Source organism: Lygodium microphyllum, chromosome 10, assembly GCF_053477565.2.
Source record: "Lygodium microphyllum isolate KBCC chromosome 10, Lygodium_microphyllum_v1.1.10, whole genome shotgun sequence".
NCBI lineage: Eukaryota > Viridiplantae > Streptophyta > Polypodiopsida > Schizaeales > Lygodiaceae > Lygodium > Lygodium microphyllum.
The window spans coordinates 133,794,193-134,370,908 of NC_141144.1; the positions used below are offsets into that span (position 1 = coordinate 133,794,193).

A 576,716-nucleotide genomic window follows, 5' to 3' on the forward strand; every position below is an offset into this window, starting at 1 on the left:
ATGCAAATAAAATTCACTATTAACAAAATCAACACATTAAGTATTAAGTATTTAATTAATTACTCACCAAATTCACTTACTAATCAATCTATTGATTAATTAAGTAACTAATAAAAATTAAGTAGAATTTTTTTTTAAAACTAATTAACTAATAATTTTTTAAATCTAATTATTTAATAAGTAATTAATTAATTAAGCAAGTAATTAACCAATAAATTAATAACCAACTAGTAATTAATTATCTAATTAAAAACCAAGTAAGTAATTAGGTAACCATTTAACCAATTAAGAAATTGATTATTAATTAACAAATAACATTATATTTTATATTAATTACTTGGCTAAATAATTTATTACTTAAATTTAATAATTAATTAATTAATTAATTTTTTAATAACTTTTAATTCATTACTTAGCTAATAAAATTTTATATTAATTGATTTGTTGAAATTAATAACTAATTGCTTTAAATTTATAACTACTAACTAAAAAACAATTAATAATAACCAATAACTAGTTACTTAAAATTAATAAATAATAAATAATTTATTATAATTATTATAATTGATAATTTATTATAGATTAATTAGTAATAAATTACTTAAATATCTTTAGTTATTTATAAATTAGTTTTTAACAGCTAATAAATATCTTTTATTTAAGTAGTAATTAGTAATGGTAATGTTATGTATTTATTTTATTTAAAAATATTAAATAATTTTATCACATATTTATTTAGTAATTAAAATATTGATTACTTAATTAATTAATATTAATATAATAATTTATTTTTTAGTAATTTAAGATAAATCAAATAATATTTACCAAGATAGTATCAATTAGTTCATTGATTAGTTAATTAGTATATCGGTCACATTATATCAATTAAGTTAGTAATTAATTTCTTAATTGATAATAGTTAGCTTATTTTTCAGTTCATGTTTATCAACTAGCTTATTGATTAATTAGTTATTATAGTAATCAATTAGTATGAAGTAAACCATTTGTATATTTATATTACTTAACTTCTTTATTAATTTATATATTAGTATTAATCATTTCATATAAATCAATGTATTGTAATAGTAATAATAATCAATATGTTAATATGATTGTACATTAATACATTCGTTGTATGGGATTTTTTTTTTAGGGAATGAAGAGAGAGTGCAAGTGCATGTGGATTAGAATCGTTCTACCTGCCGAGAAAGGGGTCGCCGACGTATGCATCTATCTTAGTTATTTGGGTTTAGGGTCCATGGTATGAGAGAGTGTGTGTGTGAGTGAGTGACTGAGTGAGTGGGTGTGGGCCATGATGGTTGGTGAGAGAGAGTGCATGTGGATTGGGATCGTTTTGTCACCAAAGAAGGGGTTGCCGGCGACGGCCCAATATTTGGTGTAGAAAAATATGACTAGTATCCCTCCCCCCCTCTCACATCTCTCTCTTCATATGGCACATCTCTCTCTCTCTCTCTCTCTCTCTCTCTCTCTCTCTCTCTCTCTCTCTCTCTCTCTCTCTCTCTCTCATGCATTTAATGCCCCACTATCTCAAAGTGGTTATATAAGGCCACACACCTCCTATGATACGCCTCCCCCTCTCTCAAGTTGTGGAATATTTTCTTAATCTCGTAGGTACGTACATCTCTCTCTCTCTCTCTCTCTCTCTCTCTCTCTCTCTCTCTCTCTCTCTCTCTCTCTCATATCTGGCACTTGTATCCATACACAAACATACACACACACATACGCACTCTCTCTCTCTCATGTCAAATACTTCATATATATAACACTCGTATCCACACACATGCATGTACTCTCTCTCTCTCTCTCTCTCTCTCTCTCTCTCTCTCTCTCTCTCTCTCTCTCTCTCTCTCTCTCTCTCTCTCTCTCTACACATGCATATAAAGACCAAAAAAAGTAAAAAAGTTAATTAATTTCTCTTAAATTGAGAAATTAATTAGCCAATTAATAAATAGTTATTAATTAATTAATTAATTATACTAAATAACTAATTAGATAAACAATTATTGAGTTTAAAAATATGCAAATCAAATTCACTATTAACAAAATCAACACATTAAGTATTAAGTATTTAATTAATTATTCACCAAATTCACTTACTAATCAATCTATTGATTAATTAAGTACCTAATAAAAATTAAGTAGAAACGTTTCTTTAAAAACCAATTAACTAATAACTTTTTCATCTAATTATTTAATAATTAGATTATTAATTAAGCAAGTAATTAATCAATAAATTAATAGCCAACTAATAATTAATTATCTAATTAAAAACCAAGTAAGTAATTAGGTAACCATTTAACCAATTAAAAAATTGATTATTAATTAACAAATAATATTATGTTTTATATTAATTACTTGGTTAAATAATTTATTACTTAAATTTAATGAGTAATAAATAACTAATTTGTTTAATAACTTTTAATTAATTACTTAGCTAACAAAATTGTATATTGATCGCTTTGTTGAAATTAATAACTAATTGCTTAAAATTAATAACTACTAACTAAAAAACAATTAGTAATAACCAATAACTAGTTACTTAAAATTAATAAATAATTTATTAAAATTAATAACTAGTACTTAATAATTTATTATTTATTAATTAATAATAAATTACTTAAATATCTTTAATTATTTATAAATTATTTTTTAACAATCAATAAATATCTTTTATTTAAGTAGTAATTGGTAATGGTAATGTTATGTATTTATTTTATTTAAGTAGTATAAATATACCAATGGTTCACTTCATACTAATTAATTACTATAATAACTAATTAATCAATAAGCTAGTTGATAAACATGAACTGAAAAATAAGCTAACTATTATCAATTAAGAAATTAATTACTAACTTAATTGATAAAATGTGACCGATCCACTAATTAACTAATCAATGAACTAATTGATATATTAGTATTAATCATTTCATATAAATCAATGTATTGTAATAGTAATAATAATTAATATGTTAATATGATTGTACATTAATACATTCGTTGTATGGGATTTTTTTTTAGGAAATGAAGAGAGAGTGCAAGTGCATGTGGATTAGAATCCGCCGAGAAAGGGGTCGCTAACATATGCATCTATCTTAGTTATTTGGGTTTAGGGTCCATCGTTTTGTCGCCAAAGAAAGGGTTGCCGGTGGCGGCCCAATATTTGGTGTAGAAAAATATGACTAGTATCCCTCCCCCCCTCTCACATCTCTCTCTTCATATGGCACATCTCTCTCTCTCTCTCTCTCTCTCTCTCTCTCTCTCTCATGCATTTAATGCCCCACTATCTCAAAGTGGTTATATAAGGCCACACACCTTCTATGATACAACGCCTCCCCCTCTCTCAAGTTGTGGAATATTTTCTTAATCTCGTAGGTATGTACATCTCTCTCTCTCTCTCTCTCTCTCTCTCTCTCTCTCTCTCTCTCTCTCTCTCTCTCTCTCTCTCTCTCTCTCTCTCTCTCTACACATGCATATAAAGACCAAAAAAAGTAAAAAAAGTTAATTAATTTCTCTTAAATTGAGAAATTAATTAACCAATTAATAAATAGTTATTAATTAATTAATTAATTATACTAAATAACTAATTAGATAAACAATTATTGAGTTTAAACATATGCAAATCAAATTCACTATTAACGAAATCAACACATTAAGTATTAAGTATTTAATTAATTATTCACCAAATTTACTTACTAATCAATCTATTGATTAATTAAGTACCTAATAAAAATTAAGTAGAAAATTTACTTACTAATCAATCTATTGATTAATTAAGTACCTAATAAAAATTAAGTAGAAACTTTTCTTAAAAAATAAATTAACTAATCACTTTTTAATCTAATTATTTAATAAGTAATTAATTAATTAAGTAATTAATAAACCAATAAAATAATAACCAATTAATAATTAATTATCTAATTAAAAACCAAATAAGTAATTAGCTAACCATTTAACCAATTAAGAAATTGATTATTAATTAATAAATAATATTACATTTTATATTAATTACTTGGTTAAATAATTTATTACTTAAATTTAATAAGTAATAAATAACTAATTTGTTTGATAACTCTTAATTAATTACTTAGCCAATAAAATTGTATAGTGATCGATTTATTGAAATTAATAACTAATTGCTTAAAATTAATAACTACTAACTAAAAAATAATTAATAATAACGAATAACTAGTTACTTAAAATTAATAAATAATTTATTAAAATTAATAACTAGTACTTAATAATTTATTATTTATTAATTAATAATAAATTACTTAAATATCTTTAATTATTTATAAATTATTTTTTAACAATCAATAAATATCTTTTATTTAAGTAGTAATTGGTAATGGTACTGTTATGTATTTGTTTTATTTAAAAATATTAAATAATTTTATCACGTAACTATTTAGTAATTAAAACTATTGATTACTTAATTAATTAATATTAATATATTAATTATTTTTTTAATAATTTAATATAAATCAAATAATATTTACCAAGATTGTATCAATTAGTTCATTGATTAGTTAATTAGTGGATCGGTCACATTTTATCAATTAAGTTAGTAATTAATTTGTTAATTGATAATAGTTGGCTTATTTTTCAGTTCATGTTTATCAACTAGCTTATTGATTAATTAGTTATTATAGTAATCAATTAGTATGAAGTGAACCATTGGTATATTTATACTACTTAACTTCTTTATTAATTTATATATTAGTATTAATCATTTCATATAAATCAATGTATTGTAATAGTAATAATAATTAATATGTTAATATGATTGTACATTAATACATTCGTTGTATAGGATTTTTTTTTTTGGAATGAAGAGAGAGTGCAAGTGCATGTGGATTAGGATCGTTCTGCCCGCCGAGAAAGGGGTCGCCGACGAATGCATCTATCTTAGTTATTTGGGTTTAGGGCCCATGGTATGAGAGAGAGAGAGAGAGAGAGAGAGAGAGAGAGAGAGAGAGAGAGAGAGAGAGAGAGAGAGAGAGAGAGAGAGAGAGAGAGAGAGAGAGAGAGAGAGAGAATGTGTGTGTGTGTGTGTGTGTAAGTGTGGCCCAGGATGGTTGGTGAGAGAGAGTGCATGTGGATTGGGATCATTTTGTCGCCAAAGAAGGGGTTGCCGACGGCGGCCCAATATTTTGTGTAGAAAAATATGACTAGTACCCCTCCCCCCTCCCCCCCCCTCTCTCTCTCTCTCTCATGCACACACTTTATATATCCTCCTCTCTCTCCCTCCCTCTCTTGTATATGACATACACCCCCACACTAAGTCTTTCAATGACACCCATATCTGACATAACTATTCGTACATGTATAAATAGCTTTGGAAATGGATCCAACATCTAGTGCTACACCAAATACCAAGGTCCGCATATATGTATCATCCCTCTCTACCAAGCCTATTATGCACTACACAAGCAGTTGGTTCCTGATGTTGAAGAAGGAAGACATTTGCAATGGCAATGGCTACCATATTCTTGCTATCACCCATGCAAATGGCTGAATACAAAGCATGCCAGTCGATTGTAACAATGACCATGAGACTATCCAGGTATATGTTCTAGATATCTTGGTCTCGCATGACTATCTTGTCGAACAAGAAAATGGGCCTACATTGCAACCTTCCCCCACCATAGACCTCACCCAGAACCCTTGTAGCGTTGAGAAAAAAACAATCACCATGGAAGCCTCACCACCCCCCTTGGACATTGAGAAAAACAAAACCATCCCTATCACACTTGATGTGGAAGAGGAGGGGATGCAACAATCCTCTTATGTTGTAAGTGTGGTTGAGTACATAATGTCTTCGGGGGACCGACACCGAGGCTTACATCATTTGCTTCAAAATATGAGCGCTATAGAGAGAGTGGAGAAGATCCCAATTTTCTATGATGGTAATGTAGTGAACGAGCTTCCACCAGTAGCAAATAATATGCGTCCAATAGAGGGTATGCAGCAAAAGTACGATGGCCATTGCTAGACAAAGCCCACATCAACATTGATGGCATTCCTCGGTATTATTTGGTGAAGAAAATGTATCGGAGAGCTAGAGTGTCCCAATAGAGATTGTACTGGCAGATCAATTTTAAGCTCCCCAAATAAGGTGGCATGGACAGGTGCAAGATTCTTCATTTGCTCCAGTATCTTTAAAGTGATTACAAAGTCACATGACATGGTTCTAGTACCCTATCGCAAGTAAATACCACTAATCAAGTCCAAATACATGCCATGCAGGTAAACTCAATACCACCATACTGACTATTGGAATGTCAGGTTAGTCTCGAAAGCCTTGGATGCTTCTATTGTAAGAACCCCCCATCCTACTCTTCAAGTGCGAGTGTATAGTGTATTATGTGATGTCAACAAGGCCAATGTCAAGACTATTTATTCATCAAGACACATGTAGAGCTAATGTCAAAGAGGTGCAAAAGACTGTAGAGGAAATGGTAAGAGACTTTAGTACAGTAGGACCTCGACACCTGCAAATGACTGTGGCTAGAAGGCTAGTGATGTGTCCCTTGGTTCATGAGCAAGGTGTCCCCATGTCCAACACTAAACTCTCAACGATGCTTGAGGAACTCCAACCACTCATTTAGAGGAACATGTAACATATTATTTCATTCACAACACATTTCAAAATTCTTTAAAAAGCCATGCATATGAAGATCAATATTTTGTGCATGCAGGTTCAAACACATGGTCCATGCAGCACGTGTTGAGAGTGATCAGGGAATGGAATCTCATCTTCTAAAGTTAAAGCAACATTGTGCATACAGAATTTTCCAAATGGTAGCCTATTTCCTAGGCAAGCCATTGACAATGATAGTAGGTGCTTTATATTCAAAATGTCAACAAGTGGGCCAACCTCTGGGGTTGACTTAGAGAATCGTATGTGAAGGAATGGCACTAGGGACCTATGTGATAGTTGGGTATGCTTTGACCACGTGTATCGCATTAATGATTGGACCACCATGGTAGCACATGTGTATGACCTAAGGTAGTTTCTCTTACCTGATTCTACCGTCATAACGAAAACTTAAGTAACATAGTTCTTCTTACTCTCCCATTCCTTTCTTGTGTTTCTGTAGTGTACAAGGTTGATGACTGTGGTAATAAGTGAGATGAAGGAAGAGGATACAGATGCACAAGCTCTTTTTTGGACAAAGATGAATGAGATGATGAAGAAGTATGGACACCCAAGCACTAATTTTTGAGGATTCATGGCAGACAAGGCAGCTGGCAATTGGAGGGCCATCCGCTCAGTGTTCAATGGTGGTCCGGACAACGTAATGCAAGGAAGGAAGAGATCTTTCTTATTTCATTGGGAACAAAGTCTCCAAATACACACATCACAGTATGTACACGAGAGTTTTCAAGATAAGCATAAGCGCTTGTGCCGCATGTGGAGGTGTGCAATCACAAAAGATGATGCAACAATGCAATATCAATTCATTCAGGCTTAGTGGGCTTAGGGAAAGTTGCAAATTGCAATATACTAGCAATGGATTGTTGGCTTAGTTAGTAGCATATCAAATATCCACGTTGGAGGTGACTTTGTCGGGGTAAGACTAGTTTGTAATAGTAGGATGTGACATGTGGTGCATTTGTTTTCGCACACTCCATACCTTCTCATGCTATATTTATGTCTAGGTGGTGGAGGACATTGCTCAAATGCCAACCACAAACTTGGCAAAGCCAATGCATGCAAGTTGGTTGGCAAGGGAGGGATTCAAGGGATCTATTAGCTTGTACGATGCATGTGTCAGTGATTTGGCCAACTCTCTACTACAAAGCACAAAATGACATGCATTCATTGGTGGAAAGTTCCATGGTGCATGACCCAATGCAGAGAAGCTTTTGAGTCAACTACAACAAGGAATTAGCCCCACACCTCAAGCAACGATAAGGATGGTTGAGGAGGTGGCAAGAGGAACTAAATTGCATAAACATCCTGATTTTTGAGGGGACAATGTGACTGTAGTAAGAAAATGCAAGGTTGATGGGAAAGTGGGGTCCGAGGGAGCCAATGCCTCTCACATGCCTGAGTATGTGACCAAAAATATACCTAGAAGAAAAGGTACAAAAAACTAAACTTTACGGACCCTTTGCCTTCTGACCAATCAAGGGCAGTATCACCAAATTGTTCAAAGGAAATGGTGGTGGAGATAGTCTTTCGTGACACTGTTTGGGCTATAAGAAGGATTCTAGCTCGTAGTCATGTACAATGTCAAGGATGGTTAGGAGCTAGAGAGGGAAAATGCAAAGAACCTATTAAAAAATACATCACATGGGGTGCCTACACCTTCGTTTTGGGGCATCATGGAGTGGTCTAGCTCAAGAGGAGAAGCTAGCAATCAACATGGAATGCGGCATCAGTTCATGTGATTTTGTAATGATAGTGTGGACCATACATAGAACATTTGTTCTTCCATTCATCACGCACCGCGCAAGGTTCCACAAGTATGGACAGTGGCATGAGGCAATAATTTGATCGTAGAAGAAATCCACATATTGGAGAGTGGTGGGTTTGTTTTACAAAAGGCAGTACAAGATGCAAAGGTTAACGAGGGCTCGTGTAGATATCAAAGAGGTGTTTCATAGGCTACATGGAAAAGGATAGACTCAACATTGGCTCTAGATGCAACTGTGAAGGGCCACACAATGGTGAAGCCCTTGAACCGTGAGTTTTTCAAACTAGAGACAGCTAACTCAAGTGTCAGGAATGAGTGTTATGATGTGCACATTACAAAGAATCCAACATGTAATTGCCAGGATTTCATGGACCATGCTCCAAAAAGAAAAGTGTATTTGGCATGCAAGCACCTATACTATGTGTACCTCCGAGTGTTTGGGATGGATGCAAATGCCAACATGTTTATACACCAACCCACACTCACTAAAGAAAACTTGCACATTGTATCTGGAAGCAGAAGAACTTTTCCAACACCACCTATATAGTAACCAGCAATGCAATGCCAACACTATCCCTTAGCACAACCGCATTTTATTTTGTTGAGAAAGTTGCCATTATACAATCCATTTGGATGGCAAGCCTTTGGTGACCTTTCTCTCTTAATTTGACAAGAAAAAGAATGTATTCCAGAGTTAACACAATATAAATGTACATTTGGATTACTTGTTATGAATTCAAATTAAAAGAATGTATTCCAGAGTTAACACAATATAAATGTACATTTGGATTACTTGTTATGAATTGTCTTGCATCATATTTGTTGGGGAGAGGGGGGAAGGGAGAGAGAGGGGGAGGGGAGGGGAGGGAGGTATAAATGCATTGAAATTAAAGTTCTAGAAACACCAAGTGGCTACCCAAGCATTCACATGATGTGAGATATATATATATATATATATATATATATGATTTAAGAGAAGTGTTTGTTACAACACATGCCATAATCTGATGTGAGGCATTATGATACAATGTGGACTAATCGAATGCATGAGAGAGAGAAAGTGAGAGAGACAGGGAGATAAACACGGAGAGTGAGTGAGTGACTAAGATTTATATACATATATAGAGAGAGATGTATTTAGGATTTAAGAGAAGTGTTTGTTACAACACATGCCATAATCTGATGTGAGGCATTATGATACAATGTGGACTAATCACATGCATGAGAGAGAGAAAGAGAGAGAGAGAGAGGGAGATAAACACGAAGAGTGAGTGAGTGACTAAGATTTATATACGTCTGTGTGTGTGTATGTACACACACACACACACACACACACACACACACACACACACACACACACACACACACATATATACATATATACATATATACATATATATATACATACATACATATATACATATATACATATATACATACATATATACATACATATATACATACATATATACATATATACATATACATATATATGTATGTATATATGTGTGTGTATATATATAGGAGAGAGAGAGAGAGAGAGAGAGAGAGAGAGAATGCACAATGAGAGGGAGAAATTGCAGGTACAACCCTAAATTGAGAGAGAGGAAAGACATGGAGTAATTCATGAGAGAGAGACACAGTGAAAGAGGTATGGGCCGTGGTATTCCATTCTTCTAAAGTGATCGCATGAATATATATGTATGTATATATGTGTGTATATATATAGGAGAGAGAGAGAGAGAGAGAGAGAGAGAGAGAGAGAGAGAATGCATAGTGAGAGGGAGAAATTGCATGTACAACCCTAAATTGAGAGAGAGGAAAGACATGGAGTAATTCATGAGAGAGAGACACAGTGAAAGAGGTGTGGGCCGTGGTATTCCATTCTTCTGAAGTGATCGCATGAATGAATCCACGTTTACATGCTAGAGAGAGAGAAATCGTTTACATGAGATGGAGTGCTATTTGATGGAGTGTGCTAGAAAGAGAAAAATAGAATATACACATAGAGGGAGAAACTGAGAGAGAGAGAGAGGGAGGGAGAGAGAGAGAGTGTGTGTGTGTGTGCGCGCCCGCGCGCGCGAAGGTAGTGGTGGCAATCGTGGAGGTGGTGGGGATAATGGTAGTGGTGGTGGAGGTGGCAATAGTATTGGCAGCAGCTGAGATGGTGGTAGTGGTGGTGGAGGTAGCCGTGGTGGTGGTGGCGACAGTGGTGGCAACGGCAGTGGTCGTGGTGGTGGAGGAAGTTTTTGTGGTAGTAGTGGTGGAGGTCAAAAAAATTAACGAGTGGAATAAGTCGACTATGTGGAACACAAAACATAGGTTACCCAAAAAATCTCACTCAAAAAGATCGCTTCTCACACGCACTCTTGTATTCTAACTTCACATTTTTATCCAAATATCAACACCCTACTCTATCGCACACCCATTTCAAAACCACTCCTAATCTATTTTGGAGTACGTGCTTCTATTCCAATGTATGATAATGTGAATTTTGGCCATCATGGATGATTCAATTGTGCTTGGCAATAAAATCAAAATTTCAAAGCTTTCGCAAGCTTGACCGCCAAACTTAACACTTAATATTTCAAGCACTTCATTTGACTGCTAGACTTAACAAAACATTATAATTTCAAGCACTTCATTTGGTTTGGCAACGGCTACCTCCCACATAGCCTATATATCCTTCAAACTCATCAATTTATCCATTCTTCTCCAAAACCACACAAAAGTAAGAACAAACAAACTAATAAGGGTATAGTAAACTCACTGCCTTACCTTCTTCTCAACACATAGCATAGTGAAGGCTCAATGGTGGCTCCAAAATTCATGTGATGGTACTTGATCTACAACCTCTACTTCATAGCTCCTAATCCAATTCGCAAGCACTCAATCCACGAGAGGAAATGCGAATAAGAAGAAAGACCACCTGATCCCTCCTTTAGACCACCTGCCAGGCAGGGAAAGAAGGGAAGAGTGTGTTGAAGGAAGAAGCTTCACCTCGCAAGTCTCTCACTCTCCCTCATTCTCAAGATGGAGCACGAGTAAATAGGATAGAAGCAATAAAAAAAAGGATGCTCTCAAGTTTGCACACGATAAGAATGAGCTTATCCATTCACATTCTAGTTTTTATACACAAGGCTTGGACTTTGGGCTTCCACTTAAGTCAAATGCCTATCTCTCCTATTTGGCTCTTGGCCAACCTTTCTTGATTAATGCATACATATTAGATTATAGACCATCCAAAAAAGTGAATAAAAGTCAGTGCTCATGCCCTAGCTGAGTTATGGGTGTCTCTACCTTGCAAAAAATATTATGATTTGCATGGGCATTACACCCAACTTTCAAATAATATTACAATTAATTGTATGGTTGTGAGCTTTAACTAATATAAAATGTCTTATGCACGTTTCTTGATTTGCACTTCTCTTTACTTTTTCTACCTATGTGTGTCATTCCCATTTCCCATTGCTCTCCTGCTACCTTCTATCCTATGATTAACAATAGCAACTAGGTCCACTAAAGTTTTAGAGGGGCAAAGGGAGTAACTTCTAAATATGTGAGTCTATTATATGGATTTGACAAAAAAAAATCCTTTTTAGACTTGTATTACATATGAAAGGTTATTATTTAATGAGATGTAAGAAAAAACTTAGACTCATGTTTGGGCTTTTTAGTTTTAGAGAGAGAAACCTCTCAACCAATAGAGATATAACTACTAATACAGTAAAAGTAGGGGTTTTAAATTTTTTTCATATTTTATATTATATTCGAATATTCTCAAAATAAGCCATTTTTGGCACTTTCGGGATACAAAATAGTCAAGGCACAAAAAGCAAGAGGCACTCAAATATTTTAAGATACTAAATAGAAATATTTTTGTCAACTCCAAACACCCTTGTTGTCTCCCTATTGTTTCTCTTGAAATTCTCAAATATTACATCCAAATGCTTTGCATGTATTGTAGTGTCCCTATCTTTCTCCCAAAAATATGAAACAACTCAACAAAGTACCTTCCCTTCCTCCATCTTGTATAACTATTTTCACTTCTACTTTTCATTCAACAACTTCTAAATTTGCTATATATTCTATTTCAATAGAAGTTGCACATCCCCCATGTCACTCTTCTTCTATCAGACCAATCGTAATATACAATAATTTTGATCTTAACAACCAATTGTGAATTCCTACCACCTTCTCTATTAGTACTTTGATTATGTTAAAGATAAAGAAGAATAAAAAATGTGGAAAAAAATTCATTGACAATTACAAGAGTCAAGTCAATGATTTCAAGTCATGAAAAAAATTCAAGTGCTTATGCAACTTGCATATATACGCTCAGAATTACAATTATAGAACAAGGCCATTGACATACCATGCCATACACTGAGCATAAACTAAACTACAAGTTATGATATGGCAATAAAGCCTTAAAATGGATTTATATGTTTAAAGAATTCACTAAGGTTAATGGCTATGTTTGTAGACATATATTCTTCAAACCTAAAATATTGGAAACCTATCAAAAGCATAATTTGGATTTTTTATGCATTTCATGGTTCTATTGGTGTATAATTATACAAAGCTGAATCAAATAGGCCATTGGCTAAGGATAGGGTTTTCTTTTACAATAAATTTTACAATACACCATCAAGCATTATAGGATATAGATCTCTTAAGCCTCTTCAACTCCCGCATCTAGATAGAGTACAATGACAAATCAAGGAACCAGAAATAAGTAAATCTTTTATATCAAAGATGTATACCAATAATCAAATATGTTTGTGATGTAATATAGCAATTTGTCAAGTGGAGATCGCAATCTTCATGGCATCACATCTATTTGTGGACTTGTTTTATAATGAGGAAGTTTGAAACACACTATTGATGTTTGTATGCAAATCAAAGAATTGCATGGACTTCCTAGGTTTGAGCTTAGATATCAAAGGACTACATGGGATTGTGTCTAACATACAACAAAAATCCATTATCTATAAATGTATGTTTGCATTGCAAAATTGCATTTTGAGTTTTTATTACATGAAATGGTATTATATGAATGAGTATATTGTGGTGATTGATTAAGTCTTAGGGGATGATATTGATAATCCTTTGACAATGTTTGAGGTTTAGTTAGAGAATGAGCTCTTAATTATGCATAGTGTAAGGGCAAATGTGTCTTTACACCAATTGAAAATGGATCTAGCAAATAAGGACCTAGATATCCCTACTATGTATCTATTCAAGTGCAATGATTGCTAGGTCAAAAAAATACAAAATCTAAAACTAGGTTAGAGTACCAAGATGGAAATGTTATTATTAATGTCTATTGTTGTAAAATTTAAGCATATGTTCCTCAAAGAAAGAGAGAAATATTTCATGTGGAGAAATTGTTATGGAAAAAACTTTCCTCCTACCACAACCTATAGGAAAGGAATTATGACAACATGAAACTAAGGATTTATGTCAATGATATATATGTGATAGTTGTAAACACAACAAAAATTAATATAAAAATGAATATACTTCTTCTATGCCTATAGGTGCTTGTATTGGCATATCTTTTGAACTATGAAAAAGACTTATAGTTGCACCTAATTTCATCCTAATGTTCATGTTAAGAGACCCACATCCAAATCACATGTATTTGTCGAAAAATCCATAACACAAAAATGTATTTGTTTCATTTGAAATTTTCGCAATAATTTAAACTATTGTTCAACTACATTTCACTTGCCTTTTTCATGCAAAGGTTTATGGTAAAATAAATATGCCTAGTCCAAGGAAAAACAAAACTAGGGAATTGCTAGTTCAAGCCACAGATCTACAACCAACAACTCCCTAGTTTTTTTTCTAATGCTTTCTTGCATATTCATTGGGCATCTTATATACAAACCGAAGCCACATTCCATTTTTGAAAACACATTATAATAGATTTTGACACTATAAAATGTTGATTCAGAATATGAAATGAGAATGAGAATGACCAAGTCTAGCTTGTACTACTATAGGTATACAAACTAGTATCAGAAAACATATACATATGTTTGAAGCCACCTCTTCCTGACTAATAGTACAAAGCAACCTATGCACTATACTATGTACTTGGATCATATCTCATGGGAGAAGGTATGATTGTTATCTCCCCCCTACTCATCACCCTCTTGATCATCCTTCTTGTTGTGCTTTGCATTGTTTCCTACTTGTCTCTCTTTCTACTTTATTGTATTTTTATTTACACTTAAAAATGTTCAAAAAGTTCATTCTAAGAGCTAAAAGAGAAAATTTAACACATTTTACTAATCATAATTTCTTGCTACGTCTGCTCAGTGGATAACGCCATCTACATATCTCCACATGTCGAACCTATTGTGATGGTGCTTATAGCCCATATCATGGTGAGTAAGATTTTGATCCACAATGTTAAACTACAAAATAAAAACATCATCAATAACAAAAAAAACTATTCACAAATATCAGCACAAAAAAACTTAAGACAAAATGTAAATACTTACAAACTCTGCCTCCCATGTATAACCTCCTAATCCAAAATGTGATGATCTAAATTGCTCCATTTGGATTCATCATGCCTCCCTCTATTGTGAGTTGAAGATCCCACACTCCACTTTGCTCAGTGCTTCCACCCACTCTTGATCTTGTGCAAAAATTAGCATCCATATAGGACCCAAGCCTTGTTCTACCCTCCTCTCTTTTTTTGCTGCTCTAACTTTAATTAAGACCCTCTTATTAGCAATGATTTTCTGAACCTTTTCTCGTGCCTAGCACTCTGTAAACCTCAAATGCATGGAATTGGGAAACTACTCGTGCACAAAAGAAATCACTACTTGGAGCTTAGTGGGGTCTTGATCGAAGAAGGACCTAAAGCAATCTGCAATACACTTTGGATTAAGATCAAGAGTTCCTTTAACCTATGGTCTTGGAAGACTCCACTTGTGCTAGTCAATGTGTCGTACAAACATCGTCTATGTTCCTCCTACTTGACTTCACTTAGTCTTTCTTCAGGTGGTTGGCCCTTGTGATGTAGAGGGGCTATGATCACTCTTATCCAAAAAAATTGCTAGACATCTCCTATCATGAGCTTTCCCTTTACACTTGCATCTATGGCTGCTACTACTCTCTCGGGATTGCTCACATGATGGACACATAAATGCAACCCTAGCTAGGGATTATGAGGCTTTCTGCATAGCTAAGAAGGCTAAGGACTAGTCATATCCTCATACAACTTGGCTACAAAAGGGGGTGCCCCAAAAATGCATTAACAAATGAAGTTCTCACAAGATGCATTCTCTCTTAATGTTAGGGCCGAGATTTTGAGATGACAATCTAGTCCACATCAATATTTGCAACACAATGGTCAAATACATCTACAAAGCCACATCATGTTAAAGTCAATTGCATGACATTATGTATGTACATATGCAAATATTATAAACATAGCATACATGATTATAGTCCTAATGCACATAGATTACACACATAGGCAACACATACACTATAGCCCATGCATACGCTATGCATACCCCATGTGTAGGGCCTTGGGCCATGCATAAGCTACGCATGGGCTATGCATACATCATGCATATGCTAGGCTAAGTAGTCTACATGCATGGCCCATGCATACGTAAGCCATGCATAGGCTAGTTATGTATGCTATGCACACACATCGCATACACATATACATATGCATAGGCTATGTATGGTGTATATGCATATGCCCCATATACACATAGATTACACACATAGGCAACACATACACATAAGAAACACATAGATATGGATGGCCCATGCACAAGATATGCATAACCCAAGCATGGGCAATGCATATGCCACATTTAGGCTAGGCTATATAGGCTACGTACACAAATACTATATGCATATGCATAGGCTTAGTGTATTCATAGGCATATGCATACACATATGCAACACATAAGCTACACACATACATGTGCAAAGGTTACACATATGCATAGGCATAGTTATGCACATACTCACATGCATAAGATATGTGTGACATATATGGATGCATGTGTATGCATAGCCATACCATAAGTATATGTATTGATGCATACACATATATTTATGTAGAAGCGTAACCTATTAACTTCCAATCTAATATTTACAAATCTCAAATCCAAGCTATTGGATTCTCAAACATATGGGTGACTATGTCACCACATCAAAACAATAGCCTCCTCTTAATAGCAACCGAACTACCACAGCCTCAAATGATTTCAATTGTGGCTTCAGAGATTACATCATTAGTCATCCCCATCTAAGCACAAAAATGTTACACGCATATACTTAACACATCCTCAAACCAATACCCAAAGTATCCCAATGATGTCAACAAGCAATGGCTCGTATGGACACATTTACTCACCTAATCAATGCAAAAAAAATTTAACAACAACAAATACTTGAAATTAAATCAAACATCAAAGAAATAAAGGAACCCATACTTTTGATGTTCTGCTGACTTTGCCTCTTCATTTTCCCCTACTTTTCTCCACTATAGAGCATACGATGCATACTCAGCGCAATAGATTTTTCATATTAACAACATCTCTCTCTCTCTCTCTCTCTCTCTCTCTCTCTCTCTCTCTCTCTCTCTCTCTCTCTCTCTCTCTCTCTCTCTCTCTCTCTCTCTCTCTCTCTCTCTCAGTGTGAGTTCCTATTAATCGGTTTGATAAAAAATGACCAAATGGGGCAAAATTGGAGCATGCAAAAGGAAACAACCAAGGGCAGCAAGAAAAGGTAGCATGAAAAAGAGAAAAGCATGTGAAAAATTGCAAAAGTGTCAAAGAGACCGCAGGCAGTGAGAGAAAGAGATGATGGACCAACGTTAAATGTATTGACATTTAATGCCATGTCGCCTACAGGTTGAAGTTGTAAAATTACATTTTCTTGAGCATTGGCTCACTCTCATGCAACTTGTGAAATCAAAAGTGCAATTAATGATGCATGGGTGTGTGAATTAGCCTCTTGTAGAAAATAGATAGCTTGAAGGGTTGTAGAACCTGAGGGCAGGTTTTAAGTGAATGGACAGTGGGGACCAATAGAGAACAGGGACCTGTCCAAGCTTCAAAAAATTAGAACTTAGAATATAAGGTCAAAAATTTTATTTTTAACTCATTCCATGACTAATGCAACAAAGGCTTATATGCTTCTTTACCAATACTTTGTTTCTTCACCTCTGAGTACTCTATCCATGTGAGCTTTTTAAGGCAAGGAGAGAGAAGTCTCATGAGGACTTGTGTATTAGTTCTTGCTCTGTACTTGCTCCTCTATCCTTTCTCCTCACCTTCTTGGGATACCTTCCCAAATTGAGAGGTAGAGAGATTGAGTTGTTGCATCAGGTGCAAAGAGCTTGAGGGACCTTGAGAGAGAGAGAGAAAGAGAGAGACAGAGAGAGACAGAGAGAGAGAGAGATCGAAGGAAAAAATTTATTGAAAGAGAAACCATTTCCAACCACAAATACACTCGTCTTTACAAGATAATGATTTTGTTCATTTGATCCCATGGAGTTTACTGGGCTTTTCCACACAAACTTTGACCCGCTCATAAATCCATGTCATGCTCTCCATCTTTGCTTCAATTCTGTTGTAGTGAATTTGTACACTTGATAAAAAGTTCTCAATTTGATTACAAAGTCATGTCATATACATAGGGGCAATCTATGATTTGAGTATAAATTGTGGCTACCACACATATGAGCCCCAAGATGTGAACTCCATGCATTCTGTACTAGAACAATTACATCCATACAATCTAAATGCGTAATATTTGAATTAGATGGTGCAAATGCGAGTGCAAACCTTACATTTCTAGGTGGTGGGCATGGTGGTGGCAATACATAAGCTAATGGTATAGAGTTCTCCGACCATCTTAGCATTGAACAACAAAAAGCCATCATATGTGTAATTTGCCAAGTGATCACCATGCATAAAATCGTACAAAATGAGAGTGACTATCAAATCTTTAACACTTATGCTAGGTTAATTTCTTAAAAATTATACGTGCATTGCTTATGTGTAGCTCCAATAGATTATCCTAGAGTAATTTTGTATTTTAGAGAACCTTGCACTTGGAGAGATAACCATCACCTAGCTCTAGCACTTTACAACTAATTATTTTGGCATCCTCCAAAAAATGCTCTTGGGTTATAGCTTTGTAGCCCTTGGCAAATTTTCCCAAAAAAACTATTTTCAAAGAGAAAAGAAATTTATTTTCAAAAAGAAAATCTATTTTTTAATCAAAATTGTCAATAAATATATTTTCAAAAAGAAAATCTATTTTTTAACTCTCTCTCTAGACAACTAGAAGCAGACGGTGACAAACACTGTTGGTATGCTCAGATGAGTACATGGATGAGTCTACATGGGTTGCAGATTGACAACTAGCAGCAGACGGTGACAAACACTGTTGGTATGCTCAGATGAGTACATGGATGAGTCTACATGGGCTGTAGATTGACATACTACCCCCCTTTAACTGTAGCCTGGATTGCCTTACACTTGACCTAAGCTGATCAGAGCTAAGCCATGTGATCAAAGTAGATATACTGAAGTTAGGTATGGAGAAGACCTGGATCCGACCCCCCTCCCCCCATGGCATGAGGATGGCACACTACCAGACCCACTTCCTTCAGGTATCTAAGGATGGTTTCATCACCTGACCCAATTACATGGACACACAGCTGCCTCATGGACTACGCACAATTATTGGTCAGATCCGCACCTCATCCCACCACTTGAGGATTGAGACAAGCAGATGGGAGGGTATACAAACAGAAGAACGCATATGCCCACTATGCGACAGAGAGCCAGAGACAGAGGAACACTACATATGCCGATGCACTGTATATTATGACATACGAGGTAGATACCATTGTCTGTTTCGAGAGGATTTTGGATCCCTGAGACGGATCATGCAGTTTGAGGATTAGAGATGCTTGGGATTTTTCCTCTTGGAGCTCCAGAGGCGCAGAGCAACAATTCTATGGAGTAGGAGGCCCCCACAACTCGGCTCACACAGACAGAGAGCAGTCACTGACTTTTTCACTGATACACGACAGAGTATGGCAGATACCACTACCACTACCACACAGCTTATAGGAGTACATCATCATTGGACCTCATCTTCTGTAGGTGTCCCTTTGGATAGAGCAGTGGCACTTAGTCAGTCTAGGTGCCCACGTCCACCCAGACGAAGGCCTAGACATCCACACCACAGACAAATTAAATCCATCATTGAGCGCCACAGGAGACAGATGCCGAGACGCCTCAACCATGCAAAGATACACCCCCTAGAGAACAGACATATCATTGATGGAGAGTTTTCCTTTCTCTAATCTCACTTTCAGATCACTGACATGTTTCCCTTTTATAGGACACTATTTCATTCTTTTTCAGTCTTATAGGCATGTTTTTCATCTTTTTCTCATTCCAGATGAGAAACACACCATCATTGTATGTACTGCTTTGGTCTCATAGGCCACATTGGCCTTTTAGAGACGTTAATACTCTCTCTCTCTCTCTCTCTCTCTCTCCCTCTCTCTCTCCCTCTCCCTCTCCCTCTCCCTCTCGCTCTCCCTCTCCCTCTCCCTCTCCCTCTCCCTCTCCCTCTCCCTCTCCCTCTCCCTCTCCCTCTCCCTCTCCCTCTCTCTCTCTCTCTCTCTCTCTCTCTCTCTCCCTCTCCCTCTCCCTCTCCCTCTCCCTCTCCCTCTCCCTCTCCCTCTCCCTCTCCCTCTCCCTCTCCCTCTCCCTCTCTCTCTCTCTCGCTCTCTCTCTCTCTCTCTCTCTCTCTCTCTCTCTCTCTCTCTCTCTCTCTCTCTCTCTCTCTCTCTCTCTCTCTCTCTCTCTCTCTCTCTCTCTCTCTCTCTCTCTCTCTCACCTTTCATTACATGTCATTACTAGAAATTTCACGACCTCCATATCATAGTCTACTTATCAAGGCTATACATCCACATATGATATGCTCTTGTATACAATAATTGTGGACAAAAGGGAACCCACAACATGGGTCTTGTTCTATTGGTCAAATAGCATATTTACAACATCATAGCTACAAAATCAAATACCAAGAAAACTTCAATTGTTGCCTCACTTTCTTATATATGAAGTATTATAAGTACCAAGACTCAATAATTCTTAAAGCAATATTCATAAACTCTATAGTTTACCTCCTTATGAAGATTGCCAATGACTCAAATTTAGTTTTTTTTTCTTCCTCCTGGGGGACTAGGCCAATACAATAGGAGGGGATCTTGTAAATGATCTTAAAGTCCCCTCCCTTTAGAGAGTGAAAGAAAGAGAAAATGTAACGTGTCCACTAGTATCATCCCGGATACGTCTTAGCAGTCCATCGGAAAGGATGTCTAGAAAACTCCGCCCGGCACTCCCATGGAATGTTACGGGTTTTGCGATCTAGGTCTTCCTGCATCTGCCACATAGCGGAAATATCCTGGCCATTCCCCCTAGCCCTTGGTTAACACAAGGGGATCATGGTTCTAGGATCACACGACATGAGAGGGGGCTCTCGAGCAATTTGGGGGATGGCCCTTGCATTATAAAAGCCTTGGGGTAGCATAACATGAGGATGGCCCACTGATTGGTCTTGAGGATGGCCTGTCGACTGGTCTTGAGAGCCCCCATCACATTATATTAGCCTAGGACAAGGCAAGAGGAAGGTTGGACTAGCATATGGTGAGGGGAAGCCTAAGGTTGGCACAATGTGAGGGGGACTCAATGTTCATTTGGGCCTCACCCCTCACATTGTGTTTACCTAGGGCCCCCCTTGCATTGTGCTAACCCTGGGCCAAGACAAGGTAAGGTAGAGACATGGTCCAATAAAAGGTGAGCACAGCTCTAGGCCAACACAATGGGATGGGGTGCTTCCAAGATAGCTTGGGGATCCCTAACATTGTGCTAGCCTAGGCTCCCCCTCCCCCCCTTGCATTGTGCTAGCCAATGCGCAGGGGGGGGGTGCCAAAAGTCTTAGCAAGCCACCCTTGCATTGTATTGGCCTTGAACTAGCAAAATATGAAGGGGAGAGGGGGTACCAAGACCTTTGGTAGCCCCCTCCTCACATTATTCTAGCCTTGATCTTGGGAGCCCAAACCCCATATCATGTGGTGGTGTTCCTTCCCACTAGTCTCACCAAAAATGATATTGCAATGTTCGGGGTCATATAACCATCCCAACCTTATCATACACAAAATGCTAGTGTAGAGCCATATATATTTATGCATATTTCTTTGCAAATGGATTATATGGAGCTTCAAACAATGGAGCTCAATGGTCTAGGAGTAGCAAAGGCACTCCAAAAGACATGTTGTTAGGTTTCCTATCCTGAGTGGGACAATCCCCATCCACAAGTGTTCCAATTGTTTTCTATCATTGTCTCTGTGGAGGATTGGATTAAGGCTTCACAAAACTATCTTGAGGAACATGATGCTACATTCTAAGTGCACATATCTACCAGAGAAGTGCATATAGAAAGTGCATGATATGTACACATCAAGACATTTTTTAAACAAAATAAGTAAGTTGATAGCAAAACTAAGTTGATAGCAAGAACCCCTGGCCTTGAAACCACAGCATAGGTGCATGCACCTATGAAGTGGATGTGATCTCCCAACTCCCACAACTAGTCAAGGCCCTGGTCCTAGTTGCTACCTTAGTATAGAAACCACACCTATTCTTAACTTGATTAACTACATAATTCATTTAGTCAACCAAGAGATTATGGGGATTGTACCAAGTGCAAAAAAGAGAGTTGAAACATCAAGTGGAGCCTCATATGACTTCCATGCCACTATCAACAACTTCCAATAGGCTATCGAATTTGACATTTCAACCATGACCCTTGAAGCTATGAGACAAAAACTTATGGAATTCCAAGGTCAAGGAACTAATACCCTCAACCAATTGTTGGACATTAACAATGACACTAAATAGTAGCTTGCAACCATGCAAATAGAAATGGATAGCATTCAAAGAATGTTTTTGAAGGTCAAAGTTGCACGATCCTCACAAGATTCATTATCAGATCTAGTGTAGCAATGCCTATTTGACCACACTAATATGTTGCAAGTAGGCATGCATACTACTCAATCTCTCCTAATGAGAATTGGGAGTTACATTGTGAAGTAAAGACCTAGCTAAAATTCAATCCAGTGGTAAAACTGTTAGATAAATATCATATAGGGGGTGACCCTAATAGCTTTATTGAATAGTTCAAGCAAGTTTGCGAGGTGAATCACCTTACAAGTGGCATTAAAAAGGTGCAATATTTCAAATTGTGCCTTGAAGAGAAGGGAACAAACCAGGTTCGCTAGGCTAGATGCTACTAAGAAATCCTCATTCATCCTACTCAAAGATCTCTTTATCAAGCGCTTTGCAGAGGTTAGGTATGGTGACAACCTCATCATCTACTTAATGAACATTAAGCAGTAGTAGGAGGAGAGCATGTGAGACTATGCCTCCAAAGTAAGAAGCCTTAATAAACATATGCTAGTTTGCTTAAAGATCCGCTGGAAAGGTTATGACCAAAGCATGCTGAAGGACCCATCATCAAGGCTATGACTAAAGTATTAATTAAGGGAATTCCTAATGAAAAGACTTACAAAACCGTGGTAGGAAACTCCAAACTAAATCTCTCTAACATCAACAATGTGCTTGATGAAGCAATCCACATTGACGATATACACAAAGAGAGAAGCAAAGGCAAGAAAGCAATAGCTAACCATCACAACCCATAGCTAAGTTGCGGCAAGGCTAAAGTGAATGACACACAAGACCTTATGACATATGTGGAAAAACAATATCAAGAGATCTTAAAAATGGTGGAGGTCTTGAAGCTATCCCAACCTTACCATCAAAATACATAGTGCACTCATTGCAATGGGGATCACCTACATTTAGAGTTCTCAAGGCCACCATGCACTTGCACAAAGCACAAATGCTTTAGGCATGAAGCTGCCTATTACAAAGCTCCATGAGGACTTCCAAAATCTAATCCTAGTCTGAATGACCCATGCCAGTTGCAAGTGCCTCAACCCTTAGCCTTGCCAACTCTCTGCAGGAGCAGAGACAATCAGTCTCTAGAAATAATATTAACATCTCAAGTGTTCCCAAACCACCCATCCCTTAGGTCATGCGTCCATCCATTATGTCAAGGAATTGATAGAGGATGCAAGGAGTGCACTAATTCCTTTTTTGAATGACAAAGAGGATCTTCCTATCCTAATGGATTATAGGCCCATGCCTATTATGATGTTAGGACAAGGAAGAGGACGAGAAATAATCCAACCAAGAGAAACAATAGCTTGCTGGAACCATGGACAATTAAGATACATGTCACCATGTTTTCCACAAAGGCAAGAAGATTCTAAAGAAAATGAAGCTAACCAATGATGTTTTGAATGTGAAATCACATACACATATCAAGATTTCTAGAGACGAAAAGCTAGTAGTAGCTAGGTGATTGTACCCTGATGCCATTGAAAGGTGAATCAAGCTAACACCTTATGGGAAGGGGTAGAGCATCATGTAATACTTTTAGTAGAAGCCCTTGGGAACACTACCAAGAAGAGAATCATTGACACTAGGACTAGAGTTAGAATAGTTAACAATAATATACTTCACACCTAGGGAAACCTTCCAATTGAACCTGTTCATTTTAATCTACCTGTTGTTGATGGATTTAAGGTCAACCCACAAGGCTTATTGAAGGATTAGCCATTCAAAATAGGTAAAGTATAGTTTCCACGTGACTTTATTGTCATGAAAGGGGTTGACAATGATTTGTTACTTGGATGTCCTTAGATTCAAAATGTATGACTCATAGAGGACTGGGGCAATGGTCTAGTCTTCTTTAAGAACAAGAAGAACATAGTGTAGATAGACATGGAGACTTAGAAAACATCCTCAATGGACCTAGATGCAATATTACAAGGAGATGCTAGCTTCCCTCTTGTCCAATGGTCTCTCATGAACTATGTTCCATCCCTTAAGGCAAGCAAGACTAGATGCATATACTTGAAGGCAAGCAAGACTAGATGCATATACTCGCCATTCTAGATTTGCAATTGAAAGGAGAAACTTGAATATTGAGAAGCTCACAAACACTTGAGTTAGTGAGGACCATCAGAGCCTACTTTCCAAATAGCCAATTCCCCCAATTAAGTGTGTCTCAATGCCTCTCTTTACGATGGCCCCTAACTTAATGCCACAAGTTCTCACCAAGGACTACCCTATTCCAACAAACAAGCTTAAGTTGTGTAAGTTGTAGTTAGTTCAGACCATGTTTTCATGATGACAATCCAAAATCCGATCTCCAAATCTTTGAGGAGTTACTCAATAGCCCCATCAACAATTGATAAATCTCCACCAAGCCTAGTTTGACTATCAAATTGACCTCTCATCTCCCAAATGTGTGAGTAGGGGTTTGACATCGAGGATGAAAGTGAAGATATTGATGATGACACAAACATTGATTCAATGGACTATGATACCGATGGAAGAATGATAGATCAAATCTAGGTTGATACAAAGCTCTCACATATAGAAGGTTTTCTCATTAATGCGGGTATTGTAAGAATTAATTCTGAACCCAAAAGGTTGGAGCACTTAGAGGTATTAGACTATGAACAAATGGGATATCAACCCACCAAATTGATTTCCACCTCTAAAATAACTTTGGCCTATAAGGGAAAAAATGCAACCTTTGATGCTCCACTACAAATGGAAGTGACAACTAAAACCTTGAAATATTGCTATCATCTAGGTCTCATGAAGCTAGAACAAAATTCCCAATCCATCTCAGGTGCAAACAATGTAAAAATGTCACATGCTAAAAATGAATTGGAAACTAAGAGCTAGAACAAGCCACAAAATCTCCCAAAAGGATTTATGAGATATAAAAAAGAAAATCAAGTCATTGTGTTACTTGGCAAGTAGAGGGAAGGGAAATCAATGAACCCATTGAGGACCTAGGAAAGGTCAAGGATGTCAACCTTCTAAACTATCATGATATGTTTGCTCGAAACTACTTTGACCTCAAGGGTATACCACCTCAAGTACTAACACATATAATTCCTTCAAAATTAGATGCCAAGCCTACTAAGCAACCTTGCCCCTTGAATCCTTGATATCTAGATTACATGGGAGAAGAGCTTGATAAATTACAAAAAGTAGGATTCATTTACGAGATTAAACATACCAATTAGATATCATCCATCATCATGGTACTCGAGCTAAATGAAAATTTTCGAGTATGCATTAACTACAAGAAGGAACTAAATGCAACAACCAAAAGACACCATAATCCACTATCATACATTGACCATATGATCAAATGTGTGATAGAAAAGAAAGCTTACAACTTCTTGGATGTTTTTTCACACTATAATTAGGTGCAATTACACTTGTATGGTCAGCCCAAGACCACCTTTGCCACCAAATGGGAGGTATTCACATATTTGTCACACATTTTGGGTTAACCAATGCAACTGCCACTTTCCAAAGAGTTATGCAAACTATATTTAAGAATTTGTTAAGATATTGGCTCAAAGTATTCATGGATGACCTTTGTGTTCATCCTAATTAGGAGGAGCATATCAAAAAGGTTTCACTAGTCTTCAAGTGATGTTGACAATACCGCCTATTTCTAAACTCTTTAAAGTGTCAATTCAAGGTTGGACATAGCATCATTTTGGGCCATGTGGAATCTCAGAATGGCATTGAAAGGAATACAATAAAGATCAATGTGATAATGGTTTTCCACTACCCACCAACAACAAAGGTATCCAACATTTCCTCTGGCATACTAGCTCTTACTACTGCTTTATACTAACAAAGCCTCTTTACAAGCTGTTAATTACTTGGGACTAGACAAAGAATGCCAGGGTACATATGAAGCTCTGAAAAAGTTTCTCATGGTTTCACCAATTTTATGAGCCTTGGATTGGACAATCACTTTCCACGTAAATTTCATTGCATCCAAAATCACAAGTAGAGTTATGTTGCGCCATCCTAAAGAGTATAATATGGAATTTCCTATGAACTTTGTTAGGGGATAGCTCACAAAATTCAAAATGAATTACTCCATAGGATAATGGGAAGGATTAGCAAAGATGTGCACTATCAAGAAGTTTTAATACTACTTGTTGGCTACCCAAAACTCTGTAGACCATCAAGCATTGCTCTATTTAATGAACAAGCATTGCGCTACATGCCACATTGCTAGATGACTTCTATTTCTACTAGAGCTCAATTTGTTAATGGTCATAAATTTAAAAAATAACATTGTATTGTCGACTACATGTCTTGTATCACTAAAGGAGAGGAAACAATTAGGTTGACGATAATCTCCTTATGCCCATTTATTTTGTATTCCTCAACAAGAATGCCAACTCTTCAAGGAAAATCTCATATCTCATTCAATAGAGATATCATCCATATATTAGAAAAAGAATTGCCAATGGCACCCATTGAAAAGGTATGTCTCACCCATCTCTTGATTGATACATGATCCTATCATATGATTGTTAGTCAACTCCATCAACTAGGCAATATGCTATCCTTTGCAAGTGTTTTGAGCACAAAATTGAGGGTGTACTACAAGAAGTAGACGGACGATTTACACCAAGATACTTTGATGAAAACGCCACAACATGGAAAGTTCTACATACTCAGTTGTGATGGTCCACTTTCTTTCAAGACGCAACCCATTTTGTCAAACACCTCAATTTGCAATGGTCCACTCTCTTTTGAGATGCGACCCATTTTGTCAAACACCAAAACATAGAAAGTTCTACATTCTCAATTGTGATGGCCCATTCTCTCTTGAGACATGACCCATTCTGTCAAACATTGTGACAAGTGTCAATGCATTAAACATCCAATCAGAAAGGATGAGATTGAGCTTTTCCTTATAGTCACCCACCAACGATTCAAAAAGTGGAGGATGGACTTTATGTGACCCATTAGCCCCACTGCCCAATACTCACAAGCACACTATATTTCATAGAAGCCAATTACATGATCAAGCGGGCAAAGGCAAAGGCCACCAAAAAGAATGATATAAAAACCATGGCTAACTTCTAGTGAGGGAATGTCATCTTATGCTTTTTCTACTCCATCGAGATTGTCAATGAGACCAAGGAACTTTCTTAAATAACATTATTGGACACATTTTATCCATGTTCTTGGTCTTGTATCAAAAGCCTAGTCCTTACTATCCACAAGCAAATGACCAAGTAGTTGCAATTAATAAAACCCTAGTTAATGTCTAGACAAAAATTATATGAGCTTCTAGATCAAACTAGGATAATAAGCTCATGGTTACACTTAGGGCTTATCTCACAACCCATATAACAACAATAGACCAAATGCCTTGGAAGCTAACTTATGGAATCGAGGCAATCGTGCTAGTTGAGTTTCTTATCTCGAGTCTCTGTATCACTATTCAAGAATGCTAGGAAGGTATAAAAGCTTGGATCAAATGGTATAGAGCTAGAATGATTGACCAAAATATTGTTAATTGTGACTCTCGCTTGTAGAGAAAGCATGACAAAAGGCTGGTTGGATAGCAATGATCCTTTCAAAAAGGTGACCTCATGCTATTGTATTCAATTGAAGGCCATAAGTACAAACTTCAATTTTGAAGCCTGACTCTACTCTATCTATGTCATTAGGAAGACAAGCAATGTTGAGTTAGAAACATTGGACTGATAAAGAATTTGGTCACTTTATTGAAAGTCATATTAAATGCCACTACCCTCCAAGGCATTACTTACACAAGTCACCCAAGAATAAACTTAATGTTATTGTGTGATCTATCATGGTGACTGTGTAAAATTAGTATGAATAAATGGAGCAACACACACAACTCACTCATCAACCCTCAATCTTCTCCCCAAACATTTTTATGTTAGAGTAGTCATTGTTAATAGTCTAGAATAGGTGATATTATCACTCTAACTATCAAGATAGATATCAACATTGAAGCATTTATCGATGAATGTGCTAATTATGCAAAGCTACAATCCTAGAAAGGCCAATATTATTCACTAGTGGGCAAGTGTATGTGCAGTTGCTTGATAGTGGAACTAGAAACAATTCCAATCTTCTTCTATGTTCTAATGAGAGAGAGGGGACTTAAATCCAAATCTTATTTGGTGCTCATTTAAATTCATCATAGACTTCCATATAAACTATGTTGACAAGTGTATACACATAAAATTTCTTGGTGCAAGGGTCACCTTACCCTTTAGCCCTAGGGAAGTAATTTTATGGCCTCGACCCTAAACATGGCTTATATCACATTGCTTGACAAAATACTTCCATAACTAAAATGGCCCTCCTATTTGCTAACTATGTAAGCTCAACACCAATGACTAGTGAGCACGAATCCAAATCCATGAAATGCCCCAATCCACTTCTCATGCAAGATCCCAACCTTCCAAAGATACTACCCATTCTAGATAAATATGCAATAAGTGCCATCTTGCTTGTCACACACCATGAACGACACCCCACTAGGTTTCCAAGGCCCTCCTATGTGCTCAAGGGAATTATCAAGAATATGCATACCTTTAGCTTCCTAAGCAGGCCATGCCAATGCAATCCCATCATCAGGAACCACTACCTTGACTTAAACTAATCCACACATACTCACACTCAAACAACAACCCCACCCTATTGCTATAACTCAAAAAAAGTTGCAAGACATCCCTACTAAATCCATCTTGTCATCAAGGTACACCCATTAAATGCTTCTTATAGCTAGATTCTACCTTTGCAATGCTTTTTCCTATGATAGATCTAGGTCTAGTTGATGCTAACATGATCATACTCATATCCTAGTGGCACCTCACATGGGAAGAGCACAAGCACATATTCTATAAGAGCATTCTTATCCAAGAGCAACTCTCTTGTGAACTACTTGAATATCAATTTAAAAATGCAACATTCTTCCCATCCATATACCTACTACCAGACTTCAAGACCCCTCCAAGGTAAAAGAACACCTCAATATGGCCAGTAAAAGTACCTACCTTTTCCCTTTGGTGACTGAACAACATCATGCAATTACTACTAAAACAAAGTAATTCTCCTTTGTGTGGTTTCCTTAAGGCTCGCAAACTCAATGCACCCAAAGATTTGCTCCATCACTCACTACTAAAACAAGATCCTAACCAAAGAGGAGCTTCACATTGCCAATCCATTTCATGGACCCTCACATTGCTTACTCACCTCACATCCTGCTTGTGCATCCTTATGGTTTAACTGACTGACTTAGATGCATTCATTGAGCTCACATATAACCCAAATTTTTGCCATTGGTGGATCCTTGAAACTCTAATTTTAAATAAATAAAATCATTATTAATGTACATACTAATAAAAATGAGACTGTTAACTAAGAAAACAAGTCAAAAACTCACAACATACATTGAACTTGAGTCCATAAGCTCGAAAGCTTGATTTTTTTCTACAAGAGGGAGAGCTTCAAGCTCTTATCCTACATCCAACTCCTAACAATGGAACTGGCCATCAAGGAGAATTGATCTATCTACAATCAATTTTTATGGTAAAAAGATTAACCAAGTAAACAATAGTAAGGAATTGTACTTTATTTTTTATTTGTGGACAATTCCAAAACGGTGTAAATCTTTTTTTGTAGATAGTAGCCCATCAAGCACCTACCCCTCTTATCTCATCCATTCCTTGCCCTATAGTGATTAGAGACCTTGTCAATGAGGAGTATTCACCATGTAACAAAGGCTAGATTTTTATCTACATGTAAGCATGTGGGGAGTAGGACTACTATGATACCAAAACAATTGAGATTTGATAGTCAAATGTGGCTTAGCTAACTATATTCAAGATGTGGATACCAACTTTCACTTTATGACATGTCTAGCTCTTATTAGAAATCATCACCCAAATACCGAATCCGATAAGCTCTCCAATATAGAAATAACAAATGTTGATGGTGTAGTTGCTGGAAGGAAAACTTGAAGTAACAACTTATCAGTTCATAGCCTACATGGCAAAAGTTGGGATTAACAACTTATTAGTTCATAGCCTACATTGTAAAAGTTGGGATGAACACAAACAAGCTTTGATATGAGAGGTTTGGACATTTGAGTATTTCCATTCTAAAAGAAATGTTAAGTGTGGATTGGTTGTAGATTTAACTCCAATAATAGATTTACTAAATTCATGTGATGCTTCCATGATAGATAAGCAACCTTGACAACCCTTTCCACGAGAAGCAAGTAGAGCACAAGCTCTTCTAATGCTCATACACACAAATATTTGCAGAAAGATGAAGATGACTGCTTTGGGTTACTTCTCTTACTTTGTGATATGATTGATGCTTACAATAGGAGGACATGGGTATTATTCTTGAAGACTAAACATGAAGCCTAGCAATGTAACAACAATAATCAAAACATTAGATCTACAAAGAAGAGATCAAGGAAAAGAGTGGAAAAATCCACAGGCTAGAATGAAGCAAAGCCAATAAGAACATGTTATAGAAATTAGAGCGTCCCTTAAGGAGGTCTTATGTGAGAAGGACAGATCAATCTCTTAGTATTTTGCATAGATCTTGGCACAAAAATGAGAGATATACAAGGGGAAGGAAAAAGTCTCAAAGGAGTCACTGACATCTGACTCAACAATTCTTTATGTGGTAATGACTTAGTTGTTTGGGGAACATAAAATCACAAATTGATTAGCTCATAAAGGCAAAAGAAACCACAACCATAAGTAAGGAAAATAGACCACACCTATAAGAATTGTCCAAAAGCACCCATGAACCACCCATAAGAAACTAGAGTGCAATGAGCAGAGTGGAAGCTTTGAAGCAATTGCATGAAGAGCTTAGAAGAGATAAAGCTCAAGACATAGTAGCAAGCTAGGATTTGCAAAAAAGATCGGATGAAACTCAAGAAGCTTACAACAAGTTTCTAGTTGCATTTGATGGTTAGGTGTAGGACCTCCAAACTCAAGTTTATGAAAGGGGCTTAGAGCTGCATGAGAAAGACTTTTAGCTTTGATGGAAAGATGAAGCACTCAAAGTCAAGGAGAAAGATATAGAAAAATTGTGCAAGGAGATAGTTTACATGAACTAGAAATGGATAAAGACTTCCCTTGAGTCAACCCAAGAAAGAGCTAAAAGGAAATTATACAAAAAGAAGATAAGAGAGCATCAATAAGCACATGGCTAGTGGAACGATGCATACATAAGATTTAGGAAGCAATATATGCTAACCTAGCACAAGTTGTTGACCAAGTAGAGAATGAAATACGAAGATTGTACAAAACAACCTTAATGAAGCTCTCCAATGACCTAAATGTAGCATTATTTAGTGAAAGCTAGCACAAGATGTAGTTGGAAGTATACAAGTTTGTTATGAACAAGCAATAGGAGCACTTTAAAGAGGCAACACAAGAGGATGAGGGACACAAAATGAGAATCCATATTCTTCTCTTCATCTCCTTGAGCTCATTGTGGATACCTCCTCTCCATCATGCCAACAAGGTAGTGAGATCAAAGGCGAAGGAGTGTGCACTTGGATCAAGCCAATATGTGGACTACACAAGGGTAAGTATGGGTAAGTGCATTCTCCCATGTTGGATGGATCCATTGTGTGAGCAAGCTAGGTGAGGGTTGTTGTGGATTTTGTGTAAATCAAAGCTCTTGAAACAATCAAAGGATATCTAGGGTTTGATGTCAAGCTTGTAGAGCATGACAATAAGATACAATTAGTTGATTTCAATAATAATAAGCTTGTCATTCCTTATAGCAGTGACCTTTTTTTTCTTTCCTAAAAGGGATTGCACCAATACCACATTGTAGTAGAGGTTGTGCTTAGCCTATCAACCTTTATTATTAGTTTAGAAGATGAAGGGAGCTCTCTTGCTCAACCCCCCAAGCCTACGAACCACTTATTGGTCAAGGGTTTCAAGCCAAGCGGCCATGGCTACCTCTCACATAGCTGACGTGCTCTCCCTACCTATGGCGTGTAGTGAGCTTACCTTGATGCTCAATCGAGTACCCTCCTCTTTCTTACACACGGGAGCTCCACGATTCTCGATGCAAGCTCGAGCAACCTCAATTCCTTTCCGTCAAGCTCCATCCTTCATAGCCACGTGAGACAAGAGGAGAGAAGAGAAGAGAGGAGATGGGGAGCTTCTTCTCCTTGATCCCTCACTCTCACAAACTCACTCCCTCACTCTCACACTCAAGCGCACACAAGAATGCAAGAAGAAGAGAAGAAGAAGAAAAAGCTTTTTGCCACACACCAAGAATGAGAGTTTCCCTTAACTTTTTGGCTTATATACATTCCCTCTTTTCCTTGGGCGGACATCCCCTTTTTACATGGCCAACGAGGCCCTTTTGTCTGTTATCCTCCTATCTTCCTAACTTCCTCCCTACCACCCATCTACCTTTACAATTTACACAGGAGGAAGCCTGGCGCTCTTTTACAACAGTTTTAGGGGCGTCTTGTATTTAAAAATGTGCTTTTGCCTTTAACTTTATTTTTTAGGCCGCCTTTGCGCTTTTAGTCATTCTCCTTCCTGCCTCTTTCATTGTGTCTAATTTCCTCCTGGGCCACCTCTTTTAGGTCCCAACTTGTGCTTTTCCACTTTTTCTGCTTTCTTCTTGTGCTGAGGTTAACATTACCCCCCTCCTAGCTTAATGCCAATCCCATGGCACTAATGTGTAGTAGTTGCAAGGTGGGAAGGGTGTAGCCAGATAGATTCTTTGAGTTTGTATACAAGCCCTTGCGAGGGATCGTGTTGGATGGACCGGCCCTTGAAATCGAAGATGTAGTTGGGGTGGGTCTCTGTTTGACGCTAGCCTTGCGTGGATCTATCTTTTAAAATTGAATATGAAGTTGGATGGATCCTTCTTGGAGAGAGGCAGATAAGAAAATCCATATTTGAAATTGAAGATATAGTTAGATAGATCCATCTTTTGGTCCTCCGCGGTTGCCTTCTCGTGCACTGTTCCAAATGAGCTTCTTCATTCACTTTTTGATTGGGGCTGCCTCGATCCATGGTGATATGGTCGCACAAGATGGCCCCGTTCATAAGCAGGTGTTGGTTCTAGGATGCTTGCCTTTTGAGCTAGAGAGGGTTTGATGAGGAAGCCCAGACATGTGAGTCAATGTTGATGGGGTCCTAAGGGAATTGGGCTTGGGACGATGAACAGATCACCCAATTAAGGTGGTGGGGGCCGGTGGCGTATTGCATGGATGGGGCCTCCAAAGCCGATGGTTGGGGCCTTCATTTGTACATGGAAAGAAAATAAGGTGTGCTACCTTGGGGTGTCTACTCTGTTGTATGGTGCGTGGTGCACGTGCTTGTGGAACTCGAAGATGGGTCTAACCCCCTCGGTGGTGTCCCACACTTGAGGACCCAGTTTGTACATCATTGTATGTGCAATGCATCACTTAGGGAGACAGGTTTGGGAGGATGTCCTGCCCTTGATGTGCCCTAAGCATGTGTAGTGGGGGATAGGGCTAGGTATGGAAACCCTAGATGCAATGATTGTGGCACTCAAGATGCTTATGGGGGGTCCAATATTTCCACCTTTTCTTTCTTTGTCTTTGTCTTTTTCTTTTTCTTTTTCCTTTTTTTTTTGAGTAGATGATTATAGCCAACATTTTGATGCAAGGGGTGCTCTTAGGCTCTACTGTGATCTTCCTCGGATGCAATTCGGGAGGTGGTCTTAGGGACTTAGTCAAGAAGGTGTGGCTCTCTAGGTATTCCTTGATACTAGCCTTTGCATTAAGAGGTGTGCTTGACAAGAAATGATGATTACACCTTGCAAAGTGGCTATCACTCATGTTCTCAAGGATCTTCATACAAAAAGAGGGAAGCAGGGTCACCCTCATCATGAGCCTAGCCATAGTGCAGCTATCTATTCCTAAGTTAATGTCAAAAAAGAGTGGGGAAAGTGTGGGCTTCCTCAATTGTTGGCTTTTGTTTAAGCAAAAACCTAATGGTCCCAAGGTAATTATAAGTAGTTATGAAGGCTAGGTCCATGCAAGAAGAGAAATCCTCGAGGAAGCAGTTGATAGACGGGCGCAAGTCCCCTGCTTTAAAGGTCGTGCATTCCTCGGGAGTTGCTGCATTGATGTTGTAGATCTTCGGAAAGTCGTATCTACCATGCACCCCCTATTGTAATCCACTCCATGTCTACGAGGGTAGAGAATGTAGATAGGATCATTCCTTTCTTTTGGTAGCGTACTGCAGAAGGCCATCCATGCATCAAAATTGGTGTCCCAAATCCTCCTCCGCTACTTTGGCTGTGCCTTGTAACCTTGGACGGTTTTGGAAACCTAATAGACCTTATCATGCCAGTAGTCCGCGAGTTCCTACCTCCATTGTGTGATTATGATACTCTACTCCTCAACCCATCGGTTTGCTAAAGTATTGCCCAAACGAATAATCCTTTCCACTACCTCCAGGGGCAAGACTCGGTCCAAGGCTCGTGGGTAGAGGAAGAAGAACTTGGAGGGTCGGGATTGAGGCTCCTAATGTTGCCAAATAGTCAGCTCCTACGGGCAGTTGACAGGATGGTGATCCTCATGTAGTGGCATGGGTTTATCACAAGAAGCTATTGTGGCTGTACTTGCGCTCTTTTCTGGGCTTGCTCCACAAGTTCCTATCTTCTTCTTCTTGCAGCAATAATGCGCTTGGGAACCTAGGCACCCTCTGGCTCTTTTGGAGGTAGATCAGGCAAGGGAGGATTGGGCTCTATGGTTTGCGGTTCTTCTTCGAATTCCTACCCGAATTTGTCCTCAGTGTCTTGTTCCATTGTGGGTTGGGGGATGGATGGGGCTTCTCTTGTTCCTCGAATCCAAGTTCCCTGAGCTCATCGATGGAGAGGTTGGCTTGTCACAAGTAGCTGCATTGCTGCTCCTTGGTTATGTCTATGCTTGTTGGGAGTGCGTGCTCTTGCAAGCCATACCTCAAGGCTCTGGTCATCAACTCCAACTTCCTTTGCATTCTCTCCACTGAATCCTTGCCTTCAACTTGTGTGGCATGAAGCACTGTGCTAAAAAAGGCTTGCCCTCTACATGTCGGAGCACACTTTAGTGGCATCAGCCCTGGATTCTGCAAGCACCCTCTTACTCTCTGCCACTATCAAGCGCTCTATCATTCCTCACACTCTTTCAAAATTTCTCCTTTCCGACGGCTGTGCTTTCTCTTCCAGATCTTCCTTACCCCTTTCCATCTCCTAAGACAGCATCATTACCACCTACTGCTGCTACTTATTCCACACTTCCAACATTTGGGTCTTCTCTTTATCCTAGTGGTTCAACTACTCTTCGACTATTCTTCTACCTTGATCAACCACCGAGAACTACTGGTAGGCTTTTGCAAGCCTTTCTTATAGATCTTCAGTGACTTGCACTTGGCTTTGCATTTTTGCTCGGTGCAATCTTCTTTCGGTCATTGCCATGGGCATTAGTCCCTCCACTTCCTATTGGGCGTTTTGCAGGTTGTCCTACTGGCTCCTGGTGGCTTCTTTTATAGCCTCTCCCTTCTCCTTCGACACGACTCCTATCTCTCTCTCTCTAGCCTTCCTTGCTCCTCCATTGCTAACCACAGCGTGAATACAAGGGCATCCTCCTGTTCTTGGCATTGTTCTTCTAATGCCTGGTCCCCTTCCCGCTGGCTCTCCCATAGTTCCGCATTCATCTCTTCCACCCGTGCCATTCGTTGCTGGAGCTCAATGTATTATTGGATGAGCAACTTGTGGCCATGTTGCTCCCCCACTAGGTCTTGGGCTTCATCCTCTAGCATGTGCCTTAGGTGATATTCATTCTCTTGTGCCTCCTTTTCTTTGACATTGATTTGCTCTTTCAGGTTTCAAAATTCTTTATAATGTTCCACGGCTTGCCGTGTTATCTCTAGCCTTAGCGCTGCAAAAACTTCTCTTAGTCTCTAGTTCTGCAATCGTGGCCTTCTTCTCTTCCTTAACCTTCTCTAGCTAGGCTAGGAGTTCAACTACATAAGCATCATAGTCCACAACCGAGGGAATTGTTGGCAGTGCTGTGGTGGTGGATGCTTCCAACCTTTGCTGCTTTCAGTCTTGCCTTGACTTGGTGTCTACTGCAGTCAACCTTGTGGCTGCTGCCCCTGGCACTATCTCTTGTACTTTTGTGACCAGGAACTACATCATGGACATGAGTTGAGTGGTGTCCATAGCAGGCAATGGCTCTTATGTTGTGGAGGTGGTGGTGGCAGTCTGAGGTGTGAGAGTTGAAGGGAGGAGATGTAGTGAAGCCTTGCCATTTCCAGCAATAATAGGGGCTGCTCCCGTGCTGTCTTGGGCTTACCTTCCTGTCGTGGACTCAAGGGGTTCATCTCTCTAGCACCATGGGTCTCCTTATGCATGGCCTCCACCATGTCTTCATCCTCCTTTCTCCTTAGCTCCTTAGTCTCTTCTTTTGCTCTCCTTCTTCTCTCCTCCTTGGCTCTATGTGATTCTTCTCTCGCTTTCTTCATTTCTTCCTCCTCCTTTCTCCTTCGTTCTTCTTCCGTCCTTTTGGATTCTTTTTGGGATCTTTTCAACTCCGCCCGTTCTTCTTTTGTCATCTCCTCCCTCCCTTGCTATTGCTGGAGTTTTGTGGCCTTCTTCTTCTCTTGTGCCTTGCCCTCCTTCTGATCGTCTGCACCTCCTGCTCTCCTCGGTCACTAATGGTTCGCTCACTTGATTGCCCTACGTCATGGCGAGGTGACTGATGGGGTATCTCTCCCACTTCTTCCTCAACTCCTTCTACCTCCCTCACTGATTGTTGTTAAGACTCCACCAAATCTGATCATGGAGGCCTTGGAGGCAGGCTTCTTGCGCACTAACCTAGTCGTTTAGGCTAGGGCCTCCCCTCCTACTACTGGTGCTGCACTTGTGGCTAGGATGGCGGCCGAGGTCTTGATGGTTTTTAAGACAAAACCATTCAAATCCACTTCTTCAAGGGACCTTGTGGCTATGCTCTCCAACAATAGCACACCAATCTTGTTCATCAATGCATTGTACCTTTGTCCAGAGAAGAGGGCATGGGCCATCTTCGCTTACATCCTTACTTCTAGGTTTGGGATGTCTAACAGACTCATCTTGTCCACCGTATGACATCATGCTTGTTCACTCCTAGCATGGCATATACATCTCTCTCCAGGACATTTTTCTTTCTTGGGGGACATGGGGGACAAACCTAGGGCCTTCTTGATCATTGCAGTGCTCAATGGTACCTCCACTTGATGCTCTTCTTCTCCTGTCCTAACTGTTATTGTGCCGCAGTTCCTTGCATTATCAAAACTTCTCACGAACTCTGCGCACATGCTGTAGTCAACTACTTGCCATACTTTCTCCATATACTTTTGAAGGGCACATTTGTCCACTAGTTGCTTCATAGTTGGCTCCTCCAGGATGGCTTCGTATAGATTCAATGTATGTTTGAAGGTGAAATGGCTAAAGCCCCTTCTCTCGACACTCAGGCCATACCTAGTCTGCTCTTCTTTCGTGAAAGGGATCTTGCCACCTTTATCTTGCCGTGCCATTGCGGGTACCTGTCATTCATCATAATCCAACATTAGTATTCGTCATATGACTTTTTGGTAAGTAGAATTTTGATTTTGCTTCCATGAAGAGAATGAACAAGCTGAATTAAAGACATGAATTCGAACAACAGCCTATTTATTCCAAAACATTTTTGACATTTTCTTTCCAACCCCTTTTTCTTTCTCTATTCTTTCATGCTTTCAACTTTGATTAAGGCTTTTTGTTTCCTTCTTTTTTCCTATCACGTAGCCCCCTCCCCACATTGGAAATGATGAGAATCCTTCCTAGGATTGGACATGGGAGAGGCAAGGGCAGTTGAGCACAATATGGTGCTATCTACTTTGGCATAAGCCAATCGTAGAAATCAGAGTTGTATTCCAAATGGGCATGATGATCAAGTTTACGACTTGGGTAATGTAAGTTAGGACATTGGTTAGAAAATCACCCAAGTTAATGCGGCTAGCCACATGTAGCTCCTCTTCTGTAAGGATGAAATCAATGTAAGGGTGGGCCAAGACTTGGTCATCTAGGTGTTTGTTTCGAGTAATGGCCAAGACCCTGAAAGAGGTTGGTGCTACGTAAGTTGTGTCATACTCGATTGTTTTAATCGCACGGCCCTGCTCAGCATTAGTCATTACTTGGCAACCCCATTTCTCCCATTGGAGACGTACGTTACATCATTTTTGTAAGAACAATGAGTCAGAGTCAATGAGGCGAGTTAGTTTCTCAAACTCAGTAGGTGAAACAAACCTTGGGGCTTGCGGTATGATGTTATTAGCCGTCTGATGAGCACGTGCTCTTTTCAGATTTCACCATTATCGATCAACTCTTTTGTGACCTTAGGGAATTTAACGGTCATGAACTCGTATTCTTCCCAAGTGCAGGATAAGGAATGAACATCAGAGGCAAGGGATTCATCAAGCAAGCCAAGATCAAGTCTTTTATAGCTCCTAGAGAATGTGGTGAAAGTGATATCCAAGAGCTTGATGCAAGTCACCAAGTCATCTCCTGTATTCTCAGTAAGATCCTTGGTGACCAATAGGAATGAACGTCGCTCGTAGGAAGGCCTAAGACTTGCTAGTGGTTGCGATGGGATTGGGCTAGACAATGATGGTTCTAGTGGCAGTGGACTTAACAGTGGTGTTTCTAAGGGTAGCTCCATAGTTTGATCCATGTGTCTAGTGCTGCTTTGGGGTACTAAGGGTGGCTCCAGTGGCATAGATGGTGCGTTGCCTTCCTCTTGTGCAGCCATTGGGGTGCCAAGCTCTCTTGGATTAGATGATTCTAGGATATCAAGCTATTGATTAGGTCGATAGATTAGTTGGGATTTTTTAACCATAGTCGTCGCAGGTTCTGTAGGCTTTGTAGCTCGATTTTCCTAGGTATTCACTACCTTAGCAAGAGTGTGGCTATGTCAGGGTGGGGTAGCAAGCGATGGTCGTGGTTGGGCTATGCTTCTAGGATTTCCCTTCTTGGGAACCCATATCCAGGTATTGCCTTCGTAGTATCCTTGGGCTCACAACCAATAGATCTTTGGGGATCCATTGTAGCTTGATTGTGCGCCTACATCGATAGCATCGGGTCGGTGTCTTAAGTTTTGAATGATAGTTGTTAGCCTTATAGGTTGTGTTTGCTGACTACGAGTAGGTCGATATTGGTGCTTTGGCACCCATTTAAGTGTGGGCTTTGTGGCTTTGGGGATGGCCTTAGTTGGCGATGGTTTTGTAGTCTGGGTGGGTTGTGATGACTCATGACCCCCCTTCTTAGGCTTGGTCCTAGGTAACTATATCAGTGGCATGGTAGGCTTGGGTGGAGCCTCATTGCCCTTGCTAAAAGTTGTCACGATTCGAACTTTGCCAATGGCATGGTGAATACGCTACAGATCGTAATCTACGTTTCAATGTACTTGTTTCTTGAAAGTGCGTCCTAACAGTGTTTCTTGACCTACATCCTTCGTATTTGGTAATACATAGAAGATGACTGATAGGCTCTCAAACTCGATAGAGACTACGATCTTGCACTTTCCTAGGAGTGTATAAGACTTGCCCCCAAGTGGGTTGAGTTTAGCATTGGTGGGCTGTAACTGTGGCTGACCAATGAGGGTCCAATAAGCGTAAGCCAAGACATTGAAGTCAACTCCCTCGTCAATCAAGGTATCAAATGTGTGTGTGCACCAGGTGGTGGCCGCGATGCGCAGGTATGCTAGTGCTACTACCTCCTCATCCTCGTCCTCTAGTTCGGTGATGGTGGCTATGCGGACATTGATAGGGGCTTCCAACATAGGGGATTCATGCAGTGGATGTATGGGAGGGTAGTACTTCCTCATGTGACTGCCATTAAAGAAGCCTATGCCCTCACCTTCAAGGGTTTCAAGTTCTACGTTGCCCATCCTACTAATGGTGCACACTTGGAAAGGTCCTAACCCACGGAAATTCATTTTCTACTTGTGGCCCTTTACCATGTAGAGCAAAACAAGGTCTCCCTACCCAAAGTTGTGTTGTTTGACATGCTTGTCAAATCACACCTTCCATCGTGCTTTCTCACAAATTAGGGCATGGGTAGCTATGAGTTGAGTCTTAGAGAGTCATTCCAATTCCATGAGATAGTCAATCCAAGCTTCCTTCCCTTCCCATCTCTCCTAATTGCCTCACTCCCATAGGTCAGCCTAAAGGGCGTCTATCCCACACCTGTTTCATAGGCTGTCAAATAGGCCCATAATGCTACCATAAGTTTGTTGTTCCCGTCACTTCTCAAGGTAGAAACTACCTTCGTAAGAATGTTGACTAAGATCTTGTTTGTGGATTCTGCTTGGCCATTAGCTTGAGGGTAGTAGGGTGAGGATTTTATGTGGATGACTAAGAAGGTTGAGAGCAAGTGGGCAATCACCTCATTGATGAAGTGAGTGCCTTGATCACTTACTAATTCGATAAGGCAACCAAATCATGAGATAACCTCCTCCCACAAGAACTTTGTTGTGGTCCTAGCATCCTTCTTCCTCGTGGCTCATGCCTCGGCCCATTTTCTAAGATAGTCAGCTGCTGCTACGATGATGTATCTAGCCTGTGAGTATTGTGCTACATGATTGTTGGGTCCAATGAAGTCGATTCCCCACTTCTCAAAGGGTTGTCATGCAATGACAAGGGTCAACTTTATTTTATCCTTTCGTGCAGAAACTTTAGTCCTTTGGCACTCATTGTAATGATTTACGAACTTAGCAGCATTGCAAAATAGGGTGGGCCACCACAACTAAGATTGCAGCACCTTACGGGCCATCATATCCCTGTTGAAGTGCCCTCGAGCAATCCCACCATGCACTTCGCTCAACACGTCGTGCATCTCGTGCTCACACATGCATCGTCGTAGCAACCTGTCTTGCCCTAACTTATAAAGTTGACCAGCTATCAACTGGTAATGTTGGATCTTTAGAATAAGTCTCCTAAGCTTGGCCTTCTCGATAGGTCTCTCAGGGGTAGACCGTGCTCTAGCACTTGGACTATATCATCCGCCCAATACAGCGTTAGATCGGCTTTAAGAAAATCCTTCTCACAACTGACAGGCTCAAAAGATGAGTGTTTGGCAAATCATCAACTATGCCTTGTCCATCGACTTCTCCTGTGGTTATTCGGGATAGGTGATCAGTCATGTAGTGTTGCTTGCCCTTATGTACCACCACAGAGAAATCAAATTCTAAAAGAAGAAGCAACCATCTCACAATGCGTCCAGTAGCGCAAGGTTTATTTACAAGATATAACAAGGCTTGATGGTCTACAAAAAAGGTGAAAGGTGTGGCCACGAGTAGTATCAAAACTTCTTTACAGCGAATACCATGGCCAACCCCTCCCTTTCTGTGGTGGAGTAATTCATCTCTGTGTCAGTGAGTTGCCTACTAGCAAAACTCACGAAGTAATCCAAGTTATGTTCACCAGGCTAACACAAGACACCTCCAATAGCAAATTTAGACGTGTCTATATGCACGTGGAACGTGATGCTCCAGTTTGGGGCTTGTAAGATTGGTGCAGTTGATTTTGAGAGCCTTCTTCAATTCCTCATATGCTCACTGACACTCATTAGTCCACTCAAATATGATCAACAGCTTATACAATGGCCTTAAAATCAATGTGTAATTCAACACAAAGCGCCGATAGTATCCCATGTGGCCTAAGAAACATTGAACTCCCTTATAATCCTTGGGTGGTGGCGGCAAGTCGACAATGACCCTGACTTTTGAAAAGCCAGTGGCTATGCCATTCTTGGACACCACATGCCCTAGAATGCATCCATGCTAGACCCAAAACTAGCACTTCAAGGGTTCAATGACAAGTTGTAAAGCTTGCATCATTCAAAGACCTCTTGCAACTTTTCCAAGTGTTTCGCCCAGCTAGAGTACACACATAGATTGTCTACAAACACCTCTAACTCTCATCTAAGCATATCTTTGAAGATGGTGCATATTAGACGTTGAAAGGTTATAGGTGCATTCATCAACCCAAAGGGCATTACGATATAAGCGAAGACACCCCACTAAGTGGCAAACACAATCTTGTGCCTATCATTGGGATGTACTTGCACATGGTTGTATCCTAAGGAGCCGTCTAGAAAGCAGTAGGCCTCTTTACTTGCTACCCTTTCGAGCATGTGCTCCATGTATGGTAATGGGTAATTATCCCTTTTTGTCGCAGTATTAATCTTCTTATAGTTCACACACACTCAGATCTTCCCATTCTTCTTGATGACTATCACAATCGGTGATACCCAATCTATGTACTCTATTTTGTAGATGAATCTTCTCTCTTTAGCTTATCAATTTCCACCTTCACAGTTTGGGCATGTTTCGGATTCATAGGGTATGGTCGTTGTTTTACATGCCCAGCATCAGGCCTATTGGTATGTTATGTGTCACCACTCTAGGATCCACTCCTTTGAGCTCATCTAAGGACCATGTGAACACATCCACGTACTCTTCCAAGAGTGCAATGAGACTAGCCTCTTCCCCCTCGGTCAGGTCGTCAACTATAAACACATGTCAAGGCTTCTCGCCTTTCCCTTCCAAGTTGACTTCCTTGACCTTGGTGAGTCCCTCAATTGGCTCACTTGTCTGTCCTTTTCTTTTTTCCCCCAATAGGATCACTACCCTATCACCTTTCTTAAACTTCATGAAATGTTTTGGTAGGTCCTACAATTTCTTTTGTTGTTCTGTCTCCAATTCCTTTGTTCGTCCTCTCCTTTCTTCCTTTAATCATCTATGCCTCAGGTGGATTAGTAGGTCCTTGGTGGTGCGTTTGGTCATAGGAGGCCAAGGCATCCCTGGGTCACTCTTCGTACTGACCTCCAATTCAGAGTTAAACTCGCAATGCTCACTAGAGGAGGGAGCCTTCCCTAGTGGTTGTATCTTGATGTGTGCATCCATCCTAAGTAGGGGTGTTGTAGGTAGTTGGGCTATCCCTACTTGTTCATAATCTATTGCTCTTATGTGCTCCAACCAGGAGCGATCACACTTCATCCGTATGACTCCTCTCTCGATCCTGTAAGCACTCCCTTTCTAAGGCTTGGAGTCTGCTCTTATCTGCTTTATCACTCTTCCCTCAGTGTCATACTCTATGGTGTCTATCTCTTCTTCACTTTTCTTACTAACAGAGAGGCAGTCCTCGTACTCATTGTCGGAACTGTCACCTTTGACTGATCATCATCTCCTAGACTCTCATCTCTAGCTTCTCCCTCGTTGGTGACTAAGGTCCAATTATACGTTAAGTTCAGGTCATGTACCTTAGTCCATCTCCAATTACGTTAATCCAAGAGGTCTCCAAGGGGCTTGAGATTAGCAGCGGGGTTGTCGATCAATTTGCCTATCAGATACTCGAGGATCTTGTGAAGTTCAAGCATGTTGCTAGGAACATGGAAAGAGATTGGTTGCTTGAGCTCCTGGCCATCATGCAAAGTGGCACTATGGGTTTCTTCTTTGACATGCTCGCAATTTTTTTAGCCTATTTGTATGTCTCCTCTTCGTCTAAGAATGGGAGATCGATGGTTGCTAGGATGTGCATCCAATCTCGCTCATCCTCAGGGCAAGGGATGTACTTGGTTAATGGCCTGTACGATTTCTTTACTGGAACATCACCCTTGAGCATGGCAAAGATGGCATCTAGGTCAACAAGGGTCGTCTTCCAAGTGTCCATCTTGACCCTTATTGCTTCCGTTTGGTTTCCTAGGAAGATTACACTGTTGCCCCAATCTTCAATAACTCGAGTGTTCCTCATCCAGGGTTGGCCTAGTAAAATGTCGTAGTCTACTCCCTTCATGATGATGAAGTTCACAAAGAACTAGACACCCGTGATCTTCACTAACCAATTCTTCAAGACTCCAAATGGCCTTACTTTCATTTAGTTAGCTAGAGTGACATTGAACCTTGCAATTTCAACAAGCGGGTTTCCCTACAGCACAGTATGGCTCAACACACTCACTCTTGTCCTAGTATCTATGATTCTGTTCCATGTCACATCTCCTAGGGCTAGGATAAGCAAGATTGTGTGTGTCTCAGTGCCTTTCCAAAAGGTATTAATGTGTAGTGACTTTGGCACATGTAGCATCACAAACTATGTATATGCGTGACTGCATAATGATCCTACAAGTTAGTGGTAGCATGCTCCATCGGTTCTTCCACACCCAGTGTTTCAACTCCTACCATAGCATGGGGTGCTGCTTGAGCAGGTCTCCTAAACTGAGAGTCGCTGGGGTGGTAACTAACATCATGAGGAGGTTGCTAGTTGCTTGCCTCTCTCCTAGGTTTGTGCTTCTTGGCCATTGGTCTTGACTGACTGGCTAGCCCGTAGCATCTAAACTTGGCCTAGGTAGCACCACCTGTGGCATGGGTGCATCTCACAACCTTGGTCGTGCAGGAAACACTCGCATACCCACGCTAAAGAGATTGCCGATCTCATCCTCTAAGATAGGCTCAACATCCTTGAGGTGCTCCTGGGCTTCCCTTACCCACTCCTTGACTTTGGCTATTGCCTCGAGTTGGCGCCTAGGGTGAGGATACTCCCCTACCTTGGCACTCCCTTACTCTGCCATCTTTGGAGCGGTGATCTCTACCTTTGCATTCGTGACCTTCTTACCAGTCACTAGTGTTGTTGCATCATCGGTCTTAAGCATGACCTTGGCATTAGTCTTTTTCCTCCTTGTCCTTTGGTTCTTCTTTCCTATTGAGACCGCGTCTAAGTTGTTAGGCCCCGGTAGTGATATGCATGCCTGCTTCATATGTGCTCTGGTCATGACATGTAGCGGGATGGGTGTGTCCTCGCTGTCGAATGTCTCAACTTCGAATAGCCCCAAAGGCATTGATGTCACGATTGCCAAGCTAGAGGGTGGCTTCCTTCTAGGGCAATCGACGAAGAGATGAGTGATGCACATCTAAGGTTAGTTTTTTCCATGTTCAATTGTTCTCTCTCTGGACAACGTGATGAGATATGACCCGAGTGACCACAAGTCTAACATGAGATTGGATCTTGGGTTAGCCCTGCGAATCCCCTGTCCTTACCTCTACCTAATGCCATCATTGATATTGGTCGATAGTCCATCAGGACTGGATTTCCCTCATTGTCATATGAGACGTGAGGGCTCACATAGGCTTCTTCTTCGTTAGGCTCCTCCACTAGAGCACCGCTTGGTGGATGGGTTATTGTGGGAGCTTTTACTCAACCGCCAAGACCCACGGACCGCTTATTGCTTCAAGCGTTTCAAGCGAGCTCTAATGGCTATCTCTCACCTAGCCGATGCACCGTCGATCCTACGAATGTAGTGAGCTTACCTTGATGACGATGTGAGTAGCCTCCTCCCTCACACATCTCGGTAGCTCCACGATTCTTGATGCTAGCTCAAGCATCCTCAAGCCTCCTCCATCTCCAAGCTCCATCCTCCATAGCCGTGCGCACGAGAAAAGAGAAGAGAAGAGAAGAAGAGAAGAGAAGAGGAGATGGTGAAGAGCTTCACCCTCTTGATCCCTCCTCCCACACACTCACTTCCTCACACTCTCACACTCCCTCTCTCAAGAGCACACACAAGCAAGAAGAAGAGAAGAAGAGAATAAGAAGAGAGCTCTTGTTAGCCACACACCAAAGAATGAGCTTCCATTCATTTTTTTGAACTTTATATACAAGCCCTAAAATCCCATGGGCACCCATCCCCTTTTTTACATAACCGACCATTGTAGCAAGGTCCTTTTTCCATTTTACTCTTCTAGCATTATGCCTTTAGCCTACACCCGTCTAATATTTCACAATTGGCACAGGAGGGAGCCTGGCGCTCTTTTACAAGAGTTTTCCAAGTTTTTGAGGTGCCTTTCATTTAAAATTGCACTTTTTGTCCCGGCTTAGCTTTAGCGGTTGCCTGCTTATCTTTGCTCTTTTTCCGTGCTTTTTCTGCTTTTTCCTTCATTTTCTGTCATCTTGACTCGGGGTTAACATTACCCCCCTCCTAGATGGGTGCCAGTCCCACGGCACTTCTGTGTTGTTGCAGAGTGGTAGGCAGTTGGACAAATCATTATGTAAAGGGGAGGACCACGTGGAGATTCAGGTGCTCGTGGAAGCTGAGAAAGGATGGTTGTCGGAGAAATTAAATGGATAATGAGTGGTTGACAAGGCCTCCGAAGTTGGTGGTTTATTGCTTTCTATGACGCCTGACAAGAGAAGGTGATGTGCTCTATCTAAGGGGAGTGTCTACCGTACCGTGTTAGTGTACTATGCTCGTGCTAGTGGAATGGGGAGGTGGGTCTAACCATAGGCAAGCCTGGGTGATGTTCCACACTTGAGGACCCCATTTGTGCCGAGGGAGGTGTGGTGCAAGTGGCTTAGGGCGACAGGTCTAACCATAGGCAAGTGTTACCTCCCTAGGTATGTCCTGCCCTTGATGTGCCCTAAGGGTGAAGTGGGCGAGCAAAAGGGGCTAGGGGATTAGGAGCGGAGCCGGCCGACCGAAGCCACCGGGCACGCCTAACTTGAGAACCCCTAGGTGCAGTGATAGTGCTTATGTGGTGATTGAGTGCTTCTACAAGTGAGTGCTTGTGTTGTCATGCTTTCTGCTTTGCCTTTCTTTCTTAGCTTTTCTCTTTTTGTACGTTCTTTGCTTTTCTTCTCTTTTTTTTTTAAAATTGTTAATAAGGGAATAAGTTACAAAGGAGGATATGGCTACTATTACTCACAATCATGTTGGGAAGGAGGTTGGGGTTTGCGGGATCTATTAAGGAAGGGTCGACTTTGCAGATACCTACGTAGATCGAGGCGGGTTTGGAGTGTGGCAGTGGAGAGGAAGGGATGATTACAAGTCGAAAATCGGCTGTCACTCATATCCTCTAAAAGGGCTAGGCAAAACGAGGGTAGGAGCATGGCTCGCATCATGAGACGGGCCATGGCACAGCTATCAATCATGTTAGGATCGAAGAAGAGAGAGGGTAAGTTGCGCTCTTGTGGAGTGGGATCTATCCTAAGGAGAATTCTAAGTAGGAGAAGGTAATTACAAGTGGTGATAAATGTTGGGTCAGGGCAAGAGGAGAATGTGTCTAGGAAGTGTACAATGGCATTACATAGATCGCTAGGGGTGAAGGTAAGAGCATCCTCGTAATTTGTACAATTAGGGTTGTAGATGATTGGAAAATCATACCTTCCATGGGCACTTGGGTCAAAATCGACTCCAATCCTTCGAGGGTATGGCATGTGAGTGCGATCATTACACTCGGAGGGGAGTGCATTGCAAAAGGTCATCCAAGTGTCCATATTCATTAAACATAGCCTTCTCCTCCACAGAGGCTGGCTTTCGAACCCTGGCACAGATCTTGGCAGTCTGAATACTTTGTTCTGCTAGTATTTGCTGTCTACATTGCTCCATGTAGTCGGATGCTGCTCTCTTTCTAGCAACCACCTGTCTCTTAGCCTTCCAACGACACCTATGACTTTGTCCACCACTTTAATGGATAAAACTCTTCTTAAGTTCGTGGGGAAGCTGAAAGCGAAGTCATAAGGTTGTCTATTCAGCTCCTGCTGCTCCCAGGTGGTGATGTCTACTTGGAAGCGCGCAGGGCGCTCTTCTAGGGTGGGCGGAATTGGCACTGCGGCCGCTTGTCAAAATTGTGGGAGAGAAGGAAGGAGTCTCACTTGTAGCTTTCTTGCTTGCACAATGGGGGAATACACACAAGGGTGGAGGCTGAAAACAATTTTTCCTCTTCTTAGTTGTGTAAGCCAAAAGAACTCAAATACAAAGAAATAGAAGAACCCTATATATGGGTCTCAAACCAAACTCAACTAACTAAGGTAGCATACTAACTGAGCCACGAACTAGAGTAGATAAGGATAGCTGTCATGTAGCTATTATTCATGGGCGGTGTACCAACCGCGTCTGCAACTGACAAGTCGGTGACATAAATACACAATGGTCACCCTGGCGTATCACGAGTGGAGCTCGATTTCTCAACACCGCTATCACTGGTCAAGCCCTCTGTCTAGCCCTGACCTCTTCAATAAGCTTTCTCTGTCTTTCTTCTTGAGCGGTTGCTCTCTCTGTGGATGCATCAGTAGGCGGCTGGTCTTCTGGTGGTGGCGAAGGGGGTGGATGGACCAACTCCTCCTCTTGAGGCCCCATTTCGAAATCGAAGTCGCTCTCATCCCCCTCTTGCCATTGCTCTTGCTGCACTGCCTCTATTGTGAAGCCCAATGAGTCTATCTCCTGGGGAGATAGCCCTGCCTCTAGTAGTGAATTATGTTGTTCTTCTTCGCTTGGGCTGGCTCTTGTCATTCGAGCCAGCAGCTGTAGTCTTCCTTTTAGTGCTCTGCATGCCATGCCTAGTTTCTTACAGGTTGTTTCCACGGTCTCGTTGTCTTCTAGCACTGTTACGTCTAGCAGGGTGGTCATGAAAGCAGGTTGTTGAGCATTGAAGCTCATGAAGACGGCACCTGCCCTGTTTTTTGCCATCAGTTTATCTTTCTCCAGTTGTTCTAGGCATTGGGTGAGAGACTTCACCTGCCTTTCATTGTGAGCTGCCCACTCCTCGGCCCTCTTTCTCATATCCTCCAAACTCTCGCCTTGCCTTTGAGCCAGCACTGTCAATCGTGCTGCTCTTGGTCTTGCATGTCCTTCTTCAGCTGTACCTGTTTCTCTTACTCCGCACTCAGCTCCTATTTTAACTTTTCTATCTCTTGCTCATACCTACGAGCTCTCTCTTCTCGTACCACTTCCAGGTCATTCGCAGCCTGGATCTTCTCCCCCTGGGCCTACATATCCTCATAAAATCCTACAAGTTCATCATTTCGCTGTCTTAAGGATGCCATGACCTTGGCGTCTTCACTGGCCTTGGTCTCATACTTGGCTTCCACATCCTCCTTTTTCTAGAGCTACCCTTTTAGCTCATGTAGTTCTCTCTGATCTGCTACTAGCTGCCTCATTGTTTCCAGTTGGAAGGCAGCTCTAGCCTCTTTCTCATCTTCCAGCTCAGCAGCAGCCGCTGCTTTCTTCTCTTCCTTCGCCTTTTCCAGTTGAGCTAGCAGCTGCTTCACGTATTCATCATATTCTTGCGCTGGCATGCTTGTTGTGGGAACGGAGGTGGTGGAAGTTTCTGTTTTTTGTCTCTTTGGGTCCCTTTACGGCTCTGCATCAGCAGCTATAGGTCTCTTAGTTCGGGGTGTAGAGGGCGTGACCTCTCCTCCTCCTTGGCTCATCTGCTTGTGTCAACCAAAAACTGCACCCACTCCAAGACATTGCTAAGATCGACCTTCGGAGTGGAGCCTTGGGTGGCGGTGGTAGTGGGTGTTGTCATGATGAGAGTGGTTGGTGTGCTAGGTACAAAAAGAGGGGGAATTGGTACCATTGGTTCTTTGCCTTTTCCTTCTGCTGGGGGCGGGGGTGTGATTTCCAACACACTGTACTGGAACCAGGTGCATCTGTTCTGCGTGGGCTCTTTGCACCCTCCTCATCTCTTTTGTGCTACTCCTCAATGGAACGACGGGTGGCCAGCATTATTTCTTCCTCTTCCTTTCTTCTCAACTCCTCTTCAGTCTTTTTCCTCTCCTCCTCTGCCTTCTTTGATTCCATCTCAACTAATCTTGCCTTCTCTTGCTCCTCCTTTTTTCTCTCCTCCTCATCCCTAAGCGACTCCCTCCCAGCCCTCTCCAGATCTTCTTTTTCTTTTTTCTTGCGCTCTTCTTCCCTCTTTCCATGCACGGCTTTCGTTCTTTGTTCTGTGTGCCTCTGTGGGTTGCCCTAGGACTCTCCCTCTTTGCCTTTGTCAATCTTTGTTTCATCTGAAGACCTGTGATGTTCTTCTGTGTGAGGTGGGGGTTGTGACGGTGACTCCTCACTTCCTTCTTCGTCTCCCTTCTTATCTTCTTCTTCCTATCCTTGCCCTAGTGCTTCTCGGATTATGGCAGTAAGGATGCCTCCAAACCCTATGGTTGAGGCCGTGGAGGACGGTGCCTTGCGTTTTGATCTGGACGATAGGGATTCTCCTCCAGTGGCTCTTCCACCCGTTGCTAGAGCCTTAGTTGAAGCCTCTATGGTTCTCCTCACAAGCCCGTTTAGGTTTACCTCGTCCAGTGATTGTGCCGCAATGCTGTCAAGCAGAGGCACGTTGATCCGGCTCATTATGGTGTTGTACCTCTGGCTCGAGAACAAAGTGTGCACCATTTTTGCTTGCAGCTGGATAGCTGGGTTTGGGATGTCTGCCAAGCTAACCCCATTGTTGGTATGGACCTTCACCTTGTCCATTCCCAACATGGCGTAGACGTCCCTCTCCAGCTTTCTTTCCACTTTATTTGGCAGCCCCAGTGCCCTCTCCACCAATTCCGGGGTCAGCTCAATCTGTACTTGCCAGGTAGCTTCATTCTTGCACACCGTGATGGTGCCTCTGTTTCTGTTAAAGGTGCGCAAAAAGTCAGCGCACTAGGTGTAGTCCACCCTTTGGCCCACTGCTTCTAGGTATTTTTGCAAATGGCACTGGTCTATAATCTGGCGCACTTCCAGCTCTTCGATGGCCACATCTTCAAGGTTGAAGATGTGACGGAACTTCAACTAGCTAAAGGCTCTAGTCTCCACCGTGAGCCCGTACTTTGCTTGCTCTTCCTCCGAGAAGGGGAGCTTGCCAGCCTTGTCCTGGCTTGCCATGATAGATGCCTGCAAGTTCAGCCATTTCCACTATTAGTGCTTTTTGATAAGTAACTTGTTGGAAGAAGAAAAGCGTAATAGATCTTATTGATCTGAAATATTTTGAGTATAGTCTTAACTTTTCTTTTCAGACTTTTACCATTGCATTTTAACTTTTATTGACATTTCATACTTGGTTCACTTTTTAAATTCCACCTTACCCCCTCCCCCTTTGGAACGAGAAGAATTCGTCCCAGGATTGGAGGTTGAGAGGACAAGGGCATTCAACATACAGAGCGTCAGTCTATTTGCGCAGGAGCCAAGCATAGAAGTTGGGGTTGTACTCTAGCTGAGCTTCACGGTCTAAATCTAATGGACGGATACCCCCGTGCGTGATGTATGTCAAAACATCAGTTAGGAGATCGCCAGAATCGACGCGACTAGCAATGTCGAGTTCTTTCTCTGTTAAGAAGCAGACAAGGTAGGGATGCCCCTTAATGTGCTCTTCCATGGGTCGGCCACGAAGAGTGGTTAATACTCGATACAAGGTTGGCGCGACGTAAGTGGGATCGTACTCTACTGTTTTGATTGTGCAGCGCTACTCAGTGTTGGTCATTATGCGGCACCCCGCAACTTCCCATTGCAGCCTAAGAGTGTACCAATGCTTCAAAAACGTGGAGTCAGTATCACGAGCTTGGATAACTCTGTGATTTCCTGATCAATGATAGCAGAAGTGGTTCACTGATCGTAGGATGTGATGAGACATTGTTTAATGGCTTGTTCTTTGGAGATCTCACTGTTGAGCAACTCAGCAGTAGAGCGAGAAGCTTTTGCAAATGCGAATTCAAAGGTCTCCCAAGAGTAAGGCATATTGCGCACTTTCATTGCAAAGGGTTCTTCTAATAGACCTAAGTCCAAGCGGTCGTAGCTGAGGGCTAGTGACATGAAGGTGGCATCGAGTCGTTTAATGCATTCCACCACGTCATCCCCTGTGTCCTCAGTGAGGTCGATGGCTAGTGCTAGAAAGGATTTTCATTCATAGGAGGGCATAAGGCCGACAGGTGGTCTAGGTTTGACAGAACAAGAGCTTTTGACAACGAAGATGGGCGGTTGGGAGGGTTCATGAGTTTGTGGTTGGGCCGTTTGGATGTTGAGTGGATTGGGAGCAACCATGACGGATGGGCTGCTGCATTTAGGTTGGAGTTGGGAAGGCGGATTGACTTCGACGGGTGATGACTCTTGTGATGGAGCCTGCAATTTGGGCCAGTAGACTTGTGGGACTCCATTGGGTCTAGGCGTGGATGAGGCGGATGGTTGTGGTTCAGGAGAGCACTACGGCTTGTGGTTTTGAGGGTTTACGGAACGCGATTTGATCAAGCTTGAGGGCAGTGTATGAATAGTGTCCTTGGGCGTGTGGGCCTTAGGGATCCACAGCCAGGTATTTCCCTCGTAGTAGCCTTGTGCATGTAAGAGGGCTTTAGGGACCCATCTTTGCTTGATTATGCGGCGCTTTCTGTTACTGCATCTTGGCTTCCTAGGGCTAGAGTTTTTGGTTCTACGAGGATAGGAGTGTCGACTCCTAGGCAGTGGTTGCGGCTGTTTGGGCTTCCATTGAAATCTAGGCTGTTGAGCCTGATGTTTTGCTACTGTGGGTTGTGATTCCTAAATTCTGGAAGGTGGTGGCCGCGCACTACCCCCCTCCATAGATTTGGTCATGGAGAATTCTATCGGTGGCTTTGCAGACGGTGACGAAGTCGCGCAGCCCTTGCTGAAAGCTGTGACAATGTGAACGTTGCCTATTGCGAGGTGGATGCGCTGCAACTCATAATCAACATTGCAGTGAGTCTGCTTTTTGAAAGTGCGTCCTAGCAGCGACTCCTTGCATGCATCTTTAGCATTTGGCAACATGTAAAAAACCATTGCGACAGTCTCAGACTCGATAGAAACGGCTACTTTGCACTTGCTGAGGAGTGCGTAGGAATGGGCCCCATATGGGCTTAATTTAGCATTCTTGGGCTGAAGTGGTGGGCTGCCAAGTTTGGTCCAATGATCGTGAGTTAGGACATTACAGTCTGCTCCCTCATCGATCAGAGCGTTGAAAGCGCAGGTTTGTTTTGCAGTGACCGTTATATGGAGGTATGCAGGCTCTACGGCTTCCTCATTCTCATCATCAATATCCATGATTGTGGCCACCCATACTTTGACAGGCGGTTCTAACATCGAGGGCTCGTGCAAAGGATGGATGGGAGGGTAGTACTTCTTGACACGACTGCCATTGAAGAAGCCTATTCCCTCACCATCTAAGGTTTCGAGTTCAACATTGCCTGTGCAGTTGATCGCATGAACTTTGAAGGGTCCAAGGCCTCGAAGTTTCATTTTCTGTTTATGTCCCTTAACGGAGTAGAGGAGTACTAAGTCACCCTGTTCAAAGTCGCGCTGCTTGACATGCTTGTCAAACCAACTCTTGTGATGGGCCTTTTCACATATAAGTGCAATGGGCCTTCTCACATATAAGTGCATGGGTGGCTAGAAGACGGGTCTCTGATAGGCGTTCGAGCTCGACCAGGCGTTGCGTCCATGCCTCCTTTCCTTCCCATCGTTCTTAAAGGGCTATTCTCAGGCTAAAAACAAAGAATTCTAAGGGTAGGATTGCTTCTGTTCCATAGGTCAGCCTGAACGGGGTTTGACCAACAGCCGTTTTATAAGCTGTACGGTAAGCCCACAAAGCTGCCATAAGCTTGTTGTCCCAGTTGCTGCGTGAGGCTGAGACTACTTTAGTCAGGACATTGACAAGAATCTTATTAGTTGATTCTACATGGCCATTCGCTTGAGGGTAGTATGGTGAGGATTTACGATGGATAATGAGAAAGGTGGACAGGTGGTGCGCTATCACTTTATTGATGAAGTGCGTGTCTTGGTCACTGACCAGTTCTATGGGGCAGCCGAATCACGAGATCACTTGCTCCCATAAGAACTTGGCAATCATGCTAGCGTCGTTCTTATGTGTCGCTCTTGCCTCTACCCATTTTGTGAGGTAGTTCGTGGCCACAATGATATATTTGGCTTGTGAATATTGTGCCGCAAGACTGATGGGTCCTATGAAGTCAATTCTCCATTTTTCGAAGGGTTGTTGAGCAATAATTAGGCTCAACTCCATTTGATCCTTGCAAATTGGGACTTTTGTCCGTTGGCACTCCTCACAATGCTTGACGAATCGTGTGGCATCGCGAAAAAGCGTGGGCCACCATAGTTGAGACTGCAACACCTTCCGTGCTGTTGTGTCTACGCTAAAGTGTCCTCCCACAATGCCGTTGTGTGCCTCCGAGAGCACATCGTGCATCTCATGCTCACATACGCATCTACTCAGCAATCCATCTCGCCCCAACCTATAGAGTTGGCCTGCAATCAGCTGATAGGGCTGGACCTTAAGGATTCAGCGCCTAAGTCGGGCTTTTTCTATTAGTTGCTCAGGTAGTCCGTGCTCAAGCACTTGGACTATGTCATCTGCCCAATATGGCGTTAGATTAGCCTTAAATAACTCTCTCTCGCTAGACAAGTTAAATAGATGGGCATCGGGTAATTCATCAATGATACCTTGTCCAGTGGCTTCTCCCATGGGGATGCGTGGCATGTGATCTGCCATGTAATGCTATTTTCCCTTTCGTACTACCACGGAGAAATTGAACTCTAGAAGCAGAAGCAGCCATCGAGCTATGCATCCTATAGCGCAAGGTTTGTTTACGAGATAGAGCAAGGCTTGATGGTCCAAGAAGAAGGTAAAGGGTGTGGCCAAAAAGTAATGCCGGAATTTCTTCACAGCAAACACCATGGCTAATCCCTCTCTTTCTGTTGTCGAGTAGTTCATTTCCGTCTCACTGAGTTGTCTGCTAGCAAAGCTCGCTGGATAATCTAAGATGTGCTCACCAGGTTGGCACAACACTGCCTCCATGGCAAACTTAGAAGCGTTGATGTGCATGTGGAAGATAATGGTCCAATCTGGGGCTCGTAGAATTGGTGCTATTATTAGAGCCTTTTTCAATTCTTCGTACGCTTGTTGGCATGCCTCGGTCCGATCAACAGCTTGTATAATGGTTTGGCAATCAACGCATAGTTCAGTACAAACCGCAGATAGTACCCCGTATGGCCTAAGAAACATTGAACTCCCTTGTAGTTAATTGGGGGTGGAAGGTCAACAATAACCCTAACCTTCAAGAAGTCAGTGGCAATGCCGCTCTTCGACACCACGCGCCCTAAGATGCATCCGTGCTTTACCCAAAACTGGCACTTTAAGGGATTCAAGGAGAGACGATACAAGCGACACCGCTCAAAGACTGCGCGGAGTTTGTCTAAGTGTTCGATCCAGGTCGAGTGGACACAAAGATCGTCAACAAAGACTTCTAACTCCTTGCGAAGTATGTCCTTAAAGATGTTGCACATGAGATGTTGGAAAGTGGCAGGGGCATTGGTCAACCCGAAGGGCATGACTATGTATGCAAAGATGCCCCACTGAGTGGCAAGGCGTTGTCTGCCGCAGGATGCACTTGCACCTGGTTGTACCCTAAGAAGCTGTCCAGAAAATTGTAGGCTTCCTTGCCTGCCACCCTCTTAAGCATGTGCTCGGTGTACGGCAATGGATAGTTGTCCCTCTTTGTAGCAACGTTCACCTTCTTGTAATTGACACACACTCGGATTTTTCCATTCTTCTTCATCACAATGACTATAGGCAATACCCAGTCTGTGTGCTCAATTTCGTAAATGAATCCAACTCTTATCAGCTTGTCAATTTCCTCTTTGACAGCATGAGCGTGTTTTGGATTCATAGGGACGGTCGTTGCTTGACCGGCGTTGCATTTGGCGTCATGGATATGTTTGAGTCACGACACTCGGATCTACCTCCTTAAGCTCCTCTAAGGACCAGGCAAGCACATCTATATACTCTTGCAAGAGAGCGACAAGACTCGTTTCTTCTTCATCAGTCAAGTCATCGGCAATGAATACTGGTCGGGGTGTTTCCCCTTCCTGGGCTAAGTCTACCTCCTTGACTTTGGCTGGTCCCTTGATTGGTTCACTCTTCTGCCCTTGACGTTTGGCACCTAACAGTACTACTATCCTATCCCCTTTTTTGAATTCCGTGAAGCATTTAGGGAGGTCCTGCAGCTTTCGTTGTTCTTCTGTTCGTGTATCCCTGGGTTGCTTTGCCTTTTTCTGCCTTAACCGTCTGCGCTTCCGGTGGACAGGTAGGTCCCCCTTGGTACGTCTAGTCGTGGGCGGCCTAGGGATCTCTGGATCACTATCCGAACTAACTTCCGATTCAGAGTCAAACCCTCCATCTTTGCTAGAAGAGATGGTCTCCCCTGGTAGCCGCAGTTCAGATGGTGATTCAGTCCTAAGTGCTGATGTCGTTCCTGGCTGGGCTAGGCCTGCTTGCTCAAGGTCTATGGCTCCTACGTGTTTCAACTAAGCGCGATCACATTCCATGCGCATGACTCCTTGCTCTACCCTAAAGGTTTGCCTTTTCTGCGGCTTAGAGTCTGCTCGTATCTGCTCGATTTATTGTCCTTCAGTGTTGTATTCTACGGTATCTACTTCACCCTCGCTCTCATCACTGAAGGATTCGCAGTCTTTGTATTCGTCGCTAGAATCCCCTTCATAGGACTGCTCGTTATCTCCTAGGGCTTGTAACACCTCTTGTTGTTGGTCAGGGAGTAGGGCCTAGTTATACATGAGGTTTAAGTCATGCACTCTGGTTCATTGCCACTTGGATTCACCTAGGAGATCCTGGAGTGGTTTGAAGTTGGCAACTGCATTGCCAACTAGCTTGTATGTCAAGTATTCCAGCATCTCCTAGAGTTCCCTTTTGTTAGTTGAGACTTGGAAGTTGACAGGCTTAGGCTTTTCCCAAAGGGTTCTTGCCATCATGCAAACTGGCACGGAGAGTGCGTTGGTAGGCTTGCCGATCGTTTTCATGGTTTGCTCATATGCCTCATGATCTGAGAATGGCAGGTCGATTGTAGCAAGAACGTGCATCCAATCCCGCTCATCCTCTGGGCATGGAATATACTTGGTCAAGGGCCCATAGGACTCCTTGACCCGAGTGTTACCCTTGAGCATAGCAGAGATGGCATCTAGGTTGACTAGTGAGGTCTTCCAAGTATCCATCTCTATCCTTTACGGCATCCGTTCTGTTACCAAGGAAGATCAAGCCATTACCCCAATCTTCGATGACTCTAGCGTTGCGCATCCAGGGTCGGCCTAATAGAATATCGTAGTCCACTCCCTTCATGACTATAAAGTCAACAAAGAACTGGGCGCCTGCAATCTTTACTAGCCAATTCTTAAGTACCCCGAGTGGCTTTACTCTCATACCGTTTGCTAGTGTGACATTAAACCTAGCAGTTGTCAAGATTGTGGGAGAGAAGGAAGGAGTCTCACTTGTAGCTTTCTTGCTTGCACAATGGGGGAATACACACAAAGGTGGAGGCTGAAAACTGTTTTCCTCTTCTTAGTTGTGTAAGCCAAAAAGAAGTCTAGTACAAAGAAATAGAAGAACCCTATGGGTCTCAAACCAAACTCAACTAACTAAGGTGGCATACTAACTGAGCCACGAACTAGAGTAGATAAGGATAGATATCATGTAGCTATTATTCATGGGCAGTGTACCAACCGCGTCTGCAACTGATAAGTCGGTGACATAAATACACAACGGTCACCCTGGCGTATCACGAGTGGAGCTCGATATCTCAACACTACCCCTCGAGCTCAATCCCAATTCCTGCAAACCAAGCAGGTCTCTGAACTTGCGCAGCTTCTCTGCGCCCAATGCCTTCGTGAATATGTCAGCTACCTGATCCTCTGTGCTGACATAAACTAGATCAATAAGACCTAGTAAAACCCTCTCTCGCACATAGTGATAATGCACCTCAATGTGCTTTGTTCTAGCATGATAGACTGGGTTATTTGCCAAGTGTATACTACTCATGTTGTCACAATAAATGACAACTGGCCCATCTGTAGACTGATGCATATCATAAAGTAGCTTATGCAACCAAGCTACCTCACATGCAGCCATTGCTGCACCCCTGTACTCAGCCTCTGTGCTCGACAAGGCAACTATAGGCTGTTTCTTGCTGCTCCAAGTGACTGCAGCACTCCCAAAAGAGAACACATATCCACTGGTAGATCGTCTATCAGAAATACTACCAACCCAATCAGCATCAGTGTATCCATGCAACTGTATCTGAACCCCAGTCTCATAAAATAGTCCATACTGCAATGTGGACTTCACATACCTGAGTATGCGTCTAGCCGCATCCAAATGTGGTTTCCTTGGAGCCTGCATAAACTGACTTACCAATCCAACAGCATAGCTCAAATCTGGCCTGGTAATAGTCATATAAATCAAACTTCCTACTATGCGTCTGTACATAGTAGGATCTTCTAGAAGCTCACTTGCATCTATGCTCAGCTTCACATTCTGCTCCAAAGGAACTGAAATAGGCTTACAGCCTGTCATCCCATATTTGGACAGCATGTCCAATCCATACTGCCTCTGCAAGAGCTGTATCCCACTTGGTGATCTAATCACCTCAATGCCCAAGAAATAACACAGCTCTCCCAAATCCTTCATCTCAAACTTTTGCTTCAATAGCATTTTCACATGAAGGATATCTTCATCACTGTCACTTGTCATAATCAAATCATCAACATAAATGACAAGTAGCATAATACCTTTCTCTGTTTTTCTCACATAAAGTGAGAAATCTCCCTTGGAAATCTGAAAGCCAATAGTGACAAGATACTGTCCTATCTTGTCAGACCATGCTCTATGTGCTTGCTTCAAGCCATACAAGGCTTTTTTCAACCTGCAAACAAACTCAGGATGAACAACATGCACATAACCTGGTAGCTGCTCCATATAGACCTCTTCTTGCAAATCACCATGCAAGAAGGCATTCTTTACATCCATCTGATGTAAAGACCATCCCTTTGATGCAACCATAGCAATGACTGCTCTTACGGTTGCCATCCTTGCAACCGGATTGAATGTTTCTTCATAGTCAATGCCATATGTTTGTGCATACCCCTTGACTACTAATCTTGCCTTGTATCTGTTCACAGAACCATCTGCATTGTGCTTCACCTTATAAACCCACTTACAGCCAATTGCATTTTTACCTTTAGGCAAAGGTACCAATTCCCATGTAGCATTTGCTTCCAAGGCATCCATTTCTTCATCCATGGCTTTCTCCCATTTTTCTTTTCCCATGGCTTGCTCAAAAGAAGTGGGTTCTGGTTCCTGTATCACTTTAACCATATATGCATAATGAATGGCTGTAAATCCATCATATTTCAGCCTATCCACAGGATACCTAGCTCTCGTAGACCTGCGCAAGATAGGTTCACTCCCAGGTGCTCTCAAAGCATCCCTGGTCTTCCTTACTCCAGGTGTAACAATAGAAGGAATACCCAACTCATCATCAATGCTCTGTTTTGAGCCACTGGATTCACCATCCACATAAGAGTGACCTGCATTCACATCAAACATGGGCTGATCAACCTTCTCTTTTCCTTTTCGTGATACCTGCATACCACTATCTGTATTGCTTTGAGAAGATTCTCCTGATCTCAATCTTCCTGTCCATGGCGAAGAATGTGAACCACTGCTAGAGGACGCTCTAGGTCCACTAATATTTTGTGACTGTTGCTGTGAATTTTGTGCAGCATTACCATTTTGTGCATCTACATCATCAATCACATTTACTGGTTTATACCAGCTACTCATCTCATCAAAAACAACATCTTTGCTTACTGTAAACTTACGAGTAGAAGGGTTATAGCATCTATACCCTTTTTGCTGCAGAGAGTAACCAATAAAGATGCACTTCTCAGCTTTTGGATCCAACTTGTATCTCAGCTCATCTGGCACATGTACATAGGCAATGCAACCAAAAAATTTCAAATGAGAAATATCTGGTTTTCTACCAGTATACCTCTCCTCTGGAGTCATCCCATGTATTGCTGCAGTGGGAGTCCTGTTCATTATATAGACTGCTGTAGCAACTGCTTCAGCCCAATAAAAATCTGGCAAGTCTTTTTCATTAAGCATGGCACGAGATATCTCTCCAATATGCCTGTTTTTCCTTTCTGCAATTCCATTTTGTTGTGGGGTATGACTGCATGAATATTGCTACTTTATGCCATGCTCCTGCAAGAACCTTGCAAACTCATTTGAGAGGTACTCTCCCCCTCCATCTGACCTTAGGCATTTTATTTGCAGGCCTGTTTCTTTTTCAATCATAGCTTTAAGAGTTTTGAAATGCCCAAAAACTTCACTTTTCTTTTTCATAAAATACACCCAAACTTTTCTGCTATAGTCATCAATAAAACTAACAAAATAATGACAGCCTCCACGAGATGCAGCTTTAGTAGTCCACACATCAGAGTGGATTAATTCCAATGGCTTCTTACTCTCTTGAACATGTCTAGGAAATGGTTTCCTTGCCTGTTTTCCAAACTGACAAGCTTCACATACCTTATGCATTTCTGCAACCTTGAATTTATGCAAACCTGCAACAATATTTTGGGCCTGCATTGATTTAAGTCATTGTACATTAATATGACCAATGCGTTTATGCCAGATATCAATATCTGCAACTACACCGGTCCCATGTGCAAACATTGCTGCACTCAATTCAGGCATGTCTGCATCCAACGTAAACATTCTGCCCTTCTTATTTCCTTTTGCTATTAAGCGACCTTTATTTTTCGTATCCTCAACAAAGTATCCATGAGGATTAAATCTGACCTGCAAGCCTTGCTCAACCATTTGACCAACAAAAACCAGATTCTTGGTGATATTCGAGACATGAAATACATCGGACATGTATTTCTTTTTCCCATCTTGCATAGACAAATGAATTTTTCCAATCTGCACAATAGGATGTGCAGTATCATCACCAGTCTCCACAAATCCTGGTTTTTCCATTTTTCTTGCATCCTCCATCCATTCTGCGTGACCTGTCATGTGGTTTGATGCACCTGAGTCAACATACCATACATCATTGCTTTCTTCTGCACTTGTCATAGAATTGTTCATGTGCTGCACCATAAACAAATACTCATTTCTGTCATCACCCTGTCTACTAGAAGATGCATAATTCCCTTGTTGCAGTTTTCCATTCATGATGTCATTCTGCTTTTTATAGCAGTCTTTAACCATATGACCCATTTTACCACAGTAGTAGCATTCAACATTACTGTTTGCATTTTCGCCTCTTTGCCATCCACCACGACCTCTTTGGCTCCCCCTGCCTCTAAAGTTACCACGTCCTCCTCCATAGGACTGGTTTTCTTGAGTTTGCTGCATATTCTGATTTCTGCCACGGCCTCCAAATCGGCCTCCTCTACCTCTGCCTCTACCTCTTCCAGCATTTGAGTAGAAGACAGCTTCTTTTGAAGTTCCTCCTGAAGAAGATGCACCACCATTTCTCTGCTCCTCAGAAATTAGAAGAGCAATCAACTCCTCAAAATCAGGAAATCTTTCACGGACGGAAATGGATGTTCGGAACTGTGCATAATCCTTTCCTAGACCATTCAAGGTCACCGAGACTAAATCATCATCTTCCACTGGCGACCCAATGGAAGCAAGTGCATCTGCAATCTTCTTCACCTTCATGTGGTAGTCATTGATGGTCATACTTTCTCTTTGCACATTGTGCAACTCTTGCTTGAGCTGCATTTTCCTGGCTTGCGTATTTGTGCTATATATTTTTGACAAAGTATCCCATGCCTCCTTTGGCATACTTGCATCTTGAATATGCACAATCATAGAGTCTGAAATGCTGATAGACAGCCAGTACATAACTTTCCTGGCTCTCTCATGCCATGCTTTAAATGCCTGCATTTGCTGTTGATTGGGAACATCAGGAAGAACTGGTTCTTCTTCATTTCCTGCAACAAATTCCCAATATCCTTTTCCCATAAGGAAATTCGTCATTCTAAACTTCCATGCTTGGAAGTTGTTCTTGTCAAGCTTTTCAGTGACAATCTGTGAAAGAGAATCAGATGCCATTACCGAACACTGCAAAAAATTCTTTTACTGCAAAAAACACAGCTTCACCCTCACAAGAGAAAATCTGCAAAACTGGCGAAAGTGGTATTTGACCACACAGTCACTTCCTAGTGATGATTTTGCATCAACAGGCAATAGGGATGATTCTGTAACTCCCAATGTCTCTGCGCACAAGCATACGATGCAATTTCTATAGTAACTTTTCACCGACATGTAGAACAGTGGCTGCACAGCATAAAACTGGGCCTTTTCCTGAGTGCGTACAGAAAACTTCCGCCTCCAAAACAGGCCCCGAAATGGCCTCAAATCAAAAAAACAAGGTCGCGAAGGGCGTCTCAACCTGAGACAATGCACTCTTGCTTCACCGCGAAGGGCGTCTCAACCTAAGACAATGCACTCTTGCAATTTTCGGCTGTGCTACTTGCAGAGATCTGCTCCCAAAACAGAAAATGAAAGCAACACTGCTCCTCTTACCAGAACACCGTGAGCTTGGCTTGCTTTCTTGAGCTCCTTACCACGAACAAGGCTCTGATACCATGTCAAGATTGTGGGAGAGAAGGAAGGAGTCTCACTTGTAGCTTTCTTGCTTGCACAATGGGGGAATACACACAAAGGTGGAGGCTGAAAACTGTTTTCCTCTTCTTAGTTGTGTAAGCCAAAAAGAAGTCTAGTACAAAGAAATAGAAGAACCCTATATATGGGTCTCAAACCAAACTCAACTAACTAAGGTGGCATACTAATTGAGCCACGAACTAGAGTAGATAAGGATAGCTATCATGTAGCTATTATTCATGGGCGGTGTACCAACCACGTCTGCAACTGACAAGTCGGTGACATAAATACACAACGGTCACCCTGGCGTATCACGAGTGGAGCTCGATATCTCAACAGCAGTTTCAACTAGCGGGTTTCCCCAAGTCTGAAGCACTGTGTGGCTAAGCACACTAACCCCAGCTCCCGTGTTTACGATTCCCTTTCTTGTTATGTTGCCTAGGGCTAGGACCGGTAAGACTGCGTGCATCTCAGAACCTTCCCAGAAGGCATTGACGTGCAAGGATTTAGGCATAGAGTGCAACGTCAAACTCGATATTTGCATTTCTGCGTCATGGTCTTGAGGGTCTGTCGTGACCTGCTCTTGTGACCCTTCGACCCACTGCTTAAGATCTTGCCATAGGGTAGGATGTTGCCTAAGTAAATCTCCTAGGCAAAGTGTTACAGGGGTGGTCACTAGCGTGGTCAGGAGATCGTTGTGTGCTTGTCTCTCCCCTAACATGGATTGTCTTGGCCAATGGCCGTGACTGATCTGTGGCCCTGTAGCGTCAAGGCTTGGTCTTAGCGGCACTGCTTGTGGTGCAGCTGCGTCTCTTGACCTTGGTTGAGGAGGTGATATTGGCATGCTCACACTGGAGAGATCATCGATCTCATCCTTTATGATGGGCTCAGCGTCCTTGAGATGCTCTTGAGCCTCCTTCACCCATTTCTTCACTTTTTCTATAGCCTCTAACTGTCGCTTAGGATGCGGGTATTCCCCTACCTTAGCGCTTCCCTTTTTGGCTGTCTTAGGGACTGAAGTCTATGCCTCTATGTCAGAAACCTTCTTTCCAGTAGGCAGAGTTGTAGCACTCTCGGTTTTTAGTGCGACTTTAGCTTCCGATCTCTTCTTTTTCCTCCTACGACTTTTTTTTTCCTATCGAGGCTGTGTCAAGATTGCTAGGTCCTGGCAGAGAGATGCCGACCTGCTTCATTTGGGCTCGGGTCATGACCCGCAATGGGATAGATGTGGCCTCCCCATCGAGGTTTTCGACACCAAACAGCCCCAATGGGACAGATGGTACGTTGGTTGAGCTAGAAGATGGCTTTCGCTTTGGGCAATCTACGAAGAGATGGGTGATTCCGCACTCTGCGCACCTTTGGTCAGCCTTGTCTCTGTTTTATTGCTCTCTTTAAGGGCAACATGATGAGACATGACCGGGGTGACCACAAGTCCAATAGGTGACTGGATCCTGCATCTGCCCTCCTAGGCCTCTACCTCGTCCTCTTCCTAACACCATCACTGGCATTGGTCAATAATCCACGAGGACAACATTGCCCTCCTCATCATGCAAGACGTAAGGGTATATATAGGTCTCTTCCTCATTCGGCTTCTCCACGTAGTGGACTGGAGCGTTGCTCGGTGGATGGGTCATGTAAGGACCAGGCGGTCTAGGAATGCCTGTAGGGTTTATGTCCATTCTAGGGACGGCTGGTTTCATATCGTTAGGTGCAGGAAGAGCCAATGGGGCTCCCCTTTCGAAGAATGGCTGCGGCTTGTTCGCTAAGTAAGACTGGCCGTAGGGTTGCAAGTACGAAAGTCTTCTTAGTAATCTACAATGCGCGACATCATGGCTGAACCTACCGCAATTAACACAAGGTCTTGACCTAGGGCCTTGACACTCGGCCGGCAAGTGGTTTCCACCACAGTACACGCATTGGACGTGCGGGCGCGTTGGTCGTCTTAACATGTCTTGCAACTTGGCTAATTCCATCTTGACATCAGCCAAGCCTTGGTCTTAAAAAAATCACTCTAAACCCATCAATTGAACTCACCATGGCCCTAGTACCTCTTTGCTTTAGTATAGTTGCCTTTTTTTGTTTTTTAAGTAAGTTAAGAAATCTACGGCACTCTAATAAGACGTGAAACACCCGACGCCATTTTGACCTCGATGTGTGAAAAGTGCCTTTTTTTGCTAGATGTACTGGAAATTACCGGGAGACGTGGTTGGACAGTCCGAATTGTTTTCGCATAACGTTGCGATCACATCACATTGATGACCGTAAATCACCGCTATGAGGCTGAATTCTCTTAATGAAAGTGATGAGGTTTTTGACTTTGATATCCCCTTTCAATTTGTATTCCATGCAATCGGCAAGCAGAGTCATCAATTAAAATGACAAAAATATTTTCACGTTAAGCTGAAAAACTCAATTGTTGGCCAGTACTTCAAGCTCTGTCTTAGTGGCTTTCCCCTTATCTTGGGATGATGGGATTGATCGCTCACTAGAGGCTGATGCTCTCTCTGAGCTTCACGAGTTGGTCTCCTCTAGATTCGAGCTCCTGGAGTTTCGCTCCTTTAACTGATCATCGACTCTGATGGCTTCCTCAAACACTCTAGCTATCGCATCTCACTGCAAGCTTGAATTGCCTGCCAAAGCCTTATATAACTCCTCGTCCTGAATGCCGCTGATGAACACAGTCGAAACTGCTCTTTTAGTCAGTCGCTCACCCATAGGGATTCTCTTAAAGAGGCTCCTCACATGGGTTACATAGTCGCGGATGTCCTCCTTCTCTTTCTGCTTGACATTCATCAAGTGTACTAGTAGATTATCGGAGTATCCAGGCTCGGCAAAATCTCTTAATGAAGAGATCCTTGAGGCTATTGAAATTGGCACGCTCTGCAGCATCTAAGCTCTTATACCACGTCCTACCCTTGTCGCCTAGGCAAAGCTCGAACGCTTGCGAGCGTTGAGTTTGGTCATTGAGGCCGTTGGCTTCGCAGACCTTGCTCAAACTGCTCAACAAAGCTGTATGGGTCGTCATGAGGTTGGTACTTATCGAGTTGCTTGGCAACAATCGGTATTTTGGCCTGGCTCTTTGAGCCTTGGATTGCCTCTAATCCTGCGAGTAGCGACGTCGCTAGTGTGGTGGCACTCTGCTCTGCTGCTGTATTATCGAGCAACCGCTTCATGAGAAGCTCGCTCAACATCAAGTCTCCCTCTAGTGCTCTCTCATGGTCCGGTTTCGGCCAGCTAAGTTCAACACTCCTGCACCTCATGCAGCTCCATGCTTTGCCTTTGGCTCTTAGCTTGCTGATCCCTATTGTACTCGGCTATGCTCTATAATGCTTTGCGGGCTAGTCTTCTCTCCTCTTCTAGATCTGCGATGATTGCATCTGCTGTCCTGCCACGGTGCTCGTACCGGGCATGCGCGTCGTAACTGCTCACCAGCTGCTGCTGAATAGCATCTGGGAATACGTTCAAATCAAGCTTCTCATTAGACCGATGGTCTAAGCTCTCTTCCGCCATGGTCAAGTTCTCGCACTCCACTAAGCTGTCGATCAGGTTAAATAGACTTAACAGATCCACGTCGTTGGCGCTCCTTGCTTGGTCCTACTCTGCGCTTTGGTGGTTTGTCTATGTCTTGGTTCTCTCCTGCTGGTGGATTCCTTGAGTGGTTTTATCTAAGTGAGTTCCTTGACTTATTGAATACACTCCTCGATTTATAATCACTCAGTGTGTGTCGTTTCTCATGCACTTGTGTGGTCAATCAGGCTTTCAGCTTTCTTATGTGTACTTTAAGTGCGGAATTCAATGTGAGTGCGACAAACAATCTCTATATGCCTTACGTCCTCTTATCTCGTCTCAGGCCTGATAAGCTTCGTTGCTCAAGTCCTGGCCGTTCTAGCAAATTCTAGGGTCTGCGCTACTTCTTGATGTTCACTAGGGGGTTGATCACAGGTTCTACGATTGAATTTCCATTCTCAACGCGTCAGGTCGCTGGGAAGTGCTCCAGCACTGTCCCCTTGTCCCTTGGTCGTGACTCCTACGTCGGGAACTGCCTATAAGGCATTCGCTATGTTGTCCTGGAGTGGGTTGCGCTTCCAGTCGGTCGTGGGGGTCAGTTTTTTATGTTTTCTTTTTCTGCCTAAGGGTGTGTCCAATTTACCAGTGGTCCAATTCTTAGAATCGGACCAGGTGGGTCTGATTTTGAGTTGTCTGATTCTTAGAATCGGACAGGGGTCAAGTGTCCGATTTTCGAAAATCAGACAAGGGGTCTGATCGGACCAAGTGGGTGGTCCGATTGCTGACGTGTCCTAATCCGTGGGTCCGATTCTACGAATCAGACAGGGGTGGGTCCGATCGCCTCGATTGGACGAGGCGTCCAATCGGACGAGTTGGTCCGAGTGGTCCGACCAGACAGGATGGTCCGATCGAACAGTTGTTTGAGCATTCGATTCTCAGAATCGGACACTGGATCGGATGTCCGATCCTGCCGACCCGAATGCACTTTCGAGTATGGAATCGTCAAAATTCTTAAGGTATTGATTATTACAAGCTACAAGATTCAATAGGAATGATGTTGGAGTGATGGGGAAGAAATCTATATACCTGGGGATTGCCAATAGCAACGTAACTTCTCACACTGATCAATCGACATAGGTCACCCAAGCTCTCTCTCTCTCTCTCTCTCTCTCTCTCTCTCTCTCTCTCTCTCTCTCTCTCTCTCTCTCTCTCTCTCTCTCTCTCTCTCTCTCTCTCTCAACTAGTTGCAAATGAGGATTTCCTTGCCCTCCAAGAACTTATACCCCTGCTGGACATTACCTGGATATTACCGATCACTCTCCTTGCGATTCCTACACATTCAAATGAGCATTTCCTCCATTTTCCAATTGTTTTTCCCGATTTTCTCCCTGTTTTAAAGCAGCAAACCCTATGTCTCTCGGGTGCGATTTCCTAATGTTAGCCTACTCTAAACGCAACAAGAATTGAAAGCAAAAAACTGAAATAATTTCTCCATGTTTTCCAATCATCAAACAACCAAAATATCCCAAAATACTTACTTCTTTTGAAGATCAAAAATACCCAAACTTCCTACCTATCTCAAGCTCCGTTTCGGGGATGAATCCCCTACTTCGATGCTCGATATGAGGCACGCAAGTACTCAAGCTTGAATCCGTTGGTCTCGGCAACCGAAACCAAAATGTGGGAGCTTTTGCTCAACCCCCAAGACCCACGGACCGCTTATTGCTTCAAGCGTTTCAAGCGAGCTCTAATGGCTATCTCTCACCTAGCCGACGCGTCGTCGATCCTACGAATGTAGTGAGCTTACCTTAATGCCGATGTGAGTAGTCTCCTCCCTCGCATACCTCGGTAGCTCCACGATTCTTGATGCTAGCTCAAGCCTCCTCCATCTCCAAGCTCCATCCTCCATAGCCGCGCGCGCGAGAAAAGAGAAGAGAAGAGAAGAGAAGAAGAGAAGAGGAGATGGTGAAGAGCTTCACCCTCTTGATCCCTCACTCCCACACACTCACTCCCTTTCTCAAGAGCACACACAAGCAAGAAGAAGATAAGAAGAGAAGAAGAAGAGAGCTCTTGTTAGCCACACACCAAAGAATGAGCTTCCATTCATTTTTTTGAACTTTATATACAAGCCCTAAAATCCCATGGGCACCCATCCCCTTTTTTACATGACCGGCCATTGTGGCAAGGTCCTTTTTCCATTTTACTCTTCTAGCATTATGCCTTTAGCCTACACCCATCTAATATTTCACAATTGGCACAGGAGGGAGCCTGGCACTCTTTTACAGGAGTTTTCCAAGTTTTTGAGGCGCCTTTCATTTAAAATTGTGCTTTTTGTCCCGGCTTAGCTTTAGCGGTCGCCTGCGTGTCTTTGCTCCTTTTCCGTGCTTTTTCTGCTTTTTCCTTCATTTTCCGCCATCTTGACTCGAGGTTAACAGTTACATAGGGTCCAGGTGGCCTGGGTATGCCCGTCAAGTTGATCTCCATCCTAGGGATGACTAGTTTTGTGTTGTTTGGTGCTGGGAGCGTCAGCTGGGCTCCTCTTCCAAAGAAATTTGGCTACATGTTCCCTAGGTATGTTGGATTGTATTGCTAGACATGGGGGAATCTCCTAAGCAACCTACAGTGCATGGCATCATGACCGAACCTACCATAATTCACACAAGGCCCAGATCTAGAATCCTAGCACTCAGCTAGGAGGTGGTTGCCGCCACAATGCACACATTGGACGTGCGGTTGCGCTGGTTTCCTTACCAATTCCTTTAGTCATGCTAACTCCATTCTCACCTCGACTAGCTCCTAGCCTTGATCTACACTCTTCCCCTTGTCCTACGTGCTAGGTGTTGATCCCTCGCTAGAGGTTGTGGTCCTGTCTGAGGTCCTCTGACTAGAGTTGTCGTGGTTTGAACTTTGAGAGCTTCTCTCTCAGAGCTGGTCATCCACCATAACTGCTTCGTCAAAGACCCTAGCTAACACATCTCAACTCTTTCATTGTGCTACTCGCTCATTGGGATTCTCTTGAAGAGACTGCGCACATGAGTGATGTAGTCTCTTATGTCCTCCTTGTCCTTTTGACTAATGTTCATCAGTCAGAATATGAGGTTGTCGGAGTATCCTACTTCCGAGAATCTCTTAATGAAGAGACCTTTTAGTCAGGCAAAGTTTTGCTCGCTCCACCACATCCAAGCTAGTGTACCACGTCCTACCTTTATCACCTAAGCAGAGCCCAAATGCCTGGGAGTGTTGTGCAAGGTCCGTGATATCGTTGGCCTTGCCAACTTGCTCGATTTGCTCTATGAAGTTATATGGGTCGCTATTAGGCTGGTACTTTTCTAGTTCTTAGTTACTGCATGGATTTTTAATTGGCACTTCACCCCCTGAGTAATTCCTAGGCCTGAGAGTAGCAAGGTCGCTAGTGCTGCTGCACTCTGTTTGACAGCTGTGTTGTCCATGAGCCCCTTGGTCACGAGCTTGCTCAGCGTAAGGTCTACCTCTAGCGCTTCCTCTCTCTCTCCGTGTTTGGTCCTGCTTTGCTTCTGTTGACTAGTGCTAGCACGCGTAGAGCTTCGTGCATATCTATGTCCTGCCTGCAGCTTCCTAGCTCTCTACTTGCGATTGTAGGCAGTTATGCCTTGCCTGTCCTTTTAGTTCTCGTACTGTCTTAGAGGGTCCTACTCACTGGGGCTCTGCAGCACCCATCTATATCTTGAGGTCTTGTCCTATTGGTGGGTTCCTTCGAGTTATTATGTCAGAGTGTGTTTCTTGTTATTGAAAGCAGTCCTTCACTTATGTACACTCAGTGTTGAGTGCTCTGTTATGCATGGTGCAAAATCAAGCTTTCTGTCCTTTTCCAATGCACTTATGTGGAAGAAATCATTGTGGGGTGCACTTGCAAAATGATTATGCAATTCTAGCTATCCCCCTTTCTTGTCTACGACCCAATATGGCTCTAAGCACGGTCTCTGGTCGCTCTTAAGGATTGCCCGGGGTCTATGGTGCTCTGTCTATGCTCTATCAAGGTTGGGTTACAATCTAGAGGCCAACTTTGGGCTACAAGTCTAGTCGGCTATGTGACCGGGCTCCTATAGTTTACCTTTAGGCCATATAGTCACAGTTTCCTCTAGTTTCTGGCTTTGGCAAGCCAAGGTGGGTTTCCAGGGGTGTTTTGGTTTCTATCCTGGCTAGCTCTAAGCTGTGGAATTGGACTTGGATCTGTGTTTTCTTGTTCTGGTTTGTTGGTCGGATTCCCAAAATCGGACTACCTGATTCTGGATGGTCCAACTAGAGCGTTTGATCGGATGGTTCAATCAGATTGGGCTGGTCTGACTCAGAGTTTGGTTCGATTTTTCGTGTGGTCTGATTGGGCTACGACTGGCAATTGGGTGTCTGATTGGACAAGTGGTGTGGGTCCGATCGACCATGTAGTCCAATTGGACTAGTCGGATGGTCCCGGTCATGTGGCCTAACTGGACTAATCGGATGGTTCGACTCCGGCCACATGGTCCCCGACTGATGGGTGGTTCGACTGGACTAGTCGGATGGTCCGACTCTCCAATTCTGGGATTCGAGGATACCAGGACCACACAATGGTTTGCGACTACGAGATCGACATGGCGACACGATGATTTTTGGCCGATTTCTCCTAGCATTCGTCATGGCCCCCTATCATACCTTCCAAGTCACATCAATGGCATATAAAGAAGATTCTTAAGTACCTGGATTAGCCAAAACCAAAATCAAAGCATGTGATCTCCTTTGTGATCAACATGTATCTCTCTCCCTCTCTCCCCTTAATCTCTCAAATGCAAAATGAGGTCTCCCTTGCCACTCTTGGCCTCTTATTGCCTTGCCCAAGTTTGCATTCACCTTGATCTTTCTCCTCTTACCAGCATTTAATCCAATATTTCATTTTTTGCCCTTCTTTTTTCCGTTTTAGCATGTTATACAGAAGCATAAACCCTATTGTGTGGTCATACTGTTTTGTTCCTATCCTACCTAAATGCAAACAAAGATCACAAGACAATGCTTGGGCTGAATGAGGGCTGAATCAACCTACTCATCTACACATCAGAAACCCAAAATACTTACTTGTTTCAAAGATTAAAATGCCTAAATCTCCTATCTACCCCAAGCACCAATTCGGGGATGAAACCCTACTTCCATGCTCGATTTGAAGTGCCTGGCACTTAAGGCTCAAATCCATGTAAAAAATTACACGACGCAGCGAACAGAATCTGAGAAAGAGATAGAGAGTACACAACAGATAAGAGGAGAATAACAAAATTTCTTTATCTCCAAACAACTCATATAAAAATGGCTCTGTCCACCCGTGCACTTCCACTATGAAGCTTAGATGGTGATCTAGATAGAAGATAGGTGAAGAGCAACTTTGACTGGGTGAAAGATGGATAATAGATGGATGTGAAGGGGTTTAGCTTTTATGGCTTGTGAAGGGGGTCATGATGGATGACCTTTCATATGCACCTGTGTCTATTGACCTTCCATAATGTGTTTGTTGATCTATTGACCTTCCATATGCACATGTGTTTGTTGACCTTCCATGTGCCCATGTGTCTGTTGACCAGGGAATATTCTAGGGAAGATTCCCTTTATCATTGGCTAGGGTCCCTGATAACTCTCTTACCCCGCAACTCAATGCAATGTGCCTCGAGTTGCTACTAGCTTAACTACTCTATCTAACCCAAAGATTAGACCCACAATGGTTACCTTTTTGCCATCTAGTCACATAGACCTCATCTAACATACAAGTCAAGACTCAACCAATGTTCGGGCTCACATATAGCTTCTTCTCATAATGGGGGCCTTACAACTTTGAGCACCATGGATCATTGGTGGCACCTTATGAGGGTGGGGTATTGAGCATATCTAACAATCCATTAGTCTTGGCAATGGAACCAAAATGAAGGGAGCTCTCTTGCTTAACCCTTGAGACCTACAGACTGCTTATTGGTCAAGTGCTGTGTGAGACAAGAGAAGAGAAGAAGATGAAGAGAGGAGACGAGGAGCTTCTTCTCCTCAATCCCTCACTCTCACAAACTCACTCCCTCACTCTCTCACACTCCCTCACTCTCACACTCAAGCACACACAAGAAGGCAAGAAGAAGAGAAGAAGAAGAATTTTTTTTTTGCCACACACCAAGAATAAGAGTTTCCATTAACTTTTTAGCTTATATACATGCCCTCTTTCCCTTGGGCAGGCGGTCATCCCCTTTTTACATGGCTAGCCATGGTCTAGGCCCTTTTGTCTATTGTTCTTCTATCTTCCTACCGCTAATCTACCTTTACAATTTGCACAAGAGGGAGCCTGGCACTCTTATACAACAGTTTTAGGAGCATTTTGTATTTAAAAATGTGTTTTTGCCTTTGACTTGATTTTTGAGGCCACCCTCGTGTTTTTAGTCATTCTCCTTCTTGCCTCTTTCATTGTGTCTAATTTCCTCATGGGCCACCTCTTTTAGGTCTCAACTTGTGCTTTTTCACTTTTTCTGCTTTCTTTTTGTGTTGAGGTTAACAGAAGATATTTGTGCTTGGTAGCTTCACACAAGAATCACAAGTTGCATTTGCCTATCTAAATATGGAAGTGTTTGACTTGTATAAAATCTTTATCAAAAGATTTGATAGGGTAGCTTTAGGGTTGCATAAAATGCCATCTTCGTGTGGACTAGGAATGTGGAACCTTGCTTGCTCCACATGAATTTGCAAAAGAACATCACGTCTATTTACTTGCTTTGATGATTAGTTGTAGGTAGTTGTGTTTACGAGTATATTTGAAAGAATGCACGTAGAAAGATGACAACATGCTGATCATGTCTATTTACTTGCTTCAAAGATAAGTTGTAGGTAGTTGTATTTACAAGTATATTGGAAATAATGCATGTAGAAAGCTAACAACATGGTCATGCGATGTGCATATGCTTAAGGGCCAATTCACACTATGCTACAAAGTATGTTTGAAATAATGCACATAGAAAGTTGACAACATGGCATGCAATGTGCATCTGCTTAAGGGCCTATTGACACTATGCTAACATTTGCAAAAATACATTTATGTATAGAGCACCACTTTTGAGGTGCCAACATTGAATTGGTGGACAATATGTCCAGTGCATGTGAGATTTGGCTTGAGTCAAATGTTTGAACTCTCGTGATTATTGAGGTATCTAGTGTGACACGAACTACTTGGCTAACTTCTTATGCTAGTTAATTTGATTGTCTTTGTTAGCAATGCTTTGCTATTGCAATGGTACTGTGAGATGATAATTCTTCTTTGAAAAACTACCCCTAGTTAACTTGAGTGTCTCTACTCTTAAGAAAGAATGCTAACAACAAAAGGGCAATCTTGCTGTGCAAACATTCTTGTGCTTGCTCGTTGTGTCGGATGGACACGTATAATGAGGTGTACTTTGTCTAACCTAAACCCTTGCAAATGCGGAGCATGGGAACCCACCTTCGAAGATAGCAACTAGTTATCGACGTCACATTTTAAGCACAGAAAAAGCTGTCACGTGGCGACCCTACAAAATCTAGTGCGGGCGGGACTCGGGAGTTGGGGGTGCTCGACGGGGGCCCAAAGCCCAAAAAAGCGAGAAACTAGAGCGGTCGACGTGGCGGCATTACGTGGAGGCTCATGACAAACCCCCACAAAGAAGTAGAAGAAGCAGCACAGCAGTTTTAGCATTGGAAAATAAGAGGCAGTAGCAGATTAAACAGAAGAAAGAAGAAGAATAAGAAATCAATACCACAGGCCTTCTTCCAGGCTCCGAGTGCACCGCTACAAGTGCTATTCTTAATAAAACAAGCAGGAGCAGCAGTTTAAGCATCAGAAAGAAGAAGAAGAAGAAGAAGAAGAGAGCAATACCATAGGCCTTCTTCCATGATGAAAATGCTCCGTTAAAGGCAGGTTTTATTTTTAATAGAAGCAGCAGCAGTAGCAGCCGTTCAAGCATAAGAAAGAAGAAGTAGATAGAGCACAAGAAAGACGAAGATAGGAGAGATACAATATCACAGGCGAAGATCCAGGCTTCCAAGAAAATGCACCGGTAGAAGTACGTACTTACATATTTCATAATCCTTCCTCTTTCTTTTATTTGCACGTTTTCTCCTCTTCCATGTATTTTTCCTCGTTTGCTTCTTCCGAGAGGACAGAAGATTGCAGTAGAAAACATAAGGTAGTTGCGCTATTTTGCAGTAACAAGTATGATTATTATCATCGTTTACAATGCGCAATTACTATATTATTCACAAATAATGACTGGCTGTTGAGGCAGGAGAAAACCTTGAACCTTATATGAGCATTCATTTTCTCAGTTCTTTCATTCAGCCGTTCTTAACGTTGTGTTTTTGCCCCGAGTTGATCCCCTTACCATGCATTTTACAGCAGTGTGTGCACAATCCATTTTAGAACATGAAGAATAGGATGTCAAGATTTTGAATCTTGCTATGTTTGGGAATTTCAAGTAGTGATTGCAGCTCAAAGAATATGCAAAGTTTGAAAAATACTGCAATGTAAGTTTCCAATCCATGTTAAAAGACTGCAAATGCGTCCCAAACCTTCCATTGTATGTTTTGGGAATCTCGAAGTAGTGAGTGCAGTTCAAAGAATACGCAAAATAAGTTTGAAAAATACTGCTCAGTGAGTTTACGGTCCATGTTAAAAGACTGCAATTGTGTTGTAGACTTTCCATTTGATTCTTCCAGAGGAAATATTATTCCGGTAATTCAAACCATCAAATGTGATTATAGAGTTCAAGTTAGTCACTGTTGCACCATTGATATTTGTGCAGGATGAATCTGCCAAGCTCATACTGACGCTTGCACTACTTGTCCCCATCTAACAATTAGAAATGATCACTTGCAGTCACAGATCGAAGTTTGCACACAGAATTCACAATGCAGGTGCTCTTTTTTGGGCGAATTGCATTTTTTAAAGGCAAGGAGACAAGTTAGATGAACTCATCTCTTTTGTATATGATCTCTTTTGATCTTGTTTCAATGTGACATTGGACAAGTTTCCATTGATGTTTTGGTGGTCTATCAATAATTAGTGCTCAAGGTTGAGACATTGTTTATCAGTCAATGAGTGATCGATTTGGCATTTGGCCTCATTCTGTAACTGTTGGTTGGTAAATGTGCTAGTGCTGGCATGCTAGACCTGCTAGTGTCTAATGATTTAATAACTATGCAAGCTGTAGGAAATTCAAATCCTAGCATGTTAACTGGCAAGATACTGTTCATTCTCTTTATTTCCATATCCCTTTTTCGAATTTCAAGGTGAGAGAAAAGGTTTACATTTACAACTCACCCTAATTCCAGTGTCTTAATCTCTATCCTTGGTTTTCTGGACTACTTAGTTTTCCAAATTTGTACTCTAAGGTGGTCTGATAGTTCTGTTTATCGAGCTTCAATATATTCTTTTCTCCTAGTCACTACTATTCAAATCTTGACATCTGAATGACAAGTCATTGCATTTGACAGGCTCACATGAATTTGAAGGACCAGCTTCACTCTGTTAATGTTCATGGGGTATCAATGTATTCTACTGGCACTGTCACCTCTTATTTCTCAAATCAAGAGTTGGGGATTTTATGGTCGATCACAACCATTTTCATCACTCATCTTACTAGGAGATCCATTATATTCCCCCTCTCTTCATAACCAGGCAGTTCTTATAGCAGGAATCTTTGTTCTGATAGCATTGTCTCTTTCTTTCTACCTTATTTTTACACATCTTGCAAACTATGCATGCCCTGAGGTATGGTTCTAAATCTGTCAAGTTCTATCTTTAATAAGATGGTCATTTGCTCATGACAAAAGTTTCCGCAAAAATCTAGATGTCTCAAACAGTGTTCTTGCTTTATATCTACAGGAGCAGAAATGGCTGATTGGAGTAGTTTTCATGGTTCCAGTTTATAGTGTAGAATCGGTGAGGCAGCCTTAGACCAGCATACTTATGTAATTTACTATTTTCTGTGTCTTTGCTTTGAGCGTGCTCCTGTTGTTCCTTTCAGTGTTATCATTTTGTTCTACATTGTCAAGTGGCGCTTTTTGGATGTTACTTGATTACTGAAACACTTGCAAAGTAATGCTATAAATGAATCTAGAAACGATACCATGTTTTCAAGTGTTCATTTGAGTTAGGAATCCAGCCGTTACTTTCTTCTTGAAGGTAGCTTTCTTTTGACCTTGTAAGGTGCATTGATGAAAGCTTCACTTGCTACTTCTCAGGCCGGACCTATGCTAAAACCACTTGCCTTTAAACAGGCTGTATCGCTGTAAATACTGTCACAAGCATATAAATACCTGTGCAAGTACAGAAGATGTTCTTGCATAGTCAAAGGAGATTCAAGTTAATACTACAACACACATCTGCTTACATTGTCATGAACTTTGAGTCTATATGCCAATAGGAAGATGCCATCATCTGATGAAGGCTTATGCTTGGGCCTATAAAGCAATAACATTGTGGTAACCTTCTTCAACCGACAATGCATTTGAGCCACAATATCAATAGGATGTGCATTGATCTGTAAATACAGAACATACATGTGATGACAAGGTTAAAAGCCCTCCTAGAGAGTACCAATGTAGAAGAGATCTGCAAGCATCAATTTATAAAAATGTCATGCCTTCTTTCTTGCAGAAAAGAGCAAGGAAATGCTTGAAAGAACTCTAAAGGATGTTCCCTTATTCCATTTGCTTTAATTCCTCCAGCTTGGTGACAATGACCTTTGCAATTTTGTGTTGCTCTGTATCATGCAAGAAGTTACAACAAAATGTTTGAAAAAACTCCAAGGGATGTTTCCTTAATCTATATCTGCTCTAATTCCTCCAGCGTTGGTCTGACAATGGACTCTGCAATTATGTTGCTCTGTACCATTAGAGGATGCCAATAATGAAGTGTGCATGGAGAGCAAGGGGAGGTGTGGAGGAGAAGAGGGAAGAAGAGAAGGGGCAAAGTGGGGGTGGAAGGGATGAGGAGGAGGACTGGTGGCAGCTGGCCAAGGAGGAGAGGAGACAAAGGTGTTGAAGGAAAAGGCATGGCAGGTTGCAAGGTCTGCAAAGGGGCAGGGTGCATGCTGTATGCCTTTTTGGGGTGAGGGGGAAGAGTAGGGCAAAGTCAGGTGAGAGGAGGGGAAGCTCTGATGAGGAGCAAGGCATATGGTGTAAGCAGGCAGGCTGGAGTTGTCAAGGGGAGGGCAAAGATTACTTCAATGATACCAGAAAAGATGTAAAAGTTTGCCAAGCTTTGCGTTTGAGCTCTAGGCAACAACCCACCCCCCAACAATAAGTTACATGCCAATGATCGTTCTAAGCTGGTGCTGCTACCACACATCAGCAGCTTGTTGGATTATTTCTTTGTTTGCCAAACACCCATGCTGATATCTCAGTCTTAGTGAGCATGCTCAGCTAGTTCTCTTCTACACTTAAATAACTATCTACATTGGCAAGCTGGGGTACAAGTGCTGCTAGTGTAGTGCATATCGACATTTCATTGCCTCAGCATGCGCGAGCCTTTTATTTTGAGCAAGGGGCAGGTTTTCAGCCTGGCAGACCTAATCATTATTTTCCTTTATTTATGCCTAGGCCATCTCTCTTCCTTGTCATTATCTTATACATGCACACTGCATCTTGCTGGAGAGGGAGTCCGGGAGCACTCAGCTGGTTTCCCACAGCCCATATGGTTGTACACACTTGTGCTTTGGTATATGGATTCTGTTTCTTGAGTTCATTATTTCTGAGTTCATGTGTTCTTGTAACTTCTTTCGTTCAGTTTTCTGTGTATACAGCAGCCTCATTACTTTGCTTATGTTGCTTCACACTTATCTGACAAGTGCTACTCTGTTTGGGGTACCTATTGATTGTGATTCATTAGGAGCTAGGTCTTGTTCTGCAGGCAGGTATACACTAATTTTGATGAGTAGGTGATGCAGACACTGAGAGGTGCCATGAGGATTGTGTTCTCTCTTGGTTTTGGCTCGATTGGTTGGTCTGACTGGAAGCAGCCCATCATTGTGTATTCTTCTATTGAGATGTAGTATTGGGCCATCTTGGATGCCACAGTTGAGATTTTGAATTTAACATAGCATTTGAATGAGTTGGGCTATCCTCAGCAGAAGCTGACTGTCATGTTGAGATAGTATACATATCACTGAGTTGTATAGTGCTATGCACAATGTTCTATCCAGGCAAGCTGGCACTCATGTTGAGATAGTAGACATATCACTCAGTTGTATAATGCTACACTGAGTTCTATTGTTTTCCTCCATTGTGAGGAGATGCAGTTCAAAGCATAGAAGGTGAGAGCAGTAGAAATCAAAGGCATCAAGGTACAAACATTGGCAAGTGCATGTGGCAAAGGCATCAAGGCACAAAACAGTGGCAGGTGCATGTGGCGTTAGCTGGCTCCTTTACTTCTTTCATAATCTTAGCCATCAAGGCCATATTGATGATGTGAGTAGAAGCCTTTCTTTGCTTCTCTATTCTCTAAGACCTCCTTGGTCCATTGGCCTCTTCCTTAAGAGATGTGGATATAGGATTATTTTGATCATAGAGCTATTTCACCTATTGCAGCAATGGCTTTTTTGGTGGCATGAGGCAGGTTGGTGAACTTTCTCTTCATCATCTGAAGACGATGCTTCCTCCTCTTCAAGGATAGGGATGGCTTTTGGGATAGGCTCATAGTGGACTACTTCTTCACTTGATGATTAAGTGGAAGGAATTGCCTTTGTCTCCATTGTATGTGGTTGCTCCTTGAACAACACATCATGGCTTGCTATCATCTTCTTTGCTTCTTGGTCAAACAATTTATAAGCCTTTTGCTTATCACTATAATCTAAGAGGACACATTTGATGCTTTTCAATTTTATCTTGTTTCATTTTTCATTTGGGATATGTGCATAACATTCACATCCAAAAGTTTTGAAATGAGAGATGGATGGTTTCTTATTAGTGTAGGTCTCGTGTGGTGTTTTTTCCTTGAGTGCCTTTGTGTAGGTCTAATTGAGAATGTAAAGTGGAATATGTGGCTTTGGCCAAAAACTAGTTAGGCTATTTGTTGCCCTAAGCATGTACCTTGCCATTCCCACAATGGTGTGATTTTGGCGTTCGGTATTAGATTCTGACATTCAACAACACCACCTTGGTAAGGGGTGTGAGGCATTATCGGTTGACGTTTGATTCCTTTGCTCTTGCAAAACTCTTTAAACTCCTTTGAGTTGAACTCATCACTAACATATGTTGTTTCCTGTTTCATTTTTAATAAGTTTAGTCATTTTTTAAACTTACCAAAAGCTTGAGCCTTATCCACAAAGGAAGTACATTCACATCTTTCTACTATAGTTGTTGATGATCAACATGAAATAATAAGATATTTCCAAAGCTTGTGTAGGCATCTCACCACACAAGTCTGTGTGCACCAACTCTAGAGGAACCTTTGCTCTATGTTCACTTTTTAGTGAAAATGCCTTTCTTTATTACTCACACATTATACAAGCTTCACATGATTTCTTCATCTCAGTCACTATAAGATAGGTGAGTAACCATATCTTGCTTCACATGATTTCTTCATCTCAGTCGTTATAAGATAGATGAGTAACCATATCTTGCTTTCGCATCTTCTTTAGCATTGCAAATCATGTCAAAGTTTGCTTGTGCCCACTCAGGCAGTGGGACAGTGGTTGTAAGAGCACTTAGCTTCTACATGTTGTTCCTTCTTTCTTCTTTGCAACAAATATGCCAACACTGTCGAGAATATCTGCACTTTTCTTGGTGAATCTTACTTGATGGCTAAGATTAGTTATGGAAGAAATCGGTAACAGATCTCTCTTAATCTCTAGAACATACAACACATTTAAAAAGTTTTTGACTTAACCATTTGCAGGTCCTCAATGAGGCATCTTGCATTGTTTCCAACCATCATAGTGATGGGTTTTTCTAGAGGTTGCATAAAATTATATAGATCCTTCTTGTTAGTCATGTGATGGGAAGGAGTCCCATCCAATACCCATGAGTCAATGATTGATGCTTATTGTGTCGAGGAGCACACTTTCTCAATGGTGGTCTTGAATAACGTGAGCTCTCTGTCAGCCATATTGAATGTTTACTTCCCTTCACTTTTCAAGGTGGTTTTTTTTTTTTTTTTTTTGACACGGTAATTTGCAATTGCATGTCCTTTCTTTTTACAATAGAAATGCTCTCCTTGAAACTTCTTTTTACCACCCGTTTGTTTGTCACTTTCACTTTTGGTGGTGAAACTATGAGTGTGTGCAACATAAGAACGAACACGAACATAGAGAGAGAAAGAGAGAGAGAGAGGGTAGAAAATGAAGGAAGAAATATTGCATCGACGGAAGATGAATGCTGAATAGAATGATGTGGATTGATCAGTCCTTGTACGCAGCCCAAGGCATCAGTGAGGGCACCAAATCAGGTTGAGATGATGACAATATCATGTTGGAGAGTGTTTGGGATTTTGAATGTTTTGAAATTTGCAAGAAGTGATCAGCCAAGTGTGGGCTGTGGCTATATATAGCCAAACACTTCTAAAACTAGCTGATTGCTAAAAGGCCTCTAAATTTGGAGGAGCTGCTAAAATAGGTAATATGACTGTAATAAATGTAGTTTGACTTCATATAAAAAATGAGAAAATAATGACAAAATATCCCAAGCAGTCGTGGAGCAGGTAGGCATTGTTAGGGGGTGGAATCCAACTGATAGATAGAGGAAATGCACAAGGAATGTGCCTAAAATAGAGAAAATGCATAGAAATGCACACTAAATTGCCAAAGCTCCAATGTCTCTGTCACACTTTGATAGAAGCTCACAACTAGGAGATGAAAGACTGACATGACTAAATAGGGCAGGCTAACATTCGCTCTCAGATCTTGGGAGTGTTTGAAGACCTAGCAATCTCATATGATGAAGCATAGAAGCCTTGGGCAAAGGCTTCGTGAAGAGATCCACTGCATTGTTCTCTACAGGATAGTAGGCGATCGCTGTCTCGGAATCCATGATCCGCTCATGAACATAGTGATATTGAATCTCAATATGTTTCATGCGGGCATGAAACACCGTGTTCTTCACCAGAGCAAAAGCACTTTGATCGTCCATGCGCAGCTTCGGAGTCCGTAGGTCTTGTTTGTGGAAAGCCAATCTTCGCCAACATACGATAGAGCCAAAGTGTCGCCATAGCCATTGAACATAGGGCACGGTACTCAGCCTTTGTAGAAGAAAGGACCACATTAGGCTGCTTCTTGTTGCCCCAAGAGATAGCTCCCGATCCAAGGGAGAAGGCATAAATTGTAGTATGACCATCTTGAATCCACGTCACTTGCCCATTCAGAGCCACTCCATCCAGAATGAGTAAGCTCCTCTCCATACATGATCTCGTAGGATTGAGTTCCTTGTAAATACAAAAGAACATGTAAGGCTGCCCTCCGGTGATCTTGTGCAAGAGTCTTCATAAAAGAAGACAACAGAGCCACCACAAAAGAAATATCCAGCTGAGTGTGGATGAGCTAGATAAGGGAGCCAATAAGGCACCTGTAGCAGGTAGCATCTGAAAGAGGATCTTCGGGCAAAGAAATAGATGAGATAAAAAATGCCTTGTGCCAGATGATAAATCTCGAGACCAAGGAAGAAGTGTAGGATCCCAAGATTTGTCATCTCAAACTCCTGTTTCAAAATATCTCGAGTTCGATCAACCTCCATAGAAGCACTCCTTGAGATGTCACATGTCACCCTCAATCTTATAGTAAATGTTAGGGTCATGAGCTGATCAAAGCCACTGTCATGATCGAAGCAATCAATCCTCTGGTACCAAGCTCTCAGAGCTTGCTTCAGGCCATAGAGAGCCTTCCGCAATTGATAAACATAGTCCTCCTTTCCTTGCACAAGAAAACCTGGAGGTTGAGAGACAAACTTTCTCATCAAGGAGACCATGCAAGAACGTAGACTTGACATCCATATGATAGATAGGCCAATGATGATGGGTTGCAGGAGCCAAAATAGCTCGAATAATAGACATACGAGCTGTAGATGCGAAGGTCTCAAAATAATTCAATCCTGCCCTCTATGCAAAACCCTTGGCAACAAGCCTAGCCTTATGCTTGTCCAAGGAATCATCTGTAAGATACTTGGTCCTGTAGACCTACTTTACACCAATCACCTTCCGTTGTTAAGGATGCATAATCAAGTTTCGAGTTTGATTTTGCTCGATAGAATCAAGCTTATCTTGCATAGCCTGTCTCCAAACATCCTGTGTAAGATCCCCATCAATTGAAGTAGGCTTACTATCATGGAGAATCTGGGTCATAATAGCATAGTTTACACAAAGTGAACTATCTTGTTGGGCTTGTAAATGAACTGATTTGCGTGGACCTGAAGTAGCAGCAGGATAATGGGTAACACTTGCATCCTCCATGAGCTGTCGATACTATCTAGGAACGGTGAGAGGCTCATAATGCTGTGAGAGAGGTTGTGAAGCCTCCGATACTTGCAAAGCACCTATTTGGGAAAGGGAGTCCCCCTCACTAAGTGAAGGTACATGCTCCTCGTTTGAAGGAAGCTCCCTAGTTGGTGGTTGTGCATCCCCAAAAGGCTAAGGGGATGTAGAAGGGGTAGAGGTATTCTCTGAAGGATTAGAGGAACCCGTCAGTGGTGGTAGGGATGCTGGAGTGGAAAGAGAAGGTGGTGGAGGGGGAGGAGCCCATGACGGAGGGGTGTGGAGAGGTAACCTAGGGGGAAGGAGAGGTATAGAGGGTGCGGAGGGGTTGTCAATGACGAAGAATCACTCGCACTAGAACCACCAATCGGATTCTCAAAGGCCACAGGCTCATCAAAGATCACAGCCTTGCATACCTAAATCTTTCATATCGTATGATCATAAAGGTGATATCCCTTCGTGGTAGTGTTGTATCCTACGAAGAGGATCTTTCTTGACTTAGAGTCGAGCTTGGTCTTCCTCGTCTTCTTGTTCGTATGGACAAACGCATCGCACCCAAAGATACGAAAGTGAGACATGGAAGGCTTTTGTCCAAAGAAGCCTCATATGGAGTCATGTCCTGCAAAGCGGAGGTAGGAGAACGGGTGCAATTGTGAACCGCAGTCGCCACCACTTCACCCCAAAGGGCATGAGGAATGCTTGATGCTCCATCATTGATCAGGCCATCTCCAACATGATCCAATTTATACGCTCCACCACACCATTCTTGGATGGTGTGTTTGGATGGGTATACTCCACCCAAATGCTGTGATCCTTGCAAAACTGAGAAAAGAGGTGAGAAATGAACTCTCCATCATGATCTGCTTGAACACCACGAACGTTGAAGTTTGTTTGCTTCTTAGCAAACACCTTCCACTCGTAGAAGTGGGAGTACTCCTTGCTCTTGTACTCCAAGAAGTATGGCCATACATAACGATTGAAGTTGTTAACAATTAGCATTAAGTACTTGGCCTTTCCAAGGGAGGCTGTGCCCATAGGCTCGCAAAGATCGGTGTGAACCAAGTTGAGCGGTGTAGAGGCCCTCTGAGTGGCAACTTGAAGATGTGGCTGCCGATGTTGCTTGCTCCTCAAGCATTTAGGGCAAAGGGTGTGAACATGAGGGAATTCTGGAAGTCCCTCCATCATCTTCCTCTATCAAGCCCGTTGGATCGCATCTAGGTTCAAATGACCATACCGAGCATGCCAAAGTAGCCTAAGGTTGAGGGAAGACCGTGCGGCTAAGGCTATGAGCATATAAAGCCCACCCTCCTGTATATTTGTTCAAAGAGCTGCACCTGTAGACTCATCCTCCACTTAACAACATCTATGTATCTAGCTGGGTAAGACCATAGAAAGACAAAAGGTAAAAGCCTAACTCAAGTACATAAGAACTTTGGCAGAGGAAGATTTCCTGTTTGGTAACAGGGGAATGATTCCCCCACTCCATGAAGTGGAACTGTAGAGTTGTCACCAACGGTGACGGTGCCCCCTTTGGAACTCAAGTCATGAAGGCAATCCTGTCGAAAGGTCATGTGAGAAGAAGCTCCACTATCCACGAGCCATGTCGGCCTTCAAATTCTTTGAATCTTTCCTTTGGCTTCAAACAGGTACTTCTGTCAACACTTCTCCTCGGGGTGAGTGCCCTTTCCACAGTGTGGGCACTTGGGCTTCTTCTCCTTCTTCTCGTCCTTGTCTTCTTTCTTCTTGTCCTTGGCCTTCTCCTTCTTCTTCTTCTTGCCATTGGTACTTGCAGTAAAAGCCTTGGAGGAGCTAAAACCACTGGCCCTACCTCTTGGAGTCACTCGTCAGGCTCCAAGACAAGTGGTGAAAGCTCCTCCCATAAGAGTCTCTCACAGGTCCTCGATGTGATGAGATTGGTGTAGAAAACATCAAACCTAGGAGATGACAGCTGCATCAACAAGATCATAGCCATATCCTTGGAAGATATCTTCCATCCAAGAGAGGCAAGCTCACCTCTCATGTCCTCTATCTTTGTGATGTGCTTCTTCATAGAAGGAGAGTGATCAAGATTGAGCATTTGGAACTTCTTCTTAAGGGATATCTTGTGGGAAAAGGTCTTTTGTTGATACAAAGACAAAAGCTTGCACCACATCTTCGTTGTAGTCTATAACTTGCGAACATGAACTAGGACAGAGTCCTAAATACAAAGGATTGGGCTCAAGAGTTGAGCCGATCCCACAAGGCAACATGGTCGAGCGAGATACCATCAATTGGATTCTCTTGACGGCGGGGAATAGGCTCGAAAACAAGCTTCCAAAGATTAAAGGTGTCGAGGATGCACTCCACCTTGCAAGACCACAATGAGTAGTTGGCACTATCAAGTTTCTCTCCTTTGGGTAAGGAAGGAAAAATAGGAACTTGAATAGAGGGTATCAAAGAAGACATCTTTACATTAGATGGAGCCTTCATTTTAGATGAGGCCTAAAATAGAGAAAATGCGTAGAAATGAATACTAAACTGTTAAGAGTCCGATGTCTCGATCAGACTTTGACAGGAGCTCACAACTAGGAGATGACAACTTAACATGACTAAATAGGGCATGTTAATAGGAACTACCTTTACCTTTGGGCAAGAGAGTGCATCGTACTCTTGATAGATCCTGAAACACAGCAAGGTGGCCTTGGTTGAGATGTCTTTGCGAATGGGTGTGGGTAGCGAAGCTAAAATTTGGAACCTGCAGAAACGAGATTAGGTTGAATGGAGGGCAGTCTACTTATTTATAGAATGTTTCGGGATTTTGAACCTCTCCTTCTCTGTCTTTAAACTTTCTCAAACCGCTCCCTGTTTTAGGGTTCTCATTAATTAAGCATTTTTGGGACTGTTCCAATATGTAATGCTTATTTTAGCTCAACATTTTCTCTTAGGCCCAAAAACTGAGCTAGAAAGGAAAGCCAACTTAAAAGTTTGGTTTTTATTTTGTGTTTTTAACCCAAGGCATTCCATCCCAAAGTAGCCAGAGTATCGGACAAAGAGTGCATGTCAGCTACCTAGTGGCCTACCAAGACTATAGAGGTGATAGTTATCTTACCAAGGGAGTCCAAGTGGTCACCCTAGAAAGGCCAGGGCATTGGACAAAGGGTGCGTGTCGCTTGTCCAGTGGTATACTAAGGCCTACCAAGGCAAATGGAACCAAAGTGAACTTTTTGGTCTTTTTCTTTGTGTATGTGATTTTTAATTTCTTTGTTTTGTTTGTCAGTTTGTTTATTTTCTTTGAGTACTTGTGTTAAAAGGAAAAAGGTTGCGGTTGATGAAGTAACTGATGGGAGACTAATAGTAAGACCCAAGACCTTCACAAATATAAGCAAGCTATCCCTACTACTACTAGGTGTCGATGATGAAGGAACAGACTAAGTTATGTGAAGCAAATATGATGGGTATGTGGATGGGCAAAAAGGATGTCCAGAAAGTAAGCTAGACTATGTTGGAGATTGCCATGCATAATGCCACGAATATGGTGGATCCAGAATTGACCACTCCAAAAGACTAAAAAGAAATTAATGCGCATAGATGCATATTTGTAAGAACAGAATGCCAAGGTACTAGAGGTATGCAAGAGGAACTGTATGTGTTTTCATGCTCATGCAAAATGCTGTGCAACAGTGTCACTTTGATAGCGCCCTTGCAGGGAAATTGTTCACTTGCCTAAGCACCTTTTTACAATCATGTCATCCTGATGATGCAGATTAAGATATAAAGTACAATATACATAATGTCTAAAAAAGAAACTGTAAACAACATCTTGTTATCATCAAGAGAAGAAAGCCACTTCCTCTCAAATTGGAAGGGAAAGCTAGAGGGAATCACCCTCTCCTCGTTAATCTAAAGAAGTAGGGGAGAGTGTACCCAAGCCAATCCTGGGTAACAAGTACTGAAGCACTGGCTGATTGATCAACCTTGATTAAAATGCCTGTAGATCTAGTATCAGATGATGTTTTTGGTTCACTAAGATTTTGTGATTTTTGCTTTTCTTTTTGCATACGACTATCACGATCATTATCATCATCCAGTGCATCACCACTAGATGCATATCGACTGCTCATCTTGTTAAAAATAGCACACGCTCACTTTGAACTTACTTGTGACAAGGTTATAACAACGATACTCTATCTACCCTAGAGAGTATTCAATGAAAATACATTGTTTAGCCTTTGGATCAAGCTTCTTTCGTAGCTCATCTGACACATGCACATATGTGATACAACCAAACATTTTTAAGTGTGATATATCGGGCTTCTTGCTTGTTAAGCATTCTTCGAGAGTCAATCTATGAACTGCAATTGTGGGAGTTCTGTTCATAATATAGATAGTAGTATGAATAGTTTCATACTGAAAATGTTTTGGCAAATTCTTTTCAACCATCAATGCCTATATAACTTTTGCAATATGTCTATTTTTTCTTTTTGCAACCGTGTTTTGCTATAGGATATATGTACAAGTAAAACTATCTTTTTATTTCATGAGACCTTAAGAAGTCATTGAGCTTATTAGAGAGGTACTTTCCCTCTCCATTTGATCTCAAGCACTTAACTTTTAAGCCTACTTTTGTTTCAACAAGAGCCTTGAAGATTTTAAAGTGCTCAAATATATAATTCTTTTTCTTGATGAAATATTTCCATAGTTTTCTTTACATCAATAAATGTGATAAAATATTTGTTGCCACTAAGAGATATGTTTTATGTAGGCCCCAAACATTTGTATGCACAACATAAAGTACATTCTTACTCACATCTCTATCATGTAAAAAATGTTGTCTTGCTTGCTTATCAAACTAACATGCTTTATACACTTTATGAAATTTTGCAACTCTAAAAGCAGGCAACCCTGTAACCAACCCTTTGGATTGTTTTAATTTTTGTTTTAATTTCAGCCTTTACACATTTACATGTTCAATATGTTTGTGCCATATTTCAATGTCTGCAAGCACTTCTTTGGCTTTAGTATACATAGCAAGAATTCTAGCATCTAAAGTAAACATGTGGCCAACTCTACTTCCTTTTGCAACTCACTTGCACTTACAATTAAGATCTTTCACAAAGTAGTCTTTTGTATTAGATCAAACATGCAGTCCTTGCTCTACCATTTTACTTACAGACACAAAATCTTTGTGATGGTGGCACATGTAATACATTTGTCAAACTCTTTGTTTGATCACCATGCAAGGGCAAGGAAACTTTTTCAATATGTGAAATTGGGTGGCATGAATTATCATCCATTTGCACATAAACCTAGATTTTGTAAATCTTGTATCTCTCCAAATCATTCAGCATGGCTGGTCATATGATTAGATACACTTGAATCAATATATTATACATCATCATGTGTCCCTTTTTTGTATTAGCATTCATCATATATTGTATAACAAACATACACTCATTTTTATCTTCATTCTATCGTAAAGATGATGCATAGCCTTCTTGCTGCAATTTACCACTGCAGATATTATCCTTGTTAGCATAACATTGGGCTGTAATATGACTTATTTTGCCACAATAATGACACAATATTAGAATTGCTAGAACCTCTATTCTGCTATCCACCTATTTTTCTAGAGCTTCCCTTGTCTCTAAAGTTGCCATGGCCTCCTAAAACTTGCATATCACTAAACTATTGATTTAACTTGTTTTGTTGGTTATCATCAGCACATCCCATAGCACAACCTCTTGAAGAGGACCTGCTACATCTCCTTCTTGAACTGGAGTAGAATGATTAGATTTGTTCACCACTTTTTTTGATGATTCACCTTGTATGTTAATCATTGCAGTGATATGAGAGAGACCAACTCATCAAAATCTGAAAATGACTTCTGTACAAAAGTAACAAATGATTTTCAAGTCTTTTCATTATTAAGGTTACCCAAAGTAGATGAAACCAAATGATCATCATTAAGAATTGCATCAATAGTTGCTGAAACTAGTCTTCCTTCTGTGGATGGGTGGTAATTCCTTGATTACAACTTAGTTACAGTAGTAACATTTATTACAAAACTGAGAAATCCAAATTAACTTATAATCTTGGACAATGGACACCTTGTTGGCTTAAAAAATGGCACCCCTTTCAGTATTTCTTTAACTTAATTGAAGAAGAAGTTGATGCACAATGGGATTCTCCCAATATCTTTCAGTTTTCGAACTCCCCTTACTGTCCAAAATGACTAGCAAGTCTTCAATCAGATTTGTCCCTTGATTCGAGCAATTAATTGGTATTCACTTGCTTTGATAGAGATGGAAAATGCCCCACATTCATTGATTTGTTGGTTCCTCCATTTGAATTTGATTGAAAACAATTTAATCCTGTTGAATCTAGGTCTTAGAGCTTCCAATTTTTGGCACGCTTCTCGAGGCTACTACTAAACTCTAATTTTGGCTCTGTAGATTAGGATTTATAGGAGAGAGATCTGGAATTTCTCAGCCTATGGTGATCTCAATGCTATAATATTCGGAGCAAGGCTGTAGAAAGGTTGGCAGATGAGAGAGAATGCTACGGAGAAAAATTCAAACTTTCTTCGCAAAGAACTGAAGAAAATCAGCCATTTACTGTCGTTGCCCTATCTCAACAGCTTGTAGATGCAAAGAACTGAAGAAAATCAATCATTTAGTATTGTTGCCTTGTCTCAACAGCTTGCAGATGCTGTCACCTACTGTTGATTGGTCTTCTCCTAACCCTTGGCTGCCTTAGAAGGTCCTCCAATGGTTGTAGATTAGATCAATAGTATCTCCTTCCTTTCTCTTGTAGGTTGAATATACTAAAATGTCTCTCTCTAGCCTCTAAAGATGTTTTTTAGTTTTGCATGGGCATTTTTGACAAGAGGCAATCTTCCCAAATGGTTTTTCTAGCATTATTCATAATTAATATCAATTTTCAGTCTTTAAATACTGAAAATTAATCTACAAATTATTTCTGTGTCCAAAAGAAAATCTTGATTGGCCAATAATTAAATTGGCTAGGCAACTTCCATTCTCAAGTGTCTTTGCATCATCTTTGACCATCGGATTGGCATTAGGTACCATTAAACACCTCCTCTAGTGTTAGCAATTGATACTTACGGCCAAATGAATGACGTAGGCCAACAACTAGCACTAGATACCATCAACTACACGTGTGACATAACTTATAGCAACTTTTATTTTTAACATCTTGTGATTTCCTTGGGTCTCGGGCTTGTAAATTTACTCTAACCCGAGGTACATCTCACGTGTGCAACATTTACTTAACCATGTGATTAAAAATTAATCCACATGTTAAAGTGAGGTTTCAAAAATACATGTCCTCATGATAGCCGTTCCTCTTAAAATCCTTGCAATCGTCCTTGATTGCATTGCCAGATGCATCAAAAGCAAAATTAGTGGATTGGAATTTTCACAATGCATCATAGTTAATACAACATTGCGCATTGTTGCTCAACCATTCCATATGTCCAACACATCCTGAAAATTACTAGCTAACATAATATAAGACTCATAAGGAATCTATAAAACATTGCCGGATTATCATGTGGCATGTCTATTTCTCATGAGCTCAACTCATTTGGCAAAACAAAACCACAACATAGCATAACCAAGCATAAACCATGGTTAAAACATCAATGGCATCATAACATATGTTGTTGTCCATGGAACCAGATGTAAACCATTGAAAAGTGAGCACAATCTGATCGTAAAGCAATTACTTACTGATTTGAGAATTGATCACAAACTGTTGCAAATGTGACCCCAAACTAATCATAAACTCATTGCAAAAACTGACCAGCAATCAATGCAAAAGTTGATGCAAAACTGATCCCAAAAGTGACCATAAACGGTTCTCAAGCTTTGATAAAAAACTGAGCTAAAAGTGATCAGAAATTTTGTCTCAAAATTGAGGAAAAATTCATGCCAAATTTATGATAAGTTGATGCAAAAGTATAGTTTTAGTGCCTGGGTGAAACTCATACTCATCTGCATACATCTCACAGTGACTAGTACACTAGGTAGTGATCTCATGGCAAACATACTATCAGCACAATACCTTGGATGCATACTGAATACATTTGAGATCCACTACATACGAGAGTTGTCCATAACTAGAGGAGTGGAAGTGTTACCTCCCCCTTGAGCATCAGGCAATAGTTTGGACCCTTACTCTGCTGAACTTGACGAAGCCCAAACTAAAGTCGGATGTAATTGAAAGGCATCTAGGTAAAGTTGCAACAACTGAGGATGGTCTGCCAAGTCATCCTCTTCTATTCATTTGGCATCCATTGGTGAATAATTTTGAAATTTAACCAAGTATCTCTTAGAAACTTTACCTTCAACATTTCTTTCCTTATGTGCCAAAATTTACTTGGGTACCAAAATTCTCATCCAACTTTTCAATTGCAGGCTGAATTTCAACAAACATATTCTCTGGTACATCATCATGAAAAGGCCTCAATAAAATGACATTAAAGGCATTGTGTATCCGCCAATGTGGAGGTAATTTTAGCTGATATGCCACATTGCTGATCTTCTCCAACACTTGGAAGGGCCTATAGTATCTCATACTCAACTTTGGATACAATCTTTCTCTTCCTTTCATCCTTTTTGGCCTTGCCTTTTCAAAGAGCAACAATATATAATCAGCCTATGCAAATTGCAAAGTACATCTGTGGTGATCAGCTGCACTCTTTTACTTTTCTTGCAATTTCTAAAGTGCATATTTTATCTTCGCATAGGCTATATCCAATTTTTGCACATAACGATCAATCTTAGAGATCTTATCCTTAGTGTGTAGCATACGGCGTATCTTCTTGCCACCCTCGACCATCTCAAATGGAGCTTTGCATGTAGAACTATGCATTGTGTTGTTGTAAGTACACTCAACCAAGGGCAAATACTACTCCCCCTATGTCTTGTGGTTTGAAACATAGCCCCTCAAAAGATCTAACATTTTGAATTTGCTTTGTCAGACTGACCATCTGTTTGCGGATGGAAGGATGATGAGAATTTTAGCATGGTACCTATATTCTCAAACAACCCCTTCCAAAATAAACTGGTTATTTGAGGGTCTTGATCACTAATGATCGACTCTGGCATACCATGATACTTAAATATGTGCTGCAAAAACAATCATGCCATATGATCAGCCTTTATTTTCTTCCTCACCGGAATGAAATGGGTTTGTTCGCTAAACTTGCAAATGATAGCCCATATCCCATCATTCCTTGTAGGTGTCCTAGGAAGCTAAAAAATAAAGTCCATTGCAATGCTCTGCCAAGGCCTATCTGGAATAGGCAAGGGTTGCAACAAACTCGACATCTTTTGTCTATCATGCTTTACCTTGTTCTACATCATGTTTCAAAGTTGGCCAATAAACGAAATGCTCCACTATCTTGACTGTGGTATCAATATCTCTATGTCTTGCACATGGAGGAGCATGACTTTCAGTGATAATTCTAGGCCTTAACTGCTTTCTGACACACAGTCATCCATGTATCATTAGAAATCCATCTCTTAGCACAAAATGTTCATGCCTTTGGCCATTGCAAAGCTGATCATAAAGATTAGCAAATCCGAATCAGCAACATATTGCTCTTTCATGGCATCCAACTTAGTGTGGTAAACCATGCTGACGGCTGAAATTTGTGGCTTACATGATAGTGCATCAGCAACAACATTCTTTTTACCATCAATATGTACAATTTGAAAGTGAAACATAGAGAGAAAATTTGCCCATCTCATATGCTTCTCTGACAACTTTGTGTGCGTCAGAAAGTATGTCAAAGTTTGATTATCCGTTTGCACTGTAAAATCAGCCCCCAAACAAATAATGTTTCTATGTAGATAGTGCATGAATTACAGCCAAGAGCTCTTTATCATAAATCTCTAATTTTTTTTCTACACCGTGGAGAATTCTGCTTTCATAAGTCACAACTTGAGCGTTCTGCAAAAGAACAACCCCAATGTTATTACCACATGCATCATACTGAACTACGAATGACTTTCTTAGATTGGGTAATGCAAGTATAGGATCAGAAGTCATCTTTTCCTTTAACTTTTCAAATGCTAAAATTTCCATTGCTATGAATCTAAATGCCATATCCTTCTTCTTCAAGGCATGCAATGGAGATGCAATTTTAGCAAACCCACGTACATACTTCTTATAGTAAGAACATAAACCCAAGAAGTTGCCGATTTCATGCACATCTCTCAAAGGTGGCCATGATCATATTGTCTCAACCTTTGTAGAGTCCACTGAGAAATGCAAATTAACTTATAATCTTGGACAATGGATGCCTTGTTGGCCCCAAAACTGGCGCCCCTTTCGGTATTTTTTTTCGGACTTCGACCATGCCCACTGGTTGTACGAGACCAAGGGCACCTACGGCTTCGACAACGCCCTCTGGCCCAAGGAGCCCGACCCCTACACCGGCTTGGGCGGCACCGCGTCCGACCTCCCGGACTTCAAGGACAGGGCACGGCGCCCTCTCTCTCGCAAGGTGAAGGTTCCGGCCGGTATCCTTAGCCCTTACAGGTATCGCGCTGCTACCTTCACACCTGGGCCTGCCGACCTTGACAATTGGCCTGCTTCGTTGACTTTTAATTTCCCCGCTTGTCGACATTGTATTTTTTTTTCTTTTGTGCACTTTTAGTTTTTTCTCTTGTTGCCTATTTAATGTTGGTTGTTTATTAGATCGCCAGATCTTTGCGTCTAAAAATCTTATCAAAGGGTTTAGACGTACTTTTGCATAATCATCTTGATTATCAAAGGATTAGATTAGATAGTGCTTTTGGCATCTTCTGTTTCTTGCTACGTTGTAGGTCCAATTATTGACTTGCTTGTCAAACTGTGCTATGCATTGCCCACGCTGACATGGCAACTGTCTTGTTGCCTTGACAATTGCCCAAAACTACCTAGGTGACTGCAAACTTTCCCGATTTGCATCTCTACACCTTGATGCTAGCTTGAATTGCCCCGCCCAAGCTTGTGTCTATCTTGGAGGAGACCAAATCTCTAACATCCTCCTCTCAGATCTTGGATGTAGCATAAGGCTAAGGGATCTGGGATGCCAACAAGAAATGGCTTAAGAAGGTGCCTTGGTAAACAAATCTTCTAGTTTATGATCTATCTTACAATACTCAACATCAATGGTCTTGCCCCAGATCTTCTTACAGATGAAGTGATACTGAATCTCAACTCTCATTGTCACATAGAAGTTTGGTGGCTTGAGGTTGCTCATATCCAAGCTACCATCTCTGAAGCGAAATGGTTTCACAGTGGTAGAAGATACTGCTCGGTACTCTATCTTTGTCAAAGATAGGGTAACAATAGGCTTTTGGTTGCTCTGAGAAATAGCACATGTACCTAGGAGAGAATGATAGCTTGTAGTTGATCGCTTGTGATCAATATCACCAGCCCATGTCCAATTGTGTAGCACCAAAGCTGAATCGGCCAAGGTTGGGGGTTCTCTTTAGGAGTTGCAAAATCCTCAAGGCAGCCTACCTCTGAATCTTTTTGGGCTTTGTCATGAAGCCTGCAAGCAAATCAACTGGAAAACACAAATCAATTCGAGTGTTAAGATACCAAAACAATGACCCAATCAACTGTTGATATTTGAAAGGATTTGTTACTTGTGAATCAACATGAGCCGGAGCCTTCCATTTTAGGTCTATAGGACTCGAGATAGTGTAGCACTTTGTGTCACAAGGATGTGAAAATTTGAGATTCTTAAGTCTTGTTGATAACATCTGATTAAGTTATTAATCAAATGTGCAAGGTTATTTAGCACATGTATGCACATGGCAGTTATTTCATGGTAACATGCCAAGGACCTTGAGGATGCCGTGGATATCAAAGGCAAAAGTTGTGATAATTTATGCCAGCTAGGCTTTGGTGGTTAGTTAGTGTTAGTTTTGACCCTAGGATAGTTGTTTGACCAATAAGTGTCATTGATAAAACCAAGAACTAGCATTAATTAATTAATTAATATCAGTCTAAGGGTCAACAGAGGTTGGGGACCACTCCAAGCTGCAAATGGCCTAGCCAATTTAATTATGCTTATAGATAATAAGGTTTAATATTGTTAAGATTAACCTTATTCTTAAATTCCACTCCCTGTAAATTTGCTAATTAAAGGTTCTATTGTTGGGATTTAATTCTAAAAATAAATATCAGCGCTTTTGACCTTGCTGGTTGGAGCAGGCAACAAGTAGATTTGAGAGTTGCTTCGTGAAGAATATCTAAATTTTCTCTCTTTGTATCGGGCTTAGACATCATTTTCTACTCATTAGCTATGTATTGTTCGCTATTTATTTTTCATTTAGATAGTAATAGCATTAGATGTTAGCTATTTTGGGACACAAGAAATTCCCTGAATTTTTAAATATAACATTTTGGTCTCATAAGCCGATTGACGTTGATATAACTTTCTTTCTTCCTAGCATTCTCACACCTAATCTAGCCCATTCTTAGAAGATCTTGGCTTATCGTAGCCATTTGGAGTAGATCTTAGTCAGATTTGGCGGACAGTATAGGGAATTCTGCTATAAAACCTAAATCTCTATAGAAATTGGGGTTTAGTAGCTACCTTGGGACCCATGCCATTAGTAGAAGGCATTGCATATTGAATTTAGCACCTTAAATTTGTGGAATTGTCAAGGAATTCAGATGTCAGCCCATCCATTGTGAATTTGGGGCAGCAAGTCCTGGGTAAAAATCAAGGGGCAATTTACCCAATTTGTTTGCTGATTGCATCTATAGAAGGGGCTTTTGGATCAGCCAAAGAGATTGTGGAATCTCAACTTGTACTCAATCCATTAGTCAATAAAGTTAAAGAAATATCGAAGGGGGCGCCAGTTTTAGGGCCAACTGGGTATTTACTATCCAAGATTTTGAAGATAAAGTGTGCATTTCAGTTTATGTTTATTTACTGATTATTGTAATTAACTTCTTGATCAGGGAAGTACTACCTCTCAACGGAAGGAAGGCTGGTTTCATGGTTCCATTGCTAGGATACCACTCAATCACCTGATTTGGTGGGCCCAAGGCTCCAGATTGCAAGCCAAAGCTTTGTGCTAGTGTTGATTTTTGTACTCAATTGAGCAATTATAGCAAGATGTCTTCATACAATGAGATGAAATCAAGTAGCGATTCACTCTCTTAGTAAGGACATCTACATGGGGAAGAAGGAAATGCAATGCTTTATCTTGGACAAGGCTCAGACCATGGACAACAAGTTTGAAAATGTTGTTGTTGGGCAAGGTGTAGGGCCTTCAAGGCATAATGATGCTGATGACTAGCAAAGTGAAGAGGAATTCGATGACCAATTCAAGAACTGGATGGGGACAGTAGTAAATCTCTTTGTTGAATTGGCAAAGGATCCTCAGCTCACCCGATTTTTGAATGCTTTGAAGAAGGACAGCAAGGGCAAGAGACGAAGTAATCTTCTACACCTTTGGGATAGCAAGGTGCACCGAAGGTAATGCCAAAGTCTTTACTTGAAGCTCCCAAGGAGGCTAATGAAGCAAAACAGTTGGTACCTATAGGGCAAGGAATGCAAATGCAAGGCCATCATGGAAGTATCAATCCAATGGATTTTGGACAGCCGAGTATGTATGCTATGATGGGGTAGCCCAGATACTTTGGTGGTGGTATGATTTTTCATACAATGGTTGTACAAGAACAGCATATGAGAATGTATGGCACAAATCCTTATGGTATGTAGCAGCCAATGCATGGTGTGCAAGGTTCAATGGATGTGGATATGACTGGAAATGTGCAAAACCCTATGTATGGTAGTGTTGGCTTAATGCTTGGGGCACAAAGTAGCATGTTTGGTAATGCATATGTATCCCCAAATGTTTATGGGGCTTAAGGAATGAGTGCTAGTCATGCAAATGCTCTGTTTGGTGTTGGTTTTGATGTAAATTCAACAAACGCACCCTTTTTGCAGCAGCTAGTGTATAACACCTTGACACCCAAAGGGGCAGCAAAAGACTATGATGAGGCCAGAAAAGCAATGAAGTTTGAGTCCTTCAGTGATGCACAAGATAGGTTGAAATCTTTGACTTTCATTCAGTAGTTTGATGCAGCCCACTCAGGGGTGAAACTTCATTGAATCCTTAAAGATTCGAAAGGCAGTCACTTGGTTGAAAGGAAATGTGTTGCAGTGGTAATCAATGCTTTTGATGCAAGGTAGAGCACCATTAACATGGTTCAATTCAAGCATTTGCATTGAATTGGTTGACAAGTATCTTTGAGATGGACATCATGATAGCTTGGAACAAGGTAGATGCCAAGGAATGCAAGAATTTGGAGCAATATAGTAAGAAGTTTTGAGATGCATTGTTGCTCGTTACTTCTTATTGCATCATATTCTTCATGAGCAAGTGGAAAAATATATTTGCAGACTGCATAAAAGAATTAGGGATTTTTGTATAAAATCCATTATGTCGAGCATGTCTCAGCTTATAGAGATTGTTGCTATAGCCGATTCTTTGTTGCGTAGGAAGGATTCGGGCTTCATAGAGAGTAGGGAGAAACTGTATAGAAAGTTGTTTAAGGTTGAGATAAGGGGCAGATCTGAAAATCAGCTTGAAAAGAGACCAAAACAACAAAGAAAGGGCTCAAAAACATTGGCACATTGGAGGGAATTGATGGCTACTAATAAATGTTTTATTTGGTAGCAAGCTGGAAAATCAAAAATTCAGGGAGGTCCCAAGGGAAAGAAGCCCAAAACATCAGTGGGATTAGTGCTTGATGCTGTTAGTAATAAGCCCAATGATGATGCTAGTGAGTTATGCAGAGCATGGAATAAAATAAGGGATCAGCATGCATTGATATTCTTTGATAATGGTGCATGAGCCAACTTCATCTTTGTAGACAAGGTGGCCCGCCTAGGTATCATAGAGGATAAGTGGAACCCATGGGGAAAGTTGGAATGGCATATATAGGGATATGTGGACAACGAAGTGTTTTTCATTGTTCCACTTGAGGGTTGCTATACGTTTTTTGGTATGCCAAGGTGTTATTATATGTATACAATGATTAATTCACGTTGTCTGAGCGTTTGGGGTCGAAAGTCTACCGCAGAGGCAAGAGACAGTAGGGTGAAGGGAGATTCAAGGAGAGGAGTAGACAGAAGAGAAGGGGTTAAAAGAAATAGAAGACGTAAAAGAATACTCACAGAAAGAAATAGAAGATGTAGAAGAATACTCACAGAATTGAAGCCTATCAATTTATTTCTGCATTATGAGAAGATAAATCTCTTGTAGACAAAAACGCGCATAAAATAATACATTTCTCTATGTTATTCAGATTGCCAATCTGATGCCTCCATTGGCTTCGAAAGGGGGGTAAAATATCAGGATACATGATTGGAATTCTGCCAGATCACTCCTTTATCACCCACTTCAGAGTGTTGTTCATTGTATGAAAACAGCGATCGCGCGTTGCACAATTTCACCAATCTTTCTTTTTACATATAATCCTCTCAAAATGGTTGAAAGCTACCTACTTTCTTTTACATGCCGTCCTAATTTAGAAGAAGTCTACAGTTTTATGGATTTTTACAAGAGATAATATCTAAAATATAAAAAATTGGCTAAACTTGTCCGAAAATCTAATATATTTGAACCATCCACACTACGGACACAAACACTAACGTCTAAAATGGCCCTCTAGATCAATAAGAAAGCCGCACTCTAGAGTTTTTCATACGGTGTGTGCGTAGCGGCACGACATCTATCTCCTCCTAACTTGCACATTCTGTGGCATGTGCCAAAGTTTTACGGATCTGCGGTGTCAGAAGAAGTATCTTCTGCTATGTCAAGGTCTTCATCTTCTACCTCTTATTCTTCCATATTCTCATGTTCATGCTCAGTATCCAACTCCTTCAACTCATATGCTGAAGACTCCCTACGTTTAAAGAGCTTGATCCGTTTTCCAGTCATTGGAATCCTTAGAGCTGTCCCATCCATCTCATATGCTGAAGACTCCCTACGTTTAAAGAGCTTGATCCGTTTTCCAGTCACTGGAATCCTTAGAGCTGTTCCATCCATCTCATTTAATGCATAGGTAGCATTATAAAAAACAAACCTTACCACATATGGACCAAACCACCTCTTTGCTATCTTGTGGTTGGCACTATGCTGATTTTCCAAGATGCTGTCATAAACCAGTCCCCTTCTTGTATAGCTCGTGGTCGAAGTTTGTGTCGCTTGTCAAACCTCTTCTTGTTCCTGATCCTTGCAGTCTTCAGCTTTTTCATGGCTGTCTCAATGTCTTCAGGCCTTCTTTCTAACTGTCTAATGCGTAGGACCAGCAACTCTTCTCTATTTAAACCCTCTTCCCATGGTAGAACACTTCAAGTAGCAATAGTCTCCTCAATAGGCATGATTGTTGGCTGTTGTCCTTACATTAATTCAGCAGGCATATACCCTGTAATTGCACTATGAGTGATCCTATCAGCCCATAAAGCAAAGGGTAACATTCTTGGCCACTCTTTCATCCTGCCCTTGCATGACTTTGCTAATGCCTTAATGATAGGCTGATGACCTCTTTCACTTTTGCCATTTGCTTAAGGATTGTAGGCTGAAGTTATAAAGCCAGCTTGATACCCAATCGTGAAAAGAAGTCACGAGCCTCATCCACATCCAATTCTTCTCTATCTGCAACCACTTTACTAACACAACCATACCTGCAAAAGACTTCTTCTAATAAGAACCTGCAAACTTCTTGAGTAGTCTTTGTACTAAGAGCTTGACCTTTCACTTGATTTGTGAAGTCTTCTCGTGCAAGCACAAGATATCTCATATTCCATAAACCTGTAGGCATGGTAACCAGATCAACCATCCATTTGTAATGCATAGACAATGGATAGGTCGGTTGCAACCCATCTCTATGCTTTACCATGGAATACATTTGACAGACATTGTATGATTCCATATAATGCTCTACATCTTTATACATGTTTTGCCACCAATACTTCTCTTTGATCTTGGCAAATGTGCCCCAAACTCCTCTATGTCCAGTCCATAAGCTTTCATGAAACTCCTGCGTTACCTGTTGTTGAGAAGCCGTATCTCCCAATACACATATTGGAGCTCCTCTCTTTTTCTTTGCATGCTTCCATAAATATCCGTCTTTCAAGAAAAACCCATAAGCTTTTATTTTAATCCTTTTGAATTTAGCTTCAGACCACTCAGCCTTCTTTGTCATGAGGCTGAGATATTGGCCTATTTTCAGCCAATCATCCTCATACAACTCTTCCAAAAATTGTGTTCTCACTGAAGCATAACACTGATGATGCTTTCTCTCTACTGTCCTGTTAGAGATCACAGCCAGGCAGGTCAGGGAGGTGCAGTCGGACTTCTACAGCAGTGTGCAGTCGGACTGCACAGTCAGACTGCCACGTGGCAGTCTGACCTGTGTAGGCAGTCGGCTGCATTTAATGCAGCCGACAGGATATTTTCTGGCGCCCTTTTTTTGTCCAGATTCTGGCTATTAATAGCCGACATCTTCAGCAGTCTCCTACACTTCTTTGCTCGCAGATTACAGACTGGTGACATGCGCAGATTCCGTCTCTGTTTGCAGATTTCAGACAGGAGACAGTGCAGACTGCAGTGGACTTCGAGGTGAACAACAGGTTGCATCGTCGAGGTGGAGACACGCAGTCCAGCGCACTGCGCCCGTGTATATATCTGCGCATCTTTGTATTCAGCCCACTTTGTACAGCAGATCTTCATCTTCCACTCTCTTTCTTTTTTTTTTTAAACGACAATTGATTAGGTTCACCTACGAAGTCCTGCTGAAACGTCACATTTTCACCAGGAATTCACAAGGAGCTTCATGCCCTCTCTTACTACAATAACAAGGTCTAAGATTATGCAATCATACAACTAACAATAAGTCAGCACTAACAATTTTAGAAAACATACAAACTCTGCTGTTTTTTTTCAAATAGTATCATGACGTCCACATAGTATAATTCTCCAGATGAACACTAATAAAAAGACACTCTCACATACTACACTAGCTCCATCACTCCCTCCAGCTTCCTCCGTAGCCACCACTTCCTTGGCTTCCTCCGTAGCTTCTCTCGCTGCGCTCTCTCCCACCGCCATAGCTAGATCTGCTACTGTACCCAACACGCTCTTCATAACGAGATCCACCTCCATACCCGGCACCATAGCCAGATCCTGAGCTGCGGTAACCACCGCCTCCATCTCCACCTCCACCTCCACCACCTCCAGACCTGCTCTGAGCCTGATTCACGGTAATGTTACGTCCATCGAGTTCTTTTTCATTCATGGAGTCAATGGCATCCCGCATGGACTGCTCGTCCGCAAAGGTCACAAAGCCAAAACCCTTGGATCTTCCGGTTTCACGGTCATTGATAACCTTGGACTCCAAAACTTCACCATAAGGACGGAACGCGTCACGCAGGCCGTGGTCATCACTAGCCCAGGCCAAGCCACCAACGAAGCAACGGAATTCCACATCTGCAGAGGCCATGGCGTGTTCTGAGAAGAGGAGGAAAAAACGGAGAGAGGAAACCACAGGGAACGAAGAAGAGGACGGACGGAACCGGGACTTCCTGAAGCTAAGCCCTAACCCTAAGTCCTAGAAACAGACAGAGGACGGCCTAACCCTAAGAAAAGCTATGGAGGAACGGCAAGAAGCCGTTTGCCCTCCTTCACGAACCGGCACCAGGAAACAGAAAGAACTTCACTCTCTTTCTCTCTCTTCTCTCTCTGTGTTCTCTCTCTCTCACTCCTACGCTTCCGCATCGCTGCACTCTGACATGGTATCAGAGCAGTGTTAGAGGGCTGACTGAGCACAGAATCAACCTGAAGAGGAGTTTCTATCGTGACACAAATTTGCGTTTTTTGCGTTTAAGGGCAGACAGGAGGGCTGCGCCTTGGAACAAGGCTGAAGCGAGTGTGGGCGCGCAGAAAAGGAGTCCAGGTGGTGGATTTGCTGTTGTTTATTGCTGTTTGACGCGGAGGAAGTTTGAGTTTCCAGCCTACAAGTGCAGGTTTTGCTTTTTCATCGCCTCCGGCGGGTAAAGAAGGTTCAGGACGTGGAAGAGCCTTAGCAGGTTGAGTTTTCATAGTCAGAGGGGGCTGCTTTTGCGTTTGTGAAGGCATTACAGGTGAAGATGTCTACAGAGATTGACTTGGAGTTCCAGTCGATTATGGACCGGAAGGTGTCTGTCTTACCGGCTCTTCCTGCAGATCAGAAGCTCGACGACGACAACTACTGCATTTGGCCCGTCATGATGTTGGCCATCCTTGAGTCCTATGATTTGGCGGAGCTTGTACAAGAGGAGATTGACCGGCCCTCGGTAAGAGATGAGTCCAAACTCTCTTCCGATGCTCGTGCGGAGTTGGCCAAGGCTCAGTCTCATTGGGACAAACTGAATGCCAGGATTCGTTCCTTTCTTTTTCTATCATGTACTACAGCCGTGATTGCTCATATCGAGCACTTGACGGTGGCTCGGGAGATATGGCTGGAGCTTGATCACATGTACAATTGGATGACCCTTATGAAGTGGGTTTCTTTGGAGGTACAGATGCGGACCTTGTGCGTAAACAAGTCTTCTTCGCTGCGGGAGCACATTAATAAGCTAAGGCAGCTTCAGATGCAGATTTAGAATGCGGGGAAGCCGATTTCCTCCGAAGACATGGCGATCACACTTTTGTCCCAGTTGCCGCCACGATTCGGTACATTTTACTCTGCCCTTATTGCTTTAGGGCGAGAGTCTACTCTTCGCTGGGAAGAGTTGGTTCCTATGGTCTTGGACCAAGAGAAACAATTAAAGGGATAGAATGCTTCCAAGGAGGAGGCGCTGACAGGTCAAGCCTCTCAGAAGAAGGGGAAGGATCAAAAGAAGAAGAAGGGGGATAACAAGTCCAAGAAGGACAAGGACAAAGACTCCACATGCCATATTTGTGGAAAGACTGCCCATTGGAAGAAGGATTGCCCTGACAAAGACAAGAAGGATACCAACAAGAAGGACACTAAGGATTCTGGAGCGGTGGCTGCACCCTCATCAACTGCATTTCTTCATCTAGCTGTCATTGAGGATGCTTCATCGAATGCTTCTGATGCTGCGATGACGGCTCCCCAGGCTCGAGAGTGGATCGTTGATAGTGGTGCCTCCCGGCACATGACTCCTTCATCAGATGGTGTTGCCCTATTGCGGCCCTCGCGTGGGTAGATTCTCATTGGAGATAGCTCTTTAGTATCTATTGCAGGTCGGGGTAAGATGCAGCTTATTCCAGATGGACGAGGTGGTACCCATACCTTAGAGGTTTTGCATGTACCAGGCTTAGGGTACCATCTCCTGTCAGTTCATAAGATTTGCTCCCTTGGCCTTTTGGTGGAGTTTGACAGTACTACGGTGCGAGTCCTTGATCGTGGATCGAGGAAGGTTCTATTATCCGGATATGAGGAGAACGGCATTTATAAATTGAAGTCTTCCACCGCCCTCTTTACTCTTCTTCTTATCTCTCAGTCATAGTTAGCGTTATGGCATGCTCGGTTTGGTCACCTCAACTATGATTATCTTCGGAGGGCGTCACGTGGACAGCTTGTTCGAGGGTTGCCGGATATAGTGGTGAGCCAGCAGCCATGTGTCTCCTGCATTCGGGGGAAGCAGCATAGGGATGCCATTCCCCACACAGCTTCGCGGCGGTCTACTTCACCGATGGAGCTTATATCTACGGATCTATGTGGCCCTATGAGGAATGAGTCCTTGCGTGGGAGCTCGTACTTCATGCGATCGTAGATGACTACAGCAGGATGACATGGGCCTATTTTTTGGCATTAAAGTCAGAAGCTTTCTCACACTTCAAGGATTGGCTTCTCTTTGAGGAGAACCGATCGGGCCGGAAGTTGAAGACCTTGCGATCTGACAAGGGCGGTGAATTTGTTTCTAATGAGTTTGCTCGGTTTTGTGTAGATAAAGGAATTCACTAGGAGTTTGCCAATACCAACACTCCTCAAGAAAATGGCATTCTTGAACGGAAGAACCGCAGTGTGATCGAGATGGCGCGCACCATGATGGAGCACCGATAGACCCCTCAGGTTCTGTGGGCCGAGGCTGTGGCTACTGCAGTTCATATCCTTAATCAATCCCCTACTTCGGCCGTGGAAGGGATGACCCCGTTTGAGGCTTACTTTGGGACGAAGCCAGATGTTTCTTACTTTAGGGTCTTTGGGTGTGATGCCTATGTTCACATTCCCAAGTCTCACCGCGATAAATTTGACGCAGTTTCCCGAAGACAGGTATTTGTTGGCTATAGCTCTCAGTCCCAAGGCTATCGATTGTATGATCCCGTCAAGCGGGATGTGTACACTAGCCGCGATGTGGGGTTTGTGGAGGTTCCGGCCATATCAACGGGTGAGGAGCATCCTGTTCTTGGAGATCCAGGGGAGAGCTGGGCTCCTTCTACTGTTCCACTGGAGCCCATGCCTTTTGATTATGATTCTGTCTCTGACACAGAGTCTACTGTTCCACCGGACACCCCTGTGGAGTTACCACCGGTGGATATTCCAGAGTCTTCTGCTGATGGAGAGAGACAAGGGGAGGTTCGGCCTCCTCCTTGATGGGCCCGTGACAGACTCCGTGATTTAGGGATCGAGGGGGTTCCTGAGGAGTGGGGACCGCAGGATGGTCCGCGGCGGTCACGGCGGCACCAGGCACATTCAACGGAGCTTGTATGCTCTAACTATTGTTTGATGACCCGTGTTATGCAGGATCGAGAGCCCACCTCCGTGAAGGAGGCTTTACAGTCCGCACCATGGAAGAAAGCTATGGAAGCCGAGTTGGAGGCTATTGAGAGGAATGGCACTTGGTCACTCGTGCCCCGCCCCCCGAATAAGAAGGTGATTGGCATCAAGTGGGTCTTCAAGACCAAATACCTTAGCGATGGTTCTTTGGATAAGCATAAGGCTCGCCTTGTTGCTAAAGGTTTTGCACAACGCCTAGGGATTGACTGTCATGATACTTTTGCCCCCACAGCTCGTATGGCGACCATTAGAGCTGTTCTTGCTTTGGTTGGCCATAGGAGATGGCCTGTTTACCGGTTGGATGTGAAGTCAGCCTTCCTCAATGGTGATTTGAAGGAGGAGATCTATGTTGAGCAGCCTTCTGGCTTTGGATCTTCCGATGGGAAAGTCTACAGGTTGAAGAAGGCCTTGTATGGCCTCAAGCAGGCTCCGCGTGCATGGAACGAGAAGATTGATTCGTTCCTCCAGTCTCAGTTGGGATATCGGCATTCCAAGGCCGATCTGTAACTTTATGTTCACACTTCCGAGGATGATTGTGTGCTTTTTGTGTTATATGTTGATGATTTGATTGTCATAGGTGATCATGCACAGCAGGTCCAAGAGACGAAGTCAGCTTTACATCGGACGTTCGAGATGACGGACTATGGTCTACTTCATTTCTTTTTGGGCCATGAGATTTATCAGTCTCAGAGGGGGATCTTCATCTCTCAATAGAGATATGTACAGGAGCTCTTGGTGTCTTTTGAGATGGAGGATTGTCGGCCCCTTTCTACTCCTATGGATCCGAACTGGAAGGCCACTTCCCATTCAGCTTCTCCTATAGCGGATGCTTTCCGCTATCGTCAGTTGATTGGGTCCTTGATTTGGCTTCTCAACACTAGGGTTGATCTTTGTTTTGCTGTTGGGCTCTTGGTGCAGGTGTTATCTCATGGAGTAGCAAGAAGCAGCCCACGGTAGCCCTTTCGTCTACTGAGGCGGAGTATCGGGCCGCGTCTTCCACCACATGTGAGGCTGTGTGGCTTCGGAGATTATTGGGGGAGCTTGGGTGCCCCCAGACTCGTCCTACTTTGCTGCAATGTGACAATGAAAGTTGCATTGCCTTGGCACGGAACCCTGTTTTTCATGCCCGGACGAAGCACATAGAGATACAGTACCGCTTCATTAGAGAAATGCTTCTGGATGAGACCATCACTGTGGAGTACTGCAAGATGGAGGACAATCTTGCGGATTTGTTTACGAAGGCACTTCCCCAGGCTCTACTTCGGAGACATTCCAGATCCCTCAGGCTTCTGTCCTGCCCAGGCTCTGAGAGGGGGTGTTAGAGATCACAGCCAGGCAGGTCAGGCAGGTGCAGTCGGACTTCTACAGCAGTGTGCAGTCGGACTGCACAGTCGGACTGCCACGTGGCAGTCCGACCTGTGTAGGCAGTCGGCTGCATTTAATGCAGCCGACAGGATATTTTCTTTTTTGTCCAGATTCTGGCTATAAATAGCCGATATCTCAAGTAGTCTCCTACACTTCTCTGCTCGCAGATTACAGACCGGTGACACGCGCAGATTCCGTCTCCGTTCGCAGATTTCAGACAGGAGACAGTGCAGACTGCAGCGGACTTCGAGGTGAACAGCAGGTTGCATCGTCGAGGTGGAGACACGCAGTCCAACGCACTGTGCCCGTGTATATATCTGCATATCTTTGTATTCAGCCCACTTTATACAGCAGATCTTCATCTTCCACTGTCTCTTTCTCTCTCTTCTCTCTCTGCGTTTTCTCTCTGTCAGTCCTACGCTTCCGCACCGCTGCACTCTGACATGTCCTTCTCTTCTCCATGGCTGCAAGCTTTTTTCTTACTGTTGAAATCCCCGTTACAACAGTTGTACCTGTAGTAACAGCAGCTGCATACTCATTCCCTGCTGTCATAAAGTCATTTTCAGCACCTATCACATCATCCTCTTCATCTTCCATCAGCTCTTCTTCATCTTCAAACCTTGCTCATGAAAGCATGTCAGCCACTGGATTTTCTCTACGTGCAATATGCTGAAAATCAGGGTTAAGTGACTTTATATATGCAATCCACTGTAACATGGCAATATCAGGAGTTGAGCAATTCACTATCTACCCAATAGAGGTAGACAATCAGTCTCTACTACTATATGAGCTTCCATAAAATATTCTCTATCACACTTGAGGATTGTCACTACATCCCAAAGCTCTCTTTTGACTTGAGAATACCACCGTTGCCGTTCATTAAGGACCTTTGCTCCAAACTGAATGGCATACCTATTCGTATCAGCATCATCCTGATCCATTGCCCAACCAATGCCGATTGGGCCTGTATTCACGGTGAGAATAATAGGCTTCCCATTCTCATAATTTGCTCTCTTTAGTGTTGGGGCTGAAATCAATAAGCTCTTTAACTTTTGAACTGCCTTCGTATGCTGTTTACCCCACCAAAACTTTTGCCCTTTTCTCAAGAGCTGATATAAACTTTCAGCCACATGAGCAAAATGCGGAATCAGCAAAATGCGGAATCCATATCGAGTAAAAGGCACATGCACCCAAAAATCTTCTCATCTCAGATACATTCGAACATGTCTTCCGTATCTTGCTTATGGCATCAATCTTTACTGGTGAGGGCTTTCTTCCATATGGTCCACACATGTGCCCGACAACTAATACTTCCTCCACTCAAAAAACCGACTTTTCTCTTGATAGAATCAAATGCACTTTTTCAAGACGACTCAAAATCCTATCACAATTAGTAATATGATCAGCTACAAACATTCTACATCCTTGCTCATTCAGCTTTTCGTTCTTCTCATGGATATCACACCCTTTTATTAGCACATCATCAAGAAAGGGTAAGGTCAACTGAGGAACATACTCCCTTAAAACTTTATGCATAGCATTCATCATATGCACCACTAAATTGGTTGCTCCTTGTGGAAGCGTACACATCCTAACCAATCCAAGTGGTGTCTATCAGAGTGCAGCGGTGCGGAAGCGTAGGACTGAGAGAGAGAGAACGCAGAGAGAGAGAAGAGAGAGAAAGAGACAGTGGAAGATGAAGATCTATTGTATAAATTGTGCTGTATACAAAGATATGCATATATATACACAGCCGCAGTGCGCTGGACTGCGTGTCTCCACCTTGACGATGCAACCAGCTGTTCACCTTGAAGTCCGCTGTAGTCTGCACTGTCTCCTGTCAGAAATCTGCGAACAGAGACGGAATCTGCGCAAGCCACCAATCTGTAATCTGCGAGCAGAAAAGTGTAGACAGAAGACTGAAAACTGGGCTATAAATAACCAGGATCTGGGCGCCAGAAAAAGGCCTGTCGGCTGCATTAAATGCAGCCGATTGTGCTATGCCAGGTCAGACTGCCATGTGGCAGTCCGACTGCACAGTCTGACTGCACCTGTCGGACTGGATCTAACTACTAACACCCCCTCTCAGAGCCGAGGCGGGGCAAAAGCCTGAGGGATCTGGAATGTTTTCGAAGGAGAGCCTGGGGAAGTGCCTTCGTAAACAAATCTGCAAGATTGTCCTCCGTCTTGCAGTACTCCACAGTGATGGTCTCATCCAGAAGCTTCTCTCTGATGAAGTGGTACTGGATCTCTATGTGCTTCGTCCGGGCATGAAAAACAGGGTTCCGTGCCAAGGCAATGCAACTCTCATTGTCGCATTGCAACAAAGTAGGACGAGTCTGGGGGCAGCCAAGCTCCTCTAACAATCTCCGAAGCCACACAGCCTCACATGTGGTGGAAGACGTGGCCCGATACTCCGCCTTAGTAGACGAAAGGGCTACCGTGGGCTGCTTCTTACTACTCCATGAGATAACACCTGCACCCAAGGTAAAATAGTAACCTGTAGTAGACCGCCTGTGGTCCACATCACCGGCCGAATCAGAGTCGCTCCAACGTGCAAGAACAAGATCTAAACCACCTGTGCCTGCGGGATAATGAATCCATAAATCAGACGTCCCCCTCAAATACCGAAGTATCCTCTGAGCAGCCTGCCAATGCACCGTTTGAGGTTCACTCATAAACCTTGCCAAGAGCCCAACAGCAAAATAAAGATCAACACGAGTGTTGAGGAGCCAAATCAATGATCTCTTCAATTGACGATAGCGGGAAGCATCCGCCATGGGAGAAGCTGAATGGGAAGTGGCCTTCCAGTTTGGATCCATAGGAGTAGAAATGGTCCGACAATCCTCCATCGCAAAAGAAACCAAGAGCTCTTGTACATATCTCTGTTGAGAGATAAAGATCCCCCTCTGAGACTGATAAATCTCATGGCCCAAAAAGAAATGGAGTAGACCCAAGTCCGTCATCTTGAACGCCCGATGTAAAGCTGCCTTTGTCTCTTGGACCTTCTATGCATGATCACCTGTGACAATCAAATCATCAACATACAACACAAAAAGCACACAACCATCCTCGGAAGTGTGTACATAAAGCTGCGGATCGGCCTTAGAACGCGGATATCCCAACTGTGACTGAAGGAACGAATTAATCTTCGCGTGCATGGGAGAACGCCGATATCCCAACTGTGACTGAAGGAACAAATCAATCTTCTCGTTCCATGCACGCGGAGCCTGCTTGAGGCCATACAAGGCCTTCTTCAACCTGTAGACTTTCCCATCTGAAGATCCAAAGCCAGGAGACTGCTCGACATAGATCTCCTCCTTCAAATCACCATTGAGGAAGGCCGACTTCACATCCAACTGGTAGATAGGCCATCTCCTATGGCCAGCCAAGGCAAGAACAGCTCGAATAGTCGCCATACGAGCAGTGGGGGCAAAAGTATCATGACAATCAATCCCTGGGCGCTGTGCAAAACCTTTAGCAACAAGGCGATCCTTGTGCTTGTCCAAAGAACCATCGCTAAGGTACTTGGTCTTGAAGACCCATTTGACGCCAATCACCTTCTTATTCGGGGGGCGTGGTACGAGTGACCAAGTGCCATTCCTCTCAATAGCCTCCAACTCGGCTTCCATAGCTTTCTTCCATGGTGCGGACTGTAAAGCCTCCTTCACGGAGGTGGGCTCTCGATCCTGCATAACATGGGTCATCAAACAATAGTTAGAGCAAACAAGCTCCGTAGAATGTGCCTGGTGCCGCCGTGACCGCCGTGGACCATCCTGCGGTCCCTACTTCTCAGGGACCCCCTCGATCCCTGAATCACGGAGTGTGTCACAGGCCCAACGAGGAGGCCGGACCTCCCCTCGTCTCTCTCCATCAGCTGAAGACTCTGGGATATCCACCGGTGGTAACTCCTCGGGGGTGACCGGTGGAACAGTAGACTCTGTGTCAGAAACAGAGTCTGAATCAAAAGGTGCAGGCTCCAAAGGAACTGTAGCAGGAGCCCAACTATCCCGTGGATCTCCAAGAACGCGATGCTCCTCACCCGTTGATATGGCCGGAACCTCCACAAATTGCACATCTCGACTAGTGTACACATTCCGCTTAATGGGATCATACAGACGATTGCCTTGGGACTGGGAGTTGTAGCCAACAAATACCTGTCTTTAGGAAGTTGCTTCAAATTTATCACGATGAGCCTTGGGAATGTGAACATAGGCATCACACCCAAAGACACCCTAAAATAAGAAACATCGGGCTTAGTCCCAAAGTAAGCCTCAAAAGGTGTCATCCCATCAACGGCCGAAGTGGGGGATTGATTAAGGATGTGGACTGCAGTAGCCACAGCCTCGGCCCACAGAAACTGAGGTGTTTGTCGGTGCTCCATCATGGTGTGCGCCATCTCGATCACATTGCGGTTTTTCCGTTCAAGAATGCCATTTTTTTGAGGAGTGTTGGTATTAGCAAACTCCTGGTGAATACCTTTATCTGCACAAAAACGAGCAAACTCATTAGAAACAAATTCACCACCCTTGTCGGATCGCAAGGTCTTCAATCTCCGGCCTGATCGGTTCTCCTCAAAGAGAAGCCAATCCTTGAAATGGGAGAAAGCTTCTGACTTCGATGCCAAAAAATAGGCCCATGTCATCCTGCTGTAGTCATCTACGATCAGCATGAAGTACGAGCTCCCGCGCATGGACTCGTTCCTCATAGGGCCACAAAGATCCGTAGATACAAGCTCCATCGGTGAAGTAGACCTCCACGAAGCTTTGTGGGGAATGGCATCCCTATGCTGTTTCCCACGAATGTAGGAGACACATGGCTACTAGCTCACCACTATGTCCGGCAACCCTCGAACAAGCTGTCCACGTGACGCCCTCCGAAGATAATCATAGTTGAGGTGACCAAACCGAGCATGCCATAACTCTGACTGTGTCTGAGAGGTAAGAAGAAGAGTAGAGAGGGCGATGGAAGACTTCAATTTATAGATGCCGTTCTCCTCATATCCGGATGAGAGAACCTTCCGAGATGCACGATCAAGGACTCGCACTGAATCACTGTCAAACTTCACCAAAAGTCCAAGGGAGTAAATCTTATGAACTGACAGAAGATGATATCCTAAACCTGGTACATGCAAGACCTCTGAGGTATGGATACCGCCGCGTCCATCTGGAATAAGCTGCATCTCACCTTGTCCTGCAATAGACACGGAAGAGCTATCTCCAATGAGAATCTGCCCACGCGAGGGTCGCAACTGGGCAACACCATTTGATGAAGGAGTCATGTGCCGGGAGGCACCACTGTCAACGATACACTCTCGAGCCTGGGGAGCCGTCATCGCAACATCAGAAGCATTCGGTGTAGAGTCCTCAATGACAGCTAGATGAAGAAATGCAGCTCATGAGGGTGCAGCCACCGCTCCAGAATCCTTCGTATCCTTCTTGTTGGTGTCCTTATCTTTGTCAGCGCAGTCCTTCTTCCAATAGCCAGTCTTTCCACAAATATGGCATGTGGATTCTTTGTCCTTGTCCTTGTCCTTCTTTGACTTGTTATCCCCCTTCTTCTTCTTTTGGTCCTTCCCCTTCTTCTGAGAGGCTTGATCTGTCAGTGCCTCCGACTTGGAAGCATTCTGTCCCTTTAGTTGTTCCACTTGGTCCAAGACCATAGGAACCAACTCCTCCCATCGAAGAGTGGACTCACGCCCCGAAGCAATAAGGGCGGAGTAGAAAGCACCGAATCGTGGCGGCAACTGGGACAAGAGTGTGATCGCCATGTCTTCGGAGGAAATTGGCTTCCCCGCATTCTGAACCTGCATCTGAAGCTGTCTAAGCTGGTTGATGTGCTCCCGCAACGAAGAAGACTTGTTCACGGACAAGGTCCGCATCTGAACCTCCAAAGAAACCCACTTCATAAGGGTCATCCGGTCATACATTTGATCAAGCTCCAGCCATATCTCCCGAGCCATCGTCAAGTGCTCGATGTGAGCTATCACGGCTGTAGTACAAGACAGAAAAAGAAAGGAACGAATCCTGGCATTCAGTTTGTCCCAGTGAGACTGTGCCTTGGCCAACTCCACACGAGCATCGGAAGAGAGTTTGGACTCATCTCTCACCGAGGGCCGGTCGATCTCCTCCTGTACAAGCTCCGCCAAATCGTAGGACTCAAGGATGGCCAACATCATCACACGCCAGATGCGGTAGTTGTCGCCATTGAGCTTCTGATCTGCGGGAAGAGCCGGTAAGACAGGCACCTTCCAGTCCATAATCGTTTGGAACTCCAAGTCAATCTCTATAGACATCTTCACCTGTAATGCCTTCACAAACGCAAAAGCAGCCCCCTCTGACTGTGAAAACTCAGCTTACTAGGGGTCTTCCGCGTCCCAAAACTTCTTCACCCGCCGGAGGCGATGAAAAAGCAAAACCTGCACTTGAAAACTGAAAACTCAAACTTCCTCCTCGTCAAACAGCAGTAAACAGTAGCAAATCCACCACCTGGACTCCTTTTCCGCGCGCCCACGCTCGCTTCAGCCTTGTTCCAAGGCGCAGCCCTCCTGCCTGCCCTCAAACGCTGAAAACGCAGCCTTGTGTCGCGATAGAAACTCTTCAGGTTGGTTCTACACTCAGTCAGCCCTTTAACACTGCTCTGATACCATGTCAGAGTGCAGCGGTGCGGAAGCGTAGGACTGAGAGAGAGAGAACGTAGAGAGAGAGAAGAGAGAGAAAGAGACAGTGGAAGATGAAGATCTGCTGTATAAAGTGTGCTGTATACAAAGATATGCAGATATATACACGGGCGCAGTGCACTGGACTGCGTGTCTCCACCTCGACGATGCAACTTGCTGTTCTCCTCGAAGTTCGCTGCAGTCTGCACTGTCTTTTGTTAGAAATCTGTGAACAGAGACGGAATCTGCGCGAGCCACCAGTTTGTAATTTGCGGGAGAAAAGTGTAGACAGAAGACTGAAAACTCGGCTATAAATAGCCAGGATCTGGGCGCCAAAAAAAGGCCTGTCGGCTGCATTAAATGCAGCCGACTGTGCTGTGCCAGGTCGGACGGCCACGTGGCAGTCTGACTGCACCTGTCCGACTAGATCTGACTGCTAACAGTGTCATCATGGTAGTGATATCCCAGCTTTCCAATACAAGCTGGAACTGATCATATCTTGAATATAAATCACCCATAGAGTAAATTGCCTTGCTAGCAAATGCTTTTGCAAATTCATCCACTATTGGGCTTGATCCAACATTTCTTATGGTGACCTTATTAACTGGTTGCAAATCCTGTATAAACCTCAAAGAACCATTCTTCTTTGGAACAGTGAACCACCGATTCGAATATGGAGTTGAAGAGGGCTCCAAAATCCGCATTGTGATCTTCTCGTTCAAAAGCTCAAACAGCTTAGGCAAATATGCTCGAGGTACTGGAATAGGCTTTAAATTCCATGGCACGAGGTACTGTAAAGATCACTATAGGTGCAACTATGGTCAAATCAACACATCCAATTTCATTTGGCTCAAATGCAAAGGCTTTCCCATGCCTGGCCAACATCTGCATGAAACCAGCTCTTTCTGCAGGCAAAAGAAAGCTCGTATCACCAATTTTTAGCTTTTGTAAAGTTTCAGCTGTAAATTTATGTCCTACTCCATGTGGATCTCATAAACTAGGCTGTTGAGTCACTTTTTCAGCCAACCCATTACTTTCAAGTGGTAAAGGCAAAGCCATAGGCTTAACCTTCTTTGCAATAGTTTTGTACTTCGTATCCATCCTTGCTTCAACCCTGTTTTGCAGCCCATATTGCATCCCATAACATTCATGCTCAACAAACTCTTGAATGGCTTCATACATCTCTAAAGTGTCAACATAAATAACCTTTTTTTCTATCCAAATTTCAGCATTAATTGCTGCAGAAATTTCAGCCACTGTATCAACATCAACCAGCCTTGAAAATAGCCTTGGAACACCTTCATTTGCAGCCATCAAACCATATGTCTTCAACTCTTTTTCAGTTCATCCTATATATTTCTTTTTAGCCCTGCACATGTTACGAAGTGGAATACGTAGCAAATCTAGCAAATCAAATCACAATTATAAACAAAGAACTTAGTGAAAAAATCTAACAAATTAAACATCTCAACTATTAAATACAAACAACATTATAATATATAAGAGGATTTGAATAACTTAATAGATTGAGAAAGACAAGAGAAAAACACACGATTGGGCCCAACCTCCCCCATGGCAAAAGCTATGGTTTGCCATCCTTAATTATATATTATTATTTTACATGGATATTTACATTCATATCTTACATATAATTACAAAGAAAATACAAATATCAATTGAAATACAGAGTTTTAAGAGTCAAGAGGTATCTTGTAACATGTTGTAGTTGTTGCAGAAAACTCTGTGCTCTGAATCTTGACGTTTTGATATCATCATCGTGTTCAAAGCATGCCAAAACCTACAAAACAACTCTTGAAACTTTGAATTTCGATTCCGGATGAGGGAGCAACGAAAAAACTCAGTTTTCACTCTCTTCTCCTGTTTTGCACACAATCCTGTTGCTTTTATAAAGAAAGCTAGAAAAGCCTTCTAAACTTAACCACATTAAGAAAATAGCAAGGTATTCCATAAAGAAAGCTTATTTCAATGAAATCATATATTAAATCTTATATTCTAAAATAATTATATTAAAAATAAATAAATTAATAGTACTAAGAACAATGATCTAATTGTTACTAAAGAAGTTTAAACTTATAACTGACAAATAGAGTAATTTTTAATAATACAATATCATATAAATACATAATATTATATATTATACTTAAAATAACTAATTATAATTATGAAATTTACGCTTGGACTTATGCTAACACCCAGTACTATCCAAAGCCACCACTACTTGCTCTACATATCAACTGAAGCATTCACAATTGTTAGAAAATAATAAGATAAAACCCATAAAAGTGAATACCTAGCAGTCTTCAGCTACAAAATAATTAAATAGGTTGGAACTTTGTCCTAATCTTAATTTAATTCGAGTGCACTCTAAACCCATAAACGTCTATTAATTTGATATGTATTTTGTGGAATCACCCGCTGTGGAATCACCCATGTGCACATTAAATTAATTTGACGCCCAAAAAGGACAAGCGTCCTCGTCAACTTCTCGCACAAGGAATCTACCTTGTGTACGAGCCTCGGCAAATACATATAGTTTTACGGAATTCACCGAAAAACCATACGGAATCCAGCGCAGAATATGCCTCTAGTTTTACGGAATCCATTGAAAAACCTCACGGAATCCACGGTGGAATACGCCTCCTGGCATCATACCCTCAGGGTAGGATAGCAATGGTTCTCAATTGCTATTACCTACTCAATGTGGAGCTAGCAGGGTAGGGTAAGCACTAAGGGCGCGGGCGGTCATCCGTTGCACGTCTTCAACTAAACCAAGTATCTAGTATAGGACAATGAATCAATCAGAGTCTAATTATTAGCAAACAATTGATTCTAATAATATTAAAAACTAGTGTTAGTGCTATAGATGTCTTTCATGGGAGTACGAGAGTTAAAAGATAAAACATAAATATTATGAATGCTAGGTCTCATACTCAAAGCATTAACAATAACAAATACAATTGTAATTCTAGTTTAGTAGTAAGTAAAAATTTAACTAAGAATTTTAGAAGAAAAGAGAATAAAAGACTTACCTATCTTACCTTGATTGGAGATCTCTATCTTTACTAGAAAGCGTGAATTCGCAATAGAATTTGAAAGTTGAAAAATTTTCCAAAGCACTTTTAAGAAAAACTTGTTAGTCTCAATGTTTATCAAATCAAAAGATAACAACATTAAAGACATACTATAATCATAAAAAATTAGAGTGAGAATCATATTGAAGGCCTTTGAATAAAAAACAACTTATATTTTCTTGTGAATCGAGTTAGTCTATAGCTAGAGAGTTGGAGCTTACAAGGAGTTTTACAAAACATTTACTCATGACTAAGACTAAAATTTAAAAAGAAACATATTAAAGATAAGACTAAAGTTGGATAAAGTACTAGTCTCTTGGTAAAAATTAGTAATATTCAAATTTTATGGCATATTTAGATATAATTATCTTTTTTTAATGCATATTTAGACAAAACCATGTCTAATATAAGTTTTAGATCTTTGCACAAGCTAAAACTTTTTCTATTGGGAGTATACTCAAATTCCAAATGGATTAAAAGCTATCCTACTAGGAAGTTAGATGTCTGTATATGTAGAAATTTACAAATTTCACTAAGTCTGGGTTAACTGCCAGACCTACTTTCAAGATAAATAACTTTCTTTGTAGATAAAATCAGGTCATGTTGATAACTAGAAAGTTGTAGATAACAAAAAGGTCTACAATTCATGTCCCTATGATGGATTACCAAATCTCAAGGGAAGGTCATAAAAAAATAGGGCTCAAAGTTGGCTACTACTAAGTTTTCTGCATACTGTTGTGAAATTTGCATTCAAGGTCACTTTAGGACTCAAATAACTCTCTAAATATTCATAATTTATAAGACATGCGTCTAATAATAATTGTAGATCTTTCTAAGGGCTGAAACTTTTGTTTTTACACCATCCTCAAAATATGAACCAGTAAAAAGTTACATCATCTGAAAAATAGTTGTTCGAGAGGATCTTTATGGTGAAGCATATGCAATAGCTAGACTACTTTCAAGTGTCTTTTCTATATAGCCTGTTACATAAATAAAGACTTAATATGCTTAAACTTCAAACTTTTATAACATAAAACAAAGTTATGATTTACTATGAAATAAACTTCAAAAGATTTTTGGCTATAACATCCTTTTTGTATAGCCAAGTCCATGCTATAATCCAAATTCGGAGAAAAAAAAATTGGATCAATTCGAGTCAATCAACTGTGGATATAAGGCTATCCAAAACATGAGAAATGCTGCTGCAATATTCATTTGTAGTGATTTGTCTTGTAGATTGCAATTGTTCCACGGTGTTCACCTTTATACACTGATATCATACAATTGAAAACTTAGAGCATAGCCAGGCTCTAATACCAATGTTACGAAGCGGAACACGTGGCAAATCTAGCAAATCAAATCATAATCATAAACAAAGAACTTAGTGGAAAAATCTAACAAATCAAACATCTCAACTATTAAATACAAACAACATTATAATACATAAGAGGATTTGAATAACTCAATAGATTGAGAAAGACAAGAGAAAAATACACGATTGGGCCTAATCTCCCCCATGGCAAAAGCCATAGTTTGCCATCCTTAATTATATATTATAGTTTTACATGGATATTTGCATTCATATTTTACATATAATTACAAAGAAAGTACAAATATCAATTGAAATATAGAGTTTTAAGAGTCGAAAGGTATCTTGTAACATGCTGCAGTTGTTGTAGAAAATTTTGTGCTTTGAATTTTAACGTTTTGACATCACTATCGCGTCTGGAGCGTGCGAAAACATTCACATCAAACATGGGCTGATCAACCTTCTCTTTTCCTTTTCGTGATACCTGCATACCACTATCTGCATTACTTTGAGAAGATTCTCCTGATCTCAATCTGCCTGTCCATGGCGAAGAATGTGAACCACTGCTAGAGGATGCTCCAAGTCCACTAATATTTTGTGACTGCTGCTGTGAATGCTGTGCACCATTACCATTTTGTGCATCTACATCATCAATCACATTTACTGGTTTATACCAGCTACTCATCTCATCAAAAACAACATCTCTGCTCACTGTAAACTTACGAGTAGAAGGTTTATAGCATCTATACCCTTTTTGCTGCAGAGAGTAACCAATAAAGATGCACTTCTCAGCTTTTGGATCCAACTTGGATCTCAACTCATCTGGCACATGTACATAGGCAATGCAACTAAAAATTTTCAAATGAGAACAACTCTTGAAGCTCCGAATTCCGATTCCGGATGAGGGAGCAACGAAAAAACTTAGTTTTCACCCTCTTCTCTTGTTTTGTGCGTGATCCTATTGCTTTTATAAAGAAAGTTAGAAAAGCCTTCTAAAATTAACCACGTTAAGAAAATAGTAAGGTAATCCATAAAGAAAGCTTATTTCAATAAAAGCATATATTAAATCTCATATTCTAAAATAATCTATATTAAAAACAAATAAATTAATAGTACTACGAACAATGATCTAATTATTAATAAAGAAGTTTAAACTTATAACTTACAAATAGAGTAATAATTTTAATAATAAAATATCATATAAATACATAATATTATATATTATACTTAAGATAACTAATTATAATTATAAAATTTACGCTTGGACTTATGGTAACGCCGAGTACTATCCAAAGCCACCGCTACCTGCTCTACACATCAACTGAAGCATTTACAATTGTTAGAAAATAATAAGATAAAATTCACAAAAGTGAATATCTAGCAATCTTCAGCTACAAAATAATTAAATAGGTTGAAACTTTGTCCTAACCTTAATTTAATTTGAGTGCACTCTAAACTCATAAACGTCTATTAATTTGATATGTATTTTGGGGAATCACCCGTTGTGGAATCACCCATGTGCACATTAAATTAATCTGACACCCGAAAAGGGCAGGCGTCCTCGTCAACTTCTCGTACAAGGAATCCACCTTGTGTACAAGCCCCGGCAAATACATATAGTTTCATGGAATCCACTGAAAAACCTCACGGAATCCACCATGGAATATGCCTCTTGGCATCAGCACATGGCTGAAATATTCTTAAAACGACCAAGACTACATGCTGTCCATTCTTGCAATCCAGACACATACAATTTTCCTCTCTTTTGGAGACATAATTATCTTTCTAGAGGCATTGCCATAGCCTCTACTTACAACAGTGTTGTCTAAAAACCCTTAAACTCTCGTGCATTAGGTGGCATAGGATTATTCCACAGCCTATCCCGATTGCGAGAATGATTCACACAAACAGTGAGAAATTGTACCACCTTGGTATTATCTTTACTTCAAACCCAAGCATATGAAGAACCATCATCCAAGACTTTTGTTTCGAGCCTTGATTTTGAAATATAGGGCTGCCCCAAAATCACCGGATAAGTATGCGATCTTCCAAGACTTTTTTAAGGTTTGTGGGAGTCTCAAGATCTGATTGTAACCTGTAATTGGGCTGTTTACCCCTTTTCTTCCCTTCTTGTTTCTTCTCTTGAGATGCATCCTCCATAACATACTCTGATATGGCTTTTTTAGCCTCTTTCTATTGCTCCATTTTACTTCGTGTTATGCGTTTAGATGGCCCTAAAGAGGAAGGACCAACAGTGTTCTCATCTCTTCAATCATCAGAGTCCTCATCAACAATGTCCTACAAGTGCCATGGGACTGGCACTTGACTAGGAGGGGGTAATGTTAACCCCAATGCAAGACCAAGAAAAAAGGAAGCAAAAGAAAATTATAAGCAGTTCATGGGTCTTGGCGTTCGAGTGAAAGCTTCCACATGATCCTATTTACATGCCCTACCCAAGAAGGTTTGGAGTTGATTTTAAAGATTAAAAGCCCTCGTCTCCAACAAGAGGCCATACTTCACGTGCTTCTCTTTTGAGAATGAGATTTTGCTACTTTTATCTTGCCCTGCCATAGTGGATACTTGTCATAATGCCATAGTTCACCACTAGTGTCCTCAAGGTAATTTGTTGTAGAAAGGTGAGCAGGAATTAATTATGCTTTCTAAGGAAAATTAACATGTTTAATTACAAGAAGAGCATCTTTTCCTTCAAGCAGCCTACTCATTCAAAAAATTCTACCACTTTTTATCAGTAACAAGTTGATTTTTATCCCCTCTCTTCTATCTTGGTCACTAACGGAGGCTTCATTTGTGCATTTTATTCACCTTACTTGTTCGTATGTTTGATTCCACCTTGGCCCAAAATCCTTCCCAGCATTAAGGTTTGAGGGGTCAAGGGCATTCAGTGTTGGCACAAGAGCTTCTTGATTATGAATCTCAGCGAAATAAGCGTAGGTTGAAAATGAATCCATTGGTATACTTCATCCTGTTCTCCCTCGTATACTTTGACTTGCATCAGCCAATTCAGACTTTGCTATTTTGCCCTTTTCCATGCAATCTAATGCTTGCATCCAAACGTGAGGTTTTACTTTAGCCATGCCTCCTTTACGAGCTTCATCAATCCTTTCAATTCTCAACCCATATGTGGCTGCATTTATGGCAACGAATGTAGTCCTTGTATCCATATCTTCCAACCTTTTCTACATCCCACCATTTTCAAAATTTGGCTCTATTGGAATATTGGTTTCTATTGTATGTATTTTGCAATCTTTCCAAAAGACTAAACTTTTTGATTTCGCTTCACGGTAGGCTGTACAATCTTGCTTTTCATGCTGTAAACTGTCACACCAAATGCATCTTCTCTTGTATCCTTCTCTATACGGTGTTTGGGCTATTGCCCGACCTGTTTCTTCTACCTTGACATTTAACTTTTCGACCTTTGCATAGATTTCTGTTAAATTCAGCCTCAAATCACTCATGCCTTTGATTAATTTATCCATAGCATCATGTTTAAAAGCCGGACCAACAGGTATAGCCGGTTGTTCTGCCATACCTGTAGGCGCCTTGGCTACAATTTCAGTCCCCTTTTGAGCACTGGCAGGTGTGGTGCTTGTACCCCATCTTAATTTCATCCGCTCTCTCTTTACCAACATATGCATTGCCTCAGTTACATTAGCCTAATTTGACTTTAGTCCCGTTTCAGAAGAGGCATCTTCTAAATGATCAGTCAGGATCATTTAGAAGAGGCATCTTCTAAATGATCAGTCAGAAGAGGTATCTTTTCTTGCAAGACAGGATCTGCAGCCTTCAGAAATAAATCAAATTTCTGACTCTCCAATGATTGTTGCTCATCGACTTGGTAGGCCATCCTTAGATGTTGCAACTTTACCCAGATGCCTTTCCATTAGAGTAGACTTTAGTTCAGGCACAGTCAGGTTGTGCAGAGCAGGGGTCCCAAATATTGCGTGATGCTAAGGGGCAGGTAGCACTTTCACTCCACTAGTTTTGGACAGCTCTTGTATGTACTAGATCTTGGTTGTTTTCAGTATGCATCCAAGGTACTATGCTGATAGTATGTTTGCCATGGGGTTACTACTTAGTGTACTAGTCATTGTGAGATGTATGCAGATCACTATGAGTTTCAGCCAGGCACTGAAACTATATTTTTGCATTAGTTTATGATTAGTTTGGCATGTATTTCTGCCTCAGTTTTGAGACAAAATTCTGATCACTTTCAGCTCAGTTTTGAATTAGTTTGTGAACCATTTATGGTCACTTTTGGGATCAATTTTGCATCAGTTATTGATGAGTTTTCGCAATTAGTTTGTGATCAGTTTGGGTTCACATTTGCAGTTGTTTGTGATCAGTTTATGATTAGTTTATACTCAATTTTCAATGGTTTACAATTGGTTCTAAAAATGGATAACAACATGTTAATAAACGCCATTGACAGTTTCAGCCATGATTTATGTTGAATTAATGCCTTTCCATAGTTGATAGTCTAAACAATTGAGAAACATGAGTTATGGATGCATCCAATGGGTTTCTAACAAATAGTTGTGGATGATTTTTCAATTTTATCTGATGTTTATGTTGGCTGGAAAATTTCAATAGGTTTAGGACATTTGGCATGGTTAGATAATAGTGGCCAATATTATGACTTAGATGCCTTATGGAAATTCCACTGCAGTATGCTTTTCCTTTTGCACAATGCAGTGGAATCAATGATGATTGCAGGGATTTCAAGGGGAAGGTTTGTCATGGGGATGTGAAATGCTTTAATCTTGCAAGTAACATTTGATTAATCTAATAATCAAATGTATAAAGTTGTTAGGCATGTGCAAGGTTGTAAGGCACATGTGATGAACATGGCTGGTATTTCATGGTAACAAGCCAAGGACCACGAGGATGCAGTGGGTGTCAAAGGCAAAAGTTGTGATAAGTTATACGAGTTGGGTTTTAGTGGTTAGTTGTTGCCACTTGTTGGACCCTAGGACAGTTGTTTGGCCACTAAGTGTTATTAGTGACATTAGGAGACTAGGTATTAATTAGTTAATTGATGCGAGTCTAAGGGTCAATAGAGGTTGGGGACCACTCCAAGTTGCAAATGGCCTAGCTAATTTAGTTATGGATGGACACATTTAATTTTGGGCAGAGTCAAAAGGGTTGAAATTAAATTTCAGAATTACTTAACTCTGAAAATTAATTTAATGTGGATAATGTTGAAAATTGGGTTTAAAAGGTTGCCACTCGGCAAAAATACCCATGCAAATTGAGAAAACGTTTTTTGGGCCTGGTTTCAATCATTCAATTAGTTTTCAGTTGGGAGAGAGAGAGGAGCTATTGGTCCATTTTTTGAGCAAGAAATAGCAATTTATTGTAGATAGCAGCCATCTGGAGCTATCAATAGGCAGACGACAACAAGAGAATACCCATTAGGGGCTAGCAACAATATTACTAGGATGGTGACAACATTTTCGTGCTCCTAGGATGTAGACAACAGCATTTCTTATTAGTTGGAGCAGGCAGTAGGTAGATTGGAGGGTTTCTTCCCACAAAGAATCTTTGAATTTTCTCTCTTTGGCAATCTCTAACATACTCTAGCCCATTCTCAAAAGATCTTAGCTTATCTTAGCCACTTGGAGTAGATTTCAGCTAGATTTTGTGGATAGTAGAGGGAATTATCTTATAAACCTTAATTTCTTGCAGAAATTAGGATTTAGCAACCACCTTGGGACGTGTGCCATGAGTAGAAGGCATCATATATTGAATTTAGGTCGTCCGGAAATTTACGGAATTGTGAAGGAATTTAGATGCCAGCCCATCTATTGTGAATTTGGGGCAGCATTTGGCCAGTTGGGGTTCCTTTAGAGCAGGCCTTGGATAAAATTAAGGGGCAATTTATCCAATTTGTTTGGTGATTGCATCTCAACAAGGACTTTTGGATCAGCCAAGGAGATTGTGGAATCTCAACTTATACCCAATCCATTAGTCAATAAAGTTAAAGAAAGGGTGCCAATTTTGGAGCCAATAGGGTGTCTATTGCCCAAGATTTTGAAGGTAAAGTGTGTATATCAGCTTATGTTTATGTACTGATTGGTGTAATTCAATGTTTGATCAGGGAATTACCACCCCTCCACAGAAGGAAGGCTGGTTTCATAGATACACAAAACATCACTAACTATGCAATAAAAGCAAGAGATTTCTTTTGAAGATACGAGTAGAAAGAGAGAAAATTAGCCTTTCTCCATTGTTGATCACAATACATGATATGGCTTGGCTCTCGTTTTTGAAATGGAAGAAGAGCTTGAAGAGGAAGGGCTGTAATGAATAAACAATAATGAATATTAGGAGCTATGACATTGTATTTGTTTGTCACTTTATGTGCTTTAGGCACTTTAGATGGAGGGTATATTAGTGCATTTATTTTTGGGCGCTTTAGGCTGTCTTGGGCACCCTTATTTTAGGCTTGGACACTTTATTACTAGTTGTGGCCTAGTTTGCCTATATATAGGCGGCCTTCTCACGATGTTAGATAGACCCATGCGGGACATTTTAGGATGACCAAGCTCCATGAGCAGTTCCACACCATACTTGGAACACATATGAATTGTACCTAGCCTATATACTACCTTGTACCTACCCAATTAGTTTATCATAGCATTAGATGGTAGCTTTACTAGGACCTGGAAAGTTTCCCAAACATTTTGTATGTAACGTTTTGGTCTCATAGGCCACCTTGGCCTTTCGTAGACATTAATATAACTTTCTTTCTTTCTTCTCTCTCTCTCTCTCTCTCTCTCTCTCTCTCTTTCTCATTATCCATCATTGAGCCTTTGTGATCAGCCAACCTCCTCATTCTCTCATCCTCTTGCTACCATCTGGCTTCCACATTGATGCGTAGAGTTGTGTGTCGGGGCTGACTATATGTAGAGTAGTTAGATTGTTCCTTCTCTCACCTACATTTTTTTTTCAATTTCCTCCCGGTGTTTACTTTCCTTTCCATTGCACATCTCACATGTTATCGGAGACACTCCTGGGAGTTGGAGATCTTTGAATATGAGCACTTTGTTCGAGGTACTAACCATTTTGCTTGCTAGTTTGGGGGACTACAGATTTACGTTTTCAACTAGGGTCAATTGTTTTCTTCTTCGAAGCTATTAGAAACTTCGTGTTTATAGCAGGGTGGTGTTCTTCTTTACGAGGTGACTTTATTTTTGTTGGACAGGCTCTCGTTTTTGCGAAGTTAGCCCTCCATACATTTGCGTTTTGGTTAATAACACTTGCTTCTTTGAGCGGCATTATTCAGGTTGGATGGCTTGTTAAGGCCAAAATAGCAATGCCTTGGACTCTTCCATAGGATGGCTTGATGACATGCTCCTTAGGAGTAGAGCTGCTCCAAGACATTGAGGCCCTTCCCAAATGTAGCTCACAAACTTCTTTGCGAGGGAGACTTAAGTGACCTCTACCATTGCAGCCCCAATCCACACAAGAGACTCTCTCACCACCACAATTCACACATAGATAGAAAATTGATTGATTGAGCCACTCAGCTTAAATGATCCAGATGGCCTAGGCCTTGACACAAACACGAATGACATCTTCATAGTCAAATACAAGAGAGTATCGCTCAAGAATATCACTCGGCTAGAGCTAGGTCCTCCATATCCACATGAGATTGTACCATCTAGAGCTCACCGTTACTAGATAGAGTTATTTGTCCTACACATAGCCTTAGTTTTCTTCTTATTTTCTTTGTGTTGTATGTTTTGCTCAAACACTTGGACCATCATACACATGATTGTAACTCATGGTCTCATTGGTCGTACTATCCATGGCTTTGGTTAGCGGTCCAAATCTGCCTCTAAACAAATAGTGGAAACAGCCCCGGACTTCATAATAAGTTGGGCAGTGGCAGATATAATGCTCCTTTGTCTCTGGCTCTATTTGACATATCTAGCATATGTGCTTTGATGATGGGATGGATCTCTATCTACCAATCTCAATCTGCAGCTAATGTGAGAAGGTGCACAACTAGCTAGTAGTACATTTGATCCATGTGAAATGTGGATGTCCATGTATCTTGAGTGAACAATAAATCCATCATCTGTAGAATGAAGAAAATGCTTATGTTTAAAAGCCATCTTCGTCCCCAACTCCACTATTGGCATCACGCATGTCTACCTGATACCCAACTGGGTAAGATCCATCTTGATGATCTTGCAAATCTCTAACCTGCTCAAATCAAGAGATGGTGCATTGAGGGAGAGAAAAAGATAGTACAATGCTTAAGACTGTAGAATATGGATGGTGAATACAGAAGGCATAACATGTACAATGGGATGTGGAAGTATGAAAAGTTGAAGGTCTTTCTGTAAGTATGAACCATCAAAGGTCTCTCTGTGTTTACGAATCTCAATGAGAATGGCCAGGTAGAAGTCTACTATAAATAGCAGAAAATAATGGATAAATAATGCAGGTTTGCTAGCAAAAACTGGCTGACTGCTGCACCTGCCACATGGCAGGTCTGACTGCTGCCCTGCCTGCCCAACTGTGCTGCTTGCTTTTTGTGCTAAGGTGGCGATTGTCCTGTTGCTTGGGTGATTGCCCAAACCTACCTAGGTAATTGCAAACTTGCCCGACCTGCTCCTATACACCATGACATTGGCCTAAATTGACTTGCCCAAAAAGCCTATGCCTGTCTTGGAGGTGACGGTTGACCAAATCTCCATTAACACCTTGGTTGAGATTATAGTGCTGCCCAAGCTCACCAACTTGAGCTTTGGTATCATATTAGAAACTACGTGGCGGGCACTACACTTCCCTTCTTGGAAGGACACCCATCCCAAGGTTGTTCATGCGAGTGTGTGCTTATATAAAAGATTTCCACAAATTAGACTAGCCATCTAGCCCCCAAAACCTTATGGCGATGGATGACCTTTGGTCTACCTAGTTATGGAAATAATCCTCTATGGGCCAGAATTCAAACAAAGTCTCAACCCATTGTTGTTGCACTGATAGTGAGCTAGTTTTGTCTAGCAAATGTGAATTGCATTTCCAACAATATTTGCCACCTTGGTTGGATGACTTGAGCGGTTCTTGAGAAAAAGCAAACTCTTTAAAATTATTTTGTGTTTTGACTTGAGTAGTCCTTGAGCAAATGTTTGTAGATGCCACCGTAATACCAATAAGATTTTGGAAGCTTGCAAATGATAGCGTCTTTTGTGCTATGATAACAGTTTGCTTCTTTATGGATACCAAGTATTTCCATAGAATGTGATATATTGCGGAACTGCTACGAGGCTTTTGCACTCTATTCATTTGGGAACTACCTCATTGCTTGTCTAGGTAAAAAATGTGCTTGCTAGCTATTGTATGATGTTTAATAAGGTAGACAAGTATGAAATTTTGTGTGAAGGGTACATGAGAATTAAATGTTCTAATAAGAATATGTCCATGATTTGGGAGGAATATCAAGAAGCATGGAATGTAGAAATAGGTCATTGTTGACTTCGTGTCAGCTCGTTAGTTGCTGGCTATTTATACTTCTCTTTGTATTCTTTGTTGTCCCTTGATCACATTTATATTTCATTTCTATTGAAATATGTGGAGTGCAACCTATCAAGGTAGATGACCTTGTTGCATCTCTAGTTGCTCGCTTCCATGGTGCTGTACTGTCCAATTAACATCATAAATACATGTTTTTGAGCTCTGTCTTCAAATTTTCTGCACAATTGAGCTGATTCAAAATATTCTTTTAGTCTAGTTTGTGATTAAATATCATAAGTGGCAATAAGTTTGAGTTTAAGTGTATGCCCATCTATTGTCTTCTTTGATTGTTGGATTATCGGTTAAACCCTTCAGAGCTATACCCTAGAAATTATTGCTGCAGATTTGAAAGTTCATTCTCCTTTGGTAGCATAGCAAGCTTTTATCTTATAACAGGGTAAAGATTGACAAAAAACTGTGACTATCTCCTGAGTGGACCAAACCCCTCCAGTCTCTAAAGGCCTTCCAACCAGCCTCCATTTTCAAATGAATCCCAACTCAGAAGTCCCCTCAACAAGGTTTAGAGCTTTACAAATATTTTTGTGTGACAAACTCTCTTGCAGCAAGTCCAATCAACTGCTCAAAGGTGCGCACCTGACTGGTCCAACTGATAAGAGGACATGAGCTGTAGGGGCCCTTCCTGCTGATGGGTAGCCATTGAAAAGCAGAAATTGATATGTGGGAGCACCTACATTTCCATTCTTTCATTCTTAGCCTTTCTCATTTATTGCGTAGAAACCTTTAGTGGACGTGGGAGTGTTGGATGGTTAGCAATATCTGACATGGACACGCTCTTTACGAGATGAGAGATCCTTCTTGCACTGGTAGCCACCAGTGGAGATAGTGTGTTTACTTTTTCAGTAGAGATGGATGGTAGACTTAGGCAAGCGAATCTAGATCAGTTAGAGTTCACAGGATGCTCTTGACAAAGGATTAGAGTTGTGGCTCATTGTGATAGGATGGTAATTAGACCCAGGCCCTTAGACTTGTATGGACGATGGATGGAGACATTGGTCATATAGGAGGTTGCGATTCACTACAGAGATTTTAGTGGGATCTTGGGGAGTGGGTATGGAGAGATCCATTTGTAGAGACACCTCAAGATGTGTCCTTTGGCTGTACCACTAGGTCAGGGAGGAGAATATAGATGAGCAAGATCCAGACCCTTAGACTTGTATGGAAGATGAGTAGAGACATTGGGCATATAGGAGGTCACGATTTGCTACAGAGACTTTAGTGGGATCCTGGGGAGTGGGTATGGAGATATCCATTTCCAGAGAGACCTCAAGATGTGTCCTTTGGCTATACCACCTGGTTGGGGAGGAGAATATGGATGAGCATGATCAGAGTGGTGCCAGTTGCAGCTGAGCATTGGACTATTGAGGGTATATCACAACCTTTCCTTGTAAGCTTCTGGAGGAGAGCTTTAGACCAAGAAAGATTTCATTCTTTCTTTGGTTACTAGCACACAGGAGTTTGGCAATTGGTACACGTCTTGTCTATGGTAGAGATCCAATTCCTTGGGCTAGATGTGAGGACCATGAGGAGACTTAGAGGCATTGCATATGGGATTGCCCATGGGCTTAGGAGGTTTGGAGGAGAGTCCTCAAGATGGTGTTTCATGGCATTACAGATTCTATGATTGCTACGTGGGGGATAGTTGCATGGGTCATTGAGAGAGGCCCAACTTGCAAGTACAATGATGTACACGGGTGTTAGAATTATTTCATATGGGGGCTACTTGTGAGCAAGACTTTCATGCTAGATTTCTCATAGAAAGTATGGACTTAGGGGCATTGTCACAGATGGGAGCTCATAGCTAGCATTATTGCTTGATACATATGGACAGCCATATGTAGCCATGCTATTGATTTTTTGGATATATCTACCGTAGAGACTCTCTCCAAGATCTAGACAGAGATTGTGCATACTCTTTGTGGGAGATGGAAGAGAATCCATGGCAGTTCAGAGACTATAAGGAAGAGGAGATGTGCTTTTCTAAAGACATGCATTTCTTGTGCTTTTTTCGTCTTCCACACCCACATGGTGTGGCATTATAGACCTTTTGACTATTGAGATAAAAATGCATTAGCTTTACTAAAACAGCCTCAAAACATGCTTAATTAATGAAGAAACCTTGTTTATTTAAAAGAAATGCGTTCCTAGAGTGTTTGTGTCCCATAAGCACAAACACACTTGGGAGGGCCCAAACTTTCTATAAATAAGTACACTGTCCTCAATTCAGCCCTTAATCTCGTTTTTGCAGGTTTCAAGTGTTTTCAGCTTGCTGCCCACACCCCTTTCGCAGAGGATATCGCAATCTCAGCTATCCCTTGCTGTCATCTACAGTCTGGCGCGTGTTTCCAGCCTTCCACCCGCAGTTTGCAGTTGTTTATAGCAGAGCGACTGTTGCTGATCACTCTCCATTCAGAAAATAATCTTGTTTTTGAAAATATCGGGTATTTCAGCTTGTTGTCCACACCTCGGACGCAGAGGACATCGGGGTCCAAGCTGGCCATTGTTGTCTATAACAACGTGGTGCATGTTCCCAGCCTACCACACATTGTTCGGAGCTGATTTCAGCATACTGGCTGCTGCTACTGGTTTTTCCTGCGTTTTTAGTCTTTCTCTATCTTGCATTGCCATTTGCATCAGATCCAGCCTTCCTTGGCTGCGTTTGCTGGTGTTCGACATCCGGAGGCTGCCTTGCTGCGATTTGGGATCCGTTCAGAGTATGACACACTCTCTAGCTCATTATCCCTGCCTTGATCCTTGAGATACATGAGTTCGAGGTTCAATATTCATTCACTGCATCATGTGTTTACTGCATGAGCATTGTATATTCATTAGTCATATTATTTCATTTATTCATTGTGTTCATTGTCTTTAAGTCACCCTAACCCTAACTGTGTTCTTTTATCAGTCTGTGCTTTGTCATACGATTGTTATTTGTGTTTCTGTGTCAGGGTATTTCTTTACATGGTATCAGAGCCTAGTACACTCTTAAGAAACCTAGGCCTTTGATCTGAATGCTCTTTGCAGAAGCAAGAACAACAGTAGGTTGAAATGACTTCGAATACAACAATACCAATTCAGTCTCCAAAACCAACTATGCCGTGAATGGAGTGAGAGTGGGCAGATCAACTTGCTCCATAAAGTTCTGACATGATGGAAGATACTTTTGACTACACAGAAGAAAAGCTATACAAGCTGTTCACTGAAGAATATCATGTGATCATGGCTAAGATTGAGGAGCTCGATTGAAGTATTTCTCTTCAAGAGAAGCTACTCAATGAAGGTATGCATGAATTTCTCTATTCAGATGTTGTGCATAAATTTGATGATATTGTAGGGCCGTCGAGACTACCATCAGGGATGGGCCCCCTTGTTGGAGAAAGAGATCTGGAGTATGCTCCATTCTTTCATTCTCTTCTGTCTACTCCGGTGCAAGGTACTTTAGATTCGTCTTTTGTTTTTTCTTCTTTTACTTATTCTGCTTTGCAATATACTGGTAGAAATCATGAGGAAGACAGATTACAGTCCGTTGACTATGGAAAAGGTTCTCTCGAGGACCAATTCTTGTATATTAACACATGTTGTGGGGATTATCAGAAAAAGCCAGGTACCTCTTCTTCTACCCTATCTTGTTTTCAGTTTACTTCTCAAAAGCAAAATGAATTTGGTGTTTCTATTTCTACATTGCATGGTGTATCATCATCATCATCATCATCATCATTTCATTTTGAATCATTAAATGGTCAAAATGAACAAAACACCATTTCATTCCCTTTTCAAACACCTTATGTTGCACTGTACATCACACCGGGGGGGTTATAGAAGCATAGACACCACCTTTAGGACCTCATCCTTTCTTCAACTGGGTGGTGTTCTATCTCCTTCTCACACACTTTCAGAATCATTATAGCCTGGGTATCCCTCTCAGTCTCTCCCAAGTGTGGATCAGTTGGTACCACAACTTGTCTCCATGGCATTACCTAGCGGATCTTCTTGTCATTGTCCTGTGTCCTGGTTGAACTTTGGACAGGGCACCTTCATTGTTGGGGTGCCTCTATCTCAAACGGTACTCATTGGACCCTCATAGTCTAATTTTGTCTACCCATCTCTTCTCCTTTCTTCTTCCTATTAACCAACTCCACTATTACCCTCTTACCCTCCCCATCCATCTTACCCCACTTTCTCGATACCTCGTGGTTCTACCTCATCTTCAGTGTAAACACCCCGAACAACGTAGTATGCTTAACAATTATGATATTCGCTTGTTTTCGAGATTTAATATAAAAGAGAATGAACACTTAAAGCTGAAAATGAAAATTACTCACAAAATTACAGCCATGAAAATGTAAAAGTAATGGAGACAAAATTGAGGGTTGAAGATGGGCAACCTTCCCCGAAGGAATGTATTTCTGCTCAATCCAAGTCCCTTAGGGAAGAGCTCAGTTACAATCAACCTAAGAGTGAGGAGAAGTAATTCTCACTTTCACAAGATCATGCAAAGATGTACAAACACACATGCATTATCTATTATGCAATGATAAGAACTGATTTCTTTACAGTATGAGAGAAGAAAGAGGGGAAATCAGCCTTTCTCCATCGTTGATCAGCAGTACATGGATAGGGCTTGCTTCTTGTTGCTAAAATGGAAGAAAGAGCTCGAGAAGGAGGTGCTGTAATGAATTTATAGGCTTGCTGTCCTATAAAACAGCAGTGATAGAAGAGGGAATATGGAGAAATTTGATAATGGAGAAGTGGGGGATGATGATGGGAATGGATGGGGCCAGTTTTTGGCTATTTGTGGGTGTTGTACATGAGTTTACAGCAAAGAAAAATGATGCTGAATGAAGAAAAACGAGCTCTTATTTATAGGAGAGGGAAGAGCTAGTACAAAAGGGGAAAGTGGAGTAGCACAAGACAAGTGTCTAGCCACATGTCATGAGATGTGACAAGTGGTGGGACACTTGAAAACTTGTGTGACAAATGTCTTGACACTTGTCTTTTCTCTATGGCCTTCCTTTTTGGGCTGAATACTGTCAAGAATAGAAACAACCAAATTTAGTAAGCACAGTCAGAGTACAGAATTTACTATTTTTAGAATGACATTTCTATTTTTTAGGACTAGCATTTTTAGGCCAACTCAAGGCTCCTAAAATTTAGGGACCCCCCCATATGGGTGTCATATGAAAGCTTTTTCCGTGTACATCGCAAAAACAGCATCAGAATCTTCATGTGACTTTCCTATGCAAAGAAATGTGCCGTTCAAGCTTTCAACCCACATATGCACATTGTACAAGCATTTCATGATCATGCCATCTTGTTGATTGTAACTGTTTGTTCTGGCGGATCTAGCCCACACTTCAAGGCATCAATCCTTTCTGTGTGCCAGTCTAACCCTGATATGCGTGAGTTCTGGTCACAGGCGCCTAATCGGGCCATATAGGTGGAAGTGTGAACTATCTTTTCTCTAACCCACCGCGTGGGTCCACCATAACCTATGACCACTCATCAGTGGCCAGCTCCAATGCACTTTTCTTTATATCTAATTAGTGCAAAGGAAACAAATTTTTAATAAATCATTATATAGACAAATTAGTAAAAAAGAATACAAATTCTGTTTCTATAGAGTTGTGACATTCAGCTAAGTATACATTCAATGACAGGACTCGTTTCAACGGGTCAAACTTTACCATTTGGTTGAATTTGATGAGACATGTCCTTGACTCACAAAACCTATGGGATCTTGTGTAGGGGTTGGAATCCTAACCCGATCCCGTGTTTGTTCCATGCGAGGTTGTTTACTCATGGAAGGCTAGGCATGCCTCTACTATTGTCAAGCTGATGCAGGGCTTATTGCTTGAGTTTCATTCTCAGCTTTAGCATTTTGACCTAGTGTTAGAGCGATGGGTATACTTGACTGACCGCTATACGGCTCCGGATAGGACTCGTATAAATCTTGACCATGAGTTTCAAAATTTCAAAATCTTTGTTTGGGATGACTTGAAAGTCAAGTTGGCTAAGTATCGGCGTCTTCTTGCCGAATTTTTCACTGCGGGGACTTCGAGGTTCTCTGACGATCAGGTCACACTATTTCTAAACAAACTCCCTGGGAAAATTTTCAATTTTGTGGAAAGTATAGCTTCCAAGCTCACCATGTCTACTTTCTATGAATCTGAATGTCAATTGTTGCGTTATGCACGGTGGTTCGATAAATTTCATATGAACACTTCCTGAAAGGGGGCTTTTTTTGCTCATTTTCAAAAGGGGCAACAAGGGAAGGGTAAACAAAATCAGACTTCCATTCAAAATCAAAATCAGTCTTGGTATTCACAAGGAAACTCCCAGTGACAACTCAAACCTGGGTGGCAGAATGTACCTAAAAAGAATAGGTATTGTCAACATGATCAAAAGGCTGGCCATTTTGACGATGAGTGGCGATCAAAGATAGTAGGCACAACACCAAAACCTACGTCTCAGACCCCTTCCTCTCAATCGGGCAACCCCCAGCAGGGAAGGCAGGGCGATGGCAAGGGGAAGGTTAAAGGTTAGACTCATACTTCCTGTCACAAGATTGTGACAACTATTACCTTTTTGCTGATTTCTTTATTACTACTTTATTTGGTTTTTCTTTTTGGAAGGATCCCTCTTGAAATGTAAACGCCTGAGTTGCATGGCCAGTATGTGAAACGGATAGGAATGTCCAGTGAGTCAAGACTGGACAGTTAAGGTCCAGTACAAGTCTGGAAGAGACTGATGGCACTGTAGATTGACAAGCCTGGAAGAGACTTGTGAAAGTGTATATGGACAAGTGTGTTGAAGAACTAGCCTGGAAGAGACTAGTTCAAAGTGAAGATGGACAAATCTGCAAGAGATTAGTCCATGTGGGGTCATCAGTGGAAATTCACTTTTAGTTGAGCAACATTGCAAATTTGGATGTAGCCATAGTCTGCAAAGATGGTCAGAAGACTAGTGGGGATGCAATGGAAGCAACTCCTAAAATTTAGGGAGTTATTATTTTTGGATCCCAGAATCTGTTTGCGTCATTATCTTCGTTTTTGCACGAGGATTAATCCTCTGGTCTGGGCTGAGGTCAAATTTTGCACCAAGCATGGAGAATTTTAGACCGGAAGGCTAGAACGGGAAACACCTTCCCTTGCTGCCATTTGGCACAAATTTGCGCACTTACCTCTTTAAAGAGGGGTTGGCGTGCAGTTTTTTGGGTATTGGGGGCTCATTTGTGAAAGGGAAGATGGATAGCTGCAGATGGAGAGCTATTGAGAGCTGGTCTACCTTGTCTATGATGCACAGAGGGTTGAGCTTGCTCCCTACTTTCTCTTTCTCTCTCCCTAACAGTTATGGTTATGCCCCAATTGAGGGCCTTTCTGCTGATTTATGTACAGTTGTGTGGGAATATGCTGTTTTTGCATGAGGCAAGAGCCTCCTTCCTCTAGGAACAGGAGCAGTTGTTTGCTGCCCACAAGCAGGAACAGGTGAGGGTGGTAACCTCACCAAGCAAGTGTTTGAAACAGCACTAAATCAGTTCTGTTTTCGGACTGTTCAGAGGTTATTTCAGAGCCCAATTGATGTCAAAATCAAGGGGCACTTGGCATAGAAGTTGGAGAACAGTGCAAGGAACAATAAGAGCTGAAAACAGGTTTCAAAACAGGTCTGAACCAGTATTTACAGCAGGCTGAAATGGTTAATTTTGCACTCCAACCAGAAGTTTCACACTTGGGAAGAGTTTCCCCTCTTGGTCAGCTTGTTTTGGGTCAGTAATTGTACTGTTATGTTGCCAAATTTCACCTAGAATAGGTTAAAGATAGCTCATTGTACATTCTCTCTCTTTAAAAATAAAGAAATACCGCAAGGGGCGCCTGACTTAGGGGCCAACAGGGTGTCTATGTCACAACAGGAGCATTCTAGCTTCCTGTATATCTTCTTGATTCTGTGTCTTTAAGTTCAAGTAAAGTGGGTGACTGTGAATTGGGTGAAAGCATTTATATATATTGGTTGTACACTACCGCCCTTTCCAGTGAATAGGCCGGTTACATGGTTCCACTGCCGGCATCGAATCACTTTTTCCCTAAAGAGTGAGCCAAGGTTTGTTTCGGTGTAAGACACAGAATTGTGCATTATGGCTGATAGAAAGGAAGATACCAGAGAGGAAGCGTCTTCATCACAGGAGATCCCTGTTGTTCATGAGGTGGGAGAGTCTTCTAGACCTGCACAATTTGTTACTCCTCCTGTTATGGTTGAGCCACAAGTTCTTACGGCTTCTTCTATGGATGAGGACATTTTCAAGATTCAGTTAGTTGCTGCTGTGAGTATGTTTACTCAAGTGGTGCAGAATCCAATGTTTTTGGCATTTTTGCAGCCCTCCCTTCCTTTACAGCAAGTGGGGCAATCTGCAAAGATTCCGGATCCAGTAGAGGTCCAGGATAAGGGTAAGTATGCTGCAGATTCAGTGGAAATACCAAGGCAGCTTGCGGAGTCAATGGAGACTCCAAGATTGGTTCCGACTGTCCAGGAACAGGTGGCGGAAACGCCAGTTACACAGGCATTGCCAGTTCAGCTCGCCACTTTACAGCAGCCAAATGTTGGTTTGAATGGATAGGGAAACAGTTTTTAAGCTTTACCACAGGTTTTTCCACCGACCTCTGTACATCCTGGGTACTTTGGAGGTGGATCTGTATTTCAGAGTATGGCTGGTTATACGCCTGGAAACTAGATTTATGTACCAGGAACAGTGTTTGGGGGTACACAGGGTTTTATGCCAAACCCCATGTATGGTAATATAGGCATGCAGTGAAACCGGCCTCTTCACTGGTAAGGGCGGTAGTGTACAACCAAAATATATAAATGCTTTCACCCAATTTACAGTCGTCCACTTTACCTGAACTTAAAGACATAGAATCAAGAAGAAAAATAGGAAGCTAAAATGCTCCCGTTGCCACACAGACACCGTGTTGGCCCCTAAGTTAGGCGCCCCTTGCGGTATTTCTTTATTTCTAAAAAGAGAGAGAGTAGAATGGGCTGTCTTTCACCTATTCTGGGTGAAATTTGGCAGCATAACAGTACAATTGCTGACCCAAAACAAGCCGACCAGGAGGGGAAACTCTGACCAAGATTGAATCTTCTGGTTGGAGTGCAGAATTGACCATTTCAGCCTGCTGTAATTACTGGTTGAGACCTGTTCTGAAACCTGTTTACAACTCATACTGTTCCCTGTACTATTCAGCCCACTGTAATTACTAGTTCAGACTTGTTCTGACACCTGTTTTCAGCTCATATTGTTCCCTGCACTGTCCTGCATCATCTGTGTCAAGTGCCCCTTGACTCTGGCATCAATTGGGCTCTGAAATACCCTATGAACAGTCCAGAATCAGTTCTGGTTTAGTGCTGTTTCAGGCACTTGCTTGGTGAGGTTACCACCCTCACCTGTCCCTGCTGGGAACTGCAAACAATTGCTCCTGTTCCTGAAGAAAGGAGGCTCTTGCCTCATGCAAAAACAACATATTCCACACAGCTGTACTTGAATCAGAAGAAAGGCCCTTGATTCTACAGCATAACCATATCATCAGGGGGAGAGAGAGAGAGTAGGAAGCAAGCCCAGCCCTCTGTGCATCATAGACAAGGTAGACCAGCTCTCAAGAGCTCTCCATCTGCAGCAATCCATCTCCCTTTCACAAAATGAGCCCCCCATGCATTGAAACTCGTTTTTGTGCTCCCTCTCTCTCTCTTTGGGGAATTTATGCCCAACTTGTGACACATGGCATACATGTAACAATTTTCCTGTTTAAACCTTTCGGTCTAAAATTCTCCATCCTCGGTTCAAAATTTGACCTCGGCACAGACCAGAGGATTAATCCTTGTACAAAAACGAAGATAATGACGCGAACAGATTCTGAGGTCCAAAAATAGTAACTCCCTAAATTTTACGAGTTGCTTCCATTGCATCCTCACTAGTCTTCTGACCATCTTTGCAAACTATGGCTACATCCAAATTTGTAATGTAGCTCAACTGAAAGTGAATTTCCACTGATGACCCTACATGGGCTAATCTCTTGTAGATCTGTCCATCTTCCCTTTGAACTAGTCTCTTCCAGGCTAGTTCTTCAACACACTTGTCCATATACACTTTGACAAGTCTCTTCTAGACTTGTCAATCTACAGTGCCAACAGTCTCTTCCAGACTTATATTGGACCTTAATTGTCTAGTCTTGACTCACTAGACATTCTTGTCCGTTTCATATACTGGCCATGCAACTCAGGCGTTTAGATTTCAAGAGGGATCCTTCCAAAAAGAAAAACCAAATAAAATATGTAATAAAGAAATCAACAAAAATGTAATAGTTGTCACAGTCTTGTGACATACCTCCCTCTCGAAATTGCAAACGTCCTCGTTTGCATAAATGTTATATATGCTTCCAGCTAACCCAGTGAACTTACACTTGGCAGCACATGTACAACAGATACATGCTATCAGTCAACATTGTGAACTAAACACACTGTTAACACATGTATGTTGTAACTGTGAAACATGGCAGGCTATCATCATGTGACTGCACATCACTGTTTCCAGATATAGTGGCCGGTACACCGCAATGATATCCCCATAGTGGCAGATTCTCATTTGATGACTCCACATCACCCTGACTAGAGATCTAGTGGCCGGTACATCAAAATGATATCCCCACTGAGTCAATTCACAAAATACATGCCCAATCGAGTAACCATTGTTACAACATGTATTCAATTCAATAGAAGTAAAAACTGTATTCTTGCAAGCAAAATACTTACTTCTTTAGCACAGAGAAAACCATATGGACACAATAAGTGTTAACCTGTACAAAATCTGTTTCTGTACATAATTTCTCTCTTAAGCAATTGTCACTTTGACAATCTATTTCAGCTTAGAGATACAAGGGGTCAAGGTAGGTTACAAGCGAAATGCTTCAAGGTAAAGTTCCAACACATTAGGTGACTCTGCAAGTTCACCTTCATCCATCCACTTAGCATCTATAGCTGGATAGTTCTTCAACTTAACCAAATACCTTCTAGCAACCTTGCCTTTCACTTTCCTTTCCTTGTGTGTAAGTACCTGTTCTGGAATAAGAATTTCATCAAGTTCCTCAACTTCGGGCTGTTCCTCAACTGGCATATCTTCTGGCACATCACCCACATAGGGTCTAAGAAGACTTACATGGAAAGCATTATGAATCTTCCAATTGTCAGGCAATTTCAGCCTATAGCTGACATCACTAATCTTCTCTGTTACTTGAAAAGGCCCATAGTATCGCATACTAAGCTTAGTGAAAAGACTTTCCTTGCCTTCCCGCTTCTTTAAGCGTGCCTTTTCAAACCGCAACAGTACCCAATCGCCAAGTGAAAATAACAATTCATGACGGTGATGATCAACAGCTTTCTTTTGCTTTGCCTGAGTCCTTTCAAGGGCATGCTTAACTTTTTGATACATTTCACCCATACTCTGCACATATTGATCTGCTTGAAAGATCTTATCCTTTGTATGCAAAATGGGAGGAACCTTTTTACCACCTTCAACAATTTCAAAAGGGGCTTTGCCTGTTGATGAATGCACAGTATTTTTGTATGCATACTCGACCAAAGGCAAATATTGCTCCCACTTTGACTTGTGCTCTGATACATAGCACTTAAGCAAATCCAAGACAGTAGAATTTGCCTCTTCTGACTGTCCATTAGTCTGTGGATGAAATGCTGATGAGAACTTAAGCGTTGTGTCCATGTTCTCAAATATGCCTCTCCAGAATAGACTTGTCATCTGTGGATCACGGTCACTGACAATAGACTGTGGCATACCATGATACTTGAAGACATTGTAGATAAACAAACGTGCCATGTGATCTGGTTTTATCTTCTTCTTGACAGGAATGAAATGAGCCTGTTTGCTAAACCTTCAAATAATAGTCCATATCCCATCATTCCCTGTCTCTGTCCTTGGAAGATCAAAGATAAAATCCATAGCTATGCTTTCCCATGGTTTATCTGGAATAGGCAATGGCTGTAAAAGCCCTGGTGCTTTTTGCCTGTCAAACTTGATCTTCTGGCAAATCAAACACTGCTGCACAAAAGCATCCACGTCTCTTCTCAAAGTAGGCCAATAAAAGAATGTCTCTACTGCTTTGACTGTTGCATCAATACCACGATGCCCTGCATACGGTGGAGAATGACTCTCTGTCATAACTTTTTGTCTCAATGGCATAGTCACACATAGTCTACCATGCATCAACATGAAACCATCCTTGAGAATATAATGCTCATGATGTTTGTCCATTAACAAGCTGATCAAAGATCCTTGCAAAATCTTCATCATCAGCATACTGTTCCTTCATATCATCAAGCTCATGATGATAAGGAATTGACACAGCAGAAATTTGTGGCTTCCTTGACAAAGCATCAGCGACAACATTCTTTTTGCCTTCCACATGCACAATCTGAAAATGAAACATTGACAAAAAGTTTGCCCAATGCATATGCTTTTCTGACAGCTTAGTCTGAGTTAACAAATAACGCAATGTCTGATGATCTATCTGGACAACAAAATCTGCCCCAAGTAGGTAGTGTTTCCAACAAGAAAGGGCATAAATCACAGCCAGCAATTCTTTCTCATAGGCCTGCATAGTCTTTTCCAGCCCTCGCAAGATTCTGCTTTCTTAAGCCACTACCCGGCCATCTTGCATTAACACTGCACCAATGCTATTGCCACAGGCATCACACTGGACAACAAATGACTTTCTAAGATCTGGCAGAATGATCACTGAACTAGAAGTTATCTTTTCTTTAAGAAGATTAAAAGCTGAAATCTCTTTCTGTGTCCACTGGAAAGAGAATCCTTTCTTCTGTAAAGCATGTAAAGGTGAAGCAATCTCTGCAAAATTGCGAATGAACCTCCTGTAGTAAGAACACAAACCCAAGAAGGTTCTAACATCATGGACAGTCTTCAAATCCGGCCATGTTCTAATTGCTTCAACCTTAGCAGGATCCATTGGGACACCATCCTTTGACACTATGTGCCCCAAGAACTGGATTTCTTCCAAGAAGAACTCACTCTTCTTGCCATTGATAAGCAACCTATTACTGCAAAGCTCATCAAAGACTGCTTTCAAGTGTTCTCTATGCTCCTATTCATTCTTTGAAAAGACAATCATGTCATCAAAGAATGTACCAACAAACTGCCTGTATGGACGAAAAATCCTGTCCATCAATCGATTAAATGTAGCAGGAGCATTAGTAAGTCCAAATGGCATTACCAAGAACTCATAGAGACCAAACGTGGTCCTAAATGCAATCTTATGCACATCCTCTTGCTTAATCCTAATCTGATGGTATCCACTCTTCAAATCTATCCTGCTGAAAATTGACGCTCCTTTCAAACGGTCAAGGATGTCGTCAATTCTTGGAATGGGGAACCTGTTCTTGATGGTACTCTTGTTCAACGCACGATAATCTATGCACATGAGCCAAGAGCCATCCTTCTTCTGCACTAAGAGCACTGGTGAGCAAAAGGGAGATGAACTGGGCTGAATCAGCCATTTCTCTAACGGCTCATTCACCTAGCTCAATATCTCTTTCTGTTGGGCTGCACTAACCGTATACGGAGGTCTATTTGGTGGGCTACTACCTGGCACCAAATCTATCGCATGATCCTCAAACCTCTCTGGTGGCAACTGTGATGGTAATGAGTCAGAAAAACAATCACTGAACTGAGACAAGAAAGTAGATCTGTCTCTTTTTAACATAAAGAAATTTGACTCATCATTATCCTTGATATCACGTGCAAAAATCAAGTACGCAGAAAGATGATTCTGTATTACAGATGTAATGGCAGAAGTTGATACAACAGGTATAGACTCTCCTTTAAGCTTCACATCAAGCACATGAGTCTTTCCCTTATGTTCCAAAGTCAGTGTCTTGTTAAAGGCATCCAACACACCATGCTTTCTGAACATCCATGGCATTCCTAACAAGACATCACAGCCTTCAAGTGGCATGATATAAAATTCTTCTGCATCAACATAAGACTGTACATGAAGACGCAGCTTTCCAAGAATGGGTGTCACAGACTCTGAGTGGCCAGGACATGCCAACGGTGCCTCTGCTGTGTAGCCCATCTCATATGCTCTGATGCCCAAAGTAGAAGCCAACTTTGGTGAGATAAAGTTTGCCTTAGCTCCAGGATCAAAGAAAATGAGTACATGTTGATCCGTAACTTTACCCCAAGCTCTGCAAAGCTCATTAGCATCCGAGTGTGGCTTGTCTCCCAGCATATCTGGCACTAAACCTACTGAAGGTTTGGGCTTCTTTCCTTTCCTGTCCTCTTTATCATTATCAGTTGGTCTCTTATTCTTGTCTGGACAATTAGACACAATATGACTAGTCTGCTCACAGATAAAGCACTTCCTCTCAGCCATTAAAGCCTTTCTCTCTTCAAGAGACTTCCGTACAAAAGGTTTCTTCTGGTCCTTTGACTGCTGTCCAAAGGACTTGGCTAGCTTCTTCTTGAACTGCCAAGGTTTACCTGTGCTTTGAGAAATTTGAGAAATCTGTTTACCAAATGGCTTTAAAGCGAGGTATCCTAACCGGACTAGACGGCAATGGAACCATGAAACTGGCCTGTTCAGTGGGAAGGGCGGTAGTGTACAACCAAAATATATAAATGCTTTCACCCAATTTACAGTCGTCCACTTTACCTGAACTTAAAGACACAGAATCAGGAAGAAAAACAGGAAGCTAAAATGCTCTTGTTGCCACAAAGACACCCTGTTGGCCCCTAAGTTAGGTGCCCCTTGCGGTTTCTTTATTTTTAAAAAGAGAGGGAGTACAATGGGCTGTCTTTCACCTATTCTGGGTGAAATTTGGCAGCATAACAGTACAATTACTGACCCAAAACAAGCCGACTAGAAGGGGAAACTTTGCTCAAGTCTGAATCTTCTGGTCGGAGTGCAGAATTGACCATTTCAGCCTGCTGTAATTACTGGTTCAGACCTGTTCTGAAACCTGTTTACAACTCATACTATTCCCTGTACTATTCAGCCCACTGTAATTACTGGTTCAGACCTGTTTTGACACCTGTTTTCAGCTCATATTGTTCCCTGCACTGTCCTGCATCATCTGTGCCAAGTGCTCCTTGATTGTGACATCAACTAGGCTCTGAAATACCCTCTGAACAGTCCAGAATCAGTTCTGGTTTAGTGCTGTTTCAGGCACTTGCTTGGTGAGGTTACCACCCTCACCTGTCCCTGCTGGGAACTGCAAACAACTTCTCCTGTTCCTGAAGAAAGGAGGCTCTTGCCTCATGCAAAAACAATATATTCCACAGAGTTGTACCTGAATCAAAAGAAAGGCCCTTGATTCTGCAGCATAACCATACCGTCAGGGAGAGAGAGAGTAGGAAGCAAGCCCAGCCCTCTGTGCATCATAGACAAGGTAGGGCAGCTCTCAAGAGCTCTCCATCTGCAACAATCCATCTCCCTTTCACAAAATGAGCCCCCTATGCATTGAAACTCGTTTTTGTGCTCCCTCTCTCTCTCTTTTGGGAATTTATGCCCAAATTGTGACACATGGCATACATGTAACAATTTTCCTGTTTAAACCTTTCGGTCTAAAATTCTCCATCCTCGGTTCAACATTTAACCTCGGCACAGACCAGAGGATTAATCCTCGTACAAAAACAAAGATAATGACGCGAATAAATTCTGAGGTCCAAAAATAGTAACTCCCTAAATTTTAGGAGTTGCTTCCATTGCATCCCCACTAGTCTTCTGACCATCTTTGCAGACTATGGCTACATCCAAATTTGTAATGTAGCTCAACTGAAAGTGAATTTCCATTGATGACCCCACATGGGCTAATCTCTTGCAGATTTATCCATCTTCGCTTTGAACTAGTCTCTTCCAGGCTAGTTCTTCAACACACTTGTCCATATACACTTTGACAAGTCTCTTCTAGACTTGTCAATCTACAGTGCCAACAGTCTCTTCCAGACTTATATTGGATCTTAACTATCCAGTCTTGACTCACTAGACATTCCTGTCCGTTTCACATACTGGCCATGCAACTCAGGCGTTTAGATTTCAAGAGGGATCCTTCCAAATAGAAAAACCAAATAAAATATGTAATAAAGAAATCAACAAAAATGTAATAGGTGTCACAGTCTTGTGATATGTAGCCTGGATTTCAGGGAGTTCAGGGTAGTTTTCGCATGCCACAAGGCACTTTTGGTATGGCTGGTTATCAAAACCAGCAAGCAAGTATTGTGTCTATAAGCCCCGTAGTCAGTGGTTCGGCAACTCCTATGCCACCTGTTAGTGTTCCTATGTTACAGGCATATCCTACGGACCCTTTGATGGCTCATGAGAAGCCAAAGCCATACAAGGAAGGTGGTGCAGCTGTACAGTTTGACATCTTTCGAGGATTTGAAGATAGGACTAAGGCTCTTTCTTTCTTACAGCAGTTTGATGTAGCATTTGCAGGAGGGAACTTTACAGAGCCTTCTAAGGTCCGGAAAGCTACCACCTTTCTTAAGGACAATGCTAGTCAGTGGTGGAGTACACTATTGATGCAAGGATAGGCTCCTACCACTTGGTCTTACTTTAAGCAAGTATTTGCTTCTGCTTGGTTGACTAATGAATTTGAGATCGATGTTATGTTAGCTTGTCACAATTTGGATGCATCTAACTGCAAGGATGTGGAAGACTATAACAAGAAGTTTTGGGAGGCTTTACTTCCAGTCACTTCTTACACGGTTGTGCCATTGACCGAGCAGATAGAGAAATATTGCTGCGGGCTGCCCAAGGAACTCCGGAATTCTTGTACAAAGACAAAGGTCACCACTTTGACTCAGTTAATTGAGAATGCCAGCACAGGAAATGCATTATTGTTGGGACAGTCAAGTGGTTTTGGGGGCAGCATTAAACAGGACAAATCTGAGAAATTATCAGCAAAGAAGCCATTTGGTAAACAGATTTCTCAAATTTCTCAAAGCACAGGTAAACCTTGGCAGTTCAAGAAGAAGCCAGCCAAGTCCTTTGGACAGCAGTCAAAGGACCAGAAGAAAATTTTTGTACGCAAGTCTCTTGAAGAGAGAAAGTCTTTAATTGGATAAGAATAACTGACCAGCTGATGATGATAAAGAGGACAGGAAAGGAAAGAAGCCCAAACCTTCAGTAGGTTTAGTGCCAAATATGCTGGGAGACAAGCCACACTCGGATGCTAATGAGCTTTGTAGAGCTTGGGGTAAAGTTAGGGATCAACATGTACTCATTTTCTTTGATCCTGGAGCTAAGGCAAACTTTATCTCACCAGAGTTGGCTTCTACTTTGGGCATCAGAGTATATGAGATGGGCTACACAGCAGAGGCACGGTTGGCATGTCCTGGCCACTCAGAGTCTGTGACACCCATTCTTGGAAAGCTGTGTCTTCATGTACAGTCTTATGTTGATGCAGAAGAATTTTATATCATGCCACTTGAAGGCTGTGATGTCTTGTTGGGAATGCCATGGATGTTCAGAAAGCATGGTGTGTTGGATGCCTTTAACAAGACACTGACTTTGGAACATAAGGGAAAGACTCATGTGCTTGATGTGAAGCTTAAAGGAGTGTCTATACCTGTTGTATCGGCTTCTGCCATTACATCTGTAATACAGAATCATCTTTCTGCGTACTTGATTTTTGCACGTGATGTCAAGGATAATGATGAGTCAAATTTCTTTATGTTAAAAAGAGAGAGGTCTGCTTTCTTGTCTCAGTTCAGTGATTGTTTTTCTGACTCATTACCATCACAGTTGCCACCAGAGAGGTTTGAGGATCATGCGATAGATTTGGTGCCAGGCAGTAGCCCACCAAATAGACCTCCGTATACGGTTAGTGCAGCCCAACAGAAAGAGATATTGAGCTAGGTGAATGAGCCGTTAGAGAAATGGCTGATTCAGCCCAGTTCATCTCCCTTTTGCTCACCAGTGCTCTTAGTGCAGAAGAAGGATGGCTCTTGGCGCATGTGCATAGATTATCGTGCGTTGAACAAGAGTACCATCAAGAACAGGTTCCCCATTCCAAGAATTGACGACATCCTTGACCGTTTGAAAGGAGCGTCAATTTTCAGCAGGATAGATTTGAAGAGTGGATACCATCAGATTAGGATTAAGCAAGAGGATGTGCATAAGATTGCATTTAGGACCACGTTTGGTCTCTATGAGTTCTTGGTAATGCCATTTGGACTTACTAATGCTCCTGCTACATTTAATCGATTGAGGGACAGGATTTTTCGTCCATACAGGCAGTTTGTTGGTACATTCTTTGATGACATGATTGTCTTTTCAAAGAATGAATAGGAGCATAGAGAACACTTGAAAGCAGTCTTTGATGAGCTTTGCAGTAATAGGTTGCTTATCAATGGCAAGAAGAGTGAGTTCTTCTTGGAAGAAATCCAGTTCTTGGGGCACATAGTGTCAAAGGATGGTGTCCCAATGGATCCTGCTAAGGTTGAAGCAATTAGAACATGGCCGGATTTGAAGACTGTCCATGATGTTAGAACCTTCTTGGGTTTGTGTTCTTACTACAGGAGGTTCATTCGCAATTTTGCAGAGATTGCTTCACCTTTACATGCTTTACAGAAGAAAGGATTCTCTTTCCAGTGGACACAGAAAGAGATTTCAGCTTTTAATCTTCTTAAAGAAAAGATAACTTCTAGTTCAGTGATCATTCTGCCAGATCTTAGAAAGTCATTTGTTGTCCAGTGTGATGCCTGTGGCAATAGCATTGGTGCAGTGTTAATGCAAGATGGCCGGGTAGTGGCTTAAGAAAGCAGAATCTTGCGAGGGCTGGAAAAGACTATGCAGGCCTATGAGAAAGAATTGCTGGCTGTGATTTATGCCCTTTCTTGTTGGAAACACTACCTACTTGGGGCAGATTTTGTTGTCCAGATAGATCATCAGACATTGCGTTATTTGTTAACTCAGACTAAGCTGTCAGAAAAGCATATGCATTGGGCAAACTTTTTGTCAATGTTTCATTTTCAGATTGTGCATATGGAAGGCAAAAAGAATGTTGTGGCTGATGCTTTGTCAAGGAAGCCACAAATTTCTGCTGTGTCAATTCCTTATCATCATGAGCTTGATGATATGAAGGAACAGTATGCTGATGATGAAGATTTTGCAAGGATCTTTGATCAGCTTGTTAATGGACAAACATCATGAGCATTATATTCTCAAGGATGGTTTCATGTTGATGCATGGTAGACTATGTGTGACTATGCCATTGAGACAAAAAGTTATGACAGAGAGTCATTCTCCACCGTATGCAGGGCATCGTGGTATTGATGCAACAGTCAAAGCAGTAGAGACATTCTTTTATTGGCCTACTTTGAGAAGAGACGTGGATGCTTTTGTGCAGCAGTGTTTGATTTGCCAGAAGGTCAAGTTTGAGAGGCAAAAAGCACCAGGGCTTTTACAGCCATTGCCTATTCCAGATAAACCATGGGAAAGCATAGCTATGGATTTTATCTTTGATCTTCCAAGGACATAGACAGGAAATGATGGGATATGGACTATTATTTGAAGGTTTAGCAAACAGGCTCATTTCATTCCTGTCAGGAAGAAGATAAAACCAGATCACATGGCACGTTTGTTTATCTACAATGTCTTCAAGTATCATGGTATGCCACAGTCTATTGTCAGTGACCGTGATCCACAGATGACAAGTCTATTCTGGAGAGGCATATTTGAGAACATGGGCACAACGCTTAAGTTCTCATCATCATTTCATCCACAGACTGATGGACAATCGGAAGAGGCAAATTCTATTGTCTTGGATCTGCTCAAGTGCTATTTGTCAGAACACAAGTCAAAGTGGGAGCAGTATTTGCCTTTGGTCAAGTATGCATACAATAATACTGTGCATTCGTCAACAGGCAAAGCCCCATTTGAAATTGTTGAAGGTGGTAAAAAGGTTCCTCCCATTTTGCATACAAAGGATAAGATCTTTCAAGCAGATCAGTATGTGCAGAATATGGGTGAAATGTATCAGAAAGTTAAGCATGCCCTTGAAAGGACTCAGGCAAAGCAAAAGAAAGCTGTTGATCATCACCGTCGTGAATTGTTATTTTCACTTGGTGATTGGATACTGTTGCGGTTTGAAAAGGCACGCTTAAAGAAGCGGAAAGGCAAGGAAAGTCTTTTCACTAAGCTTAGTATGCGATACTATGGGCCTTTTCAAGTAACAGAGAAGATTAGTGATGTCAGCTATAGGCTGAAATTGCCTGACAATTGGAAGATTCATAATGCTTTCCATGTAAGTCTTCTTAGACCCTATGTGGGTGATGTGCTAGAAGATATATGCCAGTTGAGGAACAGCCCGAAGTTGAGGAACTTGATGAAATTCTTGTTCCAGAACAGGTATTGGCACACAAGGAAAGGAAAGTGAAAGGCAAGGTTGCTAGAAGGTATTTGGTTAAGTTGAAGAACTATCCAGCTATAGATGCTAAGTGGATGGACGAAGGTGAACTTGCAGTGTTACCTAATGTGTTGGATCTATACCTTGAAGCATTTTACTTGCAACCTACCTTGACCCCTTGTATCTCTAAGCTGAAATAGATTGTCAAAGTGACAATTGCTCAAGAAAGAAATTATCTACAGAAAGAGATTTTGTACAGGTTAACACTTATTGTGTCCATATGGTTTTCTTAGTGCTAAAGAAGTAATTATTGCTTGCAAGAATACAATTTTTACTTCTATTGAATTGAATACATGTTGTAACAATGGTTACTCGATCGGGCATGTATTTTGTGAATTGACTCAGTGGGGATATCATTTTGATGTACCGGCCACTAGATCTATAGTCAGGGTGATGTGGAGTCATCAAATGAGAATCAGCCACTATGGGGATATCATTGTGGTGTACCGGCCACTATATTTGGAAACAGTGATGTGGAGTCGCATGATGATACTCTGCCATGTTTCACAGTTAGAACATATATGTGTTAACAGTGTGTTCAGTACACAATGTTGACTGATGGCATGTATGTGTTGTACATGTGCTGCCAAGTGTAAGTTCATTGGGTTAGCTGGAAGCATATATGACATTCATGCAAACGAGGACGTTTGCGATTTCGAGAGGGAGGTATGTCACAAAATTGTGACAACTATTACCTTTTTGCTGATTTCTTTATTACTACTTTATTTGGTTTTTCTTTTTGGGAGGATCCCTCTTGAAATCTAAATGCCTGAGTTGCATGGCCAGTATGTTGAAACGGACAGGAATGTCTAGTGAGTCAATTTAAGGTCCAGTACAAGTCTGGAAGAGACTGATGGCATTGTAGATTGACAAGCCTTGAAGAGACTGATGGCATTGTAGATTGACAAGCCTGGAAGAGACTGGTTAAAGTGTATATGGACAAGTGTGTTGAAGAACTAGCCTTGAAGAGACTAGTTCAAAGTGAAGATGGACAAATCTGCAAGAGATTAGTCCATGCGGGCTCATCAGTGGAAATTCACTTTCAGTTGAGCTACATTGCAAATTTGGATGTAGCCATAGTCTGCAAAGATGGTCAGAAGACTAGTGGGGATGCAATGGAAGCAACTCCTAAAATTTAGGGAGGTACTATTTTTGGACCCCAGAATCTGTTCGCGTCATTATCTTCGTTTTTGCAGGAGGATTAATCCTCTGGTCTGTGCCGAGGTCAAATTTTGCACTGAGCATGGAGAATTTTAGACTGTAAGGCTAGAACGGGAAACACCTTCCCTTGCTGCCATTTGGTACAAATTTGTGCACTTACCTCTTTATAGAGGGGCTGGCATGCAGTTTTTTGGGTATTGGGTGCTCATTTGTGAAAGGGAAGATGGATAGCTGCAGATGGAGAGCTATTGAGAGTTGGTCTACCTTGTCTATGATGCACAGAGGGTTGAGCTTGCTCCCTACTTTCTCTTTCTCTCTCCCTGACAGTTATGGTTATGCCCCAATTGAGGGCCTTTCTGCTGATTTATGTACAGTTGTGTGGGAATATGGTGTTTTTTGCATGAGACAAGAGCCTCGTTTCTCCAGGAACAAGAGTAGTTGTTTGCTGCCCAGAAGCAGGAACAGGTGAGGGTGGTAACCTCACCAAGCAAGTGTCTGAAACAGCACTAAATCAATTCTGTTTTTGGACTGTTCAGAGGTTATTTCAGAGCCCAGTTGATGTCAAAATCAAGGGGCACTTGGCATAGATGTTGGAGAACAGTGCAAGGAACAATAAGAGCTGAAAACAGGTTTCAAAACAGGTCTGAACCAGTATTTGCACAAGGCTGAAATGGTTAATTTTGCACTCCAACCAGAAGTTTCAGACTTGGGCAAAGTTTCCCCTTCTGGTCAGTTTGTTTTGGGTCAGTAATTGTACTGTTATGCTGCCAAATTTCACTCAGAATAGGTGTAAGACAGCTCATTGTACTCTCTCTCTCTTTAAAAGTAAAGAAATACCGCAAGGGGCGCCTGACTTAGGGGCCAACAGGGTGTCTATGTCACAACAGGAGCATTCTAGCTTCCTGTATATCTTCTTGATTCTGTGTCTTTAAGTTCAAGTAAAGTGGGCGACTGTGAATTGGGTGAAAGCATTTATATATATTGGTTGTACACTACCGCCCTTTACAGTGAACAAGCCGGTTACACTTTGACTGCTCAACCATCTCAATTGACAACTTTTTCAACTCTAGAGGGCTTGTCTTACTGGTCTACAGAGGTGCACATCGTCTCCGTAGTGATATTGGATGCGAGGCTCGTTCATATTTGTGAGTTGTCTCTCAACGAGGTTACCGCAGAGGCCCACTTGTCACTTGTTATTTGTTTCAGCAGCTTTGTCGGTTGGGGCGAGCAGTTTTCTTTACAGTAATCACAGTTGAGAACTTTGACTCTCAGACTGGTTTAGTGATTGCTCGTGGTGAGGCATAAGCTAATGGCCTATACCACATGACACTTTCTGACCAGACCGACAACCAAGGACTCCATGTTCCATAGCTTCCAGGCATTAGCCACATCTCAGGAGCCTACGAACAATGAGCGTCTTTGGAATTTTCTCATAGGACATCTTGGTTATGACTCTTTTTATGAGTTGTCATGCCGTGCCCTGGTTGAGGGCCTTCCACCTGTGAAGCTAGTTTGAGATGTCTATAAAGCATGTCAGCTCTGGAAGCAGCACCGTACCCCATTTCCTCAGCAGTCCAGACATCGTGCTGAGGCGTCTCTTAGATTGATTCATTTTGATCTTTGTGGATCGATATCCACTGCCGCCTTGAATGGTGCGTTGTACTTCTTTTTGATAGTGGATGATCATTCTAGATACATGTGGATATACTTTCTCAAGCATTAGTCAGATACTTTCACATATTTTTTTGCTTGGGTGCTGCTGGTAACCAGGTTGGATGTCGTGTTGGTTGCATGAGAAGTAATAGCGGTAGTGAGTTTATCTCCCATGACTTTTCCGAGTTTCTACAGTGACATGGAATCTCTCGCCAGCTCATCTCTACCAACTCCCCCTCTCAGAATGGAGTTGTAGAGCATAGGAACCGGACAATCATGGAAATGACATGCTCTATGTTGTTCGCAGTAGAGCTTCCTGAGCACCTTTGGGTCAAGGCTGTTAACACTTTGGTGTACATCCTCAACTGATATCCGACTGCGGGAGTGCCTTTCTCAACGGTTATTTGGAGGAGAAAGTCTATGTGGAGGAGTCACTAGGATTTCCTTCAGGGAACCCGAGGGATAAGGTATTCCGCTTGCAAAAAGCTCTTTATGGGCTAAATCAAGCACCGGGGTCTTGTTTCCACAGGACGGATAGCTTCTTACAGATTCACAGATACCATTCTATCCCTTATGACGCGAACTTATATGTTGGATCTACTATAGAGAGGGTCAGCTATATTCTGCTATACGTTGATGACTCAGGCTCAGATTCTACTGCCATAGTATAAATTAAGGCTAAGCCTAGTGCTACTTTCGAGATGACAAACCTTGGTTTGTTATCTTACTTCTTGGGGATGGAGATAGTTCAATTTGGGGCTATATTTTTGTGTCACAACAGGAGTATGCACTTCAGCTCGTGGAACAACACACTTCGGATCAGACATGGCTAGTGGCTACCCCTCTTGATCTTACTGTTCACTTGTCGAAGGATACGTTAGGTTAGGCCTTTTATGCACATACCTATCAATTTGTTGTACGAAAACTTCTTTGGTTGATTCATACCAGGCCAGATTTAGGTTACTTAGTTAGCATACTCAGTCAATATTTCATAGTACCTAGGATGTCACATTGGATTGCATGTCTTTGTGTGTTGTGTTATTTATGGTGTACTTATTTTTTTGGTCTAACATATGGTTCTGGTTTATGTTTGCAGAGGTACACTGATTTTGATTGGGCAGGAGATTCTGACACCTAGCGTTCCCATGGCGGCTATCTCTTTATCTTGGACATGGCTCCCATTTTGTGGTCCAACTATAAGCAGGAGACGGTGGCGGCTTTCACGGCTGAGGCTGACTATAGGGCTCTCTTTGATGGTACCACTGAGGCCATCTACTTGAGGAGCTCACTGGCGTTACTTCATTTTCCTTGTGACTCTCCCATTGTTGTCTATTGCGACATCCAGAGTGCTATTGTTCTTGTGGGCAATTTGATCATCACACCACGGACGCGGCATATTGGAAGCCACTTCCACTTTTTCAGAGAGCAGGTTGAGCTAGACATTATCCGCCTAGAGTTTGTGCCTTTCTCTCAAAGAATTTTGTAGATATCTTGACCAAAGTGATCAACCGACCGGTTTTTCAGTACCTGCTACCTAGGATCGGCTTGGGTACACCTTCCCTATTTCTTCAAATTGACGTGGAGAGGGTGCTTTCCTCTTGCTTTTCCTTCCAGTTTGAGAGGGGGCGGCTTTTTCTCTTGATAGTGACAATGATGATGCTTACAAATTTTTAGACATTCATTTATTCTTTTGTATTCTATTATGGACATTTGTAACTTCATCCGCACTGTCAGGGTGATATGATTGTAAAAGGGCGCTTGGGCAAGTAAACAATCCCCCTGTGAGGGCACTGTTCAAGTGGCACCGTTGCATAGTATTTTGCGTGAGCATGACATCTTGCTTCTTCCTTTGCATTACTCCATGCATTGGCATTCTGTTCATGTAAACATGCATTGTGCACATTTATCCATTTTCGGTTTTTTGGAGTGGTCGAATTTGGATGCATCATATTCGTGGCATTGCACATGGCAGTCTCCAAGGCAGTTTTTTTCTAGCTTGTTTTGCTTGGTTCACATATTTGCTATACCCACACCTTAGTTATTTTCCTTCTTTACCGACACCTAGTAATGGTAGGGATAGTATGCTTGTTTTGTGAAGGTCTTGGGTTTGACTATCTCTTATTACTCTTCCGTATTGGGGCATGAATACTCATAGGAAAAAAATTGATTTGCAACCCTCATTTAATGCTAAATCTTTCAAATCTAAAAAGCCCTTAAAAGAAAAAGTCCATAGCTGATTCTATCTCTTTGTAGGGCTTGGTAGGCCACTGGGCAGTCAATGAGCACTCTTTGTCCAATGCCTTGTTTTCTCTGGGGTGATCACTTGGGCTCCCTTGGTAAGATAATCATCTCCTTTGTAGTCTTAGTAGGCAACTAGACAGCCGACGTGGGCAATCAATGCACACCCTTTTTCCGATGCTTTGGTTGCTTTGGGGTGGGATGCCTTGGGGTCAAATACAAAGAAAAAGGGCTTGGTTGGCCTTCCTTCTCATGGCACCGTTGTTGGGCTTGAGAGGGGATGTTGAGCTAAAAATGCATTAGCTTTACGAAAACAATCCCAAAACATGCTTAATTAATGAAGAAACCTTGTTTATTTAAAAGAAATGCGTTTCTAGAGAGTGTCTGTGTCCCATAAGCACAAACCCACTTGGGAGTTCAAAATTTCTATAAATAAGTATGGTGTTCTCTATTTAGCTCTTAATCTCGTTTTTGTAGGTTTTCAGGTGTTTTCAGCTTATTGGGCACACCTCTTTTGTGGAGGAGATCGCAGACTTAGCTAACCCTTGCTGTTGTTTACAGTTTGGCGCCTATTTCTAGCCTTCCACCTGCAGTAATTGTTTACAGCAAAGCGACTGTTACTGATCACTCTCCATTCAGAAAATAATCTCGTTTTTGCAGATTTTGGGTATTTCAGCTTGCTACCTACACCCTGGACGTAGAGGACATCACGCCAAGCTAGCCATTGCTGACTATAACAGTCTGGGGCCTATTTCTAGCCTACCACACACTGTTCAGAGCTGATTTCAGCATCTTGACTGTTGTTGCTGGTTTTTCTTGCGTTTTTAGTCTTTCTCTCTCTTGCACTGCCATCTGCATCAGATCCAGCCTTCCTTGGTTGCATTTGCTAGTGTTTGACATCCGGAGGTTGCCTTGCTGCAATTCGGGATTCATTTAGAGTGCGACACACTCTCTAGCTCATTATCCCTGCCTTGATCCTTGAGATATGAGTTTGAGGTCCAGTATTCATCAATTTGTGCTTGGTTGTACAATTGTTATTTGTGTTTCTGTATTAGGGTATTTCTTTACATTGACTAGCTATTTACTCAACCTTTGTAATAGACTTTCCCTTGTTACATAATTCTTGATATGGAAGTCCCTTAACAAGGCTGCTTTGTATTTGTATTTTTTGCCTCATGACACTTTCTTTTGAGGTGTGTTAATAGAATTTTTATTTTTCTTTGGAAAAAAGAATACTAGAAAGTAGGTATTAATTAATGCGAGTTCGTGGGTCAATTAATACATAGGACCACTAGGGAGTCAATATGGCCTAGCCAATTTGATTGTGGATAGGCATGTTTAATTTTTTGGGTAGGGACAAGGGATGAAATTATCTGAATTATTTATTCTGAAAAGTACTTAAATGACTAAAAAATCCATTAGGAAAGTTGCCAATTGACAAAACTTCCCCATGCAACTAGGGAAAAGGTGTTTGGAAGGTATTAGAAGATCATTTGAGTCGTTGTGGATGTTGCAAAAGGAAGAGAGGGAGCTGGTGCTGCAATTTTCTAGCCCATTGGTAGTCAGTGTAGCCTTTAGAGATTATCGGAGAGCTGTTGCCTACTGCTTAGGAGGCCATTAGAGGCAAGCCAAAGCCCTTGTAGGCTGTCTATAGGCAAGTGGCAACAATTTTGGGGTCCACAAGGGTAGGCCACTGCATGTTGGGGTTCTTGTTGATGGTGGGATGGAATCATTCAGCCATTTCCTACAAGGCAACAGCCAAGGTAATTGCAAAACATTTTGACCTTGAAACTTCTTACATAGGAAACATTATCTCATCACGAAACATTTCACCCTTAGGTAGGCCCCAAGCAAAATAGGGCATGAAATGACGAAATAACACATTTAGGATATATGTATTGAGCTGGGTTTCAATAGAAATTGATATTTTGTCTAGAGGGAAATTGATATGCAAAAGATTGCAGCTTGAAATGTTTCACTAGTGAAATATGTTTCACCTTTCACACCACCCAAAACGGGTTTCAAGGTACCATGGTAGCAGCAAATTTGAGGACTTTCTCATGATAGAACTTAGAGATTCTCTCTTGTCAACTTTCTCTCTCATCTACAGACATTTCCTCAACTTTTCTCAACCATTTATAGTAGATTTCATCCTTGGAATGTGAGTAACAGAGCATATGTTGTTGTTGTAAACCCTAATTTATAGTAGAAATTGGGGTTTAGCAGCCACCTCAGGTCCCATGTTAGGAAATTGAAGGGTTAGCACTTGAAATCAACTAGCTAGACTTTGAGGAATCACTAGAGATTTTAAGAAGATAGCCATCCCAATTGGATTTGGGGTTCATTTTGACTAGCCAAAGGTTGATTCAAGGCAAATATTTGTTAGATCAAGGGGAAAATTGATAAGTCTTTTTTTTGGAGATCTGCATCCATTATGGGGCATAAAAGGCTTGCTGGTCATTTTTGACAACAAGAGACACTAGATAATGAAGGAGATTGGAGCCAAATCTTAGTGTTCTTCATCCAATAATAATAGAAGCTAAAGAAATACCGCAAGGGGTGCTAGTTTTGGGGCCAAGCGGGAGTCTACTGTCCAAGATTATTCGGTAACATTTCTGTTTTAGTTTATGTGAAATTCTATGATTGTTGTAAGTAGTGCTTAATCAAGTTATTTACCACCCTTTTGAAGAAGGAAGGTTGGTCACCTAGATGTAACTCATTTTGTTAGTAGATAAGTTAGCTCATGAGCGAGTCTGTGCATGTGTATTTGTGGGCTTGGCATAGGGGATTCTATTAGGTGTTTTGGTGGCGTTTATTTTTTATGGTTTCTGGCATTTTTGGCTGGCCGACTTTATTTTTGGGCCATCATGATGCTAGCTGACCTGCTTTATTTTGGGCATTATTTTATGCCAATATTTTTGAGATCCCTCCTCCTCAGTGATTCATTCACATAGAGTCTTCCAAAGTAGGTCGTATTGGAGAGAGGGAGTTGGTGCTGATGCGCTCACATAACCAATGACGAGTCATTGTTGTATGTGACATTCTCAGGTTCTATATGTGGATTCCTTTTCTCGAACATATTTTTGAGTTCTCCCTTTGTAGTGTTCTTCTGTTCTCTCTTTTACACTTCCATTGCTTTACCCACTTCTGACAAGGTATTAGATGCCCATGGTAGGCCTTCATATGCTGTTTGTCTACTGTTGCAAATCTGCCCACTTCTTCTAGTGCTGCTGATCAGCTTCTTTCTGTCCACTGCTGCCCAAGGAACACTTGTCTATTGTGAATTGTTCAGTCTACAGCTCTCTTCTGCCTGTGTTTTACCTACAGCTGTATGCCTTTTAATTTCTGCATTGTTTACTTGCTGTACGACCTGCATTTAATGCTGTTACTGACTGTGTTTTGCTGTTCAACATCTGCATTTTCAGATCTGTTCGTCCCTGCAGATTGGGTGACTGATTTTCCAGGCTTTGTTGGCTGTCTGATCAGATTTTGTCTTTCTGCAGTGGTCATCTTATTTCTTGATCAGATTTTGTGTTTACACTGTGTGTGAACTCATGCATGTGCAGTCTGTGTTGTGTTTGGTTGTGCTCTCTCTCTCTTTTTTTGTAATGAGTAGTTATATTATATCAAATCACATGAGGAATACAAAGTCACAACAAAGAAACAGGAGGAATTGCTATATGCCAAGGAATCAAGTCCTCCTTGGAAAGAAGGCTTGCATGCTAAGTGAGATCTGATTGCCATTGTAGAAGACCCTTGAGCATAGCAATATGTCCTTCGACTTTAGAGGTTGAGTAAAAAAACGGATCCATTTCCAGTGACCGAGTTGTGCCAATAGTCCCAAAATCTGAGAAAGTGGAACAATATCGTCATATATGGTTGTGTCGAAGTGGGATATTTTGCCTTAGCACAAACCCACTCAGCAGGGTGCAGCGACAGCCCAACCACAACTCTCCCAATATCAAACAAGAGGTTCTAGATTTTTTCGGCTAAAGGGAAAAAAATAAAGATATGACGAGAGGATTTGACACAGGTAATGTAAAAAAAAAAAAAAAAAAAAAAACAATTGCCATTTGAGATTCGGCACCTTGAGCAAGCCAAGGCAAGGGGAAGTTCGTCGTCAATCAACAATCCACAGGAAGACCTTACATTTGAACGGAGTCTTGTTTAGCTAGCCTTTCATCACATTCATTTTCCACCAAGCCTTAGAATCTAGATTTATGTAGGCCCCAAACAACATTGACTTTGGTGATTGGCCAATGATCTTTGATCATGACATGATAGACTTGATTAGCTGAAGTCTTTTCAAGATTAAGTAGGCCCACAAGATCCCACTTTTGCTAAGGACGATCAAAATCAAGGGCGGGAAAGGGTTGCCTATACTGTAATAACATCAAAATTTGGCCCCCATCGAGGGGATCTGAAGAAGCATCTTGGTTGTGTGTAAAGACATCAGTATACTATGACTCACCATAGGAAGTACTCTCTCTCTTTCTCTCTCTCTCTCTCTCCTTTCTTTATGTGCTTCTATCCTCTTCAAATGGCACTTCCTTGCTACTCTCTTGATGATCAACGTCATGGCCCTAACTATCTCACATGGAGTGCTGCCATGAAAGAATGGTTTGTGCAAAAGTGATTATGATACATGGGTTCAAGAGCTATTGAGCAGCCCCAACGTCCCACTCCTATTCTAGATTATTGAGACCTTATCAACCATGATGAAAGTTGTGCTTACATGGGATTATGATGATGCTTGTGTGTATTCCGATCTTCAATGTATTTCTAAAGAGGTTTTATCAGCGCACACCTCTTGCAGAACAACTTCAATGATATGGGAGAAGTTGTTAGTAGTACAGTCAGCTGATGAGTGAGTTTGGGATGTGCCTTACTGGGATAGACATTATTGTGTTATTTAGGTATTCTTTATTGTTCATTATAGTGATCATTTTAACATTTATTGCTGGCCAACCAGCACTGAATGCTAGCTGACCTGATCACTTTATTGTCATTATTTTGTCCTATATGTTTGGGTTTCTCTTCCACATTCAATCATTCATCACTTGTATATTCCAGTGGATGTCCTATTGGAGAGAGGGAACTGGTGCAATGCCCCCCCAACCAGTGACTCATTGTTGTATGGGTCTGTCTCATGTTGGGTACATGGATTCCATTTCCTTAGCACATTTATGAGTTCTCCTTTGCAGTGTTCTTGTGTTTTCTCTTTCTTCTATCTTATGTTCAGTAGTTTACTTCAGCATTCTTCTATGCTTCCATCGTTGCATCCATTTCTGACATGGTATCAGATTTTAGGATCTACATTTGCATTGCTGTCTTTTGCTGATTATTGATCATCTCTGTTTGCTACAGCTAGGCGTTCAGTTTCTAGGGCTTTTCAGCCTTCCAAACTTTTCATTTTGCTGTTGTGATTATCTTCTAGACAGCGTTGACTGCGTATTTATTGTTGTTGCTGGCGTTTACTGATTTTCTTCATTATTTTACTGCTGGCAACAACATCTAACACTCCGTTGTGTTTTTACCTTACAGCATTTGCGTTTGCAGCCTTTGGGCTTGTGAAGGCTGAACAATAGGTTTTTCAGTCTCTGTTCGTCTTACATTGGCTGATTCTTCCCAATTTTTGCAGATTTTGTGGTCTCTACATTGTATATGAACTTTGTTTAGTGCCATCTATGTTGTGTTTTAGCTATACTCTCTTTCCTCCTCTTCTTTCCTTAATTTTTTCTTCCTATCCTCTCCAAATGGGTCCCCCCTGTTGTTCTATTGCTGAAAAGCTTCACAGCCTTGATGATATCTAACATGGAGTGCTGTTATGAAAGCATGGTTTGTGTAGATTCGGCTATGGTACGTTGTTTCTGGAGCTATTGAGTGTCATGAGCACCCCACTCCTCTTCTAGTTGACTTCAACGAGGACAATCACAAGGAAGTTGTGCTCACATAGGATTCCGATTATATCCATGCATATCCTTCCCTTTTTTGTTGTATCTCTAGAGAGGTTTTTTTGGCGGTCACCTTTTATAGGATTGCTTCAGCGATATGGGCGAAGCTTCATATGTTGTACAAGGCTCCCTCAAATATGTATGGAGCTACCCTTTATAGCCAGCTCCAGTAGATCGAGTTTGAGTCGAAGGATACTATCCACTCATTCTTGCTATTATTACATAGGTACAGGAGAGCTTCGTCACATGCAGTCTGTCCTTCCAAAGGCTCATCTTGTGGGGACTGTGCTCCATAAGCTCCCTCCAGAGTTTGATGGAGTGACCAATGCTTTGCGGGCCAAGACGTCATCAGTGCCAGAGAGCTTTACACATATGAAGTGATTTTAGGAAAGTGGTGTATGAACCTTCTATAATACAAACATAGCTCCAAAAAGCTGTGTACATCATGCAAGGTTCTCAAATGAGGTCAACTTCATATTGCTTTCACTTTTGCAAGATCCATTCTAGCACCATCTTTTGAGACAATGTGCCCTAAGAAGTCAATCTTTGACATGAAGAATTCACTCTTTTTTGCATTAATGACCAATTTGTGTTTTGTAAGTTTCTTAAACAAGGTAGTCAAATGCATTTGATGTTCTGCCTCATTCTTTAAAAAGACTATGATGTTATCAAAGAATGTGTCGATGAAAGACTCGTAGGGTTGAAAAATTCGATCCCTCATGCAATTAAACGTCACATGTGCATTTGTAAGCCCAAATGCTATGACGAAGAACTCATATAATCCAAAAGTGGTCAAAGCTGTCTTGTGCACATCTTCTAACCTTATATGTATCTGATGATACCCACTTTTAAGGTCTATTCTTCTAAAGATTGCTCTTTCCTCTAAGTGATCAAGGATATCATGAATCCTCGATATAGGAAATCTATTTCTAATGGTGTTTTTGTTCAAGGCATGGCAATTAATACACATTTGACACAAACCATTCTTTTTTCCATAGCCACATAGAATGGGTAGAACAGAGCCTTGGAACGTGGGAATGCTGTCCCCTAACGAATGGTATGAAAATAGTGTTCCCTACAGTTGGAGTGTTCCTTGTGTGCGTGTCACAACGTTCCCTACTTGGAACGTTCTAGTAGGGTAGCTCCATGTTGGAAAGAGAACATTCTAGCAAACACTCGTAGCGTGCCCATTTGGCAATTTGGACTAGTTGCCCACATCATCGTCTTTTCTTGCTCCCTCTGCATCATGCAACCTTGCCTACTTCATTTGCCCGCCTCGTCACGCAACTAGCTCCTATTTGCCATGCAGCACACTACCTACCATTCATGTAGCATGCTACTTGCCACCTCTTGGGTCCTAGTACTCGCACTGTACTGCGTGCGATCAAGACTTAGGAGGTGGCAGGTAGCATGCTGCATGGCTAGTAGTGTGTTGCATGGTAGACATGGGTTGGTTGTGTGATGAGGCGGGCAAATGGAGTAGGTAGGGTCACACGATGCAGACAAAGCAAGAGAAGACGACGATGTGGGCGACTAGTCCAAACCACCAAATGGGCGTGCTACAAGTACCTGCTGGAATGTTCTCTTTCCAACATGGAACTACCTTGCTAGAAACTGCATAGGTTATAGCAAGTTGCACCCCTCCCCCCCCTCCTCCCCTCCCTCTCTCTTTGTGTCCCTCTCTCTCACGTGTGCTCGCCTCAGGCTTAAGCCCGCTGTTGCTTGATCATCACAATAATTAGAAATGACTGCTGCTGGTTCCTTCCAAGGCTGAATTTGGCACAATGTACCTAGAGATTGGCCATGGCAGGATGAAGTGAACACTGAGTGCCCTGCTTGTGGTGGAGGAGCACATCGATGGACGTGCAAGCTATGTCCTTATGGACTATACTCCACCTTACATGGTATTGTTGAGTACATGAATTAGGCCATTCATGAGAAGTTCTGTAGTATGCTCAGTCATGCAATCTTATCCCATATATTTTGGGTTGAGATAGTTACTACTACTATAGTTCATTTGATTAACATATTTCCATGCATTGCTCTTGGTGGTAGAGTTGCAAAGGAGGTAGTTACTACTTTGCAGTTCATTTTATTAACAGATTCCCATGCATTGCTCTTGGTGGTAAAGTTGCAGTGGAGGTATGGTCTAGTAAACCTCCTTTAGATGCATACTTGAGAGTCTTTGGATGTGAGCCATTTTGCCATATTCCCAAAGATAAGTACGACAAGTTGGAAGTGGGGCTGATAAGGTGTGTGCTTGTTTCTTAGGGGAGGAACGAAAAGAGGTGTGCTTTGGCACATGAATGATGCCTAAGAAGAGGTGAGAGCTTGAGGCGTGTATAGCAAATCAAGATGCCTTGGCTCGATTGAGGTGACATATAGTCGTTGATCCCACCACATGCCTTCCAGGAGTAGCATTGGTTGCATTCTCTTCAATATTGACTATGACTACACTCTCATCCTCCCATGTCTAGAGTCAATGTATTAGAGGTTGGGGCATCTATTTTTAATGTATCCCGTATACGACAATAGAGTACCCTTGAGGCTTCGTGGGATCGGCGGAAGGAGGAGAACAATGCTATTGCCACTCTCTTTTTCTATGCGGATATCATTGCCTTTCATATTGCGAGATGTGAAATTTGTAAAATAATAAATGCTTGTTGTTTATCTATTAAATATTAAGGGGACAAATTTTGCTTTTTAATGATAAATCCTTATTTTGATAGTTGAAGTTTGTATCCAATACTATATATGTGAAATTTAAAATAATGATGTGTATTGTGTTTAATAATCAATTAGGTCAAAGTTCTTCAAGGAAATGTTGAAGAAGGTTACCGAATATGGCCCTACTTATATGCCACCATCATGAGAGCACTTTCATATCTCTCTCTTGGAGAGGGGGAGACGCAAGGTTGAGTAGATTGAAAAGGATACAAAGATACTTTGGATATGCCATGGTGTGACATTGATTGAAAATGGATGGAGTGATAGTTATTGGAGATCCATTCATGGGCTAGTAGCATATTCTTGTGGTGATATGTACTTTGTTTCATCTCATGATGCTTCAAGCACAGGTAAGAGTACTGATGTACTTGCCCATGAGTGGATAGACAACATTGAGATGATTGGGCCACAGAATGTTGTGGCATTCATGGCAGATGGTGAGCCAACAAATAGAGCAACTGGTGCTATGGTTGAGAGCTATTATCCTCACATTGTAGTTTGTTTTTGCATGGCTCATTGCTTAAACAATCTTCTCAAGGATATTGGTAAGCTTTTATGTGTTGAGTCGACCATTACTAAAGTTGCTAAGATGGTGATCTTTGTGCTCAATTGTCAATATGTTCGCCATGAATTTTTGAATAAGTCTAAAAAGATTCCCCTTAAGTACTCCTACACTCGCTTTGCTTACAACTTGATGCTGGGTCGTTTGAGGGAGTGCAGTAGTGCATTGAGATGGGTATTTATCAGTGATGAGTTCTAGAGCTCCCCTTTGGCTTCTACTCCTACAGGGATGTCATGCATAGATACAATTGAGGACATGGGATTTTGGGATGAGTTGAAGAGGATTGATGCCATGGTTCTGCCTGTTATACACCTATTGCGACTTGTACACGTGATGCAGCCATGTGTTGGCAAGGTCTATGAGGCTATGGATAGGATGATTGAGCGCCTAGAGGAGTTGGTGCTAGATGAGGATCGGTATGATGAGATCCTTGCCTTATGTGTAACATGTTGGGATGCCTATGCGTCTCCTTTACATTTAGTAGCATGCATGTTGGACCTAGAGTTTTAGGGTTGTGGGAAGGAGAGTGATAGGGAGATTGTTGATGGTTGGAAGTGCATCTTGGAGCGCATGGTTTTTGATTTTGAGACGAGGTGTATAGTGAAGGATCAACTTACACTCTACAGGAATTTCCGTGGTTCTATTAGTTGTGGTGATGCAAAGGTGGATGGGTTCACTATGGGCGATTCTTTGTAGTGGAAGGATTATGGCTATGATGGCTCTGAGATTCAACGCATAATAGTTCACATTTTGAGCGAGGCTGTTAACTCCTCTTGTTTGGAGCAATTGTGGAGCTCTTATAGCCACATTGCGTCCAAGAAAAGGAGCATCCTTAGTGTGTAGAAGGCTAGTGATCTTGTCTTCATTAGTGTAAACACATGTTTGCTTTGCAATGGTGTGATTGCAAAGGCCGATTCCTTTATTGAGTTGGAGATGAAGCAGGAGGAGGAGCAAAGAGCAAGGCAGGTCCCAGACTCAGGAGAGATTGACGAGGCAGCACAGGAGGTAGTAGAGGAGAGTACTAGTGATATGGCCGATGAGTCGACTCTTGAAGTCCTAGGACCTAAAGACAAGTATGATATATGATCATTGATGACAGATACCCACTCTCTCATTCATTCCTTACGGCTAATCCTTCAGTCCATCACTTCCACTCTCTCTTCGTCAGTTTTTTGACACTCTCTTCCATCATTTCTCTCTCCTCTCCTACTACCATCTCCACACTCTCTTGGCACCAGCCTTCATCTCCATTTGGTTGCGTTTATGTTGGCAGTGTGCTCCTCTTCAGTTGGCATCTATCCTCCATTGGCGGCGATAGTATCTTCTGTGCTCCTACACCTTGCATTTAGAGTCCACTCTCTCTTGGCGTCAGCATCCACCCTATCTAGCATCATCCCCCATCCTTTTGGCGGCTCCACCTTTTTGCGTTTGGCTGCCAGCGAGGTTTCTCACCATTTGGCATCTCTTTCCAGCAGGCGTCACCTTCATTAGAGGCAATTGCACCTTGCATGTGGTTCCTGGTTGCTTCCCACCCTTCTAACGTCACTCCATAGTTAGCGTTTTACTCCCAGAGGCTGTTTTCATATGCGTTTTCAACATCTGGCTCATCCGCACCACCTGGTGCCACTCCCGGAGGTTGTTTTCATTTGTGTTTTCAACATCTGGCTCATCCGCACCACCTGGTGTCACTCCTAGCAGCTGGCGTCACTTGATCAGGCTTGCGTTTCAGCCTTGCATTTGCAGATTCAGAGGCTCCTCACCCTTCGATGACAGTCTCCCTGCTCTAGGTGACACCTCCTCATCCTGTGTTTATAGACTTAGAGGCTTCTTTTGCAGTCTTCCTGCACTCTTGGGCTTCCTTTATGCTATGGCACCCTTGTATCAAAATCACTTCATTAGTATGATTTATCTTTCATCATCTTCTGTGTTTCTCTTCTCTCTGAGTGTTTGCCTATACATACTCTGTGTTTTCCCTCGCAAACCCTATTGTCTATGTGGTCAATTAGTCATTTTGACATGGTATTAGAGTTGGAGGTGCTCAGAGAGCTACAAAGATCCTCTTCATCAGAGAAAGCAAAGACCAATGGTGGGTTCGACATCAACATTTGATTTCCTTATCATTTCCATTGTGCATTGGGAGATATCCTTTTTCTCCCTCCCGCCCTCCCTTCTTCAGTTTACCACATCGGTACTATGGCGTCTCCATCGATAGATTGCCCTTCGATTGGGTGCTACTACTACGGAACGAATGGTCATTCCACCGAAGATTGTCGACATCCACCTTTGCTCCCCATCCCTCTGGAGTATATGCATCTTCCACTAGGCACTCCTTGTGCCACCTCTTCTTTCTAGGCCACAGAGATTGTTTTGCATTGGCTATCAGAGTACTATGCTCAAGGCAATACGCGACACCCAATGCACACTAAGTCCTTTCGAGCACACGGATGCTCTAAGACCTTATGAGGCGATAAGCCCTCCTGGAGACCACCCCGTTGTGCAGGGGTTTCTTCCACCTACTTCTAGGTACAGTGGCTTTCACAGCCCACATTCCTTCACAATCTACTCCACGAAGAGTCCGAGACTGTTCTCCACCCTTGGCTCATTCTGAGCCTCCTTCTTCCCCACCCTCTTTCACTCATGTTTGAGAGGCTACTTCTGGGTGCTTTCTGGCTTCTTCTCCGGAGCCCCAGATACCTTCTTCGGCACGATCGGCGGCACTTCCTTTGTCATTAGATGCTTCGTAGTTCATGAGCCATGAGTGGTTGGATTCTCTTTCTCTCTCAAATTGGGATTCAGAGGGGAATTTTCTTACTTCTACTCCTTCGAATTTTCTTACACCTGCAGAAAATAGTGGTCTCGGCTTCAGAGGGGGCTCCTACTTCTACTCCTTCGAATTCAGAGAGGGACCCTATGTCCCATGAAGTTCTTCACACACCACCACTTTTCACTTTCGAGGAGTGGCTCTCCTTTGAGCAGTCATTTCCTCTACTTATACCCAGGATCTAGAGGATCTACCTAGATCGGGGTCGTTGGGTCTGATGTGATGTTTTCTCAGCTGAGAGTGAATGTGCAGAGAGTTGAGAGCCGTAGAGTGAGAGAGTGAGCAGGACACTTGATGTTTGGTACAAAGACTAGTGTACCAGTTTTAGGTTTTGAATATATATATAAAGTATATTAAGTGAGGGGTATATTCACACACACACACACACACACACACACACACACACATATCCGAACTAGGTAAACAGGTACGGTGAGTCTTTATTCCCAACAACCTCCCGCTTAAATGCAATGTGCCTGAAGGTAGAGGAAAGAATCGGCTAAGTCTATGTATGTACAAAGCTGAAAGACACATATACTATCCAACCCCTATCATCAGGCGCATACTCGAACTTGATGTTTGGTACAAAGACTAGTGTACCAGTTTTAGGTTTTGAATATATATATAAAGTACATCAAGTGAGGGGTGTGTTCATGTTGAGATATCGAGCTCCACTCGTGATATGCCAGGGTGACGGTTGTGCATTTATGTCACCGACTTGTCAGTTGCAGATGCGGTTGGTACACCGCCCATGAATAATAGCTACATGATAGCTATCCTTATCTACTCTAGTTCGTGGCTCAGTTAGTATGCCACCTTAGTTAGTTGAGTTTGGTTTGAGACCCATATATAGGGATCTTCTATTTCCTTGTACTTGAGTTCTTTTTGGCTTACACAACTAAGAAGAGGAAAACTGTTTTCAGCCTCCACCTCTGTGTGTATTCCCCCATTGTGCAAGCAAGAAAGCTACAAGTGAGACTCCTTCCTTCTCTCCCACAATCTTGACATGGTATTAGAGCCTTGTTCGTGGTAAGGAGCTCAAGAAAGCAAGCCAAGCTCGCGGTGTTCCGTTAAGAGGAGCAGTGTTGCTTTCATTTTCTATTTTGGGAGCAGATCTTTGCAGGCAGCACAGCCGGAAATTGCAAGAGTGCATTGTCTCAGGTTGAGACGCCCTTCGCGGTGAAACAAGAGGGCAGTATATGTTGCGGGAAAGGGCTAGCCTTTAGCGACCCTGTTTTTTTGATTTGAGGCCATTTCGGAGCCTGTTTTGGAGGCGGAAGTTTTCTGCACACACTCAGGAAAAAGCCCTGTTTTATGCTGTGCGACCACTATTCTACAGGTCGGTGAAAAGTTACCACAAATATTGCATCGTATACTCGTGTGCAGAGACATTGGGAGTTATAGAATCATCCTTGGTTCTTGTATATGCAAAATCGTCACTAGGAAGTGACTGTGTGGTCAAATACCACTTTCGCCAGTTTTGCAGATTTGCCCTTGTGAGGCTGAAGTTGTATTCTTTGGAGTGATAGAATTTTTTGCAGTGTTCTGTAATGGCGTCTGATTCTCTTTCATAGATTGTTAGTGAAAAGCTTGACAAGAACAACTTTCAAGCATGGAAGTTTAGAATGACGAATTTCCTTATGGGAAAAGGATATTGGGAATTTGTTGCAGGAAATGAAGAAGAACCAGTTCTTCCTGATGTTCCCAATCAACAGCAAATGCAGGCATTTAAAGCATGGCATGAGAGAGCCAGGAAAGTTATGTACTGGCTGTCTATCAGCATTTCAGACTCTATGATTGTGCATATTCAAGATGCAAGTACGCCAAAGGAGGCATGGGATACTTTGTCAAACATGTATAGCACAAATACACAAGCCAGGAAAATGCAACTCAAGCAAGAGTTGCACAATGTGCAAAGAGAAAATATGAGCATCAATGACTACCACATGAAGGTGAAGAAGATTGCAGATGCACTTGCTTCCATTGGGTCGTCAGTGGAAGATAATGATTTAGTTTCTGTGACCTTGAATGGTCTAGGAAAGTATTATGCACAGTTCCGAACATCCATTTCCGTCCGTGAAGGATTTCCTGATTTTGAGGAGTTGATTGCTCTTCTAATTTCTGAGGAGCAGAGAAATGGTGGTGCATCTTCTTCAAGAGGAACTTCAAAAGAAGCTGTCTTCTACTCAAATGCTGGAAGAGGTAGAGGCAGAGGTAGAGGAGGCCGTGGTAGAAATCAGAATATGCAGCAAACTCAAGAAAACCAGTCCTATGGAGGAGGACGTGGTAACTCTAGAGGCAGGGGGAGCCAAAGAGGTCGTGGTGGATGGCAAAGAGGCGAAAATGCAAACAGCAATGTTGAATGCTACTACTGTGGTAAAATGGGTCATATGGCTAAAGACTGCTATAAAAAATACAATGACATCATGAATGGGAAATTGCAACAAGGGAATTATGCATCTTCTAGTAGACAGGGTGATGACAGAAATGAGCATTTGTTTATGGTGCAGCACATGAACAATTCTGTGACAAGTGCAGAAGAAAGCAACGATGTATGGTATGTTGACTCAGGTGCATCAAACCACATGACAGGTCATGCAGAATGGATGGAGGATGCAAGGGAAATGGAAAAACCAGTATTTGTGGAGACTGGTGATGATACTGCACATCCTATTGTGCAGATTGGAAAAATTCCTTTGTCTATGCAGGATGGGAAAAAGAAATACCTGTCCGATGTATTTCATGTCCCGAATATTACCAAGAATCTGGTTTCTGTTGGTGAAATGGTTGAACAGGGCTTGCAGGTCAGATTTAATCCTCATGGATGCTTTGTTGAGGGTATGAAAAATAAAGGTCGCTTGATAGCAAAAGGGAAGAAGAAGGGCAGAATGTTTACGTTGGATATAGACATGCCTGAATTGAGTGTAGCAATATTTGCACATGGGACCGGTGTAGTTGCAGATATTGATATCTGGCATAAACGCATTGGTCATGTTAATATACAGTGACTTAAATCAATGCAGGTCCAAAATATTGTTGCAGGATTGCCTAAATTCAAGGTTGCAGAAATGCATAAGGTATGTGAAGCCTGTCAATTTGGAAAACAGGCAAGGAAACCATTTCCTAGACATGTTCAAGAGAGTGAGAAGCCATTGGAATTAATCCACTTTGATGTGTGGACTACTAAAGCTACATCTCTTGGAGGCTGTCATTATTTTGTCACTTTTATTGATGACTATAGCAGAAAAGTTTGGGTGTATTTTATAAAAAAGAAAAGTGAAGTTTTTGGGCATTTCAAAACTCTTAAAGCTATGGTTGAAAAAGAAACAGGTCTGCAAATAAAATGCCTAAGGTCAGATGGAGGGGGAGAGTACCTCTCAAATGAGTTTGCAAGGTTCCTGCAAGAGTATGGCATAAAGCAACAATATTCGTGCAGTCATACCTCATAATAAAATGGAATTGCAGAAAGGAAAAACAGGCATATTGGGGAGGTATCTCGTGCCATGCTCAACGAAAAAGACTTGCCAAATTTTTACTGGGCTGAAGCAGTTGCTACAGCAATCTATATAATGAACAGGACTCCCACTGCAGCAATACATGGGATGACTCCAGAGGAGAAGTATACTGGTAGGAAACCAGATATTTCTCATTTGAAAATTTTTTGTTGCATTGCCTATGTACATGTGCCAGATGAGTTGAGATCCAAGTTGGATCCAAAAGCTGAGAAGTGCATCTTTATTGGTTACTGTTTGCAGCAAAAAGGGTATAGATGCTATAACCCTTCTACTCGTAAGTTTACAGTGAGCAGAGATGTTTTTGATGAGATGAGTAGCTGGTATAAACCATTAAATGTGATTGATGATGTAGATGCATAAAATGGTAATGCTGCACAGAATTCACAGCAGCAATCACAAAATATTAGTGGACCTGGAGTGTCCTCTAGCAGTGGTTCACAATTTTCGCCATGGACAGGCAGATTGAGATCAGGAGAATCTTCTCAAAGCAATGCAGATAGTGATATGCAGGTATCACGAAAAGAAAAAGAGAAGGTTGATCAGCCCATGTTTGATGTGAATGCAGGTCACTCTTATGTGGATGGTGAATCCAGTGGCTCAGAACAGAGCATTGATGATGAGTTGGGTATTCCTTCTATTATTACACCTGGAGTAAGGAAGACCAGGGATGTTTTGAGAGCACTTGGGAGTGAACCTATTTTGCGCAGGTCTACGAGAGCTAGGTATGCTGTGGATAGGCTGAAATATGATGGATTTACAGCCATTCACTATGCATATATGGTCAAAGTGATACATGAACTAGAATCCACTTCTTTTGAGCAAGCCATGGGAAAAGAAAAATGGGAGAAAGCCATGGATGAAGAAATGGATGCCTTGGAAGCAAATGCTACATGGGAATTGGTACCTTTGCCTAAAGGTAAGAATGCAATTGGCTGTAAGTGGGTTTATAAGGTGAAGCACAATGCAGATGGTTCTGTGAATAGATACAAGGCAAGATTAGTAGTCAAGAGGTATGCACAAACATATGGCATTGACTATGAAGAAACATTCAGTCCGGTTACAAGGATGGCAACCGTAAGAGCAGTGATTGCTATGGCTGCATCAAAGGGATGGTCTTTACATCAGATGGATGTAAAGAATGCCTTCTTGCATGGTGATTTGCAAGAAGAGGTCTATATGGAGCAGTCACCAGGTTATGTGCATACTGTTCATCCTGAGTTTGTTTGCAGGTTGAAGAAAGCCTTGTATGGCTTGAAGCAAGCACCTAGAGCATGGTCTGACAAGATAGGACAGTATTTGGTCACTATTGGCTTTCAGATTTCCAAGGCAGATTTCTCACTTTATGTGAGAAAAACAGAGAAAGGTATTATGCTACTTGTCATTTATGTTGACGATTTGATTATGACAGGTGACAGTGATGAAGATATCCTTCATGTGAAAATGCTATTGAAGCAGAAGTTTGAGATGAAGGATTTGGGAGAGCTGTGTTATTTTTTGGGCATTGAGGTGATTAGATCACCAAGTGGGATACAGCTCTTGCAGAGGCAGTATGGATTGGACATGCTGTCCAAATATGGGATGACAGGCTGTAAGCCTATTTCAGTTCCTTTGGAGCAGAATGTGAAGCTGAGCGCAGATGCATGTGAGCTTTTGAAAGACCCTACTATGTACAGATGCATAGTAGGAAGCTTGATTTATATGACTATTACCAGGCCATATTTGAGCTATGCTGTTGGATTGGTAAGTCAGTCTATGCAAGCTCCAAGGAAACCGCATTTGGATGCGGCTAGACGCATACTCAGGTATGTGAAGTCCACATTGCAGTATGGACTATTTTATAAGATTGGGGTTCAGATACAGTTGCATGGATACACTGATACTGATTGGGCTGGTAGCATTTCTGATAGACGATCTACCAGTGGATATGTGTTCTCTTTTGGGAGTGCTGGAGTCACTTGGAGCAGCAAGAAACAGCCTACAGTTGCCTTGTCCAGCACAAAGGTTGAGTACAGGGGTATAGCAATGGCTGCATGTGAGGTAGCTTGGTTGCATAAGCTACTTTATGATATGCATCAGCCTACAGATGGGCCAGTTGTCATTTATTGTAACAACATGAGTAGTATACACTGGGTAAATAACCCAGTCTATCATGCTAGAACAAAGCACATTGAGGTGCATTATCACTATGTGCGGGAGAGGGTTTTACTAGGTCTTATTGATCTAGTTTATGTCAGCACAGAGGATCAGGTAGCTGACATATTTACGAAGGCATTGGGCGCAGAGAAGCTGCGCAAGTTCAGAGACCTGCTTGGTGTGGAGGAATTGGAATTGAGCTTGAGGGGGAGTGTTGAGATATCGAGCTCCACTCGTGATATGCCAGGGTGACCGTTGTGCATTTATGTCACTGACTTGTCAGTCGCAGATGCGGTTGGTACACCGCCCATGAATAATAGCTACATGATAGTTATCCTTATCTACTCTAGTTCGTGGCTCAGTTAGTATGCCACCTTAGTTAGTTGAGTTTGGTTTGAGACCCATATATAGGGATCTTCTATTTCCTTGTACTTGAGTTCTTTTTGGCTTACACAACTAGGAAGAGGAAAACTGTTTTCAGCCTCCACCTCTGTGTGTATTCCCCCATTGTGCAAGCAAGAAAGCTACAAGTGAGACTCCTTCCTTCTCTCCCACAATCTTGACAGTTCACACACACACACACACACATACCCGAACTAGGTAAATAGGTACGGTGAGCCTTTATTCTCAACGACCTCCCGCTTAAAGGCAATGTGCCTGAAGGTAGAGGAAAGAATCGGCTAAGTCTATGTATGTACAAAGCTGAAAGACACATATACTATCCAACCCCTATCATCAGGCGCATACCCGAACTTGATGTTTGGTACAAAGACTAGTGTACCAGTTTTAGGTTTTGAATATATATATAAAGTACATCAAGTGAGGGGTGTGTTCACACACATACACACATACCCGAACTAGGTAAATAGGTACGGTGAGCCTTTATTCTCAACGACCTCCCACTTAAAGGCAATGTGCCTGAAGGTAGAGGAAAGAATCGCCTAAGTCTATGTATGTACAAAGCTGAAAGACATATATACTGTCTAACCCCTATCATCAGGCGTATACCCGAACTAGGTAAACAGGCACGGTGAGCCTCTATTCCCAACAACCTCCTACCTAAAGGCAATGTGCCTGAAGGTAGAGGAAAGAATCAGCTAAGTCTACGTATGTACAAAGCTGAAAGACACATATACTATCCAACCCCTATCATCTGGCGGCAATGAGCAAACCACTCGGCTGGAAGACCCTTCGTAAGAAGATCTGCAGGGTTATCATTTGTCTGTACCTTGACAAGCTCAATGCGCTGCGTTCTTCCTTGTGTATGTGTACAAATGCCTCGCAACCAACACTTTTAAGTGAGCATACGAACGTGGCTTGCCCGACCATGCTTCTTGAGGGACTTTCCTTCCCGTCGGGCTCCCTCCCCCCCCCCCCCCAAAAGACGTGTTTGGTGACCAATTAATGAAGTGTATGTCTGCCATAACAACCTCTACTCAAAAACCATGGGGTAAAGCAGCATGTGACAGTATCGTGCGGACCTTGTCTTGAATGGTCCTATTCATACGCTTTGCAACACTATTTTGGGATGGATTATGAGGGATAGTAACTCCCTTTTAATCCCTTTGCTGTCACAAAAGTCTTGAAAGGCTTTGGACACATATTCCCCACTGTTGTCAGAGCAAAGTCATTTTAATGTCTTGCTAGTTTGATTTTCAGAAAATGCCATGAATTTTTTAAATTTATCAAAGGCCTTGTCTTTTTGATGGATTGTATAAACCCACACTTTGCGTGTGGCATCATCAACAAAGGTAATGAAATACTTTTTTCTCCCAAAATATAATCTTGGCATTTGACATAAATGTACTAACTTTAAGGTGAAGACTTTAGAGAAAGAGATTTTTTGTGTGACGTTTGAGCATGTTTACCATAAATACAATGATTACACTATTCAAAATCAGCATACCTCAAAGATGGTAAATAACCCAAATGAGAGAGCACTTTCATTCCGGATTAACTCATGTGTCTCAACCAACTATGACGACAACATGGTCATGCACACTAGATGCATGCAAAGGATACAATGTATCACTTTTGGATCCCTTGGCAACAATGCGGTAGCCCTTACAGATTTTCCATTTGCTATCCCTAAAGGTGGTGTGATAGCCTTTATCATCTAGTTACCCTGTGCTTATCAAGCTCTTCTTGAGCTGAGGTACATGTCTCACATTATGCAAAATAAACACGGAGCCATGCTGAAATTCCAGTTTCACACTGCCAATGCCTGTAATTTTACATGCATAGTTATCCCCTAAGTGAACAACACCACGTACATCATCATTGGAGTCAGAGAACCACTCATGATGTGGTGTGACATGAAAGGATACACCTGAATCAATTATCCAAGTGTGCATATCATCCTCAAAATCTGCAATCAATGCACGTACATCCAAGAAGAAGCAATAAGTACATCACCATCACTGTCATTATCATGAGTGACTACATTAATCTCTTTTATTTTCACATTGCTCTTTTTGGCAGGTTGGCTGTCCTTATTTTCACCCTTGTTGGCTTCATTGTTTTTGTTTTTACCCTTCTCTTTCTTTCGTTGAAAACAATTCCTTTTGTAGTGTCCTTTTTTACAACAATGATGACACTCCACATTTTTTCCACGAGATTTGTTGTGTTCTCTGTTTTCAGAACTGCTCTTATGCTAAAATCTGCCTCTGGTATGTAATACATTTAAAGACTTGTTTGTCGAGTTATTTTGCCTATTGAGTTTTTTCATCAGCAAAGAACTCTCCATATCAAAGTATAACAACTGAGCATTCGAATTACTCAAAGGTGTCTTGAAAGTATCCCAACTTTCAGGTAGAGTGCATAGCAAGAAGGTAGCTTTAAACTCTTCATCAATATGGAAATCCAAAGCAATCAGCTGACTGAAAATTGAGTTAAACTCATTCAAATGTACAGACATGGTTGTATCCTCTTTCATGCGAAAGTCCATTAGTTTTTTCAGCCAATAAACCTTGTTGGCTGCACTTTTTTGAGCATACAATTCTTCAGGCCTTTGCCACATTGCATAGATTGAATTTAGCTTCTCAATGTTAAAGAGCAAGTTGTCTGATATTGAGATCTCAATAGTAGAGCGAGCAAACTCGTCCAAGTCATCCCACTTGTCTTGTTCCATATCAGTTGGTTTGATTCTCTTTGTTTTGATGGGCTTTACATATTTCTTTTGCACCAAGACGTTGTAGCATTGTTTTTGCCAAATTGCAAAATTATGTGCACCCTTAAGTTTCTTAATGTGCAAAAGGGATAAGCTGATCCCTCACTTTGCTCCATACACGGTATAGCTTTGAAGCATCCGTGTTTGGTTGCTCACCAATAAGATCGGATAATAATCTAACAGAAGTTTTACACTTCTTGACTTTGTGATCCTTATTGTCATTTGCATGGTTTTTAGACTTGCATTCTGGGCATTCACGCGCCATATCCCCATGTTCACAAACATAGCATTTGTTTGCCTTATACAATGCCTTTCGTTCATGCAACTTTTGTAACACTAGCAAATGACCTTTTGCCTTGTTCGTCTTTTTGAAAGAACGATTTCAACTGATTTTCAACATGTTGTCCCTTTTGTGAGGATTTAAACTTGCTGCCCAAAAATTCAGCTTTGCTGCCCATATTCTCAGCTTTGTTCTTTAAAGCATCTTTGCTGCCCTTAAATCCTCTGACATGTCCTTTCATCAATGCATAAGTTTTATTTGCATTTTCAGTCAATTGTGCTATGCTGGACACTTTTGTCTTGGTGCAATAATTACAGATTTCTTCGGGTGCACCACAATAGTAGGTCTCTATTTGCTCAGTCATCGTGACCTCACAAAAAGAACTATTGACAACAAAGCTGCCCTGAATTTGTTTGTGTTCTCTTCCAAATCAGCACGATGAAGTGCATCCAATTTTTGCCAAGTTGTCACACCAACTTCAAAAGTGTTTGTGATTCATTGGGAAGAGAAAACCTATTTGAAATGCAGCCAGGTTGCTGGTGCCTTTCCTTGAATCAAAGGGGTTGTCCACCATTGAAGTGCATTTCCTTTTAAGGAAGTGGCTGCCTTGCGCACTTTTGAAGGCTCACAAAAATTGCCCCCAGAGTAGGCTACATTAAATTGTTGAATGAAGGTCAAAGTGTTTAGTCTATCCTACATACCATTAAAGGTTTTAAATTTGTTTGCTGCCCCACCTTCTTTGTAGTCTTTAACTTTACCCAAAGGAGTCAAGTTATCATACAGGGGTGGCTGTCAAAATGGTCCTAGTGATGCCATTGCTACATTTGCATTTGACATATGCCTAGTAGTGTCTCCTAAGTGACCAAACATTCTAGTTTGCATACTTAGTTGCATACCAATGTTACCATACATGCCAATGTGCATTTGGGGCTGCATTGTCCCATTATAGGTCCTGTGAACACCTAGCATAGGTGGCTGAAAACCAGCTGCATTTTGCATGGCAACATTGGCGGGTGCGGTGGCATCCATAGCTTGAAACATTGATCCGCCCCCAAAATAACTTGGATGTGCAGATGGTGGAGGAATTGTTTGTTGTCCATGAGAAATATGTTGCACATTATTCTCAAATGGATAATCATGTTGCTGAACTAGAGTTTCGTGCACATTCGACGTTACAGGTGCCAATGTATGCAATACCTTTGGCTAAAAGTTTGCTTATGGCACCCACTTGGTTGTTTAGAATGCAAAGCGACTTTTTTTCCTTTTACATCAGTAACGGACTGCATAAATTAAGCAAATTGAGGTTGCCGAATTAATCGTTGCAAGTTTATAACGACACTTGCTAATTGTGCCATAAACATTGCATTTGCTTCCTGAGCACCTTGGACTTATGGACTTCCATGTGATTGAGCTATGTGCTCATTGATCACATTTTTTGCTCGTTTCCCTAAAGCATTTTTGGCATTTGGAACTCCAAACCATGTGTCTTTTAAGAGGGAATTCTTGTTCCTCACTTTTACTACCACTGTTATGTGACATCTTTTGTTATTTTTCCCTTTTTGTACATTGTTTTTAGGGAGTATAAACCTTGCCATAATTGAAATGTAGCAAACCAAAATGCATGTATGTGCTCCTCGAGACGACCGCAAGCTCACCTCCTTTAGAAAGTTGGTGATGTTCCGCAATGAAACCATGAAACCCGCCTTTAGAAGATCAAAGGGCAGTAAACCACATTTTAGCAAATACTTAATTCATCTTAACAATAAATTTAGTAAAAAAACTGCACACACAAGTGAAGCTAGAGTGTTTGTGAATCACACATTGAGACCTCTTGGCCCCAAATCCTGGCATTCCTTTCGGTATTTCTTTAGATTAGTGAAATATGCTCGGATTTGGTTACAAATGACTGTATTTCAGCGATTTCTCGAGACATAACTGATCCACGGGTGCACAATGGCCTTGACAGCTTCACCGCTAGTCTCCAACTAGCTATAGAGTATTTGAAATTGTGAATGGACACTAAAGTCTTGTCAAACCCCAAAAATGATTGTATTTTAGCGATTTCTCGTGACATAAGTGATTCACAAGTGCACAATGGCCTTGATATCTTCACCATTGGTCTCCAACCAGCTATAGAGTGTTCGAAATTGCGAATGGATAGTTCAGTCTTACCAAACCCTAAAAATGATAGCAAGGATTTGAATCCAATCTTGCAGAGCATTTGTTGAGATGATACTCATGCATAGTCCCCATACAGTCTCACGTTGTTCCTCTCACAAAAAGGGCGGGTTTTTGCGAGATGAAACAATGAGAATGCTACTTTCTTAAGGATAAAATTGCTTAGAAAATGCACTAGGCTTGAGATCTTCAAGAAGAAGAAATAATCTTAGTCCATAGTACTGTTATAACTTGTTTTCAAAATATTTAGCTAAAAAATAGTAGCATACCTTGATGTATATGTAGTTACGAGATTGTCCAATGAAATCCCCATGCCAAGAGGAGAAAAATTGGTTGCTATTCACACTCTTATCTATATTATAAGCTCATTCCACGGCTGAAATTTGCAATTTTCTTTAGTAAGAAAGAGAAGAGTATCTATCTCCAAACTTGGGATACTTCAAATGAGAGAGGAGGAGCCCCAAATAGCCAAGATAAGCTTTTCAAATGAGTAACCAACTACTCCTTAATCATATCACATTTTTTATTAAGGGCTAGTTGAGGACCGAGTCATTAATTATAAGTGAGCTACTCAATCAGTGAAACTTTAGCTCAGGGCTTGCTTAATAACTTAAGTGTCTTAAGTGAGTTGCCTACAGGGTGAAACTTTTAATGTAACTAAATTTTGAGGTGTACACTTTTAATTTAATGAAAGTTTTATGTTGCATCTTGTTTCTTTAGTCTTGGCCATGTACCACGCAGCCCGTACACTTATTGAATGCATGTCCGATGTCAAATCCTTCATTGCCGGTGCAATGGTTACCATGCCAAGAGCTAGGGTACTAGATAGTTCATTTGAATTAAAAATCTTGAAGTTTAAATAAATCATTAAATTCATTTCTCATTCTTGATGGCATGCAACATTCAACATGGGATAAGAATTCCACAAAAAATTTCAAATTCCTTTTCAAATTTCTAGTAAATCTGGGGCTTTTTATCATCTGAGCTTAATTTCACCCAATTTCTTAAAAAAATTTGGGGTTTTTTTGAAATTCTTTAAAACCGAGGCTCAATTTAGCTTGAGGCATGGCACTCAATACCAATCGGGTAATAAGTATATACAATTTGTTTAATTTCTCTTTAATTTTCAGGAAAATTTTGAGTCTTTCACTCAATTTCTCTTCTTTGGTATACAAAGTATTCCTTCCGACATTGTCTTCATGCTTCTTCATCATTGGGTTGTGAAAATTTGGGGCCTTTGCCTCAAATCATCTTGTTTGGCTGCCAAGCATTGAAGATGTTCTTTATAGGACTTTTCATGGCTATCTCCATCAAGATTGAAGATAAATTCTTCTATTTTAGTGCATTTATTGAGAGAATTCTCTCAAATTCTGCTGCTGCCCACATTATTAGAGCATCTTCGCAAGTAATTGTTGTTGTTAGTATATTGTTGATTATTGCCTTGTTCGCGTAATATTTTCTCTCTTCTTAGTAGGACAACAGTAAGAAAAAATTATTATTCTTCATATCATTCGACTTCATTGAGGTGGGTAGCATATCTTCTATCAACGTTTTATTATTGTTTAGGCATTTATTTTCTCTCTCTTAACTTGGAAAATATGATTTTATTATTGATTTCCACTTGTGGCTGTCACAAGACTGTGACAACTATTACCTTTTTGTTGATTTCTTTATTACTATTTTATTTGGTTTTTCTTTTTGGAAGGATCCCTCTTGAAATCTAAACGCCTGAGTTACATGGCCAGTATGTGAAAGAGACAGGAATGTCTAGTGAGTCAAGATTGGACAGTTAAGGTCCAGTATAAGTCTGGAAGAGACTGTCGGCACTGTAGACTGACAAGCGTGGAAGAGACTTGTGAAAGTATATATGGACAAGTGTGCTGAAGAACTAGCTTGGAAGAGACTAATTCAAAATGAAGATGGACAAATCTGCAAGAGATTAGTCCATGTGGGGTCATCAGTGGAAATTCACTTTCAGCTGAGCTACATTACAAATTTGGATGTAGCCATAGTCTGCAAAGATGGTCAGAAGACTAGTGGGGATGCAATAGAAGCAACTCCTAAAATTTAGGGAGTTACTATTTTCGGACCCCAGAATTTGTTTGCGTCATTATCTTCGTTTTTGCAAGAGGATTAATCCTCTGGTCTGTGCCGAGGTCAAATTTTGATCAGAGGATGGAGAATTTTAGACCGGAAGGCTAGAATGGGAAACACCTTCTAGTGCTGCCATTTGGCATAAATTTGTGCAGTTTCCTCTTTAAAGAGGGGCTGGCATGCAGTTTTTTGGTTATTTGGGGGCTTATTTGTGGAAGGGAATAGGAACAGTTGCAGATGGATAGCTATGGAGAGCTGGTCTACCTTGTCTATGATGCACAGAGGGTTGAGCTTGCTCCCTACTTTCTCTTTCTCTCTCCTTGACAGTATGGTTGTGCTTCAGAATCAAGGGCCTTTCTTCTGATGCATGTACAGTTGTGTGGGAATATGCTGTTCTTGCATGGGGCAAGAGCCTCCTTTCTCCAGGTACAGGAGCAGTTGTTTGCTGTCCCCAAGCAGGAACAGGTGAGGGTGGTAACCTCACAAAGCAAGTGTCTGAAACAGCACTAAAACAATACTGTTTTTGGACTGTTCAGAGGTTATTTCAGAGCCGAATTGATGTTAGAATCAAGGGGCACTTGGCACAGATGATGGAGAACAGTGCAGGGAACAATATGGGCTGAAAACAGGTTTCAAAACAGGTCTGAACCAGTAATTACAGCGGGCTGAAATGGTCAATTCTGCACTCCAATCAAAAGTTATAGACTTGGGCAGAGTTTCCCCTCTTGGTCAACTTGTTTTGGGTCAGTAAATGTACTGTTATGCTGCCAAATTTCACCCAGAATAGGTGAAAGACATCCAATTGTACTTTCTCTCTCTTTAAAAATAAAGAAATACCGCAAGGGGCGCCTGACTTAGGGGCCAACAGGGTGTCTGTGTGGCAATAGGAGCATTCTAGCTTCCTGTATTTCTTCTTGATCTGTGTCTTTAAGTTCAGGTAAAGTGGGCGACTGTGAATTGGGTGAAAGCATTTATATATATTGGTTGTACACTACCGCCCTTTCCAGTGAACAGGCTGGTTACAGTGGCCAATAATAATAATGATTTGTTGGGTATCTTTGGTGTTGATGATAAGATCGATGACACTAATTACCCAATGGAGGATTATATGATGTGACATGTTCTTTTGGCGAATAGTTTATGACTTGTTGTGAATGGCATCGAGCAAAGGTTGGTTTTTTCAACACCGGCACCACATCCCAACTCCACATTGTGAGGTGGCTCTTATGATGCAGAATCATTGTCCTCTTCCATAACACTTCCCATTGAGGAGTGCATGCCTTAATTGTTTTATCTGTGAAGAAAGGTATCATTCGATATATCCGATCATCCAAGTTAGCCAAGGATGCATGGCATAAGCTTGCATTATTATATTAAGTGCGCAATGAAGTGCGTGTTGCTTACGTACATAAGCAATTTGAAGACATTCACATGGAAGGAGGAGGTAATATGGATGCCTATCCCATTGGCATGAAAGATCTTACTGAACATTTATTAAGTATAGATGAAGATGCCCCAGATAATCAGCTTGTTTCCACCACTCTTAATGGTCTACAAGAGTCATATCAAGGTTTTGCTACCACCTTGTGGGTGGTTGGAAAATATTAGTAACCAAGTTACCTATAGTTTGAATAAGCTTGTGTCTCTTTTGTAGGAAGAACAAAGTCGACTCAACCTCAATGCTACCATGGTACTTGAACAAGCCTTTTTCACCCATTGTCATGGAAAAGCCAAACTGAAGGTAAAAACACAGCCACTGGTCAAAAAGCAGTAAACTTTCATGTTGGCCATTTTTTTTCTTTCACTCCTTTTCCATTGAAGACATCCTTTTATGCGAGTCCCAACCCTTAAAATGGTACAATCAACAAACCTAAGCGGTGTAATTACCATTGAAATATGGTGCTTCAAAACTTTTATTACCATGGTGGAGAACCAAAGTGGCTTTTGCATTCGGACCCTTTGTACCGACCGGGGGGGAAGCGATGAATATCTTTCCGAACAATTTTTAGAGAATCTTGCATCTCGAGGTATCCATCATTAATGTATCATCCCTTACTCCCCACAATAAAATGGAGTAGCGGTCCACAAGCTTTGTATGCCTGCATACATTCTCATCTATTGCATCTTGGATTTTAGAATAGCCCTATCAAGGCAACTCTTTATATTTGATATCAAGGATTTGATTTTATTATTCTTGTGCTTCATGTTGATGACATGCTTGTCATTGGGACCAATGTTGGTCAAATTGTAGGATTTAAGGCTGATTTACAGCAAACCTTTGCCATAACAGATCTCCATCTACATCACTTTTATTTAGGTATCCGATTTGCTACCATTGAGGGGGGCATCATCATGATAGAGTCCAAGTATATTGCATAGCTTCTTCAATGCTTTGAGTTTGAGGATTACAAGCTTATGTCTACTCCCTTGGAGCTTGGTTTCAGATTCACTTTTGATGAGGGTAGTTGATCCTTTGATACTACCTTATATCAGCAGGCTATTGGATGCTTGATTTATCTATGCCACAGAATTGGGTATGACTCACGTCTACACTCACAGAGGAGCATTGGTGACATAGTAACATGGGACGGGGAACGGGAACAGTGCCACAGTATTGGGTATGACTCACGTCTACACTCACAGAGGAGCATTGGTGACATAGTAACATGGGACGGGGAACGGGAACGGGAACGGGGACGGGGACATCCCGGGGACGGGGGAAAAAACAGCAATTAAAAAGTTGTTTTTTAAAAGTATTTTAAAATCACACTTAATCTACTCTTAAGAGAGGAACATTTGAAGGACACATTTGCACCAAATAGAAGAAAATAGAGCATTATATAGGAAACATTGGCAAGAGCATGGTGGAAATGGCCATTGGCAGCCAAACAATCAAAAATTTTTTTCTCCCAAAAATGGCCCAACGGCTCCCTGGGCCGTCCCTAGTTGGCGTTTCTGACACACATGCGTTCCGGGATATGCGTCCCCGCTTGGCTCACTGGCATCCCCACTCGGAGACGGGACGTCCGTCCGTTCCGGAATGTCCCCTCCGGTCCCGTCCCTGGGACTGCGTCCCCCCGTCCCACGCTGCCGTCCCCTCCGTCCCCTGTTACTATGGTTGGTGATCTATGGTAGGACACTTGGGCACTTTTTACTTTCCTTATGAGAGGTTTTTTTCCCCCAGTTATATTCTCTTTATTTTATGTGCTTATGTTCCATAGTTCGGGCACTTATCGTGCTTTACATCTTTTGGGTGTGAACACACATTAACAACCCTAAGGTTTAAGAGTTGTACTTTGTACTTGCATTACACTCTCTTGGTAAATGCATTGGGAGTCGTGTCTTTACTCTCTCACTCTTTTCATTGTCCACTGTGTACCCTTAGTTGAGCTTTGATCTTTCCCATCTCAGTTTTGATATTAGAGCATGGATTTAGCTTAGCTTCAGCAACTCCCAACCAGGTCAGCCAAGCCACCAGTGTTGGGCCTATATGCTGGTTGCAGCACCAACACCGCCTCTGTCCAGATCAGCAGCCAGTGCTGCTTGTCTCGCCAGCAGCTAGCATCAGTAGCACTGTTGCTCCTAGTCACCTGTAGCATTGCCACGTGCTAGCTCCTCTTGCTGCTTCAGCTCCTCCTCCTGCTACAGTGTCGTCTACCTTGTTGCCTGGCTGCCTCCTTAGCACCGTCCCCTGTGCCTCAATACCGTTGCTTGCTTTTCCGCTAGTGCAGTGCCCTAGTCGCCTGCTCCTTTGCACCGCTGCTTGCTCCCTCTAGAGCGGCGCCAGCTCCAACTCTAGTTGGCAGCTCTGCCATCAGGGCTAGGCCCACCAGTGTCTCCTGCACCAGCTTGCCATTGCCGCCAACATCCTCAGCTCATAAAGGAGGTAACACGGTCACTTAAGAAAAAAGAAATTCAAGGTTCTGAAAATCAGCAAGGGGCCTCTTCTTGCCCAGGTAGTCTCATGTCGGAGACACACTTGTTGCAGTGATTTCCTAGAAACCGAGCCCATAAATTTGGGATTTTTTGGTTTAATGGAGGCATTCGCACATGTACTACAGGTTCAGTCTGAAATAGATTGAAATTGTGCATTTTGGACAACAAAATTTTGGGATTTTTGAATTGATTGTGTTGTTGAGCATTGTTCATGTACTAGACAATGTGTAGATTGGATGTTTTTGACAGAGTGTGACATAGATTTGTCAATTACAACATGGTGCATGCTGTAATCTTTGGAAATTTCCAGATTTCCAGGTTGTTCCACCTTTCTGTTGCTCTTGTGCTCTTTGAAATAGTGACATTTGCTATGGCCAATCAGGGATAGGGTGATGTATTCACATATGTATCCAAGGAGGATAGATTGGATAGTAATAATTATTCTCTATGGTCTTTCATGATGAAGAATGTGTTGATTGTGAAAAATCTTTGGGATTATGTTAGTGGTGAAGATGTTCGTCTTGGAGTTGTGGCTCTTACAACACCTCTCCTAGGAGGACGTGATCAAGGGCTTGCTCCAGCTCTCAACCACTTCCCTAGAGATCTGTAGCACAAAAGGCTTGGGACACACGGGATGCTCAAGCGTTGTCATTGATTGCATTGGCAATTCAATGGTTTATAATCTCTTACATATGGTCTGCAGCTTCTTCTTGTGAAGCATGGCTTACACTTGAGTAGATGTTTGTTGGAAAAGATGAGACACATATCTTTTTCTTGAAGAAAGAGCTTGAGAATGTGAAGATGGATGAAGCTGATTCCATACAGGATCATCTTAACAAAATTTAGGACTGGCATGAGCAGTTAATGAATGTAGATGAGTATTATTTGGATGTATAGTTGATCTTTACTATGAATTCGTTGTTGCTCTCTTACTTGGCCTTTTATATGGCCGCCCTAAGTCTCATCATGAGAATTTCTCCGTAGCCACTTACTTTTTTTCAATTGGTTAGTTTGCTTCTAGAAGAAGAGCAAACAAGAAAGAATAGTGGGGTGGATGTAATAGCCTTTGAATATGCTTTTATGGTGAGGTAGAAGGGCAATCACAACCAGTCTAAAAATGCTCCACTGAGTTCTGGAAGTTCAAGTACTTCATAGAGCAGCAAGAAACAAAGGGATGCGCAAGCCAAGAATAGCAAGTGCCACTATTATAAGAAGCCAAGTAACTATAGTATAGAATGTAAAAAGGCCATTGCCAAGGAGGAGGAGTTAAGGATGTGTGTTTCTGATGCACCTTCTAGTGGTATAGAGGTTATGGCTTTTGTTGTAGACCGTGACTATTGTTTTTACACTTGCAATTATGACTCTGCTTGGGTTGATAGAGCATTTAGCTCTATTGAGGATGCTAGCAGTTGGTTCTTTAACAGTGGTATTCCTAAGCAAATTACATCCCGATGGGATTTATTTTTCTCTATTATTGCAGCTCCTGTTGGCAAGTTTGTGTAGTGTGCCAACAATGCATCCTAGCGTGTTACTGGTGTTGGGGAGATTGCCTTATCAGTCACCTCATTGATGGCTCTACTCTTCGTTTACAAGATACATTATATGTGCCAGGCATAAAGAAGAATTTATTGTCAATTTCTTCTTTAGTAAAGCGTTGTATGTAGGTCACATTTGATGATAACAAATGTATGGTCAAGGATAAAGGATTCTTGACTTTGGTTTTGATTGGCACATTATGTCATAGACTCTATGAGTTAGATGCTTATTTAATGGATTGGTCGGTTTACTTAGCATTTGCTCTTACTCCTGCTATGTGACAGATAGAGTTATGGCATGTTCACATGGGGTATGTCAACTATGGTAGTTTAATGCTTATGCAGTGTACTTAGATGCTAGATGGCTTCTCTCTTGGAGAGACCTCGTGAGCATATTTGTGAGGAATGCATTTTGGAAAAATGCATAGATTTTGGTTTCCTCGTGATGTTGCTTTTAAGGCAATCACGAGATTACAGATTGTGCATTTGGATGTATGTGGACCTATGTAGACAAAGTCATTGGGTGGCTATTGTTATTCGTCACCTTCATTGATGATTTTACTTTTTTTTATTGGGTCTACTCATTGGGGAAAAAGTCAGAGGTGTATGATGCATTTTTGCCTTTTGTTGCACTTGGTGAAAATCAATCTGGCTACAGGATTAAGACTCTGTTTGGACTGAGTGGGGGAATACATGTCTTCCATGCTGAATAATTTTTTGAAGCAGAAAGGCATTGTCCATCAATATACTACTCCGTATAATCCAAAGTAGAATGGAGTAGTAGAAAGGAAGAATCAGTCACTCATGGAGATGGCCAGATGTATGCTTAAAGCTAAGAGTTTTTCACATTTCTTTTGGACGGAAGCAGTTATGTGTGCTTGTTATGTTTTGAACAAGTAGCCTACCAAGGCATTAAAAAATGTTATGCCTTTTGAGGCTTGGGACACCTAAAAACCTTAAGTTGGCCATTTTTGTACTTTTGGATGTCTTGCATATACTTATATTCCTTACGTACTAAGAAAGAATTTAGACAACAAGGCTGTTAAATGCATTTTTGTAGGGTACAGTAGTGAGAGGAAAGGATATAAATTGTATGATTCTGTTTCGGAGAAAGTCTTTGTCAATAGGGATGTGGTTTTTGATGAAAAATCAGAGTTATCGCTTGTTGGTTTCGATGCATATTAGGCTGCAAATGATGTGTTTGAAGGGCTGTTGCCCATTTCTTTTGGTGACAAAACTGGAGCTTCAGAAAATGAATACAATGTTCAGCCAGCTGCTCCATTGAGCAATGCACAAATTTAGCCTATGGGCAATCTAAATATTCAGCAAGATGTTGATTTGAGATTCAGCAGGAGCTTGTGCACAATCAGGAAGCTAGGCATATGTCTAGATAGTACTTGCAAACTATGAAAGATTGTCATTTGGATACTCCTATTGTTGGTCGTACTAAAAGACAAGCTTCTTTGCATGATCATGGTAATACAATGGAGTTTGTTATGGTAGCGCACACTTGATGATGAGGAGCCTGAATGTTTTGAGGATGCACAACAAAGTGTGCATTGGATGACAACAATGCAAGCTGAATTTGATTTTATAATAAAGAATCAAACATGGGATCTAGTTACATTGCTTGTTGGAAAGAAAGCCATTGGTATAAGTCGGGTCTAGAAGCCGAAAAGAAATGCGGATGGATTCATTGATAAGTATAAAGCTGGGCTTGTGGCCAAAGCAGACAAAAGAAAGGCATTGACTATGAGAGGATATTTACTCCTACATCCTATATGACTACCATTCAATCTATGGTTGCTTTGGCTGCTCATCATGGTTGGACTGTGGACGTGCTTGATATTAAGACTGCATTTTTATATGGGGAACTTTAGGAAGAAGTACATGTACAACAGCCCATTGGTTTTGCAATTGAGGGATCCAAACACTTGGTATGTAAGCTGAAAAAGACTTTGGATGGTTTAAAGCAAGCTCCTCGAGCTTGGTATGCAAAAATTGATGCCTTTTTACTCAGCCAGGGGTGCATTAACAACTAATCCAGAGGCTACTTTTTACACATGCAAAGAGGGGGATCCTTGCTAGTCATATGCCTTTTTGTAGATAATCTTCTACTCACATGGACACATATTGATCAGATTTCAGGATTCAGGAAAAATTCGCAGAAAACTTGAGATGTTAGACTTTGAACTATTATTTGGGCATTCAATTCATTCATGATGCTAGAGGCATTGGATTGTCACAGTCCAGATATATTGGTAGACTCCTAGAGAGGTTTGGCTTACAGGATTGCAAGCGAGTTTGCATATAAATGGAGAGTGGACTCAAGCTATCTTTGCATGATGACAGTGATCGGCTTGACATCCATGCATATGCTCCAGCAGCTGGATGTCTTATTTATTTATGAAACACAAAGTGAGATATTCAGTTTGCAGTTTCAGCCTTGAGTAAGTATATGCATAGCCTATGCATGTCACATTGGCAAGCTGTGAAGCGTGCTTTTCATTACTTGCAGGGTACTAGGACTCTTAGACTTCTTTATGCCAAGGGAGGACCCGTGCAACTACATGCTTACGGTGACTTAGATTGGGTTGGTGATTTTGATCCACATCACTCTACGAGTGGAAACTGTTTCTTTCTTGGCTCATCGTGCAACTACATGCTTACGGTGACTTAGATTGGGTTGGTGATTTTGATCCACATCACTCTATGAGTGGAAACTGTTTCTTTCTTGGCTCATCTTGTATCTCTTGGATGAGCAAGAAACAATCCACTGTTGCCACATCGTCTTGTGAAGCTGAATACAAGGCAGGTTTCACTACCACAGTTGAATGTGTATGGCTGAGACGTTTGTTGGCCGATCTTGATGTATTTGGCATGGAGCCTACTCCTTTGTTTAGTGACTGTCAGAGTGCCATTGTAGTGGTACAGAACGTAGTGTTTCATGCATGCACGAAACACATAGAGATACACTCTCTTTGTTAAAGAGAGGCTACATGCATTAGATATGAAGCCTTGTCTACTATCCTACTACTAGTAATGTGGCATACATTTTCACGAGAGCTTTTCCTCCTGACAAATTTGAATCATTTTGCAATGCTTTAAATTTGATCTCCTTTGATGGATGATCCTTGTATGCCGATTATTTTTCACTGTAGGGGGGTTTGTTGGGTATGACTTATGACTATGCTCATAGAGGAGTGTCCACGATCCTTGGTAGGATACTGGGGCTCTTTTTACTCTCCTTATGAGAGGTTTTTTCCCCTAGTTATATGCTCTTTTATTTTATGTGTTTATAGTACACAATTCAGGCACTTATCATTTTTTACACCTTTCAGGTGTGAACACACATTGACAACACTACAATTTAAGGGTTGTACTTTATACTTGCATTACGCTCTCTTGGTAATTGCATTGGGAGTCATGTCTTCACTCTCTCTTTCTCTCTTCATCATTGCCAACTGTATACTCTTAGTTGAGATTCGATCTTCCCTATCTCACATAGAGATCCACTATGACTTTGTCAGGGGGGTTTGTTGGGTATGACTAACGTCTACGCTCAGAGAGGAGTGATGGTGATTTGCGGTAGGACAATCGGGCACTTTTACTCTTCTTTTGAGAGGTTTTTTTTTCCTAGTTATATTGTCTTTTATTTTATGTGCTTATGTTACATAGTTCGGGCACTTATTGTGCTTTATACATTTTGGGTGTAAACACACATTAACTACCCTAAGCTTTAAGGGTTGTACTTTGTATTTGCATTACACTTTCTTGGTAATTTCATTGGGAGTTGTCTTCACTCTCTCATTGTCTTCACTGTCAACTATGTACTCTCACAATCTTCCCCATCTCACACAAAAGAGGCTTGATCTTCGGTTTGTTTTCTCCTAGTTGAACAAATTTTTGCATAGTCATTCAATACTTCATTGGCAGGTGGAGCGTGTCTTTCAGTATCTTAAAGGCACCTAAGATCTTGGCTTTTTCTACAAGGTTGATTGTTTACTTTCTTTGTATGAATATTCTAATAGCGATTGGGCTGGATATTTGGCTTCTCGCGTCTTTAATAGTGGCAACTTCTTCTTGGGTACATCTCTTGGTTTTTCATTTAGAAAGAAACAAACTATAGTTGTGACTTCTAGTTGTGAAACTGAGTATAGAGCTGCATTCATAGCGACAGTGGAGTGTGTTGGGCTCTGCAAGTTACTTGTAGATCTTCATGTATACCAGACGGCTGCGACACTTATCTACATTGATAGCTAGAGTGCTTTGGCCATTGTGCAAGATCGAGTGTTCCATGCCCGCGCAAAGCATATAGAAGTTCAATACCATTATGTTCATGAGCAGATGTTAGTTGGAGAAATAGAGTTGCTTTATGTACCCATTGAAGATAACTTGGCAAATCTTTTTATAAAGTCTCTTCCTCGACCAAAGTTTCAAGCTTTTCAGCAAGCCTTGAACTTGATTCCATTTGTTCCATGATTTGTCATACTTTGTACTATCATAGGTTGCTATGTTTGCTTGGATGAACTTGTGCAACCAGGACCTTATATATTTTTTTATTTTCTAGGATTTTGTCATTGTTCCTAGCTCAGTCTGCTCATTTCACGGAGAGGGGATTTGTAGGCATCTCATAGATCATGCATTGACGCCCTTTGATCCATGATCTAGACTCCCTAGGCATTGAAACTGTTATTAAATGTAGTTGCCCCCAATGTCCTAGGCACTAAGTGACACTAGGGATAGGGTTTCTTTTAGGGTTTCCTATGACAGTCAAGCCATTAGGGTTTTATTTTATTATAAAAAGACACTTTGTTCCTCAGTAGCACATAAGTATGGCATTTTTCATTTTGATCGCCTTCAACATTGTATTATTTCTTACTCATTAATGCATCGCGTGTCATTTTGTGATTGAGTTATTATGCATCGATTGATTCATTCTTTATCTTTTGTTCTCTATCAATTAATAGCGCAATTACTTCATGCCTAAGCTAACAAGCTTTAGCCATGGAGCATGAGTATGGAATTAGGATAGTAGCCAATCTTCTCCTGTTTGCATAGGGAATCTACTAGGTGGATCTATGACTCTACTTACATCAAGGTATAGTGTTGCTTTGATATGAATGTTATGAAAACAAGTTATTATAGCACAAGAAGTTTAGATCTTGTCTTATCCTTTTAGGACTTGAGCCTTGTGCACTTTTTGAACAATTTTTCTTTGTAGGACAATTGTCAAAGCAAATGCTTTATGAAATTAGGTTCAAATGTTAGCTTTCATTTTTAGAGTTTGGTAGGCTGCAGTGTTGTTTTGCACTTTTGACCACTTTAAAGCTAGTTGGAGGCCAACATCAAAGGTGACAAGGTCGTTGGGTACTTGTGGATCAATTATATCGTGTAAAAACGTTGAAATATAGCCATTTTAGTAATTTGGAGATCCTCTGTTGGAGGAAATGCATAAAAGATTAGGAAAATGCAAGGTAGGACATAATGGAATGCATATAGTAGGGATTAGAGTAATTATCCATTTTTTTTGGGCCTGAATTGAATGATGGTCTATTTTGGAAGTAGTGCGGGACTCAGTTTAGCTTAGGACAAAGCACTAGGATTGATGCACGAATGGGGTTGAGGCCTTGTAAAGTAGATCGGATCAATTTGGAACCTATAGTCGCATGTATTACACACTACTTGCCATGTGTAGCAATGGGGCACCGGATTTGCACCTCTGATGCCACTTTTTCGGGTCATTGTACTAAGGTTAGCATGTATGCTATGTATTACACTTGCTAAGAGTGTGAATGAACATATTTGTTATGTATTCAGTCAAGGTTGGTGAGAGCAATTAAGGATAGTGTGTTGGAGACAAGTTCAATGAGTGTTTTGTGCAAGTAGGTTTATGCTTTACAGCTCTTTAAGCTATTTTTAAAGGCCAATTTCAGATTATTCCATGCTTGGTGATGGTAGAGTTACCGTATCACACTTCCTTGGCCTTGATGTCACTTCATAGTTCACATTGCCCAGATTGGTCAAGTTTTTGGTGTGTCATTTAGAGGAACAAAATCTTTGGAGACATGATGGTGAAGGGGCACTCGCAACACCAATCAGTTATGGTTTTAGTCCCCACCTTCTCACTTGACTCCTTTCCTCAAGCTGTAAGGATCCCCTTGGTGCGTGGGGGATATATGCTTCAGACATTATACTATAGAATCCTGCTAGGGCAGTGTCTTCCTAACAAGATGGTAGGCCTGAACTGCCCCATGATCCAGTAAAGGGGACAGGGTTTTAGGGCTTGCCCAACAAGATGGGAGAGGCTGTAGGATGATTTTGAGGGGATGATGAAGAGCGATGCTTTTGATGTCGACTTGGGATTCTGGCACCTTCCTTCACCTAGCACCTTCATATGTCTCGCATTGAGGCCCACCAGAATGGTTGTTCACTCAAGCTTGTATTTATCTACCTTTTTGTTGTTTGTTTTTTCCCCCCCTTTGGGGGCGGGGGGGTGTCTCTCCTCATAGTAGTTTTTTTTTTCAGAGAAAACAAAAGGCCAACACGATCACAGGATTATGTTAGGTAGACATGCTAATGGAGATGAATAGCAGTAGCAGCTGTCCTGTTGGGAGTACTCTTGACAGAGTTTAGCACCTATGGAGATTCTTACAACCTCAGCTTCCTTGTTGGAAGCCTAATTACAGAGATGGGCCACTTATCAGAGATACTTGCTATGCTCAATTCAGAGTTTTTCTCTATTATGAAAACTACCGGTTATTGTCCAGTGTAAAACCTACTATATCAGACATACAAATCAATCAACAACCAAGAAGCTAAGATGATAACCTGTGTGAGGCAACTAAACACACAGCCGAAGAATTTGCAAGAATAGTCCTTCCCTAAAGAAGAATAGTATGCAGGGTAGTTTATGTGCATCAAATGCATGAATTAACTTATTTGTTTTATGATTATGATTCTAAAAGACAAAGCCTGTTGCAGGAGGGGAGGAAAAAATTCTTAGCTATCTAGAGCAAAAGGCAGCATCTTGTTTGAATGATGAGCAAAGCAAAGGTGTTACTAAGGCTTCTCTCCAGCATCCTTTCCCTTTGAAGCTGATCATTTCCTCATGGCCTCTTGGTTGTGAATGTTTCAGAAACATCAAATTTGGGATTGTTCAATATGTAAGACACTGATACAAGTTAAACCGAAAGCATGATGTTTCTAGTCTTCTTTTCTGTAATTCGCGAATTGATATTTTTTCTAAATTAATTTGGCCTGAGCTTTGTATTCCTGTCAAGGTGAATCAGGCACTCTATCCGACAACTAACTGTAACTTTCTGCAGATGATTACGAAAACAGTATGTGCACTCTTGGCATTATTGCTGGAACTTTTTGGTGTCTATGGTGATGGAGAGTTCAAGTGGAACTATGGGTAACTCATCATCCTCTTAAATAGATTTTATTACAACATGTGCTTGCGAGACAAATCCCCATAGCTGTAGAGAAATTGGCCTGATGTGGCATCATTTGCATTCATAAAAGGATGCTGCCGTGCAAAATAACAATGTTGGATTGAAAAATTCTGTGCCTCCCTACTTTATGCTTACAAATGAAGTCCTACTACCTATGGAGTGAAGCTATTCTCTGTTTTGTTATTTTATAAGTTCTTGGTTCTGTCAGGAGAAGTTTAACAAAATATATCCTTAATTAAAGCTATATGCTATTTTCCTAGAGCTCTGCATCCTGGTATGATTACAGGAGCTTAATCTAGGGTGGAGACAAACGCACTGAAGGTAGATATTTTGAACATGACTGATAAGGATGTGTTAAAGGCTCCTTAATGGGCAACTAGATGTAGCATATGGACCAAGAAGCCTACCATAGTTCACTTAAACAGGTGTATATTTTTGGAAACGACTGTGGGTAGTGCAATATCCCCTTACATTCTTCTTAATTTTTCAAATATATTTACATGGGAGAGGTTGGAGGGAGACACTGAGCATATGAAAAAGTCTGCAAAGATATTGCTTCAATGCTAGGATGCTCGTAGATAACAGAGATTCAGATTACTGTTGGTGATATTGTGGCTCTTCTTTCTTATTCCTCTTGATTTAACATCATCCTTTATTAGTTTAGGCTGGTGCTACAAATGATTATTGGTGGAATGTGTGAAGTCGTAATGATTTCTTTCCACCTCAAGTTTTTCTATCTAGTCAGTAAGATGCAGTGTCTTGTTAGATCTATTGCTTCTATGATTTTAAGATTATAAGCTTAGTTAAGTAAGTCTGAAGATTCAGAAGGAGAATATAAACAATGTTGCAGGTATCCATATATAACTGTGGTTTTAAACTTCAGTCAGATGTGGGCGTTATACTGTCTAGTACAATTTTACAATGTCACACATGAAGAACTTGAGCCTATCAAACCATTGGCCAAGTTCTTATGCTTCAAAGCAATTGTTTTTGCAACATGGTGGCAAGGAGTTATAATTGCACTATTGTGCTCATTTGGAGTCTTTCCAAGCACAATATCAACAGGAGCCAAGTTTCAAACAAGTTTACAAGATTTCATTATCTGCATAGAGGTAATTTTGATTCAGCTTCTGAACTTCCCATATTTTGTTATGCAATTTGATAAATGCTGTTAAGATATAAAACTTTGCACTGCTAGTGTTTGTATTTTCAAGCTGAGGTGTTAACTAGTTTATCTGGTTTTTTGGGTTTTTCTTTTTCTGGCTTTGCCAAAAGGTTGTAAAAATTTATTGAATTACCAGCGTGTGGAAATTCTTTGACATGTTTTGGGGATTGAAAGCTTGTGATATCTCAGTTATGTCAAGGGTAGTTTTACAGTATTCACTCTGGTAGTGCATGTATGAGGTGTGAACCTGGATGCAGAACCAAGTAGACGGTAATGCACTTGCAAAGTACTGCTGTTTGATGTTTGCAACTATTCTTATAGAGTCTGTAGCTAGATGGTTGGGATTGTCTCAGGAATCTGGATGGGAGTACCACTCACCATGTTTTAAATTGGAGAAATTTTCCATGTGTCACAACATGCTACTCTTTTTAAGAAGATTTCTGTTACAATTCAAATCACTGTTAGGCCAATTTTAATTGAAGGTCTGTAACGTGCCTGCTCCTCAAATCGCGGGACACGTCTTAGCAGCCCATCGAGAGGTTTATCTAGAAGACGCCGCCCGGCATTCCCAAGGAATGACACGGGTTTTGCCAACTAGGGTCTCTCGAGTTTGCCCCGCAACGGAACTTATCTGGCCGTTCCCACTAGGATCAACCTGAAGACCAGGGTCCTGGCCAACATTGTCCAAGGACGTCATCCGACCTTTCCTAACATTCCTCGTTAACATTTCCTTTGAGGAAAGCTCTTGGCTAACCGAGACCACCCTTCCGTAGGATAGACCCAATTGGTCACATCCACCACGCTTCCCTCGAGGGTTGTCTTAGTTATCTAATTACCTACCACATTATGTTTGACATAAAAATACAACTTTCTTAATTAACCCGTTAATCACAGTTTTGTTTTGTTTTGTTTTTTTTTTTTTTGAAAAGTGTTTTGAAAATATATAAGTAATATAGGGGCAGTAGCCGATTAAGTGACAGATAGGAAAAGATAAAGAGAGTTTTAAACCCAAGTTATTCACAAAACTAGTAAGCCAATCCCTTGCACTGACGAGGATAAGTGCCTAAGGATGATAAAAGTAAGTGTATGTGCCAATCATGTGTTGAATATGTGAGAGGCAAAAAAAACGGTGGACTTAGTAAGACAAGCAAAGCAAGTAAGCAAGCAAGGGTAGGGAAACTGCCTTTAGGAGAACTGCCATGTGTTATGTTATGAATATGGTGGATCCTAGAGTCGACCACTCTAAAAGACCGAAAAGGGATAAATGTGCACAGAAGCATGCTGACATGAACAGAATGCCAATACATAGGGTAATGCAAAGGGAGATGCAAGATGTCATGGTCATGTAATATGCTATACAACGGTGCCACTAGGACAGTGTCCTCGCAGGGGAAGTGTTCACTTGTGCAAGTGCCCTTTTACAATCAGGTCATCTTGATAGTGCGGATGAAGTTACAAATGCCCATAATACAATACAAAAGAATAAGTGAATGTAATGTCTAAAAAACTGTAAGCATCATCACTGTCATGATCAAGAGTAGGAGCTGCTCCCTCTCAAACTGGAAGGGAAAGCAAGAGGGAAGCATCCTCCCCTTGCAAGCTGAAGAAGTAGGGAAGGGTGTATCCAAGCCGATCCTGGGTAACAGGTACTGAAGAACCGGCCGGTTGACCACTTTGGTCAAGATATCTGCAAAATTATCTGATGAAGGCACAAACTCTAGGCGAATAGTGCCTAGCTCAACCTGCTCTTTGGAAAAGTGGAAGTGGACTCTTACATGCCGTGTCTGTGGTGTGATGATCTGATTTCCTGCAAGAGCAATGGCACTTTGGTTGTCGCAGTAGACAACTGTGGGAGAGTCACATAGAAAATGAAGCGTCGCCAGTAAACTCCTCAGATAGATAGCCTCGGTGGTGCCATCGAAGAGAGCCCAGTACTCAGCCTCGGTCGTGGAAGCCGCCACCATCTCTTGCTTACGGCTCGACCAAGAAATGGGAGTTGTGCCCAAGGTAAAGAGGTAGTTGCCATGGGAACGCCTGGTGTCAGGATCTCGTGCCCAATCAGAATCAGTGTACCCCTGCAAACATAAACTTGAACCATATGTCAAGCCATAAGGAAAAGTACACCGCAAATAACGCAACACACGAAGGCGTGCAATCCAATGTGACATCCTAGGTGCTGTGAAATACTGACTGAGTATGCTAACTGAGTAAGCTAAATTTGGCCTAGTGTGAATTAACCAAAGAAGTTTTCTTACAACAGAATGATAGGTGTGTGCATCGAAGGGTTGTCCTAAGGTATCCTTCGACAAGTGGACAGTAGGATCAATAGGTGTGGCCACTGGCCGCGTCTGATCCGAAGTGTATTGTTCCACAAGCTGAAGTGCGTACTTTTGCTGTGATACAAAAATACATCCTCCAGAAGGAACTATCTCCGTTCCCAAAAAATAAGACAATAAACTAAGGTCTATCATTTCAAATGTAGCTTTAAGCTTAGCCTTAATTTCCGCTATGGTAGCAGAATTTGAACCTGTGATGAGTAAGTCATCAACATATAGCAAGATATAGCTAAACCCCTCTGGAGTGGATCGAACATATAAGTTCGGGTCATAAGAGGTAGAATGGTATCCATGAGTCTGTAAGAACTCATCCATTCTATGGAACCAAGACCGTGGTGCTTGCTTCATCTCATAAAGAGCTTTCTACAAGCGGAATACCGTATCCCTAGGGTTCCCTGAGGGAAAGCTCGGTGGCTGCTCCACATAGACTTTCTCCTCCAAGTATCCGTTCAAGAAGGCATTCTTGACATCCATCTGATGTATCGGCCGGCCATGGTGAGCGGCAAGCGCGAGTAGCAACCGAAAGGAAGTCAATCATGCAGTAGGGGCAAAGGTCTCTTCATAATCAATGCCGTGCTTCTGTCGAAACCCTTGCACTAGAAGGCGAGCCTTGTACTTGTCTAAAGTTTCATCAGCTTTTAGCTTTGTCCGAAAAATCCACTTTGTCCCGATGACTTTCTTGTGGCTCGGATGATCCACCAATGTCCAAGTCTCATTTCGCTCAATACTCTCTAGCTCCCTTTCCATGGCCTCTTGCCATTGAGGGTGCTGAAGAGCCTCCTGCCAGATATTCGGCTCAGAATGCGCTATGTAATTAGCTGTAAACAACGATGCAAATGATGCATGAGGAGCAAGCCGGGCAGATTTTCTAGGTCCCTCCGGAGTGGAATCCGGTGGTAGGATCCCCGAATCCCACATGGTCTGTTGGTACCAGCGAGGTAACGGGTCTCGCGAAGGGGGACTTGGGAGGTGAAGTAAGTGTGGGAATGTCAGGAACGGGAAGTAGACCAGGAAGTAGGCACGATCTCTGATGATGTGGAAGAAGGAAGTGGATCGGAATCCGGTGCAGAAGACTGCACAATATCCCTCTCCTCAAAGACGACATCTTGCCTAACGATCACCTTGTTTGTTCGAGGATCGAACAAACGATAGGCTTTTGCTTCAGAGAAATATCCCACAAAAATAAGGAGATCAGCTCGGGGAGTAAGCTTTCCTATCTTGTCATCAGGCGTGTGTCTCTACGCACGATACCTGAAGACTCTGAAATGGGAAATAACAGGCCAAGAGCCAAAAAATGCCTCATACGGGGTCTTCTAAGGAAGAGCCGCAGTCGGACACCGGTTGAGGATGTACACCGAAGTGTTAACAGCCTCGACCCAAAGGCGCTTAGGAAGCTCTGTTGTGAACAATATAGAGCGTGCCATTTCCATGACTATGCAGTTCCTATGCACTATAACTCCATTTTGAGAGGGGGAGTTGGTAGAGGTGAGTTGGCGAGAAATGCCATGCTTCTATAGAAACTCGGAAAACTTGTGGGAGATAAAATCACCACCGCTATCACTCCTCATGCACCCAACACGACGACCAGTCTGGTTATGAACCAGCAACACCCAAGCGGAAAAATATGTGAAAGCATCTGACTTATGCTTGAGGAAGAATACCCACATGTATCGAGAATGATCATTCACTATCAAACAGAAGTACAGTGCCCTGTTCAAAGCAGCAGTGGATGTCGGCCCACAAAGATCAACGTGAATCAGTCTAAGAGGATCCTTAGCTCTATGTGTAGACTGCTGAGGGAATGGAGTACGGTGTTGCTTCTCGAGTTGACAAGCTTTATAGACATCTGGAGCTAGCTTCAGGTGTGGAAGGCTCTCAACCAGCTCACAACGTGACAACTCATAAAGTGAGTCATAACCAAGATGCCCTAAGCGAAAATGCCAAAGACGCTCATTGTGCGTAGGCTCCCGAGATGTGGCTAAGGCCTGGAAGCTATGGAACACGGAGCCTTCGGCGGTCGGCTCGGTCAGAAAGTGTGTCATGTGGTATAGGCCATTAGGCTGTGCCTCACCGCGAGCAATCAGTAAATCAGTTAGAGAGTCAAGGACCTCGACCTTGATCATTGTAAAGAAAACTGCTCGCCCCAACCGGCAAAGCTGCTGAACAGATAACAAGTTCACCCCAAGCTGAGGGACGTGATATACATTGTCTAGTGAAGCTAGATCTGACCCTTGTCAGTGGCAAAACTAACGCAACCTTGAGCCTGAATCTTGATCGAGGAGTTGTTTCCTACACAGATCCGCTCGGCTGCAGGGGCTCGGGTATGGAAAATGTCCTCTATAGCAGATGTGTGATATGTAGCTCCACTGTCCACAATCCAAACTGGAGCTGAAGCGCTCGGGTGTGACGAGTGGGCCCCTATAGTAACCTCGTCGGGAGGCAACTCACAGATGTGGACGAGACTCGCATCTGATGTCTCTATGGAGACGATATGGGCCTCTGCAGACTAGTTAGACAAGCCCTTTAGAGTTGAGAACGTTGTTGACTGAGATGACTGTGCGGTGGCAGTGTGAGTCTGATCTTTAAACTGCCCCTTGCCATCACCCTGCCTCCTCTGCTGGGGGTTGCCCGATTGAGGGGCGGGGGTCTGAGACTTAGGTTTTGGTGCTGTGCCTTGTACCTTTGATCGACACTCGTCGTCAAAATGACCAGCCTTTTGACAATGTTGACAATACCTATTCTTTTTAGGTACATTCTGCCACCCAGGTTTGAGTTGTGATTGGGAGGTTCCTTGAGAATCCCCATATTGATTTAGCTTTTGAGTTTGATTTTGATTTTGAGTGGAGGTTTGGTTTGGTTTGCTCTTCCTTTGTTGTCCTTTCTGAGAATGAGCAAGAAGAGTCCCCTCTGAAGAGGAATTCATATGAAATTGATTGAACAACCGTGCGTAACGCAACAGCTGACACTCAAATTCATAGAATGTAGGCATGGGAGGCTTTGAAACTATTCCTTGCACAAAATTGAAGTATTTCTTGGGGAGTTTATTTAGGAATAATGTGACCTGATCGTCAGAGGACTTGAGAGTCCCCGTAGTGGAGAATTCAGCGAGGAGATGCCGATACTTAGCCAACTTGACTTCCAAGTCATCTTGGTCAGTGATTTTGAAAAGCTGAAGCTCATGGTCTTATATCGAGCCGTATAGCGGTCAGTCTAGTGTGCCCATCGCTCTGACGCTAAGTCAAAATGCTCAAGTTGAGAATGAAACTCTGGCAAGAAGCCTTGCATCAGCTCGACAATAGCGGAGACATCCCTAGCCTTCCATGAGCGGACGACCTCGTATGGAACAAATGCGGGATCGGGTTGGGATTCCAACCCCTGTACTAGATCCCATAGGTTCTGTGAATCAATGACATGTCTCATCAAATTCGACCAAGTAGTAAAGTTTGACCCGTTAAAACGAGTCTTGTTATTAAATGCATTCTTGGCAGACGATGAGCTAGAACCATAAGGTGTTGAGTGAGTGGAGTAAGATGATGGTGGGAAAGATGGTGGAGGTGAGAGTGTCTGATAAGAGTAAGGAGGAGGGGGAAGAGGTGGGTAGGCAGAAGTAGGCTCTGAGTGTCCAATGAGTGCTGATTGATGTGGAGGCACTGGAACATGAATGTTTCCATAAGGTGCCGATATAGGTGTAGGCACTGGGACACAGTAGCCTTGCCCAAAGTAAGGTTGGGACACAACATTATGACCAGAAGGTCCACTAGGCAATGCTATGGAGGCAAACTGTGGAGGGAACTGATACACACTCAGGAGAGACTGAGTGGGATACCCAGGCTGCAATGATCTCGAACGTGTATATTAGGTAGGTGGAACACCACTCGGTTGAGGGAAGGATGAGGTCCTAAAGGATGTGCCTATGTTTCTATAATCCCCCGGAGTGATATGTGGTGCAACATGAGGTGTCTGAAATGGAAATGTAAATGGTGTAAATGGAAGTGATGAAGCAGCGGAAGAATGTGGTGGGATGGGTGGGTTTTGAAAGTGAGGTGTATGAGGTGCAGATTCTTTTTGGTTCATTTTTATCATTTAAAGACTGAAAATGAAACTGTGAAGATGATGATAAACCATGTAATGAAGTGAAAGGAACACCAAATTCATTCTGATTATGTGAAGTAGACGGAAAAGAAGGAATGACAAAAGAAGAGTTACCTGACTTTTTCTTACAATCCCCGTGACGGTGTTAACATACGAGAATTGGTCCTCTAGAGGACCTTTTCCGTAGTCAACAGACTGGACTATTTCTTCCACATAATCTCTACCAGTATATTGCAAAACAGAAGATGTAAAAGAAGAAGGCACAAAAGACAAATCAAAAGTACCTTGCACTAGAGAGGATGGAAGAGTTTGAAAAAATGGAACATACTCCGGATCTTGCTCTCCAAGAGGGGGGCCCATCCTTGATGGAGGTCTCGACGGCCTTGCAACATCATCAGACTTATGTGCAACATCTGAAGAGTGAAATCCATGCATACCTTCATTTAGAAGCTTTTTTTGAAGGGCAATCCTTTGGTCGAGCTCCTCAATCTTCTTTTGTCGATAGGCTATGATCAGTTTATATTCCTCAGAGGTCAGCTTGCCTATCTTTTCTTCCATATACTCAGATGTTTCTCCTACCATGTCGGAACTTTGTGGAGCAAGCTGATCGGCCCACTCTCGCTCGGTTCTCGGCATATGCTGATCTGGAGACTGAATCGGTGTTGATGTGTTTGAAGTCATTTGAACCTATTGTTGTTCTCGCTTCTTGCGAAGAGCTTTCAGATCAAAGACCTAGGTTTCTCAGAGAGTACCGGGCTCTGACACCATGTAAAGAAAAATACCCTAACACAGAAACATAAACAGAAACCGTACGACAAAGCACAGACTGATAAAAAAAACACAGTTAGGGTTCGGGTTAGAGTAACTTAGAGACAATGAACACAGTGAATAAATGAAATGATATGACTACTAATAATACGATGCTCATGCAGCAAACACACTATGCAGTGAATGAATACTGAACCTCGAACCCCTGTATCTCTAGGATCAGGCCAGGGGTAATGAGCTAGAGAGTGTATCGTACTCCGAACGGATCTCGAATCGCAGCAAGGCAGCCTCCGGATGTCAAACACCAGCAAACGCAGCAGTGAGAAGCTGGATCTGATGCAGGCAGTGGTGAGGAGAGAGAAAGACTAAAAACGGAGCCTGTAGGAGAGAGAGACTGAAAATGCAGGCAAGACAGTCTGTAGGAGAGAGAAAGACTGCAGTGACCGCAAACAGGAGAGAGAAAACTGTCAGGGTGGCAGCTGGAGCCTGGAAACGTAGCAGTTTGTTGGCGTGGTAGGCTGTATGACAGCAGTGCAGATGAACATTGGTCAGTCGCCAAGCAGAAACAACAGCAATCAGTGTGTGGAGAGCTGGAATAGGCGCCAGACTGTAGGGAACAATGATGGACAGCAAGGGCTGAGATGTCCTCGGTGACCGGGGTGTGGGCAGCAAGCTGGTAACACCTGAAACCTACAAAAACGAGATTGTGAAAGAGTGGAGGGCTGGCTGCCAATTTATAGAAAATTAGGGTTCTAGATTCTCTCCCACTTAACTTTCTTGATCCGCTCCCCATTTTAGGGTTTTGGCTAAAATAAGCCTAAAATAAGCATGTTTTGGGGCTGTTTAAGTGGCTAAGTGCATTTCTTACACAACACCAGGAGGACGTGCACAAGGGGCACCTTAGCTTGCTCGTGCTCCACTTCAGCCACTTCCGCAAAGAACAGCAACTCAAAAAGCATGGGATATACGGGATGTAGAGGCTGTCGTTGATTGCATTGGTAGTTCAGTGGTCAATTATCCCCCACATTCGTTCAGAAGCTTCTTCATGAGAAACTTGGCTTGCTTTGGAGCAAATTTTTGCAGGCAAGAATGAGACTCGCATCTGTTTCTTAAAGAAAGAGCTAGAGACATTGAAAATGGATGAAGGTGATTCTATTCAGGATCACTTGAATAAAATTTAGGACTTGCGTGAGCAACTCATGGATGTTGATGAGTACTATTCGGATACACAGATGATATCTACTACTTTGAACTCATTACCTCCTTCATACTTGGCTTTTTATACGGCCTTAAACCTCACCATGAGGATTGCCACACAGCCAATTACTTTTCTTCGGCTAGTGAGTTTGCTTCTAGAGGAGGAGCAAACAAGAAGAAATAGTGGTGTAGATACCATAGCCTTTGAGCAGGCTTTTATGGCTAGATAGAAAGGAAAAGGCAGCCAAATGAAAAATGCTCCACAGAGTCGTGGGACTTTTGGTACATCGCAGACAAATAAAAAACAAAGATACACGCAAGCCAAAAAGGGTAAATGCAATTATTGCAAGAAGCTAGGCCACTACATCACTGAGTGCAGAAAGCGCATTGCCAAGGAGGAGTCAGGAATGTATGTTTGTGATGCTCCTTCCACTGCTACTGAGTTCGCATCCTTTGTTGTAGACAGGGACTATTGTTTTTGCACATGCAGTTATGACACCTCTTGGGTAGATTGAGCATTTAGCTCTACTGAGGATGTAGACACTTGGTTTTTTGACAGTGGTGCTTTTAGGCATATTACATCTCACAGAGATTTATTTGCATCTATTCGTGCATCTCAAATTTGATGATGACAGATGCATGGTAAGAGACAAAGAACACATGACTTTGGTCTTGACAGGCACTTTATGTCATGGGTTATACTAGTTGAATGCTCTTTCAGTTGATCAGTCAGTGTACTTGGCATCCACTCTTACTCCTGCTATGATACAGGCAGAGTTATGGCATGCTAGGATGGGGCATGTGAACTTTGGCAGCTTGATGCTCTTTCAGCGTATGCAGATGCTAGATGGATTACCTCTACTGGAGAGACCTCCTGAGCACTTGTGTGAAAGATGTATTCTGGGAAAAATGCATCGTTTTTTGTTTCCCCATGATGTTGCTTTTAGAGCAACAACAAGGTTGCAGTTAGTGCATTCAGATGTATGTGGGCCTATGCAGACAAAGTCATTGGGAGGATGTTACTATTTTGTGACTTTTATTGATGACTTTACTTGATTTTGCTAGTCTAGTTGTAAAGTTAAAACTCTCCGTTCGAACTGAGGGGGGGAATACATGTCCTCAAACCTGGGTGGCAGAATGTACCTAAAAAGAATAGGTATTGTTAACATTGTCAAAAGGTTGGCCATTTTGACGACAAGTGTTGATCAAAGGTACGAGGCACAGCACCAAAACCTAAGTCTCAGACCCCCGCCCCTCAGTCGCGCAACCCCCAGTAGAGGAGGCAGGGTGATGGCAAGGGGCAGTTTAAAGGTCAGACTCACATTGCCACCGCATAGTCATCTCAGTGAACAATGTTCTCAACTCCAGAGGGCTTGTCTAGCTGGTCTGCAGAGGCCCATATCGTCTCCATAGAGACACCAGATGCGAGTCTCATCCACATCTGTGCGTTGCCTCCTGACGAGGTTACTGCACAGGCCCACTTGTCACAGCGGAGCACTTTAGCTCCAGTTTGGATTGTGGACAGTGGAGCTACACATCACATGACTTCTATAGAGGACATTTTCCGTACCCGAGCCCCTGCAGCCGGGCGGGTCCGTGTAGGAAACTTCTTCTCGGTCAAGATTTAGGCTCAAGGTTGCGTCAATGTTCAGCCAGCTGCTCCTTTGGAAAATGCAGAAAATCAGCCATTGGCTGATCTGAATATTCAGCAAAGTGCTGAAACTGAAATTCAGCAAGAGCTTATGCACAGTCAGGAGGCAAGACAAATGCCTTGATGGTATTTACAGACTATGAAAGATAGTCATCTTGATGCACCCATGGCTGGTTGTACTAGAAGGCAAGCTCGTATGCATGATACTGCACATACCATGGAGTTCGTTATGGCAGCAAGCAACCTTGATGAATAGGAGATTGAATGTTTTGAGGATGCACAACTGAGTGTGCATTGGATGGTAGCAATGCAAGCTGAATTGGATTCTATCACTAAGAATCAAACATGGGATTTTGTGTCTTTGCCATTTGGGAAGAAAGCCATTGGAAGAAAATGGGTCTACAAGCTGAAACGGAATGTAGATGGATCCATTGACAAATACAAGGCCAGGCTTGTAGCTAAAGGCTATGCACAGAAGAAGGGCATTGACTCTGAGGAGACATTTGCTCCTACTTCTCGCATGATGACCATCAAGTCTATGGTTGCTTTGGCTGCTCATTATGGATGGATTGTGTATCAATTGGATATTAAAACTGCATTTTTATATGGGAAACCTCATGAGGAAGTATATGTACAATAGCCCATTGCTTTTGCAGTTGAGGGCTTGGAACACGTGGTTTGCAAGCTGAAAAAAGCTTTATATGGTTTGAAAGAAGCTCCTAGATCTTGGTATGCAAAGATAGATGCTTTCTTGGTTAGCCAAGGGTTCATAAACAGCTCATCTGAGTCTACCCTTTACGTGTGTAAGGAGGGGGGATCCATGCTGATCATTTGCCTTTATGTTGATGATCTATTACTTACAGGGACACATGCTGATCAGATTTCAACATTTAAACAAAATTTGCAGCAACCTTTGACATGTCAGACTTGGGGTCTTTGCATTATTACTTGGGGATTCAGTTCGTACATGATGCTAGAGATATTGGTTTATCACAATCAAGATACATCGGTAAACTTCTTGAGAAGTTTAACTTGCAGGATTGCAAGCCATTTTGTACACCAATGGAACCCGGACTTAAGCTGTCATTACATGATGACAGTGATTTGTTTGATACACACATATGCTCCAGTACTTGGATGTCTTATTTACCTATGCAACACTAGGCCGGACATACAGTTTGCAGTTTCAGCCCTGAGTAGATATATGCATCAGCCACGCATGTCACATTGGCAAGCTATTAAGTGTGTTTTCCATTACTTGTAGGGCACTAGATCTGTTGGATTGCTTTATGCCAAAGGGGGACAACTACAGTTACATGCTTACAATGATTCTCATTGGGCTGGTGATTATGATTCATGTCACTCCACTACTGGCAATTGTTTCTTTCTTGGCTCGTCTTGCATATCTTGGCTTAGCAAGAAACAATCCACTAGTTGTCCGAATCCTTCTTTGAACAGGCAGTGGAAGCATCCCCAGATCTTGTAGTACACTGGGCACCTGCATATGTAGCGTTCTTTTGTCTCTGTAATATTCCGTGTTAAAAAAAAAAATGAATTGGATTTATGATTTTTTTAAAAAAATTCCCCCCTTATCCCTCCAGCCGACTGACGAGCTGGAGGGGGAGGGGAATAGAAGGAGCTATTAAGCTCGTTGGTGGAGCCTTATGGAGGGAGGGGGACCATGCGTGATGACACGCCGGGAGGAAAGATCCCCCTTCCCTCCACTATTTAAACGAGGGGGGGGCCACTGGAGAAATGAGACTGAGCCGTGAGAGAAGAGGCCGAAGGAGACAACCTTGCCGTGAGGAGAGTGCCGCCATATCACCGAGCTGAGGGAGGAGGACGGAAGGCTGCTGCCGCCTACATCCTGAGACCGCCGCTGCCATCGTCAACCAGTCCACAAAGAGCCGTCAGGGATTCCGTCGTCCTCCACACGCCACGTGTATTTAGAAGCTTCCAAGAAGCTTCTTGGAAGCTTCTAAGGGGGGGATTTTTAAGCCCCCTTTCCCCCCCAAAAAAAAGAACTCAGACCTTAAAGGTCTTACTATATCCCCCCCCCCCCCCTCGCGTGTCTTAAAACCTTCCAAGCCCCCCTTCCTGTGGCTCTTGAAACCCCCTCCCCCGTGTTCTAAAATTTCTTTTAACCCCCCTTTCTTTGTGCTCTTGAAACCCCCCTCCCTCGAAATTTTTCCTAAGGGTCCTTAGGCCCTTACCTATAGTCTTTAAAGCTACTTTTTCCCCCATGTTTTAAACCCCTAGGCCCCTTTTTCCACCCCCTCAAAAGCTTTTTCCCTATAGCTTTTTTTTTGTTGTAAGTTCTTTCTAAAAGGGCCTTATTTCCCCTCCCCCGTATCTCAAATCCCCCCTAAGGGCCCCCCCTTAGCCCTTTCCTTTCTCCATGCAAAATACCCTTGGGGCTTTGTTTTTTTTGTTTTCACTCGTAAAAGGAAAAAGAGTGTTGAGGGTCTTTTTAACACCTCCCTTTCCCACTCAAAAACCCTCGTAAGGGATTCCACACTTTTATTTTATTTTATTCCTGGTTTGTGCGAGTTTTACAAGGCCATTAAGCCCCTCCTATGGCTTTAATGGGTCTTATCCGCAAAAGATTGTGAATCACCCCCTTCTGAATTCCCTACTTCGAGGAAGCCTTCTAAAACTACTTTCGACGGATGGTGCAAGTTATTGCAAAAGGGAGCCATGGTGGAATTTCAAAAGGAATTGTAAAGCTACTTCCACGACGGAAAGACTACATCTACGATGTCGCCTAAGAAAGTCCAAGGTGTAGCTGTGGGAGGGTCATCTCCCGGTATCCATGTGGATATCTCACCCCAAAACCAGGTTTTTTTCTCTTGGCTTTAATTCGGTTTTAAGTCGATCATGCAAAGGAAAAATATTAAGGATAGGATATATTTGTTTGAGTTATTTGTAACGAAGGAATTTAGCTTAGGAATGACAATGTATAGAACTTAGATTTCTTCAAATTGCATCAAGCATTATAAATTACGAGCAAGATTATCCATTTACTATAGTAATATATTTTAGTTAAATCCTAAGGTGTAGTAATTATATCTTGCACCATTAGTCTTATTCCTTTCGCAACGAATCATGGTAAATGGCTAAATTCATGAAAGGTTTCTTTCGATGCTCAAATTACTAGGGAGTTATCTTTGCTAGTTGCACATCTTAGCAAGGCAATTGCTGTTATTTGGCATGAGTTCATCTTTAAGGAAAACAGAAGTTAATTGTTAGGAATTAACAAGTATAAAAATTAGATATACGAACTCATTTGGAAAGAAAATGTAATGGGGGATCGCTGGATGACACTCTATTAACACTTTTCCCTTGCTATTTGAGGACTTGGGGACTAATAAAGTATGTATACACCAATTTCACAGCTAGGCCTTTTTGTCCCAAGGAGTATTGTCGCTCTTTGTATCACCTTGGCATTAGGCTATATGCCAAATTAAACTGTATTGATTGGGAGAGTAAATTGTCACAAGGATAGTAAAACCGTGACAAGACGATTAATATTACCTTCCAAAAGATAACTGAACCAATCTAAACATAGAAACATTCATACCTTAAACACTTGACTACTTTCCTTACCGTAGGGACAATAAATTCATAAAGATAGGAAACTAGGGTTTGTCCCTAAGGTTCTTAAAAGAAGAAACCCTAGGCCTAACATACGTCAGCTTAAAGAATCTAAACAGATTATTCCATCGCAGGACTTGCGCAACATGTATGAAATCATTTAGTCTTGTGATTGATTCACAAGGAGAAAGGGGAAAAATCCTCATCAAGGACGGCAGATCTTTATGTAAGTTATCTTGCAAAAAGACGTATTTTTGGATATCCTTCTAAATAAGGAAAGTTGTAAACCGGAAACTAGCATATCTAAAGCACTTTAGGGTTAACCAAGTTGGGTATGCCCTAACACTGGAATGTAAAAGGATCTTGCCAATTTACAAGACACCTTGGGAACGAGTGCTGATACACTAAAAAAGGAAAGAACACTTCCTTAGCAGTTTGCCATACAACTGGGTTGATTAATGGAAATGTTTGTGCTTGCTAGAGATTTTAGGACTCTGTTTGAATTATGAATTACAAATTAAATGAGTATCTATACTTCAGGTTAAAAGGCCTGAAGGGAGAGGCAGCTTCAGTTACCCCCGACTGCCTGTCTGACCCTAACCAAGGGGGTTGTTGACCGCGCCGAGAACGTGGACCGAACCCACCGCGAGAGGTCTCTCCGTTAAGCTCTACTTGGAGTAGGAGGACGCTTGGGTGCCAGGGGGGGCTCTGGCCGTAAATCCCTCACCTTCCGGGTCGTGCACAAGAGGCTAACGTGACTCGGGATTGGATCTCGAGGCCCGCATACTAGTTGACGGGCGAAAGCTTGGAGTAGTGATCCTTGGAGATAACTGGTTAGCCTTCGGTCAGATTATGGACAAGCCTACGGGTGGAACTCCTTGTATTTCAAAGATAAAATGATGAAATGTTAAAAGAACTTGCTTGATGTTGTTTTTCTATGTCACGTGATAAGATTACGTGAAGGAACCAGTGCTTAACAAGGTTAATTAAAGAAGCTGATTGTTATATGTCAAATTAATGTGTTAGATAATTACATAACTAAAACAAACCGAGGAAAGTGCGGAGGATGGGCCATGGGTCCGTCCTACGATTGGGTGGTCCCGGTTAGCCGGGAACTTTTCTCAAAAATCTCGAAGAACATCGGAATGATCATCATCATCAAAACGAATAACGAGAACGATGACCTAAAGTTACGTCTTACCCGATTTACGCTGTTTTAGGGGAACGGAATGGGACTATGCCTTATGGCAGAGAGGTTGAGCTTTGCATCCCTCTCGTTTCCCATTCTCCTTGAACCAAGTGCAGTGTGAATCCGCTTCGGACCTGGCGTTTCTGCGTAAAGTAGTTCGCTCGGGTCTGACGCTAGTTGCTGTTAGCTGATGACCCATCAGGAAAACCCTAATTCCGGTCGATCCTAAGTGGGAACGGCCAGGATACTTCCGCTACGTGGCAGACGCGGAAAGACCTAGATCGCAAAACCGGTAACATTCCACGGGAGTGCCGGGCGGAGCTTTCTAGACATCCTTTCCGATGGACTGCTAAGACGTGTCTTGGATGATACTAGGGGACACGTTACAGTCTCCGGCTCGAGTTGGCAGATTCGATCTTCTAGGGGGAGGGGGTGGGCCCCATATCTACTTGTCTCGACCCGTAGCTGGCGCTTCTGACTCCATGCGACAAGTGTGTGTCCATGTAGCTTGGGCGAGTAATGAAGCCCTCTGGAGATATGTGTAGGAAGTGCTCTCGGTAGAAAGCCTTTTTTGTCCCTAGGTCTTCTGTAGGAGTCACCCATGTCTTCACTGTGTGTAGCTGAATGATGTCCATTCTGATGATATGGTTCACCTCCTCCCAGCTAGGTGGGGGCAATCTAGGTTGTATTGTAGTAGGGGGAGGTGGTCCATGTGTAGGCCATGTGGCCGTAGTTAGGTCTCTGTTTGGATATACTAGCATTCAATGTCCCCTTGTAGTGCCAGCTGTTTGGACGACTCCAGCGCGAGTCTGGGGTACCGATGTCGGGGCAAGTTCCATAGTCGGTGCAAGAAGGCCATTGTTTGGAAGAGGGCCAAGAAGGCCATTGTTTGGAAGAGGGCCTCAGCTATGATGGGCGGTGCCCCCATCTTTGCTATGATGATCTCGTGTGGCACAGAGGGCTTGCTCCGGATCATCCGTGATATCATAAGTACCAGGGGTCTCTCCATTTGCTTCTCCCTCATAGGTGGCTTCCTCCTGAGGTAGTGGCTGGTCTTGTGTGCCCCTCCTCGTGTGGTAGATACTGGATCCCCATATGGGAGCCCCGTACAAGAGTGCTCGTGTGGCTAGAGTGTCAAATAGCCAGAGCTTTGTACGGGGCTCTTGGAATTGTATGCGAGCGCATTGGTTCTCCATGGATCCGAGGGATGCACAGCCTCGTGTCAATCTATCTTCTACTGCCTTTCTCAAAGTGAATCTCGGTCTTGAAAATGTAATCCCTAGATAGACGTATCTTTGGACCACTTTCCCACTGTATGTGAAGGGGGGTACTGACCGTTGAATCCATTGGGTTGAAGTGTTGAACACCATGACCTTGGTCTTTCCCAGGTTGACGATGAGGTCTTTATCTTGGCAGAAGGCCCGTAGTGCCTCCAATTGGCGTTGTAGCCCTTTGGGCATGCTGGAGATGATAACTATGTCGTCCACATATAGTAAGATGGGTATCAGTATCCCTCCTAGGCTAGATCCCTCCCCTCCCAATCTATCCATGTACTCTGATATCTCATCAATGTAGAGACCAAATAAAGCAGGTGAGAGTGGGCATCCCTATTTAACTCCAATGGTGCTTGTTATCTCCTTTGACAGCCCCCTTGGTGTTTGGACTCAGTCTGTGACCGATTTGTATAGTGCCAGTATCCCCCAACACATTTCGGGCGGCACCTCTAGTTCTTGTAGTCTCTACATGAGCCTAGCTCGTGGTACCGTGTCGAAGGCCTTGCGGAAGTCCACAAAGCAGCAGTATACCCGCCTCCCGTATGCCTTGCCCTCCTCTATAATGGCTCTAAGTGTGAGGATATGGTCAAGAGTGGAGTACCCCCTCTTGAACCTTGCTTGTCTAGTCGCCCGATGTTGGTGTTGCTCTGCCCACTTGCTCAGCTCATGGTCCAGGATAGATCCATAGAGCTTGGCTAGTACATGGCCAACCATGACTGTTCGGTAGTTTGTGGGGGCCATGTGATCTCTAGTCTTCAGGATAGGTATTATGGTGTTGGCTGACCAGCTGACAGGGAAGCCCTCGCATAAGGCTTTGTTAGACATGCGGGCTAGAGGGGGTGCAAGTACGTCCTGCATGGGTCAGGTGCTCTGCTACTAAGCCTTCATGGTCTTGGGCTCAGCCATTCTGTAGTTTGTCAATGGTGTCTTGAACCCGCTCCGTGCTAAGGAATGTAGATGACTTGGGTCTGCTCCCTAATGGTTGGGGCAGCGGGGGCTGCTCCGGTATTTGGTATAGTGAGGTCGCATATGCATGCCATGTGTCTGGGAAGGTAATGGGTGTCTGAGCAAGGGGCTCCTGGAATGCCTTCCATGCCTCCTTGTTGTCTTGTCCCAAGAATAGTTGGTAGGATTCGCGTTCCACTTTGGATAGGTAGGCCCGTTTCTTCCTTTGTATGAGGCAACGGAAGATTAGGTGTGCCTGTTTGTGCATGTGTACTCCCCGTGCTTCATCCTGTTGAGGACAGAGCCGGGTTTCCGTGCACTCTGCGTCGTACCAGCTATTCTGTGGGACATTCTTGTCCAGAGGGAAGGGACGGGGGGATGTGTGGGGGAAGTACTTGGCCGCCGAGGTGTGGAGTGTTCCACCAGTTGTATTGTGATCTCCTCTGAGGGTGAGTAGGGGTTCATTTGCTGCAGGCTCCAATAGAGTTGGTCGGAATAAGTGCTCATAGTTAACTTGGTGAAGTGGTACCTGGGGAATCTTGGGAGTCTGCTTGCTGGGGGGGTTGGGTCATATCTACAGGCGATGTCAAACTGCAGGTAGGCATGGTCGGCGGCCACTGCGAGCAGGAGCAGGCGGGGTGATATTCTGAAGGCCTGGATGTCAGAGATAAGTGATAGGGGCCCGAGTATGTAATCCACTGTGCTTGCTCCCAGTTCGTGTGTAGGTGTTCCTGGTGCCTCTCGTTTGTTGCAATTAGCCGCATGCTTGTGGGAGGAGCAGAGCAGAGCAGAGAGGGAGAGAGAGGAGCAGAGCAGAGCAAGATTCAGAATTCAGAATTCAGGATGTTTTAGGGAAGGAGGACGATTGCAGCTTGCCTTGTCTTTTTGTGTGCTGAGATCCGACAGCAGTCCAGACTTTGCCCTTTGCAACATTACAAGTACCAGTCCTGTTATATGTGTAGCTGTCCTACATAAGGGAAACTGTAAATTCAATCCCAGCAGGGCAGCATACCCTTGTATGGCAGGCGCAACAAAGTAGACAGATTCGTCGACTTGGAGCATAGAGAAAGAGATAGACAGAGTTCCAACAGGTGGAAGAATTATGGTGGACAATAGTTGAATAGTGAGGTCTTGCACCATGCAAGAGCTCAACAGGGTCTTCATAGATCAGGTGGTGGATGCCTTGGGGCCTGATTCCAACGATGTCACCTGGTGCTGATGTTGTGCAATCCCCCATTGAATGCAGTAAAGATGTCTTTGATGCAGCAAGCATAACCATGATGATGGTATGGCTGATTCTCTAGCTCCTCCACAATCCGAGCATGGTGCTTGTTCTTACGCATAGATGGCCTCCGTGGTTGATAAGTCCCAAGATTTGGATTGGGGAACATCTCTTGGAATCTCCCAATAGGCTGTTAGGTGAATATGTTCAACACAACCATGAATCCTTTCTAGTCTAGGACAAAGAGGATTGTTTTGGATGCTACCATGGATATTAAGACTGTATTGCACTCTTTTTTAGCCCTCTATGAAAGAGAGATCATCCTCTTTTTCACTGGTAGGATTCCGGTGCTCGCTTGGATCTACCGATTGTTAAACTCCATTTTGCAGGTGATGAGAAGGTCCACTAGGTAATTGCATGGAGGCAAACTGTGGAACCAACTCATCGACACTTGGTAATTGGTTGGGTGGGATGGGTGAGAGATTAAATGAGTTGGTTGATGCAGTTGTTGGAAGTTCTTTCCATTAATTGCATTGAAGAAGATTCTTCACCTACTTCAAAACGACCTTGAGAAGGAAAATTTGAAGAAAAAGAAGGGAGAGAACTTATAGGTGTTTTAGTTAATCTTTAGAATCCCTTGGAGTTCGAGTCTGTTAGATGGGACATGAAAGCGGATAGGTGTTGGTTGACTGCTAGAGCTCTTGGCCATCATGGAGAGTTGTACTGATGGTGGGATCCTACTCCTCAACAGCTAAGATGGTGTGACTTTGTGGGACTCACTGGCTGCCGTGGTGGCAGCTTGCTTCTAATCCTCCTCGTCATATGAGAATGGTAGATCGATGTTAGCTAGCACATGCATCTAGTATCACTTGTGCATCTTCTCCATACTATTGGAGAAATATGGATAACCACCTGTTATATAGAGTCAGATGTGCTATTGACTAATTGAAGACCTGTTCAACTAGAGATTGAGATAGGAGATATCCGCCTAGACGAGTTTATTTACTAGATATGTCAATTGGAGCCAGCAACAAAGGAGCACTAGGTTTGTTGCAGCCTAGCATTCTAAGAGATTCGAGGCTGATTTCATTGTCCATTTTGGGATGGATTCGGGCCATTGTTGAGGATTATGGATTGTACTAACAAACGATGCTTGGATCTCTCTTTCCTTTAGATATGGTGGCTTAGAGAGATACTATTTAGGAGCAAAGCACTAGGCCACCACTGCCTACCCAAGGGCAGCTTATAGATTTTTTCATTTGGAGCATCTAGGATTCCTCAAAGTAGTTCTAGTCTCACTCTACACTTGGTAGGAGTATTGTGGAGACTCGGACATGGCCATAGTCACATCTGATGTCCACATGAGGGGTAGTGATTTGATCTAGTGGCCCAACTTGGTCGATTTACACATCTAGACCTCGACAAAGGTGGTGACGACACATGTAGAGAACTCATATCCCTTGATCTTTTCACCCATTACTATACTGGTTAGGGTCATTGTAGTTAGAGTATATAGTTTTTGTTTTCTCTTTTATAGTTCATATACACTCAACACTTTATTGGAGAGTTGTAACGCCACAGTTTTTTAGTTGTAACTGTTGGTCTCATAGATCATTTGGTCTCTTGTAGACATTAATAAAGCATTTCATTTCATTTCTCTTTCTCTCTCCCCTTTTCTCTCCTTGACTTTGAGTGTGCGCTACATGTATTTGTGTGCGTGCGTGTGCGCGTGTGTGTGTGTATAGCACCTCCCTCCTGTTACTCTCCTAGCCCTACCCTATAGCACCTCACCTGTGCCTCTCTCCCCACCCCACCTTGCAACACCGTCAACTCCCTTTATCCTGTCTTGTCGTGCAGTACCTTGCCTTGGCTCTACCCTCCCACCCTTGCCTTTAGCTTCCCTTGTCTTGCCCGTCTTGCAGCACCCTACCTCGACCTTGCCCTTACTTGAATCCGCCTTTAGTTCCACCTTTGTTGCCCCACTCTACGGCACCATACTCTACTCTTGCCCCACCTTGTAGCACCTTGTCCCCTGACTTGGACCCATCCCTAGACTCTGATCCACTTCACATTTATTTGGGACTGTCCTGTTTTCTCGCTTTGCCTCTAGATTAGGTTTGCATCATTGCTAAAACCATGGATCTACAAAGTTGAAAAGGGGGGGGGGGGGGGGTGTGTGTGGAAGAGAAAAACAAACAAAGTAAATAGAGAAACTAAAATCACTACAAACAAATGGTAAGCATGGATGCAAAGCTAGACAAACTAGAGAAAGTGTTGAGAACGCTAATTAGTAATACGAAAAAAACCCTGGACAATAGCATTTAATCAATTGCAGCATAGCCTAGTAGACAAGAAAACAAAACTTGAAAGTGAATACGAAGAATGAAGGAATGAGAAACCAGTGCTACTAATGGAAATCCAATAATTAAGGGACGAGATTATGACATTGAAAAGCAGTGGACATGAAACTACCCTTCCTCCTCAGATAAAATGGTAAATAATCTGATTAAGTACTAATTACAACAAGCACAATATTCACGAAATTAAAAGATGCACACTTTACCACTTTAATCTTGGACATTGGACACCTTGTTGGCCCCAAAATCGGTATCCTTTTTGTAGTATTTTTTAATCTTATATTGCAAATAGAAGTACAATGGAGATCCTCTGATCTCCTTTGCTAATCCAAGTGCCTCTTGCTATAAAAAATGACCAGCAAGGCTCCAAATCAATTTGCTAGTTGGTTTGCTTGGGGATTGGTCTTCACCTTGCTCCGTAAAAGACAAATTTAGCTCCAAATCTGATACTAATTGGCTGGCCTCTTGAATCTCTGTGAGAATCCTCGATTTCAGCTACTAGAATTCAAGTCATGGGCCCTTAATTCAGAGCATGCATCGCAAGGTGGCTCTCAAACCCTAATTTCTGTCGTAAATTAGGGTTTACTGTAGAGATTGATTGAAATCTCTTTCTTTGATGGCTCAAACTGCTAGAAAATGCTAAGATAACTTGAGAGATGGCTCGGGGATGAGAAAGAATGCTATAGAGAGAGTAAATTTAGAGTTTCATAACGAGAAATGTTGCAAAGCTATTGTTGCACTGTTGAAACAGTCATGGAAGCTGTCAGCTACAGCTTAGTACCACTAGAAAGACTGCTGCCCCCTTTTGTATGTTGTCATTTGCACCAGAAGGACCTTGGGCTATTGCCACCTGCTCCTTGAGGGCTCCAAACTACTATCACATGCTATAGGACTAATCCTTGGTGGTTGCAAATCACATCGGCAGTCTCTCATTGGTCTCTAACAACCTTCTTCTCTCTCACAATGGTTGGAATAGACTTTCACTAGCCTCTAAATACATTTTCCCTACTTGTATACACAAGTTTTTTCGAGTGGTAGCCTTGTAAACGCATTTTCCAGCATTATACAGCTTATTAAATTAATATTCAGAATTTTAATTCTGAAAATTAATTTAATAATTATTCTAGTACTCACAAAGTTAATTCCACCAGCCAATAATTAAATTAGCTAAGCCAATTTGTCTTCCAAGTGTCCCAGAGCAATTATTGATCTTAGAGTCGCATTAATTACTTAATTAATGCCTAGTCTCTAATATCACCATTGACGTTAGTGGGCAATAAATTGGTCTAGGTCCAAATCATACACTGGTATCACCCTAGGCATAACTTATTACAAGTTTTGTCTTTGGCACCAACTGATATCTCTCGGGTCTTGGGTCCCACATTGTGAAATAATTAACTTGCACCTCACATGTGAAAGTGACATTAGCATGTTTGATTAACTTTTAATCAAATGCTAAGCAAAGCGATAAAATTTCACATCCTTGTGATAGGACCATAGGAAAGGGAGATCCTAGAGGACATTATCACTGCCATAAAGGAGGAAATAACCAAGGCTGTAGACGTTAAGTTTGAGGCTATGCAACAAGGATGGGTAGGGGTCATGATGTAGACCCAGAGATATAGCATTCCTATGTAGAGAGACTACTCAATGTACCACACTATCTGCCAATTCTTGACCTACCAGCGGCTTGCTCTATTATATTTGCCTTCTTCACTCACAATATGGTGAGGACAATGATAGAGCACCTACATCATGGAGGATCGATGGATCACACGGATATATAGGGTAAGCACTTCATTTATGTAGTGGATATTTTGGCTCCTCTGCTTGCTTGTATCTTTAATACGGCTCTAGTTGAAAGCTTACTAGATGAGTGGACCATGCATACCATTGTGCCTATCCATAAGTTAGGAGATCCCCTAGATCGAGGCAACTACAGAACCATCATGGTGGATCGCATGTTGGCAAAGATGTATGGAGCACTGACGGAGGTAGAGCTTAGTATATATGTAGAGAGAGGGAGATTGAGAGCAGTAGGACAGACTGGTTTCACGCAGGGATTCTCTACACTTGATGACAACTTCACCTTGAGGAGCATGATTGAGCAAGCAAAAGTGAAGAAGATCAGACTTTATTGCTGCTTTGGTGGATTTCCGCAAAGCCTTTGATACAATTGTATGAGATACATTTCTATAGGGGATGCAAACTCTGAGGATCCCTTCTCGCATGATTTGAGGGATCCATGCATTGTATGAGAGGGTGGTAGGCTGAGTGAGGTGCTTAGGAGGGCTTTCAAACATGAACTCTAGCATCTTGAGAGTAAACCAGGGATATCCCCTCTCCTCTACACTCTTTGAATGAGGTAGATGATCGCATCACATGAGGAGGAGGTGATGGGGTGGAGATAGCACGTATATTGGTCTCTGTTATGGTTAATGCTGATGATATTGTTGTGGTGTTTGAGTCATAGGAGGGTCTATAGTGACATCTTCATGTACTTCATAAATTTTTCACACAACATTGATTGGTGGGGTTAATCTTGGGAAAACCAAGATCCTGACATTCCACACATCAGCCCTACTAAGAAGTTCAGTTTTCACCCTAGGAGGAAGGTAGGTGGACGTTGTGAATTTGTATGTCTATGTAGAGGTCACATTCGTTGCATCCCCTTGGAGATTCACTATGGTAGAGGTAGCTAGAGATCGACTCACATGAGGATACACAACATTGGCAATGATGGAGCGACTACCATGAGGCACACTTCTAGGAGCCTCGCATATGGAGGTGGCTATTTGACACATTGGTCACACTTGCCATAATGTAAGGTGCACTTGTTTGGACCCTTGGCTTGGCTACATACCTATGGATATATATTGAGAGACCACAAATCATGTTTTCATGGGTGATCTTCATAAAATCATCAGTACCACATGAGATCATGAGAGCTGAGTTTGTTGCACCCCCCCATGATGATGGAGGCCCTTTTTAAGACCACTAGCTTCATACATAGAGTATGTGGCATGCATCCAGATAGACTACCTAGGAGAGATTTCGAGGCCTATAGGCAACTAGCTGAGGGAGGACATGAGACTTCATGGCATGCATAAGTTGAGCAATGCTCACAAGATACTGGATTGACATGGACCACCTCCGCCTCACGTCCCGACACACAATCCCCCCCCTCCCCCCCTAGGTCTTTTAGTATTATCTTGACTCTCCTTGAGAGGAGCTTAGTTATGTTGAGCTAAAATAAGCATTACATGCTAAATTGGCCTCTTGAACAGCCCCAAAAATGCTTAATTAATGAAAACCCTAAAATGGGGCTGGATTTGAGAAAGTTTAAAATGGGGAGAGGTTGGAGGTTGTGAAACTTTCTATAAATAGGTAGGCTGCCCTCTATTCAGCTCAATTACGTTTTTGCAGGTTTCAAGCCCTCTAGTTTCGCTGTCCAAACCCCTTTCACAGGGGACATCTCACCTGAGCCTGTGCGATCTTGTTTACACCCCCGTTTGCAGCCTTCATTGTGCAGTCCACGCCTTTCACAGCTGCTGTCCATCCTCTACTACTGCTGCTGTTAAGTGTTCACTGATTTGCTGCTGCCAGCTCCCATGTGGCACATCTACTGCTGCATTTGTACTTGCTGGTTGCTGCCCTGCCTAGACGACTGTAGAATTTCCTGTGTTTGCTGCAGCAGGCTGCCACTTCAACATCCTGATCTGCATTTTTCTGCAGGCTACCGTACAAGCTGCCACGCCATCAAACAACTGACTGCTGTGTTTTCTGTTTTTCTCTCTCCTTTGTGGGTCTAGCACATCATTTGCTGTGTTTGCTACTGTCTGACATCTTGGAGACTGTCTTGCTGCGATTCGGGATCCATTAGGAGTATGATACACTCTCTAGCTCATTATCTCTACCTCGGTCTTGGAGACATGAGGGTTTGCAGTACAATTTTCATTCTCTCCACTGCTTTTGGCTGCATGAGCATTGTATATTTAGTATCCATTCATTCATTGAGTTTTTCACTGTGTTCATTGTCTTTTAGTTAGTCTAGCCTTGATTGTGTTCTATTGAGTTTATGCTTTGTTGTACAATTTCATTTATGTTTTTGCATTAGGCTATTCTCCACATGGTATGAGAGCAAGGTTCTCTTTGACAGAACCTCAAGCCTTTGATCTGAAAGCCCTTCGTAAGAAGCAAGAACAACAGGAGGACAAGATGACCTTGAACATATCTTTACCATATCATCGTGATGCTCTTGAGCCGAGCACATTGAGATACGTGGTGGAGTGGACCTCACAGCTTGGTCCTTTCACTTCCGACATGGCCAAGGAGTCTTCGGACTACCATGGAGTCCATAGACCATATGAGATCTTGCGAGCCGAATAGGATTTCATCCACATGTATTGAGCTGAATAATAGATCAAAGGTAATTTTGAATTTTTCCCTTTAGATTGAGTGCAATAGTCTAATTATTTTGTAGGAAGGATGGAAGCTCTATAGAGGATTGGCCATCGTAACATGGAAACTGCCATAGAGTATAAACCATATTCCTCTCTACCACCATGATCTCCATCTCTATCTATTTCATCTCTTCCATAAACATCTTCACCTTCATTCACTCTTAGGTTAGGTATGCAAATTGCTTTTTGGCGGATGAGGACAACATGATTTTTCATAGGAGTTGGGAATTGAATGCACGGATCCATGCTCACAGCCGTGAGGTTTAGCCAACCGAGCTATGCTCTTGACCTCAATACTTAATATTTTGAATTTACTCTCTCTTTTCTACACGATATTGGTGATGATCAGGATAAAGGAACTCTTCATACCAAGTATTGGTTCATAAGCCCTGAAGAGGATAGATTTCTTGATTTGAACTCAAGAAAAGGTAAGCATAAGTTGCATGATTTATTGGTGAGTGCTCCTTTATCTTTTCCTTCAGCTTTTACATCTCATGGTCAATGTGATTTTGATGAATCATCTTTTTGATCATTTGCATCTAATGGACAAAAGCAATCTAATTCATTTCCTACATCTACACCAATTGCAAAATTATTTAATCTCCCACCCATCACATCCACTAGTTTCATTGCACTTTCCTTTCAACCTCGATTAAGTGCGCCTTTCATATCTTCACACATCACATTGGGGGAACCTTTATCCTTACACACAAGATTTATAACCTCATCTTTTCCTCAGCTGGATGGTGTCTCCATGATGGAGGTTCATCCTCTCGTCCATAAACTTTTGGGCTTTTCACAGCTTGGGAATGCCATCTAGTCATTATCAATGTGGATCAATTAGTACCACATTTTGCCTCCATGCCATTACCTAGTGGGCCTTTTGGTGATTTTCTTCTGCCGGAATGGATAGTTGGACAGGGCTTACATATCCCGGTGTTTGCTCCTCCATTGGCACTTTATGAAAATATTCATGTTCCAATGCCTTCACATCAATGGAAGCCATTGGATATTTTTAGCTTATCCTCCTTCATGGTCAGCTTATCCTTCTTATTTCACTCATTTGACATCTCATTGTTCTTCCTCCTTATCAGTTAGACATACCTTAATGATAAGACTCGTTTTAATGGGTCGAATTTTACTACTTGGTCAAACTTGATGAGACATGTCCTTGACTCACACAACCTATGGGATATTGTGTAAAGGTTGGAATCCCAACCTGATCCTGCACTTATTCCATACAATGTTGTCTGCTCATGGAAGGCTAAAAATGCCTCCGATACTATTGGGATGATGCAAGGTCTATTACTTGAACTTCATTTAATGCTTTAGCATTTTGGCTTAGCATCGGAGTATTGGGTATACTTGAGTGACCGGTATGTGGCTCGAGATAGGACCTGTTGCATCAATTTGGATCATGAGCTCCAAAACTTTAGAATCACTGATTGGAATGACTTGAAAATCAAGTTGGTGGAGTATTGATGTCTTTTCGTTGAGTTCTCTAGCATCTAAGCGTTGGGCGCACTTGATTAATTGCTATGTGGCTTGGGATAAGACTTGTCGCATCAATTTGGATCATGAGCTCCAAAACTTTAGAATCATTGACTGGGATGACTTGAAAGTCAAGTTGCCTGAGTATTGGGGCTCCTAAGTTCTTTGATGATTAGGTCACAGTGTTTCTTAACAAGATGCCAAGGGAATAGTAGCATTTTTTGCAGTAAATGATCTCATAGTCCATGTTGCTCACATTCAATGTGTCAGCTATTGCCTTATGCTTGGTTGTTTGGTCAATTTCATACTATGAACTTTACAAAGGGGACTCTCAGTGTTTTTTCTAAGGAAAGGCAGCAAGGGAGGGTTTAAAAAAGTCAAAACTCCAATTAAAATAAAAAATAAAATCAAAGCTAGAATCAAAATCAAGATAGTGAGACCCAAGGAAACTCCTAGTCATCTCTTACACCTGAGTGGTAGAATTTACTTAAGAAAATTTAGTATTGTAAACATTCTTAAAAGGTTGGCCACTTTAACAAGGAGGGTGGCTCAAAGGGAAGAGACACAACACTAAAAGCTAAGACTCAGATCCTGGCCCGTCATTGGAGTAACCCTAGTAGGGGAGGCAGGGTGGTGGCAACCCTCAGTAGGAGCAGTGGTGAGGCTAGCATACCCACGTTGCCACCAGTTAGCCATTACAGTTGACAATGTTCTCAATGGAAGAGTACTTGTCTAATTGGTTTGTAGAGGCTCACATCATCTCCCTAGAGACATTTGAGGATGCGAGTCTTATCCACATCTATGAGGTGCCTTCTGATGAGGTGACTGCAAAGGCCCACTCATCACACCCATGTACATAATCTACTCCTTGGATTGAGCTACTTATCATATGACCCCCATCTAGGACATTTTCATTTTCCACGCCCTTGTAGCTCAGAGAGTGCGTATTGGGAATAACTTCTTGGTCAAGATTTAGGCTTATGGTGTCGTGCCGCTACGCGCACACCGTGTAAAAAAATCTAGAGTGTAGCTTTCTTATTGATTTAGAGAGCCAATGCCATTTTAGACATTAGTGTTAGTGTCCATGGCTAAAAAATATTAGATTTTTGGACAAGTTTTAGCCAATTTTTGATATTTTAGATATTATCTCTTGTAAAAATCCATAAAACTATAGACAACTTCTAGATTAGGATGACATGTAAAAGAAAGCATGTAGCTTTCAGCCAATTTGAGAGGATTTTATGTAAAAAGAGAGATTAACGAAATCGCGCGACGCACGATCATTGTTTTCAGGCAGTGAATAGCACTCCGAAGGGGGAGATTGAGTAATATGACAGAATTCTGACAAGGTGTGCTGGTATTTTACCCCCCTTTCGGAGCCAATCAAAGCATCAGATTGGCGATCTGAGCAGCATAGTGGAAGGTATTATTTTATACACGTTTTTGTCTATTAGAGTTGTATATTCTCATAATGCTGAAAGAAATTGACAGGCTTCATCTCTGTTAGTATTCTTCTACATTTTCTAATTCTTTTTTGGGAGTATTTTTCTACGTCTTCAATTTCTTCGAATCCCTTCTCTTCCATCTACTCCTCTCTCTGAATCTACCTTCGCCCTTCTGTCTCTTACCCCTGTGGCGGACTCTGGCACCGACACTGTGTTAGGGGAAGTTTATGCTATCATCAGAGGTGAATTCTGGAAGATATTTGGGCTGATTTGGAGCTAATATCTTTAGCCATATTCAGAGAATTAGCTATAGCATTGTTCTTTTAATTCATTTCTTACTCTATAGAAGACATATTGTTAAAATATACGAGTATTATGTGTTTCTTTGGCAGGGAAATGTTTGTAGATCATTCATAGATGCTTTGAGTTGAATTAAGAGGAGCTTTTTATCTTATTTCTTGGCTGTGGTAACTTATCCTTATCAAGAACTCAATTTGAAGCTCTCTTGAAGCAAGTCTCTTTGCCCTGCAAGCCTTGTAATTGACTCGTAAGCTTTTGTCTCTAACAGTCTATATTGAATGTAATGATGGAAAGTTGATTCATGCTATGGCATCATGTATGAATGATGGAATGTAGAGTTGTTTATGATACATGACAGCATATTGTACTTGATTTTATAATTGTTGATTGCTCTTACAGTTAAGAAAACAAGCTTGATTTGAGTTAGAACTTATGATATAATATTCTTGTGATCTTTGCTAAGAATATGCAGTTGGAAGCTCTAGTCAACATCTTCAAGAACTTGGCTTGAAACCTTCAATCCCTTCTTTTATATCTACCATCTCTGGAGTCTAAGCTCTTGAATCCCCATACATTCTTCTTTTGCAAACCCTTGTCATTGACCATGAAGTACCTCTTGAACCTTTAAACATTCACTGTAATCTACTTATCTCTTGAAGACACATCTCTATCTATCTTGTCTAGTTTTCTTGTCAAACCCCTGTGGTGACCTTCAACCCTACACGTTGCGATATTGGTGACTCCGACGTGAAGGTCGGTGTAAGAGAACTCCAAGATGGGGGATTCTTCAGGAGATACTCTACAACAATTGGTGCACATACTGTAGTAGACTCAGTAACAACAAATTCAAATGTTACAACAACAACAACAAAGGCAAGATGAAGAGAAGATTGATTCCACAGCTAATAAGGTCGTAGAGGAAGTTGGGCGGAAATTAAAATAATTTAATGGTCAAAATGTCTTTGTTTTCATTCACTTGTATGTTGAGAAAATGCTTTTCTTTGGTATACTGCAACATGCATGGAGTCGCTATTTTGCCAGACTAGCCAAGCATGATCTTCAAGAAAGAATCGATGGTCTTTTTCAGCGAGATGCGGATTGGGCTGCATTCAAAAAAGCCCTACGCGAAGAATTTTTCTTAGAAGACTCTGGCGTAATGATGAATAAAAGTTTCACTGATTGGGTTGAGAAATCCAACAAAGGTTTAGCTGCAACCGCTTTATACTCTGAATTTGAAAGTAAATTTGGACAACTTGATGCTGAAGACCAACAAAGTATGGAAGGTTAGAAGATTGAATTATTTCTTAAGGCTAATGATTCCATTTTGCAAGAGAAGCTTGCTGATCGGCTGGAAGATGCTACCTCCGAATCAGGAGTCAAGACTGTATGGATAAATGTTACTAATGTAGTTAATATGATTGCTCGAAGAGAGCGGATGCGACCAAGATTAGGCTCTACTTCAACTTTAACAACTTCATTGATGGAGCTTGCTCCACCTTCAAAATCCCCTATTCCTTTGACTAATCAATCAACCCTTTCTTCTTCTGTTCCTTCTAAAAATGATGTCATAGATGAATTCATTAAAAGCATGTGTGACCTTCGTCTGAATCTTACAGAAATTAGTTCCAAGGTGGAGAAGCTGGATGTCAAAGTTGAAGAACAAGGATGTTCATAAACTCAAAGACCCATGAGAGAAGGCTTTAAGAGGCGCTGTATTTGATGTAACAGCCAACAACATAACAAGAGGGAGTGTTCTACCTTCCGTGAGGGTGAAGTACAGAAGCTTGTCTTTTGGAAAGACGGAAAAATTCATGCAGCTGAAACTGGTCTTTCACTGGAGCCAAATTTTGGCAATGGTGGAATGAAGAAAAGATTAGAAGATTTAGTTGTAAAGAATGCCTACGCAGCAATTGATGCAGCTACCTATGGGTTGCAAATTGAACCAACTAAATCAAATTTAAAAGCATGTAAAGCTAATGTGCAATCTAAAGTATGGATGTGTCACGAGAACGTGAAAATTTGATGCTTTGCTTATGTTTAATTGACATTTGATTAAAGGATTAATCAAGTGTGCAATTAAAAGATGCACATGTGTTGCACATGTGAGGTGCAAGCTACTTTTTCACAATTGAAGGCCGAAGGACCCTGTGAAAAAGATGGGTGTCAAAGGCAAAAGTTGTAACAAGTTACACTTGTTAGATTCTAGGTGAATTTTGGTGTAAGTTTGTCCCTAGGACCATTAATTGGCCATTAAGTCTCAGTGGCGATACTAGGGACTAGGCATTAATTAATGGATTAATGCTTGTCCAAGGGTCAATTAATGCATGGGACCACTTTGGGTTGCAAATGGCCTAGCCAATTAATTTTTGGATAGGCAAGGTTAATTTTCTGGGCATGGATTAAGGGTTGAATTAATTTTCAGAATTAATTAATTCTGAAAACTAATTAAATGACTGGAAATTCTTGAAAATGGATTAAGAAAGCCGCCACTTGGCAAAACTTTCCTATGCAAGTGGGGGAAATGCTAAATCGGGCTGAAGGGAGAGGGAAATCTCGTTTTTTCATTTTGGAGCTATTGAAAAGAGATGTTAGATTGTTGCTGCTAGCTTTTGGGGCTAATTCTTAGCCATTGGAGACCATTTTGGTGATGGAGATTGCATATTCTTAACCTTGGGAAGCTGGCAATTGCTGCTTATGCACTTTCTTTTGAAGATCACAGTCTCTGATGCTCCTATTGTTGTTGGTGCATCCGTTTGGGGCTGGAACAGCAAGGCAGCAGCTGATTTTGATCAGTTCTTCGTGACAAATCTCAAAATTTTCTCTCTTTACATCATTCTCTCATCTCCTTCAGCCTATGCTCAGCCACTCTCAGCAATTCTCAGCCATTTGGAGGAGATTTCAGCCATTTTTTGTGGGCTGATCTATAATTTCTGCAGTAAACCCTAATTTACAGCAGAAGTTAGGGTTTAGCAGCCACCTTGGGATCCGTGCCAGAGATTGAAGGCTCAAGGGACTGAAATCAACAGCTGATAATTGAAGATTATCAAGGGATTTCAAGAGCCAGCCCATCCTGAATTTGATTTGGGGTAGCTTTTGGCCAGCCAAGGGTCAAATTGGAGAAGAAGTCCTGGGTGAAACAAGGGGCAAATGACCCAAAAGGCTTGCTGGACATTTATGACATCAAGAGTAATTGGTTAGCAAGAGGAGATTGAAGAATCTCAAGGTGTACTCCTTCCAATTGAATGAAAGTTAAAGAAATACCGCAAGGGGCGCAAATTTTGGGGCCAACAGGGTGTCTACTGTCCAAGAATGTTATGATAAAGTGTGTATTTAATTTTATGTGCATTTATTTATTGCTGTAATTAACTCTTACATCAGGTTAGCACCACCCATTCCATGAAGGAAGGCTAGTTTGAGGATGTAGGCACTAGATCAAATGAAACATGGTAAAGCAGCCAAAAAATATTTGGCTAACGCCAGTCAGTGCATTCGAGGAATAACTGGTTGGAAAGAACCGGTAGATTCTTTTTCCACCTTTGCACATTTGGCTGACGTCAATCAGAGAGAAGTCTTGATTGAAGAAAAGAGAAAAAGAGAAGATGAAGCAGGGGCTTTCTCTTTTGGCCCTTCGAAACGGATAACTAGAAGAATGGCTGAACAACCAAAGCTTGCTGAAAATATAACCCCCAGATCAAGAGATGAAAAATGCACCACAAACAAAGAAGATCGAAGGAAAAAAGAAAGGCAACCAGCCAGGCTACAAATTGCAGTCTGATATAGAATCTGCAACCGATCTCAAAAGAGTCCTACCTCAGGCGAAATTTTTGGAATTGCCAAAGGTGAATTCCATGATGTAATTATTAATGTAATCAAAAGGAAAGACAATATGTTGGTGATGAAGTTGAAATAACAGTGCATGTTTTTTTGCATGTTCTTGGAGTTTTTGTGCAGGATGAAGAGAAGCTGACTTTACAAGGAATTCATCTTGAAGCAGTTAAAGAATTAATTGCAGCAATTGAAGCTGAAGATAAAGAAAGCATGAATGCAAAAATAAAGAAGTGAAAGCTGAAAATGTAATGGTCGGCTGGTCCAAACCAGTTGGACAGTCCATCTCTCAAAAAGAAGGCCGTCTACAGCACATGTATGAGGAGGAAGAGGCTTGGTTCATTCCAAGCAGTCTACTCCCGTACGCATTGGACAAGAGCAACAACAGAGACAATCATCAAAATTGGAGAAAAAGAAACACCATGTATTGCACTCTTAGACCATGGCTCGGAGATAAATGTCATGGCAAGGAGTCTATGAAAGTAGCGGATGGCCCATAGATATTGATCAAGGTTGGCGAATGAGAGCTGCAAACAACTCTTCTGGAGAGTTATATGCTGCATGCCCGAATGTGCAGGTAACTATTGGAGACATAAAAGACAATTTTCACTTTTTTGTTCAAGACTCTTGTAGTTATCCTATCATTCTTGGGCAACCTTACATTTCTTAAGCGCGCTTGGAAACAAAAGCTCTTGATGATGGTTCTTCTTATGCTCGAATCTGAAGCAAGGATAATGAACGAGCTGTTTAATTTCTTACTATGTGTGTTAGCCATTATCGAAACAGAGATCGACTGCGTGATTATCTTGTGCCTTCTAATGTCCGAGAATTCAAGGGTTTTCAGGCTGCACTGCTATAAAAGGAGACTATGGCAATGCGTCATGTAAAAAGATTGAATCTCCTTATGCTACAGAAACTGTCTCTCTAGGAAATATGTATGTATGTACAACCAATAGTATGGGCTGTTATAAGTCTCTTTCAGCCATGACTAAAGCTGAAAGAAAATATTTATGTCATGTAAAAAGGAAGCTGAAAACTTATGACACGATGGCTAAAAATGAAGATATTTCGGACTTTTTTTTGGACTGATTACTACTGACATATTGGCTGAAATATATGTAGCTGCTCATACAGAAAATCAGGCTGAAAATCAGTCCATAGAAGTATGTACATTGGATTTTTAGCAAACAATTCAAGAATTTGTTGAGCAGGAAGACATTGGTTTACTCAACAATGCTGAAGTGCAAGTGGAGACAAAATACAAGACGGTGGATAAGAAAGTCAAGCCTGTGGCAGTTCCACTTCTCCCTGAAAGTGAAGGGCTAGCTAATAGAGCAGCAAATCAGCCAAGTCTTTGTGATCCTTTCAACATTGGTGACAAGTTCACATTTGAAAGTATAAAAGAGCTTAAAATAGGTGAAAATTCTTTCCTTTCGCTAGCTGAAAAACACTCTTTTATGGACATGCTAATGAAACATGGAAAAGCTTTTGCATTTCAACCAAGTGAAATAGGCTATGTGGATCCAAATATTGTGGCTCCTATGGTTATTTTTATGGTCCCACATGTGCCTTGGAACCTCAAGCCAATTCCCGTTCCAAGGGCGCATTCGCTCAAATTATTGGAATTTCTAAATGAGAAGATCAGAATGAAGATTTTAGAACCTTCTTCAGCACCTTACTTAAATCGATGGTTTACCGTACCCAAGAAAAATGGATCTTTACGATTCATTCAAGATCTATAGCCTGTTAATTGTGTCACAATCCGAAATGTTGGTTCGGGTCCAATTGTTGATGAGTTTGCTGAAGCTTTTGCAGGTAGAGCAATTTATTCATTGGGCGACCTATATTTAGGATATGACCAATTTCAGCTTTCATTAGAAAGCCGAGACATTACCACAATGAAGATACCTCTTGGATTGGTCCACATGTGCACCCTACCACAAGGTGCAACAAACTCTGTAGTCCATATGATGAATGCCATGCACAAAGTCTTAAGAGACTTTATTCCACAACTTACTCTTCCATTTCTTGATGATGTACCTATCAAGGGATGTGAAGTTAATGAAAAGAATGAGGAGCTTGACGAAGATGGCTGCATGACATTTGTAGTTAACCATATTCATGATTGTGACAGAATTTTAACAAGGCTAGAAGAGATACATCTTACCCTTCCTGGAGCTAAGTCGATTTTTGGAGGAGTAGAAGTCCTAGTGATTGGATATTTGTGTGGCCCCTATGGACGTAAATCTTCACCAATCGAGATAGATGTCATCAACAGAATTCAAGAAAAATGCACAAATATCTCAGAGGTGAGAAGATTTCTTGGCGCAGTGGATACCACATTTTGCTCATGTCACTGAAAATCTTTATCAATCATTAAGAAAAGGCCAAAGATTCTCTTGGGAGAAAGAGCATACTCTCACTGTATGCAAACTAAAGAAGAAGTTAATTTCAGCCCCTACTCTCAAAAGGTCTGATTATTCAAATAGTCAACCCATCATCCTTATTGTGGATACAAGTCCCGTTGGGATAGGATGGGTTGTTGGCCAACAAGACCTTGAAGGTAACAGGTATGCAATTCGTTTTGGAGAAAAGGTTCTCAATGAACATCAAAGAAGGTATGCACAAGTAAAAAGGGAATTGTGGGGAGTTGTAACAGCATTAAAGTGTGATCATGAATACTTTATAGGTGCTTCCATAGTGGTAGAAACTAATTGTCTTCCACTCTTGGGCATGATTGCCAACTGCTCTACACCTGACATTGCTATGCTAAGATGGATTGTATATATTAAATCTCTCAATCTCGAATTAAAGCGTATTGCAGGAAAGGCGAATCTAGTTGGTGACATGCTATCACGTGTAAGATATGACAATGAAGAAGAGCTTATGGAAGAAGATGAAGATGAAGAATCTATACTTGCTGAATTTCATTCTATGGCTGCTAAAATTGCATTTTCAGTTGTTGCATATACAAACCCAAAGCTGAATCTTGTAGGTGAAGCTAATCTTTTTAATGGTATAGCATTAAGTACAGTAAGAACAGGAAAAGGTACTGCTGTAAATTAGCATACAGCAACAAAGATCAAAGATTTATCTATGGAAGAAGGGTGGTCAACTAGAAGCCAGTATGCTCATTGCATTGCTCAAGTTCTAGTTTATTTCCTTGAAGAAGATTATGAAGAAAATTGGCTGAAGATTGGCCAATATTTGAGCACAATGAAGAAGGAGAAGTCTTGGTTTGATGAAGAGTTCAAGCATATTAAGAGTAAACCTTTTGGCTTTTTTTAAAAAGAAGGGCATCTATGGAAGTACGCAAAGAAGAAGAAATGAGCACTTGTTCGAGTTTTAGGTAACAAAAGATTGCATCAACAGGTAATGAAGGAATTTCATGAAAGCCTGTGGACTGGCCATAGAGGCATATGGGGAACCTTTAGTAAAGTCAAAGAGAAATACTAGTGGCAAAACATGTATCGGGACATAGCACATTTTGTTGAAACCTGTTATGTGTGTCAGATGTATTCTATGGTCAAGCATCGAGATGGGTTACGACCAACTTATCCGTTGTCTATACATTACAGATGGGTTATTGATCTTATAACTATGCCTACAGGAATATGGAATATGCGATATTTAGTGCTTGTAAGAGAGAATCTAACCAATCAAGTTGAAGGTAAAGCCTTAACAACCAAATCCACTCAAGTTGTTTGTCATTTTTTGCTTGAAGAAGTGTTTTGTAGATATGGTTGTGTGGGTAAAGTAGCTGCAAATAGAGGAGAGTTGGATGCTGATGAGGCACGCAACTTCTTTGCTCAATTGGGTATTAAGTTGGCTTTAACATCAACTTACAACCCTGAAGGAAATGGAAAGAGTGAGAGAGGGCACCAGCCTATTCTCAAAGCTCTAGCAAAGTCTTGTAGAGAAAAGATCAAAGAATGGCTTAAAATGCTACCTTTTGCATTATGGGCTGGCCGGACTACTCACAATACAGTGATTGGCTATATGCCAGCTAAACTTATACATGAATAACAACCAATTATGCCAATTGAAGAATCTATTCTCACGTGGAGCCTTCTACCTTGGGAGGAAGGCATCAGTAGAGAAGAGTTGCTGACTTTGGATATATGGCAGCTAGAAAGAAGGCTTGAAGATGTTCAATGAGAAGCTAAAGATAGCAAGACTAAAGAACAAAAGAAGATTTGATAAGCGACATCGACTTCGGCTAAGAGCAATTCAAGAAAATGATTGGGTGCTTGTCTATGACAACAGCCTAAACAATCAATACAGTGCTTCTAGGAAGATGGTAAAGCATTGATTTGGCCCGTATGTGGTAAAGGTCGTTCATGACAATGCCACATATTCATTGGCTGAATTTGATGGGACAAGCATGAAGATGCCTATAGCTGGAAAAAGAATCAAGCTTTTCAAATGAAGAGAAAGTTCAACATATGAGTTAGAAAACTTGAATGTATTTCAAGAGCATGAAGATATAGAAGAACAAGAAGAGGTAGAAGATGAAGACATTGACATGGCAGAATATACTTCTTCTGACACTGCAGATCCGTAAGACTTTGGCACATGCCAGAGGATGTTGTTGGGTATCTCACACGCCTTACTTACGCCTACGCTCATATGGGAGTGTGCGGGTGATCACTAGGACACTGGGGCACTTTTTACTCTCGGTAGGAGAGGTTTTTTCCCCCAGATTATGTGTACTATTTTGTATGTGCTTGTGGTGCACACTTACGGGCACTTACTGTGTTCGGGTGTGAACAGCCCCTTATAACTCTAAGGTATAAGGGTTATCATTTGTACTTTCAGTTAACACTCTATTCAGTACTATTGCATTGGGTGTCGTGCTCAACTCTGTCTCTCACTCTCACACTGTCTACTGCACTTCAGCTGCACCTCGATCCTCTCCCATCTGACATTTGGTATCAGAGCTGGTCAGCAGCTCTGTTCGGTTCCCGAGGACTTGCGTCAGCACTGACAGCTCGTCAGTACCTGTCTGGTACAGCATGTGCAGCCTGTACCTTCGTCAGCAGCCACGTCACTTGCAGCTCAGTCCTGCCCGTCAACAGTCGTCCAAATCTGCAGACGTCTTCAGTCGAGGCGCAGCCTTCTCTGCCCAGCGCGCTGGTTGCAGACGCCCCCAGCGCCACCTGCCCAGCGTGTCCGTCAGACCACCGTCAGTCCACCCGTCACACGCGACTGACCTGCGCCCGCCCGTCAACGTCACGTGCAGCCCGCAAGTCTGACAACAGCCCGCCTGTCGCCGTTTTTAAACTCCACGTCAGCAGCCCGTTGCCTGCCCTGTCCACGTCGCCTGCCCTGTCCACGTCGCTGCCTTCTACGTTGGCCCGCTAGTCAACGTCCTGCCCACTTCGTCAAACGACGCCCGCCAGACCACCGTTTTGACCACACGCCAGTCTGCTCTGCACGCCCAGGTAAAATTTTCAAAAATTTTATTATTTCAGCCCAGAATAACATTCTGGAAGCGGCGGTTCACACGCAGTTGGCACAGATTTACTGGAAAAGTAAATTTCATGCAAATTTCTGACTGAATGGTCAGAAAATTTTGGGGCTTTTGTGTATTTGGAGGACAGATGCATTTAAACTGCTGATACAGTCACAGACCGACTGTTTTTGACAGAGATTTTGGCAAAATTTTGGGGATTTATTCATAACAGTGTTGCACTGCACTGTTTGCACATTGGGAAACGTGCTGTGTCTGTCTGTGACACATTGAATGCACATTTTGGGGCTTTTGTAACAGACATTTGTGACAGAAATTTTGGACAGAAAATTTTGGGGCTTTTGATGTTTTAGTGCTGCTGAGCACTAATTGCACCTTGGGAAGCGTGCATCAGTGACAGTTTTTTTGTGACAGAGTACCCTTTGCACATTAATTGCAGACTTGTGTTTGCTGCAATTTCTGGAAATTTGCAGATTTCCAGCCAGTACTGCATTGACATTGCTCTATTGCCTTTTGGGAAATAATGGCAAATCAGGGAGGAGATGTATTCACCTATGTGTCCAAGGAAGACCGATTGGATGGGAACAATTATTCCCTTTGGTCTTTTATGATGAAGAATGTATTAGTGGCAAAAAATTTGTGGGATTATGTCAGTGGAGAGGAAGCACGACCGGGAGTTGTGGCTCCCGCTACTCCTCCTCCAGGAGGACGTGCAAGAGGGCAACCTCAGCCCCCTCCACCTCACCCCGCTCAGCCACTTCCCCCAAGAACTGCAGCTCAGAAAACTTGGGATACACGGGATGCACAGGCTATGTCGCTGATTGCATTGGCAGTTCAGCGTTCTATCATTCCTCATATTCGTTCAGCAGCTTCTTCACAAGAAGCTTGGTTGATATTGGAGCAGATGTTTGCAGGAAAGAATGAGACTCGCATCTCTTTCTTGAAGAAAGAGCTAGAGACTCTAAAGATGAATGAGGGTGATTCTATGCAGGATCATCTCAACAAAATTCAGGACTTGCGGGAGCAACTCATGAATGTGGATGAGTACTACTCAGATGCGCAACTGATTTCTACGACATTGAATTCACTGGCTCCCTCTTACTTGGCTTTTCATACTGCCTTGAACCTCACTATGAGGATTTCGAAAGAGCCCATCACTTTCATTCAGCTTGTCAGTTTGCTTCTAGAGGAGGAACAAACTAGACGGAACAGTGGTGTGGATGGTATAGCCTCTGAGCAGGCTTTTATGTCAAGGCAGAAGGGTAAAAACAGCCAAGGGAAAAATGCTTCGCAGAGTTCTGGTAGTAGTAACACTTCACAGACAAGTCAGAAACAGGGGGGCACGCAAGCCAAGAAAGGAAAATGCCATTACTGCAAGAAGCCTGGCCACTACATCACTGAGTGCAGGAAGCGCATCGCCAAAGAGAAGAAGAAGGAGTCAGGGATGTCTGTTTCTGCAGCTCCTTCCACTGCTAGTGAGTCCGCGTCCTTTGTTGCAGACAGGGACTATTGTTTTTACACTTGCAGTTATGATGTCTCTTGGGCTGATAGAGCATTTAGCTCTACAGAAGATGCTGACACTTGGTTCTTTGACAGTGGTGCTTCACGGCATATCACATCTCGTAGAGATTTGTTTGCTTCTCTTGGTGCACCTCCCGTTGGGAAGTCTGTTCAGTGTGCTAATAATGCATCATACCCTGTTCGTGGTATTGGGGAGATTCAGCTTACAGCCATTGATGGCTCTATTCTCCGCCTACAGGATGCTTTGTATGTGCCTGGCATTAAGAAGAATCTGCTTTCCATTTCTTCTATGGCACGTTGTGGTTTGCAGGTCACCTTTGATGATGACCGTTGCATGGTCCGTGACAAGGAACACATGACATTGGTCTTGACAGGTTCTCTGTGTCATGGGTTATATGAGTTGGATGCTCTTTCGGTAGATCAGTCTGCATATTTGACATCCACTCTTACTCCTGCTATGTTAGAGGCAGAGTTATGGCATGCTCGTTTGGGGCATGTAAACTATGGCAGCTTGATGCTATTACAGCGTACTCAGATGTTGGATGGATTACCTCTCTTGGAGAGACCTCCTGAGCATTTATGCGAGGGTTGCATTTTGGGGAAAATGCATCGTTTCTCTTTTCCCCGTGATGTTGCTTTTAGAGCAACAGCCAGATTGCAGCTTGTGCATTCGGATGTTTGTGGGCCCATGCAGACACAGTCATTGGGTGGTTGTTACTATTTTGTAACATTTATTGATGACTTTACACGTTTGTGCTGGGTCTATTGCTTGAAAAAGAAGTCAGAAGTGTATGATGCATTTTTGGCTTTCAGTGCACTTGTGGAAACTCAGTCTGGTTGCAAGATTAAGACTCTCCGTTCGGACCGAGGGGGGGAATACATGTCCTCTATGCTGAATTCTTATTTGCAGCAGAAGGGCATTATCCATCAGTACACTACTGCATATACTCCACAGCAGAATGGGGTAGCAGAGAGGAAAAATCGATCACTCATGGAGATGGCCAGATGTATGCTGAAGGCAAAGAGTTTGCCTCATAGTTTTTGGATGGAAGCCGTCATGTGCGCTTGCCACATTTTGAACAGATGCCCTACCAAGGCCTTGAAAACCGTCACACCTTTTGAGGCTTGGCACAGCCGCAAACCTTCTGTTGGCCACTTCCGTACTTTTGGGTGTCTTGCATATGCCCATATTCCACAGGTACTTCGAAAGAAGTTGGACAACAAGGCTGTAAAATGCATCTTTATGGGATATAGCAGCGAAAGCAAAGGCTACAGACTCTATGATCCCGTGACCAAGAAGGTTTTTGTCAGCAGGGATGTTGTATTTGATGAAAAATCAGAATTATCCTTGGCTGGTTTTGATACATATCAGGCTGCCCGTGATGTCTTTGAAGGGCTGTTGCCCATCACATTTGGTGATTCAGCTGGTACTTCAGCAAATGAACCTAATGTTCAGCCAGCTGCTCCTATGGAACATGCAGTAAATCAGCACATTGCTGAAACTGAAATTCAGCAGGAACTTGTACACAATCAGGAAGCAAGACAGGTGCCTAGATGGTACACGCAGACTATGAGAGATAGTCATTTGGAAACAACCTTGGCTGGTCGTACTCGAAGGCAAACTCGACTGCATGATTCAGCACATTCCATGGAGTTTGTTATGGCAGCATGTACTCATGATAATGAGGAGCCTGAATGTTTTGAGGATGCACGACATAGTGTGCATTGGATGGCAGCCATGCAAGCTGAATTGGATTCTATTCATAAGAATCATACTTGGGATTTGGTGTCTTTGCCAGTTGGCAAGCGTGCCATTGGTACGAAATGGATCTACAAATTGAAAAGGAATGCAGATGGATCCATAGATAAGTACAAGGCACGGCTGGTAGCTAAAGGCTACGCACAGAAAAAGGGCATTGACTATGAGGAGACCTTTGCTCCTACCTCCCGTATGACGACCATTCGGTCTATGATTGCCTTGGCTGCACATTTTGGTTGGAAAGTGCATCAGCTGGATATAAAGACTGCATTCTTACATGGGGAACTTCAGGAAGAAGTGTATGTACAGCAGCCCATTGGTTTTGCAGTTGAAGGCTCAGAAAATTTAGTATGCAAGCTGAAAAAAGCTCTATATGGTTTGAAACAAGCTCCACGAGCTTGGTACGCAAAGATAGATGCCTTCTTGCTTAGTCAGGGGTTTGTAAACAACCCATCTGAGTCTACCCTTTATGTACATAAAGAGGGGGGATCCATGCTGATTTTGTGTCTATATGTAGACGACCTTTTGCTCACTGGAACACGTGCTGATCAGATTTCAGCATTCAAAAATAATTTACAGCAAACTTTTGACATGTCTGACTTGGGTATTTTGCACTATTACTTGGGCATCCAGTTTGTACATGATGCTAGAGGCATTGGATTATGTCAGTCAAGGTACATTGGGCAACTTCTTGAGAAGTTTGGCTTACAGGATTGCAAGCCAGTTTGTACACCCATGGAACCTGGGCTCAAACTGTCATTACATGATGACAGTGATTTGTTTGATATCCATACTTATGCTCCAGCAGTGGGATGTCTCATCTATCTATGCCACACTCGGCCAGACATACAGTTTGCCGTTTCAGTTTTGAGCAGGTACATGCATCAGCCTCGTATGTCGCATTGGCAAGCTGTGAAGCGTGTGTTTCGTTACTTGCAGGGTACTAGAGCTCTTGGATTGCTTTATGCCAAGGGGGGACCACTGCAGTTACATGCTTACAGTGACTCTGATTGGGCTGGTGATTTTGATACTCGTCACTCCACTAGTGGCAATTGTTTCTTTCTTGGCTCGTCATGCATTTCTTGGCTTAGCAAGAAACAATCCACTGTTGCCACGTCGTCATGTGAAGCTGAGTACAAGGCAGCCTTCACTACTGCAGTTGAGTGCGTATGGCTTAGACGCTTACTTGCTGATTTGGATGTATCTGTTACGGAACCTACTCCTTTATATACTGACAGTCAGAGTGCCATTGCAGTGGCACGGAACCCTGTGTTTCATGCTCGCACGAAACACATAGAGATTCACTACCACTTTGTCAGAGAGAGGCTACATGCAGGTGATATCAGCCTTGTCTACTGTCCTACCACCAGCAATGTGGCAGACATCTTCACCAAAGCTCTTCCACGAGACAAATTTGAAGCATTTCGCGATGCTTTGAATTTGACGCCCTTTGGTGGCGGATGATCCTTGTACACTTGATCACTCTTCACTCCAGGGGGGTTTGTTGGGTATCTCACACGCCTTACTTACGCCTACGCTCATATGGGAGTGTGCGGGTGATCACTAGGACACTGGGGCACTTTTTACTCTCGGTAGGAGAGGTTTTTTCCCCCAGATTATGTGTACTATTTTGTATGTGCTTGTGGTGCACACTTACGGGCACTTACTGTATTCGGGTGTGAACAGCCCCTTATAACTCTAAGGTATAAGGGTTATCATTTGTACTTTCAGTTAACACTCTATTCAGTACTATTGCATTGGGTGTCGTGCTCAACTCTGTCTCTCACTCTCACACTGTCTACTGCACTTCAACTGCACCTCGATCCTCTCCCATCTGACAGATGTGCAGGTTAGGAGAGGGTGGATGTCGTGCCACTACGCGCACACCGTGTAAAAAAATCTAGAGTGTGGCTTTCTTATTGATTTAGAGAGCCAATGTCATTTTAGACAAATGTCATTTTAGACATTAGTGTTAGTGTCCATGGCTCAAAAATATTAGATTTTTGGACAAGTTTTAGCCAATTTTTTATATTATCTCTTGTAAAAATCCATAAAACTGTAGATAACTTCTAGATTAGGATGATATGTAAAAGAAAGCATGTAGCTTTCAGCCAATTTGAGAGGATTTTATGTAAAAAGAGAGATTGACAAAATCGCGCGATGTGCGATCGCTATTTTCGGTCAGTGAACAGCACTCCGAAGGGGGAGATGGAGTGTTCTGACAAAATTCTGGTCAGGTATGTTGGTATTTTATCCTCGTTTCAAAGCCAATGGAAGCATCAGATTGGCGATTTGAGCAGGATAGAGAAATGTATTATTTTATACACGTTTTTGTCTATTAGAGTTATATATTCTCATAATGTTGAAAGAAACTGACAGGCTTTATCTCTGTTAGTATTCTTCTACATTTTCTATTTTTTTTTTTTGGAGTATTCTTCTACGTCTTCAATTTCTTCGAATCCCTTCTCTTCCATCTACTCCTCTCCCTAAATCTACATTCACCCTGCTGTCTCTTACCCCCGTAGCGGACTCTCGCACTGACACCGTGTTAGCGGAAGTTTATGCTATCATCAAGGGTGAATTTCGGAAGATATTTGGGCTGATTTGGAGCTGATATCTTCAGCCATATTCAGAGAATTAGGTACAGCATTGTTCTTTTGATTTATTTTTAACTCTACGTAAGATATCTTGTCAAAATATTCAAGTATTATGTGTCCCTTAGGCAGGGCAATGTTTGTAGATCATTTATAAATGCTTTGAGTTGAATTAAGAGGAGCTTTTTCTCTTATTTCTTGGCTGTGGTAACTTATCCTTATCAATAACTCAATTTGAAGCTCTCTTGAAGCAAGTCTCTTTGCCTTACAAGCCTTGTAATTGACTCATAAGCTTTTGTCCCTAACAGTCTACATTGAATGTAATCATGGAAAGTTGATTTATGCTATGGCATCATGTATGAATGATGGGATGCAGAGTTGTTTATAATACATGACAGCATATTGTACGTGATTTTATAATTGGTGATTGTTTTTACAGTCAAGAAAACAAGGTCGATTTAAGTTAGAAATTATGAGATAATACTGTTGTGATCTTTGCTAAGAACATGCAGTTGGAAGCTCTATAAACATCTTCAAAAACTTGGCTTGAAATCTTCAACCCTTCTCTTATCTCTACTATCTCCGGAGTCTAAGCTCTTGAACTTCCATACATTCTTCTCTTTCAAACCCCTGTGATTGACTGTGAAGTATCTCTTGAACCTTTAAACATTCACTGTAATCTACTTATCTCTTGAAGACACATCTCTATCTATCTTGTCCAATTTTCTTGCCAAACCCCTGTGGTGACCTTCAACCCTACACGCTGCGACAATGGTTGTGTCAATTTCATCACTAACCAAGGCCCGGATCATGCTATGTTGGATGATGTATACTATTTGTATAGCTTGGGATGAACTTGTTATTTGTTTAGTAGCTTTGCCGGTTGGGTCTAGCAATCTTGTGCATAGTGACCATAATTAAGATCCACGACTCTTAGACTGGTTTAGGGATTGCTTGTAGCAAGACACAATCTAGTAGCTTGTACCATATGACAGTTTCTGTGGCTTACAGTGAAAGGCTTTGAGGTCCATTGCTTCTAGGCTTTAGCCTTTGCCTTAGAGCGTATGAGACCTAAGTGTCTTTGGCATTTTTGCTTAGGACATCTCGGATACAACTCTCTTTGTGAGTTGTGACATCGATAGATGGTTGATGGTCTTCCATGCCTAAAGCTATCGTGGGATATCTCTAAAGCTTGTCAACTTGAGAACCAATAGTTTACCCCATTTCCTCAATTTTCTTTGACATATAGATGATGCGGCTTAGATTGATTCATGTTAATCTTTATGGGTTGATATCCTTTGCCACCTGAAATGGCACATTGTGCTTTTTTTAATTGTGGATGATCATTCTAGATATATGTGGGTGTACCTTATTAAGTATATGTCCAATGACTATACATTTTTCAGCTTGGGTGCTACTATTGCATAACTAGACTGGTCGTCATGTTGGATGCATGAGTGATAGTATGGGTGAGTTCACCTTCCACAAGTTTTCTGAGTTTCTATAGGAGCATGGCATTTCACACCAGCTTACCTCTACTAACTCCGCTTCACGTAATGGAGTTGTAGAGTGCACGAACCAGATCATCATGAACATGGCATACGTTGTTTGCAACAAAGCTTCTTGAGTGCCTTTGGGTCGAGGTTGTTAATACTTTGGTATACATTCTCAATTGGAACTCAATTACGGTTGTCCCTTAGAAGATTGTAGGATCATTAGAAGAGATGTAGTGTTTAATGAGAGGAAGATTCTAGAGTTTTTCGCGCCAGATTTCAAGTCCTTCCTCACATTATTCCCTCGCAAATAGTATCTCTAAACTAGGTCTATTGCTCGCTCTTGACCCACCTACAAAATTTTGTGCTTCTAGACCCCCGTTGTGAGATGCATTACCTCATTGATACCATCAAACCATGTGGGATTCAAGGATCCTTCCATTGGATTTCACTCTAGAGAGCCTTGGAAGATCTGTCTGCCTTGCACTGTAGGCCTTATTGTGTTATTGTTTATAGCTGACTACATAGTGCAGTGGTAGGAGGCTCTTCAACACCCCCAATGGCAAGAGGCCATGGAGAAGAAGCTAGAGAGTATTGACCGAAATGAGACTTGGACCTTGATGCATTGTCCGAGCGATAAGAAAGTCATTTGGAGAAGGTGGATTTTTATGACTAAGCTAAAGGTTTCTGGAACTTCAAACGAGTATAAGACTCACCTTCTTGTGCAAGGGTTTCGCTAGAAGCAAGGCATTGACTATGAAGAGACACCATTTCACTCCTACAAGGCAGTTGGCATGATTTCATCTATTAGTTGCGCTTGCCACTCACTATGGTTGGCTAATCTATTAGATGGTTGATCCTCCTACAACTTTCACAATCATTGCCTTGGCTACAGTAGTTGACTACAACAATTGACTACATTAGCACCGCAGATTATAACTGCACCATAAATTATTGAGGTACAATAGATATATGAGACAATCCATAGAGGTAGTGCTACTAGCAGTGATACCAAGAGATACAGCAGGCTGCAGATGCACCATCTCACTAGGTGGAGATCCCAGAGTTGATTCCATCATAGGTCCTGACATGTAGTAGGGTGGAGAGGGGGAGGAGACACGAGAGTGAGCAGGAGTTAGAGGACCTATCCCTTCCAAAGGTGGATTATTAGATAGTAGTGGGCGACTTTAATATGGTGGAGGCTCTTGAGGACAGGAGACTGGGATACATGGAAACTATTACAAGAGGAGAGGAGGCTGCCTGGGAGGAGTTACTATTTCAGATTAGAGGTTAGGATCCATGGTTCATAGCAGAGTTTGACAGATCCAGAAGCTCACCTCAATTTTCCAGGAGAGATAAGGTAGTAGGAGCTAGGAGTTTCTCTAGGATTGACCGATTTTATGTGGACAATTGGGCTTGCAAGACAGGGGTAGCCTTATGGGCATCACTTTCTCTTTGAGAGAGTTGGAGGACCTCACTCTAGTATCAGGATTTCAAAATACTTGTTCTATAAGAATGATCTTAGAGAGACAGTCACACAGCTGTGGAGATCTAGACCCTTCTCAGTTGAGTGAGCAGCTACTGACTTGGATGAGGCCTAATGGAAGATTCACTCCTTGTTTAGGAAGGAGGCAAGGATGAAGAGAGAGGGCCATTTAGAGAAGGAGAGATCTACCAGAGCGTCATTGGCTGTCCTACAAAGAGAAGAGGAGAGACGGCGAGGCTGCAGATGGATAGTTGAGAGGATGTGCAACAAAGAAATCTGAAATTTCTTGGCCTTTGGTGATTTCAATGTTGTAATCTTCGGAGCAAGCAATAGCTTGTAGATACAAAGAAGTGAAGAAAATCAATCATTTACTATTGTTGCCCTGTCTCAACAGCATGTGGATGCTGTCACGTGCTGTTGATTGGTCTTCATCTGCCCTTGGTTGTCTCAAAAGGTCCTCTAATGACTGCAAATCAGACCAACAGCATCTCCTCCTTCTCTCTTGCAAGTTGAATAGGTTAAAATGCCTCTCTCTAGCCTCTAAAGACGTTTTTCAGTCTTGCATGGGCATTTTTGACAAGTGGGAGCCTTCCTGCATGGTGTATTTGAGCGTTATTCATAATTAATATTAATTTTCAATCTTAAATACTGAAAATTAATCTAATAATTATTTTGACTCCTTGAAAAATAAACTGATTGGCCAATAATTAAATTGGCTTAGCAATTCCCATACTTGAGTGTCTCTATGCTATCTTTGACCATCGGATTGGCATTAGGTACCATTAAATGACACTTTTCTAGTGTTAGCAACTGATACTTATGTCTAAACGAATGATGTAGGTCAATAACTGGCACTGGATACCACCAAGTACATGTGCGGCATAACTTATAGTAACTTTTGCCTTTGATATCCTGTGTTTTCCTCGAGTCTTGGGCTCATAAATTTACTCTAACCCTAGTTATACCTCACATGTGTAATATTTACTTAACCATGTGATAAAAAATTAATCCACATGTAAACACAACATTGTGCATTGTTGGTCAACCATTCCATATGACCAACACATGCTGAAAATTATCAGCTAATCATAATATAACATAAGACTCACAAAGAGTCTTAACAACATTGCTAGATCATGGCAAACATACTGTCAATGTGATACCTTGGATGCAGGCTGAATATATTCGAGATCCACTACATATGAGAGTTGTCCATAATTGGAGGAGTGGAAGTGCTACCTCCCCCTTGAGCATCAGACAATACTCTAGACACCTACTGTGTTGAACTTAACGAAGCCCAAATAAAGTCGGCTCCAACTGAAAGGCATCTAGATAAAGATGCAACAACTGAGGATAGTCTGTCTATGCAATTGACATCCATCGGTGAACAATTGTGAAATTTCCCCAAGTATCTCTTGGAAACTTTATCTTTGACCTTTCTTTCCTTATATGTCAAAATTTGCTCAGGTACCAAAATCTCATCTAGCTCCCCAATCACATGCTGAATTTTAGCAAACATATCCTTTCACACATCATCATGAAAAGGCCTCAATAAACTAACATGAAAGGCATTGTGTATCTGCCAATGTGGAGGTAATTTCAGTGGATATGCCACATCGCTGATCTTCTCTAAGACTTGGAAGAGCTCATAGTATCTCATACTCAACTTTGGATACAATATTTCTCTTCCTTTTATCTTTTTCAGCCTTGCCTTTTCAAAACGTAGCAATACATAATCATCCTCTGCAAACTGCAAAGCATGTCTGTGGCGATCAGCTACTCTCTTTTGCTTTTCTTGTGATTTGTGAAGTGCATCTTTTATCTTTGCATAGGCTACATCCAAGTTTTCCACATAATGATCAGCCTCAAAGATCTTATCCTTTGTTTGTAGAATAGATGATATCTTCTTGCCACCCTCAACTACCTCAAATGGAGCTTTGCACGTAGAACGATGCATTGTGTTATTGTAAGTAAACTCAACCAAGGGAAAATACTGCTCCCATTGTGTCTCATGATTTGAAACATAGTACCTCAAAAGATCTAACAGTGTAGAATTTGCTTCCTCAAATTGACCATCTGTCTACGGATAGAAGGATGATGAGAATTTTAGCATGGTACTTATATTCTCAAACAACCCCTTTTAAAATAAACTAGTCGTCCGAGGGTCTCGATTACTAATGATCAACTCTAGCATACCAAGATACTAAATATGTGCTACAACAACAATCGTACCATATGATCAGCCTTTATTTTCTTTCTCATCGGAATGAATGTGCTTGTTTGCTTAACCTACAAATGATAGTCTATATCCCATCATTTCTTGTAGGTGTCTTAGGAAGATAAAAAATAAAGTGCATTGCAACACTCTCCAAGGCCTATCTGGAATAGGCAAGGGTTGCAACAAACCCGGCATCTTTTGCCTATCGAGCTTTACCTTTTGGCATATCTTAACAAACTATTCTACATCATGCCTCAAAGATGGCCAATAAAAGAAATGCTCCACTGCCTTGACCGTGGCATCAATACCTCTGTGTCCTGCATACAAAGGAGCATGACTTTTAGTGATAACTCTAGGCTTAACTGCTTTGTGACACACAGTCGTCCATGCATCATCAGAAATCCATATATTAGCACAAAGCATTAATGCCTTTGGCCCATAGTTGCACTTGTAAGTAGTACAAACTGGTTCGTACTATAAGGTTCGTACCGTACCGTATGAATTCGTATAAAAATAGTTGTTGTTGTTTTTTTTTTCCTCCTTTGGCGTGGTAGTTGTTGTTGGTGGTGGTTTGGGTTGTTGACTGTTGTTGTTGTGGTGGTGGTGGTGATTTTGTAGTCTTGATCGATAAACCAAGAAAGGGGGTGGAAGCTTGATTAGACTCCTCATACATGTTTTGTTATGATTTATCAAGTTGTCATATGCTAGCTGTTGTAAAAAGGGTGTATTTGCTGAATTTACATCAAAATCAATGGCAAACAGAGCATTTGAATGACTAGCATTCATTCCTTGAGCCCCATAACTATTCGGGAGTGCAGGTGCAGTACCAAACATGCTACTTTGTGCCCCAAGTATCAAGCCAATGCTGCCATATGTAGGGTTTTGCATATTTCCAACAATACTTGAATACATTGGACCTTGCACACCATGCATTGGTTGCTGCATACCATAGGGATTTGTGCCATATATTCCTGTATGTGGTCCTTGTCCAACCATATCATGAAATATCGTGCTTCCACCAAAATATCCTGGCTACCCCATCATAACATGCATTGTCGGCTGTCCAAAATCCATTGGATTAGCACTTTCATGATAGCCTTGCATTTGCATTCCTTGCCCCGTAGGTACTAACTGTTTTATTTCATTAGCATCTTTGGGAGCTTCAAATGAAGGGTTTGGCATTATCTTTGGTGCATCTTGCTGTCCCCAAGGTGTTGAAGACGATCTTTTTCTTCTTGCCTTTGCTGTCCTTCTTTGGACATTCAAAAATAGGGTAAATTGAGGATACTTCGCCAATTTAGCAAAGAGATTTACTACTGTCGTCATCTGATTCTTGAACTGGTTATAAAATTTTCTTCACTTTGCTAATCATTAACCTCCTTATGCCTTGAAGGCTGTGCTGTGCATCTTGCCCAACAACAACATTTTCAGCTTACTCTCCATGGTTTGAGCCTTGTCCAAGGTTAGATATTGCATTTCCTTCATTTCCATGAGAATTTTCATACTGAGAGGCATCATCATTGCTTGAGTTCATCTCACTGTATGAAGACATTATTGTAATTTCTCAACTAAGAATAAAAATTAGTACTAGCACAAAGCTTTGACTTGCAAACATAAAGCACTATTTATAGCAATTAACAAATTCACAGAACTGAAATGCACACTTTACCATATAATCTTGGATATTGGACACCTTGTTGGCCCCAAAATTGGCGCCCCTTTCGGTATCTATTTAACTTAATTGAAGAAGAAGTTGATGTACAATGAGATTATCCCAATCGCTTTGGTATTTCAACTCTCCTTGCTGTCCAAAATGTCCAGCAAGTCTTCAATCTGATTTGCCCCTTGGTTCAGGTAATCAATCGGCCTTTACACGCTTTGATGGAGATGGAAAATACCCCAAATTCATTGATTTGCTGGTCACTCCATTTGAATTTTACTTTTAAAAAAAAGCTTTAGCCTTGTTGAATTTAAGTCTTGGAGCTTCTAATTTTTGGCACGCTTTCCATGGCTGTTGCTAAACCCTAATTTCTATTGTATATTAGGGTTTACAACAGAGAAACTTGAAATTTCTCAGCCTCTGGTGATCTCAATGCTGTAATCTTCGGAGCAAGGTAGTAGAAAGGCTGGGAGATGAGAAAGAATGCTAAGGAGATAGAAAATTCAAACTTTCTTAGAAAATCATTCCTTTATTATTGTTGCTCTGTCTCAACAGCCTGTAGATGTTGTCACTTCCTGTTGGTTGGTCTTCTCCTAACCTTGGCTGCCTTAGAAGGTGCTCCAATGGCTATAAATCAGACCAACAATATCTCCTCTCTCTCTCTTGGAGGCTGAATACATTTCGCCGTTTTGGGTTTTGGGTGCTACATTATGAAATAATGAGCTTGCACCTGACATGTGCAAGTCATATTATCACATTTGATTAACTTTTAATCAAATGCTAAGCAAAGCAATAAAATTTCACATCCTCATGATATTGACTATTGCTATTATTCACTAATTTGTTGTCGCTAACTGCCACATGGCACATCTACTATTGCGTTTGTATTTGTAGGATGTCACCACGCAATAAAATTTAACATCCTAGATAGATCGTCAGTCGGTGATCTAGAACCCCCAGATCAGGGATCCGCAGGGGGTGCAGATTGGCGAGCGCTCCCACATACAGTGGGCTGGTTGGGAGACTGGCTCGGCTCTTACTATCAGGACATGGCGGGAGGTGTATAGGATGGTGGACGAGGAGGTGTTGTAGCAAGTATCAGGTTGCCAAAGAGGAGTGGAGTTGAGGAGAAGGGAGATAGACGCAACAATATCTCAGGAGTGGCTTGCACCCCCAATATGAGAACCGATAGAGACCGGGGAGGTATGGGCCACTAGGTTTTCACTAGCAGGCATCCCCCTACTGGTGGTAGGTAGAGCGGGCAGCGCTCCACCTGGGATCTGCTTCAGCATACAGGAGGGGGGGCGTCTAGCTCTTGACAGAGGGCAGCAGGATGAGGGGATAGCTATCCTTTCATGGAAGAGGATCCGAGTGATTGGCCTTCAGGGGAAGACATGGCAGCTGGACCCTTTTGTCTTCTGGCAGCTAGGGAGTGGTGTCTCTGGATCTGTGAGGGCAGGCCACTTGATGAGTTGAAGTGGGATTTGGGAGAGTGGCTATGGCTGGCCACTGCGGTCGCCAAGAAGCGACTGAGATTCCTGGAGTACACTGCTAGGATTGACAGACACGTACTGATGCAAGAGGATATAGATTGGGTGTCGTCACGTAGCAGGCATTGGGCGGAGTAGCACATCACAGAGCCTTTCCGACGGACCTTTTGGCACCGCCTATGGAATAGTTGGAGGCCGAGGAGGGTATCGTATTTCTTATGGCTGGTGGCACATGGAGGCTTAGCGGTGGGAAGTTGGGCTTGTCCAAATGCAAAAGGAGGGAGGTTGTATGCACTGCACATAGCAGCACTTGATAACATTCATAAGAGATTTTATTGGAAAGGGATGTGGAGAGATGTTAAAGATTATGTTATGAGTTGTCTTCCGTGTCAACAAAATAAGGATTCCACACTTCTACCTAGTGGTTTGCTTCAACCACTACCTATTCCTCGTGGAAAGTGTACTGATATTAGCATGATTTCATAATGGGATTACTTACAACTAAGCATGGGTGGAATATCATTTATGTGGTGGTAGACTGATTGACTAAATTAGTCCATTTCATTCCAATAAAGGATCAATTTACAGCAAAGCAAGTGGTTGATTAGTTTATGGAATGTGTCTTTAAGCTTCATGGAATGCCAATGAAGATTGTGACTGATAGTGACACCAAGTTTATGGGCAGAAACCCCAAAGCACTGCCTTTGGTCATGTGAGGCGGCGCAGCTCGTGTGGAGAGCAGCATACTGCATCCTTTGCCATATAGCACCCAGCCTTGGATGTATCTCATGGGGGGACTTTTTGTTGGCAGGCAGTCAGCCAAGGCCATCACCTTCTGTATGAGGCTGGGATGCAGGACACAATGTTCATTATTGAGGCAGGGTCGTGTGCAGTGGTCGGTTTGGAGGCTCTACCCACGCGCTAGGTACTAGAGCCTACAACAGACTGCTCTGAGGTATGGGAGATCATAGGGAGTCTTACTGGATGGCATATCTGGAAGGCGCGGTGTCAAGAGGCTTTCGGCGGAGAGAGACTTTTAGCACAGGCGACCTTAATAGAACTCTGGACCTCCATCATCCACTCCCTCCGTGGCCGATGGGATCAGGTGTAAGGGGAGTCTAGGGCTTTCGGCGGAGAGAGACTTGTTGGGTATTTGACTCACGCCTCACTTACGCCTACGCTCATATGGGAGTGTCGGTGATCAGTAGGACACTGGGGCACTTTTTACTCTCGGTAGGAGAGGTTTTTTCCCCCAGACTTATAGTCTTATTGTCGTATGTTCTTATGTGCTCATGTTACACACTTATGGGCACTTAGTGTGTGTCGGATGTGAACATCCCCTACAACCCTAAGGTTTAAAGGTTGTACTTTGTACTTTTTGAACGCACTCTTTCAGTCAATTGTCTTGGGTGTCGTGCTTCACTCTGTCTCTCACTCTCACACTGTCTACTAAATCTCAGCTGCACCTCGATCCTTCCATCTCACATTTGGTATCAGAGCGGTCTGCAGTCTGCAGACTGAAGCTCCCACTGTCTGCAGCCCCCATCAGTTTCCCCCTGTGCCTGCGTGCTTCCAGTGCACCTACAGGAGCCGCCATCTCAGCTGCCTCAGCCCTGCGTCTGCTAAACGTGCACAGGGCGCTTGTCAGTTGCCAGCAGGCCTGGACGTCATCAGTCTTCAGCGCGCCAATGCTGTCCGTCTCAACAGTCGCCCGCTCGTCGTCAGCCTCTAGCGCCAACTCCGCCTTCCTATGGCACGCCACCTATCTCTGCGTCTGTCCGTCAGCCAGCGCGTAAATTCAGTCGGTCGCCTCCAGTCGCCAGCGCCACCCGCCAGTTGCAGCTCGCGTCATCCTGCTCGTCCGCCAACGTGCAGTTTCAGACTCCGCTTTTTGCCTCCAGCACGTTTGCCTGCAAACGTTCGTCAGACGCCAGCGTCGTTAGTCGTCAGGCGCCACTTCAATCGTCAAATTGCGCCCGACTGTCAGTTTGCGCCGCCAGTTTGCAGACGTCCCGACCGCCCGCTTTGACAGCAACTTGCCACACTATCCCGTCAGCCTGCTCCACGTCAGGTACATTTTTTAACAAAAAATTTTATTTTTAGTCCAGAACACAGTTCTGGAAGAGGAGGTTCATACGCGGCAGGCACAGCACAGGATACATGTGTGCGATAAATTTGATGCAAATTTTTGGACTGGATCATCAGAAATTTTGGGGCTTTTGTGTATTTTGAGGACAGTTGCATATGAACTGCTAATACAGTCACAGAAAGACTGTTTTGACAGACATTTTGGCAAAAATTTTGGGGATGTTGATATAATAGTGTTGCTAAGCACTGTTTGCACCTTGGGAAGCGTGCATAAAAAGACAGTTTTTGACAGAGTACGCCCTTGCACATTAATTGCATAAGTGTGTGTGCTGCAATTTTTGGAAATTTGCAGATTTCCAGTCCATACTGCTTTGACATTGGTCATTTGTCTTTGGAAATTTGTCAGCATGGCAAATCAAGGAGGTGATGTCTTTACGTATGTATCTTTACGTATGTATCCAAGGAAGACATATTGGACGGAAGCAACTATTCGCTATGGTCATTCATGATGAAGAATGTATTAGTGGCCAAGAATTTATAGGATTGTGTCAGTGGAGAGGAAACTCGACCGGGAGTTGTAGCTCCCGTTACTCCTCCTCTCCATGGTGCATGTTGACAACGGGGACCTCAGCCACTTCCTCCAAGAACTGCAGCTCAAAAAGCTTGGGATACACGTGATGCACAGGCCTTGTCGTTGATTGCTCTGGCAGTTCAGCGGTCCATCATCCCTCACATTCGTTCGGCATCTTCTTCACGAGATGCATGGTTGACTTTGGAGCATATGTTTGCAGGAAAGAATGAGACTCGAATCTCTTTTTTGAAGAAAGAGTTGGAAACTTTGAAGATGCATGAGGGTGCTTCTATGCAAGATTACTTAAATAAGATTCAGGACTTGAGGGAGCAGCTCATGAATGTAGATGAGTATTTTTCGGATGCACAGTTGATATCCACCACCTTGAATTCCTTACCTCCTTCGTACTTGTCTTTTCATATTGCATTGAATCTCACCATGAGGATTGCTGAGCACCCAACCACTTTTATTCAGCTGGTTAGTTTGCTTCTAGAGGAGGAGCAAACAAGGAAAAATAGTGGTGTGGATGCTATAGGCTCTGAGCAGGCTTTTGTGGCAAGACAGAAAGGCAAAAACAGCAAGGTGAAAAATGCTCCACAGAGTTTTGGCACTTCGGGCACATCGCAGAATCAGACACAAGGGGAGACGCAAGCAAAAAAAGGAAAATGTCATTATTGTAAGCAGCCCGGCCACTATATCACTGAGTGCAGGAAGCACATTGCCAAAGAGAAAAAGTCAGGAATGTCTATTTCTACTACTCCTTCCACTGCTAGTGAGTCCGCGTCCTTTGTTGTGGACAGGGACTATTGTTTTTACACTTGCAGTTATGACATCTCTTGGGCCGATAGAGCACTTAGCTCTACAGAGGATGCTGACACTTGGTTCTTTGACAGTGGTGCTTCTAGACATATCACATCTCGCAGAGATTTGTTTACTTCAGTTAGTACACCTCCCGTTGGGAAATCGGTAGTGTGTGCCAATAATGCATCATACCCTGTTCGTGGTATCGGGGAGATTCAGCTCACAGCCATTGATGGCTCTATTCTCCGCTACAGGATGCTTTGTTTGTGCCTGGAATCAAGAAGAATTTGATTTCTATTTCTTCTTTGGCACGTTGTGGTTTGCAGGTCACATTTGATGATGACCGTTGCATGGTTAGAGATAAAGAACGCATGACTTTGGTCTTGACAGGATCTTTGTGTCATGGTTTATATGAGTTGGATGCTCTTTTAGTAGATCAGACAGCATACTTGACATCCACTCTTACTCCTGCTATGATACAGGTGGAGTTATGGCATGCTTGTTTGGGGCATGTAAACTTTGGTAGCTTGATGCTTTTGCAGCGTACTCAGATGCTGGATGGCTTACCTCTCTTGGAAAGACCTCCTGAGCACTTATGCGAGGATTGCATTTTAGGGAAAATGCATCGTTTCTCATTTTCTCGTGATGTTGCTTTCAGAGCAACAACCAGATTGCAGTTGGTGCATTCAGATGTTTGTGGGCCTGTGCAAACCATATCATTGGGCGGTGGTTATTATTTTGTGACATTCATTGATGACTTTACACGATTTTGCTGGGTCTACTGTTTGAAAAAGAAGTTAGAAGTGTATGATGCATTTTTGGCTTTCAGTGCACTTGTTGAAAAGCAATCTGGATGCAAGATTAAGACTCTCCGTTCGGACCGAGGGGGGGAATACATGTCCTCTATGCTGAATTCCTTTTTGCAATAGAAGGGCATATTCCATCAGTATACTACTGTCTATACTCCACAGCAGAATGGGGTAGCAGAGAGGAAGAATCGGTCACTCATGGAGATGGCCAGATGTATGTTGAAGGCAAAAAGCTTGCCTCATAGTTTTGGAATGGAAGCAGTCATGTGTGCTTCCCATATTTTGAATAGATGCCCTACCAAAGCCTTGAAGACCATCACACCTTTTGAGGCTTGGAACAGTCGTAAACCTTCTGTTGGTCACTTTCGTACCTTTGGGTGTCTTGCCTATGCCCATATTATTCCACAAGTACTTAGAAAAAAGTTGGACAACAAGGCTGTTAAGTGCATTTTTATGGGATATAGCAATGAAAGCAAAGGCTACAGACTCTATGATCCCGTTACAAAGAAGGTTTTTGTCAGCAGGAATGTTGTTTTTGATGAAAAATCAGAATTATCCTTGGCTGGTTTGGACACATATCAAGCTGCCCGTGATGTTTTTGAAGGGCTGCTGCCCATTACTTTTGGTGATTCAGCTGGAGCTTCAGAAAATGAACCCAATGTTCAGTCAGCTGCTCCTATGGAAAGTGCAGAAATTCAGCCATTGGCTAATCGGAACATTCAGCATCATGCTGAAACTCAAATTCAGCAAGAGCTTGCACACAGTCAGGATGCTAGACAGTTACCTAGATGGTATTTGCAGACTATGCAAGATAGTCCTTTGGATGCACCCATGGCTGATGGTACTAGAAGGCAAACTCGTTTGCATGATTCAGCACATACCATGGAGTTTATTATGGGAGCAAATACTTTTGATAATGGAGAGCCTGAATGTTATGAGGATGCACAACACAATGTGCATTGGATGGCAGCAATGTAAGCTGAATTAGATTCTATAACTAAGAATCAAACTTGGGATTTGGTGTCCTTGCCATTTGGAAAGAAAGCCATGGGAACGAAATGGGTCTACAAACTGAAAAGGAAAGCAGATGGATCCATTGATAAATACAAGGCACGGCTTGTAGCTAAAGGCTACGCACAGAAAAAGGGCATTGATTATGAGGAGACATTTGCTAAAACATCCCGTATGACGACCATCAGGTCTATGATTGCTTTGGCTGCACATTATGGTTGGACAGTGCATCAGCTAGATATCAATACTGCATTTTTACATGGGGAACTTCAGGAGGAAGTTTATGTACAGCAGCCCATTGGTTTTGCAGTTGAAGGCTCAGAACATTTGGTATGCAAGCTCAAAAAGGCACTATATGGTTTAAAACAAGCTCCTAGAGCTTGATATGCAAAAATAGATGCTTTCTTTCTTGGTCAGGGGTTTCTAAACAGCTCATCTGAATCTACCCTTTACGTATGTAAAGAAGGGGGATCTATGCTGATTATATGTCTTTATGTTGATGGCCTTTTGCTCACTGGAACACATGCTGATCAGATTTCAGCATTCAAACAAAATTTGCAGCAAACTTTTGACATGTCTGACTTAGGAGTTTTGCATTACTACTTGGGCATCCAGTTCATACATGATGCTCGAGGTATTGGACTATCACAGTCAAGGTATATTGGGCAGCTTCTTGAGAAGTTTGGCTTACAGGATTGCAAGCCAGTTTGTACTCCCATGGAACTTGGACTGAAACTGTCATTACATGATGACAGCGATTTGTTTGATATACATACATATGCTCTTGCAGTTGGATGTCTTATCTATCTATGCAACACTAGGCCGGACATACAATTTGCAGTTTCAGCTTTGAACAGGTATATGCATCAGCCACGTATGTCACATTGGCAAGCCGTCAAGCGTGTTTTTCGCTACTTGCAGGGTACTTGATCTCTTGGGTTGCTTTATGCCAAGGGGGGACCACTGCAATTACATGCTTACAGTGATTCTGATTGGGCTAGTGATTATGATACGCGTCACTCCACTAGTGGCAATTGTTTCTTTCTTGGCTCTTCTTGCATTTCTTGGCTTAGCAAGAAACAATCCACTGTTGCCACATCGTCATGTGAAGCTGAATACAAGGCAGCTTTCACTACCACAGTTGAATGCATATGGCTTAGATGCTTGCTAGCTGATTTGGATGTATCTGTTAACGGAGCCTACTCCTTTGTTCACTGACAGTCAGAGTGCCATTGCAGTGGCACGGAACCAAGTGTTTCATGCTCGCACGAAACACATTGAGATCCATTATCACTTTGTCAGAGAGAGGCTACGTGCAGGTGATATCAGCCTTGTCTATTGTCCTACCACCAGTAATGTGGCAGACATCTTCACCAAAGCTCTTCCTCGTGACAAATTTGAAGCATTTTGCGATGCTTTAAATTTGATATCCTTTGGTGGTAGATGATCCTTGTACTCTTGATCACTCTTCACTCCAGGGGGGTTTGTTGGGTATTTGACTCATGCCTCACTTATAACTACGCTCATATGGGAGTGTCGGTGATCAGTAGGACACTAGGGCACTTTTTACTCTCGGTAGGAGAGGTTTTTTCCCCCAGACTTATAGTCTTATTGTCGTATGTTCTTACGTGCTCATGTTACACACTTATGGGCACTTAGTGTGTGTCGGGTGTGAACACTCCCTACAACCCTAAGGTTTAAGGGTTGTACTTTGTACTTTCTGAACACACTAACGTTAATATAACTTTCTTTCTTTCTTTCTTGGGTGTCGTGCTTCACTCTATCTCTCACTCTCACACTGTCTACTGAATCTCAGCTGCACCTCGATCCTTCCATCTCACAAGACTTTCAGCACAGGCGACCTTAGTAAAACTCTGGACCTCCATCATCCACTCCCTCTACGGCCGATGGGATCAGGTGCAGGGTGAGTCCAGGGCTCGTCAGGAGCTCTGTTGTCATTTCATGCGCACTTGGGGCGGCCAGGACGTGTTTTTCGTGATGCATGTAGGCAGCCCCAGATGGCGGTACACCCCCCCTCCATGGCTTCTTGCCCCCATCCCCCGTAGACCGCCTTGAGAGGCTTATACACATGATGTATTTTTTACTTTGCATAAGCTCTAGCTAGTCTGTTGAGCATGAGCAATCCGCTGTAATCAGTCTTTTTGAGTAATATAATCAGCCACATTTTACGTGGAAAAAAAATATAAAATTCACATCCTTGTGATATTGACTGCTATTGTTGTTCATTGATTTGCCATCGCCAACTGCAACATGGTACATCTACTACTGTGTTTGTACTTGCAAAATTTCCTACGTTTGTTGCAGTAGACTATCATATAGCCTACCTCGTCATCTGTTTGATTTGCATGTTTTGGCAAGCTACTGCATAGGGTGCCTTATCATGAGCTGTTTGATGTGTTGTGTGTTTTTGTCTCTTCTCTGAGCATCCATTATTTGCTGCATTTGCTGTTGTTTGACATCTTGGAGGCTGCCTTGCTGCAATCTAGAATCCATCAGGAGTACAACACACTCTCTAGCTCATTACCTCTGCCTCGGTCGTCAAGACATGAGAGTTTGGGATACAATTCTCATTCCTTGCATGGTTTGTTTGCTACATGAGCACTGTATATTCAGTATTTATTTTTTCATTCAGATCTTCATTGTGTTCATTGTCTTTGAGTTACCCTAACCTTATCTGTGTTCTTTTGAGTTTATGCTTTGTCATAGGTTGTCATTTATGTTTCTATGTTACGGTATTTCTTCACAGGTCATGCAAGTAGTTAGCATACATGTATTTCACCCCGGAAGTTGCGTCCACGGAACATGTCGTACTACAAGGACCACTTCATGAAGACTACAATGGATGGCTTCATTGAGAGACCTAGATATTCTAGATGTATACATGCCATATGAGATGCGTGTACCCATTAGCCAGATCAAGGTATCCTCTCATGAGCTTGAGACTAGGAGGGCAGCCCATATTCCCAGGGTTTAGCAAATATACAAATTATGGTAGGAGGAGTTGGAGAGTGAGGAGCACTACATGTGCAAATGTAGAGCCTATAGTGCAATCCAAGCTAGATACCCCACGCTATTTGGAGGAGGCACCTCCCTTCGACTAGTAATGGAGTCCCCAGATGAGCACCACTTAGGGTAATTCCTGGTCTAGATTTAGAGCCTCCGCACATCATTACTAGATCTTGGCACTATACAGAGAGAGGGACATTAGTCATAGCTCACCAATTTCTTCCAAACAGTGACTAGACGGACGGCACCTACACAGAGAGAAGTGCCAATCCAGAGGTGAGATCAGAGCAGCACGCTGACCATGGATAGTAAGGTACTACATGCAGATGCTACATCAAAAAGATGAGGGAGATCCGCTAGTGACATGAGTAGCACATGACAAAGCTGAGAGCTTACTCCAAATGCCACCCCTGTACTTTGTTAATCCGCCAGCTTTCTGTCTCCAAACAACTGCGATGATGAAGACTGATTTTTAAATTCAATGCTACTTTCCTCTTTATCTCTGGATAGGGCATGGTTTTAAGTGGGTGATGATGCACATGCAGCTACATTGACATGGTTGTGCTACGTTAATCCGTTAGGTTTATGTACTTTAATACATGAAGTAGGTGATTTTGTGAGTTTGAATATTTTATGCAGATGGCAATTGCAGCAATAGTGCACACCTGTATATTTCCTGCTACTCCATACCAATGTCTCCATCATTTAAAGCATGCAAAAGAATCTGTCACCTCTGATACACCTTCTAAACAGCCATTTTTGGAGATTGATGAGGTAGAGTATGATGAACATTCTTATAAGAGGACAGTGGATGCTGATGCTTATGGAACAAGCATAAAGGAAAGCATTCAAGATGTGGTGCTTGGTGGTGGTGAAATGGTATGCACTCTACTTTGATTGCCTACTTCTGGCTGAACATAAGGAGTGTCTTATTTTTTATAAACATTTGTAGGGGATAAAATCAACTTTCTTAGTAGGTTTAAGCACTATGTTTTGTGACTACTTTTCCTACCTTCATCTACATATGATGATTTTCTGTTACTTGTACTATTTGCATTTATCCAATATTCACATGATCAAAGCTCAAGATTTGCAGTTGTGAACAGAACACCAAGCATCGTGCAAGCTGGAGAACTCAAAAGATCAACGTTAGGCCATTGTGAAGTAATCTCAAGCCACTCAGAAAAGTTAGGATGAAGAGCTGTGATATGCAAGATGATTATCGGATAACAAAGAGTAAGAGATACCTGGGGTACTCATGGTCAACTAGCCCGAACAATCAAAAGAAAAGGTTCAAAAGTCCAATTGGTAGCTAAGCGCCTAGAAATGGGATCAATCAATGACAAGAGTGTGAATATTTAAAATGGCCAGGCGTCGTCCCAAAATGGCAGAATTGGTGCAGTTTGGCATAGTCAACATAATAACAACAGTTCATAGCAATAAACAACATCATGGCGGCACCTGTCCAAAAAAAAACACAAAGAGCATGGCTGGAGTAGATGGTTGACTGCATAGAAAGGCTGAGGAAGTAGTTGCAGCATATATGAAGCAGGAAAGGCAGAAGTTTCAGCTCGACTGTTCAGAAATGGAGCTCATCCACACAAAATGCATCATATATAGCAGGTTGCCTAAGTCAATTGATAATGTCAACAGTAAAACAGAATCATTGACAGCCCGTCAAACAGTAGTCCAGCCTGGAGAACGTCTATCGCAGCAAGAATAGGAAGAAGAACACAGCACCAAAAGCAGCAGCACTGATCATCTGATACAATGTGAGAATGAGCAATGGATAACAATTGCTGAACACCAAGAAGAATGTGCTGTGTTCGTATGGGCCGCTAGGTTTTCACCAGCAAGTATCCCCCTCTACAAGTTGGCAGGTAGAGTGGGCGGCACTCCACTTGTTGGGACCTTTTTCATTGTGCAGGAGGGGGGGCGTTTGGCTCTTGACAGAGGGCAGCAGGACGAGGTGATAGTTGTCCTTTCATGGAGGAGGATCCCGGTGATTGGCCTTCATGGGAAGTCATGGCGGCTCGACCCTTTTGTTTTTTGGGAGGAGCTCAGCGAGTGGCGCCTTTGGATTTGGGAGGGCAGGCCACTTGATGAGCTGGAGTGGGATATGGGAGAGTGGCTATGGCAAGCCACTGCGGTCGCCAAGAAGCCACCGAGGTTCGTGAAGTACACTGCTAGGATTGGCAGACACGTATTAGTATAGGAGGACATGGATTGGGCGCCGTCATGTAGCAGGCACTGGGCGGAGTACAGCATCACGGAGCATTTTGGACCTTCTGGCACGGCCTATGGGATAGCTGGAGGCCAAGAAGGGTATCGTATTTCTTATGGTTGGTGGCACATGGAGGCTTGGCAGTGGGAAGTTGGTTTGCCCAGATGTAGGAGGAGGGAGGTTGTAAGCGTTGCACACAGTAGCCTCTGGAAACCCCAAAGCACTGCCTTTGGTTGTGTGAGGCGGTGCAGCTCGTGTGGAGAGGAGCATGCCGCATCCTTCGCCATATCGCAGCCTTGGATGTATCTCATGGGGAGCTTTCTGCTAGCAGGCAGTCAGCGAGGGCCGTCACCTTCTGTATGAGGCTGGGATGCAGGACGCGATATTCATTATCGAGGCAGGGTCGTGTGCAATGGTGTCGGTTTGGAGGCTCTATCCATCCGCCAGGTACTGGAGCCCACAGCAGACCGCTTTGAGGTATGGGAGATCATAGGGAGTCTTACTGGATGGCATATTTGGAAGGCGCGGTGTCAGGAGGCTTTTGGCGGAGAGACTTTCTATATAGGCAATCTTAGTAGAGCTTTGGACCTCCATCATCCACTCGCTTTGCAGCCACGGGATTACCAAGTGCAGGGCGAGTCCAGGGTTTGTCAAGAGCTTTGTTGTCATTTCATGCGCACTTGGGGCGGCCAGTACCTGTTTTTCGTGATGCAAGCATGCAGCCCTAGGTGGCAAAACACCCCCTCTCCATGGCTTCTTGCCCCCATCCCCCCTAGATCGCCCTGAGAGGCTTGTACATTTGATATATGTGTGACTCTGCATCAGCTGCAGCTAGTCTGTTGAGCATGAGCAGTTCCTTGTATTCAGGGTTTAATGTGAAGTAATATAATCAGCCACATTTTATTTGCAAAAAAAAAAGCATTTCTTGTGTTCATGCTGGCCATCTCTTGGTTGTAAGCTCCATCAAAGTTGGATGGAGAAAAAGGAGCTTTGTTAGCTTCATTGCATTTGCATTTTCATTTCCAGCTTTGTCAGTCAGTTTGTAGGTGTGTTCACACCTTCAGGGCTGAGTGCCTTGCAGTTTTGACACATGGCAGGTTGGGCAGTGTTTATTTCAGACAGATGGGCCAGTTTTTATGGCTAGCAGCAGCTCAGCCAGCATTTTTCCCTCCATAACTATTGGACTGCCAGTTTTGGCACCTTCAGCTATTTATAGCCGCCACCCTAACCAGCTTGTACACACTCCAGTTGCCAGCATTCAGTTTCCAGTCTCCCATTCATCTTTTGTCTGCTCATTCTGGCACCCTCATTGACTCATAGAAGGTGTGTAATGTTCAGCATTCCTTTTCAAATCGGTTCAGTCCTCTTCATTCATTCTCTATGTTTTTTCTTGTCTCTTTCACCCCACTTCTCTCCCTGTGGCTGTGATTGTCTTCCATTGCACACTCACTGGAGCTGCCTTGAAGAGGAAACTACACTGGGAAGACCAAGGAGGTCAGAGTTTGGAGTTCTGAATGAGAACAAAGATCACAGCATGCTTCAGACTGTGTGATTGGGCACCATCCTCACCCCTCTCCCTTCATGTTTTTATCCTCGGAGTCACTGAGGGACCTAGCCTTGCTATTATTGCACCATCCACGCAAGTGCCTATGCTTCCCTCTTCCCTAAGAAAGTGCATTTGGATGCTTTTAACTACTCCCTTTGGTCATGAAAAGTGGAGTGCATCCTTGATAAGTTCAATGTATGTGACTTTGTTGCCACCCCCATCCACTATCCTCAAGTGGAACTGCATATTACTTCTACAATTAATCAAGCACCCTTGGGGATTGGCTCAAGTCTTGGGCCCATTCCGTTCTCTTCATAAGCTATCATGATTGAGTCCTTCTGCATGTGAGAAGAACTTGCTCTATGGTTGAAGTGTGGCCTTGGTTGGCATCCCTTTACCAAGTCTATACCTTGCCTACCTCATGACACTAAGATGAGGTTACATCAGATATCTGTGGCTAACTCCTTGACTATCAAGGAGCACATTAACAATATGGAGGAGATTCCAGATTAGTTAACATCCCTTGGCAAGTAGGCTTCTTTTTAAGACATGTTTGTGGCACTCTTGTCACAGCTATCATCTCCAAAATATGATATCTTTTGTACTACCCTCCTCACCTCTAGAATGCGGGATACCTTCAGTTTGGTGGAACTTGTGCCCATGGTCTTGGAGCAGGATACGTGTCATAAGGAGACTAATACCAATGGAGCTGGAATCGCTATTCATGCTTTTGTGTTAGCCCTATATAATGTCCTATTTTTGCATAATTATATGGCATCCTGTCTAACAAATTTTCATGCAATGTCATTTTAGGGTCCAAAACAATGTAACATGGCATTGTTATTAGCCAGTCAAGAAATCACAACTCAACAAGTCTTCCACATTTGTATGATTGTGCAAGAAGTATAGAAGCCTTTATTGGAATTTGTAAAGCCGCATTTCCATGGTTCAAAGATATGTAATTCAATTTTTATAAATAAAAAACAAAAGGGATTGGAGGAGTTGTGGGAAGGTGGGTGGTTGGACGGTTATACATCTTTCCTCTCGCACACGTCTTGCTCTCTCTTGGCCACTTCTTGGAATATCTCTCTTTAGGTCCATAATTCTTCCATGGACTGATTGAGTTAGGGTGAGGAAGAAGAGCCACCAGATTTATGGTGGTGAGGCTTTTTGTGGGGTGGTAAGAGGCTGAAAGAGGGTTTGTTTTGCTACACGTTTCTTGTTTCCTTGGGTAGATGGCAGCATTTGCGAGCCTAATACTTTACTTCCAAGGGAGTCCACATTGCTTGTCAAAGATTCACCATTCTCGGTCCTGTGTTAGGACCTTGGCTCTACTCAAAGATCTCTCAAGAGGTCCAACATTGTAGTAAGAGCTTCAATTTTCATGCATATTAATGTCCAAACCGACAAATCTAAGGAGATTGAAGATGTTGGAGAGCAAGAGTGACATGATAGTTCGCATTCTCCATCCAAATATAAGGAAGAAGAATAACCTTTGCATGGCTAATGCCAATATCCCATCTCCTCATTGGACACCTCCAAAATCACTTTCATTCTCTCGCTCTCCCAACTACCTCGACAACCTAAGGCCTTTTTCTCCATGCACCCTACTAGATCCTCGTCATTGTTCTCCATGCCAAAACTTGCAATGTACATATGGTCGCCTTTCTCCCCCAATATTTCTTCTCCTTTGCACTGAAAATTTAAAAAGAGAAAAAACAACCCTAAGTTTACCTTGTCATGTAGGAAGCGACCCTCTCCAACCCTTCAATCCACACATTAATAAGGATATAAAGACTTTGTGAAAGTAAGTGAAAAAAAATACAACACTCCTACAGTTTGAAGCTACTGAGAGGAGCACGTGAATGTTATATCTATTGTGAGGATGATCTTCAAGGCTTTATCTTGTGGTGGGAATCTTGCCATGGGGTTTTTGTGCTTCAATGATGGGTGTTCTCATTGCTTTTTGCGCAAAGAATTATGGCCTACTTGTGTCGTTACAAAAGATATTTTGTCTTGCTCTTTTAAACTTGATAAAGAGAAAGTAAAGTTTTGTGATAAGGATTGGGGTGGGTACTTATTGATATGGAAGGTTATTGTGGCTTAATTCAAGATATTTTGAAGCTTAACTTCAGACGATTCTTTACATATGTACTGGATGTGAAGTGGTTTAAAGAAGTGGTAACAAATGGTGAGCATTGCACAATCAGACGTCATCCAAGTGGTTTTGTAATCATTGACTCTACAAAATTTCACCAAAACAAGAATGACACATTAGTACTACCTCAACAATGCAAGCAGGTATATATGTAAAAGCTAATTTTTTTTAATGTATGCATGTGATACATATACACAATATAATAAGTATTTAAGTTTCTTGCTTTTGTTTTTCAAATACAGATTGTGTATCATCCAATGGTAAACAATAACCGATGGTGGTATGTCATCCCTATATCTAATCGTTCAAAACCAATATATGGTAATATTACCGATATAGAGATAGCAGATGACAATCCAACAATTAATGATGATGTACATGATGACACCATAATAGATGATATGCGTGATATAGTACAAGATGAACCTCGTGAGGATGTTCAAGGAACCGCAGAAGAGGACAATAATGTGGTTGATAATGATGAAGTTGTTGAGCAATATAGCAATACATCTGATAGTGGGATAGACTTATTTGTTTCGTTACCTCTTGGTGACATAGACCTAGAAGTAGATAGTTTAGCAAGGACTGATGTCATTGAAGATGAGATTGATCATTCACTCTAACATACTTAATTCGCTTAATGATTCAATGTGTATTCTTAATTCTATGGAAAATATCATACGCACATGTGCATACTTAAGAATCAATAGTCAAGTTTAAAGCTCTCTTGAATTTTTCATAATAAAAATGAAGTATTTTTTATCTTTTTCAAGTAGAGAAATTACGAGATACATGCAATGCTTGCTACTAATGTTTTATAGTCATTAAAGTTCAAAATAATATAATGTGGCATTGTTATTAGCAAGTCAAAAAACTATGGTTGAACAAGTCTTCCACATTTGTATGAGTATGCAAGAAGCTTATGAACCTTTATTTTAAAGCCTCATTTGAGAGGTTCAAAGATATATAATTCAATTTTTATAAATAAACTAAAGAGTTTTGAGGAGTCGTGGGAAGGTGGGTGGTTGGAGAGGTTATATCTCCTTCCTCTCTCAAATGTCTCGCTCTCTCTCGTCGGCCACTTCTTGCAATCTCTCTTTAGGTATGTAATTCTTCCATGGATTGTTTGAGTGAGGGTGAGGAAGCAGAGCCACTAGATCTATGGTTGTGAGGATTTTTGTGTGGTGTTAACAGGATGAAAGAAGACTTGTTTTGCTACACTTTTCTTGTTTCTTTGAGTAGATGGCATCATCTGCAACTATAATACTTTGCTTCCAAGGGAGTGTATGTTGCTTGTTAAAAGTTCACCATTTGGGATTGGAGGTAATCAGGAGCAAAAGAAAGGCAAGGTAAAAAAGAAAGAGTAGAAGAAGAAAAAGGATGAGAAGTCCAAGGGCCACCTAAAGAAACACAACCATCCAAAAGAGAAGTGTTGGAAGTAGTACTCTCATCTTTGGCTTGAGCAAAGGATAGCACAAAAGACTCAAAGGCCATGCTAGCTGCAACTACAGAATCCATATTTGTCCACCTCCATGAGATGGAAGATATCACTTTAGTTTTTTCTTTAGAGAAGCCTTGGTTTTGCGAATAGTAGCACATCCTCTGATATGACTTACTATCATGATTGGATCCATGCTCTCCATGATAAAGGAGCAACGTCACCATCACTGACACTTCATCAATGCCGTGTTCGAGGTGTGGGCATGAGTTCACTTCTTGATAAATATGATTGATGAACCAAAGTCCTGTACATTCTAGATTTGGGCTTTGATTTCAACTAGGAGGTAGTGATTGTTGGGGATACTGTCATTGGAGATGTTCTGTGGACAAGTATCTATGAGGCTGGGCTTTAGAAGGTCATAATCCGTTCTGTCATCTCTTCATCAACATTTGGGCTACTTTGGCATGCCCATTATGGGCAACTTAACTTCAATTCCATACATCAAGCATGATGGAAGAAGCTTGTTGAAGGCTTATCGAACTTTTTGTTCCGAAATTCCCCCCTTATGCCCTAGCTGGTTGAGGGACGAACAACATTGCATGCCTTTTCCTAAGGTGGCTACCAGACAGGCATCTACTCCTTTGGAGCTAGTTAATACCAACTTGTGTAACCCTATCAAGACAGCTTCCTCAAGGAAATCCAAATACTTTGTGCTATTGATTGACGACTTCTCTAGATATATTTGGTCTTATTTTGTGGAACTAAATGATACCTTGATTTTTTAAAGGTAGGGTACGATAAAAGTATGTTACTCTACCCTAAAAGCAACTTAAAATCCAATTCTTTTTTACAAAATAACATAGAGATATTGTTTGAATCTCAAATATCTAATCCCATGGGAGAATCATTCTAGTGTAAGAAGCATTTAGCTCATCCCAAAGTGTGGTTCGGACAAGAGAAGAAGCATCCATTAAGTTGGTACCTTATGGTACTAATATGTAAGGTACGGTACCTAAAGTACCGTATAGTATGAACCCTTTCGTATGTGGTACTAGTGCAAGTATGTTTGTAGCTAAAATTCATGTTGTCACCAACCGTTATGTTACATGATATGACTCCATGTTAGGCTTTCTTCAGATAGAAGGCTTCTATTGCCCACTTCTGCATTTCTAGATGAGATGCCTATGTCCATATTGATAAGAAAGAGAGGGGGAAACTTAATGCCAAGTCCAAGCGGCATGTATTTGTTGGTTACACTTATGTAACCAAAGGTTACAGACTTTGTAATCACTCCCTTTGCTGCTGTCCATCATCATTCAGAGTCTTTTTCCACATATCCCTGCTTGGAGGATTACATTTTGCTCCCTCCACAAAGCATCTTCATCCACAAATATTGTTGATTCATTAGCCAAGACAGTGCTGTCAACTCCAAATTCTGATTGGTATCATCAACTTGGCTTTGATCACCTCAGTGCCAGTTCTTCACACACAGAATTTTGAGGCCATAGTGTTTATTGTACGCATTCGATTTTCCAAATGATGCAATGGAGCGATAACCAATCATATGATAAGGTTGGTTGTACGAATCATATGAGAAAGCACAAACTGATAAGACAAAACAAGGCTAGAGATCAAGGCAGAGGTTATGAGTTGGAGAGTGTGTTATGCTTTGAACATATCCCAAAACATAGCAAGGCAATCTTTATGTGTCAAACAACAAGAAACACAGCTAAAGAGGTAGGATGTGGTGCAAATAGGCAGTGAGGAGAGAGAGAGACCAAAAACGCATGTACTTAAGGGGAGAGAAATTGGGCGACAACTAGAAGCAATAGACAATTGTATAGGAACTGTAGGCGACAACTAGAGGGCATAGAAACTCAACAAACGTAGGTTTTGGACAATGGCAAGTGTTTGAGTAATGGTGACATGTCCAGTCGATGATGTGAGCAGCAAACACAAGCATCAGCCAGTAGGGTGACAACTCTAGACTACATGCGATAACTCACAGGTGGGGTCAAAGAGTGGAATCGGACACCAAATGGTAGCAAGCAACAATGGGAAGCTCTAAGTGTGATGTTCTTTGTGAACGGGATATGGGCAGAAGAGATATGGCTCTTGAAACCTGCAAAAATGAGATTAAGGGAGAGTGGCGGGTTGCATGCCTATTTATAGAAAGTTTGGGGCACTCAAAGTAGGGTTTTGCATGTTGGACACACTCTCTAGGATCGTGTTTCTGTTTAAAATGAAAAGGTTTCTTTATTAATTAAGGGTGTTTTGGGACTGTTTTAAGTCAAGCAAATGCAATTTTAGCTCAACATCCCCTCTTAGGCCCAAAACTAAGCCATGATAAATAAGCCCTTGTGTTTATATTTCTTTTATCCCAAGTCATGCCACCCCAAAGTAGCTAGGACATTGGGCAAAGGGTGCACGTCGGCTATCTACTAGTGATTTATCTAGACTATAGAGGTGATGGTTATCTTACCAAGGAAACCCAAGCGATCATCTCAGAGAGTCTAGAACATTGGATCAAGGGTGCTTGTCGGTTGTGCAGGGGCCTATGAGTCTTGTAAAGGCCAATGGAATCAACAATGGACTATCTTTAAAAAATATATATTATAAAAGGGATTTGTTTTAGTTCTATCACAAGACTTAGTATTAAGTGATTGTTTCAAATCAATGTTTGTCCCATTGAGTCACTGTGTCCCGAAGTATAGGAAATGAGAATGAATAGCTCCACTACCTTCATAAAACGAGCAAAATAATCCACACACAAGTAGAATAAGTGTTTGGGGATTACCTAAGAATATCTGTGTGGCAATCATATGGAGAATATGTGGAGAGAAAAGTACGATAGACGTGGAAGCAAGCAAGACGAGCAAAGCCAGTATACAAGCGTACGAAAAAGACTACCTTTGGAGACTGCCATGTACAATGCCATGAGTATGGTGAATCCATAGTTAACCACTCCAAGGGTGGCCAAAAAGGGATAAATGCGCAGAGATGTATGTTTACGTGCACAAAAGTTCAATACACAGGGTAATGCAAAGGACAATGCAAGGTTGCATGTTCATATAGAAGGTGATACAACGCTTCCACTTGGACAGTGCCTTTGCAGGGGAATCGTTCACTTGCCCAAGCGCCCTTTTATAAACATTTCATCCTGACAGTGTCAATGAAGTTATAAATATCCATAATATACTATACAAAGTAAATAAATGTCTAAGAGTGAAAAAAAATTTAAGCATCATTACTGCCACTATTAAGAGAACGAAAGCATTCTCCCCTCAAACTGGATGGAGAAGTAAGAGAGAACCACCCTCTCCTCGTCAATCTGAAGAAGTAAAGGAGGGTATATCTAAGCTGATCCGTGGTAGAAGCTACTATAGAACCAGCATGTTAATTTGTTGATCGCCTTGATCAAAATATATGCAAATTTATCACTGGATAGCACAAACTCTAGGTAAATAATACCTAGCTCAAGTTGCTCTTGGGTGAAGTGAAAATGAACTACCATGTGCCATGTACGAGAGGTGAGGTGAGGATTGCCCATAAGGGCAATGGAAATCTCATTGTTGCTATAGAGAATTGTATGCATCTCACAAGGAAGCTAAACTGTGGCCAACAAGTTTCTTAGATAAATGGCCTCTGTAGTACCATGGAAGAAAGCTCGATACTTTGCCTCAGCCGTGAAAGCTACCACTATCTCCTACTTACGGTTGGCCCAAGAGACATGTGTTGTGCCCAAGGTGTGGAGGTAGCCTTCATACAAACAAGTGTTAGGATTCCTTGCCTAGTCAGAATCAATGTATCCCTACAAGCATAAACTATTACCATGAGTTAGTTCATAATTATAGGTACACCTTAAATATCTTAATACACAAAGACAAGCAATCCAATGAGACATTCTTGGTACATTTAAATACTAATTAAGCAAACTAACAAAGTATACAAAATTTTGCATAGTATGAATCAACCAAAGCAATTTTTCTACAATAGAATGATAGGTGTGAGCATCGAAAGGTTGACTTGATGTATCCTTGTACAGATGGATAGTGGGATTAGGAGGTGTGGCCATTGACTGTATTTGATCAGTGCAATATTGTTTCACTAACAATAGTGTGTACATTTGCTAGGACAACAGAAAGATACTTCTATTGGATTGAACGATCTCCATCCCCAAGAAATAATACAACAAACCTAAGTTGGTCATCTCGAATGTAGCACAAAATTTTGCCTTGATTTTTGCAATTGCCACAAAATTTTAGCTAGTGCGAAGTTTTTCATCAACGCACAACAAGATATAGCTGTCCCCCGCATTAGTGATGCACATATATAGATTTGTATCATAAGGGGTATAATGATATCCATGAGTCCATAAGAACTCGTCTATCCTATGGTACCAAGACCTCGGTGCTTGCTTCAACCCATAAAGAGCTTTTCACAAACGAAAGACGTTATCATTCGGGTCAGCAGAAGTAAAGCTAGGAGGTCTCTCCACATAGATTTTCTTCTCCAAATAACCGTTTACGAAGGCACTCTTGACATCCATTTGATAGATCAATCAACCATGGTAAGCGACAAGCACAACCAACAAATGAAATGATGTAAATCGAGCGACAGGTGCAACGGTTTCCTGATTAGCTTGGTCCTAAAAATCCATCGTCCAGATGACAGGCTTGTAACGAGGATGATCCAGCAAGGCTTAAGCCCCATTTTGGTCAATACTAACCAGTTCGTTCACTCATGCCACAAAGGGTCCTAAAGAGCTTCTTGCCTACTATCTGGCTCGAAATGTATAATGTTTTTTTTTTTCCAAGAAAAGAGAATTCTATTAATAACATCCGGAGAAAGTCCCCCTAAGCTAAATACAAAGTACAGGAAACTCTATGAAGAGTAACTGAGTACATCAAAGGTACAATGGTTGTGTAAACAACCAATCTAGTGGGCTAAAGTGCCAAACCATCTGAGGGATATTGTGAAAGAAGGTGTCTGAATCCCAAATCCTCAGGAAAGCCTCTTTTTTCTTCCTCATCCTCTCAGAGCTGCCCTGCAACCTCTCCCATCTTCAACGGAGAGTATGGACTATCTCTGCGCAAATCCTCGATAAAGACTCCCCAATGGGTATATCCTCAAGATCAATGACTTTGGCTAAATCTTGCAGTCCAAATATACCAAGCTATAATGTTGGAAATCAGCTCCCATCTGTGACAATGCCCCGGAGTCCACTGTGTTTATGAGTAGTCTGGGGTAGGGATCCTGCTCAGATGCTATCCAATGATGAGAAAAGAAATGCTCCTATGAGTGTCCTCATAGCCGCATGCTGGACCTCTGTGTGTGACCCAAGCTACAGCTCCCCATGTCGCCACCATGGACTCTATTGTACCATGGAATACTATCCTAAGAGCTCTCCTCCAAATGGCTCACCACATCGCGTGCAAGCCACTGGGTCCCTGCCATATCCAAGCCAAGTGCCAACTGCTAAACTCCTATGGGCTAGAAGCCATAGAAAGAGAGATATCTTCCTGGGCTTGAAGCTGTCATGTAGCCGCCTCCAAAAGTCGTATAGGAACTCATTTGAGACTCCCTCTCTATGCCAATGAAGGATGGCTGTAGGTTGTGCTCTAATCTTGCTCATGTGTATCCTCCGTCCCAATCTAGTAGTGTAGCCAAAAAAGGGGATGTCAGATGGCCTATCAAGGAAGGGATCCCTCCACACCCACTCTCCTAGATCCCACTGAAGTCTCTGTAGAGGCCTCCTCTGGTATGCCCAATATCTCCATCCAACTATAAGGCAAGTGGTTGGGTCTGGGTCTATGTGCCATTTTCTTTGAAAGTGTGCCACTACTCTGATTCTCTACTTGGAGCAGCCACTGAGTGCTATAAGGTCAAGGTCCTCTCGTTGGAGGCGGCCATCCTCCTCAACTGTGAAAGTGAATGTCCTGTCTCTGCTAGATGCAATGACTGCTAGAAGGATATCCCCTCTAGAGAAAAGACCAATGAGAGGAAGCTGTTTCAGTTTGTCAATCTAGAGGAACCCCTTCCATCACGGCCTCAATCATAGCCGTGGCTCCCGTAAGACCATGCAATCTTTGCCTTTGGGTCTCGTGTGGTAATTCTTGAAATGCAAACCACTCCCCCGCTGATGTCCACTGACCAATGGTGTGGCCTGACTTTGATCTCAAATAATGATTAAAAAGAAGAGGCTGTGTCCTCTTCTCTTCAATAGTAATCGGGAGGAGTTGGTGGAGCCTTGGAGATACAGATCTCCAAGCTCTAATAATGGCAGCTGCAAATCTGACCTCAATGCTCCTCCCCAAATCTCTGGTGCTGATCTCTTGAAATATCCAGTGAATGCTAGGCTGCCATGGTCCTCCATGTATAGGTGTCAAGTCCTCTAGCCTCCCCATTAGAAGTTTCTTCCAGGGCTCCTCACCTTGAAGCAGACCCCTAACAATGAGGTTGACCAATAAGGCTTTGCTTTGACTATCTGGGTCTATGATCCCCAACCCTCCTCTCGATCCCGGCTTTATGATGACATCCCAAGCCACCTTTTCTCTGGCTGGTCTCCCATCCTCTCTTGACCAAATGAAATTCCTGATGAGGCGTTTCACCTGGCCAATACACGACCTAGAGAATGCCCAACAAGAAGTGATGTACCACATGGTCGCAAGAAGAACTTGGTTGGCAACCACTACTCTTCCTGCCAACGAGAGTCTCGCCGAGCTCCAATACAAAAGCTTCTGTCTAATGCTAAAAAGTAGGGGTGCCAGCTGTTGCTCTGAGGTAATGTCAATCCCCACATGGCATTCGAGATATCTCATAGCAGTCCCGCGGGGAACCCATGTGAAATCCTCATGTGGTTGCCACTTTGGCTGTCTAGTGTCACATATCAAACATCCAAAGGATTTGTGCCAATTAATTAGTGCTCTTGATGCTCTGGAAAATGTCTCCATGGCTGTTACAAAGGCTCTAAAGTTGCCCTTGTTCCCATCCAAGTAATCTGCTATATCATCAACAAACTCCACATCAAGAAGCTCCTCAAATTGAAGGATGGGTACCTTGAGGCCTTTGATACCTGTAGATCTGTCTCTCAAGAAGGAACCGATGGCCTCTGCTACCAATAGAAACAAGAACGGAGCAAGTGGACATCCCTGTCTAACTGATTTATGGATGTTGAATCTATCTTCTCTTGCCCCTCCAGTCATGACCTGGCTATGTGCTGAAGAAAGGGAGCCGCTACACCCTTGACCCATTGCTCTAGAAAGCCCATTCTCAGCATTGTGCCCTCTAGGAACTCCCAATCCATGCGATCATATGCCTTCTCAAAGTCAAGAAGGAGCCCAATAAGGTCTTGCCTCCTAGATCTAGTAAAAGCTATGGTCTCCTAGAAGGTAAAGATGTTGTCCAAGATACTATGCTCTCGGACGAATCCTGTTTGAGTGGGGTGTATAATATTTGACATCAATGGTGCCAGCCTGAGACTAATCGCCTTTGCGAGGATCTTATAGGCAGTTGTAAGCAAGGTGATCTTTTTCCACTGAGTGATCTCCAATCTATCTCCACTTCCTTTTGGGATAAGTTGAATCAGCCCCTTAGAGAGTCTCTCTGGCATACTAGGGTTTTGATCTCTTCTAACTCCTGAGCCTCCAACATTAGTCCTGGAATCCCTAAAAGTTGTATGAAAAGGAGTGAATCTAGTCCATCTTCCCCTGGACACTTGCCTAAGGGTAGTGCCCGAAGAGCCTCATCCAACTCCTCTTTAAAATAGGCCATCAAATTTTTGCTCATCGTGTCTGTAACCACTCTCTGCGTGCTCTGCCAAACTGCTTCTCTATCTCTCTCATATCTATGCATCCTCTCAACTATCCATCTACATCTTGGTCGTCTCTCCTCCTCTCTCTGTAAGGCAACCAATGATGCCCTAGCAACTCTTTCCTTCTCTACAAGGCTCTATGTCCTCCTTGTGGCTTCCTCTCTGAAGAGGGTACTAATCTCCTGTAAGCTCTCATCCAAGTCACTAACTGCATGTCCAGCTGTGAGAAGGGTCTAGATCTCCAACACTGTGTGACTGTTTCTCTAAGATCATTCTCATAAAACAAGTGCTTTGGAATCCTGACATTGGAATGGGGTCCCCTTACTCTCTCAAGAAGAAGTATCTGAATCGGTGAGTGGTCCGAGAGGGTCGTGCCAGGTATGATGCGTGTAAGGCTGCCTCTATCGCAGGCCCAATCATCCACATAAAATCAATCAATCCTAGAGAAAATCTTGGCTCCTATCGCCCTGTCTCTCTTAGAGAACTTAAGTGAGCCTATGGTCCTGCCAAACTCTGCTGTGAACCATGGGTCCTCGCCTCTGATTTGAAATAAGAACTCCTCCCAAGTAGCCTGCTCTCCTCCCCTAATGATTTCTGTGCATCTACCTCTCCTGTCCTCAAGAGCCTCCACCATGTTAAAGTCACCCCCTACCATCTAGTGATCAACCTGTGATAGAGACTGAGGGTGGTCCAAAACTGTCTCTTGTCTCATTGGCCATTCAGGGCGTAAATGGCCAATAAACCAATGAGTGCCTCCTCCACTCTCACCGACACCCACATGGCTCTCCTTGGAATCAGAATATTCTAGCCCTGTACCGACTGAGTCCACTCCTCCCCAACACATATACATACTCCAGCATGTATCTTGGTAGCACCTATAGCTGCTGGCTAGTAAGTGTGACTCTGACTTGGCAATAGCTTCCCGCAACATTGGGATATTCTGTCTGCCGAGAGATGGGTCTCCTGTAACATAAGAGAATCAATCGATCCTCCTACTAGAGCTTTGTGCAGATCCTGTTGCATGAGGCTTCGGCCTTGCCTAAAGTGAGGACCTCCGAAGCCTCGTACATTCCATGAGAGTATCCTCATGGAGTGTGTCTCAACCTCTCGGACTAGCGTGGTTGTACAACCCATGATTGGCTTTGTTGCCTCCTGGTATATACTTGATCATGTGTCCTCTATGCTATCTCTACTCCGGGGTGTAATGGGGGGAAGTCCTCAAAGTAGGCATCTGATTCCTCTTCCTCCTCCTCACTGTCCTTGGCTATCACAGCCTCCCCTGCTTGCTATGTGTTGGGTGCTTGAGATGGGCTAAGCTTGGGAAGCTCCACTTGATGGAGCAATGGTCTTGGGGGGATTGTGGTGTATTTGGAGCCTGTTGTAGCTCATGAGAGGCTACTGGTGTCGCTGCCTCCGTGGGCTGAATCACATCGATCTACAGTACTGCCTCTATCAGTGGTTGTGGGACCTCTGGCTCTTGGGCATCTAGAGGAGCGTCTATGTGAGCAGTGGGGGGCTACAGTGGCTATGCATGGGCTGACGGCCTGAGGTCCCTGATCACTCTCCAACGTCTTGCCTCTAGGCCCTCGTGCCTCTGCCTCTCATCAGCGCGCTCTCTTCGCTGTTGGTGTTGTCTCCTTCTTTGTCTAGCCTTGCGCCATCTCTTGCGCTCCGCATCACTCCTCTGACGCGTCTCAGGTCTACCTCCTCCCTCATCCTTGAAGGAGGTTTGGCATGGACGTGTCCCGGGGCATTCAGTTGCAAGATGTCCAATCATCCTGCAAGCAAAGCATTGATCAAGGAGGCCTGTATAAGAGACTGGCTGGATAAGAAAGCCCCTGTGAATGGAGGGAATTCTAATATCTTGGGGAAGGCATTGCAAAGACTCTGTGGGTATTATCACTCGGACCGATGGGTATCTATGTGGGTCTTCTGAGACTACGTCAGCAAAATCCTATCCCTTTGTATGATGTGGCTGAATGCACTGCAAATCTTAGAAAGGTATGGCGTAGAATACTAATCAAGGCCAGGAAAAGAGATGGTGATGGCAGTGCCATCTCCAAGCAATGAATAGTCCCGAACGTCGATCCATCTGTCAAAGTATGCTACTGAGGTCCTGACATCAAGCGGGTTGGTAGCAAGCACTGCCTCCATCTTCTTAGGTGAGTTGAACTAGAGTCTAGAGCATCCCTTTTCAAGGGGCACCACTCGCGTGATCCTCTCTAGGGTGCCGGTAAGAGCAGACTGGATGGAGTCCTTAAGTCTGTGGATAGATGGACGATCTCCAACTATTCTACAGGCCAAGGCTTGACAGCCTCTCCCTGAGTGCCAGCTCTGTGTCCGAAGCAAAGTGGATCCGTGGGAAGGCATCCGCCGAGTGTATGTGGGGGGACGCACTGGAACCCCTTGGGGATGGTAAAGGACCGGCTGCAATCTCGGGTGATACGCTAGCTCCATGTATCGGTGGTGCGGGTGCTTCCTGGTCTGTTGGTGTAGGGTATAGCTGCTAGTTTGCCTGTCGCGGTTGTGCGGGGAGAGGAGAGATGGATGTTGCTTGTGCAAGGAATCTTATGAAGGCAACAAGGGTGGATGAGGAGGCTGAGGAAGTGTCCATGGCTGCAAAGCGAAGAGAGAGTGTGGGCAAAGCTGGTTAAGGTGTGGTAGGCAGGGTGATTGCTGTGAGCCAGGGAGGCGGCTGTGGTGGGATAGAGGAGGCGGCTGTGATAGGAGGCGGAAGGTGAGGCGGTAGTAGAAACAGGGAGTTGGCAGCGGCAGTGGTAGTCGGCCAGCAAGGCAAAAGGGGGGGGACGGCAGGGTTGGCGAGGTAGGGTTGATGGCAAGCTTGCCTCAAATGCTGGCTGTCTCAGGCCTGGTGAAACCCTGCTATAGCTCGAGGCATGCGAGTTGTAGTAGGCGGAGCTGGCGTCTGTAGGTGGCATCAGCTGGTGGTCCATGGACAGGGGGTGGTGTTGCTCAGACGGGGCCTGACAGGTGGCGTGGAGCAACCAACAGGTTTGGAGCAGGCAGGCGCACATCCAAGTCGATGGGCAGCAGATCAAAGCCAATGGGTAAGTCGCAATTGGTGGGGAGGTCACAGGCGGCGACCAGGTGCAAGGGGAGCAGTCGACATTGTTGCTGGAGCTACTGGGATGAGATCAACCTTCAATTCTTAAAACAGATCCGCATCCTCGAAATGTACAATGTAATTAGCTTTAAACAACGATATATATGAAGCCTGAGGGGCCCTCCGAAGTGGAATTTGAATGATCCTCGAATCGTGTATGGTGTGCTAGTGCCAACGAGGTAACAAGTCTCATGGAGAGGATCTAGGATCTAAAGTATTTAAAGGAAGGTTAGGAGCAAGTAGTAGACCCAACTTTGTAGATACGATCTCAAATGATGTGAGTGGATGATGCAGAGTCTAGTGTAGAAGACTGCTCTATGTTCCTCTCATCAAAGACGACATCACTCCTAATGATCCTCTTGTTCATTCAAGGATTGAACAAACAGTAGACTTTCACTTTGGAAGAATAGCCTAGAAAGATTAAGAGATCAGCTTGAGGGGTGAGCTTTCCTATAATCATTTGGAGTGTGTGTATAAGCATGACTACCGAAGACTTGAAGTGAGAAACAATAGGCTAAGAGCCAAAAACTGCCTTGTACGAAGTCTTTTGAGGGACCATCGCACGACAATAGTTAAGGATATACATTGAAGTGTTAACGACCTTAACCCAAAGGTGCTTAGAAAACATTGTTGTGAACAACATAGAGCATGCCATATGCACGACTGTCTGGTTCTACGCTGTACAAATCCATTTTGTACAAGGGAGTTGGTAGAGGTGAGCTGCCATGCAATGCCCTGCTCGTGTAGAAACTCAGAAAACTCATGGGATGTAAACTCGCCAACAAAGTCATTCCTTATAATACTCGTATAGCGACGAGTCTGGATATGCACCAGTAGTACCCAAGCACTAAAATAAGTGAAGATATTTGACCTGTGCTTGAGGAAGAACACCCATATGTATCTAGAGAAATCATCCACTATAAAAAGTAAGTACAATGCACCATTTAAGGCGGCCCTGGATGTGGGACCACAAAGATCTACATGAATAAGTCTAAGGGATTTCTCAACACTTGTGGTAGAGTACTAAGGTAAGGGTTTATGATGTTGCTTACCTAGCTAACATGCTTTACAAACCTCTCTTGAGAGTTTTAGGCATGGGAGGCTCTCAACCATCCCTTGACACGACAATTCATAAAAGAAATGCATTCCTAGAGAGTGTCCGTATCCCATAAGCACAAACCCACTTGGGAGGGCCCAAACCTTCTATAAATAGGTATGATATCCTCCATTCAGTCTTAATCTCATTTTTGCAGGTTTTAGGTGTTTTCAGCTTGCTGGCCACACCCTATTCACAGAGGATATTGCAGTCCACGTTGTCCATTGTAGTCTTCACACATTTGGCACTTGTTTCTAGCCCTCTGTGATCATTTTTGTTGTTGTTTCTAGGTATACAGCTACTGTTGTCCACCCATCCAATTGTCGTACAGTCTGCCATGTCAGCATACTGTTGCATTTGTGGGCCCCAATTGTCGCCCTACTAGTTTTCTCTCTCCCTTAACTGTCACTACTGTTTCTCTCTTCTTCCTGCTCTGTTTAGCAGTTCTCTCTCTCTTGCACAGCTGTCTCCATCATTATCTCAGCCTGCATTTGCAGATTTTCTCTCCTCAGCCTGCGTTTACAGTACACACTCTCTCTAGACTGCCGTCTGCATCAAGTCCAACCACAGGCTGCGTTTACTGTTATTTGACACTCGGAGGCAGCTTGCTGTGATTTGGGATTTGTTCGGAGTAAGATACACTCTCGGTTCTTGAGATACAGGAGTTCAAGATTCAATATTCATTCACTGTAGTGTGTTTGCTGCATGAGCATTGTATATTCAGTAGTCATATCACTTCATTCTCTGTGTTCATTGTCTTTGAGTTATCCTAACCCTAACTGTGTTCTTCTATCAGTCTGTGTTTTCTCATACAATGTTATTTGTGTTTCTGTGCTAGGATATTTCTTCACATGGTATCAAAGTTGAGTTCTTTGAGAGCAACCTAGGCCTTGATCTAAAAGCTCTATATAGGAAGTAGAAACTATAGAAGGCCAGATGACTTTGAACACTACTTCCGCACCACGGCTCACATCTGAGCTAAATTCATCGAGAAACGAGTTGGACTGGATCTCACATCTTGCTTTAGAAGCTCTCGAGATGGCCGGACAAACGTTGGACTACCATGGAGTTCCACGACCTTATAAGATCACTGCAGTTGAGTACGAACTCGTTTTAATACATAGAGCCCAACGGCAGATAGAAGGTAAGTCTGAATTTCACCCTTTAGATTTGGTGCACCGATATACTAACCGTGCAGGGAGGGCAGGATCTCCACTTAGGAGTGGCTATCCACAAGTGGAAACTGACATAGAGTACACTCGATGGCCTTCATACTTATTTTCTCTGGTGCCAAGTATATCTACCATTTTAGATTCTATTAATGATGATTTCCCTTCTTCTATTGGTATGGATGATTTTCATGATGAAAAACATATGTAAAACAATTTATGGTTTATGAGTAATGAGGAAGACATGTATTTCTTTATGAACTCAAGATTAGGTCAACAGTTGAAATAAGAAAGTGTGACTATTCATTTCCTTATTTTCCTTTAAACAATTTTGTTTTCAAAGGTCAAAATGAAGTAGATGTATCTTCATCATCATCATTTCAATTTAGTGCATTTAATGGATAAAAGGAACCCATATTATTTTCCACATCTACACCTATCACAAATCTATTTAATCTCCCTCCCATCCCACCTTATTCTGCTGCCACATTCTTTCAATCTCCATTAAGTGCACTACATGTTGCATCTCATGTAGCATCACATGTGTTTTCATTCACCACACCGGGGGGTTCTTCAAACATAGGCATAGCCATTAGGATCTTATCTTTTCCTCACTCGAGCTGTGTTCTATCTTTTCCTTACACACTCTTGGGATTATTGTAGCTTGGGTATTTCTGTCACTCTCTCCCGAGTGTGGATCAGTTGGTGCCATAGTTTGCCTCCATACCACTACCTAATCGACCCTCTGGTCATTATGTTGTCTCCCAGCCAACATTTGGACAGGGCTTACATAGCCTAGTGCCTCCGTCTCCATCGGCAACTTATGGAAACATTCATGTTCCAGTGTGTCCACATCAATAGGCACTCATTGGACATTCACAGCCTAATTCTATCTACCCCACCTCTTCCCTCTCCTCCTCCTTATCAGACACATCCACCATCACCACCACCACCACCACCACTACCACCATCTTATCTTCCATATCCATCTTACCCCACATTCTTGACACCTTATGGTTCTATCTCATCTTCCGCCAAGCATGCATTCAATGACAAGACTGATTGTAACAGGTTAAATTTTACAACTTGGTCGAACTTGATGAGACATATTCTTAACTCATAGAACCTATGGAATCTTGTGCAGGGGTTGAACCCCAACCTGATCCCGCACATGTTCTATACGAGGTCGTCCACTTGTGGAAGGCTAGGAATGCCTACGCTATTGTTGAGTTGATGTAAGGCTTATTGCGTGAGTTTCATTCTCAACTTCAGCATTTTGACTTAGTGTCAGAGCGATGGGCACTTGATTGACCGCTATGTGGCTTGGGATAGGACCCGTCGAATAAATCTTGACCTTGAGCTCTAGAATTTCAAAATCTCTGACTGGGATAACTTGAAGGTCAAGTTGGTTGAGTATCGGCCTCTCCTTACCGAATTCTCCACTATAGGGACTCCTAAGTCCTCTAACGATCAGGTTACATTGTATTTTAATAAGCTGCCGTCGTGTAAATACTTCAATTTTATGCAACAAGTGGTTTCTTTGCTTAGTTCATCCACATTCTATGAATTTGAGTACTAGCTATTGTGTTATGCATGGCTATTCGATCAGTTTTATATGTATAATCCCTTAGAGGGGCCTCTTGTTGCTCATTCTCAGAAGGGCAGCAAGAGAAGGGTAAACAAAATCAAACTTTAAATCAAAATCAAAATCAAGCAAGGAAACTCCTAGTCTCAAATCAAGCCTGGGTAGCAGTATGTATTTAAGAAAAATAGATATTTTCAACATTGTCAAAAGACTAAGCATTTTGACGATGAGTGTCAATCAAAGGCAAAAGATACCGCACCAAAACCCAAGTCACAAAACTCGCTCCCTTGTCGGGCAACCCCTATTAGGGGAGATAGAGTGATGACAAGGGGCAGTGAAAAGATCAAACCCACATTGCCATTGATCAGCCATCTCAATCGACAACATTCTCAACTCGAGAGGGCTTATCTGGCTGGTCTACAGAGGGTCATATTGTCTTCGTAGAGACATCCGATGTGAGTCTTGTCCACATCTATGAACTCTCTCCCGATAAGGTTTTCCGTAGAGACCCATTTGTCACAACCAAGCATATCAGCACCTATTTGGATTGTGGACAGTGCAGCTACACATCACATGATTTCTATAGAGGATATCTTTCATACCCAAGCCCTTGCAGTTGGGTGAGTTTGCGTAGGAAACAACTTCTTGTCCAAGATCCAAGCCCAAGGTTGTGTCAGTTTTGCCATTGACAAGGGTTCAGATTTGACTTCGCTGGACAAAGTCCACTATGTCCCTTAGCTTGGGGTAAACTTATTATCTGTTCAGCAGCTTTGCCGGTTGGAGCGAGTAGTTTTCTTTACAGTGACCACAATCGAGGTCCTTGACTCTCAGAATGTCTTAGTAATTGCTCGACGTGTGGCATATCCTAATGGCCTATACCACATGATCCATTTTCTTACCGAGCTGACAACCGAGGGTGCCATGTTCCATCGCTTCCAGGCATTAGTCACATATTGGGAGGCTATAAACAATGAGCATCTTTGGCATTTTCGCATAGGGCATCTTGGCTATATCTCTCTTTATGAGTTGTCTTGCCATGAGATGGTTGAGGGCTTTCCTCGCTTGACGCTAGCTCAAGATGTCTGTAAAGTATGTCAACTTAGGAAAGAGCATCCTACCCCATTTCCTCAGCAGTTTACACATAGAGGTGAGACGCGTCTTAGATTGATTCACGTTGATCTTTATGGGCCAATATGCATTGCCACCTTGAATGGTGTGCGGTACTTCTTTCTAATAGTGGATGATCATTCGAGATACATGTGAGTGGATTTCCTGAAGCATAAGTCCGATGCTTGCACATATTTCTCTACTTGGATACTGCTGTTTCATAACCAGACGGGGTCGTCATATTGGTCGCATGAGGAATGATAGCGGTAGTGAGTTCATCTCCCATGAGTTATGTGAGTTTCTACAGCAATATGGTATCTCTCGCCATCTCACCTCCATCAACTCTCCCTCTCAGAATGAAGTCATAGAGGGTAGGAACCGGACACTTGTGGAAATGGCATGATCTATGTTGTTTACAGTAGCAGAGCTCCCTAAGTGCCCTTGGGTTGGGGTTGTTAATACTGCAATGTACATCCTCAAGTGATCGCCGACTGCATCTCTTTCTCAGAAGACCTCGTACGAGACATTCTTTGGCTTTCGGCCTATCAAATCTTACTTTAGAGTCTTCGGTATCGTGCATATACACAGACGCATGATGATAAAATAGAAAAGCTCACTCCCCGAGCTGATCTTCTTATCTTTGTCGGATATTCCTTTGAAGGGAAAGCCTACTGTTTGTTCGATCCTCGAAAGAACAAGGTGATCGTTAGGAGGGACGTCATCTTTGACGAGAGGGATATTGTGCAGTCCTCTATATTGGACTCCGATCTGATTCCTCCTTCCATATCATTGGAGATCGTGTCTACTAAGCCTGGTCAACTACTTGCTTTTGACCTACCTATGGATACTTTAGCTCCCAAGGCCCCTTCGTGAGACTCGTTACCTTGCTGCTACCAGTAGACCATGCAGGATTCGAGGATCTTACCACCGGAATCCACTCTGGAGGGACCTAGAAGATCTGCTTGGTTGGGACCTTAGGCATCATTTGCGTTGTTGTTTATAGCTGACTACATAGCACATTCTTAGTCGGACATTCTAAGTCGGATACATGGCAGGAGGCTCTTCAGCACTCTCAGTGGCAAGAGGCCATAGAGGAGGAGCTAGAGAGTATTGACCAAGATGACACTTGGACATTGGTGGATCATCCCAGCCACAAGAAAGTCATCGAAACTAAGTGGATTTTTAGGACTAAGCTAGAGGTTGATGGGACTTTAGACAAGTAAAAGGCTCGTCTTGTTATGCAAGGATTTTTTAAAAAAGCATGGTAGTGAATATAAAGAGATCTCCGTATCTACTGTGCGATTGATATCTTTTTGGTTATTACTCGCGCTAGCCGCTCATCAGGGTTGACCGATACATCAGATGGATGTCGAGAGTGCCTTCGTGAATGGTTATTTGAAGGAGGAAGTCTGTGTGGAGCAGCCGCCAGGATTTCCTTCTGAGAACCTGAGGAATAAGGTATTCCGCTTGGAGAAAGCTCTTTAAGGACTGAAGCAAGCACTATGTGTGGACCGCACTATTCCTTACCACTCCCTCGTTTGGGGAACGGATACTCTATAAGACGAAAACTAATTTGAAACCCTCAATGTTAAATCTATCGAAATTGCAAAGCCCTTTTTAAAAAAAAGTTTATATCTGATTCCATTTGCCTTTGCTGGACTTGGTAGGCCATTGGGCAGCTGATGTACACCCTTTGTTCGATGCTTTGGCCTCTTTGGGATGATCACTCTTGGTAAGATAACCATTGCCTCTATAGTCTTAGAAGACTGCTAGGCGGCTGATGCGTGCCCTTTGTCCAATGTTGTGGCTACTTTGGGGTGAGACGCCTTGGAGTAAAAGATAATGAATAAAAAGGGGGGACTTGGCTGGCCTACTTCACGTGGCACTGTTGTTGGGCTTGAGAGGGGGTGTTAAGCTAAAAATGCATTAACTTCAATTAAACAGACCCAAAACATGCTTAGTTAAAGAAGAAACCTTGTTTATTTTTAAAAAATGCGTTCCTAGAGAGTGTTTGTATCCCATAAGCGTAAACCCACTTAGGAGAGTTCAAACTTTCTATAAATAGATATGTTGTCTTCCATTTAGCCTTAATCTCGTTTTTGCAGGTTTCGGATGTTTTCAATTTGTTGTCCACACCTCATTCGTGGAGAACATTGTAGTCCGAGATGTCCATTGCAGTCTTTACTCATCCGGTGCTTGTTTCCAGTCCTCCATCATCATTTTGCTGTTGTTTCCAGCCACGCGACTAATGTACTGTCCACCCATCCAGTGTTTGCAGGCCCCGACTGCTGCCGTGTCGGTTTTCTCTCTCCTTTCAATTGTCGTCGTTGTTTTCTCTCCTCCCTACTGCGTTTTGCAATTTTCTCTCTCCTTCAGCTATCACCACCATCATCTCAACCTGCATTTCTTAGATTTTCTCTCTCCTTAGCCTGTATTTATAGTACATTCTCTTTCTAGTCTACGGCCTGTATCAGGTCCAGCCACACACAAGCTGCATTCACTGTTGTTCGACACTCAGAGGCTAGCTTGGTGCGATTCGAGATTCGTTGAGAAATGGAAATATTCTCCTAGCAACTTCTCTTCAATAGTAATGGTAGATAGATAGAAATAGGTCGTTGATGTCCAATGAGTGCCAATTGATGGGAAGATACTGAAACTGTCATAGTTCCAAATGTTGGCTGGGGCACAGCATAATAAACAAATAGTCCACTAGGTAAAGCCATAGAGACAAGCTGCGGTACCTAATGATCCACACTTGAGTATATTTGGGATATACTACCAAAGGAATAACCCGAAAGTGTCTATGTGGGAGGTCGAACCTCTGTTATAGGTACACCACCTAGAAATGAGTATGTAGAGATCCTAAAGGTTGTGCCTAAATGTGCAAAACCCTCTAATGTGGTGTGTGGTGGTAAAGGTAATGCACTTAATGGAACCTGAAAGAAAGGTGTAGTGGAAGATGAGGGAGGAATGGTCCGGAGCCCGAACGGATTAGTGGTAGATGTTGTTGTGGGATGTGGAAATCTAATATGATCTGTGGACTTCATGGTAGTCTGATGATTCTCTATCCATGCCAAATCGGACAATAGCAAGTTAGGAGGCCCACTCTTGATCGTTTCTATCCATCTTTGGCTGTGGAGACTGAAGTGGTGATGTGAATGTGTTCAAAGACATCTAACCCTTCTGCTATTCTTGCTTTTGTAGATGAGCTTTCTGATCAAAGGTCAGGGTTTCTCAAAAAGTACCTAGCTCTAATATCATGTGAAGAAATGCTCTAAATGCAGAAAACACAGCGAATTATATGACAAAGCGCAAATTGATAACACAAAACACAATTAGGGTTAGGGTAGCACAAGTACCTAAGGGGAGAGAAAATTTGGTCGACAACTGCAAGCAGTAGATGATTGTGCAGGAGGTGTAGGCGACAGTTGGAGGAGAGAGAAACTCAGGTACCATGCAACAACTTGAGACTGTAGGCCACAACTCACAAGTGGAGCGAGAGGCTGAAATCAAGCACCAAATGGTAGTAGATAGCAATGGGAAGCTCTAATTGCAAAGTCCTCTATAAATAGGGTGTGGGCAATAGAGATACGGCTCTTGAAACTTGCAAAAACGAGATTAAGGGAGAGTGGTGGATTGCATGTCTATTTATAGAAATTTTGGGGCACCTAAATTAGGATTTTGCACATGGGACACAATAACTCTCTAGGATCACATTTCTTTTTAAAATAAGAAGGTTTTTTCACTAATTAAGCATATTTTGGAGCTTTTTAAGCTATGCTAATGCTTTTTAGCTCAACAAGGTGCATGGACCATTGGTTGTACCCACTGTAGCAAGAATGGTCACTGCACTGGAGACTATCATCATCGACCTTTGCTCCCTATCCCTTTGGAGTATATGTGTCTATTCTGAGGCACTCCTGCTATTTGCAGTTTTGAGTGACAAAGATTGCTTTGTATTGGCTCTTTTCCTATGCTCAAGGTGATAAGATGCATCAGACGTGTACTCTGATATGGAAGATAAAATCCTCCCAAGCTGCCCACTCTCCTCCTTGGATAGTGTCTATGCATCTGCCCCTTCTATCCTCCAAGGCCTCCACCATATTTAAAACCCCACCTACAATCAAGTGGTCAACATGAGGTAGAGATTTGAGTAAGCATAGTCCAAAAAAATCCTCTCCCTCTAGCTATCAGGGGTGTATATGACCAGCAAGCCTATTAATGTCTTCTCTACTCTTACAGATACGACCCTTGGTTCATGATAGAGTTTGGGAGATTTACAAGTTCTTTGTAGTTCTCTAGAAGAGATAGGATAAGATAGCTGGTGAAAGGATCTTCTCCTGGTTGGATAGATTTTATATAGATGATTGGGCTTGTGACAAAGGGGGTCTAGTTGGTATTGTTTCGGGAACCACTTTACTAGATCATTCACTGATACAATTGGTTCTTATGGAGGGAGCCCTAGGAAGCGCTATCAACATCAAAAATCCTTTGCACTTGTATTATGATGAGGAATTGAAGGAGGATGTTACTAAGATTTGTAGGGCCAAGTTATTTTCAGTAGGCAAGGTAGCTAGAGACTTGGATAAGAGTTTGTAGGAGTTGAGCTCCTTTCTTAAGGAGAAGGATAAGAGCAAGAGGGTTTCTTAGAAAATGAGAGGGCTGCTAGAGCCTCATTGGCAATAGCTCAAAGGGAGGGGAAAAGAAACCAGGATGTATGTGGGTGGCAAAGAGGATGTATGCAGCCAAAGCCAAAATAGATGTTGTGGAGGAGGTCAAACCACAGTATAAGTACCATGTGAGGGCCTCTTTTTGGACACACTAGGAGATAGGGTGAACAAAGAATTTGTTTGCACAAGTCCTAGACACTCTAGACATGGGGTTAGGAGACTTAGATGAGCAGATGAATCCCTTGCCCAAAGGCCACAAGAGGTTGGCCACGTGGCCATAGATTATTGCACTACTTTGTTGGGCATGATGATGAGGCCTCTAGGATTGGAGAGGGATAGAGAGATTGTGTGGCAAAGTACCAAGAGCGTGATCACAGAGAGCATGAAGATACATTTGATGGCCGCATCCTCAGAGGAGGAGATTGCCGAGGCCTTGCTAGCAGTAACATCAAGGAAGTGCCCAAGGGATGATGGATTGGACAAGGCTTTCTTCCTCAATTATTGGGAGATTGCCAAGGCCTTGCTAGCACTAACATCAGGGAAGTGCCCAAGGGATGATGGATTGGACAAGGCTTTCTTCCTCAACTATTGGGATGTGATTAGCACAGGACTTTTAGTAGCATTTCAGGAGATCATGGCCTTCGGAGATATGCCGGAAAGGATGTTAGAGGGATTGTTTCACCTCATCCCAAAGGGCAACGGAGACAAACTAGAGATCATCCAGTGGAGACCAATCACTTTGCTCAAAATAGCTTATAAAATCCTAGCCAAAATGATCAGCCTCAAAGTCTCTCTCTTGATGCTAGACCTCATTCACTCTACCCAGAGTAGTTTTGTTCGGAAGCACAGCATCCTTGACAATATTTTCACCTTCTAGGAATCCACAGTTCTTGCACAATCCAAGGGACCAAATCTCATTGTTTTGCTTCTCGATTTGAAGAAGGCCTATGATAGAGTTGATTGGCAGCTTCTAGAGGGCACCATGTTGAGGATGGGTTTCCCAAAGCGATGGATCAAAGGTGTATCAGCCCTATATTCATTAGCTCACAGCTAAGTCCGCATTGGTTGGACTAGAGGTGCCAAATTCAGTATTTAGAGGTCAGTGAGATAGGGATGCCCCCTCGCAGCTCTTCTTTTCTTATTTGTTGCAGAGGCTATGAGCACCTTTCTAAGGGATTGGAATATAGGTATTTGAGGCATCAGACTCCCCATTCCAGAGGTTGAGTTGCTGGATGCAGAGTTTGCAAATGACACATCTCTTTACTTCGATGGGGATGAGGAGAATTTGAGGGCCTTTGTAGTTGCGATGGAGGTCTTCTAGAGAGCTTTAGGAGATCTTCTTAATTGGCACAAATCCTATGGATTTTGGGTTTGTGATACTTGGCAGATAGACTGGAAACCCTCGTGGCACTTCTATGAGATTACTGGGCTGCCATGTAGTTATTGATATTTCTTTAAAGCAGGAGCTGGCACCCTTATTACTTAGCATAAGAAAAAGCTACTATATTGGAGCATCACAAGACTATCACTAGCATGTAGGGTGGTAGTTGCAAATCAGGTTTTGTTTGCCACCATGTGGTACATAACTTCTTGTTGGACCTTCTCTAGGTGATACATTGGCCAAGTGAAGTGAGTGAAGCGACTCATCAAGATTTTGATTTGGTCAGGTGGAGATGGTAGTCCTATGTGGGCTAAGGTAGCTTGGGATGTTATCATCCGGCCTAGATCCAGAGGTGGTTTAGGGGTTATTGCCCCAGATAGTCAAAGTAGAGTAGTGATGGTAAACCTTGTCGTGAGGGGCGTTCTTCTGAGCGAGGAACCATGAAAGAAGCTATTATTATGGAGAATAGAGACCGTTGTTTCTGCTCATGGAGGACCGTGGCAGCCTAGCACACATTGGCCATTTCAGCATATCCAAGCTACGAGGCTTGGGAACAATTTTGATGTCAGATTTGCTGCATTATTATATGGCCATGGAGATGAGTATTTACAAGACTTCATCAGATTTTCCCAGCAAGTGTTGAAGAGAAGTTGAGGCAATTACTTCCTTTTAATCAGCTACTCAAGATAGAGAGAGGCCACACCATGAGAGAGAAGACTCTCCTATCTTGGGGAAGGTTCTCTGCACAGGTAGCTTCTATAATGAGGGAGTAGTTTGCCTTTTTGGAGCTATCGGCCTATACAAAAACACAGAGACTGTGAGGTATCCGGGGGGCCAGAGTCATAATGGAGAGCACCAAGGAGATGGTACCCCTTGGAATGGAGGAATGACACTGTGATAGATCAGACATGGATAGGGCTCTTTACAAGAGGAGAGATCCTTCTTGCAGTGATAGCCACCAGTGGAGAGTGTTTAGTTTTTTGGTAGAGATGGATGGAAAACTTAGGTGAGAGAATCTGGATCTGTTAGAGACACGATCCTCTTGATAAAGCATTAGAGTTGTGGCTCATTGTAATAGGACTTGGTATTTAGATCCAAATCCTCAGACTTGTATGGAAGATGAATGGAGACATCAGGCATATAGGGGGTGGCCGCTATAGAGACTTTAGTGGGATCCTCGGGAGTGGTTATGGAGAGATTCATTTGTAGAGACGCCTTAGGATGTGCCCTTATTTGTCTATACCACTAGGTTGGGGAGAAGAATATAGATGAGTAGGATTAGAGCGGTGCCAGCTGCAACTGCTATCTAGGGTATATCACAGCCTTTCCTTGCAAACTTTTGGAGGGGATTGGAGGAAAACTTTAGACCAAGAAAGATTTCACTCTTCCTTTGATTACTACCACACAGGAGTTTTGTATTTGGTATATGGCTTGGCCATGGTAGAGAGTCTATTGCCTGTGCTAGATGTGGGGAGCATGAGGAGACTTAGAGGCATTGCATATAGAATTGCCCGTGGGCTCAGGAGGTTTGGAGGAGAGTCCTTACGATGGTGTTTCATGGCATTAGAGATTCTATGATTGCTACATGGGGGGCAGTTGCATGGGTTGCTCATAGCTATATGGACTCAAGGCATAGTTACCAGGAACAGGGAACGGGGCCCCCTGGAATGGGGGGAGCGCCCAAAGTTAGGGAACGGCATATATATATATATATATATATATATATATATATATATATATATATATATATATATATATATATATATATATATATATATATATATATATATATATATATGTATGTGTATGTATGTATGTATGTATGGAGAGAGAGAGAGAGAGAGAGAGAGAGAGAGAGAGAGAGAATCAACACTTGAGTCTTAGAATCTATAGAGATATATCATATCAACCATAATTCATGAAATTAGAGACATAATAATCAAGTTTCAACAATAATAAAGATTCAAAACATTGTAATCAGAAATGGATTGTTGCATTCATGATTCAACATTATAATCAACAATATTGCATAAATCCAATAAGTGTGCATTGCAAAGGGACAAAATATGCACTAAACTTTAAAGTCTAAAGATCAAAGTTACAAAAGCTCCAATTTCCAAGTCAATACTCTAAAGTTCCAAAAGGCTAGCTGCTAAGACTTAAGCACTCTGATTCATGGAAGATGGCTCCACTGTGCATGAATGCTCATCCTGCTGAACAACATCGTTGCCATCACCATCACCATCACCATCATCATCATCGTCGTTGTCATCTTTTTTCCAACATGTAAAAGAATCATCCTTTGCAAGTGATGTACGAGCTAGCAATCGAAGATTGGAGCTCACATAAACTAGGTCATTCGTCTTCATTGTACCAAGACGATTTCTCTTCTTTGAGTGAATGTGATTGAATGAGCTCCATAGTTGCTCTAAACAAGAAGAGCTAATTTTTTGGCTAAGAATACGAATAGCCAAACTCTGCAACTCTGGAGCTTCTACACCGTAGTCCTCCCACCATAAAGCAGCACCAATATTTGTCCTGTCCTCTAGTGCATCCTCTGTACCAAACATCCCTACTGTTTGCCGGTACACAGAGAGCTGATTTTTAATTTTGCGTTGCATTTCACAGCTAGGATAAAGCCTGGCAAGCCTTGTATTCCAAGCCTTGACCATCTCAAGGTCTCTTTCTTGCATCTTTCTTTGAAACTCAGGATCAAGCACATATATTGCAGCATGCATAGGAGAGTCATACTCATTCCATCTGCTAATGCATAACTCCTTGATCTGCGCATACCTGTCTGCATTTGGTTCCAAACTCTCCAACCTCTCAATCATGCGATCCATACCTTCATAGATCTTTCCAATGCATGGATCTATGCCATTTGCAAGCCTCAACATGTGCATAATAGGATCAACCATTTGGTTTATGCGATTCACCTCATCCCAAGAATCTCTATCAAAGACATATGCATTGCATAACATAGCAGTAGCAGTGGCAGCCCTAGTCCAATTTTCATACTCATCACTAGCAAATAGCTCCCTAATTGCACCTTTGCAATCGTGCAATCGACCAAACATAAGAAAGTTATGTGCAAATCGTGTATCCGAGTATTTAAAAAGTTCTTTGTCACTTCTCTTGCGAAACTCAGCATGCAAGTATTGATGATTACATATAAATGTGATAATCTTGTTGCCGTTCGCAACAAGAGATGCAATCCATGGCAAGTGCCCAATATCCGTCAACAAGTTATTCAAGCAATGCGCCATACACGGACTTAAGGTGATGTGTGGATACATTGCCATTAAAATGTTTCCTGCTACCTTGTTTGTAGATTCACCATCTGCCACAAACTGCACTACGTTTTCTGCCCCAACAGCTTGCACTGCCTCGCACCACTCAGATGCCAATACATCTACACTCTTTCGAGTCTCTGAAGCATTATGACTACCAATAAAGTATACATCTCCACAAGAATATGGGACAACGCCATGTATGGACCTATGGCGTGTATCACTCCATCCATCTGCTATCAATGTCACTCCATTTCTTGCCCATTGATTGCGAATATTTGTTGTTGCAATCTCTATGGCTGCTTTCTCCTTCTCAAGCAATGTAGTCTTGATAGTTTCTGATGAAGGGGGCTTATATGTGGGCCCATATTTTGCAATCTTTGTCACCATATTTAAAAAATAAGGTGACCTGGCTGATTTGAATGCAATATGGTCATGGTAAAAAAGCATGCCACTGCTGCATCTGTTTCCTCTTTTTTCTTTGGTTTCCATAAAGTGTGCAATGAACTCTGTCTAACGCCATGACCTGCAGCCACTGATGGCCCACGAGAAGGTTGCGTAGCCACTAATCTTGGTGATCTTCTACATGAAGCACCATGCCTTGTTGGCCTTGGAGTCCATGTTGTTGGATCCACTACTATATTTGGAGTCCTCCTGGCATGCGAATTCCCCATAGAAGTGGCTATGCAGTCAAGTAACTCCTGCATTTTCTCAATTGATACGTTGGTGCAAAAATGCATCTCTTTCCCCTCTTCGTGTAGAAGATGGGCTCTCACTTTATCAGCCCCACTAGTGCGAGCATAAGAGCAAAGTTTGCATTTCCAAGGGCGAGCCCCTCCACGTCTCAATGGCACCCCTGCATCTACCTCATCCCACCATGACCAAGTAGTGCTTCAACTTCGTCCAGTTGTTGATGAAGTACCTGCTGAGGATGATGAAGATCCCATAGATGTCAATGCTGCCATCTATATAAAAGTGACAAATAATCAGTAAAGTTCAATAAAATTGCAGAAATTTGTAGCCGAAATTTCAACATTGGTGTGTTAAATGTTTGCTAAAAATGCCAGAACTTTGGTGCTACTTCAGTCTACATTCATTTTACTGAAAATGCCACAAATTTGGGGCATTCTAGCTTTCATTCCCTTGCTGAAAATGCCCCAAAAGTTTGCGTATTTTTAGCTCCCAAATTTAGGCCAATGACTGACTCAAAATGCCCCAAATTTGGGGCATTCCAGCTTGCATTCCCTTGCTGAAAATGCCCAAAAATTTGGCGCATTTTCAGCCCCCAAATTTGGGGCAATGACTGATTTCAAATGCCCCAAATTTGGGGGCTCTTTTAGATCCCAGGATGATGCAAGTAAAATGTGGCTGATTATATTACTAAAAAAACTGATTACAACGGAGTACTCATGCTCAGCAGACAAGCTGGAGCTGATGAAAGTCACAGATATATCATATATACAAGCCTCTCAAGGCGGTGTGGGGGGGATGGGGACAAGAAGCCATGGAGGGGTGTATCGCCATGTGGGGTTGCCTGCCTGCATCACGAAGAACAGGTCCTGGCCGCCCCAAGTGCGCATGAAATGACATGGGAGCTCCTAACGAGCCCTCGACTGGCCTTGCACCTGATCCCATCGGCCTCAAAGGGAGTGGATGATGAAGGTCCAGAGCTCTGCTAAGGTTGCCTGTATTGAAAGTCTCTCTCCGCCGAAAGCCATGTGACACCGCGCCTTCAAGATATGCCAACCAGCAAGACTCCCTATGATTTCCCATACCTCATAGCGGTCTGCTGTGGGCTCCAGTTCCCGACGGATGGGTAGAGCCTCTCAACCCACCACTGCGCGCGACCTTGCCTCGATAATGAATATCGTATCGTGCATCCCGGCCTCATACAGAAGGTGACGGCCCAAGATGATGGATCCCAATGTCCCAAATTCGCGGACATTGCAGCCAAATTTAAGTCCCAAATTCCAATCCTTGAGAAAGGCCCAAATTTTAGGGCAACTACCAAGAACTGAAGTTTGATCCAAAATACCCCAAATTTGGGGCAGAATCGAGATAATGATCCTCGAGACCTCAGGTGATTGCGGGCGGGAGTCACGCTAGGCAAGAGAGGCGGGCCATGCAGGCGGGAGAGGCAGGCGGGTTCTGAGAGCAAGTGGAAGTAGGCATTGGGGGCAGGCGAGAGCACGTGGCAGTAGCAAGAGAGGCGGGAGCAGGGGAGACAATCTGCGGGAGTAGGCGGGAGCAGCATGAGCGAGGGATAGTTGGCAGGAGCAAAAGGCGGGACAGTTGTTTAGGGACAATTGGTGGGAGCAATGCCGAACGGGCAGGAGCAGCAAGTGACTCGCAAGCAACGGGCGAGACAGTCGGGAGCGCAATCGGCGGGAAACGGGCCAGGGAGTCGGTGGGAGCGCAATGGGAACGGGCGGGAAACGGGCCCGCTGAAATGAACGTAAAATATAAAAAATATTTAAAAAAATGTCTTGTGCTGGAACGGCCATTCCAAACAGTGAACAGCCTTGGAATAGACAGGGAACGGCTTGGAACAGGAGGGAATGGGTTAGGGAACAGGCTAGAACATTCCGCCAGTGTTTCCTGGGCTTAAACCTCTCGAAACGCGTTAATCCGTTCCTATGTGCCGGAATGGGAGTTCCCTGTCTCTATGACTCAAGGGCATTGTCACATATGGGAGCTCATAGCTAGCATTATTGCTTGGTACATATGGACAACCAAATGTTGCTAGGCTTTTCATTTTTTGGACATATGCAGAGACTCTCTCCAGGATCTAGATAGAGATCGTGCATACTCTTCGTGGGAGATGGGAGAGAATACAAGGCAGTTTAGAGACTATGAGGAAGAGGAGAGTTACTTTTCTCAAGACATGAGATTCTAGCACTTTTTGCCTCTTCCACACCACATGGTTTGGCATTATAGACCTCCCTATTCTCTATTCACTGAAGCTTTGTAACAGATTTCCCTTGTTACATAATTTTTTATATGGAAGTCCCTTACAAGGTTCCTTCATACTTGGGTTTTTTGTGTTGGAACACTTTTTTCTGAGGTGCATTAACATAATTTTAACTTCTCTGAAAAAAAGATGCATGAGACGTGATCGAAGACTTGTGAGAGAATGAATAGCTATGGAGGAGAGAGAGAAACAAGTTAGTGATAGTGAATGAGCTGAAGCAAGAGAGTAGAGTGTACTTGCTAAACTAATAGATAGAGTGAAATTACAACACTAACTTATTGACCTAACCAGCCTTCCACCAACCAACTAGATTTAAGCTAATTTACTCTAGTCCCTAGTATCACTAATTTAATGTAAAAGGACACTAGGTACACACAAAATTGACACTTATGAAAGTATCCACACCACATGAATTACACGGGCACTGCTCAGAATTGGCAAATTCTAACACCCCCTTGCAGTGGCAATGTGATGAAGTACAAGGATGATCAATCACCAAAGGGTAATAAGTTCAAGGACTTTTAAAAAGCCTCAAACTTTGCGTATGGTAATGCTTTGTCGAAAAATTCTGCAACATTTTCTTTCGTTGGTACATATATCAAGCTCATCTCTCCTGCATAGTATCTCTCTGACATAATGGTAATGCATCTCAATGTGTTTTGTGCGAGCATGAAACACAAGATTTCACGCTACTGCAATAGCAAACTCACTCTCAGAGAGAATGGACGTAGGACTCTCCAATGGGAAATGTAGATCAACCAACAATTTGTGTAACCATACACATTCCACTATTGCTGTGAAGGTTGCCTTTTACTCAGCCTCGCAAGACAAGGTAGTCACTATAGGTTGTTTCTTACTTAGCCATGAAATACATGTGCGGCCTAGAAAGAAATAGTGTCCACTAGTAGATTGCCTAGTTTTTGTATCACCAGCCCAATCTAAATCATTGTAAGCTTGTAAATGCAAGTCGCCTATTGAGAAATAATTATGCATATGTTTGGTCCATGGGCTCTGCATATACCTGCTCATCTGAGATACTACATACTAAATGTCAAGGCATATGTTGCAAAGATAAATAAGACAGCTGGCTGTAAATTGCACCATCATGCATGGACAACTTTAAGAGTAATGTAGGTATCCCATAACTGACATAGCAAATGCATGTTTCAATTCGGCCTTGAATTCTGCAATTTTATCCTCTTTAGGTCTACTTAGCAATATGTCATCCATATAAAGAATGATAATCAACAAGTTCCTCGATTTAGTCTTAATGTATAGAGTGGGAGTAGTTGGATTGTTTTTTAACACTTTGCTGGCCAAATAAGCATCAATTTTAGAGTACCATGCATGAGGAGTGTGTTTGAGACCATAAAGAGCCTTATGTACCTTGCAAATCATATGCTCTTTTTCCTTAATCACAAACCCTAGAGGTTGTTACACATAAACATTCTCACATAACTCCCCTTTCAAAAATGTTGTTTTAATGCTCAACTTATGTACTTTTTGTTGACCTAAGAAATGCATCACATGTTCTTCAGCCTCCTAAACGGCCCCAAAACATGGTTATTTAATGACAAACGCAAAAATGGTATGCGGTTCGAGAGAGTTTCAGTGAAACCCTAATTTGGAAGGATCCATCCACATCTATAAATAGACAAGCTGCCCCCATTCAGTCATCATCCTTTTGTGTAGGCTTCTCACTCTACCATGATGATTTCAACTATCTACCACCTACCATTTGCTATCCAATGATCACTGACTACAGCCCCTTAGGTGACTTGTTGGTTGGGTTTGATCCACACCTACACTCACAGACGAGTGTTGATGATTTGCAGTAGGACACTGGGTCACTTTTTACCCTCCTTATGAGAGGTTTTTTCCTCCAATTACATTATCTTCTATTTTATGTACTCATGTTATAGAGTTCAGTCACTTATCATGCTTTACACCTTTTGGGTGTGAGTGCATATTAACAACCCTAAGGTTTAAGGGTTGTACTTTGTGCTTTCATTAAACTCCTGGTAATTGCGTTGGGAGTCGTGTTGTGTCTTCACTCTCTCACTCTCTACTATCAATAGTGTACTTTGAGAGCTTCGATGATCTTCACCCCCTCTCACATTTGGTATCAGAGTAGTAGCCAAGTTTCAGCTTCAACTCGCCTGTTTGCAGCCCTTGGACCAGACAACCTTGCCATCAGCCACCTGCAGGACTGCCACTGACACCAATTGTTGGTGCCTTTGAGCCTTTGCCAGCACTGCCTCTGCCTGCAATAGGTCCACCTTCTGGTCTACCAGTCATCAATGCTGGTCCTGTGCAGCACGCCTCCAGCTACAGCTCGCCCCCCTCATGGTCAGCTCCAATTGCAGTGCCTCCAGTCACCCCCTGCACTAGTGCCGACACCAACAGCTCCGCCTTGGTTCATTGGCACCACCCAACAACCGCCAACACCACCTGAGCACCGTCATCTAAACAACCAACTCGTCTCCTCCAGTTGCTCACTTCTGACTATCCCATCACCAGCTCCTCTAGGCTTGATAGCTGTCACAGCCAACATTAGAGGTAAAGAAGGCATTTATTCATTTTTTAATTCGAAAATATGAACCATAGTAAAGGGCTTTTGCCTTGGCAGTTCATTTTTGCTCCCGGACATGTCTTAGACCCGTACTTAGTGGAACACTCTTCCATCAAAGCCTTGGACTTTCCATTAGAGGATCCTCATGGAGACCATCCAAGTCTCATAGATCGGTGTGGCTCCACAACCCATGCTTGTCTCTTCTACCATCTGGTGAAGTTGGCCTTTGAAGGCCCAAAGGGCAATAGACCACATTTAGCAAACACTTAATTCAGCTTAACAGTGAAAACAGTGAGAAAAATCGACACACAACTGGAGCAAGAGTGCTCCTACACCAGATATGATACCTATTGGCCCCAAAACTTGGCATCCACAAACCTTCAATGTTGGCCTTCAAGCAACTGTAGAGTGTTCAAATCCAAGCAAGGCGTGGTAGATTGTTTCCTTTGCTATGTCTTTGGGCAGTTTGTTGCAAGATGGTCTAGGGGAAGCACTGCCCTAGGAGACCAATGTAGTAAATAGTCTAGAGCACGACCCCTCCATGCACATATGGAATCGTGATGGCTTGAGGAAGGGAGCCCAATGCAGAATTAGGGACCATAACCTTGTGTGATGGGTTTTCAAGGCGCTCCTCTCCTACATCTTAGGGCGGTTTGCAGCAAGGTGGTCTACCATCTTGCAAGTGAAGCACTACCCTAAGAGACCAATGTAGTAAATTGTTTGGGGAATGATCTTATTAGTGGATAGGTGTGTCTTGTACAATTATCACTTGCCTGTGAGCCCGAGTCTAAGTCAAATGAGGACATTAGGAGCTTTGACAATAATTTTGTTTGTTATTTTATGACTTATATGCTCTAGGCATTTTAGATGGAGGGTACATTAGGGCATTTTGTTTTGGCACTATAGGTTGTCTTGGGCACGCACATTATGGGCTTGGCCACTTGATTACTAGTTGTGGCCTTAGTTTGCCTATTTATAGTGGCCTGCCCTCTCATTCATCCATCATTAGTTCATTGTGATCAGCTAGCCCTCATTATCTATCATCTAGTGCCCACACTAACATTTAGAGCTATGTTTTGGGGCTGACCATTGCAACCTTGAATCTTTCAGCCATTGCATTCAGATTGTTCCTTCTCACTTGCGTTCTCTTTCAGTCTCCTCTTCATGTTCACTTTCCTTTCCAATGCTCACTCTCACATGTTATTAGAGCCATGTGTGGAGTAGAGTCTTTGAAGAGGAGCAACCTGTCCACCATACCAACCAGCTGGGTGCCATTCTGTACCAGACTTTGCATTTGCAGTCACACTGTTGGGTGCCTTGATTGCAGTGTCTGCAGACTGCATTTGATGAAGGGGAGTCCTCTACAATGTTGGGCAGTGTTCTTTCCCTACCTGGCAGCTATCTTCTCTATAGCAGACTCGCATTTTGTGCAGGTTACTTGGGATCAGGTCACTTTCTGCCTGCATTTTGCAGATAGGCTGTTCTCTCTCTGCAGGGAAATCCTTTACCAGGCTGGGCGACCTTAAATCAAGGCAGGCAGACCTTCATTCTTACTACATTTACTGGACAGGCCATCTCTTTAAGCAGGGCAGACCATCAGTTCACTGGGCGACAAGCTTTCGGCAGCTTGACAGGCTGTATTTGCAGCTGCGCAGCCCTTTACATTTGCATTTTGCAAACCTGACCCTTCTTCCCAGCATCAAGTTCCCCTTTCACATCAGACATCATCCTTTCTACCGTATGGTAGACCTACATACCCCAAACAAGTGAAGCACACTAGATCTTTCTTGTTTTCTTTTAGGTAGTCTACAAAGGACATCTATGGCCAATGTGTATGATTGGGGGGATCATGTGGATCAGGACTGTGAAGGCCAACCACCATCCTATCATTCTCTCCCTTCACATTCTTTCAGGGCTATTGGTCCCCAATTGGTAGGGCTAGCACCCCTTGTACACATACCTACCCTATCCTCTCTACCCACATCCAAGAAGTTCCATGGGATAAATTACCCTCTATGGTCAGGCATGGTTGATTTCATCCTCAATACTTTTGACCTTTAAGATTTTTTCACAGTCCCTATGTTGAGCTAAAATATGCATTAATTGCTGATTAGCCTTTTAAACAGCCCCAAAACACACTAAAAATGCTCTTTTAGAGTAAAACCCTAAAACGGAGAGCGGTTCTAGAGAGTTCAGTGGAAACCCTAAAACAGGAAGCGGTTCGAGAAAGTTTATTGGAAACCCTAACACCCTTCCACATCTATAAATAGACAGGCTGCCCCCATTCAACAATCATCGTTGTTTTGCAAGTTACACCAGCCCACACACCCTCTGCTGCTGTTGGCGCCCAGTTTCCAACCTTCAGCCTGCCTCCATCTGCTGTCCAGCCATCATTGACTGCAACCACATCATCTTTAGCATGTCCATTGCTATAGGCGACAGCTCTCAGCTGCTGGCGACTGCTCCAAACTATCTCAGACTGCTGTTCAGCTTGATGTCCATCATCTCCAGGGTCAGCCAGCTTGCGTTTTCAGCATTGCAGGCCCTGACACTCTCAGACACTGTTTCACCTTGGGCAGATTGTGCACAGTTTCCAGTCCCCCGATCGGTGGTACACTGTTGCGTTTACCAATTTCCAGCCTCCAGACTACTGTGTTTTGGTGACCAGCCTGCTACCGTTCACTACTCTGTACTCCTACACTCCGACTGGTGGTCACAGACTTGGGATCCGTCTTCGGTGGACGTCACACTCCGACATTGCTTTGTCCTTGAGCACATTGTATACTCTTACATTCATTTACAGCATTCATTCACTTCAGAGTTGTGTTCTCTCTCTCCCTTCTTTTGTTTGTGTTTGAGTTTTGAGTTTTGCATTTAGGGTTTGAGTTTTGAGTTTTGCGTTTAGGGTTTGAGTTTTGCCCTCTATGTCTGTGTCTATGTCTTTGTCTTTGTGTTTCTGTCGTGATCGTACACTCTGTGTGTCCTCAGTGCAAAACCTAGCACTCTTCTTAATATGGTATCAGAGCCGGTGCTCTTGTAAAGAGTATGCTGCGGATATTGTTAAGAGCTAGTCTTTGTGCAAGGCACACAATACGACTCGTAACCGAATCACAATGTCCCAGACACCTTCTTCTCCAGTTCCTATGATGTCTTATCAAGCTTCTCCATCATTGGAGGCCTTGAGACGGCATTATGGACTCAATGAGGAGGACGACACTCCACCTTCACCAGATTTCACTAACATGACAGAGGACTTTGAGGAGTACTATCGCAACAAGTATGGTGATATTTACACCCCTCCTACCAATTTTGCTACCACATCCGGACCGGTTAGTAAGGCTAGCCATCTCTTCGATCATGGAGGACATACAGCATTCGAAACGTCTGGCAATCCATCTTCATCATCTCAGCCAGGTCCAATGTCACATTTGTACAATTCTTTTGTTTTGCATGAATCAAAACCCTTGTCTGTTTCTTCTTTTGAGGTACAGGATCCGGATGGCTTTGCGTATGTGAACTTCAATAGAGAGGGCTCATGAAGCAGACAAAATTCAGGTACATCTACAGCTTCTGTTTCATTTGAGCATATTACACACACTTATCACTTCTCTCCCATCCCACCCTCTTCTATATCACACCTTGATCATCTCTCATCATCTTTCCAAAATCTTATATTATACTCCTCATCTGCATCACACACCCTAGGGGTTGGATGTACCATCTCCGCTCCTAGCACCTTTTCCTTCTCCACCCCATTCTCTACCTCTTTGCACCATGGTACTTTGTTAGGGGGAATGCCACCCTTTAACACAGTGCCTCTCACCTTTCAGTAAATGAGCACACCCATCACTCCTGGGTTGGCTGTGATGGGCATCCCCCTCACTATCCCCAACTTCACATCTCCCATAACCACTCATACGCAGGGGTTTCCATCCTCAGCTTATGGTGTGTCTTCACACTCTCCTTGGGTTACACCTACGCAGGGATTCCCATCTTCTGCTCCTCGTGTTCCCATCCCACCTCCTTGGGTTCCTCATGTGGCTATCATGCCCATGCGTAGTCAACCCATCCCTACCTATGGATTCACCTTGCACACTACTTACATGCCTGGTGGGCACTCTTGGGCCCATTCCCAAGTGTATTTCACTCCCCCATCCTACCCCCACTACACTTTTTCACACTATCCATCTCCGAGCAATACCACTCTTGTTGCAATGGCCAAAAATGCATTCACGGATAAGATACGTTTTAACGGGTCAAATTTCACTACTTGGTCGAATTTCATACAAGAAGTGCTTGAGTCTTAGGGTCTTTGGGACCTCGTCATTGGTCTAGAGCCTATGCCGGACCCTCGACTAGCTCACATTGACTACATTCGTCAATGGAGAGTCCGCAATGCTACAGCCAATGTTGAGCTGATGTAGGGATTGCTTCCTGAGTTTCACTCTCAGTTGCAGCACTTCCTGCTCGCGTCAGAGCATTGGAGTCACCTTCTCGACCACTATGCGGCTCGTGATCGTACTTGGCATATCAATCTCAACTTTGAGCTTCAAGAGCTCTTTCTTAAGAAAGGGGATGATCTGAAAGTCAAGCTGGCTAACTATAGGCGGTTACTTGTCAAGTTCGCGACTACTGACCCTCCAAAGTCAGATGACGATCAGGTTACATTCTTCTTGAATAAGCTGCCTGCAAAATACTTCAATTTCATTCAACATATCATCTCCTAACCTCAATTGTTGCAAGTCCAAATACTTACAATGTATAAGATTTAGGAGACATGGGATATATGTCGAGTCCTTGATTTGGCTGTGCAAAGCATTAGCTTCATAGATCTATTAGTTTCCACAAGTGGACTAGTGGGATAATTGGGAACCAAGGATTCCAACTTATAGAATATGTAAGATACCACGTGAGTTCAAAGGAAAGGGTATTTTATTTAGTAAAGTTTACAGGAAACACTCATTTGGAGGATGTGTATACAAGACCTATCTGGCAACAACTCCCTAAGAAAAATCGGTTTTGCGCGCATTGCCAGAAAGCAGGCCATATGGATGAGCAGTGTCGCTCCAAGGCCCAAGTTCTTCCACCTAAAAAGCCTCAACAGACCGCTGCGACTTCACAGTCCAATGAGGCTACGCCTTCCGCTGCTGCCTTATCTGCTCCTCCAGCCCCCATAGCGACTACTGGACATGTGGTACGCGGACAGTCTCAGCGGCGATCCTTTTCTACTCCTGAAGGATTGGTTGATTGGTCTGCAGGTTCTGATCCCGTTGCACTTCATGCATCTATCTCACCTTCCTCCCCACCTCGTCAGGCGTTCCCTTGGCAGAGCCCTGTTAATGGGCGTACACGATGGTGGCCACCTTCTTAGACTAGCATGTCTCTAGGTCCTTTCGGATATCCTCGATCAGTCTAGCATTCATTTTTTGCACTCAGAGAGTCGGGTCCATAGGATTTTTGTCTCTACATTTTAAGTCTTCCGCTGCATTTACGCACACGCACACACACATTTGCATATTTGCACTTGTTCCTTCAGTTAGCCTTTCATTTTTGTTTTGTTTTGTTTTTTGGAGCATCTCACTTCTGACCTCTGTGATTGCAGACCTTGATTTCCTTTGCAGGTTTTGTTTTCAGTGTAGGGCTAACATGCAGGTTTGCCCAGTCCTACCTGGGTTGGAGACTTGGGATGTGCGCTATTCCTTCATGGTTTCATCATCCTTGGAGTTTTGCTCTTCTACCAGCATGGAGGCTTTCCCTCTCGAGGCGGATCGTGCAGCATCTCTCTTGATGCTATCATGGCAGTGACTTCTACCTAGCTCTTCCAGCTGGGATGCTTCCTCCTTCTCTTCATTCCTTATGGTTCTCGGCACCACACGAAGATCGACATCAGGCTCCTCATCCTTCTTCGGCATCTACATTCAAGTTGAGAGGGGGTTTCTCCCCTTCTTGGTATTCTATAGGCTTCAACACTGTCTTCGACATCGGCTTCTCCCTCGTGTTGTGCCTTACCCTTTGCATTGCATGATTTCATCATCTTTGTACTAGGGTGCTTGGGCAAGTGAACAATTTTCCCATGAGGAATATTGTCCAAGTGGCACGTGCTGCATGAGCATTCTTCAGTATGTAGCATACTTTGCATCTCATTGTGCAGAGCACCACTTGAGTGGATCCTAAGTTGTTTCCACCGGCGGCTGTTGTTACCATACCACCATCCTTCTTCATCACATGGATACCTCATGACCTGCTTTTCCTCGTCATCGACACCTTGAGTGGATGGGTTAGCTTGTACTATTTTGGGGTTGTCCGATGCCTTGGCTGCTTTCGGGTAGGACGCCTTGGGGTACATCAACATCACAATGGCTAGCCTAACCTTTCAGCTCAGTTTTGGGCCTAAGAAGGGGTGTTGAGCTAAAATATGCATTACTTGCTGATTAGCCTCTTAAACAGCCCCAAAACACACTAAAAATGCTCTTTTAAAGTAAAACCCTAAAACGGGGAGCGGTTTGAGAGAGCCCAGTGAAAACCCTAAAACGGGGAGTGGTTCGAGAAAATTTAGTGGAAACCCTAATTTTTGGGGCGCCCTTCAACATCTATAAATAGATAGGCTGCCCCCATTCAGCAATCATCCTTGTTTTGCAGGTTACACTAGCCCACACACCCTTTGCTGCTGTTGGCGCCCAGTTTCCAGCCTACAGCCCGCATCCATCTGCTGTCTAGCCATCATCGACTGTAGCCACATCATCTTCAGTCTGTCCATTGCTGTAGGCGACAGCTCTCAGCTATTGGCGACTGCTCCAAACTGTCCCAGACTGCTTTTCAGCTTGCTGTCCATCATCTCCAGGGTCAGCCAGCCTGTGTTTTCAGCATTGCAGGCCCTGACACTCTCAGACACTGTTTCAGCCTGCTGTTTACAACAGACTGTGCACAGTTTCCAGCCCCCGATCAGTGGTACACTGCTGCGTTTACCAGTTTTCAGCCTCCAGACTGCTGCGTTTTGGTGACCAGCCTGCTGCCATTCACTATTCAGCACTCCTACACTCCGATTGGTGGTCACAGACTTGGGATCCGTCTTTGGTGGACGTCACACTCCGACATTGCTCTGTCCTTGAGCACATTGTACACTCTTACATTCAATTACAGCATTCATTCACTTCAAAGTTGTGTTCTCTCTCTCCCTTCTTCTGTTTGTGTTTGAGTTTTTGTGTTTGAGTTTGAGTTTTGCATTTAGGGTTTGAGTTTTGCCCTCTGTGTCAGTGTCTGTGTCTTTGTGTTTCTGTCGTGGTCGTACACTCTTGTGTGTCCTCAGTGCAAACCCTAGCACTCTTCTTAACACCCTATACCTTGAGCTATTGTGGAATCCTGTATTGGAATGACCTCAGACTTATAACAACTTTATGGGATCAACTGAATGCGAAAGTCTCTTTTTTTCTCTTTTGTGTTTTGCAAATTTTGTTGTCATGTATGAAAAATGCATCTACACTATTGCAAAGGTTTGGAAGAGATTGGTAACACTACTACTAAATCCAAACATTGAGACATTGCCTCTCTCTTGAGTTGAAGCTACAATAACTCTCTACATAGGTTCCCCTATGATGAGGAATCACGTGAACAAGACAGAGGAGATTCGGGATGAACTTGTATTCCTTGGTAAGGACATTACTTCAGAGGACCTAACTATGACACTTCTCTCACTGACATATGATGTGTTCTACACCAATCTTCTCACCTCTTGTATACGAGACACTATCACTAGGGAGGAGAGAGTGCCATTGGTTCTCAAGTAGAACGTGCATCACACACACACACACACATAGAGAGGGGGAGGGAGGGAGAGATTTTGGCAAACATAGTGCACATAGTTGTGCTTTTGCAGCATCATCTGTAGGTAAAGGACAAGCCATGCAAAAGAAAGGGAAAAAGAAGAAACTAGATCATCTTCAAACTCTAATACAGATTCTGATGGGAAGCATAGAGGATACCCCAAGTATCCTTACTATGGGAAGATCTTGCACCACAAGGAGAAGTGTTGGAAGAAATATCCTCATCTTCATCTGGGAGCAAAGGTGGGTCTATATCATAGCCTCCCTCTACCTTTACTTTGACACTAACTATTACCACCAAGTATTTCTTCACACTCATTAGGTAGGGGAGCCTTCTTTAGATGTGTTGCCTTCTAAGAAGCCTTGGCTTATTGATAGCAATGCATCATTTCATATGAATTGATAGTGTTGCGTACCCTCATCTTCATCTGGGAGCGAAAGGTGGGTCTATATCATGGCCTCCCTCTACATTTACTTTGACACCAACTATTACTACTAAGTGTTTCTTCACATTCATCAAGTAGGGGAGCCTTCTTTAGTTGTCTTGCCTTCTAAGAAGCGTTGGCTCATTGATAGCAATGCATCAAGTCATATGAATTGATAGTGGTGCGTACGACTGCTTGAGGAGACTGGGTGTAGGATTTTTGTTTATTAGAGGGTGTAGTCATTGTTGATGATGTTTCTTCAATGCTTATTTGTGATGTTGGTGCCTTGCCTCTATTGCATGACCATGCATCAAGCTCCGTTTCAAAGGCCCTACATGTTTTAGACTAGGGCTTCCATCTTCTTTCAATTCATGGCCTTACTAGACTCAATACCTAGGTTGCCTTCACTAGGTAGGCTGTCTTGGTTAAGGATTCTTCTATTGGAGCCATTCTTGCAATGGGTTGGCAAGAGAGGGAGCTATGCATGTGCCATTTCTCTTCCATTGTGAAGGGCCCTTAGAGGCAATTTTGCATTGCCTCCTTGATCATTCTTCATCAATTCATATTTCCTCAACTCTCTCCACTATTGTCCCTACCTAACACATAGGACGTCACATTTTGTGGAGCTTCTTTAAGAATTGCAACCATCTTCAACAGCATGGCAACCATCTTGCTCCATTGGGTGATCATCTCTATCTGCCTGGTGACATCTCAGCCACATTCATGACATGTATCAAACTTTTTTCTACTGCATTTCCTGATCTAAATGATGGCCGCCCTGCTGCCCTTAGTTACCCACACCTTAATAGGCTACATTTTGTAGTCATGAGGTTTCAGTCAGCAGGTGAGATCTACAACTATTGTCCTATCTCTCTTTCCTGCTGTTGAAGGTTTGAGACAGCCACCCAGCTCACCAATCTTCTTCCCTAGTAGACACCTTTCATCCAGCATCTTGCATTCCATAAATTGGAGGCTTGTTTCTACATTGCATTTTCTCCTGCAATTGGCTGCCCATCTATTGTCTTGATTGCATCCATCATTTTGGAGAGATTACAATACCTTCATTATCATGGAAAATTCTAGTCCATGTTTTTTGCCCTCTACTTTCCATCATCACTTGGTGTCTTTTTTGGGATCCTTGTGCTCAGAGGACTATGTTTTTCTCCCTTGACAAAGCATCCTCGTCCACAAGTACTACCACTTGATCAGGCAAGATTGAGTCATCTCCAAGCTTTGATCAACTTCATCAACTCAACTCTGCTACTCACCTTCGTACTTAAGGCACAGAATGTTGAGTCCTTAAGGCACGGAACGTTGAGTCCTGAGGCACGACAAGATTGAGTCCTTAAGGCACGGAACATTGAGGCTCCATTATATCAACATTGCTCATGTTTTACATTCTCATTCATTTTTTGTGTTTTTAAGTTCAATCTCAAGGTGTTTGGGGTACACACTCTTATGTTCTCTACAAACCCTACTATTTCTTTACAGGGGGGTTAAATGTTCAAATGTCGAGCTCTACATAAGTTGGCATCCACTATAATAATCCTATTGTTTCTTTATAGGGGGGATTAAATGTTGAGATGTTGAGCTTTACATAAGTTGGCATCCACTATACGTCTTCATGATGTGGGAGCACACACACTAGCATGTTGGGAGACCAACATGGAGGATATACCAATGATTCTATAGTTGAACTACACCCATTAAGTCCACTCTTGATAATAGCACATTCATTGTGCCATCTTATCTATTCTTAGCGGGTTCACACTTAGTAACCATATACTTATGTTTTAGTCTTGTTGTAGACTAGGTTTTTCTATGTGTGGAAGAAGAAGAAGATTTCAGCCCTTGATTTCTTCACCTCTCTGCCCTCTTGTTTATTTAGATGGGATCAGAGTTGTCCCATAGCTATGTAGGTCAATTAAAGGTTGAGGTGAAGGCAGTAGAATATGGAAGCTAGCAAGCAAGCAATAAGTAAAAAGCTTTTCTATCTTGTTTAGTTTGCCTTGGAATATAGCCTCAGGAGGCTCCTAGGTTGTTAGGGTTGTAGTCTCCGATTGCAATGAAACTTGATGGCCATGAATAGTAGTGTATATATAGTAGATCAACCCTTTAAGGCCTATGCAGTGTGATTTTAGCCATTTGAGGTCATTTTAGTCTTACAAGTTGATTAACAATAGTTTTTGGGTATGAGAATACCATACATATTACAATAATTTGGCATCGACAAGCAAACGTACGCCACGGTCCTGACAAGCAGGCCCCCAACTTGAGCAACCCCCTTGCTTCTGACAAGCAGCCCCCTAGCCTCTGATGAAACGTGACATGGCAAGACTTCCGACGGCCACGAGCGCTGACCTTGGGAAAGCTGATGCGACACCTGCGACTGTCTTTGTCGGCCCTTTAGGATTGCCCCATCAACCCCTATCGTCAACCCCTGTCGTTTTGTTGGTCGATTGCCACTGCAGCAACCTCCATTACTGCCTCCTATCACAGCCGCCACCTCTATCCCACAATAGCCACCTCCTTGGATCAGAGCAGTGGCCATGCTTACCACGCCTTAATCTGCTTTGCCTGCACACTCTCCTTGCTTTCCACCCTCGGACACTTCCTCAGCCTTCTCATCCATCCTTGCAGCCTTTGTAAGATTTCTCGCATAGGCAACCTCCGTCTCCCCTTTTCCCTCACGACCCCAACAACCACACCAACGGCAATACCCTGCGCCAACAAACCACGAAGCCCCTTGCACACACTCAATCGATGCCATTGCCTTCCCACCGATCCGCTTTGCTCCGAACATAAATCTTGCACTCTAGGAGAGAGTGACAACCTAAGAAGCATTATCCTTGGCCTACAAAATGGTTGAAGATCGTCCGCTAATCCAGTCTTAAGGACTCCATCCAATCAACTCTTATTGGCATCTCAGCCAGGATCACGTAAGTAGTGCCCCTTGAAAAGAGATACTTCAGGCATAGGTGTAAAAAGGAAGGCCAGGGAGCCCTATCATGTAGTGCACCAAATAGAGTGATGTGTGTATTAATGGTGGAGTCATGTCTTGTATGTGGATAGGGAGACAAGAAATGTACCTAATGCCAATTGTCATAACGTCCCTCAATCCTCACCTCTTAGTTGATGAAAGGGAAATCAAGCACACTTAGTCCCCCCTCTATCTCACGCTCACTTGAGTAGATGGAGGCAGCGCTCGCTACCACCCCGCTTGATGTTAGGAGCTCAGTGGCATACTTTGACACATGGATCGAGGGTCGAGACTATTCATTGCTTGGAGATGGCACTACCATGACCATCTCTTTTCTTGGCCTTGATGAGTATTTTACACCATACCTTTTTGAGATTGGCAATGCATTCGGCCACATTGTACAAAGAGATAGGACTTTTGCTAATGCAGTCTTAGAAGGCCCACATAGATACCCATCAGTCCGAGTGAGAGTATTCATAGAGTCTTTGCACTGCCTTCCCCCGACTATTAGGATTCCCTCCATTCACGGGGGCTTTCTTATGCAGCCATTCTCTTATACAGGCCTCCCTGGTCAGTGCTTTGCTTGCAGGATGATCGGACATCTTGCAGCTGAATGGCCTAGGACACATCGACGCCAAAACTCCTTCAAGGATGAGGGAGGTGGTAGACCCGAGGCACATAGGACTAATGCAGAGCACCAAAGATGGCACAAGGCTAGACAAAGGAGGAGAAAGCGTCAGTGAAGACAGCGCGCTGGCGAGAGTCAAGGGCACAAGGCGGTAGAGCCGAAGAGACAGATAGAGGAACTGGACGGTGATCAGGGATCTCAAGCCGTCAGTTCATGCGGAGCCACCACAGCCCCGCACTGCTCCCATAGACACTCTAAATGCCCAAGAGCCAGAGTCCCACAGCCACTGATAGTGGTAGCACTACAGATTGATGTGATACAACCCATGGAGGCAGCGACAGTGGTAGCTTCTCAAGAGCTATAGCAGGCTACAAATACGCCATAGTCCCCAAGACCATCACCTCATCAGGTTGAGCTTCCAGAGCTTAGCCCATCTTAAGTACCTGACACTCAGCAGGCAGGGGAGGCCATGATGGCCCAAGACAGAGAGCAAGAGGTAGAGGACTCAGATGCCTACTCTGAGGACTTCCCCCCATTACACCCTGCAGCAGAGATAGCGGAGAGGACATATGATAAAGTATATACTAGGAGGCAACAAAGGCAGGCATGGGCTGTAGAGCCATGCTGGTCCGAGAGGTTGAGACACACTCCATAAGGATACTCTCATGGAATGTATGAGGCTTCGAAGATCGTCACTTCAGGTAGGGTTAGAGCCTCATGCGATAGGATTTGTATAGAGCTCTAGTAGGAGGATCAATTGATTTTCTTATGTTACAGGAGCACCATCTTTTAGTAGACAGGATATCCCGATGACGCGAGAAGCTACTGCTAGGTTAGAGTCTCACTTACTAGGCAGCAGTTGTAGGTGCTACCAAGATACAGGCTGGAGTATGCATATGTGTTGGGGAACAGTGGACTCAATCAATACAGGGCTAGGGTATTTTGATTCCAGGGAGAGCCATGTGGGTCTCGGTGAGAGTGGAGGAGACACTCATTGATCTGTTGGCCATTTACACCTCGAATGGCCAGCGAGATAGGAGATGTTTTGGACTACCTTCAGTCAATCTCTACCACAGGTTGATCACTTGATGGTAGGGGGTGACTTTAACATGGTGGAGGCTCTTGAGGACAGGAGAGGCAGATGCACAAAAATCATTAGGGGAGGAGAGTAGGCTGCTTGGGAGGAGTTCTTATTCTAGATTAGAGGCCAAGATCCGTGGTTCACAGCAGAGTTTGGCAAGACCATAGGCTCACTTCAATTCTCTAGGAGAGAGAGGGCAGTAGAAGCCAAGACTTTCTCCAAGATTGATGTGAATGATTGGACTTGCAACAAAGGTGGCCTTACAAGAATCATACCTGGCATATGATCCTCTTAGACCACTCACCAATTCAGATACTTCTTTTTAAGGGAGTAGGGGGGCCCCACTCCAACATCAGGACTCTAGATCACTTGTTCTATGAGGATGATCTTAGAGAAATAGTCGCACAGACATGAAGAGCTAGACCCTTCTCAGCTAGACGGGCAGCTAGTGTCTTGGATGAGAGTCTATAGGAGATTAGTTCCTTCTTCAAGGAGGAGGCCACAAGGAGGAGACAGAGCCTTCTAGAGAAGGCAAGAGCTGCGAGGGCATCATTGGTTGCCTTACAGAGGGAGGAGGAGAGACGGCCAGGATGCAGATGGATACTTGAGAGGGTGCGTACCACCAGGGCAAAGATTGACTCCATGAAGGAAGCTAGATCGGAGCACATATTTCATGCAAGAACCTCTTTTTGGACTCAGTCTGGCGACAGGGTTAATAGGGAGTTTTTTCGCACCATAGGGCCTAAACACTCTAGATAAGGTGTTTGGAGACTCAAGAGATTATGGATCCATTGCACTGGGCGCTCTAGAGGTGAGACAAGTGGCCACACAGTACTTCACATCCCTACTAGAATCCACCACTAGACTCCCTGCATATGAGAGAGAGAGACAGTTTGGAAAAGCACGCTAAGGGTGGTTATAGATAGGATGAGTAGACATTTGATGGCCCATTTTATAGAGAAGTTGGAGGAGGCACTTTGGGCACTACCCTCAGGCAAGATAAGACCCTCTTTCTGAGCTATTAGGATCTTATCAAATCAGGCCTTCACTCGGTCTTTCAGGAGATTATGGCATCAAGGACTATGCCAGAGAGACTTTCTAAGGGGCTGATTTATCTTATTCCCAAAGGAAGTGGAGATAGATTGGAGATCACACAGTGGAGACTGATCACCTTGCTTGGAACTGTCTATAAGATCCTCACAAAGGCGATTAGCCTCAGGCTAGCATCGTTGATGTTAGATATTATACACCCCACTCAAACAGGGTTCATCTGAGAGCACAGCATCTTGGACAACAATTTCACCTTTTGGGAGACCATAGCTTTTCCTAGATCCAGGAGGTAACATGATACGATGGGCAGAAATGAATACAAGCTCAGTTAGATTCGTCTTCCCATTGTGAGAACGTCTCACGAGTCGAACTTGAAGATAGAGGCACGAGATGCGTTTCTCCTCCAACCTTGCCTAGATAGTTGCTGGCAACTCCCATCGTGATCCGATTGCCAGCCGTCAACTCTTGGTGAGTCCTACTATTCTTGGACTCTCTTTCATTCTAGGCTCCCCTAAACCCCGTTCGGGTGCCCAAGGCCCTTGGACGGTCGTCCCTCGCGCCTGTTTCCCGTAATTTACCTTAGTGATGTAACATTTCCTTCCCCTTAAGAATCGGTTTCGTTCTCGAAAATGATACTTGGAAGGTCTAACTGTAAATTGGGAAACCTTTTCCTTAAGGTACTTACTCGCTCCCATGTTGAGCTTTCTTTTGAACAATCTTTCCATTTGACCAAACATTCTTGATAAATAGTATTCCTTATTCGTCTGTTACGAACATTTAATATTCTTTCTGATTCATGTGGATTAGATTGGTCGTCTAATAGCTCCTCAATGTTATCATTTAAGATTAGATTATCCAAATCACCCAGCTTCTTCCTTAGCTTACTTACATGAAAAACCAAATGTATTTTACTACCAGCAGGTAGTTGGAGCTTGTAAGCGTGTTCTCCCACCTTTTTAAGTATTGTGAAAGGACCACAATACCTGGGTGAAAGCTTTGGACATTGTCCCATTTTCATGGTTTTAGTTTGTTCAGGCACTTTAAGATAGACAAATTCTCCTTTTTCAAAGGAGATGTCTCTTTGGTGAGGATTTGCATAAGCTCTAGCTCGATTTTGAGCTTTCTTAATATTTTCTTGAGCAAATTTTAACATACTATTCATATCCTCCAAAAAATCCTTGGCTGCCTGAACCTTTTCCTTATGTAGTCCTACTACATGAGGAGCTCTAGGCTGAAACCCATACATAAACATAAATTGACTATATCCAGTGGAAGAGTGCTTGGCACTATTATATGCAAACTCTGCTATCAGTAGATACTCTTCCCAATTAGTTTGCCTTTTACTTACATATACCTTGAGCATATCTTCAAGGATTTGGTTAATCCTTTCAATTTGCCCATGTGTTTGCGGGTGGTCCGCCATACTCATGCTAAGTTTAGTATCCAACTTCCTAAATGCCGCACGCCAAAATTGACTATCAAATTTTCTATCCCGATCAAGAGACTATATTTGTCGGAAGGCCATACAATCGGTATATGTTCTCTATGAACAATCTAGCCAATTCTGGTGTTTTAACATCCGTTGAAGTTGGAATAAACCTAGCCATTTTGGTTAACCTATCCACAGTCACCCACACAGAGTCGTGCCCCCTCTGTGTTCTGGGTAATGCAACAATAAAATCCATGGAGATACTCTCCCATTTTCCCGAAGGAATCTCTAATGGATGGAGAAGTCCTCCCATTTTCAATCTTTCAGCTTTATTAACCTGGCATTTATTACATTTAACCACATAGTCAAGGACGTCCTTATTCATTCCAGGCCAATAGAGCTGTCTTTTAATAAGACTATAAGTCTTATTAACTCCCGGATGTCCCGCGCTAGGGGTATCATGACACTCAAAGAGTATCTGGCGTCTTATTTCATCTTTCGGGACACATACCCTACCCTTGTAGAGTAAATAACCATTATCAATGGTAAAATTCTTCCACTTGAATCCGGTTTGAGCAACCCTTGATGCTCTATTTCCTTGTTGATCATCCTCCTTCCTCAGTGGAGGCCCTACCATTTGGATCCCCATTTTCTATTGCTTCCCATATGTTGGAATATGCCGGATCAACTTGGCATTTCCCTTTTAAGGATTCAAGCAAATCGGAAGTGAACTGAGTAAAACTCAATTCATTTATGATGGGCATTCTGCTGAGTGCATCAAACACTACATTATACTTTCCTTTTCTATACCTTATCTCATAGTCGAACTCTTGGAGGAGTTCGGCCCATCTGGCTTTACGCCCTTGTAGATCCGGTTGGTCATTAAGCCACTTAATGCTTTCATGATCCGACAAGATCAAAAGTTTGGCACCGTACAGATAGTGCCTCCATTTCTTCATTGCATGTACTATTGCATACAGCTTCCTCTCATAAACAAAATAATTCTGTTTTGCATGGTCTAATTTCTGGCTTTCAAAAGCAACCGGTCGACCTTCTTGTAATAAGACCGCGTCTATCGCCTTATCACTGGCATCGGCTTCAACCACAAATGGTTTATTGGGATCCACAATTAATAGTACTGGAGCTGTAGCAATAGCTACCTTAAGTTTTTGAAAACTTTCATTTTGGTCTGTTTCCCAATTAAAGCTCTTTCCTTTCCCTTTAAGTTGGTCTGTCATTGGAACAACTATTTTGGCATAATCTCGAATGAATCTACAATAAAATCCAGATAAACCTAGGAAGATCTGCAGCTCTTCCAGGTTCCTTGGAGATGGGCATTCAATAATTGCCCTTACTTTTTTTGGATCCATCTTGATTCCCTCTTTCGAGATAATATGCCCCAAATATTTGACCTCTTGTGCGAAGAATTCACATTTAGTTTTCTTCGCATAAAGGGAATGTGTTCTTAACAATTGGAATACCAATCGTAAGTGTTCCAAATGTTCTTCTCTTGATTTACTAAAGATCAAGATATCATCCAAAAAGACTACTACAAAATGTCCTAGATAGGGCCGTAACACACTATTCATCAACTTCATAAAGGTAGCTGGTGCATTAGTGAGGCCAAAAGGCATCACCAAAAAATCATAATGCCCGTATCTAGTACGAAATGCTGTCTTAGGAACATCCTGTGCCTTAATTCTTACTTGGTGATAGCCTGATCTTAAGTCTATCTTTGTGAAGAATTTTGCCCCTTGTAATTGATCAAAAAGATCTTCCATTCTGGGCATAGGAAATTTATTCTTCACCGTTATCTTATTAAGTGCTCTATAATCAACACAAAGTCGCATAGAACCATCTTTTTTCTTTACCAATAAAATTGGCGAAGCCCAAGGTGAATTACTAGGTTGTATAAACCCTTTATCAAGGTAATCCTTAATTTGTCTTTCAACTTCTTGGTGCTGTGTTTCACTTAACTTATAAGGTGGTTTAGAAATAGGGTGTGTATCCTTATTTGTGTCAATTGGGTGATTTATATCATCCCTATCTGGTGGAAGGCCACTCGGTAAATCATTAGGAAACACATCTTTAAATTCATCTAACAAACCACTTAATTCATTATTTACATTCAACTCACAAACATAAAAAAATTGTTGCTTTATATTACAGAAAGTAAAAGTGTTTTGTACAAGAAGAAACCATAGCATATATACCTCATAAGCTTCCTTCTTTATCAGCTTCTGAACCTCAGTGGAACACAACAAAGGATTATCAGATACTTCATGTTCACCTCGAATCACAAAAGTCTTACCATCCCTTTCAAATTCCAGTGTATTATGATGATAACTACGTTTTAAGGATGGTTTCAATCCCCATAGCCACTCCCTCCCTAAAGCAATATCGGCTCTTTCCATATTCATAATTTGGAAATCAAGTTTATCTTTATATCCTTGGATCTCAATTTCCAAATTGGATACCATTGTATCCCATATTTTATTATCCTTACCTTGCATCATACGAACAACATATTGATGCCCACTCTTTTGTTGGGGAAGTTTCAATTTTTTGACAAGTGCATAATTTATGAAATTGTGGGTAGCAGAGTCATCAATCATGACTCTAACCCTCTTTCCAGCTATCAATCCATGCACTCTAACTAAATCATGTGGCCCAAAAGTAGGCTGCCACATAGAAGTTGACATACAACACCTGTGTTGTACATCCTTGTGCAAAACCTCTAAAGATTTATACTTTTCATGCCCCTTTAATTCTAGAGTCTGTACTACATGGATTTGTTTTTCTTTTCCCTTGCCCTTGTCCTTATCCTTTCTTTATCTTTCCCCTTTTTCCTTTGAGAGCAATTCTAGGCAGCATGGTTAGGGGATAGGCAATTGAAACACAGCTTTTCTTTTTTGGCCTTATCAAAGTCATCTGGACTTAACTTTGGCCTTACATATTGCTTCTTTTCAAAAGGTTGTTTCTTGCCCTTAAAATTTTGCATTTTTCTTTTAAATTTGCCGATAAATTTTAAGGTTTCCAATTCCTTAGACTTGGGCTCCGTATCAATGAGACTAGTGAGTGTACCTGGATGCGTACTATCCTCATTGATTAATGCAAATTTAATTGCCTCTTCAAGCGTCTTAGGTGAACTCCTTTTTACTTCCTTTTTACAAATCTTATCTAGTCCCCTAATGAATCCTCTCGTCTTTTGAAATTCATATATTCCTTCCAATTTGAGGATTATCTCACGATATTTCTCCAGATATGTCAGCAGGGGTCTTCCCTTTTGTCTGACATAATCCCAATCTTCCCAATTTCTTTCCATTTCATTTTCAGGAAGGAATTCTTTCAAAAAGACCGATTCAAATCGAGCCCAAGTTTCAGGTATTTTATTTGCCTCCTTTAACGTTCGCCACCATTTATACGCCTTTGGCCCCAAAGTTAAACTGGCCTCCAGCGCTTGGAGATGTGGTGGAGTATTTTTAAGTTTGTGCAAATCCTCCCATTTTTGGAGAAAATTAAAGATAGTGTCTTTCTTCCTATCTTTTTTCTCCCCGTGAAACTGAGGGGGTTTCATATATTTTAAAACTGGATTATCTCTCAACTTGTGGTGGGGTTCCTTAGGATCTCGCATAGTCACATCCAAATCTTTCGGTGAAGATGGGATATCCGAGGTTTCTATCTTATTTTTATCCCGTTCTAGTAGTAAAGTTAATTGAGACTTTATTTCGGTGAGTGTTTGAGTTAAAAATTCCATTTGAACCCCCTATGCTTGCACACAAGCAGTTAGATCATCAAATTGTTCTCGTGTGGCAAAAAATTCTTCCCACTGTTCTTCTTGTATCTCCGTTTCATGGGGATCTACCATAGGGTGGTCCCCAGAACTAGAACCCTCAATTACTCCCTCTTTCCCTTTCTCTTCCATTAATACACTGGAATTGGAAAGAAAATATAAGAAATTTGCGTACAAAGTAAAGTACTTCCCTAGTTATAGTGCAGGGCAACTGTTGCTGGCTTTTAATAATAACCCCAAAGAGTGAAGGATAATTTCTCTTTCCCGAACTGAGCCGGTCACGCTGGAAATGAAGCTTATTGGCAGAAACACCTAGTAAGGAGGGGACTAAATACACCCCTTCCTAATGGTCACGTGAACCATCTCTGTATGCCTTCTACATGTGAAACTGGTACGGTGCCAAACTGTACTTGTCACACGGGTATTTTGCAGTCGTCAGACAGTAGCCTGCAACCAGAGCTAGTCACAGAGGCGCTAGACGATATAGTGCCATTTTTTATTTATTGCGCCTCACGAAGTCAATCGTGTCCAGGACACGGGCGTAAAGCGACCAATAAGACGGATGACGGGTGACGTGTCGAGTATCGTCTTCACGCCAAATCCGTATGACGTGTCATGTGGGCGTCGGAAAGAGAACTTCGCACGAAAACAAACGGAAACGGGACCCGGTGGCTCTGAAGGAGGACCCAACGCCTGCTCTGATACCAGTGATACGATGGGCAGAAATGAATACAAGCTCAGTTAGATTCGTCTTCCCACTGTGAGAACGTCTCACGAGTCAAACTTGAAGATAGAGGCACGAGATGTGTTTCTCCTCCCAACCTTGCCTAGATAGTTGCTGGCAACTCCCATCGTGATCCAATTGCCAGCCGTCAACTCTTAGTGAGTCCTACTATTCTTGGACTCTCTTTCATTCTAGGCTCCCCTAAACCCCGTTCGGGTGCCCAAGGCCCCCGGACGGTCGTCCCTCGCGCCCGTTTCCCGTAATTTACCTTAGTGATGTAACATAACACCTTATTGTGCTCCTTATCTTCTTTGAGAAGGCATGTGATCGCATAGATTGGGAGTTCTTGGAGGGCACAATGCTGAGGATGGGCTTTCTACAACAGTGGGTCAAGGAAGTATCGGCTCTCTATTCTTCAGCACAGAGCCGGGTCATGACTAGAGGGGCAAGAGGAGATAGATTCAGCATTCATAGATCAGTTAGACAGGGATGTCCACTAGCTCCTTTCTTGTTTTTATTTGTAGTGCAGGCCATGAGTTCCTTCTCAAGGGACAAATCTACAGGTATTAGAAGCATCAAGGTACCCATCCTCTAATTTGAGGAGCTTCTTGATGTGGAGTTTGCTAATGATATAGCAGTTTACTTGGATGGGAATGAGGGCAACTTTAGAGCCGTTGTAACAGCCATGGAGACATTTTGCAGAGCATCAAGAGCACTAATTAATTGACACCGAATCCTATGGATTTTGGACATGCAACACTAGACAGCTAGATTGGTAGCTGAGTGATAGCTTGGATGCCATGTAGGGATTGACATTACCTTAGAGCAGGAGCTAGCACCTCTCCTTTTGAGCATTAGATAGAAGCTTTTATATTGGAGCTCGACGAGACTCTCATTGGTAGGAAGAGTAGTGGTTGCCAACCAAGTTCTTTTGGTGACCATGTGGTACATCACTTCTTGTTGGGCATTCTCTAGGTCATGCATCAGCCAGGTGAAACGCCTCATCACAAACTTCAAAAACAAAAATTCAAGTAAAATATGACTGATTATATTACTCAAAAAAACATCCGAGCTCCTAACGAGCCCTGGACTCGCCCTGCACCTGATCCCATCGGCCTCGAAGGGAGTGGATGATGGAGGCCCAGAGCTCTGCTAAGGTCCCCTATGCTGAAAGTCTCTCTCCACCGAAAGCCACCTGACACTGCGCCTTCCAGATATACCAACCAGTAAGACTCCCTATGATCTTCCATGCCTCAGAGCGGTTTTCTGTGTGCTCTTGTACCTGGCGGATGGGTAGAGCCTTTAAACCGACCACTGCGCACAACCCTGCATCGATAATGAATATCGTATCCTGCATCCCAGCCTCATACAGAAAGTGACGGCCCTAGGTGACCACCAGCCAGCAGAAAGCTCCCCAAGAGATACATCCAAGGTTGGGTGCTATGCGGCGAAGGATGCGGCATACTCCTTTCCACACGAGTTGTGCTGCCTCACACGACCAAAGGTAGTGCTTTGGGGTTTCCATAGACTGTCGTGTGCAGTGCTTACAAACTCCCTCCTTCTGCATCTGGGCAAGCCAACTTCCCACCGCCAAGTCTCCATGTGCCACCAGCCATAGAAAATATGACTCTTCTCGGCCTCTAGCTATCCCATAGACGGCGCCAAAAGGTCCATCAGAACAGCTCCGTGATGATCCATATCCTCTTGCATCAGTATGTGTTTGCCAATCCTAGCGGTGTACTCCAGAAACGTCGGTGGCTTCTTGGCGACCACAATGGCCGGCCAAAGCCACTCTCCCAGATCTCACTCTAACTCATTAAGTGGCCTTCCTTCCCAGATCTAAAGGTGCCAATCCCTGAGCTTCTACCAAAAGACCAAAGGATCCAACCACCATGTCTTCCCCTGAAGGCCAATCACCTGGATCCTCTTCCATGAAAGGATAACTATCCCCTCATCCTGCTGCCCTCTGTCAAGAGCCAGACACCCCGCCTCTTGCACAGTGAAAAAGGTCCCAAGTGGAGCACCACCCACTCTTCCTGCCACCTGTAGGGGGATGCCTGTTGGTGAAAACCTAGCCGCCTATACCTCCCCGGGCTCTATCGTCTCTCGTATCAGAGGAGCAAACCACTCTTGAGGTATTGCTGCATCTATCTCCCTTCTCCTCAACTCCACTCGTCACTGGCAGCCAGATACTTGCTGGAGCACCTCCTCATCAGCCATCCTGTACACCTCCCGCCATATCCTGACGGTACGAGCCGGGCCAGCCTTCCATCCAGTCCACTGGATGTGGGGGTGCTCGCCAATCTGTTCCCCTTCCCGGTCCCTGACTTCGGAGTTCCAAATCACCGGCTAACAATCTATCTCCTCTTGGCAGCTTGGGGGGCTCTGGGTTAGGGCCTTCCAGAGGCCCTGCCACACACAGAGCAAGCTACGTAGGAAGGGTGAGCTGGGCTGACGGGAAGATCCATCTCAGGGATAGCCTCCACTCACCGCCAAGCCTCGGTCTACAGTCCTAAAGACCCTCTTGCAATAGGACCTTCCAGGTCTGCCCTCTCGGTGTGAGGCCGCGGACAATTAGCTTGCCCAAGAGGGCCATACTCTGATACTCTGGGTCTATGATCCCAAGCCCTCCCTCTGACTGATGTCGTATGATGGTCGGCCACGCCACCTTGGCCCTGGAATCCTTGGAGCCTTCTGACCTGAACCAAAGGAAATACCGCACTAGGCGGCGAAGCTCCATTATGCAAGATGAGGAGAAGCACCAATATGAGGCAATGTACCACGCCGTTGCTAGGAGGACTTGGTTAACTACCAGGGCTCAGCTGGCTAGTGAGAGACGAGCCGTCCTCCAGTAGGTCAGCTTCCTCCGAATAGAATCGAGGACTGGAAGAAACTGTTGGACGGGAGTAATGTCGAGTCCCACCTGGAAACCTAGGTACCGGACGGTCTGCCCTCTGCTCACCCATCTAAATCCCAGGTTGACGCCCAACTCCGTCCTAGATTCCGGGTCTGTGAGGAAACCATCCAACTTTTCCCAGTTAATTTTTGCTCCTGCTGCGAAACAAAACACCTCAAGAGCCAGCCTCACTCTCTCCAGCATCAACTCGTCGTCCTCTATGTAGAATGCTGTATCATTTGCATGCTCTGATCTAACGACTCGGTCTCCTCTCTCATTGGAAGTTGAAGGCCACGTAATCCACTCACACGTGACCTGAGGAAGTGAGACATCGCCTTTGCAAAGAGAAGGAACAGGTACGGGGCCAGGGGGCAGCCCTGTCGAACCGATCTCTCCAGCAGAAACTCCTACCCTCGCCTACCATCTATGACAACCTTGCTGGTGGCCGATCTGTAAAGTGCGGAGAACCCGCAAATCCAAGCCTGGGGCAAACCCAACCTCACCATGGTACACTCTAGGAAATCCCAGTCCCCCTGTCATAAGCTTTCTCGAAATCCAAGAGTAGTATGGCCAGTCTCTGTCCACTGTGCTGGGCCCACTCTGTCGCCTCAAAGAAGGTGAATACATTGTCTAGGATGCTCCTATCTTGGACAAAGCCTGTTTGTGTGTCATGGATGATGTCAGGAAGCACCGGGCGTAGTCGCTTACCAATCATCTTTGCCAATGCCTTGTAGGCCATTGACAATAAGGTGATCGGTCTCCACTCGAAAGCTCCAACCAGTCTCCCCCTTTGGGGAGAAGACTAATAAGGCCTATCGAAAGACTCCCTGGCATCTGTCCTGAAGTGAAAATCTCCTGAAAGGTCCTTTACCACTTCCCAGAAGGTAGTGAAGAAAGCCTTAGAGAGGCCATCCTCTCTCGGGCATTTCTACCCGTCCTGTGTATGGAAAGCCTCTTCTAGTCCCTTCTCTAAGGGGGCTAGGAGGGAGCGTCCCACTTCTCTGTGACGATAGACGGGATGTTATCCCAGACCTGCTGTCTACATTGGTGTCCTCTAGCTGAGGCTGTCACCTGCTCGAAGAGGCATCTGTAGTAGTCGGTGGCAATCTCCATTACCTCGTCTGGGCTAGAACGGATCCTCCCATATTGATCTTGAAGGCTGCGTATCTGCTCTCTTGAGGTGCGAGGCTGGTGCACCTGGAAAAACTCCCTACACATCGTGTCCCCCTTCTGCGCCCAGAAAGCTGCTAAGGTACGGAAAGAGAACTCTAAGCGCCTATCCTCTAGGCCAGCAATGGCTGCTCGACGCGCACCTCCTCTACGTGGAGAGTGGGATCCCCTGGTGCCTCCTGTAATAATCTCTGCGTGGCTGCAAGGTCTCGTCGGAGTGCTCTCTCCTCCTCCCAGCTTTGCTGTCTAGCCTGTATGGTTGCCTCTTTGCAGATTCTGCTCAACTTAGCTAGAATCTCTGCAACCTCCTCTGCGATTTGCTCCCTCCTATCCCACTCTCTAGTCCAAATCTACTCTATCTACTTTGTCACCTCCTCCCTCCTATAGATCGAGTCAGGGATCAGACAAGATCGTGTATCTAAGGCAGATGCTGGGGGATCTAGTGTCATGAGAAACGGGCAATGATCAGACAACGTGGTGCCCGCCAACTGCCCAATCTGGCCTCCCTGAGAGCCTCCACACTCTCCCACATAAAACCTACCGAACCGCTCTAGCAGAACTCCATCTAGCCGCCTGTATCCCCAAGAGAAGTCCAGCGATCTCTCCCTCTTGTGGAAGGCAGGGTCTCTCCAGACATCGCATGCTCCTACCGCCAGTAGAAAGACCTCCCATGCCTCTTGCTCCTCCCCGGCCATGCCCCAGTAGTTTCTCCCTCTGCCCTGCTGGTCCTCCAAAGCCTCCAGGTTATTGAAGTCTCCTCCAACAATCCAGGAGTCCACCTCTGGGAGTCCATCCGTGATCTCCACCCAGAACCTGCTACATGCCCTAACCTCCGTAGGGACATAGACATTCAGGACTCCAAGGCACGAGTCCCCAATATCCAATATGATCCATAGAACCCTCCTTGCTACTATCGTTATGTGGTCTCGTACACAAGGGGTAAGACCCAGGCCAATAGAGGTGCATACGCCTTCACTCCTGCTGTGGGCACCTAAGGCGTGCTCCCAGTAAGTGTGCGAGCTGCTTGGGAGTACCTTCCCTACCCATTGGGCCTAGGTGGGGGTGAGCTTGTGCTCTTGTAGAAGTAAGATGTCGATCCGTCCGGCAAGGGCAGGTTGTCGCTCCTACCGAATAATCAACTTCCTGGAACCACGTGCCCAACTGTAGTGGAGGCTATTCACATTCTAGGATGCAAGGTGTAAGCTCATGGGGAAACTTGTGACTGACCGAACAGGCATGTGTTCGGTGTGGAGGCTACTGATTAAGAGGAGAAGCTATGAGGCATGCAAGTAGCTTTGCTGCCAGTCTGAACGGCGAACTCCAATTCCCCATGGCGGCCCTCGGCCAAACCATAGGGGTGATAGATGTTGCAAGTGGTACTATCAATGCATATCAACCATGCTGAGAGTCGGGACTCTATGCACTGGTAGAAATGGGCCGCCTAAGCGAGGGTGCCACTCAATCACATCCCTCAGAGCTCTCCACTATGGAGGGGCTCGAAAGATAATGCTCACGTGAGGAACCTCGACACCAGCCCACCAGTTAATATCCATCATGCAACCAGGCCAGTGCTGTGCAAACAATGCTAGTCCTTCTTCTCCCATCCACTGGGAGGTGTGGTCCGCCACTTGACTCTTCAACTCTTCCTCTATTTGTGTTGTTGTCCACTCCCCTGAGTGAGAGGGCTGAAGAAAAAAGGCATAGTTTGGTCCATCCGTTGGTGCTAGTAGATGGACCTTGCCTCTCCTTGACTTATGAACCATGAAGATCTCCATCTCTAGAGATAGTGGGAACTCTCCGCGCTCCGCAACTCTCAAGTAGGACCATGGATCACTACGGAAGAAGTCCTGTGTGAACAGGTGTGCCTGTCTCGGGAAAGTGTTACGAGCGGCAAGGGTGGATGAGCTGGTGGCTGTATGGGGGGGGAAGACCGCTGGTGCGAGAAGGATGTAGGCGTGTGTGGCTCATCACCTCCTGTGGGAGGAGCGGGGGTGGGTCTGGGAGGGATCACCTGAACTAGGTGCGGATCAGGGAGGGTGCTCGGTAGGGGGGGTTGTGGGGGGAGGATGGTTGAGAGATGGTGCGATGGACGGAGGTACATGGTGGGTGTGGGGAAGGGTTGGTGGCCTTGGAAATGGGTATTGTGGGCCAGGGTCAGTGGGGGGAGGGGGCATGGGATGTGGGGGGAGGTGGGAACTCATGAGAGGTAGTCTGTGGCGCGGATGGTAGATGTGGGGGGCTACGGTCTTGCCGGGTGGAGCGGGCAAGGGGGGTTGTGGAGTGCTATATCGAGGGGGAGTCGCTCGCCCACCTACTCCGTGCTGCTGAGACTGGGTCTGAGAACGGCTAAGAGCTGCTCCTCAGAGAGGACAATACGCAAGGTGTTTGACTAGGGGGCACTCCCCGAGTACGTCGGCGTCTAACCAGAGGTTTCCATTGCGCGACCCTTCTAAGAAAACTACTAATCACGTCGCGGTGCTACCCGAGGGGGAAGAGTTGCTACAGGAGAGAGAGCAACTGGAGGGTGGGGAGAAACAATTGGCGAGGGGGGGTTTGTTGGACCCCGCGGATTGAACCAAGATCGCAGACGAAGGCAACGCGCCGGGGGAGGGGGGGGGTGTGGTGGGGGAAAGAGGGGGGTGGAACGGTGGGTCGCGGACGAAGACTGGGCGGCCTTCCACTCACAAACTTCATTTGGTCAGGAGGAGATGAGAGTCCAGCCATAGCGAATGTGGCTTGGGATGTCATCATATAACCTAGATCCAGGGGAGGTTTGGGGATCATAGACCTAGATAGCCAAAGCAAAGCCTTATTGGTCAAGCTCATTGTTAGGGGTCTGCTTTCAGGTGAGGAACCTCGAAGAAACTTCTAATGGGAAGGCTAGAGGAATATAGTCAGAACTATAGTATACCCTAAAACTATTACTTTTCCCAAGAAAAGAGAATTCTATTAATAACACCTAGGCGAAAATCCCCTTGAGGTAAATACAACATACAAGGAACTCTGTGAAGGGTAACTAAGTACATCAAAGATACAATGGTTGTGTGAACAACCAATCTGGTGGTCTAAAGTGCCAAACCATCTGAGGTGTAGTATGAAAGAAGGTGTCTGAATCCCAAATCCGCAAGAAAGCCTTTCTTTTCTTCCTCATCCTCTCAGAGCTTCCCTGCATCATTTCCTATCTCCCACGGAGAGTGTGGACTATCTCTGTCCAAATTGTCGATAAAGACTCCCAGTGGGTATATCCTGAAGATCAATGACCTCGCTACATCTCACAATCCATGTGTACCAAGCTATAATACTAGAAATCAGCTCCCATCTGTGACAATGTCCTTGAGTCCACTGTGTTTGTGAGTAGTTTGGGGTAGGAATCCTACTCAATTGCTGTCCAATGATGAGAAAAGAAATGCTCCCTTGAGTATCCTCATAGCCGCATGTTGGACCTCTGTCTATGACCCAAGATATAGACCCCCATGTTGCCACCATGGACTCCACTATACCATGGAATACTATCCTAAGAGCTCTCCTTCGAATTTCTACCACAGGTTGATCACTTGATGGTAGGGGGTGACTTTAACATGGTGGAGGCTCTTGAGGACAGGAGAGGCAGATGCACAAAAATCATTAGGGGAGGAGAGTAGGCTGCTTGGGAGAAGTTCTTATTCTAGATTAGAGGCCAAGATCCGTGGTTCACAGCAGAGTTTGGCAAGACCATAGGCTCACTTCAATTCTCTAGGAGAGAGAGGGCAATAGGAGCCAAGACTTTCTCCAAGATTGATGTGAATGATTGGACTTGTGACAAAGGTGGCCTTACAAGAATCATACCTGGCATACGATCCTCTTAGACCACTCACCAATTCAGATACTTCTTTTTGAGGGAGTAGGGGGGCCCCACTCCAACATCAGGACTCTAGATCACTTGTTCTATAAGGATGATCTTAGAGAAATAGTCGCACAGACATGAAGAGCTAGATCCTTCTCAGCTAGACGGGAAGCTAGTGTCTTGGATAAGAGTCTATAGGAGATTTGTTCCTTCTTCAAGGAGGAGGCCACAAGGAGGAGACAGAGCCTTCTAGAGAAGGCAAGAGCTGCGAGGGCATCATTGGTTGCCTTACAGAGGGAGGAGGAGAGACGGCCAGGATGCAGATGGATACTTGAGAGGGTGCGTACCACCAGGGCAAAGATTGACTCCATGAAGGAAGCTAGATCGGAGCACATATTTCATGCAAGAACCTCTTTTTGGACTCAGTCTGGCGACAGGGTTAATAGGGAGTTTTTTCGCACCATAGGGCCTAAACACTCTAGATAAGGTGTTTGGAGACTCAAGAGATTATGGATCCATTGCACTGGGCGCTCTAGAGGTGAGACAAGTGGCCACACAGTACTTCACATCCCTACTAGAATCCACCACTAGACTCCCTGCATATGAGAGAGAGAGACAGTTTGGAAAAGCACGCTAAGGGTGGTTATAGATAGGATGAGTAGACATTTGATGGCCCATTTTATAGAGAAGTTGGAGGAGGCACTTTGGGCACTACCCTCAGGCAAGATAAGACCCTCTTTCTGAGCTATTAGGATCTTATCAAATCAGGCCTTCACTCGGTCTTTCAGGAGATTATGGCATCAAGGACTATGCTAGAGAGACTTTCTAAGGGGCTGATTTATCTTATTCCCAAAGGAAGTGGAGATAGATTGGAGATCACACAGTGGAGACTGATCACCTTGCTTGGAACTGTCTATAAGATCCTCACAAAGGCGATTAGTCTCAGGCTAGCATCGTTGATGTTAGATATTATACACCCCACTCAAACAGGGTTCCTCTGAGAGCACAGCATCTTGGACAACAATTTCACCTTTTGGGAGACCATAGCTTTTGCTAGATCCAGGAGGTAACATGATACAATGGGCAGAAATGAATACAAGCTCAGTTAGATTCGTCTTCCCATTGTGAGAACGTCTCATGAGTCGAACTTGAAGATAGAGGCACGAGATGCGTTTCTCCTCCAACCTTGCCTACATAGTTGCTGGCAACTCCCATCGTGATCCGATTGCCAGCCGTCAACTCTTGGTGAGTCCTACTATTCTTGGACTCTCTTTCATTCTAGGCTCCCCTAAACCCCGTTCGGGTGCCCAAGGCCCTTGGACGGTCGTCCCTCGCGCCTGTTTCCCGTAATTTACCTTAGTGATGTAACATTTCCTTCCCCTTAAGAATCGGTTTCGTTCTCGAAAACGATACTTGGAAGGTCTAACTGTAAATTGGGAAACCTTTTCCTTAAGGTACTTACTCGCTCCCATGTTGAGCTTTCTTTTGAACAATCTTTCCATTTGACCAAACATTCTTGATAAATAGTATTCCTTATTCGTCTGTTACGAACATTTAATATTCTTTCTGGTTCATGTGGATTAGATTGGTCATCTAATAGCTCCTCAATGTTATCATTTAAGATTAGATTATCCAAATCACCCAGCTTCTTCCTTAGCTTACTTACATGAAAAACCAAATGTATTTTACTACCAGCAGGTAGTTGGAGCTTGTAAGCGTGTTCTCCCACCTTTTTAAGTATTGTGAAAGGACCACAATACCTGGGTGAAAGCTTTGGACATTGTCCCATTTTCATGGTTTTAGTTTGTTCAGGCACTTTAAGATAGACAAATTCTCCTTTTTCAAAGGAGATGTCTCTTTGGTGAGGATTTGCATAAGCTCTAGCTCGATTTTGAGCTTTCTTAATATTTTCTTGAGCAAATTTTAACATACTATTCATATCCTCCAAAAAATCCTTGGCTGCCTGAACATTTTCCTTATGCAGTCCTACTGCATGAGGAGCTCTAGGCTGAAACCCATACATAAACATAAATTGACTATATCCAGTGGAAGAGTGCTTGGCACTATTATATGCAAACTCTGCTATCAGTAGATACTCTTCCCAATTAGTTTGCCTTTTACTTACATATACCTTGAGCATATCTTCAAGGATTTGGTTAATCCTTTCAATTTGCCCATGTGTTTGCGGGTGGTCCGCCATACTCATGCTAAGTTTAGTATCCAACTTCCTAAATGCCGCACGCCAAAATTGACTATCAAATTTTCTATCCCGATCAAGAGACTATATTTGTCGGAAGGCCATACAATCGGTATATGTTCTCTATGAACAATCTAGCCAATTCTGGTGTTTTAACATCCGTTGAAGTTGGAATAAACCTAGCCATTTTGGTTAACCTATCTACAGTCATCCACACAGAGTCGTGCCCCCTCTGTGTTCTGGGTAATGCAACAATAAAATCCATGGAGATACTCTCCCATTTTCCCGAAGGAATCTCTAATGGATGGAGAAGTCCTCCCATTTTCAATCTTTCAGCTTTATTAACCTGGCATTTATTACATTTAACCACATAGTCAAGGACGTCCTTATTCATTCCAGGCCAATAGAGCTGTCTTTTAATAAGACTATAAGTCTTATTAACTCCCGGATGTCCCGCGCTAGGGGTATCATGACACTCAAAGAGTATCTGGCGCCTTATTTCATCTTTCGGGACACATACCCTACCCTTGTAGAGTAAATAACCATTATCAATGGTAAAATTCTTCCACTTGAATCCGGTTTGGGCAACCCTTGATGCTCTATTTCCTTGTTGAACATCCTCCTTCCTCAGTGGAGGCCCTACCATTTGGATCCCCATTTTCTATTGCTTCCCATATGTTGGAATATGTCGGATCAACTTGGCATTTCCCTTTTAAGGATTCAAGCAAATCGGAAGTGAACTAAGTAAAACTCAATTCATTTATGATGGGCATTCTACTGAGTGCATCAAACACTACATTATACTTTCCTTTTCTATACCTTATCTCATAGTCGAACTCTTGGAGGAGTTCGGCCCATCTGGCTTTACGCCCTTGTAGATCCGGTTGGTCATTAAGCCACTTAATGCTTTCATGATCCGACAAGATCAAAAGTTTGGCACCGTACAGATAGTGCCTCCATTTCTTCATTGCATGTACTATTGCATACAACTTCCTCTCATAAACAAAATAATTCTGTTTTGCATGGTCTAATTTCTGGCTTTCAAAAGCAACCGGTCGACCTTCTTGTAATAAGACCGCGCCTATCGCCTTATCACTGGCATCGGCTTCAACCACAAATGGTTTATTGGGATCCACAATTAATAGTACTGGAGCTGTAGCAATAGCTACCTTAAGTTTTTGAAAACTTTCATTTTGGTCTGTTCCCCAATTAAAGCTCTTTCCTTTCCCTTTAAGTTGGTCTGTCATTGGAACAACTATTTTGGCATAATCTCGAATGAATCTACAATAAAATCCAGATAAACCTAGGAAGATCTGCAGCTCTTCCAGGTTCCTTGGAGATGGGCATTCAATAATTGCCCTTACTTTTTTTGGATCCATCTTGATTCCCTCTTTCAAGATAATATGCCCCAAATATTTGACCTCTTGTGCGAAGAATTCACATTTAGTTTTCTTCGCATAAAGGGAATGTGTTCTTAACAATTGGAATACCAATCGTAAGTGTTCCAAATGTTCTTCTCTTGATTTACTAAAGATCAAGATATCATCCAAAAAGACTACTACAAAATGTCCTAGATAGGGCCGTAACACACTATTCATCAACTTCATAAAGGTAGCTGGTGCATTAGTGAGGCCAAAAGGCATCACCAAAAAATCATAATGCCCGTATCTAGTACGAAATGCTGTCTTAGGAACATCCTGTGCCTTAATTCTTACTTGATGATAGCCTGATCTTAAGTCTATCTTTGTGAAGAATTTTGCCCCTTGTAATTGATCAAAAAGATCTTCCATTCTGGGCATAGGAAATTTATTCTTCACCGTTATCTTATTAAGTGCTCTATAATCAACACAAAGTCGCATAGAACCATCTTTTTTCTTTACCAATAAAATTGGCAAAGCCCAAGGTGAATTACTAGGTTGTATAAACTCTTTATCAAGGTAATCCTTAATTTGTCTTTCAACTTCTTGGTGCTGTGTTTCACTTAACTTATAAGGTGGTTTAGAAATAGGGTGTGTATCCTTATTTGTGTCAATTGGGTGATTTATATCACCCCTATCTGGTGGAAGGCCACTGGGTAAATCATTAGGAAACACATCTTTAAATTCATCTAACAAACCACTTAATTCATTATTTACATTCAACTCACAAACATAAGAAAATTGTTGCTTTATATTACAGAAAGTAAAAGTGTTTTGTACAAGAAGAAACCATAGCATATATACCTCATAAGCTTCCTTCTTTATCAGCTTCTGAACCTCAGTGGAACACAACAAAGGATTATCAGATACTTCATGTTCACCTCGAATCACAAAAGTCTTACCATCCCTTTCAAATTCCAGTGTATTATGATGATAACTACGTTTTAAGGATGGTTTCAATCCCCATAGCCACTCCCTCCCTAAAGCAATATCGGCTCTTTCCATATTCATAATTTGGAAATCAAGTTTATCTTTATATCCTTGGATCTCAATTTCCAAATTGGATACCATTGTATCCCATATTTTATTATCCTTACCTTGCATCCTACGAACAACATATTGATGCCCACTCTTTTGTTGGGGAAGTTTCAATTTTTTGACAAGTGCATAATTTATGAAATTGTGGGTAGCAGAGTCATCAATCATGACTCTAACCCTCTTTCCAGCTATCAATCCATGCACTCTAACTAATTCATGTGGCCCAAAAGTAGGCTGCCACATAGAAGTTGACATACAACACCTGTGTTGTACATCCTTGTGCAAAACCTCTAAAGATTTATACTTTTCATGTCCCTTTAATTCTAGAGTCTGTACTACATGGATTTGTTTTTCTTTTCCCTTGCCCTTGTCCTTATCCTTTCTTTATCTTTCCCCTTTTTCCTTTGAGAGCAATTCCAGGCAGCATGGTTAGGGGATAGGCAATTGAAACACAGCTTTTCTTTTTTGGCCTTATCAAAGTCATCTGGACTTAACTTTGGCCTTACATATTGTTTCTTTTCAAAAGGTTGTTTCTTGCCCTTAAAATTTTGCATTTTTCTTTTAAATTTGCCGATAAATTTTAAGGTTTCCAATTCCTTAGACTTGGGCTCCCTATCAGTGAGACTAGTGAGTGTACCTGGATGCGTACTATCCTCATTGATTAATGCAAATTTAATTGCCTCTTCAAGCGTCTTAGGTGAACTCCTTTTTACTTCCTTTTTACAAATCTTATCTAGTCCCCTAATGAATCCTCTCGTCTTTTGAAATTCATATATTCCTTCCAATTTGAGGATTATCTCACGATATTTCTCCAGATATGTCAGCAGGGGTCTTCCCTTTTGTCTGACATAATCCCAATCTTCCCAATTTCTTTCCATTTCATTTTCAGGAAGGAATTCTTTCAAAAAGACCGATTCAAATCGAGCCCAAGTTTCAGGTATTTTATTTACCTCCTTTAAAGTTCGCCACCATTTATACGCCTTTGGCCCCAAAGTTAAACTGGCCTCCAGCGCTTGGAGATGTGGTGGAGTATTTTTAAGTTTGTGCAAATCCTCCCATTTTTGGAGAAAATTAAAGATAGTGTCTTTATTCCTCTCTTTTTTCTCCCCGTGAAACTGAGGGGGTTTCATATATTTTAAAACTGGATTATCTCTCAACTTGTGGTGGGGTTCCTTAGGATCTCGCATAGTCACATCCAAATCTTTCGATGAAGATGGGATATCCGAGGTTTCTATCTTATTTTTATCCCGTTCTAGTAGTAAAGTTAATTGAGATTTTATTTCGGGAGTGTTTGAGTTAAAAATTCCATTTGAACCCCCTATGCCTGCACACAAGCAGTTAGATCATCAAATTGTTCTCGTGTGGCAAAAAATTCTTCCCACTGTTCTTCTTGTATCTCCGTTTCATGGGGATCTACCATAGGGTGGTCCCCAGAACTAGAACCCTCAATTACTCCCTCTTTCCCTTTCTCTTCCATTAATACACTGGAATTGGAAAGAAAATATAAGAAATTTGCGTACAAAGTAAAGTACTTCCCTAGTTATAGTGCAGGGCAATTGTTGCTGGCTTTTAATAATAACCCCAAAGAGTGAAGGATAATTTCTCTTTCCCGAACTGAGCCGTTCACGCTGGAAATGAAGCTTATTGGCAGAAACACCTAGTAAGGAGGGGACTAAATACACCCCTTCCTAATGGTCACGTGAACCATCTCTGTATGCCTTCTACATGTGAAACTGGTACGGTGCCAAACTGTACTTGTCACACGGGTATTTTGCAGTCGTCAGACAGTAGCCTGCAGCCAGAGCTGGTCACAGAGGCGCTAGACGATATAGTGCCATTTTTTATTTATTGCGCCTCACGAAGTCAATCGTGTCCAGGACACGGGCGTAAAGGGACCAATAAGACGGATGACGGGTGACGTGTCGAGTATCGTCTTCACGCCAAATCCGTATGACGTGTCATGTGGGCGTCGGAAAGAGAACTTCGCACGAAAACAAACGGAAGCGGGACCCAATGGCTCTGAAGGAGGACCCAACGCTTGCTCTGATACCAGTGATATGATGGGCAGAAATGAATACAAGCTCAGTTAGATTCGTCTTCCCACTGTGAGAACGTCTCACGAGTCAAACTTGAAGATAGAGGCACGAGATGCGTTTCTCCTCCCAACCTTGCCTAGATAGCTGCTGGCAACTCCCATCGTGATCCAATTGCCAGCCGTCAACTCTTAGTGAGTCCTACTATTCTTGGACTCTCTTTCATTCTAGGCTCCCCTAAATCCCGTTCGGGTGCCCAAGGCCCCCGGACGGTCGTCCCTCGCGCCCGTTTCCCGTAATTTACCTTAGTGATGTAACATAACACCTTATTGTGCTCCTTATCTTCTTTGAGAAGGCATGTGATCGCATAGATTGGGAGTTCTTGGAGGGCACAATGCTGAGGATGGGCTTTCTACAGCAGTGGGTCAAGGGAGTATCGGCTCTCTATTCTTCAGCACAGAGCCGGGTCATGACTAGAGGGGCAAGAGGAGATAGATTCAGCATTCATAGATCAGTTAGACAGGGATGTCCACTAGCTCCTTTCTTGTTTTTATTTGTAGTGCAGGCCATGAGTTCCTTCTGAAGGGACAAATCTACAGGTATTAGAAGCATCAAGGTACCCATTCTCTAATTTGAGGAGCTTCTTGATGTGGAGTTTGCTGATGATATAGCAGTTTACTTGGATGGGAATGAGGGCAACTTTAGAGCCGTTGTAACAGCCATGGAGACATTTTGCAAAGCATAAAGAGCACTAATTAATTGACACTGAATCCTATGGATTTTGGACATGCGACACTAGACAGCTAGAGTGGTAGCTGAGTGATAGCTTGGATGCCATGTAGGGATTGACATTACCTTAGAGCAGGAGCTAGCACCTCTCCTTTTGAGCATTAGATAGAAGCTTTTATATTGGAGCTCGACGAGACTCTCATTGGTAGGAAGAATAGTGGTTGCCAACCAAGTTCTTTTGGTGACCATGTGGTACATCACTTCTTGTTGGGCATTCTCTAGGTCATGCATCAGCCAGGTGAAACGCCTCATCACAAACTTCAAAAAAAAAAATTCAAGTAAAATATGACTGATTATATTACTCAAAAAAACATCCGAGCTCCTAACGAGCCCTGGACTCGCCCTGCACCTGATCCCATCGGCCTCGAAGGGAGTGGATGATGGAGGCCCAGAGCTCTGCTAAGGTCGCCTGTGCTGAAAGTCTCTCTCCACCGAAAGCCACCTGACACCGCGCCTTCCAGATATACCAACCAGTAAGACTCCCTATGATCTTCCATGCCTCAGAGCGGTTTTCTGTGTGCTCTTGTACCTGGCGGATGGGTAGAGCCTTTAAACCGACCACTGCGCACAACCTTGCATCGATAATGAATATCGTATCCTGCATCCCAGCCTCATACAGAAAGTGACGGCCCTAGCTGACCACCGGCCAGCAGAAAGCTCCCCAAGAGATACATCCAAGGTTGGGTGCTATGCGGCGAAGGATGCGGCATACTCCTTTCCACACGAGTTGTGCTGCCTCACACGACCCAAGGTAGTGCTTTGGGGTTTCCATAGACTGTTGTGTGCAGTGCTTACAAACACCCTCCTTCTGCATCTGGGCAAGCCAGCTTCCCACCGCCAAGTCTCCATGTGCCACCAGCCATAAAAAATATGACTTTTCTCGGCCTCTAGCTATCCCATAGACGGCGCCAAAAGGTCCGTCAAAACAGCTCCGTGATGATCCATATCCTCTTGCATCAGTATGTGTTTGCCAATCCTGGCGGTGTACTCCAGAAATGTCGGTGGCTTCTTGGCGACCACAATGGCCGGCCAAAGCCACTCTCCCAGATCCCACTCTAGCTCATTAAGTGGCCTTCCTTCCCAGATCTAAAGGCACCAATCCCTGAGCTTCTACCAAAAGACCAAAGGGTCCAGCCACCATGTCTTCCCCTGAAGGCCAATCACCTGGATCCTCTTCCATGAAAGTATAACTATCCCCTCATCCTGCTGCCCTCTGTCAAGAGCCAGACGCCCCCCCTCTTGCACAGTGAAAAAGGTCCCAGGTGGAGCACCACCCACTCTTCCTGCCACCTGTAGGGGGATGCCTGCTGGTGAAAACCTAGCCGCCCAGACCTCCCCGGGCTCTATCGACTCTCGTATCGGAGGAGTAAACCACTCTTGAGGTATTGCTGCATCTATCTCCCTTCTCCTCAACTCCACTCGTCACTGGCAGCCTGATACTTGCTAGAGCACCTCCTCATCTGGCATCTTGTACACCTCCCGCCATATCCTGACGGTACGAGCCGGGCCAGCCTTCCATCCAGTCCACTGGATGTGGGGGTGCTCGCCAATCTGTTCCCCTTCTCGGTTCCTGACTTCGGGGTTCCAAATCACCGGCTAACAATCTATCTCCTCTTGGCAGCCTGGGGGGCTCTGGGTTAGGGCCTTCCAGAGGCCCTGCCACACACAGAGCAAGCTACGTAGGAAGGGTGAGCTGGGCTGACGGGAAGATCCATCTCAGGGATAGCCTCTACTCACCGCCAAGCCTCGGTCTACAGTCCTAAAGACCCTCTTGCAATAGGACCTTCCAGGTCTGCCCTCCCGGTGTGAGGCCGCGGACAACTAGCTTGCCCAAGAGGGCCATACTCTGATACTCTGGGTCTATGATCCCAAGCCCTCCCTCTGACTGATGTCGTATGATGGTCGCCCACGCCACCTTGGCCCTGGAATCCTTGGAGCCTTCTGACCCGGACCAAAGGAAATACCGCACTAGGCGGCGAAGCTCCATTACGCAAGATGAGGAGAAGCACCAATATGAGGCAATGTACCACGTCGTTGCTAGGAGGACCTGGTTAACTACCAGGGCTCAACTGGCTAGTGAGAGACGAGCCGTCCTCCAGTAGGTCAGCTTCCTCCGAATAGAATCGAGGACTGGAAGAAACTGTTGGACGGGAGTAATGTCGAGTCCCACCTGAAAACCTAGGTACCGCACGGTCTACCCTCTGCTCACCCATCTAAATCCCAGGTTGACGCCCAACTCCGTCCTAGATTCCGGGGCTATGAGGAAACCATCCAACTTTTGCCAGTTGATTTTTGCTCCCGCTGCAAAACAGAACACCTCAAGAGCGAGCCTCACTCTCTCCAGCATCAACTCGTCGTCCTCTATGTAGAATGCTGTATCATTTGCATACTCTGATCTAACGACTCGGTCTCCTCTCTCATTGGAAGTTGAAGGCCACGTAATCCACTCACACGTGACCTGAGGAAGTGAGACATTGCCTTTGCAAAGAGAAGGAACAGGTACGGGGCCAGGGGGCAGCCCTATCGAACCGATCTCTCCAGCAGAAACTCCTACCCTCGCCTACCATCTATGACAACTTTGCTGGTGGCCGATCTGTAAAGTGCGGAGAACCCGCAAATCCAAGCCTGGGGGAAACCCAACCTCACCATGGTACACTCTAGGAAATCCCAGTCCCCCTGTCATAAGCTTTCTCGAAATCCAAGAGTAGTATGGCCAGTCTCTATCCACTGTGCTGGGCCCACTCTGTCGCCTCAAAGAAGGTGAATACATTGTCTAGGATGCTCCTATCCTGGACAAAGCCTGTTTGTGTGTCATGGATGATGTCAGGAAGCACTGGGCGTAGTCGCTTACCAATCATCTTTGCCAATGCCTTGTAGGCCATTAACAATAAGGTGATCGGTCTCCACTCGAAAGCTCCAACCAGTCTCCCCCTTTGGGGAGAAGACTAATAAGGCCTATCGAAAGACTCCCTGGCATCTGTCCTGAAGTGAAAATCTCCTGAAAGGTCCTTTACCACTTCCCAGAAGGTAGTGAAGAAAGCCTTAGAGAGGCCATCCTCTCTCGGGCATTTCTACCCGTCTTGTGTATGGAAAGCCTCTTCTAGTCCCTTCTCTAAGGGGGCTAGAAGGGAGCGTCCCACTTCTCTGTGACGATAGACGGGATGTTATCCCAGACCTGCTGTCTACATTGGTGTCCTCTAGCTGAGGCTGTCACCTGCTCGAAGAGGTATCTGTAGTAGTCGGTGGCAATCTCCATCACCTCGTCTGGGCTAGAACGGATCCTCCCATATTGATCTTGAAGGCTGCGTATTTGCTCTCTTGAGGTGCGAGGCTGGTGCACCTGGAAAAACTCCCTGCACATCGTGTCCCCCTTCTGCGCCCAGAAAGCTGCTAAGGTACGGAAAGAGAACTCTAAGCGTCTATCCTCTAGGCCAGCAATGGCTGCTCGCACGCGCACCTCCTCTACGTGGAGAGTGGGATCCCCTGGTGCCTCCTGTAATAATCTCTGCATTGCTGCAAGGTCTCGTCGGAGTGCTCTCTCCTCCCAGCTTTGCTGTCTAGCCTGTATGGCTGCCTCTTGGCAGATTTTGCTCAACTTAGCTAGAACCTCTGCAACCTCCTCTGCGATTTGCTCCCTCCTATACCACTCTCTGGTCCAAATCTACTCTATCTACTTTGTCACCTCCTCCCTCCTATAGATCGAGTCAGGGATCGGACAAGATCGTGTATCTAAGGCAGATACTGGGGGATCTAGTGTCATGAGAAACGGGCAATGATCAAACAACGTGGTGCCCGTCAACTGCCCAATCTGGCCTCCCTGAGAGCCTCCACACTCTCCCACATAAAACCTATCGAACCGCTCTAGCAGAACTCCACCTAGCCGCCTGTATCCCCAAGAGAAGTCCAGCGATCTCTCCCTCTTGTGGAAGGCAGGGTCTCTCCAGGCATCGCATGCTCCTACCGCCAGTAGAAAGACCTCCCATGCCTCTTGCTCCTCCCCGACCATGCCCCAGTAGTTTCTCCCTCTGCCCTACTGGTCCTCCAAAGCCTCCAGGTTATTGAAGTCTCCTCCAACAATCCAGGAGTCCACCTCTGGGAGTCCATCCGCGATCTCCACCCAGAACCTGCTACATGCCCTAACCTCCGTAGGGGCATAGACATTCAGGACTCCAAGGCACGAGTCCCCAATATCCAATATGATCCATAGAACCCTCCATGCTACTATCGTTATGTGGTCTCGTACACAAGGGGTAAGACCCGGACCAATAGAGGTGCATACGCCTTCACTCCTGCTGTGGGCACCTAAGGCGTGCTCCCAGTAAGTGTGCGAGCTGCTTGGGAGTACCTTCCCTACCCGTTGGGCCTAGGTGGGGGTGAGCTTGTGCTCTTGTAGAAGTAAGATGTCGATCCGTCCGGCAAGGGCAGGTTGTCGCTCCTACCGAATAATCAACTTCCTGGAACCACGTGCCCAACTGTAGTGGAGGCTATTCACATTCTAGGATGCAAGGTGTAAGCTCATGGGGAAACTTGTGACTGACTGAACAGACATGTGTTCGGTGTGGAGGCTACTGATTAAGAGGAGAAGCTATGAGGCATGCAAGTAGCTTTGCTGCCAGTCTGAACGGCGAACTCCAATCCCCCATGGTGGCCCTCGGCCAGACCATAGGGGTGATAGATGTTGCAGGTGGTACTATCAATGCATATCAACCATGCTGAGAGTCGGGACTCTATGCACTGGTAGAAACGGGCCGCCTAAGCGAGGGTGCCACTCAATCACATCCCTCAGAGCTCTCCACTATGGAGGGGCTTGAAAGATAATGCTCACGTGAGGAACCTCGACACCAGCCCACCAGTTAATATCCATCATGCAACCAAGCCAGTGCTGTGCAAACAATGCTAGTCCTTCTTCTCCCATCCACTGGGAGGTGTGGTCCGCCACTTGACTCTTCAACTCTTCCTCTATTTGTGTTGTTGTCCACTCCCCTGAGTGAGAGGGCTGAAGAAAAAAGGCATAGTTTGGTCCATCCGTTGGTGCTAGTAGATGGACCTTGCCTCTCCTTGACTTACGAACCATGAAGATCTCCATCTCTAGAGGTAGTGGGAACTCTCCGCGCTCCGCAACTCTCAAGTAGGACCATGGATCACTGCGGAAGAAGTCCTGTGGCAACAGGTGTCTTGTCTCGGGAAAGTGTTACGAGCGGCAAGGGTGGATGAGCTGGTGGCTGTATGGGGGGGGAAGACCGCTGGTGCGAGAAGGATGTAGGCGTGTGTGGCTCATCACCTCCTGTGGGAGGAGGGGGGGGTGGGTCTGGGAGGGATCACCTGAACCAGGTGCGGATCAGGGAGGGTGCTCGGTAGGGGGGGTTGTGGGGGGAGGATAGTTGAGAGATGGTGCGATGGACGGAGGTACATGGTGGGTGTGGGGAAGGGTTGGTGGCCTTGGAAATGGGGGGTTGTGGGCCAGGGCCAGTGGGGGGAGGGGGCATGGGATGTGGGGGGAGGTGGGAACTCATGAGAGGTAGTCTGTGGCGCGGATGGTAGATGTGGGGGGCTACGGTCTTGCAGGGTGGAGCGGGCAAGGGGGGTTGTGGAGTGCTCTATCGAGGGGGAGTCGCTCGCCCACCTACTCCGTGCTGCTGAGACTGGGTTTGAGAACGGCTAAGAGCTGCTCCTCAGAGAGGACAATACGCAAGGTGTTTGACTAGGGGGCACTCCCCGAGTACGCCGGCGTCTAACCAGAGGTTTCCATTGCGCGACCCTTCTGAGAAAACTACCAATCACGTCGCGGTGCTACCCGAGGGGGAAGAGTTGCTGCAGGAGAGAGAGCAACTGGAGGGTGGGGAGAAACAATTGGCGAGGGGGGGGGGGGTGTTGGACCCCGCGGATTGAACCAAGATCCCAGACGAAGGCAACGCGCCGGGGGAGGGGGTGGGGGGTGTGGTGGGGGAAAGAGGGGGGTGGAACAGTGGGTCGCGGACGAAGACTGGGCGGCCTTCCACTCACAAACTTCATTTGGTCAGGAGGAGATGAGAGTCCAGCCAGAGCGAATGTGGCTTGGGATGTCATCATATAACCTAGATCCAGAGGAGGTTTGGGGATCATAGACCTAGAGAGCCAGAGCAAAGCCTTATTGGTCAAGCTCATTGTTAGGGGTCTGCTTTCAGGTGAGGAACCTCGAAGAAACTTCTAATGGGAAGGCTAGAGGAATATAGTCAGAACTATAGTATACCCAAAAACTATTACTTTTCCCAAGAAAAGAGAATTCTATTAATAACACCTAGGCGAAAATCCCCTTGAGGTAAATACAACATACAAGGAACTCTGTGAAGAGTAACTAAGTACATCAAAGATACAATGGTTGTATGAACAACCAATTTGGTGGTCTAAAGTGCCAAACCATCTGAGGTGTAGTATGAAAGAAGGTGTCTGAATCCCAAATCCGCAAGAAAGCCTTTCTTTTCTTCCTCATCCTCTCAGAGCTGCCCTGCATCATTTCCTATCTCCCACGGAGAGTGTGGACTATCTCTGTCCAAATTGTCGATAAAGACTCCCAGTGGGTGTATCCTGAAGATCAATGACCTCGCTACATCTCACAATCCATATGTACCAAGCTATAATACTAGAAATCAGCTCCCATCTGTGACAATGTCCTCGAGTCCACTGTGCTTGTGAGTAGTTTGGGGTAGGAATCCTACTCAATTGCTGTCCAATGATGAGAAAAGAAATGCTCCCTTGAGTGTCCTCATAGCCGCATGTTGGACCTCTGTCTATGACCCAAGCTATAGACCCCCATGTTGCCATCATGGACTCCACTGTACCATGGAATACTATCCTAAGAGCTCTCCTTCGAATCTCCTGGGCTCTAGGATAGTCCCATAGGCAATCTTTATGTGTCTCCTCTGGCTCACCACATCGCACACATGCTACTAGGTCCCTGCCCTATCCAAGCCAAGTGCCAACTGCTAAACTCCTAGGGGCTAGAAGCCATGGAAAAAGAGATATCTTTCTGGGCCTAAAACTATCATGTAGCCGCCTCCAAAAGTCATACAAAAACTCATATGAGATTCCCTCTCTATGCCAATGAGGGGTGGCTACAAGTTGTGCTCTAATCTTCCTCATTTGTATCCTCCATCCCAATCTAGTACTATAGCCAAAAAAGGGAATGTCGCATGGCCGATGAAGGAAGGGATCCCTCCACATCGACTCTCCTAGATCCCATTGAAGTCTCTGTAGAGGCCTCCTCTAGTATGCCCAATATCTCCATCGATCTATAAGACAAGTGGTTGGGTCTGGGTCTATGTGCCATCTCCTTTCAAAGTGTGCCACTATAATTCTCTACCTGGAGCATCCATTGAGGGTTGTAAGGTCAAGATCCTCTCATTAGAGGCGGCCATCCTCCCCAACTATGAAAGTGAATGTCCTGTCTCTGCTAGATGTAATGACTGCTAGAAGGATATCCCCTCTTGTGAAGAGACCAATCCAAGTCTCAGAGGAAGCTATGTCAATTTGCCAATTTGGTGGAACCCCCTCCATCACGACTTCAATCATAGCCTTGGCTCCCCTAAGGCCATGTAGTCTCTGCCTTTGAGTCTTGTGTGGTAACTCTTGAAATGCAAACCACTCCCCCATTGATGTAGCAACCTGTAAAGAGAATCTCCCCCATGATAAGTGTGTCTACTGCCCAATGGTGTGTCTTGACTCTCATCTCAAAAAATGATTAAAGAGAAGAGGTTGTCTCCTCTTCTCTTCAATAGTAGTTGAGGGAGCTGGTGAAGCCCTGGCGATACAGATCTCCATGCTCTAATAATGGCAGCTGCAAATCAAACCTCAAAGCTTCTCCCTAAATCTTTGGTGCTAATCTCCTAAAATATCTAGTGAATGCTAGGCTGTCATGGTCCTCCAACGAGGCTATGTGGAAACAAGGATAATAAAGCTCATCCCATTACTCACATTGAAAATATTCCTTTGAGTATGCAAGATAGTAAAACAAATTACTTGGCTTTCTATGCCTATTTTCTAGCTTTCTTTTGTTTCTCTTGAGATATTCGAATAGCTTGTTTGACTTGGACAAAAGCTATATCCATATCATACACGGACTTATCGACATGAAATATCTCATTTGTTCTAAGAATAAGTAGTAAGAGTGATTATCTCTTACTTGTAGAAGCATGAACTATGTAGTTATAGGCATACTCTACCAAAGGCAAATACTTTTTCAGTTATTGATTGGCTTCATGGCAATAGCATTTCCAATATTGTGAGATTGACTATTTCACTTTAAAATATCACCCATGATGAATTGTAATAACCCATTGTGCTTAAAGATTTATTGAATAAATATCCTAGCCATGTGTTGAGACCTAATAGTCCTTTTAAGTGAAACAAAATGACCCTACTTGCTAAACATGTCAATAATTGTCCAAATGTCATCTTGCCATTTGTTGATTTTGGCAAGCTAAAGATGAAGCCCATTGCAATGATTTTTCCCAGTTGGTTCAGAATTGGTAATGGTTGCAAATCCTAAATGCTTTCGGAAATCAAACTTTATCTTTTAGCACACCAAACATTCTTTAACAAATTGTTTGACATCTCTTCGAAGGATTTGCTAGAAGAGATACATTTCAAGTGCTTGGGTTGTGACCAAAGTAGCATGTTGAGCCATATAGGGAGCAACATGACATTCTTTTAGGCTTGAAACCTTTTGTGACATACAACTTATTCTTTATAAAAAGAAATCTATTTTTGAAAATATAAGAGTTTACATTTGTACCAAGATGTAAAATTTTCCAAGTGACTTTAAAATCTTCATCAGAAGCACACGTCTCTCATACTAGTGAAATTTGTATGATTAATCATGGACATTGCATGAACCTAAGGCTTTATTGACAACACATTAGCTACCTTGTTTTGCTTCCCAAGTATATATGGTATATGGAAATTGAATTGTGTTAAATAGTTGGCCCATTCTCCATCCAAAAGTTAGTGTCTTCAATATTGTAAAGCTTGAATTATGGCCATCAATTCCTTCCCACATATTGTAGCATTCTTCTTTGCATTTTGCAACGTTCTGCTTTCTTAAGCAACTACATATTCTTTCTATTTTAAGACTATATCTATGTAATCTCCTCAAGCATCACATTCTATGAAGAAAGGATTTGATAGACTTGGTATAATCAAAAGTGATCCTTTGTTGATATAGAATTTAAGAGCTTCAAAAGCTTCCTTCTCCAATCTCGTCCACAAGAATGACACTAATTTCTTGGTCAATCGTGCAATGGTCCAACAACCAGCGCAAGCCGTTTGATGAATTTTTTGTAATGAGAGTATAATTCCAAGAAACTTTTAACTTTGTGAAAATTGGTAAATTCTAGCTAGTCAACAATAGCCTTGACCTTTTCCGTATCCATGTCGTAAATCTCTTCTTTAAAATTTTCACTCCTACTATTTATTTAGAGTTTGTGTTTTCTCAAATTTTAAAACAAATTTTTTCAAGACAAAGAAAATACAAGTAAACTTTCAGTATGTTGTAAAGATTCTTTCCATCATTCTATTGAAGGATGTAGGAGCACTTTCAAGATCAAATAGTAGCACAAGAAACTCATACAAGTTAAAGGTTGTCTTGAATGTTGTTTTATGTATATCCTCAAGAGCAATCCTATTTTGATAGTAGTCGCTCTCTACAAGCCAATTTGGCTGATTATTTTGGATCCATCCAACTTATTGAAGACATCATCAATTCTTGGTATGGGGAGCCTATTCCTAATAGTAATTTTGTTGAGGACCGATTCGTGCAATCCATACAAATGTGCTAAGTCCCATCTTCTTTTGTATTGAGAAGAGGAGAGAGCAAAAAAGTGAGGAAGTAATTCTTATCGTATCCTTTTTCAAAGCTTGTTATGTTGGGAAAGCTAGGGTGGCATGTTTGGAGGCAAGCTCCCAACAATGAGATTAATGTGATGATCTCTTGGCCTCACTAGTGGCAACTCATTTGATAAAGTATCAGCGAAATAATCTTTATATTCCTCTAAGAAATTTATTTTCTCCATGTTCACACTTGAGATGGGACTTTTCAGCTCGAGATCCTTTGTTAGAATCCTTGACAAAAACCAACTATGAGAAAATAGATTTTTTTCATTGATTTATAAACGTATACATGGGATAATATCAGAATAGGGTTTCCAATCAATGGCTGGATATACTTTTCTATACAAGGTATTCCTAATACATCGCAATGACTCAAATCTCCCATGACAAAATTCTCATGATCTACATAGTCTCCTATCTCAATTCATAGTTTTCCATTCCTTGAAAAGCACCACTTGTCATTTTTTGTGTTCCAAATCTCTCCTTTAGAAGATGTAGAGCTTTCACAATTGGAGGATGGATATATGATAGTATCCCCTGTATTAAAACAAATGAGAATAGGTTGATTAGTAATCTTACCCCAAGCCATAAAAAGCTTTCTTTACTCTAGTAAAATACCTTCCTGTTGAAGTATTCTTTAAGTGCAACATTCGCTTAAGGTGGCTTTTGGGTTTGATTCTAATCCTTTGCCTCACTAGGAAATAACTACTATGCGTTCCTTTTCTCCACAATCCTTTCTCTTGTATACTCTACTAACTATTGATATGTTGGCTTTTTGTTTTACAACAAAGGTGGTATATATCCATTATTATGCTTCAGCTCATGTTGATATAATTTCTTTTGGTCAAATATCTTAGCATTATTCGTTTGTTTTTTTTCTTTGGAGAACTTCCCAAGAATCCATGGCATATGGAGTTCTTCAACTTCTAGGGCTGCTTCCAAAGTATCTAGTTTATTATCTTGACAACTCGCAATACCATTGTATATAACCCATAAACTTTCTCATCTCCATATTGCAGGAAATTTCATTAAGAGATGTAAATTTAAGAAACAACTACACATCTCTTGATATATATTCTTGCATTTTCTCATTGACTTTGCTTTACCTCATCCCATTCTTGTTGCACATCGGTTTTAAAGAAAAAAGGTAGAAACTTCTTAAGGAACATCTCCTTAAACTCATTTCAAGACTTGGATTCATTTTTGAGTTTTCTTCTTGGACAACTCCAAGCTACCATTTTAAAAATGTCATTTAAATGTATTTTAGCCATCCTAATCTTTAATTTTCTTAATAATCTTTTGACAAAAACCAACAACAAATTCTCTAGTAAAAACACCACCTTTTGAGAATCTCGCTTGTGATAGAAAAGGTCAAACTTGACGCTCTTCTTTCCAAGATTAAAGTCTCTTTTGGCATCATCTGCTTTTGTTCAAGCATCTTTGGAGATTCAACTACTATAGACATAGCTAGTTCTTGACTTTCTCCTTGATGTTGAGACTTTGAAGTTACAGCTTGGATGGATCCTTGAATGATAGGTGATGTGTTAGTCTTTAAATACTTTCATACACCAATAATATTGATACCTTTCACATTGAGGTAAGCCTTCACAACTGTCACACCATCTATCTCAAGATCCTTCTTTATAAGAAAATCCTCAAAGATCTTAACTTCAGCTTTTGTGTTTGCCCTTCGCTACATCAAGGCTTGAAGTTTTGGATCGATTTTGAGCTCCTTGTATCTTTATCATAATCAGAGAAATATATAGATACATAGTGTTGGGAGCCTTTCGATTGTTAGCCATAATTCTCATCTCCGCTTCTTGATATAGTAAACCACAGTGAGAAAGTTAAGCAAAAAGATGTTATCACCCTAGAAAAGCTCTTACAAGAAAGAAAATATTGCTTCAATACCAATGTTAGGACTAGGAGGAATGTAAGAATAACAATGTTTTGAGCTATGCAGCTTGCTTAATTATTCCATGAAATTAAAAGAGAGTATATGAGATGTGTGCGTGTGTATGTGTGTGTGTGGAGAGAGAAAGGGTACCACGATGAGAGGCCAATAGGTTCCTCTCTCTTCACAGGATTTTATTGAAACAAACCACGGATAAAAAGTGTTTGAACCAAATACAAATGGTTGGTTTGTTGCAAATACAAATACATAAATAGGTATACATATATGTGTATACATACATATACTTATACTTATACATTCATATGTGTGTGTGTGTGTGTGTGTGTGTGTGTATAAATCTACATACATACACATTTATACACATACATACATATATACTTATACATTCACATATATACTTATACCTCCTCATTCGCCATCCTGTACACCTCCCGCCATGTCCTGATGGTACGAGCCGGGCCAGCCTCCACCCAGCCCACTGGATGTGGGGGTGCTCACCTATCTGTGTCCCTTCTCGATCTTTGACCTTGGGATTCCAGATCACCGGCTGATGATCTATCTCCTCTCCTGGCAAGCTGGGGGGCTTTGGATTAGGGCCTTACGAAGGCCCTGCCACACGCGAAGTGAAGATCCATCTCAGGGACGGCCTCCACTCACTGCCAAGCATCAGTCTACAATCCTGAAGGCCCTCCTGCAATAAGACCTTTCAAGTCAGTCTACCTAGTGTGAGACCACGGACAACTAGCTTGCCCAAGAGAGCCAGACTCTGATACTCTGGGTCTGTGATCCCAAGCCCTCCCTCTGACCTATGTTGTATGATAGTCGCCCACGCCACCTTGGCCCTGGAATCCTTGGAACCATCAGACCCTGACCAAAGGAAATTCCGTACTAGGCGGCGAAGTTGCACTACGCAAGATGTGGAGAAGCACCAACATGAGGCAATGTACCAGGTCGTCGCTAGGAGGACCTGGTTAATCACCAGGGCTTGTCCAGCTAGGGAGAGGCGAGCCGTACTCCAATAGGTCAGTTTCCTCCAAATAGAATCAAGCACATGAAGAAACTGCTAGGAAGGAGTGATGTCAAGTCTCACCTAGAGCCCGAGGTACCGGAAGGTCTGCTCACCCATCTAAATCCTAGGTAGACACTCCACCCCATGCTAGAGTCTGGGTCTGTGAGGAATCCAACCGACTTTTGCTAGTTGATTTTCGCTCCCGCTGCAGAACAGAACATGTCAAGAGCCAGTCTCACTCTCTCTAGCATCAACTCATTGTCCTCTATGTAGAGGGTTGTATCATCTACATACTTTGAGTCTAACAACTCAGTCTCCTCTCCTAGTAGAAGTCGGAGGCTGCGTAACCCGCTCACATGTGACCTGAGGAAGTGAGACATCGCCTCTGCAAAGAGTAGAAACAAGTATGGGGCCAAGAGGCAGCCCTATCCAGCCGAAACTCCTCCCCTCACCTTCCGCCTATGAGAACCTTGTTGGTGGCCGATCTGTAAAGGGCGAAGACCCCACAAATCCACACCTGGGGGAATCCCAACCTCACCATGGTGCCCTCTAGGAAGTCCAGTCCACCCTGTCATAAGTTTTCTCGAAATCCAAGAGTAGTTCGGCCAGTCTCTACCCACTGTGTTGAGCCTACTCTATCGCCTCAAAGAAGTTAAACACATTATCAAGGATGCTCCTATCCTGGACAAAGCCCATCTGTGTGTCATGGATGATATTTGGAAGCACGAGGCGTAGTCGCCTACCAATCAATCATCTTTGCCAGTGCCTTATAGGCCACTGACAATAAGGTGATCGGTCTTCACTGGGAAAGCTCCAACTGGTCTCCCCCTTTGGGGAGAACACTAATAAGGCCTACCAAGAGACTCCGTGGCATCTATCCTGAAGTGAAAATCTCCTGGAAGGCCATCAGTAGAGGGTCCTTCACCACTTCCTAGTAGGTAGTAAAGAAGGCCTTGGAGAGGCCATCCTCCCCCAGGCATTTCGGCCCATCGTGCATATGGAAGGCCTCCTCTAGTTCCTTCTCTCTGAAGGGGGCTAGGAGGGACCGACCCATCTCCTCTGTGACGAGGAACAGGGTGTGATCCCATCCATGTTGTCTACATCTCTGTCCTCTAGCTGAAGGTGTCTCCTGCTGGAAAAGGCGCGTGTAATAGTCACTGGCAATCTCCATCATCTCATCTGGGCTAGAACGAGCCCTCCCATACTGATCCCGAAGGTTGCGGATCTTCTCTCCTACTTAATGATTTTAATTAATTTGATACTCATAAAGCTTGAAATGTACTTTGTATGTTCTTTCAGTATTGTTTTCAAGATATGGTTAAATGCTCACTTTTCATTCAAGGGTGGCCAATTGCTAGGATACCTTGTATTTACGAATGGATCGTCGTGGAAAGAGAGGTAAAAGCTCTAGAGTATTGATCAAAAAGCTTAGTAATGTCTAACTGGAAGCCCAAATAATGAGTGGTTTCAAAAGGGAAAACTAGATGGTCATGATTAAAGAAACAAACAATCAACAAGTGAATCTTTACAATGAAGCTGTCCTAAATCTAAATTTAGTACCTCCTTAATTTTAGAACATTACTAGTTTTAGAAGTTACTGTGATGAAAGTTTTGTTCACATCAAAGGCTCCAAAATTTTTCAATGAATAATGTTTTCATTATTGGCTATATCAAATTCTCAACCATTGAGAGATTTTAGATTAAAAGATATATTTTTCTCTAGAAAATTGACGTGTTATCAACAATAGGATGTGTCACTTGAAAACAACAAAATGTATTACTTGTAATTTTACTTAACACTAGTCATTTTCACTTGACACTTGTCTTTTGTAGTCTCTACTTTCCACTTTTGAACACCCAACCCTCACACCTACGAGCTCTACTGCTCAAATTTCAGCCCACATGTTGTGTACACATCTACCTAATACTCATCCAAGGATCCCTCTCTACTCAGCTTGATCAAATCAAACCATAAAAGAAAATCAACCTACCTGTGGTATGCAAATTAGGGTAGCAAAAACACTAATTTTCAGATTTACGACAAATCAGCCCATTTTATTTGGTTTGCGCACTTCATACCCGTTGGCTTGTTTCAATAAAATCTTGTAAAGTGGGAGGGGATGGTTCCCCTCTTAGCATGGTGTCCTCTCATATGCGTGCATGCATGTGTGTGTGTGTGTGTGTCTGACACTCTCTACCTTTTAATTTCATTTCATGGTGATATTTGACCAAGTTGGATATCTCCCAACATTGTTATTCTTACATGTTTCCCAGCATTTACAGATCCTCCCTGTGTAGAACAGCCACTCCTAACCCTTTGGCCCCCTCCTATTGTAACTATGCCGAAGTATGGAAAGTTGTCTCCTACCATTAACCTCTCACCTTTGGTAGGTTGGTGCTTGGGCTTTTGTGTGTCGATGCGTATCCTATGATGTATTTGCCATGGATGAAGGTTCCATACCACTTGTACACATTGTGTACGGGTATCTCGATATAGCCAATGGATCACATGATTGATATTGCACTCTGAAAGTCAAGTTTAATCATTAGATGAGAGAGGAGATACAAGTGGACAGTATCAAATGCTTTTGTCTACACCTATCTCCATCATAAGGACATTTTCTGTGCATTTTTGGTATACTTACGGTGATATCCAGTAGGTTGGCAGTTAGTCTTGTCCTCATGAAAAAGTTATGTTGCCTTAAATGCAAGGCTCAATGCATGTTTTTGATGGCTATCAATTGGAAAAGTAATTGTTGAATGAGCCAGCTATTTTGCCTTATTTTTTGCTCAAGCGAATAAGTTGGCGCAGCCTGGAATGTATATTTTACAGAATGACAGCAATTTCATAGTTGTGTGAGATCTGAATCTTTGACTTAATCTCATTTGTTTTTCATTCTATTTTGAGTGTTCGCTTCAGGTTGTAGAAGATGTAAAGATCACCGTTTCACAAGCTGTGGAACCAGTGGAGAAAGGCATATCACTTCTTAACGAGCACCTTCCATGGAAGGCAAAGACAGATGAGGAGGATGTAGAAGTTACCATGAAAAATTCAGAGAGAACTGAGCGTGTTGAAATTCAGGCTTGTTATACTATGGCTTGATTCAAACTCCAAAGACAAAAATAGCTAACAGACTCTTCTTGAAGATGTAATACCAACAATAGGAGCAGGTTGAGATCCTCAAGAATGCAATAGTCTTGGTTATGCGAGAAGATACTGATCTATGACTTGACAGGAGCTGCCCTTCCATGTGGCTCCAGAACTTTGAAAAACGGAAGTGATCTTACCTGACAGGCAATGGTTCGAGGGGGGAGAGCAGAGCTGTAAATACGTCTGCACCCTAAAGCTCCCTTAGGGGAAACTATTTTTCCCTTACGTTTCCCTTAGGGGAAACTATTCCTTGGTAGTTTTCATCATCATAGCAGCTTATGGCCGTATGTGAGGGAATGGTCTTCGTGTCAAAGGTGGTGGAAAGAATAAAGTCTTGGAACTGGAGGGTTACCGGGAATAAAGTCTTGGAACTGGGATTGGTATCTCTTATCCTTGTACGTAACCTCTATAATGCACGCTTGCTTGTGATATTTTCCCTCTACGTCTCACCTCTTAAGGAGGGCCACTCTCTGTGTACATACTTTGGTCGGGTTGTGTTTCTTCTACAATTTGATCATGCAGTCAATGCTTTACTTTGCCATCCCTTGTTAAACCAGATTGAGTATCCTCGATGGTCACCCTAATACTTCCTCGATGGTCTTTCATTAACATCTGATTCTCCCCTCAATCACAAACTATTCCTTTTGCTTTCCCGTCTCCCGACCTTTAGGCAGGATTGATTAAATGCAGCAGCCATCACTGCTACTAGAATTTATGAGCACATAGGCACCTTTTTGAGCTTCCAGCCATACACCACGTTTTAAAAGTTTTGGTGTCAACTCCAATTCAGAGTTATGGCCTCCGAACAGGTTTAGGATTGTGTCATCGGTAACACTTGATTATTACCGTGAAGAAAGGGGAGTTCGTTGAACAATGTTCATTAAGGGCGTGCTATTTCAATTGTGCATTCTTCGTTAGAGCAATTGAAGTACTTAAATATATTCAAGTCCAGCAGGTTGACTAAAATCCATTTGAACTGCTACTTAACATACATAGGTTGATCCCACTAAGCCATGCTTTGCAAGAAAGTTGTTCGCTAGCAAGCCACCAACCAAACAATACAATAGAAATATAGCCTTGATTTGAGATGGCTTGCTTTTTTTACAGGATGATAATGTACATTGATTTAGTAGTCAAATGTACATAGAGGCATACATTTGGAAATGGGATTGGCCCATTGTAACTCCAATTAGATGTCTTGGAATGCTAATGCAGTGGAGAAATTGACTTTAAATAGCAAGCAAAAGATCATATTTGGTAGAAGCAACCACAACAAGGCTTTAGTTATCAACCCTATCACCTATGTAAATAATGCCTTTTCTTGCAATGAAATATGCACTTTGTGGCTCGCGGTTAGCTAGTGGTTCATGAAAGGCCTCCAATGATTCACGAGTGCTTTCTAGGTGCAAAGAGTTGGTTTGTTGTGCTTGTTAAGGTGCCCATTTAGCACTTGCAAGAATATTTTTTCAACTCAATGAGTGACTTTGAGATTTTAGATTTTACCCTCAAAAGTCAATAGGTGCTATGTTGAAATGAGATTGTTAAAATTACTAGAGGCTAGAGTTGACATTTGATTGCATGAAGCTAGAAGTGTTTTTGTTGCATGAACTTTAGTAGCAATGCAACTTTTAAATAGGCATGATAATGAATATTAAGAATACATAGACCAATGTGCATCTTTGGAGAACAAAGCAACATCCCTTTGCCTTCTACCACATACCAACAAAAAAGATTTGAATCTAGATAGACCATTAGTATCAGTTAGACATTCGTAACATACACAAAGAGGCCAAAGTGGATAATTTTCAACATTTATTATCAATGCAATTTTTTAGTAGCCCATTGAACCTTTTGTTCAATTATAAGATTCCAACCTAATATATAACCAAGATGTTTAACCACATGACTTTTGAAGGAATTTCTCCATGCTAAAGCAAGCAATTACCAATCTTGTTCCTACCCATTGCAAGCATATTAAATTTGCAAAAAGACTTGTTAACTTTTAGTTAAACTAGAAAGTTCCATGCAAACTTTTAGCTAAACTGGAAAGGTCCATGCATGCATAAGGACAACAAGATCATTGCTTTTTTCCCAATGAACAAATTCATCTAACAGCAATGAATCAAATGTGTGATTTTCCACTGTGATTTGACTTTACTATTTGCACAGAGTTACAAAACATCCCACTATAATTTAGGATTGAATTCTAGTTTAGCTAGTGCCAAGGCAATGTAGTCCCAAGTGTATGGGTTCAAATGCCTTTTCAATGTCCTCATTCAATATAAGTGTATCTTATTGGATATATTCAGTATACTTATTACCAATATATATTTTGGTATAATCACCATTAATTTTTCTTTTAGGCACACAATCATATTGAGTACAATGTAGACCATCACGCAAAAAACATTAGATTTGGTTAACTACCATCATGGTGACCAATTTGTAAATCATTAGTAGCAACATTATTGGTCTCTGATTAGAGCATAAGTCAAAAGTTACTCTTTGGAAAATAGTGTATCTAAACCCTCTTTCCATGTTCTATATATCATGAAAAACATTGATATATTGGGGGAATTCTAGTATGCCCCGAAAAATTTCAACTATCCAGCCATCTCATATAGGGGACTTCCATCTACTCTTGCCATTGAGTGCAAACATCATGTCACTTCATGGCAAATGAAGGTTCTTAAAAAGATCTTTAGAGAAGCAACCTTCATTTACAATAGCTCTCTTTCAAAAAATTATCTACGATAGTGTCGTAACACCATTACAGGTTACATCTAGTGGCCCATTGTACTTTTGACCCTTTGAATGTTTTCTTTTTAGCAAGATGCATCAAAGATTCTTTAAAGAAATCTTTAGATAAAAAAACCTTTGTCTATTATAATTCTTTCTCTTCCATGAGACCCATTTATGTAATTTATGATGGTCACTCTACATGATGACATGTTTGGCATGCAATAATCCTTGTTGCTCATCAACATACAACTATAGGGTTTCAATAATTAACATAAAAATTTCATGCTTCTTTGGCTACTTGAGCCATAGTGCATTTTATCCATACACCATTAATCAAAATATTTCATGATAATATGCATAAGCTTAAACAAATTGACACAAATTTTTTTTGAAAATTTGCGCATGCAATGCTAGAATAGAAACTTGCACCATACTTCTAAACATATCATGCTATTTGTAAGTAGTCATTATTCACTAGCAAGAGGCATTTTTTGGGTGATTGTATCATTCTTGGGTGTATGAAAAAGAGACCCAACTATGAGGGAACATGATCTAAGAGCAATTGAGTGCAATCAATGCATACTTTGTACATAAAATCATCATATTGATCTCCATGCAAGAAAGTACCAAGGATTCAATCCTATCTATACACCAATCAACGTATTATCATTAAATGCATAACAAGGACCATCAAGTTGAAGATGTTGCCGTAGACCTAATACCCTTGATTTAGTCATAGAATCAACCCATTCTTGTCTTTCTAAATCTTGGATTTGGGAACAACCAATGGTGCTATGTATTGGGGATGGCACTTTATGGAAATCACAATAAAGAAAAGCATCATTGAGCCAAGTATCTGTTTGTGTTTCTTGCTACATATGAGGATTCTTGGACTAGTGGGAAACATACATGTGTGTGTATCCAATTATTTGACTATATAAAGAACAATGGACTATCAACTACTATTCAATATAGATGCATGGCATATAGGACACACAGTTTTTAAAGTTAAAAGAGGGTCCAATAGCATGAGCATGCTTAGTGCTGGCCCTATGCAACACAACACTTATGTTTAAAGGCATGAAATAAAATGTTTTTCACATTCACAATGATGGTTGTTAATGAAAAAATATTTGAGCACCATGAATCATACATAATTGCATTGCGTGCAACATATGATACCATCCCAGATACACAACAATTGTTTTCATGAACATTGACCTATGTTGAGGAGGTGAGGTATTCCAAGCTATAAGTCTAGTGATTGATCTCCTTGGGGATTATTCAGTGAGGAATATATTATATCTTGTTGAATGATTGATTAAAAAAGTGGAGCATGTATTATATGTGTTCTATGTATGTGCGGCGCATCTTGGGGCCAATCTCTAAGGTGTACAAGAGCAGTAGTGGTACTGCGGCAATGAGCCAAGGGGCGCTCCCTTTGTCTATGCTTACATGGTGTATTACATTGATATGTGTAGAGACTCCCTATAAGGAGTGTGGGAAGGGTTATCTACTGGATTACAGGAGAGGAGTAGACGGAAGAGAAGGGGTTCGAAGAAATTGAAGACGTAGAAGAATACTAAAAAAAAAAGAATTAGAAAATGTAGAAGAATACTAACAGAGATTAAGCTTGTCAGTTTCTTTCAGCATTATGAGAATACTGCTCAGATCGCCAATCTAATGCTTCCATTGGCTCTGAAAGGGGGGTAAAATACCAGCACGCTTGGTGAGAATTTTGCCGCATCACTTCTTCATCTCCCACTTCGAAGTGCTATTCATTGCCTGAAAACAGCGATCGTGCATCGCGCGATTCTGTCAATCTCTCTTTTTATATAAAATCCTCTCAAATTGGTTGAAAGCTACATCCTTTCTTTTACATGTTATCCTAGTCTAGAAGTTGTCTATAGTTTTGTGGATTTTTCCTAACCTTGGCATGACCCTTCTTGTGATTATGACATTAATCCTTAGCAATTGTATGCATGTTCATCGCATCACTCACTTACTTGGCTCTAGTCTCTATTCTCACCCATCAATTGGCTTAAGCTCCATACATTAAATGGCCCAAGTCTTGGCCAAATGTGTCTTGTGTGCTATTAATCATATATGTGTAAATTCTATATTCTATGCATGTTCACAACTTCCTATGTTTTTTCTCTATAAATGCCAACTAATTGCTTAACACTTATGTGACCCCCTTAATAGTTATTTTTGTTCTTAAAATAGATTTGGAGAGGTCTAAGTGGTAAACATATTCTAGATGGTGCTTATATACTCCTATATTGAACTCTCTTGTGAATAATCATTCCACTTTACTAAACAATATTTCTTGATCATCTACTATTTTTTTTAATAGTTTTATTGCTTACATGAAAAATTAGATGTATCTTAGTTATGCTAGAAAGTTCAAAGCTTGTAACCCATTTCACTTATCTTTATAAGTAATGTGAATGGACCACAATCCTTAGAGGGCAACTTTGGACACTGTTAAGGATTTTCATGATTTCAAATTATTCAATTCAAGTCATTTAAGAGATATGTTTACTTGGGGATTACATTTTGAGGACTGAGGTTCACCTTGAGGAGAGCAGCGGAGAGATTGACACGAGGCTATGCAGCCCTAGGGTCAATAGAAAGTAAAGTGTATACACATACAGTTTCAAGAGCCACTGACAAAGTTTTGGCTCTTTGACACACTGGTCACACCAGCACTTCTGTATTAGGCCCCCCCACTATGGGAATCAAGCCTCTACCACACGAGGTGAGCCACACAAGATTAGCCACTAACCAAGATAGAGGAGATATATGAGGGGTGGGAGCATTTGGAGAGTCTCCTAGCACTGATGATTTCACGGATGATTCAAAGTAAGCCCTATGTAGTACTACATGAAATTATCAAAGCAGAGATGGGAGCACCACCCATAGTGGCAAAGGCCCTCTTCCAAACAATGACTTTCCTGCATAGGCTCTACTAAGATTGAGATACTCTCGACTCACACTAGATTCATCTAGACATCTAGCATTATAATGGGATATTGAAAGCTTGTATGCTTAGGCAGAGGCATGGTTACAATTACATGGATTACACATGGATCACCTTCCACCGCTACAGTACAGCTTGGATTGCCCCCACTTGGAGCTTAGGTGAGAGGAGCTAAACCACATCATCATGATGGACATTATTTAGATACACACATCTAGGGCATATGTGATACCTATTGAGGATCTGGGGATAGAGATTGCCTTCTATCAAAATCATATTCTACACATATCCCATGATGGCTTTGTTGTCCACTTCAAATACATGGATGCACTCCTCTCATGATGTACAATGCACCATTGGACAACTTCACACATCCTTGCACAAGCTTTGGAGACATAGATACAACACAAACTCCCTCTCCCCGATGAACAACATGATTTGCCAGCTTTGTCAGCTCAAGCCAAAGACAAAGGAGCATTACCTACGCAAATATCTAATGTGCTACGGGATCTGAGAGCACTTCCATTGCTTATTCAAAGAGGGATTTGGACCACTATCCAAGGTTATGGATTTTCTGGATCAGATATGTCTCTAGCTCTTCTTACTAGAGTTATGCCGCCATAGAGAGCATCTCTTACGGACCCAATAGTAGAGACATGAAGCCACACACTAATGCACACATTGAGTTCTACAGAGCATCTTCTACTCTCTCCATCAAAGAGCCCTTATGGATCTACAACAAATGGCTCCACCACGGGGAACCACCCTAGACACAACCAAAGAGAGATGTAGAGCCTATCACCCATGCATAGTTGATTCACACCCTCCCACGAGGCATTACTTGCATATACAAAGGATACTACATCATTGGGGAACCCTATGTCACCACTTTAGCCTCTCTATGCTAGATAGAGACATGAGAGATATCCTAGGATGAGAGTGCCTCCTCCTGAGCAATTCCACGTTGCATCTACCTTAGGCATCATTTTATACTCATCAGCTATGTATTATTCACTATTTTTTTTTCATTTAGTTGGTCACAACATTAGATGGCAGGTGCTTTGGGACATGGGAAATTCCCTAACTTTTCATTTGTAATATTTTGGTCTCACAAGCCAATTTGGCCTCTTGTAGATATGTGTGTGTGTGTGTGTGTGTGTGTGTGTGTGTGTGTGTGTGTGTGTGTGTGTGTGTGTGTGTGTGTGTGTGTGTGTGTGTGTGTGTGTGTGTGTGTGTGTGTGTGTGTGTGTGTGTGTGTGTGTGTGTGTGTGTGCATCTACATATATATATACATACACACATATATATATGTATATATATATATACATATATGTATATACATATGTATGTGTATATATATATATATATATGTACATATATATATACATATCCACTTCTAAACATAGCGAATTATTAGATTGAAATCTCTGGACAATTATATACTAAATGCAATTAAACCCGCAGCTTATGAGTCTTAGCTAAAGCTACAGAGCTCTCTATTTGTTTGATCCTAACATTAATCTTATTTTGATATTATTTGCAAACGATGCCAAAAGTGATCATTTCATTTTATTGCCTAAGTCTATGGACTAAAGCAAGCACCTAGAGCATGGTCTGACAAGATCATAGAGTATTTTTCAACATTGGATTTTATGTTTTTGATGTTGATCACTCACTTTATGTGAGAAAAGAAGATACAAGCTTGATAATCATAGTCATCTATGTGGATGACTTGATTATCACAAATAACAGTGATAATGGGATTGCTGAAGTCAAAGACCTTTTGAAGAAGAAGTTTGAGATGAAGGATTTGGGTGAGTTGAGGTACTTTCTTGGTTTTGAGGTGATCAAATGTGATGATGGTATATGGCTAACCAAAAGCAATATGGCTTGGATATATTATCCAAGAATGGTATGACAACATGTAAGCCTCTTTCAATGCCATTGGAGCAAAATGTGAAGTTGAATACTAATGTTGGAGATGAGATATAAGACCCTACTGTGTTCATGGATGATAGTAGAAAGTTTGATTTACATGACTATCACAAGACCAAACTTGAGCGATATTGTTGGCCTTGTCAATTATTTTATGCAAATGCCTAGAAAGCCTTATTTGGATACAGTTAAACATATATTGAGGTATGTAAAGTCCACTTCACATTAATCCTTTCTCTCACTAGCAGCTAATTTAGCTTAGGAAATAGGGGATGACGTGGTGGGTTGCATTAAGCGACTGGACACCACTTTTGTATCACTAGCTCTGAGCTACGATCGCCTCGACTTAGGCCTATTGAATGAATCCTTCGCAGCCGAAGTTAAAATGATGCCTTGTTCTTGGGAAACGTTTGAATTCACATTTGCAAAAGCCGCTACCTCCGCTACTAGGTTGCTCAGTAGTGAGATCTCAAAAGAGCAAGCAATCAAACAACGCCTCATCACGTCGTATGATCAGCGAACCACTTCTCCCATCACTAACCAAGAAGTGGCAGAGCTATCAAAACTTGCTGAGATGAACTCCGAGTTCTTAAAGCATTGGCATGCTCTTAGGCTGCAATGGAAAGTTGAAGGATGCTGAGTAATGACCAACGCTGAGCAGTGACGTGCTATCAAAACAGCAGAGTACGACCCCACATACGTCGTGTCAACATCATATCAAGTGTTAACCACATTGCGGGGTCGTCCTATAGAAGAACACATCAAGGGACACCCCTACCTCGACCGCTTGTTGACCGAAGAGGAGTTACACATTGCTAGCCGAGTCAACTCGGGCGACTTCCTAACTGACGTACTCACATACATCACCCAAGTGGGGATTAAACCCTCCGACCTGGACTGTGAATCCCATTTGGAATACAACCCCAACTTCTATACTTAGCTCCTTCACAAGTAGCCCCTACACCTCCATGCTGAAAGCCCTTCACCTTCTAACCCTCAATTCTAGGAAGAATTCTTCTCAAACTGGCAGGGGAGGGGCTAAGGTGAATCAGATCAGAAGCAGTAAATCAAGTCAAAGTCAGTAAAGTACGTAGACATACATTGTCAAAAATGGACGAGGTAGGAAAGGGGCATGAAAACTTTGAATTAAAAGGCAAAAAGTCAAAGTCTGAAAAAGGGAATCTCCATTAGACCTTAATGAATTCATTCAAAAGTATAGAGTTTTTCTTTTTCAGCAATTATCATGACGCAAGCACTAATGAGAATTATGGTTTATGACAGGAACAAAAAATGTGGCAACAGGACCGGGTCCACTGACTCCCTTTCACGGAGGAGGAGAGAACACGGTACAGCATCAACCTAGAGATCCGCGCCTATAATCAATTGAAATTCCGAACTATTCACAATTTGGAAGAATTAGTGGCCAAGGAAGAGGCGGCCAAGAGCGTCGTGGAAAGCTGCAACCTCAAAAAGTACTTGGGAAGTTTCGCACAAGAACCCGATCACACGAGCTGTGTGGAATTTCTCAAGTCCTACAACCCCGACAGCGAATGCGGCACTGCCACAGTGGGAAGAGGACAGAGTGCTAAGCAAGTATTGGTTCGTCTAAACCCCGCCTTGGTGGAGAAGGCACTAGGACTGGAACCAAAGGTGGAAAAGAAGCAAAAGAGGGACGTATACGCCATGCTGGGGATGAGAAAGGAGGACGTGCTGACAAACGATGGCATTAGTATCTAGGACATCCCCAATGCAGAGACCAGGCTAAAGCGAAGCTCATACATGCGCTCTTCTCCAGCCAGCGCTACAACGCGTTGATGCACCGGATCAGCATACCAATACTGGAAAATGTAGCGGCCCATACCCTGCACGAAGTCGACTAGAACGGCTACGTGTGCAAGACTATCGACCAGGTAGCCCGAGCGCTAGCCTTAGGAAGCACGCCAGTAGGAGGAGAATCCCCGATGTCGAAGGCTGCAGAAAGAAAAAGGGCCTCCTCCAAAGCCTCGTTCATCGCATATCGGGGCATCTTAACGGCGCTTATCTAGGAGGCCGTGAAGAAAGCAAAAGAGGGGGAGGGAGAAACACGCGACAGATCACCTCCCCATCAACACCAGGAGAGGTCCAGTGATAGGACGGAGACCGAGGAAGAAGGGAAAGAGTAGAAGAGCAAAAAGCAGGTCAAGGAGACTAAGAAAAAAGTAGTGCAAAAGAAAAAGAAACATGATGAAGGTCATAGAAAGGAGAGGGAAGACTTGGAGAAAGCGAAACAACAATCCCTCAGGGAGGCAGAGGAGAGAGAAAGGAAGAGGAAGCAGGAAGAACAAGAAACAACGGAGCAAGTCAAGCAGGCTAAAAAGGCGTCCAAGCAAGAGGCTGAAAGGAGAAGAAAAGAAGAGCAGGAGGAAAAAGAAAAACTAGAGGAAGAATACAAAAAGGCGGAAGAGGAAAGGAAATGAAGAGTCGCAGAGGAGGAAGAGGAGTTGAGAAGAAAAGAGGAGGAGGATATGGCCGAAGCTACATACTGGTCCATCGAGCAGCAGTGCAGGGCGGATGACCCAGAAGCCTGGAATCAGCCAAGGGAAGAGAGGCCTAGCTCCAACATGCAGGCACCAGAACCCGCGCCCCCCGCAGTTCCAGAAGGAAAAGGCAAAGCACCCCTGCATCCTATCCCCACCCTCATGGCACCCCCCGTTGAACCCATTATGCTCACCCCTAGCATCCCCACCAGCTTGGAAGTGTCCAACCTGGTGGCCTGGATGCAATACTTCATCAGCAAGGAAATGGCCCAAGGAAAAAGCACGAAAACCATGACCAAGGGACCAAAAAGGCCAGCTGTAGATGCAAAATCGAGGCAGGACCAAAAGCATCCACGTATGGAGGCCTCAACCACCCCCACCCACACAACAATGATGCCACCGGCCAGTTACGACGAATACGTCGCTGAGCTACTTTCCCAACTGGAGAGAGCAAAGGAGGAGAAAAGAATGGCGGTGGCTGAGTTGGTGATGGAAAAAGATTCAATGGCGGCTTTCCAACTGGAGAAAACCCGCATCATCGCCATGCAGCAACGCCAAATATTCGAACTCAAGCAAGAGTTGAAAGCCAAAGAGGACAGGAAAGAAAGCTACAAGCAGCACAGTTAGAGGACGAGAATCAGGAACTCGTGAAGATGCAGTGGGAGTACAAGCTCCTCCTGATGCAATATAAGGAACTAGAGTCAAAGACCGCCACCATTGAGCAAATGATGAAGGAGCTGAGCGCCAAAGAAGAGGAGAGAAAACAAGAGCACGAGCAACAACAAAAGGAGATCGAGTCCATGACCGATCAGCTGCGCCTCGGGAAGAAAGAGCAAGACAGCATGAGCAAAGAGCTCAGGGCCTAGGAGCAGAAGCTCATAACCCTAGCTCAAAAGCAGGGGGAGAGCATGGAAGAAATGAGCAAAAGGGTCGAGGAATGGGCTATGCAGAACGAGGCAAGGGTGAAGGCACTAGCGCGGCGCCTCACCTTGGTGGAGAAGAAAAAAATCTTGGTAGAAAGCAAAGCGGACGCTGCCCAAACAGCCTTCACTGCCAACAAGCCTTCCTCAATACACTACTGGATACAACTTAACCAGAGGGAAAAGAGCTGTTGGAGGTGGTGAGGAAGAAATTAAGCATCGCACGCAGAGCCCTGCATGCGGAGCTGCAGATGCCACCCCAACCTGCGAAGGTTAGGCTGGGCGCTTAGAGGAGTAGCGGAAGTATCTACTACTGTCCGGCTATTAACCCCAACACGAAGAAAGCAAAAGGAAATGAAAAAGACACATGGCAAAGGCAGAAAAAAGGTAGCCCGACTGAAGAAAGAATAGGAGAAAATGCCAAAAACGCAAGGGCAACCTTAAAAGTCCAAGCAAATACAAAAGGGAAAAGGCGCACCCTGAAATCGTGTAAAAGAGCGACGAGCTCTCACCCATGCAATTTGTAAATGTAGACGAGCAGTGGAAAGGAATCTAGGAAGATAGAATGACAATGGGAAAAAGGGCCTAGGCTATGGCCGGCCATGTAAAAAAGGGGAAAAGGGGATGACCGCCCAAAAGGGATTTAGGGTTTTGTATATAAAGTTGAAAAGTACATGAGAAGCTCATTCTTGTGTGTGGCCAAAAGTAGCTCTCCTCTTCTTCTTCTTCTTCTTGTTCTTTCTTGCTTAAGCTTGTGCTTGAGAGAGGGAGTGTGAGAGTGTGAGGGAGTGAGTGTGTGAGGGTGAGGGACTGTGGGGTGGAGAAGCTCTCCATCTTCTCCTCTCTTCTTCTCTTCTCTTCTCTTCTCTTGTCTTGCTCACGGCAATGGAGCTTGGAGCTTGGAGCAGGAGGATTGAGCTTGCTTGAAGCTTGCACTTGGATCGTGGAGCAACCGGAGTGTGCAGGAGAGAAGGTAACTCAAACGGCACGGAGGTAAGCTCACTACACCCATAGATATGGATGGCACGTCGGTTATGTGAGAGGTAGCCATTAGTGCTCGGCTTGGAACGCTTGAAACAATAAGCGGTCTGTGGCTCTTGGCGGTTGAGCGAAAGCTCCCACACCGGCCTAACCCCCCAGGAGGCAGATACCCTCGGCTTTGAAGAAAGAGCACTACAAGAAAACCGACAGGGGGAGGAAGTCGAACTCGAAGTCGACATGAACAGATTTAGAGAAGATGTAATCTCACAGCTCCCCTCGCCGCACGAAGAGGATCAGCAACAACCCGACCCGCCCCTTGACAGACAAGCCATCCTCAAGGAGCGACGGAAAAAGCTAGTGGAAGAAGCTAGAAAAAGGCTACAGGCCAAGCCAGCCGTGCGGCCATCCACACCCCTCCCACCATGCCCGAAAGACCTCCCAATGCAATTCCACGCAGAACTAGTCGTCTGGGAACGGCAGGAAATGGAAAAGGACCCTTTCTCTTTCAGTTTCCTTATGCATGACAGCCTGAGAAGGGTCCTACCAATCAAATTGATGGAAGAGGTGATCGCAGCTGGCAGCCAACTAGGCCAAAGATGGCTGGATGAAAGGGTGAAGACCCCCACTTTGTGGGGCACGGAGGAGACTGAATTTTGGCAAGACAAAGTATATGAAGTGCCACACACAGTAAGGGGCTACGACTGCCAACCCCTCTGGAGAAGGTGAATATGTAATACCAACATGCTCGCCTCGATGGCATTTTGTAACACCCTACCCTACGAGTGGAACGACCCCACGTTTATGGCATATCCCCGTAGGGTAGGCGTGGATTTTGTCGCCACCCTCCATGGGAGGCATGACTTCCCCGTCATCTACAACTCCAACACCACTTCCTTTGAGGACGCTCTACTTTTTGATCTAGCAAGCCTACCCGCCTCCATGACGCGCTTCCTCGTTGAGTTCTCCTCCTGCCCAGATCTCGCATTCATAACCACCTGTAATTACCTTAGGCTCCTTAAGCTCCTACTTAAGCAAGATCTGGCACTGCAAGAAAACGGCTTGCCTTCCCTCTTTTTTGATCCTAATGCTATTGATAGCTGCGCTATGACCTGCTTAATGATGAGGGCTAGCCTACTATCTTCATTTTGCCTAGATCTTCCAGAGAATATGAGCGACAGCCAATTCACTAGGTGCAATCACCCCTTCCTATCCACCACCTCTCTCTACATCCGTATGAACGTGAAAGGGTACATGCAGAGCCACCAATTTTTACGCAAATCCATCCACCCGCCCTCCCCCCCTCATTCCGACGACGAGAATTAGACTTGGCTATCCTACTCCTGATGTAATACTATCCCAAAATGTATCCAAAAAAAAAAACGCAAGATCACTACACCTAGGGGTCCTTAAGTTAGGCGTGTCCGGTGGCTTTGGTCGGTCGGCTCCGCTCCTAACCCCCTAGCCCTTTTTGACCCCCACGTCACGCTTAGGGCACATCAACGGCAGGACACACATAGGGAGGTAACACTCACCTATGGTTAGACCTGTCACCCTAAGCCACTGGTACCACACCCCCTTGGCAAAAATGGGGTCCTCAAGTGTGGGACATCACCCGGGCTCGCTTGCGGTTAGACCCACCTCCCCATTCCACTAGCACGAGCACATTGCACCAACACACTGAGGACAACACTCCCCTTAGGTAAAGCACCGCACCTTCTTCTTCAGGTACACCAGAAACGCCCAACCACCAACTTTGGAGACCCTCGTCCACCCATGCAATCCAGTGAGCTGCTCCGACGAACATCATTCTTGAGCTTCCACAAGCACCTGCGTCTACATGTGGCCCTCACCCTTACACCCATGCCAAAGTGCCATGGGACTAGCACCCGTCTAGGAGGGGGTTAATGTTAACCCCAAGTCAAGATGGCGAAAAATGGAGGAAAAGGAAAAAGGAAGATGGAAAAAGAGCAAAGACACACAGGCGGCCTCTAAAGGTGAACCAAGGCAAAAAGTCAACCTTAAAAGAAAAGGCACCTCAAAAAACTCAAAAATTTCTTGTAAAAGAGCACCAAGCTCCCTCCTGTGCCAATTGTAAAATATTAGATGGGTGCAAGCTAGAGGCATAAGGCTAAAAGAGGAAAATGGAAAAATGACCTTGCCACAATGGCCGATCATGTAAAAAAGGGATGGGTGCCCATGGGATTTTAGGGTTTGTATATATAAAGTTCAAAAAGTGAATAAGAGATCATTCTTTGGTGTGTGGAAAAAGGGTCTTCTTCTTCTTCTCTCCTTCTCACCTCCTTGCTTGTGTGTGCTCTTGAGAGAGGGAGTGTGAGAGTGTGAGGGAGTGAGTGTGTGGGAGAGTGAGGGATCAAGAGGGTGAAGCTCTTTATCATCTCCTCTTCTCTTCTTCTCTTCCCTTCTCTCTTCTTGCGTGTGCGGCTATGGAGGATGGAGCTTGGAGATGGAGGAGGCCTGAGGATGCTTGAGCTAGCATCTAGGATCGTGGAGCTACCGGTGTGTGGGAGAGAGGAGGCAACTCATATCGGCACTAAGGTAAGCTCACTACACTCCTAGGATCGATGACGCATCGGCTAGGTGAGAGATAGCCATTAGAGATCGCTTGAAACGCTTGAAACAATAAGCGGTCTGTGGTTCTTGGCGGTTGAGCGAAAGCTCCCACACCCGACTCTTGAGCTTGGCTCATGGCATTCTCAGCTTCCCATTGACTCCCCACTCGCATTGGGTCTCCTTCCTGGCAGCCATAGCTCATTCTCTTGAGCTCCCGTCACTCCCCGGCTTCCCAAGCTTCTTCCCGACCTATTGAGGCACCATCAAGGCATTGACATTGAGGCATTGCTTCATTATTTTAGAGATTTATCTCAGTCCACAAGTCTAGGTAAACAGGGTTTTCATAGGTTGTGGGCAGTCATAGCTCACACCTCTTGGAGCTTCCTTCACTTGCATCTTGCTTCCAGCCTATCAAGGCTTGGTGTAGGCCTTCTTTGGTCCCCATTTGTGCCCTCTTTGGGCCCCATTGTTGACACGTGGGACAACAGACTCTCCCCCAGCCAGCTCACATTTTTTTTGCGTTTATTTCAAAAACTGGCCCAAAAATCACTCTTTTTGTCATATCTCGAGCATTCCGATTCATCCAAGGTAAGAGTCTAAGTTGGGGTTTTGGCACGCTCCGAATGCAATGGTGATGTTGGATTTGCCAAATTCTGATGAGAGAATATTTTGCAATAGATTTCAATCTGAGACAACATGTATTTGTATGCATATGGCTTATGTGATGCTTTTACTGATGTCTATTGATACTGGATCACTTGTGGATGTTATGCATCTTATGTGAGACGCATTTGGAACTGATTTAGCTCAGCCATTGACTATTTTGAACAATCACAGATCTGTCCAAAATAGGGCAGTCACCTATTACTTCAATTTTATGTTTACATGTCTTGGCATTTGATGCCCGATTGGTGCCTATACATACGGGAATGTATGCCTATGGTTTGCCTATGGATTTCAGCTTGGATTGAGTATTGATTTGCTCTGTTTATAGAGGTTATATGCTACTGGAAACTTCAGGGCTGAAGCTATTTATGCTATAGTTAGATACAGGATACTCCCAGCTACTTGGTATGATGTCATGATGTATTTGGCCTATGCCACATGTCTTGTTTATGCTCTGGAATGCTTTTGAGCTGAGATTAGAGCTCGATTTGGGTTCGACTATCACTTCTTTGTAGCTAGCATTTCATCTATGATATGGTTTATGCCTAGGCTACCTAGTACGGGTTATGATGTCTTGGTAAATGCTTTATGTTTTGGCTGTGGATGGCAATTGTTTGAGCTCGTCTCGACATTCATTTGAGTATTCCCTTGAGCAGTTGGAGCAGTTGGACATTGACTTGGATTTTTCCGTTACGATTTGGCTTTTTCCATTACGACCTTGGATGCTATTGAGGCATTGTCTTGGTTACCTGTCATTGGTACTTTGACTTGGTTTGCTTGAGTTGTTGAGCTCATTTATCCGCCTTTTGAGCCAGTGGGATCATCTTGTATGCTTGATCGACATTGAGCAGGAGGTTTATGCTATTTGAGCATTTTGCAGATACTTAAGACTTTGGGATCTCTTACACTTATATGTTGCATGGTTCATGCACTGATATCTTGGAGTTTCTTTTGACCTAAGCTTGGGCTTTGCACTCTTGTGAGCATACACCTACTGGTGTCAAGTCTTGCCAGTGTTATGTATACTTTGCCCTACTGTCCAAGGGGTATGCCTACTCTCACTAACGGATGCTTTGGTGACATGTTTGGGTATTTTCTCAGGGTCTTGATGACTATTTGGTGCTGATTTATGCATGTTTATGGCTGGTCGTGTCTTGGTTGTCATTTATTGACTTGGTGCAGTGATTTGATCAGAAATCGACTCTCACAGTACCCTGCTGTCATTTATTACAACAAGCATATAACTCCGGATTGACATGGATTTTTCATGCTGAAATATTCTGAAATGCTATACTTTCACTAGTACTTGGTGGACATCAGCTTTGGTTACACTTTTCTCGCCATTTTCTCTCGATTTTGGTGATTTTTTTGTCATTTTCTACAGTAAACAGCAAGCAATTTTGAACTGTCTACAATCTTCCAGCTTGCATTATGGCGAGTTTGTCCACTGATCATGCTATTTTCAACATCACTAAGCTTGATGGTACGAATTACTCTCATTGGAAGAGCCAGATTTGGCAAGTGTTGGTGCAGAAATCACAGATCAAACCATTGAGGTTCAACGGCCGAGCAGTCGCCTGCAACTATGCCAGATGAGGAATGGTTTGAGCTTGATGAGTTATGCAAGTCCACTATTGCATTATCTCTCACAGAATAGGTTCATTACAATGTATTTGAGGAAGAACAAAGTGCATAGCAGTCGTGGGATAAAATCAAGAATCTCTATGACAAGAAAAGTCCAGCGAGTCAGATATATTGGCTGAAGCAACTTATGGATCTGCGCATGAAGGAGAAAAATGTGACCATGTCTGCTCACTTGAGCCAATTCCATGCTATACTCAAGAACTTGACTTCGCAGGACATTACTTTTGCAAAGGATGTTACTCCTCTTTTCTTGCTTGGTACTCTTAAGGAGTCATGGGATATATTTCGCACTGCATTATGCGCCTCTACTACTACCTTGAAATTATCTGATGTTGAGAGTGCTCTTCTGCAGAAAGAGGTTAACTGTAAGAATTTGGATGCCTCTCATGTGTCGCATGCTATGACAGTTAGAGGCAAGAATGATGGATATGGAAAGCATGGCAATAGCAGTGGCCGTGGACCGGATTCTCAGAAATCTCGGTCCAAGTCTCGTGAGAAGTCACGTAGCAAATCCCGTGGTAGGAATGCAGATGTTAGTTGTCACCATTGTGGGAAAAAGGGCCATATTAGGCCACAATGCCATGAACTACGTAATGAAAGGCGCAAAGATAAGGGGAAAGACAAAGTGCATGATAAGTCTTCTGATCGCAATATAGTGCCTGCAAAGTCCAGTGTTAAAATTGAAGAGATCAATGTTATGCAGCCTGAGGATGTTGATGATGATGATTATATCCTTGCAACTTCTTCTAGTGCTTCGCAGATGACAGAGATACACTCTATGTATGCACAGTGTTGGCTCTTGGACTCAAGTGCGTCCTTTCATGTGACACCTTGCCGAGAGTGGTTTCATTCATACCGTACTGTTTCGAGTTATGTGTGCTTGGGTGATGACAGCTCTTGATATTGTGGGCATTGGTGATGTTAGGCTGCAGTTTTCTTTTAGCAACAGTTTTGTTATGCAAGATGTACGTCATGTACCTGCTTTGACACACAGTCTCATGTCAGCTGGACAGCTTGATGACGCAAGTTATTATGTATCTTTTGGAGACTTTGCATGGAAGATCACTCGTGGAAGACTTGTGATTGCGAGTTGTGCCAAGGTTGGTAGCCTCTATCCCTTGATTGTATCTGCTTCTTCCCTTGATCATGTTTTGTCTGTGGGTTCTATCCCACATGTATCTCTTTGGCATGCCCGTTTGGGCCATATGTCTTTGAAGGGAATAAAAATGCTTTCTGGTTTGCAATACTTACCGCCCCTTGATTATGCATATTTTGATTCATGTGAGCATTGTCTTTATGGCTGGCAGACTAGGTCTGCGCATAAGAAGTTTGGTAGGCCACGCATGAGTGAGCCCTTGGCATTGGTATATTCGGATGTCTGTGGACCCATGCCTTGTCAATCTATGGGTGGTGCAAAGTATTTTGTTATGTTCATAGATGATTTTTCACAGAATGTTTGGGCTTATCCCATTAAGCTGAAATCTGATGTCTTGGTTGTGTTTCAGAGATGGCTTGCATTCGTTGAGAACTAGTCTAGGTATAGGCTAAAATGTTTAAGAACTGATAATGGGGGTGAGTATATCTCATGTGCTTTTGAGCAGTTATGTGATGAGAGGGATATTAAGCGTCAGTTGACCGCACCCTACACCCCCCCAAAATGGTTTGGCTGAGCGGATGAATAAAACCATCCAGGAGAGTGTACACGGTATGCTTAGCCATGCAGGCCTACCACAGAGCTTTTGGGCTGAGGCAGTTAGTACAGCTATGCATGTCATAAACAGATCACCTTCTAGTGGTTTGGATTTCCAGGTTGCAGAGGAGGTATGGACTGGAAAACCTCCCTCTTATGCGCATCTCCATGTCTTTGGACGTGAGGCATTTTGCCATGTGCCCAAGGACAAGAGAAGTAAGCTAGATCCTAAGAGTGTCAAATGCATTTTCCTTGGTTATGGGGATGCACATGAGATGGGTTACTGTCTCTGGGATCCGCAGGCAGGGAAAGTCATCCGCAGTCATGATGTAGTCTTCCATGAAGACAAGATGCATCAGCAGCCTGAGAGAGTTGTTGAGATCCGCAGGGTCATATTTCAGGAGAAGCCGAGAGCTCCTGCACTGCCAGTTGGATAGCCTACAATTGCAGTAGATGCTCATGGTCAGGGTGTTGGACAAGCAACTGGGCAGGCAGCAGAGCTTGCCGTGAGATAGTCTACTAGAGACAGACGTCCACCTAATAGATTTCAGCCCTCGATGCATTATGTCTTGGTTACAAATGCAGGAGAGCCTTTCACTTATGATGAGGCTATGCACAGGGGTGACAGTCACTCCTGGGAGAGGGGTATGCAGTCTGAGATAGATTCCTTGCATAAGAATGACACTTGGGATTTGGTTTCCTTGCCTACGGGTAAGAAGGATTTGCCATGCAAGTGGCTATACAAGCTGAAAAGTACCCCTGGACACTCCAAGCCGGCATACAAGGCTAGATTAGTAGCAAAGGGTTTTAAGTAGGAGCATATGTGGACTTTGATGAGATCTTTTATCCTGTGGTTAAGATGACCACCCTGCGCTTAGTCTTGGCTTTGGTTGCTCAGCTTGACTTGGATTTATACCAGATGGATATCAAGATAGCTTTCTTACATGGGGACGTGCATGATGAGATTTATATGGAGCAGCCTAAGGGCTTTGCAGAACCTGGCAGGGAGCACCTAGTGTGCAAATTGAAGAAAAGCCTTTATGGCTTGAAGCAGGCACCTAGGGAGTGGTATCATAAGTTTGATGCCTTTATGCAGTCACAGGGCTACAGTAGGAGTGCCATGGATCCGTGTCTTTACACGAAGAAAGCCCGTGATGGTTATTTATTGATTTTGATACTCTATGTGGATGATATGTTGATAGCAGGGAAAGCTCATGATGAGCTAGATGCTCTTAAGGCTCAGCTCAAGAAGAGCTTTGAGATGAAAGATTTGGGACAAGCCTCTCACATACTTGGTATGCATATTAGACGCGACAAGCATCAGGGACTCCTCTACTTATCACAGAGGGAGTACATTCATAAAGTCCTTGAGCGCTTCCACATGCAGGAGGTAAAGCCTATTGGATGTCCATTGCCTTCTTATGTGAAGGTCTCACAAGCTGATTGTCCGCAGACAGATGAGAAGAGGGCCGAGATGGCCAAGATTCCCTATGCATCCGCAGTGGGCAATCTTATGTTATGCCATGATAGCCACTCGATTACCTTTGTAGTTGGTGTTGTGGCACGCTATATGGCTACACCTGGCAAGAAGCATTGGGATGCCATGAAGGGTATCATGAGATACCTGAAGGGCACTGCAGATATGTGCATATGTTGTGGCAGCCAGGATACAGGAGTCGTGGGGTACACTAACTCCGATTATGTAGGACATGCAGATAGTAGGAAGTCCACTTCCGGCTATGTATTCACCTATGTTGGAGGTGTTGTTTCTTAGATGTCCAGGGTGCAAAAATGCACGGCCCTTTCTACTACAGAGGCCGAGTATGTTGCAGCCACTGAGGCTTTCAAGGAGGCCATTTGGTTGGGTTGTTTGGTTGCTGACCTTGGTATTGATTCTATCCCTACACTGCATTCGGATTCTATGAGTGTTATTTAGTTAGCCAAGAATCCGATCTTCCATGCGAAGATGAAACACATTGAGGTGAGGTATCACTTCATACGCGGGGTCATTTGAGGACAAGTCTATTGACCTTGTCAAGATCTCAACTGACCAGAATCCTGCAGATCTGCTCACGAAAAGCCTCTCTACAAAGCGCTTTGCCTTCCTCAGGAGGTTGATGGGTGTGGGATGAGATGACATCATTCCTCATCCTATTGTACATGTGTACATAATGTATTGTCTTTTTTCTTTTTTTCTTTTCACTCCTCACTAGGGCAAATTCGCCTTTAAGTGGGAGGTTGTTGGGGGTAAAGGCGCCTCCGCTTAACCGCCCGTGTATTACTACACTGACAATCACCGCCACTACACACTGCAGGTGGCAGGCGCCCGTCACCGTCACTTTATTCTTTATTCTTTTAGTAATAGTTTGAATAAAGGAAGACCCGGTCATACATTGTGACTGTTGGAGTTTCCATTTCTTGTCTCTCTCTTTCTTGCTCTTGCTCTCGCGCCATAGCTCTCGAGTGCAAGCTGCTTCGATCCTTCTCTCCTTTCACCTGTGGCTCCTAAGCTTCTCCTGGGTGGTGCTTCTCATGGCATAGACACATCTCTTGACCTTTGTTGAGAGGGTGAGACTGGGGTGCTCACACTAGAGAAGTCATCAGTTCCGTCTTCTATGATGGCCTCAGCATCCTTCAGGTTCTCTTGGGCTTCCTTTACCCACTCCTTGACCTTTTCAATCACTTCTAATTGGTGCTTCGGGCGGAAATACTCCCCTACCTTAGCACCCCCTTTCTCTGTTGTTTTCGGAGTGGTGCTTTCAACCTCAACATCAGTTACCTTCTTGCCACTCACTAACGTCGTCTCTTCGTCAGTTTTGAGCGTGATCTTAGCATCAATTTTATTCTTTCTCCACCTATGACACTTCTTCCCTATTGAGGTAGTGTCTAGGTTGCTAGGCCCAGACAGTCATATGCTAGCCTGCCGCATTTGTGCACGTGTCATGACATGCAGCGGGATGGGCTAAAGAGATGGGTGATGCCACACTTGGCACACCTGAGATCAAGTCTCTCCCTATTAGCCTACTCTTTTTTTGGGCATCGTGTCAATATGTGACCAGGGTGACCACAAGTCCAACACATGACTAGGTCTTGGGTTGGCCCTAGAAAACCTCTGCCTCTTCCCTTTCCTAATGTCATCACCAACACTGGTCGATAGTCCATGAGGACCGGATTACCCTCCTCATCATACAAGATGTAAGGGTTCACATCTGACTCCTTGTCATTGGGCTCTTCCACGTAGTGGATGGGAGCATCACTCGGTGGATGTATCGCGAAGGGTCCACGTGGTCTGGGTATTCCCGTGGGATTTATCTCTAATGTAGGAACAACCGGTTTTGCATCTTTAGGTGCTGGAAGGGCCAATAGGGCTCCTCTTCCGAAGAAGCTAGGTGGCATATTCTTATAGTATGGTGAGTTGTACTACTGTGCATAAGGAAACCCTCTTGGCTATCGACAATGCATTACGTTGTGGCCTAGCCTTCCGCAATTTGCACAAGGCTTGGATCTTGGATCTTGGCACTCGACAGGGATGTGGTTGCCTCCACAGTGCACACACTGGACATGCGGTCTAGTGGGTCTCTTTACCAAGTCCTGCAACCGTGCTAGCTCTATCCTGCTCTTGGTCTTGTGCCGTGCTCTTGCCCTTATCCTACATGTCAAGGGCTGATCTCTCACTATAGGTTGTGGCTTTCTCTGTGGTTCTTTGGCTAGAGCCATCTCGATTCGAGCTTCTAGTGCTTCTCTCCCTAAGCTGGTCATCTACCCTTATTACGTCATCGAAAACCCTAGTGAGCACTTCTCTACAAGCTCTAGTTGCTTGCCAATGCCTTGTAAAGTTCCTCGCTACAGATTCCATTTATAAAAATGGTAGAGACCGCTCTCTCGTTTGGTCGTTCATTGGTAGGGATTCTCTTAAACAGGCTACATACATGAGTGACGTAGTCTCTAATGTCCTCTTTGTTCTTCTGACTGACATTCATTAGTCGAACTATGAGGTTGTCTGAATACCTTGTCTCTGAAAATCTCTTGATGAAGAGATCCTTCAGGCAATTGAAGTTTGTTTGATGTGCTGCATCTAGGCTAGTGTACCACGTCCTTCCCTTATCACCCAAGCAAAGCCCGAAAGCCTGTGAGCGTTGGGCGAGGTCCGTGAGATCGTTGGCTTCGCAAACCTACTCGAACTACTCCACAAAGCTATAGGGGTCGTTGTTGGGCTAGTACTTGTCTAGCTGCTTGGCCACTGCAGGGATCTTGTTGTGGCTCTTCGCCCCCTCTGTGACTCCTAAGCCTGTGAGCAAAGAGGTGGCTAGCGTAGCTGCACTTTGTTCTGCAATTGTGTTGTCCATGAGCCGCTTGGTGATAAGCTCACTCAGTGTCAGGTCTGCCTCTAGCTCACTCTTCCTCTTTGCGTTCAGCCCTGTCATGGCCTTACCAGCTAAGGCTAGAATGCATCATGACTTGTACACCTCTAAGTCCTGCCGCAATTTCCTCATCCTTTGCTAGCGATTATACTCCATGATGCTCTGTAGCGCTTTCCTAGCTGCCTTTGTCTCTTCGTTAAGGCTCGTAACTACTTCCTCAATTGGTCTGTCGTGGATCACGGTCCTTGTTAGCCGGTCATATTGGTCTACCATACGCTGCAATTTGATTGGGAACTCGCCCAAGTCCAACTGGTCATCCTCTCAGTCCGCGTCTGCTCTTCCTGACATTTCTATAGCCTCTCGCTCCACCAAGTTGTCGATCAGTCCAATCAGCTCGGATAGCAACTTGCCCTCAATCATGTCGTCTTTGAACTCTTTGGGGTCTTCAAGGTCCTATTAACAAGGCTCTATGACACCCAACTATGTCTCAGGGTCTGCTCCTACTAGTGGGTTCTTGGAATTATTATGATTCTTTGTGAGTTCCTTGTTATTGAAAGAAACTATCAATTTTATTCACACTTGTGCTTAGTGCTTTCTAGTGCACAGTGCCAAATCAGGCTTTCTCCCTTTTAGTGCACTTTAAATGATGAAATCAACATGGGGTGCGAATGCAAAATGAACAATGCAGTTCTCGCTTTTTCCTCTTTTGTTCGTAGCCTAATATGGCTCTAACCGCATTTCCTGGCTGTCCTCTCGTATTGTCTAGGGTCTATGCTACACACTCTACACCCCGTCAAGGCCAGATTGGAATTTGACGGTCAGTTTCAGCTCTAAGTCTCGTCTGTTCTATGGCCTGCTACTAGAGCTTGACTCTAGGCTGCCCAAGTGTGGTTTCTCCAATTTCTAGCTTTTGAGAGCCGGGTCAGGTACACATGGATGTTTGGGGATGTGTTCAGAGTAGCCTTGGCCTGAGGAGGTGGCTCACTTACCAGTTTAAAATGTTTTGTTCTGGTGGTCCGATTCCCAGAATCGGACTGTCCGATTCTGGGTGGTCGACTATCCAAGTCAAACTGTCCAATCGGACTAGGTGGTTTGATCCTAGTCTTGGTCCGCCGACTGGAGTTGGTCCAACTATCCACGTCGAACTATCTGATCGGACCAGGTGGTTTGATCCTAGTCTTGGTTGGTCCAACTATCTTTGATCAGACGGGTGGGTCTGAGTCTAAAAATGTATCCTACTACCACATAGCAGGGTCAGACTGGCAAAGTCAGATGGTCCATCGCATAGTTGGTCTGATCGGACCAGGTGGTCCGAGTCTAAGGTGGTGCATCCGATCGACGACTAGTAGAGTCAGATGGTCTGACTCTGAGAGTCGGATAGTCCGAGTGTCCAATTCTGGGAAATGGACACCTGCAGCCTGGTCCGACTGTGTTTGCCGTGGCGCAGTTGCGAGGATGCGATGACAAATGCTATGCGTGGGGGTCCTGGTACAAGCTCCAACTTTCCAGATCAAACAAGGACAACTCAGAGAAGGTCAAGGAATACCTGGAATGGCAGGGCGACAGCAAAACAATTGGATTGAACCCCTTCTATACCTGCACTCACACTCTCTCTCTCAAGCTCTCTCTCTCGATGTCTGACTACACAATGAGGCCTCCCCTGACCTTTTGAGCCTCCTATTTCCCTACTCAAATCTCCTTCAACCTTATGGTTGCCCTTCTTGCATCTATCTACTCACTAAATTTTACGCCCCTTTCTCCTAGTTTTTGACATGTTTTCAGCAACAAAAAACCCTTCTGTTTTTCCTATTTTCTTGGTCCTAATCCTATCCAAGCGCAACAAAAATGAAAAACATTGGATGAGGTTGATCTACCTACTTTCCTACTCAACAACAAACCCAAAATACTTGTTCCGAAGATCAAACCACCTAAATCTCCTATCTATCTCAAGCACCGGTTCGGGCTGAAAACCCTAACTCTATGCTCGATTCGAAGCATGCGACACTCAAGGCTCGATTCCATCGGTCCTCGCAATGGAACCAAAATGAAGGGAGCTACAAGCTCAACCCCCGAGACCTACAGACCGCTTATTGGTTAAGCATTTCAAGCCAAGCACCATGTCTACCTCTCACATAGCTAACATACCCTCCCTACTTATGGGGTGTAGTGAGCTTACCTTGATGCCCATCGAGTACCCTCCTCTCCTGTGCACGCTGGTAGCTCCACGATCCTTGAGGCAAGCTCAAGCAACCTCAATCCCTCTCCAACAAGCTCCATTATCCATAGCGTGAGACAAGAGAAGAGTAGAGAAGAGAAGAAGATGAAGAGAGGAGATGGGGAGCTTCTTCTCCTCGATCCCTTGCTCTCAAACACTCACTCCCTCTCTCAAGCACAAGCAAGAAGGCAAGACGAAGAGAAGAAGAAGAAGAAGAAGCTTTTTACCACACACAAGAATGAGCTTCTCATTCACTTTTCAAGTTTATATACATGCCCTACTTTCCACGGGTGGTCATCCTCATTTTTTACATGGCAGGCCATGGCCTAGGCCCTTTTTCTCCATTCTTTCACTTTCTAACTAGTCCTACCACCCTTCTCAGTTTACAATTTGCACAAGAGGGAGCCTGGCGCTCTTTTACAAGGATTTGAGAGTGCCTTTGCATTTAAAGGTGCACTTTCTTGCTTTTAACTCCTCCAGACTTTGGTAGATGCGCCGTGGACTTTTGGCGATTGTTTCCATGCTTTTGGATTTTTTTCGGGGATTTTTTTCGGACTTATTATTCTTCTGGGCGTCTTCTCCATGCCTGCCCTACATCTTTTCTTGCTTCTCAGATTTTTCTATTGCAAAAGAATAAGTGAGAAGAATAGAAGAAAAACTTACAAAGTCCTCCAAATAAGTCATGTGGCTGCCACTCCCAAGACGATGGACCACTCTTGCCTCTAGTCGTGTCCTCGCTACCTCACGTTGCTGTCTCCAATGTCCTAGAGAATCTGTAGCCTCCTCCTTGAGTCGCCGCCGATCATCTGTGTCTAGCCACTCAGGCTTTAAGGCCCCACTCTTAAGTGCCTTGCGTGTGTCCGGATCATCTGTGTGACATGTATGCACACATGCACTCCATCATCCAGCCTATGGAAAATCTATCTATTGCGATGGGTACTGGAAACTCCTCGTGTAAGGATGCTACTGTGTAGTCCTTGCTCCCCTCCAGTATGTTCTTTCAATGATCCAAGACATTGTGCCAAAAAACTTGTTAGCACAACTCTCTCATACGAGCCATCACCCTCCTCCCCTCATAATTCATGATGACGGCTCCTATCCTTGGCTCCTATCCTATCATCTACAAGCTATCCATACCCCTCTGGGATATGTCTAAGATGCGTCCTCTCCCACTTGCAACTACGCTCCTGGGCATATCCAAGAAACCCTTGTACATTTGGTGTACTCACATGGGTGGTATCTCTCGGAGTAGCACCCATGGGGGTGCCACCTATAGATGACTGAGCAAAAGTTGGAGTGACTAGAGTAGACGTCCCAGTAGGTATATCAAATTCCATAAGTGACCCAACTCTAGCAAAACGATGAGACAGAGACACTACGTTGGCACCTCCACAACAACCACCTGAGCCACCCTCTCTCGAACATGTACGAGAGCGAGGAGTAGCACATGGATCTCGAGTCGACCGCAAGCTCACCACGTCCAATGTCTACGCCACATCCCCCAGAACCACTCCCTCCGTCTGGCCCAAGTCTCAAGCATCAATCTCGTCTATTGGAAGCCAAAGCATTAGAGTGTGCCGAAGTAGAACTAACGGAATGGCCTAATGGTGTCCGAGACAGCTCGTGGTCTGCCATATCTCTAAATCGAGCCATCTGATCTAGAGATATATGTGTGAAGATCTCATGTAGCTCCTCATCGCTCATGCCTTAACTCATCGTGCTATCCAAATATCCACAAAGGTCACCTGCAATAACAAAATTTGATGTTAGCATAATCAATATAAAGATTCAAGCAAAGCACGATAATATAACTATGAAAAAAATGATATTACTTAAAATGCATATTCCAAAGTACCCTTATAAGTGATTCATCAACAAATTGAGTAGGTGAATGCTACAAGTATGATGTAGCCTATGTTCCCATGTTAATCTCTTGACACAACTCTGCATACATTGGAAGGTCAATAGAAAGGTTACCACAAAAGGATGAGTCCATCTCGTTCTCAAAGAAAATTTGGCCTCCTGTCTTTCCATCATCATTAACTGATTCTGCCTCCTCCACATGCTCCAAGCTTTGGGCAACCTCCACCCCTTGCAATATTGACCCCTCTATCTGCATACTCTCCTCATCTATGATGGGAACATTGCTTTCATAATATACTCTTGCACTTCGGGGGGCTAAAGGTACAACATATCACTATCGAGGTTATCGAGGGGTTTGGATAGAAAATTACATGTTCAAAATCACATATAAGAGAGATCTAATATTTGTGACATATACCATGTTATAATAAAATTTAAAAAAACATGAGTTTATGCACATGTTCACAATGGGCTGGCAAGACAAACATGTCATGCAAATTTTTACATCTTTTTTCAAAATCTATTTTGAGAAATCCAAATGGATCTCGTTGAACATTTGCCCCGGCTCCTTCCAGTACCACTTTGAACCACTTCACATGGAATAGGATCATGGAAAAGCTATGGTAATCCACCATTATAATACTTTGTAAGTTTCCAATATACTCTATCTCATCTATAACGGTGTTTGGATCCGTGGCTCATCGTTGGCTCTCTTGCTCGAACTTTGCCATGACACCACAATCCACTATGGAGCGCATTTTGTCAATATGCTCCATGTGGAAATATCCTCTGTGAGACCACGCCGCACTGTATATTTTGTACTGTACATTGAAATGGTTAATTAGTTGTCACACATATATAAAATCTAGATATGACAGCTTATAAAACATGTGGTCACCTTTGGACTACATTCCCTTGAGAATTCCCACTCCTCAGTAGAAACCTCCACCCCTTCGCGAGAGACTATGATCAAAGCTCCATGTAACTATCACATAGACATAAACCTTGGCATCTCCTCCATGCCCTTGGGATATTGAATCGGTCAATGGTGTGTACTTCATCGAAATTCAGATCACACTTCTTTCTGATCTTTCCTTGCTTGCTCGTACCTAGCGAGCTACGTCTCCATGGAGGCATGGTGCAACATACAAAAACGGTTCACTTTCTCCTCCATTGCAATATCCATCCTTTTTTCTATCCCATTTCCAACCACCACAACTCTAGTCAAGTCTATCATTGTCCTTCAATGACCATAGCATATTGTTGTCTGAATCCACTATTGGTAGCCACTGGCTGAGCTCGTTGTCGCACAAATCCTTTCAGGGTTTTCATGAAGTGCTCTAAGAAGAACATCCATCGTGTATGGACAGGTCCGAAAATCTACACTTCGTCTACAAGATGCACCAAGAGGTGGGTTTGTATCGTGAGCATGCTCGTGGGCATGTACTTCTCAAAGAAACAGACCATCTCTCCTGCTCCTCGCCTTGTGGATTTAATAGAGGATGTCTTGATCTCCTTCTGTGAGATCCATTGCACTATATTTGACAACCTGTAAATCGCCCCGCGTATTTCTGGAGTAAGGCATCCTACGATCGTGATCAGTAGTACAAACTGCCACAAATGAAGAAGCATTATGAACAACAACTACACTCCAAATAGCAAAATACGTAGGTCACTTACAATCCATTCATAGTATAAACCTGACATATCTTATGCCAATCATGGGATTTTAGCCCTGATAGTTGGTCGTCTTTAGAAAATGTGAATCTAAGAAAACGCATCATACCCATCGGAGTGCAGATAGACCTGATAATTTGCTTCACAATGTGCTCTTCTTTAGTGGACAAAACCCAAGGAGCACGAGGTAGTTGCAAGTGACCATCAGCACTCCATTGTGGCCAAAGTGCCTCCATCTTGCCTACCTCCTTCAAATCCATTCATGCCCCTGTAGCGTCTCTCTATCCTGTGATGTGGTCCCATAGTAAGCTGCCCACATTCTTGAAAATATGCATGGGATCAAACAAGTGGTTGATTTGTAAGTGGGTCCAATACAGCAACTCATAGAAAACTGAGAACTGTCGCATTCTGATTGGATGCGACTCCTTGTGGATCATTTTCAACTCGTAGTAGCTTTGGGCATTCATTTGTGCTAGAGGTCGTCCAAGAAAACCTTTCCTCGGTTCATGACCCTCCGACAAGAAAGTAGTGTATCCTTGATATACCATCTTCTTCATGGTTCATGACCTTCAAGAGACTAATTGTGGCCCATAACCTGAGGTAACTAGACCTGTCCCAGCACCTCTATCCTATAAATACAAACTTGAACGAGCTATGATAGATATGACCAACGAGAACGGAAGCCTACTTACTTGAGCACTCCTCGAATCCCGAAAAGTCATGCATGGTCCATATGAGAACGGCTCATATATTGGCGGATGTTGACCATCGCACTTGCTCATATCTTCCACATCGACCCCCTCCTTCCACAAAATCTTAAGCTCAGCGACTAATGGACAGAGATAGATGTCCATATTCTTGACTTTGTAGCGGCCAAGAATGAGCAAACTAAGGATCAAGAATCTTTTCTTCATAGAAAGCCATGTTGGGATGTTGTAGTTAACAAGGACTATAGGCCACACACTATAAGAAGTTGAGTGGAGATTGAATGGGTTCACACTATCCATAGCAAGACTGAGACGAAGATTCATTGGCTCTCATGCAAAGCCTGGAAAGGTAAAGTCAATGTGGCTCCATGCACATGAATCCTCTGATATTCGTTGGACTCCATCTGTGGATCTATTCTGCGCATGCCATGTTGTCAAGCTCACCATGCTCGAAGTATGAAACACGTGATGTATACGGGGGATAAGTGGAAAGTCTATAAGAACTTTCTGAGAGATGGTTTTCCCTTGCAAGTCCTATCGATACCTGTGAGCACCACACTTTGGACATGTCTCCATAGTCTCGTACTCTCCTCGAAATAGCACACAATCATTGACACATGCATGGATACTGTTGTAGTCCATGCCAAGCTTTCGTAAAACATGTTGCACATCATCACGAGACTTGGGCATGGTATTTCCAAGTGGTAATATATGATACTTTAGCAATGTGAAAACAAATCATAAAACACTTTTAAAAAGCACAATTATTTTTTATAATGGTGCTGAAAATAAATCAACAAAGCGTACCTAGAAGGTACCTGAACAACTCGGTCACACTCGCATCGCTCCACCCATATTTTGCTTGCACACTTAGGAGTGTAAGCAGCGTCTTCAGGCGAGATATTCGGCACCCATCATATAATGGTATGGATGCTTCCTCTCCAAGCAGATAAGATGTCTTGTCATCCATGGGCATCAATGCATTGATCATTGCCTCCATCTCAGGCTCCAAGATTGTAGGAAAGTCTGAAAGGATGCTTGTCTCCTCTGGTATTGACGGTATAGACTGGATAGTGCCTTCCAAGTGGTGGATTGGCTCAGGCACTCCATCCATCACACTCCCACGAACTCTTCTAACTGGCCACAATAGGTGCACTCCTCCTTGGGATGAGATGTCACCTCCCTGTATAAATTTTACGGTCACATCCAATGTTTTTGTATATGATGTTCAATTAGTTTGAAAATATAATATATGATTGATATACACTTTTCTTACCATTTGCTGAAAGTCTGAAATTACCTGATCAATTATCTCCGATTGAAACTTGTCGAAGCGTCGTACGTGTTCTATAGACAAGTGACGCTTTCATCTAATTGCAAGCTTGCATTGAGAGCAAGGACACAAAACACACTGTTTAAGGCATACATCACAAGAAAACAAAGAATATGACAACACATCATCGCCTTAAAAATAGAGAACATGAACACAAATATACTATTTGCGCAGACTTCAATCACCATAACTGAGAGTTTTAGTGATTCCATAATGCAAATCAGAAACTCAAACACGTAAAGATCATGACGCAAACATAAAGAATAGCCTGCGGTAGCCATAAAGGCATGGCGTTGCCTTCTTATCTGTATTCTAGAATCACACGACTGACTTCAAGAAAAGTAACTCCCTAAATACTAGAATCAACACCCTAACATACAGGTAATCAATCCCATGACATTGTAAGACACATTTACATAGGCTGATCCGTATATGAAAGTAAAAGACTAAGGTTACTAATGGAATTCATGGCCTAGAGCATAGCCCTGGCATAAGTATGACCCGAACCCACAAGCAAAAAAGTATAAAACTGTCTGACATAAAGAACATACTTATACCTTGCCAGAGGCCTTGCACTCCTTGACAAGCCACACTGAGCAGTAGTGAGTAAAGCCCCTCTAGGATACTCAAAGCCCTTTGATGCAGTTGCATAAGCAGTTCTAAAGCCAGTGAACAAAATGGTTGAAATACAAATATCAAAAAGACATAACAACATGATACTAGAACAACTAGAAAGTAATAGGAACATAAACAATAATGTCTCTGCATGATGACCTCTGCATTCTAGGAGATCTACCCTCATGACCAACAGTTACATAAGCTCTCATCTCTTAGAATTCCTCATGCACCTCATGCATAACCTCTTCCACAACATTACTGGCATCACGGGCATGAAAATGCTTTTCCTGCAACAAAGTAGCCACATAATCCTTGCTATTTCTTTTCGCCTCCAAAGCCTCTTGCAATTTGATCTCCAATTCATGGCATTTACTCTCAAGCAAAGATATCTTCATATGCAACTCTTCACTTCCATGCATATCAACATGCTGTTGTACCACAAACACATCCTTGAACATACCAAATGGTCGGGACACTAAAGCATCCAAAGCTTGAGCAACCTTTTGCCAAGACTGTTTTACATCCAAAAGCAAAGCATTATGAAGTTCATCAAACTCTGATTTAAGCACTACAAACCTATCCACATCTACATCTAGATTTTGCAGAATATCTTTTGCTTCTTTTTCCCCATAGTACCTGCAGACTTAAATGCACCCCCACTACCCTCCGCATACAAATGCTCCATCTTCTTACAATGCTTTGACTTCCCTTGATCTTTGACAAAATCCACAGCAACTTGTTTAGCATAAGACTCTTGATAACCTGCCTGCAACAAATCTTTATAGATAGCCAATCTATCTTCATCACCATCGAAAATATTCAAAGCATCATCATTATCTTTGTCATTATCAGTATCCTCTATCAAATCCTCAACATGTCCTGCATCTTGAGACATTAACTTAGGTGTCCAAGTCAATAAAGACTCCATAGTCAAACCAAGATATTGCTTAAAGGCATACTCATATAGGGCTGCAAGAAAAAAACCCATACGAGATTTGTGGAAAACTTTCTTAGTTTTCAACACTTTTATATTTGTCATTAACTTATCATACAACACTCTAGCCCAATTTGGCATCCCAACATTCTCTGCATAATAAATCAACCCATAAGAGCTATTGAATCGGTCTTAATGAACATCATGAATTTCTCCATAATCCACATGAGATGCATTCTGTGATCAGCCTCAATTCTCTTCATAACATAAACCTTGTGCGGACCCGTGGCATCACCAAATGCATCATGCATTTGCTCGTCAGAGCAAGGCATCTCCACAAGGTAGGATTCACATTCATTGGAAGTGCGAACACATGGCTTATCACACCAATTGTAAGCTCCAATCAACTTGCAATTTTACCCTGAGATTGTCTCAGGATGTCTAGTTGTACCGAGGCATGTATGTTGGTGGCCCATGTGTGCCATGGAAGGCATGCAAATTCATACAACCCAATTCTTTCCAACCATGCCTTAGTAGATTCATGGTTAACATCCAATGCCAAAATAGAGTCTACAAATGGTGTAGACGCAACACTTGCAGCATTTACCTTAGGAGAAGTCTTCATTATTGGTGTCGCCTCATGCTGCTTCAAGCGTCAGATCATACTCAGTATCTTCATCATCCTCAACACGAACTCTCCTCTTCCTAGACAGCACTTTCATGGATGTACATTGAGTGTGTGTCATAGTAGCCAACACAGGTCAACACACAGACGATGAGGCAAAGAAAGAAGAGGCAACAAATGAAGAACTCGTCTTCTCCATCTCTATATGCTAAAGGCCCATTACACTACTAATTTACATCTTTTTGTTCCATTTGTCATTTCACTACGACGTACCTTAGGCCATTTCACACAATCACTGCATGTCACACTTGAATTGACTAACCATGGTAAAATTAAATTAACTTGTGCATAATAAGGTTGAACCAGTCTTTCAAGCCTGAATCCATTGACTGTAGGCTACAACACCTTGGATCCTTAAGCAAAAATGTGCTCTGCCCAACATCTTTAAATACCACAAATGGGCCTACATAACAGAGTTTCAATTTACCCGGGAACTTACCAAGTCTGGAATTATACACCACAACCCAATCATCTTCCTAAATTTTTTTCTTTTTGATATGCCTGTTATCCTAAGCTTTCCTCCTCTAATGTGTAATCCCTGAAATGTAGGCAGCAAGAACCTTGTCCTCCTCTAACTTCAGGAGTTGTCCTAACCTATGGTTCACTGATTCCTGGGGATCCAATTTATGTGTGACTGCTTTCCTTAGGCTTGGAACCACAAACTCCATAGGCACCACAACCTCCAACCCATACACAAGTCTAAAAGGTGTCAACCCAGTTGTAACCTTGAATGTCCTAAATGCCCATAATGTTGAATCAAGTTTAATATCCCAATCTTCCCTATTATCCTCAACAATTTTCTTCAAAATGCGGAGTAAAATCTTGTTGGAACTTTCAGCTTGACCATTAGCTTGAGGGTGATACGGAGTAGATTTCTTGTGCAAAATCATATGCCTGATAGTGACTTCTCTGATCACTTGATTCAAGAAATACTTTCCCCAATCACTATTCAGCTCAATAGGACAACCAAATCTAGTCATAATGTTAGAGTATAAAATCTTGGCCACACTTACTGCTTTATTATCTTTTAATGCTTGAGCTTCTATCCACTTTGTAGCATAACCAGTGCAAACCAAAATGTATATGTTACCTGTCCTTTTAGCTGCTAGTTTGACGGGCCCGAGAAAGTCAATTTCCCATTTCTAAAATGGCTCAAGTGGTAATACAATATGATCTTACATCCTACACCTATCAAGTGGTTGACATTCCTTTAGACGTTGCAAACACTCTTTAGCATATTGATGAGTATCTTTCAACATAGTAGGCCACCAAAGGCCTGCCAGCAATATTTTCATGCCTGTAATCTCACTTGAAAAATGGCCTCCTAATAGTTCGAAATGAGCTTCATGCAACACTAATGGTTGCTCGAATTCAGGAACACACCTTCTCAATACACTATCAACTCCCCTTCTATACAGTGTGTTCAAAATTACTTGAAATAATCTACTCTTTAATGCCAACCTTCTTCTCTGATCTGCTGAAAGGTGTGCAAGCATAATTCATGGCTTCAGGAAATGGAGCATCTAGTCATAATATGAATTAGGGTCAAACATCTGAACCTCAAAAAGTTAGCATCAGGTAACTGACCATGAATTCCTGCTTCAAACTCATCAGTTTGCAATTTGTTGAGATAATCAACAATGGCATGCTCTTTCCCAGGGGTATAAATAACCTTAAAATCAAACTCTTATAGCAACAGCATCCATCTAGCCAATCTACTTGTCAACTGGGGCTTATTAATCAAAAACAACAATGCTTGATGATCCACATGAAAAACAACTTGATTTCCCAATAAATAATGTCTGAATTTTTGCATCAAAAAGACCATTCCAAGTGCTTCTCTTTTTGTTATTGAATAGTTTTTTTCCGCAGCACTCAATCTCTTACTTGCATAGTAAATTGGTATGTACCAGTCTGGCACTTTATCATGCATGAGAATAGCTCCCACTGCCAAATCAGATGCATCAACAAAAATATGAAAATGTAATTCCCATGCTGGACGTTGCAAAATTGGAGCCACCACCAATGTCTTTTTCAAAACACTAAAAGCTCTCTCATGATCTTCCCTCCAGACAAACTGCATCCCCTTCTTTGTGAGAGTTGTAAGAGGAGAACAGATATGTGATAGGTACCTTAAGTATCTGCTATGCCACTTAATCTACCCCACAAACCTCATGATCTCTTGCACATTACTGGGAACCTTAGCCTTCTGCACAATTGCAATCTTCCTGGGGTCTATACTCATACCCTCTTCAGACAATATATGACAGAACAACACACCTCTTTTGGCTGCAAACACTGACTTGAAAGGATTGAATGACATACCAAACATTCTGCATCTCTAAAATCATAATCTGAGGTGGTTTAGATGTTCCCATTTGCTGCCCAAAACACAAAAATCATCAATGAATACCCTCATAAAAGTTGTTAAATATGGTTCATGAGTAGCTCCTTGAAACTCAAGCGGTCCATTCTTTAACCCAAACTTCATAACTGTGCTAACATAAGCTCCCCACTTTGTAATGAAAGCTATCTTATCCATATCTTTCGGATGCATCCTAATCTAATCGTATCCTGAAAAACCATCCAAGAAACTGTACATCTCATGACCTGCTACATCATCCAAAAGAGAATCAGTAAAAGTAATGGGAAAGGGATTAGTGATAGTAGCTGCATTCAATTTCCTGTAATCCACACAAACTCTGATCTTCCCATTCTTCTTTAGCACTACAACAATAGGAGATAACCAAGTAACCTCATTAACCAGTTTGATAAACCCAACTCTCAAAAGCTTGTTAATTTCTTCCTTGACCTATTTGGCATAGTTAGGATTCATTCTATACCTCTTTTGAACAATAGGCTTAGCATCTTTCTTCAAATTTATCATGTGTTGACACATAGCTGGATCAAATCCCTTCATATCTGTATAATCCCAAGAAAAAATGTATTGAAACTCTCTACACAACTAAATTAAATCATGCTTGAAATTATATTCCACAAAAATACTCACCTTGATGGGTTTAGGCTCTCTTTCTATATTCAGGTTAATCGCCTGAACCTCATCTTCAACCACTCTTGTTGATCTTCTCATTGTATGCTCATATTTTAGTTCAACCTGAACAATAGCTTTTCGCCCTTCTTCATCCAATGCACCAAAACTGTCCATAAAACTATCCATATCAGTTGTTGTTTTTTACGTATTTCTTACTGAGAAACTTCAGGATAAGCTATACTTTGATTCTGAATTGATTTATTCTGCTCATTCTCAAACCTGTCCTGAAATACAAGCTACTCTTGATCTTCAAGAAAAGCTTCCAAATTTTGCCCTAACTGATATTGTACTACAATTTGAATAGTTTGCTATTGCAAGGTAACATTTTCAGCCATATTGGGCTACTCCTGATACTCTTCTATAGTACCAGCAATATCAATTTCAAAAACCAGAACCACAGAAGGATTTGCTTGAAGAAATAACTCCTCCTCATCATCTTCTACCTCGTTTGCAAAATTAATAGTTTTAGCTACTACAGGTCTAGCTAAACTTTTCAAAATAACCTTATTTACTATGGATAGCCTGAAACTTGATTTCCTTAAGTCCTCTTGGGATGCACACATAGTCATTTCCCCAATCCTGCTTAAGTTTAGCCAATCTGAACCACAGTCTTCCCAATAGCATTGTATAAGAGTCTCCAATTTTTGACATTCTCAAAACCACAAAACTAACCTTAAACTTCAAGCCAGCTACTCAAATTTGTTGATTTCTAAGAATACTCAAAGGCCGTAACCTCCTTTGGTCTGCCATCCGGACTTGAAATGGGTCCACCCCCTAGTGTTTTCTCACTCATTCTCCTCCCCCCTCTCTCTCTCTCTCTCTCTCTCTCTCTCTCTCTCTCTCTCTCTCTCTCTCTGTGTTATCTTTCATATTTATTCTCTCTCTTCGTTTTCCTTTCTTCTTCTCCCTCTCTCATTTCTTATCTAATTTCCTCTCCTTCTCCCTCAATGCATATCATTGTAATTTTAAAAAAACAAAAAAAGAAGAAATTAAAGAACAAGAACAAATCCTCTCTTTGTTTTTCTCTACCCCCTCGTGTTTTCTCATTCATTCTCCCCTCTCTCTCTCTCTCTCTCTCTCTCTCTCTCTCTCTCTCTCTCTCTCTCTCTCTCTCTCTCTCTCTCTCTCTCTCTCTCTCTCTATTATGTTTCATATTTATTCCCTCTCTCTCTCGTTCTTTCTTCCTTTTCCTTTCTTCTTCTCCCTCTCTCATTTCCTCTCTTTCTCCCTCAATACACCTCATTCTCAACAAAAACAAATAAAAGAAAAGGAGAAAGAACAATAACAAACCAAGAGGGAGAAATGTACAGACCGCAAAGACCCAAGAATGAATTCTTCATCTCTTCTTCACAATGGCTCCTCTTCGCCCTTCGTACACTTCCTCCTCTTCTTCACGAACAGCGGCGGTGGTGAGAAGCTCTCCTCTCTCTTTCTCTCTTTCTCTCCCAAACGCACAATCTATTTCGCTCTCTCTTTCACTCTTTGCGGCAAAATGCCGCGCTCGAGTTTCGATCATTTTTTTTGTTTGAGTACCATTGCTATTTGCGTCACAAATGCGATGCAAATAGCGGCGCCGCTGATATGCCCCTATATCCTTGTGGTGAGTGAGGAGAGTGGAACAACCCAACTTCTATAAAACATTGTACTTGGCTATCACTTTTATAATGGTGAATACAATATCATGATGCTTTCCTCTTTCAGTTAGTGTCATTGTCATTGTCAGTCCAATACACAAGATTGTCTTTATGAGTCCAAGCTTCCATCTCAGAACCTAATTTACTTATGTAACAGTTGTCTACTCATTGTCCATGTCAACATGAATTTAGTCTTCACCTTCCAACCTTCATAGCTCCTGCCATGCTCTAGATCCGACATTTTTACATGGTATCGGAGCTCAACTGAGCATGGCTCTCTCAATCCCTCTCAACCTTAGGTCAGCTCAAATCTAGCTCATGGTTCCATTTCTCACTTCCATCTCCACGTGACCTTGTGGTAGCCATAGCCAAAATAGCACCTACTCGGCTTTGAGCTTCTAGATCTCTCAAACCAGAGCATATTTCTTCAAGCTCTCCTCTAGACATCTCTCCTTTGACTCCATGGGTAACTTTCTATCACTTCAAACACTAATATTGCACTGGCTATAGCTTAGCATTGATGAAATTTGAGCTCGTTGCTAAAACTGCGCATACTACTGACGTTCGTACAACATGCTCTCCCTATACGTAGCACGATACTTGCTGTCATCATAGAGCAACTAAAGCTCTACCTCTAAGCTTTCTCCAGCTTAGAGGGTTCCCTAAATGATCTCTTGTATGAGCTGAAATCTAAGAAAAACCAATCTGATACAGAAAGCCTAACTATGGACTCCTAGCCAAGTTTCCTCAAGGGCGTAAAACCTTTCATTTTCTTACCCCTCTTAGTCCACTGAAGACTCTATCACTTCGGTCTTATTGAGCACTTAATTTACAACAAAGCATTATACTAAATCAACAAGCAAGAAGAAGATCAAGCATCAACATCCGACATTGAGCTCCAAGATAGTATATTTTTAATACTCATGTAATGTTGTTAAACACTAATAATCTAATGTCTCTTGACACGTTGAAGTACAACTCCTTTGCTGGCTGATTTACTACTGATTAAAAATGGTAGAGCTCGAGAACAAATAGCAAAGTTCAATGGAGAAGGCTTCCATGCCTGGAAGGAAAAGACCATATACCACCACATGAGGAAAGACCTCTAGGATCTCTTTGAAGATGATGAAAGGGATGCAGATGGCAGGAAAGAAGATTCAAAAGGTGGGATCCTTGCAATAGCTCCACAAAAAACCAAAGAATGGAAGAATATGAATAACAAGGCATTAGGCATCATTGCCTCGGGACTAAGTGATGATGTGCTACATCATGTCTTTGGCATAAGAGATGCTAGAACTACTTGGGAGGAACTTGACAGGATCTTTGGTACCCAAGCAAAGAATTCAAAGGCAAAATTACTCATGCAGTTTTATAAGTTAGATATAAAAGATAGTACTTCCATGACTATACACATTAACAAGTTCAAGAGCCTAAAAACCCAGCTTGCAACTCTTAAGAAGAATATTGATGAAGATGAAGCAATAGCCGTACTGTTAGCAAGTGTAAATAAGGATCCATATGAGAATCTTGTGTCCACCCTAAGTAATGTTCAAAGTCTCTCACTTAAAGATATTGAGCACTCACTACTTGATGGAGAAAGCAAAGTTAAAAGCAAGGATGCAAAGGAATACACCACCAATAACAATCTCTTGTACACCAAGGGCACTTATGGAGCAAGAGGCCGTAGTCGAGGACTCAACATTAACAACAATGAGGATTGGATTACATGTCATTAGTGTGGCAAGACTAGGCATACAGCCAGTGAATGTTTCCATAAGAAAAGAGCACATCAGATGTAGAACGATCACCGCTAGAACAGGTTCATGAATGAAGAAGAAGAAGAAGATGCTTCCGTTACCATCAACAACTTTGATAGATTGTTCTTTAAAAAATTCATTATATCTTTCACATGTTTTTCCCATAATGGATCTCTATTTTTCCCTTAGTGGATTTGCTTTGTAAAAACCTTGCCAAAGATGTAAAGTTTCAAGCTTTAACTTGACTAGGTTGCCTATAAGCTAGTTTCCCAAGCCATGTCATCATGTAGGGGGGGCAAGTGTAGGAACTCATCATTTGAGGGGGGTGTTCAGAAATGACAAATGATGTATGCTCTAGGAAGAGCTGTCCTAAATCCCAGATGCATAGTGAGGAGAGTGGAACAACCAACTTCTATAAAGCATTGTACTTGACTATCACTTTTATAATGATGAATACAATATCATGATGCTTTTCTCTTTCAATTAGTGTCATTGTCATTTTTAGTCCAATACATAAGATTGTATTTATGAGTCCAAGCTTCCATATTGGAACCTAATTCACTTGTGTAACAATTGTCTACTCATTGTCCATGTCAACATGAATTTAGTCTTCACCTTCTAACCTCCATAGCTCCTGCCATGCTCTAGATCCGACATTTTTACACCTATCACGGGTGAATTCAATTATTACAGGATACCTTTGGAATCATAGTCATGTTGATAGGTATGCCAATAGGAATCCAAGGTGGAGACTTTGTAAGCGAGGTTGGCGTACAAAACAAGTTCATGAGTCCTGATTGTCATAACAAATTAAAGTACAATCATGGCTTTTAGCTATGTAACACCCTTACTAATTCAATAAAAATAAAACAACCGCTAATCTATGGTACTATTGGAGAAGCTTTAAGAATTCAAGAAGAAATGAAATGAATGGGGGGGGGGGGGGGGGGGGTCTCTATAAAGAAACCCTTATTTCTCTTTTTAACAATGTCTATTAAAGTGAAGGAAGAGGAGAGATGTTTGCCTTGAAAAGGTGGTTTACTCTAATTAATAAAAGAAAAAGCAATTTGGAGCCACAAACCAATGGATCATAGCATTGACCACTAAATATAAGGATGCTTTGTGTTGATGATTATGATGATGCATCCAAGGATGAATGTAAGATACTCTTCTTGATGTTGATGTGTAGACCAATCACCTTGCTTTGATACCAATGGTTGAGGATCTTCACCATTCAACAACCAATTATTAATCAAAATCGAAAGAAACACGAATTGGACAAGAGAAGAGAAATAGAGAAAGCATGCATGACACAAGATTGGGTATAATCTCCCCCCATTCATGGATGAGCACCTCCCCCATGCAAGTATCTTACTACTTTATTATTTTGGTTGTAGGTTCAAGAAGCCCTAAACCTTTAGAGGGCTTCCCGAACCTACCCCCTTTTTAAAAATTAAAACCCCCTCCTCTCTCTCTCTCTCTCTCTCTCTCTCACGTGTAATCTCTCCCCCCCTCCCCTTTTTAATTAAATCCCCCCCGCCCCTCCCTCCCTTCTAATTTGTAGGCGCTACACTTTCTCTCTCTCTCTCTCTCTCTCTCAGATAAAACTTTTTAATGAAAACTTCCCTTTTAATTGGACATAAAAAAATTGTCATAGTTTTTCACACACTTTGAGAGAGAGAGAGAGAGAGAGAGAGTGAGTGAGTGAGAACAAAAAACCGAGAGAAAGATACAAAGAGAGCAAAAAAGAAAGAAGAGGAGAGAGAGAGAGAGAGAGAGAGAGAGAGAGAGAGAGAGAGAGAGAGAGAGAGAGAGAGAGAGAGAGAGAGAGAGAGAGAGAGAGAGAACAAGGAGAGGGAGATAGAGAGAAGGAAGAGAGGAGAGAGGGAGGGAGAAGAAAGGGGGGAGAGAAAGAAAGAGAGAGAGAAATATAAAATTTAAAAGAAAGAGAGAAAATAAAAAAATTTAAAGAGAGAAGAAGAAGAAGAAAAAAAGGAAAAAAGAGGACAGGGAGAGAGAGAGAGAGAGAGAGAGAGAGAGAGAGAGAGAGAGAGAGAGAGAGAGAGAGAGAGAGAGAGAGAGTATATTAACGTCTCTAAAAGGACAATGTGGCCTATGAGACCAAAGCAATACATACAATGATGGTGTGTTTCTCATCTGGAACGAGAAAAGATGAAAACATGCCTATAAGGCTGAAAAAATGAAATAGTGTCCTATAAAAGGGATACATGTCAATGATCTAAAAGTGAAAGTAGAAAAAAGAAAACTCTCCATCAATGAGATGTTTGTCCTCTAAGGAGGTGTATCTTTGCATGGCTGAGGCATCTTGGCATCTGTCTCCTGTGGCGCTCAATGATGGCTTTAATTTGTTTGTGGTGTGGATGTCTAGGCCTTCGTCCGGGTGGATGTGGGCGCCTAGACTAGCTAAGTGCCACTGCTCTATCCAAAGGAACACCTACAGAAGATGAGGTCCAATGATGATGTACTCATGTAGGCTGTGTGGCAATAGTGGTGGTATCTGCCATACTCTGTCGTGTATCAGTGAAAAAGTCAGTGACTACTCTCTGTCTATGTGAGCCGAGCTATGGGGGCCTCCTACTCCATAGAATTGTTGCTCTGCGCCTCTGGAGCTCGAAGAGGAAGAATCCCAAGCATCTTTGATCCTCAAACTGCATGATACGTGTCAGGGGTCAAAAACCCTCTCGAAACAGATAGTGGTATCTACCTCATATATCATAATATACAATGCATCGGTAGATGTAGTGTTCCTCTGTCTTTGGCTCTCTGTCGCATAGTGGGCATATGCGTTCCTCTGTTTGTATACCCTCCCATCTGCCTGTCTCAATCCTCAGGTGGTGGGATGAGGTGTGGATATGACCAATAATTGTGCGTAGTCCATGAGGCAGCTGTGTGTCCATGTAATTGGGTTGGGTGATGAAACCATCCTCAGATACCTGAAGGAAGTGGATCTGGTAGTGTGCCATCCTCATGCCATGGGGGGAGGGGGGTCAGATCTAGGTCTTCTCCGTATCTAACTTCAGTATGTCTGCTCTGATTAGCTTAGGTCAAGTGTAGGGCAATCCAGGCTATAGTCAAAGGGGGGTAGTCTGTCAATCTGCAGCCCATGTAGACTCATCCATGTATTCATCTGAGCATACCAACAATGTCTGTCACCATCTACTACTAGTTGTCTAGAAGAGGCCAGAGCTAGCCGTGGGTATCTATCTTGGGGGAGCTCCCATAGTCTATGTATGAAAGTCACTGCCTGGACCAAGGCCTCAGCCACCATGGGTGATGCTCCCAACTCAGCTTTGATAATCTCATGTGGGGTCGAGCTCTTCGCTCGTATCATACGTGAGATCATCATGACCGGTGGTCTTTCCGTATGCTCCCACCCGTCATAGTATTCTTTCTCTGGTCCATCCTGGTCTCCCAAAGGCTGTCTCCTTGTGTGAAAGAGACTCAGACCCCAAATAGTTGCCCCATATAGGAGTGTGGGTGTAACCAGGGTGTCAAAAAGCCACAATTTGATGCGCGGCTCATGAAATTGTATGTGAGCACATTGCCTCTTCAATGCACCTAAGGCTGCATATGCTTTTGTCAAACGAGCCTTTGATGTCTTTCTCCAAGAGAAATGTGGTCCCTTCAATGTGACCCCCAAATAGACATACTGCCTAACCATCTCCACGGGCTCTCCATCAAAAGTAAACTGGTGCTCAGCTCTTGTCACCCAAGCAAGTGAAGTGTTAAATACCATAACTTTAGTTTTCCCAAGGTTCACCTTAAGATCTCTGTCTCTGCAAAAAGCTGATAATGTATCCAAGTGTCTATTTAGTCCCTCAGGTGAGTCAGATATAAGTACAATATCGTCGGCATAAAGCAATAATGGTATCAGCACTCCAGCTAGGTTGAAAAGAGAGGAGAAAGGGGAGGAGAAGAAAAGGGAGGAGAGAGAGGGTGAGAAGAAGAAGAAGAGAGAGAATATGAATATAAAAAGAGAGAATTATATATAGGAAAAATATAAAATTTACATACTTTAAGAATGACTGAGGGGAAGAGAGAGAGAGAGAGAGAGAGAGAGAGAGGGAGGGAATTGAGGGGAGAGAGAGAGGAGAAAAAAAAGAAACAAAGAGAGAAAAGAGGAGAGAGAAAGAGGATAAATGGATTGTTGAGAGAAGTTGGTAGCATGGCAACCGCGAGGCGACCTAGCATTTCGTGCACGTGGAGCTAGTTTATAATATTAGAATAATCTTTTATATCCAAAATACATTGAAAGTATCTTTTTTGTATTCCTTACTTTGCATGTGACTTGCTTTTGATACAAATAAATCAAAATACACTCTATTCTAAAATGTTTACAAAAATAGTACTTTATCTTTTCTAATAAACACATAAAAAATATATCTATTGCGCATATGTGCATGCAAAGTCCTTGCATTAATACGCACATACAAAATATAGTGCTTCTAGCAATATTTTTCCATGTTAAAGAGTACATAAGTTCTACGCACAAAATTGCGCACTCCAAAAGTAATAATTTTGCTTAAGTCATTTAATTGTTTGCTCATCACATCACAATATATGTATATTATATTTTCATCTATTTGCCAAACATAATGCGATCAATATCGTACGCACATGTTCACACAATAAGCCATAGATAATACAACAAATAGACAAAATCCACATTAATACAATTCAATAAAATATCATAATAAATATAAAATTCCAATAAAAACCCATGTTAAACATAATTCCATAACATTTTATTCCTTGTATGTGAAAGAATGCTAATTGATCTTATGCCCACTCATACTTTTTACACCTAACAAAGTAAAATTCTTTTAATTAAACTTCTCCAATCCATTACTCTTTATTATGTTATATTATATATACCTTTCGATACGAAGACCTTTTTGGCATCACTCTATATCTTATCTCGATTAACGTTCCACACAAGAACTTTACATATTTTCTCTTTCTGTCTCTCTCTCTGCCCCCCGCCCCGCCCCGACACCCCCTTCTTCCTCTCTCTCCTTCTTTACATCTCTTTTGTTAATTATGAAAGAGCAACAACGGCAGGCGAAGCAGCCATCGCCCTGCGAGGTGGAAGCCTTGAAGAAATGCTTGGAAGAATTTGATGGTGACGTCTCCAAATGCAAGGACCACATCGAAGCTTTCAGGTCCTCCTGCTCTTTACCTTCCCGCAGAATGCCCACAGAGACAGGTACTCTTACAGCCCAACAGTGTCTCAAGCATGATATTACAGCAAAAACAAGAGAGAAGAACACACGATGTATTTAAACAGTCAGTTGTAAACCGATTACAGTGTTGTAAATTTCTTAACACCTGATTTGTTACCAATTACCCCGCGAGGGTAGGGTAGGCTATAGGGGATCTAGACTTTGATTCTTTCCTTATCAACCATCAAATTTAGCACAAGAGAAATAAACACCAGCAGAGGACAATACTCCGGCACATGCTTGGTTTTAGTTCTGCAACTTCTTTGGCTTTCTGATGACGTGATTGGGAATGCCACTTGGAATTGTGATAGGACTGTACATCAATATTGATATTGTGGATGTTCTCTCTTTTGTGTCACATTTGTTGGATTTGCTGACAGGGGAGCGATTGTGGATGTTCTCTCTTTGTGTCACATTTGTTGGATTTGCTGACAGGGGACTTTTCAAAGACGCACGCATATGAATCCTATAAGAAGCCATAGATGCAATGGTAGGTGATGCGATGGCAATATGAGAGAAATAACCCTAACAGTGCACATAGTGTTTGTAGAGAGTAACCATTCATCATGATACTTAAATGGAGATCTATCTCCTACATGTGCTTTATGACATGCTAATGGATGAAGGGGGTAGTGCTTCTTTTGCTGGGTGGTTGGCCCCTTCTCCATGTCCTTCTCCTCATTCTTGGTCTTCTTCCCTTCTTCTTAGCAACCACATCTTAAAATGACCCCCTATCATTGGTTTAGTTGGATACTAGTGTATAGTTCATGCAAAAGAGCAAAGAGGATATAAGCTTGCACAAGAATGTAGACAGTGTCATGTTCGCCCAGTTGTGGACATCTTTGGATAAGTAAGAGCAAGGTGTGGGTCTAATGTGGGCTCCAGCTCTTGAACAAGTATGCTCTGATACCATGTCAAAATAAGTGATGGTGTAGAGAGACAATAGGGTTTGTGGGGAGTAACATAGAGTGTGTATGGCAAACATTGAGAGAGAAAAGAAACTTAGAAATATAAGAAGAAGATGGTGATGATGCACTAAATCATGCTATGAGAAGAAAAGCTGACATAGCAGAGCTAAAGCTTAGAAGATAACTACATTGTCTTGTATGGATCAGGCGACAACACCTTTGGGAAATTTGCATAGTGAAGGGATCTAAACGTAGTCCTCCGGGCAATGGGCTATCAAAGTAATCACTTGGAAGGTAAAAGATAACTGTTGAGGGAGTGAACTGTAGTCATTTGATGTCGTTAGGGATGTGGAAGATGATCACCAATTGTCGAAAGAGCAAACCGCAATTCTCTGATGCCGAGGAGTGACTTGGGCAACAAAACACAGAGTGCTGGAGCTGTCAAACGTAGGGAGAGCAGCCCAAATGTTGATGACAGGTGGATAATGATGACGCCAAATGATGGAGGTGTTGCGCTAAGAAATGCACTTAGCCACTCTCAAAATATGTTTATTTTAGGCTTATTTTAGCTAAAACCCTAAAATGAAGAGCGGATTGAGAGTTAAGTGAAAGAGGATCTAGAACCCTAATTTTCTATAAATAGACAGCCAGCCCTCTACTCTTTTTCAATCTCGTTTTTGCACATTTCAGGTGTTTCAGCTTGTTGTCCACATCCCGTTCGTGGAGGATATCTTAGCTGAAGCTGTCCATTGTTGTCTCCATCAGTTGGCGCTTGATTTCTAGTCCTCTTTACGCAGTTTAGAGCTGATTCTAGCCAGGCAATTGTTAATCCTGTGTAGACTTGCTACCGTACAATCTGCTATGTTATCATAGTCCTGTTACCTGCGTTTTTGGTCTTTCTCTCTTGCAAGCTGTCCTGCCTACGTTTTTTGTCTTTCTCTCTCCTGCAGGTTGTCTTGCTTGCGTTTTTAGTCTTTCTCTCACATGCTATCTGCGTTTTTAGTCTTTCTCTCTCCTCATTGTTGTTTGCATCAAATCCAGCGTCTCATTGCTGCGTTTGTTGGTGTTTGACATTCAGAGGTTGCCTTGCTACGATTCGGGATCCATTCAGAGTATGACACACTCTCGAGCTCATTACCCTTGTCCTGATCCTTGAGATACAGGAGTTTGAGGTTCAGCATTCATTCACTACATAGTGTGCTTATTGCATGAGTATCGTATTATTCAATAGTTATATCACTTCATTTATTTATTGTTTTCATTGTCTCTGAGTTACTCTAACCCTAACTGTGTTTTTTTATTAATCTGTGCTTTGTCGTACGGTTTGTGTTTATGTTTCTGTGTTAGGGCATTTCTTTACATGGTATCAGAGCTTGGTACTCTCTGAGAAACCTAGGCCTTTGATCTGAAAGCTCTACACAAGAAGCAAGAACTACAATAGGTTGAAATGACTTCGAACACAACAACATCAATTCAGTCTCCAAAACCAACTATGCTGAGAACCGAGCGAGAGTGGGCCGATCAGCTTGCTCCACAAAGTTGCGACATGGTGGAAGACACTTCTAATTACGTGGAAGAAAAGCTAGGCAAGCTGATCTCTGAAGAATACAAGCTGATCATAGCTTGTAGAGAAAGAAGATCGAGGAGCTCGATTGAAGGATTACTCTTCTAGAAAAGCTTCTAAATGAAGGTATGTATGAATTTCTCTCTTTAGATGTTGCACGTAAATATGATGATGTTATAGGCCGTCGAGACGTCCATCAGGGATGGGCTGCCCTCTTGGAGAACAAGACCCGGAGTATGTTTCTTTCTTTCATCCTCTTCCGTCCACTCTAGTGCAAAGTACTTTAGATTCGTCTTTTGTTCCTTCTTCTTTTACCTCTTCTACTTCACAATATTATGGTAGAGATCATGTGGAAGAAATAGTTCAGTTTGTTGACTACAGAAAATGTCCTCTTGAGGACCAATTTCTGCATGTTAATACATGTTGTGGGGATTATAAGAAAAAGCCAGGTACCTCTTCTTCTACCCTTCCTTCTTTTCCGTGTACTTCACAAAACTAGAATGAATTTGGTGTTGCTTTTTCTTCATTGTATAGTGCATCATCATCTTCACATTTTTATTTCTAATCATTAAATAATAAAAATGAACAAAATGTATTTGCAACCATATATCTCATTTTCAAAACCCACCCATTTCACCACATTCATCCGTTGCTTCTCCACTTCCATTCACACCATTCACTTTTTCATTTCAGACACCTTATGTCGCACCGCACATCACACCGGGGGGTTATGGAAATATAGGCATATCCTTTAGGACCTCATCCTTACCTTTGCCGGGTGGTGTTCCACCTACTTTACACACTCTTTCAGGATCATTGCAGCCTGGGTATCCCCCCCAGTCTCTCGCGAGTGTGGATCAGTTGACTCCATAGCTTGCCTTCATGGCTTTACCTAGTGGATCTTCTAGTCATATTGCTATGCCCTAGCCTCACTTTGGATAGGGCTTCCGTGTCCTAGTGCCTCCACCTACACTGGCACCTTATGGAAACATTGATGTTCCAGTGCCTCCGCCTCAATCGGCACTCATTGGACACTCACAACCTACTTTTGCCTACCCATCTTTTCCCCCTCCTCCTTATCAGACACATCCAGCTCCACCATCTTATTGAAACCAGCCTTCCTTCTTGGAATGGGTGGTGATAACCTGATTTAAGAGTTAATTACATCAATAAATAAATGCACATAAAATGAAATACACACTTTACCATAACATTCTTGGACAGTAGACACCCTGTTGGCCCCAAAATTGGCGCCCTTTGTAGTATTTTTTTAGCTTCATTCAATTGAAAGGAGTATAACTTGAGATTCTTCAATCTCCTCCTGCTAACCAATTGCTCTTGCTGTCATAAATGATCAGCAAGGCTTTTGGGTCATTTGCCCCTTGATTCACCCAGGACTTCTTCTCCAATTTAACCCTTGGCTAGCCAAATGCTGCCCCAAATCAATTTGGGATGGGCCGGCTCCTGAAATCCCTTGATAATCTTCAATTATCAACTGCTGATTTCAGTCCCTTGAGCCTTTAATCTCTGGCATGGATCCCAAGGTGGTTACTAAATCCTAATTTCTGCTGCAAATTAGGGTTTACTATAGAAATTACACATCAACCCACCAAAAAATGACTGAAATCTTCTCCAAATGGCTGAGAATTGCTGAGAATGGCTGAGCATAGGCTGAAGGAGATGAGAAAATGCTATAGAGAGAAAATTCTGACATTTGTCGCGAAGAATTGATCAAAATCAGCTGCTGCCCTGCTGTTCCAGCCCCAAACGGATGCACCAACAACAATAGGAGCATTAGAGACTGTGATCTTCAGGAGAAAGTGCATCAGCAGCAATTGCCAACTTTCCAGGGTCAAGAATATGCAATCTCCATCACCAAAATGGTCTCCAATGACTGGGAAATGGCCCCAAAAGCTGGCAGCCACAGTCCAACACCTCTTCCCAACAGCTCCAAAATGAAAAAACGAGATTTCCCTCTCCCTTCAGCCCTATTTAGCCTTTCCTCCACTTGCATGGGAAAGTTTTGCCAAGTGGTAGCTTTCTTAATCTATTTTCAGTAATTTCCAGCCATTTAATTAATTGTCAGAATTAATTAATTCTGAAAATTAATTCAACCCTTAATCCATGCCCAAAAAATTGACCTTGCCGATCCAAAAATTAATTGGCTAGGCCATTTGCAACCCAAAGTGGTCCCATGTTTTAATTGACCCTTGGACAAGCATTAATCCATTAATTAATGCCTAGTCCCTAGTGTCACCATTGACACTTAATGGCCAATTAATGGTCCTAGGGGCAAACTGACATCAAAATTCACCTATTTACCTAGAATCTAACAAGTGTAACTTGTTACAACTTTTGCCTTTGACACCGATCTTTTTCACAGGGTCCTTCGTCCTTCAATCGTGAAAAAGTAGCTTGCACCTCACATGTGCAACACATGCGCATCTTTTAATTGCACATTTGATTAATCCTTTAATCAAATGTCAATTAAATATAAGCAAAGCATCAAACTTTCACGTCCTCGTGACACTTATCCTCCACAATCTTATCCCCCACATCCATCTTACCCTACCTACACGACACCTCATGGTTCTAGCTTATCTTTTGCCAAGCATGAATTTAATGACAAAACTCATTTTAATGGGTCAAACCCGATTCCGCACTTGTTCCATACAAGGTTGTCCGCTCATGGAAGGCTAGGAATGCCTCCGCTATTGTCGAGTTGATGCACGGCTTATTGCCTGAGTTTCATTCTCAACTTCAGCATTTTGACTTAACGTCAGAGCGATGGGCATACTTGACTGACCGCTATGCGGCTCGGGATAGAACCCATCATATTAATCTTGACCATGAGTTTTAGTTTTTCAAAATCACTGACCGGGATGACTTGAAAGTCAAGTTGACTGAGTATTGGCGTCTCCTCGCTGAATTCTTCACTATGGGGACTGCTAAGTTCTCTGACGATCAGGTCACATTGTTTCTAAACAAATCCCCAGGAAATACTTCCATTTTGTGGAAGGCATAGTTTAAAAACCTACCATGCCTATATTCTATGAATTCGAGTGTCAGCTGTTACGTTACGCACGGTTGTTCGATCAGTTTCATATGAATTTCTCTTCAGAGGGGACTCTTATTACTCATTCTCAAAAAGGGCAACAAGGGAAGGGAAAATAAAACTAAATCTCCACTCAAAATTAAAATCAAAAGCAAAATCCATTCGGGAAATCACAAGAAACATCCCTATCTCTCAAACTTGGGTGGCAGAATGTATCTAAGAAGAATAGATATTGTTAACATTGTCAAAAGACTGGCCATTTTGACGATGAGTATCGATTAAAGGCAAGAGGCACAACACCAAAACTGAAGTCTCAAACCTCCACCCCTCAGTCGAGCAACCCCCAGCAGGGGAGGCAGGGTGATGGCAAGGGGCAGTTTAAAGGTCAGACTCATACTGTCACCGCTCAGCCATCTGAATCGACAACGTTCTCAACTCCAGAGGGCTTGGCTGATTGGCCCGCAAAGGCCCACATTGTCTCCATAGAGACATCGGATCCGAGTCTCATCCACATCTGTGAGTTGCTTCTTGATGAGGTTACTGCGGAGGCCCACTCGTTACAGCCGAGCACTGCAGCTCCTGTTTGGATTGTGGACAATGGAGCTACACATCATATGACTCCTATAGTGGAGATTTCTCGTTCTCGAGCCCCTGTTGTCGGACGGGTCCGAGTAGGAAACAACTCCTTGGTCAAGATTCAGGCTCAAGGTTGCATTAGTTTTGCCACTGACAAGGATCCGGATTTGGCTTCGCTGGATAATGTATATCATGTCTCTTAGCTTGGGGTGAACTTGTTATCTGTTCAACAGCTTTGCCGGTTGGGGTGAGCAGTCTTCTTTACAGCAACCACAGTCGAGGTCCTTGACTCTCAGATTGGTTTAGTGATTGCTCGCGATGAGACACAGCCTACTGGCCTATACCACATGACACATTTTCTGACCGAGCCGATAGTTGAAGGTTCTATGTTCCATAGCTTCCAAGCCTTAGCCACATCTCAGGAGCCTACGAACAATGAGCGCCTTTGGCATTTTCGCTTAGGACCTCTTGGTTATGACTCTCTTTATGAGTTGTCTTGCCGTGAGCTGGTTAAGGGCCTTCCACGCTTGAAGCTAGCTCGAGATGTCTGTAAAGCATGTCAGCTCGGGATGCAGCACTGTACCCCATTCCCTCAACAAATCTCACATTGTGCTTAGGCGTCTCTTAGATTGATTCATGTTGATCTTTGTGCGCCGACATCCACTGCCACCTTGAACGGCATGCTGTACTTCTTTTTGATAGTGGATGATCATTCCAGATACATGTGGGTGTACTTTCTTAAGCATAAGTCAGGATGCTTTCATATATTTTTTTGCTTGGGTGCTGCTGGTTCATAATCAGGCTGGTCGTCGTGTCGGTTGCATGAGGAGTGATATCGGTGGTGAGTTCATCTCCCACGAGTTTTCCGAGTTTCTATAGAAGCATGGCATCTCCCACCAGCTCACCTCTATCAACTCCCCCTCTCAGAATGGAGTCATATACCTATTGCTTTGTTGTAGGAAAACTTCTTTGGTTAATTCACACTAGGCCAAATTTAGCTTACTCAGTTAGCATACTCAATCAGTATTTCACAGCACCTAGGATGTCACATTGGATTGCATGTCTTCGTGTGTTGCATTATTTGCAATGTACTTATTCTTATGGCTTGACATATGGTTCTGGTTTATGTTTGCAAGGGTACATTGATTCTAATTGGGCAGGAGATCCTGACACGTGGCGTTTCCATGGCGGCTACCTCTTTACCTTGGGCACGGCTTCCATTTCTTGGTCCAGCCTCGTAAGCCAAAGACGGTGGTGGCTTCCACGGCCGAGGTTGCATACCGAGCTCTCTTCGATGGCACCACCGAGACCATCTATCCAAGGAGTTTATCGGCTGCGCTTCACTTTCCATGTGACTCTCCCACTATTATCTACTATGACAATCAAAGTGCCATTGCCCTTGCTGCGGGCAATCTGATCATCACACCACGGACACGACATATGGGAGTCCACTTCCACTTTTCCAAAGAGCAGGTTGAGCTAGGGACTATTCGCCTAGAGTTTGTGCAATCATTAGATAATTTTGTAGATATCTTGACCAAAGCGGTGAACCGGCTGGTTATTCAGTACCTGCTGCTACCCAGAATCGGCTTGGGTATGTTGAGAAACCCTTCACCCTTCACCCGCAGTTTGCGTTTAGGGTTTGCAGCCCCAAAAAGAGGCGCCATCCTAGACTGACTGTGCCTATTTATAGGCCACTCTCTCATTCATTCCTTATGGCTGATTCATTCAGTCCGTCACCTCTTCTCTCCAGCCTCTCCACTACCCTCACACCCCTTCAGGAGGACATTGTGGTTCGTGGTTCGTGGCTGTCTTCATCATCTTCCTTGTGCTACGACACCCTTGTTCCCTTGTATCACATTGACTCCATGATTCAGGTCTTTATCATTCCATTCATCAGAGTTTCTTCTCTCTTCTCTTCTCTTCTCCATGTTTGCCGAGTTCACTCCGTGTTTCTCCTCGCTAACCCTACTGTCTCGCTAGTACGTCATCTTTTGACATGGTATCAAAGCTGGATCTTCTCACCTAGCAGCGAAAATCCTCCACTCCAATGAAAGCAAGGACCGGTGGCGGGTTCGGCATCTACTTCTCTTTTTCTTCCGCTGCATCAAAATCTCGTTTTTGCAGATTTCAGGTGTGTTATATTAATAAGGTAAATTACAGGAAACAGGCACGAGGGATGACCATCCGGGGGCCTTGGGCGCCCGAACGGGGTTTAGGGGAGCCTAGAATTAAAGAGAGTCCAGGAATAGTGGGACTCACCAACAAAGTGACGGCTGGCAATTGGATCACGATGAGAGTTGCTAGCAATAACTAGGCAAGGCTGGGAGGAAAAAAAGATCTCATGCCCTTTGAGTGTTGTACTGTATTCCTCTAGAATTTGGCTTCATCTTTTCAGTTGCTTAACATTGGTATCAGAGCTGCCATCGCATCTTGCTGGAGTCTTCGGGTCCTGATCTTGCTAGTTATTCACGAAGTCTTTTCCAAGCGTTTTCGAGGGTCAGGTGATTAAGTGCAAGGGCCAGGCGATTTGATGGACACGTCATCCGTCAGTCGTTTAAAGTCGCTGCAGGAAGTTGCAAGCCGTGGTCCTGTGACGTCACGAAAAGTATGACACGCAACAGGGAGACGAAACGTGTGAGGCGACTGCTGTAAGTCGTAACGTAAAGCGTGAGATGGTACTTCAAGTCCTACACGTCACACGGCTGTCTTCGAAGAGCAGTTTTACAACAAATTCGTCTCCATTCGACTGAAGCCAGGAGTTAAATTCGTTACCAGTTGACTGACGTCAGCCAGACCCGTTTTATACATGGAAGATATACTGGTGGTTCACGTGATTGTTCCGTTTCTGCCAAAGAACTTCATTTCCAGCGTGACTGGTTTAGTCCGGGAAGACAAAAATTGTTTCTTACTCTTTGGGCTTATTAATAAAATCAGCAACAGTTGCCCTGTCATTTTAACCAGGGAAGTACTTTACTTTGCATGCAAATTTCTTATCTTTGCTTTCCAATTCCAGTGTATTAATGGCAGAAAAAGGGAAAGAGGGAGTAATGGAAGGTTGTAGTTTTGGGGACCACCCTATGGTAGATCCCCATGAAATGGAGATGCAAGAAGAACAGTGGGAAGAATTCTTTGCTACATGAGAACAATTTGATGATCTTACTGCTCGTGTGTAGGCTCAGGGGGTTCAAATGGAAATTTTAACTCAAACACTCACCGAAATAAAATCTCAATTAACTTTACTACTAGAAAGGGATAAAAATAAGATAGAAACCTCGGATATCCCATCTTCATCGAAAGATTTGGATGTGACTATGCGAGATCCTAAGGAACCCCACCACAAGTTGAGGGATAATCCAGTTCTAAAAGATATGAAACCCCCTCAGTTTCACGGGGAGGAAAAAGATAGAAATAAAGATACAATCTTTAATTTTCTCCAAAAATGGGAAGATTTACATAAATTTAAAAATACTCCACCACATCTCCAAGCATTGGAGGCTAGTTTAACTTTGGGGCCCAAAGCGTATAAATGGTGGCGAACTTTAAAGGAGGCAAATAAAATACCTGAAACTTGGGCTCAATTTGAATCCGTCTTTTTGAAAGAATTCCTTTCTGAAAATGAAATGGAAAGAAACTGGGAAGATTGGGATCATGTCAGACAAAAGGGAAGACCCCTGCTGACATATTTGGAGGAATATCGTGAGATAATCCTCTAATTGGAAGGAATTGATGAATTTCAAAAGACAAGAGGATTCATTAGGGGACTAGATAAGGCCTGTAAAAAGGAAGTAAAAAGGAGTTCACCTAAGACGCTGGAAGAGGCAATTAAATTTGCATTAATCAATGAAGATAGTACGCGTCCAGGTACACTCACTAGTCTCACTGATACGGAGCCCAAGTCTAAGGAATTGGAAACCTCAAAACCTTTTGAAAAGAAACAATATGTAAGGCCAAAGTGAAGTCTAGACGACTTTGATAAGGCCAAAAAAGAAAAGCTGTGTTTCAATTGCCTATCCCCTAACCATGCTGCTAGGAATTGCCCTCAAAGGAAAAAGAGGGAAGACAAAGGAAAGGATAAGGACAAGGACAAGAGAAAAGAAAAACAAATCCATGTAGTGCAGACCTTAGAATTAAAGGGGCATGAAAGGTATAAATCTTTAGAGGTCTTGCATATGGATGTACAACACAAGTGTTGTATGTCAACTTCTATGTGGCAGCCTACCTTTGGGCCACATGATTTAGTTTTAGAGTGCATGGATTGATAGCTGGAAAGCGGGTTAGAGTCATGATTGATGAATCTGCTACACATAATTTTATAAATTATGCACTTGTCAAAAAATTGAAACTTCCTTAACAAAAGAGTGGGCATCAATATGTTGTTCGTATGATGCAAGGTCAAGATAATAAAATATGGGATACAATGGTATCCAATTTGGAAATCGAGATTCAAGGATATAAAGATAAACTTGATTTCCAAATTATGAACATGGAAAGAGCTGATATTGCTCTAGGGAGGGAGTGACTATGGGGATTGGAACCATCCTTAAAACGTAGTTATCATCATAATACACTGGAATTTGAAAGGGATGGTAAGACTTTTGTCATTCAAGGTGAACATGAAGTATCTGATAATTCTTTGTTGTGTTCCACTGAGGTTCAGAAGTTGATAAAGAAGGAAGCTTGTGAGGTATATATGTTATGGTCTCTTCCTGTACAAAACACTTTTACTTTCTGTAATATAAAGCAACAATTTTCTTATGTTTGTGAGTTGAATGTAAATAATGAATTAAGTAGTTTGTTAGATGAATTTAAAGATGTGTTTCCTTCTGATTTACCTAGTGGCCTTCCACCAGATAGGGGTGAGATAAATCACCCAATTGACACAAATAAGGATACACACCCTATTTCTAAACCACCGTATAAGTTAAGTGAAACACAGCACCAAGAAGTTGAAAGACAAATTAAGGATTACCTTGATAAAGGATTTACACAACCCAGTAATTCACCTTGGGCTTCGTCAATTTTATTAGTAAAGAAAAAAGATGGTTCTATGCGACTTTGTGTTGATTATAGAGCACTTAATAAAATAACGGTGAAGAATAAAATTTCTATGCCCAGAATGGAAGATCTTTTTGATCAATTACAAGGGGCAAAATTCTTCACAAAGATAGATTTAAGATCAGGCTATCACCAAGTAAGAATTAAGGCACAAGATGTTCCTAAGACAGCATTTCGCACTAGATATGGGCATTATGATTTTTTGGTGATGCCTTTTGGCCTTACTAATGCACCAGCTACCTTTATGAAGCTGATGAATAGTGTGTTACGGCCCTATCTAGGACATTTTGTAGTAGTCTTTTTGGATGATATCTTGATCTTTAGTAAATCAAGAGAAGAACATTTGGAACACTTACAATTAGTATTCCAACTGTTAAGAACACATTCCCTTTATGCGAAGAAAACTAAATGTGAATTCTTTGCACAAGAGGTCAAATATTTGGGGCATATTATCTCGAAAGAGGGAATCAACATGGATCCAGAAAAAGTAAGGGTAATTATTGAATGGCCATCTCCAAGGAACCTGGAAGAGCTGCAGATCTTCCTAGGTTTATCTGGATTTTATCGTAGATTCATACGAGATTATGCCAAAATAGCTGTTCCAATGACAGACCAACTTAAAGGGAAAGGAAAAAGTTTTAATTGGGGAACAGACCAAAATGAAAGTTTTCAAAAACTTAAGGTAGCTATTGCTACAGCTCCAGTACTATTAATTGTGGATCCCAATAAACCATTTGTGGTTGAAGCTGATGCCAGTGATAAGGCGATAGGCGCGGTCTTATTACAAGAAGGTCGACCAGTTGCTTTTGAAAGCAAGAAATTGGACCGTGCAAAACAGAATTATTTTGTTTATGAGAGGGAGCTATATGCAATAGTAGATGCAATGAAGAAATGGAGGCCCTATTTGTACGGTGCCAAACTTTTGATTTTATCGGATCATGAAAGCATTAAGTGGCTTAATGATCAACCGGATTTACATGGGCGTAAAGCCAGATGGGCTGAACTCCTCCAAGAGTTCGACTATGAGATAAGATATAGAAAAGGAAAGTATAATATAGTAGCTGATGCACTTAGCAGAATGCCCATCATAAATGAATTGAATTTTACTTAGTTCTCTTCCTACTTGCTTGAATCTTTAAAAGGGAAATGCCAGGTTGATCCGGCATATTCCAATATATGGGAAGTAATAAGAAATGGGGATCCAAATGAAAGTGCTTCTACTGAGGAAGGAATATCTGAGGATGTTCAACAAGGAAATGGAGCATCAGGGGTTGCTCAAACCGGATTCAAGTGGAAGAAATTTACCATTGATAATGGTTATTTACTCTACAAGGGTAGGATATGTGTCCCGAAAGATAAAGAAATAAGGCGCCAGATACTCTTTGAGTGTCATGATACCTCTAGCGCGGGACATCTAGGAGTTAATAAGACTTATAGTCTTATTAAAAGGCAATTCTATTGGCCTGGAATGAATAAGGATGTTCTTGACTATGTGGTCAAATGTAATAAATGCCAGGTTAATAAAGCTGAAAGATTGAAAATGGGGGGACTTCTCCATCCACTAGAGTTTCCTTCAAGAAAATGGGAGAGTATCTCCATGGATTTTATTGTTGCTTTACCCAGAACACAGAGGGGGCACGACTCTGTGTGGGTGATTGTGGATAGATTAACCAAAATGGCTAGGTTCATTCCAACTTCAACTGATGTTAAAACACCAGAATTGGCTAGATTGTTCGTAGAGAACATATACTGATTGTATGGCCTTCCAGCAAATATAGTTTCAGATCGGGATAGAAAATTTGATAGTCACGTGCGGTATTTAGGAAGTTGGATACTAAACTTAGCATGAGTACGGCGGATCACCCGCAAACTGATGGGCAAACTGAAAGGGTTAACCAAATCCTTGAAGATATGCTTAGGGCATATGTAAGCAAAAGGCAAACTAATTGGGAAGAGTATCTACCGATAGCAGAGTTTGCATATAATAGTGCCAAGCACTCTTCCACTGGATATAGTCCATTTATGTTAATGTATGGGTTTCAGCCCAGAGCTCCTGCATAAGGAAAAGGTTCAGGCAGCCAATGATTTTTTGGAGGATATGAATAGTATGTTAAAATTTGCTCAAAAAAATATTAAAAAAGCTCAAAATCGAGCTAGAGCATATGCAGATCGTCACCGAAGAGACATCTCCTTTGAAGAAGGAGAATTGGTCTATCTTAAGGTGCCTGAACAAACCAAAACCATGAAAATGGGACAATGTCCAAAGCTTTCACCTAGGTATTGTGGTCCTTTCACAATACTTAAAAAGATGGGAGAACTGGCTTACAAGCTCCAACTACCTGCTGGTAGTAAAATACATCGAGTTTTTCATGTAAGTAAGTTAAGGAAGAAGCTGGGTGATTTGGATAATCTAATCTTAAATGATAACATTGAGGAGCTATTAGATGACCAATCTAATCCACATGAACCAGAAAGAATATTAAATGTTCGTAACAGACGAACAAGGAATACTATTTATCAAGAATGTTTGGTTAAGTGGAAAGATTGTTCAGAAGAAAGCTCAACATGGGAGCGAGTAAGTACCTTAAAGAAAAGGTTCCCAATTTACAGTTAGACCTTTCAAGTATCATTTTCAAGGACGAAACCGATCCTTAAGGGGAAGGAAATGTTATATTAATAAGGTAAATTACGGGAAACATGCACGAGGGATGACCGTTCGGGGGCCTTGGGTGCCCGAACGGGGTTTAGGGGAGCCTAGAATTAAAGAGAGTCCAGGAATAGGACTCACCAACAAGTGACGGCTGGCAATCGGATCACGATGAGAGTTGCTAGCAATAACTAGGCAAGGCTGGGAGGAAAAAAAGGTCTCGTGCCCTTTGAGTGTTGTACTGCATTCCTCTAGAATTTGACTTCATCTTTTTAGTCGCTTAACAAGGTGTTTCAGCTTGCTGCCCATACCCCATTCGTGGAGGACATTTCAGCTGAAGCTATCCATTGCTGTCTTCATCAGTTGGAGTCTGATTTCCAGCCCTCTTCACGCAGTTTGGAGCTGATTTCAGTTAGGCGACTACTGTTCGTGTGTAGACCTGTTGCCGTACAGCCTGCCACATCATCACAGTCTTACTTCCTACGTTTTCAGTCTTTCTCTCTTCTGCAGGCTGTCCTGCCTGCTGCGTTTTCAGTATTTCTCTCTCCTACTGCCTGCGTTTTTAGTCTTTCTCTCTCCTCACCTGGGTTTTTCTACTAGTTGTAGCCTCTTACTGCTGGGCACATCCTCCTTCCACTGGCAGCTCACTTTCAGCCCTTCACATTGCCCTCACACCCCTTGAGGCGGACATTGCGGTTCGTGGTTCATGGTGGTTGACCTCTTCCTTCTTTAGCAAGGCACACTGGTATCCATGGCTTCTTTACCAACAGATGTCTAGACTACTGGGTGCTTCTACTATGGCATCATTGGACACACCATTGATGCTTGTCGACTTCGACCTTTGATCCCCACTACTCCAGAGTATATGCCTCTTCCACCAGGCACTCCTTGTGCCACCTCTCCTTTCTGGGCCACAGAGATCATTCTACATCGGCTATCAGAGTACTATGGTCAAGGCAATAAGACACATCCGATGTGCACCAAGTCCTTTCAAGCACATGGAGGATTGATTGGCGCTACGACCTCCTGGAGATCGTCACAATGCCAGCAGCAGTCTTCTCCCACTTATTTTTAGGTACAGTGGCTTCCACGATCTACGGATCTGCAGTCAGCTCCATCGAGAAACAGTGATTGTTTAATACCGTCTCCTTGTCAGTTTGCTCCTTCGAGAGACAGTGGTTGCTCGATTCCTTCCTCTTCTTCGGCTACCCAGTCTACTTCACTAAGAGATAGCGATTGTTGCCCACCTCTTGCTCATTCTAAGTCCCACTCTTCCCCACCCTTGACTACTCAGGCTCGAGAGGCTACCTTTGGGAGCTCTTCGGCACCCCAAATACCTTCTTGATCACGACTGGTTGCACTTCCTTTGTCATCAGACATTTCAGAGTCCGTGATCCACGAGTTTTTGGATTTCCTATCTACTTCAGAGGGGGATTCAGAGGGGAATGTTATTTCTTTGTCCTCAGAGGGGGCATCTACTTCTTCTTAGACTTCAGTGGGGGCCTCTCCACCTCCCACCGCAGAGGGGGAACCTACTCCCCATGAAGTTCTTCACCCATCCTCTACTTTCTTGGGGTGGCTGTCTTTGACTAGTCATCTCTTCTATTGATACCCAGGATCTTCAGGTACCACCTAGATTGGGACCTTGGAGGTTCAGCCGCGACTTGGTGACAAGGCCTTCGTATTCCTTCCAGCATGGATGTATAGTGACGGGTTTGTCACGGAGATGGAAGCAGACATACGTTATGCGCAGTGAGAGCCAGAGAAAGTGAGAGAGAGTAGAGTAGAGAGTGAGCACGTTTTTAGGTACAATGACGAGTGTGTACCTTTAGGTTTTTAGATAGATATATATGTGTAAGTATAAATGCTAAGGGTATGTTCACATCCAAGCACATTTAAAAGGCACGAGGCCTTTATTCCCAACAATCTCCCGCCTAAATGCAATGTGCCTTAAGAGGAGAAAAAAATCAGCTAAGTGGTAAGTAAAAAGCTGAAATACATATATCTATCCAACTCCCATCATCTATCGGCAATGAGCAAACCGCTCTGCTGGAAGACCCTTCGTGAGAAGGTCTGCAAGGTTATCATCTGTATGCACTTTGATAAGCTCAATGCTTTTGTTGTCAAGTACATCTCTAATGAAGTGGTACTTCACTTGTATGTGCTTTGTCTTTGCATGAAAGATAGGATTCTGTGCTAGCATGATAGCACTCTGACTATCACAATGGAGAACATGTAACTTTGTGATGCCAAGCTCTCCCACTAGACTTGAAAGTCATAAAGCCTCCTTGCATGCCTTAGTGGCAGCCACATACTCTGCCTTTGTAGTAGACAATGCAACACACTTTTGTAGTCTGGAGATCCAAGAGATTGCTTCTCCTGTGAAAGTAAATACATACTCAAAAGTGGACTTCCTCCAGTCCGCATGACCAGCATAGTCTGCATCCGTAAAGCCAACAACAGATGCCTTTTGCTTTCCAAAGCAGATGCATAACTCCTTTGTGCCTTTGAGGTATCTCATAATACCTTTCACTGCATCCCAATGCTTCTTGCCAGGGGTTGCAATGTATTTGCTAACCATTCCCATTGCAAAGGCAATGTCAGGACGTGTAGCAACCATAGCATACATCAAACTGCCAACAACTGAAGCATATAGTATCTTGGCCATTTCAGCCTTCTCATCATCAGATGTAGGGCTGTCCTCTGCACTAAGTTTCACATATGGAGGCAATGGAACCCCAATTGTTTCCCCCCCTCCATATTGAAATGCTGCAAAACTTTGGAGATATACTCCTGCTGAGATAGATAGAGTAAGCTTTTCGATCTATCTTTGAGTATTCGCATGGGCTGAGGTACATGCTGTATATGCTAAAGTGTAAAGATAGAGCCATGCTGAAATTGTAATTGCACACTGCCAATACCTGCAATCTCACATGCATAGTTGTCCCCAAGATGGACAACACCATGTCGACCCCCTGTATAGGTGGAAAACCACTCAAGATGAGGAGTGACATGAAAGGAAGCACCTGAATCAAGAATCCAGGTATGCATGTCATCATCTGTATCTGCAAGTAAAGCATTTGCACCAAAGTGTGAAGAGACAAAGAGTACATCACACCCACTGTCACTTTCATGAGTGACTACATTCACCTCTTCAATTTTGACACTATTCTTAGGTTGACTGCCCTTCTTCTCTTCCTTGCTATCATCTGTCTTCTTACCTTTTCCTTTCTCTTTTTTCCATTTGTAGTAATCACGTTTAAAGTGACCCTTCTTGCCACAATGATGGCATTCAACATCTTTGCCACGTGATTTATTGCATCCCTTGCCATCATATTTGCCCTTTTGTTGTGATCTGCTCCTAGTATGCAAAGCACTGGAAGACTTACTGGATACATTGTTCTGCCAATTCATCTCTTCCATAAGTAGAGCACTCTCTACATCAGCATACAAAAGGATCACATTAGAATTGCTCATAGCAGTCTTGAATGTATCCCAACTCTCTAGTAGAGTGCAAAGCAAGAAAGTAGCCTTAAATTCCTCATCAATCATGAACTTCAAGGCAACCAGCTAGCTGAAAATGGAGTTAGACTCACTCACATGAGTAGAATTGCTGTACCCTCTTTCATACGCAAATCCATAAGCTTTTTCAGCCAATATACTTTCCTTGCAACACTCTTTTGTGCATACAGTTGTTCCAGTCTAGTCCATATAGCATATGCAGAATCCAAACCTTCAATGTTGAAGAGCAAGGCATCAAAAATCGATAGCTCTATGGTTGAGCGTGCAAGCTCATTTAACTCATCCCAATTGTCGTGTTCCATGTCTACGGGTTTTGCCCCTTTGGTTTTGATCGGCTTTGCCTGCTTCTTTTGCAACAGGATATTGTAGCACTGCTTTTGCCAAAGTGCAAAGTTATGTGTGCCTTCAAGCTTCTTTATGTGCATCAGTCTACTGCTGTCATTGCTGCCAGCCATGATTTTCAGCCCAAATGTGACAAAACAACCAGTAAATGTGACAAAACAACCCAAATGTGACAAAACAACCAGTAAATGCAGGCCCAAACTGCCACCCAAGTGACCAAGGTACAAACAAGTACCAACCAGCAATAAATGACCACGCAGAAGCTCAGATTTCAGATCTGTAATTAAATTTTCAGAAGCACCAAACCATGTGCTACAACATTATCCAACTGATTACAGCTGTTGCAAGGGCATATACATCACATTACATGAGGAATCCCAAAATTTCAGCTGCAATTTCTGTTGTATATGTACCCATGGGCATAAAATTTGACACAAATGGTCAAAAGCCCCAAAATTTTGTGCTCAAAGCATCAAACACACATATGCATTTTCTCTGTCATGCATAGAACAATCCAATTTTGCAAAAATAGAGCAATTTCAGCAAAACCCCCTTATTTTACCAAGTGTTGATGTCCAAATTGCGTGGAATTCAACTTGCATGTACATAAAATGACCAAATGCTGCACAAATTTTGCCCAAACTGCAAAAGCCCCAAATTGCACGGGGTCCAATGTGCATTAATGTCGAGAAATTGGGTAAATTTCAGCCCAATTTGCGCATGTACATTAAAAGCCCCAAATCTCGGAGACAAAATGTCACAAATTCCTGCAATTTCCGAGACAGATATCACTGTTGCATCTTGCTTGCATCAAATCTAGACAAACCCCCAAAATTTTCAAGTCTTATGTGCACTAATTTCAGTGAAATTGAAAGAATTTCACTAAAATGTGAAAACCCCAAAAATTCCCGAGCAAATGTGCACCGACTTTGCAATTTCTGAGTCAGATTGTCCAATTCTGTGTTGAGATTCCCAAATTCGGGAAAAGCCCCAAATTTCTGGGCCAATTTTGCATAGATCTGAGATTTTGTGCTTGCCGCGCGAAACCTCGTCAAGAAAGAGGTAGAATCTGATTTTTCCTTTGAAAAAAAAAGAAAAAATTAAAACGTGATGGGGGGTCCGTTGACCGACGTCCATGTCAGGCATCACGTCGCCTACCCGACAGCCATCCCGTGACCCCACGCGCTGGCGTTTGATCGCTGGCGTGGCGTGTTTGGTGCCCGCGTACCCTGTTGCGACGACTGCTGCATGCGCCATCCGCTGGACTTGTCCGTCGACTGCCTGCTCGTTGGTCCTCGCCAACTTTGTTGCTCATTAGTCCTCGTCGACTCTGCTGCCCGCTCTGCTTGACTGGCGACTGCCGCCTATTCATGACCTGTCGCATCTCGTCCAACAGTCCGTTGACTTGGACTTCGTCAGTCCTGTCGCCCACGATGCCTGCAGCCCAACTTGCAACTCCAACTCTGTCGTTTACTCCTGCAAGATTGATGGAGTGTTGAGCACCTGGGCTCTGATACCAGTTTGTAGTGACGGGTTTGTCATGGAGATCGAGGCAGACAGTCGTTACGCGTAGTGAGAGTCAGAGAGAGAGAGAGAGCAAAGTAGAGAGTGAGCACGTTTTTAGGTACAATGACGAGTGTGTATCTTTAGGTTTTTAGATAGATATATATGTGTAAGTACAAGTGCTAAGGATGTGTTCACACCTGAGCACATTTAAAAGGCATGAGGCCTTTATTCCCAACAGGATGCACGAAGCTAGTGGCTTCTCTCTTGAGGTTGTGTTTCGGGTTCTCCAGTTCACTCTATCTATTGGTCTTTACTGCAGGTTTCCTTTTCGGTGGAAATCTTGGATCTTAGGGGTCCTCCTCTTTTTCTTGCCTTTGTCCCTTGGCTAGCATGGAGCCACCTCTCGAGATCAAGTACGGGCATATCCTTATGGTTCTCGACACCACACAAAGTTCGACATTCCTCCTATGCATTGCATGCTTTCATCATCTTTGTACTAGGGCACTTGGGCAAGTGAACAATTTTCCCACGAGAGACACTGTCCAAGTGGCACCTATTGCATGAGCATTCTTCAGCATATAGCATTGCATCTCCACCTCACTCTTCTCTTGTTTCCCTTTTTGGGCCTGAGAGGGGGTGTTGAGAAACCCTTCACCCTTCACCCTTCACCCGCAGTTTGTGTTTCTGCGTTTTGCGGTTAGGGTTTGCAGCCCCAAAAAGGGATGCCATCCTAGACTGACTGTGATTATTTATAGGCCACTCTCTCATTCATTCCTTACGGCTGATTCATTTAGTCTGTCATCTCTTCTCTCCAGCCTCTCCACTATCCTCACACCCCTTCAGGAGGACATTGTGGTTCGTGGTTCGTGGCTGTTTTCATCATCTTCCTTGTGCTATGGTACCCTTGTTCCCTTATATCACATTTACTCCATGATTCAGGTCTTTATCATTCCATTCATCAGAGTTTCTTATCTCTTCTCTTCTCTTCTCTATATTTGCTGAGTTCACTCCGTGTTCCTCCTCGCCAACCCTATTGTCTTGCTGGTACGTTATCTTTTGACAGGGTATACCCTCCCTTACTTCTTCAGCTGGACGGGGGAGAGGGTGCTTTCCTCTTGCTTTCCCTTCCAGTTTGAGATGGGGCGGCTTGTACTCTTGATCGTAACAGTGATGATGCTTACAGTTTTTAGACATTACATTCATTTATTCTTTTGTGTTGTATTATGGACATTTGTAACTTCATCCACACTGTCAGGATGACCTGATTGTAAAAGGGCACTTGGACAAGTGAACAATTTCTGTGCGAGGGCACTATCTAAGTGGTACCGTTGCATAACATATTGCATGAACATTACATCTTGCATCTCCCTTTGCATTACCCCATGCATTGGCATTCTGTTCATGTAAATATGCATCTGTGCGTATTTATCTCTCTTCGGTCTTTTGGAGTGGTCGACTTTAGGATCCACCATATTCGTGGGATAACACATGGCAGTTCTCCTAAAGGTAGTTTCCCTATCCTTGCTTGCTTGCTTGTTTTGCTTGTCTTGCTAAGCCCGCCATCATCTTTTTTGCCTCTCCCCATATTCACCACATGATTGACACATACACTCACTTTTATCATCCTTAGACACTTATCCTAGTCAGTGTGAGAGATTGGCTTGCTAGTTTTGTGAATGACTTGGGTTTCTATCTGTCACTTAATCGAATGCTAACCCTATATTACTTATGTATTTTCAAAACACTTTTCAAACAACCACAAAAAAAAAAGTCCATTGTTGTTTTCATCTGCCTTTGTAGGACTTGGTAGGCCCTTGGGCAGTTGCCGAGCACCCTTGGTGCGATGCCCTGGCCTCTTTGGGGCGATCACTTGGGCTCCCTTGGTAAGATAACCATCGCCTTTGTAGTCTTGGTAGGCCACTGGGCAGCCGACGTGCATCCTTTGTCCGATGCCCTGGTTGCTTTGGGGTGGGACGCCTTGGGGTAAATTAAAATTTAGACTGGTCCACTTTTTTAGCCCTATTTTGGGCTTGAGAGGGGGTGTTGTGCTAATAAATGCACTTAGCTACTCAACAGCCCCAAAACATACTTATTTTAAGCTTATTTTAGCCAAAACCCTAAAATGGAGAGTGGATCGAGAGAGTTAAGTGGGAGAGGATCTAGAACCCTAATTTTCTATAAATAGACAGCCAACCCTCCACTCTTCTCTAATCTCGTTTTTGCAGATTTCAGGTATTTTCAACTTGCTGCCCACACCCCTTTCGTGGAGGATATCTTAGCCGAAGCTGTTCATTGTTGTCCCCATCAGTTGGTGCTTGATTTCCAACCCTCTTCACGTAGTTTGGAGTTGATTCCAGCTAGTCGACTGTTATTCCTGTGCAGATCTGTTGCCGTACAGTCTGCCACATCATCATAGTCCTGCTGGCTTCGTTTTTAGTCTTTCTCTCTCCTGCAGGCTGTCTTGCCTACGTTTTTAGTCTTTCTCTCTCCTGCAAGCTGTCCTACCTGCGTTTTTAGTCTTTCTCTCATCCACTGCTTGCCTTTTTAGTCTTTCTCTCTCCTGCAAGTTGTCCTGCGTGCATTTTTAGTCTTTCTCTCACCTGTTGTCTGCGTTTTTAGTCTTTCTCTCTCCTCACTGTTGTCTGCATTAGATCCAGTTTCTCACTTCTGCATTTGCTGGTGTTCGATACTCGGAGACTATCTTGCCGCGATTCGGGATCCATTCAGAGTACGACACACTCTCTAGCTCATAACCCTTGCCTTGATCCTTGAGATATAGGAGTTCGATGTTCAATATTCATTCACTGCATAGTGTGTTTGCCGTATGAGCATTGTATTATTCAGTAGCTATATCAATTCATTTATTTACTGTGTTCATTGTCTCTGAGTTACCCTAACCCTAACAGTGTTATTTTATTAGTCTATGCTTTGTCGTATGATTTCCGTTTATGTTTCTGTATTAGGGCATTTCTTTACAGGAGGATGAGCTGGGTTGCAAAAACGCAGGTCCCAATAGCCTCTATGATATATGAGTGATGCCATGTGATGGAGAAGGAGCCAGGTTGCAAAAACGCAGGTCCTAGCAGCCCCTGTGATAAACGAATAAGGCCTGGTGATGGAGGAGGAGCCATGCTGTAAAAACCTAGGTCCTAGCAATCCTTGAGACAGAGGAGTGTTGCCAGGTGATGGAGAGCGAAGTTGGCAAAACGCAAGTCCTAGCAGCCCTTGTAATAGACGAGTGATGAAATCATTGACGCTTGGTAATGTGGACTGTTGCCAAAGGCTAGGATGTCGACGTGAAGGCGCTTAAGTGTCTTATCTGTCTGATTTTCAGCCAATGCCAAGAATTTTTTAAACTTGTCAAGCACTTCATGCTTGCTACGAATAGGGTAAACCCATACTTTCTGTGTAGCATCATTGACAAAGGTGACAAAGTATTTCTTTCTCCTAAAGATAATCCTGGCATTTGACATACATCCAAATGTACTAACTCTAGAGAAGAAGGTTTCAAAGAAAGAGACTTTTTGTGAGACGTTTGTGCATGTTTGCCATAAATGCAATGATCACAATGCTCAAAATCAGCATAATGAAGACAAGGCAAGTAACCCAAACGAGAAAGCACTTTCATTCCTGTTTGACTCATGTGTCCCAACCGGCCATGCCACAAAGAAACGCTTGGCTGTTCGGTCATGGCAACAACATGGTCACGCACACTAGATACATGAAGTGGATACAAAGTATCACTCTTGCAACCTCTGGCAATAACCCTAGATGCCTTAGAGATCTTCGATTTTCCATCACCAAAGGTGGTATGAAAACCATCATCATCCAGCTGTCCTGTGCTAATGAAGCTCTTCTTGAGCTGAGGTACATGCCGCACATGCTGAAGTGTAAAGACAGAGCCATGCTGGAATTGTAACTGCACACTGCCAATACCTGCAATCTCACATGCATAGTTGTCCCCAAGATGGACAACACCATGTCGACCCCCTGTATAGGCAGAAAACCACTCACGATGAGGGGTGACATGAAAGGAAGCACCTGAATCGAGAATCTAGGTATACATGTCATCATCTGTATCTGCAAGTAAAGCATGTGCACCAAAATGTGAAGAGACAAAGAGTACATTACTCCCACTCTCACTATCACTATCATGATTGACTACATTCACCTCTTCAATTTTTACACTGCTCTTCTTAGGTTGACTGTCCTTCTTCTCTTCCTTGCTATCATCTGTCTTCTTGCCTTTTCCTTTCTCTTTCTTCCATTTGTAGCAATCACATTTAAAGTGACCCTTCTTGCCACAATGATGACAGTCAATATCTTTGCCATGTGATTTACTGTGTCCCTTGCGATCATTTTTGCCCTTTTGCTGCGATTTGCCCCTAGTATGCAAAGCATTGGAAGACTTATTGGATGCATTGTTCTGCCGATTCATCTCTTCCATAAGTAGAGCACTCTCTACATCAACATACAAAATGATTACATTAGAATTGCTCATAGCAGTCCTGAATCTATCCCAACTCTCTGGTAAAGTGCAAAGCAAGAAAGTAGCCTTAAATTCCTCATCAATCATGAACTTCAAGGCAACCAGCTGACTGAATATGGAGTTAAACTCACTCAAGTGAGTAGACATTGCTGTACCCTCTTTCATACGCAAATCCATAAGCTTTTTCTGTCATTACACTTTGCTTGCAGCACTCTTTTGTGCATACAGTTCTTCCAGTCTAGTCCATATAGCATATGCAAAATCCAAACCTTCAATGTTGAAGAGCAAGGTATCAAAAATCGATAGCTCTATGGTTGAGCGTGCAAGCTCATTTAACTCATCCCAATCGTCCTGTTCCATGTCTACGGGCTTTGCCCCTTTGGTTTTGATCAGCTTTGCCTGCTTCTTTTGCAACAGGATATTGTAGCACTGCTTTTGCCAAAGTGCAAAGTTATGTGCGCCTTCAAGCTTCTTTCTGTGCATCAGTCTACTGCTGTCATTGCTGCCAGCCATGATTTTCAGCCCAAATGCGACCAAAAAACAGCAAATGCAGGCCCAAAACTGTCACCCTAGTGACCAAGGTACAAACAAGTACCAACCAGCAATAAATGACCATGTAGAAGCACAGATTTCAGATCTGTAAATAAATTTTCAGAAGCACCAAACCATGTGTTACAACATTATTCAACATTACATGAGAAATCCCAAATTTTAGCTGCAATTTCTGTTGTACATGTACCCACGGGCATAAAATTTGATAGGAATAGTCAAAAGCCCCAAAATTTTGTGCTCAAAGCATCAAACACACATCTGCATTTCTCTGTCATGCATAGAACAGGCCAATTTTGCCAAAATAGAGAAACTTTAGCAAAACCCCCAAATTTTACCAAGTGTTGATGTCCAAATTGCGTGGAATTCAACCTGCATTTACATAAACTGACCAAATGCTGCACCAATTTTGCCTAAACTGCAAAATCCCCAAATTGCACGGGGTCCAATGTGCATCAATGTTGAGAAATTGGGTAAATTTCAGCCCAATTTATGCATGTACATGAAAAGCCCCAAATGTCGGGGACAAAATGTCACATATTCCTGCAATTTATGAGACAGATTTGCTTGTTTTGCATCAAATTCCCCAAATTTGGGAAAAGCCCTAAATTTTTGGGCCTACACCTTCATAGATTTGCACCTTGTCCTTGCTTGTGTGAACACTCGGAGGAGAGGAGGTAAATCAGACTGAAAAATTTCTGATTTAAAAAAAATATTGAATTGTTGACCTGCCCGTCGTCCGTGCAGTCAGGTCGCGTGACGTCTTGTCACTCGTGCAGCCCGACCGTCATGTCGCCTAACCTGGTTGCGATTGCTGGTCGTCACTAGTCCAGTAGTCGTCACCTGGTCTGCAACGTCGCTTGTACTGCACGCTGGTCGCACGTCAGCTGCTGTCCGTCACACCTAGTGGTTCACGTCAACTACAGTCGACTGTTGCTGCTCTTCGTATTCTGAACCAATCGTTTGTCTCTTTTGCTCACAAACCCACTTGAGAATCTTGCAACTGCTGAGGTGTCTCTTGCTTGCTCTGATACCAGTTTGTAGTGACGGGTTAGACACAGAGATCGAGACAGACAATTGCCACGCACTGTGAGAGACAGAGAGAGTGAGATAGAGCAGAGTTGAGAGTGAGCACGTTTGTAGGTACAATGACGAGAGTGTACCTTTGGGTTTTTAGATAGATATATATGTGTAAGTACAAGTGCTAAGGGTGTATTCACACCCGAGTACATTTAAAAGGCACGAGGCCTTTATTCTCAACACTTGGCAAGTTCTTGGTTGTGGCTGAAGTCCATTCACAGATGAAGCTTTGGCACAAAATACTTGGTCATATGAGCCAGAAAGGCCTTCAGGTTCTCTCCTCTCTAGGGAGATTTGATGTAAAAGGCTCTGGTATCGAATTTTGTAATGATTGCTTATATGGAAAACAAGTGAAGTCTCCTTATTACTCTGGTGTCGTTAAGCAGTCTAATGCTCTTGACCTAGTACACTCTGATGTGTGCACTATGCTTGTTAATTCATATGGGGATGCATGGTACTTTATTACTTTCATTGATGATTTCAGTAGAAAATCATGGGTGTATGCACTTCAGAGCAAAAAGGAAGTGTTGGATTCTTTTAAAAGTTTTATGCTTTTGTTACCACACAAAAAGGGCTTAAGTTGAGAGCCATAAGAGCAGATAATAGGGGTGAGTATGTCTCAAAAGAATTTAACAAGTTTTGTGAGATGCATGGCATTAAGAGGGAGTTGACAGCCCCTTATAATCTTGCATCAAATGGCGTGGATAAAAGATTTAACTTCACACTTTGTGAGAGAGTTAGATGCATGCTGTCCACAGCTAATCTCCCGCAGTAGTTTTGGGGAGAGGCTCTTAAAACTGCAGTTCATGTATCATGCATCAGAAAATGGCATTTCTGAAGAGGTTTGGTCTGGCAAACCTGCTTCATATGACCATTTGCATGTCTTTGGTTGTGATGCCTTTGTGCATGTACCTGTAGAATAGAGGGCCAAACTAGACATGAAATCTATCAAGGGCATCTTCATGGGATATGGAGATGAGGGAGAGATGGGTTATAGAGTTTGGCTTCCTTAGGGCAGGAAGATAATATGTAGCCGAGATGTAGTATTTAATGAGGCAAAGTTGCTGAAAAATGCTACACATGGTGATCTTGACAAAAAGAAGGTCAAATTTCAGCATGAACAGCTAGCCATTCAGCAGCCATTAGCTGAAAATTCTGTCCCTTTTGATGCTGAAAATGAGCAGCAACCTATTGTGCTACAACTAGAAGATCATGGACAGCAAATAGAAGCACAGGATGAAATAGGACAGCAAGAAGAACATGCTGAAAACAGATTACAGTAGCAAGAAAATGGTGAAAATCAGCCACCTGGTGATGGTGTGCACCTTCCTCAGGATGTAGGCCCACTGCCTGATAATACAGATCATTGGGTACGACGGTCTACACATGCGAGAAGGCAGCCACAGAGGTTTCGGCCATCTTTAGATTGCATTTTGTTGACTAATGAGGGTGAGCCTCTGACATTTAAAGGGGCACAGTCATGTGAAAACAAGAGAAAGTGGGAGCTTGCTATGCAAGGAGAGATGAAGTCTCTATATGCAAATAACACATGGAAGCTTGTATCTTTGCCCAAGGATAGGAAAGCTATTCCTAATAATTGGGTTTACAAAGTGAAATGTATTGATGGGAAGCCCAAGTATAAGGCGCGGTTTGTTGCTAAGGGCTATACACAAAAGGAAGGAAGGAGGTCTTTTCACCAGTGGTGAAGATGACTACGCTCCGTGTTTTGTTTGCTCTCACTGCATCCTTGGATTTAGAGTTGGATCAGATGGATGTGAAGACTGCTTTTCTTCATGGTGACTTGGATGAAGAGTTGTACATGAAATAGGCAGAAGGATTTACTACATAGTTACCAAGAACGGGGAACGGGAACGGGAACGGGAACGGGACCCCCTGGAACGGGGGGAATGCCCAAAGCGAGGGAACGGGAACGGAGGGAACGATATATATATATATATATATATATATATATATATATATATATATATATATATATATATATATATATATATATATATATATGTAGAGAGAGAGAGAGAGAGAGAGAGAGAGTCAACACTTGTCTTAGAATCTAGAGAGACAGATCATATCAACCATAAATTATAATTCACGAAATTAGACTCTAGAGACATAATAATCAAGTTTCAACTTTCAACAATAATAAAGATTCAAAACATTGTAACCAGCAATGGATTGTCGCATTCATAATTCAACATTGTAATCAACAATGTTGCATAAGTCCAACTGGCAACAAGTGTGCATTGCAAAAACACAAAATATGCACTAAACAGTAAAATTTAAAGCCTAAATAGTAAAGATCCAAGTTACAAGAGCTCCAATTTCCAAGTCAATACTCTAAAGTTCCAAAAGGCTAGCTACTAAGTGCTCTGATTCATGGAAGATGGCTCCACTGTGCCTGAATGCTCATCCTGCTGAACAACATTCTGCCCATCATCATCACCATCATCATCATCGTCATCTTTTTCCCAACATATAAAAGAATCAGCCTTTGCAACTAATGTACGAGCTAGCAAGTGAAGATTGGAGCTCACATAAACTAGGTCATTCGTCTTCATTGTACCAAGACGATTTCTCTTCTTTGAGTGAATGTGATTGAATGAGCTCCATAGTTGCTCTAAACAAGAAGAGCTAATTGTTTGGCTAAGAATACAAATAGCCAAACTCTGCAACTCTGGAGTTTCTGCCCCGTAGTCCTCCCACCATAAAGCAGCCCCAATATTTGTCCTGTCCTCTAGTGCATCCTCTGTACCAAAGATCCCTAATGTTTGTCGATATACAGAGAGCTGATTTTTAATTTTGCGTTGCATTTCACGGCTAGGATAAAGCCTTGCAAGCAATGTGTTCCAAGCCTTGACCACCTCAAGGTCTCTTTCTTGCATCTTTCCTTGAAACTCAGGATTAAGCACATATGCTGCAGCATGCATAGGAGAGTCATACTCATTCCATCTGCTGATGCATAACTCCTTGATTTGCTCATACCTATCTGCATTTGGTTCCAAACTCTCCAACCTCTCAATCATGCGATCCATACCTTCATACATCTTCCCAATGCATGGATCCATGCCATCTGCAAGCCTCAACATGTGTATAATAGGATCAACCATTTGGTTGGTGCGATTAACCTCATCCCAAAAATCTCTATCAGAAACATATGCATTACATAACACAGCAGTAGCAGTGGCAGCCCCAGTCCAATTTTCATACTCATCACTAGCAAATAGCTCCCTAATTGCACCTTTGCAATAGTGCAATCGACCAAGCATAAGAAAGTTATATGCAAATCGTGTATCCGAGTATTTAAGAAGTTCTTTGTCACTTCTCTTGCGAAACTCAGCATGCAAGTACTAATGATTACATATAAATGTGATAATCTTGTTGCCTTTTGCAACAAGAGATGCAATCCATGGCAAGTCCCCAATATCCTTCAACAAGTTATTCAAGCAATGCGCCATGCATGGACTAAAGGTGATATGTGGATACATTGCCATTAAAATGTTTCCTGCTGCCCTGTTTGTAGGTTCACTATTTGCCACAAACTGCACTACATTTTCTGCCCCAATAGCCTGCACTGCCTCGCACCACTCGGATGCCAATACATCTGCACTTTTTTCAGTCTCTGAAGCATCATGACTACCAATGAAGTATACATCTCCACGAGAATATGCAACAACACCATGTATGGACCTATGGCGTGTGTCACTCCATCCATCTGCTATCAATGTCACTCCATTTCTTGCCCATTGATTGCGAATATTTGCTGTTGCAATCTCTATGGCTACTTTCTCCTTTTGAAGCAATGTAGTCCTGATAGTTTCTGATGAAGGGGGCTTATATGTGGGTCCATACTCTGCAATCTTTGTCACCATATTTAAAAAATAAGGTGACCTGGCTGATTTGAATGCAATATGGTGATGGTAATAAAAGCGTGCCACTGCTGCATCTGTTTCCTCTTTTTTCTTTGGTTCCCATGAAGTGTGCAATGAACTCTGTTTAGCACCACGACCTATTGCCATTGATGGCCCACGAGAAGGCTGCGTAGCCACTAATCCTGGTGGTCTTCTGCATGAAGCACCATGCCTTGTTGGTCTTGGAGTCCATGTTGTTGGATCCACTGCTATATTTGGCATCCTCCTGGCATGTGAATTCCCCATAGATGTGGCTATGCGGTCAAGTAACTCCTGCCTTTTCTCAATTGATACATTGGTGCAAAAACGCACCTCTTTCCCCTCCTCATGTAGAAGATGGGCTCTAGCCTCTCACTTTATCAGCCCCACTAGTGCGAGCATAAGGGCAAAGTTTGCATTTCCAAGGGCGAGCCCCTCCACCTCTCAATGGCACCCCTGCATCTACCTCATCCCACCATGACCAAGTAGTGCTTCGACTTCGTCCAGTTGTTGACGAAGTACCTGCTGAGGATGATGAAGATCCCATAGATGTCAATGCTGCCATCTATATAAAAGTGACAAATAATCAGTAAAGTTCAATAAAGTTGCAGAAATTTGCAACCAAAATTTCAACATGTGTGTGTTAAATTTTTAGAAATGCTAAAAACGCCAGAACTTTGGTGCTACTTCAGCTTGCATTCCTTTTATTGAAAATGCCACAAATTTGGGGCATTCTAGCCTGCATTCCCTTGCTGAAAATGCCCCAAAATTTGGAGTATTTTCAGCTCCCAAACTTGGGGCAATGACAGACTCAAAATGCCCCAATTTTGGGGCATTCCAGCCTGCAATTCCTTGTTGAAAATGCCCCAAAATTTGGCACATTTTCAGCTCCCAAATTTGGGACAATGACTGATTTAAAATGCCCCAAATTTGGGGACATTGCAGCCAATTTAAGTCCCAAATTCCAGAATCCAATCCTTGAGAAAGGCCCAAATTTTGGGGCAACTACCAACAACTGACGTCTGACCCAAAATGCCCCAAATTTGGGGGAGAATCAAGATAATGATCCTCGAGACTTCACCTGATGGCGGGGAGGAGTCACGCCAGGCAAGAGAGGCGGGCCAGGCAGGCGGGAGAGGTAGACGAGTCCCGAGAGCAGGTGGGAGTAGGGCCTAGGTAGTGGGGGCAGGCGGGGCAAGCGAGATAGTCGGCGGGACAGTCGGAAGGGCAGGTGGAGCAGGCGAAGTGGGCGGGGACAGTCGGCTGGGCGGGGACAGTCGGCAGGGCAGGCGGAACAGGTGGAGTGGGCGGGGACAGTTGGCAGGCGGAGTGGGCAGGGACAGTCGGTAGGGCAGGCGGAGTGGGCGGACCAGGTACTTGGCGGGAGTGCAGCGGCGCAGGCGAGCGGGAGCAGTCGACGTAGAGCAGGCAAAACGGGCAACAACGCGGGCAACAGACGGGCAGTTCGAGACGGGCAACAGCGCGGGCAACAGACGGGCGAAACGGGCGACGGCGCAAAACGCCTACAATAAAGTTAAAACTTAAAAGTTAAAAATTTAAAAAAACTCGTGCTGGAACGGCCGTTCCAGACAGGGAACGGCCAGGGAACGGATTGGAACGGGAGGGAACGGGCCAGGAAACGGGCTGGAATGTTTCGCCAGCGTTTCCTTGGCTCAAACCCCTCGGAACGCGTTAATCCGTTCCTATGTGCCGGAACGGGCGTTCCCTGTCTCTATGATTTGCTATTCTAGGAAAAGAGGATTTGGTTTGTAAGTTGAAACGTAGCTTATATGGGCTGAAATAAGCCCCTAGACAATGGTACAAAAAATTTGATACCTTTATGCTCAACCATGGATTTAAATGCAGTCATGCAGATTACTGCTTATACACTAAAAAGGCTGATGATGGCGACCTTATTGTGCTGGTTTTATATGTGGATGACATGCTGATTGCAGGAAAGCATAAGAGTACTTTGAATGCTCTTAGAAGGTATCTGAGTTCAGCCTTCTCTGTGAAAGATTTGGGGGCAGCTGAACACATTTTGGGCATGTGCATTAAAAGAGACAGAGGGCAGTATTTGTTGTTTCTCTCATAGGACAAGTACATCGGCAAAGTACTTGATAGGTTTAATATGGTTGATGCTAAGTCTCTTGGTGTGCCTTTACCGCCACATACAAAGCTTAGCAAAGCTGATTGCCCTAAGGATGATGCAGTTGCTAGTGCCATTAATATTATACCTTATGCATCAGCTTGTGAATCTTTGATGTATGCCATGGTTGCAACTTGCCCTGACATTGCTCATGCAGTGAAAGTTGTTAGCAGATTTATGTCTAACTGTGGCAAGCCACATTGGGAAGCAGTGAAATGTATCTTCAGATACTTGAAAGGTACACAAGAAAATATATATGCTATGGAAAGGATACGCTAGAGTTGCAGGGATTTTGTGATTCAGACATGGTAGGAGATCTTGACACTAGGAAATCTACCAGTGGATATGTTTTTACTTTGGCTGGTGGGGCTATCTCTTGGTGTTCAAGATTACAGAAAATTGTGACACTGAGTACTACAGAGGTTGAATATATTTCATTCATAGAAGCTTCTAAGGAAGCTATTTGACTTTGCCGTTTGGTCCAGGATTTTGGTATTTTTTCACGTACTCCAGTGCTTGGTTGTGATAGCCAGAGTGCAGTATATCTGGCTAAGAATGCCATGTTCCATGCACGTACCAAACACATAGATGTTCGGTATCACTTTATTCGATAGGTCTTGGATGATGGTCTTGTCACACTGACTAAGGTCAAAACCCAAGATAACCTTGCAGATGTTCTCATTAAGTCTCTTGCAAAGGTTCAACATGAGCATTGGATTCGTTTAGTGGGAGTTGGTTAGCTTAAAGGTACCACTTCGGGCCTTTAAGTGGAAGATTGTTGGGTGTAAGGTCCCTTCATCTTCGTGTAAATAGACTTACGGGTGTGAACACACCCTTAATGTACCCTAACATATAAATACATTGCTTTTATTCTTTGTGTATTGTCACATCGGTACACCTATCTTTGCGTTCACTCTTACTCTAACTCTCAGCTCATCTCTGCTCTTCAGCTAACGGCTTGACCTTGCACGCCATTGCGCACTCTCACCCCTTTAGCTGACACACCTTCGATCCTTCTGGGGTGTAGTGAGCTTACCTTGATACCTAGACGAGTTGCCTCCTCCCTCAAGCACACCGGTAGCTCCACGATTCGTGATGCAAGCTTAAGCAACCTCAAGTCTCCACCTTTAAGCTCCATCCTCCATAGCTGTGCGCGAGACAAGAAAAGAGAAGAAGAGAGGAGATGATAGAGAGCTTTTTCTCCTTGATCCCTCACCCTCACACACTCACTCTCTCACACTTACACTTTCTCTCACTCCCTCACACTCACACTTCCTCTCTCAAGCGCGCACAAGCAAGCAAGAAGGAGAGAAGAAGAAAAGAAGACGAGTCCACTTTGCCACACACCAAAGAATGAGCTCTTCATTCACTTTTCAACTTTATATACAAAACCCTAGATCCCTTTTGGGCGGTCATCCCCTTATCCCTTTTTTTACATGGCTGGCCGTGGCCTAGGCCCTCTTTCCCATTGTCCTCCTATCTTCCTAGCTTTCTTTCTACCGCTCATCTACCTTTAGAATTTGCATAGGAGGGAGCCTGGCGCTCTTTTACAAAAAGTTTTAGGGGCACCTTGCATTTAAGAATGCGCTTCTGCCTTTGACTTAGCTTTTGAGGCCCCCCTTTCATTTTCGGCCATTTCCCTTCTTGCTTCTTCCGTTGTGTCCAATTTTCTTATGGGCCACCTCTTTTAGGTCTTGACTTGCGCTTTTTTACTTTTTCTGCTTTTTTATTGTGCTGAGGTTAATACTGGTGCCACTTGATTGCCGCTTGTTGGTCACAATTTGCCCTGTTGATTGCCTGAAGCCACTTGCAAGCTGAAGTGACGACTTCCTTGTTTGCACACGCATACATGTAGAGATTGACTTGTACAAGCCTCGAAAAGTGTTCGCACTCTTGCTAGAGCTCCGACACTAGTTTGAAGGGCGCAAGCAAAAATACTCAGGTAGTGTGTGCGTCAAAGGAGGTGTATTCAATAGTGGAGAGTATGCAGAGAGAGTGCTTGCAAGGGTGTGTTCACATGTACAAGTAAATATATACATGGGAGTAGTGAATGGGCCTTTACACCTAACAATGCCAAGTAGATGATGGTGACGCTAGGTGGAAGATACTTCAAATGCAAGGCGTCATGCTAGAATAGGGCACTTGAAGCAAAAGAGGAAGGGTGAAGGCAGCCACAGGCCATAAACTGCAATGTCCTCCTAAAGGGGCGTGAGGACAGTGGAAGGGGATGGTGAGAGAAGGGAAGTGGTGGTGATTGAAGAAGGTGGTGAAGAATGACTGAAGAGAGAGGTGAAGAATGAATGAAGTGACTGCCTATTTATAGGCATAAGTTGTACAGTGTGGCGCATCACTGTGTGAGCGCCCACTGAAAAAGTGGCCGAAATGTGGATACAACCCTTTTTGGGGATGTCAATGCAAAATCTTAAATGAAGTGTATGAATTGAAGAAGTGGTTTCTCAACATGGACAAGGTTCCACAAGTTTTCAAAGACAATTACATGTCTCATCAGATTTAACCTAGCGGTATAGTTAGACCCATTAAAATGGGACTTGTTTGTAAAAGCATGCTTGCTTGTTGAGGATGAAGAACGCGAGGTTTTTGAGGGTAAGGTGAATAATAAGGTTAGGGAGGGGGTTAAAGTGGGTAGGTAGGAATAGGTGGAGAGGGAGCCATAGGTACATGTGGAGTAGACACAAGGACTCTCAAACCTTGTGCAACTGTCAACTGAGGCATAATAGCATAATGAGATGGTCCACTAGGAAATTCCCATGGTAGCAAATTGTGGTATCAAGTGGACCACACTTGGGTACATAGGGGAAGGTATTCCATGTTATGAGTATCTCAAAGATGCCTACGGTGAAGGTTGAGCCTCCCCTAAAGGTGCTTGAGCACTACCCGGGAAAGGTGTAGAGGTTCTAAAGACTATGCCTATGTTCGAAGAACCGCTTGGTGTGGTGTGACATGTTGTGTTTGAAAGTGAAATGTAAATGGTGTGAATAGTAAAGTTAATGTAGCAGAAGCAGTGGGTGGGATGGATGGGTTTTGAAATTTTGGTGTAAAGGGTGTAGATGAAGATGCATTAAATGGATTTTATCGATTGAGTGGTAAAAATTGAAATGAAGATGATGTGGAATGCATAGAAGATAAATTACCATATTTGGAATTACCTTTTCATATATTTATATACAAGAATAAATAGTTAGGAGGACTTTCACCTTGATGAACTTATGGTAGCTTCATTTTGATCTTTACTAAAATGTAGCAAAGAAGGGGAAGTAAAAGAGAAAGTAGAAACAAAAGTCAAAACTTCGGTACCTTGGACCAGAGCAAATGAAATGGTTTGAAAGTAAGGGACATACTATGGATCTCTTTCTTCAACAAGAGGGTCCATCCCTGTGACGAAGGTCTCAACGGCCTTGCAACATCATCAAACTTATTCTCATCTAACAATAAATAATCAATTATACCTTTATTGAGTAGCGGTCGTCAAAGAGCTATTCTTTTGTTAAGCTCATTGATCTTTTTGGCTCTGTGAGCCATGATCAACTACAACTCCTTGTTTGCAATAGGATAAGAAATGGTCTCTCCAACACAGTCAAAAGTATCTCCACATGTGTTGAAACCTTGTGGGGCAAGTTGTGGAATCCACTTTTGCTCGATACTCGGCAAAGGCTGCTTTTGAGGCTGAGTTGGTGTGGAAGTGTTCGATGTCATTTTTCCTCTATAGTTCTTGTTTTTGAAAATGGAGCTTTCCAGTCAAGGGCCTAGGTTTTTTCAATGAGTACCTAGCTTTGATACCATGTAAATAAATGCTCGACTATACAATATAAATACAATTGTATGACAAACACATAGATCGTCAAAGAAACACAATTAAGGTTATGGTTAACATAGACAATGAATACATAAGATAATGAAATTTGAATAATGAATGAATATATATAATGCTCAATGTAGCAAACACACTATGTAAAGTGAAAACTAATCTTTGAACTCACGTTGCGAGGATCGGGGCAAAGAGTATGAGTGAAAGAATGCACCATACTTTGATGGATCGTGAACTGCAATAGGCAGCTTCCAAATATGTTTGGTAGCAGCAAACGCAACGCTAAGATGGCTGGACTAGTGAGACAGACGGACAGTTAGTGTAGATGGACAGCAGAATGCAGCAATTTGATGATTTGGCAGCTGATCTACTGGGGCAAACTGCAAAATGCATCCGGCAAGGGGCCATGTGGCGGGTTGTATAGCAGTAGGGAGCAGAAAACACAGCAATGTGTACCATGTGGCAGCAAGGTGACAGGCTGCAGTGGCTATATGGCAACAAGAGGTGATGACGTGGCTGCAAACACAGGCTGATCAGCTCATAGCACTAGTCACCAGCTGTTCAGCAATGGAAGATAGGTTGAAATGAATCATGGACAACAATAGAAGGCTGGACAGTAGGTGCTTGAGGATAGGAAGTAGTGGGCAGCAGTTCGAATTGAGATATCCTCGGTGAACAGGTTGTGGACAACAAAGAGAAGGCACTTGTAAGCTGCAAAAACTAGATTGAGGTGGGTGGTGGGAAATTTGTCTATTTTTAGATAGATGGGTCCTCCCAAATTAGGGTTTGGCCTATAGGACACAAATATTCTTTAGGATCACATTTCTTTTTAATAAAAGTTTGGTAATTTAATTGAGTAAGCTTGTTTTGGGGCTGTTTTAAGTGGCTAATCAGCATATAATCCATTTTTAGCTTAACAATTGCAAGGAAGGAAAAAAGAAGCTATTCTTAGTATGAATTAAACCATACGGTGTAGACAAATCTGTACAGTGTATAAGTGCAACTGTGGGTTCCCTATTCTATTAAGTGAAAGATCATTGGTATTTGTAGGGTCTACAAGACTAAGAATGTTCCAATGGTCTTAGAAGTGGATGTAGCAACGGAAGCATAAATAGATGCTGTAATAAAATGTTGAACACAAGGACAGAAGAGAAAAGCACAAAAGAACATCTCAAAGAAGAGAACTCAAAAGAATGCTCGAAAAATGGAATCCATATGTCATACTTGAAAATGACCATACAATAGCAAGTCACTAGCTTGTAGGTACTAGCACTGGCTCCCTCTCTCCAATAGAACTTGTGGTGCTGATATGACTGAAAGAGGAGAGAGCTTGATAAAAATAGGAGAAAACAATGCCAAAATAGGAGCATGTTGGCTAGCATTTAATGCTAGTTGGTTAGTATAAAATGCCTCAAATAAGCATCATAAATATCACAATAAAATCCCTAATATGCTTAGCTATGCTTGGCATAACTTAGACTCACACAGGAGTTGTCTGAATTGATAATGCCCTCTTAGATGATGGGTGATTTGATATAATATAATTATACAATGATAAAGTCGAATCATAGTCCATACAACAAAGAAATATCAGACTAGAACCATGGATATCCAAGCAATGGGTGATGAAGCCACCTCTAAGGTGCTCAAAGAGAGTCTGTCACAAGGACATGAAATTTTATTGCTTTGCATAGCATTTGATTAAAAGTTAATCAAATGTACCAATGTGATTTACACATGCGAGATCCAAATCAATTATTTCACAGTGGAACCTAGGACCCCCAGATATTAGTTGATGCTATTTGCAAAAGTTGTAATAAGTTATGTCTAATAGGTACTAGTTGGTATCCAGTGTCAAATTTTGGCCTAGACCAATTTATTGGCAACTGGTATCAATGGAGACATTAGAGACTAGATATTAGTTAATTAATTAATATCAATCTAAGGGCTAATAATTGCTTAAGGATACTTAGAAGACAAATTGGCCTAGCCAATTTAATTATTGGCCAGTGAAATTATTTTTTTGAGCATTAGAATAATTATTAAATTAATATTATAAAAATTATTTTAATAAGATGGATAATGCTGAAAAATGGGATTAGAAGGCTGCTACTTGGTAAAACTTGTCCATACAAGCTGAGAAAACATTTCTAGGGGCTTGTGGAAGTCTATTTCCGCCATTGTAAGAGAGGAGATGCTGTAATTTGTAGCCACTAGGAATTAGTTCTATAGCATGTGACAGTAGTTTCGAGCCCTCCAAAAGGAGATGACAGTAGCCCAATGTCCTTCTGGTGTGGATGATAGCATACAAGAGGGGTACATAAGTTTTTTTCTGGTGGTCCTAAGCTATAGGTGACAGCATCCATGGTTGTTTGAGTAGAGCAACTGTCATGAGGGCATGTATTTTTGAAACCTCACTTAACATGTGGATTAATTTTTAATCACATGGTTAAGTGAATGTTGCACAAGTGAGGTGTAACTAGGATTAGAGTAAATTTACGAGCCCAAGACTCGAGAAAATCACGGGATGTCAAAGGCAAAAGTTGCTATAAGTTATGCCGCATAGGTACTTGGTGGTATCTGGTGCTAGTTGCTGGTCTAGGTCATTCATTTGGCCATAAATGTCAGTTGATGACACTAGAGAAGTGACGCTTAATTGTACTTAATGCCAATTTGATGGTTAAAGATGATGCAGAGACACTTGGGAATGGAAGTTGCCTAGCCAATTTAATTATTGGCTAGTTAGATTATTTTTCCGGGCATCAAAATAATTATTAGATTAATTATCAGTATTTAAAGACTGAAAATTGATATTTAATTATTGATAATGCTAGAAAAACCATTTGGGAAGACTGTCACTTGTCAAACACGCCCATGCAAGATTGAAAAACGCCTTTCCAGGCCGGAGAGAGACATTTTAGTGTATTTAGCTTGCAAGAGAGAGAAAGGAGATATTGGTGGTTTGATTTGCAGCCATTGAAGGACCTTGTGAGGCAGCCAGGGGTAGGCGAAGACCAATCAACAGCAGATGATAGCATCTATAGGTTGTTGAGATAGGGCAGTAGTAGTAAATGATCGATTTACTTTAGTTCTTTACATCTACAAGATGTTGAGATAGGGCAGCAGCAATAAATGACAGATTTTCTTCAGTTCTTCGCAAAGAAAGTTTGAGTTTTCTCTCTCCTCAAAATTCTCTCTCATCTCCCAGCCTTTCTATAGCCTTGCTTCGAAGATTACAGCATTGAGATCACCAGAGGTTTAGAAATTTCAGATTTCTTTGCTGTAAATTCTAATTTGCAGTAAAAATTAGGGTTTAGCAGCAACCTTGGGAAGTGTGCCAGAAATTGAAAGCTCCAAGACTTGGATTTAACAGGGCTGAAGTGTTTTTTGTCAAATTCAAGTGGAGGGACCAGGAAATTAATGGATTTGGGGCATTTTCCATCTCCATTAAAGCAGGTGAAGGCCCTCCACTTTTTACAGTTGCTTTTCTTATTTACTTATATACATATTTTATTTTTCTTTTCTTTTGTTGCTGTTGCTTCTTACCCCTAGAGTTCTCTTGGAATAGGCCAGGACCTTTGCATGGCTAGAAGAGGTAGCCATTGGAACAAATTGGACTAATGGTTTGTTTGAGCCTTAGGACCGGTTCCATATTAAATGGGCACTGAAGAATAGAATGCTAGTAGTTTGGGACTATGTGCTTAGCCACTGGAGATGGTGCATGACAATGAGCCTGGCCAAGACAGAAGATACACATGTGAGAATGCTCACGGAATAAAAGTCACCGTAACTGAGTCACATTACACTTTTTGATGTGGTCACAATGATAAAAGTTGCTTAGAACAACTTGAGGAATGCAGGGGTCACCATCCCTAGAATTTAGGGAATTACTATTTTTTGGATCCCAGAATCTAGTTGCATCATTATCTTCGTTTTTACACAAGGATTAATTCTGTGGTTTGTGCCGAGGTCAAATATTGCACCAATCATGGAGAATTTTAGACGAGAAGGTTTAAACGGGAAAATTGTTATATGCATGCCATGTGGCACAAATTCCCAAAAGAGAGAGAGAGAGAGCATTAAAAAAAACGTAATAGGCATAAGGGGCAGATGGGAGAATGAAGTTTTGAGGAGCTGAGGGCAGATTGTTGCAAGAAAATCAGCGAAGGAGAATATTTCTACATCTCTGACTCAAGTACGGAGGTAGAGCTTGTTCCCTCTGATCAACTCTCTCTCTCTATTCTCAGAGGAAATGTTTCGCATGATGGGTTGATTCCATCGAAGGTACAATTCTGTGTTTTCTCTGAATTTTTGCACATGAATCATTGAGTATTGGTCACAGAAAATGCACGATATGCTGGACAGTAAGAACAATGAATTCAGAGATGTGCAGATTGTAATTCTGCACACGAATCATTGAGTTTTGGTCACATGCTAAACAGTAAGAACAATGAATTCTGCACATGCTGGACAGTAAGAACAGTGTGTTGGATATTAAGAACAATGAACTCAGGATATGCTGGACTATAAGAACAGTGAATTCTGGACATGTTGGACAGTAAGAACAGTGAAGTGAGAGATCTGCAGATTGCAATTCTGTACAGGAATCATTGAGTTTTGGTCACAGAAAATGCTTTCCTAAAAGGGATGTTGATCTGGATATACTGTACTGTTCTTATGCAGTTGGGATTTGCTCAGAAGAGATGAAAACCAATTGTTCACAGGTTATGTATTTTGGAACATTATCATTTTTGTAATTTTCCATCTTTTAATTGATAAAGAAATACCGAGAGGGGCACCGGTCTTCGGGGCCAATCTAGTGTTGAGTGAGGGAGTGAGGTCTCTGCTTATGTATGTGTGTGTGTGTGTAAAGACCAGGTGTTAATTGATGGAACTACCACTTTATGTGAGTTATAGACCGGTTTCAGACTTCCCAAATCAAGGGGCAAATCAAATTGAAGACTTGCTTGTCATTTTGGACAGCAAGGGGAGTTGGAATACTGAAAGGGATTGGGAGAATCCCATTGTACATCAACTTTTTCTTCAATTAAGTTAAATAAATATCAAAAGGGGCGCCAGTTTTGGGGCTAACAGGGTATCTAATGTCCAAGATTATATGATTAAGTGTGCATTTCAGTTTTGTGAATTTGTTAATTGCTGTAAATAGTGCTTAATCAAGTTATTTACTACCCTATCTGAGGAGGAAGGTTGGTTTCATGGTTCCATTGCCAGGACTACCAATCAATCCCTTGATTTGGTGGGCCTGAGGCACTTGATTGCGAGCCAAAGCTTTGTGCTACTGATGATTTTTACTCTCAGTTGAGAAATTACAACAATATGTCTTTATACAGTGAGATGGACTCAAGTAGTGATGATGCCTCTCAATATGAACATTCATATGGAAATGAAGGAAATGCAATGCCTGACCTTAGACAAGGCTTAGACCATGGACAACAAGCTGAAAACGTTGCTGTTGGGCAAGATGCACGGCCTTTAGGGCGTAAGGGTGTTGATGACCAGCAAAGTGAAGAGGAATTTGATGACTGGTTCAAGAATCGAATGAGGACAATATCAAATCTCTTTGCTGAATTGGCGAAGAATTCTCAATTTACTTGATTTTTGAATGCTCCAAAGGAGGACAGCAAAGGTAGGAAGAAGAAGACGTCTTTTACACCATTGGGACAGTAAGATGTATCGAAGATAATGCCAAACCTTTCATTTGAAGCTCTCAATGATGCTAATGAAATAAAACAGTTGATACCTATGGGGCAAGGAATGCAAATGCAAGGCCATCACGGAAGTGTCAATCCAATGGATTTTGGATAGCTGGGCATGCATGCTATGATAGGCAGCCAAGATATTTTGGTGTAAGTACGATTTTCATGCTATGGTTGGACGAGGACCGCATACAGTAATGTATGGCACAAATCCCTATGGTATGTAGCAACCAATGCATGCTGTGCAAGGCCCAATGTATTTGGGTATAGCTGGAAATATGCAAAACCCTATGTATGGCAGCATTGGCTTGATGCCTGGGGCACAAAGTAGCATGTTTGGTATAGTATTTGCATCCCCCAATGCTTATGGGGCTCAACGAATGAATACTGGTCACGCAAACGCTTCGTTTGGCGCGGGTTTTGATGTAAATTCAGCAAATGCACCCTTTTGGTAGTAGCTAGTGTATGACAACTTGACACCCTAAGGGACAACAAAAGACAATGATGAGGGTGGAAAAGCAGTGAAGTTTGGGTTCTTTAGTGGTGTATAAGATAGGGTGAAAACTTTGACTTTCATTTAGCACTTTGATGTAGCCTCTTCAAGGAGGAACTTCACGGAGTCCTCGAAAACTACAAGGGGAAGTCGTATTTAGCCGTATAGATTTGAAAATTGGGTATTATCAAATATGCATTAGACTAGAAGATGTGTCTAAGACAGCTTTTAGGACAGCCTTTGGATTGTATGAGTTTCTTGTTATGCCTTTTGGACTTACAAATGCTCCTAGCACTTTTAATTGAATGATAGATTGTATCTTCAAGCCATATAGAGAATTTGTGGGCACTTTCTTTGATGACGTGATTGTCTATTTAAAAAACGAGGCAAAGTAAAGAAGACACTTCGACATTATGTTCAATGAATTGTGTGACCATAGGATGGTTATCAATTACAAGAAAACTGAATTCTTCTTGTATGAAATGCACTTTTTTGGAGCATATTGTTGTGAGAGTGCGCAACGGAAGAAGAACACGAACATAGAGGAGGAGAGAGAGACAGCAGAAAATGAAGGAAGAAAATCTGCACTGACTGTAATGAATGCTGAATACAAAACTGTGGACTGATCAGTCCCTGCACGCAGCCCGAAGCGTCAGTGAGGGCACCAGATCAGGTTGATGATGATGGCAGTACCGAAGACGGAGGAAGATGACGGAGTCGGAGTGTGCACCTGCCAAAGGAGGAGGGAAGATGATAATACAACTGACTGCCAAGTGGGAAATGGCTATAAATAGCCAAAAAACCCAAAAATTGGCCGACCTGAAATTTGAGGCCATAAATATATCCGACCAGCATTTAATGTTGGTAAAAATGCCAAGAATGCTCAGAAAAATCCCGGAAAGGGTGGACAATGTCCGGCAGGTGAGGCAAGTTGAAGAATGCAGAAACTGCCCCGGGAAATGCACATAAAAATCCCGACTGGAGGAGAAAATGCACTGAAATGCAACTGAGTGCTCTAGAATAAGCTACCTCCTCCATCAAAACAAGTGATAGACAAGTCAGAGCTTCTAAAGTCCTCATTTGACTCAGACTGAGGCTCACAGGCAGGAGATGACAAGGCATGACAAACATGACTGCTAACACCCCCTCTCAGATCCTGGATGTGGCAGAAGGCCAAGGGAGAAACGGATCCTGGGGTGGCAAGAGGAATGCCAAGGTCGATGAAGTTCGTCGATGTAGACTGCTGCTGAAGGAGCTCCTCACGATCCTGGGAATCCCCCTCTAAAACACTAGGGGCCAGGGAATCCACAGCCGCATCACCGAGATCGTCCCCCTCTGAAAGGGATGGGGGGTACGAGGGAACCACCGGAGGAGAAGGTGGGGGATGGGAAGAAACCTGTGGAATAGAAGGTGCACAAGCGGGAACGGGTGTAGCAATAGACTGCCTCGGAGGACCTTGCATCAAAGAAGGGGAATGGAGCCTGTAAAGCCCGCTCTCCTGCCAACCTGTAGATAAGACAGCTCCTGTAAAAGAATCCTCAATAACAACGGCATGCTCGGTGAAGATCACTCGGGTGCCAAGCCTCGTAAGACCATAAACTGAGAGGAGGGGAAGGCCCAAATCCGGAACATGTAGGGCCTGTGAAAAGGAGCTCGAAGGTCGGTCGGTAAACAAAGGCAATGTGCCAACACCACTAATAGGCACCGATAAAATGTCACCAACAGTGACTGAACCCTCGGATGGATGGAGATCCTGTAACAAATCACCTCGGGGAGTCATATGACTCGAAGCACCACTGTCCACTAACCAAGGCTGCGCAGAAGACACTGCAGCCACGAAAGAAGGATCCTCCTCCAAAGCATGGATATGAAGGAACACTGACTCATGGGTAACAACTAGTGTAGAGGTAGAAGAAGGCTCCGATGAAGATCCACCCTTCGCTCCCGGACGAAGGTGAGGGTACTTCTTCCAACATTTCTCCTCTGGATGTGTCCCTTTCCCACAGTGTGGGCACTTCGGTCTTCTGAATCTGAGTCAGAGCCTGAAGAACTGTCCTTCTTCGTAGCCTTTGACTTCGTCTTCTTCTTCTTCTGTGCTCCCTAACCTGCAACAAAGGCTCTAGTGGAGTCGGATCCACTAGCACTGACCTCTCTGAGTCGCTCGTCATGCTCCAAGACAAGCGGGGATAGCTCCTCCCATAGAAGCTTCTCACGGGTCCTCGATGTAAGTAGGCTGGTGTAGAAGACATCAAACCGAGGCGATGGCAGCTGAGTCAAAAGAATCCTAGCCATGTCTTCAGAAGATATCGTCCGACCGAGGGATGCAAGCTCATCCCTCATATCCTGTAATCTGTTGATGTGGTCCTTCATGGAAGGACTATCATCAATAGCGAGCATCCGCAACTTCTTTTCGAGAGATATTCGGTGGGCAAATGTCTTCTGTTGATAGAGAGACGCGAGCTTTTTCCACACGTCTGCTGCAGTCTTCAACCTGTGAACATGAACAAGGATAGAATCCTGCAAACTCAGAAAGAGGAAAGATCTGGCTCTAGAATTAAGCCGATCCCATAAGGCTGCATGATCCATAGATGTCCCATTTGCGGGATTCACCTTAGGCCGGGGAATAGGAACAGAAACAAGCTCCCAAAGATCGAAGGAGTCCAAGATACACTCCACCTTGCAGGACCATAGAGAAAAGTTGGAGCCATCCAACCCGGTCCTCTTTGGGCAGCTGAGGAAGTACGGGTACCTGTACAGGGGGTACCAAAGGCTGCATCTTCGGCCCACTGGAAGGGGATCGCCGAGATACATGAAAAGAAGGGGGACGGGAAAGAGGAATAGACTCCGGACGACGGTCGTCGTGATAGAAATCACGCCTCCGTTCAGATGAGCGTCGAGACAAAAGCTCGTCATCTGAGTCATCAAAGCCCGTAAACTGATGAAAAGACATCTTCCAATCTGCAAAACACCAAACACCAAAGAAAACTGTGCCGAAGCCGAAGTAGGACCAGCAGTCTGGTCACCAACCACCAAGACGCAGGCTGTGATAGCCTACAAACACCTGGATCTGCAAAACGCAAAGGTTGCTGATGAAAATCACATGAACAGAAACCGCCAGTACCAAAATGCAGCCTCGGAGTGGGTCGCCAGCAGGAGATGAGCCACCAGGAGGGGAAATGACCACCAGATGTGCAAAACGCAGCCTGATGATGTGTCGCCCAGCTGAAAGAGGGGCCGCCTAATGGAAAACGCAAGCAGGAGGAGTCGTTTGATGATGTGGCAGCCTCGGGAGTAGTCGTCTGCAGCAAACGCAAGAAGAAATGGCCACCTGGAGGGGCCGCCTGGGCAGTTGGAGATGAGGCGACAGCAGCAGAAGAGGGGTGAGGTATCTCTCCACAAGGTTAGGTCCTCCGTGCTCTTAGTCAGGCGATGATACCATGTGAGAGTGCGCAACGGAAGAAGAACACGAACACAGAGGAGGAGAGAGAGACAGCAGAAAATGAAGGAAGAAAATCTGCACTGATTGTAATGAATGCTGAATACAAAACTGTGGACTGATCAGTCCCTGCACGCAGCCCGAAGCGTCAGTGAGGGCACCAGATCAGGCTGATGATGACGGCAACACCGAAGACGGAGGAAGATGACGGAGTCGGAGTGTGCACCTGCCAAAGGAGGAGGGAAGATGATAATACAACTGACTGCCAAGTGGGAAATGGCTATAAATAGCCAAAAAACCCAAAAACTGGCAGACTTGAAATTTGAGGCCATAAATATGTCTGACCAGCATTTAATGCTGGTAAAAATGCCAGGAATGCTCAGAAAAATCCTGGAAAGGGTGGACAATGTCCGGCAGGTGAGGCAAGCTGAAGAATGCAGAAACTGCCCCAGGAAATGCACATAAAATCCCTACTGGAGGAGAAAATGCACTGAAATGCAATAAACTGAGTGCTCTAGAATGAGCTACCTCCTCCATCAAAACAAGTGATAGACAAGCCAGAGCTCCTAAAGTCCTCATCTGACTCAGACTGAGGCTCACAGGCAGGAGATGACAAGGCATGACAAACATGACTGCTAACAATTGTGTCAGCTGAACATATTCTCATAGACCTTGCAAAGGTTGACGTAAGACAATCATGGCCACCTTTGAGGAATGTACATGAGATCTGCAACTTCTTGGGTTTATGTTTTTACTACAAGAAGTATGTACGCGGGTTGCTGAAATTGCATCTCCATTGCATACCTTGCAGAAGAAGGATGTGCCATTTAGATAGACAACAATGGAAATTTCAGCATTTGAAAAGTTGAAGGAAAGATGACTTTAGAATCTGTGCTTGTGTTGCCCAATCTAAAGAAGTCATTCATAGTTCAATGTGATGCATGTGGTAACAGCATTGGGGCTGTTCTTATGCAGGACGGCCGAGTTGTGGCTTATGAGAGCCAAATTCTCCATGGTGCAGAAAAGAATTTGTAGGTCTACAAGAAAGAGCTCTTGGCTGTAATTCATGCACTGTGTACGTGGAAATATTGTTGGGAATAAAGGGCCATCGTGCCTTTTATATGTGCTCGGGTGTGAACACACCCTTAAGACATTTGTACTTTCATATATATCTATCTAAAACCTAAAGTACACTAGTCTTTATACCGAACATCAAAGGTGTCGTGCTCACTCTCCTTTCTATTGCTCTCTACTCTCTGTGTGTGTTATCCATCGCGTTCACTCTTAGCTCTGTGAGGCTCCATCAAATTGGTATCAGAGCATAGGTTGTGTTGAATGCTCCAACAGTTGTGCAGGAGTCGGATGTTCAGTAGGCAGAGTCGGAGCTACAGCGGGTTGCAAAATGTGCGGCGCCAGGCATCACATTGACGAACGTTTGCAGGTCACACAATGACTAGGTAGTTGTAGGTGAATAGTTCAGACGACTGTTGGTCTTGGCGTGATTGGGCTGCAGAAGGCGATGGGTGTTGGTTTTGCAAAAGGCGGTGGGTTGGCAACGCTGTTGCATGAACGACGACAGACAGGCGCTGCGTGAGGCTCCTGTGTGTGGTGAGGAGACGGGTCCAATGCGTGGCAGCCCCGCCAGCTGCACGAGTGTGACTCAGGCTGGTGGGTCAACGGAACCCCCCTCCCCATCATATTTTTTCTAAAAAATAGGTTTTTTTTTTTCCATAAAAAATCCATTTTACCCCCTTTCCTCTGATATGCATTAGTGGGTGCAAGCACAGTTCAGAATTTTGAGCAGATTCGTACCAAAATTTGGGGATTTGTTGAGATTTGATACGAGCAAGACACAACATTGATATTTGTCTCAGAAATTGCAAGAATTTGTGGCATTTTGCCTCTAACATTTGGGGCTTTTCATGTACATGCGAGAATTGGGCTGAAATTTACCCAATTTCTTGACATTGATGCACATTGAACCTTGTGCAATTTGGGGCTTTTGCTGTTTGGGCGAAATTTGTGCGCCATTTGGTCATTTTATGTACACGCGGGTTTAGTTCCATGCCATTTGGACATCTAGCACTTGGAAAAATTTGGGGGTTTTGCTGAAATTGCTCTATTTTGGCAAAATTGGCCTATTCTATGCATGCCAGAGACAGTGCAGATATATGGTTGATGCTTTGAGCACAAAAATTTTGGGGCTTTTGACCGGGTGTATCAAATTTTGTGCCCGTGGGTGCATGTACAACAGAAATTGCAGCTAAAATTTGGGACTTCTCATGTAATGTGATGTATTTGTCCTTGGAACAGTTGTAATCAGTTGTGGAGTGCTTTAGCACAAGGTTTAGTGCTTCTGAAAATTTATTTGCAGATCTGAAATTTCTGCTTTTACGTGGTTATTTATTGCTGGTTGGTACTTGTTTGTACCTTGGTCACTTGTGTGACAGTTTGGGCCTGCATTTACTGAAATTTTTGGTCACATTTAGGCTGAAAATCATGGCTGGCAGCAGTGACAACAGTCATGTCATGCACATTAAGAAGCTTGAAGGAGCACATAACTTTGTAGCCTGGCAAAAACAATGCTATAATATCCTGTTGCAGAGGAAGCAAGGAAGGCCAATTAAGACCAAAGGGGCAAAGGCTGCATATATGGAACAGGAAGATTGGAATGAGTTAAACAAGCTTGCACGCTCAATCATCGAACTATTGATTTTTGATGCCTTTTTGTTTAACATTGAAGGTTTGGATTCTGCCTATGCTATATTTCAACTTGACTGGAAGAACTGTATGCCCAAAAGAGTGCCGCAAGCAAAGTTTATTGGCTGAAAATGCTTATGGATTTACATATGAAAGAGGGTACAACAATGTCTACTCATTTGAGTGAGTTTAACTCTGTTTTCAGCCAGCTGGTTACCTTGAAGTTCATGATTGACGAAGAATTTAAGGCTACGTTCTTACTTTGCATCCTGCCAGAGAGTTGGGATACATTCAGGACTGCTACGAGCAATTCTAATGCGATACTTTTGTATGCTAATGTAGAGAGTGCTCTACTCATAGAAGAAACGAATCGGCAGAACAATGAATCCAGTAAGTCTTCCAGTGCTTTGCATACTAGGGGTAAATCACAACAAAAAGGCAAATCTAATAGCAAGGGATGTAGTAAATCATGTGGTAAGGATGTTGAATGCCATCATTGTGGGAAAAAGGGTCACTTTAAACGTGACTGCTACAAATGGAAGAAAGAGAAAGGAAAAGGGTAAGAAGACAGATGATAGCAAGGAAGAGAAGAAAGAGAGTTAGCCTAAGAAGAACAGTGTCAAATTTGAAGAGGTGAATGTAGTCACTCATGACAGTGACAGTGGGAATGACGTACTCTTTGTCTCTTCACACTTTAGTACACATGCTTTACTTGCAGATACAGATGATGACATGCACACTTGGATTCTAGATTGAGGTGCTTCCTTTCATGTCACCTCTCATCGTCAATGGTTTTTTGACAATACAGGGGGCGACATGGTGTTGTCCATCTTGGGGATAACTATGCATGTGACATTGTAGGTATTGGTAGTGTGCAGTTGCAGTTTCAGCATGGTTCTGTCTTCACACTTCAGCATGTACAGCATGTACCTTAGCTCAAGAAGAGTTTGATTAGCACATGGCAGCTAGATGACGATGGATTTCATACCACCTTTGGTGATGGAAAATGGAAGATCTGTAAGGGATCTAGAGTGCTTGCCAGAAGTTGTAAAAGTGATACCTTGTATCGTCTCCATGTATCTAGTGTTTGCAGGCTCAACAACAAGCGAACAATGATCATTGGGTTAGGAGATCGTCTAGGGCTACTAGACAACTTGATAGATTCGTTCTTGGTGCAAACAATGTGGCTGATTATGTCATGTTGACAGACTGTGGTGAACCGTCTTGCTTCAAGGAAGCAATGGATAGACAAGACAACAAGAAATGGTATAAAGCCATGTTGTCAGAGATGAAATCTCTTGATAAAAATGGCACTTGGGATTTGGTGCAGTTGCCTAAAGGGCAGAAAACCCTTCCATGCAAATGGGTTTACAAGATGAATGTTACTTTTGGTTTCTCGCCAAAGTACAAAGCAAGATTGGTTGCGAAGGGGTACAAGCATGAACATGGACTTGACTTTGATGAGATATTCTCTCCTGTGGTCAAGATGACTACATTGCGAATCATTTTGGCCTTGGTTGCACTTGAAGATATGGATCTCGTACAGATGGATGTAAAGACTGCATTTTTACATGGTGATTAGCATGAAGACATATATATGCAGTAGCCTGAAGGGTTTGTGGCAAAAGGGAAAGAGAAGATGGTATGTAAACTCAAAAGAAGTTTGTATGGGCCGAAACAGGAACCAAGAGAATGGTATCATAATTTTGATACATTTATGTAATCTCAGGGTTTTCATAGAAGTCAAGTGGATCACTGCTTGTACAACAAGAATGTAGTAGATGACAGCCTGATTATCTTGGTTTTGTATGTTGATGACATGCTGATTGCTGGCAAGGATACTCATGCCTTGGATTCACTGAAGCAAAGTCTTCATGGCAGCTTTAACATGAAGGATCTTAGCGATGCAAATCACATTCTTGGCATGTGAATACTCAGAGATAGCTTAGAAGGATTACTCTATCTATCTCAGTAGGAGTATATCTCCAAGGTTTTGCAGCGTTTCAATATGGAGGGGGGGAATACAATTGGGGTTCCATTGCTTCCATATGTGAAACTCAGTGCAGAGGACACCCCTACATCTGATGATGAGAAGGTTGAAATGGCCATGATACCATATGCTTCAGATGTTGGCAGTTTGATGCATGCTATGGTTGCTACACGTCCTGACATTGCCTTTGCAGTGGGAGTGGTTAGCAGATACATGGCAACCCTTGGCAAGAAGCATTGGGATGCAATGAAAGATATTATGAGATATCTCAAAGGCACAAAGGAGTTGTGCATTTGCTTTGGAAAGTAGAATGCATTTGTTGTTGGCTTTACGGATGTAGACTGTGCTGGTTATACGGACTGCAGAAAGTCCACTTATGGGTATGTGTTTACCTTCACAGGAGGAGCAGTCTCTTGGATCTCCAGGCTACAAAAGTGTGTTGCATTGTCTACTACAGAGGCAGAGTATGTGGCTGCCACTGAGGCATGCAAGGAGGCTTTATGGCTTTCATGTTTGGTGGGAGAGCTTGGCATTACAGAGTTGTTCCTTATTGTGATAGTTAGAGTGCTATCATGCTAGTACGGAATCCTGTCTTTCATTCAAAGACGAAGCACATAGAGGTGAAGTATCACTTCATTAGAGATGTACTTGACAGCAAGAGCATTGAGCTTGTTAAAGTGCATACAAATGAGAATCCTGCCCGATCTTCTTACGAAGGATCTTTCAGCAGAGCGGTTTGCTCATTGCCGATAGTTGATGGGAGTTGGATAGGTATATGTATTTCAGCTTTGTACATACCTAGACTTAGGTGATTCTTTTCTCCTCTTAAAACACATTGCCTTTAGGTGGGAGGTTTTTGGAAATAAGGGGCCATTATGCCTTTTATATATGCATGGGTGTGAACACACCCTTAGTACATTTGTACTTTCATATATATCTTTCTAAAACCTAAAGAGGTACATTGTACTGAACATCAAAGGTGTCGTGCTCACTCTCCTTTCTATTGCTCTCTGCTCTTTGTGTGTGTTATCCGTCGTGTTCACTCTCATCTCCGTCAGGCTCCATCAAACATTATTTATTGGGGGCTGATTTTAGAGTGCAGATTGACCATCAAAATTTGAGGTACTTTCTAACGCAAATAAAGTTGTCAGAGAAGCATATGAGATGTGTAAATTTTCTCTCTAGGTTTCATTTTCAGATTGTATATATTGATGGTAAAAAGAATGTTGTGGTTGATGCACTGCCATGTAAGCCATTATATTCAGCCGCCAACATGGTTTATCACACTGAATTGGATGCCATGAAGGAGCAATATGTTGCTGATTGGGACTTTGCTTAATGTTTATGCAATGGCCAAAGGCATGAATACTTTGTACTAAGAGATGGATTTCTGATGATGCATGGACGAAAGTAGTTAAGGGTTAGAGCTATCACTGAAAGTCATGCTCCTTCGTATGCAGGACACAGAGGCATAGATGCCACGGTTGAGGTAGTGGAGCATTTCTTTTATTGGCCAGCTTTGAGGCATGATGTAGAATAATTTGTTAAGACATGCATCGTATGCTAGAAGGTAAATAATGATAGAAAAAAGATGCCGGGTTTCTTGCAGCCCTTGTCTATTGTAGATAGGCCTTGGCTGAATTTCAATGGACTTTATTTTTGAGCTTCCTAAGACAGTTACAGGGAATGATGGGATATGGAATGTCATTTGTAGGTTTAGCAAACAAGCCCATTTCATTCCGATGAAGAAAATAGAGGCCAATCATATGACACAATTATTTTTGCAGCATGTCTTTAAGTATCATGGTATGCCAGAGTTGATCATTAGTGATCGAGACCCTCAGATGACCAACTTATTTTGGAAGGAGTTGTTTGAGAATATGGGTACCACGGTGAAATTCTCATTCTCATTTCATCCATAGATAGATGGTCAATCTGAGGAAGCAAATTCCACAATGTTAGATCTTTTGAGGTGCTATGTTTTAGACCACATGACGCAATGGAAGTAGTATTTTTCCTTGGTTGAGTTTGCTTACAACAACACAGTGCATAGTTCTACGGGCAAAGCTCCATTTGAGGTGGTTGAGGGTGGTAAGAAGGTACCACCTATTCTGCAAACTAAAGATAAGATCTTGGAGGCTGATCATTATGTGGAAAACTTGGATGTAGCCTATGCAAAGATAAAATATGCACTTCAAAGATTGCAAGGAAAGCAAAAGAGGGTAGCTGGTCGCCACAGACGTGCTTTGTAGTTTGTAGAGGGTCATTATGTTTTGCTGTGTTTTGAAAACGCAAGGCTAAAAAAGATGAAAGGAAGAGAAAGATTGTATCTGAAGTTGAGTATGAGATACTATGGGTCCTTCCAGGTATTGGAGAAGATTAATGATGTGGCATATCGACAGAAATTACCTCCACATTGGCGAATACACAATGTCTGTCATGTCAGTTTGTTGAGGGCTTTTTATGGTGATGTGCCTGCTGAAATTTAGCTTGAGGTTGAGGAGTTGGATGAGATTTTAGTACCTGAGTAGATTTTGGCACATAAGGAAAGAAAGATCAAAGGTAAAGTTTCCGAGGGATACTTAGTGAAATTTCAGAATTATTCATGAGTGGATGCCAAATGGATGGAAAAGGATGACTTGGCAGACCATCCTCAGTTGTTGGAGCTTTATCTAGATGCCTTTTAGCTAGAGTCGACTTTAGTTCTCGGGCTCTGTCAGGTTCAGCAGAGCAAGGGTCCGAAGTATTGCCTGATGCTCAAGGAGAAAGTAGCACTTTCACTCCTCCAGTTAGGGACAACTCTCGTATGTAGTGGATGTCGGATGTATTTGGCATGCATCCAAGGTATTGCGCTGACAATATGTTTTGCTTGAGGTGACTACTTAGTATACTAGTCATTGTGAGATGTATGGAGATGAGTGAGATGTATGCAGATGAGTATGAGTTTCTCCTGGACATTGGAACTATACTTTTGCATTAGCTTATGATCAATTTTACATGAATTTTGCCTCAATTTTGAGATAAAAATTCTGATCAGTTTCAGCTCAGTTTTTGATAAGCTTGAGAACCGTTTATGGTCACTTTTGGGATCGGTTTTGTGTTAGTTTTTGCATTGATTGCTAGTCAGTTTTTGCAATGAGTTTGTGATGAGTTTGGAGTTACATTTGCAGTAGTTTGTGATCAGTTCTCAGATCAGCAAGTGATCAGTTTATGATCAGATTATACTCAGTTTTTGATGGTTTACATCTGGTTTCATGGGCAAGAGCATATGTTATGTTGCCATTGATGTTTTATCCATGGTTTATGCTTGGTTATGCTATGCTATGGTTTAGTTTTGCCCGATGAGTTGAGCTCATGAAAAATAGACATATCACTTGATAATTTGACAATGTTTTTTGAGTATGTTATGTTATGATTGGTTGGTAATTTTCAACATATGTTGGGTATATGGAATGGTTGAGAAATAGTGTGCAATGTTATGATAACTATGATGCCTTGTGGAAATTCCAATCCATTATTTTGCTTTTGATGCATTTGGCAGTGCAATTGAGGTCGTTTGCAAGGATTTTAAGGGAGAGGGCTCTCATGACATGTATTTTTAAAATCTCACTTAACATGTGGATTGATTTTTAATCACATGGTTAGGTCCAGCTTGCAGCTATGAGGACATTCAAAGGAGCATTTCTTTTCTCATCATTGGACAACATCTGAGCAGGATCCCTACCCTAGACTACTCACAGACAAAGTGGACTCAGGAACATTCTCACAGATGGAAGGTGATTTCTAGCATTATTGCTTGGTACATATGGACTGTGAGATGTAGCTAGGTCATTGATCTTCAAGACATAACCATTGGGGAGTCTTTATCGAGGATTTGGACAGAGACAGTCCATACTCTCCGTGGGAGATGGGAGAGATTGCAGGGCAGCTCTGAGAGGATGATGAAAAAAAAGAAGCGTTCTTGAGGATTTGGGATTTAAACACATTTTTTCACACTTTCCCTCAGATGGTTTGGCACTTTAGCCCGCCCACCAGATTGGTTGTTTACACAACTATTGTATCTTTGTTGTACTTAGTTACTTTTCACAGAGTTTCTTATACTTTGTATTTACCTTAGGAAGACTTTCTCCAATGTATTATTAATAGAGTTCTCTTTTCTTGGAAAAAAAAAGAAAAAGTGAATGTTGCACATGTGAGGTGTGACTAGGATTAGAGTGAATTTATGAGCCTAGGACCCGAGGAAATGATGGGATGTCAAAGGCAAAAGTTGCTATAAGTTATGCTGCACAAGTTCTTGGTGATATCTGGTGCCAGTCGTTGGCCTAGATTGTTCATTTGGCCATAAGTGTCAGTTGGTTACACTAGAGAAGTGATGTTTAATGGTACTTAACACCAATCTGATGGTCAAAGATGACGTGGAGACGGTCAGTCAGATTATTGGCTAGTTAGATTATTTTTTCGGGCACTGAAATAATTATTAGATTAAATTTCAATATTAAAAAAACTAAAAATTAATATTTAATTATGGATAATGTTGAAAAAACAATTTGAGAAGGTTGCCACTTCAAAAATGCCCATGCAAGACTGAAAAACGTTTTAAGAGGCTAGAGAGAGGCATTTTAGTATATTCAGCTTGCAAGAGAGGGGGAGAAGATGTTGTTGGTCTGATTTGCAGCCATTGGAGGACCTTCTGAGGCAGCCAAGGGTGAGTGAAGACTAATCAACAGCAAGTGACAGCATCTGCAAGTTGTTGAGATAAGGCAGCAGGAGTAAATGATTGATTTTCTTTAGTTCTTTGCATCTACAAGCTGTTGAGATAGGGTAGCAGCAGTAAATGACAAATATTTTTCAGTTCTCCGTGAAGAAAGTCTGAATTTTCTCTCTCCTCAGTATTCTCTCTGATCTCCCAGTCTTTCTATAGCCTTGCTCTAAAGATTATTGCATTGAGATTACCAGAGGTTGAGAAATTTCAGATTTCTCTGCTGTAAACCCTAATTTGCACAGCAGAAATTAGGGTTTAGCAGTAACCTCGGGAAGTGTGCTAGAAATTGGAAGATCCAAGACTTGGATTTAACAGGGCTGAAGCTGTTTTTAGTCAAATTCAAGGGGAGGCACCAAGAAATCAATGAATTTGGGGCATTTTTCATCTCCATCAAAGCAGATGAAGGCCAATTAATTGCCTGAATCAAGTGAGAAATCAGATTGAAGACTTGTTGGTCATTTTGGATAGCAAGGGGAGTTGGAATAGCGAAAGGGATTGGGAAAATCCCATTGTACATCAACTTCTTCTTCAATTAAGTTAAATAAATATCGAAAGGGGCGTAAGTTTTGGGGCCAACAAGGTGTCCAATGTGCAAGATTATATGGTAAAGTGTATATTTCAGTTTTGTGAATTTGTTAATTGTTGTAAATAAGGTATTTACCACTCTAGTCAAGGAGGAAGATTGGTTTCATCAATAGTAGCTTTTGAGTGTTTCTCACGATAAAACTCTTAAATTTCTCTCTCTATAGCATTTTCTCTCATGTCCTAGCCATCTCTCAAGTTATCTCAGTGTTTTTCAGCAGTTTAAGCTATGAGAGGAAGAGATTTCAGTTAATCTTTCCTTAAACCCGAATTTACAACAAAAATTAGGGTTTGATAACCACCTCAAGATGCATGTTAGAATTGAGGGCGTAGAACTTAAATTCCAATAGTTGAAATTGAGAAAATTTTAAGGGAGATTCAAGTGGCCAACCTGCCAATATTAGATATGGGGTTGAATTTGTCTTTCAAGGAGTAAGGTGAAGGCGAATCCCTAAGCAAACCAAGGGGAAAATTGGTTTGGAGGCTTGTTGGTTAGTTGTGATAGTAAAAGGCACTTGGATTAGTGGGTAAGGTGTGGGTAAGGTCACAGGATCTTAGTTGTATTCCATCCATTTGCAATAAAAGTTAGAGAAATACCGCAAGGGGCGCAAGTTTTGGGGCCAACAGGCTGTCCAATCTCCAAGATTGTATGATAAAGTGTGCATTTTAGTTTTTTGAATTTGTTAATTGGTATAATTAAGTGTTTAATTAGGTTTCACCACCCTCTCCAAGAAGGAAGGTTGATTTCACGGTTTCATTGCTAGGACGCCAAACCAATTCCCTTGATTTCGTGGGTTCGAGACACTTGTTTGAAGGTTAGAAGCTTTGCTCTAGTGCTGAAATTGTATTTAGCTGAGCATTACAACAAGAATGTCTTCAAATAGTGAGATGGGATTAAGCAGGGATGATGCCTTTCGATCTGAAAATCCATAAAGTGTTGGAAAAAATGCAATGTCTAATCTTGGACAAGGCATATAGCATGGACAACAAGTTGATAATGTTGGTTTGGACCAAAATGTGGATCCTTATATAGGCCTTTAGAAGTTGATTATCATAAAGAGGAAGAGGAATTTGATGACTGGTTTAAAGACCAAGACCAGTTGAGGACAACAGTTAAAATGTTTATGGAATGAAAGAAATGATCCTTAGTTCATGTGCTTTTTGAACCCCTTAAAGAAGGGCAATAAAGCTAGCTTTAGGGCAATAAGATGCATTGAAAGAAGAGTCAATATAACAGCATGATGTTCCAAACGTGGGTGAGCATAAGCAAACGAAGCTAGTGGGGCAATTGATGCATATGCAAGGCCAATTTGGAAGTGCCAATCTAATGTAATTTGGATAGCGGGGCATGTATGCAATTATGGGGCAGCTAGGTTACTTTAGTAGTGGCACTAGTTTTCATTCTATGGTAGGTTAGAGATTGCATATGGGGATGTACAATAATACTACTTATCATATGTAGTAACCAATGTGTGGTGTGCAAGGCCCAATGTATCTGAGTATGGCTGGTAATATGCATAACCCATGTGTAATAATGTTAGCATGATGTTGGGACACAAAGTGGTAAGTTTGGCAATGCATATATGCAGCCTAGTGGGTTTGGAACTCATGGTATTAATGCTGGTTATGCAAATGCTCCATATAGTGTTGGTCATGAGGAAAAATGTAGCTAGTAATGTATGCAATGTGAAATTAATCTTCCTTTCGTGGATGGGTTGTAAATCCCTGATTACAACCTATATACAGTAGCAAACAATAAATGCAAATCTGAAATACTATTGATCTTGGAGAATGCATACTTGATTGGTCCCAAAATTGGCGCCTCTTTCGGTATATCTTTAGCTTTATTAAAGAGTAAGTTGATTTACAATGGGATTCTTCCGATCCCCTTCTCAATCCAAACCCCCGTTGTTGTCCAAAGTGACTAGCAAGTTTTCAATTTGTTTTGCCCCTTGATTCAAGCACTTAATTGGACTTCACCCACTTGATAGATGATGAAATTGTCCCAAATTCAATGGCTGGATAGTCCTCCACCTGAATTTAGTTGAATTTCACCTTCAGCCCTGAAAAATTCAAGACTTGGAGCTTCCAATTTTTGGCACGCTTCCCGAGGTTATTGCTAAGCCTAAATTTTGCTGTAAATTAGGGTTTACAGCAGAGAATTTTGTAATTTCTTAGTCTCCAAGGGTCCAAATGCTGAGATCTTCGGAGCAAAGCTGTGAAATGGCTAGGAGATGAGAGAGAAAGTTGTAGAGAGAGAAAATTCACAGTTTTGTTGCGAAGAATGACTGAAAATCAGTCAAATGCAGCTGTTGCTCTGCCACAACAACATTGAATTCTGTCGCCTACAGTTGAGACATCCAAATCAGCTGTCACTTTGTGCCTGGATGCAATCGCCCAATTGTGTAGGGTCCGAATCTGCAATTGTCTCCTCAAAACTCACTCGTGGTTGGCTGCAATGGTTGAAAATACGCTGGCCATGTCACAGCTCTCCTACCTTTGCTACAACAAGAATGATCTCGTTCTTTCTCTTTTTCAGCCTTTTACCAGTATGGGCAAGTTTGCCAAGTAGCAGCCTTTCCAAATGGTTTTTCCAACATTATCCATGATTAAATATTAAATTTCAGCCTTTAATTACTAAAAATTAATCTAATAATTATTTCGATGCCCAAAAAAATAATCTGACTGGCCAATAATTAAATTGGCTAGGCAATTTTCACTCCCGAGTCTCTTTGTGGCATCTTTGACCATTAGATCAACGTCAAGTATCATCAAACGCCACATCTCTAGTGTCACCAATTGACACTTATGGCCAAATGAATGACCTAGGCCAACAATTGATACCAGATATGACCAAGTACATGTACAACATAACTTATAGTAACTTTTGCATTTGACATCCTGTGATTTTCTTAGGTCTCGGGCTCGTAAATTTACTCTGACCCTAGTTGCATCTCACATCTGCAACATTTACTTAATCATGTGATTAAAAATTAATCCACATGTTAAGTGAGGTTTGAAAAATACATGTTCTCATGACACAATGTATGGGAAAATGTATGTTGGTATGATTAGTAGTATGTGAATTCCCATGCACAGTCACATTGCAATGGTCCAAAGTATTAAAATGTGAATGTTTCGAATGCAGTTGGTGCTCCTAGCATGCCAAGTACACATGAGGTGCTAGTCAAGTGGATGCAATGTTGCATATTAGTTAAGTTGGAATTGCTGCATTGAAAAAATATAAAGCATCGCGGTGCTCAAGGGGAAGAAATGCCTATAACCTAGTGGAGGTTTCGAGGTAAGTAAAGTTAGAGGTAAGTTTCCATATGCTTCTTGGCGAAGCTTTAGCATTATTTCACTAATATATGCAAAGTGGATGGAAGAGGATGACTTGACAGACCATCCTCAATTGTTGCAACTTTATCGAGATGCCTTTCAGTTAGAGTTGGGCTCAATGAAGTTCAACAAAGTAGGGGTCCGAATCATTGCCCGATGCTTAAGAGGGAGGTAGCACTTCCACTCTGCTAGCTATGGATAACTCTTATATGTAGTGGATCTCGAATGTATTCAGTATGCATCCAAGGTACTGTGCTCGGAGTATGTTTGCCATGAGGTCACTATTCAATGTACTAGTCACTATGAGATGTATGCAGATGTGTATGATTTTTACCCGGGCATTGAAACTATACTTTTGCATTTATTTATAATCAGTTTGACATGAGTTTTTGCCTTAGTTTTGAGACAGTAATTCTAATCGGTTTCAGTTTAGTTTTTGATCAATTTGAGACCTGTTTATGGTCACTTTTGGGATCAGTTGTGCATTAGTTTTTGCATTAGTTACTGATCAATTTTTGCAATCAATTTGGGATCACATTTGTAGTGGTTTGTGATCAGTTCTGAAATCAACAAGTAATCAGTTTATACTTAGTTTTTAATGGCCTACAACTGGTTCCATGGACAGTAGCATGTAGTAGACGCCATTGACAATTTCAGCCATGGTTTATGCTAAATTAATATTTTTCTATGGTTGATAGTTAGATGAGTTGAGAAACACGAGTTATGGATGCATCCAATGGGTTTCTAGCAAGAGTTCTGGACTAATTTTCAATTTCATGTTATCTATATGTTGGTTGGAAATTTCTAGTAGGTTTGGGACACGTGGCATGGTGGGACAACAATGGCCAATGTTGTGACTGTGCAACATGCTTTTCCTTTGGCACAATGTAGTGCAATTGAGGACGATTGTAGAGATTTCAAGGGGGCAATTTGTGATTTCACAAGGACATGGAAATTTTATTGCTTTGCTTAGCATTTGATTAAAAGTTAATCAAATGTGCTAATGTGACTTACACATATGAGGTGCAAGTCAATTATTTCACAGTGTTGGACTTAGGACTTGGAGATATCAGTTGGTGCCAAAGGTAAATGTTGTAATAAGTTATGTTTGACAAGTACTATGTGATACCCAATGTCAGAATTTGGCCAATCCAATTTATTAGCTACTAGTGTCAGTGGTGGTGACATTAGAGACTAGGCATTAATTAATTAATTAATGCCGGTCTAAAGGCTAATAACTACTTAGGGATACTTGAAAGAAAAATTGACCTAGCCAATTTAATTATTGGTTGGTAAAATTAATTTTTTGAATATTAGAATGATTATTAAATTAATTTTTAGAATTGATATTTTAAAAATTAGTTAAATAAGTTGAATAATACTGAAAAATGGGATTAGAAGGCTGGCACTTGGCAAAACTTACCCATGCAAGTGAGAAAAACGTTTTTAGCGGTTGATGGAAGTCTATTCGAGCCATTGTGAGATAGAAAGAGGTTGTTAGAGAGCAAGGAATGGTTGTTGATGTGATTTCAACCACCAGGGATCAATACTATAGCATGTGACAACAATTTGGAGCCCTTTAGAAGCAAGTGACAGCAGGTTCTTCTGGTGCAAATGACAACATACAGGAGGAGGTAGCAATCTTTCTTGTGATCCTAAGCTGTAGATGACAGCTTCCACGGTTTGAGTAGGATAGCAGTAGCTTTTTAACGTTTCTCGTAGTGAAACTCTGAAATTTCTTTCTCTACAGTATTCTCTCTCATTCCCTAGTCATATATCTCTACATTTTTTAGTAGTTTGAGCTATCAAAGGAAGAGATTTCAGTGAATCTTTGTTGTAAATCCTAATTTACAGTAGAAATTAGGATTTGAGAGTCACCTCAGCATGCATGCTCAAAATTGAGGACTAAGAACTGGAATTTCAGTAGCTGAAATTGAGGAATTCTAGGGACATTTAAGAGGCAAGCTAGCCAATATAAGATTTGGGATTGAATTTGTCTTTCAAGGAGCATGGTGAAGGCAATCCCCAAGTAAACGAAGGGGCAAATTAATTTCAAGGCTTGGAAGTCAGTTTTAACAGTAAGAGGCACTTGGATTAGAGGAGGAGGTTAGAGGATCTTAGTTATACTCCATGTATCAGGTTGATGATGATGGTAGCACTGAAGACCGAGAAAGATGACGGTAGTAGTGAGTGTGCACTTGTCGGAGAGAATAAAAACTGAACGAGATCACTGATTGCCAAGTGAAAAATGACTATAAATAGCTAAATATCACAAAAGCTGGCCGACTTAAAATCTGGAGCCAAAATATGATCGATTAGCATTTAATGTTGGTAAAAATGTAAAAAATGCTAAAAAATAAATCCTAAAATGGATAGACAATGTTTGGCAGGCTAAAGAATGCTGAAACTTTCCTGGGAAATGCACATAGAATCCCGAATGGAGGAGAAAATGCATTGAAATGCAATAAATTGAGTACTCTAGAATGAGCTACCTGCTCTATCAAAACAAGTGATAGATGGGTTAGAGCCTCTAAAGTCCTTGTTTGACTCAGATTAAGGCTTGTAGATAAGAGATGACAAGGCATGACAAACATGATTGTTAACGCCTCCTCTTAGATCTTGGATGTGGCGGAAGGCCAAGGGAGAAACAAATCTTGGGTTGGCAAGAGGAATGCCAATGTCGATGAAGTCCGTCAATGAAGATTGTCGATGAAGAAGCGGCTCACAATCCTAGGAAGCCCGCTCTAAAACACTAGGGGATAGGAAATCCACAATTGCATCACTAGGATTGTCCCCCTTTGAAAGGGATGGGGAGATGATGGAACCACCGGAGGAGAGGGTGGGGGATGGGAAGAAACCTATGGAAAGGATAGTGCACAAGCGAGAATAGATGTAGCAATAGACAATTGTCTCAGAGGACGTTGGATAAGAGAAGAGGAATGGAGCTTGTAAAGATCGTTCTCCTGCCAACTTGTCGCGATAACAACCCCTGTAGAAACTTCTTACTTGGTGATTGAAGACAACTTGGGTACCAAGCCTAGTAAGGCCATAAACCGAGAGGAGTGAAAAGCTCAAGTCTGAAACTTAAAGGGTATATGAAAGGGAGTGTGATACGTGGTATGGAAATAAAGGCAAAGTGCCAACACCACTAATAGGCACGGATACAATGTCACCAACAATTGCGAAACCCTTAGAAGGGCATAGATCCTGTAACAACTTACTTCATGGAGTCATATGACTAGACTATCGACCAATCAAAGCCTCTTAGAAGATGAGACAACCATTGAAGAAGGCTTCTTAACAAATGAAGAATCATTGACTCATGGATAACTGTTGGAGTAGAGGTAGAAGGCTTGGATGTTTTAGCTCTATCCTTCACTCCTGGGTGAAGGTGAGGGTACTCCGTTCAACATTTCTCATATGGATGTGTCCCCTTTCCACAATATGGGCTTTTAGGCTTCTCCAAGTTAGAGTTAGAGCGCGAAGAACTCTACTAACTTTTGATTTTCCTTTCTTCTTCGTTCCCCCTCATGAACCTGCAACAAAAGCTTTGGTGCAGTTGGATCCACTAGCTACCTCTTTGGTACTCTCGTCATGCTCCAAAACAAGCTGGGCAAGTTTCTCCTGTAGAAACTTCTCATGGGTTCTCGATGTAAGAAGACTGGCGTAGAAGACCAAACTAGGGAGATGACAATTGAGTCAAAAGAATCATAGCCATATTCTCTAAAGAGATTATCCTACCAAGCGACACAAGATCATCCCTCGTATCCTTCAACCTGTCGATATGATCCTTCATCAACAACGAGCATCCGTAATTTCTTCTCGAGAGTAAACCGGTGGGCAAATATCTTCTGATGGTACAAAGAAGTAAACTTTGTCCACATTTTTGTTGCTTTGTGCAATTTGTGCACGTGCACTAGGACAGGATCTTGTAAGTTCATAAAGAGGAAAGATCAAGCTCTAGTTGAGATGATCCCATAAGGCTGCACGATCCATCGATGATCCAACAGTGGGATCCTTCACTAGATGGGGAATAGGGTGGGTGACAGACTCCAAAGATCGAAGATATCAAGGATACACTCCACTTTACACGAACAAAGTAAGTAGCTGGAACCATCAAGCCATTTTTCTTTGGGCAAAGAAGGGAGTACGGGCACCTGTATAGAGGGTGCCATGAAAGGCATACGAAGACCAGTAAAACGGGCCTTTTGTGAAACATGGAGAGAATGGGGAGAAGAGAAATCCCATATAAATGGGCAAGGTAACCTTTGTTTGTCGCGTGAACTAGTAGGAAAATCTCTTCATCTCTTAGAAGAAGGAATAAAGACCTCACCCTTTCAATTAGCAAAGAACTGGTAATAAGACATCTTCGATATCCTACAAGAGACCCACAAGAAATCTGTGTTTTGGCGGTAGACATCGCCGAAATAGGAGGAAACGACTACAGGATCACAAGGAAATCGTTGTAGAGGGTTCGCTTGGGGGAGTTAGATTGTCACCTGCGCAAGGACTATGTGCATTTGTTGAACAGAGCTGTCACCTGACCAAGGACTATGTGTGTTTATTGAGGAGAGTTGTTGCTTGACCAAGAAACACTGCGTTTGTAGCAAAAAAGTGTCGCCTGACTAAGGAAGCCTGTTGCCTCCAGCAAGAGAGGAAGTGGGCAGCAAAATGAGTATTTATCACAAGAAAAAAAGTGGACATTTCCAAGTAGAAAGCTGTGTTTTCAGCAAAATGTTGATGTGGCAAGGCCGCGTGGCAGTTTGGGGTGGTCTCCTCTGCAAGAAGTCAGCTTTGTGTCTCTCTTAGACAATGATACTACGCTCTGATACCATGTGAGAGTGGGCAATGCAAGGAACTCGAACAGAGAGGAAGAGAGAGAGACAATCTGCAAAAGAAGAAAAAAAGAAACTTGCATTGAACAAGAAACAAATGCTAAATTCAAAAGGAGGATTGATCAGTCCCTGCACGAAGCCTACAACATCAGTGATGGCACCAGATCAGATTTGATGATGATCGCAGCACCGAAGACGGAGATTGATGACGGGGTCGGAGTGTGCACCTGTCGGAGAGAGAGAAAATTGTATGAGATCATTGACTGCCAAGTGGAAAATGACTATAAATAGCCAAATATCCCAAAAATTGGTCGACCTAAAATCTGGGGCCAAAATATGGCTGAACCACACAAAAATGTTGGTCTTGACCAGTGTTTAATGTTGGTAAAAATGCAAAAAATGCTCAGAAAAAACTCGAAAAGGGTGGACAATGTCCGATAGGCAAGTGAGGCAGACTAAAGAACGTAGAAACTGCCTTGAGAAATGCACATAAAATTGTGATTGAAGGAGAAACTTTGCTAAAATGACATAAACTAAGTGCTCTAGAATGAGCTACCTCCTCTGTCAAAATAAGTGATTGATAGGTCAGAGCTTCCAAAGTTGTCATTTGACTTTGATTTAGGCTCATAGGCAGGAGATGACAAACTTGACGGCTAACAAGCTCATCATGAACCTGGATGTCAAATCCCATCTCTAGGATTTAAACTTGCTAGATTGTAGTTGATGCGTCAAGGACATCCCTTTGGAATATGTGCACCTATATACCCGTATAGGAGAGGCTCATCGGCCCATCTCACCACCCTCTCACACTCCCTCTCTGGCATCGGAGAGTCTGTGAGGGATGATTGTACACTTGTACTAGAAAGCAAGAGGGGGGGCTACGAAGCCCTTCCTACAGTTTGAAGAAGATGATCCTTTCCGCCCCTTGGCTTGAGTTTTAGCCGGAGGATCTGAGTCAGAGTCTGAGGGAGAGGACGATTCAACAAAAGATTTCGGATCTTGCTTCTTCTTCTTCTTCTTCTTCTTCTTTCTCAAAGTCGCGAACTCTTTGCAATCCTTTGGCAAATGCCCCTTCTTACCGTAGTGATAACATTGGGCCTTTGGCTTCTTCTTGCTCCCCCCTCTGAAGCTGTAAAGGCCTCGTTGGAACCACTAGATTGTGATGGAAACCTCCCGTGTAAATGCAAAAATTTCTCATGCTCAAGTAGCATGAGGTCATCCATTAGAAAACTAATGGGTGTCGATGACATTTGAGCATGGAAAGCATTTGGCCACTCTATTATGATAAACTCCGGAGGGAGCTTGTACAACACAGTCCCCACAAGATGAGCCTTGGGAAGGGTAACCTACATATATCGAAGTGGTCCTATATCTATGTGACATGAAGTAAGAAAGACTGAATTGTATCCTTCAACTCAAGCTTCATTTGCTGGAGCTAGCCATAAAGAGTGATGGCCCACATAGGTGAAGGAGTCTCGTACAATATCTAAAGCTTCGCCCAAATCGCTGGAGAAGTCCTACAAGCGGTGGCTACTGGAAGAACTTCTTTGGAGATGCAACAAAGAAGGGCAGAATATGCTTGGGCATTGTCAGTATGCCATGTGAGCACAACTTTGCATAAACCAAGCTTTCATAACAGCACTCCATGTGAGATAATCAGGGCCATGTGATTTGTCATTAGTGGAACAACAAGGGGGAGCCATTTGGAGAGGATAGGAATAGAAAAGAATGGAAAGATTAGGAAGAGAGAGAGTACAGCCAAACCAATAGCACACATTGTACGACAGTGTTCACGTGCAGTGGATAAAGTGAAAAGAGACACCAGACACAGCAAAACTTAGCCTAAAACACTGTCGCCCAGTCTTGCACATTCACCAGTAGCAAAAATGCAATGGCTAAAGTCAAAACACAGTCAGTAATTGCAAAAAATGCAGTTGTCCTGCATAAAAACAGGTCGCCTCAGCTTGCTGTTCCTAAAACACAGATGGAAGACTGCGAAATGCTGAGAAAAGAGTAGAAACTAGGCCAAAATTAGCAAAACATGGGCATCCAGGCTGGAAATTAATTGCAGCAGTCAAGAACAGGTCCACCGATCAGTATTAGAAAAACCAAAACACAGAGCTGAAACAGTAGAAAATAGCAACAAGAACATTGATCCTAAAATTTGATACTATGTCGGAAGTGGATGCAGCAATGGAAGAATAAACCGATGCTATAATAAATTGCCGAACACAAGGATAGAAGAGAAAAACACAAAAGCACATTGCAAAGAAGAGAACTCAGAAGAATGCCCGGGAAATGGAATCCATATACCAAACACAAGAATGACGCGTACAACAATGAGTCACTAGCTTGAAGGCATTGGAACTGGCGCCCTCTCTCCAATAGATTGCAATGACGATATGATTGAATGAGGAGGGAGCCCAATATAAATAGGAGAAAGCAATGCCAAAATAGGAGCATGTCGGCCAGCTTAAAATTCCCCAAATAAGCATCATAAATGCCATAATAAAATCCCTGAAATGCCTAGCCATGCCTAGCATAACCTAGACTCATGCATGAGCTGTTTGGACTGCCAATAGATGGGTCCCTAGACAAGGATGGAGGCAAGGCTTGCTGCCAAGGAATTGACATAGAAGCTAGGCTTGGATTATAGCGAGATATATGTGATGATGACCCGGATGTCTATTATTAGGTTGGTTCACTCCCTTGCAGCCCATCATCATTGGCCAATGAAATCAAATGGATTTCGAATTGGCCTTTCTCAATAGCATCTTCGAGGAGGAGACTTATGTTCATCAATCTCTTGGTTTCAATGTTCCAAGCATAGAGGATCATGCCTACCATCTCTGGAAGGCTCACTATGGCCTTAAGCAAACACCTAGGGCTTGGTATTAGCAAATTGGTTGCTTCTTCCTTAAGCATGGTTTGTGGAGATAGATCACAACCCAAACCTTTATTGTTAGTTGGAGGCCTGTCTTTATGTTTCACTTTTGACAAGGATACATACAAAGGAGGTTGAGTGTATGCGGGATATCCTCAATAAAAAGTTTGGCATGATAGATCTTGGCCTTCTCCATTTCTTCCTAAGTCTTGAGGTATACAAGCTACCGCGGGGCATCTTCATCTTGCAATAGTATTACATCATCGAGATACTTACTACGTTCGGTATGGTTGCTTGCAAGACTATTTCTCACCCCTTGCAGTGACTGTAATTCAGTTGGGTCATCGATATGGTACATTGTGTACTCCGCGTCTTTGACATTGTGGCTCTTCTTTCATTTTTTATGAAGAAGCCTCTCCTTTCCCATTGGCAAGTTGCTATACAAGTTTTGCAATACCTTTAGGGCACTTGTTCACATGAGATCCTCTATGGAGAGGGGTTGACGCTTTCAGGCTGGGTTCAAAGATTCAGACTGAGCAGATGACATTTTTCAGATCTACGATAGGCTATGCCTTCTACCTTGGACTATTGGCGCTATCCTTTGGAGTAGTAAGTTTTAGCATGTTGTTGCCCTTTCTTCAGCAAAGGCAGAGTGTATTGCACTGTGCTCTTTCACTCAGGTTGCGGTCTAGCTTCATCAGATGTGAGTAGACATTGGGTTTTCTCAGGTAGGACCTACTCTTCTTCTGTGCAACAACCAAAGTGCTCTTGCTATTGTAAAGAACACAATGTTAATGCTCAATGAAACACATTGAGGTCCAATGCCGTTATATTCAAGAGTATGTCTTGGATGGAGAGCTGGAGCTAGTCGACTGTTACGAAGGACACTGCTGTTGGCAGTTTTACAAGCCCCTACCATTGACTTCAATGCTTCATCACATGTGCCTTCCTAGCCTTTAGCCACTTCCAGGGTTCAATCATGGGTTTTAGCATTCATTGTATTTCTGCTGTTGTCTTCTGCTTGTGAGATCCTTCGGAAGTCTGCTAGAGACATTGGAGCTTTGACATTGTGTCATCATCATGCATTTGTTTGTTGTGTGCTGTTTTCCTTGCAACAGTATTTCCAGCCCTTCACTTCAGCATGTAGGCACAGTTCCACACTTGTAGAGCACAGTGGAACTTGTCCTAATAGTTGGCCAGCTTTGGCGCATGTGATGGCAGCAGTCAGCCCGTTTTGGGCAGTCAGCAGCAGGTCGGCCCATACGGGAAACACATTGGCTGGTTTCCCTGTCCACCACCTGTTTAGATGGCTGTGATTTTGCCTCCTCACTTGGTGTGTGATCTTTGGCCTCTTCTTCCTCATCTTCATCTTCTCATCCGCTCTTGCGTTCTCTTCTCCATGCTCATAAACCCAGCACCCTGATCCCTCACCGATGTGGCTTGACCAGGTGCAGAGGCTGTTGTATTCAGCTCTCCGGATTCAGATCAGAGTTTCATTCCTTCATCATCATTTGCATTCTCTCTCTCTCTCTCTCTCTCACACACACACACACACACCCACCCACCCACCCACACTCTCTATATTCTTGCTTTTGTACTGCATACCCAGAAAGCCCCCTGGACCCCATGCACACATGATCCTCTCTCTGAGTGCTGCTCCATAGTTGCTTTGTAACAACATAACAAACTAGGTGGGATGGGGCCTTGTGATGCAGGCGTGTTGCACTGATTTTGACAGCTATCCTTTCGAACACTTGGAGGGAAACATCTGACAGGGTAATTTGGTCTGTTTTTGGCCTGTTTATTGCTGTTTGTGGCCTTTTGCAGCTTTCCATGTGCAGGCTCTCCAAGCAACTAGCAGTCTGCAACCCTACTTACTACCTTCAGCCTTATTTCTTACTTTCCAGGGTGCTAGACTTCTTTCATCTCAAACCATCCAACCCATTCTTGCAACTCATCCTTGTATTTCAACCCATATGAGCCCTATTGTAGCCCCATTTCAGCCATCCAACCGTAAGGCATACTCTCAACTATCCATTGTCTCTTCGCCTAGTTTTAGCTGTTCTCTGCTCCATGTTTCTATGAGTTTGGATATCTTTTTATCAGTCAAATAGGTACTGGTATCTGCAGGCACCAAACATTTTTATTGCTTAACTTATTACTATTGATAATCTCTATGTATGTTGGTGTTCGATATCTTTTAGCATATGGAGTACTTGCATCTTTGTTTAAAGAGTTAAACACTCAGCTCTTCCTGTAGAGATTAGATATGGTCTAAAATTATGCAAATCTTTTTATCTGCAGGTGATCCATGACATAAGGAGCTTTGAGGCCATGACTTGTACAGTTATCTACACATAATGACTGGACTGTTTGCATGAAAATGCCAGCATGCTTGAAAGGGATTGTTGCAACAGAAGTGTGAAAGGTTTCTCACCAATAAGTGAACTCTCTCTCTCATATGTTGCTCTGGTTTGGAAGGTGTATTTACTCCATCAATCGATTATAGAATCTAGATAGTCACATGTGCAATGTTTATATAGTTTCAAAGTTCCATTGTAGTAGGGAGGGAGAGTCAATAAGGTGATGCCCCCCTAAAAGTGAAATGCATCGCACCCTGACTTGTATTTATGATGTTTAACTTTCAACTCTCATTGTGAATTCTTGTTTCTAGTGTTGGTGTCCCTATCATCCACTACCTTTCGCGCTTGGTTTGTCATTGAGGACAAACAAGGAGACTTGGAGGGTCGATTGCCCAAGCGGTTGCTTTTAATTGCAGCTTGGGGATGCAATCACAGCTAGTTCGCATCTTGGTTTACTAGTGATAGGCTTGAAGGGATATTCTCACATGCTCAATGTAGCCTTGGAAGCCTATTCATCCCATACACACATTCTTTAAGTCCATCGCAAGTTGCCAAAGGATTCCATCTCTGACAAGCGAGATGAGCACTATCTGTTGGACTAGCGGCGGCCAGGAGATAAAAACTCCAAATGCAGGTTGGATATTACCACTCATAGCGGTATTGCGTATTTGGGATCCCACCATAATTTGAATTTCAGAGCTTTAAATTGACACGATGTCTAAGATTGCTATGGAGGGTGTGTACCAGAGTGGAATTTTCCATGTGAGTAGTGTCTATTGGGCTATCAAATAGACACTCTTTGTGTGCTATATTGCAAGCAATGCCTAGACTAATGGTTTATGTTGTTGAGAAATGTGCAATCACATCCACTATAGCCTCTTTGTAAGGAATAGCAAGGCAAAAAATCACATTGCAAATAAAGCCTTAGACTAGGTTATGTATGCATGGTTTATTAAAACCACAGTTTGTGAATACCATGGTCCCTTTTCACCTTTTTCCACCTACCAATACCACCTATTGTAAGCCTATAAAAGGCACTCCTCCCCACACTCATTTGATCAATCATTCTCAGTCAGTTGTACTTGTATTATGCTTGGATAATATCAATTGTTCTTCTTTGTCATTACTTATGTCTCATTATGATCGTCTATTTGCTCATTAGTGATCCACCTTAGCATACATCCTCAATATTTTAACATGGTAGTAGAGCGGGTTTCAAGCTAATGAGTCATTAGGCCACTAATTAGGTTATTTCAGTTTGAAATTTTGGCTCCCTCCACTTTTCTATGAATCTCTCACATACCTCCATAGCTACCTATTTTCATTGGAGGGCTTGAATCTCTCTTCCCAAGCATTATTAGCTTGTGATTTCTTTTGGGGAACTCTTTTTTGACTCAGGACGCTCCTTCCTATCACTTTAAAGTGTAAGATTAGTGTCTCTCCTCTCTAGCATTGTGCATGCATCAAATCGTTGTCCAGATTTGTGCCCGGCCTGTTTGTATTGCTCAATCAGCTCGCATGCACAACAATGTCAATGATTTTCGTAGGGCATTAGAAGCCTACTATCTAAGCTACCTCCCCATCAAATCTTATGCCATATAATCATCTCAATGAGCTGCAATAAGCAAATTACTAGTCACCTGTCAAAACCCTATAGAGGGCAGCCATAGCCATTAATGTCCAAGCTCATATTTTACTTTGTTTTCTCACTTCCTTTGGCTTAGTGATATCACTGACTCTCTGATATACTACAACCCTCAATTCTTAGCAAAGCTACCACTTCAAATCAGCAAGAAGAAGACTCAACATCAAGTACGTAGTATCTCTTGATATTAACTAGTGTTGGTTAACACTAATCTTCTTGTGTCCTTTGACACACTCAAATTCAACTCTTTTGCTGGTCTATTCTTAGTTATTTGCTATTACTCTTGCCAACAAAATGGTCAAAGATTCACCCTCATGTCGGTTCAACGGTGTCGGGTTCCACACATGGCAACGAACTGATTCCGATGGTCAAGAGAGGAAGTTGCGCTCTTAGTCATATGGGATAAAAATGATGATAAAGCTCAAGCTATTATCAAGCTTGAACTTGATGATTGTAAAACCTCTCAAGCAACATGGGATCGATTAAAAGCCTTGTTTGGAGCTCACTCAAAATCCTCCAAATATGGCTTATTAATAGAATTTTTTAAGCTTGACATGAAAAGTAGTACCTCACTTGTAATCATTTGAATTATATGGAAAGCTTGTCGACAACTTGTAGGAATCAACTTGAAGATAGATGAAGATATTTGCATTGGGGTACTTCTCAAAAGTCTTCCACTTGCATATGATAATGTGCCCACCACGTTAATCAATTTGCCAAAGTCGAAGCTTGTGGATATCAAAGCCTCTCTCTTGGAAGAGGAAAAGACAATCAAGAGCAAAGAAGCAAGCACCCCAAGAGGAGACCAGCAACTCCTCTATGTGAAGGACAAAGGAAAGAATAGCATAGTTTGTGATTTTTGTTATAAAACTAGGCATATTGAGAAGTTTTGTCATGCTAGGAAAATATCTCAAAGAGTATATCTTGCAGTAATCAAAGAAGATGAAGATAATAATGGAGAAGAAGAAGAAGAATACACCCAAGAACAAAAGGATAGAACTTACTACCAGTCCCTCCTTTGTAGCTCATTTTTTGATAGACTTCTTTAGGTTTTAAATGTGTACTTGCCTAATGTTCTTACTATAAGCTTTTGTACTCATGTAATCTTTGCACACTATAGCTTCAACACACTTAATGAGGCCTTGTGACAGCCTCTAGCTTTATATGGTTGTTTCTTTTCATGTTTACACTTAGCAAGGTTCTACTCATGACAATCTCTGTATACTCATTGCCTTTCTTGGTTGTGATTGAGAAGGGGTGTTGAGAAATGTGCAATCACATCCACTATAGCCTCTTTGTAAGGAACAAGACAAAGAATCACATTGCAAATAAAGTCTTAGACTAGGTCATGTATGCATGGTTTTTTAACCATAGTTGGTGAATACCATGGTCTCTTTCCATCTTTTTCCACCTACCAATACCACCTACTGTAAGCCTACAAAAAGCACTCATTCCCACACTCATTTGATCAATCATTCTCTGTTAATTGTACTTGCATTATGCTTGGATAATATTAGTTGTTCTTATTTGTTATTACTTATGCCTCATTATGATTGTGTATTTGGTCATCAGTGATCCACCTTAGCATGCATCCTTAATATTTTAACATATGTTTTGTGTGGCATGATGGGCTTGACCTCACGGTAGGGTTTCAAAGCACGTTGAATCACTTTAGAGATGCTTGTGCCATATTGATAAATATGTAGCTCGTATTTTACCATTATTATAGACATTGTTTTACGAGTATCTCAGTAGTATTGCATTGCTTTATCCCATTATTATTGTTATTATTATTATTATAAATATTATTACCAGTGTGTGGTTGCATTGTTTTATAAGGCGGATTTTTCACTATTATGAGTACGTATTTGCATTGTTTAATCAACACATGGCCATTCCATAAGAATCATTGCGTAAAATGTAGATCGTGTTATATAGATGACTATTGGCTATAACTAATGAGTAAGGATGTAGTAATCAATCTCTTTGATGTTTGTGTTGAGTTGAAATGGCAATGCAAGAGCATTGTTTTAGTTGTAGAAAGTGACGACCATGTAGCTTTTCATGCATTGCATGACTCTACAAGTCTTTAGACACGTTATGTCATAGGTTGTGCTTTATGTTGTTGAACTATCATACAAGCCTTCAATTTTTCGTATGTAGCCAACTTTCATTAATAATGGCTATTGCACGATTTTTTAAAATGAGATGCTCATATCATCTCTAGTTTCTATGTATCCCAACATCCTTTACTTACTATATGATGGTCAATTAGTTGGTTGTCACTTGTATATCATTACATACTTTTGGATTCTCTCATTAGTATTTGATCATTAGACATATATAATGCATGTATTTTGTTTTTGAATGGGCCTAATGTGAGGTTTTGCAAAGTAGTATTTGATGGTTTTGTTTTAGTTGTGTTGGTCCTTGTGTGGCAATCTAAGGAAGAAATGTATGTGTACATCTAATTTTTGTCACTTATGTCCATGCTTACATATGTCATTACATGCTTTTGGATTTTTCTTCTTCCAACTTTGTTTTTTTTTTCTAGTTAAAAAAAATCCTTGTTCTTTATGTTTTACTCAAATTAAAAGTTGGTATGTTTAGTTTAGTATTTTTCCTCATCCTATATGGTTGATATAGGCTTACTAAACTAAAGGGTGTTTTAAAATGGACTCGTCTTCCTCTATGCAAGTTCACTTAAGCCTTAAAAGCTTGTTTAGGTGAGCAAAAGCCTAAAATGTGTTAGATGAGCAAAAAAAGTAGAGAAATAATGAAAGACATATGACCATTGAAAGAGATGATGCCCAAGATGTAACCATGACTCTAGAGTACAACCGTTGGCACGAGCTCACACTCCACAGGCACTTACTCTCCACACTAGGAATTTGTGCATGAATGAATGACTATGGCCACACTCCTTTTATATACAAAAATAATAGTTGTTTTATTGCAAATTAGGTTGACTAATAGTCAAATAAACAATAAAGATACTACCCATAAATTAGGGCATGGACATTTGTGAACTTGTCATATGATCACTTCTAACACTTTCTCTCAAAGCAAAGGTGAAGTACAGAACAAGAACATTGAGGTGTTATCATGGATGCTCTATCAATATGCACCCCATTGGATGCACCTTGATAAAGAAACACCTTGAATAATAAGATCAAGCGCACCTCGATAAGAAAGCACCTCAAAAAAGTACCTTGTATTTAATGTAGCCACCCAAGCTCCATGGATAACTTATTTTGAACCCAAGATTCCTCCATGAGAGTATATGCATGCCCTTCTAGGTTCCCTCATGTGAGACTAGATGAACATATTATGTAGCATGCCCCATCATGAACTTGGGCTCGACAAACGAGTCTAAGGTTTGAAGCTTCCAAAACATGCAAACTCAATGACACACATCAAATCCACCAAGAATGAAAGAGTGTCAACATGTCCTCTCTCCATCTTTGCACTTGCCACTTTTGATTAGTAGCATGTGAGGGCGTGTAGTGTCATTAGAGTTGAGAAGAATTGTTCACTTGAGCCATTGTTGGTAGGCCTCGAGTAAATCATGATGATATAGACATGAATTCAATATTGTACTTCGCCAAGCAGGACAACCACATGGAGTAGCAACATATCTTTCATTTCTTCCTTCTCTTTGAATGTAACACAATGCCACACCATTTCTAATCTTCACCTTTGGGTTCATGATCATTGCACCATTGCATTGTGATGGAAACATAGACTCCTTCAAAGACTGGAAAAATCCAACACCCTCTCTCAAAAGCACTAGTGAGCACCATAGCACTCAACCAAAGCACCATGAAATATGTTAAGAACAATCAACCTCTCAATCACAAGGGTACTAACACGATCATAATGTAATGAAGTGAGAAAGAAAAAGAATGTGCACATTACCTTAGTTAAGAGAGAGTATCAAAGGGAGTGTGAATAGCCTATGAAAATCTCAAAACAACAAATGAAACAAGTCACAACGAGCAAACATGCGCATGAATAATTGTATTAGAATGCATATGAAAAGCCATCAAGTAGAAGGCAAAGGTGTCCTTAACACAAAGTCAACAATGTTGATGTAAAGTGTGTCCATAATGCAATGGATGTTTGAGCAAGATATGCCAAAAAAGTAATCAACCAAGAATACAATGTGGCACTAGCAATACACACACATGAAATTAAGATGACATGCATGCAACTAGGTGTCAATAGCAACATGCCAAGAAGGCAAGTACAGAGTGTCGAAGTCACAACCCAATGTCACGTGGGCAAAACTTGACTTCTTGTCCACAAACACAATAGTAACAACCTAGCACCAGCCATACACACACATGAAGTTAAGATGGCATGTATGCAACCATGCGTCAATAATGCCACACCAAGAAGTCACTTCCCAACATCTATGAAAAAGTAAAAAATGTAGATTCTATCCTAGAATCTCTCTAGGATGAACAACCAAAAAAAATGTACCTACTCACCTACAAGGAGCCATATAGTGAACACTCTTATCTTTTCTTATATAAAGAATCTCATGTATATCAAGCCACACATTCTAGCTCATAATGCAAGAGTGCTCTCTCTCTCTCTCTCTCTCTCTCTCTCTCTCTCTCTCTCTACTTTTTAATTATTCTCATACACTTATGCTTGGACGCTTAGCTCACATAGTATCAAAGCAAGTGAGCTAATAAGTGCCATCGAGTCTCCTCCTAGCCTTTTTCTTCCATACACTACTCATCCATTTGTGAGTGTTCAATGCTCCCTTTATTACTTTCTTCACCCCTTTCAAAAAGGGGATATCACTTTGCTCCTTGTCTTTATTTTATTCTCCATCCCTCACTTTCCTAGCTTCCATGGCTAGCATATCATCCATAAGTGGCATTTGAAATACAAAATATCTCACCATTAACCAGCTCAATGGGTCTAACTACAATGTTTGGAAGCTAAGATTGGAGCTCTACTTGATGCAACTTGATCTTCAGAAGATTGTATCTAGAGAGGAGAAAAGACTCGACAACTTCGAGGATAAGTCCAATGTTGTTAATATCCAAGCATGGGGCACTAAAGATCTTATGGCTCAAATGGTGATCATCCTCCATCGTGAAGATAGGCAAGTGCAAATGGTAAGGAATATCACTACTTCAAAATAAATTTGGGAGTTCTTCAATAGCAGTTATGACTGCACAGGATCAAGAGACTCATTAATCTCACTATGTAAGAAGGTCAAGCTACTTCTAAATTTTAAATGGATAGATTGCTTTGCTAGATGAAGTTCTTATATCAGGGATGGACATTTCTAAGAAATTCCAAGCCATGCTATTACTTGCAACCCTCCCATATTCACGGAGGCCTTTTGTCACCACTCAGGCAAGCTACATCAACTCTACAACTCCAAGGCTTGGTCAAGATTCACCAAGAGGAGGCTCTGCGGGATCATTCTAATGGTTCTAAACAAGTGGCTCTTGCCACTCACAAGAAATTTTATAAGCTAAGTGGTTCTTACCACTCAAACCCTCCCAACTCTTGAAATGATCATCAACCACGAGGAAGTTCTACTCACCCAAGAAGAAGTCCCTACAACAACACTTAATGTGACTATTGCCTTAAGTATGGGCAACTTACAAAATATTGTTGCTCCAAGGAAAAATCTCATGGATTCTCTTCTCACAAATCCCATCCTCATGTACGAGAACACTACTCTACTATCTCTATCTATGATGATGAGGATACACACACTACACTTAGGTTGTTTGTAGCCACTACCATGCACAAAGTAAACAATCACACTTGGTATCTTGACACACAAGCCACATGCCACATAATGACTCATTGTTAATGGCTCTCTTCCTACCACAAATTAGATTATCCTTTTGATGTCCTAATGAGGGATCACAACACAACACAACACGTATACGGTTATGGCAAGATTATAATCACATTTCCTAAGGGCATATAAGCTGAGCTAAACAAAGTTTGGCTTGCATCAATATCTGATACCCAAAGGAGAACTTTCCACACATGGAATTTTAGTTTCTTTCGCCCAACATCACTACATGCTCCAAGCTACACACAAGGATGGCCACTTAGTTTCTATCGCCTACCCAAGGAAGGAAATCTCTACACACTTGGCCACACCCATAGCACGACTGAAGCCCTCTCTTCTTTAATGATCAATACACTTTATCACTTAGTTTCTATCACCTACACAAGGAAGGAAATATCTACCTACTTGGCCACACCCATAGCACAACTGAAGCCCTCTCTTCTTTAATGATCAATAAACTTTCTCTCAATCTAAAACACTTCTTTGGCACTACTACTTGTGACCCATTTCCTAAAATGTCCTCCAACAAATGCAAAATCACCAGTTTGTTCTAGGCCTACCTAAACACATCACCCTATCTCGTTCTATGAAGGGTGCATTTTGGGCAAAGCCAAGAATTTTCCCTATCCTTGATCTCAATCTTTCACTTCACATTTTCTTGAGCTCATCCACTCTAACATATGCATCCAATGGAATCCACCTCCTCATGGAAATTAAATATTTTGTAACAGTCATTGATGATTATTCCATGTACACCTATGTCTACATTCTTGTAGATAAGGTGGCTTCGTTTATCAAATTCCAAGCTTTCAAGCAAGAAGTTGAAGCCAAACTTGATCGTAAGATTAAGGCCCTCCACATTGACAATGGCGGGGAATACATTAGTAATAAATTCAATGGTTTCAATGCAAGTAAAGGCATCTATCTGCTTGTGAGTTTACCATCCCCAACCGCCATCAACATAATTCAATGCTTTTTATGTTGCCAAAGCCATTTGCCTATGAGTTTACCATCCCTGACCACCCTCACCAAAATGGCATGGTCAAACGTGAAAAGCGTACCTTGGTTGAAAGCACGAGATCCATGACTGCTCTTGTGCAACTTTCCTATTCCAATTAGGAGTAGGCTATTCAATAACTGCTTAGGTGCAAAATTGGGTATCATCTTCAACAAATCCAAATTAGATGCCATATATACTATCGTATAATCATCTTTCACAATTGTCTCTCTTTTTTTTTTTTTGGATATGTTGCCTTTCCATTACTTATTGGCTCGCCACATAAGTTTGCCTCCCAAAGCACATGTACCATCTTCTATGGGTAAGATGATCACTTTGGTGTGAATGCCTACTATCTTCACGAGATGCATGCCCATAAATTTCTCTTCTCCTACTCTATCATCTTCAACAAATACTTCTTTCTTTATGGGTACTCTTCTTTCACACCGATTGTTACATACAAACTCCCCTCCTCCCCCCCGCCCCCCCGGTAAGGGCTTTGTAGCTATACAATGCTATTGCTAACAAAAACACATATATAGAGACTAGTAGTGACTCTGAGCCCTGCTTGGTTTCCTTTCTACATGTGATTCCCTATACCCAGTGTTGAACCCTCATATGTGTGGTGCCATGAGGGTGTAGTCATGGGATGTGCCTATGTTGTACCATTCCTTTCATTGAATAATACAAGATTATATCTTGCTCTCACATATTGTGTTACCTTTATGTGCCATGTTGAGTGAGTGAACGAGTGCAGGTACATCACACTTGGTATCAGAGTAACTCTTGCTTGGAGTGAAGGAGTGCTCACAGAAGTAAGAGAGATCTAGTGCCCTAAAGAAATTGTGTTGAGACAACCTTTGTCATAATGCCCCACGTCATGTTGCCCTCGTTGCATTGATCCCTGTCACATCAGCCCTTGTTGTGATGACCCCTGGCAAGCAGGGCGACCTCAACACTAGGCAACATCTGAAGATGTGACATGGCTTCCCTACAACATGATCACCATCCGAAGGTGAAATGTGGCCTCCTTGCATCAACAACACCAAAATACAAGGTGTAGATTTCCAATAAGAATATGGAGGACGTCAGAGAGATTGCACCCATCCCAACGATGGAAGAGAGAAAGAAGAGCCAATAGCTCAAGAGGAGAAATTAGCTGGCTTGGAGAGGTAGTTAGAGAGCATGTTAGGCCTATTGGACTCAATCTGGAGGAACATGCAAATGAAGGAGAAAGAAGAGAAAAGAATAAGAAAACTAGAAGGAGTAGGGTTACAAAGAGTGGGTGATACAACAACATGAAGAGGAGAAAAGACACAAATTGTGAGAGGAGATGGATAGGTTAGGTAGAGAGGAGACCTCTAGGAGAGCTTAGGATACAAGGAAAGACAAGGAGAAGGTAGTTGAAGCAAACATTAAGAAGAAGGACAATAAGAAAGATAAAAGACACAACCATAGGTAAAAAGGGGAGAGTGACAGTTCAGAAGACGACTATGGAAATATCAAAATGCCCCAACCCACCAAGTACAAAGGAGAGAGAGAGAGGTTGATTTTGAAGAAGTGGATCGTAGAAGTAGACTAATACTTGAAGCATGCTAGGATCATTAAAGATAGAAAGGGAGAATTGAAGACAGGATGGGAGAAGTGACAGCCATCTACTTAGAGGAAGACACTGCTAGTTGGTACGTACTAGAATCAGAGCAAGGACACACTATTTTTTCATGGGAGGAACTCCAAGAAGAACTCAAAGACTATTTCATCCCAAAGATGGAGAAATTCAAAGTTAGAGATGAATGGAGAAATCTCAAGCGAACACAAGGAAAGATGAAGGAGCATATTAGCAAATATAGATAGTTAATGTTGCAGCTATCCAACATGGACACTGACACTAAGCTACATGGATTTCTATTTGGCATGTAAGAATGGGCCAGAAGAGATATGGAGAGATAGGAGCTAATCATTTTAGTTGAGTCCATGAGGATGGTTGAAAGATCAACTGACCTAGAAGGGAGAAGGACAGCCCAAGGAAACTAGACCAGATTCAATACCAACTGACGAAGGAAATTTGGTGTGGCAGCCTCCATACTATGCCAAACTCCCTTCTGCCACAAAGTGAATGAGGTAAGGGCACCACTTAGTCATGGAAGAGCGGACTAGGACGCTATGCAAGAGGGAGAGGAGCTTGTGAGGAAGAAGAGAGGAAAACTGAGAGAGAGAGAGAGAGAGAGAGAGAGAGAGAGAGAGAGAGAGAGAGAGAGAGAGAGAGAGAGAGAGCTACAAAAAATAGATGAATCAATAAAACTTAAGAGGGCACAAGAGATGGAGAACACTCAAGACATAACCGATATACACAATATGAACACTAATAGTATGGGCTTATTACATTGTAGAGCATGTATAAGCTATAGTAAGGAAATGAACTGCATGAGCTCATGAGAGAGAATGGGGAAGGCTCAATAGGGCTGAAGAAGGCCTCTTGGCTCTCTCTTGCAAATTACAAAGGAGAATGCCTCTTTATATAGACCTTGAGGGTGTTTAGGGAGGAGGTTAAGATAGAATAGGAATTAACATCACCAAAGCTGTATTAAGGCGGTTCCACCAATGTGAAAGCTCCATCTAGATGTTTTGTTGACCAATTTTGTAAGTTGCATCATAGGTGAGTTGTCTCCATTCTCCCCTCCATAGCTTGAGTTCAAGAGCTCTCCTATAAAAAAATATAGAAAATCTTCATAAAATAAGATAATATCTAGCAATAATGGAGAGAGAGTAGTAAGAATTCATACATTACTACTACAATTAAGGATGATTTGAGGGTGATTTAGGAGGAGAATTCTAATGGTTTATTAGCTTGAGAGAGAGGAGAAGAGAGGAAAAATGTTTGGGAGTCTAATGAATGATGTTTTATGGAAGTGTTAAGTGTGAGGAAGAAAGTGTGGGTGTGTATAAAATTGGGAGGTGGTTTCCACCGCAGTTGGAAAAAGTTGGCGTCCACCATTTTGGCCATATCTACTGACTCATAGCTCCAAAAAATTATAAAAAAAATACCAATTGAAACTTCAGCTCACGCGCTACAACTTTCATGTTGAAAAGTTTTTTTGGATCGGAGTGGAAGTATTTTTAAAAAATCTTACAAAATCATGTACCTGATTTTTCTTTCACTAATGCTTCCAAGAAGGGTCCCATTTGTTTGAAATCATAAGGCTTCAAAGCCATGATATTATGAGCCTCACATGCCCTTTGGATGGCTTCAAATCCATTCCATGTCTTTTCTTTTCACATTACACATTTTTCTTTCACCTTCCTTCATTGATCTTTACTCTTCACTCCTCCCTTGGTATACTGGTCCATGAAATATTTCTATCGAGTGATTTTTTGGATTTCCCAAGAGGTTGTTCCCACCCTCTTCTTTATTTCAAACCTCCAAATGTACAAAAAAGCAACGAAGTGTTAGAAAAATATTTTTTTGTGATTGTCTCGAACCATATAGGCCCCCCTCCCCCCCCCCCCCCCCCCCCCCCCCTCCCAACCTGGCTAGAGGTATTTATGCTTCTAGACACTCTTTGGTATCTTGAGCTGACCCCACCCTGATGTGATAGGGTTTTAAGCACCATCCATTTACCATGGTCTTGTGCACTTTTTCCTCAATGCCTTGAAGTTTGTAGGAGCCATTGTTGAATTTTTTTGTGACTCAAAACGGTCCCTCCCACTGGTAGAGAAACTTGCCATTCTTTCTTTTATCAAAGCAATTGTCATATCGAAGCACTAAAGATCCCTCCTTGATGTTTTTATCTGTTAGCTTCTTGTTGAACTTTTCTCTACACTTCTCAGCTTCGTGGGAGCATTGGTTGATGGCTTCTTCACGATCCAATTGTAGCCTCTTTAGGTCAAGTAATCTTTGATGTAACTTCTCCTTTTGAGAGCCTGCTGTGCCACCTAATACCCGAAGGCTAGCTAATTTCACCTCAATAGACAAAAGAGCCTCTTGTCCATAAACTAGATGAAAAGGTGTGAACCCTAACATGGTTTTAAAGGAGGTTCTGTAAGCCCATAGAGCTCCACTAAGGTACTTCTCCCAATCTCGGGGCCTTGAATGTACCTCTTTGCTGATGATTTTACAAATCATTCCATTTACCTTCTCCACCAATCCATTGCATTGAGGGTAGTAAGGGGTAGAGTGTCATTGTTGAATATTTAGCTTTTGCATGAGTTCACCCACCACATTAGCTCTAAACCTTGGTCCTCTATCTGATAGTATTTCAAGAGGGGTACCAAACCTACAACAAATGTGGTCAAAGATGAATTTACTCACTTCCTTAGCAGTGATTCTTCTAGTTGGCATAGCCTCGGCCTATCTAGTCATATAATCTACCCCCATGATAATATACTCTTTTCCTGATGGAGTGCGTGGTAGAGGCCCTATGGCATCAATTCCCCACTTCTCAAAGGGTCCATAGACCTTGATTGGGGTTTGGGGTTTTGCTATGAGCCATCGTGGTCCTGATTTTTGACATTCTTCACATGTTTGACACCAATATTTGACATCTCGGTGTAGATTGGGCCAAGTAAAGCCGGCTTGTAGAACCTTTCTACTTGTGATGTCGTGTGCAAAGTGGCCTCCACACACATAATCATGGCAAGATTTTAAGATTTCTTCAATTTTTCACTTTGAAGGCACTTTTCTAAGCACACCATCCTTACCAAGACAATACAAACAATCATTTACCATGCGATATCTTATAGCCTTCCAAGCTAGCCATTGTCTTTCTCCCTTAGTCAGGTGTTTGGGAGCTTCTCCTTGCTGTAAGAGGTGTAGAATATCTTCTAAGTCTTCCTTGCCTTGCTAAAGTGGGGGTTTGATAGCCACTGCTCCCACCATTGACTCATTCAGCTTTGATGGTGCTAGATGGTTGGCATCCTTGTTCTGGTCTCTTGGCACATGATGTACTTGTGCCTCCCTAAATCTTCTCATAAGAGATTTGGCCTCTCTCATTTTACTAGAGAGGTTTGTATTTTTGCATGCCCATGTACCTTGCATTTGCCTTACCAATAGCATGGAGTCTCCAAAAGCATTCAACCTCTTGATTGAATTACTAAGACACCAACAAAGACCATGAATTAAAGCTTGATATTCTGCCTCATTGTTAGAGTGGACACCTTCCAAGATAATTCCTTCACCATAGATTTTCTCTCCTAAAGGAGAGAAAACAACAATGCCTGCGGCTGCCTTATCCTTAGTTCTCTTATATGCACCATCAAAGTAGAGGCTATAAGCATCTACAAGAGTCTTTATGGATGGGGGTGGTGGAAGGCCCTTTCTTTTCACATTGAGATTTTTCTCATAGCACCTGTTGTTTTTTCAACCTACATTGTATATTCAAACTCTTGAAGTCGGACCATCCACTTTGCTATTTTGTTAGAGATTTCCATATGTTGTAGTGCATAGGGAAACATATCCTCCATAGTGATGATCACAAACCTCTTTGGAAGCAAATATGGTCGAAATTTGGTTACTGCAAATATGAGGGCCAACACTAGTTGTTCCATGAAGGTGTAAGCCTTCTTTGAGGCTTTCATGAGGCGACTGGCAAAATACACATGCCTCATGAAGGATGTTTTTGGATCTTTTTGTGGGAGAGCCGCACCAATGGCCTATTCTCCCACACTAGGGTTTACAAAGAATGTTTCTTCCCAACAAGGCTCGAGGATTATATGAAGTGACCCCAACATTTTCTTTCTCTCCTTAAAATGTCCTTCACTTTGTTCACTCCATACAAGTGTTTCTTGGCGTGTTAGTTGCTACAAGGGATATATGGCCTGAGAGAGTAAGTGTATAAATCTACCCAAATATCTTAGCTTTTGTAAGAAGGAGACTAATTGTTTGATGGAGGTTGGGGAAGGTAGAGCTAGCAATGTTTCTACCTTTCTTGGATCTACCTCAATTCCTTCAATTGACACTACATGCCCTAGTAGTGTAACCTTGCTTTCCCCAATGTGACATTTATCCTTATTTAGTTGTCCACCCAACCTAGCTAAGCGAGTAAATCCTTCATCGACCTTGCATAGATGTATGTTCCTTGAGCTGTAAATACAAAAGTCATATATGAAAACCCTTATGGACTTACCAAAGTAAGGTTGGAAGACCATATTCATGAATCGTTGAAAGGTTGCTGGGGCATTTGTGAGACCAAAGGGTATGACCTGAAAGGAAAAATAGCCCCATGGTGTGATGAAAGTGGTCTTCTTTTGATCCTCCTCTGCAATGCGAATCTGGAAGTAGCTAGAGTAGCCATTACACACTGTATACCGCTCATGTCCTGCTACTTCATTCAAGATTTCATCCTGAAATGGGAGAGGGAAGTGGCCCCTCTTTGTTACAGCATTTAGTGGCTTGTAATCTATGCATACTCGCCACTTACCATTTTTCTTTGGCCTCACTACTACTAGGGAGACCCATTCTGAATCTTCCACTGGGTATATGAATCCTGCATTCAAAAGTCTTTTCACCTCCATTAACAGTGCATCCTATTGCACAACTCCCAGTCTTCTCAATCTTTGTACTACAGGTTTGCTTCCTTCTTTGAGTTGGATGTGATGCTTCACTACAGTGACACCTGTAATATGAGTATAATCAGAAATAAACAATGATGCATGCTTCTTGAGAACATTCACATAACCCTCACTTTCTTCATCCTTTATATCCTTGGATATCATCTTCTCTAGGCTAGCATCCCACACATCTTCTCCTTGGATTCTTGGGTTGTCTTCTGATGAGGTAGGTTCCTTTAAGGTGATGCCCATAACTTCGAGAGTGCTATTACTCTCTCCACTTGAACTCTCTTCCTCTTCTACCGATGAGGAACATCCACTTGAGCTCCACTCATCGGTAGACGTTTCTAGTTCAAGGTTCTCTTGACGCCCACTCTTCAAGTTGTAAACCACCTTTTGATCGTGGCCACCCACCTTACGTGGCCTCAACTCCGGATTCCCTGTTGCCCAATCTTGCCTAGCTTCGATGCCCATAAGCCAAGGTCTCCCTAGGATGAGGGGTTATCCTTCTCCCTTTACTGGCATCACATAAACATCCACTGCTGTAGTGATTCCAAAAACGGAAACTCTCAAAGCTTTCACTACGCCCACACATGTGATCGCATCATTGTTGGCCATCTTTGCCCTAAAGGTTGAGGATTCCATTATTTCTAAGCCTAATTGATGCGTAAGCTTTTCTGTCATGACACAAACCTCTGCTCTACTATCGATGTATGTTTTTCGAATCTGTTGACCTTTGATTTGAGCCTCCACTAAAGGCACTATATCTTTGAGGCAATATGCCTTGATTTCACTAACCATTTTACCTTGCCTTGCCCCCCTGCTTACCATTTTTGACCATTATCGTCATAGCTTTGGAGAGGCATGAAGTAGTTGTGGCCAAGTAATTTTTGGCCCTTGAGAGCTCACATCTACTATCAGATCATAAGGTTGTTTCTGAGAACCCAAAGGGAAGTCGGAGATATCAATTTTAGACCTAGTTCGAGTCTTTCTCTTCTTCCCTTCATCTCTAGGTGCCCGTGATGTACTTGCCTCATTGATTGCTTCTTTGCTTGCCTCAGTTTGGACACGTACCTGCTTGATAGGCATGGTCTCTACTACATCTACCTTCATCTTACCTCTCGCTATTTCTTCTTGGAGCTTTCTATCCTTGACCACCTCCTCTATTTTTATGACATTAATATTTGGTTAAACAGAAGGGGTTTCAGCTTGAACATAAGGTGGTTGTAAAATTGTAGGTCGTGACTACTCTTGCTCTTGAGTCCTAGCACGAGGACGGCTTACTTGTTGTTGAGGACCTCTGGCAGGGTGATCATATCTTCTAGGGTGAGGACAATTGTACATGCCATGGCCATTTTCTCCACAGTTGTAACACAACATCCCCCTTGCTTGTCGCCACATTTGTGGTCGATTCCCACCATTCCTCTCGATAGGTCTTCTTGCACCTTGCACAAGATTCACTCTCGAACCCTCTAGTTGATTAGTAAGATTGTTTATTTGTTGGATCATGTTTTCTTGACCTCTAACAAGGCATGGTGCATTAGATACATTTGGGGGAACTTGAGAGGCCTCCATAGTTATGATGTTTCCCAAAACTGCTTGGCTAGCTTGGGCTTGGTATAGAATCTTTCAATTCTTTTCCCTAGTGATTCTCAAAGCATCTTCAAAAGTGTTTGAAAATTTCACCTTTACCTTCTCCCTGAGTAAGGGGTACAAACCTGAAATAAATCAATCATTTTGAAGGCAGTTTTGAGCTCTCTCACTAGGATTCATTGAGTTTGACCACTGTCCCCAAAGCTTCAAAAACCCTTCCTCATAAGTTGCATAACCATAAGGATCACTTTGATGGAGGGCCAAAAGCCGTTGCCATAACTCTTCAGTTGAGTTAGTTTGTTGAAATCTCTGCAAGAAAGTTGCATTCAATCCCTCCCATTCAGCTCTTTGGGCCGAATTTAGAGTTTGGAACCACATTCTAGCTTCTTCCTTGAGCACCAAAGGAAAAGCCCTCAACTTTAATGGTTCATCATCCCTTCTAGAGACAAGGAAGGCCATCTCAAGGTTGTCCAAAATGTTGAGATATCGAGCTCCACTCGTGATATGCCAGGGTGACTATTGTGCATTTATGTCATCGACTTGTTAGTTGTAGATGCGGTTGGTACACCGCCCATGAATAATAGCTAGATGACAGCTATCCTTATCTACTCTAGTTCGTAGCTCAGTTAGTATGCCACCTTAGTTAGTTGAGTTTGGTTTGAGACCCATATATAGAGTTCTTCTATTTCTTTGTATAAGAGCTCTTTTTGGCTTACACAACTAAGAAGAGGGAAACTGTTTTCCGCCTCCACCTCTGTGTGTATTCTCCCATTGTGCAAGCAAGAAAGCTACAAGTGAGACTCCTTCCTTCTCTCCCACAATCTTGACATGGTATCAGAGCCTTGTTCGTGGTAAGGAGCTCAAGAAAGCAAGCCAAGCTCGCAGTGTTCTGGTAAGAGGAGCAGTGTTGCTTTCATTTTCTGTTTTGGGAGCAGATCTCTGCAGGTAGCACAGCCGGAAATTGCAAGAGTGCATTGTCTCAGGTTGAGACGCCCTTCGCGGTGAAGCAAGAGGGCAGTATATGCTACGGGACAAGGGCTTTAGCCCTTGGCGACCCTGTTTTTTTGATTTGAGGCCATTTTGGAGTCTGTTTTGGAGGCGGAAGTTTTCTGTACGCACTCAAGAAAAGGCCTAGTTTTATGCTGTGCGACTACTGTTCTACAGGTTGGTGAAAAGTTACTGTAGAAATTACATCGTATGCTTGTGTGCAGAGACATTGGGAGTTACAGAATTATCCTTGTTGCCTGTTGATGCAAAATCACCACTAGGAAGTGACTGTGTGGTCAAATACCACTTTCGTCAGTTTTGCAGATTAGCCCTTGTGAGGTTGAAGCTGTGTTCTTTGCAGTGACTGAACTTTTTGCAGTGTTCTGTAATGGCATCTGATTCTCTCTCACAGATTGTCACTGAAAAGCTTGACAAGAACAACTTCCAAGCATGGAAGTTTAGAATGACGAATTTCCTTATGGGAAAAGGATATTGGAAATTTGTTGCAGGAAATGAAGAAGAACCAGTTCTTCCTGATGTTCCCAATCAACAGCAAATGCAGGCATTTAAAGGATGGCATGAGAGAGCCAGGAAAGTTATGTACTAGCTGTCTATCAGTATTTCAGACTCTATGATTGTGCATATTCAGGATGCAAGTATGCCAAAGGAGGCATGGGATACTTTGTCAAAAATGTATAGCACAAATACTCAAGCCAGGAAAATGCAGCTCAAGCAAGAGTTGCAGAATGTGCAAAGAGAAAATATGAGAATCAATGACTACCACATGAAGGTGAAGAAGATTGCAGATGCACTTGCTTCCATTGGGTCGCCAGTGGAAGATGATGATTTAGTTTCTGTGACCTTGAATGGTCTAGGAAAGGATTATGCACAGTTTCGAACATCCATTTCTGTCCGTGAAAGATTTTCTGATTTTGAGGAGTTGATTGCTCTTCTAATTTCTGAGAAGAAGAGAAATGGTGGTGCATCTTCTTCAGGAGGAACTTCAAAAGAAGCTGTCTTCTACTCAAATGCTAGAAGAGGTAGAGACAGAGGTAGAGGAGGCCGATTTGGAGGCCGTGGTAGAAATCAGAATATGCAGCAAACTCAAGAAAACCAGTCCTATGGAGGAGGACGTGGTAACTCTAGAGGTAGGGGGAGCGAAAGAGGTCGTGGTGGATGGCAAAGAGGCCAAAATGCAAACAGCAATGTTGAATGCTACTACTGTGGTAAAATGGGTCATATGGCTAAAGAATGCTATAAAAAGTAGAATGACATAATGAATGGAAAACTGCAAGAAGGGAATTATGCATCTTCTAGTAGACAGGGTGATGACAGAAATGAGCATTTGTTTATGGTGCAGCACATGAACAATTCTGTAACAAGTACAGAAGAAAGCAACGATGTATGGTATGTTGACTCAAGTGCATCAAACCACATGACAGGTCATGCAGAATGGATGGAGGATGCAAGGAAAATGGAAAAACCAGGATTTGTAGAGACCGGTGATGATACTGCACATCCTATTGTGCAAATTGGAAAAATCCCTTTGTCTATGCAAGATGGGAAAAAGAAATACCTGTCCGATGTATTTCATGTTCCAAATATCACAAAGAATCTGGTTTCTGTTGGTCAAATGGTTGAGCAGGGCTTGCAGGTCAGATTTAATCCTCATGGATGCTTTGTTGAGGATATGAAAAATAAAGGTCGCTTGATAGCAAAAGGAAAGAAGAAGGGCAGAATGTTTACATTGGATGCAGACATGTCTGAATTGAGTGTAACAATGTTTGCACATGGGATCGGTGTAGTTGCAGATATTGATATCTGGCATAAACGCATTGGTCATGTTAATGTACAAAGACTTAAATCAATGCAGGCCCAAAATATTGTTGTAGGATTGCTTAAATTCAAGGTTGCAGAAATGCATAAGGTATGTGAAGCCTGTCAGTTTGGAAAACAGGCAAGGAAGCCATTTCCTAGACATGTTCAAGAGAGTAAAAAGCCATTGGAATTAATCCACTCTGATGTGTGGACTACTAAAGCTGCATCTCTTGGAGGCTGTCATTATTTTGTCACTTTTATTGATGACTATAGCAGAAAAGTTTGGGTGTATTTCATGAAAAAGAAAAGTGAAGTTTTTGGGCATTTCAAAACTCTTAAAGCTATGGTTGAAAAAGAAACAGGCCTGCAAATAAAATGCCTAAGGTCAGATGGAGGGGGAGAGTACCTCTCAAATGAGTTTGTAAGGTTACTGCAGGAGCATGGCATAAAGCAGCAATATTCATGCAGTCATACCCCACAACAAAATGGAATTGCAGAAAGGAAAAACATGCATATTGGAGAGGTATCTCGTGCCATGCTCAATGAAAAAGACTTGCCAGATTTTTATTGGGCTGAGGCAGTTGCTACAGCAGTCTACATAATGAACATGACTCCCACTGCAGCAATACATGGGATGACTCTAGAGGAGAGGTATACTGGTAGGAAACCAGATATTTCTCATTTGAAGATTTTTGGTTGCATTGCCTATGTACATGTGCCAGATGAGTTGAGATCCAAGTTGGATCCAAAAGCTGAGAATTGCATCTTTATTGGTTACTCTATGCAGCAAAAAGGGTATAGATGCTATAACCCTTCTACTCGTAAGTTTACAGTGAGCAGAGATGTTATTTTTGATGAGATGAGTAGTTGGTATAAACCAGTAAATGTGATTGATAATGTAGATGCACAAAATGGTAATGCTGCACAGAATTCACAGCAGCAGTCACAAAATATTAGTGGACCTGGAGCGTCCTCTAGCAGTGGTTCACATTCTTCGCCATGGACAGGCAGATTGAGATCAGGAGAATATTCTCAAAGCAATGTAGATAGTGGTATGCAGGTATCACGAAAAGGAAAAGAGAAGGTAGATCAGCCCATGTTTGATGTGAATGCAGGTTACTCTTATGTGGATGGCGAATCCAGTGGCTCAAAACAGAGCATTGATGATGAGTTGGGTATTCCTTCTATTGTTACACCTGGAGTAAGGAAGACCAGGGATGTTTTGAGAGCACCTGGGAGTGAACCTACTTTGCACAGGTCTACTAGAGCTAGGTATCCTGTGGATAGGCTGAAATATGATGGATTTACAGCCATTCACTATGCATATATGGTCAAAGTGATACATGAACGAGAACCCACTTGTTTTGAGCAAGCCATGGAAAAATAAAAATGGGAGAAATCCATGGATGAAGAAATGGATGCCTTGGAAGCAAATGCTACATGGGAATTGGTACCTTTGCCTAAATATAAGAATCCAATTTGTTGTAAGTGGGTTTATAAGGTGAAGCACAATGCAGACGGTTCTGTGAACAAATACAAGGCAAGATTAGTAGTCAAGGGGTATGCACAAATATATGGCATTGATTATGAAGAAACATTCAGTCCGGTTGTAAGGATGGCAACTGTAAGAGCAGTCATTGCTATGGTTGCATCAAAAGAATGGTCTTTACATCAGATGGATATAAAGAATGCCTTCTTGCATGGTGATTTGCAAGAAGAGATCTATATGGAGCAGCCACCAGGTTATGTGCATGCTGTTCATCCTGAGTTTGTTTGCAGGTTGAAGAAAGCCTTGTATGGCTTGACGCAAGCACCTAGAGCATGGTCTGACAAGATAGGACAATATCTTGTCACTATTGGCTTTCAGATTTCCAAGGCAGATTTCTCACTTTATGTGAGAAAAACAAAGAAAGGTATTATGCTACTTGTCATTTATGTTGATGATTTGATTATCACAGGTGATAGTGATGAAGATATCCTTCATGTGAAAATGCTATTGAAGCAGAAGTTTGAGATGAAGGATTTGGGAGAGTTGCGTTATTTCTTGGACATTGAGGTGATTAGATCACCAAGTGGGATACAGCTCTTGCAGAGGCAGTATGGATTGGACATGCTGTCCAAATATGGGATGACAGGCGGTAAGCCTATTTCAGTTCCTTTGGAGCAGAATGTGAAGCTGAGCGTAGATGCATGTGAGCTCCTGGAAGACCCTACTATGTACAAACGCATAGTAGGAAGTTTGATTTATATGACTATTACCAAGCCAGATTTGAGCTATGTTGTTGGATTGGTAAGTCAGTTTATGCAGGCTCCAAGGAAACCGCGTTTGGATGCGGCTAGACGCATACTCAGGTATGTGAAGTCCACATTGCAGTATGGACTACTTTGTGAGACTGGGGTTCAGATACAGTTGCATGGATACACTGATGCTGATTGGGCTGGTAGTATTTCTGATAGATGATCTACCAGTGGATATGTGTTCTCTTTTGGGAGTGCTGCAGTCACTTAGAGCAGCAAGAAACAGCCTACAGTTGCCTTGTTGAGCACAGAGGCTGAGTACAGGGGTGCAGCAATGGCTGCATGTGAAGTAGCTTGGTTGCATAAGCTACTTTATGATATGCATCAGTCTATAGATGGGCCAGTTGTCATTTATTATGACAACACGAGTAGTATACACTTGGCAAATAACCCAGTCTATCATGCTAGAAAAAAGCACATTGAGGTGCATTATCACTATGTGCGGGAGAGGGTTTTACTAGGTCTTATTGATCTAGTTTATATCAGCACAGAGGATCAGGTAGCTGACATATTTATGAAGGCATTGGGCGCAGAGAAGCTGCGCAAGTTCAGAGATCTGCTTGGTGTGCATGAATTGGGATTGAGCTCGAGAGGGAGTGTTGAGATATCGAGCTCCACTCGTGATATGCCAGGGTGACCGTTGTGTATTTATGTCACCGACTTGTTAGTTGTAGATGCGGTTGGTACACCGCCCATGAATAATAGCTAGATGACAGCTATCCTTATCTACTCTAGTTCGTGGCTCAGTTAGTATGCCACCTTAGTTAGTTGAGTTTGGTTTGAGACCCATATATATGGTTCTTCTATTTCTTTGTATAAGAGTTCTTTTTGGCTTACACAACTAAGAAGAGGAAAACTGTTTTCAGCCTCCACCTCTGTGTGTATTCCCCCATTGTGCAAGCAAGAAAGCTACAAGTGAGACTCCTTCCTTCTCTCCCACAATCTTGACACAAAAATCCACTGCATTTTTTCCATTGCACCCAAAGAAGCTTGGAAATGCCATGTTGCCTTAGTAGAGTACAAAGATGAATACGTCTAGACTTAAGTTGTATTTTATGAGGGGAAGGATGAATGGGTTCACAGATGCATTGATTTCAGCAAGACGTCTAGGCCTCAGTATGCTTCTAATAATGCCTTGGAATCTAAGCTTTGCGTTGGCTACAATATGCAAGAGGTTGGATTGGTCCATACAACTTGCAGTGATTCATGAGAAACTATTATAATAAAATAAAGACATATACATTGAAGGATGCATTGTAGTCTGGCATTGGGAAGATTATAGGGTCTGGTGATACAAGAATCTCCCTTAATCTTTCAGCCCCAAAGTATATGACAATACGTTGCTGGAAGAAAATCTTCCTACTGATGCATACATTAAATTGGATGTTTTACACAGAGTGGAGGGTGTAGAAATTCAAGCCATTATTATTAATCATAAGTGGAGACTACTTAGGGGAGTAGAGGGAATGCACTTTCTTGAATTATAAAGGATTTTTTCCTAAGTGTTTCTTTCTGGAACCCACCAACTTTGCTATACAAAGAATTTTCTTACCAGTGATTGTTCTTGCCTTAGTGTGTCCATCCTTGGCGACATATATTTCATAATATGTGATGGCTATCTTTTCAACCACACCCAACCTTCGAGCTAGCAACAGTTGAAGGTAGTCTCCATACTTTGCACCTCTACAAAACTCCACACTGTTCATGCATAGTTGTCCTCCTTTGATGTGGATTAGGCCAGAGAGAGAGAGAGATTTGATGATTTGGAGATGAGGATCTTTCGAAAGGGCCTTCACTTTATTTGCAAAACACTCACCACAATTATGAGAACCTAGCAATTAATGGCAACATGATTTTTTCCATTGTGAGAGAATGGAATTTTTAAGGTGAACACCTTTTACCCACATACGTACCGTCATCCGATAGGCATACTTCCTTTCTTGGGCTTCCTTGGGAGACCATTGTGGGAGTCGTGGACTTCGACCAGCTTCAAAAAGAGTTGGTGAAGGTGTTGGAGAAGAGCTACTTGGAGTACTTGTTGTAGAGGATCCACCATTATGTGTTGTATCGTCCCGCATAAGGAGATAGAGAATTGTGGATGAGAATGTCCTCAGTGGGAGCATCAATTTATGACGAAGGAAATTCGGTATGGCAGTCTCTATACTATGCCAAACGCCCTTCTGCCACAAAGTGAATGAGGTAAGGACACTGCCTAGTCATGGAAGAGCGGACTAGGACGCTATGCAAGAGGGAGAGGAGTTTGTGAGGGAGAAAGAGAGGAGAACTAATAAAGAGAGAGAGAGAGAGAGAGAGAGAGAGAGAGAGAGAGAGAGAGAGAGAGAGAGAGAGAGAGAGAGAGAGAGAGAGAGAGAGAGAGAGAGAGAGAGAGAGAGAGAGCTACAAAAAGTAGATGAATCAATAAAACTTAAGAGGGTACAAGAGATGGAGAACCCTTAAGACATAACCAATATACACAATATAGACACCAATAGCATGGGCTTATTACACTGTAGAGCATGCATAAGCTATAGTAAGGGAATAAACTGCATGAGCTCATGAGAGAGAATGGGGAAGACTCAATAGGGCTGAAGAAGGCCTCTTGGCTCTCTCTTGCAAATTACAAAGGAGAATGCCTCTTTATATAGGCCTTGAGGGTGTTTAGGGAGGAGGTTAAGATAGAATAGGAATTAACACCACCAAAGCTGCTTTAAGGCGGTTCCACCAATGTGGAAGCTCCATCTAGATATTTTGTTGAGCAATTTTGTACTTAATCAAGTTCCATCATAGGTGAGTTGTCTCTATTCTCCCCCCCATAGCTTGAGTCCAAGAGCTCCCCTATAAAAAAATATAGAGAATCTTTATAAAATAAGATAATATCTAGCAATAATGGAGAGAGAGTAGTGAGAATTCATACATTACTACTACAATTAAGGATGATTTGAGGGTGATTTAGGAGGGAAATTCTAATGGTTTATTAGCTTGAGAGAGAGGAGAAGAGAGGGAAAAGGGTTGGGAGTCTAATGAATGATGTTTTATGGAAGTGTTAAGTGTGGGGAAGAAAGTGTGGATGTGTATAAAATTGGGAGGTAGTCTCCACTGCAGTTGAAAAAAGTTGACGTCCATCATTTTGGCCATATCTCCCAACTCACAGCTCCAAAAAATTATAAAAAAAATACCAATCGAAACTTCAGCTCACGCGCTACAACTTTAATGTTGAAAAGTTTTTTTGGATTGAGTGAAAGTATTTTTAAAAAATCTTACAAAATTATGTGCCTGATTTTTCTTCCACTAATGCTTCCAAGAAGGGTCCCATTTGTTTGAGTTATCATAAGGCTCCAAAGCCATGACATTATGTAACGTGTCCCCTAGTATCATCCAGGACACGTCTTAGCAGTCCATCGGAAAGGATGTCTAGAAAGCTCCACCCGACACTCCCATGGAATGTTACGGGTTTTGCGATCTAGTTCTTCCCGCGTCTGCCACGTAGCGGAAGTATCCTGGCGGTTTCCACTTAGGATCGACCGGAATTAGGGTTTTCCTAATGGGTCACTAGCTAACAGCAATTAGCGTCAGACTCGAGCGAACTACTTTACGCAGAAACGCCAGGTCCGAAGCGGATTCACGCTGCACTTGGTTCAAGGAGAATGGAAAACGAGAGGGATGCAAAGCTCAACCTCTCTGCCATAAGGCATAGTCCCATTCCGTTCCCCTAAAACAACGTAAATCGGGTAAGACGTAACTCTAGATCATCGTTCTCGTTATTCTTTTTGATGATGATGATCATTCCGCTGTCTTTCGAGATTTATGAGAAAAGTTCCCGGCTAACCGGGACCACCCAACCGTAGGACGGACCCATGGTCCATCCTCCGCACTTTCCTCGGTTTGTTTTAGTTATGTAATTATCTAACACATTAATTTGACATATAACAATCATCTTCTTTAATTAATCTTGTTTAAGCACTAGTTCCTTCACATAATCTTATCACGTGACATATAAAAACAATATCAAGCAAGTTCTTTCAACATCTCATCATTTTATCTTTGAATTACAAGAAGTTCCGCCCATAGGCTTATCCATAATCTGCCCGGAGGCTAACAAGTAATCTCCAGGGATCACTATTCCAAGCTTCCGCCCGTCAACTAGTATACGCACTTTGGTAGTCTTGGGAAAAGGTGAAAAAACCATGTTCATGTATGCTTAAAGGCATTTTTGATAGGACAATCATGTATGCTACTGCAAGGCATTGTTGAGAAATACAGAGATATGTTATGGTTCATCTCTATTTTTCAAGATCCATATGATTGACATTGACATCAAGTTCTGTCGTCTGAGGCACCTCGGTGGTGGCTTAATCACCTATTTCTTGGATATCCATGGTTCTCTTTTGGTGGTCTTTGTTGTATGAACTGGGCTTCGGGATCCAATCTCGAGTCGCGTTAGCCCCTTGTGCAGGACCCGGAAGGCGAGGGATTTATGGCCAGAGCCCCCCCTGGCACCCAAGTGTCCTCCTGCTCCAAGTAGAACTCAACGGAGAGACCTCTCGTGGCGGGTTCGGTCCACGTTCCCGGCACGGTCAAACAACCCCCTTGGTTACGGTCAGGCAGGCAGTCGGGGGTAACTGAAGCTGCCTCTCCCTTCAGGCTTTTAACCTGAAGTATAGATACTTATTTAATTTGTAATTCATAAATCAAACAGAGCTCTAAAATCTCTAGCAAGCACAAACATTTCCATTAACCAACCCAGTTGTATGGCAAACTGCTAAAGAAGTGTTCTTTCCTTTTTGAGTGTATCAGCAGTCGTTCTTAAGATGTCTTGTAACTTGGCAAGATTCCTTATATTCGGATGTAGGGTATACCTAGCTTGGTTAACCCTAAGGTACCGTAGACATGCTAGTTTCTATTTTACAACTTTTCTTATTTTGAAGGATATCCAAAAACTACGTCTTTTTGCAAGATAACTTGCGTAAGGATCTGCCGTCTTTGAAAAGGGTTTTTCCCTTTTCTTCTTGTGAATCAATTCACAAAATGATTTCATATATGTTGTGCAAGTCAGACGATGGGATAATCTGTTTAGACTCCTTAATCTGACGTATGTCAGGCCTAGGGTTTCTTCATTTGAAAACCTTAGGGACGAACCCTAATTTCTTATCTTTATGAATTTATTGTCCTTACGATAAGGTAAGTAGTCCAGTGTTTTAGGGTATGAATGTTTCTACGTTTAGATTGGTCCGGTTATCTTTTGGAAAGATTGATTTGGTCAGCTTTAGGAAGGTAATCTTACTCGTCTTGTCACGGTTTTACTATCTTTGATTACTTTCTCAATTAACACAGTTTAATTTGGCATATAGCATAATGCCATGATGATACAAAGAGTGACGATACTCCTTGGGACAAATACCTAGCTAAGGAATTGGTGAATACACACTTTATTTGTTCCAAGTCCTCAATTTGCAGGGGAAAAGTGTTAATGAAGTATCATCCAGCAATTCCCCATTACATTTTCTTCCCAAATGATTTCGTATGTCTAATTTTTATACTTGTTGATTTCTAACATTTAACTTCCGTTTTCTTTAAAGATAAACTCATGCCAATTAACAACAGTTGCCTTGCAACTAGCAAAGATAACTCTCTAGTAGTTTGAGCATTGAAAGAAACCTTTCATGAATTTAGCCATTTTGCCATGATTCGTTGCGAAAAGAATAAGACTAATGGAGCAAGATATAATTTCTTCATTTTAGGACTATAATACTATAGTAAATGAATAGTATTGCCTATTATTTTATAATGCTTGATGCAATTTGAGGAAAGCTAATTTGAATCCATTGTCATTCATAAGCTAACTCCTTCGTTAGAATTAATTTGAACAAATATATATATTTCCTTAATAAATTTTCTTTTCATGACTGACTAAAACCTGAATTAACATCAAGAAGACAACCTGGCTTTGTGGTGAGATATCCACATGGATACCGGGAGATGACCCTCCCGCGGCTATGCCTTGGACTTTCTTAGGAGGCATCGCAAGTGTGGTCCGTTGAACGTGGAAGCAGCTTTACAACTTCTCCTTAGAACTCCACCGTCGCTCCTTGCACCGTTCGTCAAAGTAGTTTTTGGAAGGTTTCCCTCCTTGAATTCGGGAATTGAAAAGGGTATTTTTAGAAACTTTTACAACTAAGACCCATTGAAGCTATGGGAAAGGCTTAATGGTATTTGTAAGCTCGCACGAACGGAAATAACAAGGTGTGGAGAAGACACAAGGTGTAGGAGAGCTTTAAGGAAAAATAATAGCCGTAAAGATTATAAGTAAGGGTCTAAGGGCCCTTAGATCAAACTTGGAGAAAAAGGGCTTATGGGGGCTTACACATGGGGGAGGGTGAAAGGTTTTTGATGCCAAGGTAAAGGCTTAAGGGGTAATCACGGGAGAAGTGGTTTTAAGAGGCCACAGGAAGAGTGATTCCAAAGCCAAGGGGATAGGTCTTTTAGGGACTATACACAGGTAAAGAAGTAATAAGACCCTTAAGGCCTTTGTGCTCGGGGGGGGGGGAAAAGTGACTCCAAGTGAAAGAAAAGGGCTTTAGTACGAGGGTGAAAGGGGATTTAAGGGATTTTTAAATCCCGGCAGAGGGGGTTCTAATACCCATGGAGAAGGGTTTTAGATATGGGGGTAAAAAGGGCTTCATAACGTACAAGGAGGGGGTGAAAATTTTTGAAATCCAGGGGAAAGGGTTTTAGCACGGGGGAGGGGAAAATGAAAGGGGGCTTAAGGGATTTTAACCCCGGGAAAAAAAAAAACAAAGGGGGTAGTAGGGTATATGAAGGGGGTTTAAAGAGCCCCCCCCCCCTTTTTGGAAGCTTCCAAGCTTCCAGAAGCTTTGGGGGGTGGTTATGGTCGTCCGACCTGGCGGGGGGGGGGGGGGGGGATTTGGAGGCGGCGGCCAATCAACAGCGTCCCGTCCCCTCTCTCTTCACAGCGATTGAACTTCGGCAACGGCATCGATTCTCCTCACAGTCTCCCCCCCAGCCTTCTCTCTGTCCTGCGGCCCCTCCCCTCCCCTCGTTTAAATAGTGGAGGGAGGGGGATCTTCTCCTTCTGCGTGTCAACACGCATGCCCTCCCTCCCTCCACAAGCTCCACCAAGGAGCTTCGTAACTCCTTCTATTCCCCTCCCCCCTCCAGCTCATCAGTCGGCTGGAGGGATAAGGGGGGGAAATAAAATAAAAATTTTTCAAAAGCTCAATCAATTATTTTCATGCGGACTTTTACACATTATGACCCTCACATGCCTTTTGGATGGCTCCAAATCCATTTTATGTCTTTTCTTTTCACATTACACATTTTCCCTTCACCTTACTCCTTTGATCTTTACTCTTCACCTCCCCTTGGTAAACCGGTCCATGAAATATTTCCATCCAGTGATTTCTTGGATTTTCCAAGAGGTTGTTCCCACCCTCTTCTTTATTTCAAACCTCAAAATGTACAAAAAATCAACAAAGTGTTAGAAATTTTTTTTTTGGTGATTTTCTCAGATCACCAACCTCACCAACAACTCTTGGACCTCGAGATCCAATACCCTTAGAGGCCCCTTCTCAGAGGTTCGGGGCTAAGTATCAAGCATAACCCTAATCGTGTCACAATCCGCCTTAGTGCCAAGATGATTAGTTGGCCAATAGGGGAACAACTACTACAGAGCAACTTCTAGTGCATCATATGGGTCCGCGGGATTAAATACATTATGATCAAGACTCCAAGACCCAACCACAGGGATTAGATGTTTCAAGTGCAGGGGACCCCACTATCAAAACTTATGTCCCATTGATGACACAACCTCATCAAGTGGGTCTAGAGTACCATCCACTAGTGCATATGGAGGAGAGGAGCCACAACCCCCATGCATCAAGGAAATTCCCAGTGAAAGTAATGAGAGTCGAGACCATCCAAGGATGGGGACAATTGGTGCTCATCCCCAATGCATGGTGGCCCGCGTAGTTGCAATCCAACACTTATACCTCAAAGATGGAGTGAGTGAAGGGGATTAAGCCATCATGGTAGACACAGAAGACACCCACAACTTCATTACCCCGGATTGTGTAGCCAAACATTGGCTCAAATTTTCTAAGACCCCAGAAGGGTTAACAATAATCTTTGCATAAGGAGAAGCCAAGGAAGTTAAATAGGTCTTTGCAGTGCAAGTAGAAGTAGGGAAATGGAAAGCCAAACTTAACTTCTTAGTCATTCCCATGGACGATTTTGAAGTCATTTTAGGCCTAGAGTTTTATGACAAGTATGTCATTGCAATGTTTAGGAAGGGAGTTAATGAGATGATACTGGATATGTAAGGATAGGGCGTTAGAGTACCCTGTGAGAGAATGCAACTGCGAGACAGGATATCAATCAAAGTGCAAATGAAGGATAACAAGCATGGAGTCTCATGCCAAATTGTAAAATGAGTCACTAACTAACCAAGAGCACCAACCCAAGTATCGCCTTGCTAGGTTACCCATATTAGGCCTTGCATCATGACCTAGAGTATTTGGTGGATAAATTAATAAAGTAGGGAGACATGGTGTATTTATGCATGATTCGGCCCATTGAGTAGGAGGTCACTAAGAAAGCCCAAACCCCAAGTTGGCAATATAGAAGTGGAAGCAATACTTGAGAAGTTTAAGGATGTGATGCAAGCAGAACTACCCAAGGGCCTACCACCCAAAAGAGAAGTGGACCACAAGATCGAGCTCATCCTAGGACAGTCCCATCGGCTAGAGCTCCTTATCATATAAACCACACTGAACTCATGGAGTTGAAGAAATAGTTACAGGAATTGGAAGAGCAAGGTTTCATTTGACCCAACAAATCCTCGTTTGGTGTCCCAGTGCTGTTTGTCAAGAGTAAGGATGGGGGACTCCGACTTTGTGTAGACCATAGGGTCCTTAATAAGATCACCATAAAAAATAAGTATCCCATGCCCTTAGTTGAAGACCTCTTAGTAGATAGGCTACATGGAGCCAAATACTTCAGTCGTATAGACCTTAGGTCGGGGTACCATCAGATTCGCATAGCAGAAGAAGAGATTCCCAAAAAAACCTTTCATACCCGATATTGAAGCTTTGAATGGTTGGTCCTATGTTTTGGATTAAGTAATGGGCCGGGCACCTTTTGTGGCCTAATGGATGGAGTCTTTTGGCCCAAAATAGATGTCTTGATCATTATCTACATAGATGATTTCCTAGTGTATAGTAAAACTCTAGAGGAATACAAAAGATACTTGTGCCTAGTTTTTGAGAAGTTGAGACAACACAAAGTGTATGCCAAGCTTGAAAAATGTGAGTTTGTAGGGCAGGAGTTAGAGTTTCCAGGGTTCATTGTAGGTGAGGCCGGCATCAAAGTAGACCCAAAGAAAGTAGTAGTAAAGAATTGGCCCGCGTGTTAAAGACCATGAGGAAATTTTAGGAATTCCTAGGCTTCATGGTATTTTGTAGAAGATTCATCAAGGATTATAGTCTAATCATTGCAGCACTATCCCACTTGACCAAAGGAGATAACAATTTTACATGGAGAAGTGAGCAACAGGCTGCTTTTGAGGTGATGAAGAAATGTATGAGTCAAACCCCTGTCCTCAAAGTACCCAACTTCAGAAAGTCCTTCAAAATCTCCACAAATGCACGTGATTATGGCATTAGGGAAGTGTTGATGCAAGATTGCCACCCCATCGCTTATGTATCCAAGAAGTTCATAGATGCCAAAACCAGATGGAGCACACATAAGAAGGAGATGCTAGCAATGATTCATTGCCTTAGAAAACGGAAGCATTATGTCCAAGAAAAACACAAAATGGTCTTCATAGACAACATATCCCTTAAATACTTCGAGTCCCAACCAAAGTTTTTTGCCAAACAAAGAAGCCTGATAGCTTGACTTTCTAGTAGAGTTCGACTTGGAGATAAAAAAGAAGCTCGATTCCACCAACAAGATAGCAGATGCTCTAAGTCGTAAGACTGATTTAAAAGCCGTCAGTATGGTCATCAACAACTTCCTCGAGCTAGTGAACGAGGATTTGGAACATGACCAAGAAATGCACAAGATTATAGAAGAGGTGAAAGCTAACAAGACACCGCATGGCATGTATATCCTAGAGGAGGGAATTCTATTTGTAGGTAGCAAGACTAGCCTGGAATTGAAGAAGGTCATATTACATAAAGTGCATGATGGAAAATTAGGTGGCCATAAGGAACAAAGCAAGACACTTGAAGTACTCAAAAAGTAGTTCTTTTGGCCAAACATGAAGGAAGAAGTCATAGACTATATCAAGACATGCCCTACCTGCCAACTCATGAAGGCACCATGCTCTAAGCCAGCAATATTACTTCAACCAATGCTAGTAACTAGCTGGTCATGGGATGCCATTAGCATGTATTTTATTGTGGAGCTCCTAGAATCCCATGGTTACACCATCATCTTTGTAGTGGTAGACTATATCTCAAAGCAAGCTCACTTCATACCTGCTAAGCCACCATTGAATGCCAAGGAGGTAGCCCGCCACCTCTTCTTCACACGTGTTCAAGCTACATGGCTTACCCTTAACCATAGTCTCAGATAGAGATGGTAGATTCATGAGTGACATGTGGAAGGAACTCTTTAAGACTCTGGAAACATAGTTGAGATTCTCATCCTCCTTCTACCCCAAGATAGATGGGTAAATAGAGAGAGTGAACCAAGTCATTGAAGACTACCTCAGGAGCTATATCTGGGTGGATAAAAAAGATTGGGCCTTGTACCTGGATGTGATCGAGTTTCATTACAACATCTCAATCCACTCCTCGGGTTACACATGTTGGGATAAAGGCCCGTTTAACCTCCATGTATAGTACATGCACATTATTTAGCTGTACACGTGAATGCAACCTTACGTGCCCTAAGTATGAATACATTTTATTCTGTGTAACTCTTCCTCTCTCTCATCGGTCATCACACTTTGATGCTCACCAAACTTTTGCACATCCGCCAGCTGAGCTCCAACAATTGGTATTATAACTTAAGGCTTCGCGTGCTTCTCGAGACCACTAAAAGGAGACGAGTAGTGGGCAGCTCATAGGTGACAGTCAAGTTGCAGGTGACACTGTAGCGTGTGTAAGCGACTTGTTACGATAGTGACGAACAAACCAGGCGACAGTCAAGGGACCAAACGGCAAGTCCAAGGACGACAGAGATGGCAGTGGACTAAGGACGACAGAGATGGCAGTGGACTAGTCGATGGGCGGCTGCCTATAACAGGCGACACGGGACATCACTGAAGCGACAGAGGTGGCGACAGGGACTAGATATGAGAGACAATCAACAACTGAATAGGCGAGCCAAATATCTTAGATTTGTGCAATTTTGAGCTAAAAAATTTGGGGCTTTTCTCGGTTGTGACATTGAGGTTAGAATTTGCAGACTTTGCATGTGGTGACCTTAATTGAATTGAGGATTTTACCAAATTTGTCAAAATTTTGCTCTTTTGAGCAAAATTTATTGACATTGGATCCCAGAAATTTGAGGCTTTTCATGTATTGATAAAATTTTGCTCAGCTGGGTCAGATTGGTTGACATTTATGCGAATTTGGACTTGAATTTTTTGGGGTTGTACAAAATTTAGTAAATTTTTGCATTTTTTCTCGTTTGATGGCTGGCTAATGTACACAAACATCAAAGACTTATTTCTAGTTGAGGAAGAAAAACAGCGTGTTTGCTGGTTGAGCTTGTGCTTTTGCATTTCAGGGGCATTTACCCTTGTATTTGTGATAAAATGACTGCAACTTCTTCCATTTTAGACATCAAGAGTTTGATGGAAATCAAACTATTTGATGGTTATGGCTTTGACCTTTGGAAAGACCGTATGCAATGAATATTGTTCCTAAAGGATTGTGAGGACGCTTTGTAGGAAGATAAACCCATACTAATGTCTGATGCAGATTGGGCCAAAGTCAACAAAAAGGTTGTGGCTTACATTAAGATGGGTTTTGATGGTATCAAAGTGGGTTTCAAGTTAATGAGCCATTTGGCCACTAATTGGGTCATTCCGGTTTGAATTTCTGGCTCCCTCCACTTTTCCATGAATCTCTTACATAGCTCCATAGCCACCCACCTTCATTGGAGGATTTGAATCTCTCTTTCCTGGCATTATCAACTCTTGCACTCTCTTGAAGAACTCTTCATTGACACAGGGCGCTCCTGCCCATCACTTCAAAACCCGACATTGGTGGTTCTGCTCTCCAACATTGCGCCTTTAATCAGTCACTGCCATTTCCTGCCATGTTTTTGGTTGTAGTGCTGCCGCGAGTGAGACAGGCCGCAATGCTAATGATCTTCATGGGGATTTTGAAGACCCATACCTAGGCTCTCTCCCTCTCAGAGGGTTTTCCAAATATCCACCTCTATGAGCTGTAATCAAGGAAAAATTGGGCCCCTGTCTGCAAACCCTAAAGGGCAGCCATAGCCATTAATCTCAAAGCTCAAATTTTACTTCATTTTCCTACTTCCTTTGTCTCAGTAATGTCATTGACTCTCTGATCTGCTACAACACTAAGTTTTCAGCTAAGCTACCACTTTAAATCAGCAAGAAGAAGATTCAACATCAAGTGCTTCAACTACATAGTGTTTCTTGACACAGATCTAGTTACTCTTGTCACTACTGTGTTATCTGACACAATCAGCTTTGCCTTTGATCAAGTCTAAGTTTTTTGTGCAAGGATGGGAAGACTTGGATCTGCAAGACCTTGAAGATTCCAAGTTCAAAGGGCATACTGGTCACCTAGTCACCTAGTCACCTAGTATCTTTGATACTAATCACTTAGTGCTTCTTCACCTAGTACTAATCACCTAGTATATCTGATACTAATCACCTAGTAACTCTTCTGCTGCTGAAATCTAAAACTTTTGGAGTTGATTTGCTCTGCTGATTGTGCAACCTCAACATGGGCAAGGACTCACCAACATCTCGATTCAATGGTGTCGGATTCCATATATGGCAAACTAGGATCAAACCGATCCTAATGAAGAAAGGCTTGTGGTCAATCACAAGTGGTCAAGAGAAGAAACCAAGGGAAGTTGCACTTTCAGTCGTATGGGATAAAAATGATGATAAGGCTCAAGCTATTATCAAGCTTGAACGTGATGATAGTTACATTCATCATGTTGATGATTGTAAAATCTCTCACGGGACATGAGTTCGATTAGAAACTGTGTTTGGAGCTCATTCAAAATCCTCAAAATATGGCTTACTGATTGAATTTTTCTGGCTTGACATGCAAAGCAATACCTCACTTGTAACTCATTTGAATTATATGGAAAGCTTATTGACACAACTTGTAGGAATCAACTTGAAGATGGATGAAGACATTTGCATTGGAGTGCTTCTCAAGAGTCTTCCACCTGAGTTTGATAATGTGTCTACCACATTAATCAACATGCCAAAGCCGAAGCTTGTGGATATCAAAGTCTCTCTCCTGGGAAGAGGAAAATAAGATTATGAACAAGGGAGAAACAAGCATCCCAAGAGGAGACCAACAACTCCTCTATGTGAAAGGGAAGAAGAGCACAGTTTGTGACTTTTGTAAGAAAATTGGGCATATTGAGAAATTTTGCTATGCTAAGAAAAGGTCTCAAAGAGCATATCTTGCTACAATCAAAGAAGATGAATTCAAGAATGAAGGAGAAGAAGAAGAAGAACCTTAAGAACAAAAGGATAGGACTCGCTAGTCCCTCTTTTGTAGCTCATTTTTTGATAGACTTTTTTTAGTTTAAAATGTGGACTTTCCTAATGTTCCCACCATAAGCTCCTATACTCCTCATGTAACCTCTGCACGCTATAGCCTCTACACACTTAGTGAGGCCTTGTAAGAGCCTCTAGCTTTGTATGGTTTGTTTTTTCCATGTCTACACACTTAGCAAGGTTCTACTCATGACAACCTCTGTATACTCAGTGTCTTTCTTAGTTGTGATTGAAGAGGGGTGTTGATAAATGTGCAATCACATCTACCATAGCCTTTGTGTAAGAAACAAACAAACAAAGAAACACATTGCAAATAAATCCTTAGACTAGGTCATGTATGCATGGTTTATTAAAACCACAATTGGTGAATACCACAGTCACTTTCCACCTTTCCTCACCTACCAATACCACCTATTGTAAGCCTATAAAAGGCACTCATCCCCACACTCATTCTATCAGTCATTCTCATCAGTTGTACTTGCATTATGCTAGGATAATATCAGTTGTTCTTCTTTATCAATGTTTATGTCTCATTATGATTGTCTATTTGCTCATCAGTGATCCCCCTTAGCATGCATCCTCAATATTTTAACATATAGAAAATAACCATGCTTGCAACATTGATGGGATTGGCAATGTACACTTGTCTTTAGACAATGGGCAAGAGCTTGTGTTGAAAGATGTTAGATATGTGTCTGTCATTAAAAAGAGTTCTGCTATTTGTTGGTTAGCTTGACTTGCATGGCTACACTACACTGTTTGGTGGTGGTTTGTGGAAAGTGAAAAAGGGTTCCATGTTGGTTGCAAAAGGAACCAAGAAGGAGACTTTGTGGAGACTTTGTATTGTTTGCACGGTAAAGCCTTGAATGCAAAGTTTCTTGCAGTTGCTGAAATTTGCACTCACTTGGACTTATGGCATAAGAGACTAGGCCATATGAGTCAGAAAGGACATGATGTTCTTATCTCTCTGAAGAGGGTTAATGGAAAAGGCTCTAAACTTGAATTTTGTAATGAGTGTCAGTTTGGAAAGAAAATAAAAAATTCCTTTTACTCTGGTGTCTCTCGTAAGTCCAAAGTTTTGGACTTAGTGCATTTTGATGTATGTAGTATGCTTGTGAAATCATTAGGTGGTACTGCATATTTTGTCTCCTTTATAGATGATTGCTCCAAAAAGATTCGGGTATACTTGTTGAAAAAGAAAAGTGAAGTGTTTGTTGTTTTTAAAACTTTTCATGCATTTGTGACCACTCAGATATGTAGAAAGCTGAAATGCTTGAGAACTGATAATGGGGGTGAGTTCATATCAACTGAATTCAAGTCATTTTGTGACTTGCATGGAATTAAGAGGGAGCTTATAGCCCTTACAAACCTTCTTTAAATGGGGTGGCTGAAAGATATAATAGGACTTTATGTGAAAGAGTGTGGTGCATGATGTCCACTGTTAATCTCCCTTATGAATTTTGGGGAGAGGCACTCAAAACCACGGTTCACATTTGCAACTGCTCTCCAAACATGTCCTTAAATAATGGCATCCCTGAGGAGGTTTGGTCTGGCAAATCGGCCTCATATGACCATTTATGCATATTTGGCTGTGATGCTTTTGTGCATGTTAGAGATGAGCTAAGGAACAAACTTGACCCGAAATCCACCAAAGGCATTTCATGGGTTATGGTGATGAGGGTGAATTTGGCTATAAAGTGTGGTTACCTTAGCATAAGAAAATTATTCGCAGCCGTAATGTTGTGTTTAATTAGATAAAATTGCTGAAAGGTACTTTAGCCTCTAATGAAGATATGAAAAACGTCAAATTTCAGAGTTTGCAGCCACTTATCACTTTAGAAAATGAGCATTGTGGTGCTATACCACAGGTTGAAACTGATGATTAGTTGGTTATTTTTGAGCTAGATGATGATGGATAGCAAATAGGAGCACTATGAGGTCATGGACAACAAAATAGACTTGTTGATTATGAAAATGCAGGTGCTGGTAATGAAAATGAAGGTGTTGTACAACATGAACAAGATGCTGAAAATGACTTACAACAGCCAATAAATATTGAAAATAGTATACCTCCAAATGTAGATCCAATTCCTGAAAATGTTGTTCATTGGATATGCAAGTTTGACCCCTCCTTGCATTAGGTGATGCTTATAGATGAGGGTGAGTCTCTTACATACAAAGGCCAAGACACGCGAATTTAGATGTAAGTGAGAGCTAGCTATGTAGGAAGAGATTAAATCTCTATGCAAATGATACTTGGGATCTTGTGTCGTTGCCCAAGGTAAGGAAGCCTCTTCCAAACAAATGGGTGTACAAAGTAAAGACAGTTGATGGGAAACCCAAGTACAAGGCAAGACTGGCTGTAAAGGGTATGCACAGAAGGAAGGGATTGACTTCCAAGAGGTCTTCTCACCTGTTGTGAAGATGACCACTCTATGTGTGCTTTTTGCTCTCACTATCGTATTGGACTTAGAGTTGTACCAAATGTATGTAAAAAAAGCTTTCTTGCATGGTGACATTGATGAGAAAATTTACATGAAACAATCTGAGCGCTTTGTAGTTCATGGAAAAGAATAGATGGTGTGTAAACTAAAACACACCCTGTATGGTCTAAAGCAAGTACCACGGCAGTCGTACAAAAAGTTTGGCACTTTTATGCTATCTCATGGGTTTACATGCATCCATGCAGATCATTGCTTATACATGATAAAGGATATAGTTGGTAGCCCCATCATACTTGTTTTGTATGTGGATGATATGTTGCTAGCTGGGAAAAGAAAGATTAGCTTGGATGCTCTAAAAAATCAGCTGAAATCAGCTTTCTCCATGAAAGATTTAGGGAATGCAGAGCATATTTTGGGCATGAGGATTCGCAGAGATAGAATGCATAAATTGATGTTTTTATCTTAAGAAAAGTACATTAAAAATGTATTGGACAGATTTAACATGGCTGAAGCTAAGCCTTTTGAGGTACCCTTATCTCCTTATCTTAAGCTTAGCAAAGCCAATAGCCCACAAGATGATGTGGAAGCAAATGCTATGAAGGGAGTCCCTTATGCATCAACTTGTGGCTCTCTTATGTATACTATGGTTGTTACTCGTCTAGACATTGCTCATGCAGTGGAAGTTGTTAGCAGGTTTATGTCAAATCTTGGCAAAACACATTGGGAGGCTGTCAAGTGTATTCTTCGATGCCTCAAGGAAACACAAAGAAAGTGTATTTGCTATGGGCATGGTACACTTAGTTTGTAGGGTTATTGTGATGCAGACATGACAGGTGACTTGGACACTCGTAGGTCCACCAATGGGTATGCCTTTATAGTTGCGGGTGGGGCTATTTCTTGGTGTTCCAGGTTGCAAAAAATTGTCGCACTGAGTACCGTTGAAGCTGAATACATGTCAGCTATACTAAAGCTTCTAATGAAGCTATACGGTTGAGCAGACTTGTAGAGGATCTCGGCATGTCTATGGATACTGCAGTTTTGGGATGTGATAGCTAGAGTGCTGTGAATATGTTAACCCTCAAACGAACAAAGTGAAAAAGCTGGAAAATCTAAAGTAGAAGACAAGGCCAAGGCAAAAGTGAAACAGAAGACGAAGGCGCGCCAAGAAGAATCTGAAAACACAAGAAGTGCAGAAAAGTCCTAAATCAAGGAAAAAGGCCCATGAGAAAAATCGCGAGTCTATACTATTGTAAAAAAGTGCAAGGCACACCATGATTTATTTTAAGAGTGCCGGGCTTTCACCCGTGCAATTTGTAAATGTAGACGGACGGTGGAAAGGAAGCTTGGAAGATAGGAGGACAATGGGAAAAAGGGTCTAAGCCACATCCGACTATGTAAAAAAGGGGATAAGGGGATGACCGCCCAAAAGGGATTTAGGGTTTTGTATATAAAGTTGAAAAGTGAATGAGAAGCTCATTCTTGTGTGTGGCCAAAAGTGGCTCTCCTCTTCTTCTTCTTCTTCTTCTTGTTCTTGCTTGCTGAAGCTTGTGCTTGAGAGAGGGAGTGTGAGAGTGTGAGTGTGTGAAGGTGAGGGACCAGGGAGGAGAAGCTCTCTTCTCTTCTCTTCTCTTCTCTTCTCTTGTCTTGCTCGTGGCAATGGAGCTTGGAGTGGGGAGCTTGAGGATGGAGCTCGCTTGAATCTTGCACTTGGATCGTGGAGCTACCGGAGTGCTCGGGAGAGGAGGTAACTCGATCGCGCATGGAGGTAAGCTCACTACACCTGTAGAGATGGATGGCGTGTCAGCTATGTGAGAGGTAGCCATTAGTGCTCGTCTTGGAACACTTGAAGCAATAAGCGGTCCATGGGTCTCAGTGGTTGAGCAAGAGCTCCCACATTTTGGTTCCATTTTCGAGACCAACGGATTTAAGCCTTGATCGCTTGCACACTTTGAATCGAGCATTGAAGTAGGGTTTTTCCCGAATCGGTGCTTGACGTAGATAGATAGGAAGCGAGGGAGTTCGAAGAGGTATTCGATCTCCTTAGCAAGTAGGGTTTTGGTTGTTGGACTTGGAAAAGCATGTTGGAGCAGTGTAGGTATTTTCCTTATAAATTTTTCTTGTATTTAGGAAGAATAGAAGCAAAACATTGGAGCATGCAGTAGGGTTTTCTATTGGTGTATAACAGGTTGAAATAGGGAAAAGAAGGGTAAAAAATAAAATTTTGGGTTAAATATTGGTGAGGGGAGTAAGACTAAGGTGAGTACAAGGCTGGACAGGGTGATAAGGGGACAGGAGTAGCAAGGAAGACCACATTTTGCATTGCAGGGTTTCAGGAGAGCTGGAGAGAGGGAGAAAGAGCTTCATTGCGTGGACCTACTTCGATCTTGCCATCGATGAGTTCTTTGCCCACCACAGGTAATTCCACACCTTCCCCTACATGAGTAGCTTAGATTTGGAGGTGCTCAACTAGTAGGAAGGTCTCGATCGCTTGGCACGACGAATTCTTTGAAGTCCGACGAAAAGACGTGTTGTGCTCGGCCTGTCTGAGTGACGGGGATTTTGGTCCAAGTCCCAGAATCGGTCCTTGGCCCGGTGTCCTATATTCGGCCCTCGAACCACTCAATCTGCTCGGATACTAAGCTCTCGGCCAACCCTACTCGGACAAGTTACCAATCGGCCCTCGACCGCGAATCAAGCATTCAACCCATCATATTCGGACGAGCTATGCTCTACTTGTCTGAATCAAGCATTCGGACCAACTTGATATTCAACCCTTGGCTCACCAGCTGACTTGGCCCAACACCAACCGACTCGGACGCCTACCACTCGGCCCTCAGACCACTCGCTCCACTCGGCCCTCGGATCGATCGAATTCACCCTTAGGACCGCTTGCATTCGGCCCACCTGACTCGGCCCTCATCCCTCGGACGAGCTGAATCGGGCATTCGGCCCCCCTGCAATTCGGACTTGTTGGGCCGATTTTGGATTTTTTTAAAATTTTAACATGTAGACCCTAGAACTAGTTGAGAGACCATATAGAGCTGAAACCACATCATAGATTTATCACAGGGTTGAAATCTAGAGCAAGTAGTTCAAAACTTGGCTATAAACGGTCCTTCAAATCGCGCATGGCATTTACCGTAACGACCCTATGGGCCGGGGGAGACTGCCCCCCGGACCCCTTGCAGAGGGGGCTCTTCTCCCTCCGCACCTCCCCTAAGTAGGTTAGAGAGAAAACATGCGCCGTGAGAGGTCCTCCAAATTAGATCCTATTGTAGTAATGGCTCTATACAAGCATGGATCCTCACTTGCAAAACAACAACCAAAAGCCCATACCCAAACAAAAACAAACAGACCCTAGAACCTCAATGGGCCAATCTAGCCAACAAGGGCAAAAAGGCCACACCGCAAAAACACGTATGTGTTGCGCCCGGACTGCATCTAGTCAAAGCGGAATGGAATAACATCAAACTACAATTGCGAGGATGACTAAATATGATAGTCTTGAAGATAGATGCACCTTGAACGACACTGCATAGGCGACCCAAGAAATCAGTGGAGAGTCCATATGTGGTCGTGTAATTAGGGACTCAAGGGCGTGTATCAGAAGGCTTGAATTTACAAGCCAAGACCCAGAAGACGAAGACATAGTACCACCTGCTTATCTCAGGGTCAAACTCACCGCAAAAAGGGAGCACTGTGTCGACGCTCTCATCTACGAAGGAGCTGATTTTAATATCTTGACTTATGAAGCATGGACTCTACTAGGCCAACCAGAGCTCACATTGACTAATCTAGCCTAGAACCTCAATGGACCAATCTAGCCAACAAGGGCAAAAAGACCACACCACAAAAACACGTATATGTTGCGCCCTAGTCAAAGCGGAATGGAATAACATCAAACTACATTTGCGAGGATGACTAAATATGACAGTCTTGAAGATAGATGCACCTTGAACAACACTGCATAGACGACCCAAGAAATCAGTGGAGAGTCCATATTTGGTCGTGTAATTGGGGACTCAAGGGCGTGTATCAGAAGGCTTGAATTTACAAGCCAAGACCCAGAAGACGAAGACATAGTACCACATGCTTATCTTAGGGTCAAACTCACCGCAAAAAGGGAGCACTGTGTCGACGCTCTCATCTACGAAGGAGTTGATTTTAATATCTTGACTTATGAAGCATGGACTCTACTAGGCCAACTAGAGCTCACACCGACTAATGCAATTCTTAGTCCTTACGGGGAACACTCCCAAGAACTTATGGAAAAGTGCAAAATCCTTGTAACCACTAAAACGGAAAGCTTGCCTATCCTATTCCATGTTCCTCCAAATAGTGCTAATTGTGGAAAGGAAACCCTCCTCGGATGACCTTTCAAAAGGGCGACCAAGTGTGAGGCTGATTATGTAGCATAGAGGATACACTTAAAGCTATCGGGTGTGAGGATAATCGCAACCTTTAGTAAGGGTGACCTCATCGAACCTTGAGGGAAAGGCATGGAAGGTGCTGACATAACACTCAAGCCTACTAATAAGAGCAAGGACTTGTTGAAAGAGTTGATGCAAGCACATGTTGAACAACAAGAACGATTGAGTGAGGCCATGCTTGAAACAAGAAGGTTAAGAGACAATGCCAAGGAGGGGCTTTGGACTTACAAATATCGTAGAAGACCCCAAAATAAGCCCAAGCCTTGTAGACGAAGGTATCGATGGAGAGCTAGCACAACACCGAGATGGATATCCAAAGCGTTGCTACGTGCTCAAGGGTATTACGCAGGTAACCGATGGATTTGGATACCAAAACCCCTTGCTAAACCTCCTCTATCAGTTGAAGGCTAGATCGTATCAAGAGCAAAGAAGCGCAGGAGGAAATCTAAACGAAAAGCCAAGTCTCGAGTCAAAAACATTGGAGTGACCGAGCCCCTTACAATCAAAATCAAGAAACCAAATGGGACTATTCTAAGGGTAGATCCTCAGCCTAGCGTGCTTGACGAGCAGATATTAGATGTAATCGTTGAGGGTAAGAAAAAGCCACTAGTGCCTATGGAGCTGTTGATTTCCCAAGAGGATAACATGCAACATAGGCACAACATTGCTCATGGCAAGGTTAAATGCTCAACAAAGCAAATGGCAAAATCATTTCATAGCCACGAGCAAATCTTCCAACCAGTGTCAAAGCCACTTAGGAGTCCCAAGTCTCCTACACTCTCTTTCCCAAAACGGACACAAGAAGCACAACATCAATCGTTGAGTGCAGTTACTCAATTCCAATCTCTATCTTCATCTAAGCTTCCAAATGTCGAAGAGGTGGAACACGACACCCCCCATAGCTCTCGGCCCAAGGATATACCTATGCAATCTAATGTGACTAGATCAACCGAGGATCGATTTGCACAAGTGAATGCTCAAAGGGCAACAAAAGACACACCCACTTCCGATCTGCCTGAGGACCCGACACCGCAATCTACTAACAGTAGCCAGTCCACTGAACTAGCCGTTACTACTTCCAATCAGGAATCATAGTAGTCACAACCTTTGGCCATGACGATGCCCCTTGTGGAACATGTCCTTAGCCATTCACTGGTGGAAGAGGTGTCGCAACCAACATCCTTGATATCTCCAGCACTGTTGAAGCACCTAAATCATAGGCTTGTGGAGAAACCTCTCGAAGGTGTGGCCAAGGAGATGGCGCATTTGACCAATCAATCTAGCAAGGCTGTTCAGCATGTTGCAGATAAGTCCCATGAGAGCACACCAGAGAAAGAGAGCGCTAAGGCCCAACCAAGCACATCGATGATGACTGACCTAGTTTGGGGTCCTGAGTCTTTAAGAAAGACACCTTCATGGCCCACGAACAAGAGGAAAACACAACGAACACAACGACATCTACAAGTGGTTGTGGACGCCAAGAACATTGAGACCAAGAGCACGGAAGAACTTGGAAATAAGGCATTGAGTCCACCCACTAAGGAATCCATTGCCATCTCTCCTAACAGGGGTGAAACCTCAGAAACATCCGTGTGTTCTGCTAAGTCAAAGTGACCATCACTATCAGCGGTTGCTCGCACCACTCAATCCATCGATAACAAAACTTGCATTGACCAATCAAGAGTGGCTACAACACTGTCACAACAGGGTGACAAATCTATACCAGTCACATCTAAGGAGAACCATGACGCAATAACAAAGCCTCAGGAGAAACATGGAAACCTCGAGGACATAAGCAATCCTAGAATTGACCAATCTTGCTTATCTAGGCCTGAGCCCCCAGCCATGCTAAAGCCTAGGGAAACTCCTAGAACCTTGCATGAGATAGAAATCGAGCAAGCCCTCATTGAACATAGAAGTGTCATAGAATGCTTAACTGAGTTGGATGCTAAGCTCAAAGTGTTCGCATGTGTCTATGTCCTAGTAGACATGGGTGCATTCCCTAGGGGGCAGCTGAATGAATACCTGCCATTTCCCCTATCCTGGGAAGAGCAAGAACATCTTGACGAGTACTATGATAGGCTTATGCATGAATGTATATGACTTATCTCTGACGAGGAAGCCGACGAACTATGCTTAACTGTGACATTCAATGAGGTGCTCTGCCAACCAAATCTCTTAGAGATAGAGCAACTAAAGCGACAATAAGAGAGTTGAAGTCAATTTGAAGAATGTTGGTTTGAAAACCGCGTTACAATGGCTAAACTAGGAGCCTAGATTATGATAGTCTCAGAGGAGTGATTGGCCAAATGGCGGTTTCAAAGAGACCCAACCTATGTGGCATGAACTTCCTTTCGAGTGCCGACTGCCATTCGGGGTATGGACTTAGCTAGAACTAGCCAAGAGAACTCTCTGCTGATAAGGTTCTCACTAAGGAGGAGCTACATGTTGCTAGTAGACTCGGACAAGGTGCAATGCTACTCAATGTTACAAAATATCTATTGTTATTGAGTAAGCTACCACGAGTACTGGATGCGTGTGCCACACTCCAGTACAATCTTGAGTTCTACAATTGGTTTTTATCCTCATGAAGTGACATGGATTCATAAATTTGTACATAAATAAACAATGGGTTTTGTGACCTTGTATAGATAATATCAACATACACAAGCAATGATTGTCAAGTGCAGGGAGAAGAGTTGGGTTTGACAAGCTGAGCTTCTCACATCCTCCTCCTCTCACCACATGTCTAGAAGCCGTGTGACCATTCCCGCCTCCAGGTGGAGAGCATGCAACTCTCATTACCGCCATAGGAAGCCTTGACCAACATCTCTGATGGCATAGACGGGGCACTGTCCCCTTCTATACAACTTTTTACTTTTTGGTCTATCCCTGCTCACTCCATGACAACCAGTCCATGCAACTTAGCATAAGCCAAGATCTGCTAATGGTTGGAATACACCCCGCAGTCGAAGCATGACGAATATCATCATGGGGGACATCCCTCTAAAACAAACACTGCATGCTTCACCTCACCCCTCCTCCTCATATACGCTTGATCATCCACTGTTTAATCCCTTTCATGCAAATAATTCTATCCTACCTCAAAGCCTAACCTTGATTCACATTTTGCAGATTTTCCCATAGTAGCTGTCATGGAGCACACAATGCAGCTGGCATGCAAGGAAGCTCTCCTCTGTAGAAGGGAGCATAAGGCACAAGCACCTCCACTAGAGTGATATGTGCCTACCCTTAAGAGGTATACACCAAAAAGAGGCCCTAAGTGACATCACCCCCCGGATGCATGCCAAAAACTTCCCAGGCTAGGAAAACAAATGCTCAAGGGAATGCTCGGGGGGTAACGACACCGGCCATGCAGGCCCTCACTAGACGCTCGAGCACCAGGTGCTCAAAAGAGGAGAAGACAGCTAGAAACAAGAGGTAATTTGATGAATTATTTAAAAGCATTCTTGAAATTGCTCTGGCCAGGGATTACACCATTTGGGTTCAAGCCGATATCTTCCCTGCCCAGCTTGATGAGAGTCCCTTACCCGTACAACCCCAGTCGCCCGACAACCCGAACTCACCCCGCCTCATACAAATAGAATAGCCCCTATGTTGTATAAGCTGCTTAACAAAGGCCATCTTGCCATAACTTTTTTTCCTTAAATGATTAAAGGGGCAAGCTCCCCAACTGTACAAACCTCCCTTACCTACTACTAATACATATCACGTCTTTAACAAGCGCCGATGATATGCATCGCAGTCAGCACCATATGATTTTGATAAAGTAATGTCCTTTTGTATTGCATCTGTTCGTTATAATTGATGCATGTGACTTGCATATAATCTCACGAAGTATCAAGTGGATGCAGGACGACACAGGTCTTTGTACGAAAGTGTTCAATGCCCAAGTCACCACAAGACTACCAACCTCACAAAAAGCCATGACGAAGCCATACCACTGAAAGTGAAAATCACCCTTGCCGATTGCCCACATTGCATGGCCCAAAGCATGATCAGTGGCCACTCTCTCCTTCTGGGTCAAACTCTACACTTGGCACTCATAGTAGCTGTTACCTCAATTGTACCAACATCACACGTTTCAAAGAGGTTTTGCAAAATCTCTAGTGTATCTCTCTATCTCGACAACTGTTCCTCTAGCAACAAGGCTAGGACACAATCATCGATGTAATATCCAGTTTTGTAGCCATTGAATCTCGATATTTCCTAATCCAATTTAAAGGATGATAGCCTCAAAGTATTGCAATGGTTGTACTCATGTTATTAATTTAAAAAAAAAGGGAGGGAAGTAAAAGAAAAGAAGAAAAAGAGAAAGAAAAAGAAAAAGAAAAAACAAAAAAGAAAGGAAGAAAGAAAGAAAAAGAAAAAGAAAAAAGAGAGAAAAGAAGCACCCACGATCACATCATAGCACCTAGGGGTCCTCAAATTAGGTATGCCCAGTGACCTTGGTCGGTTGGCTCCGTCCCTAGTTCCCTAGCCCTCTACACATCCCCCACAATTGTTCAGGGCACATCAAGGGCAGGACATACCTGTCAGAGTGCAGCGGTGCGGAAGCGTAGGACTGAGAGAGAGAGAACGCAGAGAGAGAAGGGAGAGAAAGAGACAGTGTACACTGAAGATCTGCTGTATAAAGAACGCTGAATACAAAGATATACACGGGCGCAGTGCGCTGGACTGCGTGTCTCCACCTCGACGATGCGACCTGCTGTCCACCTCGAAGTCTGCTGCAGTCTGCACTGTCTGCTGTCTGAAATCTGCGAACAGAGACAGAGATCTGCACGGCACCGGTCTGTAATCTGCGACAGAGAATGATGGGAAGACTGCTGGAGACCTCAGGTATAAATAGCCGAAATCTGCCCAAAGAATAGGACAGGTCGGCTGCATTAAATGCAACCGACTGGGCTGGAGGCAGTCGGACTGCCACGTGGCAGTCCGACTGCACAGTCCGACTGTGCAGCCCTGGTGCAGCCCTGGCTATGATCTCTCTAACACCCCCTCTCAGAGCCTGGGCAGGGCAGAAGCCTGAGGGATCTGGAATGTTGCCGAAGTAGAGCCTGAGGAAGCGCCTTTGTAAACAAATCCGCAAGATTGTCCTCCGTCTTGCAATACTCCACAGTGATGGTCTCATCCAGAAGCTTTTCTTGGATGAAGTGGTACTGGATCTCAATGTGCTTCGTCCAGGCATGAAAAACAGGATTCCTCGCCAAGGCAATGCAACTCTCATTGTCACATCGCAGCAATGTAGGACGAGTCTGGGGGCACCCAAGCTCCTCCAACAGTCTCCGAAGCCACACAACCTCGCATGTGGTGGAAGACGCGGCCCGATACTCCGCCTCAGTAGATGAAAGGGCTACCGTGGGCTGCTTCTTGCTACTCCATGAAATAACACCTGCACCCAAAGTAAAGCAGTAACCTGTTGTAGACCGCCTGTGGTCCACGTCACCGGCCCAATCTGAGTCGCTCCAACCTGCAAGTACAAGATCTGACCCATCTGTCCCTGCGGGGTAATGAATCCCCAAATCAGACGTCTCCCTCAGATACCGAAGTATCCTCTGAGCAGCCTGCCAATGCACCGTCTTAGGTTCACTCATGAACCCTGCCAAGAGCCCAACAGCAAAACATAGATCAACCCTCGTGTTGAGAAGCCAAATCAAAGACCCTATCAACTGTCGATAGCGGGAAGCATCCGCCAAAGGAGAAGCTGAGTGGGAAGTGGCCTTCCAGTTCGGATCCATAGGAGTAGAGAGGGCCCGACAATCTTCCATCTCAAAAGACACCAAGAGCTCCTGTACATATCTCTGTTGGGAGAGAAAGATCCCCCTCTAAGACTGAAAAATCTCATGTCCTAAAAAGAAATGGAGTAGCCCCAAATCCGTCATCTCGAACGTCCGATGTAAAGCTGACTTTGTCTCCTGGACCTGCTGTGCATCATCACCTGTGACAATCAAATCATCAACATATAATACAAACAGCACACAACCATCCTCGGAAGTGTGAACATACAGCTGCAGATCGGCCTTGGACCGCCGATATCCCAACTGAGATTGGAGGAACGAATCAATCTTCTCGTTCCACGCTCGCGGGGCCTGCTTGAGACCATACAGGGCCTTCTTCAACCTGTAGACTTTCCCATCTGAAGAACCAAAGCCAGGAGGCTGCTCAACGTAGATCTCCTCCTTCAAATCACCATTCAGGAAGGCCGACTTCACATCCAGCTGATAAACATGCCATCTCCTATGGCCAACCAAAGCAAGAACAGCTCTAATGGTTGCCATACGAGCTGTAGGGGCAAAGGTGTCATGACAGTCAATCCCTGGGCGCTGGGCAAAACCCTTAGCAACAAGGCGAGCCTTGTGCTTATCCAAAGTACCATCACTGAGATATTTGGTCTTGAAGACCCACTTGACTCCAATCACCTTCTTCTTCGGGGGGCGTGGCACAAGTGACCAAGTGCCATTCCTCTCAATAGCCTCCAACTCAGCTTCCATAGCTTTCTTCCATGGGGCGGACTGTAAAGCCTCCTTCACGGAGGTGGGCTCTCGATCCTGCATAACTCGGGACATCAAACAATAATTGGAGCACACAAGCTCCGAAGAATGTGCCTGGTGCCTCCGTGACCGCCGCGGACCATCCTGCGGTCCCCACTCCTCAGGAACCCCCTCAATCCCTGAATCACGGAGTGTGTCACGGGCCCAGCGAGGAGGAGGCTGAACCTCCCCTCGTCGTTCTCCATCAGTAGAAGACTCTGGAATGTCCACCAGTGGTAACTCCTCAGAAGGATCCGGTGGAACAGTAGACTCTGTGTCAGAAACAGAATCATAATCAAACGGCACAGGCTCCAGTGGAACTGTAGAAGGAGCCAAACTCTCCCCTGGATCTCCAAAAACGGGATGCTCCTCACCCGTTGAAGAAGCCGGAACCTCCACAAACCGCACATCACGGCTAGTACATACATCCCACTTGACGGGATCATAGAGTCGGTAGCCTTGGGACTGGGAGCTGTAGCCAACAAATACCTGTTTGCGGGAAGCCGCTTCGAATTTGTCACGGTGAGCTTTGGGAATGTGAACATAGGCATCACACCCAAAGACCCGAAAGTAAGAAACATCTGGCTTCAACCCAAAATACGCCTCAAATGGAGTCATTCCTTCCACGGCCGAAGTAGGAGATCGATTAAGAATGTGGACTGCAGTAGCCACAGCCTCGGCCCACAGAACCTGGGGGGTCTGTCGGTGCTCCATCATGGTGCGCGCCATCTCGATCACACTGCGGTTCTTCCGTTCGAGAATACCATTTTCTTGTGGAGTATTCGTATTGGCAAACTCCTGGTGAATTCCTCTATCTGCACAAAACCGAGCAAATTCATTAGAGACAAATTCACCTCCCTTGTCGAATCGCAAGGTCTTCAACTTCCGGCCTGATCGGTTCTCCTCAAAGAGAAGCCAATCCTTGAAGTGCGAGAAAGCTTCTGATTTTAGTGCCAAAAAATAGGCCCATGTCATCCTGCTATAGTCATCCACGATCAGCATGAAGTACGAGCTCCCACGCAGGGACTCATTCCTCATAGGGCCACATAGATCCGTAGATACTAACTCCATCGGTGAAGTAGACCGCCGCGAAGCGGTGTGGGGAATGGCATCTCTATGCTGCTTTCCCCGTATGCAGGAGACACATGGCTGCTGGCTCACCACTATATCCGGCAACCCTCGAACAAGCTGTCCCCGTGACGCCTTCCGAAGATAGTCATAGTTCAGGTGACCAAACCTAGCATGCCATAATTCAGACTGTGACTGTGAGGTAAGAAGAAGAGTGGAGAGGGCAGTGGAAGACTTCAGTTTGTAAATGCCGTTCTCCTCATATCCAGATGATAGAACCTTCCTCGATTCACGATCAAGGACTCGCACTGTAGAACTGTCAAACTCCACCAGAAGACCAAGGGAGCAAATCTTATGGACTGAAAGGAGATGGTACCCCAATCCTGGTACATGCAAAACCTCTGAAGTATGGGTGCCACCTCGTCCATCCGGAATAAGCTGCATCTTACCCCGACCTGCAATAGAAACTGAAGAGCTGTCTCCAATGAGAACCTGCCCACGCGAAGGTCACAGCTGGGCAACACCATCTGATGAAGGAGTCATGTGCCGTGAGGCACCACTATCAATAATCCACTCTCGAGATTGGGAAGCCGCCATCGCAGCATCAGAAGCATTCGGTGAAGCGTCCTCAATGACAACTAGATGTAGAAATGCAGCTGATGAGGGTGCAGCCACCGCTCCAGAATCCTTGGTTTCCTTCTTCTTGGTGTCCTTCGAGTCTTTGTCAGGGCAATCCTTCTTCCAATGGCCAGTCTTTCCACAAATATGGCACGTGGAGTCTTTGTCCTTGTCCTTCTCCTTGTCCTTCTTGGACTTGTTATCCCCATTCTTCTTCTTTTGGTCCTTCCCCTTCTTCTGAGAGGCTTGACCTGTCAACACCTTCATCATGGAAGCATTCTGTCCCTTTAATTGTTCCTCTTGGTCCAAGACCATAGGAACCAACTCCTCCCACCGAAGAGTAGACTCTCGCCCCGAAGCAATAAGGGCAGAGTAAAATGTATCGAATCATGGTGGCAACTGGGACAAGAGTGTAATCGCCATGTCTTCGGAGGAGATCGGCTTCCCCGCATTCTGAACCTGCATCTGTAGCTACCTTAGCTTGTTAATGTGTTCCCTTAGTGAAGAAGACTTATTGACGGACAAGGTCCGCATCTGTACCTCCAAAGAAACCCTCTTCATCAGGGTCATCCAATTGTACATTTGATCAAGCTCTAGCCATATCTCACGAGCCACCGTCAAGTGCTCGATGTGAGTGATCAGGGCTGTAGTGCATGATAGAAAGAGAAAGGATCGAATCCTGGCATTCAGTTTGTCCCAATGAGACTGGGCCCTGGCCAACTCTGCATGAGCATCGGAAGAGAGTTTGGACTCATCTCTTACCGAAGGCCGGTCAATATCTTCCTGTACCAACTCCGCCAAATCATAGGACTCCAGTATGGCCAACATCATAACGTGCCAAATGCGGTAGTTGTCGCCGTCGAGCTTCTGATCTGTAGGAAGAGCCGGTAGGACAGGCACCTTCCGGTCCATAATCGCCTGGAACTCCAAGTCCATCTCTGTAGACATCTTCACCTGCAATGCCTTCTCAAACGCAAAAGCAGCCCCCTCTGACTGGGTAAACTCAGCCTGCTAAGGCTCTTCTGTGTCCCGAAGCTTCTTCACCCGCCGGAGGCGATGAAAAAGCAAAACCTGCACTTTTAGGTTGAAAACTCAAACTTTCTCCGCGTTAAACAGCAGTAAACAGCAGCAAATCCACCACCTGTACTCCTTTCCTGTGTGCCCACACTCGTTTTAGGCTTGTTCCAAGGCGCAGCCCTCCTGTCTGCCCTTAAACGCAAAAAACGCAAATTTGTGTCGCGATGGAAACTCCTCTTCAGGTTGATTCTGCGCTCAGTCAGCCCTCAAACACTGCTCTGATACCATGTCAGAGTGCAGCGGTGTGGAAGCGTAGGACTGAGAGAGAGAGAACACAGAGAGAGAAGGGAGAGAAAGAGACAGTATACACTGAAGATCTGTTGTATAAAGAATGCTGAATACAAAGATATACACGGGCGCAGTGCGCTGGACTGCGTGTCTCCACCTCGACGATGCGACCTGCTGTCCACCTCGAAGTCTGCTGCAGTCTGCACTGTCTGTTGTCTGAAATCTGCGAACAGAGACAGAGATCTGCACGGCACCGGTCTGTAATCTGCGACAGAGAATGATGGGAAGACTGCTGGAGACCTCAGGTATAAATAGCCAAAATCTGCCCAAAGAATAGGACAGGTCAGCTACATTAAATGCAGCCGACTGGGCTGCAGGCAGTCGGACTGCCACGTGGCAGTCCGACTGCACAGTCCGACTGTGCAGCCCTGGTGCAGCCCTGGCTATGATCTCTCTAACAATACCTAGGGAGCTTGTCTCGCCTATGATTGACCTGTCACCCTGACCCATTTGCACGATTCCTTTTTTGCACTCTGCCTTAATACCATTGCAATCGATCATGCTAAGCACCTCACACGAATGGCCAGGAAAAGTACACCGTACTCGTCGAGCAAGCCGAGTAGCTACCAGCTATCGAAAGTTCGGTTTCAATGTGTTCAATTATGCTGCATCATGCTATCATAATGCAAAGGATGTCTCATACACCTTCATGTGTACTTCTCCTCAACATGGACAACTTTGCTTCATCCACACATTGTTACGAGAAACCAGACCCACAGTCTTCTAACTATGTAATATCTAAGTATGCACGAGCACTCACATAATATCTATACCAAAATATATACACAGTTTGGGTCCTCAAGTGCCGAACAATACTCCTAGCTTGCTTAGAGTTCGACTTGTCTCCCAAACTAATCAAACTACGTCTTGTGTATGATAAGAAGACTAGCACTACCCCTAGGGAGAGACCACATATGAGACGTTTTCAATCGTAGGTACTGAAGACTCCATCAAATGTATCGTCAGCTCTTCATCATCCCTCAATTTTGACATCTTGACCATTCCTATCATGCAAGCCCACCAAACAATTGGCCTGTGTAGAATCCCCACAAACCACCACCTGTACTAGCCCCCAACGCAATTCCTAGCAGCGAACAGATCTGCCCTCAACTCCAACCACCCTACCAATAGCTACCCATGCCAACAACGTGGCCCCAACAACCTTCATCTGCCCACCACTAGAAATCCTCCAAGGCATCCATATACGTCCTTGCCACCCACGTCTTCGGTGCATGCTAAAGCATGCTACCAATGACATTGAGTGCCATGGGATTGGCACTCGTCTAGGAGGAGGGTAATGTTAACCCTCAAATAAACAAGGTGAAAAAGTTAGAAAATCTAAAACAAAAGACAAGGCCAAGGCAAAAGTGAAATAGAAGACGAAGGCACGCCAAGAAGAATCTGGAAACACAAGAAATGCAGAAAAGTCCTAAATCAAGAAAAAAGGCGCATGACAAAAAGTACGAGTCTATACTGTTGTAAAACAGCACAAGGCACACCATGATTTATTTTAAGAGTGCCGGGCTCTCACCCGTGCAATTTGTAAATGTAGATGGGCGGTGGAAAGGAAGCTTGGAAGATAGGATGACAATGGAAAAAAGGGTCTAGGCCACGGCCGGCCATGTTAAAAAGGGGATAAGGGGATGACCGCCCGAAATGGATTTAGGGTTTTGTATATAAAGTTGAAAAGTGAATGAGAAGCTCATTCTTGTGTGTGGCCAAAAGTGGCTCTCCTCCTCCTCCTCCTCTTCTTCTTCTTCTTCTTCTTCTTTTTCTTTTTCTTCTTCTTCTTCTGTAAAAGATGTGGGATCTAGAGCATGGAAAAGGCAGAAGCTATGGAGGATGGAAGATAAAGTCACAACTCATGTTGACATGACAATGTAGACAACTATTGCATAAGTGAATTAGGTTTCAAGATTGAGACTTGAACTCATAAACACAAATCTTGTGTATGGACAACAATGACACAGACACTTGACAGAAAGAGACAAGTACTATTGCATTATCATCATGTGAAAGTGATAGTTCAAGTACATCATTATATAGAGTTCTTTGGTAGCACTTAACATCCACTGTGCATATGGGATTTTGTCTCTCTTCCTAGAATGGACTGCATCTTCCTAGCCTAGTTGTTCCATACAAAGGGACTAAAATAGGTGTGATTGCAAATATCTCAACACCCCTCCTCAATCATAACCAAAAGTACAAAGTGTGTAGAGGCTTTAGTGAAAGCAACACCTGCAAAGTGTGGGTACACTATAAACATGGCAAAACACCAGAGGTTGTCACAGAAAAGGCTAAGTGTGGGTACCACAAACATGATGGACATCCAGAGGCTGTAGCAGGGGCCTCACAAAGTGTACAGAGGCTGTAGTACAAGGATAACTGAGGAGTTTACAAGTTTATGTTTGAGACATTAGGGCTAGGAAATACAAAACTAAAAAAGTCTATCTGAATAGAAGGACTGATGAGGTTTGTCCTTCTCCTGGTGGTCTTCTTCTTCTTCTTCTTCTTCCTTTGCTCAATTTTCTTCTTCTTCTTTGACTGCAACTAGATAGGCCTTTTGGAACCTCTTTCTTGCATGGCAGAACTTCTCGGTGTTTCCGGTCCTTTTGCAGAAGTCACAGAAGAGCTAATCCTTCTTGTCTTTGTGCCTGTTGCCAACATATAATGCATGCTCATCTCTAGAAGTACTTAGTTCTTTCTTAGTTTTTAGCTTCTTTTCCTCTTCTAACAGTGATGCCTGGATATCAGCAAGTTTAGGATTTGGCATGTTGATTAAAGTTATTGATACATTATTATACTCAGGAGGCAAACTCTTAAGTAGAACACCGACGCAAACATCTTCTTCCATTTTAATGTTGATTCCTGTAAGTTGGGTTAGAAGTCCTTCAATGTAATTTAAATCTGTGGCAAGTGATGTGTTGGACTTCATTTCAAGCCTGAAAAACTCAATCAGGAGACCATACTTTGATGATTTAGACTGTGCACCGAACAAGGTGTCAAGTCTCTTCCATGTATCCTGTGAGGTCTCATAGTTGTCCACATGGTGGATATAGCTGTCATCTAGCTCCAGTTTGATAATGGCCTGGGCCTTATCATCGTTCTTTTGCTAAGTTACAGCAAGATCTGCATCATGAGGCTTCTTTTCTTTTCCAGTGGTAATGGCCTAGATGCCCTTCTTCATTAGGATGAGTTTGATGCAAGTCTGCCGCCAGGTGTGAAACCCGGCTCCTTTGAATCGAGCTGTTGGAGAGTCTTTTCCCATGTTAGAATTATGAGAATAGTAGCAAATCAACTTCAGATTTTTGACATTTATCAGTGGAAGAGCATATTACAATGTATCAAGAGACACAAGTAATGACATTGTGAAAACACACTATGTGGAGACTATGTCTGTGTTGATGTTGAGCTTGAATCTTCTTTGTTCGGGGTTGTCGATCCTTCTTCAATCTTTCCGGGTCCTTCCCATCCTTGATTTGATGTTGAGACAATAGATCAGAGTGACAGTGTGTTGCTCCAGGTGGTAGGAGAGAGAAAATAATGAGATTTTTGAGCTTGAGTGAAAAATTGGCAATGGTGGATTTTAGGGTTTCATGACAAGGGCCTGGTTTTTTGCTGATTGCAGGAGCTATGGTTGAACATTTTTAAAATTTTTAAAATGGAAATGTAGCTCTTTTCAAGGCCTATCAAAGACCTATGATCCTCGTCTAGATCGCGGCCTGTAGCGATGTTCGCAGCAGCTCGAACGTCAGCAGGCGCACAGTCCAGACCGATTTTCACAATTTCGTCAATGCCGATGCATACACTGGCCAATGTCAAGCTATGTTGTGCCATGATGATTCGCCTGAAGTTGGGGAACAACTTTGTAGAAGACAGCGTGGAGAGTTATACCCTCTATTGCAAGATCCAACTTCTCAAAGTTGGCAGGGTCTATTTGGCTATGGCAGACACACAGGGCAACAACTGTGTAGACTCACAATGCTGAGCTTGAAATGGCCTAATGTTGAGCTCTGAGGTGATAGAGAGGAGCTCCAGGAGCAGGGATACAGTTCTCCAGAAGAAAACTTGTCAAGATCTTGTCTGGTTGAAGAGATCTAAGAGCTTGAAGCAGGATAGGTGCACGGTGGCTATGGTTGCCACAAGGTCAAATGGAGAAGGAGTAGAAGATGAGCTCCTAGACTTAACCTGAGCTAGACTGAGCTCAAGCTGAGCTAGATGAGAGTACAATGGAGCTTGAGGAGCAGTGCCATGCCTGACTGGGCTTTGATACCATGTAAAAGATGTGGGATCTAGAGCATGGCAAAGGCGAAAGCTATGGAGGACGGAAGATAAAGACACAACTCATGTTGACATGACAATGTAGACAACTGTTACACAAGTGAATTAGGTTTCAAGATTGAGACTTGAACTCATAAACACAATCTTGTGTATGGACAACAATGACACATATACTTGATAGAAAGAGACAAGTACTATTGCATTATCATCATGTGAAAGTGATAGTTCAAGTACATCATTATATAGAGTTCTTTGGTAGCACTTAACATCCATTGTGCATATGGGATTTTGTCTCTCTTTCTAGAATGGACTGCATCTTCCTAGCCTAGTTGTTCCATACAAAGGAACTAAAGTAGGTGTGATTGCAAATATCTCAACATCTTCTTGTTCTTGCTTGCTTGAGCTTGTGCTTGAGAGATGGAGTGTGAGAGTGTGAGGGAGTGAGTGTGCGAGGGTGAGGGACCGGGGAGGAGAAGCTCTCCATCTTTTCCTCTCTTCTTCTATTCTCTTATCTTCTCTTGTCTTGCTCGTGGAAATGGAGCTTGGAGCTTGGGAGAGGAGGTAACTCGATCGGGTATGGAGGTAAGCTCACTACACCCGTAGAGATGGATGGTGCGTCGACTATGTGAGAGGTAGCCATTAGTGCTTGGCTTGGACTGCTTGAAGCAATAAGCAGTTCATGGCTCTTGGCGGTTGAGCGAGAGCTCCCATAGAATCTGGCTATGAATGCCATGTATCATTCACGCACAAAGCATATAGATGTGCGATATCACTTCATCAGATAAATTCTAGAAGATGGTCTAATTACATTGACCAAGATCAAAACGCATGACAATCCTATCGATGTTCTTACTAAAAGTCTAGCAAAGCTCAGCATGAGCATTGCATACAACTAGTGGAAGTTGAATAGAGGTTCACTTTGGACCTTTAAGTGGGAGGTTGTTGGGATAAATGCTCGTTCAACCTCCATGTATAGTACACACACATTATTTAGCTATACATGTGAATGAACCCTTATGTGCCCTAAGTATAGATACATTTTATTCTTTGTGTACCAACACATTGTTGGTACACTCATATCCAATCATACTTTCACACACACACACACACACACACTCTCTCTCTCTCTCTCTCTCTCTCTCTCTCTCTCTCTCTCTCTCTCTCTCTCTCTCTCTCTCTCTCTCTCTCTCTCCCTCTCTCTCTCTCACCGGTCGTCACACTTTGACGCTCACTCCTTGAACTTCTGCACATCTGCTAGTTGAGATCCAACAACACACCTTTTAAGTTAGCTACAGGAAAAGAAGTCATCACACCCCTTGCCTTAGCTTTAGGAGCCGCCAAAGTTGAAAATCAGGATGTAGAAGAATTCTTGAAGAAATGGAGAGGCCACAATAGAACAACTAAGTAGAGTTTAGAACAGAGCAAAATCACCATGATAGAACATGCCAACAAGAAGCATAAGGTGGTACTATTTACCAAGGGAGACATGGTCCTCGTCAGTTCTAAGCATATGCCACTCCAAAAGAATATGAGCCCCAAATTCAATCACCGCTACTATAGACCCTCCTGCATCACTTAAGTCTTGAACAAAGGAACATACAAGCTGGACCTGCTAGAAAGCATTTGCATCCTTAATGCATTTCATGCCCACCTTTTGTAGAGACTCTATCTCGACAACCAATGGGGGTGGCACATTCCACTACACTCCAATGGCCCCTTCGAAGGAGAAGCCTTTCTCTGGCAGAGCAGGAACACAAGGGTACCCCGAGTACCTCACTAAGTAGAAAGGGCTTCCTCTCATTTGGAAGCCACTTGGATTTCGAAAGTAGAGGGTCAAGAACGTGGCAATGCCTCCACTCCTCAAATGTAACTGAGTCGAGTATGGATCTACAGCATGGTAGCTAGAATAACTGAGTCGAGTATGGATCCGCAGCATGGTAGCTAGAATAAACCAAAGCAACAAAGCCATCTAGATGGGCAAAAACTGACCAACTTGATAGGAAAAGTTGTTTTATGACCCTTAAGTGGTAGTGTGGTAAACACTGATCAGTTTGATAGTAAATGTTACATTAAGATCCCACTAATGTGTCGAGTCTTAGCCAACAGACACTAGCCAACTTATTAAAAGAAGCTATATTAAGACCCTCGATGAGGCAATAATCTCTACCCTTAGATTGATGAGGACAACAATCCAGTAAGTAGGGGTGAGTGTAAGGGCTTTGTAGCTATACCATGGTGTTGCTACTAGAAATATCTATATAGAGAGTAGTAGTGACTCTAAGTCTTGCTTGATATCCAATCTACATGTGATTCTCTATACCCAATGGTGAACCCTCATATGCGTGGCGTCATGAGGGTGTAGTCTTGGGATGTACCTATGTTGTACCGTTTCTTTCATTGAATAATACAAGAGTATATGTTGCTCTCATAGATCGTGTTACCTTTTTGTGCGAAACTATTATTCAAACCTTTCATATAATTCAAAAATTTGCAAATAAAACCATAGAATCTTGTGGCTTCTCACCACCTCACCCTTCATCAACAAGATATTCTCCCACTGCCAACCTCCTTTCTCTCCTCCATCACATAGGATGATCCGACACCCCGTTCTCACCCCCGACTGTTCCTCTCATCTCCACCAATGCAACTCAGCCAACAACGTCCCCCCTGGGCCTCATTTCCATGACCAGTTGCCTCCTCACGGCCACCTCCTTTTCCCTAATGGCCCACAACATCTGCAACAGTTGATTATTTGCCACCTCAACAGTTGATTATTTGCCCGTCGGATCACTACAACACATGATATTCCAACCCTTGTCGACCAACCTACAACAATGCTAACTTAGTTAACTCTTTTCCCCATCACACACGCAGAAGTACCCAATAACCTCCCACCCATGCCTCAAGCCCGCCCGCCACTTGCTAGTACCTCATCACTCGATGCTCCAATCACCTCTATCACCCCACTAATGGTTGCTTTACCATACTAGCCCATCTCACGTAGTGTCCCACCTGTCCTCTAGTGCTCCAACAGGCTATACCACCCTATAGAGCTGCCTACTCCTCCCTCATCACTGTCAATCAAATTGCCTCCCTTCTAGCGACTATCACCCATACTCCATCATCATGTCCCCACATGCCCTTCTAACAAAACTCACAAGCTCCTTTCCTCCTCTCCATGTGGCCATCCCACCTTCACTCTCCCACCCTCCACTACTAGGAGTTCACACGCAACCCCATTAACCCCAAAGGTGAGCATCTCTCCCAACATGGCCCCATAGCATGTGACCCAACCGTCCCATCTATATATCATCAACCTCATATATCTCCCCACTCGTGGTGGCCTCACCCGAGGTCTTTCACACATCTCACCCCATGCTCGATGATCCCTCGAAAGGTTTCTCCTCACCCAAGCAACCTCACTTTTGCTCACGCGAGGAACTCTATGCTGCAATAGCCCTTCACTACGTCCTCAACATCAAAGGATACAAAGACCTCACCCTCCTACCGGATGACCCCTCGGAGGTTGACAGCATCGATTTGCATGAAGCTCTTGTGTCTGCTGAGAAAACCCATTGGCACACAGCAATGGAAGCTGGGTTGGAGGCCCACGCAACCACCAACACTTCAGAGATAATGCTGTGTCCCCCTCATGCCAATAAGGTTAACTCCTAATGGATACTTTGCAAGAAGTTGTGACACTACCCCTTTTATTAATTAAAAACCCATGATTTGGAAAGAGAAGATTTACCCTCCATGAATGTCAACATCTAGCCTTGCTATTAGACAATCCAAAAGGCCCACATCTTAAACTATATTATTTTTAAGGGCCCATTTATGAGTTCATTTTTTTCATAATGTGGAGAATGAATAGTACACAAAATTTGAGTTTCTCTCACCTCGTATTTTCTCCCTTTTTTTGGAGAATTTTCAATTTTGTTTTTTTCCCTCTCATGAAATCAGTTTGACCCAAAAGTTGAGCAGCAGACCACTTTTTCTCTCTTCTCCATATTGGTGAATTCTCGTCTTCATTGAAGCTCCCTTGTGAGAGTAATTAGGTTTTAAGCATTCTGCTTACCTCTGCACTTTCTTCTCTATGAAGCTCTAGATTTTGGAAAAAACACAGGTGCCCATCACTCTTTACATTTTCTCTTGTTTGCTATTTTTTCAATAGGGTTTGATGTCATATCTTAGTGTTATTGTTTTTTTATTGTAGATATTTTGGGCAAGAGGCACAAGTGCTCATCTCTCTCTCTCTCTCTCTCTCTCTATGTGTTGTTTCTCTTTTATATTGTGTTTTCAATAGAATTTGATGTTGGTTCTAATTGTTGTTTTCTTGTAGAGTTTATTTGGAGTAAGAGGAAAAGGTATTAATCCCTCTTTCTCTCTATTTGTTTTTTAAAAAAACTACTATCTTTCCAATATAGCATGATGTTAGTTCTAATCCTTGTTGTTTTATTGCAGAGATCATTTTGGGTGACATTGCATAAGTGTTCATCTCTCCCCCTCTCTCTCCCTCTCTCTTTCTCTCTCTATCTCCTCTTTTCTAATATTTTTTTAGTATATCTTTATGTAAATACTAACTCTTGCTATTGTCAATTTGGGCAAGATTGGATAGGTGCATATTTCTTTTTCTCTCTTGCATACTCACACACACTCTCTCTTGCTTCCTCTCTACGTTTTCCCTTTTCTATTATCTTTACATTAGGGTTTGATACTAGTTCTAACTTAAGGATCAATTGGTGTTGCAGTACTTAACATAAGGTAGAGTCGAGATTCTGTAGCTCGATTTACAGCTAAATTTGTCATATTTTATGGTGCCAAAATTTGATTAGTGACTTTTATGTTTGATGGGATTGATATTTTCTTTTGTCCATTATTTGCAATGGATTTTAATCAGCAATGATTTAATTTTATTTTCAATAGATTAGTTTATAGGTAAATTTGTCCTATTTTGTGTTGCTTCAATTCATGCAGTTATCTAGATATTTTTTTGTTAAAAGGGATTCATGCAGATATTATACAAGGTCTAGGTGAAGCATATAATTCTCGATCGACTATTTTGCTGTGGTGAGTGATTTCTTTGTGCTGGATGATATGGATCTGCTAGATGTTGATGCTTCAAAAATCCTCTGCTTTATTGGTCATTTGTGTCCATTTGGATCATGCCAATTGGCAATGATCCATGAAACTCTTGTATCATATTATCTATATAATGCACGGCGTTTTGAGTCATAGAATATCTCAGGTGTCAATCCAATGTGCCTATTAAGATTTGCATGTCATGTAGCTGCTATCCTTGTAACAACTACTCTATAATATCCACGTTTCATACAATGTATTGAGTCAAATATAACTCCTATTCATCATAATGAAATTTATTTTGGCAAAATTCTCTGAGTATTCTTATGCTATTCTTTTCATTATATTTTATGTAAATTGTATGATTAAAGTGATGCCTTGAAATTGAATCTATACTTTGTGTCGATGTACATATCCACATGCATTTTGATATCGATGTTTGTGTCTGTTTATAAAAGCGTAAATATCTCTTAATGCCATGTTGTTTTGTTTGGCATATTAGTGATTACTAGACATACTTAAAATGCTTATTGTTTAGGGATTAATACATATTTCTTTACATTAAATGCATAGGTTACCATGCCTGAGAGAAGAACAAGCATTCTCTCGATAGAAGTGTGTAACAAAAAAGACGAAGGGAATTGGATCACTGATACGTATCATTACTCGTCTCAGGTACATATGCATCCAAGTATAAAGGGATATTTCAAGGTAAAAGCATATACAATTACAAATGTACCAAAGCACTGGAATGGTAAAATTTTAGCTCTCAAGCAAAGGAATGTTGATTCTCACATTGTAACAGAGGCGTTGGTACATGTATTCATACAAAAATAAAAATATATTGCACTCATTGTGCCCTTTCAACGAAACATTGCAAACAATAAGTATTTGTAACTCATGAAAATGAGAAATTTTATGATATTTATGTGACTATTTGTCTCATATTTACGTAAGTATACCCTTCAAATTGATGTGAGTGAAAAAATGTTGAGAGTTTCATAAGTTCTTTTAAATGTCACCACCTCGAAGTTGATAGATTGCTCTTTGAGGGGCATACAACGAAGCAACTCGCAAAGGACCTTGTTATATGACTCCAAGTGCATATTGCCCAAGGGGGATCGAGAATATGGAACACTTGAGTCTATACACATATCGAATCTCAAAAGCATAGAATGGCCATTGTGTAGTAGCAGCATTTTGCATATGTGTAGCACAAAAATTTCAACATACATATTGAACTCTATGAAGCCAAGCACTAGCTCAAAGAATATACATCTAAGCTGGTTCATGTTAATTGTAATTATTGCACATATGTTCAAGGAATATAAGGGTTTGAGACATATCAAAAACACGTACGTTCTAAAAAGTGCGTTGGAGGACTATGTAACAAGAATTCTAGGTAAAACTTGGACATAAAAAATGACTCACAGCCTTGACACAGTGGAGTGTGGAGTCACAACAAGGGACATGGCTTTCAGGTAAAATTTTTCTCTCTTAGTTGACTATTATCTTACTTTGGGATGGATTAACTAACTTTTCTTTCCAATTATGGGTACTTTGTCACATGATAGACATTATGCCTAGTGTTTAAGTATTGTAGATGGAGGATACTCAAGGCTGAATGGTTGTGTCTTGATCAAGACACACGTGGAGATGCGACTGTGGATGTTATTGTCATTTGTGAGGGCACGAGCCCCAAGTGTTGTACATGGAGGATGATTGGCCCTTGAGTATAATGCGCCAAAAACTTATAATATTAATGCAGAATCCACTTGCGAGTTTCTATTTTAAACTAGATGATATGAAAATTTAAAGCTGAGCTGAGGATACTATTACCAGTGGAAAGTGTGTGGCTTTATATATTTTAGAAATCGTAGAGTCTCCCTAAAAATCCCAACACCATAAGTTGTAATATCCAACACTTGTAAATTTTTAAATTTTTTTGTCAATAAAATATTGTCACTTGTAAACTTGCAATATTTAAAAGTTATGGTATTTATGTAAAATCATACACTTATTATACACTTTTCACATCAACACATTTACGTAGGCATGTGAACTTTACAAAGAAGTTAAGTAAAGCCATAACTAAATATAATATGCAAACACTCCTTAATGGTTTAAAACTTAAGGTTTTTAAGATAGAATTAGTTCAGTTCTTGTTTCATCATTTCATTTCACACTTTCTCTCTTCATTTCTTTACATCCACCACATCCCTCCCACCTGCTATGATGGATGCTTGCGCATACTTTGATGAGTGGATCCATGAGACTATCTTTGCCAGCCAGGGTGATAAGATATTTGAGGTTCTCTCTAAGAACTTCAACCTTGAAAGCGTGCTCTTATTGCTGGACCCCCCCTTCAAATTTTGGAAGACTTTTTGAGCACCATTGCTACCTGCACATACTCCATCGAGGGATCTGACATGACTTGGGTTCCTCTGGAATAGCTCATGGTATTTAAGGCAGGGAAGAATCACCAAAAAGTGGTGAATAGGTATTTGGCCCATGTGGATCCTTTGCACAGAGTATTCACTATTTCCATGGGCAATGCACCAGGTACAATACCTTTGGATCTCGTGGAGTGTGATTGCACATTGGCAATTTAGCTCCTTGCATTGGATATACCCTTAGAGGAGGAGAGTGATGAAGATAAAACTCCATAGGTTCTTGCTATCATGTACACAGAAGAAGAGCCAATTGAAGAGCTCATAAATGTTAAAGAGGAACATTGAGTGGTGGCAGAGCAAGGGTTTGGCTCTCATGGTGCCATCTTTTTCAGAACAGCCACAAGTTTACAAACCCAACCTTGCCTCCTTGATGCCCATTGAAGTAGATGGTATATAGTACTTTCTTCTGTTGGATATGTTGCAATACTTGAAAATGAAGGAAAAATAGTTATTTTATTCGGTGGAAGACTTGATCGATTATGATTACATGGATGCACATTTGACAATGGCAGAGATTGGAAGATATGATGGCACAAGCTTAGATACAATGAGTGTCATCATAGCAACACATGAGTAGATTACCTTGGTTGAAGAAGATTACCTTGTGCCTGATGTTGAATTTGAAGCAGTATAACATGATCTGTTCGGACCAAGACCCCAACTTCCTACCAAGGAGTTTGTATATCCCTCTATCCAAATAGGTGCCTCACTAATACACGAGGAAATAACGATACAAGATGATTTGGAGAGGATGAGATTTCTAACTACCATATATTTTTATGCAAAGAAACTTGATAGTAGGGTGCGTCGGGTCCCCCGATGTCCACCAGTAAAATCTTGGCAAAAAATGATGCTTGCAAATGCCCTTGGCGTCAGGGGCCACTTTCTTGATGCTTACAGTTGCCCTCTAAATCCCGTAATTGCCCTGTGGCGTTTGGGGCCACTTTTTGCCAAGAAAGTGGCCCCAAACACTAGACTTTGGATAGGGCAACTATATGCATCATTTTTGACCAAGATTTCACATGTGGACTTGGGGGACCCGATGCACCCTACCGTCAAGTTTCGTTGCTTTTTGATAACTCTAGGTTAGTTCGTAATTATATTATTTGATTTGACTATGTCAGTCAGGACATATTGTATATAGATGAGTTTGCATCAAGGCAAGGAGGAGCTCGGCATGTGGATCAATAGAAGAATTCAACTTCGAAGGAGCACATTGACAACCTTGTTGCCGACTTGGTGGTCTTCCATAAGGAGTGCTCACCACGAGGCTAGGAAACAATCATGAAAATTCAAGCTTTGACCAAGTTTGGACCTTTTTGACAATACCTATGACATCTAGCTTGGAGAAGGTGGTGCTAGTCAAGCAGTCAAAGCTTCTTGTTTGACCAAATGCGTGGTGGAGCAATGTGTGTACTTGCTACATTAGGTGACCTTGCTAAAGTGTCAAATCCACTTCTCTTGGAGAAAGAGATGAAGGAAGAGCATGTCATTTTTGAAGCAAAGATGGAACTTCTATTTTCATGGGAAGCTGACAATGAATAATAATTCTTGTTGGCTATTGGCTTTTTGTATCTGCCATTACTATCAGTCATCGCATGTATTTTTCTTGATGAATATAATATATTTTACTTTGTCCCTATAAATAAACACTTATTAAATAAATGTGTAGTTCGTGTAAGTGTGACGACAATGTGTGGTATGTGAATGATGCATTCGTATACGTTAACATAATCCAAATAGTACTGTACTTGTGATTGTGCATAGGCAATAATGTAACTCATGTCTCTACGTATTACTACTTTCGATGCATGTGTACGTTAAATAAAAATTAAGAGTAGTGCGTTTCAAAAAATAAAAAAAATAACTTTACTCAATTATTTGAATTCAATACACATCGTATGAGATATATATATATGTATTTCAATGTGACAGAGTATACATAATATTTTGGCATTCCAAGATGCTATGGTGCTATAACACTCATTACAAAACCTTGCATCATTAATCTCATAATGTATGGAGAAGTCCCCTTGCTGTGTCAAAGCTGAACAATAAAGTTCATGTCTTTATCTATGATTGTGATACACTTTGCATGGATGGACGCTAGCTATGTATCATCAAACAAGTCGAGGAGAAACCCCTCTGCAGCTGTTTTTGCAAGGCCTCAATAGCTGCAACAATCCACTTTCCTGCTGGTGGGCCATCGTGCACTCGTGTCCAAAATATTTCCATCCCTTTCAGCTCCAAGTCTTGCATAAATTTCTAAACAACCTTATGAAAAAATCTTTTAGGGATGAGAAACTCATATCTGTGGGATAATGCCCGATTTCCATCTCTTCTTCTGTGGTGGTTGTTGTCTTCTATGGGGAGCATCTGTTGCTGCATTAGAGGAGGTTCCAGCTTGTGCTCTAGGTGGTGGCAGGCCTTGGTGTGAGGCCTTCGCTTGGCCAAAACAATGACATACTTGCTTGGTGCGCGCCATGCAAGCTTGAGAAGGGCAAGATGGAGAAGAGATAGAGATTAGGGGTGTGAGAATGGAGGTGAAAGAGAAGTGGAACCTAGGAGAAAGAAGCTTGGTGGTGAGAGCTATGGTGGATGGAGAGCAAGTGCCAATGGAGAGAGAGAGAGTCAAAAGTGGGAACTCCAACAACCACAATGTATGGTCGGGCATTTCTTTATTCAAACTTTCACTAAAAGAATAAAGAATAAGTGACTTTGATGGGCACCCGCTACCTGCAGTGTGCAGTGGCGGGTACTGTCAGTGTAGTAATACATGAGCGGCTAGGCGAAGGTGCCTTTACCCCCAACAACCTCCCACTTGAAGGTGAATCTGCCCCAGTGAGAGAGAAAAAAGAAATTACAGTACAGCGTGTACATATGTAGAACAAGATGAGGAAAAAGACGTCATCTCATCCAATGTCCATCAATCTCCTGAGGAAGGCAAAGCACTCGGTAGTGAGGCTCTTCGTGAGCAAGTCTATAGGATTTTGCATAGTCGGAATCTTGACAAGGTCAACAGACCTGTCCTCAACGACCTTGCAAATGAAGTGATACCTCATCTCAATATGTTTCATCTTCGCATGGAAGACCGGATTCTTGGCGAATTCTTGGCCAACTAAATGGCACTCATAGAATTTGAATGCAGTGCATAACATCTGTCATACTAAGGTCAATATTCAAATGGCCTGACTAGATAGCCTCCTTGCAAGCCTATGTGGCTGCAATATACTCAGCCTCTGTAGTAGAAAGGGATGTACACTTCTGCACCCTAGACATCCAAGAGATAGCCCCTCCAGCATAAGTGAACACATAGCCAGAAGTGGACTTCCTATTATCTACATGTCCTGCATAATCAGAGTCAGTGTACCCCACAACTCCTGTATCCTGGTTGCCATAACAAAGACACATATTTGCTGTGCCCTTCATGTACCTCATGATACCCTTCACGATATCCCAATGTTTCTTGCCAGGTGTAGCCATATAACGTTCCACAACCTCAATTGCAAAAGCTATATCTGGACGGGTGGCTATCATGGCATACATAAGACTGCCCACAGCTAAGGCATGGGGAATCTTGGCCATCTCGGCCCTATGCTCATCTGTCTACGGACAATCGGCCTATGAAAACTTCACATGAGAAGGTAATGGAAAGCCAATAGGCTTAACACCCTGCATATGGAAGCACTCAAGGACTTTATGAATATAATCCCTTTGTGATAGATAGAGCAGTCTCTGAGATCTATCGCTCGTAATGCATATACCAAGTATATGAGAGGTTTGTCCCACATCTTTCATCTCAAAGCTCTTTTGGAGCTTGGCCTTAAGAGTATCTAACTTCTCATGACCTGTCCCTGCTAAAAGCATGTCACCCATATAGAGTACCAAAATCAATAAAGAATCGTCACAGGCTTTCTTTGTGTACAAGCACAAATCCATAGCACTACGACTATAGCCCTGTGACTGCATGAATGCATCAAACTTATGGTACCATTTCCTAGGTGCCTGTTTCAAGCCATATAGACTCTTCTTTAGCTTGCACACCAAGTGTTCCCTGCCAGGGTCTGCAAAGCCCGTAGCCTATTCCATGTAAATCTCATCATGCAAGTCCCCATGTACAAAAGCCATTTTGACATCCATTTGGTACAAGTCCAGGTCAAGCTGTGCAACCAAGGCCAAGACTAAGCATAGGGTGGCCATCTTGGCCACAGAAGAAAAGACTTCATCAAAGTCAACACCATGCTCCTGCTTAAAACCCTTAGCAACCAATCGAGCCTTGTATGCCGACTTGGGGTGTCCAAGGGTACTTTTTAGCTTGTACACCCACTTGCATGGCAAAGACTTTTTAGGTAAGGAAATCAAATCCCAAGCCTCATTCTTATGCAATGAGTCAAGCTCAAACTGCATAGCCCTCTCCCAAGAGTGACAATCACCCTTGTGCATAGCCTCATCATAAGTGAGAGACTCTCCTGCATCTGTAACCAGTACATAATCCATAGAGGGCACAAAACAGTCATCTATCTCTAGTAGAACGCCTCAACCCAGGCTCTGCTACCTGACCGACATCTTGTCTAACATCAATATGTCTAGCATTTGGGCCATGAGCATCAGGTGATGCTGCACGTTGTCTAGCTGGCCGTGGAGCAACGGGAGCAAGTGGCTCCTTCTGAAATTCTACTCTGCATACCTCAACCACTTTCCCAAGTTGCATATGCATTCTGTCCTCCTGAAAGATGACATCATGGCCGTGGATCACTTTCCGCACCTGCGGATCCCATAGATGGTAACCCATCTCTGCTGCATCTCCATAGCCAATGAAAATACATTTGACACTTTTAGGGTCTAGCTTATTGAGTTTGTCCTTGGGCACATGGCAGAATGCCTCACAGCCAAAGACACGCAAATGATCATAAGAGGGGGGCTTGCCTGCCCATACCTCCTCTACAACCTGAAAGTCAATGCCACTGCTAGGTGATCTGTTAATGAGATGCACTGTAGTAGTAGCTGCCTCAGCCCAAAAATGCTTCGGTAAGACAGCCTGGCTAAGCAAGCTATGGACCCTTTCCTAAATGGTCCTATTCATGCGTTCAACCATATCATTCTGGGGAGGGGTGCAAGGGGTGGTCAACTGACGCTTAATACCCCGCTCATCACAAAACTGCTCAAAAGCACACGATACATACTCACCCCTATTATCAGACCTTAGGCATTTTAGCATTTTCCTAGACTGGTTCTCTACTAATGCAAGCCAACACTGAAATGTGTCTAAGACATCAAATTTTCTCTTGATGGGATAAGCCCAAACCTTACGTGAGTAATCATCTATGAAAGTAACAAAGTACTTTGCCCCACCAAGTGACTGACATGGCATGGGCCCACATACATATGAGTGCACAAGAGCCAAGGGCTCACCCATGCGTTTCTTACCAGAATTTTTATGCGTATTTCTAGTCTGCCTGCCATACAAACAATGATCACAAGAATCAAAATACGAAGAGTCAAAATGCGAAAGATACTGCAAAGCATGTAGCATTTTCATTCCTTTAAGAGACATATGCCCCAAACGAGCATGCCAAAGGGATACATGGGGAATAGAACCCACAAACAAAATATGATTCAATGTAGCTCCAGATACAAGTAAGGGATAGAGGCTGCCAGACTTGGCACCTCTTGCAATCACAAGCCTGCCACTTCACGAGTAATATTCCATGCCGAGTCTCCAAAAGACACAAAATACCATGCATCATCAAGCTGTCTAGCTGACATAAGGTTGCGAGTCAACGTAGGTACATGACGTACATCATGCAAAACAAAAGAACTGCCAAAAGGAAACTGCAGCCTAACATCTCCAATGCCCACAATGTCAAGAGACCTGTCATCACCAAGATGCACAGAACCATACATGGTACGATAGGTATGAAAGAAATCTCTATAGGGTGTCACATGAAAGGATGCACGCGAATACCAAGAGCCAGCACTACGCATACATAGAATGTATCTCAAAATCCTGTAAGGCATTGCATGAAGAAGCTGCAAGTATATAATCATCATTTGAATCAGTGGCGTGCATGACATTAACCTCTTCTATCTTCACACTGGACTTTGTAGGTACAATATTGCACTCAGAAGACTTTTCCTACACTTTTTCTTTTTCCTTTTCCTTGTGCTTATCATCATGCATTTTATGGCACAATGGCCTAATATGTCTTGCTTTTCTAGAATAATGACATGTAAGATTAGACTTCTATCCACGAGGCTTACTGTGACCACGTGACTTGGACCTGGACTTCTGAGAGTCCCTGCCCTTATGATCATTATCATGCCTGCCATGTTTGCCACCTCTAACGGTCAATCCATGTGAAGAGCGGGAAGCATCATTGTTTCTCTTGTTGATTTCCTCAGTCAATAAATCACTCTCAACATCTTTGATTTTCAGCCCATCAAGCTTGTTCGTGCATATGACAGTATGGAAGACATCCCATGATTCAGGCAAGGTGCCAAGTAGAAAAAACGGGTGCAAGTTGTCTTTGAACTCAAAACCCTGTGATAACAGACTCTTCATGATAGCATGAAACTGACTGAAATGAGATGAAAGGGAGGTCCCCTCCTTCATGCGAAGGTCCATTAACTGCTTTAGCCAATACATCTGTGACATTATGGGAGAAGATGAAAATCCATTAACTGCTTTAGCCAATACGTCCTAAATCTTCTCCCATAAATCCCATGCACTTTGATTTTCATCTTCAACAACATTATGATGGACCTCTTCTGAGAGTGACAAAATAATGGTAGACTTGCATAGTTCATCAACTTCCATCCAAACATCATCATCCATATCCTCAGGTTTAACACCTGAAATGCAAGGGTTTAATTTGCAACTTCTGCATCAAAACCTACCATATTTGGGACTTCCAATACCCATAGTTGGTACCATCCAACTTGCAATGTTAAAGAGAGCTGTGTCTTTCAAATTACCAGCCATATTGTCCCAAATCAAAGCAAAAAATCAAAATTGCACGTTGTTGTAATTAGCAGAAAATGCACTAAAACCACTGCTAAGACTGGCTAAAAGGGTGGATATCACTAAGAGAAGCACTTGTCCACCAAATATGACCAAGATAACATCAAATAGTAAGCATTACCCTCATAGAAGTGCTCAAAATTTGCAGATTTTAGCTTGTTGTAGTAAATGACATCAGTATGTAAAACTGTCCCAAAATGAAGCAATCACTGATACATATGTCACTGCAACTACCAGGTAGCAAGATACATCCAACAATGAGTGTCCAGGGGCAAGAAGGTACCAAGAACTGTCAAACCAAAAATCTGTTAGGCAAGAGACATCTCATAGGTCTAGAAGTCATGCATGTAATGGATCTTGGGGTAAGAGAAGAGACCAAGCACAATCACAATTGGTAGAGCAAGAATCTCAATGCATAACCATAAAAGATGCATACAAAATTGAGAAACCTGTGACAGAGATAGGTGCATGTCCCAATAGGCATATCAAATTAGTCCACTATAGACTAACTACAGACATAAAGCTCTCAAGAGTGCAAATGCATGTAACTGTCCCACAAGCTCAAGCTCAAGTGTAAATAAGACTCTATGTACATCCGAATATACCAAGAGGCTCCCACTAGAAGTGAGTCATATGCAAAGAGAGCAAGCAACGCTCTAATACATTGAATACATAGCATCAGACATGCCAAATCCCAGTAGGGTACATCCGGAGCACAAGTCCCAAGCTATCTGAGACCCGTAAAGCATAAGTCTGAAAGCATTCAAAGAGCATGTAATTGACAACCAAATGTAATGTCCAGTAAATTCAAAATACTCAAATACATGTGAAGACGAAGCTCCAAGTAATTTTTAAGCATGGGCAAACCAAGTGGCATCCATATATGACCAAAGCATAAATGTAAGAAGCCTAAATGTCAAGCAATGACAATAGGCATAAACCGATCCAAAGCATGCCAATTGAAGCCAAATGCCAATGATGACGACCAAGGCGGAGCCTATTCCAAGCTCAAAAGCATTCCGGAACCAAGAAGAAGCATTTGAAAATCTCCAAATACATCGGTATGATCATTCAAACCTCCAATAAGCACCTCATATCCATGAACCAATGCATACACCAAGTAAATGAGCTTAAGCCCACTGTACTATAGCAAGTAATTTACTATTAAATGAAGCTCAAACGGTGCTCAAATTTGCTCCAAATTAGTCCCAAAGCATAGACATAGCATCCCATAACATCCGGGTGTTAACCCCAACATGAAGAAAGAAAAAGGAAATTAAAAAGACGCAGGTAGCAAATGTCAAGATTGTGGGAGAGAAGGAAGGAGTCTCACTTGTAGCTTTCTTGCTTGCACAATGGGGGAATACACACAAGGGTGGAGGCTGGAAACAGTTTTCCTCTTCTTAGTTGTGTAAGCCAAAAGAACTCACATACAAAGAAATAGAAGAACCCTATATATGGGTCTCAAACCAAACTCAACTAACTAAGGTGGCATACTAACCAAGCCACGAACTAGAGTAGATAAGGATAGCTATCATGTAGCTATTATTCATGGGCGGTATACCAACCGCATCTGCAACTAACACGTTGGTGACATAAATGCACAACGGTCACCTTGGCATATCACGAGTGGAGCTCGATATCTCAACACTCCCCCTCGAGCTCAATCCCAATTCCTGCACACCAAGCAGGTCTCTGAACTTGCGCAGCTTCTCTGCGCCCAATGTCTTCGTGAATATGTCAGCTACCTGATCCTCTGTGCTGACATAAACTAGATCAATAAGACCTAGTAAAACCCTCTCTCGCACATAGTGATAATGCACCTCAATGTGCTTTGTTCTAGCATGATAGATTGGGTTATTTGCCAAGTGTATACTACTCATGTTGTCATAATAAATGACAACTGGCCCATCTGTAGACTGATGCATATCATAAAGTAGCTTATACAACCAAGCTACCTCACATGCAGCCATTGCTGCACCCCTGTACTCAGCCTCTGTGCTTGACAAGGCAACTGTAGGCTGTTTCTTGCTGCTCCAAGTGACTGCAGCACTCCCAAAAGAGAACACATATCCACTGGTAGATCGTCTATCAGAAATACTACCAGCCCAATCAGCATCAGTGTATCCATGCAGCTGTATCTGAACCCCAGTCTCATAAAATAGTCCATACTGCAATGTGGACTTCACATACCTGAATATGCGTCTAGCCGCATCCAAATGCGATTTCCTTGGAGCCTGCATAAACTGACTTACCAATCCAACAGCATAGCTCAAATCTGGCCTGGTAATAGTCATATAAATCAAGCTTCCTACTATGCGTTTGTACATAGTAGGGTCTTTCAGAAGCTCACATGCATCTGCGCTCAGCTTCACATTCTGCTCCAAAGGAACTGAAATAGGCTTACAGCCTGTCATCCCATATTTGGACAGCATGTCCAATCCATACTGCCTCTGCAAGAGCTGTATCCCACTTGGTGATCTAATCACCTCAATGCCCAAGAAATAACGCAGCTCTCCCAAATCCTTCATCTCAAACTTCTGCTTCAATAGCATTTTCACATGAAGGATATCTTCATCACTGTCACCTGTCATAATCAAATCATCAACATAAATGACAAGTAGCATAATACCTTTCTCTGTTTTTCTCACATAAAGTGAGAAATCTGCCTTGGAAATCTGAAAGCCAATAGTGACAAGATACTGTCCTATCTTGTCAGACCATGCTCTAGGTGCTTGCTTCAAACCATACAAAGCTTTCTTCAACCTGCAAACAAACTCAGGATGAACAGCATGCACATAACCTGATGGCTGGTCCATATAGACCTCTTCTTGCAAATCACCATGCAAGAAGGCATTCTTTACATCCATCTGATGTAAAGACCATCCCTTTGATGCAGCCATAGCAATGACTGCTCTTACGGTTGCCATCCTTGCAACCGGACTGAATGTTTCTTCATAGTCAATGCCATATATTTGTGCATACCCCTTGACTACTAATCTTGCCTTGTATCTGTTCACAGAACCATCTGCATTGTGCTTTACCTTATAAACCCACTTACAGCCAATTGCATTCTTACCTTTAGGCAAAGGTACCAATTCCCATGTAGCATTTGCTTCCAAGGCATCCATTTCTTCATCCATGGCTTTCTTCCATTTTTCTTTTCCCATGGCTTGCTCAAAAGAAGTGGGTTCTAGTTCCTGTATCACCTTGACCATATATGCATAGTGAATGGCTGTAAATCCATCATATTTCAGCCTATCCACAGGATACCTAACTCTGGTAGACCTGCGCAAAGTGGGTTCACTCCCAGGTGCTCTCAAAACATCCCTGGTCTTCCTTACTCTAGGTGTAACAATATAAGGAATACCCAACTCATCATCAATGCTCTGTTCTGAGCCACTGGATTCACCATCCACATAAGAGTGACCTGCATTCAAATCAAACATGGGCTGATCAACCTTCTCTTTTCCTTTTCGTGATACCTGCATACCACTATCTGCATTACTTTGAGAAGATTCTCATGATCTCAATCTGCCTGTCCATGGCGAAGAATGTGAACCACTGCTAGAGGACGCTCCAGGTCCACTAATATTTTGTGATTGTTGCTGTGAATTCTGTGCAGCATTACCATTTTGTGCATCTACATCATCAATCACATTTACTGGTTTATACCAGCTACTCATCTCATCAAAAACAACATCTCTGCTCACTGTAAACTTATGAGTAGAAGGGTTATAGCATCTATACCCTTTTTGCTGCAGAGAGTAACCAATAAAGATGCACTTCTCAGCTTTTGGATCCAACTTGGATCTCAACTCATCTGGCACATGTACATAGGCAATGCAACCAAAAAATTTCAAATGAGAAATATCTGGTTTCCTACCAGTATACCTCTCCTCTGGAGTCATTCCATGTATTGCTGCAGTGGGAGTCCTGTTCATTATGTAGACTGCTGTAGCAACTGCTTCAGCCCAATAAAAATCTGGCAGGTCTTTTTCATTGAGCATGCACGAGACACCTCTCCAATATGTCTATTTTTTCTTTCTGCAATTCCATTTTGCTATGGGGTATGACTGCATGAATATTGGTGCTTTATGCCATGCTCCTGCAAGAACCTTGCAAACTCATTTGAGAGGTACTCTCCCCCTCCATCTGACCTTAGGCATTTTATTTGCAGGCCTGTTTCTTTTTCAACCATAGCTTTAAGAGTTTTGAAATGCCCAAAAACTTCACTTTTCTTTTTCATAAAATACACCCAAACTTTTCTGCTATAGTCATCAATAAAAGTAACAAAATAATGACAGCCTCCAAGAGATGCAGCTTTAGTAGTCCACACATCAGAGTGGATTAATTCCAATGGCTTCTTACTCTCTTGAACATGTATAGGAAATGGTTTCCTTGCCTGTTTTTCAAACTGACAGGCTTCACATACCTTATGCATTTCTGCAACCTTGAATTTGGGCAATCCTGCAACAATATTTTGGGCCTGCATTGATTTAAGTCGTTGTACATTAACATGACCAATGCGTTTATGCCAGATATCAATATCTGCAACTACACCGGTCCCATGTGCAAACATTGTTGCACTCAATTCAGACATGTCTGCATCCAATGTAAACATTTTGCCCTTCTTCTTTCCTTTTGCTATCAAGCGACCTTTATTTTTCATATCCTCAACAAAGCATCCATGAGGATTAAATCTGACCTGCAAGCCCTGTTCAACCATTTGACCAACAGAAACTAGATTCTTGGTGATATTCGGGACATGAAATACATCGGACATGTATTTCTTTTTCCCATCCTGCATAGACAAAGGAATTTTTCCAATCTTTACAATCGAATGTGCAGTATCATCACCAGTCTCCACAAATCCTGATTTTTCCATTTTCCTTGCATCCTCCATCCATTCTCCATGACCTGTCATGTGGTTTGATGCACCTGAGTCAACATACCACACATCGTTGCTTTCTTCTGCACTTGTCACAGAATTGTTCATATGCTGCACCATAAACAAATGCTCATTTCTGTCATCACCCTGTCTACTAGAAGATGCATAATTTCCTTGTTGCAGTTTTCCATTCATGATGTCATTCTGCTTTTTATAGCAGTCTTTAGCCATATGACCCATTTTACCACAGTAGTAGCATTCAACATTGTTGTTTGCATTTTGGCCTCTTTGCCATCCACCACGACCTCTTTGGCTCCCCCTACCTCTAGAGTTACCACGTCCTCCTCCATAGGACTGGTTTTCTTGAGTTTGCTTCATATTCTTATTTCTACCACGGCCTCCAAATCGGCCTCCTCTACCTCTGCCTCTACCTCTTCCAGCATTTGAGTAGAAGACAGTTTCTTTTGAAGTTCCTCCTGAAGAAGATGCACCACTATTTCTCTGCTCCCCAGAAATTAGAAGAGCAATCAACTCCTCAAAATCAGGAAATCTTTCAAGAACTGAAATGGATGTCCGAAACTGTGCATAATCCTTTCCTAGACCATTCAAGGTCACAGAAACTAAATCATCATCTTCCACTGGTGACCCAATGGAAGCAAGTGCATCTGCAATCTTCTTCACCTTCATGTGGTAGTCATTGATGCTCATATTTTCTCTTTGCACATTGTGCAACTCTTGCTTGAGCTGCATTTTCCTGGCTTGCATATTTGTGCTATACATCTTTGACAGAGTATCCCATGCCTCCTTTGGCGTACTTGCATCCTAAATATGCACAATCATAGAGTCTGAAATGCTGATAGACAGCCAGTACATAACTTTCCTGGCTCTCTCATGCCATGCTTTGAATGCCTGCATTTGCTGTTGATTGGGAACATCAGGAAGAACTGGTTCTTCTTCATTTCTTGCAACAAATTCCCAATATCCTTTTCCCATAAGGAAATTCGTCATTCTAAACTTCCATGCCTGGAAGTTGTTCTTGTCAAGCTTTTCAGTTACAATCTGTGAAAGAGAATCAGACGCCATTACAGAACACTGCGAAAAATTCTGTCACTGCAAAAACTCAGCTTCACCCTTACAAGGGCAAATCTGCAAAACTGGCGAAAGTGGTATTTGACCACACAGTCACTTCCTAGTGACGATTTTGCATAAACAGGAACCAAGGATGATTCTGAAACTCCCAATGTCTCTGCGCACAAGCATACGATGCAATTTCTACAGTAACTTTTCACCGACATGTAGAACTGTGGCTGCACAGCATAAAACTGAGCCTTTTCCTGAGTGCGTGCAGAAAACTTCCGTCTGCAAAACAGGCCCCGAAATGGCCTCAAATAAAAAAAACAAGGTCGCCCTCTTGCTTCACCGCGAAGGGCGTCTCAACCTGAGACAATGCACTCTTGCAATTTCCAGCTGTGCTACCTGCAGAGATCTGCTCCCAAAACAGAAAATGAAAGCAATACTGCTCCTCTTACCAAAACACCGCGAGCTTGGCTTGCTTTCTTGAGCTCCTTACCACGAACAAGGCTCTGATACCATGTCAAGATTGTGGGAGAGAAGGAAGGAGTCTCACTTGTAGCTTTCTTGCTTGCACAATGGGGGAATACACACAAGGGTGGAGGCTGAAAACAGTTTTCCTCTTCTTAGTTGTGTAAGCCAAAAGAACTCACATACAAAGAAATAGAAGAACCCTATATATGGGTCTCAAACCAAACTCAACTAACTAAGGTGGCATACTAACCAAGCCACGAACTAGAGTAGATAAGGATAGCTATCATGTAGCTATTATTCATGGGTGGTATACCAACCGCATCTGCAACTAACACGTCGGTGACATAAATGCACAACGGTCACCTTGGCATATCATGAGTGGAGCTTGATATCTCAACAGCAAAGGCGGAAAAAAGGTAGCCCGACAGAAGAAAGAAGAGGAAAAAAATGCCAAAAGAGAAGGGGCAACCTCAAAAAGCCCAAGGCAAATGCAAAAGGGAAAAGGTGCATTTTAAAGTACAAAGACGCACCCTGAAATCTTGTAGAAGAGTGCCAGGCGGTGGAAAATCCGGAAAGCTAAAACAGAAGACAAAGACAAAGGCCAAGGCAAAGAGAAACGAAAGACAAAGGCACACAAGGAAAAGCGAAGCCAAAACTTTTGTGAAAGAGCGCAAGCACATCATGGTTTAATTCAAGGAACACTGGGCTCTCACCTGTGCAATTTGTAAATGTAGACGGGCAGTGGAAAGGAAGCTAGGAAGATAGAGGGACAATGGGAAAAGGACCTAGGCCATGGCTGGCCATGTAAAAAAGGGGAAAAGGGGATGACCGCCCAAAAGGGATTTAGGGTTTTGTATATAAAGTTGAAAAGTGAATGAGAAGCTCATTCTTGTGTGTGGAAAAAAGTGGCTCTCCTCTTCTTCTTCTTCTTCTTCTTCTTATTCTTGCTTGCTTGAGCTTGTGCTTGAGAGAGGGAGTGTGAGAGTGTGAGGGAGTGAGTGTGTGAGGGTGAGGGACCGTGGGGTAGATAAGCTCTCCATCTTCTCCTCTCTTCTTCTCTTCTCTTCTCTCCTCTTGTCTTGCTCGCGGCTATGGAGCTTGGAGTGTGGAGCTTGAGGATGGAGCTTGCTTGAAGCTTGCACTTGAATCGTGGAGCTACCAGAGTGTGCGGGAGAGGAGGTAACTCAATCGGCATGGAGGTAAGCTCACTACACCTGTAGATATGGATGGCACATCGGCTATGTGAGAGGTAGCCATTAGTGCTCAGCTTGGAATGCTTGAAGCAATAAGTGGTCCATGGGTCTTGGCGGTTGAGCGAGAGCTCCCACATTTTGGTTCCGTTGTTGCCGGGACCAATGGATTCAAGCTTGAGCACTTGCGCACCTCATATCGAGCATCGAAGTAAGGGATTCATCCCCGAAATGGAGCTTGAGATAGGTAGGAAGTTTGGGTGTTTTTGATCTTCAAAACAAGTAAGTATTTTGGGTTATTTTGTTTGTTTGATGATTGGGAAACATGGAGAAATCATTTCAGTGTTTTGCTTTCGATTCTTGTTGCATTTAGAGTAGGTTAGGATTAGGAAATCGCACCGGAGAAGGGTAGGGTTTACTGTTGCAAAACATGGCAAAACATAGCAAAAATAGTGCAAAAAATGGCAAAAAGCTCGCTTGTGATGCCTAAGATTGGCAAGTGAGTGATTGGGGACACCAACACCATACCCAGGAAGGGGTATAAGAGCCAAGAGGCCAAGGGAGAGCTCATTTGCAACCATTTCAGTGAGAGTGAGTGAGAGAGAGAGAGAGAGAAAGAGAGAGAGAGAGAGAGAGAGAGAGAGAGAGAGAGAGAGAGAGAGCTATTGCCCGATTCGATTCGATCGCACCAACGACGAACCCACCACTCTATCTAGGTATATGAATTCCTTCCCTTACCCCCTTAGGTAGGATCTGGAGGTTTGTGCCTGATATGATTGAGTAAATCACAAGAAACAATCGAAATCAAACTCGCGATGTTGACGTGCGCCTCGCTCGGCCCGTCCGAATGGTCACTTCTGGGCCGAGTCCTAGAATCGGCCCTTGGCCCCTTACCATTCGGTCCACTCGGCCCAAAACCCTAATAGGGTCTCGGTCCATTCGAGTCAAACTTTCCGAGCCTATTGATTTGGCCCGTCCGAGCCAATAATTCAGCCCTCCGCCCAAGTGCCTCAGCCCATCCGAGTAACCCCGTCTGAGTCTGCTCTGTCCGAGTCAGGAATTCGGCCCTGTGCCTCGGCCCATCCAAATGGTCCACTCGGACCCTGCAATTCGAACCAGTTGGGCCGAGTGTAGATTCTTATCAAATTTTCAAAAATTTGACCTGACCCAGCAGCGCAAAGTGTTGAAAGTCCTTTGGATGCTCAAAACCTGATTTTGGCACACGGAATAAACGAAATCATAGGGAGCAACCACTTAGCAGCTTGAATTAGGTAGCAGCAAGACCCAGAGACCTAGACGAAAAGCGCTGAGCAGTTAAAACACGATTGGCAAAAAACGAATGTGGCAACCTATTAGAAAGGCACTGAACCCTGTCAAGGCGGCCAGAAAAGTGACCAACAAGCTTATCAGGCCCGAACAAAGTGGGAGTGCATAAGACGCTTCGAGTAGTTTGCTGGACTCACCGCAAATTTCCGCACTTGAATGCACTTAAAGAAATTGAAAGCTTGACTAAGCACAAGTGCACGAGGAGTGACACACACACTAAGTGACCATAAAGTGAGGGCTGCATTCAATAACTAAAGGAACTTGCTCAGATAAACCACTCAAGGACCCCACCAGTAGGAGAGGATCCCCACAGATTCTCCAAATTCGACCCTAGCGTAGTGATGGCTCTATACGAGCATGGATTCTCACTTGCAAGAGAGCAACCAAGAGCCGGTACTCGAATGGAGACAAACAGAGACCCTAGGACCTCAAGGGGCCAATGTAGCCAATAACGGCAAGGAGGCCACACTACAAAAACACATACGTATTGCATTCGGACTACATCTAGTCAAAGTAGAAGGCAACTACATCAGGCTATGATAGCGAGAATGACTAGAGATGACAGTCTTGACAATAGATGCTCCTTGAATAGCATTGCACTGATGAGCCAATACGTTAGTGGAGAATCCACATCTGGTCGTGTAGTTGGGGACTCAAGGGCATTTGTCAGAAGGCTTAAATTTACAAGCCAAGACCTGGAAGATGAAGACATAGTACCACCTACTTATCTTAGGGTTAAACTCACCATGAAAAGAGAGCATACTATCGATGCTCTGATTGATGAAGGAGCAGATTTTAATGTCTTGACTGATGAGGCATGGACCCTACTAGGCCAATCAGAGCTGACACCGACTAATGCAACTCTTAGCCCTTATGGGGGACCTCCACAAGCACTCATAGGGAAGTGTAATATCCTTGCAACAATTGAAACTAAAAGCTTGCCTATCCTATTTCATGTTCCTCCAAATAGTACTAAATATGGTAAGGAAACCCTCCTGGGAAGGCGACCAAATGTGAGGCTGACTATGTAGCATAGAGGATACACTTGACACTACCGGGTGTGAGGATAGTCACAACCTTTAGCAAGAGTGACCTCATCGAACCTCGAGGGAAAGGCAAGGAAGGTGCTGACGTAATAGTCAAGCCTACTAACAAGAGCAAGGACTTGTTAGAAGAGTTGATACAAGCATAGGTCGAACAACGAGAACTAGTGAGTGAGGCCATGCTTGGAACAAGAAGGTCAAGAGACAATGCCAAGGATGGGCTTTGGACTTACAAATATCGTAGAAGACCCCAACAGAAGCCCAAGCCTTATAGACGAAGGCACAATGCCTCGATGGATATCCAAAGCGTTGCTACGTGCTCAAGGGTGTTACACAGGATTTGGGTACCAAAACCCCCTGCTAAAAAATCTCTATCAGCTCAAGGCAAGATTGCATCAAAAGCAACGAAGCCCAGGAGGAAATGTAAGAGAAACTCCAGGTCTCGTGGCAAGAGACTGGACATGAGTGTTCGCAAGAAAGAGCCTCAACTGAACATGCTTACTAAGCACATGTCATATGTAGCCATTGAGCGTACACAAAAGCCATTACTGCCCAAAGGGCCTTTGATTCTCCAAGAGGGTAGCAAGCATCATAGGCAAAACATTGGTCATGGCAAGGCTGATCGCTCAACCAAGCAAATGGTACAATTGTCTAATAGCCTCGAGCAAATCATTCAGCTAGTGCCAGGTCCACCTATGAGTCCTAGATCTCCTACATCCTCTTTTTCCAAACGGACACGGGAAGCACAATAGCGGTTATCAATGGCGGCTGTTCACTCCCAATCTCTATCTCCATCAAAGCTTCCAGATGTCCAAGAGACAGGACACGACACCACCATTAGCTCTCAACCTAAGGATATGCCTGTGCAATCCACTGTGGCTAGCTCAACTGATGCTCGATCTATGCAATTGAAGGCTCTAAGGGCAACAAAAGACACCACCACTTCCAATTTCCCTAGGGACTTGACATTGCAATCCACCAATAGTAGCAAGTCCAATGAAGTAGCTGCTAGTACTTCAAATCAGGGATCACAGCAGTCACAGCCCTTGGCCGTGACAATACCCCTGAACGTGCCCTTAGTAGTGTACCTGTGGAGGAGGTGTTGCAACCAAATTCATTAATAACTCCAGCACTTCCAAAGCGCCTAAAGCCTAGAATGGAGGACTTAAACAGAAGGGAAGAGCTAGACTCTCCAAAAAGGGAGACAGTTGTACCCTCCCAACCGGGCAAGGCTATTCAGCAGGCCACAGCTATGTCCCATGAGGACACTCTAGAGAAAGGAAATGCTGAGGCCCAACCAAGCACATCATCGGTTGACCTAGCCCAGGGTCCTGAGTTGTTGAGAGATGCACCTTCACTGACCACGAAAAAGAGGAGAAAACAACGAAAACAGTAGTAGCTATAGGCGGTTATGGACCCCAAGAGCATTGAGACCAAAAGCGCTGGAGATCTGGGAAATAAAGCATCAAGCCCATCCACCAATGAACCCATTGATGCCTCTCCTAATAGCGGTGAAACCTTAGTCACCTCCGTATGCTCTGAAAAATCAAAGCAGTCATGACCACCAATGGCTGCTTGCAACGCTCAATCCACCGACAATAAGACTTGCATTAACCAATCAAGAGTGGACATGACGCCATCACAACACGGTGAAAAACCTATACCGGTCATCTCCAAGGAGAACCATGACACAATAACGAAGCCTTAGGAAAAACATGGAAACCCCAAGAGCATAAGAAATCCTAGCATTGGCCAAACTTGCGCGTCTAGGCCTGAGCCCCCAGCTGCGCTAAAGCCCAGGCAAACCCCTTGAACCTTGCATGAGATAGCAACTAAGCAAGCCCTCGTTGAACATAGAAGTGTCACAGAGTTGGATGCTAAGCTCAAAGTGTTCACACGTGTCTACGTCCTGGCAGACATGTGCACATTCCCTAAAGAGTAGCTTGCAAAATACTTGCCATTTCCCTTATCCTGGGAAGAGCAAGAACATCTTGACGAGCACTATAACAGGCTCTTGTATGAACACATGTGACTCATCTCTGGCAAGGAAGCCGACGAACTGCGCTTAACTGTCACGTTCAATGATGCGCTCTACCAACCAAATCTCTTAGAGATAGAGCAACTAAAGCGACTATCAGAGGGCCGAAGCCAATTTGAACAACGTTGGTGCGAAAACTGCGTTGCAATGGCTGAACTAGGGCCCAGATCATGACAGTCTTGGAGGAGCAACTGGCTAAATGGCGGTCTCAAAGAGACCCAACCTATGTGGCACCAACCTCCCTTCGAGTGCTGACTGCCATTTGGGGTATAGACTTAGCTGAACCTGGCCAAGAGGACTCGTTGTTCGATAAGGTTCTCACTGAGGAAGAGCTACATGTTGCCAGTAGACTCGGACAAGGTTCCATGCTACTCGATGTTGCAAAATATCTATCAGTATTGAGTAAGCTGCCACGAGTACTGGATGCGTGTACCAGGCTCCAGTATAATTCTGAGTTCTATAGCTGGTTTTTATCCTCATGAAGTGACATGGATCCATGGATATGTATATAAATAAACAATAACTTTTGTCACCCTGTATAGACACTATCAACACACACAAGCAATAATAGTCAAGCGTAGATAGAAGAGTTGGGGCCAATAGGCTAGGCTCGTCCGGTCCCCCTCTCACATGACCATTTCCACCTCTAGGCGAAGGGCATGCATCCTGCATTGCCACTGTGGAAAGCCCTAACCAACATCTCTGATGATGTAAGCAGGGTGCAGTCCATTTCTATACACCTTTCCCTTTTCGGTTCATCCTTCCGAGGATGAGCCCTACCCCAAATCCATGACCACCAGCCGATGTAACTCAGCATGAGCCAAGATCTGCTAATGGCAAGAGGCTAAGTCAACATCATCACGGGGGCCATCCCGCTACAACGAGCACAGCACGTCCCACTCTGCCTTTTCTAGTCATATGCGTTTGATAACCCACACTATAATCCCTCCCATGCGAATGGTCTTAGTCCGTATCAAGGCCTAACCCTGGGATTGCATATTGCAGGTCCCCCTACAAGAAAAACATGGAAACCCTAGGGCAGCGGGCTTGTAGAGATGCTCTCTGCGGACGACGGGAACATGCGGCACATGCCGCTCCGCCGGTGCGCTACGTGCCCACCCTCAAAAGGTATGCGAAGAAACGAGGTCCTAAGCGACACTGTCCCGAACGAAGGCTGAAGAATCCTCGGGCCAAGAAAGTCGAGACTCAAAGAAACACGTAGCATGTGGCAACACCAATTGCACAGACCCCCAACGTACGCTCGGACACCAGGTGCTCACAAAAAGAAAGGGCGGCTCGGGACATGGAAGAATTTACTAAATTTTTTAAAGGCATTTTGAAAACGGTGGTAGCCTAGGACTACACCATTCATGTCCCGGCCGACATGTTCCCTGCCCCTCACGGGAATCCCACACCAACACCGCCCCAGTCGCCTAACCAACCGGACTCACCCCGCCTAGTACAAATCGACTAAGCCCCTATGATGTACAAGTAGCTTGACAAGTCATCATGCCATAACTTTTTGTCTTTTGATGAGTAAAGGGCAAGATCCCCACTTGTATACACTTCCTATACCTCTCATTAATGTATGCGACCTTAACAAGCAATGGAATAGGCATCGCAATAGACATCATAGCATTCTGAAAAATTATGTCTTAACATGATTGCATTTGTTCAACGTACTTAACACAAGCAAGTATATACTCTCACGCAGTGACAAGTGGATGCAGGATGAGACAGGTCTTTGTGCAAACGTGTTCAACGGCCAGGCCACTGCAAGACCACCAACCGCACAAAGAACCGCAACAAAGCCACGCTGCTGAACGCGAAAAATCACCCTTGCGAGTGGCCACATCGCATGAACCAAAGCATAGTCATGGGCTACACTCTTTTCTTGGGCCAAGCTCTACAATGAGCTCACGACGGGTGTCACTGCAATCGCACCAATATCACAACAACGGCTCCCCTAACAACAAGGCCAGGGCAAAATCATCACGGTCGTATCCATTTCCTGAGCCTCTGAGGCTTGACATGTCCCGACCCATTGAAAGGCTCATAGCCTCCGCATATTGCAATGGTTGTACTGTGGGAAAAAAAAAAAGGGAGGGGGGACGAAAAGAAAAGAAAAGAGAAGAAAACAAAAGAACGCAAAAACAAAAAGCACCCACGATCACAGCACCGCACCTAGGGGCCCTCAAATTAGGTGCGTCCAGTGCCCTTGGTCGGCAGGCTCCACCCCTAGTCCCCTAGCCCCCTAGCACCCCCCACAATAGTTCAGGGCACATCAAGGGCAGGACAGACCTACGGAGTTGTCGCACCTATGGTTAGACCTATCACCCTGACCCATTCACACAATTCCCTTTTACACTCTGCCTTAAAACCATGGCAAGCAAATGGGGCACGCCCCACCCAAATGGCCATGAACAGTATACCCTCCTCATCGCACAGGTCCGATGTCTACCACCTAAGGATAGTACACTATTCTTGTGTTCTATCTTGCTATGTCGTGCAATCACAATGCACCGGATGTTGCACCCACCTTCACGTGTACTTCTTTCCATCATGGACCACTTTGCTTCATCCACACGACGTCATGAGAAACCAGTCCGCAGTCTTCTACCTACGTAATATCTAAGTATGCACATGTACTCACATAATATCTACACCGGTGTTAACCCCAACACGAAGAAAGCAAAAGAAAATAAAAAAGACACAAGGCAAAGGCAGAAAAAAGGTAGCCCGACAGAAGAAAGAAGAGGAGAAAAGGCCAAAAGAGCAGGGGCAACTTTAAAAAGCCCAAGGCAAATGCAAAAGGGGAAAGGTGCATTTTAAAATACAAAGGCGCACCCTGAAATCTTGTAGAAGAGTGCCAGGTGGTGGAAAATCCGGAAAGCTAAAACAGAAGACAAAGACAAAGGCCAAGGCAAAGAGAAACGGAAGACAAAGGCGCACAAGGAAAAGCGCAAGCCAAAACTTTTGTGAAAGAGCGCAAGCGCATCATGGTTTAATTCAAGGAGCGTCGGGCTCTCACCCATGCAATTTGTAAATGTAGACGGGCGGTGGAAAGAAAGCTAGGAAGATAGAGGGACAATGGGAAAAGGGCCTAGGCCATGGCCGGCCATGTAAAAAAGGGGAAAAGGGGATGACCGCCCAAAAGGGATTTAGGGTTTTGTATATAAAGTTGAAAAGTGAATGAGAAGCTCATTCTTGTGTGTGGCAAAAAGTGGCTCTCCTCTTCTTCTTCTTCTTCTTGTTCTTGCTTGCTTGAGCTTATGCTTGAGAGAGGGAGTGTGAGAGTGTGAGGGAGTGAGTGTGTGAGGGTGAGGGTGAGGGACCGTGGCGTGGAGAAGCTCTCCATCTTCTCCTCTTTTATTCTCTTCTCTTCTCTCCTCTTGTCTTGCTCGCGGCTATGGAGCTTGAAGTGTGGAGCTTGAGGATGGAGCTTGCTTGAAGCTTGCACTTGGATCGTGGAGCTACCGGAGTGCGCGGGAGAGGAGGTAACTTGATCAGCATGGAGGTAAGCTCACTACACCTGTAGGTATGGATGGCGCGTCGGCTATGTGAGAGGTAGCCATTAGTGCTCGGCTTGGAACGCTTGAAGAAATAAGCGGTCCGTGGGTCTTGGCGGTTGAGCGAGAGCTCCCACATCGGGCATCACCGGCCATCAATAGGCATCAAACGGGCAATGCCAAGAAGCATCAACCAGTAAATGTCAAGTGTTGCCCTGTTTTGATAGTCCTGGGACTGTGTATACAGCAAGGGCTGAAGGGGGAAGCACTCGAATCGATCATCAAGAGCCAAGCACTTATGACGGGGAGTCCAACAATGATTGGGAAGGTTTCCAAGAGTGTCGGGAAGCACTAATAACGGGAAGTCCAACAATGATCGGGAAGGTTGCCAAGAGTGTCGGGAAGCACTAATAACGGGAAGTCCAACAATGATCAGGAAGGTTGCCAAGAGTGCCGCGAAGTCGAGAAAGAGCAGAAAAATGCTAGGAGCAGGTCAATTCAACCCCCTAAAAATGTGCCGCAATATGCGCTGGTTGTTCTTTCGGGATGGGGGATCTTCAACATTGCACAAGGGAACTTGGCAATGTTGAGGGGGATCCAATGCAGCCCGTGAAGAAGCCAATGAAGGTTTGAAAGCTCGGGGAGGAGTCAGGAGATCAAAAAATACCTGCAAATGAAGGTGCCGTGGATGTTATTGAAGCTCAGGTTGAAGCTCTTCTAATCTGGGCTAAAGAGAATGCCGGGCAAGCACCAATGCCTTTGCTCAGATACCAGTTGAAAGGGAAGTGGAACCCAGGAGGAAGAAGCTTGGCGGTGAGAGCTATGGTGGATTGAGAGCAAGAGCCAAGAGGAAGAGAGAGTCAAAAGTGGAAACTCTAACAACCACTATGTATGGCCGGGCCTTCCTTTATTCAAACTATCACTAAAAGAATAAAGAATAAGTGACTGTGACGGGCACCTGCCACCTACAGTGTGCAGTGGTGGGTATTGTCACTGTAGTAATACACGGGTGGCTAGACGGAGGCACCTTTACCCCCAATAGGAGGAAGCAAAGAAAGAAAGATGTGAAAATGAGAAGAAGAATGAACTTTTAACCCATTTAAACTCTGAAATTGGGTTAATGCAGCTTTATACACATTGTCCATCGTGTAATCGTAAATCCATAACCTTTTATTCCAGAAGAGGTCACAATAGAACCATGAGAGAGTATAGATATGGGGAAACTAGCTTAGAGAGTAAGGATATCCAAGACTTTTCGTATTTTAGAAATTTCTATTTTACCTCCAAAAACATTTCTTAAAAACACGAAATTTAACTAGTTGGGTTTTTCAAAATCAAAAGCTAGAATATGAAAAATCTCCAAAATATCTTAAAAGGAACTTCAAAAATTTCATTTTCCTTGTTTGTGATTAAAAAATCGATTACCTTGTATCTACTAATCATTTTGCATTGAAAATGAAGCACCACACTCTCGTAACTCCTTTTTGAATTTAAATTTTGGCTTAAAATTTTTCTTGAATGAGGAGAGAGAAGGAATTTGAGTATATCTTTGTAGATAGTATAAAAAAGGCAAAACAAGATTACAAAAATGGAGAGAAAAGATGATTATTTTACTATTATTCTCTCCTCTTTTCCTTGTTTTAAGGAGGGGGTAAGATGCCCATTTGTGAGTTCATTTTTTTCCTAATGATCCTTGTATCTCACAACACATATATTAATCATATTGCACATGTTCAAAGAAGAGTTTCCACTTCATGACAATGGTCCTATCTTATATTTTTTAGATCCACAATTCTTGTAATAAAACCATCCAATTGTCCCAATACAAGTACATTATTGATATCCCTAAAGAGTATGGTTTCTCTACTTGTAACCCCAAAATCACTATACCCATACTCCCTAATGTATTTGTGCCTCACCCACCACATGTAATGGATGCGTCTCTCATACACAACTTTCCTTATTGCCATCTCAAGGGCTGGCTTAGATATCTTATCTCTACCACTCATGTGGATCTTAACATCACTAGCCATATCTTGTCTCATCACATGAGAGAACCCCATAAACTCCATGGAATTGCTACAAAAAGAGCCCTCTGCTACCTTCATAACTTCAAAAACTATCACCTCACATATAGCTATGGCAAAAAACTATGGATTTTTGTATTAATGATTTTGTGGATGCAAATTGGGTTGGTCAAGACCCACAAATGTATAGCATTTCTGGTCATCTATTCATGCTTGCAAGGGGAGCTAGTTCTTGGTGTACTAATAAGTGCCAAACTACCATGGCTCTCTTATCATCAAAAGTCAGTGTGGAAAGCCTAAGTGGAACTTTCCATGCCATTCAAAAGGTACTTTTAGATATTATCTATGCCGATCAAATTGTGGGTTTTTTAAGTGAAAGTAGGAGCTTTATATATTATGCACAGTATGTGGTTCCTCTAGAGTGGGTATGTATGGACATATCAAAGATTTGCCACTGCCAAGTCTTTCATATCTAAATTGGGAGATTCTTGAGACAATGCAATAATGCAAAGTTTTAAATTTAGTGATAGCTGAAAAGGATCTTGAGAAGAATATGCTTATCATGGTTTGTACCCTTACATACCTTTGTGAATTTCTTCAAACAACAAATTTACAAAGAAGAAAGGTGTCTTGGCTAAGTGAAAATTCTTTTGAAGAGGATTTGGACAACATTATAAGAATACATTAGAAATCTAGAGAGTACGACCATAAGGATAATATCATGAGGTATAGTGCATTCCCCTAATACTTGGCTTTGTCTTACAACATTTCTCGATAAACTCTTGCCTTGGGCTTTGATTATAGGAGATACAAACTTAGATTGGGTATTTGGGTTCCCTTGGATTTTGATACACAGACTGCATATCTTTTAAACTTAAGATGCAAGCTATACCACACGAAGAAGTAAAGGAGATAAATGTTACTTCCAATTGGATTCTAAAAGATGTAAGGATACCTTGGAGTTTCTAGATAATACATACCTTGGATATAAGTTTAAAGTCAATGGTATAATAATTGAGAAAAGATCTAAATGCTCTTTTGCTTGTATGAGTTATTTGCCTCCCATAATTGTAAATTTTAAGCCATAAATATGAAAACTTTGCAAATTTTGATCTTATTAAGTGATATTGGCAAAAAGATATTGTTGAACACAAACTTATAAGCCATTGTGAAGCAAGTAGCCTTTTGAATGTATAAAAATGACTGTATTTTATTTTACATAGGATAGAAGGGATTTCATTACATCACAAGTTATAAAATTGTAGTTTAAATGTACAAAGTCAAAACAATAAGGTTTCATCCTAATTTTTTATTTGCTTCTCTATTTCTCCTATCTCTGGTAACTTCTCATTCTTTGGCACTATAGCTTCTTTTTCACTTTCCTTAAATATATTTAGTCGTCTAACAAGGGCTTTCTTCTTTGCCTGCTTGAAGAATTTAACTTTGACAGGTACTCTCTTTTCTTCAAGTTTAAGAGGAGATGGATCAAACTTCATAGGGAAAAGTGTTGCCATTCCTTTTTTTTTGGAGTTCATGGTAGTGGTGTTTGTGGTTGACTTGCCCTTGCCATTGCCATTGCCTTACTTATTTACTGCCACTACCTTAGCCTTTGAAGGTTTTTGTGGAAGAGGGGAATGTGATCCACCCGTGTGATTGCTCTATCCAAAATCAACTCAATGCACTACTTCCTTATCCACTACATATCAAGGGTAATCCCTATACTATAGGAATGAATGTAATAAGTCACTAGATTGATAAGGGTCCCTCCAAGAATAAATAATATTAAGAAGACTTATATTCACTCCATCTTTCTTCAATAGCTTTGAATCTATTGTTCTCCAAACATTTGAAATCATTCTCCATCCGCAATTATGTGCATCACTTTGCAATGATACGTTTTGTAGGAGAAAGTTGTAAGGTTTTCCAGGATTAGCAATATCCTTATATGTGGTGTCCAAGAAGGTAGTCACAAGCCTACTAGCATTGCAAATGAAAATTTGCAACTATAAAAGACAAACAAGTAAAATAAGCCATTTACAGAAAGCAAGTAGTTTTCCATTCATCATACATTTTTTCTTGACCATGAACATTTTTGGCTCTAATGATTACCTACCACATGTTATTGCATGTATCTCAAATTAACCAACAAAAAGTTACATAAGATTAAAATATTAACATAAAACCTATCATTATATTTATCCTCTTCACTATCTTCTCTCTTTTTTCTTTAGTTGCCTTGTGTAGTGGTAAATTACATGGTGCAATGAAAAAAATCTGAGTAAAGAATAGAGACACATAATAAATTAGAGAATAAATTGGATTTTCCATTTGAAAACAAAGTGATACAATGATGACTTTATCAACTTGTGCCAATCCACAATGAAGCTTAGATGTTGATCTAGATAGATTCTAGGTCAAGAGCTTAAAGCATGCCAAATTATCTCCAACTAGGTGAATGTATGATCATGGTTCTAGGTCACCTTTTTATAATCTACAAAGGTGGTGTGTTGGCAATGATTGAATATTTTAAGGAGTATTTTCTTTACTATTGGGGTGACTTCGAACATCCCACATGTCCCCCTATCAAGAGGCCACCTCTACTTCCTTTGACCTAGAATATGGGTCCCTAATAATCCCATGGATCACAACTCAACATAGTGTTCCTTGCATAGGAGTCATTTGAACTACACTAGGGGTCCCTAATAATCCCATCGACCACAACTCAACATAGTGTGCCTTGATTTTCCACTATCATCATTGCTATATGAAAGCCATACCTAGACCTACATAAGTCACCTCTTTTTACTATCCAATGAAGACATCATCTAATATACAAGTTAAGAATTCAACCAATGTTTGGGCTCACACATGGTCTCACCTTGTAATGGGAACCTTACAAGTTTGAGCACCATGAATCATTGCCATTGTGACACCTTACAAGGGTGGGTCATTGTTGTTTTGTTTGAAGCTTGGGATGGAGGTTGGGGCTCCATTGAAATCATAGGCCCAAGAATCATGAATAACCAATCAAAGGCACCTTCCTAGAGCCTTGAATGAAGAAAGCCACAACAAGAATTATACTCAATAAAATAATGAAAATAGAAAATAAGTATTTACCTAAGTGCAGTGAAGGTATAGAGCTTCCCCAAATCATAAGCCCAAGAATCGTGATATAGTATGCATATGAGTGTATTTTTTGGCTTGATCTAATGTGGGAAAGAAAAATCCATTGAAAAGTGAGAGAGAAATCTTCTATTTACTATTTCACCCAACATGCTCAATGTATGCTCCAAAAGTCCCATACCCTATTTCTTGCTAAATTTGGAAGCTTTTTGGCTACACAATTAGCTTGCTAAGTTATATTTTTACTCTAGGCGAATTACTTTGCAAGTTGCTTAGTACATTATTGGCATTAAGGTTGATATTTCTAAAGTTTCTTGGTCATTATTTTAAATGTTTTTTAATTTGAGTAATTCTCATGAGATATTGATTATCAATACAATGGTTGTTGTAAATTATCCATGTTGAATGTTTTCTTAAAATAATTTTGGTTTGATCAGACTTGGTGTTTCTCCAACTTATGATCTCACAAGTACTTTTAGAATTTAAAAAAATGTGCAACTTATTCTCAATTAAATATTTTGAATTGACAAATGCAAGGTTACTCCTACTTAATATTCTAACATAACTTGTACAACACATTTTTGGATTTTTTAGTTGAGTTTAATTGACATATAGCACTATATTAAAATTATCTTAATTGAATCGTAAATTTCTATATTCATAGATTAAGGTTAGTAAATAACTTTATCCTTTAGGGCCAAGGTAAATTTCTTTAGATGGTAGTATGGATTTTCACACACAAGAAATCAGATTATGACTTAAGAAATGATTTGCATTCCTTAAAGTAGGTATAAACTTGAAAAACATGTTAAGATAATTTGAAGCTCTCATAGTTATAGACACTTTGGTCATGGAAGTAGACATTATTTTTAGAAAAGTAAGGACATTACATTGTTTCTTTTGTCCATTTCTCATCCATTTTTGAATGCTTGCTCTCTTTAGCCAAGGCCTTTGTAGCCTACATGTGGAAATTTTCTATTCTAATAGATACAATATACATGGGAGAGATCTTAACACTCAAATTTATAAAGATTAGTTAGATTTATCAAAATAGTAAAATGACTCAACAAATATGTGGCATCACCTTTCATATTCACTTGCTATGCATGCATTGACCTTCTTGGTTGCTACTTATATTCCTTTGTTTCTTGCCTCTTTCTTGTTGCTTGTTGCTTCTTGATTCTTGCCTCTATGTCTTGCTTTTCTCTTCAAGTTACTTTTTTGTTCTTTTTTTTATCATTTTTGATCCTACTCCATAGTCTAGTCATAGCCATCTCTCCTTTAACAAAATTCTCTAGTACTAACTAGTTCTCCACTTTTTGGATCCTTATTTGGTTTTGTGTTTTGTAGTAACCCTTTGGTATGCTATAAAGACCTTTGATGCCTTGGTTGTATGCTAAATCAAGGTCAAAGGTTCTTGTAACTAAAGCACATAGAGCATCTGCATGCCTCTATTTCCAAGCTCTTAATAGATTAGTATTAGGAGGAATCCTTACTCTAAAATTTAGGGAGTTGGGGTAGGCTATAGTTCTCTATCAACCCCTAATGCCATCTTCAAAATCTCATAAGAATCAAGGATTGTTGGAAATTTCAATTTTCATTGAATATATTTTGGTACTTCTAACTTGTCTTAAGTGAAAATTGGTGGAAAATCCTCAATGTTCAAATAACTAATGTAGTAGAACTACTTCCTGATGCACCAAAATTGCTTCCTAATGTGTCAAATCTATCTATTAATGTAGAGATTGCTCCTTTTTACTCTAGAATCCCATGACATTCATGTACTATTCAATTTTTAGAGACCACTAGGCACTAATACCATGTGAAATTACATGGCACAATGAATATAATTTAAGCAAATAATAGAATGTATACAACAAATTAGATAGACCTTAGATTTCTTGATTTTTAAAAAAAAGTGATACAAAGATGGCTTTATCTAATCATATGCTTCCATAGTGAAGCTTTAATGGTGATCTAAATAGATTATATGTGAAGAGCTTAAAGGTTCCTAGATAACTTTGACTAGGTGATTGATGGTCATCTTTTATCAGAGTCACCTTTAGATGACCCACCACCCCTCTTGAAAATAATTTGAATAAAGAATAGAATGCACAAAACAAATTAGATAGAACTGAGATTTGTTTATTTACAAAAGAAGTGATACAATGTGTCTTTTCCCACTCATGCACTTCCATAATAAAGCTCAAATGCTGATCTAAATAGATTATAGATGAAGAGCTTAAGCTTCTTGGATGATATTTGACTAGGTGACTAGATGTCATGTTTTGGAAGAGTCACTTTTACATATTGTTAGATATGCTCAATGCCCCATGGTCGTAAGGTGCCACCAATGATCCATGGTGCTCTAAGTTGTAAGGCCCCCATTATAAGGAGAAGCCATGTGTGAGCACAGGCATTGTGTGGGTCGTCTTGACTTGTATGTTAGATGAGATCTATGTGATCGGATTGCAAAAAGGTGACCTTTGTGGATCTAGCCTTTGGGTTAGATAGAGTAGTTATGTTGGTAGCAACTCTAAGCACAATCCATCCAGTTGCGAGATATGGGAGTTATTAGGGGCAAGAAAGATTTATAATATGGTTGGACATGTTGACCAGACCATGGGAGTTATTAGGGGAAGGAAAGGTTCATAATATGGTCAGACATGCTGACCATACCATCTTCTCGAGCTATAAAAGGAAGACCCGTCTAGATCCATCATTAATCTATCTTTCACCCACCCAGTCAGGGTTCTTCTAGCTACCCTTAAGCTCTTCGCTAGATTGCCATCTAAGCTTCATAATGGAAGCGAATGGGTGGACACAGCCATTTTTGTATCTATTCATTTGAAATTAAAGCAGCCTCTATTCTTCTCATATTTGATGTGTGTTCTCTACTGCTTGCTCCGATTTTGTCTGTTGTGCTATGTAATTTCTACATGATATCAGAGCCCAAGTAGCTTTGAGGAGTGAAGAGCATGTGAGAGGCAAGCGCTTCAACAACAAAGAGGGGAAATATCATATGCTACATAAAATAGCGGTGCTAGCGCATCAAATGGTATTGCTACAGTACTATTGGCAATTCAAGCATTGAGGATTCATCCACCAACCTTCAGTGAAGGTAAGTTAGATGTATAAACTAGAGTCATAACTATCCTTGATTTATACAGCTATTAAAGATGGTGCTGGGGACTAACCCAGAATCAGAACCCACCCTTGACCCATCAAATTTGAGAGTTAAGATTCTTCCAAATGTAGATCTTCTACGTGCTTGGAAATGAAGGAATACATATGCATTATGTGCTTTAGTCACAAGTTGTTCTAATAGTGTTTTAACCTTTATTTAACATACAACCGAGGCATGAAAGGCTTGGAACGTATTGACGAGTTAGTATGAAATGTGAAATCAAACAAGGATTCACCAAATGACTGGTGTTGTTGGGATACAAAATACTAGTGAGGAGCTAGCTCGGAGATATCTTTGGATTTGTCTACCAAAGTTTGATGGATTGGTAATTGCCCTAAACACTTAGGTGAGACCCCATGCTTTGATTTTTGAGGAATTTTGTGTACTACTAATGGAGGATGAGTTGAGGCTTAAATCCTGAGAGGGTAGCATCAGTGGAGATACTGCATTATCTGCCACCAATGTGAAAGGAAAAGGTGGCTTCTCTACCAATGGCGACAAAAAGAAGAAGGGTGGTAAGAAAAGGTTTCAAGGAGAGTACTTCTACTACAAGAAGAAAGGACATGCAATTGCAGATTGTTGTGTGGAGAAGGAAGATGAAAAGAATGGCACCATGAAGACTAAAGAAAAAGAAATAGCCAATATGGTTGAAGTACAGTTGGAATTAATCATGGGAACCATTGAGGAAGCGTGTTTCTTGGTGCAAAAAATATTTAACACTAACTCATGGGTATTGGATAGTGGCACCTCCACAAGAAAGGTCTATATAGTTCTATGAAGCCGCTACAAGAATCTATCACTATGATGGTTCGAAATGATGCAAAATGAAGTGTTGAGGGCACATGTACTATTTTCTTTGTTACTGCAAATTGTGAACTCAATAATCTTTCAAATGTGTTGTATATTCTAGAGATTAAGAGAAATCTACTATCAGTTGCTTCTATAACTAATCTTGGCCATAAGGTGAGGTTCACTAAGATAGGTACAAAAATTATCAATAGTGCTAGCAAAGTTATCGGAAAAGGAGAAAAGAGGAACAATATGTATGAGCTAAGTGCTCTTACCACCACTGGAGTGGGCACAAGTAAACTTTGGCATGAAAGATTTGATCACATTGGTTTTGCAGTGTTGAAGGAGATCCATAAGTAAGGTATGGTTCCTCACCTACTTGCTAACTGAAATGAAGGAATCATGTGAAGCTTGTATGATGGGAAAGCAATAGAGAAAGGCATTTCCACAAGAAAGCAAGAACAAAGCAAAGAATCCTCTAGAGTTGGTACATCCTGATTTGTGTGCTAAAATGTCTATGAAAGGCTTGGGAGGATCTTCTTATTTTATGTTGATTGTTGAGGATTTTAGTAAGAAGATATGGGTGTACTTGCTTCGTGATAAGGCTCAAGATTTTGGTAAGTTTAAAGAATGACTAGAACTTATTGAGAATGAAACAGGGCAAAGTGTGAAGAAGTTTAGAATAGATGGTGGTGTTGAGTTCAACTCAAAGGAGTTTAAGACTTTTGCAAGAGCAAAGGGATTAAATGTCAATTAATGATGCCTCATACACCTCACTAGAATGGCATTGTTGAATGCCGAAATCTCATCATTGTGGAAATGGCAAGATGCATGCTTAAGGGCAAGGCTAACTGGTTTTGGACTGAAGCTCTTAATACTATAGTCCACATTCTCAATTGAAATTACACAAAGGCTCTAAAGGGAGAAACTCCTCATGAGGCCTATTCTATAAGAAACCATCTATCTCACATTTTAGAACTTTTGGATGTGAATGTTATCCACATGTTTCAAAGGATAACAAAAACAAGTTAAATCCAAAAAGTACAAAATGTATGTTCTTGGATTATAATGATGAGCAAAAGGCTTACAAATTATATGACCAAGAGGCAAAGAATATCATATCAAGCCGTGATGTGGTGTTCAAGGAGCAACCACATATAGTGAAGAAGGAGAATATAAGTTCTTCCAATGTATCATCCAACGAGTGAGAAAAAAGTTCACGAACCTGTAATCACACCACAAGAAAATCCATTGCCATGATGAGTGAAGTAGCTCTACGATCACAATAATCCTATGACTACTACTACAGTTGAGGAAAAGACAAATGGACCAAGGAGGTCTCTAAGAATAGAGGAGCAAAGAAAGGCTTTAGTTCACATAGTCAATATGGCCTTGATGGGCTAAGATTATGAGAGAAGTAAGGAGCCAGAAAAATTAGAAAAAGCACTTGCTGATCTAGCATGGAGAGTAGCTATGCCAACAGTTGAGTATGATAGCATAATGAAGAATGATACTTGGGAGCTAGTGGATTGGCAGGAAAGAGGAATATCATTGTCACCAAGTGGATTTGAAAGATAAAGTACAAGGGTGACGAAAGCTTAGAAAAATACAAAACCAAATTAGTTGCACATGGTGTGGGAATTCATGCTCGATTGCTAAGGTCCATGGACTGCTTATTGTTTCAAGTGTTTCAAGTCGAATGCTAATGGCTACCTCTCACCTAGTCATACGCACTCTCAAGCCTATGGGTGTAGTAAGCTTACCTCCATGTGTGATCAAGTTCCTCCTCCCTCAAGCACTCCAGTAGCTCCACAATCTAAGTTCAAGCTTCAAGCAAGCTCAATCCTCAAGCTCCAAGCTCCATACTCCATTGCTGTGCACACAAGATAGGAGGGGAGAAAAGAAGAGAAGAAGAGAGGATAAGATGGAGAGCTTCTCCACCATGGTCCCTCACCCTCATACACTCACTCCCTCACACTCTCACACATACTCTCTCAAGCACAAGCATAAGCAAACAAGAGCAAGAAGAAGAAGAAGAAGAGGAGAACTACTTTTGGCCAATGAGCTTGTCTATTCACCACTTTTTGGCTTTTAACACATCCTAATCCCTTTTGGGCACCCACCCCTTTTTTAGATGACCATCCATTTTAGCCTAGGTCATCTTTTTCTATTCCCTTCTATTTACAATTCTATTTACATTGTGGCTTCACCAGTGCCCATCTACTCTTTACAAATTGCATAAGAGGGAGCCTAGCACTCTTTTACAAAGATTTAGGGGCGTGTTTGCATTTTAAAATGTGCCTCTTTCATTTTTGCACTCTCCTTGGATTTTTAAGGTGTCTTTGCACTTTTGGCCTTTTTTCCTCTTATTTCTACTGTCAGGCTGCGTTTTTCACTTTGCCCTTTTTTTTTGCCTTTCTTGAAATGGGGTTAACATTATCCCCTCCTAGTCGAGTGCCAATCCCATGGCACTTGTGGGCTTTGTTGATGAGGGGTCGAGTGGTTGAAGGGTTATCATGGAGGTCAATGATGTGCCTTGCAGGGATTGGGTATGGAGAAGAAGCATATCATAATGGTTGAGGTTGTGGATGCCAAGAGTGGATTGAGTGGATGAAGGGGCCTCCAAAGTCAATGGGTTGTCGCGGTTTTTCAAATTCATCTGAAAAGGAAAAGAAGGTGCACTCCTTATGGGGTGTATCTACCTTGATGTATAGTGCATTATGTCCATGCCAGTGGAACTCACAGTTGGGTCAAGCATGTGGTGTTGTCCCACACTTGAGGACCCAGTTCGTGTAAATGGGAGGTGTGGTGTGTGTAGCTTAGGGAGATGTTGGAAGAGAGGGAGAGAGACAGAGTGGAGCAGAAGATGAGTTTGAGCTCATTGTTGTTCTTCTTCCATTATTCTTCCACCATACTAACTGAAAGAGACTTACACACATAGGTATAACTAACCAAGACTAACTGTGGTTAAGTGACTGACTACATCGACTTATTGAATGTCACACACGTATATAGTTGTATCCATCTAATGTTGGTCACACACATAAAGATAGACTGACTGAAGAGTAATGAGAGCTTGATATTCTAACACTCCCCCTCAAGCTCAAACCATTTGATAAACTCCAAGTAGCTATCTGAAATATATGAATTTTTCTTTACCAAGAGACTTGGTAAATATATATGCTACCTCATCTTCAATCTTCACTTGAATCAAGTCAATCTGCCTTGTAAGAACCATTTCTCTGATGAAATGGTAGTGAACCTCAATATGTTTGGACCTAGCATGGTAGACATGATTGCTAGCAACATAACACTGCTAAGGTTATCACATTGCAATCTCATTCTGCTTTCCAGTTGTATTCCCATGTCTTCCAGCAGTTTCATTAACCGAACTACTCTGCAAGCCGCTAAGGTAGCTACTCTGTACTCAGCTTCTACACTAGACAATGCAATAGTATGATGTTTCTTACTCTGCCAACTAAACATACCGTTGCCCAATCCAAATGCATAACCACTGGTTGACCTCCTATCACATGCACAACCAGCCCAATCAGCATCAGTAAACCCTATCAAGTCAAGATATTTTCCATATGCATAAAACATCCCATAATCTATAGTACCCTTTACATATCTCATGATCCTCCTGACTACATCTAAATGTGGTTTGCGAGGCTTCTGCATGAATTGACTAATCAGCCCCACTGCATAACATAAGTCAGGATGGGTAATAGTCAAGTATATCAAGTTGCCCACCATCTATCGATACATAGTCACATTCTCTATGTCATTCCCAATATCAATCTACAACTTGACATTCTGATCAAGATGTGTTTCCATAGGCTTGCATTCAGCCATACCATACTTCTGTAACATGTCATGAGCATACTGCTTCTGTAGCAACCATATACCTTGAGGCGTAGAGACTACCTCAATCCCAAGAAAATACTTTAGTTCACCAAGTTCTTTGACTTTGAATTCAGCATGTAAACATGATTTAATTGAATCAGTAATGCCCTCTTCATCATCTTCAGTGATGATAAGATAATCTACATAAACCACTAGAAACACATATCCATGATCTATCTTCTTCGTGAATAGATTGTGATCTGCATCACTCAATCCAAATCCATGTTGATGTAAATGACTGCTGATCTCTGAATTCCATTATCTAGGTGCTTGCTTTAGTCCATATAAAGCCTTTTTCGACTTACATACATGTGTAGGAAAGTTTGAGTGAACATAGCCTTCAGGCTATATACTTCCTCAACCAAATCACCATTCAAGAAAGCATTCTTGACGTCCATTTGCCATAATTTCTAGCCTTTGCATGCTGCCAAAGCAATGACAGTTTTGACCGTTGTCATTTTAGCCACCGGACTGAAAGTCTCCTCATAGTCAAGGCCATATTGCTGTGCATACCCTTTTGTAACCAGCTTGGCCTTAACGAACCATCCGACTTGCACTTAACCTTGTACACCCATTTGCAGCCAATTGAGACTTTGCCTTCAGGTAACTCAACTAATTCCCATGTCTCATTTTCAACCAAGGCTGCATACTACTCATCCATGGCAACTCATGAGTTATCATCTATAACTGCATCATCAAACTTTGTAGGCTCTTTGTAACCTATCATACTAGCCATATATGCATAATGGCGGGCTGAATAACCAGTGTATGTAAACTTGTCAACTGGCTTTCTGAATCTCTTAGATCTCTGTAATTGTGGTTCACTCTGGGCTTGCCTCTCATGAGGCGGTACATAACGACTCTGCCTGGCTCCAGGCATTATAATAGACGGAATGCCCAACTCACTATCCAAACTGTCACTATTAGATGACTCATAACTTGCTATAAGTGGATCTGTCACATCCTCAAGCATATTTTCTTTTTCCTTATCCAATCTTCCCCTCACTAACATATCCATGTCAGTGGACGTAGGAGTACGGCTCCGCAAGCGTCCTGACCAAGGACTTACTATAGGCGATCCATTACCTATAGGACCACTCATAGATGTACTCATTGTAGATGTATTTTTAACATTACTAGTGCTGGATGATCCATCAATAGCCACTACAATAGGATTACCATACCACGATGCCAACTCATCAAAAACAACATCTCTGCTAATCAATGTCTCATGTGTAGACAGTACATAACACTTGTAAGCTTTCCAATCTTGTGTATAACCAAGAAACACACTCTTGACAGCTTTAGGATCCAATTTCTTCCTCTTTTCATTAGGAAACATGCACATATGCAATGCTGCCAAATACTTTCAAGTGTGAAATTTCAGGCTTATGACCATACAATCTCTCATATGGAGTTACATCATGAATCCCTGCTGTAGGGGTTCTATTAGGCACATAGATAGTAGTCACTACTGATTCAACCCAATAACCATTTGGAAAACTCTTCTCATTCAGCATAGCCCTTGCAGATTCCATCAGTACCCTATTTTTCCTTTCTGCTACACCATTTTGCTGCAGTGTATAGCTGCAAGTTAACTGTCTTCTGATCCCATGTTTAGCAAGGTACCTGTCAAAGTAATTAGAGACATATTCTCCACCTCCATCTGATCTAAGACATGAAATTTTATAGCTCAACTCATTTTCAACATGCTTCTTGAAATCCTTGAATGCATCAAACACATCATCCTTATGTTTTAGTATGTAAAGCCAAGTATACATGTTGAATTCATCAATGAAGGATACATAATAACGAGCACCACCAAATGAAGCATTATGAGACGGACCCCATACATCTGAATGTACCAACTGCAAGGGTCGTGAACTATTCCGTACATGTCTCATAAATGGAAACCATGTTTGCTTTTCAAATTGACATGCATCACATAGATGTCCGAAGTCATAATACTTGAACCTAGGCAGTCCAAGCACAATCTCCTTCTACTGCATAGATTTTAGCTTTTGTACATTCACATGGCCAATCTGTTTATGACATATCTCAACATCCCGTATAGCACCATCATCATGTGCAAACATGGCTTCTTTCAAATCTGGAATTGACGCATCAAGAGTAAACATTCTGCCATCTCTTCGGCCTCTAGCAATTAATTTGCAGCCATTACCATATTCTTCAACAAAGCATCCATCTCTATTAAATCTCACCTCTGCAGATTTTGTTCTGCCATCTGTCCAACTGACAAAAGATTCTTGGTTATTGTAGGTACATGTAGTACATCGTGTATGCTCTTTTTCTTGCCATCAGGCATCAACAACGGAATAATTCCTGTGTGTTGAATATCATGTTGGGTGTCATCCCCAATACACACATAACCATGTGAACCTGCAACCATCTCATCAAACCATTCTCCATGGGGTGCCATATGATTTGAAGCCCCTAAATCAATGTACCATCTCTCATCTCTGTTCTGCCTAGATGCATTCTTAGATACATGCTGCATGGCAAAAAATCTATCAACCTGCTCATTATGAGCAACGCTAGAAGATACATAGTGCCCATGTTGTTTGCTCTTTGCCTTCATATCTCCCTGCTTCTTGTTACAATCCTTTGCAATGTGTCCATATCTACCGTAGTAATGACAGTCCTTATCTCTATTTGACTGATCATTTGACTGCCATGAACTAGATCCACTACCTCTACCATGGGGTGATCTCCCCCTACCTCTAAAGCCGCCAGATCCATGCTGGCCCTGTGTATTTGTGCCATGCCAGGCATTCTGCTGATGTTGTCCATAAGTGTTTCAAGTGTCTCCTTGACCTCGAAAAGAGCCACGGCCTTTGTTGCCTCAACCACACTGGCTAGAGTAAAGAGCAATGTCTCTGCTTTGAGACATACTAGAACCTACATTCAACCCAAGCTTAACTTCCTCATGCAGCAGCAAAGCAATCAGCTCATCCCAATCAGGGGATTTAGCTCTCACAGAAATTGATGTATCCAATGCTTTATACTCTTTTCCAAGTCCATTCAATGTCACCTCATATCATATCATCCTCAAACACTGAAGATCCAATGGTGGCAAGCTGATCTGCTATGTAATGTATGCTCGAATGCTTTTGCCATTCCTAGACATGTTATTGAATTGTTGCTTTAGCTGAATCTTTCTTGCATGTGTTACATTTCCATAATTCTTCATGAGTATGTCCCATGCATCCTTTGGAGAACTGCATCCAGTAATCTTATAACCATAGCATCTGATATACATAAGAAAAACCAATGTAACACCTCGCATGCTCTCTCAGTCCATAGCTTATGAGCCCTTTTTTGATCATTTGTCGGATTCCTTTCATGTATTTCAAGTTCAGCCTCATCACCTGTACATAAGTCCCAATAACCTCTGCAACCAAAAAATCCTTCATACGAAACTTCCATAAAGCAAAATTTTTGTTGTCCAACTTTTCTCCCACAATTTGAGTGATATTGTCAGTGCCTTGAGTATTTGCCATAGTTGTAGCTTACGTATTCAATGAGATGTATACAACCTGTAAGTATTTGACTCCTTTTCCTATAGTTCAGGACCAGTTTCTTGCAATTCAAGATAGTTTTCCTGACAACTTGCTTGCTGTAAACTGTATTCCAAATGAAAAAACACAGTCAATTGAGCATAAACCAAGCTCAAATCAATTCAAAACATTCTCTCGTAGTGGCAAAACATCCCAGTAACAAATTATGTCCATACAAATATCAATGTTTGTACTATATGCAAGTAGTAGTACCAAATATAACCAGCCCACTGCTATAACAGCAGTATTTTCTTTGTTAAAACAAGAGTATTCAGACCTCAAAACAGCCCCAAAACATCTCATTCAGTTGCCACTCTATGCAGAAGTTGATACATGTCTAATCGATCAGAATATATTGCATGTATGTCAAGTGAAGATGATAGGTATCCTTCCTGCAGACAACAACCAATCAATACCCTGGTATAACCAGCAACAAATCAGTCAAAACTTTAGACTTTCAACACTCACAATATCCCAAAAAGCATCTACCACTCAAGTGGTATGATCCAAGCATTTGTCAGTAGCAAATAAGCATCATAGATACTTCAATCCTATAGGTATATTGTTTCCAAATTCAGGACAGCAAACTAGTTCACTTTTTCTAGCCTATAAATAAGCTCCAAAACCGATAAGTTAACACTCCAATATCATGCTTAAATGCATGATAATAAGGGTATATACATTGTTAGGATGAAAGCCACCAGTGCCTTGGAATCACTTGATGTTTACTGCAGTAAACAGCCAGTCTACATAGGTCTATGATGAATTTCTCAAAATTTGTGAGGAATTTGAAAAAGCATTCCTCTAAAAAGTTGTAGATCACGTCGAAACAGTCAAGAATAGAGGGCCATTTCTCCAAAAACCATTTCTATAGCAAGATATAGCTTCTGCAAAAAAACAGGCTGCAAGCACAGTCTCCTTTGATGACGTTTTCTTCAGATTTGATGTCTTGATGCTGAATGGCCACTGCCAAGCCTTCAAGATTCAAGCATTCAAGCTCTGATACCATGTTGGAAGAGAGGGAGAGAGATAGAGTGGAGTGGAAGATGAGTCTGAGCTCATTGTTGTTCTTCTTCCATTATTCTTCCATCATACTGATTGAAAGATACTTACACACATAGGTATGACTAACCAAGACTAATTGTGGCTAAGTCACTAACTACAACGACTTATTGAATGTCACACACATGTACAACTGTATTGAGCTAATTCAGTCACACACATAAAGATAGACTGAATGAAGAGTAATAGGAGCTTGATATTCTAATAGGAGCTAGGTCTAACCATAGGTGAGTGTGACCTCCCTAGGTGTGTCTTGCCCCTTGATGAGCCCTAAGTGTGAAGTGGGAGAACAAAAGAGGCTAGGGGGACTAGGCATAGAGCTGGTGGATTGAGGTCACTAGCTGCACCTAACTTGAGAATCCCTAGGTGCAATGGTTGTGGCACTCTAATGTTATAGTGGACTTCATTTATTCTTTTCCTTTTTCCTCAATTTCTGTTTTCTTTTTCTTTTCTTTTCTTTTCTTCTTTTTTCTTTTTTCTTTTTTTCATTTTTCTTTCTTTTCTTTTTCTTTTTGGTACAAGTGGGAGGAGACAAGCTAGATGTCATCCTCATGCTCCTTAGGAGCTTCACAAGGGGGCCAAAGGGATTTGCTAAGGAATGCATGGCTTAGCATGTAGCCCTTCTAATTAATCCTTACATTGAGTGGGGTAGTAGAGATGAACGAACGGTTATATTTTGAGAACCTACTATCACTCATATATTCTAAGAGACTCATACAAAATGTTGGCAAGAGAGTGGCCCTCAGCATGAGGTGAGTCATTACATAGCTATCTATTTTGTCATTGACATCAAATTAGAGCAATGGCATGCACTCTTCCTATGGTACTGGCTTCCATTTTAATGGGTTGTACTTGCCATGCTTCCCCAGTCAAAATCCACACCGTGGTGCCTTGGGTAAGCCATGTGGGTGGGGTCATTTGTTTTGTATGGGAGAGTATTACAACAGACCATCCATGCCTCAAAATTGTTGTGTCAAATCTTCCAAGGCCATTTAGGTTGGGATTCATAGCTTTGATGTTTCTTGGCTCCTCCATCACCTTATCCTCCCAGTATCGGACATGTTCTCTCCTCCACAATATGGGATTTTTGACTCTCTCATCTTGCCATTGCTTTCCTAGCATCTTGGAGATCTGCATGCTCCCCTCAACCACTTGTGGAGGTAGCACATTATTCAGAGCATTAGGGTAGAAGAATTCAAATTTGAATGGTGTGCACCTATTCTCCAATTTCTCCCAATGATTCAACTCCCAAGCCCAATTGATTGGCAGTTGTTCGTCAATTTGCAGCATTTGGACATCGAGTGTTACGTGTGGCCTGGCACTAAATTTTCTCCTCGTGATATTGGCCAATTCCCTACATTTCCTTTTTGCCTCAATTATTTTTTTCATGGTAGCCAGGTCTTCTTCTTGGCCTTTTGCTTCTATTGATGGAGGCAGGTGTGGGCTCTATTTAGCAAAATGCCCTTCAGAGTCATCGAGTGGCTCCAAACCATGGCCTTTCTCCTTTGTGGTTGGTTGTTCCTATTGTCATTGGCCTCCAATTCCTAGCTATTCTAAGTCTTCTCTAGATAGCACTGCTTGTAGAAAAATCTACCTTTGTTGTTTTAGACTTGGGCCCAAGTTGCTCTTCTTGTGATTTTCAGTTTCTTCTTTAGGCCTTCTATGTCGTCCTCATCTTCTTCTTGAGTTACATGAAGTAGAGTATTTAGGAAGGCTTGTTGTTGGACCTCTAGCCTTGCCTCTGCTACTTCAGCCCTCTATCTGCCATGATCCTTCCACTTTTTTCTAGAACGAGTTGTTTGGTCATGTCTTTGACCCTTCCAAGATTTCTCTTGTCCCAGGCCTTGGCCTTCTCCTCCATCCTTCCTTGACTATCACCCAACTCTCTTGATAATGTTTCCATAACTTCTTCTTGTTCTCTCCATATATCAAATTTTTTTTCCTTATCTTGTTTATGGTGATTCAACTCTTCTTCTAGTCTTTCCTGCTCTTGGAGAGTCTTGAGGAGTCAGTTCTTCACGCCTAGTAGCTTTTTGGTTGACTCCTTGTCCTTTTGGGCCTTGGCCTCCTATAAGTCCTTCAACAACCATTCCTTTTGCCTTCTCTCTTTATGGTATTGTGCATGAGCTTGAGTCTTCACTCTCTTCACCTCCTTTGTGAGCTCATATATGGTCTTCTTTAGTTGTTCAAGGACCTCTTCCATGTCTTTCTATCCTTGCATGAGACTTGAAAAATCCATTTCCAAGCTCGTTTCATCATCTAACTTCTCCAACTGGAGCTCCTCAACCCACTCTTTTGTCCTTTGCAACAGGAGTTTATGTATGCCTTCTTCTTATTTTTCCACCTCTGCCTTCTTCTTTGCTTCTAACTCTTTCAAGTCATTCAGCTGCCTCTGATAAATAGTCATCTACTTCATCTTCTCAAGCTAATAGGTAGCAGATGCATCTTTTTGAATCTCTAGCTCTACCATAGCAGTCTTTCTTTCCTCTTCATCTTTTCTCACTATCCTTGGAGCTCTTGTATATATTCATCATAATTAACCATTGGTGGCAAGGCTAACGGCATGGATGTTATTGATGTTTCTACTTTTGGCTTCTTTGGGTCATTTCTAGATTCAGCATCCCTTGCGGCCAGCCTCTTTATCCTTATCATAGGAGCTCCACAATTATGCACTAGGCATCGCTTACTGGTTGGTTCTTCCCTTGGGCTTCTCTATGTTAGCTTTTGAGAGGGTGGGAGGCCTCCTCAATTGACAACCTCATGGCCAAGGCTAGTTGCTCATTATCTTCTCTTTTTAACCTCTCCTCATCCTCTTTCTTGCAACTTGCTCAACTTCTTCTCTTTGCACCCTTGCTACTTCTTTGTCTCCTAGGTTTCCTGTGGAGAAGGAGATTGGAGTCTACATATGTAGTGGTGATTGAGCTAGTGATTCATGGGCATGGGAGCATTCTAGAGTCTCTTCCACTACTTTAGGTTTTCCTAGGTATTTGATATAGCCTCCTAGATAGTTGCGATGAGCACAACTCCAAATATTACGCTTGAGGCCTTGGAGGATGGTTGCTTCCATGCCTTCCTCATACTGTGGAAGCCAAGGTCTCCCTGCTTGCTAGTCTTGCATTTGTGGCTAGTTCCTTTGCTAAAGCTTCAATGGTTTTCTGCACATGGCCATTCCAATTCACTTTGTCTAAGGACTTGGCCGTGAGGCTCTCTAGCAATGGAACTCCAATCTTGCTCATTAAAGCATTGTACCTTTGATTGGAGAATAGAGAATGGATTGTCTTTGCCTATAGCAACTTGACCTCAAGGTCTGCAATGTTAACTAAGCTGACTCCGTTGTTGGTGCAGACTAGGGCCTTGTTCATTCCTAGCATGTTGTATATGTCTCTTTTAGGCCACCTCTCAACTTTGTTGACCAAGCCCAGTGCTCTTTCCACCATTTCTGGGCTCGGTTCAACTTTGACCCTATGGGTTCCTTCTCTGTGTCTCACCGTTATAGTGCTCTGATTCTTGTTAGCATCAAAAGTTCGTAGGAATTCCATGCACTTCCTGTAATCCACAGCGTGTCCGACCTTCTCTACATACTTGCTCAAGTTGCATTGGTCAACAATCTGCTTCATAGCCTGTTCTTCCATGGTCATGTCTTCCAAGTTTAGGATGTTCCTAAACTTAAACTAGTTGTAGGCCCTCATTTCTACCATTAGGCCATACTTTGCATGCTCTTCTTCGATGAATGGAAACTCATTGCCTTTGTCTTGATCTACCATGTTAGATTCCTATCATGACATCATAGATCACCATTAGTTTTCTTGAGATAACTCTTTGTGACAGGATAAGTAGATAATGAACGTAGGCTATGGAAAGGTGAAATGCTTAAGTCTAGAATAAAAACTTTTGCTTCAAGTAGTCCACAAATTCCAACAAAAATTCCTAAATTTTTCTTGATCATAAGTTGACCTTCATTTGTCTTTTTAGCTTTTAGAATTTGGTTGAGATTTTAAGACATGTCTTCTTTTCCACCTTACCCCCTTCCCCCTAAGAATGATGTGAATCCTTTCCCTAGGATTGGAGGATGAAGGGTTGAGGGCATTAAGTGTATGTTGTGGTGCTTCACTTTTGCATGAGTCAAGCATAGAAGTGTGGGTTATACTCCAAGTGAGCATGTCAGTCCATGTCGTGAGGTCGAATGCCTACATGTGTAATGTAGGTTAGAACATCAATTTAGGAAGCCAATGGAGTTTGTGCTATTGGTAATGTGTATCTCTTCCTCCGCAAGGATTTGATCAAAATAGGGGTGGGCCATTATATATTCCTCTAAAGGTCATTTGCATGTGATGGCCAAGACTTTGAACGAGATACGAGACACATAAGTAAGATTGTACTCAATGGTTTTGATGGCGTGTCTCTGCTTGGAATTGGTCATATTTGGGAAACCCTCTTATTTCCATTGGAGACAGAGAGCATACCATTTACTTAGAAAGAAAGAGTCAGTGTTAGCCAGCTTCTCAAGTTCCTCTAGATCGTGGCTTGTGGTAGAGACGTTGCTCTTGCTATAGGAGGTGATTAGCATCTGTTTATGAGTTTGCTATCAAGAAATCTCATTGCCAATCAGTTCTTTAACTACCATGGGTATTTTAATGAACATGAATTCAAATTATTTTTAGGTGGATGGCAACATGCGTACATCGGCTGTTAAAGGCTCTTCTAGGAGACCTAAGTCCACAACCACTCGTAGCTCTTAGCAAGCATAGTGAAGGTGGCATCCAAACACCTAATGCAAGTGACCAAGTCATCCCACATGTTCTCAGCTAAATTGAAGGTCAAAGTGAGAATATATTGACGCTCATAAGAGGGTTTAAGGCCTGCAGGAGGTTGGGGTTTGACTAGGCTAGATAACTCAGCAATTGATGCCTGGTGTGTGGGTTGGTATGTAGAGCGCTCATCAGGGACTTGTGTGAGGGGCTTGTCTTGGGGCTTTGAGGTTGCATTGCATCCTAATTGTGGAACATCAAGCATTGGGAGTGTTAGATTGTGTCAGTTTAGGGATAGTAGGCTAAAATTTTGGTTGATAGACCTATTGAGGCTTTATGGGTTCGGTGGCTTTTAGTTTAAGAAGTATCTCAATTCTAGGTGGCTTAGAAGGTTTTGGAGATGGGTTAGGAGTTGGCGGACTGAGGGGCGCACATGCACTCACGATCTTAGGCAACCAAATACAATTGTTTCCTTCATAATAGCCTTGAGCATGCAACATGGATTTAGGCACCCATTGAAGCTTGGTTGTTCATTTGGTTCTATACCATCGACTTTGTCTCCTAGGCTTAGGGCATGATGTTCGGGGACTATGGGTCCATGTGCAGATTGGCTTTTAGTAGGTGGCCATGATTTTCATTTAGGTGTCCATTTGAGTTGTGGCTCAATGGTTTGGGCCCTGTCTTCTTTGGGTTGCAGTCATTTTCTCTTGGTGGGGTGGGACGAGTCATGACCCCCCTCCTTAGACTTTGCACTAGGTTTTCCTACTAGTGGCTTTGTAGGCTTGGATGGATCCATGCTGCCCTTGTTGAAAGCTATCACTATGCGAACACTGCCATTAGTAAGGTGAATGCGATGTGAGTCATAGTCAACATTGCAATGGGCTTGCTTCTTGAATGCATGACCCAACAATGATTCCCTACCAACGGCCTTAGTGTTAGGTAACACATAGAATATCATAGGTAGGTTTTCAGTATCGATAGAGAACACAACTTTGCACTTTCTTAGCTCTGGGTAGGACTGCCCTCCTCCAAATGGGTTAAGCTCAGCATTCATGGGTTGCAATTGGGGCTAACCAATGAGAGTCCAATGCTCATGGGTAAGGATGTTAAAGTCAACTCCCTCATCGATCAATGAGTCGAAGGTGTGTATATTTTGAGTAGTGAATGTTATTTCCAAGTAAGCATGTGCTACTTCTTCCTTGTCCATGTCCTTGATCTCTGTGATAGTGTCCACTCTTACATTTACATAGGGTTGTAGCATTGGGGGCGGCTCATGTAACAAATGGGTTAGAGGGTAGTACTTCTTGAGGTGACTACCATTGAAGAAGCCTATGCCTCCTCCCTCTAAGGTCTTGAGCTCGACATTGTTGGTTTCAACTAATGTTACGGACTTTGAAAGGCCCTAATCCTCTAAACTTCATTTTTTCTTATGGCCCTTCACAAAGCACATTTTTTGACATGCTTGCCAAACCAACTCTTGTGTCATGCTTTTTCATAGATTAATGTATGGGTAGCTAAGAGCCGTTAAAAAGATATTCTAGCTCTAGTAGTCATTCTGTTCATGCCTCTTTCCATCCCATCTCTCTTGTACCATTACTCTTAAGCTTGGAACAAAAATTTCTACTAATAGGATTGCTTCAATCCCATAGGTCAGCTTGAAGGGTATTTGCCCCACTCTTGTCTTGTAAGTTGTGTTATATAGGACCATAGTGCTGCCATGAGCTTGTTATCTAAGTCACTGTGCGAGGCAGAGAACACTTTAATCACGACATTTGCTAGGTTTTTGTTCGTGGATTCTGCCTGACCATTGGCTTAAGGGTAGTAAGGTGATGATTTCCTATGGATGATAAAAAAATTTGATAGCAAATGAGTAAGTACATGCCTTGGTCACTAACTAGGTCGATGGGGTAGCCCAATCATGAGATCACTTGCTCCCAAAGGAACTTAGCTATAGTCCTAGTGTTGTTCTTCATGGTGGCTTGAGCTTCCATACATTTGGTGAGATAGTTAGTGGCTACTATGATGTACTTAACCTGGAAGTACCGTGCCACGAGACTAATCAGCCCAATGAAGTTTGATCTTCCATTTTTCAAAGGGTTTTCATGCTACGATCATGGTCAACTCCATCTTATCTTTATGAATAGGGAGCTTGGTCCTTTGGCACTTGTCACAATGCTTTACAAATTTGTTAGCATTGTGAAATAGGGTGGGCCACTACAGTTGAGATTATAGCACCTTGCAAGCCATGGTACCTCCGCTAAAGTGCCCTCTAGTGATTCTAGCATGTGCTTCATCCATCTCATCATGCATTTAGTACTCTCACACACATCTTTGCAATAAGCCATCTCCCAATCTATAGAGCTGGCTAGCAATTAACTGATATGGTTGAATCTTGAGGATAAGACACTTTAACCTGGCTTTTTTGATAGGTCTCACAAGTAATCCATGCTCTAAGATCTTGATTATGTTATCTACCCAATATGGTTTTAAGTTTGCATTGAACAAGTCTCTTTTCACTAGACATGCTAAACAGGTACACATCGAGTCCCTTGTCCAATAGCTTCTCCTATGGGTATGCAAAACATGTAATCGACCATGTAATGATGCTTTCCCTTGCATACTACCAAACTCTAGAAGCAAAAGAAGCAGCCATCTAGCTATGTGTCTTGTAGCATAGGGTTTATTTACAAGATAAAGCAAAGCTTGATGGTCCACAAAGAAGGTGAAAGGTGTAGCCAAAAGATAATGCCAAAACTTCTTTACAGCAAATATCATGGCTAGACCTTCAGTATTGTGTTCATCTCTATTGTGGAGTAGTTCATCTCTTATTCTGTGAGTTGTCTACTAGCAAAGCTCACCGGATAATCAATATTGTGTTCACCAGGCTAGCACAAAAATAGCTCCCACGACAAACTTTGATGCATCAATGTGCATGTGGAATGTTATGCTCCCATTTTGGGATCATAGAATTGGTGCAGTAGTGAGAGCCTTTTCCAATTTCTCATAAGCACATTGGCACCCCTCCATTCACTCAAATATAATCAACAACTTGTAAAGTGGCCTAGCAATCAATGCATAGTTCAAGATGAAGCACCAATAGTATCTTGTGTGTCCCAGGGAAGCACTAAACTCCCTTATAGTTTGTTGGTGGTGACAATTCAACAATAACTCTGATTTTGGAGAAGTCAGTGGCAATGCTATTCTTGGACGCCACATGCCCTAGGATATATCCGTGTTTTACCCAAAATTGGTGCTTTAAGGGGTTTAAAGAGATACTATACAATCTATAATGTTTGAAGCATGCATGAAGCTTATCTAGGTGTTTCGCCCAACCAGAGTGTACATGCATAGGTCATCAATGAATACCTCTAGTTCTCACCTAAGCATGTCCTTGAAGATGGCACACATTAGGCATTGAAAGGTGGCAGGTGCATTAGTCAGTCCAAATGGGATGTATGTAAGCAAATATGCCCCATTCCATGGCAAATTCTGTCATGTGTCTATCATCAGGGGGTGCACCTAAACTTGGTTATAGCCCGAGAAGCCATCCACAAAACTATAGGTTTCTTTTTTTGCTACTCTCTCAAGCATGTGCTTTATGTAGGGCAATGGATAATTGTCTCTCTTAGTTGCGGCATTGACTTTTTTGTAGTTTAGCCACACTCGAATTTTTCCATTGTTTTTCAAGACAATCACGATGGGTGATACCCAATCCATGTGCTCAATCTCATAGATGAATCCAACCTTCAATATTTTATTGATCTCTTCATTTGACAGTGTGTTCATGCTTTGGATTCATCAGGTAAGGTTGCTACTTTACTGATATTGCATCAAGAGTCATTGGAATGTTATGTGTTACAACTCTCAAATCAACTCCCTTGAGTTCATCTAAGAACTAGGCAAACACATCTATGTAGTCTCACAAGAGAGCAAAGAGATCAACCTCCTCTCACTTGGTCAGGTCGTTAGCTATAAACACAAGTCGAGGCTTCTCCCCTTCCCCTACTAAGTTGAATTTCTTGACTTTGGTAGGCCTTTCTATTGGTCTGCTTGCCTATGCCTCTTTGCTCCCAACAAGATCACTATCCTATTTGCCTTATTGAATTTAGTGAAGCGCTTTGGTAGGTCTTGGGACTTCCTTTATTGTTCATCTCTAACCCCTTTGGTTGTCCTCTCTTTTCCTCCTTCAATTTTCTGTGCTTTAGATGGACCGACAAGTCCCCCTTGGTGCATTTGGCTTTAGGTGGTTGGGGTATCTCTAGATCACTCTTAGAGCTTACTTTTGATTTCAAGTTAAACTTGCAACCCTCGCTAGAGGAGGGAGTCTCCCCTAGTGGTCACAACTCTGAGGCTGATTCTGTTTGAAAGAGAGGTGTGGCACTTGGATAAACTAGCCTTGCTTGCTCATAGTCTATTAGACCTGAGTGATCCAACCAAGTGCAATCACTTTTAGTTATGTGAAGACTCCTCTTTCAGATCTAAAATCATTGGCTCTCCATGGCTCAGGGTCTATTCTTATTTGTTCAATCACTCAGCTATCTGTGTCGTACTCTATCATCTCGGCCTCTTCTTCACTTTCCTCATTTGAGGAGTAGCAGTCCTTGTATCTGTTGTCCGAATCGCTACATTCTAAGTGCTTGTTGTTGTCTAGGTCTCTATTCTCAACCCTCTTTTCATTCGTAATCGATGCCCAATTGTACATAAAGTTTAGGTTGTGCACCTTGGTCCATTTCCATTTTAGCTTATCCATGAGGTCTTGGAGTGGCTTGAGATTGGTGGTTGGGTTACCAGCTAGCTCTCTGATTAAATACTCAAAAATCCCTTACAACTCAAGTCTATTATAAGGAATATGGAAAGGGGCAGGAGTTTGTCATCTGCTAGGGATTCTGGCCATCATGCAAAGTGGCACTAAAGGTGGGGTCTTACCTTTGGTAGCTGGGATATGGTGGCTTTAGGAGACTCACATGTTGTCCTTGCAGCTTGCTTATAATCCTCTTTCTCATCCAAAAACAACAAGTCGATGGTGGTGGCTAGCACATGCATCCAATCCCGCTTGTCTTTAGGACAATGAATATAATTCATTAATGGCCCATACAAATTCCTAACATGTGAGTCTGCCTCTAAGATAGAGGAGATGGCATCCAAGTTAATTGGCATGGTCTTCTAGGTGTCCATCTTGACTCTTACTGCCTCCAACCTATTACCTGGGAATATAAGGTTGTTACCTCAGTCTTCAATTACTCATGCATTTCACATCTAGGGTTGGCCTAGCAGAATGTAATAGTCTACTCCCTTCATAACTATAAAGATCACTGAGAACTGGACACCAATTATTTTCAAGGGCCAGTCCTTCAGCACTCCGAATGGCCTAATTTTCATGCCATTAGCTAGCGTGACATTAAACCTTGCGATCTCCATTGGTGGGTTACCCCATGCTTATAGAGCTACATGGTTAAGCACATTGACTCCCGCTCTTGTGTCTACGATCCCATTTCTTGTGACATATCTTAATGGTACCACTAGTAGAACTGCATGCATCTCTGTGCCCTCCCAAAAAGCATTTAGATGTAAGGACTTAGGCACTGAATTCAGTGTTAGGCTGCTCGATATATGTGTGGTTGCATCGTGGTTATGCAAATCAACTACTCTTGGTTTGTTAGATCCCTCTATCCATTGTTTTAACTCTTGCTATAATGAGGAACTTTGCCTAAGTAGATCCCCCATTGGCAGAGTCACAGGGGGAAATATCAATGTTATAAGCACGCTACTAGATGCTTGCCTTTTATTATGATCTACACTCTTTTTCCACTACTCTTGGGTAGTCTACCCACCTATGGTACCTAGGCTTTGTCTTTGTGGTGCTACATGGGGTGCAGATGCTTCTCTAGATTTTATGCGAGTAGGAAAGATAGGCATGCTCACACAAGAGAACTCATTGATCTTGTCTTCTAGAATGGGCTAAGCATCCTCTAGGTGCTATTGGGCCTCTCTCACTCACTCCTTGACCTTGTCAACCACTTCCAATTGATGCCTTGGATTGGGATATTCCCCAACCTTGGGACTCCCCTTCTCCATTGTCTTAGGAGCACATATTTTTGCTTCTGCATCTATGACTTGCTTACCCTTTAGTAGTGTAGTGGCACTATCAGTTTTGAGTGCGACTTTTATCTCAACTCTCTTCCTTCTCCTCCTACTACTTCTATTTCCTACAGAGAGGCTGCATCAAGGTTGCTAGGTCCAGATAATGAGATATTGGCCTACCTCATCTGCGCCCTAGTCACAACATTCAATGAGATGGCAATGGCCTCGTCATCAAGTGTCTTGACACCTAATTGTGGAAGATCGGAGTTGGAAGCATGAGAGAGTGTGAACAAGAGGGAGAGAGAGAGCTCAAGTACAAGAAGAAGATCTTGCTTAGTCAGTTGTTCAAGGTACAACTAGTACACTCTCCTCAACTGTGAGTGTGTACTTTAGGCAATTTATATAGCCTCTAGAGAATTTAGGGTGAGGGTTTCCCCTTGATCCCCTATCCTCCATTCCATTTACACCTAGCTACCCTTATTCTCTCCAGTATAAGGAGAGTTCACATGCTTACTTCTCAACACCCCCCCTCAATGCCAGGTGGCATTGGGATAAAGCATGATAGGATGCCCCCCCTTAATCCATAATGAGATGCCTTTATAAATCAAGCTACGAAAGAAGGTTATAGGTAGAGAGTTTTACAAGACTCAAAAGAGTCGATCATCTGTGGATTGGGAGGCAAAGTTGGCCTCCAATTCCTTAGGTACTTCGGGAACACTGGGACACTTACTGGTGATATGCCTAGTCTTTTTGCATTTATTACACTTCATTTTGTCAGGATATTTCTTCTACCAATTGCTTACAATATGCCCTTTTTTATGACAGAAGGAGCACTTTGTAGAAGCTATATGGACTAACACTTTCTCACGGGAAGTAAATGATGAAGTTCCTTCATTATGGTTCCTCTTCTCTTCATCTAGGCATGACTGGATGGTACTTGCCAAGGTTGGGTCTAGGATATTAGTTAGGGTAGTCACAAGGGTTGGAAAGACCTTCTTCACAGACTTCAAAAGGATAGCAATGGCATCTTCATCATGAATTGGTGCTTGAACGGAGGCGAGCTGTGCCGTGAGCCCCTTCATATGTGAAATAAACTTATTGAGATATTCTCCCTGTTTATACTCCAAGCTAAAAAAACTCAATCTTTATAAAGACCTTGGAGTTCTTCCCCGTGGTTCTTCCTCCTTGTAGCGCCATAGAGCCTTTCAAGCTCATCCCACTTCTCCTTGGCAGTTGAGAGTTAGTCAATATGATGAATTAAAGATTCATCCAAATGAAGCATGATGATGGCTTGAGCTCTTTCATCATCTTCTATATCAAGGGCATTGGATGGGTCAATAGCTTTGGTCCCTTTTATGAAGGGCTAGTAGCCTTGTTCCATCATTTTATATTTTACCAGGACTTGCCAGGGATGGAAATCTTTTCCATTGAACTTGTGAATTTGAGGCCTTACATCAGCATAGGCCATGGCCATTATAGGAAGCCATTACCTATTGCCTTAAGTAATGGTAGTGTCTAGTCCTTTATAGGTGGCCAAGTACAAACCAAATAGCAAAACTGATAGCACTACAAATGATAACCAACTTTAAAGCTGTAGAGATGAAAAAGGTTGGAAATCATACACATGTAATATCTCAAGATAGAATTTTGGAGGTCCTATTCTTCGAACAACCCTTGATTTAAGTTTTACTATTTTCCTATGTTTCAATGAGGTGAGCTTTGACTAGACTTCGAGCTCTTCCCCTTCTTGCAGTTTAGTATACGAGCATTTGGTTGAGCAAGGTCGATTAATGAACTAGACACTTGGTGAAGAATCTAAGGAGATTTCAATCACATCAATATTCATAGGGCAATAGTACCGATGTCACTAAATGCCTTTTCAGTGCTTAGAAGCACTTATCTCAAGATTGAGATGTTTAGGTATTACCTTGTCAAGCTTGGTGAGACACTTGACTTATTATCGGGATTGAAGTCACCCTTCTTAATGAACTTATGATGTCCCTTGAGTGTTGGAGCTACTCACTGACCAAGAACACACTTCAGAGTATATGCTTCAGTGATTAGAATCATTGTTAATACTTAGAGATTGAAATTTTTGAAAAATGGGAAAGCTTGAAACTTTCTGGCTGCAAGAAACCCACAATTAGGGTTTTGCTCATAGCAACCAACACAGGAGACATTTCTCCAAACCCTCTTAGAGAGAGATGGCCCACTAGGGGGCTATGAAAGCCCTATGGTGACCCCCATGATTGCAGCGTCGTCAGCAAGCACGAAGCCCTTGAATAGCACGCTACTAAAACTGTGCCAGATTTCATTGTTTGTGCAATGCTGCCCTCCACAACGCCTTATGTGCGGCCTCTGATGTGCCACACCAAGTCACTCTGAGATGAGGAGAATATCTCTAGAATAAGTAAGGAGCTGAAATGCTCTGTTTGCTCTCCCCAAGTCCTCCAACAAAGGTGGGTCAACCTGGCTATGGTGGAAATGAGGGTAAATGAGAAGACAAGATTTCTTCTTGTGCACTTAGGTGTATAGAAAGGCTAAGGGAAGTTGAGGGATCAGAGATGGATATGATACCATGTGGAAGATTAGAGTTGGAAGCATGAGAGAGTGTGCACAAGAGGGAGAGAGAGAGCTCAAGTACAAGAAGAAGATCTTGCTTAGTCAGTTGTTCAAGGTACAACTAGTACACTCTCCTCAACTATGAGTGTGTACTTTAGGCAGTTTATATAGCCTCTGGAAAAGTTAGGGTTAGGTTTTCCCCTTGCTCCCCTATCCTCTGGTCCATTTATACCTAGCTACCCTTATCATCTCCAGTATAAGGATAGTTCACATGCTTACTTCTTAACACTGATAGCCCGAAGGGTATAGATGGCACGATAGCTAAACTAGTGGATGGTTTCCACCTAGGGCACTCAGCATACAAATGAGTGATTCCACACTTAGGGCATCTCAAGTCAGCCTTTTCTCGATTAGCTTGCTCTCATTCAAGGCAATGAGATGAGATGTGTAATGAGGCTACAAGTCCTTGGCTCTTGGTTTTGACCTCCTAGGCCTCTATCCCTTTCCTGACGACCTAACACCATCATTGGTACTAGTCTAAAATCCATTAGAATGGGGTTACCCTCGTCATTGTAGAAGACATAAGGGTTTATGTATGCCTCTTCCTCATTTGGCTCCTTGACATAATGCATTAGAGTGTCACTCTCGGTGGATGAGTCACAAAGGGTCTAGGTGGTCTAGGTATGCCTGTAGGATTGATGTCCATTCTGGGGACAATTGGCTTGGCATCATTAGGCGTTGTGAGAGCTAGTGGAGCTCCCCTTTCATAAAGTGGCAGTCTATTCCCTAGGTAGTAAGGTTGATTGTATGGCTACGAGTATGGAAACTGCCTTGGAAAATTGGCAATGCATTGCATCATGGCCAACAAACCTACCATAATTGGCATAGGGTCTAGATCTAGGATCCATGCACTCGGCCTTGGAGGTGGTTCCCTTCACAATGCACGCATTGCACATGAGGTCGATTAGATCTCCTTATCATCTCTTGGAGCTTGGCTAGCTCTAGCTTTACATCTGGCAATTCCTAGCTTGGATCAACACTCTTTCCTTTCTATTGGCCACTCTGGCTCGATCTCTTGCTACACTGATGGTTGTGGCTCTCTCTAAGGTTCTAGAGGCTACACTATTGTGGCTTGTGGTCCTTGAGCTTCTCTCTTTGAGTGTAGGTTGTCCACTCATATGGCTTCTTTGAAGTCCCTAGCTAGCACATCCCTTTGTGGTTAGAGTTTCTTACTAAGACCTTGTAAAGCTCTTCACTCCTAATTCTACTTATGAACATGGTAGAGACTGCTCGCTCACTAGGTCGCTCTGGCTAGGATTCTCTTAAAGAGGCTCTGCACATAGGTGACATAATCTCGAATATCCTCCTTGTCCTTTTGAATGACATTCATCAATCAAATAATAAGGTTATCTGAGTACCCTACCTTAGAGAATCTCTTGATGAAGAGACTCTTGAGATTTTTGAACTTATTTTGTTCACTAGCCTAGTGTACCATGTCCATCCTTTATTCACAATGTAAAGACCAAAAGACGATGTGCATTGAGTAGGGTCCATTAGGTTGTTCGCCTTTCAAACATGCTCAAACTACTGTTGTGCGAACTATATGGGTCTTTATCAGGTTGATACTTGTTGAGTTTCTTGGCAAGTATGTGTATCTTTGTTTGGATTTTTGAATTAGGAGTAATACCTAGCCTTATTAGCAATGAAGTTTCTAGGGCTGCTGCGCTTTGCTCCGCATCCATGTTATCTATGAGTCACTGTGTGAGGAACTCACTTCACATAAGGTCAGCTTCAAGTGCTCTTTCCCTCTCTCAGCATTGGGTCTTGTCTTGTTTCTATTGGCAAGTGCTAAAACTTGCTGGACCTCTCACATTTCTATCTCCTACCTTAGCCTCAAAGCTCATTACTCCTGATTATGGGTGGCTATGCCTTGCAACACTTTCTTTGCTAGCATCTGCTCTTCCTCGAGGTTGACTATTATGTCCATAGTTGGTCTACCATGGTGCTCCATTTTGGTCTGCAAATCATACCGATTTATCATTTGCTGGATTCCACTGGGAAGTCTCCCAAGTTGAGCTCATTATTTTTGGAATTGGTGCTAGATCTTGACATTTTGCTTGTCTTTCGGGCTACTAAGTGCCCATCAAGCTAATCAACTCGGGTAATATTGAGTCCCTAATCATGCCAACTCCTTTTGCTCTCCGAGGCTTAGTATCCTTGACCATGCGTTCAACATATGAGGGTCTTCTCCTATTAGTGGGTTTGTTTAGTTTTGCTTATCTTGTATATGAGTTCCTTGTTATTTCATACAGTTCTCAATTTTAAGTGCACTAGGTGCTCATGGAGTGCTTTCTTTTGTGCGCAATGCAAGATCATGCTTTTATTGTTTTAGGTGCACTTCAAGTGATTATTTATGCAATTGCTAGTATGTGACTAGATGAAAACAATGTGGTGCAACATACACTTTTCTAGTCCGCTCCTACAAGGTGGTGGTCGCTCTAATAGGTTCATTTGGGTCCTTTAAGACATTTTAGATGGGTGGTTTGAGAGGTTGTGTTCGCAATTGCTTCCTAGGCCGCTAAGTCACAATTTTTGGAGTCTAGAGGCTCTATGAGCCTTTCGATGTGTCTGGAGGCGTACGGAGGTGTTGCTCATCTTGCTCGAGTATTCATTACACTAATAGTTGTGGCACACTTGTACACTGCAAGTGGCAGGTTCCCATTCTTTATTCTTTTAGTGACATTTGAATAAGGGCAAGACGATTACACATTGTGACTATTGGAATTCCCACATACTGTGTTTCTCTCTCTCTCTTGCTCTCTTTTGCTCCATCCACCATAGCTCTTACTTTGCTCTTGTGTCCAATTGTGTGCTTCCACTTGGGCTCTACCTTTCAACTGGTATTATAGCCAACCACTCGACGAGCTTCTTCATCCTTTTCTCACCTCAAATTCAAAGCTTCAACTCAAGGTTTATGGCATCCATTCTTTCTTTCTCTCAAGGTATGCATTGAGTATTTCCTTCTTTTGGCTTGTTCCAACTTGCTCTATGCTTGTTGATGAGCTTTCCAAGGCTTAGTTTAGCATTGTTGAGTGCTTATTGAGCTAAGGAGAAGCCATTTTATCCATTTTGGGTGGATACAAAGCATGCTTTAGAAGTCATAAATAACTATTGCAGCTTGATAGCACTATCATATTTTTGCCATAAGTTTTGCATACATTATCAAATTTAGGTGTTCTATAGCTAGAAACAAAGAGTATGACAAGAGCTATAGACTTGGACACTCACAAAGTTGATTTCTATTCTCTATTTCACACATAAGAGAAAAACTCTGGTTTGTACAACAAATCTAATTTCCATAATGTTTGTTTGATGCTTTGGGGATGCCATTTTGGTCCTTGGATGGTATGGTTATTCTTTTGGGACTAATTGGAGCTTGAAATAGCTTACATTTCACTATCATTTTACTACCATAATAATAGGGAAATAAGCATATATCAGTGAAGATCTTACCTCTAATACTCATTGATGCTTTTACAAGATACTCAATGGATGTGCCACTACTTTGATTGTTATGTATACTTTTCGATATGCTATGTTGTGATTTTGAGTTGAGATTTGGGATCCGTTACATTGACATTGGCTGTGGTTACATGCCTTGGTTACTTCAGTGGCTTATACAGTTATGGGCTTGAAGAATCTATTATGCTTTATGCTCTTATCTTACGCTTCATGTATCTTGGATATTCAGATGTTATGTACTTGATGTTTTGAGTTTGCATTGCTCATTTGGCATTCGACTTTGTTTCAGTGGGAGTTACTCGTACTACTTTGGATGTTATGTAGAGATTTGGATTTATGTAATTGAGCTTGAGCTTACTTTCATCGAGATCATGGGACAGTTACTTCACGTACATACTCTCTTGATATGTATTGGATGCAATTACCCTAAAGTAAGTTGATTTGATTGCTTACTTTAGACCCTGTACTTATGTAGTCTGTCTATTGTTAGTGATATTTATATGCTTTTGGATTGAGAAGTTGGATGGCACAAATTACAGCTATTAGAAGGCACAAATATGGTAAGTTCTAGTGCAAAAATTGTAGATTAAGCCATTGAGACATGAGGGTGTAAAGGCATTGATGGATCGAAAGTGTTGTGCTTTCATCTCTTGCATTATTACTAATGGATCGAATGATAGTGTTGTCTTTAACGTTGAGAAGTTGAATGGCACAAATTACAGCTATTAGAAGGCACAAATATGGTAAGTTCTAGTGCAAAAATTGTAGATTGAGCCATTGAGACATGAGGGTGTAAAGGCACAAATCTGGTAAGTTCTACCACAAAAATAATAAAATGAGCCATTGAGGCATGAGGATGTAAAGCTTGAATACTTTGATATAGAAGATTGGGCTGAACTAAATGAGTTATGTAAATCTACAATAATTTTGGCAATCTCTAAGTAGGTCTACTATAATGTTATTTTTTACAGGTAGATCATATGTGAGTTATGGAATAAGATTCGCAATATCTATGACAACTAGAACCTGACCTCTCAAATGTATTGGTTGAAGCAACTCATGGACCTTTGTATGCAAGAGGGGACCTCCATGTCTGCCCATTTGAATGAGTTTTATTCTATTTTCAACCACTTATCTTCACAAAAAATTAAATTTCAAGACAATCTTCCTCCCCTATTCTTGTTCATTGCATCACTTGAGTTATTGGACACATTCTATATTGCTATGTGTGCAAATATGTCTATTGATGGGCTGAAATTGTAGGATGTAGAGGGTGCACTCTTGAATGAAGAGATTAATAGAAAGAATGTCTATGCTTCCCGTACCTCACATGCTTTGGCAGTCAAAGGTAATGATGGTAGGAGCGGTAATGACTACCATGGGAGAGACTCTCAAAAGTCTCCTCAGTCATGTAGACAATCTCGCAGTAAGTCCCATGTTTGTAAGTCTGCATTGACTTGTCAATATTGTGGAAACTTTGAGCCGACACCCAACCTTGGGGTATGGCATCCCTTTAAGAGCATCCACTAGGATTGGCAATTTTAGCTGATGAGAGTCCAAGACCCCTAAACCAGGGTGCTAGGTGTGTGGAAAAATCATAGTGAAGCAACATTGAGATGTGCACGAGAGGGAGAGAAGAGCTCAAAAGTAA

The 576,716-nt window shown here is 42.4% G+C and overlaps 2 protein-coding genes, 1 long non-coding RNA gene and 1 pseudogene across 4 annotated transcripts; 2 read left to right on the top strand and 2 right to left on the bottom strand.

Moving 5' to 3' along the window:
- The first annotated feature begins 74,008 nt into the window (after positions 1 to 74,008).
- Positions 74,009 to 341,711, top strand: LOC148030584 (protein LAZ1 homolog 2-like). The gene is made up of 9 exons (XM_087686941.1): positions 74,009 to 74,371; positions 75,801 to 76,077; positions 76,192 to 76,248; positions 126,238 to 126,346; positions 189,987 to 190,168; positions 190,331 to 190,419; positions 191,310 to 191,571; positions 252,414 to 252,653; positions 340,924 to 341,711. The coding sequence occupies exons 2-9, from the start codon at positions 75,838 to 75,840 to the stop codon at positions 341,104 to 341,106; spliced, it is 1,362 nt and encodes a 453-aa protein (XP_087543067.1). The 5' UTR covers positions 74,009 to 74,371; positions 75,801 to 75,837; the 3' UTR covers positions 341,107 to 341,711.
- Positions 100,807 to 101,499, bottom strand: LOC148030585 (glycine-rich RNA-binding protein GRP1A pseudogene; annotated as a pseudogene).
- A 43,906-nt stretch (positions 341,712 to 385,617) lies between the features above and the next one.
- Positions 385,618 to 455,281, top strand: LOC148030586 (uncharacterized). 2 transcript variants are annotated; one of them, XR_015692236.1, is made up of 3 exons: positions 385,618 to 385,865; positions 454,100 to 454,223; positions 454,470 to 455,281. It is a non-coding gene; the product is annotated as an uncharacterized LOC148030586 (long non-coding RNA). The 2 variants fall into 2 exon arrangements; XR_015692235.1 differs by having other exon boundaries at positions 454,100 to 455,281.
- LOC148030587 (uncharacterized) lies at positions 404,692 to 414,697 on the bottom strand. The gene is made up of 2 exons (XM_087687097.1): positions 413,594 to 414,697; positions 404,692 to 405,029 (listed from the first exon to the last, which is right to left on the bottom strand). The coding sequence occupies exons 1-2, from the start codon at positions 414,459 to 414,461 to the stop codon at positions 404,692 to 404,694; spliced, it is 1,206 nt and encodes a 401-aa protein (XP_087543223.1). The 5' UTR covers positions 414,462 to 414,697.
- Positions 455,282 to 576,716: the final 121,435 nt, after the last annotated feature.

What these genes read in the sequence shown, in the direction of transcription:
- LOC148030584 (XM_087686941.1), top strand. Translation starts at nt 75,838, where the DNA reads ATGTTCATGGGGTATCAATGTATTCTACTGGCACTGTCACCTCTTATT. An exon ending in CAAACTATGCATGCCCTGAG is followed by an intron (nt 76,078 to 76,191) that starts GTATGGTTCTAA and finishes TTATATCTACAG; the next exon opens with GAGCAGAAATGGCTGATTGG. An exon ending in CAGTTTATAGTGTAGAATCG is followed by an intron (nt 76,249 to 126,237) that starts GTGAGGCAGCCT and finishes CTATGATAACAG; the next exon opens with TTTGCTTCTTTATGGATACC.
- LOC148030587 (XM_087687097.1), bottom strand. Translation starts at nt 414,461, where the DNA reads ATGCTTGGTCGATTGCACTATTGCAAAGGTGCAATTAGGGAGCTATTT. An exon ending in TCAGCAGGATGAGCATTCAG is followed by an intron (nt 405,030 to 413,593) that starts GCACAGTGGAGC and finishes TCAATCTTGCAG; the next exon opens with GAGTAAACGACAGAGTTGGA.